The 515,225-nt window shown below is 42.6% G+C and overlaps 5 protein-coding genes and 1 long non-coding RNA gene across 13 annotated transcripts; 3 read left to right on the top strand and 3 right to left on the bottom strand.

The window, feature by feature from the left end:
* Positions 1-43,547: 43,547 nt before the first annotated feature.
* LOC102462116 (uncharacterized) lies at positions 43,548-70,820 on the bottom strand. 4 transcript variants are annotated; one of them, XM_075929847.2, is made up of 6 exons: positions 70,630-70,768; positions 67,758-67,913; positions 65,917-66,045; positions 65,698-65,835; positions 55,395-55,436; positions 43,548-43,906 (listed from the first exon to the last, which is right to left on the bottom strand). In XM_075929847.2, exons 1-6 carry the CDS (start codon positions 70,630-70,632, stop codon positions 43,886-43,888), a joined length of 489 nt encoding a protein of 162 aa, XP_075785962.1. In that variant the 5' UTR covers positions 70,633-70,768; the 3' UTR covers positions 43,548-43,885. The 4 variants fall into 4 exon arrangements, with proteins under 4 accessions (XP_075785962.1, XP_075785963.1, XP_006125666.1 ...); XM_075929848.2 differs by lacking the exons at positions 43,548-43,906; positions 55,395-55,436; positions 70,630-70,768 and adding exons at positions 60,310-62,523; positions 70,804-70,820; XM_006125604.5 differs by lacking the exons at positions 43,548-43,906; positions 55,395-55,436 and adding an exon at positions 60,310-62,523.
* A 72-nt stretch (positions 70,821-70,892) lies between these two features.
* BBS12 (Bardet-Biedl syndrome 12) lies at positions 70,893-79,052 on the top strand. Its single transcript, XM_075929846.2, has 2 exons — positions 70,893-71,045; positions 74,905-79,052. Exon 2 carries the CDS (start codon positions 74,921-74,923, stop codon positions 77,078-77,080), a length of 2,160 nt encoding a protein of 719 aa, XP_075785961.2. The 5' UTR covers positions 70,893-71,045; positions 74,905-74,920; the 3' UTR covers positions 77,081-79,052.
* Positions 79,053-116,423: 37,371 nt separating this feature from the next.
* LOC112546218 (uncharacterized) lies at positions 116,424-129,857 on the bottom strand. Its single transcript, XR_003089861.3, has 3 exons — positions 129,444-129,857; positions 117,129-117,270; positions 116,424-116,710 (listed from the first exon to the last, which is right to left on the bottom strand). It is a non-coding gene; the product is annotated as an uncharacterized LOC112546218 (long non-coding RNA).
* Positions 128,459-196,110, top strand: FGF2 (fibroblast growth factor 2). The gene is made up of 3 exons (XM_075929859.2): positions 128,459-129,269; positions 177,867-177,970; positions 190,574-196,110. Exons 1-3 carry the CDS (start codon positions 128,618-128,620, stop codon positions 190,757-190,759), a joined length of 942 nt encoding a protein of 313 aa, XP_075785974.2. The 5' UTR covers positions 128,459-128,617; the 3' UTR covers positions 190,760-196,110.
* On the bottom strand, positions 190,131-222,446 carry NUDT6 (nudix hydrolase 6). The gene is made up of 5 exons (XM_075929858.2): positions 222,212-222,446; positions 218,561-218,764; positions 210,742-210,797; positions 195,497-195,551; positions 190,131-191,636 (listed from the first exon to the last, which is right to left on the bottom strand). The coding sequence occupies exons 1-5, from the start codon at positions 222,444-222,446 to the stop codon at positions 191,242-191,244; spliced, it is 945 nt and encodes a 314-aa protein (XP_075785973.2). The 3' UTR covers positions 190,131-191,241.
* AFG2A (AAA ATPase AFG2A) lies at positions 222,443-514,354 on the top strand. 5 transcript variants are annotated; one of them, XM_075929852.2, is made up of 17 exons: positions 222,443-222,696; positions 225,380-225,504; positions 226,149-226,306; positions 228,971-229,029; positions 232,631-233,263; positions 236,720-236,849; positions 238,964-239,020; positions 241,621-241,744; positions 243,606-243,861; positions 266,999-267,153; positions 277,985-278,194; positions 298,551-298,604; positions 299,030-299,109; positions 323,271-323,397; positions 455,054-455,218; positions 466,208-466,293; positions 509,044-509,172. In XM_075929852.2, exons 1-16 carry the CDS (start codon positions 222,567-222,569, stop codon positions 466,247-466,249), a joined length of 2,505 nt encoding a protein of 834 aa, XP_075785967.2. In that variant the 5' UTR covers positions 222,443-222,566; the 3' UTR covers positions 466,250-466,293; positions 509,044-509,172. The 5 variants fall into 5 exon arrangements, with proteins under 5 accessions (XP_075785967.2, XP_075785966.2, XP_075785965.2 ...); XM_075929851.2 differs by lacking the exon at positions 466,208-466,293 and having other exon boundaries at positions 225,383-225,504; positions 509,044-514,354; XM_075929850.2 differs by lacking the exon at positions 466,208-466,293 and having other exon boundaries at positions 509,044-514,354.
* Positions 514,355-515,225: the final 871 nt, after the last annotated feature.

Here is a 515,225-nt window from a genome sequence, read left to right as displayed (position 1 = left end):
GTTTGCTAAGTGCCAGGCTTGAAAATCTCCTTTTCAGCTGAAAACCAAAGGGCTGATACTGCTCATGTTTCATCAACACAACTTGAATGGAGACATGTCATAATGGTAAGCAATTGAGGTGTAGGAAAATAGTAAGCTTTCTGTATTAAAATATCAGTATGTCGGTGATATTTTTCTTGGTGCCAGTTTAGAATTCTGCTGCTGAGGGCTCTCAGCAGGTGGCTCCAAGGGTAGTATGACACTACGGAGTTTCTCTATTGAATCCAAACACAGGGTCTAGAGGCCTTATGAGTTGAGAGACCAGAAACCTGTCCCCCAGTGTAACATCCCTGCTTGTTTTGGACATTATTCTCTTACTATGAGTCCACCTTTGCAAGCCAAGTGCACAGGTATGTTACCCGATGGAGGTGTGGCTAAGAAAATGTGAGGCAAGCCTTATGCTGCAGCCCATGTCAAGAGAAGCTCTGGACTTCCTCAGCCTGAGGGAAGAAGGGGAAGCATAATCCCAGCTGTGGAATTGCCACAGAAATAAAGATGCTTGTTCTCACCCTCCAACAGCCAGTCAAACCCAACTCAAAACAAGTCCTGAAGTGGAAACCATTGATGAAGGGGAAGGGAGGTCAGGTAAATGTGTTCATTTGTGCTCCTTTCTTTAAAAAATTCTGTTCAGAAAACTCCCTTTCACCAGTGTTCCCTCTGAGCTGTGGGATGCACAAGCACAGTGATAAAAGTGAGGAGGGAATTAGGATGAGAACTGGGGAAGCAAGTGTGGTTAAGAGTTTTTCTGAAGGTAAAAGCAAAGGAGCCAAGGTGAAGCTGAGAGAGGACGTAAAGGAGGACAGAGGAGGAGGAAGAGGATGGGGCCAAAGGGGCAGCCTGTGTGATGAGAGGCTCAGGTTCACGTAAGTCAGATAAGGGGATAATAGAGATGAGGAGGAGGGAAGTGATTCCTGGTACTTCACATGTGTCATACCAAACTTCAGAACAATTGGCAAAATCCTGGGAATAAAGGAGACCTCAGAGCACGTCTGAGAGAGAGACGTGGGGCATGAAAAATGAAGGCATTCTCAAGGGAGAGAGGCATGTGAGTATATCAGGAAAAAGTAGAAGCCAGCAGGCAGTGTGCATTCCCCCCCAGGCAGGCCCCTGGAGAAGCCAGAGGGCAGGGTGTGCAGCTGAATCCCTTCCTACCTCAGGGACAAGCCAGGGAGCAGGATGTGTGGTCCCCGCCTCCTAGGGAAAAGCTGGCAACCGCCTTCCCTCCACCCCTAAGTCCCTCTTCTTTGAGTTCTCCATCTCCTGAGCTCCCCTTCCAACCAACCCCTTGCCCAAATTCTTGTACCCCCAGCCTCTCCCATCCTCACCCCCAACCCTCAGTCTTGCACCCCACGTCCCCAAAGCTCTGCCCTGACTCCTGTACCTCCCAGACGCCTGCTGAAGGACCCAGGTAAGTCTTCTAGAAAGTTGATGTATTGCAAGCAGAACAAGAAATACACCCAAACCTGTATGTCAGCACTGAAATACATAGACAATTTAAAATAATGCTTGCATGCAATCCAGTAAGTGGTAATTAATAGTATATAGTCTTTATGAATAAAATTATAAAGCAAACATGAAAACAAAGACCCGGTGCTTTGTTTTTTCAGGCTCAGAGTCCAACACAAAAATAAATTACTTGTATTCTGAGCTTGGATTTAGGGTACAAATGATGTATTGCTGGCTCAGGGGGGTATGGCTTCGAACTGATTTTGCAGAACTAGGCAGTGATGAAAATTCTTCTGTGTGTTAGACTTTGACATGACTCTGTATTTTGTCCTCAAGCACGTTCTAGAATGATAAAGTTGTCAAGCATGTGTTCTTGAAGCTCTGACCAAACGTTTCTCGGAAAGGCTGCCTTGTGCCTCATGCTGCAGTAGGACATCTTCTCTCACTGCTCTGCAATGAGCTCTAGCGGCACCATCGCTATGTAGAAACCAGCAGTGTACAGTCCACTAGTCCACAGTGGCCTCAAGCAGTTGCCTATTCTGGGTCTTGGGCAACCTCAGGAGTGATATCTCAGCCAGGTTCATCTCTGCGTTCTATACGTTTCTCAATACTTATTGTACTATCCCTGATATAGCTTATTAGTCTATTACCGGAGACACCTGACAGTCCACCCTCACTCCTCTTTACTACAGGTTTGAAACGTACCCTTATATACTCACTATGCTGGAAGCTGTTACTCTCATTGCTTTTGCTTCCCTTTCTCACCTGTCTGCTACATCTTCAACCAAGTCTGGCTTTCTCCTTGCCTTTGCCAGCCTCTTTTTATAGTATAGCTCTGCTAAGGGCCTCTGTGGAAAGCCCTATGACTATATTTCACTGTAAATTGTCTTTAACAAGCAACAGGGAGCTGAAACAATTCTACTTTTCCCTGATATACTCGCATGCCTCTCTCCCTTGAGAATTCCTTCATTTTTCATGCCCCACGTCTCTCTCTCAGACGTGCTCTGAGGTCTCCTCTATTCCCAGGATTTTGCCAATTGTTTTGAAGTTTGGTATGACACACGTGAGGCATCAGGAATCACTTCCCTCCTCCTCATCTCTATTATCCCCTTATCTGACTTACGTGAACCTGAGCCTCTCACCATACAGGCTGCCCCTTTGGCCCCGTCCTCTTCCTCCTCTGTCCTCTTTTACATCCTTTCTCAGCTTCACCTTGGCTCCTTTGCTTTTACCTTCAGAAAAACTCTTAACCACACTTGCTTCCCCAGTTCTCATCCTAATTCCCTCCTCACTTTTATCACTGTGCTTGTGCTTCATTTTGTCTTCTCCAATTCACTCCCTGATGCTTCAGACTCCTCCACACTCATGAAAGTTTCCTAACCTAACCACGACTGCATTGGTTCAGCTCCAACACCACTGCAGTCAGCCCAGATCATTATAGACTCGTGGGTGCCGAAGTCACTAGTCACATATGACTATTTGGCCAGTTAAGTGTGGCTAGTTCACTATAGTGACTACTGCTTCAGAGCTGGTTGAACGTTATCTATCTCTTTGTTCTTCCTCAAGCAAACCTTGGGAGACATATTGCTTACCTTTAAGAAAGTTCAAAAATGACACAGGTGAAAGCATTATGAGTTTATTGAACAGGTACTTCATAATGTGTATATAATTAAATACTCTTCTTGTGTAACCCCTGAAGTACCTTGCACAAATGCCTATACCGTGCTTTTTTTGAAAAGGTGAAAGCAACTACCCATTGTACATGGGGGAAACTGTTTAGTATTCAAAACGATGGGGACCAAAGAGGAGAATTTTTTTAAACAAGAAAAATCTGACTTCCCTGAGGATATGTATAACTGTGGTATTTACTCCTGTTATTTCTACTATGAAGGACAAGTGATTTTGTATGAGAAAGGGAGATCAGCAAATACTAACACACAAATGACTCAAGCATTAGCTACCCAGAATCTCACCTCATCTTGGTTGAGAGCACCAAGACAGATTTGTCAGGGTCATTGATTCAGGGTGTGCTCCTCCTTTAAGTGTGGGCCAACACATCCCTTCTCCAAGTGGGGGCTCTTTAAGGCAGGCAATAGGACAAGCCTGGACTAAGACAAGAGCAGATTAAGGAAATTGTAATTACCTGAATGGTGCCTGGAAATTGTAGCCTGGGAAACAATGCATCATGGCTGAGGGGAAAAAAGTATGAAAATCGTGGGTTACTATGGGTGACCTTTTTCGTATGTAACATTGTAATAGGTGGTAACTAGCCACATATTGTTACACTGTGCTGCTCCTGGACAGGAGCAAGGAAAAAAGCAGCTTGAAAGCACAGGCAAATGGGACTAGCAGGTGAGGAGGGGGCCCCAGTCATGGCCTCTTAGCCACTCCCATCCACCCAACTCCTAACGCTCAACCAGCTGCACGGCTGCCCCTAAAAATTTCCCCAGAGCGCGCACACAGGGTTATCCCCCCCACAAACTATGCTGCCCCCCGCAGCATTTTCCATACCTAACTGGACACTCCACAAATCCAGCTCTTTTTTCCAGAAACATCTGCAAACTCAGCTTCCCCCAGCAATTCCTACCTTTCCCAAAATCAGATCCTTTCCTACTGAACTTTCTCCCTTCTATCCAGGTACGTCTATCCCCACATCATCTCAACAACCCCAACTCATTCACACAAACTAACAGCCCTGACTGTTGCTCACCACTCTCATGCCAGCACTCAACTTTTCCTCAGACACCCTTCAACATTTATCCATCAGCCCCAGCTATGAGGTTTTGCAAAGCTCCAGGTCCCTTGTACTTCTTGGGCCAAAAATATGTCTCTTAAGATGAAGTGTATGGTCATTTTCAAATTGTGTGTGCATGCAAATTACTGAATGAACTAATCTGAGCATTTTTAAACTATGTATATAAAGGGTCCATGGAGTTGGGCAAAGCTTGGCAATTACTGGGGAAGAACCAACCAAGGAATTGTTTAAACTGAGGATGGCTGAAGATTGTTTTGTGTTGGGAGTTTTTGTTTATCCCCAAAGGAGTTTCTTACTGGGTGTGGCAGCCCCTCTAAATAAATTTACCAGTCCAGGAAAGCCACTGTTGAGGCAGAACAAGAGGCAGCAGCTGTGTACCATTTTAAGATTAGATAACCTGCTTTTGTAGTCACAAAATTTAAATGTCTTAAAGGAGAGACTTTTTAAAATTTTAAACTAAGCTTAAGGTGACACATATATGGCTGAAGGCTATTCACAATAGATTTGTAAAAGGCTTGTGCAGCTCATTATCAATGAAGACATCTTGCTGTGGACGTATTTGAATAAATTTAGAATTGAGGTGGTCATGTCAAAGGGAATACTATTTACCTACCTCAAGTAGACAAGAGAAGTTCGGCTCACTTTGCTGAGTCAGATTAAGTAGAATTTATAATGGAACTTCTAGTGAAGAAGATCCTTGAAGAAGGCATGATCCGGGGCTCCAATAATCATTAGCAAAGTGGTAATCCCCATTTGTTGCTACAAAAATGAGTTTCTATAGCCAGACTCTAATATGGAGCACTTCTTTAGAGATGTTCATTTCACAATTTAGTCTCAAAATGTCATCTGGAAACTGAGGCAGGGAGGTGAAATGGCTTGCTCAAAGCTTCAGAGCAAGTCTGTTGAAACCAAGAGTAGAACTGAGAGTTGCTGGTTTCCATTCCTCGGTTCCAGCCACTAGACAAATCTTTTAATCAGAAAATAGAATTTACCTTTTCATAAATTGCAGATTCTTTCATTACAATGAAATCAAATAGATTTCTTCTGAAATTCTTCTCAACTATATGAGCATTATTTTTAAAAATGGATTTCATTAATTCATTTCCTCTGCCAGAATGGTAACTAATATATAGGCTTGGCAGAATTCTTTTAAAAAAATAATTTGACAGCTTAATATTAATGTTTTCCTTTAAGTATTTTTCTACATCTTTATCCTTTTTAAATTTTCACCATTCTGGAATATTATGCGGAGATCTGTCACACATTAGGGGAACAGATAATTATTTAGTGGCAGTAGAAGCTGGGATTTAAAAAGTTAAAGCTTTAGAATCATTAAAATACAAAGATCAGCATCACATGTTAAAATATACACAGTAATTATCTTTAAATCAAATTCTAATAAGTTCTCAAACAGCATTTTTCTTTCTTTGCTTATCTCTAAATTTTATTTAGTGGAAAGATTATTAATTGTTTTGTTTGTGTATGGTAAAATCAACATTTACTACCATTTGTCAATGAAACCAGAATCCTTCTAAGCCTACTCATGTAGCCATTGGCATTCAAACTGTGTTTTTGATCATTAGCATACGATTAAATGTCTTATAAATATAAATACAGTAAAACTTCAATTGTCCGGCATCTAGTGGTCCGGCAGTCCTGATAGTCCGGCACCAACTGGAACCCAGAAGTGCTCCAGCCAGCTGGACAATTGGAGCTCCTTATGAGCCCCATGTGCGCTCATGGGCCGGGAAACAGAAGAGGAGGAAAGGGGAAGGGGATTATACCCCTGTGACTGGTCTGCCGGGACTGCATTGCATCTGGCCGGAGGGCGGGGTGAGCAGGGAATGGCGCGGCAAGGGGCAAACCCTCCACCATTTTGCAGGGAGGTGGGGGGAGCCCCCACGCAGCCACCTGCAACAGTGGTGCTGCAGGACCAACCCAGCAGCACCCCACCTGCTCTGCTCAGCCGCTTCCCTAAGTCAGCCACTGCCGCCCTAGCTGGCCTGTCGCCGGCGGCTGCACGGGGCTTCCCCGCCTCCCTGCAAAACAGCGGAGGGTTCGCCCCTTGCCATGCCATTCCCTGCCAACCCCACCCCGCCCCCTGCTGTTTGCAGTTTGGGTCCCAGCAGACCCATCACATCCCCCCCACCGGAGTATCTCCTAATACTCCGGCATATCTGATAATCTGGCACCCCTTGGGTCCCAAAGGTGCCGGATTATCGGAAGTCTACTGTAATATTGTTTTCAAACATTAAAATGAAGATGACAGGAGGAGTTGAAGAGCTGCATGCAATAGAAAGGTGTCTGAAGAAATGTAAAAAGTTCTTCAGTATCATTTAATGCCAGTGCTAAATGTAATCAGAGATGCTCTGAACTTGGACCAATGGAGCCAGTCAATGGAATCACGATCAGGCCCATACTAACTATTCTTCACTCAGGGTCTGATCTTGCAAGGTACAGAGACCTCTCAACTCTTGATCTTTACCTAGGACTTCTGGTATGCTTGAAAAAATCAGTCCTTATTTAAGGAAAAATCCCATCAAAGTCAGTGCTGTATATTATACCCATATTTTTTCATTCAAATGAAGTGATTCTTGCCTAATTAAAAGTGTTCCAAGATCTTCAAACATAGCATTCTACAGCTCAATAAGAATGATGTTATAGATGGGTATGAGTCAGAGAAACCTTAAAACAGTGATTGGCTCAGCCGTGTGCTTAGAAAGTATTTGAGGCATTACTAATCGTTTGGAAGAAGTGCATTGAATGTCTCAGAATCAGATACAAAAATAAACCACATTAAATGTGGGGGTTAACTGCTCTCTAGTGGACTTGCAAGTAGTATCAGTAGTATAAGCACAATCTGCTTTCAAAAAAATGTATTCTTTCAGACAGTGTGACGTGAAGATACAGAATCAAGTACTTCCTACACATCTGAGCTCAGTCGCGGCTTCTCTTTGGCTCTCTCTCTCTCATCTCAACGAGTAGTACTGTAGCACCTTAGAGACTAACACACACACACACACATATATATATATATAGAGAGAGAGAGAATCATGAGCTTTCGTGGGCAAAACCCACTTCTCCAGATGAGCTGGAGTGGGAAAAAACAGGAATACAGAATTTATAAAAGAAAAAGAAGAGGGAGTGGGGGAGGAAGTTACCTGTCAATTGTAGTCCTGGTGCTAATGAGGCTAATTGAGTGGAAAATAACAGAACACATCTAGACATCACCTACAGCCCCCAGCTTAAAACCCCTCCACTGAATCATTGACAATCTACAGCCTATCCTGGAAAATGATCCCTTCCTCTTACAGGCCTTGGGAGACAGGCTAGTCCTCGCCTTCAGACAACCTCTTAATCTGAAACATGTTCTTTCCAGAAGTCACACACCACATCTGACAGACTCACCCAGGAACCACTGCAATAAACCCCATTGCCAATGCTGTGAACGCATCTATACAAGCAACACCATCACATGACCTAACTACATAAGCCACAACATCAGGGGCTCGTACAATTGCACATCCTCTGAGGTGATATATGCCAATAAGTGCCAGCAATGCCCCTCTGCCATGTGTATTGGTCAAACTGGACAGTCTCTGTGACAAAGGATAAATGGACACAAGTCAGACATGGAAATGGTAACACACATAAACCTGTAGGAGAACATTTTAACCTGACTGGACACTCAATCATGGATTTAAAAGTAGCCATTCTTCTACAAAGGAATTTCACAAGCCAATTAGAGAGAGTGTGGAATTGACGTTCATATGCAAATTTGACACTGTTTCCCTGGGCTTGAAAAAAAAGACATTAACTGGATGTCTCATTATAAAGCCAACTTTCTCTGCATTTAACACCTCATTTACATCAAAAGCTAAGTATGGCACACTTCCAGCCCACTCAATTAGCTTCATTAGCACCAGGACTACAATTGACTGGTACCTTTCCCCATGCACCCCTCCACACATCACCTTTTTCTGTTTATAAATTCTGGGTTCCTGTTTTTTTCCACTCCAGCTCATCTGAAGAAGTGGGTTTTGCCCAAGAAAGCTCATGGTACTATATTTGTTTTTGTAAGTTTCTAAGGTACCATAGGACTACTTGTTTTTTAAAGTTACTGACTAACTGGGCTATCCCCAAGAGACTTTCTCTCATCCCAGTTTGACTGAATTACAAACAGATGAAGTCTGAGCAGCAGAACAAAAATGTAACTTTTAAAAAAATGCTTTTACCAACTGCTGTGGTGAACAATATCTTGTCATATATTCCACACATCTATATGAGCCAACCGTACCTTCATTTTAGAAAATCACTGTATGTGTGACAACTTTCTGCTTTGGGCGAAAAAAGAAAAAGTTCTTGAAAATACAGGCTCCAAAACTGCAGGGCCAAATAGTGCACAGTCCACCACACCACATTACTGTGGCTGCCTGTTAAATGCTCTTTCAAGGCCTCCCTCAGCTGTATAGCTTTATGTTGAGCTCCTCTAGTAGCCCTTGCTTCTAAATGCTCAAACTCAGCCTCCACCCTGGTGACAACCTTTCCCTCTTTGCTTTGCAGACATTTGACATGTCATCATTCGGATATTTTCTCACTAAGATCCAATTTGGTGAGTAAACCACCAGCCTCGCTTCAGTCTAGCAAAAGCACATTCAACTGATGTTCTGCACTGGTTGAGATTGTAATTAAACGTTTCCTTGATGCTGTCAAGGTGGCATCAAAAGCCAGGAGAGGAAGGGGAAGACTGAGTCCCACGGATCATTGTTAGTATTTCAACACCAATAATAGCAGTCCAGAGTTTTGAACATTCTTGTACAGGAAGTCCCCGGGTTACATACAAGATAGGGACTGTAGGTTTGTTTTTAAGTTGAATTTGTATGTAAATCGGAACTGGTACATATTGTAGGGGAAACTCTAGCCAAACATTTCTCCAGAGCTCAGTTTTATTCTCCCACACCTCACTTCCCTCAGTCCTTTATTCTCAAGCTGAGGTGTCTGCTGAGAAAAGCTGCTCCACGTCTCCCTGGTCTGCTGGGGGGGGGGGGGGCGCTAGCTTCACGTCTCCCTGGTCTGCTGGGGGGAAGCAGCTAGTGCGGGGTTTCCTCACCCCGTTTGTAAGTAGGGATCCGATGTAAGTCGGATCCATGTAACCCGGGGACTGCCTGTATTTCTAAAAATGTGAACATCGTGCACCATCCCAACGCTGAGGTCAGTGGAGGGTTCCTGATGATCAATGAATGCTTGCATAACCACAGAAAAGTAGTCCATTCTGGTGACGTATTCTGTTGCAAGGCGGGTTGGTATCAAAATAGGCATGTGCGCTATCACCCCACAACAGCTCAGAAACCCCATTGCATCAAATCCATCCACTGAGTCTTGTATATTATTGAGTCACATTGCTGTGCGGCAGGAGATGATTAATGGCCTTGCACACTTTCATGATAATGGCACTCTGTGATGGGGAGTATCAGACCATTTGAGGCCCCCTGCTAGAAGCCTCATGGTCCTACCACAGCTAATTTCAAGAGAGAGCAGTAGGGGTGATCTCTCCAGCCTGCATAAAGAGGCTGCAGGGAGCAGCCAATCAGAACCCAGCAGGCCCATATAAAAGGAGCTGTTGGACAGAACAGATCAGTTGTTGGCTGGAGCTAAGGGAGCAAGGCTTGTGATCCTGGCTAATGACTAGGCTTTAGGCAAAACTTCAGCCTTGATATAAAGGTGAAGCTGAAGGTGCAGGAGCTACGAAGGGATGTATCCCAAGAAAACAAAGCAGCATGTGGTTAAAGGGAAGTAGACAATTGTGGCTATTTATAGAGTTCCTGGATTTGGACCTGGAGTAGTGAGGTGGGCAGTTGGCCTGGCCCCTTCTCCCCCATAAGTAAAGTGGCCTAATCCCACAGAAGGGGACAGAAGATTGAACTTTCTTTACCCTGGAAGGGGACTGGACTGAACTAGAGACTCAGTTGAAGAGCTGATATCAGGAAACCTTGCTATGGCATGAAGAGTCGTCAGGGAGGAGCCCTGAGGCCCTGCTCTATAACAGAGCAGGTATCACTGGAAGCTAGCCCAGGAGGGTGCTGCAATAGGCTCTGTTAGATTGATTAAAAACAGACAGGCCATGGACGGAGAGATTACAGAAGAGAGCACTGTGAGAGGCCCTGTTTGACTTGTACTCTGGAGGGGGTCTGTCTGTTTATCAACAGCCTGGGTGTGACTCAGCTGAGTCACTGAGAATGTGCTCAAGAAGGTTAGCCATCCATGGGGTCACTGCAAGCTGAGCAAAGTTGAGAGAGTGCATGTGAAGATACAGCTGGCTGGCAGGGTTGCTCCTATAAGGTGAGTAGCCCCACTGCACCCACACCTAATATTCCAGCTCCAAAATGATTTCCCACTAACTGTTAGCAAGCTGATGTTGCAAGCTTCCACCATGCCATCACCTCTCTTTTCTCAACTGGTGGTGCAGCTCTCATCCCAATGCCCCTATTCTGGAGGGCTTGGATGACCTTAGCTCCCAGATCCAGGAACATGGCCTTGTATGTCTGAAAGTTCTGCAGCCGCTGCTTGTTATCCCAAACCTACTTTGTGGTACAATCCCAGTGGGCTGCACCTGTTTCTTAGGCCCCAGAGCAGCACTCCACTATTTACAGTGTCTCTGTGAATGCCGTTCACAACCTTAAAGGGCTTCCACCATGTCCCACAGCAATCAGTCCTCCATGAATTCTCAGGTCCCCCGTTTCTGTCATTTGCATTTTGGCACTGCACATAGCGGCGTATCATGCGGCCTGTGTTTGCAATACTCCTGACAATAGTCTAGAGCTGCATGGGCTCCATGCGTCTGCCACTGATGACAAAGAACAAAAAGTATTGTGCAGCTTTATGGACTTAAGAGAGGTGCAAATAACGAAATATAGACAGCACTATGTGTTGAAAAAAATTGCATGAGGAGAACTGGACCTCTTGTGCCCAGGCTCCCTTGCATGGCTTGTTTCTGCCCATTGTGCACTGTCAATTTCCCCAAATTCAGTGCCACTGACAACGGTAAGTTGAACCATACTGTGCATGGACACAAGCGTGCATGATGAATTCAAGCATAGCCAATGAAGGACCCAAGTACGCACATAAGATATACTAACTGTAGCAGCTTTATGCTGGCCTGATTTGCACATTGCTAGTTCAGAAGTCAGGTTTCTAAACAGGGTGAACCCAAATCTTATTCAGTACACCACTTTTCCAATGTGACTAAACCAGCTTGGAGAATCCTGCTTCTAACCACAATAAACCACTCTCCTTTAAGGGATGGGATCCAGGATTCCTAGTCACCAATATTCTTCTGCCAAATAATTAGTTATGTAGTCTGCTGGGAAAGCATGTCAAGTCCTCTCCTAATGGCAGGCTTAGAAAGGACCTAGTGATTATTCCTGTAGCTCAAATGTGCCTCAGGATCCTGGGATTTTAAACTGGTCTGGGAGTCAATTCCCCCTCGGAGGGGGGGGAGGGGGGGAGGAATGTCACTTTATCCTAGGATTTTTAAGCATTGAACTGGCTTTAATCTGTGAACTATTGAGTGAAGTGTGCATTTGGTGACAAACATTTGCTGCATCTTTCAACTGGATAGCCCCGTGGGTAATGTGTGTGTTCTGTCTCCCCTCTCTGTCCCTTCCATAGAAGGTATGAGTCTGAGATGACACTCAGCTTGAGTGGTCAGTTCTTTTTAGCACAAGCTGTGAAGACTCGTGCTTCATCATTGTGAAGCTCATGGGTTCAATCCAAACGGTATCTGTCACACGTACAGCTGTGCCATATTGGTGGATTTGAAGGAGAGGAGAGTGCTTGACACTGGCCCGTCAAGGAAGAGAATTATGGGCACAGCTGCTGGTGCAATGCAGATATGCTCACCCTGAAGCTGCACCTGGCTATAGCCAATCTTTAGAAATCCATGAAATGCCACTGAATGGTTTACATTCCTTCACAGAAGTTCCCACCAGCTGACTGGCTACGTCATTACTGCTGAATGTGGAGAGTTGCTCTTGGTGTACTTACTTCCATAAGGGGTGGGGGTGGGAGGTAAATTTTAACAGACAATTTACTGAGCTGCATTTCAGACATGCACACCTTTTAGGAGGGTTGATATAGGGGCAGCACAGTTTCTCTCTCATATCTCCATGCAGGTGCAGCTCTTCTCTTTCTTGACAAAAATTCCATTTAGTGGCAGTAAGATTGCAGCAGACCACGCTCCACCCACCTGAGAACTGAAAAGCAAGGAAAGGAGAGATTGAGAGGACAGGCATATGCATTCCTTTCCATCTTTGTAGTTAACACCACACTCCAATGCTTCATAAGGCTTTCATTTCCCCTTTCAACAGATGGCCAAAAACGTATCTCCAACTTTATCAGGTTATCAACCTCCTACGGGCATAGAATGCCTGACAATCTGATGAGATAGGTAAACCGTACTCTTCTTCTTAGCTGGTATTCCTTTGACTTCTGGGACAGTCATCTGATTTGCCTCCCACCTCTCCAATTGCTCCTTCAGTTTTGGAGGAAGTTTCTATATCCACTCTTCAGCTTTCTGTAGGTGTTCCATAGGGCTCTGTCTTGGTTCCCTTTCTTTTTTCTCTCTACACCTTAAATCTAGGTCATCTCATCTGCAAACACATATATTCAACTACCAACTCTATGCTGATGACTAACAGATCTACCTCTCTGTTTCATACCTCAGTTCTTTGGCAAAATAAAACTCGTGGCCCATTTCTGACATTTCCTTGTTGGTTTGCAGCCATCAGCTGAAGCTAAATATAACTAAAGACAAAGCTCCTAACCTTCCCTTCCAACCTCTCTCTGCTACTTATTTTTTTTAATCACTCAGGACAAAAATTTCATCCCACATGTTACTCAAGCCTGTAACCTTGGTGTCATCTTCTACTTGGACTTCTACTCTCTAGGCCCCAACATCTGGGCTATGTCTAAATCTTCCTGTTCTTTCTGCATAACATCTCTAAGGGTGCATCTACACAGTGGGGCTTAACTAAATTTGCACAGCTTATTTTGAGTTATGTCAATTGCGTAGCTTATTTCAAAACTGGGAACATCTACACAGCACTTATTTCGAAATAGAGCACTCTTGCTCCAACTTCCCTTACTCCTCCTACAATGAGGTTTACATGATTTTGAGTACGAAGTCCTCCAGTTTGACGGTATTTCGACATTTCAAAATAACTGTCTGCTGTGTAGACGCGGACTAAGTTATTTTGAAATAGTATTGCTGTGTAGACAAACCCTAATATATGGCCTTACAAACTCTAAAAACTAAAACTCTTGATTCTCTCACAATCTTGTCTCTCAGTTACTACATATGTTTTCCTCTGGCTTTGACAAATATTGTGGGATGTCACCTGTATCCATTCAGAATGCCCTTGTAAAGATAATTTTCCTAGCCCTTTGCTTTGGCCATACTGCCTCTCTTTGAATCCCTCCTCTGGCTTCCCCTTCCCTGTCGCATTAAACATTAACTATTTGTCTTTGCTATTAAGGCCATTTGCAGACAATACCTCTCCCTCATTATCTGTCATTCTTAATCAAGCTATCTGTGCTCCCCTCCTACCAGCTTATGATGCCAGCCTCCATCACTCTACGTTAAATTTTCAAACAAACATCTTTGTGTTTTCTATCATGGTGCCCCCCCCCCCCCCCACACACACACACACTTGGGCAGCATCCCCTGTAAACTCCCATAGAGTCACTTTATTCACCTTAGCATCCTTCCTTTGCCATGATGCCTACATAAAACTTGACCGCAGTTAGCTAGTGTGCTGAGACTACAACTGGTGATGCTGACCAATGTTGTCTCATTGTTCACTTGTCCTGTCAATATCCATCTTTGTTTCCCATATTTATTCCACTAAGCTCCTTGAGGAAGGGATCATTATTTGTTTTGTGTTTTGCACAGTACTTAGCACAATGGTCCATGACGAGGGCTCCTACACTGTAATTAACACAAATAAATAATAAGTTCATTGTTAAGCCAAAAGAAGGGTAAGAAAGATGCTGCATGAAGAATGCTATTTTTAGGAGTAAGGACAATAGGCTTATGTTTCTCTGTTTATTACTATGAAGGGTACCAGCTCTTCCATAGTTAAGACTGTCTTACTATCCTTTCTATCAATCAAATTTTTAGCTCCAGAGTGTTCAAACATTGTGAAAACATTTTATGTTAAAATGTTCATAGATTTTTTTAAAAAATAGAAAGTAATATTTTTCTCCTCAGAGAATCTAAGTTTCTTCTTACAAGGGGTACTCTTGTCTGTGAAAAATTGTCAGTGTGAACTGTGGGTAAATCAAAATATATATGTGTGTGTTTTAAAACTAATATTTTCTATTTCCTTTTTGTCTAACTTCCTGTGTGCTGAGCCCAGCTTGTTTATTCTTCTCAATGATGCAATGGGTTAACAGACCGTTTGTGGGTTATCAGTAAGGAAATCTTAAGGTATGAGGACCATAACAGTACCTTATGTTTCACTTTGATTAAACTGGTAGAATTCCGTGTAAATGGAAATTTGTGAAGGCGTATAGCCTTTGTTCAGCTAAGCACTAGAACCAAGAGGATACAGTAGAAAGTAAATTTAAAACAAAGAGTTTCTTATTCTGCAGAAAAAATCAAATGTGCTGAAGCCCTCAGATTCAAAATATTTGGGATTTTTTCTGAAAGGCAGCCAGTAATAAAAGAAGCAAATCCTCTTTTAACCAGTGCTTTTAACTGGATTGTGGTTTACCTAACAGCTGTTGCTTAATTATAAAGTTGCTCCTGCCCAAAAACAGTGGCAGGAATACTTGTAGCAACGAATAGGGAAACTTACTTTCTCACAGGTGATAATGTGTGAGAAAAATAAGTGTCATTAAACTTCTGTCTTTTAAAGTCAGTTTTCTGAATATTATTTTTCCTGCACAAACACACTGAATTGCTGCATTCATTGACTCTGAGGGCAGCTTGTGTCCAGTGAGAGGACAATTTTCACTGACCGCTGTTTCTGTTAACGCCTACTTGTGTACAGCACAAGGCTGACATAGGGTATGTCTACATATCAAAGTTAAGAATAACAGCCGTTATTCCGAATTAACTTCCATAGCGTCTACACAAGCAAACCGCTTTTTCGAAATAAATTCAAAATAGTGGGGCACTTATTTCGAGTTAGGTGAACCTCATTCTACGAGGAATAACGCCAAACTCGAATTAGCTAATTCGGAATAAGTGCTGTGTAGATGCTTAATCCGAAATAGGGGGCCTCCAGCCCTTCCCTGTTTCCCCTGGTGGCCACTCTGGGCCAAACTAGGAAAATTCTTTTCCTCTCCTCAGGCCCGGAGCCCTTAAAGGGGTAGACTCTGGCAGTACTACATGTGCCAGAGCCAGGCCTGCCAGCAGTCACTGCCCTTCACCAGTGGCCACACAATGAACTAGGCAGCCAGTGGCAGTGAGCTGTCTCTTGCCTAGTCCCCCAGCCCTCAGGAGCCAGTCAGGGGCCGTAGACGGCGGGCGCCCTTCTGGACTACAGGGGAGATCATGGGCCTCATTGAGGTTTGGGGCAGGCCCCCAATGTCCATGATCTCCACACTAGATGGAGGACATGGCCATCTACGGCCACATAGCTGCCACCATTGGCAAGAAAGGTCACAAGTGCACCCAGGAGCAGGTGTGCCTCAAGATAAAAGAGCTGCGGCAGGCATACGCCAGGGCCACTCGGGGCAGCTCTGCAGCAGGGGCAGAGAGCTGCCACTACTTTGCCGTCCTGTGCCGCATCTAGGGGGACGGTGCGGTCTGTGCCACCCCGGAGGGGCAGCGAGCCGACACCTGAGGGCCCTGACCAGGGTGCAGAGGAGGAGCCGCCATGCCAGCAGCACCCCCGAGCAGTCCCAGGAGAGGAGTCAGCAGGGTCGTCCGGGGAGGCCACACCATGTAAGTGCTGTCACTGTCCCCTTCCTGGGCGGGGAGGGGGGAGGGTGGGAGAGAGACCAGGGACTGCACGTGTGACCCTTGCTTACCACACATCACGCAGCAACCTGTGCATGTGCAAGCACGTGCTGTGCCACCCCTGGGCAGGTGGCTCCAGCTGCCTGCCACACAAGGGCCATGGCCTGATATACACATGTGTGTGTGAAGCGACCTGACATGCTCCTGACCCGGGACAGGACACAGCAGGACGCCCTCTCTTCACAAGCCCCCTCTAACATCTCCCCCCAACCTTGGCCAGACTATACACAGCACAGGGGCCTTGGTGCGGTCTCGGGGTAACTCTCACTCCCAGGGATAGCCGGAAATTCCAAACATGGCCTCTGTGCAAGCACAGCGGCTCTGACAGTGCAGGGCATGGTCATCCTCACCTCGCAGAGGGGTCTGGGCTTTACCCACTGTATCCCCAGGGAGTACTGACCACTTCTCTTCTTTCTCCACAGCCGCACCAGCTGCACATGCAGGGTGCACCACCCCACCCGAGACAGCCTCCCGCACCCACGGGCTCCACCGCAGGACCACCCGAACACTGCAGGGGTACCGCGAGCAGCACCTGGGGGCCCTGCAAGCCCTGCACCATACCCTGGAGTAGCGGGTGCAGGATGAAAAGGACTTCTGACGGGTTCTGCTTGCCCCAGGTCATGCTATATGTGACCACCTGCACACCGCGGTGCAGAGCGTGCACCCTTGTGCTGCTCCAGCACCGGCTTTTCCCACTCCTCCTCCCCCTCCCATCTCTCCCTCCACACCCTCCTCCTCAATCTCCACACACCCCACCTCAACCTCCACACCCCTGGGGACACCAAGGCCTCCATACCCGCCGTGCTGGGAGAGAGTCAGCCTGGCGAGACTCCCACCCCTGAGCTTCCCCTCCCCCTTCTTCCCTTTGCTTCCCCCTTCCAGCTCCCTCCTCCCAGTTTTCCCCCTCACCACTCCCTAGGCCCCCTTCCTGATGTCAAATGAAATACAGGTATTTTCAAAAATATAAACTCTGTTTATTTAACAAAACGGGGGGGGGGAGGGGTAATGAAACTCTGGGGAAAGGGGGTGGGAGAGGGAAGTGGAAGGACGTGAGGGAGGAATGAGGCAGAAGCCCCCAGTGGGGCACACCAGGGAGACTGTTACTGTCTGCAGAACATGCTGCCAGGCTCACAGCAACGAGTCCAGGAGAAGCACCAGAGTGCCCAGGGGCAGCTCTGGCTGCATGTTGCAGAGTGCTGTGGTGTCCCAAGTGAGGGCAACCAGAGCACACAGAGACAAAATGCTTTGCTGTCCCTCATCAAGGTAGATAAGCAAGCAGGGAAACCTGAGAACTGGCTGTCTGGGGGGGGGGGGGGGGAGGTCCCTTTAAGCACAGACTTCAGATAGCCTCAGGCAGCAGCCCCACATAGTAAGTCCTGACCTGGTGCCCTGCTGGAACTGGTTCCAGCCAACCTTAAATGCGATTCAGAGTCCACTCAGTGTGGACACGCTATTTCGAAATAGCAAAACGCTATTTCCAAATGCATTTTGTGTATAGATGCATTTTTTCAGATTAACTTATTTCAAATTAATTATTTTGAAATAACGCTGTAGTGTAGAAATATACATAGGAGGCAGCTACATATTTTTTATGTTTAATATGATGTAATTCTTTGGTCTTCTCCAGGGCTGGGGAACCTTTTTTGGGTCAGGAGTCACTGACCCACAGAAAAATCAGTTGGGGGCTGCATACAAGCAAAGAAAAAAAAAAGAAAAAAAAACTAAACAAACCTCTCACTGACATGGCCTTTGACTGAGAAGGAAAAAGACATGATACTCCTCACATTCTTCCTCCCACACCAGAGCCTGGGTGGGGGAGCCTAGCTAGTAGATTTTGTGTGCTCCAGCCCTGCGAGCAGCGGCGAGGGCTGTAACGCCAGCATGGGCTCCCTGATACTGGAGTGGGGAGCCCTGAGCCTCAGGGGGCCAGATCCAGGCAAGCTAGGGGGTCGCATGCAGCCCCTGGGTCTTAGGTTCCCCCACCCCATGTCTACTCCATGTTCTGTACTATGCTGAGCATGTTCAGCATGCAATTACTGTAATCTGAGGAGTACACCATCATAAAGAGAATCTGTACAAAAAACTGTAAAAGTTTTAGTTGTCATCTTTTGCATGCTATTTATGATAATTAGTTACTGGTTTATATTCCAGGATCTCTCACTGAGTCAATGTGACACCTAGGATGAGTCTTTTCATCTCTCCATACCTCTGTTTGCTCAGCTGTATCGTAATTCGTTGGAGAGAAGGAGATCTGGCCACTGTAAGCACACAAGTAACCTTACTAGACAGTGAACCAATTTTCCAAGCATACATGCTAGATTTTTGCTGGTATAAAAGATGAAGAGCAAACTGCTAGGTTGCAGAAATTTTCTTCTCGAGTTGATGTAACTGTTAAATCTGAGCAATCACATGTTTTGGATGTGTTGATACATCCTGTGGCCATAATATGTGTTTGACTATTTCCCTGTATTGACTTGTGATATAAATGCTATAAGATTAGATAAGAAGGTGATTAGTGTGAGAGAAAATATCAGAGGGTATGTCTACACTACAATGTTAGTTCGAACTAACAGAAGTTAGTTCGAACTAACATTCATAGGTGCTACACTAGCGCTCCGCTAGTTCGAATTTAAATCGAACTAGCGGAGCGCTTAGTTCGAACTAGGAAAACCTCATTTTACGAGGATTAAGCCTAGTTCGAACTAGCTAGTTCGAATTAAGGGCTGTGTAGCTTAATTCGAACTAGTGGGAGGCTAGCCCTCCCCAGGTTTCCCTGGTGGCCACTCTGGCCAACACCAGGGAAACTCGTATGCCCCCCTCCTGGCCCCGGACCCCTTAAAGGGGCACGGGCTGGCTACGGTGCCCGTGCCAGGTGCTAGCCTGCCAGCACCCAGCCAGCAGACCCTGCACCTGGCATGGCACAGAGCCACCCACCCGATGTCCTCCAGCCCACCCCCTCTTCCCGGGACCAGGCTGGCGGCTCCCGGGAGCTTGCCCGGGTCCGCAAGAGGCGGACACCTTCCTGGGCAAGTGCAGACATCGTGGACCTCGTCCACGATCTCCGCACTAGGCACAGGAAAGTGGCCGTCTAGGGCAGGAGAGCTGCCAGCCTGGCCACCCAGGAGCAGGTTGGCATGAAAATCAAGGGGGTCCACTGAGACCCCCGACCCTGAGCTTACAATGGCCGTACTGGGTCAGACCAAAGATCCATCTAGCTCAGTAGCCTGTCTGCCGACAGCGGCCAACCCTAGGGACCCTGGAAGGGATGGACCGAAGACAGTGACCAAGCCATTTGTCTAGTGCCATCCCTCTCCAGCCTTCCACAAACTTGGGCAGGGACACCACTCCTACCCCCTGGCTAAGACTACTCCATGGACCCAACCTCCATGACTTGATCTCATATACCTAGACTTTAGTAAGGCATTTGATACGGTCTCGCATGATATTCTTATTGATAAACTAGGCAAAGATAACTTAGATAGGGCCACGATAACGTGGGTGCATAATTGGCTGGATAACCGTAGTCAGAGAGTTGTTGTTAACGGTGCTAAATCCTGCTGGAAAGGGATAACAAGTGGAGTTCCGCAAGGGTCTGTTTTGGGACCAGTATTGTTCAATATCTTCATCAATGATGTAGATATTGGGATAGAGAGTACGCTTATTAAGTTTGCAGATGATACCAAACTGGGTGGGGTTGCGACTTCTTTGGAGGATAGGGACATAATTCAAAATTACCTTGGCAAGTTAGAGAAATGGTCAGAGGTAAACAGGATGAGGTTTAATAAAGAGAAATGCAAAGTGCTCCACTTAGGAAGGAACAATCATTTCCATACATACAAGATGGGAAGCGACTGTCTAGGAAGGAGCATGGCGGAAAGGGATCTAGGGGTCATAGTGGACCACAAGTTGAATATGAGTCAACAGTGTGATGCTGTTGCAAAAAAAGCAAATATGATTCTAGGTTGTATCAGCAGGTGTGTTGTAAGCAAAACTCGTGAAGTCATTCTGCCTCTCTACTCTGCACTAGTTAGGCCTCAGCTGGAGTACTGTGTCCAGTTCCGGGCGCCACATTTCAAGAAAGATGTGGAGAAATTGGAAAGGGTACAGAGAAGAGAGACAAGAATGATTAAAGGTCTAGAGAACATGACCTATGAAGCCAGGCTTCATGAACTGGGCTTGTTTAGTTTGGAAAAAAGATTAAGGGGGGACATGATAGCGGTTTTCAAATATCTAAAAGGGTGTCACAAGGAGGAAGGCGAAAATTTGTTCCTCTTGGTTTCTGAGGACAGGACAAGGAGTAATGGGCTTAAAGTGCAGCAGGGGAGGTTTAGATTGGACATTAGGAAAAAATTCCTAACTGTCAGGGTGGTCAAATATTGGAATAAATTGCCAAGGGAGGTGGTGGAATCTCCCTCTCTGGAGATATTTAAGAACAGGTTAGATAGACATCTGTCAGGGATGGTGTAGATGGAGCTTGGTCCTGCCTTGAGGGCGGGGGGCTGGACTCGATGACCTCTTGAGGTCCCTTCAAGTCCTATGATTCTATGATTCTATTCCCTTTAAACTCTGTTCTAGTTGTAGCCTTCACAGCCTCCTGCAGCAAGGAGTTCCACAGGTTAACTATTTGCTTTGTGAAGAAGAACAACTTTCTCTTACTAGTTTGAAGCCTGCTACCCATTCCTTTCCTTTGGTGTCCTCTAGTCCTTCTTTATGGGAACTCATGAAGAACTTTTATGAATGCACCCTCTCCACCCAACCCCTGCTTTTAGAGACCTCTATCCTGTCCCCCCTCCATCTCCTCTTTTCTAAGCTGAACAGTCCCAGTCTCTGTAGCCTCTATTCATCTGGGACCTGTTCCCAACCCCTGATCATGTTAGTTGCCCTCCCCTCTCCCAGCCTTTCTCTTCCCCTCTCCCACCTCCTTTTCCCAGTCTCCCCCAGTTTTGTTCAATAAAGACAGATTCCATTTTGGAAGACACGTTATCTTTATTTTGTACATCAAGAAGAGGGGCTAGGGAAGGGTAAGTGGAAGGAGGTGAGGGAGGAATGGGGTACGAGCCCCCGATGGGGAGGACTGGGCTGGCTCTGCGGGCTTCTGGGGGTGGAAGCTCTCCTGCAGCCCCCCAATTGCCCCCTCTCCCCAGATGGCAGCCTGTGGCAAGTGCAGCCGGTCTGATGGCCGAGTGCTGTGATGTGCCCAGTGTAGGCACTCCAAACCAGGACTGGTTTTCAAGCGGGGCACCCCTGAGAACTGTCTGTCCGGGGTGGGGGTTGGAAAGATGCATTTGAAAGATGTTATAGAATACAAAGTTGTAATATACTGAAACTGGAAATAATTTCAGAATGGGATGATTCACCTTCTCTGCAACCCCCAACTAAACAAAAAAAAATGATTCACTATAGAAAGTCTAAACGAGGTTTCTTAAATTCATGTGCTTGCTGGATTATTATCTGTGAGGCAATTCTGTGGTTCGCATTCTGGCAATGTGGTATCATTTTACTTGAAAATGGTCTAACAGACATACCAATTCATCCTGGGAGGTGGTTTTTTTTTAATTGTTGGTTACTGGGTACTATTTATATAATTGTCTTCTTTTTGTTAATTACACTTTCACACAGATAACTCAGAATATATCTTGATGTTAAGAACATGCCAGATAGCTAAAAATGTAGTTAGATATTTTAACTGGCTAGTTCAAAATATATAGTACATGTCTAGTCATATTCTCCTCTATATATTTCCCACTGCTTAAACTTTATCTGACTAAATTAATTTTAAAATAAATGCTACGAGAAACAAATGTATAACTGTTAAATGGAACTATTCTAGATACCATGCAAAATTAACAAATGGAACTTGTTTTTTAATGGATTTGTTTATCTCTTGGGGTTTTCTAGGAGTAAAATGTGTGTGTGTTTAGAAATTCCTTTTCAGAGTCTGTGTGTTATTTACATGATCATGTCACCCTCTAAGGGGAAAGCTATACTGTTGAGGAAAGAATATCAGCATTAAGATTTGCATTGTGGGATAAACAGGAGAATTTTCCCCTCGGGGAAGAGTCCTTGAAAGTATTATCACTATCTGTTTTGACTGCAGGATACAAGGTCAGTATCAGCTACAATATTCACCAGCTATTACAGCTAAGTTCTAAAACTTACTTTTCCTCAAATGTTCTGTCCCTGTCCATTATAGTCCCGTTTGATGTTCTGTATCAAAGGTGCCAGCAGTACGCATGGAATAATGGCTTATTTTCAATACAAGGAGAGAGGAGGTAGTAAATTCAAACACCAAAGAGGACAGAGAAATTATAAAACAGGGTAAGGTTAGAAACATTTTAAAAGGAAATAAAATGGAATATGCCATGGGAAAACACATCTAGGGACCTATACTTTGATCCTGGATATTCAATGGGAATGAACTACTGGAAAGCAATAAAGCCAAACAAAACCCATTGCCAGGAGTATAGTGGACAGCAAATTTGACATATATATAATCTGGATGACGCACATTCCCCATATAACATTCCCTATATAAAATGGTCATTGTGATTTCTGGCTTGTATTTAGAGTCACATAGCAGTGGGGGAATAGGGAATATTGTGTTCCATTCTGAGGACCATAGGATAACTTGTCATCCAGACCTCTGCCCAATCTCCACTTGTGTGAATGAACAATTGCAATCACACTCTTGCACTCCCCCTGCCCCCTTTTAAAAGTGAACACACTGGCCAGTGCGCTATAAAAATTTCCAACACTTCAAGTACAGTAGGACTGTATTTGCAGATGTTAGAATTGGCACTTTCAACCCTAACCACGTTTTGTGGTTGCAAGTTCTGACACAAAGGCGCATGCAGATGCTAGTCTGTTCAAAATGAGTGTTTGTTAGTATGTGTGTGTGTGTGTGTTTTCTCTGGCCAAGTGAGAACACAAGCATGCTCCAACATAACTTTTACATGTGTACAAGGGAAACCTGGCATTTGAATACATTCCCCTTAATATGATAGCCTTGATAAAAATGACCAAGAGCAAACAGGGTAGCTCTCCCCCAATATTTTAAGGATCTAAAATGGACGAGGATTTGGTAAGGATTGTATTAAACATGGTGGTATAACTGAGAGACAAGCTTCACTGTGCCTGCATTTTGAACCTGTTACTGCTTTATTTGTGATATTTTGCTTCCACATATTCAAATATGGGCAGATATCAGATGACTTGTGTCTCTAGATATCTGAGTTTTCTCTTGAGTTTAAATTTGTGGGAGCAATATTTGTCTTCAATTGAAATGCTACAAATTATACCAGCCAGCAGGTAGGCAGGAACTCCTTGCATTTGGCCCTCAATATATACATGAACACTGAAAACACTTTCAGCAAACAAGCAATTAAGTTGTTGAAGAAAAGCTTTTTAGTGTTTCCCCAAAGTTGACTATATTGTTTTAGAAATAGTGCTGTCTATTGGAAGCTAGTGTTTATTGCAGGTTTCAATTAATAATAAATATTTGTTATTCTCTGTAATTAGGAATAGTGAGAATTATTTCATCACACACTTTTACTGAGATGTTTTGGTATGAGGCTAAATCTCATCATTCAGATTATGGCCCAGGGAATGTGGTTTCAATGTGAATATCTGAGTAAATGGAATGTGTTCAAAATTGTTGTAAATTAAGCTCTGTAGTATGTTTTAATTTAAAAATGCTTTATTATTTTTTATAACAGCACTTACCTTACAACTTTGAAAGTCTCCTTTCTTCTAAAGTAATCATTCCATTATTTCTTAGCCTGATCTTCTGATGAAAGCTTCCATTTGGCAGTTAATTATGTATTATTTCTAGTTAAAATAGTTGAACACTGACTTGCTTTTTGTAATTAACCGTAGTAATTACAACTAGCTGAAATGATACTCATATTATATTACACTGTAGTTTTCCTTCACTGTTTGTTATAATTAAGCCTCTTTATTTTTGTCTTTTATTTTGTTTAAAATGTCCCCAGTAATTATCAGTGTTTATTACAAAAATTTAAAAAGTGTAAATAATCAGTACAGAATATTAATTTTGTGGTTTTCTATGTAAATATCTCTCTTCTGGTTTTGTTTTCTTAAAATATTAAAAAACACCTTATTCTGAAATGTAGTCAGATTCAATTTTTCATTTTGACCCATTTTTAGCTTGAAGTGTATTTCATTAACTTTTATTTGCTTTGAATAAGTATTTAAATGGTCTGTAAAGAGGGTACTATGAACATGATCGTGTGGGACTGAAAGCAGTATGTACACCAGTACAGTTCAAGGACATCTGACATGGTTCCCAACTCCAAAAGGAAAGAGAGCACATTGGTATCCATGGCAACCCACCGCCTCTCCTTTTGGAGTGAGGAGCTGGGTCTGGAGAGTTGTGCACTCCAAAACTGGTAAAAACCAAATAAAGGATTGTGTAAAACCAGGAATATTTTTGGTAAAAGTCAGCAAAAACTGAAAAGGAAGGGCCAGAGTCCTCTAAGATTTACTCATTTCCAAATACAAATATGCTTGAAGTTATTACAATGTTGCTGTTATTGTCAGTGTCCTCAATGTATTTTGTCAGGATAGTGTGCCATCTCAGCCTCAATCACACATAGTAATGCAAATTACAGGGCGGGAGGGAGAGAGAAGGATGCCGGAACACTCTATCCCCATAATCTACCCCAATGTATACCTCCAACAATCTAATAAACATATACTGAAAATATTTTTTCAGAGAAATAACCAACTGTGCCGAACAATGTAACAATCAAACATGGCCAATCTTACCAAGTTTCACAATGAATCGTAAATAGGAACTGAAAAAAAAATAAAGTTGTTGCCCATTGTTACGGTAAATGTAAAGGAAAAGAAACACTGTAGGTGGGGATAGTCGTTCTGAGCCTTTCCTTTGGTATCTTACATATAACTGTCCCAAAAACCCCAACCGGGCTTCACCGTCAGAAATCTCCCATTCTGTAGACTTCTTGCCATGCTAGCCGCAACTCCTGAACTGCTCTGACGACAGAGTAAGAATATCATTTGACGTATTTCACTTTTCCATGTCTGTTTACCAGATTTTCATTTCCCTGTCTGCGGTCATTTAACCTTGATCCAGTCATACATGTGAAAAGCCGTAACACGTCTGTGGCTGCTTCTCTCTGTGTTGCGACAAATATCGCCAAAAGGTTCAGCGATACTTATAGTATATCTACATTGCAACAGAAGGCGTGATTGCTGCTTGAGTAGACATAGCCTTACTCTAAATATACCAGTGAAGCCACAGCACCCGGGCATCAACAGCGGCTAACAACATGAATATGTACCTAGGGGCACTGAGCCAGCTTGCAGAACACGTGCTGATTCCTGTGCCGCTGATGCCTCATTGCTTTTTTTTTAAGCCATGTTAGATGAACTAAAGCAAGTGCAAATATACTTACCCAAGCAGCAGCCACACTTTCAATTGCTGTACAGACACACTGTAGAGACCCAGAGTCTAAAATTTGCCACTTTTTAAAATATGTTGAATATAGTCCAATTATGATGGTTTCTTCAACCACTTGCATGTTGGTCTTACCTGGAGGCCATTCAAAGGGATGGCTGTTGGCTTATCCTAAGGCTGAGAGATTTACTGAAGGGAGGCTGTTGAGGAAATGCCAAGGCATTCAATAAGCCTCTGAAGTTAGAGTTCAAATGACGTATAGAGCTGCTTTGTAGCACATGCATGTTAGTTCTGTCTTGCAGCGAAAAACCATAATCATAGTGATGCAAAAAGAAAGGGCCACTTTCTATCAAATCTTTGATTGCCTAGGCTGGTGTTACCATGCCACAAGCTAGCTAGCTTGCATGGGGCAGTAGCAAATCTGCTGTCTTATTCCTCATGTGTCACATGTACTCAGAAAATGACAATGATTAAGAAACACAGAATTGTCCACTGTGCTCCCAATTGACCACCACAACCTCCATTTGGCCTCTCTGGCCTTTGTAAGCTTTGATAGAATGTTACTGTTCCCATGTTTCAGGTCTGATAGTAAGATTTTGGCCAATATTTTAAAACATGAGTCAAAGGGCGCTGCTCAGCACTCGGTATATTCCAAAACCAGGAACTTAGTTGGTCACCTAAGTAAGATGTCTCACTTTAGAGACCCAGTGTTTAAAAATGCCAGCCTTTGTCCTTAGTGACTCATGTTGAACAGCAAATGGTCTTTCAAGGTCTATGTACTTTAATGAGTCTTAATCATTCAAAGAACTGTCATTTTATTTTTGTTTTTTTACACGGGTGAAACTAACTTAAATGTCATGTCCTCTCACAGCAGGGGGCTGCAATATGATAGTACCTGTACAAAATGTAAGTGTGGGGTGGAATGCGGGGGCTCAGGTCAGGGTATGGGATATGGAGGGGTAGAGGGAGCTCAGAGCCAGGATAGGAATATGGAGGTGTGCAGGAATCCGGGCAGGGACTTAAGGATGTGGGGCTCTCAGAGTGAGAGGGTGCAGGAGTCAGGGTTGGTGAGTGTGGGGAGGGGCTCAAGGCATAGGATTGTAGTGTGTGGAGGAGTGCAGGAGTCGGGGGGGCTCAGGGGGGGATGTGGAGGTGCAGACATCAGAGCTGAGGGGGGTTCAGGGCAGGGTGTGGAGGGTGCAGAAGTCAGGGCAGAAGGTTGAGGTGTGTTTGGAGGATGCAGGAATGGGAGTGTGGGGGGACTCTGGGCAGAAGATTGGGGGGTGTGGTGGAGAATGTGAGGTGCAAGGGCACCATTTAAGAACGGCAAGGGGGCTGAATCCTTCCCACACCATGAGATTGTTACCAGGATGCTGCTTGCTCTTCCCCTTCCCATCACTGTCCAGGAGTGAGGGGAAAGTGCACAGTGTGGGTCACTCGCTCCTGCGCCCCCTGCCATCACCAGGCAGAAGGAGAGGAATGCAGATAAGCTGTGCACTTTCCTCTCGCTCCCTGACAGTGACAGCAAGGGGAGGAGCAAGCAGCATCTTGGTACAAACCTGGTGGGGAAGCTTCAGTCTCCCTCCCGCTCCCCCACCTCCCCGGACCTCCCTAAATGGCATTCTGGGCAGACTGGGGGCTGAGGCACTCCCAGATGATGGGGAATCATTTCCCCAGAAAGCACCTTTCACCTGCTTATCTGCCTACTTCTTAGCCTGGCAGCCTTACAGGAGAGCCCCTGGAGCCAGGCTGGAAGTGCACTGTGCCACCTCCTGCAGCGGAACCCCCCAGCTGGCCAGAGCCTTCTTGCCAGAGCAGCGCACCGCGGCTCACGGGCTTAGTCAGAAGTACCTGACTAGAATTCTCAGGTTCAGCTAGAGAAACATGCTGTAATTCAGGTTCTTTCCTGTTTAAAGTACAAGAGCACATACTTGGTATGAGAGAACATCAACGTAACAGTCCTCAAACTCCGAGTGACCAATGCTATGTCAAGTCACCTAGCAATGTCTGTGGCGTTCTGGCTGTCCACGATATTGCTCTTTCTATAGGTCATTGTTCAGCGAGTCCAACTATATATTTACACCAATCAGGAACTTGGATCTTTAGTCATAAAGCTATTCTATAACAATCTGCCGTTATGTTTTACTGCTGAGACAAATTCCCACCCATAGCTAATAACAATGATCACCTTGCTATTATTGCTTCTATGGTATTATAGGTGTGCATAGTATTTTACAGATACATAAAGGTTTCTGTCTAGAGGATGATACAATTTAAAGCCGTGTCTTCTCTGGGGGAGGAGGGTAGTGATGGAGAAGGTGGTGTTAACTCAAGATAACCAACCTGAGGCAGGCTGCAGCTTTCACAGGAAAAGCAATGGGCTTAAATTGCAGCAAGAAAGGTTTATATTGGACATTAGGAAAAACTTCCTAATTGTCAGGGTGGCTAAATACTGGAATAAGTTACCTAGGGGGATTGTGGAATCTCCATCACTAGAGATATTTTAGAGCAGATTAGAAAGATACACATCTATCAGGGATGATTTACATGGTGCATGGTCTTGCTGTGAGGGCAGAGGACTGGACTCTTAATTGTCTTTAATTCTACTTGCTAACTTCTGTGAAAACTACCACCTTCCTTGCCCATCACTACAATTTTGCCTTAAACTAGCTAACTTAAGAACACACCTTTTTCTTCACTAGATATCAGACAAAAGGGTGTGAATTTACAGCCCTTACCACACCAACAGTCCCTTTTGATTATAATGGAGCTACTCAAAGGGATAAGAGCTGCAAGACTGTTAGCTAAAAGACAACCAAAGTTGACAGGCCAGAGGCTTGGTAGAAAAGCATTCTCATCTAGGTCATGTTTCCAGGGAATTTCCCTTCTCAAATATAACCCCGACCACTTTATTTAGTGGTCATTTGAATAATATAAAAATTTTTGACTAATGGGAGGGAAGCGGGTTTGTTTATAACACATTTGAGCAGTGGTATTTGTGAATAACTTAATTCTGACCATATTTAAATATTACTCATGTGTCTGTACATTATTTTTCAAATCCCAGACAAAGGTGTGGAATGGAGTTTGCCTATCAGGTAAGATCCATTTATTAAGCATTTAAAGGAGGTTATCTAACATTTCTAAAGGATCTTCTTCCCCTATCTGAATAATCTCTTAGGAAGAATAAAAGTAGATGTTCACTGGCACCTGTTGTGTGCATCTACCTTTTAAAAGACTACTTAGGGAAAATGCATCACACACAGGTGAGTGCTGTCTGCAATGATGATAAACTCTAGGAACTTTTCTGGATATCCAAGGGGGTGACCTGGAGATAGGGATTTGATAAGCAAGTTGATAGAATACAGGAGAGGGGAACTTGCAAACAGTATGGCAAAGGCTGACCAACGTGGTCCGAGGTGGAAACCCAGCTTAAAGCCGTGGTGGGCAACCTCTGGCTGTTGGCTACATGTGGCCCACTGGGGTTTCATCTGCAGCCCATGCACCATCTGTCTATCCCTCTTCCCCATGTACCTCTCACACACTGAGGCCCTGGAGCCCCACACTTCGTACTCCTTCCCCATCCTCCCAGCACTTTTGAAGCACCATGAACCCTTTGTGCTCTGTCCCTGCTCCTCCTCCTCCCTCCCAAAGCTTGAACGCCACAGCTTCTCCAATGCCCCAGTGTGCAAGAGGTGTGGGGGAAGTAGGAAGAGAGAGGATGTATGGGCTCCAGGTAGAATCTAGCGGGCTGCAGGTTGCCCATCACTGGCAATCATGTGGCCTACTGAGATGAAGAAGAGTCACTCATGCGACCCACTCACTGCCTTGGTTGGTCATCGCTGGCTTAAGTAGATGTACAGCTTTCTATTTATTTTACTGTAACTAACCTGAGAAGGCTTTATATAGCTTTGTTTATGAGATCATATAAACCATATAATTATGAAAACACCTTCCCAAACTCTCAGTCAATGGGCAGGAAATAGAGGTCTTCTCCCATTTAAGTGTGCTGCCTAAAGTTGCAGTTTATTGAATATATGTTGCCTAGAGTTGCAGTCAGACCAAATAAGGATATTAAAGTTGCTTAAAAGTGACAAAATGTCAGATAAAGTTACTATGTTCTGAAAAAAATGTGGAAACTAGGTAACAGCTCAACAGACAATATTTGTAAACACAAAATACATAGCAAGAACTTCAACAGTTTTTCAGTTTGTTTTTCTAAAAGGTTTAGTGTGGGTGTTTCAAATCTGACCTTGAGGAATCATCCTCTAAGCCTCTGTTATCCATCACCTCTCTGCTGAGATTGTGCAGACTAGTGCTGCATAGTTTAAAAAGCTGTAATTAGGAAAATAGAACTAGTTTTACGCAAATTTAGTAAAGAGCAGACTTGGAATTGAACAAAATATTCAAACATCTTAGAATCTGCAGAAGGAACTTTGACTTATAATGCAATCAGTTACTCAGCATTAAAAGTTTAAATGTCAGTACCAAAGCTAGATGGACATCCCTGAAATGACAACAGTAAATAAAACTATTTAAAGAGAAAAACACATGCTTACGGAGGTGCACTTTTTGATGCAGAAAACAATGGGACTGCAAAGAAATCTGAAAACATAATTTGTTAGACCAAATACAGGTCTTACTTAATATGTAGTGCAATGGTGATTTGCTGTGGTGATTTGCTCTGAGGGTGAGGCAGGAGGATCTGTAACAACTAGAAAACACTCCCAACAGAGCTAGGAATAAAATCTATTATTCCTGAGTCTCAATATTCTTGCTGTCAGAAAATAGCTCTGAAACCCACTGGCAAAGTGTGCATCTCTATCTTCTGTTAGTGGCGGATTCCCATAGAAGTAACAGCATTCTATGGCTACCAGTTATTTTGTTAGCCCATAGACTGTTATGCTGTGGACCTAGACAGCCTAACTCAGAGAGAGAGATAATGTTAACAAGGGGAAATGATTTTATATGAAACTATATGAGCTACGACATGGTGAAATCTCTCAAATGTGGGATTATCTGTAGATCATTAAAATTCCACTTGCTTTCCCCTATACCCCAAAGCCTCAACATTCATTCAATGCCCCTTCCCTTTTAATTTTACTATTTCCACACAAGCCTCCAACTCTCATTGTCAAGGAAGCACAGTGCAGCCACCCAATAGGTCTCATTAATGCCATTCTCCAACTGGTCAGTGATCACTACAAACTAATGTAAGACAACAGGTTGCCTCAACAATATTCCCAGCCCTTGAGGACTAATATCCATGATACTATTTCAGCCTCTAGTCTCCTGCATAGCAAAAGACCAAAATACTGTTTTGCTGGTAATCCTATTGTATGGTAAGTGACAGGACAAATCAGGATAAGTCCCTGTGATAACCACAGGTTATTGATTAACAATATCATGATGCCCAGTTTAATAAGGACAAATGCAAAGTACTCCCCTTAGGAAGGAACAATAAGTTGCACATATGTAGAATGGGAAGCGACTGTCTAGCAAGGACTATTACAGAAAGGAATCTAGGACCACAAGCTAAATATGAGTCAACAGTGTGACACTATTGCAAAAAAAAACCCAAAAAATCAAACATGATTCTGGGATGGGATGCATTAATGGGAGTGTTGTGAGCAAGACACAAGGGCTACATCTAGTCTGGCATGATTTTCTGCAAATGCTTTTAACGGAAAAGTTTTTCCGTTAAAAGCATTTGCGGAAAAGAGCGTCTAGATTGACACGGACGCTTTTGCGCAAAAGCACTTTTTGTGGAAAAACGTCTGTGCCAATCTAGACACAGTTTTGCACAAGAAAGCCCCGATCGCCATTTTCACCATCGGGGCTTTTTTGCGCAAAACAGTCCTGAGCTGTCTACACTGGCCCTCTTGCGCAAATACATTTGCGCAAGAGGGCTTTTTCCTGACGGGAGCATCATAATCTTACATCAGATCATCAGTGTTCTTGCACAAATTCAAGCGGCCAGTGTAGACAGCTGGCAAGTTTTTCCGGAAAAGCGGCCTCTTTTGTGGAAAAACTTGCCAGTCTAGACGCAGCCAAGAAGTAATTCTTCCGCGCTGATTAGGCCACAGTTGGAGTATTCTGGACACCACATGTGGAGAAATTGGAGATGGTTCAGAGAAGAGCAACAAAAATGATTAAAATCTAGAAAACATGACCTATGAGGGAAGACTGAAGGAACTGGGTTTGTTTAGTTTAGAAAAGAGAAGACTGAGATGGGACATGATAGCAATTTTCAAGTACCTAGAAGAGTGTTACACGGAGGAGGGAGAAGAATTGTTCTCCTTGCCCTCTGATGAGAGGACAAGAAGCAATGGTCTTAAATTGCAGCAAGGAAGGTTTAGGTTGGACATTAGGAAAAGCCTTCTAAGTATCAGTGTGTCTAAACTCTGGAATAAACTGCCTAGGGAGGTTGTGGAATCTCTAACACTGGAGATGTTTAAGAGCAGGTTAGATAGATGTCTATCAGGGATGATTTACATGATGCTTGGTCTTGCTGTGGGGGCAGAGGACTGGACTTGATGACTTCTTAAGGTTCCTTTCAGTTCCAGTATTCTCTGATTCAATTCATTTCAAAAGGCAACTATTAATGCGAAACTTCTAGAAATATCACCCAGTATTGATACAAAGGAATCTTAGTCCTAAAATGAATTAAACTGCAGATATTCTGGTAATTATGATTTTTCTTTGTTCCTGCCACTGTGTAAGAGTTAACAGGAATGGTGACACATTTGCATGCATAAGGATATTTTGTATGCATGCATGCACGCACTTTCTCTTTTATTCCATTTAGCCTTCCTCCATTTTGCTATATCTAATACTGCTTTCATATCTGACCACATAGTTCTAAAAAGTTAGGGATTGACCAGACACACATGAAACAAACAACTCCATTATTTTACTGTTGAAACCTTCCTGCTGCTCATCCACACTCTTTATTCTACTATCCTCAGTGCTTGTTGCATTATGGCTAATTTGGCATGTGAGTTCCCTCGGCCTAGGATCTTGTTTTCCTATAGGTCCTTGAGTCACTTTGAAAAAAATACATTCTCAAGCTACCTATCATCATTTAAAGTAAACTAATATATCAGCCACCACCAGAATAGCATTTCTTAAAATGCTATACTATAGTAACAAGCAACTCAACCAAAAGAATATTGGCTTCTAGATGGTATTTGCTTCTGATGAGCCCTCACTGTTCAAGTGTTAAAAATGCTTTAATAGTAGATCCCAGACTCATGTTCCTCCTTAATGTCTTCAGTGGAGTGATGCCAGGGATAACTTCAATCAAAAAATGTTATAACAAGTTTTTACTCTGTATTTTTTAAAAAAAACATTCCAGATCAGTGCACTGTTTCAGCCAATAAATGTCAATACATGTTCACTGAGGAAAATTATACTGAAAATGTGTACACAAATAAACAAAGGAATACAAATATAAATAAGGTCACAGAAATGGCACGGTATGCAAACTATTAGCTCCAAGTTTTTTATGTTAATTAATTACCAACATACCTCTCTTTTTCTGCTGTTGAAGATCTTATCAAGGGCTTCTATCTTTTGCTCATTAATAATAGACAAAAATTAAGGAAGTAAAGCGCATGCATGGAAAATTTTAAACTCAAAACCCTGTGCCTGCAACCTTTACAATATATCCAATGAGCTTCTCAGTCGGTAATGCCGCATATGTCATTTCCTTGGCTTAAAAAGGACTGAGGTTGTGTGTCAGTGTTTAAAAGGTCAAATGGAAAGCTTGAGAATTGAAATTCATTTATTATAGATGTCTGCATCAGTGGTGTGAATCAATAAACCAGAGGATCACACATAGCCCCCTATGCAGACTTTTAATTACACTAATTTTAAAGGTGCACTATAATAATTGGTCTAGTTAATTCAATATTATAAAACCTACTCAGGCTCGGCATCACACTTCAGATCTGCTGTGCACACCTATGCTATAGCTTAGTCTATACCACAAAGTTTTATCATCATATCTGTATCTAGAAGTGTAAAAAAAAATCACACCCTTATCTGACACAGTTATACTGGCAAAAATCCCTGTGTAAATGCAATTATGCCAACAGAAAAGTGCCTCTCTGTTGGTTTCGCTCAGTGGTTCCCAACCTTTTCCAGATGGGGACCCATTTTGACAATTCAGGAAGACTTGGTGCCCCAAGGCGATTCAAAATCAGGGGGAAAGGAAGGGCGCACAGCCACCTGGGGAGACTCTTGGCGACCCTTTTGAAATGTAATGGCAACCCATATTTGGGTCCCTTTAGCTAATGTCATTCAAGGAGCTGGGTTATCTAATCTAGCAGGAATACCCCCTTCAGTTTATTCTCCATCCACATTGAGTGGTGGGTTGGGAGGGAGCCTCTGCTGTCATAGCTGCATTGACAAAGAATTTGAGGGAGTTTTTTCTAAAGCATCTAACGGATTTATCCGCATGCTATCAGTGGTTTGTTTTGAGTCTGGGCCAATCCAATGAAACAGTTGTGAGTGTGAGGGATGTGCTTATATTTATAATGCATTTGTGCCATTGTATTGTTAGGATGAGAATTAAAGCTTTTTGCAACTGAGGGTGTAACTGAGAATTTGAGACCTTTGTAGAAAACCAGTAAATGACTTTATGAAACCAGAAGCTTCAGGGGGTAGCTGAGTTAGTCTGTACAGAAAAAACCAAGAAATGGTCTGGTAGCACTTTGTAGACTAACAAAACATGTAGATGGTATCATGAGCTTTCGTGGGCACAGCTCACTTCTCCGGTCATCTGAAGAAGTGGGCTGTGCCCACGAACGCTCATAATACCATCTATAAGTTTTGTTAGTCTATAAAGTGCTACCAGACCATTTCTTCATTGTTTATGCAACCATGTAGCTAAAACAATAACAGCCACTACCACATGTGGTAGCAAGCTTTTTCTGGATATCGTTTGGTGAAGGTTTCTTTGTCTGTAGTTATGCCTATGTTACAGGTGTTACAGCAGTGTAGCTACTGTGCAGTATCTTTGCTGCTGTAATCCCATAGGCTGTGTCTACATTGGGCCACTTATTCCGGAAAAGCAGTCACTTTTCCGGAATAAGCTGCGAGCTGTCTACACTGGCCCCTTGAATTTCCGGAAAAGCACTGACGATCTACTGTAAAATTGTCAGTGTTTTTCCGGAAAAACTATGCTGCTCCCGCTCAGGCAAAAGTCCTTTTTCTGGAAAACTGTTCCGGAAAAGGGCCAGTGTAGACAGCCCAGTAGTCTTTTCCGGAAAAAAGCCCCGATCGCGAAAATGATGATCGGGGCTTTTTTCTGGAAAAGCGCGTCTACATTGGCTACGGACACTTTTCCGGAAAAAGGGCTTTTCCGGAAAAGCATCCTGCCAATGTAGATGCTCTTTTTCCGGAAATACTTATAACGGAAAACTGTTCTGTTTTAAGCATTTCAGGAAAAGGGTGCCAGTGTAGACGTAGCCATAGTGTTGACAGGCTAGATTGACAGAAGATGTTGTTCCATCATTGTAGGAACTCTTCAACTACAAGCAATGATAGCAAGGTCAACAGAAGCATTCTTTCTTCAAACTAGCTGTATCTACACTGGGAGTTAGGTTGCCATAACATTGGGGGGAGAAGGGTTTGGATTTTTCACATGCTTGAGCTCTGTAGTTATGTTAACCTAAATTTTCAATATAGACTAGGCCTATGTGAGAAATAACCGGAAAATTTGAAAGAGAAGTTGAAAAGCCAAGTTCATAACCTAGACAAGCTCTGGGAGAATGACCCTGAAAAAATCTTACTGAGAGAGTTTTGGGGGCAGAGTGCTGGCTTCAAGAGGCTTGAAGCAATAAACTATCTCTTGTTGTTTTGATTCCTCATTTCACCTTGAGGAGGAAACCTGTTAGTATGAAACAGCTCATTTAGAAGACCATATAGTCTTGAAAGGTGTACCTGTGCATTAACTCCCCTTTTTATATAGCTGTTCCGCAACATAAAGGAAGCTCAAAGGAGGTTTGACTGTCCATCCAGACAAAGGCAAATGCTTTTTCCCACCTGTCCCTTTAATGTGCAGCTTGGTATGGCTACTGCATGAGGTCACTTTAACTTTTTCTATGGAAAGTTTCACACTGCGTGCTTTATGCATTGGTGACTCATAACATGTATGACTGTAGCATCTTGCACAAAGTGAGACAAAAGAATAACAGATGTACAGTGGATCCTCTTCTAACGTCGTTTTTCTGACAGACATGTGAGTACAGATTGCTCACAAAGGTAAATCTCCCAGACTTTAGGGCCAAAAAGAACCATCTTGATTACGTGTGACCGACCTCCTGCACATTGCAGGCCACATAATCTCATCTACCCACTCCAGTAATAGATCCCCTAACTTCTGGCCATGAGTGTTGGCATGGGAAGCAAAGAAACACCATTGGGCCTTTCCTCCACACACGTTCTGCTGTTTTAACAAAACTGTTTTCATTCAACTAGTGAAAACCCCTGTGTACACACTTTAACGTCACCTTAGTACTGATTATATCTATTTAGCTTGCACCTGTGTCTATACTGCCACAAGCTAAATGCCATAAACCATGCTTAAAACAAATTGAGTTCACACAGGGTTTTTCAAAAATTTAACTGTCTAAAATAACATCTTTCATTAAACTGGTGTAAATGTGTTTAGCAAAGAAGTGAAGATGCAAAAAGAGTGGGATGAGATGAAAGAAAAGCTGAGCAGACCATGACTTGACTAGAGATTTGAATACAGAGCTATATAAATGTAGAGTTAAAAACAACGAGAAGTCCTGTGGCACCTTAGAGACTAACAAAAATATATAGGATCATGAATTTATGGTTTAAACCCCTTCAGCAGATGAGTTAGAGTGGAAATAACAGAATCCAAGATACATATAACAGAAAAAGCAGTTACCTGTCAATTGGAGGAACAGTGTTAATGAAGCTAATTAAGTGGGCTGGATGTGTCCAATTCATAACTTATTATATGAAAATGTGAATGTCACAGGCAGGGGAAATTGGCTTTGTAGTGTGTTATCCAATTAACGTCTTTATTCAAGCTCAGGGTATCAGTGTCAAATCTGTAAATGAATTCTAATTCAGCAGTCTCTCTTTGTAATTGGGTAGTGAAATTCCTTTGTAGAGGAATGCTATCTTTTAAATCCATGACTGAGTGTCCAAGTAGATTAAAATGTTCTCCTACAGGTTTTTGTGTGTTGCCCTTCCTGATATCTGATTTGTGTCCGTTTCTCCTTTGTCACAGAGACTGTCAGGTTTGGCCAATATACATGGCAGAGGGGCATTGCCAACTTCAGAATTAGAATTTGATTAGGATACTAACGTTTAACCACTCAGAAAGCACTGTGGAAACCTTAGCGACCACAAGTAGGCAGGCTCTCTGATTTTTCCAATTGAAAATATTGCTATATTAGCTACTACAGAAGTAAATTAATATAAACAATGTCACGCCAAAGGTGATGATAAAATGAAGGTTGGAATTTTATTTCAGTAAACTAAGAGATGTGGTATAAGAATGTTTTGGTTCCAAAGGAGAAAAACTTTAGACAAAATATTAATATTCTGGAATAAAGCAATAGTAAAGTGTAGCCAATATGTAGTTTTGCTGTTGTCCCTGTACAAGAATATAAATATTTGTTTTCTATTTACACAGAAGGGAAGCAAACTGGCAGAAATCTGGGGAGGAAGCAGAGGGGAAAAGTGGCTCTATTTCATGCTTCCCACTACTATAGAAGACTCAAATAAAAACTAAACAAACAAATCTTACACACACACACACACACACAAAATCAACTGGTGAAAACAATGCTCGGTAGTAGGCTAAAATGTTGTTCTGCAGATCCCATTGAATGTAGCAACTCATTGTAACTGTATTTCACTGCTTTTTTCATGAATGTATTTTGCTTTGGACTCCACCATGCAAGGCGGCATCTCTTCCCAATACAGGATAGTTATGTTGAGAAGTTGGTATACTAACTGATAGTTAGTATACTGGCTAGTGAAGTACTAAAGTTTTCACGACTGCTGTGTGATGTATCCAGTTAGACAGAATTCTGTGGTTTATTGTGCTGGGCCATTATAAACCTGGCTGGTGAGGTACAAGGAGTAGAGTAGAGCATATATGACATATTACAAAGTAATAATTTGTTTTCAATCAGTTATACTGTATCCATCCAAAATATTCACTAGATCAATTGTAGTTTAAGTACTGTGGTTAAGACTGCTTAATAGTTATACATGATAGTTCAAATCTAACGGGAATTAAATAAGAGGGTATCTAGCTGTCACGTCAATCTCAGCATTGTCAAAACAGAGCTCTTCATCTCACCTCCCCTACTTACTTTCTCTACCACTTCGGACAATGCCAACATATTGCCAGGCACTCATACTCATAAATCAGGGGTCTTGCTCAACTTGAATCTTTCTCTAGATCTTTACATCCAGGCTGAGTCTAAATCTTGCCAATTTTTTTCTGCATAAATCTGTCTGTACGATACAGCCTTTCCTACCTGTCTACACCACTAACAGTCTCAGCTTGATTACTACAACATCCTTTCCTCTGGCCCTGCCAAGAGCTATCTTGCCCCACTTATATCTATTCAGAATGCTGCTGCAAATATCTTTATCCTGCCCATCACTTTGCATCCCTCCACTCACTCGCTGTCTCTCTTGCATCAAACATAAGCTGGTCGTATTCACTGTGCAGTTCAATGTACAGTAATTACTCATTTAACACGTGCCCTCTTAACACATTTTTGCAATAGCATGATTTTTTTTTTTTTAGGGAACGTTTTTTGAATAACACGACCGTCCCCGAAATAACACAAAAAAAATCAAGTGGCAGACTACTTTGTGCGGTGGTATAAATTGTGAAAACAGCAGTAATACAGTAAACTTCCTATAATCCGGCGTACGGGGAGGTACTATAAGTCGGCTGTGACAGGTCTGCCCCTGGACACCTCGTCCCCCTCTCCTCCACTCCCACTTTCAGGCCGGTATCTGGATTTCCCCAGCCGGCCTGTCACCATTGGCTGCGCGGGGCTTCCCCCTCCTCCCTGCAAAGCGGCGGAGGGTTTGCCGCTCGCCGTGCCATTCCCCCCCCCCACCACCCCTCGCCGGATGCAGTGCAGGTCCTGGCAGACCTGTCACAGGGGCATACTCCCAAACCAATCCCCCTCCCGTCTCTTCCCCTTCCCTTTCCCAGAGTCAAACATCTCCCCTCTCTGCTGTAACCCAGTCCCCTTTCTCCCCCAACCTTATGTCCCAGTCCCAAGGCAGCTGCCTGTGCTCAGTGGCCGGCTGCTAGCAAGTGCAGGCTGGAGCTGCGAGCACACATGCGGCTCACAGCAGCCCGGCCGAGAGAGCGGCTGACCAGAGCACTTCCAGGTTCCAGTTGATTCCGGACAACTGGATTCCGGACAGTTGGAGTTTTGCTGTACAGTACGTCGTCTAATGTTGATGTTGACAACTCAGCACCAACAGAAAATTGACTTCGACGCCACCGCTTGAAACGCAATCCCCACCTTTTCCATAATTTTCAATGGGAAAATTGACCCCATATAACACGTTTTTGCTTATCACAATCATTTTCTGAAATGTATCTACTATGTTAAATGAGGAATTACTGTATTCATTATTGTCTATCCTCCCCCGACCTATCAGCTCTCCTTCGCAATCAAGAAGTAGACTTCTGCCTCCACTAGACCAATGAATGGTGCCCGCTATAGCCCACTTGTTAAAATTGTAAACAAGAGTGTTGTGCTTCCCCAGTACTGACCCTCAAATTTGAGAGGGGCTTCTCAGACCTACCTACAAAACTATCTACTTATCCACTTTCAAAACCTCCTCGAAACTCTCCTTTTCATTAGGCCTAAAAATAACTTGACAACAATGAGGCCACTGAGATGTTGAGACCAGAGCTTGTCAAGCCTACCAATACTGTGTCCTGGAACTCCCTTGTCTTTCTTTATCCCAATGTTGCCTCTTTTCTAGTATTTGCTTTGTAGGGCCTTTGAGGGAAGGCATCATTTTTTAGTTCAGTTTTTGTACAGCATTTGACCCTAGTCCATGATGAGGGCTTCTAAGTCCTGTGGCAATAGTAAAATAAATAAATACATTTCTAGAAACACAATAAACACCGTTATTTAAAGTGAGTGCGGAGAAAGCAGTCAGTTTTGTAAAGAGACTAATTACAGTAAAAAAAACCAATTGTATCATGGAAACTGCTGAGGAGAGTTCATGTTTGTCAAAATTTATGCCGCCTCACTGAAATTGCAAAAGTTCAAGGTGGCTCCTGTTTTCTTGCTGCCAGGATTGTCACAATAGTGTCCTAGAATTTATTTTCCATTAAACAGATTCAGTTTCAATCACACCTTCACCTGTTTCAAAAACAACTTTTTTTGGCTGCTTAAAAGGAATGTATTTTAGGTCAAAAAAGGTCAAACTCTACCTTTTTCAAGTTGTGTTTTGAAATTGTCTGAAAATCTTGAACTTACAATAATGAGCCTGATAAACCGTTTGCTTGCACCCATATAAATAAAGGATAACTCCAATTAAGAGAATGCAGTTAAAATGCCTGTAGGTACTTTCAGAAACATATCCACCTGGAAAACAGCTGTGATGCATGGGTGAGACATATTCAAATGTTACCATAAAAATAATGAACTTAATCATTATGAACAGCTCATGCCTTCTAATAGAAAAATCCCAAACTGATAGAAAACTTTGTGGTGTTCCAACTAGTGGTGACTTTTTTCAAAGTGTGGTTGATGGCATAGCCAATGAAGAGACATAGAAAAATCCCAGGAAATTGGAGCAGCTCCTCAGCAGGTCAGCCACCCCACACTACTCACAAGGCTCCCCTCTCCCTTTGGTTAGAATGGCCTTTTGCCCACTTTTTTCTTTGCCATCTCATGCAGCATGTGATAAAGCAGCTTTTAAGAGACTGTTTAGAGTTGGAGATAGGTTTGCTTTTCCTTTTGGGGTTCAGTTTATTAATGTAATCTGCTTTTTCGTGTTTGTGTGGTAGGAATGTGTGAGTGAATGTGATAGGGAATGGACACTAGTGAATTCTTCTCTTTTTATTTCATCACTACAGTGTATTCTTGCTTTCCAACCTTCCTAGGAAAGTGCAGCAGGTTTGCAACTAGGAACCAGACGCAGGGAAGGATGGCAAAAGCAAGAAAATTGAAGAGAAGAGTAGGGATAGCTAGGAAAGTTGTGTTCCAGAAATGGCTGGGAGTTTGATATCACTTTTCAGCCAAGTATTCATAAATCATTGCAGGATTACACTGTGAATCAAAAGGAATTCGACTGAAGTTTATAGCCTATGAGTAACACACATTGCCTCAAACCTTCTCTTTCTCTCATGTGCTATGTTTACAATTGTAAGAATAATAAACCGTGTAAGCTATGACAGTGAGGCCCCATGCCCAAGTATTAGGTATAGTACATCACTCTCAGGCCTTGAGAGAACTTGCAGAGCGATCGACCTTCCACGGTTCAATTTAGTAGGTCTACTACAGACCCACTAAATCAAACACTGAGACCAGCCCCATAAACCCCGGTACTCCACAGGATCATGAGGAATAAAGGAAGTTGATAGGAGTGTTTTTCCCTTTGACCTCCCACAGTGGGGCTGCCCCAGAAATTCAGTTTAAGGTATGCTGACTCCAGCTACACAATTCTCATAGCTGGAGTTGTATATCTTAAATAGAATTTCTCCCACAGCATAGAGCTGGCCTCCGCCTCAAATGTCTGCCTTTTGAAAGTGCCCCTCAGACCTTTGTTTGTTAACTTTGATATGGGTACCCCCGCTGAACAAACTGTACCTTAGAATTCTTAGTGGGATGTACACTAGGATTCTAGAGCAGATTAGATTGGGAAGACGGAAACTGGGCTCTTACTGAAAATGTGCATAGATCTTGGCTGTGAAGTATAGCTTCATTCATTTTCTCAAAGAATCCCACGTGCCCTGTTGACACGACTTGTGTGTGTAAATTAAATTACCCTTCAAGAAGTTTTAAAGTGCAGTGCTACTCTAAATGGTGACTCAAAGTGGCATCATGAGGTTCCATGTTTGTCTCCATGACTTTTGGTGTGAGTTCACTTTGCAAGTGTGAAAGACTTTCTCTCCTTTACCGTCAGCCCTTTAAACTTAACCCCAGCTCTGCAAGTGAAATTGGGTGCTTTTCTTCTGTTGCTGCAAAGGCTCTGCAGTCCAGTTAATCCCTCAGGCTATGACTACACTACATGGTTTTTGCGCAAAAATGGTGGGTTTTGCACAAAAACCAACAGAGCATCCACACCTCATGCACATTTTTGTGCAAAAAAAAAAAAAAAATACAGTAAAGCAACAGAACAGAGGGTTTTTGCCGGTAGAGTTATTCCTCTCCCCATGAGGAATAACTCCTTTTTGTGCTACAGCTCTTGCGCAAAAAGGCACATGTGGATGCTCCGCAGGGGTTTCTTGCACAAAAAGAGCCTATCAGAAAAAGCACAGGTGCTCTGATGGCCATTCTGTTAATGGCAATCAGAGCTTTCTTGCGCAAGAGCATCCATGCAGCGTGGATGCACTTTTGCGCAAAAGCACATCACTCTTGCAATGCACTTTTGAGGTGTAGATGCGCTTTTGCGCAAGAAGTTTTTGCGGAAGGTCTCTTCCACCAAAAAGTTTGTTGCACAAAAACCCTGCAGTGTAGACAAAGCCTCAAAGACTCCAGCTGTCCTTTTGCCTTCCATGGATTGCATTCATTGAAGTGATGTAAGCATTGAAGCACAATGTAATTGAGTGAGTGAAACTATTAAACAATTCTGTGGCTGCCATTTTTTTAAAGGCATATCTACTTGACATTCTCAGATCTGTTGGCTAACTTAGATGTCAAAGCAATAAGAACTTACTTTCTCATCCAAGTCAGCAAATGTAACTCTCCTTATATGCAGGGGAGCTAGTTCTTTAATTCCAACCATTCCCACAAATGTATAGATCCATTGACCAACTGCAAGCAAAGGTCAGACAGAAGTCCATCTTGTAATTCCTTTCAAGAAGACAAAGCTAACATCAGACTGCTGACTTCCATTGACTGCAATGGAGTTACTCCTTATTTACACTAGCATGAACAGAATCAGGCCAGTGTGGATCTGTTAATGCCATTTTTACATTCTCCCTTTACAAAATAGATGCATATCCTATCAGGTACAACCATCAATTCTTGAGCAATCTGGTACATGTTTTATTTTCCACCTTTGCCTGGAGTGACTGTAGTGTATGCCTATTAGTAGGAAACTTCCCCCTTATTAATATTTAGAGTTCTTATAGTACATTGCCTCAGTGTAGAGGGAAACAATTTAAAGATACAGATCTCGTTTCGAAGGCTGACAGTCACTGTTACTTCCCCCACATAACATATAATCTTTAATTTATTCTCTAGATTAGCTATGCTACATTACCACTTACCATGGCTTTGTATACCAGCATTTGCTAATTATCATTTTTAGACTGGCAGTGATGACCACTGCTATATTTTCTAATCCTACATGTAAGATGTAATGAACTTCCTAGCTGTGAGGCTTAGGAGGTGTGAAAAGCCATGAGATCAGATGTGAAAACTGAGATTCTGACTTGGCGTTCATAATATAACACTGTAAATGTGCTCTCCTCTCCGTACATGATCAGACCAACCCCCAATAACTTTTTTAACATCTTTATTAACTTTTTTGTTCTTAATTTTATCACAAGCAAAGGAATAAGGTAATCTTGCAAGCAGGAGATACCCTTATTTGTTTGGAGAAACAAAAACATATTTTTTTTATAAAAAAAAATCTTTTATTCCTTTCATCATAGTCATTTCTGCAGAAATACAGTCAGAAATTTCTGTGTAGGAGTATGGATTTCTGGTAACAAGGCCACCTACACAAATCCTCTGCAGGAAGTAGGAAGCCTATAAAACTTCACTGACTAAGGACCCAATTTTGCAAAATACTAAGTACCCTCTACACCTGCTTAACTCAAAAACTTATCAGGATTGGCCCATCCTAAATCTTGACTTGGTAAATTGCAAAGCTGCATACATTTGTGCTTCTTAGTAAGATTCCAATATCTGCACAACATCTTCTCACTCCACCCGAATGAATAGGATCTTATTTCATACATCTATTAACAGTTGCTGCCAATGTACTGGAAAGACAAAAGAAATAATTTGTATTTAATGGTTTTATTTTCCCCCTAGAAGCTGTTTCATTTCTGGGGAATGTTCCATTAATACTTGATAGGAAAATATTTCTCAATTCACACCTTCTCTTCAAATTTTAATTTTACAATTGGGACTGAATTACTAGAAAATCTTACTGTAAGTAGTACCCGAGAAAGCACTTGGCTGTTGCAGCAATCTAGTGCAACACATACAAAGATGAAGATTTAATAAAGAACATTTTACCTGCTACACATCAATTTTAATAAGCAATGTTGTTCAAAACCGTCAGCAATTTTGATAAATGCTCAGCTCAGTGGTTGTATGAAGGCGGAAGGAAAAAAAAGTTACCACGGAAAGCATATATTGAACTGAAAGATTTGACTACCATTTTACTGCTAAAGAACTGCACATATCCAGAAAATATTGTCAGTTGTAGACTGTATCTTGTCTGCTTTGGTTTCAAAAACAGTTTTATATTCAAAATGTATGTTAATCAAAACTAGAATGTACCCAATGTTAAAGGGACATTGTCAATAGGAAAAATATCACTTCTGAATATTGTACTTATAATTATTGTATTTACAAGAATACCTTAGAGTGCAATAACTGAAAAGTTATTGGACTAAGGTCTTTCAGTTTGTTTACTTTCTTCATTTGGCAGAACTGTGTTCATAGTCTCTTTCTATTCCTTGAATGACTAATTAACTATGGAAAAACAAACCAATTGAACAAAGCCTTAGAGATATCCACTGAAGAGGAGAAATGCACTCAATTTTTGTTCATTAAATTTAAATTAATTGCACAATATATTAAATATGCTATTCAATGTGGATCTTATAAGAACTTGGGTTTTTTATTAGGTTGTTTTAAAAATCTAATTTGTTAGTATCCCTTTTAAAATGAATGCAAAACAAAACAAAACAATTTCACTATTTGCATCTTTTGACTGGTACAAATGCATCCACAATTGGAGGTTAGTTACACCAATTTGGTTAAATTAATACAAAAACCTTGCAATACTTCAAAGAATCATAGAAGGTAGTTGAAGCCTTTTCAGGTAGTTGAAGGCTGCTGTCAAATCCCCCACCCCTCTGTCTTCCTTTCTGAAAACTAAATAAGCCCAGCTCCCGCAGCTTCTACATATAAGTTCGCAGTTCACAGTTTTCGTATTTTTTTCCAAAAATCCCCACAGTGTAGATATAGCCTTGGTGTAGATAAAATTCCTATAAATTGGGTACACAACTTTTTGAAAGACTATACTCAAATAGTAGTTATCAATGGTTCACTGTCACACTGGAAGAGTATGTCTGTGTGATCCCTACAGGGCAGTCTTGGATCTGGTATTCGTCAGTATTTTCATTAATGACCTAGTAGTGGAGTGGAATATGTGCTTATAAAGTTTGCAGATGACATCAAGCTGGACGAATGATGCCAGCACTTTGGAAGAGGGGATTTCAAAGTGATCTTGACAAATTAGACTTGATCTACCACCATCAGGATGAAATTCAATAAAGATAAATGCAAAGTATTACACTTAGGGTATGTCTACACTGCGCGTCTCTCCTGAAATAGCTACCCCACGTCTACACAAGCTGCCCGTTATTTCAAAATATTTTTCAAAATAAGGGACGGGCTGTTTCACCATCCCAGTAAGCCTCGTTGCAAGAGGGATAAGGAATGGCTTGAAATAGAGCATTATTTCAAAATCTGGTGCTGTGTAGATGCACCAAATATCAAAAAGTTGTGAGGTTAGGGTGCTGTGTAGATGCATCCTTAGAAGGGAAAATCAAATGCACAACTATACAATGGACAATAACTATGTAGGTGTAGTACTGCTGAAAAGAGTCTTGAGGTTATAGTGGATCACAGATGAATGCAGTTGCAAAATAAGCTAATATGTTTGGCAGTATTTAACAGGAATGTGGTGTGTTAGACATGGGAGGTAACTGTCCCTCTCTACCTGGCACTGGTGAGGTCTCAATGGGAACAGTTCTGGATGCCACACTTTAAGAAAGATGGGGACACATTGGAGAGAGTCCAGAGGAGAGTAACACAAATGATACAAGGTCTAGAAAAGCTCACAATGAGGCAAGGTTAAAAATGGACATATTTAGTCCTGAGAAACGATGACCGAGGAGGAACTTGATAATATTCAATATTATGAGCTTTTATAAAGAGGATAGTGATCAGCTGCTCTCCATGTCCACTGAAAGTAAGCCAAGAAGTAATGGACTTAATCAGTAGTAAGGGGGGTTAAATATGAGGAAAAATCTTTCTAAATCTAAGGCTAGTTAAGTTTTGGAATAGGCTGTCAAGGTACGTTGTAGAATCCCCATTATTGGAAGATTTTAAGAACAGGTTGGACAAATACCTTTCTGAATGGTCACCTGCCTAAATGCAAAAGCTGGATTTGAGGATCTCTTGAGGTTTCTTTCAGCCTTACATTTTTGTGATTCTATGACTTTCATACAATTCCTCCCTCATTTAGGATGTTGTGTGCAATAAAACTGTCTTTCCCAGAGACACCAGGAGGTAGTCTAGACCCAACACTTCAGGTGTTGCTTAAACAAAGAAAAAAATAAGTTAAAAATGGTTGTTTAAATGTTTACAGAAGTCAGTGAAAACTCTTTGTTTGGATTGAAACATGCCAATGTAGAGTTTAAAGTCAGCTTTATTAGATGTGTCCTAGTTTTTTGCCTTGGTTTCAATAACCATGATATTTAGGTCAGGAGCTTCGTCAGCTAATAATTGAGAAAGTGAAATCTTCATTCATTTGCTTAAGCACCTGAAAAACTGCTAGCTTTTTAGTCTTTTATGTAGACCTTTTCCTCTCTTCAACTTTCCAATGTAATTCTGAAAGATTTAAGAGAGAGATCATTACTCTGAATTTATGGATGAGGAAATCCCAGCAAAGAGAGGTGAAGAGGAAAAGTTCCATATAAAAGACTAAAAATGTAGACATTTTTTCTGGTGCTTAGGCAAATAAAGGGAAGATTTCTCCAGTATTAGCTGACAAATCAGAAGCACTGATGGAAGATAATTAGGGACATTCTTTTACGAAAGCATGTTTTGTTTACCAAGGAAGACTATATTCTTAACTAATAGTTTTTAAAATGAGGATTTGTTTTATTAACCACACTTGCTTTGTCAGTAACAAAGCTGTGCAATGGGGCTCTCTGCACAGGAAGTCTATGTCTAGACTGGCACGATTTTCCACAAATGCTTTTAACGGAAAAGTTTTTCCGTTAAAAGCATTTGCGGAAAAGAGCGTCTAGATTGGCACGGACGCTTTTCTGCAAAAGCATTTTTTGCAGAAAAGCATCCGTGCCAATCTAGACACAGTTTTGCGCAAGAAAGCCCCGATAACCATTTTCGCCATCAGGGTTTTTTTGTGCAAAACAGTGTTTAGCTGTCTACACTGGCCCTCTTGCGCAAAAACATTTCGGAAAAGGGCTTTTGCCCGAACGGGAACGTCAAAGCATTTGCGCATGAAGCACTGATTTCGGACAGTAGAATGTCAGTGCTTTTACGCAAAATCAAGCAGCCAGTATAGATAGCTGGCAAGTTTTTGCGCAAAAGCAGCCACTTTTGCAGAAAAACTTGCCAGTCTAGACACAGCCAGTCTCTCAATTTGTAGAGCTGCTCTATGGTTCTAAAATATCTAAAAGGGTGTCACAAGGAGGAAGGAGAAAATTTGTTCCTCTTGGTTTCTGAGGACAGGACAAGGAGTAATGGGCTTAAAGTGCAGCAAGGGAGGTTTAGATTGGACATTAGGAAAAAATTCCTAACTGTCAGGGTGGTCAAATATTGGAATAAATTGCCAAGGGAGGTGGTGGAATCTCCCTCTCTGGAGATATTTAAGAACAGGTTAGATAGACATCTGTCAGGGATGGTGTAGACGGTATAGTCTTAATATTTCAGAACTAAATTTATGAGTATCTTCAAATGTATATGCCACTAGCATAATTAGGAGTTTCCTCATTTTTCATATGCAAATAGCTTTGTTTGCACAAGTCAGGGGGAAAAAGTATTAACTGCATGTGCAACTATTAAATTTGTACCCAGAATTTCACACATTTACAGGCTGGTTTTGGAAAATTTAATCCCTGCAGTCTTAACTCACCAGTGACAACCTTGTTCAATTTTCTCCTGGGTACTTAATTCAGCGGTTCAGTACCTAATAACTAACGACTGATTGTAATGTTCTCAGTTGGAAATGTGTAAGAAAATTGTAATCTCTTTATCTGTTCTCTTATTTCAAAGCTCAGCCAAGTAATCTACTTGTTCAAGCTAATTAATTTAAGTCTACTTTCACTAGGCATTAAAAGCCACTGGGGAGAGAAAGTAGCTTCGCTCCTCTTTAACAGCAGTAACCCGGATGCCCTCTAGTGAGACTGTCAAGTTCTTTTTACTATCAATTCTTTATCCTCTTACAGAAATAAAGGGTTGCATGTGTACATCACTCCTTTAATATGAAAACTTGGGAACAAGTCTTCCAACTGAACTTGTGGATCTCCAGTGATTTCAGAGAACCCATTGCGGAAATGAGTGAACAAAAATAAGGTATTACTGTTCAAAGGTGAAAGTAGGGCAGTGAGCCACATCAGTAAGAAAGGAGGGGGGGAGGGGGGGATCACTGAAGTTGGAGGTGTGCGCTCCCAGCCAGGCTCCCAGCCTGTCCTGCTGGCCCTGTGCCATGATGGCTGGAAGCAGCAGGTACATGGGTGCTGTGGGTCAGAGGTAGGGAACCATTTTTGGGTTGGGTGGTGCTGACCCACCGAAAAATCAGGCGAGGCTGCACACAAGTGAAAAGCAACAAACAAAACCAAAACAAACCCTCATTGATGTGTCCCCCCAACTGAGAGGAGAGACACTTCTGATATTCCCCTCATACATCAAAGCCTTGGGGGGTCCCAGGCTAGATTTTGTACGGGAGGACAGTGGGGGGTGGGGAGCACCAGCAGCGGTGCCCCAGTATTGGGGGGTAGAGCCCCAAGCCTCACCGGTCAGACCAAGGCAAGCTGAGCGCTGCATCTGGCCCCAGGCCTTAGGTTCTTTCTACACCCCTGCTGTAGGTGGAGATGCATGCTTCTGGTGGGGCTCTGAGCCAGTCCTGCCGGCCCCTCCCTGTGCTAGCTAGATGCAATACAGGCATGTGTGCTCCCTGCATCATGAGGCCCCTGGAGAGACGGGGAAGGGAGCAGCAAAAGGTCTTTCCATGTTATCACTGTTGCCTGCATGCAGCACCCCCAGAGCCATAGCTCCTTTTTTCCACAAACAGGAGCTGCATGGGGCCTGGGATCCAGTAGCCAGCTGACACTCAATAGCCCCAGCCCTCACTGTCCTCAACACATACATACACCAGTCCTCTGCCTGGACTCCTGTATCTCCCCACTCCCCAGACTGTTGCCCTGAGCCACCCCCAAACTCACCAACTCCTTGCCCTGACTCCTGCACCCCTACACACCTCAAACCCCTACCCCGAGTAGCTTTTACATTGGGAGGATTTGAGGGGGGTGGAATATAAGCAAAAATATATTAATCACGCCAGTATGTTTGCAAAGATTGAGAACCGCATTAGTTGATTAGGAAATTACCCCATTATCTTTGCTTTAGTCATGGAACAACTTCATTCAAGACAGGGATTAAAGAAAATATATTTGACTTTTTTTTCCATTTCTTCATCCACCTCAGTGATGGAGAATTGTCTAATTATCAAATGGCAGCAGTTAATTAAACATTTTACTATTTCTAACCTTGAACACAGTCAGTTGCAGAAGCCAATATCAAAATTTACCTATTGACATTAAACAAGGAGGCTGCCTGACAGCAGGCAATGAATTGTACTCATGTTTCAAATATCATTATATAAAGTGGTTTCACTAGGCAGACAGAGGGATAGCAGTAGTTTATTCTCTCTCCGTACTACATGGCATACCTGCAATGTCCTAAATAGAACTTGCTTCCACAATTCTAACATCACAGAGCCCTGCCTGTGTAAGGGTATGTCTACACTACAGCACTAATTTGAACTAACTTAATTCGAACTAAGCTAATTCGAATTAGCGCATCTAGACTTAAAAACTAATTCAAATTAGCGTTTTGCTAATTCGAACTAGCGCGTCCACACTGATTGGACGCTGGGTCGCATTTAAGGGCAGCTGAAACTGGTTCCGGCAGAGCATCAGGTCAGTAGTTGCTTTGTGTGGCTGCTGTCTGAGGCTCGCGCTTAAAGGGACCTTCCTGGACAGCCGGTTCTCAGCTTTTCCGCTTGCTTCCTTATCTCGCAGAGGGACAGCAAAGTGTTTTTCTCTCCACCTGCCTGTGTCGGTGCTTCCCATTGGGGCCGCCGCCGCAGTTGGCAACATGGAGCCAGAACTCACCCTGGGCATGCTGCTCCAGTTTTTGGACGTGTTGCTGCAAGCCTGCCTGCAATGGGTGGAGGCTGCCTTGCACCACCTGGTGCACATCCACCCCATGCCTCTCCCCCTGGCCTCCTCGGGGGCTGTGGAGGAGCAGCAGCAGCGCCTAGATGCCAGCGTGCCCCGCCACATCTGGCGTCTGGACACCAGCAGCGACTGGTGGGACCGTATCGTCCTGGAGCGCTGGGGAGACAGACAATGGACCCAGAACTTCAGGATGAAGAAGGACACCTTCCTGGAGCTCTGCGAGTGGCTCGCCCCTGCTCTGCGGCGATGGGACACTCGCATCAGGCCCGCCATCCCCCTCCAGAAGCGTGTGGCCATCGCCCTATGGAAGCTCTCCACACCAGACAGCTACCGATCCATCAGGAACCAGTGCGGCGTGGGGAGATCCACCATAGGAGCGGTGCTTATGCAGGTATGGCACTCACTGGCCACTGGGCCGGAGGGAGGGGGGCTTCAAGGAGGGAATGGGCCGCCCCAGGGAAAACCGGGGGGGGGAGGCGAAAGTGCCCCACACTGGAGGGTTCAATCTGTCCTGGCCGTACTACACGCCGCCCACAGGGGTTGCTTCTCGGGGTGGGGCGCGGGGCAGTGCCAGGGAACGAACACTCCCAGCCATCCGGGCGCCCCAGTGATTCGCAGTTTGCTGTGTCCCTCTGAAGGTGGTCAAGGCCATCAACCGGGTGCTGCTCCTCAGGGTGGTCCACCTCGCCGACCCGGATGCCGTCATCTTGGGGTTCGGCGCCCTCGGCTTCCCCAACTGCAGGGGGGGCCATCGACGGGACGCACATCCCCATCCGTGCCCCAGAACACCAGGCCTCCCAGTACATCAAAAGGAAAGGGTACTTCTCTGTGCTCCTGCAGACCGTGTGTGACCACCAGTTCACAGACATTAATGTGGGCTGGTCCGGCAAGGCACACAACGCCAGGGTGTTCCGCAACTCCTCCGTGTGCCAGAGGCTGCAGGCCGGGACCTTCTTCCCCGACCGCCACATCAGAGTCGGGGACATGGACAAGCCCGTGTACCGGGTGGGGGATGCGGCCTACCCCCTACAGCCCTGGCTGATGAAGCCGTACATGGGGCACCTCAACCTCTCCCGCCAGGCCTTCAATGCTAGGCTCACCAGGGCCCACATTGTGGTCAACGGGGCCTTCGGACGCCTGAAAGCCAGATTTAGGTGCCTCCTTACCCGCCTTGACCTTGCCGAACACAATATCCCTCCCGTGGTGGCAGCATGTTGTATGCTGCACAATTTCTGTGAGTGGAAGCGGGAGGCTTTCCTGCCAGCCTGGATGGCTGAGGTTGACTGCATGGCTGGCCAGTATGCGCAGCCCCGCACCGCTGTTGTCCGGGAAGCCCAGCGGGAGGCCGTCTGGATCCGGGAAGCCCTGCGGGAGAGCTTCCAGGTGGAGGAGGAGGACTGAACTCTCCCTGCATGCCCCACTGGGGCCTTCTTCCACCCTTCCCCTCCTTCCCCTTTCACCTCCCTAACCCCCCTTCCTAATGTCAAATAAAGACACCTGTTTTGCCAACAAAAAATCTCTTTTTATTTCACAGAACTGGGGTGGGGGGAGGGTGAAACCTGCGAGGAGAGAGCTGGAAAGGGGTAGAAGGGTCCCTGGGCTCCGTCTCCCCTCCACACCCCGCATACACATAAGGGGAGCATGATAGCACTCACATGTGGAGCCCTCCCCGGCCTCGGACGACACAGGGGTTGTGCTCTGTGGGGTGCCTCAGGGGGTCCTGGGCAGGCTCCCTGCAGGCTCCTGGCTCTCAGCATCCTCGTCCTCCTCCGTGTCCAGGACGCGTCCCTCTGCCCCGGGGGTCGATCACCACCCGGGAGGCATGGACAGCGTGAGCCCCCAGGATGCGGTCCAGGGCCTCAAAGTGGGGGCAGGCCTCCGGGTTGGCCCCTGGCTGGGAGGCTCTGGAGTAGGATTGCTGCAGGTCATTGACCTTGCAGCGGACCTGCTCCCGGGTCCACATGTGGCCTCTGGTGGCCAGGCTGTCAGCCATGCAGCTGTAGACGGCCGCGTTCCTGTGGCTAGTGCAGAGATCGTGGACGTTGGAGGTTTCCCCCCAAACCTCGATGAGGTCCACGATCTCCGCACTAGACCAGGCGGGTGCCCACCTCTTGCGGCCATGGGCAGGCTCCTGGGAGCCGCCAGCCTGGTCCTGGGAAGAGGCGGAGGGCTGGGTGGCAGCGGGTGGCTGGCTCATGCCATGCCAGGTGCAGGGACTGCTGGCTGGGTGCTGGCAGGCTTGCAACTGGCACAAGCACTGTAGCCAGACCGTGGCCCTTTGAAGGCTCCGGGGCCGGGAGGGGGGCAGAAGAGTTTCCCTGGCTTCCCAGAGTGGCCACCAGGGAAAGCTGGGGAGGGCTAGCCTCCAACTAGTTCGAATTAAGTGGCTACATAGCCCTTAATTCGAACTAGGCGTTAATCCTTGTAGAATGAGGTTTACCTAGTTCGAATTAAGCGCTCCGCTAGTTCAAATTAAGTTCAAACTAGTAGTTTGCATGTGTAGCGCCTATCAAAGTTAATTCGAACTAACGGCTGTTAGTTCGAATTAACTTTGTAGTGTAGACATACCCTAAGCGACAAGCAAATGCTCATTGAGTAGTCTAGCAGGAACTCTACTAGTCATTACTACCCCCCCTTGCTGCTTCTATCAGAGAAAGGCAGCAAGGGGGGAGCAGGATATGGTGCTGGGGGGGGCTGGCTTAAAAGCCGGTCCCCCCAGCACCCTCTCCACGGTGCTAAGGGCAGTGGGGAAACAGCACAAGCGGGGATTGAATGTTTGTGCCAGTGCCAACTGCTGTGCCTCTCCCTTTGAAATGTACAAGAGTCATCTGTGGCTCTTGTACATTTCAAAGGAAGAGGCACAGAGGGGAACCCCTGTCAGTGGGGACTGCTTTGGTCCTCACTAGCGCGAGTTCCCATTGCCTCTCTCCCTTTGAAATGTACAGAAGCCACAGGCAGCTCTTCTACATTTCAAAGGAAAAGAGGCAGCGGGATATCAAACACCCCCCTTGACTACTCAATTAGCTGATTAATTGAAATTTAACATCCCTAAGTTGAACTAGAGCAACTGCTAGTGATAAACTACAGAAGGGCCCCCATGTTCTTTAGGTAAGTCAATAGGAGACAACATGCTCATAAAATATATACTAGCAGATTTACCCGGTGTTCAGGTCCTTAACTCAGGGGTTATTTTTTAATAAATGGAAAATGTGGATGATTTATTTAAATTATTGTATTTGTGAAAAATAGAGCATTTTATGAAGTTAATATTTATTTTCACTTTCTTTGAAAAGAGATTGTTAAAATGTATCCATTTAATTTTTTTAGACATTTTTTAAAATCAGGAATTCCACGAAATGTATTTTTTCTTCATCCCTATAAACACTTATCATTTGCCACGTTTTAACAAAAAACAGCGTATAGTCAATTTGGTTTCCAATAATACTGTATTCTAATTTTTACACTGTAAGCATCAGTTTAGCTCTGCCAAAACAGAGCATTATTCCAAATTTCTCTATTTTATCTCTTTTCCGTAAGGTTTCTTGAGAAGTAACCCTATTCTGGGTTCATCCTATTTTTCTGGCTCATCTTGGTTCAGTCTCTTTCAACTAGGGATGTTAGTGTGTAGTCATTTACATGAATAACCAATAAACCCAGGCTTATTGGTTAATCCGAACAACTACTCACACTCCCCCCTTGCTGCCTCTGATTTAATAGAGGAAGCAAGGGGGGTGGGAGCTGGTGCCTGTGGGGAACTGGCTTTTAAGCTAGTTCCCTGTGCATGCTAACTGCCGTGAGCTACCTCCCCTAGTCCCTGTCTCCCACGGAGGCAGTAGCACAGGGGGAGGCAGATGGGAGCCAGTGCTCAGGGGGAGCTGACATAAAAGCCAGCTCTCCCTGATTATCAGCTCCTATGGAACTGCCTGTCCTCCACACTGCTGCCTCGGATAGAGAAGCAGCAGCACAGGTTGGGGAGGTGGTATATGCAGGGAGTCGGCTTTAAAGTTGAGTTGGCTCCCTGTGTGTAGCAGCTCCATGGTGCCACCTGTCCATTCCCCCAATGCTGCTGACTTTGTTCATCATCATTGTGTGGAGAGCGTTAAATTAATTTGAAAAGGGAGCAGGACTTTACTGAAGAGTTGGATGTTGGGGGCAGGAAGAGACCAGGCAAATTATAACAGTCATAGGAGCAACAAGAGCCAGCATCCCATGCTCCCTTCTTCAGGGTGCAGGAGGTGTGGGTTGCTGGCTGTGGGAGTGAGGGATTAGAGTGCAGGAGGGGGCATGGAGCGCTGGGTACAGGAGGACGCTGGGGGTTGATGTGTGGTCTCCTGGCCGGCAATACTTATCACCAGTGGTTCCTGGTTAGCAGCACTGAGGCTGACCCCCTGCCTGCCCCAGCCTTCTGTCACTCCTGGAAGGGGCCAACATGCCTCTGTGGTTCTGGGGCTGGGAGGTAGGGGGAACATGGCTCCATGCACTAAGCCTCTGTGCTGGCACCACCTGCTCAGTTCCCATGGGCCACAGTTTCCCCATTTCCCCCTCCTGTGCTCCCCTTCTACACACACTGGCGGCTTCTGGGAACAGGGCAGGTAAGGAGCCTGCTAATTGTGATTGACTGGAAAATGCACCAGGATTGACCAGTTGATCACGATCAACCGGTTGGTGGCCACTGGTGTAAATTCTCTATTTAGTGCAAAAGGAGATCTTATAACTGAAAAAATCATGAAAAATGAGGTGTTTAGTGCCTGGTTTGCTCCAGTCTTCACTAAAAACATTAACGGTAACCTCACTCAACACAATCTTAACCACAAGGGGGACCAAAAGCCAAAATAGGAGAAAAACAGGTTAAAGAATATTTAGATACATTAAATGTATTAAAGTCATGAAAGCCTAATGAAATTCATCCTAGAATATTTGAAGAACTCACTGAACCAATTTTGGAACTACAAGCAGTTTTCTCTGAGAACTCCTTGAGGCTAGATGAGGTACCAGAAGACTGGAGAAGAAAAACATAACTTACCTTCAAAAAGAGGAAGGGAAAATAAAGCGCAGAAGACCTAACCTGGAAAGCAATTGGAACAAATTATTAAACAAACAATGTGTAAGTACCTGGAAGATCATAGGGTTATCAAGAATAACCATACTAGATTTCTCAAGAACTAACCCTGCCAAACTAATTTAGTTTCCTTCTCTGATAGGTTTATTGACCTGGTGGATATGGAGGAGGCAGTAAATGTGATATCTTGATTTTAGTAAAGCTTTTGACATAGTCCCACATGACTTTATTATAAGCAAATGAGGGAAATATTGTTTAGAAGAAATTACTACAAGGTGGGTGCACAATAGGTTGAATGTCCATATTCAGAGTAGTTATCAATGGTTTGCTGGCACTGGAAGAGTGTATCTATTGGGATCCAGCCAGGGTCAGTTTGGGTTATGGTACTATTGAATAGTGTTACTGACTTGGATAATGCAATTTAAGTATGTTTATAAGATGCCACTAAGTTGGGTGGGATGGCAAACAATTTGGAGGTCAGGCGTCTTTGTTGGTGGTGGTTGAAAGTTCTCTGCTGTAGGTAGGGAGAATATCGGGGCAATTGGTAGGGGTGATAGTGATATTGCCTCCTTCTGGTTGCTGGGGTATGTATACTGAGGGAACACAGTGTGGCACCGGAGTCCTTCATATTATGTATCTGTGATGGACAGGCGTACTGGTGAGCATTTGGTGACTAAAGGGTAAAACTCAGGTAGCTAGGGGGTGCCAGGAGCCAGGAAAGCTAATGGGAAAAGATGTTGAAATTTGAATGGGAAGATACACCTGCCTGCTATTTTTCTTTGTGGGAGTTTTAACCCAGGAGTTGGGGGAACAAATGTATTGAACCAAGCAAAACTACCATGCTTACAAGGAATACTGGGCATGGAAATGAACTGGACCTTGAAGCATAGATAGTAAGTAGATAGGAAAATGTCTGTTTAGTTGTGATCAGGTTATTTTCTTTGTTTTGTTGTTTGGTTAAACTTCTCTGTGCTAAGCTCATATGCCTTCCCCTTCCCCTGTATTTTTAAGCTGGATCCCAGAGAAACAATCTCTCTGTTTCAATTTGCTCTTTTCTCAGTTGCACTATAACGTCTAGCAACCAAGTATGCTTTACCAAGTATATTTTTTTTGTTTTGTTAATAAAAATCTCCTTTTTTAAGACTATGATTTAATTCTTGTGTCCTGGAAAGTAATAGGAGGCCTGTGTATGCATGCCTAAGACTAAGGGTGTGTCTAGACTACCTAGTTTTGTCGACAAAAGTGGACTTTTGTCGACAAAACAATACCAGCGTCTACACTACCGCGGAGTTCTGTCGACATAACGTCGACAGAACTCAGCGGTTTTGTCGACGCTGGTATACCTCGTTTTACGAGGCATAACACTTTCTGTCGACAGAACTCTGTCGACAGAAGGTGTTATTGCCTGTAACACTGCGTCCAGACTACGGAGTTCTGTCGACAAAGCGGCTTGCTTTGTCGACAGAACTCCATGTGTCTGGACGCAAATTGTCGACGGAAGTTTTGTCGACAGTATCTGTCGACAAAACTTCCGTCGACAAAACGCGGTAGTCTAGACGTACCCTAAGAGGTCAGCTGTCAGAGCCTGCAGTTTGTTTTCTCTTTTTTTTCTTGAAGCTCTCTTGGGGGTGGGGGGGGGGGGGGAGGGAAGAGCTTGGGGGTACCCCTCTGGAAGAAGTGCAAGTACTTTTTTCCTGGGTCCAATTCACTTGATGGTGACAGTGTATCTCCTAATGCCAGGGAATCTGTGACCTTGGGGAGTTTTTAAAGCAGAAACCTATAGAGGCAAGGTATTTTTTATGGTCTCTTGAGAGCCCCCACCTTCTGCACTCAGAATGCCAGAGTGGGAATGGTGGCCCCATTCCTCCCATCCATCAAAACATCACTTCATTGGTTTTTCCCGCAAACAGTTTTTCCCCATAGAAGGGATGATCTTCCACTGTAGATAGTGTGTCTCTTGGGAACATGGTAGGAATAAACCAAGAGGTTCTGTACATCACCGCCACAGTTGCAGTAGATCTTACTGTGGTATCCACTACATTGAGGGCTGTCCACAAGGTCATGTGGGGAATAATCTGGCCTTCTCAGACTCTAGCTTTAAACAGTGGCCTTTTGGCCTTGGATATGTCCTCCACAAAGTTCATGAGTTTTACATGGTTCCTGTGGTCGTATTTGGCCAAGAACACAGAACAGTTCAAAATTCTGAACTGCAAGGCATAGACTTTACATCCAAATACAACTAACCTTTTACTATCCTTGTCACTAGGGGTCAGTTGGAAGAATTGCTGCCTACTGCACTGATGTGCTGCTTCGAACACCAAGGAATTTGGAGTTGGATGGTTGAATAAGAATTCTGACCCTCTGGATGGTATGTAGTAAGTACTTCCTATCAGCCCCTCTTACAAGTAGAGGGTTTGGAGGCCAGGGTCTGTCAGACTGTCTTAGCAAGGTCTAAGATGGTGGGGTTGATGGGAAGTGCTATCTTGGAGGAGTGGGAGGCTTGCAAAATGTCCATACGTTCATGTTGTGTTTTGGATATTTCCTCCAATGCTCTGCTGCAACCCACTTAAAAAGATCCTGGAAAAGGGAGAAGTAGTCAGCCAAGCATGGAGAGCTAACAGGGACATCTTCCAAAGAAGAATAAACTTAAACTGAAAAACTGGTCTGAATTCAACAAGATGAAATTCAATAAAAACAAGTTGCAAGAATTTCACTTAGGAAGGAAAAATCAAATTCACAACTACAAAATGGGCAGTGAAAAGTGGTGCTTCTAAAAAGAACCTGGGGTCACAGAAGATCACAAACTGAAATATAAGTAAAAATTATGATGCAATTGAAAAAAAAGGCTATCATCCTGGGGTCTATTAACAACAATGTCATATGTAATACATGGGAGGTAATTGTCTCACTATACAGGCAGTCCCCGACTTATGTCGGATCCGCAGTTACGAACGGGGCTCCCCCGGAGGACACAGACTGCGGGACCTCGCGGTCCTGCCGCCCGTGTACTCCGGGGCTTTCTCCGCGTCTCCCTGGTCTGCAGACCAGGAAGACGCAGAGCAAAGCCGCGGGGGGGGGGGGGGGGGGGCCGGGCAGCGAGGCAGCCCAGGCGCGCCTGGGCTGCTCCGCTGCCGGCTTCCCCGGGGCTTTGCAAAGCCGCGGGGGGGCTCGGACAGTGGGACTGGGAGCAAAGCCGCGGAGACTGGGAGCAAAGCCGCGGAGGACCCAGGTGGCGGGACCGCGGTGCGTCTCGGTCCGCCGCCCGCGTCTTCCTGGTCTGCTGGGGGGGGGGGGGGGGGGGCGCACCCAGCAGACTAGGCTTTTCTCCAGACGCCTGTGGCAGAGCAGCTGGGGCGCTGCCGGTTGGTCCCGGCAGAGCAGCAGCGGCTGAATCTGGACGCCAGTTCCGACTTACATACAGATTCAACTTAAGAACAAACCTACAGTCCCTATCTTGTACGTAACCCTGGGAGTGCCTGTACTCAGCACTGGTGAAGCCTCATTTGGAGTACTGTGTCCAATTCTAGGCTCCACATTTAAGGAAAGATGGGGACAAACTGGAGAGAGGCCAGACAAAAATTACAAAAGTTTTAGAAACCTGACCTACGAAGAAAGGTTCAAAAATGGACTTCTTTGTCTTTGAGAAAACACAACTGAGGTGAGAAATGACAATCTGCAAATATTTTAAGGGCCACTATAAAGAGGACAGTGATTACTTGTTGCACATGTTCTACTGCAACAAAAGATCTGAACTAGGCTTTCAAGATGATTGTGTAATCCCCATCATTAGTGATTTTAAGAACAGGCTAGATGAACACCTGTTAGGGAAGGTGCAGGTTTGCTTAGTCCTGCCACAGCACAGAAGCTTCAACTTGACTTCTTGAGGTTTATTCCATGAGGGCATGTCTAGACTACAACCCTCTTTCAAAAGAGGCATGTAAATTAGACAGATTGAAATTGCAAATGAAGCCGGGATTTTAATTTTCCGCACTTAATTTGCATAATGGCAGCCGGGCATTCTTTCGAAAAAGGGCTATTCGAAAGTGAAACCACTGTCTAGACACAGTTCTTTCGGGAAAAAAAAACCCTTTTTCGAAAGATCCTGTACTAATTTTTTTAGGAGTACAGGATCTTTCGAGAAAGGGTTTTTTTTTCCCCGAAAGAACCACGTCTAGACGGTGGTTTCCTTTCGAAAAGCCCTTTTTCGAAAGAACATGCAGCCACCATTATGCAAATTAAACGCGGGAAATTCAAATCCCGGCTTCATTTGCAATTTCAATCTGTCTAATTTACATGCCTCTTTTGAAAGAGGGATGTAATTTAGAGGGTTCCTGATTGTTAAAATTCACTAGAAGTAAGATGTACTCCAATTCAAAAACTGTCCAAAACTCCAGATTGAAGAGATTAATTAAACAAATCCATGACTCTGGCCAAGCTACGATGGAAGATTTCAGCATGAATAGGCAAATCTATGTATGTTTTTCCTACTTCAAAATCAATCTGTTTAACGGTGAGTGATGTAATTATGGCAGGAAGCAACTAAATGCATCACAGGTAAACAAGAGTCATTACCCTTTTCCTGTTGCAGCATTAAAAAACTGTACAGTCATTCTAACAAGCTCTGGGATTCCCCACAGTTGTCTAGAGGCTGAAATTTCCCTTTCTGAATAGAATTGCTTAGTGTAAGAAACTTTTAATCAGCATGCCAGGGGGGAAAAAAGTTTTGACAGGACATTTAGAGGCTATGCATTTCTCTTTTGGAATGTGTTATAAAATATAGAGCTAATTAATTTGTCCAAAATCGCTATACACACAAAGCCAACAACTAAGTAATATTCAGATAGCACATTCAATTTCATTAATAATCCCACAAGTAGTATACTTGCAAAATCATTTTATTTCATTTCATACAAAGTGGAAACATCTATTTTTAAAAAAGCTTAGAGTACTACAGATCACTTCAACTGCAGTAGAAAAAAGTTAACATTGACTTAATAAATAAATGTTTTAGTTCATATGGACTCTATTCAATACATAGGGCTTTCCATAGATTTGAGGCCAGCTATATAAGAGCTAAGTGTGACCTATCCAAAGAGATAAATACACAGCCCGAAGCTAGAATGATAACAAAACAGATCAGCTCTCCATCTGCAAGTCAAGAGTTCACATATAAATTATCACTTCCCATTTCCTTAGCTGGAACTAGCTAACCCCTGCTGGGGCCTCACAACTGAAAAGCAATTGCAATTTTTCAGCTCAGCGTTATATAAACCCCATTTGGAAGATGCAATCAAGAAAGACATTGTTTAGGTTTCATGGCCTCCTTACAACTTTTATTTGGTTGTCTAGTAGTCAATCAAGGATAATTATCTGGGGATTATATACTTAGATGACAAATTAAGCACCACTGATACATGCTTGTGTGCAGAAAGCAAACACAGAGAAGTCAGTTAGGTGAAATTGGCACTATCTAGACAATCTCAAGAAAATTAGAGTACTCTTATCAAATACAAATTAAAAAGCAACTCTCATATGCACAGACCCTCCAGACATGAATTTGGGGTGAATAGACCTTAATCTACTTGTTCTTGACATCTATGTAGTATAACAAATTAATTTATTACATTTACCTTGGGGCACACAATCTGGCCTCTCAGTGGTACCTACATGTGAATTTCACTCCAAATACTTAAAAGACTAGAAGAAAGTCAGTAATGCTTTAGAAATCAGTACCAAGGAACAAGACAATAATTACATATACTACAACTTAGATAATCCAAACAAAGTGGGAAACACCAACTTCAGAGAAACTAGATTTCAGACAATCAAGGGATTGCAAAATGAAACAATATCTACAGATAGCAAGGCATATAGTATAACAGAACTTATATTGTACATGGCTATTTGCTACTACACATACCTGCCACAAAGTCCCAACACAACTAGCCACAAAAAGGAACAGTGTTTCATAAAGAAACAATAAATATGGATATACAACCGATTTTAGATTCCTTAATGGCAATAAACATGGTAGTAGACCTGAAAACCTTACAAAAATAAAAATGTTAGCCTTGTGCCTTTGTTTCTTTAGGAAGTATAAACTCAACCTGTAATTAATTGTAACGTATTAAAAATATCAAGAACGCCAACTCTGGTCATCCCTAGATTTGCTGGAGAACATGTTTATTATGTGTTCACATATCTTAAATGAAGGGGCCTAGGTGTTGTTTCCAATAATACAGGTTGAACCTCTGTTAACCAGGACTCCCTGGTCTGATGCTGGACCATGGATGTTCCAGGACCGGAGAGTCCCAGTGGAAAGCTGGCAGATAGGCTCTCCGCAGCTGAGCTTTCCACAGCTGTGCTGCCTGCTGTGCCACTAGGTACAACCCAGTGGAGCTGTCTGGTGCGTCCAGGAGCCCAGCAAGCCACAGCAGGGTGCCAGGTTCAGCCAGGAGCTGGGCGCACAGGGAGTTGGGCTGCCTAATTTAGTAGGAAAAGGGGGAGGGGACTGGCAGGGCAGTGGGGCTAGACGGGGCAGCCAGGAGGCTGGCAGCTGATCCAGGGCTGGGGGGACCAGTAGCAGGGGAGCCAGAAATTACCTCAACTGGTCCGGCAAAATCCCTCATACGCAATTGGTCAGATCCTGAGGGTTCCAGACCAGGGAGGTTCAACCTGTATCCTTTCTCCAAATTGTTAGTCACTGAACTTTACATATATTTAAAAACAAAAACAAAAAAACTGAGTAATAGTTTGACTAACTCTCTCTCAGCTTTCACTCCTAGGATGTCTCATTTCACTAGTTCTTCTGTTACCCGCAGTCTTCCTGACTATACAGACCCTGCATTTTTATCATAAAAAAATAAAATAAATACTATCCAAAAAAAGAAAACAAACAAAATATATACTCCCTTCATATGTTATGAAGCTTCAAGTAAAGCTGCAGGCCAACATTTTTTTTAAAATCTTTTAAAACCACCATAAGAGAAGGCAATAGCAAACATTAATATAGGCTGGTCTTCTTCATAATTCTCAAAAACTCTTGCTCATTTACTTCTCCATCTCCATCTCGATCAGCTTCATCAATCATTTCCTGTAAAGAACATTTCAGACTAACAACTAGACTGAATCACAAGATCTTTTCATATACTTTAAAGTATATGTATAAATAGCAAACAAGTTTATACCATGAAATATTTAATTATGCATCTAGATATGGAACATATGCTTTGGATCTAATGCCATATGCCTCAGATAGGACTCACTAGGAATTTAGCCTGTGTTTGGCTGGCAAAACAAAAGGTGTTGTTACCCCTGTAAGAGCTGCCTCTGCAACTGAAAGTAGAGGACAAAGGTGGGAAATTTTACCCGGATAGAGCAAGGATGAACAGGAAACGTTTGGACTAGGTGAGGGGGATTGCTCTTCCAGGTGAGTGGAGGTGGGATGGGGAATATTTATACCCCAGATAGTGCCAGACAAGCCAGCTCACTGGGTTTGGGGGGCAGGAGCTATTGAAACAAGTGAAACAACAAATTTAGCCACAGAGCTCGGGGGTGGGGATTTGCTATTTTGGGGGACTGGGGTTGCCTGGGACTTGTAAATATCCCACTGACCTCAATAGAAAAGCTTTACGCAACTGTTATAGGCTAACAATTGTTACAAAAGCTGCAGGCTTCCCTTGGTGAGAAGGCTGGCAGATATCATTCCAGCCAACCAGTAGAATGGGCTCAGATTTGGCATGTGGGAATAATGTAACTAGTGGTGAAACCAGCAATGGGGTAGAGTCATTAACCATTGCTGCTTGTGTTTCCTTCTGATTTTATCCTTTTGGGTTTCTATTGTGAGGGTCAGTTTTATTTGGACAAAGTGTTACCTAGGGAATGTACAAGCTTGCGCTCAGCATTTGAAATGTTCAGCATGATGCTATGCTAAGCAGTGGTATCAGAATCTGGTTCACAGTGGATTGTACATTACTTACATAACTTCTTGGTTGCAGGAAGGATGGATTTTGAGAAATGGGATAGCCTGCTGGCTGCATGCCTAGCCCTGGCTGGTGAATTGGGCAGATGAAAAAAAGAGGGGCCTCTAATAAGTTGATCAAGTTGGACACGGAGGCTGGTATATCTAATTCCCCCAGAATAAATGGGGAGAAATTTTGCAATTGATAATTAGGCCTAGAGTGGTCAAGAAGATCACACTGCAGAAGCTGCAGTCTATTATTAGGCATCTTAACTTTTTATGCTGAATTGTGACCCCGTGGTAAGCATTTTGCATCGGTCAGCTGTCACCATGGGAATGTCAAGGCTAAACAATTTTATAGGCATTAATGAAGAGATGAAGGAGAATTTGAGTTCTTTTTAAAGGGAGGAATAGATGATAGAAGCATAGATCAAGATGTGCTTAGATCAGGGGGTTCTTAACCTTTTTACCTTCACACCTCCCCTGAAAGTGAACTTCATGTTCACACACCCCTGGAAGCCATTTTGTGCACAGCCTAGCCCTGCGCCCTCACCTGACAGGAAGCTAAGGGTAGTGGCTAGGACTATAAGAACTCTGCTAGGGAGCTCAGTCATGGCCCAGCCTCTGAGAGAGACAGAAGCCTATCCAGAGCTCCTGTCTGATGAGGCTGAGACCTTACCCGGGCCTCCCACAGCTGCCTTCCCTTAGGCCAGTGAAGGCTTTCCTGAGAAATTTTCTGGGAGGCACCTCACATCTCTCCTGGGGAGGTGCACCTCACTGGTTAAGAACCCCTGGCTTAGATGCACTGGGAGGGAATAGGTTTTGGGGTATTTTACTGAGGCAGGTGGTTTCTGAGAAGTGGCACCTGGTGTTATACAAAAATGCATAGTAAATTATGTAAGCTTCCTGGAATTCCTTCCCATTTTAGTGGAAGTGACTATTTGGAAAACAAATTTTTCAGACAAAAGAGTATGTTTTGGGAATGACAATATAGCGGTAGTACATATTAGTAAGCACTTGTTCTCCAGATTGCCCAGGGTTATAAGGATGACTAGAGCATTCATAATGCACTGGTTCAACTTTAACATCTGTTTTTCTGCCAAACATGTGCCAATGATTCATGATGGAGCTGACAATGTATTGTCTTCATTTCAAGTGGATGGATTTTGAGACCTGGTACCAGAAGCCAATCAGGAAACCAACAAGGTACCAGTGGCCCCCTGGGACCTTGTCATATCATGGCTCTTGGGGTTGTATACAGATTGGTTGAACCATTACCATGCAGGGCTTATGTCAGAAGCTTTAATGATTTTGTGTAATTTCAGAGGAGGGATGGCCTCGCTGTGATTTGGCTTATTTCAGAGGACCACATACTTAGAAAAATAACAATTTTTGGCAACTCAGAGACTGACATTATTTACCAGCTCCAGTTGCCTATTGGGCCTTACATTTCCTAGCAGGATAAGGTGTACCCAGATCCTTGTACTAGAATTTGGAGATTCTTAATAAGTGATCTCAAGATACAGGTCCTAGGTAGGATTCTTAGTGTCACATCAGATGTTAGGGGCCACTATGATTCAAACAATTGGATGTTGGCGTTTAAATGGATACAGAACATATGTGATACCCTGGTAAAGAACCAGTACTAGTTTACTGTTTCCAGTTTGGGGATTATATTAATAGGCCAAGTGAGGAGTGGTATGGCTTTGCAGGTCTGACAGTCCATGCTGCAAGCACAGATGGTCTGCTGGGTGATCTGGCGGTTCACAGGTGAGCACAGGGGGTGAAGCAATCCTGAGCAGATTATTTTAGTCTGATATCAGAGAAGGAATTAGTAAATTTAGAGAACGGGGAGAGGGAAAGCTATCAAGATAATCCCTGATGGCACCTTTAATGATATCTGCTGCAAGGTGTTCATTATGAAAAGCACATGGTTATCAGATAAAATGGATTAGAAGGGAATTTAGAAGAAATTTGGGAAGTGGGAGTTTAAGGAACCTAACATCTGGAATAGCAGGGAGCTAATCCCCCTTCCTTTTCAGCCACTTTAAGCATTATACAAGAGGCTGGATGGAGAAGGGCTTGATGGCAAGCCTCCCACATAAGTGGAAACAATTAAGATGATAATAATGACCTGCACTGTGTGATTTATTGCATACTCCCAGATACTTTTGGTGAATAAAGTTATGGCCTAATTAAAACATATCTATTGCCTCCTGTCTCTCAGAATGGCTTGACAACTGTGCCTGTGAGAGCTGAAGGACAGGCCCAAAGTTTTAGGAAATTATTAGTAAAATCAGAATTTACCTGCAATTCTTCATCTGTTAAATTCTCTCCTAGCTCCTTGGCAACTCTCTTTAAATTTTTGAAAGAAATCTTTCCTGTCCCATCATCATCAAATAATCTGAATGCTTTCAAGATTTCTTCTTTTGAATCTTTCTCGCTCTAAAATGAGAAATCAAGAAAAAATATAAACCCATTGTTTAAATATCCACATTTGATTTTTCAGGCTAAGTAGATGATTACCATTTTTTGTGTCATCATAGCCAAAAAGACTTCAAAGTCAATGGTACCATTTCCTTCTTTGTCAATATCTGCTATCATTTTTTTAATTTCTTCTTTCTTTGGCTCAAAGCCTAGAGCACGCATTGCAACCTGCAACAAAGAGCAATACAATTAAGATATACAAGATGCACCTAGAATTTTATACCTGTACCATTTGCTTCACGCAGTGTTTCAGTTCCTATCCTCAAACTACAACTATAATTTAATGCATGTAAATTGCAAAGAAATTTGTATCTACATTTGTCATCCTTTTAATCAGTAAATAGTAACATTACATGGAGACAGCATTTTTCTGTTGAAGTTAAGAGTATTCTTTTGTAATTTTAACACTTACTACTTTGACAAACAACATAAGTTTCTTAAATTACATATTGATTTTAAGATATATTATAGATAAATGGAATTGTTGAACTGGGACTTCAGCAAAGGGCAGATCAGAGACTTGATACTACTCCTATTGAACTGCACAGCAAAATTCCACTGATGTCAAAGGAAGCAGGAACAGGCGTCAAATTATAAAATATAATAACTGTTCTACTTGATATATACACAATTAAAATGAATCTCTGTTCCTAGCTCTAGACACTTTTAATATTTAAAAAAACCAACAACCCAGATATGTAACAACCATTAGGTATTTAAAGTACTTTAAAATCAGTCAGTATGACATTCAAACCTAAAATCCTTATCCTATATGGGACAAAAAAATATATACAAAATATAACTTTACAAGTGTGTCATTTACACTGTCACAGATGGGGCTAGCATGAAGGGTTTTTTTTAAGGTAAATTTTGTATCTGCAGTTTCTCAGCACCTTAGAACTATGCTTTTCTGCTCCTAAAAAAATTTATATAGCATCATCAGCGAGCTAGGAGCCTGAAGCAAATTTAATTTAGAAAGATTAGATGCAATTTTATAAATACTTGATTGAAGTGGATTTTGACTATAAACACTCATTCTTTCTGAGGTTTCAGTAAAGAAAATAATTAGAGCTATTTGGACTCTGACAGAATGCTTTTCCTTCCAAAAATGCCAATTAACTAAAAGTTACAGAGTCTGTGGGAAAGTGTTGCCTCTAATGAAAATTTTCGGAATGTAAATTGGAAAAAAACATTTCCATAAGATTGAAATATACTACTGAAACCTTTTCCAAACAAAGCATTTCTAAATTTCCATTTTGAGATGATTTTCTCTTATAATCCAAAATATAAGATTAATGTTGATACTGGAATGAAATATTTGTTTTGTCAAAATGAAATGAAATATTTGAATCAAGCAAAAATTCATCATCTAGATTTCTGATCAAGGGAAATTGCTTTTTCAGCTTCCTTTCTATTTCAGAATGAAAGAAGTTTCAGAGTCATGAAACTCCTCCCCCAAATGAAAATACAGTTTCTAAACAGCTCTAGAAATAATGCAGTATATCACATGCATTTGTGATTTTATCTAAGAGATATACTGCAAATTCCTGCTATATTAAGAGCGGTTAAGTTCTTCCATTGGTTCTAGATTTTTTTAAAAAGTATCCATATATTAGATCAGTCAGACTGTGCTGACAAGGGTAGTGTTTAAAGTCACTGAAATCAACAGGAGATGGAAATACTCAGCACATCTGAAAATATAGCCTGAGATTTCTCCAGTTGGGCACCCGAACAATACTTTACATTTGGAAAATTTAGTGCTCAAACAAGCCATTTCATATATTACTTGTGACTGACAATGCCAATCTACAACTGAGTGTGGACACTGGTAAACAGAGCAAGTGAATAACTATAACTTTAAAAATAAACAAAGTTAACACCTTCAGTTCTTTTACATCAATGCTTCCAGATCCATCAGTATCAAATAAATCAAAAGCTTCTCTGATCTCCTGCTTTTGTTCTTCAGTTAGTTCTGGTTTCAATCCACTTTTTTTCCTCTGGACAGCACCCAAGCCAGCTTTTCTGTAGTTAGATGCCTTCAATAAATGGACGAAAGACAAAAGTTAATAAAGACCCATTTCTAAAAAACAAACAAAAAATATCCAACAATAGCAGAAGAAAGAGAGTACATCTGTTCCTGCAACCAGTAGATGCTGTAACATTTCTGGCAGTACTCAGAATCCTTTTACAGAGACTATCAGGAACCACCCCAAAGAGAAAGTGTTGCGCTTTAGGAAGCATGAGATAAACACATTAGCTAGATGTTTTTGCCAGAATAAACAATTAAATAATTGACAGTGTTTATGCGAACTGTCATCTTTCTGTGCTAATGTTAGCATACCATGTAAATGACCGGGTGTGTGAGAATGTTTATATTTCTCGACTACCAACTCAGTTTATTTGCATATAGCACAGCACTAATTTAACTTTCAAAACATGAACAGAATCTATCTTCACAACCATAATAACTAATGATATAAGCTTTGACTCTGAGCATGACTCAAGAGTACCTCAATACTTGTGTTCAGCACAGAAATAGGAATGCTTATTCTGGGATTATCTGGGGTTCTCTCTCATCCCTGGTTAAATTAGAGCTGCCTCTGAGCTGCTGTAACTTGTATTCTGTTTTCACTGGCACCCTGGGTCACAGAAACTAGAAAATGGCCAGAGTATAGTCCCCAGCTCTAATAGGGTATGTTTACATAGCAAAATTATTTCAGGATACCAGAAATATCCTGAAATAGCTACCCCATGTCTCTTGAACATGTTCATTAATTCAAAATATAGCAGGTGCGCTATTTTGCCATCCCTGTAAACCTCATTCCATGAGTAAGGGATGATTTGAAAAAGTGCTTTATTTCAAAATTTGGCACTGTGTAGACAAGCTATTTTGAAATAAGCTACGCAATTTGCATATCTCTTTTTCAGTTTTGGGTGCTACGTAGATTCACCCATACAGATTTAAGTCACTGGCAGTCAGATAGAGATGAAATGGGGGCTGGCCATGTAAGAGCCACTTAGGCAGGATGTATTCCCAATCCATTTCTATCTCTTTTACACTGCCAGAACAATTTAAAGGGGACACAATGTAATGAAGAACTGAATTTCTTCTTCCTCCCTTTTTTAAATTTAAAGCCTAGAATCTGAAGTACAATTCTGCAACAAAAATGGCAAATTCCACAGCATCTCTGAGCACAAGAGGCTTCAGACTGCCTTCAGTTCTGATTCCTGAGTCTTCCTTAGTTCACATAAGGATGTATTATTCAAAAGTTCAAACATTATTGGCTAGAAAAATAAATAAAAAATTATTACAAGAGAAGTTTAATTTTGCACTTAGTAGGAAAAGTTTCCTACTAAACACTAGAAACATTAAGCCCTGGCCTAATTTTTGTGTGTGTTGGAATGCCCCTAAAGTAAGTAACATTTTTTACATTCTATTTTGGGTTGAAATTTTATTTTTCATGTGACTTGTGTATGCCAGGTTGGCTTAGGAACTCCAGCAAATATCTCTCACTTTTCTTTATTAACACATCTGCTCCAGATTTTTAATATTTATAATGTTCTTAGATATATCAGTTAAAAATAGAGGGACTCAGAGGGAGCCTCTATGATTGAAAAGGAAGGCTAAGTAGCTAGACAGCAGGGGTCCAAACCTACTGTCTTTCATATAAAAAATTGTTTCAATAAATCTATTCAAGTGTACACTGTGCATTATCCTTTCTGCATGCACAATTCAAATTTTAACACTGTACAAATTTCTGTGCACATATTTCATTTCTTGCCCACACAATTGCTGCGTATATATTGACAGCCAGCCACCAGAAAGGCTAACTAATTAGAATACATTTACCCAGTGTCCATAGCACTGTGTGTGTTCCTTGCATGTGCCCACGCCAACATTCAAGCTTCAGATGTGCCACATTTGCTATTTTATCTCTATTGGACAAAACACTGTCAGCACATTAGCCTGGAAAAAAGGGATTTTTTTTCCCTGTTCTACTGGAATTAAATTTGAGTAGGTTTATTTTAGCATCCTGTACTACTAGTGCTTGTTACATTAAAAAAAAAGTGGAAAACCTGAACAAACTAGTTTTCCCATGGCCTGGGCTGTGGTTCTTCCAGGTGGCTTCTTATATCCCCTCTGGTCCCTGCTTATGTAGCTCAGAGAAATAACAGGGCTGATTCAGACAGGTGTTTACCATGGACCTCCGTCCAGGGAAGTGTGTCAGGATTAGTGGTCACATGGGGATGAGCCACTCTATCTAGGGCATGATATACAAGCAAATACAAGGCTCCCTGATTCTCAGGTGTCCCTATTACTCCAAAAAGCAGCAGCAGCAGCAAATCGACTCCTTGAATTACCAACCCCAAGAGCCCAGGCTCCTTCCTGTGCGGAAGGTCAGTGATCTGTCTACACGCAGCAGAAGGGGGGGGCTGTACCCCCTTGGCAGGATCGCCACCATTACACACAACAGCGCCAGCCCGGGCTCAGAGCCACCCCCGCCCTGTCAGAGGCGGCAGCGACAGCAGCAGCGAGAAGCAGGGGCTCGTCTGCAGCCGGGCTCGCGTGCACAGCCCGCCCTCTCCCCCCAGCGCGGCTTGTCCCATCTGGACACGCGGGACGGGCTGAGCCTCGCGGCCCAGGCCCGCGCTTGGCAGCTTGTCTCCGCCAGGCCGGCGGGAGGGCTCGCGCCACGCTCCGACGGTTGGTAGTGGTGGGGGTTAGCGGTATTCTGGGGCGCGCGCACTCACCATCCGACCTGGGTGGGGGGGGGGGGGCGTTCGGTGGGGCTGATGCGAGCCAACTCCCCCTTCCCCCGAGCTGTTCTGCCACCTGCAGCCACAGAACCGGGCTGGATAGCTTGGCCCGTCCAATGACCGGCGACAGAACCCCCCCCCCCCCCGAAGACCCGCCCACTTTCATACCCGAAGCCAGTCAGGGGCGGCGAACGCTGGGAGGTCACAGCGAACGCTCAGTTACCCGTCGGCTTGGATACACGCTACAAACGCAGGCGTCGTTGCCTTGGTAACAAATCCCTGTTTTGGCGGTCGCCGCGAGCTTCTACGCATGCTCCGCTCTGGGACGGGCGGAGGTCCCCGCGCGCGCGGCCCCTGTCTGGAGGCAGAGCGCCCCGATCCCCCGAGCGGCCTGGGGGCGGCGGAGAGCGGTCAGTAGTGAGAGCAGGGCGCGGGCGCCCGGGCCCGGGGGAGAGAAACGGCCGGAGCGTTTTACCCGGGAGGGACGTACGTTGCGTGACTTCTGGTCGGGGGGGAGGGTGCTGAGGCTTCCTGCTTCTCCACTGAGGCGCTGGGGCCGGGTAGTGCGCGGAGTCCTGTGCGCTCTTCCGCCCCCCCCCCCCACTTAGGGGGTCTGGGGCCCACTGCAGTCTGGGGTGCCAGGACAGGCAGATAACCTGCCCTAGCACTTGCACTGGTCACCTGATCCCCGCAGCAATGAGACCCACTGCCTGACATTGCCCGACCTGGTATCGAGTCATGACCCAGAGTTAGAAAACCTCTGGTCTAGTGGATTGGGGGAGGCCTCTGCTAATGAGCAGGGTCTGTTCTAGTCCCTAATCACCACCTGCCGGTATGCTCCTTCAGTGTCTTTGATGCTCCTTCAGTGTCTTTGATGATTAAAACTACAAAATATGTAGATGGTATCATGAGCTGTGGTGGGCACAGCTCACTTCTTCAGATGTACAGACTACCACCTGAAGCTTCATGATTAAAACAGATCAAGTGCACACACTTGTTTTGGTGTGTTTATCACCACTGCAGGCACTTCTTTCCGGAAAAGATATGCAGGCTTCTGAGACTGGGTTACTGGCCACCACAATTTATGGAAAGGCTCTCGTGCTGTGTGCAGGCTGAGCTTGTGAAGAGAACTGGAGGCAATCTCATGCCTGTGCACCTCCTCAGGGCTCAGCATGTTCAGAGATAAGATGACTAGATGTCCTGCCATTTCTGAGACCATCCAGATACTAAGTGCTTTCATTTATATAGACAACTAAACACCCCCTAATTTCCCTGAAAAGAAGTGTCCTTATTTTTCACACTTGCTGTCTAGTTACTCTAGTTTTGAGTTGCTGTGGAATTTGCTATCTCTGATGCAAAACTGTACTACAGATTCTGGGCATTCATTTAAAAAAAAGCGGGGGGAGGAGACAGTTCTACAACAAACTGTGTGTCCTCTTTATGTCACTTTAAGGATTTAAGAATACACCATGCATAAGTGGCTCCTGCATAGACTGTCCCCCTTTTTTGCTAGTGGCTCAGGGATGTTGTGGTGTATGTCTACACTAGGGCTGTAAACTTTCATTTAACAGTTAACCAGTTGAGCACTATGTTTAACTGGTTAGTTGTTGAGCAGATGCCCACCCATTGTGCAGCAGGCCTGGCCAGGCTGAAGTCTGGGTCCACCATGCTGCAGTCAGGGGTCTGCCCCGGTTACCTCTTTAAATTCCTAGTCTACACAGTTTCTGGGAGCATCCTTCCCAGAGCAACTATATAGACCCATGCTAACTCCACCAAAACATGTATGCTAAAAATACCAGCACGGTCGTGGTGATACGGAGGGCATCTTGGGCTAGTCACCCAAGTATATTGTTACACAGTGGCCTGATTATGTATTTGAATGAAGAGGAATGCAGTCTTTTCAGACTTGGTCTACATTATCAGCTTGTGATTGTATAATAACTTCATTGCTGAGCAAACCAATTATGTCAGCCTAGCTTCTAGTGTAGAATGTTGAATGGATGGCTACTCCACTTCTCGGGGAGGTGTGTAAGAGAGAAAGGGAGCTGATTGGTTCCTTGTTTCCCCCTTTCAGAATTTTAAACTTAACTTGGGCCACATGGAGCCTTTTTGCTCCGCAGTTCCACACTGTTATTTCTAAGAATATTTTCACAGCTATGTCTTGTGAACGTTGCAAGTCTGACTGGTTGCTTGCAAGAAGAAGTTTTTTTCTTCCATTGGGGCCAAATTGGTTTCTCTCCCCCCCCTTCCTCTCAGCATCCTGGAGGTGTAGTTAGGTTAAATAGGGCTAGGATTGAAGCTAGGTCTACACTAAAATGTTAGGTCAACCCAGCTGTGTTGCTGAGGGCTGTAAAAAAGCCAACCTAAGCTCCAGTGTAGTCAGTGCTATGTTAATAGAAGGAATCTTCCATCAAACTAGCACTGCCTTTCAGGGAGGTGGATTAACCTCACTGTAGTGAGTGTTTATGCTGAAGTGCTGCAGCAGTTTACTTGTAGACATAGCCCTGGAAGTTAATAGGGATGTTAGTTGGTTACACCTTGCAGCCTCTTTCCAATGCATTTAAAGGCTAAAATGAACATTTCCCAAAAGTAGAAGACCTGGGCTTTGTGCTGGTGGGATGTGGTAGACCCTGTGGCATTCATGGGCTGAGGTCCCCTCCATTTTGTAATCTTTGTCCCCCTTATGGATGTTAGGATTACTGATGGGATTCAGAAGAGTGATTTGAATCCTAAGGGTAAACCGAAAGTGTCTGCTCTAAGTTAGTAGTCTACATGGTAGGAACCTTCTAACTCCTGCATTGAAAGTAGGGATGTAAAATCCTGTTTAATCACTGCAACCGGTAAGCACCATCAGTAAGGCAGGGGTGGGAAACCTCAGGCCCAGCCCCTGGCTTGCCTGGATCTGGCCCCTGATGCTCAGGGCTCCCCTTAGCATTGGGGAGCCTGTGCTGGTGCTCCAGCCCCTTAGTGTCCCACCATGAGCCGAGGGCATACAAAATCTACTAGGCTGAACCCCCCTCTAGGCTCTAATGTTCAACGGAAATGTGGGGAATGTCTTTCTCCTTCTTATTTGGGGGCCACATCAGTGAGGTGGGCTTTTGTTTGTTTTTGTTTTTTGCTTTTCACTTGTGTGTAGCCCCTGGCTGATTTTTCTGTGGGTCAGTGGTCCCTGAAAGGTTCCCCACCCCTGCAGTAAGGTAAGGGTGATGATGACCATTCACAACTCTAATTAAAAACACTTAACATGTCTGGTGTATGAAAGTATAGGTGACAAGACAGCTAGTAGATTAATGTAGTTGCAGCACGCTACTTAAAATCCATCTTTGTGTTTTACTCCATTCACCAGTGTGTCTGGATTGAGAGTCTGGCCTACTGTAAAATGTGGTTTTGACCACTTCCCACAGCAGCCAGGCATTCCTTCGATATCTTCCATCCTTGTATTGATTTGGTCTTTTGCTCACAGTTGTCTGATAAGAGTCTGGCCAACATAGGTTGCAGGGCCAGACTCTTATTTTGTTTGTCACAATTTATTTACCACTTTTCTAAAATACACAAAATTAGCCATCTTCTTTTTATGGTGCCTGGGTAATGCTGTAAACTTGAATTTTAATCTGGGTGAGAAAGAGACATAGGCAATAGCTGTAACCGAAAGCTGTGATGGAGACTTGGGAACAGTAATATCTGTTCAGTTTCAAAAGTTAAAATGAGTTGCTTATTTAAAATCCCACTTTAAAAATAATCAGAATTATAGATGTGTGGAATAAAATTTATTCTCCGAGTCAGTGATCCTCCTGAAACTGATTTAAGTTTTACAAAGTAAATTAAAAGAAATTTCTCTCTTCAGTTCAAACTTAAGTGATTCCTGTAAACCCTAGTTCAGAGGGATGATACTTGTGGCTGGTTGTTGTAGCCTGCAAAGACATTGCATTAAATAAACATATAAGTGAACCTGTAAAAATATTTGTGTTACTAATCAGCCTCATTAATGGAATAGAAAGGTGATGAGGATGAATAGTTGGTAAAGACAAAATTATGTGAGGACTAGAAGCTTGACCTTGACTGTATAATACAGGAGGGGAATTCACTGGAGGAATTCAAAGACAACATGACACAGTCCGAACAGCAAACACAGCAGTAGATAAAATACATGCAGTATAAAACTTCTTCACCCAATCTATAGTCAGTTAATTTTTATTAAATATATACTTTGTAGTGGTCATTTTTTTGTGAAGTAAAAATAGAAGCAATAAACTTATATTTTGTTTACAGATATTGATTGGAGATCATGGCTTTCAGAAATGTGAACAGAAGACATCACATTGGACTTCAACAGCTTTCATCTTTAGCATCAATAGGAAGAACACTTTTAGGACCAGTAAAATCATATAAATTTATTGTAGATGTAAGCACTAGTGAGAGTGCTTTGACTTGCTCTGCAGTTAGACTTCTTGAAAGTTTGGATTTAACTAGTGCAGTGGGACAGCTTCTTAATGAAACAATTCAGGCACAGAACAAAGAATATAAAACTGGGATGACTACCCTCTTATTTCTTGTTGGTGCATGGAGCAATGCTGTACTTGAATGCCTTCAGCAAAATGTTCCTCTATCACTAGTAGTATCTGTGATGTCTGAAGGATTGAACTCTTGCAGTGAAAAAGTCAAGTGTCTTCAGCTATCAGTACATGATTTATATAAAGGGCCCAAATCTGTTCCCATTCACTTCAGTTCTAGGAGTCTGGGGTCCCAAATTACTGAAAATAAAGTTCCTAATACTGGCTCTAACAGTTTTTTAAATCCTCTTGGGAATATTATTAAAGATATTCCTGTATCTAAAGAAGAATGTTTTCCAGAAAGTCTTCATTCTCATCAAGCAAGCCCTTGTGATCCTCATGACAGATGTTTGAATTCACATCTATGCATTTCAGACAATATTACACCCTCATTGGTTGAACCAGTGGGCAATAAAACTATGCCTGCAGTTCTTGGAAGCAGTTTGATTGCATCCAACTTTAACAAAAGAACAAAATTAACTCATAGTAGATATTTTAACACTCCAGAAAAAAGCCATTGTCCACTCCAAACAGACAATTTTGGAAGTGCTCCCATTAGGCCTGGAACATGTCCTTATGAATTTAATGATTTTGGACAATTGGCTATGGCTCTTAGCCATGGGAATCAGTCTAGTATGAAATTGGTACAGGATATTTTCAGATGCCAGCAACAAATAGCTGAACGCAAAGGTTCTTCTCAATTTAATATTGCAGAAGTTGTGACATGCTGTTTACCAGGACTGTCTGAAAATTATTCTTGTGTGTGCCCAGGTTATATCACTTTAGTATCACCAGAAAAAGCCACTGTTACCAAGCAACTTCGGGATAGACCTCTTCAGATTCTTCTCATAGATGGTGATCTAAGGGAAAAATATCGTCACTTGGGATTTAATAGGCCATCAAATGTCAGCACAATATCAGAAAGTGTAGCTTTACAAGAAAGTAGCTCAGAAAGTATATGGATAAATTGTGCATTAGATATTTTAATACAATCAAAAGTAAATTTAATTTTAGTAAAAGGAAATGTGTGTGAAAATTTAATGGAAAGATGCATCTTGAATAATATATTGATAATCAATCCAGTAACTGACACTGTGCTTCATGCTTTTGAGAAGGGCATAGGAGTGCAGTTGGTGACATACCTATCCCAAGTAAATAGTCATTATGTGGGAAGTGGTGTGTGGGTGGACTTCTGGAAAACATTGGAATTAGATAACAAAGTGCCAGTCAGTATAAAAGCTGAAGGAATACATCTGGTAACAGCTGTGCTTTGTAGCACAGTAACTTCAAAGATGCAAGTTACTGAAGATCAGTTCTGGACTTGTGCTTATCGCCTCTACCATGCTCTCACTGATCAGAAAGTTTTTCCTGGAGGTGGTGCTGTTGAACTGTTGTGCCTCAGTCATCTTCAGAAGCTTGAAGAACAATCTTTAAAGCAAGCCGATAAATACCCTTCTGGAGAATTACACATGTCATCTTGCTGGTTGACAAAATCTTTGACACAGTATAAATCAGTTGTGCTTAAAGCTCTGGCAAGTGGTTGGCATCAGTATCTTTCAAGAGTCATGTATAACACTGCTAGTTATGAATCAGAGTTTGAAGCAAGCACTTTCATAGACCATCATCTCAAAAAAGCTACAGACTGTAGTTCTCCTTCATCATATATTCTGAAAGAGTTTAATAAAGGAATTAAGGTCATGGATGATGTTGATCTTTCAATTAAACAGGAGGAGGCTCTAAAGATATATGACAATGTTACATCCAAGGTGGAGGCATGGCGCAGAGCTCTCGACTTGGTGCTATTAGTGCTTCAAACAGATGCTGAAATTATTACAGGTCCCAAGAGAAATCAGTTATTAAATTCACATACATCCAGTGAGTTCACATTTGTATAGGACTTGATAGGCTTTATTTGCGACTCTACCTCAGTGGGTGGAAAACATGCAGGTACACTGGAATGTTTGTTGCAGCTATAAAGCAAACTTCAGGGGCTTTGGCAATGATATTTACAAATAAAATTCAACATATGGCTGTAGAAACACTGAGGCAGTCCTAGCTTTTAATTTCTTAGAAATGGAGTTTGCATCTGGTTATCCACCCAATCTTTTCTCTGACAAGATCAAACTGATGCATGAGGGAAGTATGAAGCTGCTAGGTGGAGTGGGTTACTAATGGAAATGAGCTCACTGTCTCACTATAACAATGCTGCCTGTTTATTCCCATGCATTCTCCATTAACCCCCTCTCTCCCTATTTCTTAACCTGTGTTGCACAGGGTGCTGAACCCTCCCTCCTGTTGCAGGGAGGCAAAGCCTGCAAGCGGCGGAAGGGGAGAGGCGGCGAGAGGCAGGCAGCTGCATTCAGGAAGTTTTAGTCAGTTACACTTACTCCGGCTGGATCCACAGTTGACAGGCTTTGAATCTACCTTTCCTCTCTACTGCCTGGAGGAGGGGGGGCAGAGGAAGGTAGGGGTCGGCGGGGGAGGGGGCAGGGGTGTGCCAAACCCTCCCTCCTGCTGCAGGGAGGCAAAGCCTGCAAGCTGCAGAACCAGAGAGGGAGGGAGAGGCAGGCAGCTGTTTCAAGAAGTTCTAATCAATTACACTGCCCTGGCAACAGGCTCGCAATCTACCTTTCCTCTCTACTGCCTAAGGGGGCCGGGGACGGGTAGATCCGCAAGTGACAGGCTGCTGCTGAAACTCACAAGAGATCATCTCCCCTCCCTTGTGAGTTTCAGCAGCAGCCTGTCACCTACGGATCTACCCGTTCCCACCGCCCACTCCCCCGGGTTGCAGTTGGTGCCGGACCATCAGACGTACCAGACCACTGAATGCCGGACCATCGGAGTTTTACTGTATTTAGAAAGTGTGCTCAGAGGTCCTCCTAGAAGCAATAGCAGTCAGGGAGGTATCTGTAGACAGAGTAGATATGTTAAAAGTGGAATCACAAGTGTTACTAGTTAAGATTGAGGTGCACTGGAAAAAGTTTACTGAGAAAGCTTGAACTGTGCCTTGCTCAAGCCATTGCCATTACCTTCCTTTTTCTATTTGTTAAAATTAACTTAATTTGTAGGAAAAGGAAGACAAATTGTGTCTCTTGTGAGAAGGGAGAGTAGTTTTCATATGATAAAATTACCTCTCCAAAAGTTTGTATTTCCAACTTTTATTAAACACAAACCTGCTGAAGGCCTATATTGCAGTCTTGGGCATGACAATTTATATCTGGGACTCTCTGTCCAAATCTTAAAAGGTACTTTAGACCTTTATAAAGTGCTTAGCGATCTATGGATGAAATATGCTATTGAAGAGGTAGGTAGGTATTTTAGAATTACATTGAATATGATATGGCAAAAGATAAATGTGTACTTAGATTTACACAACCTTTATACCTCTTTTTCATTTTTGTACCAATTATTTTGTGAAAAGTACATTACCAATAATTCATAATCAGTGTAATATAACTTTAAAATATCTATATTGTGAACATGTATTGGCAAACTGCATAAAGCTGTGTTTTTTATGGGGCGGGGGTTATGCTAAAAGAAGACAGGAATGTAGGAATCATTCATCCATTTAAAATTTATATAAAATGGGAATGTGGATATGCCTTTCACTATAAAGTCAATTTGTATTACATACCACAGATACAAGTGTAGTACTACTCATGGGTATCATCTACTGCAGGCTAGAGTACTAGATTTGGTACCGTTTCCAGGAAGAGACCATAATCTTGTTTATAAATAGGGCATATGTTTCTTATTGTAAAAAATATATATACTACACAGGCTGTCAAATCTTGGGGGGAAAAAAAGTACTTGATATACCTGTTTGGACAATAGTTCCCCCTCTAAATAAAATACAATTAAAATCTTTCTGTTTTCCTTGTGGCTTTTCTGGTTATTCCTTTTCAACAAAAACAAAGGATGGAGCTTTACAGCCAGTATTTTATAGTGCTTCATTGTGGCAAAAGACCAAATCCTCATTATCAAGACTCAGGCAAGAGTCATTTTATCATTTAGTTGCATTTAAATTGTAAGCAAAGGCAAGATGGAATTGGTATTAATTGTAACAGGAAAACATATAACAATGGAGATGAGTTTCTCCAACTAATACTTTGAGTAAATCTCAGGTGAATCTCACTTGGGGTGAAAACACAATAGAAAAAAGAATGTAAATGGTGGAACTAAAACTAATTTCTACTCATGAGCATTTTTCTATCATAAGTGTAATGGCTGACACCATTTGGATTAAATATTATTAGGTTTACACATCACTGCTGCTGCTGTTTGTAATCTTATTCTGTGTACTTCTTTTGGAATGGGAGATGCATGTGACCTTGTAGGCCAAGAATTTTCTAGGAAAAAAAGCTTTTTTATTGAAGTCCTAGCTAACTAAAAAGGCAGTCAGAAAACAGGAGCAGTTATTTTAAAAAATACTGTAAATGTGATCCTCTGTTACTTCATGGCTACATCTAGACTGGCCCCTATTACGGAATAGGGATGCAAAGCAGGCAAGTCAGAATAGGGAAATCCGCGGGGGATTTAAATATCCCCTGCGGGATTTAAATAAACATGGCCGCCGCTTTTTTTCTGGCTTGGGGAAAAGCCGGAAAAGAGCGTCTAGACTGGCGCGATCCTCCGGAATAAAGCCCTTTTCCGGAGGATCTCTTATTCCTACTTTGAAGTAGGAATAAGAGATCCTCCGGAAAAGGGCTTTATTCCGGAGGATCGTGCCAGTCTAGACGCTCTTTTCCGGCTTTTCCCCAAGCGGCGGCCATGTTTATTTAAATCCCGCGGGGGATATTTAAATCCCCCGCGGATTTCCCTATTCTGACTTGCCTGCTTTGCATCCCTATTCCGTAATAGGGGCCAGTCTAGACGTAGCCCATATGTATTGTTCTGATGAGCTGTCTCCCTTTTCCTGTAGGCTGTGTCTGTCTAACTCTAGAGACAAGAGCATGGCACAGAAGGATGAGCTGGCACAAGCACATATGCCTGACTACAGCCTTCCCATTTATTCTGATGGCTTTTTGACCCCTTTATTCACTCTCCAGTATATCTGCTTCCTGTCATAGGCTGTACTTCAGCACCTTGCAGCCTGCTAAGGCTCCTGAGGGGGCTCATCCCCTCAGGCACTGCTATTAGTTTTGTCAGCTTCTGATGACTATAAATAACTAAAGCTTTGGAAAGAAGGGGGTGGGTTTGGAAGACGTCTCCATATGTGGGCTCCAACTGTATGGCACCAGCCCTAAACAAAACCTTGGGCCTATCATACTCTTAATTCCCAGGCTTTCCTCATCCTTTCCCATATATGTATTTTCCAAAACCCTTTCCCCACCCATAACACTTCTTTGCCCTGCTAAAAATACCCCACTTCCTTTCCCCCCTGAACAGTTCCTGGCTCCCACAAATTACCCTCCATTCTTCAGTAACTTTCACAACACACACAGGCCCATACACAGGAATTTCTGTGGCGATGTGCTTGTTGTGCAAACGTGGACCACAAGGGTGTCAAAGCACCCCTGTGGTGCCCTAGGTAAGTGAGGAAATCAACCTGAGCCTTCCCCCGGCTGGCCAGAGGATGGGGGAGAGAGGTTTGGGCAGCACACTGCTCCTGCCTTCCCCTGGCCAGCTGGGGCATGCTTACTTTTGGGGGACCACAACAGGTACTCTCGCACCCTTCGCACCTTTTCTGTGTACGGGCCTGACATCTGCTGTTCTTGTGTCCCCACAATATGAATGCCTTGAGGTCTCCCACAGTAAGCCACATAGCCAATGCAGGCCCTAAATAAGCCTTAGGCATGAGGTAAAGAAGAGAGTCCCTGAGGTGTTTCTAATGGTCTTCAGCTACCCAGGAATCCATTGTCACTACGCACATGACATGGACCCACCAAATGCCTTTTAGGTCCTCTACATAATGTGGATGAAACAGTTAATCTAAATTTGTACAGCTCCACGGACTTTATTTGAGCTATAATGCTTTACAGTAGTTGAATATCTGGTCCAATGAGAAGTATGCAGAGAAGAATTATAAAACTAACAACATTTTCATAGGTGATATATGTATGGGAGAAGCTCACAACTACATTGTTAAAGTCATATTGAGAGACCATAAAGCCATGAAAAATAATCTAGGATTTGACACATATTCACTTATATATAATTTATAGACGTCACTATTATCAACATTTTTGTGGCTAATGGAAATTTTTTGTTGTTGATTTTTTTCAGAGTTATTAGCTAAAAACTTTTGAAGTGGAAGTCCTAAATGTAAGTCTACTTTGAAAAGTTAAACCCGCCACATTAATTTGATTTTCTCTAAAATAAAATTGTCTATACACTTCAGAATTTAGCAAAAGGTGCATTTTGGAACACTATCATGCCTTGTTAGCTTTTTAGAATTTTAGCTTTGAAACAAATTACTAACAATCTTCAGACCCGATCCTCTCGGTTGCTTAATGAGTAAATTTTTAGTCATCCAGGGATTCATTTTTACTTGACTATGCAAATTAGTATATATCAGGTTATTAACTATAATGCAGAAGTGTGAGGAGCTGAAAGGAAAGAGCTGAGTGATTCAAATGGTACAAAGGGAACTGTGAATAGTGGAAGCACAGCCCATAAATGTAAACAAAAACTCCCACTACTCCAAAAGTGTTTGTAATTGTATAATTTGAGTTTGGCATTATTTTTTTTCTTTACTTTTTGTTTCTGGTGTTGCGTAGCCCCTGATCCTCAGATAACGTATAAAATAATTTTGTTCAAAGTGCCCAAATGTCTATTTACATAGCTTTTAGACCCTGAGGAGAAAAAACCTACTAACCACTAAAAAGCCAAAATTATGTAAAATTTCCAATAGGGCTTTTTCATGCATTTAAATCAGTGGTCCCCAACCTTTCAAGGTTGCCGGGTGCCAGGGGGCGGGGACACTTGCGCCCCAGGGGCGGCCCCCCCCATAACCGCATGCCCGGGGGAGGCCCCCCCCCATAGCCGCATGCCCGGAGCGGCGCTCCCCCTGCCTAGCGTTGCACGCCCGGGGCCGGCGCTCCCCCCGCCATGCGCCGCGCGCCCGGGGCCGGCGCTCCCCCCGCCTAGCGCCGCGTGCCCAGGGCCGGCGCTCCCCCCGCCATGCGCCCGGTGCCAGGCCACCCCCGAGCACCTGGCGGGCGCATGGAAATGCCCCTGCGGGCGCCATGGCACCCACGGGCACCGTGTTGGGGACCACGGATTTAAATGGTGTAATGTGGCTCTCTTCTGAAAAGGTTTCTGACCGTTGATAATTAGACATATGCTTTTTCATAGGTTAGGCACATACAGATACAGTACTCTGTAGTAGCAGTCGATAGTGTACAGGCAGTCCCCGGGTTACATGGATCCGACTTACATCGGATCCCTACTTACAAACGGGGTGAGGCAACCCCGCACTAGTTGCTTTCCCCCAGCAGACCAGGGAGATGCGAAGCTAGCGCCTCCCCCAGCAGACCAGGGAAACACAGAGTGGCTTTTCTAAGCAGACACCTCAGCTTGAGAATAAAGGACTGAGGGAAGTGAGGTGTGGGAGAATAAAACTGAGCTCTGGAGAAATGTTTGGCTAGAGTTTCCCCTACAATATGTACCAGTTCCGACTTACATACAAATTCAACTTAAGAACAAACCTACAGTCCCTATCTTGTACATAACCCAGGGACTGCCTGTATCTTATATCCTAGACATGCTCTTGATGCTAGCTGCCCAATGATGCCCTCTTTGACCCTAGCCTATTGATCCATTGTACTTGTAATCACCAATACTGATTAATGTTGACATTAAAAAACAGAAATATTTGTGCACAAAACATTACCTTGCAATTGGGCTCAGATCATTTTCTATCAATCTGTTACTTGCAGGCTGTCGGAATTAAGGTTATACATTTTAGGATGGAGGGTTTTAGGGACAGGAGGTTTTGAGGGAGGTTATTTGATGATGCAGAGAAAATTCATATCTTGGTGGGAAGATGGGCAGTGGCACTGATCACTGCCTCTCTGGCCTACTGTACTTATGCAATGAACCCTATAATACAGCCCAATTGCCTGGCTCCAATGGGCATCAAGTTTCATGATTTCCACAAAACACATTCTCCTAATCCTCGTTCTTATATTTTGTTTGTGATTCTCCTGAGCTGTATTAATTGTATGAATAAAAGTAAATGCTAATAAAACTAAATGTTAACTAACATCAGTGGGGAAAGAAGGAAGAGCTTCATTTTGGATTGAGGATTAGATGAGACAACAAAGGCACTGGGCTAGAGAACTGGGTTTTGCAGTGGGAGTGGTGACAGGTATACAGATGGATCCGTGAGTCACTCAAGAGCATCACAGAGCATCCCTGCTCCCTACATCCTCTGCCAACAGTTATGCCTCCCTGCCCATCTGTGGCTCTCTGTGATACATTAAGCATGGCAGTAAGCATCCCAATTCAATAGCCCTACTGATATCTGTCAGAGGATATGCTGTAATTTTAAGGACTACCCTAGGTAGTACATGCCTGCTCCAAGTTCTGGCCCTTTAAGCAGCAGTACTGTGGTGATTATAGTCTCCAGAAGATCACCTGGGTGTGAGCTGCTGCAAGCCATGATGGGGGGGGGAGGGGGATATCAGTGACTATAAGAAGCAGCTGGCAGTTAGCTGAAAACAGCTGTTGTTTCAATACAAAGGAAACATTTGATCTCAGATGGGCTGTGCTAAAGTAATTATGAAAGAGGAAGATAAAGTGTGTGGAAGAGAATGAAGTGAAATGAATGTGGTACTGAGATACAGGTATGAGTTTCAAATTGCCTGTTGGTGCTTGCCCTTGTTTAGGGGGCTTCCAGATAGGTTTAGGAAAATGCAGCCTTTTCTTTCTCCAAAGTATATTTTTTGGAAGAACACTACTGAATGAGCAAAGCTGAGACTATCTGTTTTTCCCAAGAAAAGAGGCTTTTGATTTGTCAGGAGAGCTAAATCCACCTGTCAGCTTTGGGGAAAGTATCTGTGAGGATCTTCAGTCTGAAGAGGTATGATATCTGTAGCAGTTCTCCAAGGAGCAAAACTGCCTACCATGGTGGATTTCCTAATGGTTGTTGTTCTTGTTATTGCTTTAAGTAAACTAAGTGCTATATGGAGTTAATGGGACACCTGCACTTATATATCTAGATCAGTGGTCCCCAACGTGGTGCCCGCGAGCGCCGTGGCGCCCACTGGGCCATTTCTGTGTGCCCACCAAGTGATTGGGGCCGGCCCTGCCCCCAGGCGCGTGACGCATGGGCGGTGCTGGCCCTTGGGCGCGCAGTGTATGGGCGTCCCCACCCCCAGGTGCACGACGTAAGGCCCTTTACCTATAATAAGTAACAGTGAGACTAGCTTCAATACAGTTTCAGGCAGACCCTTGGGGTCACACGGATCAGCCTTGAGGCAGGATAGGGATCTTAGATTATAGGTTGTTTGTAACAAAAGCATATTTTTTGTCTCGTTTTAATAGCACTTTGGATGCTATTAAAAATGGCAACAGTATATTAGTACCTTCTGTGTGTGTGAATGAAATTGGTGGATAGCTTGTCCTTTCCCCTCTAGCTCTGTTCCTTAGAGGGTTAGGTGAATACAGTATATTAAGGAGGCATAGTTATCTTTCCTTGGTGCATACTCTGTTTGCCATGTCTCTGTGTATTGTAAAAAAGCAGCTATTGTCTGTAGGTAATACAGTGGCTGATACAAACACCTAACCATGCTCATGTTGTCATGATAAATTTGTGTGCATTTTGATTTTTTTAAAATAACTCAGTATTTAATAATTCTTAAAGATTAATATAAACTCCTAATTATATCAGGATGACAAAGCTGGTGGCAGGGTCAAACATTTTAATAAAATGTTAACCTGAAGATACTAATTTCAAAATGCCTATGTCAAAGCAAGTTCTTCATCATTATGTACCTCTGCTTCAGAAAAATCTCACGAAGTTCTTCTAGCCTAGGCCTAGAATCTACTTCTTGTCCTTACCTGTGGTGAGTAATGCTGTATCAGGTAAATAGTGGCTAGTGTTCTAAAGGAAGTAGCAAAGAAGGGACAGTTCTGTGTTCTAACATCAGCTCTCCTCGCTACTTTCAATGTAACCTTGGACAAACCTAGTTCATCCGTGTAACCTTTATAGGTATTGACATGGGAATAAATACAGATCCCTACTTCAGAGGGTGTGAGCCATTAGTCAAGTGTGTTTTGAAAGCGTGAAGCACAATGTAAGTGTGAAATGGTGGTTGTGGTCTTGTACTTATTGTATCCAGCAGGTGGCACTCTTCCTGTCCCTATTTTAGTATGCTCAGACAGAAGAATTTTCCTTACTTTTTCTTACCAAAAAAAAAATCATTTCTGAATGTTAGTTTATTTTGTTGACCCTTGAGTAAGCCAAACAGTGACATAGACATTCACCTCTTTCTTTAGTCTTCGTCAAATGGTTTTGTTTATTCATCAATCTCAGCCAGCCAACAAAAGCATATATACCTTGAAGTGCCCATGGAGACTAGACAAAAGAATACGGATAGGTAGGACCATACCTCTGAAATATGCTAAGCTGAACACTAAATATTCTTCCCCATTTTCTTCATAAGAGAGCAGAGAAGAATGTTCTATTCCAAAATAATGTCTTTGGGTAATCTAAAATACGGTCTGTCTAGAACACATTGGCTGTGTCTACACTGGAACCTTTTCCGGAAAAGGGATGCAGGTGAGACAAGTCGGAATTGCAAATGCAGCAGGGATTTACATTTTCCCTGCTGCATTTGCATGAACATGGCTGCCGCTTTTTTCCAGGTAGGGGCTTTGCCGGAAAAAGCGCCAGTCTAGACTGGGATCTTTCGGAAAATAAAGCCTTTTCCGAAAGGTCCCTTATTCCTCTTAAAATAAGGAATAAGGGACCTTTTGGAAAAGGCTTTATTTTCCGAAAGATCCCTGTCTAGACTGGCGCTTTTTTCCGGCAAAGCCCAGAGCCGAAAAAAAGCGGCAGCCATGTTCATGCAAATGTAGCGGGGAAAATGTAAATCCCCGCTTCATTTGCAATTCCGACTTGTCTCATCTGCATCCCTTTTCTGGAAAAGGGGTGCAGTGTAGACACAGCCATTATGTTTTTACAGCCATCTGGAACCAAAAATGAAGAATCTCGCTCAAAGATTGTCTCTGAGAGGCTTGAAAGATTTGTTGCATAGTGTATATTTATGAAATAGTCACCCTTTCACAGGATACACTGATTTCCATCCTGTGCTTTGCATTCAGACACAACACACAAGTGCGACTGACCCCTTTAGTCACAAAGAGCAGACTGACATCTTAACATTACCACTTGCCAGGTTCTATGTTAATGGAACACTAATTTGCCTACACTGAGTTAGGAAATTGAGGCAAACTATCATGCACTACAAATATTTCTGAAGTGTAAGACTACAAAGCATTTTTTCACTCAATTTTCAAGTAAATCAATCTGTTGGGCTCTAATATTAGTATTTTTTTCTTAGCAAGAAATCAAATGAGATTCAGAAGCAGTCTCTCTTCGGGGGGTGTGGTGGGGGGAAGACTTGTCTTCTCGTTTCCTCTTTAGCATTTTGTTTTTTCTTGGATGATATTGTATTGGAATAAACGTTTCCATCCTGTGATCTTTTGTGGTGTGAAGATTGTTGGTTTGTTTAGTGTGTGTGTTTTGGGAGGTGGTTTTTGTTTTTGCTGCAGATGAAAAGTAAATAGGGAATCTTGCAGTCAACTAACAGCATACAGGCTGGCTTTATTACTATAAAAAGTAGGGCAACTTCCTGTACTAACCTCAGAGCAGGAGCTATATAGGGCTTGTGTGTAACATGCTTTCAAAGCGAGCTTCCTCTCCCAAGTAAATGAAGAGGAAAAAAATATTTAATGAGACTTTAAAATAAAACCCTTCCCTCAACTCTTTAATTTTTAACCCTGTTAGAGAAAAGAAACTGCCCCCCAGTAAAAAAGTTTGGCCAGGCCGCTCTTGACTCCTTGAGAGATACCGGCAGCACCCTTCCTGCATACCATTGCCTTTAGAAAAGGGGAAGGTGTGAAAAGGGGAAAATAGCTTGACTCTCCCACCCGTCACCTTGGCGTGAGAACTGCGGGGCTTACCCGGTTGCATGAAACCTGCACAGTTTCGGCCCAACTCCCGGGACACAGACTCTCCCCCCCCCACTTGGTGACCATTGGGCCATATATGGTAATATGCAAGCGCGGGAAAGTGATGTGCGGATTTGGGGATAAATACCCATCGCACAGTTCGCTCGAAGAGGTCTTCGCAACACACATACCACCCTGCGTGTGCCTTCTCGTATACTTCAAAGCGCTGCCGGCCTGATCAACCGACCAGCCACTTCCCCCGACTCTCTGGGGTAACCAAGGCCTTCGCAACCGAACCGATATCTGTGAAATGTTCCGTGTGCTGTGTAAGTTGGTATGTATGATTTGATTTTTTTTTTTTTTTTTTGGTTGTATAAGCTTAGTGTTGTAGTTGTTTTGGGTAGTACATAGAGTTTGTAGTTATCACTGTTATTAAATTAGTGTAGCTGGATAATTTAAGATTAGAGACTATTCCCCTTGCCATTCCCATCCTTATATCTGACACTTTTAACTAGAAATCATAGAATAAATATAATAAATACTGTAAATTCATTATTAACACGGTCTATTAAAAATCTTAGAATAAATACTATAAATTCACCACTGTCATAAATAAATATTTTTTATTTGATAAAACTGTCCACCTGATTCTGTCCTCCCCCCCCCCCCCCTTAGGTATTCAATATCGAACCTGTGATTCTCACGACAAACCCTTATTTGTGCTTAACTTAATCTGGAAGTTCTTACTTGTGCAGTTCGATGGAATAGTCTCATTATGTATTTTCACTGAACTACTTCAGTTTAGAAGTGCATGCTCATTCCAGATGGAATTGTAGTGACTATGTTGCCAAGACTATTGCTACTATTATCTCATAGGGCCTTACTGAATGCAGTTTACACCAATTACTTCTTCCTGGATACAAAAATAAGGGTGTCGTCTTTATTGCACTTAAAAAAAGAAGACTCCATAAAACATCAAGGATTTTTGTCTTCAGTTGTGTTTCATTGATTTTATTCTTGCATTACATTAGTACACTCTTAATAAAATACATTATGTTGAAGGGTACCAGCATTATTTGCACTTTAAATGACTACCTGCCAATATGCTCATTGTTTTATCCAGTTTTGATGGTATTTAGAATCTTAGGACCATGCAACCTTCATGTCATCTGCATAACTCCCAAACAACCACCTAACCTCAAGATGATTCTTACCAACAACCACAGGACATACCACACTAATACCAACTCTGGTACCTTTCCTTGCAACAAACCACGTTGCCAGCTTTGTCCACATATTCACTCTGCTGATACCATTATTGGACCTAACCAAGTGAGTTATAAGATCAAGAACACACATTCCTGCTCATCCAGCAATATAATTTATGCTATCATGTGCCGAAAGTGTCCGTCTGCTATGTACACTTTGCCAAACACTTCGCCAAACACATCGCCAAAGAATCAATGCCCACAAAACAGATATTAGACAGGATCACAAAGAAAAAAGTTTCTTGCCATTTCAACCAGAAAGGGCATTGTCTCAACGACTTGATTACCTGCATCCTGCTTCAAAGACCTTTTAAGACTACACTTGAAAGAGAATCCTCTGAACTGTCATTCATGCTTAAATTCGACACTTTACACCTAAGCTTAAACAAAGGCATCAATTATCTTACCCATTACAAAGATAGCTTCCCCAATTATCACCTCTAATATCATTAGCTCACAGACATTTACCTCCCTCTCCCCCACCCCCCTTCTGTTCTGAAATTTGATTTGTCCTCTTCATATGTGTTCCTTTTTTTTTTTTTTTTAATTGTATCCTTTGGTATATATGGTTGTGACAATTTTCTTCCACTATTTGATCCGAGGAAGTGTGTCTGGCCCACGAAAGCTCATCAGCTAATAAACCATCTTGTTAGTCTTTAAAGTGCTACATAGTCCTGTTTTTTGTTTCCGATCTATTAGCTACTGATGGCTAAACATGGAATTCTGTGATATTACTATGGTACTTTTCAGAATAGAACCAAAGAACCACAACTAATTAACTACCGAGGACCTTCTTTCCATACTGTTGGTTTGCTATTTTGCCATCTGGGATAAACCAATCCCTGGAGATAACTGGCAGACTTCAGTTGACTCCAACTGGAATACTGTCTAAATTACACTCACTTAAAATTCTGAGGAGGCATTATAAAAATCCACTGGCAGACTTCAGTTGACTCCAACTGGAATACTGTCTAAATTACACTCACTTAAAATTCTGAGGAGGCATTATAAAAATCCACTATCTGATATTTGGAAATTAGATCTGGCCAAACTCTCTGTATCTCTGATGTGCACATGCCACTTCCTTTGACTGGTGGTATATTCAAAGGGCAGAATCCGGCACCTAATATGCTTTGCTTTATTTTAATAGTAGAACATATACTAGGTATATTGACCTAAACCCCCTTCAGTACTTGAATATAAAGTAACATAAGTCTGCTGACTTCTGAGCAGGATTTGAAAAATGCACTTTCATGATGCATGGAAAGATGTGTACACTTGCAGGGATAGGAATGGGGAATCATTTCTTCAGCCAAAGCTTTCCATTTGAAAAAGCCCTCAAATTTCTAGTCAAGGTAGCAGTAAATATACCCTTCTAAATATAACTGAGGTAGTGTTTGTCTTCCTGAAGCAGCAAACATCAGCTCTCTTGCCAATGCTGTTGCCCTTAGTTTTGTCACTGGCTTGGAGCAATGTGTTTTTTGTCATCACGCCACTGCCACAGCCTACTGACCATAGTAGCAGCTGTGATCCCTGTGCACTCAAGATGCTCTGGATTTAGACCCAACAATCCATGCAGGGACAAAGTTAATGGCCACTTCTCTCTCTAGCCTCTGCTGACTCACCAAACTACTATGTGACCTCTATCTAATATGTGATGCCCTATCCTCAGGGTGGGTGCTCTCTGAGTATCGTTCATTCCAGAAGAGAAAAAGATAGGGCACAGATGCTTGAGGCAACATTTGGCCTTTCGAAACATAAGCTCTACTTGTCCAGACTAGTCATGGTGTAGACTTGTTGTTTAGACATTGTTCCGACTGGAAGAAGCTGTTTGTTTTTAAAAAATATAAATTCTGCAGACATGTATGGGCTTATCCCAGAGAAGTACTGGTATGGCATACACTCCTGCATTAGTGCATACTGGACCTTTATAACATTGGAGGTTTAGCAGACTGGCTGGAAGACCTGGAAAAAATGACTGAGGGCAGTAAGAAGTCCCTCAGTTAACTTTTTTGCATGTTTTCGGTCTTCTCTTCTTATAATGTAAACTCATTGCTGTGAAAATCATGTCAAATCTCATAAGACTTCACTAACACCACAAATTCTGCTCTTTATTGGAGTCTTTGAGCTCTACTCTAATAAAAATAGGCTTCAATTTCACTGAACACACAAACAAAATATTTCCATTGATAATCAGAAGTTACATATGGGCAAACGGGAAAATGCTGCCAATAACTTATTGGAGCTTAAGGATATTTACTTTGTATATTTTTTTGGTGTGGGCTGTTGGCAAAACAAACTGAGACACAGCAAAAAGCAAGCTAAAACAAAATGGAAAGAACATTAAAAACATGATCTGGCAGGAGCTGAATGGACAGAAAAAAAAAATCCAAGATGCTGATACAAACACTGAAAAAAATGTTTTCAAAGACTTAGTGAAATGGGTGTTACTACCAAACTCCAATAGAAAACTAGATGAGATGCACAAATGTATTCATATGTGGGAGGAGGAGGCGGCAACAAACAAAACTAAAACTTTCCATGTTAATTTTTTTTATTGTCTTTGTGGATGTTGACACATAGTACAACTTAATCTTTTTGTCAGATCTTCAGAGATTGTCAGGATCTATTGGTGCCTTCACAGTAATGCACCACCTTAAGAGACAGGAGACTTGATTCTGCCCTATTGACTATAATTGAAGCTTTGCCCATAACTTAATGATGCAGAAAGATGGCATTTTGTGAGCTGCAGCCCATATACAATACTCCTAGGAGCCAAGATCCACTTAAGACATGAACCCAACCCACTATCACAAATGAGGCCATTATATGAGATTACTCTCCCATCCCCCACCTCTAAGAAATGCGAGGAATCATTTGTTATGGATATTGTAGCATAACTCTGGTTCCCTGACAAAGTAAGAATTGGAAAATGTTGAGGAATTCTGTTTTCTAGGACACGACAAAACATTGAAGTGTCAAACTACTGCAAGGTATTCAAAAGACCATGAATGCTAACACCTCCAATGGATGCTATAAGTCACCTCCTTGGAAGACAATGGGAAGCAAGTATTTGAGGAAATAGTTCTAACTTGATCTGTGTGTAGCTTGGTGGTGTCATTGTGGGGGTTCTTGCATATAACTTGTGCCCAATACATCATTGTACAACAGAGGTTTAAAGTTGAGTTATCAGGAGTAGCTATCTTACAAAGTCAAAACCTTCTTACTGAAACCACTTACTCTATTGCAGAGGCTCTCAAACTGCTCTTTGGACTACCAGGAGTGGGCAAGTTCCACTGAAGTGGTCTGGGGGTAGATGCCTGTATGGTGTGCACTTGAGCGACCACACATGAGAACGAAACACTGGCCTCCTAATTAATGTATCGCAGGTGTGATGCCACTAAATGGGTGCCTGAACCCTGGAAAAGATGCACATATAATGTGAGGGTGTGGCTCTGGGAGAAATTGGGATATGCAGGGCTGTGATGGCCAGAAAAGATGCAACTTTCCTCAGCTCCAGGGTTGTGGGTGCCAGTGAGGTGATCCTCCTTCCCAGCACTCTGAGGGAGAGACTCTACTGATATTAAAACAAATTGTGTATGGTTTTTTTAATAGAATACAGAAAGTTAATTAAGGGTTTTATATAGTGCTTTCCAATAAATAGTTAATGGTACCAACAAGATTTAAAAAGATCATTGAGGGTCTCAGCAGACCACTCTGCAATTTTCAAGTAGTCTGCAAAAAAGTGAGACCCACTTACTTTTACTCTCAAGTAAAGTAAGAGTTTTACTATCTTTTAGTACTGCAGAGTCAACACAGCCACAAAGGAATGAGCTGAACTTTTGGTCAATCCTAAAGTTCTAAATTCTAGCTGCAGATTTCTGAAGTAGCCAGGAACCAAGGAGTTTGGCTTGCTGAAATGGAACTCTTGCCCTATTTTTTTTGGTCAGGCTTCTCAATGCGAACACCCCTTAACTGCATCTTAAAATCAGACTTGTGTCTAAAAGCTCCAGCTTATTTATTTCTTAAGTATATTATTTTAAAAAGATTTTATATACTTCACTAGCCTGAACAAATTCAATCTGAACATAGTTAAAGTTCCTAATCACTGTATATTTCTGTAGTTCATTAGTACAAAACTGGATTCATTTAACCTTTTCATAGGTCTAAAAAATGACTTGGTTGTGCTACAGTCTTTTGTGTGTACTAAAGATCAGATTCTCAAAGGGAGATCCCAGGTCTGCTGCAAAGATCTACTCATAAAAACTAGGTGATCCTATATGCAAATAGAAATCTGCATCTGTAATTAATTAACTTGCATTCATCTTCATAATTGCATCAGTCCCTGTAACTGTACACGGTATTGCAATTACATGCCTGTAATTATGTATTATGCATTTTATCTGAAGCTTATACTGTTACATTGACAAAACCCTTTGAGGGTCAATGTAGCCGTGTGTTGGTATAAAGTGCTTATAGCTGTAAAGCTTAAAATGGCAAATCTTCATAGTGTAAACATGTCATGAGGCACAGTATCTCCTGAAGCAGTACAGCTTATGCACCACCATTTCCTTGTGCTTAAAGATTAGTAAAATACCTAAAGGAAAAACCTTTAGCTTTTGTTCTTGTTGGTTAGCTCAAAATTCCAAACTGTTTGGGTTTTAAAAAAAAAAAAATCCTAGTAGAACCTACAAATATTAAATGGCTTTTCAAATGAGTCTGGCTTTGCAAATACTCTAGCTTAGGGCTACCATTTCAACAAAATTCTGTAAACCAGCTCCTTAGTACTCTTATGCCAGCTATATCTATTGCTGGACAGACATGGGACTTGCATGCTTAACTCCCTTTTAATAGGGAGTACTCAAATCACAGGTTCCAATAATAGATGATACTCCTCATTAAACTGAAAACACTAGCATGTTCTTCAGCCCAAGGCACACTGGTATACATTCACAAGAACATTAGAAGCTAGGGAAAAAAGAAATGGGTTTGTAACTAGGGAAGCCTACCCCTGGCCTCATGTGGGCACTCACCAGAGGAGCGCTGAGAGTGGCTGTTTGGACGATAGAGGTAGAATATATTTTTGACTACAACTCTAGTTACACTAGCCAATTAGCCTGTCATAAGACAGGACTTTCAAGTCGCTCCTCCACATTCGTCTTCTCTCCTGAGCCTCTGGTCTCTCACTCTGTCTGTCTCTCTTTTCCTCCTCCTACTGCCTCCCCCCCCCTCTCAGCTCTCCTCTGCCTTTTGCCTCTCTCTCTGTCTCTCTCTTTCTCTTCTCCCCCTCCTGCCTCTCACTCTCTCCGCTCTTCTCTGTCTCCGTTGGGGGCTACTCAACATGTGGTGCGGTTTGGGTTTACACAGGGCTCAACGCACACCCCGCAGGTGGGATCCTTTGAACGTGGCCTCCATAGGAAACACGCTTCACAATGTGACTCAATATAATGGTCTTCTGTTGATATGCGTTTTAGTAGTTAAATTCTTGGCCTGTCATTGCTCATTAAAAGTGATGTCATATGGGTGGAAATCGGGTAAATATTGCACTTTATTAATATCAGTAGATCTGACTTAAATGGGGTCTGCATGTTGTGTAGCCTTGCCTTAATCTTTGTATTCATGCCTGTCAGTGTGAAAGAAGCTATTTGCATCTATATGCAACCACACTTAAGTTGTGGCCCTCAACATGAGCTGTGAATATCATTGTGGTCCCTGGGGCTTCCAAAGTTAAGTAGCCCTGTGTTAAATCCACTTGTGCACATGCTTGACAGCTGACATAAATCCAGAGTCTACGATGACACTGAGTCACGCTAATTACATCTCTTGTAACTCTATGCTGCTTGGGCAAGAGGTATTACTGAAGTGGCACTTAAGTCAGCAGGAGTCCAAGTTGAAGTGTACACCTTTCTACAGCTAAGGCAATTTGTGTACAGTGGTTCAGGATCCAACTCATTGGAGTTGAAATCACTTAATCTGAACGCTTTGAAGTTAGCTGAGTCATTCAATTTGTAATCCAAGTAGTAAAACAATAGACAATGCACATCATACATCATCGTCTTGTTTTCACTGGAAGACAATCTAAATCACAAAATAATGAATTTAACAGACACTGAAGACTGACTTAAACTTAGATTTCCCCCTCCCCCGGGCTCATTTGCACTTGTCTAATTCTGATTATGAAGCAAACTATTGGCCACAGCATCAAAGGTTAAGGAAGGTCAGCCAAAATATGGCTGTTAGTGTAACATAAGTTAACGGAGCCTTGTCCAAGAAGAGTCACTTGTATTAGCTTATCTAAAACAGAAATTCAAACTACTCAAAGATGTTTTACTTCATTTTCTTGGCTTGTGCCTTTTAAGGTGTGGCTGTTGCCTGAAACTACAGAATTACTAATTTGTGGTAATCATTTAAGTGACCTTTTGTACCAGATGTCTGGAGGGTAGCAAATGTAACACCAACTTTTTAACATAGGCTCCAATACGTGATCCTGGCAATTACAAACGTGTAAAATTAACTAAATAGTGAACAACAGAATTCAGACACACCGACCCAATTAGTTGGGGAATAGTCAGTCAGCATGGTTCTTGTAAAGAGTAGTCATACCTCACCAGTCCACTAGAATCTCGAAAGGCTTGACAGCTATGCGGACAAAGGTGATCCAGGCTACGTCTAGACTGCAGGCTTCTCTTGGAAGAAGCTTTTCCAGAAGAGATCTTCCAGAAAAGCTTTTCAAAAGAGCATGTTCACACAGCAAAAGCACATTTAAAAAAAAGCAGATCGCTTTTTTTCAAAGAGCATCCAGTCAACGTAGATGCTATATCTCACATTTAAGTTATGATTACTATGGACAGAGTAGCCACCAGGGCAACAGTGCTTTTTCCTGGAGGCCTCTTCCAAAAAACCCTTTCCTCCACCACCAACCCCCCCCCCACCACCTTTTTCCAAAAGAGCTCTTTCGGAAAAAGGCTTCTTCCTTGTAGGAACAAGTTTACCACTGTTCAAAAAACCCCTGCATTCTTTTGATTTTCTGTTGAAAGAACGCAAGTGTCGTTTTTCTGGAAAAATGGCCGTCTTTCTGGAAAAGCTCTGCAGTGTAAACATACCTCTAGTGAATACAGTGTGCTTGGATTTTCAGAAAGCATTTGGCAAGGTTCTGCACCAAAGGCTATTAGCAAAGTCAGCTCTCATGGGATAAGAGGGGAAGATGTGCTCATGCATCTATAATAGGAAATGAAGGGTAAAAACAAACAGTTTCTGCAATGGAGAGAAGTAAAAAAGTGGACTGCCCCAGGGATTCATACTGGGAGCAGTTCTGGTCAGTGTTCATAAGTAATCTGGAAAAAAGGGGTAAACACTGAGGAGGCAGAGTTTGTAGATGTGTTACTCAAGATAATTAGTTAGGTACAAAGCTGATTGCAGAGTTACAAAGGCATGTGACAAAACTGAGTGACTGGGCAACAAAATGGCAGATGAAATTTAATGCTGGTGAATGCGCACGAGACAACATGATCCAAAACACATAATGATGGTCTAAATTAACTGTACCACTCAAAGATCTTTGAAGTAATCATGGATAATTCTCAGAAAACATCCACTCTTATTGCTGCTTCACATAAAAACACCCTCACACAATATTAAGAAAGAGATCGATAAGGAGACAAACTATCAGAATGGCACTACATAAATCCATGTGTCTTCCCACATATCGAATGCTGCATGCAGTTCTGTTTGCGCCTCCCTACAAGGAGAAATTTAAAAAATGGACTGATCAACTTGGATGAGATGACAAAAGAGAGGGCAATACAATGATGTATTGTGGAGATAGGAATGTTAGTTAGACCCCACCCTTCAAATAACACAAGAACCAGGGTCACCTGATGAAATTAATAGGCAGTGAGTTCAAAACAGAAGTCTGTGTGAAGACAGATAGTGTGTGGTCAACTATCTCATTGCCAGGGCTTGCTAGGATTGCCAAAAGTATAACTGGCCTCAAAAAAACCCAAAACCTGAAAAACCAAGCTTCTGGGGGTTAGGTCCATCAATGGGTTTTAGCCAAGATGGTCTGGGATTCAAGTCTACGCTCTGGGTGTTTGATGCTGGGACTAGATATGTGATCAGAGGAGACACACACATGTGGGGGGCGAAAGGGAAGGTACAAACTGGGCGACCCCAACCTGAGCAATGCCACTCCCCAGCTGCACCCCACTCAGGAGTGGTGGGAAGAGGTAAGTGGGAAGAGGTGGGGCTAGTGCTTCCTTTCCCGGCCTGTCAGAAGGGCAGACGGGAGCCAAGCCCCAGCTTCGGGGAAGCCAGCCCCTGGAGCCCCTCCTACTTTTACTCTAGCCGTGGTGAGGGGCTGCACCTGAGCGACAGGGACCCATGTCCCCTCAGGTAGCCACACTTCCCAGGGCGCTTCAGTAGAGACTGTAGGCCTTGCGTTCTCGCTCGCCCCGTTTCCCCCTCCAAGGGGGGTCCAGGGTCTGCTCTGTGGGGTCCTCACCGCTCAGCCCTTCGAGACCCCTTGGGCTAGTTCTCCCTTAAGGAGTTCACCAAAGTACCACTTCCCCGCCGCTTCGCAGGGTGGCTGCCTCTCGCTCTCACCTCGCACACGGGGAGGCAGGGGGACCCAGGCCCATCCACTCCTGGCCCAGGGCCCTAGAGTAGGGACAACAGCCACTACCCGGTTGGGGGGGGGGGGACGCCAAAACCCGCCAACCCCGCCCTGGGCCACTTCCTACCAATGCCCCGCCTACCACTTGCCACCCGGCGGGGTGCAGCCTTCCCGCCTGTGCCGGTCTCGGCTCTGCTCGTGGTGCAGTCTTGGTGCATTGGGCGTCTTTCCAATCCCTGCTGGGATGCCGTGAGGCTCCCACGTCCAGGATCCAGCCGGGTCACCAGTTCTCCCTCCATGCTCGTGTCTGCCTCTCCCCACGGGGGGCGCCTCAGGGCTCCGTCCCCAGTCCTGAGCCCCTCCCGGCAGCGTGGGCAGCCTCTAGCCGCGAGGTCGCTGGGGGAGCCAGTCTGGCCCCCTCCTGGGGCTGGAAACCAGGAGCCAAGGTTGGCTCCGGTGTCTGAAGCTGAGGAGCAAGCTGGGACCTTCCGGCCCTCCCCCCGCTGGTGGCAGCGTCTCCCCTGTCAGCTCTGACGCTTCCCCCACAGCAGCCCTCCCCCTGCAGAGCGCCGCCGGGGTTTAAATCACCCGGCACGCAGGGAGAGCATGCATAGCAATGCTGGGACTCGGGGGTCGGCGCTCGTTCGGAGCAAGCTCTTCCCCGGTCCGAGTGCGGAGCCGGAGCACCTAGTCACACTGCCACACATCCCCACTAGATGGGATGGCCTGTTCTGTTCATGCATTTGACACTGACCATTGTCAGAAGACAGGGGACTGAATAGAATTGCCCCATGCTGTGGGAAATGTTGCCCATGTCTTGTCCTTATATTCATTTCTCTATCTCTCTAAAATAAGAATATGTTCTTCATTCCTGAAATCACATGTTGACTGTCAAAGGCAGATTTCCTCATGCAGACAAACATAATCTGTAAAATATTTTGGACTGACATTTCTTTCCCTTTTGCAGTATTGTGATGGAGCATCAGCAAACAGATCAAATAACATCTTGAAAAGAAATTGCTGTACCTACAACTCTTTGTTAATGTTGTTAGGAGTTAAGCACTTCCTTTAGAACCATCTATTTCATGAAAGGTCAAATTTTGCATTCCTCACTTACCAAAAACTCCTCTGTTTTTCAGTGGGAACTGAAAATGAGTAAAGCAAGCAGGAATTGGTACAATTCTTCCATAAATCCATTCCCTGAGTCAGTTTCACTGATATCACTGGTGGTTTCTCCAAGACTGAATTTGTCCCCTTGATCATTGTTCATGCCACTGAAGTGTAAAGGTCATTTTCAATGGGAAAAATTGACTTTCTAGAGGCACATCACATGCATTGTAAACAATGACAAAAGCCATTTGTCAATCCACTGTAGTGTTTATATCACTTGGAGAATATCCTGTGTCCAAGGGGATCATCTCCACTTAGCCAGTTAAAACCACTGTAAGGTTCATCTCTATCCCTAGAGCAACCTTAGGAGCCAGGATCTAGCCCTAATTTAGACTTTTTGGTCCAGCAGAACACTTACCTCTAAGCACATGAGCAGTCCATAGACTATAAAATTGTTAAGCATAAGTGCAAATACTTGTCTGTGTTGGAGTCTCCCTTCATTGTACGCAAAGCTGGAGAGTAAAGATGCATGGTCAGCCATGGCTTTGGCTTTTGGTGTTTGTTTTGAGTCTTAATGTTTTTTTAATGTAGCTTTTTTGGGGGGGGAACGGGGGGGTTGGAAATCAATTCTAATTTTGCCCTAATGCCTGTACAACTGGATTTCAACAACTAAAGTAACCTTCCTTTTTAAAGATGGTAGGATATGTATATTGCATAAATGTATATATTGACAGCTGTTGAGGATGTTCTGCATAATTAATCCATGTCTCGGCTTTCTACATTAATGCAGATAAATCTTAACATAGGTGGGGGTAGGGAAAGACATTCACTTCTTCACAAATAGAAGATTAAATTACATACTTCTGCTTATATCTTTCTCACCTACTTTTTTGGTTCAAAGTGGGACAACATACTAGTGATTACCTATCTCCAATCTATGATTTTTGGTAAACATGTACCTTCACACATTTGAATGCTCTAAGTAGGGACTGTAGCCAATGATCAATAACTAGCAGGAAGAAATCTTTCTAATGTTGCCCAATGATTTCTTTTACTGTGGCTTTGCCCAAAATGTCTGGCTTATTTGTGGTGTGTGTGTGTGTGTGTGTGTGTGTGTGTGTGTGTGTGTGTGTTAAGATGTTCTACACTGCTTCTTTATCCACAAATATAGACTTTAAGTGATATTGAGGTTCTGTTGATTGTTAATGGGATTTTTTGCCAATAACATCAATAGACTTAATGGTGAAATCTGGTCATATTGAAGTTTAATTGGAAAACAATATGAAACAAACATGTAGAGGACAAATGTGCAAATACAACTCTCAGCACAACTGGCACCACTGTGTCTGATGGCTCAGACATACTGATTCCTTTCATAAAGACTTCCCAGGTTATTTTTCATACTGTAGGAGCAGTAGGTAACTCACTTTCATAAGCCTTTTGTAAAACTGTATAGTGTCACCTTTTGCTTTGGAGAAAGTGAAACACTTTTCAAAAAGAGAACTGTCAAGCACACACTATACATGAACACACCAAAGCATCTTTAAGTTCAGTTAGGGGTTTTGGAAACATAGAAAAATGAGATTTATTTCAATACAATCTTTTGGTACTTCACTTCAACTTTAATTCTAGATTTGTGCCAGTAAACATCTGCTGAAATTAATGGAACTTTACTCTAGTTCTGGCAGTAACACAGAATAGAATCATATTCATCTGAACTACATGATGCTTGCAAAGTCAAGCACTCAAAAATTAGGAAAAGTTCACTTTAAAGTTTGTGTGACCTTAGACTGATCCTCTTGTGCATATATATCACTTGGTCACACACTATCCATTCAAGATATGGGCAGCACTCAGAGTATTTCACTCAATATTTCATTTTCAGCGCATGGCCCTTCAACCTTATTTAATTCTGGCCATCACTAATACCCCTCCCCCACATAGTGAATACAAACAGTGTGAGCAAATCATAGCTGTCTCTAGTATATGTGTGCTTCACACACAAGGATGACTTTCACTGCAATAACAGTCAAGGGTAATGCACAGCAGCCAAAGTTCGTATTCTTCCCTTGATGTAGAGAGACACTAGAGTTTCTTAAAAAAAAAAAAAAAAAGTTGTGTGGCTTTGTTAGGTGTGGTTTTTTTTTTGTTTTTTTTTGGTTTTTTTTGTTTTTTTTTTTAAACCTGAACAAAATGTATTTCCCTAGTCTTTTTTTCTCAGAAATGGCTAGTCATTTTTGGTTGAAACTTAAACGTTCCATGTTAGAAGTCTAGCTTATTCTAGCCACTGAGGTCTATCAAAGCCATAAACATCTGAAAATAGGGTTTTCTGATTTAAAGGATTGTAGGCTGTGCTAGCAGGTTTGCCTCTAACACTGTCAGGTCTAAATTATGCCCACCCACAAGGGAGGATAGCGGGTGAAAGGAGCCTTTTCCCTGTTGGATTCTTGTATTGGGTCCATCTGGGACTAGAGACTCTGGTTTTTGGTTAGGAAGTGAAAACTGGGGAAGAGTGGAGCCAGACTCTCCACGGTCAAGTATACAGACCAAGAGAGGGGCGAGCACACAAACTTTTCCAGGAGTCCCCCAGCTGTGAATGCAGTCAATAACTCTAACTGTGACTACATGTATATTGGTAGCACAAGACTTTTCAGATGCTATTGTAGATCCTGATCAGAGCTTGTTTTGCATTCATTACTGAAGTTAATGATGCATTAGAATTGGACCTGAATGAAAATCTCTGACATAAACATCCCCAAATCTGCAACAAATGTAATGGCGGCAGGAGCGGCCCGTCCATATAGGTGAACTAGGGGGTTGCCTAGGGAGCCAAGTTAAATGGGGCGCCAAATGGTGGTGCAATATCATTGAGGGGTTTGGACATGGGGGCACTGATTGCATGGTTCGCCTAGGGCACCAGTTGCTGGCAGCTAGTCTAGAGCCCTCCTGGAATGGTGGTATTTTGCATTGTAACTCTACCTATCAGGCCCCTCTTTAATGAATATCAAAGGGAGCAACCAAATGTTTGTCTGACAATGGCTGTGGTTGATGCTGAAGAACTGATTTGAATGAATGTGCTCTGAAAAGAGTGAAGCAAAATTTTATCTCTGAAATTACAAATAATTCTTTTTGATGGTGCATTTTTTCTCTACTGGCTCATTAAGGGCTCTCTAAAGATCCCCTGTTGTACCATATTACTAAACTGAGAGAATAACTGTAAAATGCTCTATAGTTTGCGAGCAGATGCACACTGCTCGCTTTAAGAGTTCTAATATGCTAAGCAGTTTGCAAACAAAAACAATCCATGGTGTTCTTTTCTGTGCTGCCTGCATATCCAGGGCCAATTTGCAAATGTCTGCTTTTTACAGCACCAATTGTCTTAGGGAAGTTATTTGCCCTGGATGAGTCACATGCATGAAAAAACCTTGGAGCACATTATGCCACTTACAGTGTGACTGTGGATAGTGCTCTTTATTTCTAAGGATACAGCATGTGCCATCTCATGTGCAGGGTGATGGGTGTTTGAATGGTAAGGTACTTATTAAACTTTGGAAACAGTGATGTGCTCTCTGAGCAAACCGAAGGAGAATGGCAGGATAACCATAGATGTAACTGAGTCAGTAAACATCTTTGTAATGTATTGTGAAGCCCACTAGATTAAAGGAGAGGGAAAGATCCTGATCCCATTAGTGTAAATACAAAACCCACTCCTGTTGCTGCTCTATCCTGTGCTCAAGATAGAGCTAAGATAAGAAATGGGCTGGAAGGCAGTCTACTGGTATGGGAAAGGAACAGGTTACCAGCATTCCTGTGTGCATGCTGTGCTTTGATAGACAATAGGTGCTCCCATGGTGCTTTTTATTTATTTATTTTTAAATCAATAAGCTGTTTTTGGAGCTAGCTCATTTCTCCTTGTCCTGACTCTGTAAAATGGCTGTGAGTCTTCAGCATTGCTCCTCATAGCAGCCTGGCTCAAAGGCAAGAACAGGATTATACCTTAAATCTGTGTGGTCATTCTGTAACTTCCTTCAAAATCAGAACAGATCCAAGCTTGATAAACAGTCTCCATTTCCCACTACTGAATAAACTGATTACACACTTATCCTGCTGTTATGGGGATACAGTCTAAAGAACCATGAACATGGTGGGAAGACACCAGGGTTTTTATGATTTGAATTAAAACATGGCTTTCGCATGTGTGCAGAAAGCAAGAAGAAACAATTCAAAGGCCCCTGGTGTCAGTGGGAAAAACCCAGCTGTATTAGTCCCTTATTACTTAAGAGTATTCTTCTTAGAGGATAGTACAGCAACAGCAAAATCAATGCAGTGTATCTTCCTTATTAAATAAAACCTGCTATAGATTCAATAAATATTTCTCAGTGTACAGAGACTTAAGAAATTTAGTTTATTTTGCTTAAGATACTTGTGGCAAGTCCTGACAGTCTTGTAGTCGAATGCAATAGGGACTCGACATTACTATTAAATAATAGATCAGGGTGATGTTCCTACTTACTTCATCAAGAAAACGATCAATGAGATGTTGTGAACACCCTGTTCCCTCCAAATTTTAGACTATGGACTGAAATCTTGTTACAATTTAAGTAAATGGGAAAACTGTCAGTCATATTATACAACAGTATATTTAGAGAATGCTGCCTAGGACCTGGCAATGTGTATTGTGATATGATAACATAGTTTTGTGCCAGAACAGTCAATAAACCAAGTGACTACCAGATACATAATTTTACTTAGTATGCTAGTCTTGGTGATTGGAGATAGTTTAGGAAGCAAGAGAAGGGCAATTGTACACACAGCTTATTGAGCAAATACATCAGGACTGGGAGATGAGCTGGATGGGAAGGAAATAAAAGGACTGTGCGCTATTAGATCAGTGGTCACCATTTGTTATCTGGATGTCATCATTTGTGGATACAGTCAGAGATAATAGTAGCTTTACAACTATATTAGAAAAAAGGATCTAATTTAAAATGTTTTTATTTAAATGAGCCAATTTAAATTTTTTGCTTGTATTAAAGTGGAACAGGGCACATGAAGAGCCAAAAAAGGGGGGGGGGAACCTGCAGAGCCTGAGGGTTTTTAATCAAACTTTTTTTGGGGGGCAGGGGAGGGTTAAACAATTAATTCTGCTAGGTGTTGGCAAGATTCTAGCCTGAAATGGTGAAAAAGTTCATGAGATCATCTGACACATCTCTTTCCACTCAAATGGGAGGGAGTCACATTCCACACTCTTATTTCAGTAGTTCTCATGGGAGTTGAGCCACATCTGAACAGACCCATTCTAGTTATTTCATTTCATCTGGAATCTGAATGACAGACAAGACTGGTTCCAGGAATTGGAATTCAAACTCTACTATTGGGTGGGAACCTCTTTTGGTTTGGGGGGGGGCACTGACCCACACAACAATCAGTCCAGAACCACATAAAAGTAAGGAGAACCCCACTTCACTGACATGGCCTCAGACTAAGAAGCAGAAAGACACTCCTCTGCATTACCCCTCCCACCCCAGAGCCTAGGGAGCGCAGGCTGTAGATTTTGTGGATCTCTCTAAGCTCTGGGGTGGGGGCCAAAAATGAGGCCAAAAATGCTGCAGTGGTGTTTTCCCCAGCTGCAGAGAGGGGGAAGGGAAGTGGCAGCATGCAGAGTTGCTTCCAGCCCCAGCTTGCTTGACTGGCCCATGAGGCTTGGGGCTCCTTCCCACTAACCTGCAGCAGGGAACTGGTGCTCCAGCCACATGGGGGGAGGGAAGGCGGGCGGTCAGAGGGCTAGAGCACCTGCACTGATTTCATGATGCTTGGAGGGGGGGAACCCTGAGTTTTAGGGGCTGGATCATAAGAATGGCCATACTGGGTCAGACCAAAGGTACATCTAGCCCAGTATCCTGTCTGCTGACAGTGGCCAGTGCCAGGTGCTCCAGAGGGGGGTGTACTGAAGACAATGATCAAGCAAACTGTCTCCTGCCATCCTTCTCCAGCCTTTGACAAACAGAGGTCAGGGGCACCATTCCTACCCCCTGGCTAATGCCTTTTATGGACCTAACCTCCATGAATTTATCTAGCTCCTTTTTTTTTTTTTTTAAATGGTTATAGTCCTAGCCTTCACAGCTTCCTCTGACAAGGAGTTCCACAGCATTACTGCGAGCTTTGTGAAGAACTTTCTTTTATTAGTTTTAAACCTGCTACCCATTAATTTCATTTGGAGTCCTCTAGTTCTTATATTATGGGAACTAATAAATAACTTTTCTTTACTCACCCTCTCTACACCACTCATGATTTTATATACCTCTATCTTATCCCCCTCAGTCTCCTCTCTTCTAAATTGAAAAGACCCAGTCTCTTTAGCCTCTCCTCATATGGGACCAGTTCCAAACCCCTAATCATTTTAGTTGCTCTTTTCTGAACCTTTTCTAATGCCAAAATATCTTTTTTTGAGGTTAGGCGACCACATCTGTACACAGTATTCAAGATGTGGGCATACTATAGTTTTATATAGGGGCAGTAAGATATTCTTCGTCTTATTTTCTATCCCTTTTTAAATAATTCCTAGAATCCAGGCAAGCCAGGGGGCTGGTTCGGCCCTTGGGTTGTAGGTTCCCCACCACTGCTTTACTACATTATACATCTGAAGGGGTTTCAGGCTTAAGCCTCTGTTGCCACTTAGTGATAACAGTCACTATTCTTTGCAGGAGAGTTCATGTCCTGCAAGGTATTTTTTACTGAATGTGTTCCTGTGAAAAGCAATCCCTTCATAACAAGAGAAACTTCAAGTGGATAGGATTATCTTTAACCACGGGCGGATATAGGGCAGGGGGAGTGGGGCGGCCATCCTGGGCCCCGTGCTTCAAGAAGCCCCGCGAATGTGCTGTGGTGCTACCGCGCATGCGCAGTGTCAAAGGGGGGCCCCCGCGAAATTGTGCTGCCCTAGGCCCCGCAAAATCCTCATCTGCCCGTCTTTAACAATGCACATAGTAACTGTCAGCAGGGGTGGTCCGTGACGATAGGCCGACTCAGCCATCGCCTAGGGTGCCGCCTTCAGCAGGGCGCCCGGGGCGCCCAATGATGATGTCACGGGATACCCGATGATGATGTCACTCCATTGATGGCCGTGCAGGCAGGGGCGCCAATCGCGCGTTCCGCCTGAGGCGCCAGCTGCCGCAGCCCACCTTGGGCTGCTCCTCACTGTCAGACATCTACACAGTACTTTACTCTTTATTCTGCAATATAGTAAAACAGAATTTGGATGACTGTACTGTAACAGAACACTAGACTTCAGGGCACATGTGAATCTCCATGTTAAGGCCTGTTTGATCCTTGAAAAATATGAGAATGCAGATCCTATGCTTGTACCTCTGCATATGCCCTTCAGGAAACAGCATACAGGCAGTCCCCGGGTTACGTACAAGATAGGGACTGTAGGTTTGTTCTTAAGTTGAATCTGTATGTAAGTCAGAACCTGCATCCAGATTCAGCCGCGGTTGAAACTGATCAGTTTCAGCAGCGGCTGACGTCAGTTCCGACTTACATACAGATTCAACTTAAGAACGAACCTACAGTCCCTATCTTGTACGTAACCCGGGAACTGGCGTCAGCCGCTGCTGAAACTGATCAGTTTCAACCGCAGCTGAATCTGGATGCCAGTTCTGACTTACATACAGATTCAACTTAAGAAACCCAGGCGTCCCCAAGTCAGCTGCTGCTGAAACTGATCAGCGGCTGATTCCAGGTAGCCTGGGGCAGAGCAACTCTGCCTCAGGCTTCCTGTAGTCAGCCGCTGGTCAGTTTCAGCAGCGGCAGACTTGGGGACGCCTGGGGCAGAACAGCTGGGGTGCTGCTGGCTTGCTCCAGTAGCGTGGCTCCTCGGCGCTACTGGAGCAACCCAGCAGCACCCCAGCTGCTCTGCCCCAGGCGTCCTGATTCAGCTGCTGCTGAAACTGACCAGCAGCGGCTGAATCAGGACGCCTGGGGCAGAGCAGCTGGGGTGCTGCCGGGTTGGTCCGGAGCGGCGCTGCGGGACCAACCCGGCAGCCCCCAGCTGCTCTACCCCAGGGGTAGGCAAGAAAAGCCTGGTCTGCTGGGGGGGGGGCACTAGCTGCACCCCCCCCCCCAGCAGACCAGGGGGACAGGAGCAAAGCCGTGGAGCACGCCCGCAGTGGGACAGCCCAAGCGCACCCAGGCATCGGGAGTCCCGCTGCCTGGGCGGCTTTGCTCCGGGGCAAACAAGCAAAGCCGCCCAGGCAGCGGGACTCCCGCCTCCTGGGCGGCTTTGCTCGGGTGTCCCTGGTCTGCTGGGGGGGGGGTCCAGCAGCTTTGCTGGATCCCCCCAGCAGACCAGGGAGACCGGGAGAAGCTTTTCTTGCCCCGGAGGACACGGGTGGCAACCCGCCGCACGTGAGCTCCGGGGCGAGAAAAGCCCCGTTCGTGCGGATCCGACGTAAGTCGGGGACTGCCTGTATAATGTTTTTTGGATCTAATAAACCCAATTTGAGGAAAGCAATGTGTCATGTGACCCTGAACTTTATTGGGACTGCCCTGGCTAGTGACTCTCTCCCATCTCCTTACAATTACACTCATTAGGCAGCTCATGGTCACGGGCATTGTACCAGACTAAGTAATAAACACATTCCTTTGAAAGCCCTCTGGAGTCATTATTAATTGAAAATGGAGACCATCTCAATTGCAAGTAATTCCTTGCCATTATATCAGATGTTGGTCTGACAGTCATCTGATGGGTTATATTTTAAAATCCTACTCGAATATTGAGTTTACTTCAAATTTTGCAAACTCTGCATTAATGTGAAGCAACTCAGTTGAGCAATATTTTTTTCTCTGGTGAGACCGCCAACCATTTTAAGTAACCCTGCCTGTTCCACTTTTATTTCAATCTCTCAGTTGGTTATTCCAGTAAAAAGGAAAATGTAGACCAGCTGCAGTACTAAGTGCAAATAGCTGGGCAGGAAACCAGAATAGCAAGAAGAGTTGAGCCAGCATGAGAAATAAGAGACCTATGAATACAGTTTAAAAAAAAATCTACCAAACAGCTGTTTGTTTTTTCCCTCTGGCATAGAGATTTATTATCCTCATAAGTTTAAAAATAATTAGTTGCTGTCTTGTATTGTGGTGTTGGCCTGGCTTTATTTCATGTGTATTCTCTTAACATGGCTGCCTAAATCCCTACTGATACCTCAGTTGGCATTTGATCAAGCCCTTAATTAAGACAATGGAAAGACTCCCATGGACTTAAGTGAGTATTGGATCAGGATCTAGTGGCCAGTTTTTCAGAGATACTGTGCACCTGCAACTCCTGACATTCAGCACTTCCATACATAGCAGCATTTGGACATATCCTTGTGGAAAACCTCACTGACTTAAAACTCCACACAGCAATATTTGGTATATATCCTTTTACATTGCCATTCTAGATAAGAAAACACATTTTTTTCCAGAGTATTTGATCTTATGTAATTATAATGAAAAGAAATGATATATTGTCCAAAGAGCACTTTATGTAAAATCTGTTAGGCAAAAACTTCAGTCCCTGGGTCTGGAGCTGCAGGGTAAATGACAGAACAACATGCAGAGGAAGGAATAGATTCACTTGTGAAGGTAGCAAAATATCACCAAATCTATGTCCCTCAATGCCATCCACATGGAAAATTTTTAACTGAAAGAAACTGACAGTCAAGTATATTCTGAATTCCAGCAAAATATGGCATGACTTTTTCCCTATATGCCCAACTTTGACACACCCTCGTGTAAAATTTTCAAGCAAAGGAATACTGGCCTCACATTTGGTAGATTTGGATATGTCAGAGGTAGAATTTTTCTCCTAAAAATAGAAGTGATTGCCAGAGTTCAAGAGCACTCTCTTCTGCCATTGTGTAACAAACAAAGTAATGAATCCTAGGATCATAGAACACTAGAACTGAAAGGGACCTTGAGAGGTCATCGAATCCAGTCCCCTGCCCTCTGGCAGGACCCAGTACCGTCTAGACCAGTGGTTCTCAACTGTGGGCCATATGGCTGCCCAGGGGCCACACCCTACCTCTAGGGAGCCACATGGAAAAAACAGAACATTAGGCAAATTATGCACTCTTTTTTCCAACTAACAGTGGCTATGAGGGGGGCCACATAGGTAAACAAGGCTCAGAAGAGGGCCATGAGCAAAAAAAGGTTGAGAAACACTGGTCTAAACCATCCCTGATGTCCCTCTGCAATGTATATTGGACATTGCTGGAACATGGTGGCATATCACATTGGTGGACATACTGGAATATGAGCCCTTGATCTTATAACTGACATGGTTAGGTCCCGTGATGCTGTCTCCAGAGTAAATATGTGGACAAACCTGGCAATGGAGTTTGTTGCAAGGGAAAGTTCCAGGGTTAGTAGTAATGTGGTATGTCCTGTGGTTATTAGTTAGAACCTTCCTGAGGTTAGGTGGTTGTCTATAGGAGAGTATAGGTCTGTCGGAAAGACTTCAGAGCTTTTATTTATGCTGAATAGTGATAGAAATGTAGCCGTGTTAGTCTGTTGTAGCTGAAACAAAATACAGGACTAACAAGATGGTTTATTAGATGATGAGCTTTCGTGGGCCAGACCCACTTCCTCAGATCAAATAGTGGAAGAAAATTGTCACAACCATATATACCAAAGGATACAGTTAAAAAAATGATGAACACGTATGACAAGAACAAATCAAATTTCAGAACAGAGGGGAGATGTGGGGGGAGGGGGAGAAGGTAGATGTCTGTGAGCTAATGGTATTAGAGGTGGGGAAAGGTAAATGTCTGTGAGTTAATGGTATTAGAGGTGATAATTAGGGAAGCTATCTTTGTAATGGGTGAGATAGCCAGAGTCTTTGTTGAGACTCAAGTGTAGAGTGTCAAATTTTAGCATGAATGACAGTTCAGAGGATTCCCTTTCAAGTGCAGATTTAAAAGGCTTTTGATGCAGGTGATTAAGTCGTTGAGACAGTGTCCTTTCTGGTTGAAATGGAATTCAACACATTGCGAATGGGCCTTAATTTAGATAATTACCTTACACATTACAAAGACAGCCTCTCCACCTTTTGATATTCATAGTAACTCCAGATTAGTCACTTAATTTACTCTTACAATAAGCAATTTCCTCCTTCCTTGTCTCTTCCTCCTCCCCTTGTCCCGACCTTCTATTCTATATAGCTGATTTGTTTACTTCTTCATTGTATCCCTCAGTTATATAATGGTCATGCCACTTCACTTTCAGAATACAATCTGAAGTGGGTCTGCCCGCGAAAGCTCATCACCTAATAAACCATCTTGTTAGTCTTCAAAGTGCTACATGACTGCCTTTTTTTGTTTGTTTGTTTGTTTTACCAATTCTTTCAGCCTTCCTTCATAGGACATGTTCTCTAGACCTTTAATCATTCTTGTTGCTCTTCTCTGGACCTTCTCTAATTTCTCCACATCTTTCTTGAAATGTGGTGCCCAGAACTGGACACGATACTGCAATTGAGGCCTAATCAGCGCAGCGTAGAGCGGAAGAATAACTTTTGTCTCTTGCTCACAACATTCCTGTTAATGCATCCCAGAATCATGTTTGCTTTTTTTTTTTTTTTTTTTTTTTGCAACAGCATCTCACTGATTCATATTTACCTTGTGGTCCACTATGACCGCCAGATCCCTTTCTGCTGTACTCCTTCTTACACAGTTGCTTCCCATTCTGTGTTAATAAGGAACAATCCATTTCACAGTGGAATACTTTGCATTTGTCCTTATTAAACTTCATCTTATTGATCTCAGACCATTTCTCCAGTTTGTCCAGATCATTTTGAATTCTGATCCTATCCTCCAAAGCCGTTACAACCCCGCCCAGCTTGGTATCCTCTGCAAACTTAATAAGCATACTCTCTATGCTAATATCTAAATTGATGAAAATGTTGAACAGACCTGGTCACATAACAGACTCCTGCAGAACCCCACTTGTTAACCATTCTCAGAGTAGTTATTATCCAGCCAGTTATGCACCCACCTTATAGTAGCCCCATGTAAGTTGCATTTGCCTAGCTTATTGATAAGAAGATCATGCGAGACCATATCAAATGCCTTATTAAAGTCTAGGTATACCACGTCCATCGCTTTTCCCTTATCCACAAGACTCGTTATCCTATCAAAGAAAGGTATCAGATTGGTTTGACATGATTTGTTCTTTACAAATCCATGCTGGCTGTTACCTATTACCTTATTATATTCCAGGTATTTGCAGATGATAATTCCTTTATTACTTGCTCCATTATCTTTCCTGGCATGCAACTTGGTTTACTGGACTCATCTAGTTGAGATCTAGCACACAAACTAAACTGGTCTTGTTGAAATGTGTAAAATGAAGTTAAGAAACTGTTAATGAAGTTAATACTACTGTTTTAAGTAGTATTGAATGAATGATCTCTTTGATCACCAAATGATTTTTTGGAATGCATGTTTTCATTTAAAAAAAAAAGCATTTATCTCTCTTTGCTATGTAGATCATCCTAAATTCTACAACTAGCTGCTAACCAGTCATGTCAGTGATCACTGTAAGATGTCCATTTGTGCAGCCACTCAGAGTCAAATGCTGTCCAGCTGATTAGCAGAGTACCCATAGCTATTTGGTTTTTTGTTTTGGTTTGGTTTTTTTGTTTCTAATGGTGATGCACATTCACACAGGCCTCAGTGCACAGAATTATTCTGCACATGGATAGAAAAGATTAGAGCAAACATTGCTTGTTAATAGGGAAAAATTTAACTCCAGTCCTTTTAGGACAGGGCCATTAGATAGGAGTGATCTAATGATTCAATTAATCTAAATTCTTTTCACTAATGGTCCATAGCTACCTTGCAAGTGGGCGGAGGCTCAGCCTCCCACCCCAAGGCAGGGAGCCCACACAGGTGCTCCAGCCCTGCTGCCTCCTCTCCTCTACAAGGTTGGAGCTCTAGAACCAGCTTCCTGCTGGGGGTTGAGGTTGAAAGCCCCAAACCTTACTGCCATTCATTCCCCCTTGTCCTGGTTGGGGGAATGGCAGCACACAGATAAGCTACCTGGAGGCTTTCCCCACTGCTCTCACTGGCTGGACTTGAGGCCATTGGGAGCAGTGGGAGGCAGTTCCTGGGAGCAGCAGGGGAGTGCAAAGCCTGATTAAGCATCTTTCCCCCCCCCCCCCCGGCCCCCCCGCCCGCCAGCAGTGTTCCCTGCGAGCTGGGTGCTTGTGTGGACACTCAAAAGATTCAGATTCAAAGATTCAGATAGGCTACGTCTACACTGGCCCCAAATTCCGGAAAAGGGATGCAAAGCAGGTAAGTCAGAATAGGGAAATCCACGGGGGATTTAAATATCCCCCGCGGATTTAAATAAACATGGCCACCGCTTTTTTTCCGGCTTGGGGAAAAGCCGGAAAAAAGCGTCTAGATATCTTTCAGGTAGGAATAAGAGATCCTCCGGAAAAGGGCTTTATTCCGGAGGATTGCGCCAGTCTAGACGCTTTTTTCCGGCTTTTCCCCAAGCCGGAAAAAAGTGGCGGACATGTTTATTTAAATCCGCGGGGGATATTTAAATCCCCAGCGGATTTCCCTTTTCTGACTTACCTGCTTTGCATCCCTTTTCCGGAATTTGGGGCCAGTGTAGATGTAGCCATACTGTCCAGTTAGGTGTGTTGTTTCTACTGGTGGTGCACATTCACACATCAAATTTATTCTGTACATGGAAAGAAAAAAAATTTGTTAATGGATGGAAGAGTTGAAGGGAACACTGACCCCCAGACAGCTCTTATACCCTCCCTCCTGGCCAGTCACCCTGTACCCCTCCCCCTGACCAAACCCCCCCCCCCACCACCACCCTCAACCTGCTCCCTCCCTCCTGTCCAGACTTCCACTCAAACACCCTACCTCTCACTCAGACCGCCCCCCCCACCCACACTTCCTGTACTCCATCCCTCTCCCCTGGCAGCTCCCTCCCACACACTGAACCCCTAATTTTGGCTCCACCCCAGAGCCTAGGGGGGGCTCACAAAATCCAGTAACTCCAGAACAATTATTCTGGCTTGTGGGAAGCCTTGAACCTTGGTCTTCCTACAGTACTTCCTTTCCAACTGTCCCTGCCTATGGGTCTGGTGCACCAGGCAAGTGAGGTGCTTCTGTTGAGAGACATATCAGTAAGGGTTGGGGTTGGGATTTTTTGGGCAATTGCCTTTGTGTGTGTGTGTGTGGGGGGGGGGGGGGTCCCTGATGGACTTTTTTTTGGGGGGGGGTAGGTTGCCCCCGACTCCGAAAAAGTTTCCCCACCCTTGCCATAAATAAAGACCACTTTGAAACCTTTTATTTTGGACATAAATTAACATTTTATTATGCCATGTTGGTTTACCAACCTTTGTTTTTCAAATAAAGTTAAAGTGTTAAGTTAAAGCTTAATCTGTAATCACTATCAAAGTAAATATTTCCTTTCTTACCAGTCACATATGCCCCTTATGTAATAGCTCTAGGAGCCTAATATGAATAATGTAGTATTTAAGGTATTTAGAGATGAGCAAAGGCATTTCATTGTCATGAGTGGTTGGCTGATGGTCCAGAGAAAGGTTTGCTTTGAGTGGGGTGGGCTGCAGGTCAAAGTTTGAGAACCACTGTCTTAAAGGGGTAAGACTTGCACTGCATAAGCATTCTGCATCTTTTGAAAATTAGGCCCCTGGAACTGGACATCCAAAAATTGAGGTACCCTATGTAACTATTTACACGTAAAGACTTTTGAACTCTTGTTTTCTACAGCATGGAAAGCAACCTGTTCCCCTTAAAATCTACCATCTTACATTAAATGCCTGTGCGTTTCAGTTAAACAGTTTTCCGGTTTGTATTTAAGTATCTAGATCTCCGAATATGGGGGAAAAGACTAAATTAGAGCTAGGATGGATAAATGTTTGGCTCATTTATATGGTATAAAATGTGACCGAGAAACATGCAAATAAAATTGAAAAAGGGAAAGTCTAAAAATTGGTGCCTCCAGTCTTACTATATGGTGCGAAGTCTTAGGCAACAAAGAAGCCTGAGAAAATAATCTGTTCCATGGAAATGCAGATGTAGTGCATCATGACACCATGTGAGGAATGTATACATTTAGGCTAGGTCTATCCTACAGAGCTTTTGTGCAAAAATGGTCATTTTTCCGCAAAAACTTGTAGTGCGTCCACACAAATTGTTCTTGTGCAAAAACCTGAAGAACAAGAGGGATTTTTCCAATGTTGGTAGTCCTCCTTCTACGAGGATTAACTCCTTTTTGCGTAAGAGCTCTTGTGCAAAAAGGTGTGTGTGGACAGGAAACAGGAGTTTTTTGCACAGAAAAAGGCAATCAAAAAAAGCTCAGGTGCCCTGGTGGCCATTCTGTACATAACAATCAGAGTTTCCTTTTGAGAGAGCGTCCATGCAGTGTGGCTGCACTCTTGTGCAAGAACTGTTTGCAGAAGGTCTCTTCTGCAAAAAGCTTTTTGCGCAAGAAGTCTATAGTGTAGCCATAGCCTCAAAGACTTTCTGAAAGACACCTACATATAAAATGGGGGAATATGGGCTCAGATGACTTGGTAATGTAAAGTGCAGTCCTAACAACCAGATGGGTAAGAGTCCCATGAATCAGGACTGAAGGAAAAAGACAGATGCCAATCTGAGAAGAAGTGGCAAGAGATCCTAAGACAGTCATGTTTAACATGTAGGATGACAGAGAGCATGGCATGAACAGAGAACTCTGGAAGGACAGGACAAGTAGACCAGACCCCATTTGCTAGGGTAAAGTCCAGGAAGACATGAACATCTATATTTTAAAATCTCTGTAAAATGGAACTTACTGAGGTTGGATAAATACTCAGATATTTTGAGTGACTCCACAAATCTAAATTTTTGGATAGTATTCAACAGAGTTGGTTTAAAACCACAAAATATATGAATTTGGATAAATTATCTAATACTCTTTGATTAGTGTTTATATTTGTGAGGTTTTGTTTTTGACTAACTCAACTGCCTACTTCCCTGTCTTTAGCTACTCTCCTTCTCCTCCTTGATGTCATTCCACTTTCTCCTGGTGTTGCTTCTCTTGTTTCTTTCAGTGTATATTTTGTGTCTCTTTACTTCTCTCCAAATTCTAATGTACTTTCTATCATCAGTATCCTTCCTGCCTCCACATACCCAGACATAGTATGTAGAAACTAATAGTCATAAGACAAACTAATAGTCACATCCACATACGGAAGATAGTGGTCGAGTCAAGGAAAATAAACAAATGAAAAGTCAACCTCTGATTTCTCTTTGATGCTAGGATTTGTACTAGAATATCCCTGGGCCCAGCTTGAGAGATCTGACTACTAGGCATATAGTAAATTAGAAGGTCTCACTGTCCCTCATTCTGGATGGTAGAAGGAGCACGTTCTATGTTCTTCCATTCCAAAACCTCCTGGTTGCTATGTTAAAACTCTTCTGCTAGTTTACATTTTCCCCAGCCTCCTGACTTCTATGGGGTGGGGAGAGAGAGTGTTGGCTATTTGACCCTTAGCTTTATAGTAGATTTTTTTTTAAGCCATAGTTTGCTGTCTGGTGTCTGCTCTTCTAATCTTGCAGTCACCAGCTACTGAAAATAGTAGAGAATCCTAGCACAGTATTGAAAATAACTGTCATGACTGAGAATAAAAAATCTTGCTTTGCCTAATTCTTCTGATACTGGGTAAATGGTTACATCTATTCACAAGAGAATGAGTTTGTTGAAAACTTGATTGGATGAATGTCTACCTAGAGGAACAACTTTGTAGGAGAGCTATGGGGCTCAAAGGCTCAGAGACTCAAAGGCTATGTCTAGACTGCAGGGCTACGTCTACACTGGCCCCTTTTCCGAAAGGAGCATGCTAATTTTAAACTTCAGAATAGGGAAATCCGCGGGGGATTTAAATATCCCCCGCGGGATTTAAATAAAGATGTCCGCCGCTTTTTTCCGGCTTGTAGATAAGCCGGAAAAAAAGTCTAGACTGGCCCGATCCTCCGGAATAAAGCCCTATTCCGGAGGATCTCTTATTCCTTCAAAGTAGGAATAAGAGATCCTCCGGAATAGGGCTTTATTCCGGAGGATCGGGCCAGTCTAGACGTTTTTTTCCGGCTTATCTACAAGCCGGAAAAAAGCGGCGGACATCTTTATTTAAATCCCGCGGGGGATATTTAAATCCCCCGCGGATTTCCCTATTCTGAAGTTTAAAATTAGCATGCCCCTTTCGGAAAAGGGGCCAGTGTAGACGTAGCCCCCAGGAGTCTTTTGTAAGAAGCTTTTCCGGAAGAGATCTTCCACAAAAACTTCTTCTGGAAGAGCGCGTCCACACTGCTAAAGCACATCAAAAAAGCGATCTGCTCTTTGACACTATCAGTAAATCGCATTTAAGCTGTGATTACTATGGATGGAATGGCCACCAGGGCACCTGTGCTTTTTCCTTTTTCAAAAAAGCTTTCTCTTCCCCATCCACACATGCCTTTTTCCAAAAGAGCTCTTTTGGAAAAAGGCTTCTTCCTCATAGAAAGAAGTTTACCAATGCTGGAAAACCCCCTCTGTTCTTTCATTTTTTTTTCCCAAAAGCAATTGCAGTGTGGATGTAAGTGAAGCTTTTTCAGAAAAATGGCCGTTTTTCCAAAAACTCTGCAGTGTAGACAGACCCAAATTTTCTCGTAGTCTAAATTTTCCTGCTCATGATTTATTAAAGATTCGATAAAGTTGAGCTGATGAATTGGATTTCTGCAGAACATGGTTATACCACAGCACTATCTTTAAAACTAACATTCGATTAAGGGGATACTGCATTTCCACTTCCTAATGGAAGTTTGATGTCCTTCAAGGGGGAGAGGTTGGCTCTGCCAGGTGTCGAGAATCTATCTACCAGTGCCCCCAAGCCCCCTACCAAAATAAGAATTCTTAGCTAAGAGTTCACAAATACAGAATCACTCTTGAACAAATGTAATTAAAATATTAGTTGGAAAAAGTGGTGCCGCCATTTTGAATTGTTACAGCCCTGATTTTGTAGTGCTTATTAAGGTTACTTTTAGTGTGGGTAGTTGCATGCCACTGTTTCCGCCCACACAGATCTGTAATTATTCATTGTTCCAGATGTTTATATTTTGAAGTAAGCATGAAAATACAAATATTTCAGTTGTCAGTAATGACTCTAATGGTTACAAACTAGATTGCAAGTATTCTCAGTAGGGAGACCAAAGACTCAAAGTACATTGAACTACCTTTTTGCATTCTTCAGAGTGGTCCCTTTTAATATTCTGTAATAGTCCCAACACAGCAATTTTCAATAGTGCTGCTGTATTAGTGCAGGACTCTGTATCCTATTTTTAATGAAGACAGATGATTCTGAAACACAGCAGTTCAACCTGCAATACATTAGTGGAGAGGGATGAAAAAAAATCTTGCACTGATGCTGCCTGAGCCATACTAATTTTGTAAACAAAAATTTCAGTCTCTGCTCTAGAGGGCTGTCTATTTTCTGCACCTTTTACATACACGAAATAACCTATATTCCATAAGAATCACATCCAGAAAGAGACTCCCCAGAGGCCATGGTGGAGGGTTCAGTTTGGACCTTCTTGGTAGTGATTTACCAAATGGCTGAAGAAATCTATGTAGAGACAAGGTCAAGGAGGTCTGGTCTCTTTTATTGGTGTAATAAAATTTCTCTCTTCAATAGAAGATGGCCCAATAAGAGTACTTCATCCACCTTTTGTCTAATATCCTGACACTGTGGCCTACATAGACCATTTACCAAGTCTTCAGAGAAGAGGATGAAGTTACCTTCATACTTCCACTTTGGGAGTATGGGGGAGTGATGGAGGTATTTGCATAGCAGCTGGCTCTACACTTCTCTTTCAACTTCGCCTTAAACAGTAACACTAGACCATCTCCACAGGTCAGAGGCTCTGGCAGCTGCAAAGGACTGAGGAAGAAATTGGATTAATTCCTAAGCAAGATAAACGAACTGTTTCATCATTTTCTCCTTTAAATCAAAGCTCAAAATTTATTAACAAGTTCCTTGCATTAGTACATATAAACAGATGTTGGCCCGAGGCCTTCCAACAGTGGGAGAAGGAGCAATTATCCCAGGGTCTGCTTTGTGGGGTTTGTTTTTCTTTGTTTTTTTTTAAAGGCCTCAGAGCTTTTGGAAGCAGATGTGGTAGCAGCCTGAGCCCTCTAAATCTCCACCAGAGTGCCATGCTGTGTGCTTTGGGCAGTTCTGAGGGCTGGCTGATCCCAATTGTGCCTCTTCTGCCCAAGGCACTGCCCCTTCTGGGAACACAGAGCAAGGCATGCCTCCTCCACCCCCACCGTGCCCAGGGGCTCAGAAAGTCTGTCTGTCCCCCTGCTTGAAATGTTTAATGCAGACATAGTTTGGCTAGTGCACCATAATCCACTAATTCTGGCCACATCTACACTACCTCCTGCCCCCTTCTCCCACCTATTGCTGTATTTGGGGAAATTGGCCCCAGCAATTGCCTCGCAAAGACACATACTGATAAATTGAAATAAAACCCTGGGAGTTGTTTCAATCTCCAACTCAAACTATTGCCCTCTTGTATAAAGCATCTCAGTATATCCTACTTTTTATCCTGCTTTCTTGGTTACTTAGGCCCACACAAATGGTGATTGTGACTAACTTGGATCCCTACATTTTTGTGCATCCTACACACTGATGTCATAAGCCAAGACTAATACCAGTGAGGTGAATATCCTTATTTGTTTGCTTTTCTCTTTCTGTTGGAATACCATATCGGAAGGGGAGAAAATACCAAACTACTTAGTAGGCTAAATTGACATTCAAATTCACCATCTACGATAATTAGTTCAGGAAGTCTTCAATAGTAGCTCAGACTTCTAAAATGATTGATCAGATGGCAAGGGTCATAAATTGGATCAATGAATGACTACCTTATTAAATATGAAGACTTCAAGAAGACTCAAGTTAATGTAACTTTCAAAGTTGGATTTGCATAGAACACACTGGTGCAGGCATAACATAAGTGTAAAAAGGCCCAGTTCATTTTTGTACTAACTGTTTACAGATCCCAAGTTGAGATGCATCTTGTCTATCAAATTCTTAGACTGTTTTTACTGCCACTTCCTCGCTCTGCACAATAAATAACTTGCTTGATAAGTTACTCTGGGTGTAAAGCTGTATTTCTCAGTGGGCCACAAAACCACTTTGAGAAACCTGTTAACTGGCTGCGCCGGTTTATTTACCGGCGCTACGGCCATGGAGCCTTGTGGCTGCCATTGGCTCTGTTTTGCCATTTGCAGCGAAGAGACCCCTTGGCTGCAGATGGCAAAACAGAGCCAATAGGAGCCTCGAGGCTCCATGGCTGTGGTGCTGGTAAATAAATGAACCAGCACGGCCAGTAAACCGGTTTCTCAAAGTACAGCCTGCATGAGGCTCCCACTGCCCCCTTCTCTGATGCTTCACACTCTCCCCTCCCGAACCCACCAGCCTCTGTCCTACCTCTTTCCAGCTTCTCTCCCTCCACCCCCTGACACTAGGAGCTGGAGGGGTGGGGTGGGATGGGATGGGGCTGGGTTGCTCACTGATTCTGGCCCAAGGGCTCTTGTTAGTGCCACAGGCCACCCTGCCCCCACCCCTCAAGCACAGGGGCTCCCCCAGATTGTTGTATGGACAGGACGGCTCTTTGATCTGTTCTGGGCACCGCCAAAAATAAAAACCTGATGCTGGCAACCAGGTCTGTGACCCACTGCTGGTGCCCAGGAAACTTAGGGGAGGCTACCTTCTATGAATGTAAATAGAATAAAAGCTGGAAGGGGTTGGGAAAACTAGACTGGGGCAAGAAGGTAGGAAGGGGCCAGGAATATGTTTGGAACTGCAGGCTGGAGTGGGGGAAGAGAGGTGGATTGGCTGAGTAAAGAAAGTAGGGATTGGGAATTGGGTAAGGGAATGAGGATAGGAGGGACTGGGAGCCAGTGGGTTTTGAGCAGGCAGGGAGAGTAGATTGACATCAGATGACTCAGTACAAGAGACTAGGATCTGATGGTCAAGGAGACAAGGAACCAGTGAGGTAAGGTAGAAGTGGAGATGACTAAGGAACAATGATATCAGGGTGGGAGTACAACTAAGGAAGCCTCTTTTAGCTCTGGTCTTCACTAGGGAGTTATTTCACTATAACTCCCCTTATTTTGAAATAAGCAGTATGTTCACACTGCCAAGGCTGCTATTTCGAATTAAGGGGCTGGTTATTTTGAAATAACTCCAGCTTTCCTTGGGAGAATAAGCTTATTTTGGAAACTCCCAAAATTTCCTAGTGTAGACATGCCCTCTAAGTAGAGACAGATTGTAAAAGGGAACGGATGGGTTAGCCAAGGCCACTGGGTACAATGAGCTTATGGTGGGAAGGGGAAGGGAGGAGACTGGGAATGGCTGGGCAGAGAAGGGAGGGGATCAAATTAGAAGGGATGGGACATACAGGCTCAAGTGTAGTGGGAAGCAGAAATCAAGAAGTCTATTCACTAGAGTAAGCTCTACTTCAAAGCCCGGAGTTTCCAAGGTTTGAGTTTCACCATTCCATTGTCAACAAATAACTGCAAAACCATTGGCAAATGTCTCCTCCAGTTCTCTCCCCCTCCACTCCCAAACTCCCACCATAGTCCAGGATCACACAGAGGGCAATATCCTGGTATCATTTATGCCACGGACTCAAGTGATGGTAGGCTGTGTTGTGGGTCTAAAGCTCCAACCCTGCAAATGACCCCTGTGAATGTCAGTATGACACAACATGATGGAATTTCTGGGTTTTTCAGTTGGGTTTTCATTAAAACCTAAATGGCATATAAAAACTAGGTTAAACAAGCAATACATTTGTGAAAGGGAAACATTCAAAAGCTAGGAAGAACTAGGATGAAGGTTTCCTGTGCTGTCTTAATGTAGCCTCTCCTTGTATGTATACATTGATAGTATCCTTTATTATTCAATGCATATCCATTCTGTACACGGAATCAGACAGCACTGTGGGGTATCAGATATGGGACTATCTGTAATACCATTGCTTTACAGAAGTTGAAAGACATGTAATGAATGAGGCAGGGGACTGCAGTAAGAGAAAAGAATGGTCTTGTGGTTAAAACAGTTGAATGCTGCCTTGAAAAGTATTGTGTGTCAGCCTTGCTGTAGAGCTCCTACGTGACGGCGGGCAAGTCACTTACACTTAGCAACCTCTTATAACAGTTTGTTTTCCTAAGTTGAGACCCTATCTAGACATTACAAATCTTTTTTTTATTTTTATGAACACAAGTAATGGATCAAATCTCTTCAGTGCTATTTTTTTTTTAAAAGATAGATAGAAAACTTGAGTAAAATAGGAAAGTCATTAAGTCAGGGGAAAATGCATGGACTGGCTATTGCTGGTGTTTTCCCATCACAGCAAAAAGCACTGAGGCAAAATAAATATTTTGATGTTCACGTAAAAATGACCTGTAAGTAGAGGCCAAATTTAGTAGAATCTTATAACATGTACAACTGCTGATGGAGATTAGCAAGAGAAGGCAAAACACAACTTGACTAAAAAAACAACAAATTGTCTAGTAGCACTTTAAAGACTAACAAAACATGTATGGTATCATGAGCTTTCGTGGGCAAAAACCACTTCTTCAGATGATTGGAGTATAGTAAGTCCAGATCCAAGAATAAATAAGGGAAAGTAGAAGAGGTAGAAGTAGAGGGGAAGACAAACAGTGAGTAGATAAAACTTTAAAAAACTTTACTGTTTTCATGTTTATTTAGGTAGGGGTGTGTGTGTGTGTGTGTGTGTGTGTGTGGTGCTTTATAGTCATACAAAAACAAGGTTACACCTGTTAGCAGCCACATAAAGTTTTGGTCATGGACATTCTTCAGAGAATGCCTAGACCTGTGTGTAAGCCGATAGCATAATGGCAACTGACCACAGAGATGAGGTGATTTCACTGGAAAATGGGAAAATGCCTTTGGGAGAATATCACTTATCAAGGAAGCAGAATTCTGAACTGTGTAATACTGTGCAGTTCAGTATTTGGGATTAATGCAGCTCTTGATTTAATTGTCATAATCCTGAACCTCATGCCTATTAAAATGGAAAAATGCATATTTCCCAGCCTCTTAGAGCTGGCATTTCACCAGTTTTACACAAAGCAGGCAGGGTAAGTGCCTCTGCTTAGAGGCAAGAGGGCAATGATCACTGGGTTTGGAATTGGTAAATCGGAGCAAGCTCCCACTGGTCCCAAGTGAGCTGTCTGACTCAGCCAGGCTTGGCTCAACCCTACATTCAACCCAGGCTGTTTCCAGACCAAGGCCCTGCTTCTGGGGTCATCTCAACCCCTCTGAGCCCATTCTAGAGGGGTGCAGAGCTGGACCTGTTATCTCGGGCTGGCCTTGACCAATCCGCATCTAGCCCCCAAGTGGACCCCATACGCCTAGTTTGGGCCTCATTGGCCCAATGTAACCCCACCCCTCCTCATTCCCCACCCCTCCCAGGCCAGACTGCACAAGTACTGGTGGCTGGTGTCAAACTGTCATGCATCCTGGGAATTACCTTTTATTGGTTGCTGGTGAGAAGGAGTGGTACCCATTGAAGTGCCTGAATGATAAATAGCGGTGGCCACAGCCCCAAGTCCTCTTCCTCTATGGCTCAGTGTGGGAGGTGAGGATGGGCCCCAATGCACTTTGGGAGCTGGGTGTGGGTCATCTCCCGTGGTTCCCCTGAGGAGAAGTGGGGGTTGAAATGTCCTGGCAGTGACCAGGGGGATCAGAAGAGTCTGAGATAGGCAGTGGCTGCCGTAGGAGGCAAGGTCCAACCTGCCTGTGCTGGTTGCTATGATGATTCTCCTTACCCATGTTAGAAATTCTGATGCAGATGAAGTGAAGTAGAGTCTGAACCCCCCAGCACCAGGGCCCTGTGGGCTGAGCCTGGCCTTGCCCCCATGTGTGTGTCAGGCCCATGCACTGTGGCTGCAAACCTCACCGGACCCCTGTTCCTCACAGGCACTGCAGGAGCTGGTTGACATCCTGCTGCAGTCACTGGAGAGCTCCCGCCTGGAGCAGCCCCAGTGCCCACTGCCCTGTGCTTGTAAACAAGGAAAGAACACTCAATAAAACAGCAGCAACATGTCTGAGCTAGTTTCCTTGCTGTGTGGCATTGCCTCTGATGGCTTCAACGGTTTGTTCATAACTGGTGCCGCTTAGCTAAAACCTGAGCGGTGCTTTTAAGAGTGAGCAACAGGCTGGTATCAGAGCAATGATGAGAGCTCCCATGAAGACAACGATTAAACTGGCCAAGTCATAAGAACATAAGAATGGCAGTACTGGGTCAGACCAAAGGTCCATGTAGCCTGTCTGCTGACAGTGGCCAGCACCAGGTGCCCCAGAGGGGGTGGACCGAAGACAATGATCAAGCCATTTGTCTTGTGCCATCCCTCTACAGCCTCTGACAAACAGAGGCCAGGGACACCATTTCTATCCCCTGGCTAATAGCTAATAAAGTCGGCACCAATGGTATAGAAGAGGATGACTAATGGATAAAGCATCAGTTTCCAATGCCTGGGATTGTGGGTTTGAGTCTGCCCACCTCTTTCCCTTCACAGAGGCTGGAGTACCAGTGCTATCTTCCTGCTGGGGGGATGGAGAGCCCCCAGGAGAACAGCAGAGCACACGCACACACTGCTTTCCAAATTGCACTCAATGGAGCATAGGGAAGCAGTGCTCCCCAAACCCTTTCATGCCCAGACCTCATATTCCTATCTGCTCCCTCCTCCCTCACACACACACCAAGACCACAGCCAGCTCCTGCACCCTCTCTCTTGGCCAGACTGCCCCTCCCCATCGCAGCCTGTCTCTGCACCCAGTGGGGCTATCAGACACCATTGGTGCCAGGGCAAGGGAGGGGGAGAATGGCTTCACACCAGAGAAGAGACTGGGCTGAGGGCATCAGTTCTTAGCACTACCCAGGCCATAGTGCTGCTTCTGCCGCCCCCACCCACCACCCTGGGCTGGAGCTGTAGGAAGCTGGTGGTGGGTGCCTGGCTGCTCCCAGGGCAGGCAGCTTGCTCTGGGACTGCACCGTGACCTAGCTCCAACTCTGGCACACAGAGGCAGCCCGGCTGCTCCCACCTGGACTGCAGCTGGAAGCTTGGGCTGGGGCTGTAGTAGAGCTGCTCCCGTGGCAGCCTGGCCAAGAAGGCCCCAATCGGTCAGCATCCAGTCCCTGGCCCTGATCCTCAGGCAGGCCCCTGTCTATCCCCCATCTGGCCGCAGGAAGAGCTGGTGGCGCACTGTCCCCTCTGCTGTGACACAGATAGGAGGGGAGGCCATGATCCAGCTGCAGCAATCCTGGCCCCGCCTCTCGTCCAGCTGCTGCTGCCTGAGTGCAACAGCTCAGCCAGGTAAGGTAATCCAGCCCCCGCTCCTCATACTGTCCTCTCCCCTCCTCCCCAACACACTGTCCTTCCTCGTGTACTTTCCACATAACCCAGCCCCTGCCCTGAGCCCCTCATACACAGCAACCCAGACTCCTACACCCCTACATCTCCAGCCCCTGGCCATGAGATTGACAGACGACACCCTGAATGCATGCATGAAGCTGGATTTGACCCATTATGATGTGAACTTCAAGACGTGTGAAAAGATACTGCAGCAGAAGTCCTATTAAAGTCTGAGTAGTTGCATTTATGCTATTATTAATCACCATGTTGATTATCAATAATATTAAGTTGTATATTTCAGTCCTGCAAATGGGCATTCTTATACAGCTCTTGTCGACCACTTGTTCTGAATTTTGATGTAGTTTGGCTCTTCGATTTGAAAAGGTTGCCGACCCTGCCCGACAGTCTGTCTTCAGCACCAAAATGCTGAGCGCTCATGGCTGAAAGTCAATGGGGGCTGTGCTTTGAGCATGTAAGTTACTACAGAATGCTTTGTACTCTGAAAACTCTGGTACTAGGACCACCAAATTGGGCATCCAAGATCAATGGATGCTTTTGACTATAATTTCTCTGTGCCGCCATTCCCACTCTGTAAATTGGAGCAAATACTCTTTCATCTTGCAGGGAAGTTTGTGAAAATAAATTCATTAGTCTTTGTGAAGACCAGGGTAAAACATGTAAGGCAACTGAATTTCTGTCCTTAGAGCAGGGTTTGAGTAGTGCACAGTATACAAGGCTAAGGGTTATGTACTGAACAGAGAGAACACAAAATATTGAATAGCCGCTCTTTAAGCACCATCTAGCATGAGCACAAAAAGAGGCAGGGAGACAATACAGAAAAATATGTGGTCATAATGCAAATACACAAGGGGCCAAATTAAGTTTATACCCAGGCAACAGGAACACTGGTATTTTACAGCTTTTGAATGCCTGGGTTTTGTGACCTTAATGTTTTTTGTGCCTAACTGTAATACTCTAAAGGGGCAAATTCCGGGGATTGTCCCCGAATTCAGCTCTGTAGAAGCTATTTTATGTTTAGCTAGAAGCCATCTTGTATAACAGAAACCATTTCAGCTTTTTGTCTTTGCACGTAGGCCAAAGTGAACTTTCTATCACCCCATGCGCCAGGCCAAGACAAATGTGCTATTGGAATGTGTTAATTGGGCTGGTTCAAAAAGGAAAGGTACTCCCTCGTACCTGTCCGCCATCTTGTTGATAAGGCTTTGTTTTTCCTAGTTTAATTAATTATTTCTGTAATTGAATGCCCTGACGTCAGACTGTTTGGTTAAGGGTATAAAGATACTAGAATTAATTGTATTAAGCAGCCTTACTGGGCCCGGCTTTGCTAAGACCACGTTTGGCTCACTTTGCTTTTATTGGCCAATAAAACTGTCTGTTTAGCCGCGTAAACTAAGTAAGGCGTTTGCTTCAACAGTTCAGACTCACTTGCAAAAGGCATGGCACAATAAATTTCTAAATTGCCAGTGCAGGTAGCTGACATCATTGGCTTCAGTGACATGTACTTTTGTCACTATAGTGACTTAGTTGAGTTGATATAGGAAGAAAAAGTGTTCTAAAGTCTCATCAGGGAAGGAGAAACCAACCAAACTAGATAGTCTGCTGTTATCTCTTAGTGATGGGAACTTTATATGGAATTCCAAATTTGTGTAAGGAAAAGGAACCAAGGTTCATAGATTTTTGTTCCTTGCTGCACAATACATGTGAGATAAGTAAATCTTTATAATTAGCAATGGATTGTCATGAAAATAACAATGTCCAGGTTAGCTTTTTCAGAGATCTTTACTGAAAGGATCATGTTCCGTAATCAAAGGGCTGTTTAAGAGTGCCAGAGTGGACAACTTCTTCCTACACACCCTCTTGTTCACAGCTGTAGTAACAAATTGTTCACTTCGATTTTATCTTAACTATTAACTTAATACTAGCTCTTGTGTAATAGCACATAGTTTCTGCTTAGGAAGAGAACAAGAACTAGGTGGTCCAAGCAATCAAGAAGATGAAACTTCTTACACCCTTGTAGGGTGACTATTCCAGGTCAGGCATGAGGTCATTGACTGGACAGTATTAGGGAAAAATCACATTTTGGCTGTCTCCAGACTCTGGCCTTTGGACAGAAGTTGACAGTTGTATAAATTACATAGAGAAAATGTTTTGCGCTCCTCTCCAAGAAACCAACAAGACTTGGCCACAGCCCCACAGGCTTGAACAGTTGTACTTATGATATTTATAAAATCAAATATTGTAGATGTTATGTTTATACATGCAATATTTAAAATACAAGCACATGGCAATTGTTGTATAGTTAGATAATACAGAAAGAATTACTTCTATCACATTGACAGATAAATCCAATATGGAGGAGCAATGGGAATTGTACCACCAATTCTAGATGCTTGGTTTGGGGTGGTCCTTGTCTAAAACGAAAAGCTAATGCAATGCATGACACTGATTTATGTGCACATTAAAGTAAGTGATTTGGCTATTCGTCTTACTAGAATTATATAACTGTCAAGAGGCAGCTATATTTGCAATAGATTTTAATACAATATCAAACTGGACATTGTTTGGTATTGAGTAGCAGTGATGGAGAGGCTTGTAGTTTGGCATTGCTGGGGTGGGAGAAAATCACTTTTTAAACATAAATATAGTATTTTTGTTGAAAGTAGTCAACCATTTGTCTGACTGCCTTATTTGTTGAATTGGGGTAGAACAATTGTCCCTTAGCCCTCATTTTCCTGGAAAGGTAACGAATATATGTTTGCATAGCTATCAAATGTTTTTTCCTTGAGGTATGAACTTGGTTTATAATGTCCTGACAGAGAGGAATATTGTGTTATGAGGATCCCTTCTGGCAGCCCAGATCTGTGGATCAAGTGGAACAAATTGTGGGTCATCTTCTGGCAATATTTCCTGCTGGTGCAGACTGATAACAGGAAGAGTGTTTTATTCTGTGTTTTCTGACTGTTTACTGTGCTCTTCAGAAATAGTGGAGGAGAGGATTTAGCAAACACTCTAAGGTTGGGCCACTTCTACTAACACAATAAGTCATAACTAATGCTCCTCTAAGATTTACTTGTCTGTTCCTTTTCTTCCGCCATACAGTTTTCATCATTCAGCTTTGCACAAAGGAAAGATTCCTATTACTTGTAAATCTTGTATACATTTTTGCTCTTTCTTGATTCCCAAAAGGAGAAATATTTGGCCTTTTTATTCTTGGATATGCACACACCAGTGAAGAGGAAATATTGTGTCTTTCAGCAGAGTCATCTTTACCCATACCTAGACTGTAGAGTTGTGTAGGACACTTGAAAATCTGGGGCAACAGTGGGCTACGTCTACACTGTAGCCTTCTTCCAGAAAAGCTTATGCAAATGAAGCATGGAGTGGAATATTGCCATGCTTCATTTGCATAATTAACGAGCAGCCCTTTTTGCGCAATAGGCTTTTGCGCAGAAAGGAGCTGTCTACCTAGCTCCTTTCTGTGCAAAAAACCCTTCTGTCCAAAAACCCCCTCTTGCGCAGGAGCCTTTTCCCTGGAAAAAATGAAGAACGGCTTGCGCAAGAGGGGGGTTTTGCGCAAAAAGGAGCTGTCTACACAGCTCCTTTTTGCGCAAAAGCCTCTTGCGCAAAAACAGCTAACTAAATATGGAAATGAAGCATGGCGCTATTCTACACAAGCTTCATTTGCATAAACTTTTCCAGAAGAAGGCTACAATGTAGGTAGACGGAGCCTGGCTCTTAATGTGGATCCACCTGCCTCTTCCTATCTCTGTTATGGGGCTCTGCTTCTTCCGGAGAGGATCTAGTTAACTAAAAAATAACACAGCCTGCCTGATCTATTAGCAGAACACTGAACCTGTGAAAGAGCCATTCAAGTGATGATAAATCCATTTTACAATCATTTTTCCAAGTCCAGGTATATACTGTCAATTTTTTAATTTACCATGTGAGAGTCTAGAGGGCCTTGCTTTAAAATTTGATTTAAAAATAATCCACTTGTGTGTTACTGACAGGCCTGTCAACAGGCGGTGGAAGGAAAGGGGCTGCTCTTTTGCCTTTTAAATCTAGTAAGAACAAGAGGCAGCTAGGATAACAGAATGCAGGACAATGTAGCACTTTAAAGACTAACAAGATGGTTTATTAGATGATGAGCTTTATCTGAGGAAGTGGGTCTGGCCCACGAAAGCTCATCATCTAATAAACCATCTTGTTAGTCTTTAAAGTGCTACATTGTCCTGCATTTTGCTTCAACTACCCCCGACTAACACGGCTACATTTCTATCACTAGGATAACAAGCACTCCCCTCCCCTTATCTACTAATCCAGTAGTTGATAGACTTTTGCTTTAGTACTGGTTTAGCTGATTGTTTGAAATTTAACATCCCTACTAGGCAATTTAGACTGGGAGGTGGGAGTTGCTGTTTTCCTGGCACTGGAGCAGAGACGATTCAATTTATTCCTGCCCCGAAGTGCAGGTCCTAGGGTGTGAAATGAAGATCTTCCTCATGCCCCCACTAGCTTTAATACCCCCCCTTAACCGTCGTCTACAACCCCCCCTCCAGAAGAGCAAATGAAAAAAGGGTTGGTATAGTGCCTAAAAAGTGACACAGCCCCAGCTGGCTCCTTTCTGCGGCGCCAGCTGCCCCAGACTCGCTCTGTCTACGACCAGTTTGTGAAAGCGCGCGGATGCTGTTGCCCTGCAGCCGGCAGAGGGTCGGGAAGGGGACTTTCCCTGCGCACTCCAGGCGAGGGAGCGGGCGGGGAGGCAGACAGGAGGCTGGCTGTGCGGCCAGGGGAGGCAGGGCCGGGCAGGGTGGATGGGGAGGGAACCGCTCCTCCGGCTCTGCTGCCAGTTTCTCCAGCAGGCGCAGCAGGAGGCTCCCAGTCCCCCCGGCCAGGCAGCGGAGCGGCCCAGCGAGCCCCCAGCGCCGGGCAGGGGGCGGAGCAGCAGCGGGAGGCCGAGGCGCACAAACAAGTGGCTGAGAGCGGCGCTTGCCCCTGGCCCGCCGCGACAGCCGGGCGACGCTCGTTCCCGCACCTTGGCCGGCCCACGGGCTCGCGGCGCCCGGGCGTTGCGCAGCACCCTCAGCCCCGCCGGGCAGCCGGGAGCCGCTTCCCGCGCGGAGGCGGCAGGGCCGGGGCGTCGGGCGCGGAGAGGAGGGGCCGGGCCCCCACCGGCAGGGGCGAGGCTGGGCGGGCGCGGCGAAGGGCGAAGCCGGCAGGGGGCGAGGCTGGGCGGCCGCGGCAGGGGGGCCGGGCACCAGGGGGTCTCCCCGGCCCGGGACCCCGCGGCGGGGCGGATGGCGGCGGGGAGCATCACCACGCTGCCCGACGACGGGGGCAGCGGCACCTTCCCGCCGGGGCACTTCAAGGACCCCAAGCGACTGTACTGCAAAAACGGGGGCTTCTTCCTCCGCATCAACCCGGACGGCAGAGTGGACGGAGTCCGAGAGAAGAGCGACCCGCACAGTGAGTACCAGCCTCTTCCCCTCCCACCTGGGCACGGCTTCGGGGCAGGCCCCGCCGAGCCCCAACTCCTCCCGGAGGGGGCACTCCTGGCTCCCTTGAAAACAATGGCAAGCGCTCGCGTCCCGCTTAGTGGGGGCAGGACAGCGCCCCAGGTATCCAACCTGTGCCTGTTACCTTCGAGCCATCGGGGGGTGGGGTCGAGGGCCTGAGTGCTCTCCTGCTTTGGGCCCCCACCTGCTGTGCGATCGGGGGCTAATCACTCGGCCTTTCTGGGCTTCTTCACATGAGAAAAATCTCCCGGTGTGTGATCAGGATTGGGGACAGTCATAACCATGACTTCGCAGTCAGTGCAGAGGAGCTTCATTCAGGATTGTGACGCTTTAAGGCTGGTTAGCTGCCTGGGTGCCTCAACTGCAAACTGTAGCCAGGAGTTTAACTAGAATGCTCCCCATCCTATTCAAGCATAGGAAAACGTTCTTGCCTATACCCGACTTTTCCCCTGTCTCCAAAATGGATAGAACGCCACTTGCCTAGTTCATTGAGAGTGAAGTTTACGGTTCCTAACAGGAGATGATCTCAGTGTAGATGGTAAATACTTTGTCTGCTTTACTAACGGTTATGGCTCTATTAAAGCACATAAGCTCTCTTCCTCAACCAAAAGAGTGGGGCACCTGTTTGTAAAAGGTTTTCAATTTCATGTATAAACTAGGGATGTTAATGCATCTAATTATGTAATCGTGTAACCACTGAAAATCATATAGAGGCAACAGCATGGGTGAGGGTCTGTGTGTAACCCTGCACATTAACTGATGTAAATGGTTACACTTTCACATCCCTAATATAAACTTGGATCAAAAGACAGTAAAAACAAGTGTACAATACTTTGAACCAACTCCTAGACAGTATTTGTTGTCAGTCAAGCATTACTGATGGGTTCCTAGCAGGTTTTCTACTCAGTCAGTGCTAAACCCTGATTAATAGGTAGCAGGTTTAACACAAACAAAAGGAAGTTTTTCTTCACTCAGCTCAGTCAACCTATGGAACTCCTTGCCAGAGGATGTGGTGAAGACTACAACTTCAACAGGGCTCAAAAAAGAGCTAGATAGATTCATGGAGGTTAGGTCCATCAATGGCTGTTAGTCAGGATGGGTAGGAATGGTGTCCCTAGCTTCTGTTTCTCTGGAGGTGGGTGATAGGAGAGGGATCACGGGAGGATTACCTGTTGTGATCCCTCCTTCTAGGGGATCTGGTATTGGCCACTCTCGGCAGACAGGATACCGGGCTAGATGGACCTTTGGTCCGACCTAGTATGGCTGTTCTTATATTCTAACTCCTGGCTGTGTGTGTGTGTGTGTGTGTTCCCCTGTCTATTAGAGAGAGCCCTCAAAGATCACAAAATCAGATAAGGATCGAAGGCACCAGGCCAGGTTTATTGCCAAGCAAAGTACAGTAATAGTTGTCAACGAATAGACTTGCCCCAGAGCCACTACTCACATGTACCTCATGACCAGTGCCTGTAAGCTGAGCACTTGTGTGGACACTCAGGAGAGATTCAGATGCTTCTTAGCTGATTAGCAGAGCGCCCACAATGCCTAGAGCCATCAGCATGTATTTCTATTGCTGGTGCACATCTGCACATGTGTTGGTGCACATAAAATTTATTCTACACATGGATGGAAAAGCTTAGTGGGAACATTGCTTGTGACAATGGAATACTTCACTCAATACTATTGATCTAATATTACCCCCTTGACTAGACAACAACAATTCTTTGAGTGTATACTTTTAGACACAGGTGCAAACAAATTACACTTCACTCCTGACATATCAGGTTGCCGTCCTCTGACATTAGATCCACCCCTTATCTTGTACATAGTTCTGTCACTGTCTATCATGCTGTCAGTTTAGACTCTGTCCTGAATCTGGGTTGGTATGTTCTTGTTATCTTTGGTGTGTGTTGGTACCAAGATGTTTCTCAATGAGGTGTCCTTCATGACCTCTCTGGAATGTGCTTACAGCCTGTGCTTAGCAGGTATGTGTGTTTCCGTAACATCAGCCCTGTTCTTGGCAGCTTCTGTGAGCAGGGCCTGCCTCATGCTCACAGCTTAATTCTGTTTTATATTAGCAAAGTCTTTACCATTGCTGTTTAGGTCAATGTTTGTTTTGGACCCTCATCTTACTACATTGTTCTGGGGGAAGAGATATCTCTCCCACTGTGCTCCCTCTTGGGACAGGAATAAGGTTTTGGGATGCAAATGTCAATTCACTTCCTCTCTTTTGAAAGAGGATCAGAGTACATAGAATGGTGTTGCCTTGCACTGCTGGAGGCCTGTGGTATCATCATGGATATTACCATATTTCTTACGACTTTGGTGAAGAAATGGTAAAATCTTGTCTGACACCGCTCGTGTCTTTTGTTTGTTTTTTCCTCTGAAATATGGAAAAGCCAAACAAAAGAAAGTTTATTTTTTAAAAAGTTCTTTGCAAACTGTGTGAGTTCTGACTAAACAAGGCAGCACCAAGTATCCAGTCAGTTTTGTAAGATGTACAGAACCTCTCAGGTCTCTGTTTTAAGGGTGTAGAGGAGTAGCTTATTGGGTAGCACTATCGACTACTCACTCATCCTCCCCCCCCCACTCTGGCAGGAGAGGGCAGCTGGCAGGAGAGGATGCTGTCTGAATCTTTGTTCTTGGGTCTCAGCACACAACTCTCCCCCCTCCCCCACTTTGCATTTTTAAAGGGAAGTTGGCAGGAGAGGACATTGGCTGAATCCCGTTTCAGCTCTCGCACCAGCTTCCCTTTAAAAATGCAGAGCGGTAGTGAGTGGAGGGGGGGGGGGAGGGTGTTGTGCTGAGGCCCAGGAGCAGGGAAGAAGCCAGCATCCTCTCCTGCTGGCTTCCCTTTAAAAATGCAAAGTGGCAGTAGGAAGTTGTGTTGAGACCCAGCATGAGCTGGGAGAGAGCACTGATGCTGCCCTTCCTTATCTACTAGTTGAGTAGTCAATGTAAATTCCATCAATTGCTCAATTAGCCAGTTAACTGCTACTTACCATCTCTAGTCTATATTGAAATGACTACCCAGCAAACAAAGCAGGTTTGCTTTCAGGAGACCTCTGGTAGAGACCTCTGGTTGAGACCAGAAGGAAACTCTTGGAAATACCTGAGTTGATATTCCATCCACAACTGCCATCTTGCTTTGCCTCAGGCCATGAGTACAGCATGGCTTCCTGAAAGGACTATATTTTCTATTAATCTTGATCTCTTAGAGAAGTGTTTCTCAACCAGTGGTATGACTTGAGAGAAGTCTGAGGGGCACATCAACACCTGAAATTTGAAGAAAACTGAATTTGTTTTAAATTTTACAGCACTTTATTATTTTTGTAATTTTTACACCCAAAAATGTCATCAGCAGCCTGGCTATGATTAAGTTGTTTAAACAAACATGTTGCAATGGTAGAAAAAAATGTGTGTCTGAAAACTGTAGGTACTTGAGGTACTCTTTTTTTTTTAAAGGGGGTAGCTTATAAAAAAAAAAAAAAAAAAAGGATGAAAAACACTATCTTAGAGGCTTCCTAGGAACTTAGGAGACATTTTTATTCCTCACTAATGAGGGTGTTCTTGACTTTGTTCATGAATTCAAGTTGCTTCTATCTGAAGTTATAAGAACCTATAGACCCCATAACAGTCGTTGATGCTATGATCCCAAATTACCTAATAGATTAAAATATAGAAATGATTTGAAAATAATGAATTAAAATGATCATGGCCTTCTGTAGTGTCCTGATTAAATAAAGAGGAAAGTAGAAGTGTGGTTGCTTATGCTAAACCCAATATAATTAAATGTGAGCTGAAAATGAATTGCAGTCCTCCCTGATTAAGAGCCATACCTCTAAGACAGTGGTCACCAACCAGTAGATCAGGATCTACCGGTAGATCTTGGAGCCTCTGACAGGTGATCCTGACTGGTTTGGCCAAGAGGCTGTCAAGCATAACACTTCAACTGCCCCTTCCCCCACTGCTGTGCATCTCCTACCCTTTGCCTTGGAGCTGCCCCTCCCCCAGAGATCCTCCTGCTTGCTGTGCAGAGCAGGAAAGGGAGAGGAGGGGGCGCTGATGTCAGGGTGCCCCCTCCCATCCTGTATTCTATCTTCACAGAATGGAGGGAGGCACAGGACTTGGAATGGAGGGAGTTTGCTGGCTGCTTTTGAGTGTGGTGTAGGGCCAGGGCGGGGGGGGGTGAGCCTGCCTTAGCCTCACTACGCCACCACCCAGGAGCCACCTGAGATAAGCAGTGTCCAGCTGGAGCCAGCTACAAACCCCTGCCCCAGTCATGAACCCCCTCCTACACACCAAGCCCCTGCCCTAGCCCTGAGTCCCTTGGACCCAAACGCCATTACGTAGCCTGTACCCTAAATCGCCTCTTACACCCCAACTCCCTGCCCCAGGCTCAGCTCAGAGCCCCTGTCATACTCCAAATCCCTTAGCCCAAGACCAGAGCCTGAGCCCCAACCTGTTGCCCCTGCCTGGTGAAAGGGAGGGAGGATGGGGGAAAGAGGGAGGACGGAGTGAGCAGGGGTAGGGCCTCAGAGAAAAGGCACAAAGGAGTTGGGGCAAGGATATTTGGGTTTGAGGTAGATCCTGGATTGCACTTAAATTCAAAAAGTGATCTTGTACTTAAAAAGGTTGGAGACCCCGGCTCTAAGAGATCAGTAGTCAGCATCTTTCCTTTGGACACTTAAGTTAATGGTTAGACTTTTTGAATACTCTCATCACCCAATAGCGCCTGTTCTGGGATTTGTTGGGTGCTGAGTATTTCTGAAAATCTGATCACTTAGGTTAGGTACTCGGACAAGAGCTGAGGTTATTCTTAATGTAGTCCTACCTGTGGGTTCTGAACATTCCAAAAAAATCTGGCCCTAGAGATCCAATTACATCACTTTCTTTTCACTAAAGTTATTCCCTCAATTTTTCACTCTAAAGACATTATCTTACTGTTTAAGTTCCCATTGTCTGTTGCATAGTTTTTTGTTTACTGTGTTTCCAGTTTCTAATCCTACCTTTTCCCACAATGTATCTGTCATAGTCAACCTAAAGTTTTTTCCAGCTCTGGGACGCAATTTGCTTTAAAGAAAGATAGCACAGCAACCCTATAAAGGAAAGAAAAGATCTTTTTAAGACTTAGAATGTATGAATATTTTTATAGCTAAAGTTAATAGCTAAAGACCAAGTTGACCATACTTGCTGGTATGACATTGGAACAGAGATGCCACCTGCTGAATTCTCCTTCACTGTAATCGACGTGTCTGGCACAAGACTTCTTGCAGTGGGCTAAGAATGAGAACATGTGCCATGGGGTGTGTACTGTTCATCTTCCAAGCAGAGCTATGTAGCATACTTGCTGTCAGCTAGATGTGGCCTGTAGGTAGGGGACCACATTCTGGATGCCACCTATAGGCCAGTGAGTTACTCTAGCATTTCTTTGGATGCTCTGGGGGTCTTTTTGGAGTAAGAAAGGCAAATGTCTCTCAATTCTTCTCTCCCCCTGCTCCCTGGTGCATGATTTAGCCCTTGTAGTGGGGTCTGCCCACCCCATCACGTGACTATGGCTCTTCCGACATGTGGTCTTCACTCTTGATTGGCGACTCCTGGCTCCCTTGCTAGTCCATAACTCCCTTTCCCCGTGCAGGACTCTCAGTCCACCAGTAGTCTGCTCCACAGGGCTAACGGTCTCTTGGTCACAGTCAATAGATGTCCTTGACCCAAGGTTACTAGGGCCTAATGGCCAAAGTCAGCAAGTGGTTTCAGGGCAGTAAGGCCTAAAGGACAGAGTCGATAAATTGGGGTTTTGGCACTGGTAGGGAGATCTGGGCCCACCCTGCTCCATCGAGTCCCGACGCAGAGCCCTATGAGCTTAGGGGTTGCCTACCGCTCCCTCTCAGCAGAGGCTCCTGCTGAAATGTGCCAAGTAGGGTTGCCAGATGGTTTAACAAAAAATACTGTCAAGTATCAGAGGGATAGCCGTGTTAGTCTGAATCTGCAAAAGCGATGAGGAGTCCTGTGGCACCTTATAGACTAACTGAAGTGTAGGAGCATAAGCTTTCGTGGGCAAAGACCCACTTCGTCAGATGCATGTAGTGGAAATTTCCAGAGGCAGGTATAAATATGCAGGCCAGGATCAGGCTGGAGATGAGGAGGTGGATCCAATCAAGGAGGATGAGGCCCACTTCTAGCAGCTGATCTGGAGGTGTGAATTCCAAGAGAGCAGAAGCTGCTTTTGTAGTTAGCAAGCCATTCACAGTCTTTGTTTAATCCAGAGTTGATTGTGTCAAACTTGAAGATGAACTGTAGCTCAGCAGTTTCTCTTTGAAGTCTGGTCCTGAAGTTTTTTTTGCTGCAGGATGGCTACTTTTAGATCTGCAATTGTGTGTCCAGGAAGATTGAAGTGTTCCCCTACAGGTTTTTGTATGTTGCCATTCCTAATATCAGATTTGTGTCCATTGATTCTTTTACGTAGGGACTGTCCAGTTTGGCCGATGTATATAGCAGTGGGGCGTTGTTGGCACATGATGGCATATGTTACGTTGGTAGATGTGCAGGAGAATGTACCAGTGACAGTATGGCTGATCTGGTTAGGTCCTGTGATGGTGTTGCTGGTGTATATATGTGGGCAGAGTCGGCACCGAGGTTTGTTGCAAGGATTGGTTCCTGAGTTCGAGTTATTATGGTGCGGTGTGTAGTTGCTGGTGAGAATATGCTTCAGGTTGGCGGGTTGTCTGTGGGCAAGGACCGGCCTACCTCCCAAGGCCTGTGAAAGCGAGGGATCATTGTCCAGGATGGGTTGTAGATCACTAATGATGCATTGGAGAGGTTTTAGCTGGGGACTGTAGGTGATGGCCAGTGGTGTTCTGTTGGTTTCTTTCTTGGGCTTGTCCCGTAGCAGGAGGCTTCTGGGTACACGTCTGGCTCTGTCGATCTGTCTCCTCTCTTCGTGTGGGTATCGCAGTTTTCAGAATGCTTGTTGAAGATCTTGTAGGTGTAGGTCTCTGTCTGAGGGGTTGGAGCATATGCGGATGTACCTCAGTGCTTGGCTGTAAACGATGGATCGTGTGGTGTGTCCGGGATGGAAACTGGAGGCATGCAGGTAAGTATAGCGGTCGGTAGGTTTTCGGTATAGGGTGGTATTGATATAACCGTCACTTATTTGTATCGTGGTGTCCAGGAAATGGACCTCCCATGTAGATTGGTCCATGCTGAGGTTGATAGTGGGGTGGCAGCTGTTGAAATCATGGTGAAATTCTTCCAGAGTCTCCTTCTCATGGGTCCAGATGATGAAGATGTCATCAATATAGCGTAGGTAGAGAAGGGGTGTAAGTGGACGAGAGCTGAGGAAGCGTTGTTCCAGGTCAGACATAAAAATGTTGGCGTATTGTGGGGCCATGCGGGTGCCCATAGCAGTGCCACTGGTCTGGAGGTATATGTTGTCACCAAAATGAAATAGTTGTGTGTGAGGATAAATTCACAGAGTTCAGCCACCAGTTGTGCTGTGGCATCATCAGGAATACTGTTCCTGACAGCTTGTACTCCATCTGCATGTGGGATGTTTGTGTAGAGAGCCTCTACATCCATGGTGGCTAGGATGGTGTTTTCTGGAAGATCACCTATGCATTGTAGTTTTCTCAGGAAATCCGTAGTGTCACGAAGGTAACTGGGAGTGCTGGTGGCGTAGGGTCTGAGCAGAGAGTCCACATAGCCAGACAGTCCTTCAGTGAGAGTGCCAATGCCCAAGATGATGGGGCGTCCGGGATTTCCAGGTTTGTGGATCTTGGGTAATAGATAGAACAACCCTGGTCGGGGCTCTAAGGGTGTGTCGATTTGTTCCTGTGTTTGTTTAGGGAGTGTCCTGAGCAGATGGTGCAGTTTCTTAGTGTATTCCTTAGTGGGATTTGAGGAAAGAGGCCTGTAGAATTTGGTATTGGAGAGTTGTCTGGCAGCCTCCTTTAGGTAGTCAGGCCTGTTCATGATGACAACAGCACCTCCTTTGTCAGCCTCTTTGATTATAATGTCAGTGTTGTTCCGGAGGCTGTGGATGGCATTGCGTTCTGCACGACTGAGGTTACCAGGCAAGCGATGCTGTTTATCCACAATTTCTGCCTGTGCACGTCGGCGGAAGCATTCTATGTAGAGGTCCAGACTGTCATTTCGGCCCGCAGGAGGAGTCCATGTGGAGTTCTTCTTCTTGTGCTGTTGGTGGGAAGGTATCTGTGTGTCAGTGCACTGTTCAGTGTTATGTTGGAAGTATTCCTTGAGACGGAGACGGCGAAAGTAGGCTTCCAGATCACCGCAGAACTGAATCATGTTAGTGGGGGTGGCGGGGCAAAAAGAGAGTCCCCGAGATAGAACAGATTCTTCTGCCGAGCTGAGTGTGTAGTTGGAGAGATTGACGATATTGATGGGTGAGTTAGGGGTACCACTGTTGTGGCCCTACATGCATCTGACGAAGTGGGTCTTTGCCCACGAAAAGCTTATGCTCCTGCACTTCAGTTAGTCTATAAGGTGCCACAGGACTCCTCGTCACTTTTGCAAAAAATACTGAACACCTCCCACCTCCCCAAAAAAGACACGGGAAAAAAATTGTCAAGGGGAAAAAAGGGGAGACTAAAGTTGTCAGGCCAAAAAAAAAAAAAAAAAGTGCCCCCCAGAACAGAATTGTCAAGCAAAAACAAAAAAATTGAAAAAATTTTTTTAAAGGAAGCTGCCCCTTTAAGATGGCCACCATCTTTTAAAACCCCTCAGCTCTGACCCAGTAAGCACGGGGAAGCTGGGTATTTCTGGTATTTCCCATTTTTATTTATTTATTTTTAAAACCAGACAACGATCGCAAATACTGGACTGCCTGGGTGAATACCGGACACCTGGCAACCCTAGTGCCTAGGGTTACCAGGTAGGTTTAGAAAAAATACCGGACACACTTGATGGGGGTTGGGGTGGGGACCAGCCGGGGAGGGGGGTGGGAGCAGTGCAGCTGGCCGTTGGAGATGGGGGGGCTGGTGCTGGCGGGCAGGGGGAGGTCGGGGGAAGCACGGCTGGCCCAGGGAGATGGAGGGTGGAGTCAGGGGCAATGCGGCTGGCCAGGGGAGATCAGGAGGAGGAGAACCGGCCGGCAGGAAGCAGGGGTGGCTGGGAGGGGGTCAGGGGCAGCGAAGCGGGTCAGGGGAAGGGGGGGGCGGGTGGGACTGACCCAGGCATGTGCAGATCCCGGGGCGCTGTCAGTCCTGTGCATGGTCCAGAGAAGCACGAGTGAGTCCAGCTGCAGCTCCACCATGTGCTCAGGGACTGGGCTTCTCGTCCTCCCCAGGGCGTCAGATGCAGCCAGGGCTCCCAGCGCCAATCACTTTGCTCTGCCTCCCAGCCACTCCCCCAGCCCCCTCCAGGCTTCCGTCCGGCGCCCAGCCAGAAATCCAGGATATACCAGACATTGCACGTGTCCGGTATTTTCTGGATTTTTTTTACCGGACAGAGGGCCCAAAAACCGGACTGTCCAGTAGAATACCAGACACCTGGCAACCCTACTTAGCACTAAGAATACCTGTGTGGGAGGGGCAGCTTCTGCAGCCTCCCTGGGTTGCTTCCTTCTGGTCCTGCCGGGGTGTTGCCCCAAGTAGCTGTTGGGTCTCCTTGTTCACCGGTGGTGGTTTCTCCTGGGATCTCTGTAGAGGTTGAGCAGTCGCTGCTTCTCGGGCTCTCCGCTTCCTCTATCTGGACCATGGGCTCTAACAGCACTGGAGCTCCATCTAGAGAACATTCCCCTTTGCTGGCCAGCTCCAGCTGAGCTGCTCCCTGGCATTTTATACTCCCCCAGCACTTAGAGCATGCCCATTCTGCTTGGAGGGGTGGGACTTCCTCCACCCAGAGGGCTTTTACTCTTCCTCTTCTAGTGCAGCGTCTGTCCACCCCATCACAGCCCTTCATGTTTGAAAAGCGCTTTTGAACAGCAAAAGTTCTATATAGGTAGTTACTATTTATTTCTATTACAGAATAAATACTCCACCTTTGCTTTAACTATTAATCTTGGCTGCTGTTTATTGAAAGTACTTTGTGAATTCATAGAGGCATCATTTAAATAAGCTTGTGGGCCAAAAGCTCCAGATGCTTACTCCTGCCAAAGCCAACTTTAAGACCCAAAAGTAAGGGTGGATTAAAATTTTATGGCCAAAATTCTTGCGTTATGCTTGTGTAAAAACAGTGCAAGACCAGAATCAGGTTCTAAAATGTTCTGCTAAAAGATTCTGTTCTGATTTGTTACCTTTTTAAAACAGATATGTTTGTTCCTGTACTCTTCCCTAAGAAGGCTTTTTAATGTATTTTTGACAAACTAATCCTAATAATACCGTGTGTAAACTTCTAAGTTTTTTCTGGGATAGAAATATTTTCCATTAAAGAACAGCTTACAAAAAGTGAACTGTTTGATATTTACTACACTTTAATATTGATAGACTAGACGAGAGGTGGGGAACCTCAGGGCTGGATGCGGCTCCCGGCTTGTCTGGATCCTGCCCCAAGGCTCAGGGCATTGGGGAGTCCAAGTTTGGTGCTCCAGCTCTCCTTTCCTTCTCCCCTGCCCCACTGCCACATCACAGGGCTGGAGTACACAAAATCTACTAGCCTGGGCCCCCCCGAGGTTCTTGTGTGCAAGGGAAATGTGGGGAGTGTCTTTCTCCTCACTTAGGCCATTTTTTGGGGGGGGTTGCTTCCCACTTGTGTGTGGCCCCCGACTGGGTTTTTTTTCCTGTGGGTCAGTCCCCTGACCCAAAAAAGGTTCCCTACCGCTGGACTAGGCAAAGGGTCTAACATTTGAAATCAGTGGGAGTACAGGTTGGACCTCCCTGGTCTGGCACCCTTGGGATCTAATAAGTCCCAGATGAGGGATTTTTCTGGACTAGGGGAGGTCATTTCAGGCTTCCAGCTGCCCCTTGCTGCCTCCCTTCCCCCACTGGACTTCCTGGCTCCCCCTGCAGCCCAGCTGAGCTGCACACTGGCACCCTGTCTCCCACCCCCTATAGCCCAACTGAGCCACACGCCGACTTGTGGGCCCCCACCTCCTCTGCAGCTTCTGGGACTCTGATCATAGAATCACAGAACATTAGAACTAGAAGGGACCTCGAGAGATCATCGAGTCCAGTCCCCTGCCCTCACGATGGGATCAAGCACCATCTAGATCAGGGCTACTCAACTTTGAAAGCCCCGGGGACCACAATGACACCGTACATGCCGAGGGCCGCAATTTAAGTGTGGTTGCATGTACGTGCAAATATACAGGCAGTCCCCGGGTTATGTACAAGATAGGGACTGTAGGTTTGTTCTTAAGTTGAATTTGTATGTAAGTTGGAACTGGTACATATTGTAGGGGAAACTCTAGCCAACCATTTCTCCAGAGCTCAGTTTTATTCTCCCACACTTCACTTCCTCAGTCCTTTATTCTCAAGCTGAGGTGTCTGCTGAGAAAAGCCGCTCCGCGTCTCCCTGGTCTGCTGGGGGGGGGGGGGGGGGGCGCTAGCTTCGCGTCTCCCTGGTCTGCTGGGGGGAAGCAGCTAGTGCGGGGTTGCTTCACCCCATTTGTAAGTAGGGATCCGATGTAAGTCGGATCCATGTAACCCGGGGACTGCCTGTATATGCAAATAGCTTCTTTCACACTGACAGGCATGAATACAAAGCACTTCCCACAATGCCCCGGCGCTCCCAGCACCTCCTCTCTAGGGGCTAGAAACTCTGACACCTTGTACCCATCTATTCCAGCCAGCCCGTCTGCTTGCATCTTTCAGTGCTCACCCCACTTGGGAGACTGGTTATACCCTTCCAGCATGATTGTGAACTGTTAATAACTACTCTCTGGACCACAGATGTTGCCAGACCAGAGAATCCCAGATTTTAGAGGTGCAGCCTGTAAGATGCAACACTTGCAGAAATATCAATCTCATCCAAAAGCTGTACAGAGTATATGGTTTATTTTTCATTAACCACTTTAGGTCCTCGAAAAGTACACGTATGACCATAGTATCTGGAATAACTTACGCCATAATAATTTGTAAATGGCAGGGGATCTCTGCATGGTCAACTGTGATGAGTAGAGGATTACTAACTTAATTTAGATGTCAACATTTTATGCATCTTAGTTTTGTGTAACAATTTTATAAACACTTGGTGTTCTTACAATTTTGAGCTTTTAATTCATTATTTCAGTTCTTATGATCAATTCTTTGAGATATGAAGAGAGTATCATTAGAGCCCTGCATCTGTATCTACAAAATTAAGTGGCAGATATCTGCACAGACACCTGTGGATGTGGATACCCTCGGATTTAAAGAAGATATTTGCAGAGCTCCAGATACAGAATTTGTATCCACATCCGCATCTGTATTTGCAAAAAACAAGCTGTGGATATCCACATCCACGGTTATAGTTACCTGTAGATATCTGCAGATTGGCAGGGTTCTAAGTGTTCTAACTTTTCCCTGTAGGTGTTATGCACCTTGAAGGATCAGGTTCAAATTCTGTACATCTTTCCAGTTTCTGTTTAATTTCCTTACTGAGAATTAAGGGTGTTAAATTGCGGTTAATTGACTAGTCGAGTAGTTGATGGAATTTCCATCGACTAGTTGATAGGCACTTCTGCATTCCTCCTTTGAAATATACAAGAACCCCTGCTTTTAAAAAGTGATGTTGTAATGTCCTCTTTATATGTACTTAAATTTCTGTACTGTGTCAACTTGAAAATCAAGGTGAAATTTTTTACGTCTATTTAGGACTAGAAATTGAGAGTAGGAGGGAAAAAATCCTAGACTGCATCAATTCCTATATTACCTAAGTTGTATAAGTATCTCACCATCTGTGTCCAGAACTATTTCTGCATGGAACAGCTATTTGGGTTGCAGGACACGGTGCATAGAAATAATCTGCTTTTGTGCTGATACCAGTGGCAGCCCCAAGTAAGAAGTTGTATTTCTATCGATTATTTCAAGGCAAAATTTATTTCAAATGTAATTGTGTGGGTTTTTTTTTTTTTTAAGTCACCCTGAGATGAATTTGGCATGAGATGTTTAGTTGAACTGATTAATCTCGGTCACTTTCTCAAAAGCTTTAAAGACTGCACTGTACTGTAGAGTTATATATTATCACATGCTTTTATCAAGAAACTTTGTGATAAAATGCATCATAATGCAAGAAAAAAACCCTGAAATTTGTATTGATAGTATTGTAATTTAAAATATATTATTTGAAAATACTACTCAAGGGTGCCATATTCCAAGGTCTTTCAGAATCCTCAGGATAAAGTCAAATTTTTAACTGAATATCTGTGTTCATTTAAGACTGGACATTTAAATGAGTTTCTGCCATTTTGATACGGCCTCTGTAAGTTTGGATGTGAGTTCTACTACGTAAACTTGTTCCTGAACACTTATTTCTATATGACTCTTCTGTTCCTATGTAAATATGGCACTCGTAAAGATGGTAGCTTGTTTGACTTTTTTTGGGCTTGAGGGAAAGCCCCCTTTCTGCTGTAATGGAGGAAAATATTAAGAATACCAGGGAGACGTAAACACCTCTATTTTGCAATGACCATAGAATGCATTGGTGTTGTATTACTACTGTGCTTAAAGGTATACTCTTATGTTTGCAGAAGATCTAGGAAAATAATGGGAGCGGTTAGATATGCTGGGATATTCCATTACCATGACATTTTTTGGAATCAGAGCAGCACTATTAACCTGGGTCAAACCAATGTGAATAGTTGAAACAAAAACAGGACTGTGTAGCACTTTAAAGACTAACAAGATGGTTTATTAGGTGATGAGCTTTCGTGGACATTCTGATAAAATGCTTCCTGTGAAGTTTCAAGGACCATGTCCTTATCTTCCACTCTTAAAATGTTGCTGTGCTTCATTCTATAGGTATCTGTCTCGGGGCGCACACATACACCTGAAAGTTTAAGGTATTTTTAATTGGCAGAAGTTCTGCCACCATTCTGCAGCTGATGTAGCTCTTTCAGCAGTGTGTTCACATTTACCTCTTTGCTGGTGCAGTGTGTCTGTTCAGCTTCAGGTTGTATTGTCAGAGGACATTAGGCACTGTGGGTGAACATTTCAATGTTCAATGTGCCTCATGCCACGCTCTAGCATGCTACCTTGTGGAGATTTTTTGCTGCATATTGTGGTGTTGCTGCCACAGTATAGTGAAGGCATTCAGCATGCTCTTTTGGGTAAGATCCAAGGTATAAATTGACCTGGGACTGTGGCTGAACCTTTGGGACCAGGAGAACCTGTTCAGATTTGGTGAGACTGGTTTTTATAACTTCTTACCTGTATAAGGTGTAGGTCTGGTTGTGGCACAAGGAACGCTATCTAAGGGGTTTTGCTTGTGAGGCTTCTAGCTGGCCAGAGTGGCAGTTGCAGTGCTCTGTGTGACTGGTTTGGTGCCTTACAGGGGTAGGATTGTGCTTTGAGGCAGAGGGTGCTGCAGGTTTGGGGGCAGGGCTCAGGCCTGATAGTTGGGGTGGGGGATGAGGTTAGGGTTGCCAGGTATCTGGTGTTCACCTGGACAGTCCGGTATTTGTGGGCTCTGTCTAGTTAAAAAAAAAAAAAAAAACCCAGGAAATATACCAGACATTTCACATGTCCAGTTTCCTGTTTCCATCAGACGGAAGCCCGGCGGGGACAATTTTCCCCTGCTGCGTCTGGCGGGGGTGGAGAAGTGAGGAGTGTGGCAGAGTTACAGTGAAGGGAGGCAGGAGGGGGCACTTGCCGGGTGTTATGTTAGGGTGGTGCTGGGCTGGGGTGGAAGTGGTCCATGTGACCAGCAGAGACCTGGGAGCTGGTCACGTGATGCCTCCCTCAACACCAGCCGTGGCCAACCCGTGGCTTGCAAAGCCGCTCCTGCGCCCCCCCCCCCCAAATGGCCCTGGTCCTCTGCCAGCTCTCCCTGTGGCCCCTGGCTTCCCAGATTGGAGCTGGGAGCTGCAGGGTTTTAAAAATGACACCCAAGATGGTGGCTGTCTTAAAGGGGCATCCTCCTTAAATTTTTTTTTTTTAAATTTTGTTTTGTTCTGGGGGGCTTTTTTGGTATTTTTTTGTTAAACCAACTTGCAACCCTAATTGCGGTTTTGGTTTACCAGGAGGTGGCTCCTGCTCAGTGGTGCTAAGGCAGGCTTGCCTGGTGCCTGCCTGTCTTGGGGCACTACGCCATGCCTCAGAAGCAGCCAGCAGGTCCAGTTCCTGGTACGGCAAGGGGGAGGGCACAGAGCTCTATGCTGTGTGTGCTGCTCTCACCCACAGGGTAAATGCAGCACGTGGAGGTCCTGCCTAGGAGCTGGACCTACTTCACTGACTGCTGCCCTAGCCATGGCAGCTTCCTGCTGGGACCTGTGAGGAGGAGCCTCTCTCCCTTGGCCATGGCAGTTTTAGGGCAGCAGCCAGAGCAGTAGCTCTGGGTTCTGTCTCCCCAAGCAGCCCTAAGCCCCTGTGCAGGGCTTGGAGGAAACTTAGTTTTCTGCCTTCCATGCCTGGCTAGGCACCTGGGATAGACCCACCTTTCCTGGTACCTAGTGCTGCATCTTACCAAGGCAACACATGGAGGGGGCACACAGTGCCCCTAGATTTGTCAGGGTTCACACTAGTGTGTGGCCAGAATCAGCCTTTCGGGATTGTATGGGAGAGGAGCTGTTGTCCACCATGGGGATGGAGGGTTGGGGTGGGAGAAAGAGCCAGAGAAAGGATGACCTGCTCATGTCTGCAGTGCTCATTTCTTCTCCCCTCTCTCCACCAGTAGCTGGAAGTAGAGGGGCAAAAGGCAGCTAACACCTCCAAGCTGCTTCTGCTCCTGGCCACTAACACAACCCAGCCCTTTCCTGTCCCCTGGCTATAGCGTTGGCAGGAAGGGGTTAAGCCCTAAAAATGCATTGTGCATGAGGGCCTAGGGAATTTGACTGCATGAGCTTGAGTGAACCTACCTATCCAGAGAGATGCCCCAGGAGGGGAGGTCCATAGGGAACGGAGCAGCCCCACACTCCCTGGTGGAGGACCCAAGGTGGAGAGAGGATGCGTAAAGAAATTCTAAGCTCCTGCCCCATAGACTTCTGTGGGGTCTGCAGGCGTGGGGTGCAAACAGACAGGAAATAGCTTCTCCTACCACCACCCCGTGCCAGTCCAGAGCTTAGCTATGGGGCAGAGAGGCTTCCCCATGTCAGCACTGTACAGGGCTTGGGCTGGGGGGGGGGGGCGGGGTTGATGGGGAAAATCAGGGAGAAGTGGAACATGTAAAGGGCTGATGGCTGGGTAACTGGCTGCTGCCTAGAACCTGGGCACACTCACCAACCACTGCAGTTCACAGGGTTTAGCCAGTGTCGGCTGGAAATGAGACCAGGTGCAGAGCCCTGCTGGCTAAAAGGGGGCTGCACTGATGGAACAACTGTGGGAATGGCTGACCCTGCTTGCTGCGGGACAACTTGCGGCTGTGTCTAGACTGGCCACTTTTTCCGGACAAGAAGCCGCTTTTCCGGAAAAACTTGCCAGCTGTCTACACTGGCCACTTGAATTTCCGCAAAAGCACTGACGATCTCATGTAAGATTGTCAGTGCTTTTGCGGAAATACTATGCTGCTCCCGTTCAGACAAAAGTCTTTTTCCGAAAAACTTTTGCGCAAAAGGCCAGTGTAGACAGCAGAGATTTGTTTTCCGCAAAAAAGCCCCGATCACGAAAATGGCGATCGGGGCTTTTTTGCGGAAAAGCGCGTCTAGATTGGCCACGGACGCTTTTCCGCAAAAAGTGCTTTTGCGGAAAAGCATCCTGCCTATCTAGACGTGCTTTTCCGAAAATGCTTTTAACGGAAAACTTTTCCGTTAAAAGCATTTCCGGAAAATCATGCCAGTGTAGACGTAGCCCCCCTGTTTAAGAAAGTTGGGACAGCTGTAGGAGGGCTTAAATATGGGATTGTCCCTTTAAAAACAGATATTTGGTTATCCTAAACAAGTGCATTAACAATAATGTTTAAACAGATATCAAAGTGTGGATAGAAATGGTTAGAAACAAAAGTTAACAACAAGCTTTTAGGATTAAAATCCCACTTCAATTAGAGCCTGTTGCTCAAAGTAGCTTTCTCATGATAGTCCTTCTTCCAGGATCAACACAGAGCCTGAAGTTTTTGTTGCTTCAGGTAAAGGATGCCAAAATGGCTTTTTTGCCTGTGCTTCTATTTTTTTTCAAGTCGGTTGACCTAGTTTCAGGAGTCAGGAAGCCTTTATAAGGGGGCAGTCTGCATTCTCCTTTGAAATTAAGTGACCATCTTCCTCCCATTTGTTTGCCTGATGGCTTTGTTTACAGCATATGCGTTTCTCTGTCTTAGGTCATGCCATAATGTACACTGGATACGTATCAAGTCTGTTAAACAACATTCCTTTGTGTAGTATGGGCTGTATTGAGGCCCTGTCTGCTAAACACGTTTGAGAAATGTGTTTCCAGTTCACATCTATAACTCTTTATGCACTGCCTGAACATACATCACACATGTTACCAGTTTGGTCTCCTCAGTACCTAAAAGGCATCATATGCAATGAGTCGGGACAATGAGTGTGGTCGGGCCCCATGAGACTTGCAATATGGGGTGTCCTCCCAGAGTTGGCATTGAGGTACTCCCTGGATGATAGCTGCTATCTTGCCACCAGAAATATGGATGAAATATTTATCTGCTGAACTGTCTTGAGCATTGTAAATATAGGGCAAGGCGTTCTTGTGTATTTGCAGTGACTCCTGAACTTTTGGCTGCAGAAGCCCATGTTCAGGGGTAGTCATGCCAAACTCAAGTTAGCCCTGCAATGTAAGAGACACAAATAAGGGCAGCTCTGACAGCGGGGAAATGGATGTCAGTCTTTCTGGAAATTTGCAACCCTAAATTGTAACTGGTCAGTGGGCAGCCAGTTTGGGGTTGGAAAATCTATTGTGAGGCAGTTGTCATCCAAGTGTTTTAAGTGACTTAAATGTATCTTACTCTAGTCTATAGAGTAATTGCATTGGACAATCCCTGGGTATTAGAGGAATTTGATTCAAGGTGCTTCCCTAACTATAATGGAACAATGTTGTTTTCTTGGCTTGGACAAATGCTTGGACAGAAGCAAGGACAGATTTTAACTATCACCTGAACTGGGGAAGCATGGTTGTGGAGGGGGCCTTTGGAAGACTGAAAGACAGATGAAAATAGGGTTGACAGGTGTCCAGTTTTGGACCGGACAGTCCGGCATTTGTCCGGGAAACAAATTGAGAAAATACTGGACATATAAATGTCAGGTATTTTCTAATTAAGTAAGTTTTCTTGTTATCATGAGTATCAGTACGTAGTTGCGTACTGTGTGACCGTGTCTATAAGCCAGGCAGTACATAGCTACGCAGTAGAGAGGAGGGGGGCAGGGGCGGGATGGAATCCCTGGGGCCGGACTTGTCCATGTGCCTCGCTGGGACCATGTGCGGGATGGGCAGCACCCCGAGATCTGCGTGCGCTCGGGTCAGCCCTGCTCCCCTGACCCTTCCCTCCCAACCAGTCCTGCTTCCCGCTGGCCCATTCTTTCCCTGAATCTCCCCTGGCCAGCCCTGCTCCTCCCGACCCCCACCTGGCTAGCCCTGCTTCCCGACAGCCAGTTCTCCCCTGGCTAGCTCCGCTCCCCCCAACCCCTGCCGGCCAGTTCCTCCCCCTACCCCCGCTTCCCGATCAGCCCCGCTCCCTCTGACCCCTTCCCAACCAGCCATGGTTCCCTCCCAGCCGGTCCCCCCCTCCTATTCTGAGATCATGTGTGTCTGGTATTTTTTTGAAAGCCATCTGATAACCCTAGATGAAAATTAATCATGATTACATTGGATCTCAGTGAGGAAACGCTTTTTAATGTTTTTGCTGCATGTTGTGCAGTGCATAACCTACCCAGTTTACCCTGAATCTTGCAGATGTTACCTGGTGACTTCGAGCTGCCTTATTACAGGCCAGTTACTACAGGTTGAACCTCCGCGGTCCAGCATCCTCAGGACCTGAATGGTCCCCAACAAGGGAATTTGCTGAACCAGGGGAGGTCAGGCATCGGGTTCTCCCAGGGCTTCCCTCCTGGCTGCTACCCTGGGAGAACCCAGAGGCATGACCTCCTCTGGCTCACCTGCCTTGTTCTGTTGCCCTCAGCCTGCTCATAGGGCTCTGCTCCTGGGGTTCCTTAGCCCCTGGCTACGTGTGGGGTGGTAGCCACTCCAGGGGCTCTGTACCCCTACGTCATTGGTTCTGTGGGTTGCCTCTGACTAGACTGGCTCCACTCCCAGCCGCTCTCCACCTCTGTGGCCGGGGCTCTCTGGTCTAGCAACATCTGTGGTCCTGTGGGATCATGGATGTTGCCAGACCAGAGTCCCGGATGAGAGAGTTTCAACCTGTAGTGCCGCTGCAGGTGCTGTGCACTTGAGGAAAGCTTTGAGGGCGGACAATAGCTGGACAGTATGTGTCAGCTGTTACTGCATAGACAGTAATTGGTTTATCAGTTGTTTCTAGAGGAGGGAATTGTTGCTTTAAGGACAGTGGTGGGCAACCTACAGCCTGGAGGTTCCACCTGCAGCCCGCTGACTCCCGTCTGCCCATCTCCCGCATGGGCCTCTCGTACACTGGGGTACTGGAGCCCTGCACTTCTTACTCCTCCCCTTTCATCCTACCACTTCTGGAATGCCGTGAACTGGCTGATTCATACTCTGTCCTTGCTCCTCCTCCCTCCCAGACCCAGAGCTGTTCAGGGCTGATGTACCTCTGGGAGGGAGAGGGACAGAGCGTGAAAGTGGTGGTTGGGAGGGGAAGGAGTAGGAACTGCAGGGCTCCAGGACATGAGAGGTGCATGACGGAAGACGCCAGTGGGTGTACAGGCTGCAGATGGAACTCAGTGTGCTGCAGGTTGCCCATCGCTGGCAAGCCCACTGAGATGGATGAACACTAGCCTTGTTTGCCCATCACTGGTTTAGGAAACTGTTAACTCTACTATAAGGCAAGATTAAATCTGAGTTTTTGCAAAGTAGAAATTTGAAGTGGAATGTGCGGTCATACAGCCTCATCACACTGGGCAGAAGATATAGTCAGCACAGTTCTTTATTATTCTCTGGGGTGGAATGCAAAGGATACTGTTGCTGGGAGCATTGTATGGCATTGGCTAGAAGGAACTATTCTCCAGGCTGAGTATTGAGTTCTGGCCTCTGATTGGTCTGATCCATTAAGTACTCCGACATCTGAGTCGCCTTGTTTCAAGAAATGTAGGATTTCTTTGTTCATCCCCTGCAGCCACCATTCCTGTGTGTCATGGGCTGTCTGGATAAGTTTTAAAAACATGCTTGTTTCTTTCCTTCTTCATGGTGTCACTTAGTAGGTGTAGAAAAATTGCTCCCACTAAACACAGAGCTGCTGGTAAGTGTCTGGTATCTCTCCTGTTCACAACTGCTATAATCCTTTACAATTTCCCATCTTAAAGTATACCCCAACAGGAACAGTCTTTCACCATGACTTCATGAGCCTTTAACAGTACAGCTTGTATCACTTTTTAAGTTTTGTAGACATGAGGAAGTTTGGAAGGAGGCTTCCATATCTTCAGGGAGAGTGTTTCAAAGACTGCTAAACTTATTACAGGTGGTTGTGATCTTTGAGTATATATTGACTGTGAAGTTCTGGGAAGGCCAGAGAATGGAGCTGCTTGAGGGATCTGGAAGTTGGCTGAGGGTGTATTCTGCTGGATTCTTAAAAGTGGTGATCACCCAACAAGTCCTTTTTAAATAGTGAGTGGGAAGGTATTCTCTTGTGGCAGGAGGAATGGCTTGGTCTAGAAATATCCTGGCAAAGATTAAGTACTGCTTGCTGAAAAAATTCCTGTGAAATGGTGCCAGCAGACGGTAAAGCTGTTGTGAAGTTAAGAACAGTGGAAGCTCTCAGTACAGGCGGCTTAGTGAATTCTCTGAGTGTACCTCACTCTGCTTCCCTCTTTATTCCAGTACAATGCAAGTCACTAGTTTTAAAATCACTACAAGTGCTTTGTTTGTTACCACAATATTGAATGTTATGGTTTGAAGCAAGTAACAGTTCTGTTCCCCTCCCCACTATTTTGGACCGTTGCCTAGTACTGCCATTTCATGCTCTAAATGAAAGCTGCTAATTAGAAACAGAATTTTCCTCCCTATGAATGGCTGCTATTTTGAGAAGAAGTTTGGGGGAGACAGGAGTGGACACACTTGGGGAACAAACAATGGCCTGAATTACTGAGGCAGTCCTAGTAAATCACTCCTACCAGAGTCCCCTTTCTCAGGGCTTGCTTGGCTCAGTTGGTCTTGTTGGACTCTTCACTGCAGTATCCGTGTCCCTGTTGTATGTAACTAAGACCAGTTTGGGTGACATAATAGGTTTTTTTTTTTTATTATCTATAGGCCTGGGCTCCTGGTCTACTCTAGGGGATAAATTCGTATTAAGATATGCAACTTCAGCTACGTTAATTGCCTAGCTTAAGTTGAAGTATATAAATAAAATTTTGGTGCCGTCCACACTGTGGGAAGTTGCAGGAAGCACAAGACTACTGTTATCGACAAGAGCGCTCTCGCAGTTCGAATTAGCGTGTCTTCACTAGACCTGCTAATTTGAACCCCAGAAGATTGATCTTATCTGTAGTGCAAATATGGCCTTAGTGTTATGCCTTGGAGAAATAGGGAGACATTAGCTTAGTCTATACTGGGCTTTGTTAAGGAGAGGGAAGACCAACACATGATGATGTCCTGATACACACATAATGTCTGTCTACAGTCTGACATGAACCTGAAGTTCTTTTTTGACTGCTGCCTGGATGAATTTCAGAATGTATTCTGCACTGAAGCTTGGAAGAGCTGGACTCAGTTACAGCCCCATCTTAAGTGTGTTCTACTACAAATTTGAAAAACAGTGCATTGCACATTTTACTTTGCATTTGGGGAGTATGACAGCATGGTGCACTCAACTCTAATTTAACACCTTAAAAAAAGACGCTTTCACAAAAATGTAGGGATAGCTTACTAACCTGGTGGTGGGTTACAAAGCCTTTCAAGGTCTCTGATTCAAGTTCTGTCCAAGTCAGTGATTGAAAGTTGTTGGCCTAATCATGTGCAGCTGGTGCAGTATTCATCTGAGTTTATTCGTTTTAATATCAGCATGGGGGGATCTGTAGCTTTATGGGGAGGGGGAAAATAGATGAACATTTTTAATTTCAGGAAGGGAGCATTTCATTTTTACTCTTCAGCTTTTGATGCCCAGGAGTGAAATATTGCAGTGTGGGTTTTCTGAATACTTTCTTTTAAAAATAGTTTTTATAGGGCTGGATAATTGGCTATTATGTTGCATTTTAAGCCCTAGGGAATTCAGAAACATAAAAGACTATGAATGTATAGTCAGCTGCTGCTTCCTCTCCTCTGTCCTGTGATGACCACAGCTCAGTGGGATTCTGAGGATCAGGGTTAACAGTTCAAAAGCTTGTGATTCCTAGTAAGATCTATTTCTTATCCAGTCATAGTTCTTAATTTCCCAATGCCAGCTAGGGATGTTAAATTTAGTTTAATTAACTAATTGACTGGTTGATTAGTCAATACGTGGGGGAGCCGCAGTGGGGTTAGCTCCTGGCCTGGGAGCTAACCCCACTGTAGCTCTGCCTTGTAAATGTATTAAAGGCTGGTGCACAGTGTGGGGACCTGGCACAAGCTGGAAATCAGCTGTCCCAGTTTGCGCTGGGTCCCCCCCCCCCCCGCACTTCTGATTTTTAAATGTATTAAGAGCCAGCGGGTTCTTACACATTTAAAAAGCAGAGGCAGTGCAGCTAATTCCTGTAGAGATGGTGCTGGGGGGGGGAGGGAGACTGGCTTTTAAGCAGTCTCCCCCAAACACTGGCTCCTGCTCTTTTTCCCTCCCCCCACTGCCTCTGATAGAGGCAGTAGGGGGGAGAAGTGACTAGTCAAGGGACTATTCGACTATCAGGTCAGCTTTTGCTTATCGGATAGTCAACTAGTCGCTTACATCCCTAGTGCCATCACTAACTCCACCATCCTTGCCCTATTCCATAGTTGCAACCTGAATGTCACATTCCATTGCTTTCACCATTGCTTTGTTACTTATTTTTCATAATACTGTATCTGTAAAATCCAGTCTTCTGTGTCAATATGCCTTCACACTCTACTTCTATGGCAACATTCTTTCCTGCTCCCCTGTATCTTTTCTCTGCCCATATCAGTCCGTTCTCAACTCTTCATGCTTATCATCTTCAAGACCTTACAGAATTCTACACTGTCTATTTTTTCTCCTATTCTTGTTACTCCTTACTTCTGGTATCTTTCTCTCACCTAATCCTGCCTTCTGCCAGGTTGCTTCATATTTGCTGCTACCTTCTAGCTTCCTGTGTCACATAATAGAGTTTAAAGAGAAGCTAGATAATTTCATGGAGGTTAGGTCCATAAAAGGCTATTAGCCAGGGGATAAAATGGTTTCCTTGGCCTCTGTTTGTCAGAGGCTGGAGAGGGATGGCAGGAGACAAATTGCTTGATCATTGTCTTCGGTCCACCCTCTCTGGGGCACCTGATGTTGGCCACTGTTGGCAGACAGGATACTGGGCTAGATGGACCTTTGGTCTGACCCAGTACGGCCGTTCTTATGTTCTTATGTTCTAAAATACACTTCCCTTGCTCAGGTTTTCAGTGATAATCTCAGCAAGATTTCTGTGTCTCAGACTGGGGTCATTAGGACAGGGGACATGATTTTGTACTGTCAAGTGATTTCTGATACCATTCTGTGCAGTTGCTTTAAAGCAGACTAGAAAAGTCTTGTAACTGGAGGTCTCATCACTTGGCTCAGCCTTATAAGCATTGAAAAGTATGGTGGTAAAGCTGCAGTCCAGAATGGTGAATCTCTTTCTTGGCAAGGCTACAGGAGGAAGCCCTGCTATGTGTACATGGAATGATTCATGGATTTATAATTCAGATAAATGTTGTTTTTAGCATTTCTTAACGGAAGTTGTAAAATATTTTATAGTAATGTCATTTACTTTGCACTTTGCAAGAAACAGAGAATGTACAATTCCTGATTTGAATAACTTAAAATGTACAACCAGGGATTGCCTGGATCTGGCCCCAGAAGCTTAGGTGCTTCCCATCATTGGGGAACTCACGTTGGCACTCCAGTCCTCCCACTGCTCCACAGTGGGACTGGAGCACACAATCTACCAGGCTGAGCCCCCCAGGCTCTGGTGAGCAAGGGGAATGTGGGGAGTGCTCTTTCTCCTTCTCAGTCAGGGGCCACACCAGTGAGGGGTTTTCTTTGTTTTTTTGTTCTTAGCCCCTGACTGATTTTTGTGGATCAGTGGCCCCCTGGCTCAAAAAATGTTTCCCGCCCCGATGTAGAAAGATATGTCTAATCATAAGATTAATTTTTTGATTAACTTGTGTTTTTGTTTATGCATGTTTATTTCACCGAATGCTGGAAGTGAAAGCAACAGCACAGGTGTTTAGAAAGGGTATTCTTCTGTTCTGATCTTCTACATCTACAGCATATTTGCTGTGCCTTATAAAGTGCACTGTTAGCGCTCAATAAGAGAATTGACATGGGATTCTTCTCTTTCCATCCTAAATTATTGCATACTACTGAAGAGCTGCTGCTTCTGGCTGTAGTTGTGGGGAAATGGTACTTCATTTATCATGTTTTAAAAAAAATACTTTTTGCTTTCTCTGGCTTCTGAGAGCCTGTTCTTTGTTGTGGCTGTCAGTTAACCTGCATTACTGTTGGTTGTGTAGGTTTATTTTGAAAACAAAGTTAAGAATCTCTGAATAGGTTTTGAGAAAAAGCATGGGTAAAAATAAAGTGCCCAAAGGACTTGAGAGATACTTCAGGCTATGATTAAAATGTGTATATATATGACTAGTCTCATAAGAACTACTGCTTGGGAGATAACAATCAGAGAATGCTGAGGCAGGTAGGGCTTGGTCGCCAAGTGTTAAAGTCTTGTTTGAAGTCCATACACCTAGCCCACTTAAAATACCTTGGTTATGACAACTGTGCTTAATTATGCGGAGTCTTTCCATCTTTTTATACCCCTAAGTATTAAATTAACTGAAATTTTAAAACAACCCATTATTTGCCTCTAGCCGGGAGGTGCTCAACACCATCCCCAAATCCTGCTCTGCCTCACCTCTTCCCTACCTTCTCCCCTTCCCTTCTGGAGCTACCTCAATGCTGCAAAGCAGCTGTTCACAGTGTTCCAGAAGGGGAGAAGGGAGGAGATGGTCAGTGGGGCCATCAGCGGGTGAGAGGGGCAGTGGGAGAGGTACACGGGGGGGGGGGGGGGGGACTTGGCTGCTTTTGGATGGTTGGCCATTAATTTTCCCCCATGGATGTTTCAACCCCAGAGCACCTATGGCATTGACAATTATGGCACGTGCTCAAAGGGTTTATACACTAACAACAATTTAATGATTAATTTAAATAATATTACATTGGGAAAATGGCAATTTGATCATGGCTTGAGTCTAGATTTCACACCAAAGCACCATAATAAATAAGATACTCTTGTATAAAAATGAGTCGGATTTCCCTATTTGGTTTGCTCTTAAGGCTTTAAGTGATGCAATCAATTTACCTGCAGTGACACAAGAGGAAGTCTGTTATTAATTTGTAATACAACACTGGCCAGAAGCCCTAAGGGTTTCATTGTGCTAGGCAATTTAGAAACTTATAATAAAAGACAGGACCAGCTATAGTTTGCAGTCTAAATGTGTATGCAATACCATGCAACCATACTAAACTTGACTCAACTGTAAATAAGTTTTGTAAGTAAAGCATGAAATATAGCTTCTCTGGCACTTCATCATCTGACAGTGCCCTTATGAAGCTGACGTGTCTATTTTAAAGGTGAAGAAAGTTGTCCTGTAGAAATGACATTTGTTTGTTTGCCATGTTTATTTAAAAACAAAAAAGGAAGCATTCAAGAGTATTGTAGTTGGTGACTCCCAAGAAGGATGCCTGACTCCACACTAGGGGTATGTCTACACTACAGAGTTTTTTCGGAAAAACTTCTATTACGCCCTCACTGCAATTATGTTCTTTCTAAAGAAAATTGAAAGAATAGAGAGGTTTTTGGACATTAGTAAACCTCTTTCTACGAGGAAGAAGCATTTTTCCAAAATAGCTCTTTTGGAAAAAGGCATGTATGGATGGGGAAGAGGAAAAAGCACAGGTGCCCTGGTGGCCATTCCACCCACAAAAAAAGGGATTGATTTAGGATGGTCTAATACAGTAGCAAAGAAATGTTTCTTTGTATGTTTGCATGACTCACTAATGTTCAGTGTAAACAGTTAATACATGTAGCATCATAATCTGAATTAGCAGCTCCATTACTATACAATTAGCATAATTGTTATACATTATCTTAGGGATATAAAATATTGATTGAAAAACATTAAATTGATTTTTTTTAATTCTTACCTTGAAGACAACATATTATAGTTGTTAGTGATTTTTATTTTTTAAGTCTTAAGAACTCGTGCAGAAGTGAAAAGGAAAAATGAGGGCCATCCACTTCTTGTTTTAAAATCTTTTACTTAAGCTTTGAGACTGGGTGGGGCATGTGAGATGACTTGTCTGAAATTCCTTTATGTTCTCTTTGGAAACTCTTCAGAAGAGCTAAGAATGATCAACTACAGCTAGGAAAAAAGCTAACATAGAGCATGAGTTTCATGGCTCGATTGTGAGGATGCTCCTATTTTCTTTTCCTTTTTTTTAAATCTTCCTTTCGTGAAGTCTGTGGCCTTGTCTCAGAACCGCTTCCAGGGCTGTGTTTTTTCCATTTGTAGAAAACTACTTTTTACACTGTCGTGATCCGGAGGAGTGCTGACCAGCACCCGGTGACTGAGGGGTTAACTCTGGTATCTAGCAAAGGTGTCCATGGGAGGGGGGGGGGGAGGGCGGGGAGGGAGGTTCAGGCAACCAGCCAATAACAATGCAGGTAAGAATTTCAAACTGGAAAAGGGGTTTTCCTCTGTCTCTTCTCTGAGATCAGAGCAGTTTCTCTCAGGTATTGAGGGAGATGGGAGATGCTTTCTTTCTCCAAGAACGGACTTCTTGAAATGTGTAAGTAGGGAAAAGTTTAGATAGCCAGCTCAGAAATGATTTCCAAACCCCCAAACAAGGAAAACAATATACCCTGATGGACTAATTGTTGTTCTCTTTTGTAACTAAGGATTACAGCCCAGGGACTTTCCCTGAGTATATATATCAAATTGTGGCTATTTTTCACCTAGCCCATTTACTATGCTTGCTGCAACAGTAGTTTGATTTTGATAAGGAAGGAGTTTTCTTTTTATTCTAAATAACTGCTATTAGTTTAGTGTTGTGTCTTTAGGACTAAGTGCCTTGGTAGAAGGGAAGAGCCCATCGTTGTCTGTGGATTCCCTCTGTTTTTCCCAAGCTAAATGGAAGTTGGGGAAGGGAGGAGAGCTTTACCTTAGGGTGGGGGTTCCCAATTGACCTCTTCCCTGATTTTCTTGGAATCACTTGGGTGATGGCAGCAAAGAACCAGTCTTGTGTCTATCTCTCTCTCTTTTTTTTTTTCTCTCAGTGGAACTGAGATTGAATACGTTTCTCTCTGGGAATTACAGAGATAGGTTTGGCAGACGTTATTCTGCTAGCCGGCCCCCCAACTCTGCATGCATAGTGTCAGGTTGGGAGATTGAGCTGTGACATGGTGTCAGAGCGGTGGGATCATTTTGAGAAAACAGAGTTTTAAAAGGACACAGGTTTTTCTTTTGACTAGTTGCAAGCTTTGGAGATTTTTTTTCCTTTTTCTTCTCAGTTGCTGCCTTGGGAAAGGCACGCAGAAGGTTAAACCTGTAAAGCCAGACAGTCCAACTCAAACAGTTTTTTTCTAGCTTTTGGGGCAGCTGGATAGGTAGGCTTGATCAGGGCAAGATGTCCAGCTCCAAGGAAGAGTCACACCCCGAGGCGGGGAGACAGGAGCATGTCCCTGTGAGGCCAGGGGGAAGTAACCTTGAGGGGGCAGGAGCAGCGGATGGCAACTCTTCTCCCTCACTACTACTATCTTCTTTATGGGAGAGTGCCGTTCAGGCAGGCAGACCTCTAACTGGGAAAGATGGAGTTCTTACTAGAAATGAAGCAAATAAAAGCAGAAATGGAGATATGGCCAAGGTGAGGCAAGTGGAAGTGGAAGCACAGATGAGATGTGCTAAAATGAAGGCCAAAGTTGCAATGGCGAAAACTAAGCACCTGGGTGCTCTAACTTCACCGACTAAGCATCCTGTTCCCACTCCAGATCAAGAGGATGGAAGAACAGAAGAGACTGTATCCTCCTAGGAGTTCAGTGTATAACCATGTGGGTATGTGATGTGATTATGGCATGGCAGATATGTGTAATCGGGCTGATATCTTAACCCAGCTCCAGAACATGTATGAGTGCATCTCTTCTGTGTGTAGCTAACAGGGAGATTGGTGGCTGGTGAAGCTTGTGAGGCTGAACCTGCACAAGCTGAAAGTGGTTTTTTTAAGGGAGCTCAGTATGAGCAGCTACTGTGTTTGGAGACTGGCAGTTTGGCTGCTGGGAGTGGCAGTGGGTGAGTGAAAGAAGCTGTCTTAGTTGCCAGGTGTGTGTCTGAGATCAGCCAGGGATGCTGGGACAGAGGAGAGTCTGTCTCTAGTTGTCTGTCTGTGTGTGGTAGCAGCAGCGGCATGCCTGTGGGGGAACGGTTTCTTCCCAGTCCTTTATCTGAAGAAGGTGCCTGTCAGCCTGGGATGGCAGAGGACAGTGCTGTAGTCCCAGAGTTGGTTCTGGATACAGCTGAAGCCCAGAAAGGGAATGGCCCAAAGTTTGTGTTTGCTGGAGAGAATGATGCTGTGACATGGATAGATCCAATCAGTGTCATGTCAGGATCCCAGAGATCAGACCGTTCTGGTGCTTGTGTTTTGCCCGTTGCTGGTGTGTTGCTGGGAGAGGGGGGAGTGACTCTGTGTGATCAGGGTGATACCCAGGCCAGGACACAAGGAGAGCATGAGGGTGAGTTAATTGTGGTGCCTACTGATAGTGTGGAAATTTGTAGCAATCTGGGAAGCTGCAAAGGGAAGGAAAATGTCTCTGACCTTTTACCTGAGGAGTCTGTCTGTGTGCCTGAAAGGGGGGAGTGTTGTGTGGAAACCTTCCTGGTGGGCCAGAGATGATTCAGGATATAAAGGAAACTCAGGAGGAGTTGATTGTGACTTAGCAGAGCAATGCTACTGTAGGGCCAAGGAAAGGTGAGCGATCGCTTACAAGAGCTCGTATGGAAGAGAATCCTTAGGGTGATTTTGGCAAGCAATTTGCTGTGGCTGAAGAGAGTGAAAGTAGCTTTCTTGGGAAAGATCAGGAGAAAGGTCTGCCTGTAAAAGGCAGCAGTTTATTTTGGGAAACACTTTATTCAGTGCCTAATAGACAGAATTTTTCTGTTAACAGTGACTCCACTGTCTTGGATTTAGAAAGATTCAGTGTGGACAGTTGTGAAGAAGTTGCAGAGGGATTGAAGGTTGTTTCAGATGAAGTGGAAGCAGCCGGAGAGATGAAACTGCCCTCTGATGTCCAAGTGACAGGGTCTGACCAGCTTGCTGAGAAGTCCATGTTGTTGGGGCAGGAATGTTTCCAGTTTGATTCTGTGAGTGGACAGGGTGTGCTTCAGGTTCAGAAGAAGAACTGTGTAGCTAAGTATGCAGAGCAGAACAACGGTGTAGTGAATCTCTGTGGAATGCAGGTAAACTTCCACCTGTGGACACTTGCAATCTATCAGTGAACTTAACATCTGATTCAGTGCGGAAGCAGAGGTTGGTGGTGAAAGGACAAGAGATTTGAAAGCCTATCATGCCAGTGAAAATGGACACTGTCTCTGTGAGGCAGACACCAACCTGGAAAGTGAGGCTGGAAGCAGAGGCTCAGGTTAGTATCTGGGCTGCTTGTTACCTGACTGACTGGGGGGCATGGAAAATGCCATGGCCATTGTAAGCAGGGAGGGCACAACCAGCCAGCCCTTTGTATCTGTTAAACTAGAGACTTCAGGATTTTAATCCACAGGGCAAGGGTGAAACTTGTTATTGCCAAGGAAAGCTGCAAAGGTCAGGATTCCATCGGTATTGAGCCAAAGATGTGGCATGACAAAAGGTATTGTCAATGTACTTTTGCTATGGATTTGTTCTTGTTGCTGATGTTAACTTTTGTAACCAATATGTTGCTGTTACTAAGAATGGGAAAAATGTGCAATGTGCATGATTTTTTGCAAAAACCCTGGAAACTGTTAAGAAATGTACCAAAGGACTCACTGTATGTTAAAAAGCCTTGTGATACTGGTATTTCACTGTTGATGCTTGTAACTAGTTTTTGAACTTTTCACATGAGAAAGGGCATTCCAGAACTGGTGGGCTCTATGAAAAGGGAAACTGAGGCACAACAACATTTTGTTTTCATGGCCAAGTACCAAGATGCCTACACTATGGGGGATGAGAATACCTACATTAACTCAATGTCAGATTCCAGAGAGTTGCCAAAACTGGCATGGATACATTTACTATTTTCTTTAGCTCTGAGCAAGGTCACTGCTGTACCCACTAATGGGTGTTTGGTCCAAATTCTGTACAGAGTAGGCCATATGAGGTGTCACGTGAAAGCTTATTCTCTGCTGATTCTATGTATGAATCTTGTGTACTTGTATGATTTTTGTATGTGAAGTTATGGATATGGGCTCTGTGCTTGTATTGTAAATGTTCTCTGTCTGGGAAGGAGCAATGGGCCTGGACTTCCTACTGTGAGGAATGATTGTTCAGTGAATGGCTGTGCTAACTAGCACTGCTTCATGGACAGTGGCTCTCAGAGTGGCCAATACACTTCTGAGAAATGCATCTAGAAGCTTGCCGACCAGACAGTGCATAATGACTACTTGCATGTGAAATACAGACAAGTCATTTGATTACTGTAACCAGCTCCAGTTTGAGACACCAGGAATGTAAAAGTGCCATGAGGTGACTCCATCTTTGTCTTCAGTCCTGCTCCTGATTCCAGATGCATCCTTGCTAGGGACAGAGAGCCGGAAAGGATTGCTGACCTGTTCTGGTACAAGATGTACACTAGAGACTTTTAAGCTGGCAGTTTGTAACATCTCTGCTAAGAACCTGTGTCAAAAACTTGGTGATTGTTAAGGAGTACACATTACATACATCAATCTTACTTTCAGCCTTTTCTTTCTTTTATTAATACACCTTTAGATTTTAGATTCTAAGGGATTCGCCTAGCGTGCTCTTGGGGTAAAATCTCAAGTATAAATTGTCCTGGAACTGTAGCTGGTCCCCTTCAGGACCAAGAGAATCTATTTGGAGTTGGAGAGATTGCGTTTTATAAGCTCTCACCTGTGCGTGAGGTCTTGGATTGATTGTGGCACAGGGAAGCTGGGATGTCTGAGGGTTTTGTGGTGAGGCTTCCTGCTGGCCAGATTGGCAGCACTCTGCATGACTGGTGTGGTGCCTTATGGGAAAGGACTCCAGTTGAGGGCTGTAAGTAGCCCTGGTTTTGAGCAATTCGCCCTGGGCTGATGCTCTCAGAGGTGCTAAGACCTGGCCTAGGGCATTACAGTGGCATAGTTGACTGGATCCACACAACCTGGTCAATTGAGCTCTGAATCAGAACCCCATGCTATTCTAAATTTGATTTGGGATTGCGAATTTGGTTGGTTAAAGGGCAGTTGCAATGAGTCACCAACGATATGAGGGTCTTTGCAAAGAGTACCTGCAAAATTATTGCTCTAAAAGAAATCTGCTTAGGACTGTCTCTGCATGTCAGTTATTGTACTCCACCGATGTGGAAGGGGTTTGTTTGATTCTCATGTATTCAATAGTAAATATAAAGTGTGCATGTATTTCATTAACTATGTTTTATCCCAGATCTCCTAGAAGAAATCACAGCGAGTGTGGCCCAACCTGTCCAGCACTGCCTGTGATCTGGGGGGGGGGGGGGCATGTCATGATCAGAAGGAATGCTGACCAGCACCCAGTGACTAAGGGGTTAACTTAGGTACCTAGCAAAGGTGTCAGTGGGGGGGAGGGGTTGGGTAATCAGCCAATAAAAATGAAGGTAGCAATTACAAAATGGAAAAGAGGGCTTTTTTTCCTCTTTCTTCTTTGTTTGAGATCAGAGCAGTATCTCTCAGGTATTGAGGGAGATGGGAGATGCTTTCTTCTCCAGGAATGGACATCTTGAAAAGTGTAGATAGTTTGCCAGAGTCTATTGTTTTTCTTGTTTGGAGGTTTGGAAATCATGTCTGAGCTGGCTAATTGTTTTTTCTCTTCTATAACTAAGGGTTACAGCCCAGGGATTTCTCAATCTTCTCATACTCACCTGAAAAAGACTCTGCTGTTTGACTGGAGAAACATGCATTATAATGAAATATTCTAGGAGAAAAGCTCAGTTTTAGATCATTAGACTTGGGTCAGAAGAGAATAAGAGATGAACAATGTTGATGAAATGTCAGAGCCCATAAAGCTAGGAGAGCTAGAAGTGCCACAGGACAGGAAGCAGGGAGGTAGAAAAGAGATTCATGGTGTCAGAGTAAACTAGCCACAGTAGTGCAAGAGGAAACAACGTCTTTTCTGTTTGAGAGTAGTCTAGGAAAGTTTTTTAAAACAAATTAAGAGCTGGTCTTTTTAATGCCTACTCTTCCAAGAGACTGCAACAGACCACATCAGTTTATGAAAGGTCATGCTCCCGGTGTTTAACTAAGCATTCACAGTAAAGGAACAGCACTTAATGAAGAGGAAATGGAATTAGAAAAGCAGCCAGGCATCTTAGCAAACTAAGGGAGCCTTTTAACATGCTAGGTAACAGTAATCCAAAGAATCAGAGAATGCCAAAAGAATTCATAGAAGAGAATCCCTTATTCCTCCTTGTTCTTCCTCATGCCCTCCCTACTACTCCCGGAAAAAAAGTGAACTTGGAGTAGTTAAGAAAGTAGAACTTGTAATTATATAGCCTCATCAGACTTGAGCAGTCGCCAAAAAATTATTTTAAAAAGCAGAAGAAAGCAAATGAATGGAGGAGGGTTCAGGCTGACTTTTCCTATGGGTCACACTGTGAAATTCGTATTCAAGGGACGCCTGTTCCCCTTTTTCTGAAAGGGGTTCCAGATTTGACTTGAATACACTAAAAGAAAATAAGAAAACTCAGAGGTGAAAAATATTCTGGTGATGGAACTGCATTGTTTTGAAGCTTATCTATTTAGGATGTAATTATAGGATTATTCAACTGACTGTTAAGAGAGTGGAGCATAAGACTATACATTCCTAATTCTAACGTGCAGGTATAATGAGTAAAGTCAGTCAGATCCCCAGACAGTGTCAATGAGCATAGATGGACTTTAATGCTGAGCAGACAGAGCATTGGCATGACCTAGACGGCGGGTCTTGCATTTTTAGGGAGAATTTGAATGAGGATAGGGTAGATACCTGGTGCACTAGACATCGTCCTATGCACAGTGAAGAGGTTCAGAAACAGATGGAGAAGGAAACTAAGGGGTTGAAGATTGCATTGTTTGTGGACTGAAAAGAGCTATGGAGGAGACTTCAAGAAAGTGGACCTGAGACGGAGACGGGGCAGAATTGTAGCGGACAGCAATGATGGTGTTTAAACATTATCTGTAGATAAGAGAAGTTTTTACATGGCTGTGGCGGATAGCAATATGGAAATGTGAAGAGACTTAAATGAAGGGCCAGATGTAGCTTACAGAAGGCAGGGTTAAGCTATGCATGTATGTATAGTATTCACGTGTTGCCTTAACTATTCTTTTTGTTATCCCCCTCCCCCAAACTATAGCAATGGGAAGTAGTTGCTACTGTGAGTTTTTTCTGGAGTAACTGAAGGTGTAAAAATAGGAATTGGTGGAGTAGACCCAGTAACTTCACCGCAGTGTATGTCATTTAGGGGCCTCATGGAACAACTTTCCTCACAGGGCCTCTGCAAATATGTTGGAGATGGGCCTTGAGTCCTTGGCTTGGATTTAGCTTTTCCGTAACAGAGGCTGTAGTAATGCTAGTCATTGATCCAGAGACATGCAGCCTGTTTTTTTTCCTGTGGGTACATAAACTCTCTTGTAAACCGAATAAGAGATGTTTTGCTAATGATTTTGTCAGTACAAAGAACTTAGCTGTATGTGAGGTGGAAGTGTAAATGGTTGAGGTTCCCCAGCCCTCCATTACCTCTTCAACATGCACAGGATTGCTCTATCACCTTGCTGTGCTTCAATCATGTAACAGAAGCAAATGTGAGCTTGTCAACAGAAAACACAAATTCCAAAGAGTTTTTGAACATCTGCTAATCAAGATTTTTAAATTGGAAGAATGGTGGAGCTGGGATAGGGACCAGTCTGCACTTCCACTCAGGAAATCGGACAGAAAACTACTTCTGCCTTTTACAGTTCAGTCTTTAAATCAGTTCAGAAATAATTACAACAAATAATAAACAGATGTTGCAATGATGCTGATGCTGTGAGCCTCTGGGATAAACTGGAGCTTATATTTCACATCAGTGTCTTTTTTGCAGCCAATTTATAATGCCATTGTACTCTTAAAGGAGATTCCTCTTTCTCAGCTGGTTGGAAAGGAGAAACAGTATTTGAGAGGGGCGGAGTAATGGAAAAACTAGCACTGCAGAATTGTCTGGCTGTGCCAGAAGGACAAGAGAAACTGAATGTGGTTTAATTAGACCTCAACTTTCTTCTTAAATTTTGGAGTACCTGCTAGATGAGTGCGTACGGTGCAGATAATTCCATAATCATTATCATATAACCCAGGATAGGGATGCTGTCAGCCCTCCCTGTTTGCTTCTCCTGGTTTCCATTCAACATGCTGCTGGGCCCCAACCAATGTTCCGTCTAAACTTTTTCATCCATGTGTGGAATAAATTTTTGTGTGCACCATTGTACGTGCAAATATGCACCCCCAACAGAAACAAAAAACGTAGGTGCTCTGCTAATCAGCTGGGTGGCATTTGAATCTCTTTTGAGCAGCCACACAAGCGCACAGTTCAGAGGGAACACTGGACTAGGGATATAATAGTATAGTATAGTTGATTAACCAGTAAGTTTTTATGGTTGGTTAATGCCATAGACTACATGCATTCCACACACACACACCCTGGCCAGTAACATTTTTAGCAGGCTGGCCAGCAGCCTGGCTCAGTTTTGACTTGCCCTGGGTCTGAGACTTTACCCCAGCTGCAGCTCTGCATTTAAAGTGCTTTAGGAGCTGGGTGGGTAGGTAGCCCAGCTCAGTTTTGGCTCGCACCAGGTCTGGGAGCTCAGACCCCCACTCCCGGATGTGGGCCGCTGCTACGCCGCACTGCTGCCTTTGTATGAGAGGCAGCACTGTGAGGTGACAGGCAGCTGGTCTGTGAGGAGAGCTGTTTTAAAAACTGGCTCCCCTTGTAGACCAGCTCCCACCTGGCACCCTGCACTGCTGCCTCTTATACAGAGGCAATAGTGTGGAGTGGCAGGGGGCTCCTCGGGAGTGGGGCCAAGGCACATTGGCTGCCAGCCCTGCCCTTGGGGACTATAGAATAGTCGAGTAACCGATAAGAATTCATGAGGTTAATCAACGATTCAGTTAACTGATATTTAACCCTACATTGGATCCAACCATCCCTTGTTGCATGCACCATTTCTGCTCACTTTTAAAAAGGAAAAAAAAACCTTCATTTAAATCTTTTGCCAATCCATAGTATCACTTCCTTATGAAGTACCTGTACTGGATGTATGCCCCAAGCTTACGTTAAAAGAGGGTATGTCTACACTACAAAGTTAGTTCAAACTTTCTTTCAGGGCAACTTTTCCTCTTTTGTGCTGAATAACAGCACCGAGCTTCTATACTGAAACACTTTAGCCAATGCAGTGGCTATGAGTAAAATAATTGGAGACAGTTTCACACACAGCAGTTACCACAGTCAAAACGCTTCATTGCATGAGCTTGGCGTCATGATTCTTCTTCAACAGATGTCTAACTGGGAGTATGTGAGAAAAGTTGTCCTAACTCAGTAGTGAGTAACTTCCAATATGTGCTGCTCCATTTCTCAAAAATATTATGTCAGTAGATCTTGCCAAAATCTTCTGCATAAATCAAGTTTGGAAAAGTTGTTGGGCCAGATCATTAGACTACAGAGCAGTGAGGTCAATAGGAGTATTTGGGTGGAATAATTGGGCCAGGCTATGACAATAAAAAAAAAAAAAAGTATTATGGTTAGAGGGGCCCTCCAAGGATCTTTTAGCAGGTCTTCAGATAATTGTGCATAGAACATTATATAGGAGCTCATTTATAAATAAGGCTTATACACTTTTCCCACACTTCTCTGACTTGTAAATATCTCCCTATGTTATCAAATTTGTCAGAATTTTCTCTTCTGTCTATGGAAGCATGTAAATTTATGAAGTGGAAAAAGCTTTTCACGGGCTGAAAGTTAGTGAAAAGTTAAGCCCTTAGCAATCAGTGTTGTTTAATGCCACTTTTTCAACTTAATTTACAGAGGAATACTTATTAAATATTAATCTGCGTCTAAAATATAAATATTCACAGATCTGATTAGTTCTACTGCAACATGTAGATCCATCTTGTGGTCTTTTTCACAGGATAAATGGCAATGAAAGACTTGAATATTTGCAGTTTTACTCCCTTATTTCTATTTCTATAACAACATGTAGTCAGACAAAGCTAGTCTTGCAGAGACCCTTCTTGGCTTCATTTGGGTTCTATGTAGGCACAGGGTTTATCTGCTCTCTCATCTGTTTCCAGGATCAGAGCCTGTATTAGGAAAAAGACTACATAGAATACTCATTAATGCATGCAACAGCAAAGCTTTTTAAAGATTGTGGTACCACAAAAAATGTTCAAAGGATAACTAGCTATTCTTGATTTAAGAATCCAAACAGCATTAGTTAGGATTTGATGAAATGGAGCCTATGGGGTGAGGGACATTGGAAAAGCTTTTTCACATTTACAGTGGGGCCATGTTACTGGTATAATGATGCAGAATGAGGGTGGGGGATGGGCACGTGTACCCTCCTAAGCATTTTGTCACAGCAGGTGCCTGATTCAGCTTATGTTGAAGCCAGTGGAAATTGTTCTGCAGAGTTGAGTCAGGGCTGGACTGGGCCACAAAAGCTGTAGTTCAGCATCCAAAGCATCACCAAATGCTTAGAGGCCACAGCTGGGTGCTAAAAGAATACAGTATGTAAGGCCATCTGTGAATATGCTACTCCTAGTGTTGCTGGGGCTATTCTCTGCTCCTGCCTGTTTTTTCAATGTAATGCTGCTCCCTCCACACCCTTCCTTCTTCTTGTCCCATAACATCAGTATAGTTCTGGAACTTTGAAAGGAGACCTTTTCATTTTGCTAAATGCACCGCTTAAATACTATGGTCTACAGGAAAAGGCCTAGCCATTTTGTCAGCCTGGGAAGAATACAGTTTCGGTTTGCCACCTCAAGTAGCAAAAGCCTAAAACAAATAACATCATAGTCAGCCAACGAGTGAAAGGATGGGAATGGCTGGCCAATGAGCAGAGCAAAAACAGCAAGCTACTTGGCATGCAAAAATAGTGGAATGGTAGAATAATGTGACAATCCCTGGAGGTTGGTGGTCAGGACTGTAATCCAGGGTTTTCTGAACCCAAAGCAGTGGTAACTTAATTGTTTCTCTCCAGGCGTTATCAGGAATAAAGCAGTGAGGATACAGCTCCTCTGTCTGATAAATGATTGATATAAGCCTGAGTGCTTTTACTTAAATCTACTTTGGTCTCAAGCATACACAATATATATGCAATAGCAGTAGGTTCAGTAGGTTATGGCTAACTTCTTGCAAAACACATAACTCATAGTAACCCTGAATGGGTCACCAGTTTTCCTAGCTTCAACAATTGGTTTATTTTCGCTTATTAGCAAAAAAATGTTTGTCAACAGCAATAATGCTTATGTCAGAGGCACTTAAAACCAAGGTCACTATCCACTCGCTCTCTTCCATTCTTATGGTCTGCTAACTTTTTTCCCTTCCTCCCATTCTGATCAGAAAAGCTACAACTACAGCCATTTGCCCTTGCCTGAGAGGGCCTTGACAACTATTTCTAGCTATGAGTGTGCTGCTTTTAATCAATGATGAGTTAATACACCCGAAATGGCTGCAGCATTTTGTCAAATTCTGGGATCACAGGAAAATCATGCCACTCACTCTCCCTGAGAATCAGCCCATTTTACTGATGCAAGGACTTTCATTGCACTCTCACAGTACTTGATATTGTACAAATCTACAAAAAAGTAGGGTTGAGACTGAAATTCAGCACTTCTGTAATGTTAGATGCTATATAATAGCAAGACTAGATAATCTTGGACTAATCTCTCTCAGCCTCTAGTATATAAATTACTCACAACCATACTGTGTGAGTGCTAAGGCTAGCCACTCTTGAATTACACTGCAGAGCAACTCCACCAAATTCCCAGTCCCAGACTTCTCCTCAGAAATGTGCATCTTCTACTGCTCAGCACTCATCTGGACAATACCAATACAATTATACTGCTATGACTATATTGATAAAGCTTTCTGTTTGGACTTACTTATTTTGGAATGAGAGTGTCCACATTAGGAGTTATTCAGGTTCCTATAAGTTTGGTCATTTTCGTACAGAAAAATAATATACAAAAATCCTCTTTATCTCAGATTTCCCAAACACTTCAGTCCAAGCACACTGATTCATATAAAATACGTTTATTAACTACAAAAGGAAATATTCTAAGTGATAAAAAGTAACAAGGCATGAAAGTCAGAACTTGGTTACGAGAAAATAAGCCCATGCCCTTGCTCTCTCTGCTCTCTTTAGGCTGCTTAGACTAAAAGCTCCCAGGGCTTTGGTGGCCTATGCAGTGAGTGGAGCAAGATCCTGTCTGGTGGTTGCCATTGCAGTCCAGCATATTGGCAAGAGTAGATGTAGGAGTCAAGTAGTGGGCTAAGGACAAAGCTAGAATCAGTGTTGAGGAGCCAAGCTGAAGGTCAGAACCAGAGTCTGGATCAGCACACCAACCCAAAGGGTAAATCATAGTCAGGGTGAAGAAACCAAGCCAAAGGCTGGAACAGGAGTCAGTATTGGGAGGATGACAGGGAGGCAGAGAGTTAACAGGAACAGAAGGAGGTTACGGCTGGAATGAGGGCTGGAGGCAGGAACAGGACCAGTGCAGTGGCAGGTATGGCACACATTGAACAGCTGCTGTGCTGCTATTATTGCAAGGTTGAAGCTGCAGGTTCTCCTGCCCAACCTGGAAGCATGGCCCTTTGGGAAAAGGCTCATTGAGCTGAGATGAATGTGTGGGGTTTTCTAGTTGGGAGGCAGCTGTACTCTTGATCATGAAGTGGTTTCATAGTTAGTTACATGGGAACTAGGGATGTTAACTAACCAGTTTTTTGGTAAACGTCTAACCACTTGATTTTTTTAGCGGTTATATGTTCACATGTGGGGGGGAAGGGATGGGGCAGGTGGGAGCTGGTGCTTGCGGGGAGTCGACTTTCAAGCTGGCTCCCCATTGGCCTCCCCCTCGCTGCCTATGATAAAGAGGCAGCAGCACGGGAGGCAGGGGGCAGGCGCCTCCACAGATACGTGTGGGAAGCCTTCTGTTCCTAAGTATTCCTTGCTCTTTCATAGAAAGACAGCAACATTAAAGACAAACTTTATTCTGCGATGGGTACAGGCAGTCCCCGGGTTACATACAAGATAGGGACTATAGGTTTGTTCTTAAGTTGAATCTGATCAGTTTCAACCGCGGCTGAATCTGGATGCCAGTTCTGACTTACATACAGATTCAACTTAAGAAACCCAGGCGTCCCCAAGTCAGCTGCTGCTGAAACTGATCAGCGGCTGATTCCAGGAAGCCTGGGGCAGAGCAACTCTGCCTCGGGCTTCCTGTAGTCAGCCACTGGTCAATTTCAGCAGCGGCTGACTTGGGGATCCCTGGGGCAGAGCAGCTGGGGTGCTGCTGGGTTGCTCCAGTAGCGCGGCTCCTCGGTGCTACTGGAGCAACCCGGCAGCACCCCAGCTGCTCTGCCCCAGGCATCCTGATTCAGCCGCTGCTGAAACTGACCAGCAGCGGCTGAATCAGGACGCCTGGGGCAGAGCAGCTGGGGTGCTGCCGGGTTGGTCTGGAGCGGCGCTGCGGGACCAACCCGGCAGCCCCCAGCTGCTCTACCCCAGGGGTAGGCAAGAAAAGCCTGGTCTGCTGGGGGAGGGGGGTACTAGCGGCACCCCCCCCAGCAGTCCAGGGGGACAGGAGCAAAGCCGCGGAGCACGCCCGCAGTGGGACAGCCCAAGTGCGTCCGGGCTGTCCCGCTGCGGGCGTGCTCCAAGGCATTGCTCCCCGTCTCCCTGCAAAGTCGTTGAGCACGCCTGCAGCGGCACAGCCCAAGCACATCCGGGCTGTCCCGCTGCAGGCGTGCTCAGCGGCTTTGCTCTCCGTCTCCCTGGTCTTCAGGGAGACGTGGAGCAAAGCCTTGGAGCACGCCCGCAGTGGGACAGCCCAGGCGCGCCCGGGCTGTCCCGCTGCGGGCGTGCTCCGCGGCTTTGCTCCTGTCACCCTAGTCTGCTGGGGGGGGGGGGTCCAGCAAAGCCGCTGGACCCCCCCAGCAGACCAGGGGGACAGGAGCAAAGCCGCCCAACCGGCGGGAGTCCCTCTGCCTGGGTGGCTTTGCTCCGGGGCAAACGAGCAAAGCCGCCCAGGCAGCGGGACTTCCGCTGCCTGGGCGGCTTTGCTCGGGTGTCCCTGGTCTGCTGTGGGGGTCCAGCGGCTTTGCTGGACCCCCCCCCCCCAGCAGACCAGGGAGACCGGGAGAAGCTTTTCTCACCCCGGAGGACATGGGTGGCGACCCGCCGCCCGTGAGCTCCGGGGCGAGAAAAGCTCCGTTCGTAAGTGCGGATCCGACATAAGTCGGATCCGCGTAAGTCGGGGACTGCCTGTATTCTAATGCTTTATTGCTTTACAGTAGTGTAGAATGAATTTTAGCAATTAATTTAGTATAAATGTTAATAAATACATTGACTCTCGCAAAATATTCCTTACTCCCAAGAGACGTCTTTCAAAATACAGGTATCCAAATATTCAAAGGTTTCATATTTGGGAAGGAGCTATTTTCCTTTTTATTTTGTCCCTGCTTGGCTTTACCTACTACTTGGAACACTTCAAGCACCATTCTTTTGACAGTCCCTCTGTTGCAGTTAACTGTAGAGGTTGCCATGGATCTTCATAGAAAAGTAACTTTGCTCACATGATATTCTTTTGGCAAGATGTAGAATTGCCACAGTGTGGAAATCTGAAACTCCGTCCTCTATTAACAGCTGGAGAAGGAGTTTGGAAGTTTTCCCTTTGTGGAAAGCATTTTTCAAGACAGATTGAGACTTATGAGAACTTTTCTAAGTATTTGCCAAAAAAAAAAAAAAAGAAAAAAGCCCCTTAATTTGGCTAATGAAATGGCAAAATAATCTCTGCTCTAGTACATCCAAGTTGAAGATATACTGAAGTGTACAGCTGCTGTGGTTTTTTTTACTATACTGCATACTTCAGATTTTGAAGTGAACCAGGATATTGAGATGTCACATGCCCCCCAACTCAGGCGCAAACGTGATGGGAGCACTAGCATCACCAATTTAAAACAGAAGCAGAAAACAACATTGTACTAGGTAGGTGATGAAATGGGTATATTTACAGCTGCTTCTATACAGCCTTGAATTTGCTGCTAGTTTTTCGGAGAACTTACTTCCCCTTTGAGACATATGAGTAATAGCTCTTGCTAAATTTTTGGAAGAATGGGCTATACAGGCAGTCCCCGGGTTGCGTACAAGATAGGGACTATAGGTTTGTTCTTAAGTTGAATTTGTACGTAACTTGGAACTGGCTCCAGATTCAGCCGCTGCTGCTGAAACTGACCGGAGCTGACTACAGGAAGCCCGAGGCAGAGTTGCTCTGCCCCCAGCTTCCTGGAATCAGTCACTGATCAGTTTCAACAGCGGCTGAATCTGGAGCCTGGGACAGAACAGCTGGGGCACTACCCCAGCTGCTCTACCCCAGGCGTCCACAACAAAAGCCTGGTCTGCTGGGGGGGGGGGCGCACTAGCTGCGCCCCCCCCCCCAGCACACCAGGGAGACCCGGAGCAAAGCCGCGGAGGCAGCGGGGTCCCGCGCCTCCAAGGCTTTGCTCCGGGTGTCCCTGGTCTGCTCGGGGTGTCCCTGGTCTGCTGGGGGGGGGGTCCCAGCAGACCAGGGACACCCGGAGCAGCTTTTCTCGCCCCGGAGGACGCGGTGGCAGGACCACTGCGCGTCTGGGTGGTCCCGCCGCCCGCGAGTTCCGGGGCGAGAAAAGCCCCGTTCGTAAGTGCGGATCCGACATAAGTCGGATCCGTGTAATTTGGGGACTGCCTGTAGTCTTGCTTTTGGAACTGCCCAGGACTGTTCTGCGTTGGTGTAAATCATCAATAATGCTTTTTTTGGGGAAAGGCATAAATATAAATTGTGTTAGAGAAGCTGACAAGACTTCACTTTACAGTTGATTTGGGACAATCACAGTAAATCACTTTACAGCTACTCAGGGCATTTGAGGGCCAGGCTGGCAGGCATAAAGCAACTTAGACAGTATCTTTATGGCCATGTCTACATTAAACATCACTGGCAGAGGTGTGTGGATATGTGTAGCTACACACTGCAGTGAAAAGCAGGCCTTGTCCATGCTGCTCATGTAGCTACATGTTTCTGTGGAAGACTCTCTGGCAGCACAGAAACAGCTGGGATTGGGAAATTCTCTTGATACAAGGAAAGGCTCCAGCAGCAGGGTGCTGCTACCTGAGCCTCTCTTCTCTGCCTCCCCATTACCAGAGCCTTCTTTTTTGCCTTTGCCTTTGTCTTATGATGGGGAGAGGTTTTAGCAGCAGGACACTATTGGCTAAAAGTAACAGTATAGCTTGGGGGAGAGAGGAGAAGAGGCACAACGGGGGAAAGCAGAGAGTTTGTAAGGTCTGTACTTACCTATGTACCTACTAGGCGGACCATTGTTGTAATCTGACATGGCAGTTTTTATGTTCCTAATCTTCATTGTGGAAAGACTAATGTCTAACACACTGCTTATGTTCCTCAAGCTGCATTAGGAGGCATACTTGTGTTATTGCATTTTATTGTGTAACATTTGTAGGCACAGAAGTACAGTACTTGTCTAGGTTGATTTAAGGTTTTATTCCTATACTTCGGCACTCCAGAGGAAGACACAATTTTTCTGGTACATTTCAACTGGCCATTAGTTATAGTACTGTGACATAAGGGGATTGTTTCCTAACCAATGCAGTGTTTTACTTAGCATACCTAAAGTTTTACTGCTGTGAAATTGCTTTTAGTGTGCAAAGATTACAAGTAGTAACAAATATGTCCACTCTTGTTTTTCATAGACAAGAAGCAATGGAGATTTAAATTGCAGCAAGGGAGATTTAGGTTGGACATTAGGAAAAACTTCCCACCAGGGTGGTTAAGCACCGAAATAAATTGCTTAGGGAGGCTGTGGAATCTCTGTCACTGGAGAAATTTAAGAGCGGGTTAGATAGGCACCAGTCAGGGGTGATCTAGATGGTGGTGGGCCCTCCAATGACGGCAGGGGACTGGATTTGATGTCCTCTCAAGTAGGGATGTTACATTTAGATTAATTAACTAATCGTATAGTTAATGGGATTTCATCGACTATTCGATTAGTCTATAAGGACGCCTCTGCCTTTGAACTGCAGCGGGAGCCCTGCTGGGCTCTTGCTATAGTTCTAAAGCAGAAGCCCCGCAGGGACCGTGGGACCAGCGAGAGACCCTGCTGGCCTGGCACTCCTTGTGAGGCTTCTCCTTTTGGAATGTACAAGAGCCCCCCTTGGGCTCTTGTACCGCTTCTGCTACGATTCTGCTTTTGAAATGTATGAGTGCAGACTGGTTCAATCCCCCTTGCGCTGTTTCCTGCTGTGCCTCTACCTACATGGTCCCCCGCGTAGACTGTGCTGGGGGAACCGGCTTTTGGCTCCCCCCCAGCACTGGCTCCTGCTTCCCCCCTTGCTGCCTCTCTCTGATAGAGGCAGCAAGGTAGGGGTGACTATTCACATCGGTAGTGGACTATGTGATAAGCTTATGCTTATCAGATAGTTGACTGGTTGCTTACATCCCTACTCTTGCGGTCCCTTCCAGTTCTAGTATTCTGTGTTTCTATTTGCAGGCTAGTATATTGATACATAAGAAAACCAGAAAGTCTGACAACTTAGCTCTCGACTGTGAGATCATAGAATAGAATACTAGAACTGGAAGGAAACCCAAGAGGTCATGTTGAAAGAAAGCTATGCACCCTACATAAACAATTAGGTGCCTACTGGTTTTCTGTCACTTGGCATTCATTGTATACTTCGAAGACCATGTCAGAAATTTATGAATATGGAGAATGAAAAACCATCTCACTCCACAAGGGTGGGATCCCATTCAGAGGAGTACCAGAGCAATATGTGGAAACATGCAGTTTGGTCCCCCATTTTGTGGTTGGTTGGTCTGTTTTTTTGTTTTTTTTTAACCTTATGCTTGTGTAAGTTTTGTGAGACTGTTTCCTAGCACAACTGCTGATAAATGCATCTTTTGATGGGTAACTCTTTACTGTCATGTCAGATGCCTGTCTGATATTTGACAAACCTTTTCTTATAGTTATAGTTCCAGAGGTTTTTTTGTCTTGCAGTAGTGGTACTGTGAAACAATGTACATAGAAACTTTACTTATAAGATAGACCAAATTTAACATTTCCACAGCCAAATATAAAAATCAATTAATTATTTACTGTTCCTTATAGTGTAGCTATCCAATAACTGTCTAACCAGAATGTTAGGTACTGAATGTAATTAATCATTTTTACTTCTCATAATTGATGTGGGTTAGGTTACTTCCATTTCTCTGCAGAATTTACTTAATTTGCCATTTTAAAATGGTTGACTTTTGCCTGAATAACTTGACTAATTGATACCCTGTATTTGTACCGTGAGCATTTCATACTGTTACATCTCTCTGGTGTGGTCTACATGGCAAATCTAAAACTATTTGACAGCAACCTTTTGATTTTCAATTACAAATCTTACATTTCAGAATGGTTTGTATTTGTTGGAAGGGGCTTAAATTTTCAACCTTTAACTCCTTTTGTTAGGAAGTACATAGGCACACACAGCTCCACAAACTCTTGATCCAGACATTGTCAGAATTTCCTCTGCTCATTTTCTTTATTTTGAAATTAAGGTTTGTGACTTGATTTGCCTGGTTCTTATAGGTTTTTAATGTTTGGGGTTAGCTGACTGAATGTCAGTGCCACTGAGCTCCTAATTGTCATGGAGGATGTGATTATGATTTTTTTTAAATTATATTTTTCTCTTCCAAAATGTCTCAACTTTTATAGTACATTTGTATAGGGCCATATATGAGGACTATTGAAATTATTGGCTTGGCACATAATACATACATAACTGTGGGTTAGCAGAGTTGTAATGTACCTTGGAATCTTCAGTTTAGCAAAAGACCATGCAAGCTTAAATCGTAAGTCAAACTTCCCTGGAGCCACAAGGCTCATTGCCCACACACACAATTTAGGCACATCAGTTTCTTAGGCAATGTGTATAAGAGTGCTGTGATCAGCATTGTGTCCAATCACCTTTGACTGCTTGTCCCTAACCCAGTGAATCAGATAATCCAGCTGCAAAATGTGTAACTGGATGTGGCTTTCCAGTGTGAGGTGGAGCAAGAGAGACTTAAACCCATTTTCTTCAGGAGCATAGACAAGTTTTCTTTATAATTCAACCACTGCAGTTCCCCTATGACACAGTTGGTGAAGAAAATCATTGCATTATCCATTTTACTAACAGCCTCATCAAATATTAAAAGTGAAACTTCTAAAAATTGAGCTTGTCAATATTTTGGCTGTTTACTTTGTCCCAGCATGGACAATGAAAATCAGTGAGGTCAGTTTCCCTTTGCAGCTCTTAATGCTGCAGTAGTTTTGAAACACTGCATGTTTGCTTAAAACAACACTCATTTTTTTTATAAAACTGTGGAAAAATTTGTACAGGTCTCTAGTGTTCTACAAATATTATTTTCACAATTTAAACTGGTACATACTTACTTTGACAGTGCCCCTATAACTGCTTTCTCTAAGACATCAGAAAGCCTGATAAGCCCTTGCTAGATGTAACCAGCATTACTTTTCACAGATACTTCACACAGTTGTATCTAAGTCAGTGTTTCCCAAATGGTGTCCCACAGAACCCCAGAAGTAAAAATAAGGGTTCCACAAGAAAATTCCATTACAATAACATTTTACGATTTAAAAAAATATTTATGCAGTTATGAATTGTATTGAAAACCATTTTCATTTGTGTTTGCTACGATAAGTGTTCCTATGTAATGCCAGCTTAGCCAGAGAATGGGAACGATGATGTCACTACCCAGCGCTGTGCGCGCAGTCAGTCAGTGATTGCCTGTTACGTACCACTGTAAGGGTGTGTCTAGACTACAGAGTTTTGTCGACAAAAGTGGACTTTTGTCGACAAAACTATACCTGCGTCTACACTACCGCTGAGTTCTGTCGACATAACGTCGACAGAACTCAGCAGTTTTGTCGACGCTGGTAAACCTCATTTTACGAGGCATAACGCCTTTTGTCGACAGAGTTCTGTCGACAGAAGGTGTTATTGCATCTAGGGTTGTGTCTAGACTACAGGGTTTTGTCGACAAAGCAGCTTGCTTTGTCGACAGAACTGAATGTAGTCTAGACGCTCTTTGTCGACAGAAGCTTTGTCGACAGTATTTGTCGACAAAACTTCTGTCGACAAAAGCCTGTAGTCTAGACATACCCCAAATCTCCGTACTCACTCTCAGGGAGTGTGAATCACGTGGGTGACTGAATACGAATATACTAGTGCTGTGTCGAAGCTTCAGCTGTCAAATCAGTTGCTTGTATGGGGGTGCACAGGCAGTGTTCTCGCAAATACTTTACTTCAGTATAGTTGCATGATTTCTTGTATTTAAAAATTTAACTGGGAAAAATATAAATTGACTATGATAGATTAATCTTCATATCATAACCTTGCTTAGCATTTGTTTATTATTATCCTTACTTATTTATGGTCTACTTTTTCAGCTTTCTATATAAGACTGTTATTAGGGGTTCCTCAAAATTCTTTCGAGTTTAAAAGAGTTCCGTGGCAAAATAAAACTGATCTAGGTAAATCTCATAAGTGTATATGGTGAATGCTTCCTCCTACTCTTGACATGCTACTTTCCCACCAAAGATCAACAGCTATTTGCAGATTTCTGAAGCAATTTCCAAGCACAGCTTTGGTTTAATAATTGGCTTCAGAGGTAACTATAACGTTCACACTTGAATAATAATAGTTTCAATTAATAAACTCTTGAAATGCCTGTTTGACTAACCAAGTTTCTATATAACATGGAAAAGTTGGACCCTTTCAATATGTAAAGTTCATTTTTAGAGACTATCCATAAATGAAGTGAATGGGTTCTATTCTTTTAGGCAAAAATACAGTTGGCAAGTAGTGATTCATAAAGAGCCATTTCAATTCCCATAGAATAAGCCAAACATTTTAGTTTAATCAGACTTCATTTTAAAATGGCCTAGTAGATTTTGTGTGCTTCAGCCCCACCAATGCGGGCTTCCCAATGCTGTGGGGGGCCCTGAGCTTCGGAGGGGTAGGTGGGGGGGGGGGTAGAGTAGGGGCAGGCGCAGATCCAAGCAAGTTGGTGGCTGTATCTGGCCACCAGGCCATAGGTTCCTCACCCCTGATTTAACGTAATGAGCCCACTGGCTGTTACTGAAATACAAATAATAAATTATTTTAAGATATAATTACAGCACAGATTTGTGCCTTTAATACACAAATATCTGTCTTATCCAACAATCTAGAATGGATGTAGGTATTTTCTCACAAGTAAAGTGTAGGTAATACTGACTTTGAACATATTAGCAATTGTGTTATTTAAAGAAATTACGTAGAAATTCACATATCCTCTGAGCAGTTAACTGCACTGAACTGGAAGACTAAATTCAGTTAAAGAGTGAAAAAAAGAGACTTCTGTCCTATTTTAAATGTTAATTTAATCTCAACTTTTAACTATAACTTCCCAAATATACCCCATCATAGGTGTTCCTGTTTTCCAGGAAATTGTGCTGATCCTGATCTGTACCTAGAAGCATGTGTATATAATAAGTACGCAAGATCCCTTTATAAGGTTATAGTGCAAATCTGATGAGAACTATTTCGTTTGTGCATTTTCCTTAGTAGATGAGAGGTAGCAAAATTCACTTTCTGACAATAATCTCCCTGAAATATGCTACATCAAGGTCTTTATCCATTTTAATCTTTGTTAGATGTTAAAATAGCTTTGGCTTTGAGAACTGACTTTATCTTTTTGTTCCTAGTCAAATTGCAACTTCAGGCAGAAGAAAGAGGAGTGGTGTCAATCAAAGGCGTATGCGCAAATCGTTTTCTTGCAATGAAGGAAGACGGCAGATTATTGGCATTGGTAAGCAATGCTGTATTTTCATTACTTTCATTACTTGTCTTCATGCTTAGCAGCTGATGTTCCAGACATAGGAGTTAATCAATTACCCAGTGAAATTAAATTGTTAATGGCCAACTTGTGCCTCTAGCAGCCCTCTTGAGTAAGAGGGCTAGGAAGTGGAAAGATGTGGAGGCATCCTTTCCCACTCCTAGGCAGCAGAGCCCCTCCATCCATAGTGGCTCTTACCTGTAGATGGTGTAAGGCCAAGAGAAAATGTAGTGAATTTGTTTAAAGGGAATCAGTCAATTTAAAGAGAATCAGTCAAATTAAAACAAAATCCACTTGCTTCCAGAATTGAAATGACTACCTTTGTTACAGTAATCTTAAATTCCACTTTAGCAATTAGAAGGGTAAAAACTGTTTTCAAATTCACTTGATTTCTGTGTTTTGTTGACAGTCTTTCATGGTTTAGTCTTTATAGTGAGTCAGTTTCTGTTCTGTGTGGCTTATCCAGACTGGAGAACTAGGAGAGAAACACTTTTGAAAATGTTTGTAAATCTACAATTAGTAAGTAAATTCAAGGAGCAGATGTGGCACTTGAATCTACTTAATTTTTAAAAATGAACTGGTTTCAAGCTCACAATGCTCCTATATATTAGGTAGTAGCAGCATTACCATCCCTGTAAGTCAATATATTTGGCATAAATTGTATTTTAACATCGATCCATAGATATTTCAATTCTGCTTCAGAACCTAAAGTGTTAGGACCATTTTCATTTTGCCACACACAAAGGCTACGTCTAGACTGGCATGATTTTCCAAATGCTTTTAACGGAAAAGTTTTTCCATTAAAAGCATTTGCGGAAAAGAGCATCTAGATTGGCATGGATGCTTTTGCGCAAAAGCACTTTTTGCGGAAAAGCGTCTGTGCCAATCTAGACGCAGTTTTGCGCAAGAAAGCCCCGATCGCCATTTTCGCCTTCGAGGCTTTTTTGTGCAAAACAGTTTTTAGCTGTCTGCACTGGCCCTCTTGCGCAAAAGCATTTACGTAAGATGGCTTTTTCCCGAGCAGAAGCAGCATAGTATTTGTGCAAGAACACTGAGAATCTTACATTAGATTGTCAGTGTTCTTGCGCAAATTCAAGTGGCCAGTGTAGACAGCTGGCAAGTTTTTCCACAAAAGCACCTGCTTTTGCGGAAAAACTTGCCAGTCTAGACGCAGCTAAACAGTTTCTATGTTCTTCTGAGGCTTTTTCAGATTAAGTGGAAACTTGTGATATTTTAACCTCTGCATTTTTTTCATATAGAGCCATTTAATCCAAACACCCGGCATTAGTAATGAGCCACCATAGCGCTGTAATGTTTCCTTTCAGAAGTTCCCTACTAGTTCCTAAGTAACTTTGTAGTACGTGGGTTATTTTGGAACACAGCAGTGTCAATATTCTGTGAAATTCTCCTTAACTATAGACATATCAGATTAGTTAACTTCCAGCTGAGCTCCAATTAGTGAAGGATCCAAGTGGAGGGCTAAAAATATTCTTTCTGTTCTTTTAATCCTCCAAGCAGCGGAGACCCAGTTCAGCTGCTGCCTCCTCCCCCTCCTGCCCCATAATTTTCAGCAGTCTCTGGGAAGCTGTAGAGTCTAAAGTATGTGGGTTTGTAGCAGTCCCAAGGGACTGTGGTCTGATGGGTATATACCATCTTCTGCACCCAGCAGACCCTTCACACCAGGACAAATCCACGGTTGTCGCTTTTAAGTCAGTTTTCATGGTCTTTTTCACTAGCTGGGCAGCAGGAATAGAGTAGAGAGTGGGCTGAATCATTCTGGCCCTTGTAATCCTAGGAAGGTATTGCAAGGGAGGCAATATGAAAGATTGCTTGTAAGGAGTTGTCTATATGGGGAGGTTTACTAGTATGACACTACTGGTATAATTATACTGAGATAATTTAACTTTCTGTGTGTACATTTGTATTCTGGACAGTGTCTATGGGAAGAGGTATAGTAATGCTGGTATATTTTCTCAGGGCTTGTCAGAGCAGGTCAGACAAATATATTTCCTGGCCTCAGTCACATGACTTCTCAGGGTTACAAAAGGCTGTATTTTTATGACATAGCAGGGATTAATGGCTGTTAGATTTTTCCCCCAACAAAAAACCTACTGTGATCACAGTATATCCATCAAGAAGCAGCCCTAAACAATGGATAGAGCCAACTTTTAAAATATACAAATAGACACATCTGCAGCAGTAAATCAGGATGAGACATCTCACACTAGCTATAATTTGTGAATCCAATGGCTTTCTGGTCATACAGTACTTTTGCAATACACCTGTGGCCCCTGCAAAGGAGCCTGTTTTTGGTGTTCCGGTGTTTCCTATTGTCATTGATTAGGTGGGCTTGTTAATTTTGCCCCTAACTTTCTGGATGCCCTCAAGAAATAGTAACCCAATGTTATCCTTATTTTTCCTTTTGATATCTTTTATTCTACCTGTAAAACAAATTTACAATACATAGATTTGATGTCATTGGTAAAGGTGGCCCTTTTATTTTTCTTGAAATCTGTTTTCAACCATTTGCGTTGGAATGAACCATTTGACATTCTTTTCATAGCTTTTTTTTTTCTTGTATTTTGGCCTACTTGTGTTTTTTGTGGTTGGTATTGCAGTTACTTTGCATTCATTAATTTTTTTACTCAAAGTTTATTGGATGTTGGAAGTAAGGTGAACAAACTATTTGATCAGGTAACAATGTCATTAATGTGTGGTGTTCAGCAGTTCAGTACAAGAAAATGCAAGGAGTTATCTTCTGAAAGATAGTCTTTCCCATTAATTCAAATACTTAAGTCCTATTTTCACCAAAGCAATCAGAAACATCATGTGTCTTTGGTTCTTTTATGTTCTATTTCCTATACCAACTGCAAATTTCACACATGAATTCCTTATCTTCAGGTGATAGAAATGTAGCTGTGTTAGTCTGGTGTAGCTGAAACAAAATACAGGACTATGTAGCACTTTAAAGACTAACAAGATGGTTTATTAGATGATGAGCTTTCGTGGGCCAGACCCACTTCCTCAGATCAAATAGTGGAAGAAAATAGTCACAACCATATATACCAAAGGATACAATTAAAAAAAGTGAACACATATTAAAAGGACAAATCACATTTCAGAACAGAAGGGGGATGCGGGGGGGGGGGAGGAAGGTAAGTGTCTGTGAGCTAATAGTATTAGAGGTGATAATTGGGGAAGCTATCTTTGTAATGGGTAAGGTAGGTGGTGTCTTTGTTGAGTCCGACACCTAGAGTGTCGAATCTTAGCATGAATGACAGTTCAGAGGATTCCCTTTCAAGTGCAGATTTGAAAGGCTTCTGGAGTAGGATGCAGGTAATTAAGTCGTTGAGACAGTGTCCTTTCTGGTTCAAATGGCAAGAAACTGTTTTTTCTTTGTGATCCTGTCTAATATCTGTTTTGTGGGCCACAAAACAGATATTAGACAGGATCACAAAGAAAAAACAGTTTCTTGCCATTTCAACCAGAAAGGACACTGTCTCAACGACACTCTAGGTGTCGGGCTCAACAAAGACACCACCTACCTTACCCATTACAAAGATAGCTTCCCCAATTATCACCTCTAATACCATTAGCTCACAGACACTTACCTTCCTCCCCCCCCCCCCCCCCCCCCCCCCACGCATCTCCCTTCTGTTCTGAAATGTGATTTGTCCTTTTCATATGTGTTCACTTTTTAAATTGTATCCTTTGGTATATATGGTTGTGACTATTTTCTTCCACTATTTGATCTGAGGAAGTGGGTCTGGCCCACGAAAGCTCATCATCTAATAAACCATCTTGTTAGTCTTCAAAGTGCTACATAGTCCTGTATTTTGTTTTATCTTCAGGTGACAGTATTCTTGTCTTGTCAAAATTGAATATCCTCTGCCCCATCCTTAATCTTCTCAATGCTCAGGTAGATTACACCTAGCATTTCCAGTGTCATCATCATGTCCTGTGCATAGAATCCCATCATAGGTAGCAGTTGCATCTTGATAGTTGCACTAAGATGTTATCCTTAAAGAAGTGTGTGCTTTTTCTGTTGGCCTCTCATTTAAAACTCCTTTTAATATCTGGCGAACTTGGGTTATTTTGTGTTTCTCATCTGAGCCTGTTGAACACTTTTTTCCCCCTAGAAATGAATAATATTTGAGTAGTTGTGTAAATACCTCCTCCTGCAGCTCCTCATTTTTTTCTATTTATAGATGCTCTTAAGATTAGTCCAATAAGTTTTTGTTTTTAAACCTAACCAGTATTTCACTTTTAATGTGCACCCTCACAATTTCATGGTCTTTTTTCTGAAGGCACAATATTTCTAGTAATTGTTGGAAGCAATGGGACAGAAACCTGTTTATACTGATACTGATTTCTGCCTATAAGCATTCAAGAAATAAAGAACTGAAAATAATGATTGCCAGCATTTTTTTCAATCAGAGCACAGTTCTGTGGTGGCTTACTTTGTGCTTTAATCATGTATATGACTAAACTGGTATCTTGCAGAAGAGGAGCTCCCAATTACAGTAAAACTCTAATTGTCCGGCATCCAGTGGTCTGGCACTCCCGATAGTCCGGCACCAACTGGAACCCGGAAGTGCTCCGGCCAGTCGGACAATTGGAGCTGCTCCACGCCGCTTCCCCAAGTCTGCTGTTGCCGCTGCTGAAACTGACGAGCAGCAGACTTGGGGAAGCGGTGTGGAGCAGAGCAGTTGGGGTGCTGCGTGGTTGGTCCCGCAGCGCCGCCCCTCACCCCCCCTGCTCGGCCCCCAGCAGCACCCCAGCTGCTCTGCTCCGTGCCGCTTCCCCAAGTCCACTGCTGCCGCTGCTGAAACTGACAAGTGGCGGACTTGGGGAAGCGGTGGGACAGAGCAGCTGGGGTGCTACCGGGTTGGTCCCACAGTGCCGCCCTCACCTGAGTGGCGCTACGGGACCAACCCGGCAGCACCCCAGCTGCTCTGCCAGCGGCTTCCCCAAGCCCGCCACTGCTGAAACTGATGAGCGTCGGACTTGGGGAAGCCGCAGGCAGAGCAGCTGGAGTGCTGCCCAGTTGGTCCTGCAGCCTTGCTCAGGTGAGGAGTGGCACTGCAGGACCAACCCTTCCGTAAGCTGCCGCTGCCGCTTGCAGCCCCAGCTGGCCTGTCACCGGTGACTGCGCAGGGCTTCCCCCGCCTCCCTGCAAAATGGCGGACGGTTCGCCCCACGCCGCGTTGCTCCCCGCCGCCTCCCTGTCCTCCCTTCCCCCCGACCCATCACAGCCTTCTGGCTGGAGTACCTCCTGATCCTCTGGCATATCCGATAATCCAGCACTCCTTGGGTCCCAAAGGTGCCGGATCATTGGAAGTCTACTGTAACATGAATTTGCATAATCTGAAGTGTTAGGTTCTTTGATAATCTCAAAGATTTTTCAGTATGGTTTCTTCTGGGCACCTTTCTTTAATTCCCCAGAATGTCTTTCACAAGTCTTAAGTGATGTTCTGTATTTACCTTAAACTGCATTCTGAATGTAACATTTTATTACATTTTAAAGAAAATTTATCCCGATTGCCTTGAATTTTGAAGGCTTCCATATTTTGCAGTCTTTCCCTTAGTACAGCTGCCTTAACATTTCTTTGATCTGGTTAATCTCCTTTGGTCACAGAGTGTCTTACACAATTAATCTCATTCAGCCCAAACTGGTATTTGTCCCTTCTCAAAATCTGCTGAGGCAGTGGTCTCATTTGCTGACATAGTACAGCTCTTTTTGATCCATAGAAATCCATTACTGTGGTCAGTGTAACAAAACATAGTTATATTTTCATTAACATCACTCAAAATAGACTCCAACTGAAAGCGATAACATCAAATTTTAGCATTTGGGATAATTCTGCTTTTATATTTCTCTGTGCTAATGGGACACTGGATTGAAAACCGATTGTAGAGCACACTGGAATCTGTAAGAATTATTGGAATTACAATTCTTGTACAAGCATTGTATCTTATTATAATTAAGCCATTCTAGTCCATCCATCACTTCAAATTCTTTTGAGTATATTTAGCATTCTGTAGAGTAGTTAAACACTTATTTGGCATCAGTGTATATATAGATTTCTCTTCAATCCATGTACAAACTGAACTTCCTCTTCCAGTATTTCATGCTTTTATGGTGTCTGTCCTTACACTAATTAGGATGATTTAGCCGTTTCATGTTAGCATGATATAGCCGTATTTACTCTTCTTTCACCCACTCTACAAAACAAGTGTTGGCTTTTATTTAACATCTGGTGGTCAGTAATCATTTTTCTTGTCTGCTGTGATTACATTGATAAGACCCAGTATCTTTTTTGATAGAACCTCTTTGTAGAATGCATTAGGAAACTCAATCAAAATCTCAGTTTCTGAAATAACTTAATCCAGTTATTTTACTTGCTCCAGGTGGGTGTTCATATCTTGTCTTTGTATTTCTTCGCCATTTATGTTGGGTAACTTCTTAGACATGCAGTAAACCATTTTGTAAAACACTGCACCTCTTGTGCTGAATTTCTGAATTGTGCAGTGATTTGGTCTTTATAATTTGGGGTTTAAAGTTTTATGTACATGTACTTGTGTTTTCTTTAACAGATACATTTGGCAAAACATCATTTTCACTAGCTTTGTCAATTCTAGCAGTGATTAGTTATCAGAAAAGATGGTCCAAAAATATTTGGAACCATTTTTTCATCAGAAAATGCTGTTTTGACAATTAACTTAACATCTGAGAAATTATCAAAATAAATATTTCACCCTTATTGAATTGCTCTTATTTCAACTTTGGTATTGTAATACTGTACCTACCTAATAGCCTAGACACTGAACTTTATCAAAAATAAACATTTTTGTTTTCCTCCTGATTTGGGACAAGGTGAAACTTCAAAATCTCAATTTACTATGCCATAGGAGGTTGGGTTTTTTGTGTGTGGATCAACTCTTATCAGTGTTGTTTAAAAAAAATTGTCTAATTATACTGATGGGCATAATTGCGTGACTTAGCTTCTGTCATGCAAATCTGGAACTTAATGGTCAGTGGTCTCACCTGGCTGTTGTCTTGTAAAGAAAATATTCCTTTTTAACCAAATGACATTCTTGCATTGATCAAGACCAGCTTGCAGTTGGAACCCCTTTTAGTATATTCTGATGACAATGTCAAGCTCTCAGAGTTTGCTTCCTGTAGCAGTGTGCAGGAGTTCAACCTCTCAAGTTCTTTTTAATCACACTTGCTTCCAGGAAACTAGGAAGTGCTGCAGTTACAGACTCCATTTCTAAAGATGTGCATACATTTCCCAAAACTCATTTTTTTTAGGGAGAAATTTTTTTTTTTTTTTACAAACCCCATGTAATAGGGGTATGCTCCAAAAGAATGCAGGTAAGAGACTAATTTTCATTTCCCAAGCCGTAGTCACACTTACTCTGTACCATGGGTGGGCAATAACTTTTGAAGAGAGGCTACTTCACAAATTTTGGAAGTGGTCTTGGGCTGCACCAGAAGGAGTAGGGCCTCAGGCAGAAGGGGCGGGGCCAGGAGAATTCAAACCCCCACACAGACCTTGATTGGCCTGAGGGTGGGGGAGTGTGTGAAGTCTTTGCCCCCTCACTCCTACCCTGCTAGGGGCACATGGCGCCTAGAGAGAACCACCAGCTGGTGGTTCCCTATGGTGCTGCATGCCCCTCGTGGGGGGAGGAGATTTTGTGTCATCCCTAGGTCTCAATTGTCTTGGGGGCGGGGGAGCAGCAGGGTGGCCATGGGCCGAATCAACTAGCTTGGTGAGCCAGATCTGGCCCACAGACGCTATCTTGCCCACTCCTGGTCTTAACCATGACCTGTTACCACATGAGTGGGTCCCCCGCTGGCCCTGCACTCCCTGCGAGGCTTCTGCTTTCAAACTGTTAATTAATCTAAATGTAACATCCCTGAGTCTGGAACCCTTTACAGTTAAGAATTTGTCTATATGACTTAGTGCATGGCGGGGTAGAGCACTGTAGATCTAATCCCTAGCTTGATGTGCACTGACTATATAGACAAACCCTAAATATTCTTAAATAATTGTTGGTCTTATCTTGTGTCTTGAAGTCTCTTTTGGAGTTTTATCTATTTACCCTGAAAAATATCAGGAGTGGCAAATCTGGTTTTGGTGGGAGAACTCATTGAAAGTCCCAGATGCGGATTGCAAGCTTCTATTAGCTGTTAAAGGAGGCAACAGGGTTGGTGGTTTTTAAGAGAATTTTTTCCCCTATGCATTTCTAAGACCTTTATAAACAACAAGTAGTCCTGTAGCATCTTTATAAATTAACATAAGTATGTATAGTATCATGACCTTTTTTGGCCAAAACTCACTTCTTTGGATGAGTTGGAAGCTGGAGCCTAAGACCTTTATAGTTAAACTGGATGTTAATACAAATTGTAAGCAGTCTGAGTGAAAAGCACTTCCCTTTTCGATTAAGTTTCACCTGCATGATATCTCCTGTTATAATCTTATCAGTTTGCTAGTCATATATAGTTTTACAGACAAGACCAGAATTCCTAATGTTGAAAACTTAGAAGTCTGGAAGAAAAATAATTCAGACCATCATAAAGAAGAAAAAGCACATACCCATTTTTCCTCTTTAGCGGTGCCTTTTACATGTATAATATGATCACAGGCTTATTCTCTAAATTGGAAGGGCAGTAATCTTAATGTTGCCAGCTCCATTAATATTGCTTACTCCACTCAGGGATGAAAAAAGTGAGACTCCAAGTGGTTGTTCTAACTACAGTTCCTTTCTAGTTCTCACGTTGCATCTTCAGTAAACTCCATTTTTAGTCAGACTATTAAACCACCCAGCCTGTTTGTAAGGCTAGCAAACGAAGTGGGTTGTGCCCATGAAGGTTCGTGATACCATCTCCAGTTTTTGTTAGTCTGTAAGGTGCTGCAGGACTATTCATTGTTTTTTCAGTTACAGACTAACACAGCTACCCCTCTACATCCTTGAGTTTACTCTTTTATATAACTTCCAAAGCGCAGTGTTGTCTGGCCATTGCTTTGATAGGAGACTGACATGGAATTGATATTTTAAGAGAAGTTTTGCAATCAATGCCTCAACATGATGTGAATGGAAATGGTGCTGCTGGAGGTGTCACCTTTTGGATAATCTGCAAAACCAAGGTCCTGACCACCTGAAGTCATTTAGAATATGTCTACACTGAAATTAGACACCCACATCTGGCTCATGCCAGCTGACTTGGGCTAAGGCACTGTTTAATTGAGTATGGATATGCAGGCTTGGACTGGAGCCTCCCAACTCACAGGGCCCTAGAGCCTGAATGTCTATACCACAATTAAATAGCCTCTTAGCCCAGTCCCCAAGAGCTTCTGTCAGCTGGTCTAGGCCAGTTATAAGTGTTTAATTGCAACATAGACGTAACCTTAGCGATTCCTTTGTATTTTCTTGCGAAAGCCTTAGTTGAATGTCCAGTTTGGCTATATTGAATCTACATAAATTCTGATTCCAGCCTGAACTGAATTCAGTGGTTTTTAGCCTCCTTGCCTTGTGCAGTTCTGCTGTGTCCTTTTACAGCTCTAGAGTTCAGTGGTGGCTGAGATGATTAATGCACATGTTTGCGCACAAATGAAGTGCTGTGAAAGGTTCTTGGTGAATGTTAGACTCTGAATTTGCAATCTTTTCTCTTTTGGGGCTAGGTCCCAAAGCATCATGCAAGTATTGATTTTACTATTTCAAATGTTTTGAATGTTAATGATTTAGAGGTACATGAGAAGTCCAGCACATGGACTCTATTCAAAATTCTTCAGAAATCAAGAGTAGTATGCAGAAATGGCTGCAAAAATCTATATTCTACTGCCAAAACCTATATTTAGAGCCCGAAGTTTGGTTAAGCTTTTAATACACAGCAGACTGCTTATTCCATACTGTAGTTGTGCATTTAGTTGCTCATAGCAACAGAAACCTGACACAAATGTTAGGATTCAAGATTTTCCCATGTATGTTCACATGCATACTATTTCAAGCCTGGTGGGTTTCAGGTTTGGGTTTACTTGTACTTCTATGCTTCAGTTTTTAAGTAATGGTCCTAAAGCAGTAGAGCAGTTCTATGAGTAACCAACTTGGCAGATGGACTCTCGGTTAGGGATATCTTTTGGATTGTCCATTTTTTTATTCCATTCTAAGATTTCAGATATTTTTTTCTTTTAATGATTAGTTTATACTGTCCTTTGAAGAACTTCTGTCGGATGGTAAATGTGTGACTGTGTGATACAGACGAGATATGAAAGGATGGTAGTGCTTTCTCTTAATTAATACTCTGTTCCTTTCCTTTGAAATTCTCCCTCCCCTTTAAGGAGACAATCCTGCAATCCAATGAACCCTAGCACAATGGGCTTTTGCCTTTGTACAAGAGTCAGTGTTAGTTGGGCCTAAAAGGTTAACTGAGTGGCACAGTGTGGCTGCAGTATTGCTAACTAGAGGAGGAGAGATGAGTGCTTCCCAATAACAAGCGCTCTTGCTACATTCATCTGTAGAAGTGGGTTGTGCCCATGAAAGCTCATGCATGATACTGTCTACATTTTTTGTTAGTCTCTAAGGTGCTACTGGACCATTTGTTGCTTTTAAGTTTTCCCAATAACACAGTATTTAAGTTTGTTGATGTGTGTTTTTCCCTTGTTTTTGTTTCCTCTCCTTTTCTTTGTTGAAGTGGAGGAAAAGGGGTGTATTTCCTCTCTGGTGAAATCCAGAGGGAGAAGAAATCTACCAGTTCTCCCCTCACTACTAACAGCCATTAAAACCTGCCTAGTCCAGCAGTGGCTTATGTAAACGTCTCAGTGCAACAGTTCCAAAGATGTAGAATCTAAGGGTTAATTTTGATGCCTTCAATCACGTACTCAACTAGACTCCTTTATAACGGTGGGGTTACCTGTAGAGGATGGTACTGTTTAGCACAAGTGATGGTGTCAGACTCTGGTTCGGAGGGAGCAGGGGTTTCTTCTATATGTAAAACTGTTCAGCAGAAGAGAAATGGGAATGGATTAGCTGGTATAGGAGTTCAGAGATGGTTTTTTCTTCTGGACATTGGAGAAGAAGATTAGAGCAATTAAAAATTCCAGATGCTAGAGAGATAAATATGGAAGTGGGGAAATACTTGGCATCAGAAAATCACTACAAATCACCCTTTGTACTGCAGGCATGGCGTGCGTCTTGGTGACACAGGAAACCCTTGCTTTCCTGGAAACGTGAGTCATGGAATCTTTAGCTGCATTTGTTAAACTTTGTCAAGTGAAAGATAAAAACTTATTGGTTCTAAAGAGCTTGCAGGATTTTTTTTCAAAGTAAGAGTAATATCTCTCAACAATAAGTAGCAAACTCTAAAGGCTCTTATAAAGAAAAACACATTTCAAATTGCACTTGGCTTCAGTTTGGTGAGCATTGTTCAACAGGTTTAGGAAGGAGTAAAAGACTTCTGCTGTGCTGCTTTCCAGAGAAATAATTTGATTTGTATATATACAGTAGAACCTCAGAGTTACGAACACTAGAGTTATGAATTGACTATTCAACCACATGCCTCATTTGGAACTGGAAGTATGCAATCAAGCAGCAGCAGAGACCAAAAAAGCAAATATAGTACAGTTCTGTGTTAAATGTAAACTACTAAATAAATAAAGGGAAAGTTTTTTAAAAAAAAAAAAAGATTGGACAAGGGTAAGGGAACCGTTTGTGTGATTTATTTCATTTAAATTAAGATAGTTAAAAGACATTTTTCTTCTGTATAGTAAAGTATTAAACCAATGTTCAGTTGTAAACTTGTGAAAGCACAATTGTAATCTTTAGTTCAGTTACGCACAGCCTCTATTCCCAGGGTGTTTGTGTAACTCTGAGGTTCCACTGTATATTGTTGTTTCCCTTCGCCAGTGTTGGTTCATGTCTCCTTAGAGAGGGTACCATTCTTCTTGAGCGCTTGGAATATGTTTAGCACATAATAAGCAGTACCATAGATAAATGATACCAATACTTGATAAAGCTTTGTGTTTGTGTGGGATGTAATGGAGACCGAATGGGGAAATGGGTTCTTGGGAACATGGTGTGCTGGGATTCTATGGGCATTAATGGGAAGAAAGGAAAAAATGAGTGAGGCTTTTGGCTGTCCAAAGTTCGCTCATTTAATTGAAACGTGTCAATGGAAAGGTATTACAGTATGTGTATGCTTCAGCATCCTAAGTATTTCACTGATGGTTGACAAGTATGAGCTATGGTACCTGATTCTCTGTTCCTGTCCTTGAGGCCAGAATAAAAGAGCAGTGGTGAAGGAAGGTGGTTAAACCTACAGCTAGTTGCCTCATCTTGGGATCTGTGAGGCTGGGGCGGGGGAGAGGGAGGCAGAATAATGCATGTAGCACTATTTGTTCCTCTAGGCCTGATTCTGTAAAGTACTTAAACATGTGAATAACCCCATTCCTATTAAGGAAAAGCACATAAGAATGCTACTCTTTAAAGTCAATTGGACTGTGCATGCAGTTTCAGCAAAATCTATACTTAAAATAAGTCAGAGCCTCTAACATCTTTTTCTTTCCCTTTCAGAAATTTGCAACTGAAGAATGTTTCTTTTTTGAGCGCTTGGAATCAAACAACTACAACACTTACCGGTCACGGAAGTATTCTGATTGGTATGTGGCACTGAAAAGAACTGGACAGTACAAACTCGGACCAAAAACTGGACCAGGACAGAAAGCTATTCTTTTTCTTCCAATGTCCGCCAAAAGCTGATTTCAGAGGTGGATTCTAAAATCTATGCCACAACATAGTAACTGGTAGTTTCCGCTGTTACTTCCAAAAGTAGTAAACTATGATTTTTGCAGATGTCAGATGACTAAATAAGTTTGAATAATATAACCTTAATGTTACTGTAAGTTTTGAAACAATTGTGCCAGTGTGCAGAGGAAAGCACTAGGAAAACATACAGAAATTAAAAAAATCAGTGTTCCATCTATTTTCCTCTACTTAGAGCTACTATATTAGCCTTATGTTAGCTTTACATTGTAAAGAAAATGTAAAGATGTGCACACATTTACAAGAATATTTACCTTTTTAAAAGAAATATATCTCTATATATCTTACTAGAAAATATAAAAGTAAACATTGAATTTTAGCAAGCACAAAGTCCAGGAATATTTTTAATCTGGTACAAGTAAGTCCAAAATTTAAACATATCCATTCTAAATTATTCATTTAGTAAAATGTGAAGCTTATTACAATTCTGTTGTGATTTTATAAGTATCTGGAAGTTCCCTGTGGTACAGCTTATAAAATAAGCCTGTGTAAACAGCTGGAAATTCTCTCATGGTAATATCAATTTTATCAAACCCTTCTCTGTATCCATAAAGGAGCAGTTTAGCTACACTGCTGGTAATGGGAGTAGCCTCTCTGGTCTTGGCAAGTTCCTCAAGATCCATCCATTCGCACCTCATGCACTCTTGCTGGCAGAAGCTGATGTTGAATGAGGAAGGCTGCAGGCGACAGATGATATACATATCTGATATCCCAAAGGCTCCAGGGTGCCTGTGTTGCTGCCTTATGCTTAAGAGGGACTTGAATTCTGACTTAATGCCAGTCTCTTCAAAAACCTCTCGAACTGCTGTGTCTCCTAGTTGGAGAGAGAAATTCCTACAGTACATGTAAGAGGAGACTACATTTTAAGAACTGTTCATTGTGAAAGATTTCCCATTCCTAAAGCATTGCTGATGGTAACACCTTTGTGAAACTATAAAAACTATAAACTCTAACACTACAGTAAGTTCGGTTTTTGGCCCACGGAACAAAACTAATTACAATGGACTATTTTGCTTTCCTTGTGGATAACCTACAAAATGATGAATGTTCCTTAAATACTGTACAAGTACAGTTATAGCTCTGAAACCGATGCACCAAGGCAGTATACCTAGCTCTTATCTAAAGATATTTGATAAATATTTTCATTTTTCTTTGACCCTAATAATACATTTTAGGTTTATTTTCAAAGGCTGATCTTGATGTTGCATCTGAGCAGTTCCAACTGTATCTGATTGTGAGAGCAAATAAACTAGTTTAGTGGCATAAGTACACCATTCATCTTACACAGTGTGAAAACCGTGACCCTACAGAATGTGGGAGCACTTCAGCCCTTTTACAAATGTATTCTTCAATGTCTATAATGACACTTTAGTTATTTTTTTGCCAACATATCATGAAATCTATTGATGCAGAGGGAATTCCTATAGATAAGTCCTATTAAATTTGCTTATGTAAATCTTCTGTATACCGACCAAGAGAAGATTGAAACCATTTTACATACCTTCTAGTAAAAATCTGTAGGAGTTTGAGGGGAAAAAGAAACAGTAACCTAGGCCCAGTCCAGGAATGTCCTTGAGCACATGCAAAGTTCTATGCGTGCTTAAAGGTAGGCACATTTTTAAGGAGTTTGCTGAGTCAGGGCCCAAAAACCAGGTTGGCAGGTTAACTGATTCACGCTCCGTCTTTAGATCCAGTCCCTGCACTAACCAAAAGCTAGAATTAACTCTGAATGGCAATGAAAATCAAATATCCAAAGAGGGCTTTAATTTCCTTATCTTCCAAAAGTTAACTGTTCATAGGTCATGAAAAAGTTCACAAACCCATGACTAGGTTTTGTGTTTGAGGTGCTTAAATGCACATTGCTATTTTGCAAAGCTATTTGCTGCAGTTAATTAGTAATCAGAATGTTAGTTTATATTTAACAGAAAATTACATTAATTTTAAATAACCTTTTCATGATTCTTCCTCACCTGCAAACCATCTTGAAGTCAGAAGTATACAAGATATACATTTTGAATTTTTTTAAATAACACTGAAAATAATTTCAGGACATACAATAACAAATAATAGGAAAAATCTAATAGCCTTTCCTGCAGATGGCCCAGAACCTGCAAACAGTTTTGTGTGTGCTTAAAGCTAAGTGAACGAATAACTGCACTGCCTTTCCTGAACTAGTTGCATGTGTTAAGTTTGACATATGAGCAGGTGTCTGCAGGGTTGGGGGGACATTACTATACAAATGTCTGCAGAGCATTTTATTACAATATCAATTACAAAGCTACACTACATCTCTATGTGAGTACTGGGGGAGGAGGAGTGTGGAAGCACTTCAGCTCCAGGTCTCTAACACAGCGGTAAAGATTTTACTGACAGGTGGATCAATTACTACTTCTGTCTCCTCTGGGCTGGAATCACTGGAAGTCCTAATTTGAAGGGGATGGGAGGGAGCGGAGGAGTTCAAGTCTTCATTGGTGAACAGAAGAGAAAATTAAGCAACTTCCTACATAAATACACTGTGAGGCCTCTGTCGACATAAAGGGGGGAAGGATGGAAATCAGGGATACTGAGGGAGATCATGCTAAAAGTAAGGCAATCATTAGACCAGAGATTTTAGTTGAGATTTGAGCTTTGGTTCAAGATAGTGTCTTGGTGTAGTTATCTTATTTTAAAATATTTTAAAATACTATGACAAGTTAAAATAGAAGGAATATTTAGGGCTTGAGTTTCCAAAATCAGCAAGCCCCAAAATGCATTCAAATGTAGTGCTTAATTGGTTCCCATAACGAATCTCCAAGCATGGTAACTGCACTCCAGTTTTTTCAAAATTAAGCCTTTAAATGTTTGAGGCTTAATGTAAATGAAGGAAAAATAAAGTTCTATTCTATTATATTTCATGCTTCATTAATTTATATCTTAAAATATAGTAACTATTTGCTACACTGCATATTAATATTTTAATGTTGGTATGAAGGAAACTTTAAAGAGTATATATATATTTCCAGTTCTTTTTAAGTCATTTGCTGTCACCCCTTGCATCTATAGCTTCATCTATTTTCTGAGATGTGTCCCTGACACTCGTGTGTTCAGCACTCCTATGATGGAGCTATGGTCCATGCTGGGCATTCTTTGCCCTTTAAAAATGGAAAGTTCCTCCAGAGTCCCCTTCTATCTCGGACCCTTCCCTTTCCATCCTTGTCTAACCAGATTCCAATTCTGGTACAGGCAAAGCATACAATATGTGACTGTGGCATAAATATTTGATATGTAAACTCATGTTTCACAAAATATACATGCAACATCAACTGAAGCTCAATTCTGTAATAAGTATGTGAAGGAACAGAATTGGTACAGGTTGAACCTCTAGTTAGGCTCCCACCCATGGGACCTAACCAGTTCTGAACCAGAGTTTTCCAGACCATGAGAGGTCAGTATTGTGTAGCAGCATTACCACTTTTCCATTGCTTATTGGGCATTAGAGGACATGAAGGGTATGTCTACGCTAGGAAATTATTTCAAAATAACTTATTTAGAAATAACTATTTTGAAATAGGGTGTCCACACTACAAGGAATCCTTGAAATTAGTTTGAGGCAGGCTCTCTTAATGTGGAGTACTACCGTGACTTAAAACTCCAGGAAGCACTGGGGAGTAATTACTCTGAACGACTCTGGGGAGTAGTTATTTCAAAATAGCAGCAGTGGAGCGTCCACACTACTGTTATTTCGATTATTTTTAAATAAGGGTTATTCCTTGTGGAAAGCAGGAGTTTTTATTTTGAAATGACCAGCCCCTTATTTGGAAATAATGGGCTTGGTAGTGTGGACGCTCTGCTTATTTCAAAATAAGAGGAGTTATAGTGTAGACCAGAGTATAAGGGTAAATTAGAGCTAAATAACAGCACAGAATACCGAGAGCTAGGAATGGTGGCTGTAAACAAATGTTATGGGACCGCAGGAAACTTGGGGCCACACCCATGAAAAGTGGACACCTAGCTAACTGAAACATTCCAGACCACATGTTTCTGGACCAAAGTTCTGGACTAGAGGTTTAACCTGCATATGATGACTGGAGGGCTAGAGCCACAAAGAGGACTTAATCATTGCAATGCCTACATCTAACATTTAGATGCCTTGTGAAATCCCAGGCTCAAATCAGGTGCCTTGTATCTCTATACAAGCCATGAGGAGAGTTATCCACCTAAGAATGGGACCCAGTAAAGCCAGCAAGATGAGTGGAGAGCTCCCTAAGGTTGCTAGTAAGAAATGCCAAAAGTCCTACTCCTCAATTGAGTCCTTAAGTCCAGGCCAGAGGGAGAAGACTCTTCTGCTCTGGATTCACAACTTTGAATTCTCTACTGGAATTACAGATCTAGGTCCTTTGAAACAAAATATCTATAATGAGAAGAAAGATGGTGGTGCCACCTTCTACCTCCTTATAACTTCATGCAGCTGTGTGCATGTCAAGTGGCAGAAATTTAGCTGCCTGGGCACCTTAGGTGCCAACGAGGTTTGCCAACTGAGCAAGGATTTTGAGGATTTAAAATGTATCTCTTTTGTGGATCTAGCCCAAAGTTGAGATGTATAGCTGGAAACTACTGTCCTGTCCACAGCGAACATGACTCAGTGGACTTGAATGGAGTTATGACCTCTTACATTGCTGATGTATACATACTTACCAATGTCTTCTCCTGGGTCTGACAGGCCTCCTGGAAACTTCCATGCATTCATAGTCTATAATGGAGGAGAAAAATATATAGCAAGGCACACACTCTGTTTTGTTCTTCCTAATCCAAAAAAATTAAATAAATAAATAAAAAAGATTCCGCTAGAATTACCAGTCAACTGTATAAGCAGGATAACTTTTAGGTGGTGACATGTTAATTACTTCTATAATTATCAATAAAGATTTAAATAGAACTTCAGTTTTTGCTAATGTGATCAGACATCTACCTGTCTATAAGAAATATTGGAAGAAAACATCTACTGATTGAAAGTATAAACTGTCTAACAGTCATTAGACAAAGTTGCTGCTAGTTAAAAGTAGTAGTTGTACATGAAAGAAGCTGCTATATAGACTGTATAATCTTCTATTTAATCACTAATGTATTCTACTTCTGTGTTTTTTGGCTTTTTAAAAATAACTGTACATATTTAATCTTCAAATAGATATTATGATTGTAGTACTGTTCTATACTGCACTGGCTTTAACGTGATTTAGTGTCTGTAATAACCATGTAGTATAACTTGTCATTTTGTTTTCATGAAGTAGAAAAATAAAATCAAAACTCTTTGTGTGACTCCATACAAAATCTTCATTGAGGTTCAGCAGCATCAATTTGAATAATTAAAATAGCATTTGAATTGCAGCCTTTGCATTGTAACTGCAGTTGGTAAACACATTGGATTAGACTGGGGTGGGCAAGAGAACCCCCCAGGGCCAGATGCAGCCTGCCAAGCTGGTGCAGCCGTCCCCCGGCTGCCCTGCCACTTCCCTGCCCCAAGCCCAATTGAGACCTGGAGCATCCAAAATCTCCTCCCTGACCAGAGGCGCGTGGCACCAGAGGGAACCAGCTGGTGATTGTCTGTAGGCGCCAGAGATGGTGGTGGGGATGCTAGAAAAAAATAATGAAAATTATTCTGGGGGAAACGAGTAGTTGTTTTAGTGCCCACTGTATACTTAGTTCCCATTGTTTCTCAATGGGCTTTCATGAAGGGCTTGGACAAAAGATTAGAACAATAACAACTGCCGCTAGACAATGCTTTTGTGTTCATTGGCATTCAGATTTTGTTTTCAGTGCCTGGAGATCTTTTTCTATGTAATTGTCCTCATTCATGACACCACACAAAGAACTATTAGAATATTGCTTGCTGCCATCTCAAAAGTATACATCATCATGCAAACGTGCTTGGGTGATTTTTCAAACTTTCAAACTATGTTATGTAAACTGATTACAATCTTTGGGGAAAATGTCATTTTTGGGGAATGAGAGGTGACAGAAAACAACAAGAACTTAAGCATGGTCACAGTAGATTGATGTTCTTGTATCCTGTCGTCTTACTGTGTTTGGAGACAGATGGTCGATAGGAAATGAACACAAAGATAATAAAGTGATTTTTTTTTTTTTGGTAATCTAGTCCCAAATTTCTGGCAATCTGAGGTTCAGATATACCCAGAGCATAGGGATGTACCCCGATCATCTTGGCTCATAGCCATTGCTGGACTTGTCCTCCATGAACTTGTCTAATTTCTTTTTTGAACTCTTATTGTTTAAGGATGTCAGCATGTAGACATAGACAACCACACAATTAACCAATAAGTTTGGACTTATTAGTTAATCCTGTTGACTACATGCATTCCTCCCCCCCACCCCTTGTTGCCTCTGTATCGGAGATGACAGTGCAGAGGCAGCAGCATTGGGTAGCAGGGGGCTCCACAGGAGTGGGGCTGTGAGTGCACTGGCTGCCAGCCCTGCCCCTGGGACTATAGAATAGTCGTGTAACCACTAAAATTTGATGTGGTTACCTGACTATTCAATTACACACTATTTAACATCGCTACTGTTTATTCCTTTTGTCCCAGCATCAAGTTTCACAGGTTAACTCTGCACTGTGTGAAGAAGTACTTCCTTATGTTTGTTTTTAAGATAGATGCCTATTGATTTCATTAGGTGACCCCTGAATGTGTGTTATGCAAGGGGGTAAATTGCACTTCTTTCTCCCCTACAAACTATTCATGATTTTATAGATGCCTAACATATCCCCTCCTAGTAGTCTCTAATCTAAGTGTAACAGTCCCCACTTTTTAATTTCTCCTCTCACAGGAGCTGTTCCATGCCCTCAATTATCTTTTTTTTAACCTTTTCGCCATACTTTTTCCAATTCTGATTTCCCCGTCTCAAAGAAGATTAGAACTCAAATTAGAACTGAGCAAAGTATTCAAGGTGAATGCACATCATACATTAATATAGTGGCATATTTTCTGCCGCCTTATATAACTCTTTCCTCATGGTTCCTAAGATTGTTAGCATTTTTGACTGCATATGCACACTGAACAGATATGTTCAGAGATCTTTGACTCCAAGCTCTTTTGAGTTGTAACCATTAATTGATTGGCATAACCAAAATAGTCTCCCAGAAAAGGGTAGTTTTGCTAACTGTGCTTGTGTACCTAGAATTTGTGGAATGTGCCCATTGAACGATAGCAGCACTTTGATTGGATACAGAGCAGCATATGGCTCTCACAATCAACGTGGTGTGCAATCAGCATGCACCTCGCTTCATGTGCCCTTGCTTTAAATGTTTGTCAGTCTAGTAAAACCAGTAGCAAAAAAATACACAGATGGTGGTTAATCATCAAGAAAATGTCTTGTGGGCCACACACAGAATCCCAATGGGCCGCAGGTTGCCCACCACTGATTTAGACCTTATCATACCTAGTTTGGATTATGCTATCCAATATGCATTATTTGGCATTTATCAACACTAAATTTCATCAGCCATATTGTTGTCTGGTTGAGATTCCTTTGTAATTCTTCACAGCTAGCCTTGGACTTAACTATCCTGAGTAAAAGCTTCAGAGGGGTAGCCGAGTTAGTCTGTAATAGGAAAAACTTAAAAAACAACAAATAGTCTAGTAGCACCTCAAAGACTAACAAAATATGCAGGTTGTAGCTTGGGTTGCACCCACGAAAGCTCATGATACCATCTACGTGTTTTGTTAGTCTTTAAGGTGCTACAACTATATCTTGAGTAACTGTGTATTTGCCACCTTCCTGTTTACCCCCTTTTACAGATCATTTATAAATATGTTGAACAGCACAAGTCCCCGTACAAATCCTTGGGGGGACCACACTACCTACCTCTCCACTGTGGAAACTAACTAACCAGTCCTTCCTTTTGTTTCCTAGTTTTTAGCCTTACTTTGCTTAACTGCCTTTGTGGCAAGTCCAAAACAGCAACTAGATCATTCTTGTAAGCATGAAGAGAATTCCTGTAAATTGGTGAAGCATGAGTTCACTTTGCAAAAAGCCAGGTTCTCTACTTGACATAAGGGAATAATTTATTGGATCCAACTTAGTTTAGTTTAGATTGTTTAATGTCCATTGTCATAACTTCAGCTCTGGTATTTAGCATTATGCTCATAGTTTAAAAAAACTGTTCCTCCTCAATCTTCTTTTTTTTTCCTTCCTCACTGACTGCATATCATGTCAGTCTTAGTCTTATTCTGGCAAAGTGTGGGGCGCACTTGGGCCTGGATTCTGCCAATTCTACTCTGCGTCACTTGAGAGAGGTGTTGTAGAGAGAGAGAAAATGTACCTCTTTCTCCTAAACTTTCTACCTTTTTAGCATCCATTTCCTTTTCTTGGCCAAGGTACAGATGAAAATCAACTTTTTGGTCCCAAGATCAGATAGCATTTGCAGCAATTGTGTTGTGCAACCTCTGAGTGGAAGATTACCTCATGTTTTTGTATTGAAGACTGACTGAGCAAGAAGCCAAACCTTAAAATGTACAACTTTTTTGAGAACTTTAAAGGGAAACAAAATACAGGACTATCACTATTTCTATCACTTTAAAGGGAAACAATTTCTTTCTCCATTACAAATATAAAGAAGGTGTATTTCTTGTTCTCTTTTGGGATGTGTGTCTGTTTTGTGATCTTATTATTTCTTGAGTGTTCTTAACATTTTAAGCAGGTTATTCTTGTTACTCACTCACTCCAAGGATTAGGAAAATATTATTTCTAAACTGTGATAGATCCGTATTTTCTACACTTAGGCCGGACACACTGCATGCCAAATGTATGCATTAACTGGCAGCTACTCAAAATGAGCTTGGAGGCTTCACTACACAGAAGTCCTTATGGTTTTGCTCAATAGCTAACAAAAATACAAAGTTAATACTTTACTTCCTGGAGAGTGGTGCCTCTCTTCCCTTAACTCTTGCACTACCAATTCAACATATTGTATAATTGTGCCGGCCTATGAATATACCTTTTCATTTAAGTACATTAGCGTTGCTGAATCTAGCTCTGAACTGCAGTAAAATTTAGATTGGTTACTGAGAACAAATCTGTTGCTAGCCACATTTCCCCTATGATGAAATAACTAGTAGGATGCTGGCTTAAATCTAATTACAGAAAATGGAAGTTACACCTGATGTTGCCACTTGCAGAAAATGTTGGATTGCTCCCACCTAAATTCCAGGTAGCCTTTGTGGTGGATTTGATTTAAATTTCCAAAAGATTATTCAATTACAAAAACACTACTTTAGACTAAAATACAAATAAGTCATTAGTTTTGTTGTCCTTAAATTTAGCACATGAAATGGTGGAATGATTCAGGAGCCTGGTAATGAAATTAGGAGCCTTACACCACTTGATTATTGCTTAAAGGGTAGGCAAAATCTTGGTAGTGACTGGAAGCCATTACCATGTGATGGATGTTTGGTGATCTCAATCCAGTACCACTTCACAAAAACCACAATCACCACACTGCCACAGGGAGGCCAAACATGAAAATGTATGTGAGACATTCATTACTTTTACATGCCCAGTTGTGGTTTTTCTAGGTCCCCACCAAAGAATGTTATTTGATGCCATAAAGGTGGCTGGCACTTTACAAAACAAAGAAATAGAATCCCTGCCCACAAAGAGTTTACTAAGAGCTATTGTCTTTATTGGAATTCTGAAAAGGCCTGACTGAATCCATTTGCAGTTCGTGTGCTCAAGTTAGCATATGGCCTATATAGGGAAAGAGTAGTTGGGTGAGGGAAGACAAAGGTGAAAATCACCTAGTCATAAGGGTGCTTGGGTAAATAATACATACTTATGTCCTGAACTACACTGTTTTGGGTTCTTTTTAAATGGAGGAGTAAGGGGGTCTGAGCAGAGCTGTAGGGGAGTTTGCATGGGTGGTGCCTGTGTTGTAGCTACTCTGTAGCTTTTAGTCTAATGTCAATTAAGCATGTTCAACAAACATTCCCTCTCCCTGTGCCCACATCTAAAAAAATAAATACACCAGTGAAATGTTTGACAGGTATGCAAATAGGTAGAGGAAAATTTGTTAAATTGAATATTTTTTCAGAAAAATGTAGCTTATTTGTATGTTCTACGGTACCTAGGGTTGCCAGATGGTTTCAACAAAAATACCGGACACACTTGCCATTACATCACAATCTACATACATCTTATTTAGAAAATACCGGACATTTATATTTTTTTTTCAATTTGTTTCCCAAAAAGAAAGCTCAAATACTGGACTGTCTGATTCAAAACCGGACACATGGCAATCCTAGGGGAGTTATTCTGAAAGAGGTGTCTGATGGGCTGGGCAGATCCCTTTGTAATGAGGAATAAGAATACCCTGCTCTTGTTTATCTTAATCTGCTGTGGATGTAGATTAAGCTAATTTGAGATAAAATAATCTTATTCCTGAATAAAGGTGTGCCTGCACAGCTCTTTAAATTAATATCCTAATTTCATCCACATTTATTTCTTAGTAGATAAATCCGTTGGTCCAAATCCTGCAAAAATGTATACATATGCATAATTTTATTCTGTAGTTTCACTTTAGTTCATGAGACTACTGCTGTTGCTAAAGTTATGATGAATGTCAAAACTAAACTACTACCAAGAAATATGTTTAATTTTGCTATATCAGGCCTGTAACTTGGAACTTTCTGTGCAGTTCTGATGCCTTGGAGGATTCTCATTTTAAGATTAGCAAAATAAGCATAAATGCCAGATACATGTGCAGGAAACAAAACTATTATGCAAATATCTTTCTTTTCAAATGAACCAAAGTATGTTCCTCCTCCTTCTCTGAAAGTGGTTTCTAGACAGCGTGATTTTCAAAAATTTCCATAAGAAGTTGGCAGCTATTTATATTTGTGTGTGTTTTTAAGCAGTGAAGAGATAACATAAACTCTAGATGAAAAAACAAGAGCGCTATGAAAAATCAGTCTGTGCCTTTTTTTAGCAGAAACTGTACATCTTTCTTTTAATGGTTTCCATTCACTGGATGTGAAAATAGCCTCTCTCACTTTCCTTAACAACCCCTCAAGCTGTACCTACCCTAAGATAGTTCTCTCTTCCTTTAGGCAGCAATGACAGAGATGTAACCAGTATGCAACTTTTTCACCACCTATTGAAGACCACTATTTTGTCTACCCTGTATCTGCAGGCACACTCACTACATCTGACTACTAGATAGGAAAGCAGGAAGCTTTTTATGTGGCCAGGAGTATTATTTTTGGGACTGCTGCTAAAGATTAACTTGTCATAGAGCTTGACCTCAACAGTTTGATTAAAATGCCTTCCGACAATTGTTTTAAATAAAGTGTATAGAGGAACTTTACAATATACAATGGAGATGAACCTATACAGAAATTATTACAGTATTTAATTGCAAATGATTTCCTCCAAAAACGTAATGTGATAATGTCAATTGAATCACTTTTAGTAGTAATCTGGATTTTAAAGAAAGTAAATATAACAAGGTAATTATAAGCAAACTGTCATGTTTAAAATGGATAAACTTAAAAAATAACGTTTTTTATTTGTTTTGAGTGTTCTGCACAATAGAATTATTTAAGCAATATTTTCTAGTACTCTGACAATTAGACTCAATCTAAAAGACATGGGATTTCCCTAATAGACTGTATTCTCCATGTTTACTTCTAAAAATACATACAATCACTAACATAACTATCTATCTAGATGTTCAGTGATGAGAGTTATAACACAAGCAGATGTTAAAGGCAGAATTTCAAAGAGTCCTGTGAGATACAGTTAAAATTTTAGACACAAATATTTTTTCTGACACGCCTTTCATTTAACAAGGGACAAAATAAAAACAGCACAATTCTATTCAGGTTTAGAGTATGGCAGGTAAGCCTTCTCACCCAAATAAATGTCCTTGCTTTACTTTGTGTCACCACCTTAATATTCCAGTATAGTTTTCTCCTCTTTGAAATACAACAGTATTTTATATATGTATATATATAAGGGAACAGGGGGCATTTTAGTTGACTGTGACATAACAGCCTAAATATTCTCTAACTAACTTTTGGTCTCTTTCACTAACCCGTTTGATTGTTACATAAATACATGTTGAGGACAACAGTACAGGCAGTCCCCGGGTTACGTACAAGATAGGGACTGTAGGTTTGTTCTTAAGTTGAATTTGTGTGTAAGTCGGAACTGGCGTCCAGATTCAGCTGCTGCTGAAACTGACCAGCGGCTGACTACAGGAAGCCCGAGGCAGAGTTGCTCTGCCCTGGGCTTCCTGGAATCAGCCACTGATCAGTTTCAACAGTGGCTGAATCTGGACGCCTGGAACAGAGCAGCTGGGGCGCTGCCGGGTAGGTCCCCGCAGCGCCGCACCTCAGCGCTGCGGGGACCAACCCGGCAGCACCCCAGCTGCTCTACCCCAGGTGTCCCCAAGTCAGCCGCTGTTGAAACTGATCAGCGGCTGATTCCAGGAAGCCCAGGGCAGAGCAGCTCTGCATCGGGCTTCCTGTAGTCAGCCGTCGGTCAGTTTCAGCAGCGGCTGACTTGGGGACGCCTGGGGCAGAGCAGCTGGGGTGCTGCCAGGTTGGTCCAGTAGCGCCCCTCCTCGGCGCTACTGGAGCAACTCAGTAGCACCCCAGCTGCTCTGCCCCAGGCGTCCCCAAGTCAGCCGCTGCTGAAACTGACCAGCAGCGGCTGAATCAGGACGGCTAGGGCAGAGCAGCTGGGGTGCTGCCAGGTTGGTCCAGTAGTGCCGAGGAGCGGCGCTGCGGGACCAACCGGGCAGCACCCCAGCTGCTCTACCCCAGGTGTCGCGAGAAAAGCCTGGTCTGCTGGGGGGGGGGGCGCAGCTAGTGCCCCCCCCCCCCAGCAGATCAGGGAAACGCAGGCGGCGGGACCGCCGAGACGTGCCACGGTCCCACCCACATCCTCCGCGGCTTTGCTCCGCGTCTCCCTGGTCTGCTGGGGGCCCCCCAGAAGTTCAGATAGCTGCAGCGGCACAGGAGCCAAGCAAACAGAGCTATAAACAGGGGAGTTTGAGCGGGAGTTCTGTTGGAGGGGCAGTGTGCTGGGAGAGAAGCTGATCCCTAATTAGGGGGCTGGGCTTCACTGATTAAGGGTCCTATAAAGGTAGCCTTCTAGTCAGGCAGCGGCACAGATAGCTTCAGCGGCACAGGAGCCAAGCAAACAGAGCTGTAAACAGGGGAGTTTGGATATTGGGACTTGTTTGGAGTTTGTTTTTGCTGTGGAGAGGGTGTTCTAGTTTGTTTTTGTGTTCACCAGACTAATAGGATTTTGGTGAGAAAGTAGATAAAACACAGAGGCATTAGTGGCCATGGCCCAAGTAGTAGAGAACACAAGGAGGATGATTGGATGTGGTAGCTGTGGTATGTACATGATTCTGGAGGGGGTACCTGAAAGGAGTTTTGTTTGCATGAAGTGCTGCCTGATAGAGCTGATGGAAGAAAAGATCCGAGGACTGGAGATGCAGGTGGAAACTCTGGTTGAGTTCAGAAGGGGATTTGAGCAGATGGTGGGGCAAAGGCATGATGTGGCTGAAGGGGAAAGCTTAGATATGCAGATGGAAGCAGGATCAAGGGCCTCAGAGGGGGGACTGCTGGGCGAAGAAAATGGACAGTGGAAGCATGTGACTCAGAGGACCAGGCAGAGGAAAAGATGGGTCAGTGAAGGAAAAATAGAGCTCAACAGGTATGTGGAGCTGGAAAATGAAGAAGGGGTACAGCAGGTAGATAATGAAGATGGAAGGGTAAGGAAGAAAAGAAGAGTGGCTAGTCCCATAGATAAAGGGGAAGACTTAATGGAGACAACACCAATAATGAGCATTAGGATTACAAGGGAAAATAGGAATGGTAAGGACTTGCAGCCAGAGGAAGCTAGAGATAGACCAGAGAATTTCACTGTCACTAGGAAAAGGCAGGTCTATGTGATTGGGGACTCCTTATTGAGAAGAATAGATAGGCCTGTAACCAGAGCTGATCCAGAGAATAGAAGGGTGTGCTGTCTGCCAGGTGTTAAGATATGAGATATGGAATTGAGGTTGAAGAGAATTATTAAGAAAAAGCGACGAGGTGTCCTGTGGCACCTTATAGACTAACTGAAGTGTAGGAGCATAAGCTTTCGTGGGCAAAGACCCACTTCGTCAGATGCATGTAGTGGAAATTTCCAGAGGCAGGAATAAATATGCAGGCCAGGATCAGGCTGGAGATGACCAGGTGGATCCAATCAAGGAGGATGAGGCCCACTTCTAGCAGCTGATCTGGAGGTGTGAATTCCAAGAGAGCAGAAGCTGCTTTTGTAGTTAGCAAGCCATTCACAGTCTTTGTTTAATCCAGAGTTGATTGTGTCAAACTTAAAGATGAACTGTAGCTCAGCAGTTTCTCTTTGAAGTCTGGTCCTGAAGTTTTTTTGCTGCAGGATGGCTACTTTTAGATCTGCAATTGTGTGTCCAGGAAGATTGAAGTGTTCCCTTACAGGTTTTTGTATGTTGCCATTCCTAATATCAGATTTGTGTCCATTGATTCTTTTACGTAGGGACTGTCCTGTTTGGCCGATGTATATAGCAGTGGGGCATTGTTGGCACATGATGGCATATATTACGTTGGTGGATGTGCAGGAGAATGTACCAGTGACAGTATGGCTGATCTGGTTAGGTCCTGTGATGGTGTTGCTGGTGTATATATGTGGGCAGAGTTGGCACCGAGGTTTGTTTCAAGGATTGGTTCCTGAGTTCGAGTTATTATGGTGCGGTGTGTAGTTGCTGGTGAGAATATACTTCAGGTTGGCGGGTTGTCTGTGGGCAAGGACCGGCCTACCTCCCAAGGCCTGTGAAAGCGAGGGATCATTGTCCAGGATGGGTTGAAGATCACTAATGATGCGTTGGAGAGGTTTTAGCTGGGGACTGTAGGTGATGGCCAGTGGTGTTCTGTTGGTTTCTTTCTTGGGCTTGTCCCGTAGCAGGAGGCTTCTGGGTACACGTCTGGCTCTGTCAATCTGTCTCCTCACTTCCTCGTGTGGGTATCGCAGTTTACAGAATGCTTGTTGAAGATCTTGTAGGTGTAGGTCTCTGTCTGAGGGGTTGGAGCATATGCGGTTGTACCTCAGTGCTTGGCTGTAAACAATGGATCGTGTGGTGTGTCCAGGATGGAAACTGGAGGCATGCAGGTAAGTATAGCGGTCGGTAGGTTTTCGGTATAGGGTGGTATTGATATGACCGTCACTTATTTGTATCGTGGTGTCCAGGAAATGGACCTCCCGTGTAGATTGGTCCATGCTGAGGTTGATGGTGGGGTGGAATTGAGGTTGAAGAGAATTATTAAGGGAGCAGGAAGGAATCCATTGATCATCCTTCATGTAGGAACAAATGATATGGCTAGATTCTCGCTGGAACGAATTAAGGGAGACTATGCTAGGCTGGGGAGGATGCTCAAGGAAATTGAGGCTCAGGTGATCATTTGTGGGATTCTGCCTGTTCCTAGAGAAGGGCAACAAATATGTGACAGGATTATGATGATCAATAGATGGCTTAGGCAGTGGTGCTATAAGGAGGGCTTTGGGATGTATGGTCACTGGGAGGCATTTATGGACAGAGGACTGTTCTCTAGAGATGGACTTCACCTAAGTAGGGAGGGAAATAGACTTCTAGGATGGAGGCTGGCTCAACTTATTAAGAGAGCTTTAAACTAGGAATTTGGGGGAGATGGTTGGGAGATGCCCAGGTAATCTCTACGCCAGATTTTAACACTGAGAGGGAGGAAAACAAAGTAAGAAAGGATATAGCTGGGGGTAGGAGAATGAACATGAGGAAGGGTGGGGTGGATACTAGTCTAATAGGTCATATTGGAGGTATAACATCTGTGCCAAATTGGGTAAAGAATGTGAATGAGGCCAAACAGCAAAAATTAAGATGTTTGTACACCAATGCGAGGAGCCTAGGTAACAAAAAGGAGGAACTAGAGCTATTGGTCCAGGAAGTGAAACCAGATATTATAGGAATAACAGAAACATGGTGGAATATTAGGCATGACTGGAGTACAGGTATTGAAGGGTATGTGCTGTTTAGGAAAGACAGAAATAAGGGTAAAGGTGGTGGAGTCGCATTGTATATCAAAGATGAGGTAGATTGTAAAGAAATAAAAAGTGATGGAATGGAGAAGACAGAGTCCGTTTGAGCAAAAATCACATTGGGGAAGAAAACTATCAGATCCTCCTCTGGGATAGTGCTTGGGGTGTGTTATAGACCACCAGGATCCAATTTGGATATGGATAGAGACCTCTTTAATGTTTTTAATGAAGTAAAAACTCATGGAAACTGTGTAATCATGGGAATTTCAACTTTCCAGATATAGACTGGAGAACAAGTGCTAGTAATAGTAATAGGGCTCAGATTTTCCTAGATGTGATAGCTGATGAATTCCTTCATCAAGTAGTTGCTGAACTAACAAGGGGGGATGCTATTTTAGATTTGGTTTTGATGAGTAGCGAGGACCTCATAGATGAAATGGTTGTAGGAGACAACCTTGGCTCAAGTGACCATGAGCTAATTCAGTTTAAATTAAATGGAAGGATAAACAAAAATAAATCTGAGACTAGGATTTTTGATTTCAAAAGGGCTAACTTGAGTAAATTAAGGAAATTCGTTAGGGAAGTTGATTGGACTAAAGAAATTATGGATCTTAAAGTGGAGGAGGCCTGGAATTATTTTAAGTTAAAGTTGCAGAAGCTGTCAGAAGCCTGTATTCCTAGAAAAGGGAAAACATTTATAGGCAGGTGTGTTAGACCAAGCTGGATGAGCAAGCATCTCAGAGAGGTGATTAAGAAAAAGCAGAAAGCATGTAAGGAGTGGAAAATGGGAGGGATCAGTAAAGAAAGCTACCTTATTGAGGTTAGAGCATGTAGGGATAAAGTGAGAGAGGCTAAAAGTCAGGTAGAGTTGGACCTTGCAAAGGGAATTAAAACCAATAGTAAAAGGTTTTATAGCCATATAAATAGGAAAAAAACAAAAAAAGAAGAAGTAGGACCACTAATTACTAAGGATGGAGTGGAGGTTAAGGATAATCTAGGAATGGCCCAATATTTGAACAAATACTTTGCTTCAGTCTTTAATGAGGCTAATGAAGATCTTAGGGATAATGGTAAGTTAACAAATGGGACTGAGGATAAGGAGGTAGATATTACCATATCCGAGGTGAAAGCCAAACTTGAACAGCTTAATGGGAGTAACTCGGGGGGCCCAGATGGTCTTCATCCAAGAATATTAAAGGAACTGGCACATGAACTTGCAAGTCCATTAGCAAAAATTTTTAATAAATCTCTAAACTCAGGGGTTGTACCATTTGACTGGAGAATTGCTAATATAGTTCCGATTTTTAAGAAAGGGAAAAAAAGCGACCCGGGTAACTATAGGCCTGTTAGTTTGACATCTGTAGTATGTAAGATCCTGGAAAAAATTTTGAAGGAGAAAGTAGTTAGAGACATTGAGGCTAATGGCAATTGGGACAAATTACAACATGGTTTTACAAAAGGTAGATCGTGCCAAACCAACCTGATCTCCTTTTTTGAGAAAGTAACAGATTTTTTAGATAAAGGAAATGCAGTGGATCTAATCTACCTCGACTTTAGTAAGGCATTTGATACAGTACCACATGGGGAATTATTGGTTAAATTGGAAAAGATAGGGATTAATATGAAAGTTGAGAGGTGGATAAGCCACTGATTAAAGGGGAGACTACAGCGGGTCATACTGAAAGGTGAACTGTAAGGTTGGAGGAAGGTTACTAGCGGAGTTCCTCAGGGATCAGTTTTGGGGCCAATTTTATTTAATCTTTTTATTGCTGATCTTGGCACCAAAAGTGGAAGTGTCCTAATAAAATTTGCGGCTGACACAAAGTTGGGAGCTATTGCCAATTCTGAAAAGGATCGGGATATCATACAGGAAGATCTGGATGATCTTGTAAATTGGAGTGATAGCAATAGGATGAAATTTAATAGTGAGAAGTGTAAGGTTATGCATTTAGGGATTAATAACAAGAATTTTAGTTATAAGCTGGGGACACATCAGTTAGACGTAACGGAGGAGGAGAAGGACCTCGGAGTCCTGGTTGATTATAGAATGACTATGAGCTGCCATTGTGACATGGCCGTGAAAAAGGTTAATACGATCTTGGGATGTATTAGGCGAGGTATTTCCAGTAGGGATAAGGAGGTGTTAGTGCCATTATACAAGGCATTGGTGAGACCCCATTTGGAATACTGTGTGCAGTTCTGGTCTCCCATGTTTAAGAAGGATGAATTCAAACTGGAACAGGTACAAAGAAGGGCCACTAGGATGATCCGAGGAATGGAAAACCTATCTTATGAAAGGAGACTCAAGGAGCTTGGCTTGTTTACTTTAACTAAAAGAAGGCTGAGGGGGGACATGATTGCACTTTTTAAATATATTAGAGGGATAAATACCAGGGAGGGAGAGGAATTATTTAAGTTTAATACCAATGTGGACACAAGAACAAATGGATATAAGCTGGCTAGTAGGAAGTTTAGACTTGAGATTAGACGAAGGTTTCTAACCATTAGAGGAGTGAAGTTCTGGAACGGCCTTCCAAGGGAAGTAGTGGGGGCAAAAGAGCTATCTGGTTTCAAGATTAAACTAGATGGGTTTATGAAGGGGATGGTTTGATGAGATAACATGATCTTGGTAACTAATTGACCATTCATTATCAGTGGGAAATAGGTCAATGAAGGGATGATAGGAGTTACTATAGAGAACTTTCTGGGTGTCTGGCTGATGAGTCTTGCCCACATGCTCAGGGTTTAGCTGATCGCCATATTTGGGGTCGGGAAGGAATTTTCCTCCAGGGTAGATTGGCAGAGGCCCTGGAGGTTTTTCGCCTTTCTCTGTAGCATGGGGTACAGCTCACAGCTAGAGGATTCTCTGCATCTTGGGGTCTTCAAAGTATTGGAAGGCTTCAGTATCTGAGATATAGGTGAGAGGACTATTCTAGGAGAGGTGGGTGAGATTTTGTGGCCTGCACCGTGCAGGGGGTCAGACTAGATGATCATAATGGTCCCTTCTGACCTTAAAGTCTATGAGTCTGAGGACATGGGCAGCGGGACCGTGGCGCGTCTGGGCGGTCCCACCGCCCGCATCCTCCAAGGCTTTGCTCCGCGTCTCCCTGGTCTGCTGGAGGGGCTCCGGGGCGAGAAAAGCCCCGTTTGTAACTACGGATCCGACATAAGTCGGATCCGCGAAAGTCAGGGACTGCCTGTATTTTAGATTTTTCCAGGATCTGTCAACAGAAATTTAAGTACACTATCGCTATCATCATTTGTTGGCTTCTTGCAGAAGATGGTCACTGAAATCAATTGGCAGATTACATGTGTTATGCCTCTTTCTGTTTTTAATTTTCCTTTTAAAAAGTGAACTTTTAAAAATGAATCGGTAAAGAAAAATGTAAGTCAGTGTGAGTGCATGTTATGTAGGTGAAGTCCTGGCCCCACAGAATTCAGTGAGAGTTTTATCACTAATTATAATGGTGCCTGGATTTTCTCCTTATCTCTCTCCCACACCCCCACCCAGCCGCTTTCTGACTGGACATACAACTTCAAGTACTTGTCAAGTGGTATAACACTGAATTAAGTACAATACTTCATTCAATTTCTATCCATTTAAAATGAACAAAACTGTGAGAATGCTCTGCAATATGGCAACCTTCAATTTCTTTATTCCTTTTTCAAAACATAGTCGTATGTGCTTAAGCATTCAAAAATACCAGTGAAAAAAAGTAAACAATTTAGAATAATTAATCAGAAATTAAATCTAAAAGATCTGTGTTTTTTGCAATTTCCAAAGCCCATTGAGGATGAATAAGTATTTGGGAATCATATAACAAACTTACTTTATTTTTGTCTTGTACAACCAATACTTTTCCAGAGTCTACATCCAATGCTGCACCTGTTTGAGAGAGAATATTTTCTGATAATTTAGAAAGGTAAAGTGTCTGAACCTATTATATGACCTAATAAGAAAGCAGGATAAATCTTTCAAGGAACTTATCAGTGCTCAGTGCAAGTTTACTCTAGGCTTATCTTGGAAGGTGATTTATCATCAGAAAATTGAATTGTGCTAAATTGAAAAATAATATCAAATTACAAGCATAAAATTAAAACTTTGCAACTTGGGGAAATGTGCTTTTCAAAATTAAAATGTGAATTAGCTATATGAAAGAAAAAAATCTTAAATTTTATGTAAAATGACAGCTACTAACATTTTGTAAGGCCAAGAAAACTATTCTAATCTAGCAAAACGTAAGTAGAACTCAATTTCAGTCTTAAATGAGCTTTGGGTGAGATCTCTGTTGAAGTCCATGAGAATCTTTCCATGGACTTCAATGGCCTTGGATCAGTCCCAGCTGAAAATAATCATCCTGAGTGAAATCATAACACTAATGAATCGAAAGACAAAGTGTCCCTTAATTGCAAAGATGACAGGAGTTCCCTCGGTAGATAGGGGTACTTTCAGACTAAGAAATAGGCAGAAAATTACCTCTGCTTGTTATTAATACATTTTGAATTCAGCATGCTGATTATATTGATGATTAAACTATTCTACCAATTTGCTTATATATTCATTTACATTGTGCTGTCTAGATAACCTGAACTCTTCTAAACAGCAAGTCAAACTGTTATTTAGATAGCACTATTCCCAGTGGCACAGAGTCACTTTTACGTTGGGGGGGGGGGGAATACAAGGGTATGACTGAATAATTAAGCCTTGCCGTGTACTCTGGTGCTTGCAGTTAGGCTACTACTTTCTTCTAAGTTTCCTTATCTTTCTTAAAATCCTGTCTGTTTTCAGGGCTAGTCATCCTAGCACACCTAGTAAAGGATTCTAATTTAAAAACAGCTGTCCCTTTAAAACAGGCATTTTTCCAGCCCATCCTCCTTTCTGGCAGATTTTAGATTTACATGCTGTGGCGAGCATAATGAGAACAGTGGGTACAATTTCAGTGCCATTTCCCACATCAATTGGGCATGGATGTAAAATTAATAGATAATTATAGGAAGAACTATTCCTATCAATTTTGAGCAGAGGTGGTTAGCACTGTGGTGATGCACACATCTAGAATACTAAGGAAAAATATTTTGACATAAGGGAAGTATTAAGGAATGAAGTTTATAGATTGAAAACATCCATTTCTGAATAATACAGAAATAGGAGTTGAATGTATAGGAGAAATATTTAAAAGATGAAATAGCAGCCCTGCAGTCAAGCTCTGTGAAAGGATATACTTTAGGGAATTAGTCATATATTTGCTTTCTTCATCCTCCCTACAAATCAGCAGCTATATATTAATTAGTGAGGAATCCTGTTTGGGGTTGGGGAGGAAGATGCAGGGATCAGCTTTTATGCAGGCTAAATCTGTAATGGTTATTTTTTTAGAAAACATGCTCCTTGGCCAAATGGCTTTCTGAGACCAAAAATGGTTACTAGAAATATCAAGCAGTGATCTGGGTTAACTAGAAAGAAGGATCAACTTTTTCTCTGTATCTCAGAAACTGATACCTGTCAATGTAACCATGGGCACTGTGATGTACCTAGAACTAGGGATGTTAAGTATCGATTAATTAAATAGTCGAGTAACTTCATGAATTCTTATTGGTTGGTCAGCTATTTTTTAGTCCCTGGGGGCGGGGGTGGCACCCGAGTCCCGAGCCCCACTCCCGAGGAGACTCCTGCCGTTCTGTGCTGCTGCCTCTCTATCAGAGGCAGCAGCACGGGGTTCCAGGTGGGAGCTGGTCCGTGAGGGGAGCCAGTTTAACAACCAGATCCCCTTGCAGACCAGCTGCCTGTTGCCCTGTGCTGCTGCCTCTGATAAAGGGACAGAGGGAAGGGTGGCAGCAACCCCTGTTTAGGGGAGGGTCTGAGCTCCCAGACCCGGTAGGAGCTGGAACTGAGTTAGGCTGCCTGCCCACTCAGCTCCTAATATACTTTAAATGCAGAGTCACAGCGGAGGTAGGTCCCAGACCTGTTGCAAGCCAATACCAAGTCAGGCTGCTGGCCAGCCTGCTAAAAAAGTTACTGGGGGGGAAGGGGAGAGTGGAAATGCGTGTAGTCTGTAGATTTAACCGATAAGCTTTTGCTTATCGGTTAATTGACTACACCAGTGTTTCTCAACCAGTGGTACAAGTACCCTTAGGGGTACTCGAGAGAAGTCTGAGGGGTATGTCAACACAACTGACATTTGGAGAAAACTTAATTTTTGTTGTAAGTTTTACAGTGTTTTATTATTTTTGTACTTTTTACACCCAAAAATTTCATCGCCCGCCTGGCTATGATTAAGTTGTTTAAACAAATGTGTTGCAATGGTAGAAAAAAATTGTGTGTGTCTGAAAACTGTAGGTACTGGGGGTACTTTATATAAAAGGTTGACAAACACTGGACTACACTATTACATCCCTACCTAGAACCAGATTTAAGTAATGATTAAATCAAAACCAAGAAGATAGGAAAAATGCTAGTGGCGGTCTGCTTCTCGTTTCCCTTATCAGATATCAATAGTGGGGCCTGGAATTGGGACCTGTTTCTGTAGAGAGAATTACAAGCCTGATGCTTAGAACACTGAACTACCCACCATGATGACACTCTGGAAAGAATTCAACCTGTTCTCGCCTGAGGCAATAGTTATTAGAATGCTATTTTGTTCCACTGGCACTATGTCCTCGCCTTTTGGAAAGAGATGAGAGAATTAACCCTAACCCATTCCCCCATCTTCTGCAGTGCTGGAGGACAAAAAGCAGATATCTAAACCACTTATGAAAAAATGATAAAACAGTTTTAACTTTGTGCTGGCAACAGATGTTCCTAGTCCAAGTTCATCTCTGATTCATTTAATGATTATAAACACTGAATGCCTGAGCTATAAACAAAGACAGAAATAGGCATTATTTTGAGATATTCTGGAAAACTGTTTTTAAAATTCCCAAAGCTGCTTCAGAAAGTCCATAACCTATCTGATGATATCATTTCCTACACAGCCATTTGTAGCAACTGTTTTTGGCACTGTGGAATAAATTCCCTTGTGAGCTGTGGATCACCAAAAACCTCACCACTTTCCACCCCCACTGCACGATGAATTCTTTTTGCCTCCCCTTCTCATGAATATATAGGAATATGTGTGTAAGTGTATATATAGTATATACTCATTCATAAGAAGACTTTTTCTGGAAAAAAATTCTGCTGTGATGAAGAGTGGGGGTTGGCTTAAGAACAGGTCTTCCGAAACCCCAGGAAGGACTTGCTAGTGGCTAGTAAGATGGACTGTAAGATGGGTAGAAAGCTGGCTAAACTGTCTGGCCCAATGGGCAGTGATCAACAGCTCGATGTCAGCTTGGTGGTTGGTTTTTAGCGGAGTGCCCCAAGGATTGGTTCTGGGATCGGTTTTGTTCAACATCTTTATTGATGACCTGGATGAGGGGATGGATTGCACCCTCAGCAAGTTTGCAGATGACACTAAGCTAGGGGGAAAGGTAGATATGCGGGAGGGCAGGTATAGGGTCCAGAGTGACCTAGACAGATTAGAGGATTGGGCCAAAAGAAATCTGATGAGGTTGAACAAGGACAAGCGTAGAGCCCTGCACTTGGGATGGAAGAATCCCAAGCATTGTTACAGACTGGGGACCGACTGGCTAAATAGCAGTTCTGCAGAAAAGGACCTGGGGATTACAGTGGACGAGAAGCTGGATATGAGTCAACAGTGCGCCCTTGTAGCCAAGAACACTAATGGCATATTAGGTTGCAATAGGAGGAGCACTGCCAGGAGATCCAGAGAAGTGATTATTCCCCTCTATTTGGCTCTGGTGAGGCCACATCTGGAGTATTGTGTCCAGTTCTGGGCCCCCCACTATAGAAAGGATGTGGACGCATTGGAGAAAGTCCAGCAAAGGGCGACCAAAATGATTAAGGGGATGGAGCACATGACCTATGAGGAGAGACTGAGGAATTTGGGTTTGTTTAGTCTGCAGAAGAGAAGAGTGAGGGGGGATTTGATAGCAGCCTTCAACTTCCTGAAGGGAGGTTCCAAAGAGGATGGAGAAAGGCTGTTCTCAGTAGTGATGGATGGCAGAACAAGGATCAATGGTCTCAAGTTATAGTGGGGGAGGGTTAGGTTGGATATTAGGAAAAACTATTTCACTAGGAGGGTGGTGAAGCACTGGAATGGGTTACCTAGGTAGGTGGTGGAATCTCCATCCCTAGAGGTTTTTAAGTCTTGGCTTGACAAAGGTTGATTTAGTTGGGATTGGTCCTGCCTTGGGCAGGGGGCTGGACTTGATGACCTTCTGAGATCTCTTCCAGCCCTATGATTCTAGCAGGGAGTCTCTCAGCTGAGAGACTCTTCACTGATAATACTTAATATTTCAACAAGCTTCGGGGGTAGCAAGTTAGTCTCTACAGGATAAACTTAAAAAACAACAAAAAGTCTGGTAGTACTCGTGATACCATCTACATGTTTTGTCAGTCTATAAAATGCTATCAGACCTTTTGCTGTTTTTTAAGTTAATACTTTAACAATGAACTTTTAACACTTCCTAGCAGACAGCAAATCCTTCAGCCTGCATTGCTCCCTGTGACTGGGAAGTGTTAAGAGCACAGTGTTAAAGTGTTAAGTGTTGAAAGCTCAGCTTCTAGTTATTGTATTATGTCTTCTAGTTTTTCTATTATGGGAACTAATAAATAACTTTTCTTTATCTGCCCTCTCCATGCTACTCATGATTTTATATACCTCTATCATATCCCCCCTCAGTCTCCTCTTTTCTAAACTGAAAACTCCCAGTCACTTTAACCTCTCCTCATATGGGACCCGTTCCAAACCCCTAATCATTTTAGTTGCCCTTTTCTTAACCCTTTCCAAGGCCAAAATATCTTTTTTGAGGTAAGGAGGCCACATCTGTACACAGTATTCAAGATGTGGGCGTACCATAGTTTTATACAGGGGCAGTAAAATATTCTGTGTCTTATTTTCTATCCCTTTCTTAATAATTCCTAGCGTTCTATTTGCTTTTTTGACCGCCGCTGCACACTGTGTGGAAGTTTTCAGAGAACTATCCACGATAACTTCAAGATCTCTTTCCTGGTTTGCCATAGCCAAATTAGCCCCCATCGTACTGTACGTATAGTTGGGGTTATTTTTCCCGACGTGCATTACTTTACACTTATCCACATTAAATTTCATTTGCCATTTTGTTGCCCAATCACTCAGTTTGGTGAGATCTTTTTGGAGTCCCTCACAGTCTGCTTCTGTCTTGACTATCCTGAACAGTTTGGTATCATGCGCAAATGTTTCCACCTCACTGCTTACCCCTTTCTCCAGATCATTTATGAATAAGTTGAAAAGGATTGGTCCCAGGACTGACCATTGGGGGACACCACTAGTTACCCCTCTCCATTCTGAAAATTTACCATTTATTCCTACCCTTTGTTTCCTGTCTTTTAACCTGTTCTCAATCCAAGAAAGGACCTTCCCTCTTATCCCATGGCCATGTTATGAGACAAGAACTTTCTCAGGCCATGTCTTTACATGGATTGATGTTCTGGAGGTCAATCTTCTGGTGTTTGATTTAGTGGGTCTAGTAAGGACCCATTAAATCAAATGCTAAGAGATCCCTCCCCCCCCAACAATGCTGGTATTCCTACTCCTCATGAGGTATAAGGGAAGTCGATGGGAATGTTTCTCCCACTGTGAAGATGGCACCAAAATTTGAATCAAGGCATGTTGACTCCAGCTACACAATTAACATAGCTGGAGTTGCATATCTTAATTCAAACTTATCCTCTAGTGTAGACCTAGCCTCAAGAGCCAATCTGGCACTGTGGATCACCAAAAACGTCACCATTTTCCATCCCCAGTGCATGGTGCATTTCTTTTGCCTTGCTTTCTCATGAACTTTCAGGAATGTGTGTGTAAAATATATATAATCTTAAAGACATCCCTCCACTGTACCTATACAGAAGCACCTATATAAAATAAAATAGCATTGCTACAAGTTTACTTAAATTAGCTGATTTACACTCTCATGTGTTCCTCATCTTTTCCTTCCATCAAAAACTCCTAATGAAAACTAATTAAAACCAGGTGGATTCAAACACAATAGCAGAAAATAAATAAATAAAGTATGCGAGTTTTTTATTAATTCTTATGCAACAGTGCTTGAAATCAATATGCCACAGCTTCTGGGATTATTTAATTGCTTCTGCTGTTGAAATTAGTTCCCATTTGTATAAAATAGCCAAAATGTTCACCCCCCAATAACAGACAATAAAATGCTAATATTTAAAGGATTTTTGGGTCAGGGCCACTGACCAACAGAAAAAGTGAGAAGCAAAAGAAAAAAAAACCCTTTTCTCTGATATGGCCCCCAACTGAGAAGCAGAAATACACTCCCCACGTTCCCTTTTCACACTAGACCTGTTGGGGGCCCAGACTAGTCGATCTTGTGTGCTCCAGCCCCGCGGGGGTCAGTGGCAGGAATGGAATGCCAGTGCAGGCTCCCCAATAGTGGGTGGAGAGCCCTGAGCCTCAGGGGCTGGATCCAGGCAAGCTGAGGGCCACATCTGGCCCTCAGGCCTTACGTTCCCCACCGCTGTTTTATAGCATACAAAACAGGTTTTTTTTAAACTGTCACTTTTTAAATTGCATTTTGAGTTATACAAACCCTACTTTAGGAAAACCCCTTCTATTAGTTACTTCTATTGTCTCAAATATGTAAATTGTTACCATAAGGAGCATTACTGTACTTTTGCAAAGGGAATGCATTGTCTGACCTTAGTTTAATGCCACATATTTTAATGATGAGGTTTTCATACCTCTGGAAAACATGTTCAAACATGTCCATTGGAAAAAAAACCCAAAGCTTGTCTTAAGCATTTTCAGCCGTGCTGCCCTCTGCTGATTTGCAATGCAAAATGTGTGATGCACTGGCAACTCAATATTGCAAAGCTGTGCTACAATGTAAGTCAGAAAAAAATGTCTTTACAGTTAGATGTTCTTTTTTACAATATAATCAAATACAATCTTCCATCTCACATGAGTACCTTTTAATTCAAATTAGTGCATGACTGTTTACAGGCTCTCAAAACTGCTACACTTCTAACCAGGTAACGCTTAAGGTTAACTCTTCTAATCAGGTATTTTAGCATGCTTATATGGATCCAAGGAAAGGGCCACTCTTACAGTCCATACAATACTTTAAAAAGACCTGCATTTCTTTTATTATTATTTTTTTGTAAAAAGATATACTTCATTATTTCTCAATTTCTAATGATAGTTCTGGATTTTTATCATTCCATCTCTCCTGGGTCCTATCTCTCTTTGCAGCGTGAATGCCACAGAGTTCCTTCTTATATTTAGGTGGTTTTTTAAATAGATTCCTATAGGACAAAGCTTCAGGAACATATCTCCCTTCCACTGCCCAACACCATTTAAAACTTTTTTCACCCTCAAAACTGAGACAACAGCTGGCCAGTTTGTCTTTAATTCCAACACAACACAAAGTTTGTTCTACGGAGAGACACATGAATGACAGACTGCATTTCACAAAGTTATCTAGTCCCTCAACAAACATTTCTTTCAGGGTTGTGAAAGCGTGGTTGACTTCTTGCTGAATCAGGTCCTAAACCATCAACTCTTTTTCATAAATAGAATTATTTCTGGAACTAACCTGCCACTCCTAACTGATGCGTGGCATACCCTGGTAACCTGCTGTGCCCTTCTCCTAGCCACAGTGTCAGCGTGGATGAGTTTGACTCCGCATGGTGGAAAGTAAAGCCCTGCAAAGCAGCAGCGGTTATAAATTTGCTTTGGAGGATAGGAATGTGCAACCAGACTGCTATTCTGCCTTCTGCTCTCCACTGCTTGACAGACTCTAGGAAAAAAAAAAAAAAAAAAGGACAACATAAAAATCATTGTTTGCTCTCATACTGTGAAAATAAAAGCTGTTGTCCCCCCCATCCTTTTTACTAATTGTTTTGAGTTCTGCTGACCATAGTAGCAGAGCTTAATATAGAGTAACAGCAGTCGTCAGAAAAGTGATTGTGAAAGAATATTGGTACATATTCCATGGTCATTCTCTATTAGGGCCTGACTTTTATAGGTTTTCAAGCTAGTCTCATATACAACAACAGGTAAAAAAATGTAAGCAAAATCTGATTGCAAAAAGGGTTATGGTATATTTAATGGCTCAAGATTTTGATGGTTCAGATCTATATACACAGAAGCAGCTTACAAGTAGAAGAATAAATGACCTTATCTGTAGTTACAATCAGGCTGTGTCTACACTGGGCCACTTATTCCGGAAAATCAGATGCTTTTCCGGAATAAGCTGAGAGCTGTCTACACTGGCCCTTGAATTTCCGGAAAAGCAACGATGCTCTACTGTACAAAATCAGCCACTATTCCAGAAAAACTATTCTGCTCCCACTCGGGCATAAGTCCTTATTCCGGAACACTGTTCTGGAAAAGGGCCAGTGTAGACAGCCCAGTAGTCTTTTCCGGAAAAAAGCCCTGATCACGAAAATGGCGATCGGGGCTCTTTTCCGGAAAAGCGCGTCTACATTGGCCACAGACGCTTTTCCGGAAAAAGGGCTTTTCCGGAAAAGCAGCCTGCCAATGTCCTTTTCCGGAAAAACTGAAAACGGAATAGTATTCCGTTTTAAGCAGTTCCGGAAATTCATGCCAGTGTAGACACAGCCTCAGAGTTTTAATTCAAACACCTGTCTTTTCATAATAATTCTGGGAAACACAGTGAAAAAAGTTTACCTAATTTAGAATAATGCTGAAAACATATCTCCAAAGAAGATGGCAATGGGAAGTAAGGAAACTTATTCTGAACATGAAAATAACTGCATAGTTTCTTGATCCATCAAGTTATTTGCTGCTATTACTAGAAATTAAATAGAAGAAATCTTTATCATTGTCTAAACAGTGGATCTCCTGTATTGTGGTTTGCAATATTATGTTTATGGGTTTTCAGCAGAACTTTATGTACATTTTGCTGACAGCTTTGCACAATCGATACTGTAGATTCCGCCCGTTCTGCGTATTCACTTCCCCCCCAGTAATAGCAAAGTTAAAGGTTGACTACTGTGTTGTAAAATTCTAAACCCAAGGTTACACAATTATGCCAGCTCCAGGAAATAATTAGATTTGAGGTTTGTAGGCCAGCTGTATAAGAAGTATGCTTTCTCTTCAGAATAAACAATGACAGGAACATTGTATACAAGAAGGAATTATGACATTTCGAGGAATTACAGAATGGATTTTGGAAAAGGAACATTATCAGACTTAACATTCAACTAAATTTGCTTCTCCATATACCATTAGCACTATAGAATTTTAAAACTTTAAAAAAAATAAAACTTATTTTTAATTAATATTTTCCTGCCTTTTACACTGCATATATTGACCATAAACACCCCTCTCCCCCAGATTCATGGGTGGTGGGTGAACCTAGGGCTGGGTTCTGCCTGAGACCCTGCCTCTGCTGCCCACACTGTAGGGGCACCTTCCTCCTACCCAAGCAGGGATGTCCTGTGGCCTACAGTTCTCCCAGGAGGCCTGACCTTATTCTTGCCTCCTCCCTGGTAGCACTTGTGGCCCATGGTCTGGCCTCCCCCACAGAGCATGGGCAGCCCACAACCTTCCCTGTTTGCCCTCTCTTGTCCCAGGTTCCCCATCCCTGGAGCATGGGGAGGCTAGCAGTGCAGGGCTGAACCCTGGGCACCCTAGGAGACTGGGAGAGCTGTGCTGAAGGGGTGGAGCCAGCTTTGAATTTTGGGAAGGCATTCCCCTCTCCTCCCTCTCATACCTGCTGTCCATGCCCAGATTCCTGGTAAACTGGTATCTGATTGCATAATGTGTCCGCTGTTGGTTTGCAGATCCCAAAGATCAGTGTTTAAATTTTGTAAAAATGGCAGAAGCCATGCAAAATACACTCTGCAGGGTGCTGTATAAAACCTCCGGTCATTCAGCATACCAAATTGTTATGACATAATGAACAAATTACAGTAAAACTCCATTGGTCTGGCATCCAATGGTCCGGCACTCCGGATGGTCCGACACCATCTGGAACCCGGAAGTGCTGGACAATTGGAGCTGCTCTGCCCCCGGCTTCTCCGATTCAGCAGCTGCTGAAATTGACCAGCAGCTGACTCCGGGAAGCCCGGGGCAGAGCAACTGAGGTGCTGCCGGGTTGGTCCCGCAGCGCTGAGGGGCGCATCCCCCCCACTCCACCCCAGACTCCTCATAGCCCCCCCACTTCCAATAGTCCGGCATATTTGATAATCAGGCGCCCCCTGGGTCCTAAAGGTGCCAGATTATCGGAAGTTTACTATATTTTATTTGGGTGTGATACTGCCATCGTTTTCTCAAGTGACCAAGCAGTCCTACTGAAGTCAGTGGGAGGTGGGGGTGAGTATAGGATTACTGGGAATGTTTGTTACTATGGTAAAAACAGCGAGGAGTCTTGTGGCACCTTAGGCTACGTCTAGTCTGCAGGCTTCTTTCGGAAGAAGCTTTTCCAGAAGAGATCTTCCAAAAAAACTTCTTCTGAAAGAGCGCGTCCACACTGCCAAAGTGCATCGAAAAAGCGATCTGCTTTTTTGAAAGATAGCATCCATTCAGTGTGGATGCTATCTCACATTTACACTGTGATTACTATGGACAAAGTGGCCACCAGGGCACCTGTGCTTTTTTCTCTTCTTTCAAAAGAACTCCCTCTTTCATGTCCACACATGCCTTTTCCCGAAAGAACTCTTCAGGAAAAAAGGCTTCTTCCTCCTAGAAAGAGATTTACCAATGTCGGAAACCCCCCTGTTCTTTCGATTATTTTTCAAAAGAACTTAATTGCAGTGTACTCTGTACTGTAGACATACCCTTAGCGACTAACACATTTATTTGGGCATACGCTTTGGTGGGCTGGAACTCACTTGGTCAGAGGCATCTGAGGATGGGGGCTGGGGCCCACCAAAACTTATGCCCAAATAACTTTGTCAGTCTTTAAGAGCTCACAGGGCACCTCGGTGTTGCTGCTGAAACAGATTCACATGGCTACCCTCCTTGGTACTGTTGTGTACTTTATGTAGATGGATGCCCCTGCCTCTTACTGGACAGATTATATTGTCCTGGGAGAAATCTGGCTCCAGTTCAGCCAGTGGGAGGTTTCCCTACTGATCCCAGGATGTCAGCACCCTGGGTAGGAAGATCCCTTCTTCGGACAAGCCCTGATCTTCTCTGGCTACTACCCGCCCCAGTGCCGAAAGGGGCAGCGTGTGACCCTGGGGCCGCTGCTCCCGTGGCCCTGACATGCACTTGCCCTGTAGCCATGTCTGGAAGGTGCCTTGGTCCAGGCTGTCTGGAGCGCGAAGCTGAGCCAGGTGCACCGTGACCCCGCCGAACCTATCCAGCTGCGGCTGGAGCCCGGCTGCCGCCACGCTGCGAGCGCTGGAGCTCCGGAGGCGGCCACCGCACAGGGAGGCTCCGCCCGGCAGGCGCCCCGGGGCCGTGGCCCCGCTCTGGAGACCCCAGCGCAGCGCCCGGGCTGCCAGCATCGCCCCGCGCCGGCGGGCAGCAGGCGCCAGGAGCGGGGGGCGGCGCCGGCCTTTGCACTCTGACTGGGAAGCGCTTCCAGGGGCCGCGCACGTGTCCGCTGCGAGCCGGCTCCTCCTGCCATGGCCGCCGCCAAGAGAAAGAGCAGGGGGCGGCCGGCCCCCGAGAGCGGCTCCCCCCGCGTCACCCCGGGGCCGGCGGAGCAGCCCCCCGCTCTCCTGACGCTGGCTGCGGCAGATCTCTGGGAAACAGGTACCGTGCGAGCGGCGGGCGCTGCCAAGAGGCGTCCCCCTCTCCCCGCCCAGCCAGGCGGCCGGGGAAAGGCTGCGTGAAACACCTGCCCCCCGCAAAATCCTCCATCCCCGGGCAGAGACTGTAACCGGATAGGTTAGTGGTAGGGGAAAGAGGTGGTGTTGTGTGTGTGTGTGTGTGTGTGGGGGGGGGGTTGCTGTTTTTCTGCAACACCCAAATTGGGTTTTTGTGGCTTTCCTGGCTCAGCCGATTTGCAGGTTGTGTTACAAGACATCGGCACAGCCGCGGGGTTGCAGCGTTTTAAACGCGCCGACATTCAAGTAAAACGCCCTTTCTCTGTGCCTTTAGGGGAAACAAGCGCAAATGTGCCCACGTTCGGGTTTTAAAGCTCACTACACAGCGACAGAGTCGACGTTGTCCTCTTCCAAAAACAAACAAACAAGCGATCGGAAATGTGATTATTTTTTTTTTTTTTTGCCATGTGGGATGCAGAGTTGCATACAAACATTTACTATTGGTTTGCATTTGTGGATAGTTTAGTCAACATCCCCGTGGTGTATGTCTGGTGAACTGTGCAACATAAATAAGACTGAAACGGTTACAGTGTGAAGCTGCAACTTCGCAGTTGGTGCCCTACGGGACCTTGTTTTCACCTTATACTTGTGCAAAGGTATGATGGCATAGATCTGATAGGATTGGAACAAAAAGTCACACCTACTACAGTAGACTTCTGATAATCCAGCACTTTTGCGACCTAGGTGGTGCCAGATTATTGGATATGCTGGAGTATCGAGAGGTACTGCACTGCGTCTGGGAGCTTCGGGGGAACTGTGTGGTGAGGGGAGAACCCCATGCCACCCCAAGAGTTTCTGGGAGGGGAGGGAAGCAGGCTCCCAAACCCCCAGACTGCAGTAGTTATCCCCAAGCAGGGGGGGTGAGGGGCGGCGCTGCGGGACCAACCCGGCAGCACCCCAACTGCTCTGCTCCCTGCCGCTTCCACAGCTGCCGTTGCTGAAACTGATGAGCGGCGGACTTGGGGAAGCTGCGGAGCAGAGTAGCTGGGGTGCTGCTGGGTTGGTCCCACACTGCTGCCCCTCACTCCCCTGCTCGGCGCCCGGCAGCACCCCAGCTGCTCTGCTCCGCAGCGTCCCCAAGTCTGCTGCTGGTCAGTTTCAGCAGTGGCAGTGGCAGACTTGGGGAAGCAGTGCGGAGCGGCTCCAATTGTCCAGCTGGCCGGATCACTTTTGGGTTCCAGTTGGTGCTGGACTATCGGGAATGCCAGACCACTGGATGCTGGACAATTGGAGTTTTCCTGTATGTTGCAGCAGCACAGAGTAGATAGTGTGAAATAAATATAGACCCTAATCTTGCAGGGTATGTCTACACTACCCCCCAGTTCGAACTAGGGGGGTAATGTATGCATACCAAACTTGCTAATGAAGCCCGGGATTTGAATTTCCCGGGCTTCATTAGCATAAAGCCGGCGCCGCCATTTTTAAAAGCCGGCTAGTGCGAACCCCGTGCCGCGCGGCTACACGCGGCACGGGCTAGATAGTTCGGACTAACAAGCCATTCCGAACTATCTGTACACCTCGTTTCACGAGGTTTGAACTAGGGGGGTAGTGTAGACATACCCGCATATACTCACACAAGTATTCCTACTGACTTTAATGTGGGCGTCTTATGTGTAAGCATTTGCAGGGTTGGAACCATAACTATTCTTAGTGTAAAAAGAGTTACAGGGTACTAAAAGGCTTATACAAAAGCAGGTACTGCCCACTCAGGTTGGCTATGCCATTAAATGGAGCTTTTTGATCTTTTTAAAAAGTCTTTTCTGTATAGATCCTATATATTCAAGCATAACTCCACAGAAACTGCTTATTAAAGCTAATAACTAATTAAGAAAGCAGTAATATACAATTATAAAAAAAGGTTTCTTGCTCATTGCTCTTTTATGCATGAAAGCATTCTTCTTTTTGCTTTCTGTCTTCATGCTGCAGCAGCTCCCAATTAAACTAAATAATTTGGGAATAGACTCTAGTATTAAAAAAAATACATAATGTTCTCTGGCAGAAATATTTTTATGGGACATGTCTCCTCTGTTGCACTGTTCTTTTCAGTGGCCCTCTGCCTGCCATATTAGGTATTGAAAAGATGATGGGATTGGTGATGGGATGGGACACACAAACATTGACCTTTTCCTCTATGTCATTGATTCAAATTGGGAGCAAAATAATAGTGACTGTAAATTATAATCTGATAGCTCTTCAAAATAGTTGAATAGGAGAGAACTGCCACCAAAAAATCAGGAAAGAAACTGGCTTTCAAGGGAGATTCAAAGGAGATGTAACCTCTTCTGTAGGAGCAAAGTCCAAAGGCAGTACGTGTATTCAAGCTTTCTTAAAATTAATTGTGGCTGTCTGTCCAGTTCCTCATGTGTTAATGCCACAAATCCCACCATCACGGTTCACCGTCTTGCATTAGAATTGATGGCATAGATGTTGAAAAGACAGGCATGTTTTTGTAGTGTAGTGAATCTTACAGCATGAGTAATGAATGTAATTGTTTTATGTTGGAACCGAGGAGTTCTCTTTGCAGTCTTGTCCCTCTGTGTTGACATATGTTGTAAGTACTAAAATCACTTACTGTACAAAATAATGACCTATTTTCTCTAATATTTTAGCAGACGACAAAGTTCCTACAATGTACAGAAGAGTCCTTGTACAACTAGGACTCAACAGTATGAAATCAGCAAATGTATGCATAGGTCGACCAGTCTTGCTTACCAGCACAGATGGAAAACAAGAGGTGAGATTTCTTTTTTTATCTGTTAGGTTAATTTTGTACATGGCTGAATGGTGGATTGGAATTAGGATTGAAGATAAATCACAAGTGGGAGATGTGTGGAGATTTCAAAATTCCGTTTTGAATTCTAGTTTTCTGTACGATTTAGAGTGATTATGTATTAACCTCGAGTATTGAGATAGCAGATGTATTGTGTATCAGGCTATTGTTGATGCATGGTGTTACTTGTGCACAGTTTCTGATTGTTCTAGGCCTGGATTTAGCTAGTGCCATTAGTTGTTTTCAATAATGAATTATTTAAAGTCACTCCAATTTATTTTTTTTTAAATGGTGAAGAAGAATGAGTCACAGATACTTAACTCTGCTCTTCCATTATCTATAGGAAAAACTCTACTCTTAGTTATGTATTTTGTCTTCACAAAATTTGTCTTATTTTTAGAAAGCATTTTAGTTGAGCCCTTAAAGAGCCCAGTGCTAATTGCTTTGTATTTTAAGTGTTTGTGGTACATTCCATTATAACTCAATCCTTAATCCCTTGGGGAGTTTGATTCAAAGGCATGAAGCTTTTTCAGCTTTTACTAACGAATGGCATTTGAAAAAGATCTTATTCACCAAGTGGTTTTTTTTTATTTGAATCTCTTATGTAGGTCTGCACTGCTTGGCCAATTGCAGGCTTTCCAGGCGGGAAAGTTGGCCTAAGTGGAATCACTCAGAAGAATCTGCGCGTGAAACCTGGTGATGCAGTCACAGTCCAGCCTGTGGTTGGTGCCGTGGTGCAGGCAGAAGAAGTAGATGTGAAGCTGAGGTTTGAAATTTTTCTGGGAACAGTACCTACCAATGGGCATACATTCTGAGATCCGTGCATCATAGATCAAATTCAGGCCTGTTGTAGGTGGATGGAAGTTCACTTTCCATTTTAATGGGACTAATGTGCTTGAAATTAAGTGCATACTTAATGTATTTGCAGATTTGGGGCTAGAGATGTAAGTGACTAATCAACTATCTGATAAGCAGAAGCTTATCAGATAGTTGACACACTAGTCTACTGTCAGAAAGAGGCAGCAAGGAGGGGGAAAAAGAGGAAGGGATGCTGGGGGGAAGCCGGCTTAAAAGCTGGATCCCTCAAGCTTCATGGGAGGAGGCAGGGGTGCAGCCCTCTGGGGCTCTTGTACATTTCAAAGCGGAAGCACTGCACGGAGCCTGGGGCCTCCAATGTGGCATTTCACCAGATGGGGTCCCCCACTGGCCCCAAGCTCCCTGCTAAGTTTTAATCTTTGAAATGCACAAGAATCCCTACTGGGGCTTTTGTATGTTTCAAAGGCGGAACGCCCCGTGGCACTTCCGCCTTTGAAATGTAGCAACAGCCGGGCAGACTCTTGCTACATTTCACAGTGGAAGTGCCCTTATCGACTAATCAGATAGTTAGTGGACATTCCATTGACTATTCGATTAGTTGATTAATTTAATTTTAACATTCCTAATTGGGGCATTGTTTTGTTCTAGGAAGTAACATGGGAGGAATGACTCCTGGGCTGGTGCTCCTGTAGGAGTTCTGCGCTCAAATTTGATGAATTGGTGCTTGCTAAATTGACTGGAAGATTTAATGTGTCCTGTATCCATTTACAAATTGCGTGCTGGTGTGTGATGCTTCCTGTTGTTCGGGTGCTGCAAAACTGCATGAACAGGAGTCTTGGTGATACTAAACTGTGCAGAATAATCTGACTGGATTTGAAGGGGCTCTCCTTCCCCAGGTCCTTTTAGTATGGTCTGATTCCTTAACCCCAGGAGAGGTTGAAAATAGCAGTGCTGACCACCTAACCGGTTGCTTTGGGGCTTTCCAAACCCATCCTGCCTGGCTGGTCTATCAGAGTATGCTCTCTTCTTCTAAAGGGTCAGCCTTTATCCTTGAGGTCAATTTCTTTGAAGCTTTCTAGGGAGCCAAAGAACTGCTATCTCCCAACAACAGTCTGGAACTTCCTGCTTTAAAACCCTTATAACACCCTTGAGATTATTGACTGGGCTAGAGGGGCAGGGCCTGCCCTGTCCGCATCAGCTCTTCCAGCCCTGTGCCACCAGTGTGGGGTTTTTTTATGGATAATCCAAAAGGAAAAATAAAATCATGAAGGGAAGTATATCAGGATAATACAAAATAGGGATGTCAGTGTGCGGTGCCTTCCTTGGGGCTGTGAGGGTATGTCTAGACTACATGCTTCTGTCGGCAGAGGCATGCAAATTAGACTACCCGACATAGTCAGTGAAGCGGGGATTTAAATATCCCCCTCTTCATTAAAATAAAAATGGCTGCCACGCTGTGCCAGCTCAGCTGATCGTCGACACAACCCGGCAGTCAAGACGCGGATCGGTCAGCAAGGAAAGCCTTTGCTGACCGATCCTGTAAACCTCATTTCACGAGGCATAAGGTAATTAAATACGTAAGTGTTTGCTGCATTAGGGCAAAAACATTGTATAGTGACTTGAAGTTTCTCAAAAATGTATTACATATTTCTTTTCCTAGAATGTTCTCCTTGATCAGTAAAAATATTTAAGGGACTTTTCTGATTAGTAGATTTAGAGCTCCCTCTCTTGACCATAATTTTAGTTGCAATTTGTGTATCCATTTTTTTAACATTTTGATTTATGTTTTTGAGAAGCATCTTTCCCTTTTAGCTTGCAAGAGAAAAGGATAATTTGTGGTGATCATCCACAGATATTTCAAGGGTCTAACTGTTAATACCACAGAAGTGAAATAATTATTTAGTGTGGTAATGATAAAAAGTAAAATTAGGGATGAAACAGAGATAAAGAAAATTTAGGCTAAGAGGGGAAAAAAACCCCCAAAAGCATTGTTTTTTTTTGGTTAGATCATAGATACTCTTGATAGGTAAATGGTGTAAGATCCCTCATTTAAAACTGGTTGCATGAAGTACAATACTAGAAAATATACCAGAAGGAAAACTTTGCATAGTCAGGGAAAAGGGCTAAGTGCTCAGACTGATAAATCTTCACATTTGTTGTTTACCGTTACAAATGCATGTATTGTCCATGCTGTCAATAATAGTTCTGCAGTATAAAATAGTCTTTTTTATGTATTTATTGATTCAATAAGTGTAGTAATGACCTTCACTGTAAGTCAGACCAGTAGTCCCTTTAGAGATATATGTACTTCATGATTGTCATCTTAAAGAACTATACATCTTGACTTGTGTTGTAAATATTTAGTATTTTTATGAAAAAAATCCAAACACATTTTTAATATTTAAACTGGTTGTTAATTAGCTTTAGAAAACATATTTACATTGTTTTTATGACTAGACTGACTCATGTAGAACAATGTGTAAATTTGCCCATCAGTTTCTTCTGTTTGCAGAGGTAAATTATATTTGATCCTGCAAAAATGAACTGTTAATATGAGTAAATGTTTTTAGAATTACTAGAAGATTGTAAAAATTGTTTTTCATCACAACCACAGGGAGAAAGATGCCTGTATTAATGTTGAAGAATTGTCTGTCTGTCTTCTGAGAAATCTAGGTAAGTGATTTGTGGTTTTTGTTTTACATATGTATTTTATTAGAGAAGCAGGTTTTTGATAGTAAGTAGCTGTCATCCATTATCTTCATCAAAGGCTTATACCAAAGTGCCTTCGCCTCTTTAACACTTTGTCATAGGCCTTTAGCCTGTTTTATGAACTTCTTAATTTTTTTTAGTGAACTGGGTGTCATCACCTCACTATGGTATTGTGGCTGGCTCCCTGGGGGCTGTATAACCTCATGGCTAGGTTGCTGAGTAAGAAGGTGGAAAAGGGGGGCAGGGGACTCTGTCCCACTGGTCAACACTCTGAACCACTCCCTATTCGAGTCCTTAAATTTGGTCCATGGCCCCAAGAGTCTAGATTCTCCTTAGTTGGGGCTTCCCAGGGGGTGGAGGTGAGAGTTTATTTGTTCCGGTGGCTACTGAGCCGACATGCTCATGTCCTTAGATTGCTAAACCAGGCTCCTGCTTTGTCACTAGTCAGCCCCAAACTGAGCTGGGATCCTTCCTTTTATTCCTCCCTCCAGGCCTGATGCAGGCTGCAGGTAAAGCGGGGCGGTGCTAGTTGAGTCCAGAGGGTTTCTCTAACCCCTGTGATGCTGGGCCCTCCTTTCTCCACTCTCTCATAGGTATAAATGTAAAATAACAATATACTTGCATGGAACATAGTTCCTGTCAGTTCATTCTGGATTGGTTTAGAGTCTTTCTTGGTCTTTTGCATTATCATGTGTTGCACTTCCAACAGTTGTGGTTATGGGTTTATTTCTGATATGAGGAGAGAGAATTCAATACTCTCCTGTGAGGTCTAGTATAGTTTTTAGGGTAGCAGTATTTACGTTCAGTTTATTTGGCACCCACAGCTTCCTATCTCATCAGACTAACCTGACTCTCTTTGTTTTGTAGATAGGCAGGAGTGAGTTAGAAAGGAAATTATGCTACATAGCTATCAAAAAGTTTTGTCCAGCTTAGGGATGTAAGTGACTAGTTGAGTAGTCTTACGCCTAGGCTTATTGGGTAGTCAAGTCGGGTACTCGACTACTCGCTTCTCCACATTCTGACAGAGGCAGCAAGGGCAGGAGGGGGTGGAAACAGGAGCTGGTACTGGGGTGAACCGCTGCTCCGCAGTGCAGGTTGGAGGGAGACAAAGGAGGCAGAGGCGCAGCAGTCCCAGACCAGCATGAGCCGGGACTGGGACCTACCCCTGCTGCGGCTCTGCAGTTTAAATGTAGTAGGAGCTGGGCTGCCTGCATGCCTGACTCCTACTATATTTAAATTGCAGAGCCGCATTGGGGGTAGCTCCTGGACCCCCCCTAGAATCCTCATATCAACTAATCGTGTAGTTAATACAAATTTTATTGACTACACGGTTAGTCAGTTACCCACTTCTTAACATCCTTTGTCCAGCTACTCAAATGTTTAATTGCTATTGAATAAGAGCAATGGATTGTACTCCATCATTAGCTTAATAGCAATATTGCCAACCCCAGAAGTTAAAAAATCATGAGATTGGATTCAAAATCATGTAGTAAAAATACATTTTTTCTTTTTCTGTACCTTTTGGTTTTTGAGCTTTTAGGCTGCAGTTGGGCCATGTTTTTTCAAGCCATTCTCTGTAACCAGGAGGATTTTTTTTTAAAGGAGCCAGAATGCTGAGATTCTTACATAAGCACATAAATCCCAGCTCCTGGAGTCAAAGTAAAACCATTGTATCTCTCATTGTGATAAAACTTGAGCCAGTGGACACTAATAAACAGAGTTTCTATTTCTAGCAAAGGCAATTCCTTAATCTGTATCTTTTTATGAACTTCAAAATATAAAACAACCAGAAATGTATCAATGGCCAGTCACTCCTAATATTTATCCTGGCTGCATTTGAAGAGATCATTTTAGATGAGAGCTGTATCCTTCCTGTCTTTATCACTTTGACTTTTAGGTGATGGGATGTCTAACATAGAGAATACTAGTGGAAATGGGTTAGGTTTAGAAGTTAAAAGAAAAAGCTAAAAATTACCTCAGGAGGTATCTGAGCATTTAGATGTAATCTTTGAAGAATCATGGAAGTCAGGAGAGATTCCAGAAGACAGTTAAAAGGGCAAATTTAGAAAAAGGAAATAAGAATGACCCAGGAAACTACAGACTTGTCAGTTTAACTTCTGTGCCAGGGAAGATAATGGAGCAAGTAATTAAGGAACCCATCTGCAAATGTCTGCAAGATAATAGGGTGATAGATAAGAGCCAGCATGGATTTGTAAAGAATAAATCATGTCAGACCAATCTGATAGCTTTCTTTGATAGGCTGTCAAGCCTTATGAATAAGGGAGAAGTTGTGGACGGGGTCTATACTTTAGTAAGGCATTTGATACGGTCTCGCATGACCTTATCTATAAACTAGGGAAATGCAACCTAGATAGGGCTACTATAAGGTGGGTGCATAACTGCTTGGACAACCATTATCACAGAGTAGTTATTAATGGCTCACAATCCTGCTGGAAGGGCATAACAAGTGGGATTCTGCAGGGGTCTGCTTTGGGACCGGTTCTGTTCAAAATCTTCATCAGTTATTTAGATGATGGTGTAGAGAGTACGATTATTAAGTTTGCAGATGATACCAAGTTGGGAAGGGTTGCAAGAGCTTTGCAGGATAGGGTCAAAATTCAGAATGATCTGGGCAAACTAGAGAAATGGTCTGAGGTAAATAGGATGAAGATTAATAAGGACAAATGCAAAGTATTCCACTTAGAAAGGAACAAACAGTTTCACACATACAGAATGGGAAGTGATTGTCTAGGAAGGAGTAATGCTGAAAGGGATTTAGGGGCCATTGAGGACGTCAAGTTAAACATGAATCAATCATGTGACACTGTTGGGGAAAAAAGCAAACATGATTCTGTGACGCATTAACAGGAGTGTTGTAAACAAAATACAAGAAGTCATTCTTCTGGTCTACTCTGTGCTTATTAGGCCTCAGTTGGAATACTGTGTCCAGTTCTGGGCACCACATTTCAAGAAAGATGTGGAAAAACTGGAGCATTTCCAGAGAAGAGCAACAAAAATGATTAAAGGTCTAGAAAATGTGACAGTGAGGGAAGACTGAAAGAACAGGACTTGTTTAGTTTAGAAAAGAGAAGACTGAGAGGGGACATTATAGCAGTTTTCAAGTATCTAAGAGGGTACAACGAAAAGGGAGAACAATTGTTCTCCTTGGCCTCTGAGGATAAGACAAGAAGCAAAGGGCTTAAATTGCAGCAAGGGAGGTTTAAGTTTAGGACAAACTTCCTGCCTGTCAGGGTAGTTAAGCACTGGAAAAAATTGCCTAGGGAGGTTGTGGCATTTCCATCACTGGAGATATTTAAGAGCAGGTTAGACATACACCTGTCAGAGATGATCTAGACAGTGCTGGGTCCTGTCATGAGGGCAGGGAACTGGACCCAATGACCTCTTGAGGTCCCTTCCAGTTCTATGATTCTATGAATTAATTTGTGAATCCGTGTTACAAGTTTACTGATTAATATTTTTTTAATTCATTCATATTTGAAATATATATTGCTGGAAATTTAGATTATGTATTCTTTTTATTTATTAAAACCTAATCTTATTGTAGATGGGAAGATAGTTTTGCCTGGCAACCTTTTGCATCTCACCTTCTATGGCAGATCTTGCAACTTGATGGTGACGAGGGTGAAAGGAACAGATGGGGCACTACTAAAAATGCAGAGCAGTACTGTTTTCAGTGAAACACAAGAACCAGTCCTTGAGAAGACTGACTTGGACACCAGTGCTTTAAACTTGTCTTTCCAGCTCAGAAAGTTGGACATAGAAGACAACCAAGAGGGAGCAACGACCAGCACTCCATGCAAGCTGATGTCTCAAAGTTCACCAGTTACTTCAAATGCTGCAGTGACAGAGAGTGAGCAGGATTATGGCCGGACACGTGAGTTCTGTGATGAGGGGAATGTTAGAGACATTGATGGTTCTGAGTCAACTGGAGATGAAGACAGCGTGAAATTGCTACCCACTGGCAAAATTGGTGCAAAATGCAATTTGGATACGTTTTACTTCATTTCTTCGAGAACTAGAATCAATTTAATCAAGAATCGGACCATTGCAACTGAAGAACATGACTGTAAATCTAACGTTACCTACGACATGATAGGTGGTTTAAGCAGCCAGCTAAAAACTATTAGAGAAACAATTGAACTGCCCTTGAAGCAGCCTGAATTATTTAAGAGTTACGGTATGATGTTGATTTTCTTAATGTAATACAATGTTTTTCTTTAATTTACCACTTCTTTCATCCATATTGACAAGTCATTTTATATGAAACACACACTCTGTCTGCATGATACAGGATTTGATATACTTTAGTTCCCAACTAAGCTCTATTATAATTATCCTCTTTACAGTTGTTCCTTTATTAATAACCAAATGTTTAGATTGTAAGGACCTTGCCTTATAGTGAAGAGTCTGTTAAGTTATAGGTACTTAGGAGAACTTACGACAAGCAGCAAGGAGTCAGTCAGTCACTTGAAAAACACATAGTTTGATTTAAAAAAAAGAACATTCAATTTAAAGATTTTCTAGTCAATTAAATTCTAGTTTTACCCTATTTCCCCTACCCTTTTAATTCCCTCTGTCTGGCCCAGGCAGGGAGCAGAGCAGCTGGGGTGCTGCTGGGTTGGTCTTGCAGCGCCGCCCCTCACCCCCCTGCTCGGGGATAACTACTGCAGTCTGGGGGGTGGGGAGCCTGCTCCCCTCCCCTCCTGGAAACTCGGCGGCGGCACGGGGCTTCCCCCACCTTCCTGCAAAACAGCGGAGTGGGGAGGGGGAATATAGAAATATCCAGGTTTCCACCTTCAGAATCATTCTATCAGTAAGAGGATTTCTTGTCTCTCTGTGGAATGGCCAAGACATGAGCGCTCCCTTTCCCCCTCCAAATCAATGTATGATCTGAGATCTATGTGGTCTTGGGATATGAGGTATGGGCTGAAATTATTTATTCCTTCTCCACCTTGCTTATCGCCCCTGGGGTGAGGTGGGTTGGAAGAACAGAGGGACAATTCATGTAAGACAACGGTGGCTATGTCAGTTTACATTGCATAGGACTTCCCTCTGGGTTTCTGTGGGATGATGCCATGGCAAATGTCCATCCATGCCAGACCACAGGGCCCAAACCTTAAGATGCACCAGGAAATTTCATGTGTCAGGGACAAGGAAGGGATGATGCTGCAAAGCCAGCACTTACCAAAGGTAAGTTCTGGATAATCAGCATCTCATCTGCTACTGGCATCAGAGGAGATGATCAAGCCTGATCAGGCTTGAATAGGTGGTTGTGTACAATAGAACAGGAATTGCATACTAGTTCAGACAGTTGGCCTCTGTTTCCTTCACTCTGACAAGTACCAGACGTGTCAGAGGAATATGCAACAATTCCCTCAGTGGACGGTTAAGCAATAACCTGGCCATAGAGGGAGTTTTTTTTTTTTTTAAATTAAGCAATAATCGACAACGATTATGTTCTACTTGCGTATGTAGGTAGGCTTTGGGCTTTGTTTAAACACAGAATCCACAGTTCTCAGGAAGTTTTATCCCTTTATATTTTATTCCATCACCTCTGTGGTGCAGTTTACTGGCACATAGTTTACTGTTGCATAGTTTACTGGCAAGTTTTCAATATTTCACTGACTATTTGTCATTCTATCATATTTGAAAGCTTCAGAGGGGTAGCCACGTTAGTCTGTAACAGGAAAGACTTAAAAAACAACAAATAGTCTAGAAGCACCTTAAAGACTAACAAAACATGTAGATGGTTTCATGAGCTTTCGTGGGCACAGTCCACTTCTTCAGATGACCGGAGTGTTGCAAGTCCAGATCCAAGAATACATAAGGGAAGGAGGGTTACAAGAATCTGATAAGAACCATTTGTTTGCACTTGGAAAGAAAGATGACATTTCCAAGTGCAAACTAATGGTCTTATCAGCCTCTCCTAACTATTTAGTGTTTAAGGTGCTACTAGACTATTTTTTTTAAGTCTTTCCTGTTACAGACTAACTCGGCTACCCTCTGAAGCTTATCTACTCTCTGTCTCTTTTTTTTTCTTCCTCCCCTCCATTTTTTTTCCTGCTCCCCCTTTCCCTTATTTATTCTTGGATCTGATTCCAACACTCTGGTCATCTGAAGAAATGGGTTGTGCCCCTGAAAGCTCATGATACCATTTGCATGTTTTGTTAGTCTTTAAGGTGCTACTGAACTATTTGTTGTTTTTTAAGTTTATAATATTTGAGTAATGCCATTTTGCCAAGGTCCCTTGTTGAGAATTCTAGTTCACCAATTTTTGGCTTTCAGTTTTTGGGTATGGGCTTGTTTTATTTGACTCTAGACTGAAACCTTTTAATTTTCTGGAATGTGCATCAGTTCCCAACCTGTCTCTCCTCCAGTTCTGCTGTAATTTCTCTTGAATGTTAACTGTACGGAGAGACATCTTTTTTTTTTATCAACATCCCTAGCAGATGCCCTTGTGTGATATTAGCACTCATCAGTAGCTGTCAGTTATCCCCTATCTTATAATATTTGCTGATACAGAGGCACATTCATTGTTATATCTGGTATTTCCAGTCTTTTAAATAACATTATTTCTGGGATGTGTATCTGTGGCGTGGTTTGTTATGCTGGAGGTTTGTTCAAACAGTATTATAGGACTCTTGAGTGACATAATAAAGATACAGGCAGTCCCCGACTTACGTGGATCCGACTTACGTCGGATCCCTAGATACGAACCGGGTGAGGCAACTCCCGCACATGCGCAGCAGCATTCCCGGGGCTCGCTCACCTGGGTCCTAGGATCCTCCTCCTCCTCCCCCTCGGGCCGGCTCCAACTGGGGTCCCGCAGAGCTGCCGGGCAGAGGAAAAGTGCCTCCCCACGCCCGCTGCCCCCCCCCCCCGCGGCCTCGCATCCTGCACGCCTCCCCCCTCCCCACCTGCCAGCAACAAGCTGCCCCCTCCCCTGAGCAACAGGCTGCGGAACAGCAGACAAAAGCAGCCTCTCCGCCCCTCCTCCCCCTATACATGCTGGGCTCCCTGGGCAAACAAAGACTCCACCAAAACAAACAAAGTGCTGGCCTCATTGTGTTAGCAAAAAAAGGACCCTCCTCCTAGAACCCTGGGTGGTGTGTGGAAATAAAGCTATTAGCTCAAAGCATGGTGCAGAGCTGTTTGGTATTTGATGAGTTACTCCTTTAGTCCTGAGTTTGTCACAGGGACAGAAATAGATGTGAAATCTTCTGAACAGGGGAACAGACAGCAAAACAAACATTAGAGGGGAGTTAACCTTTCCCTATGCTATCCAAAACTAAAAAAAATGTTTGGCTAGAGTTTCCCCTACAATATGTACCAGTTCCGACTTACATACAAATTCAACTTAAGAACAAACCTACAGTCCCTATCTTGTACGTAACCCGGGGACTGCCTGTATTAACACTAGGCTTTGAATCGGAATTATTTGAGATTATTGGGGGAAACAAGAATTTATATAATAGATTTCATGTAAAATTAGTATATGTCTATATTTCTCATGGAAGCATGCAGAATATAGAAATCAGTAATATAGACGTATGTTGTAGAATGGTGGATCATCGTGATTTGGCTTGTTCACAACTGCCTTAAGTACAAATAACGCTTTCCTCTGTGTTTAAAGGAATTCCTCCTCCCAGAGGAGTGCTATTGTATGGCCCACCGGGTACTGGGAAGACCATGATTGCCAGAGCTGTTGCAAATGAAGTGGGAGCCCATGTTTCAGTTATTAATGGTCCTGAAATTATAAGCAAGTAAGTTGATCTAATTTATTACATCAGTAACTTAGAAATGCTGGGACAAATTCTGTACTGACTTATACCTATTGGAGTTGCTTCACAGTGTGTAAATTATGTAGAATTGGGTCCAGTGCATATGTCCAAGTCTCAGAAGTTCATAGGGAAAGGGATTATGTTTTTCCATAGTGAAAATTGTCACCTCCCAGCAAAATGAATGTTTTTCTTCATTCCTTTGAAGAGGAATCTTACTTAGTACAGCACAGAGGGGTGTGCATTGGCAATGGAATGGGAAGAAAAGGAAATGATTTGATAAGTAATTAGAAAGATATTTAAACTGCAAGCCAATTGTATGTTCAACAAAGAAAAAGAACTGTTTTTTTTTTTAAAGCGCAGTAAAAATGAAGGCCGAGGCTGCAGTTGAGAATTTGTCCTGGCAACATTGGTTTAGTTGTGAAAAAACTGTAATGTCTGTACCAGAGATGGACAATAATTTTTTGCCTGGGCCGCTTCGGAAGGGTGGGGCCTCAGGCGGAAGGGGCAGGGCCAGGATACTTTCGGGCTTCCCCACCACAGACCTTGATTTGTTCTGGGGTGGAGGAGCGCATTTGCCCCCTCCCCCACCAGGTTCTCCCTAGGTGCCCCTGCCCCACCCTGATTGGCTTGGGGACAGGAGAGCACGCAAAGCCTTCTCCCGCTCTGCTTCTAAGCGCCATGTGCTCCTGGCAGGGAAGAGGAAACTTTGTGCACTTCTCCCCGCCCCCAGACCTTAATTGGCCTGGGGGTGGGGGAGCGATAGGGCCTGTGACGGATTTTTCGGGTGCGAGCACCTCGCACCCCCTCCCCCAGCCGATCCCGGCCCCAATCCGGGGAGGGGGAGGGGCCCTGCGAACCCACCGTCTGGATTGGGCTCTTCGGCCGCCCCACCCGGGGTCTTAGTAGTGTCTGGTTGCGGGGCCGATCACCCCTCAGCCCCCAAGGGACTGAGGGGGCTCGACGGCCCCTTCGTCAGCCTTTCCTGCTCGATTTGGCGGGGTAGAAGAGGGTTGCGGCGGGGGAGAGGGAGAGGAGCGGGGGACCCGGGCCCTCCCTTATCTCCGGGTCCTAGCCCGAGGCCCTAAGCGGAGGTCGGCGACCTGTTGTCGCCCTCCACGGCGGACGGGGCTGCGGCCCTCAACTCGCCCGCCCACGGGCGCCAAAAGGGTCCCGCCTCGGGCTCCTTCCACTCCCCGCTGACTTGTCCCGCTGGCGGAACAAGTTTAGGGTCACTCACCACGCCGGAGTCGTCGGGTGCGTCCCAGGGCGAGCCGCCAGCTGCCGAGCCCGTCTCTCCGGGTTGCCCCGAGGGCTGGGGGTTTTGTGCTCCTGGACGCCAGGGCGCCCGCTGTTGCGCTCTCCCCCCTCTTGCCGGGACGCCCCCGGCTGTTATAGTCGCCGGGGGATGACGTCGGGGCGGTAAGCTCCGACCCCCCTGCGTTCCCCCCTTTGCGGCTGTCCCAGCGTGCTCCCGGGTGCTCTGCTGGAGCATCAGTCGGGGCGGCGGGGGCGGCCGCTTCCTGGCCGCTCGTGCTCGGCCCCGCCTCCCGCTCCCCGCTCCTGTCGGCGCTGCGGGGCGTCCGGACCTCAACGCCACCGCCTCGGTGCGTTCCGCAGCCGCAGCGGCCACTTTCCCTGCTGGGTCCGTCACAGGGCCCTTTTACCCACTGTTTCTCACTGCTTCCCATGGCTGCAAATGGTGAACCGGAGCCAGTGGGAACCACAAGGCTCCGTGACTGCGGAGCTGGTAAGTAAACACACCAGAGTGGCCAGTTAGCAGGTTTCTCCAAGTGGTTTCGCGGAGCATTTTGAGAAACACTGCCCTAGATGGAGATAAAATGTTCCCTCTAAATTTTTGCTGGCTACAGATGGGTCATATTTAAAAAAAAAAAAAAAAAAAAGTCTAAATTTTGCCTTAATTGCTTATGCTAGTGGAAATGCAAATTTAAAATAACCATTATGATAAGCCAGCATTCCCTGGGATGGTTTGAAGATTTGAATGCCACCTTCTGGAAACTCAAGGAAAAGAGTCTGGCCCCAACTTGGAAAATAATAGAAGTTCTGTAACTAAAATACTGCGATTTTTTTTTCTCCAGATTTTATGGTGAGACTGAATCAAGATTACGACAGATATTTGCTGAAGCCTCTCAACGGTACGTGCATTTTAGATCATTCTCATCATGTATATGTTCACATGTAAAATAGGGGTGTTAGCGAGTAGTCAGCTACTCAACTACCCAGTAAGAATAAGCTTATTGGGTAGTCGAACAGAGTATTCAACTACTTGCTCCCCAGCCGCACATCCTAACCTCTGTATGAGTCAGCAATGGGGAGGAGAACAAGGGATGATGCTGGGGGAAGCCATTTTAAAAGCCAGTTCCCCTCAGCACTGTCCCTGTGGTGCTGCCGGCCCCCCCTCGGCTGCCTCTATCAGAGACAGTGGGGGGAATAGAGGAGGTTGCTGTGAAGCAGCCTCTGCCCATGGCAGGCTGAGGCTCACTGCAGGCAGAGGCTGCTCTGGCAGCATCCTCTGTCTGTGAGCTTCCCAACTGGGAGCTAGGCTCCCCCCCCCCTCCCCCCCCCCCCCACGGACAGGCCACATGCAGGGGTTGCTCTGGCAGAAGCCTGTGTTCATGGCAGCTAGGGTTGGTCACAGCCAGGGGCTGCTTCCGGAGCAACCCCTGCCTGCGGCCAGTGCTGGCTGCTGCGGCCAGTGCTGGCTGCTGTGAACAGGGGCTGCTGGACTCGTGAGCCAGGACCAAGCAGTCCTGGCTTGCCCTGGTCTGGGATGCTGCACCTCTGCATTTTAAATGTAGTAAGAACCTGGTGGGTTCTTTAAAATGCAGAGCTGCAGAGTGGGTGGCTCCTGGAGCTGGCACGAGCCGGGACTGCTCCATCCCGGCTTGAGCTGGCTCCGAGGAGCTACCCCCGCTACAGCTCTGCAGAGTGGTCATTATCGAGTCATTTTACAACTTGTATCAACTACACAATTATCCAGACAACCGTAATTTAACATCCTTAATGTGAAACTGTTTTTAACATTATTGTGTAAAGAAAAGCTTCTGAGGTTCTCTGGATTGTAATATTTTTCCTGCAGAAATATTTTAAATTTAGACAAGTTTATTTGTATATATTGGTCCAAAGGAGACTAATGAAATTCTAACCTACAAATGTTATGGTTTTGGTCACGTTTATAAATGCAGTGTCAATAGGCTGTTGCATATTACTTCAAACCAGTTAGCATGTGTCCTAAATGAAATATTAAATTCTTATCCTAGTTTGTGTTAGAACTCAGAACTCTCATTTGCAATAGAAAGAAACCCAAGCTAGATAGATTGGAACCCAATCTGAACTTTACTTACTTTTGTTCCGAGGGCACGTAGATTCAAAAATTGAGTTTGGGCTGATTTCTAATCTTCTGCCTTTTGAACCAAAAGAGATACTCAGCTTAAACCGGAGAAGCCCAACTTCTGTTTCACCTATATTTCATCATAGAAACAGGATGGTGGAAAGTTGTTACTGGCATTAGTGAACAGAAAACCAAAAATCTTGTTGATACGTCATAGAATTTTGATACTGTGAGTTTTATGATAAGAATTTTAAGAGTGGACATGAAAGCTGTGATTACTGTGAGCATGTAGTATGCACTCAAGTGCTTTTAATGGCTATCTGAACCACGTGTGACTGCACCTCTAGGGCTAGATTCTATACTAAAATATTCTCCATCAGGTTTAACCAGTAAAAATGTAAATTAAATTCATTTGGAGGCCAAATTCAACTGAGGACAGTAGCAAGAGAGAACACAGCTTGTCTTTTAGCTCTCAGTTTGAGTTTTCAGGGACAACTAGCAAAGCCATCTTTTTACTTGTAAGCAGAATAAATTCAGTATAGAAACTAAGTCACAGTACAGGCAGTCCCTGAGTTACGCGGATCCGACTTATGTCGGATCCGCAGTTACGAACGGGGATTTCTCGCCCCGGAGAACTAGAGCAGCGGGACGCCTGGTCCCGCCGCCCGCCTTCTCCGGGGCGAGAAAAGCTGCTCCCCGTCTCCCTGGTCTGCTGGCTGAGCCAGCAGACCAGGGAGACGGGAGCAAAGCGGCGGAGCACCAGGGGCCAGACCCGCGGCCGCTTCCAGATCAGCTGGAAGCGGCGCGGGTCCTGCCGGGTGCTCCGCCGCTCTGTTCGGCGTCTCCCTGGTCTGCACCCGAGCTGCTCTGCCCCAAGCGTCCCAAAGTCAGCCGCTGCTGAAACTGACCAGCGGCTGACTACAGGAAGGCCGAGGCAGAGTTGCTCTGCCCTGGGCTTCCTGGAATCAGCTGCTGATCAGTTTCAGCAGCAGCTGACTTGGGGACGCCTGGTGTTCTTACCTTGAATCTGTATGTAAGTGGAACTGGTGTCCAGATTCAGCGGCTGTTGAAACTGATCAGTTTCAGCAGCGGCTGATGCCAGTTCCGACTTACATACAGATTCAACTTAAGAACAAACCTACAGTCCCTATCTTGTACGTAACCCGGGGACTGCCTGTACACCTGGAATTGCACAATGCAGTTATTTTACAGAGTCATGTATTGTATCAGAAACACACTTCAGCTCTGAAAGTATCAATTAACTAAAAGATTTGGGTGCCCATTGATTTTAATGGGAATTGGGGGTCCATATCTATTAGTTTTGAAAATCGAAACCTACATGCTTTAAATGATGCTATATACAATTGGCAGATAAGTTGCTTTTATTTATTTATTTTCTTTTAGTTGTCCGGCAATTATATTTATTGATGAACTGGATGCACTCTGTCCAAAAAGAGAAGGGGCTCAGAATGAAGTAGAAAAGAGAGTTGTGTCTTCATTACTAACATTGATGGATGGCATTGGATCGGTAAGTAAAGTATATTAATACAATTAGTGCATTAAGGGGAAGAACTGAATAAACTGTTTTGTAGTACAGTCAGGCCAACAGGAGATGAACTAGAAGATATTTTAGACTGCAATCTAATATCCTTGTTAGGTTTAATGGAAAAGAAAAGACGTGTCTCTTTCACTAACTATACAATTAGTACAATGAAGTGATTTCTTTTAGTAAATTACATTTCTTTTAACCGATTTTGGCACCATGTTGTTGTGGCTCTTCATAGAAACTAAACCCTCCATTCTGTATATGTGTGTATTTTGATATTCCGAGACCGTTTTGAATTGCAACCAAAAAAAAAAAAGGGGGGGGGGGGGAGAGAGAGAGAGAATGCACACTTTCTTTCATTTGCTTTCTGTCCTTCCTCATCTCCCACTTTTGTGATTTTTGGAGATAAGTGTAAGATTTCTTAGGTATCTATTGAGCAAGTTAAAATAGATTCCAGATTATTCTTAAATTAAATGACAACATTGTTCATAGTGCTGTTCTATATCTTTATTTTGTGTGGATTAGATCGTTCAGGGATCCAAAATCCACATTAAGATAACTTTTCAGTTTCCATACTAAGTTTTTTAGGCCTTGATTAAAAGCCCAATGAAGTCAAGTCTTTTTTGTTGACTTGAGAAAACTTTGGTTTGGGCCTATAAAATCTGTTTAATTTCTGGTGTGCCACTGCCTAATGATCAAAAGGACAGTTAGTGTGAGAGGTCTGTATGTTTGTCCACAGTTAGACACAATGTGTATGAATATGTTGTAGATGTTAACAGTGTTCCCTCTAAGCTGCTTGGCAGCACAGCTTCACAGGTGATTAATCAGCCCTGCCCAGTCAGCTCCCTGCACTGAGTCCTAAGCCTCTGACTGGGTGGGCCTGATTAATCACCTGTGAAGCTATGCTGCTGCGCAGTTTAAAGGGAACTCTGGGTGTTAACTGCGAATTTCCCTTAATCTCCTGCATAAAGTTTTAGCATCTCATGTAGCCCCCTGTATATGGCTGTAGGTAAGAGAGATTTCCTATTAGCCAAAGACTGATGGATCTTCTTTTTGAGAATAGAGTCTCTCTAGGGACATTTTAAACACCGCACTTTCAAATCTCTCTCTTAACAAATGATAACACTACATAGACCTTATATAGAGCTGTTTCTCTGTAGAGCTGAAAACACTGTAGAAAGACAATACAGGACTATGTAGCAGTTTAAAGACTAACAAGATGGTTTATTAGATGATGAGCTTTCGTGGGCCAGACCCATTTCCTCAGATCAAATAGTGGAAGAAAACAGTCACAACCATGTATACCAAAGGATACAGTTAAAAAAAATGAACACATAAGAATAGGACAAATCAAATTTCAGAACAGAAGGGAGATGCGGGGGCGGGGGAGGGGAAGGGGAAGGTAAATGTCAGTGAGCTAATGGTATTAGAGGTGATAATTGGGGAGGCTATCTAAAGGAGAGTGACTATCCTCATCTCCATTTTTCAGATGGGGAAACTGAAGAAAAAGAAAGGTGAAGAGAATTAAGAAAGACAACTTTAATAGAACAATAGGAGAGTGTGGCTAAAACATAGGTCTTATAATTTCCAGTCCAGTATCCTGCTCTACTGCATGATTTGGCTCTGATTTAATAGACTTGTAGACAGGGACAAGGGGCCACTGAAACCTGGCTGGGACCACCCAGGGTTTAACTGTTAACCAAAACCAACAAGCTTCGGTAAATTGGTTAACCAGTTCAACTTTTACTTCCCTATAAGGGAGGTTGAAATGTGTAAATTGTGTGGTGCTTTAACACCCTTTTAAAAACCTACATTATTTTTCTGTTTGTTTTGTCTCATTTAGGAAGATAGTGAAGGGCAACTTTTGGTACTTGGTGCTACAAACCGTCCGCATGCCCTGGATGCAGCATTACGTAGACCTGGACGTTTTGATAAAGAGATAGAAATCGGGGTCCCCAATGCTCAGGACCGATTAGACATCCTCAGAAAACTTCTTTATAAGGTTCCTCATCTGTTGACTACAACAGAATTGATGCAGCTGGCTGATAGTGCACATGGCTACGTGGGAGCAGACTTAGCAGCCTTGTGTAAAGAAGCAGGTGAGTTATACTCCTTTTCCCGTCGTGAGTTCACGTTCTCTAAAAATCCATCCATCTGCAAATAGTACAGGCTGTACTCTTGCAGTCTGACCTACAACAACACAATTTTTGTCTTCATATTTTTGTAAAGTTTTGTAACAAAATCCACATGGAAAAGTAAGCAAGTAAATAGACAGTTGGGAAACTGAGGTAGGTAAGGGCATTGGTAATGGGATATGGAGCCTTTTGTTTTCCTTCCAACAGTTTGACTCTAGCCCAGCCTATTTGAGACTAAAAGTTGTCCTCTCATGACTGTTCCCTTCTGGCTATTCTCAGCCACTTTTTCACTGCTGGCACTTTTGTTGTCTAGTCAGGGACTAAGTGGATTAGACTGAAGACTGAAATACTCTTATTTCCACTAGAGGGGAGTAGTACATGGAATATTGGTCTGCTTCTGTCCTAAGCCATATGTTTTCTATGGACAAATAGAGAGCCTCCACGCTGCCAGGCCTCTAACAGGCACTTAAATTTTAAATAAATAAATAAAATACCCATGTCATCTTTTGCTTTTTATATTAAAAGTCTCCTGTTATGATAATTGTAAATTGTTATCCTAGAGTGACCTCTGCTGGAGGAAGATACAGTCTTTCCCTTACAGCTTTGTGGAGATTAATTTTATTTTTCCTCCTCAAAAAAATTAAAAAAGGAATGAAAAAATTCTTAAAGTATCTTTTTCGGTAGCTTGTAAAATAAATGGCATACTCATGACAGATACATAAAAATGGGAGATGGAAAAAAATCTGCATACACAGGATAACCCATCCCCTGCCAGCAACAAATTCTTCCTTCTGCTACATTTTCTAATGTTTTGTTTTTGCCTTATTTTGAAGTCTCAAGCAATGGGTTTGAATCTCTTCTCTTAGGACACTATTTCACAGCCTAATACATCTCACTGTCTAGGAGTGTTTCTTAGTATTCACCCCAAGTTTTCATAGATTAGTATTGTCCCATTAGTTATGTCCCTGTATAATACATTAACTCTCCCTCCCTGGTGTTTACACATTTCAGACATTTAAGTGCTTATTTTTATGGGGGAAAAAAATTGGTAAATTATTTCTATTTGTTCTGTAATTCTAAGAATAATATTCTAATGACATAAGCCAGACAGAGAGCTGGAGCACCAGTATGGGATCATCAATGCTGGGGGGGGGGGGGGAGCCCTGAGCCTCAGGGGCAAAATCCACACAAGTTAGAGGCCACATCTGGCCCCCCAGACCTGAAGTTTCCCATTCCTGGTTTAAAGGGTTTGAAGTTATATAAATCCTTGGTTTTGCAAAATGAAAAATCGAAAGTCTCTATAATTTTTCATTAAAAACAAACAAGTCTATTTTTAAACATTTACCAGTATATCTAACCCAGTTTTTCCTACCGGCTTGTCTATATGGGGACACTCGAGAAGAGTAATCCAAATTAACTAAAAGAACGAATGAGAAATGGATTAATTAAAATGCATTAAACCTCTGTGTGTGGACATCAACATTTAGAATAAAAGTGGCCTTCATTTAGTTTATTTTAACTCACTAGAACTATGAAATATTTAAACATAATACATTTAGGTTTCTTTTTATTTTCCCTTATGATTTTTTTTATCATATTAGATACACGGGGGACATATTTTCAATCTTTGCATCTAAGAAGATTAGAAATATAGTTTTGTTTTATTAAAAAAAAGAGAGAGAGAACCCCAAGAGTGTCACTAATTTCTAGGGTCATTGAATTAAATCAAGATAACTTATATTATGATTTAAATCTTTGAGTGAAAAGACTCTATTTTTAAATCATCTATTTTAGTTAACTTTTCCATATGTATTTCAGTTATTTTCTAAGGAAATGATATGGCTTGGTTTGGTTTGGTTGAGGACCATTAGAACATATTAGTTTATAACTAAATAGAGTCTTTACATCAGATCTGGTACATATTTTTGCTGTTGAGGAGGGTGCTCCGTAACTACATGCAGATAAGTGATTATATGACTTAATATTTCAGATTCTTATTAATTGTAAATGTTTAATATGTTAGTAAAAAGTGAATGATATATCAGTTATTTAATAGATAATTAACTTTTTGCTCATCATTTGTATCAGTCTCTCTTAGGATGGTGATTGGAATTTAATTAAATACATACAGCAACATTCATTTTTATTATACAAAATAAGTCTTTATTAAAGTATCTGACCTGTTGTGCTATATTTATAAATTTAGATATTTTTCCTCTCGTTCTTTCTAAAAGAAGCCTTTAGCTCACTTTTTGATAAAGGCTTATGGATTCAGTATATTTATTTTGTATTTAAATGTTTAAAGAGATGATGATAAGTTTAGTCCTTAGCATATATTTTGGATTACATTCAGATTTCATTTTAAATGGGTTTATTTTTAAAAAGAAAAAGTGTTATTCATTTACTTGAATTTTAAAAGTCTAATTTAAATTTTTTAAAAACCTGGTTTTGATTTTTTTTCACAAAAATTGGACCTGTATTCACTCCTGTTCTATGTTACAGGAAAAAACCATCAAATGTCATTAGGCTCACAATAAAACCATGAGAGGTGGCATTACTATGACTGTTGGTTATCAGCACTTCTTAGGCCTGATTGTTGAGCAGGGTACATGTTAGGACACAGGCAAGTATTATACATTTTACAAATGAGGTAACTAAGGGCTTGTCCACACAGTGCTGCTCAGTGAACTATGGGGATTTGAATTGCAGAGCACACCCAAGATGTTGTGCTCTAACTGCCCCTTTTGGACGCTGATGGTGTGAATGAAAAGGTACCTTCTTTACATTAATATAGTCTTATTTGAAAGAAGACTATGTTAATGCCAACTAGGTATCTTTTAGTTCATGCCAGCCATATCCACATGACACAGTTAAGAGTACAACATTTTAGCATGTTCTGCAATTCATACCCCCTTGTAGTCTGCATTACAGCACAAAGTAGACATCCTGAAAGACTACATGAGGTCACTTTGCCATCTATAACATGGCGAGTTTCATTCCCTTAGGTTCGGCACCCGACCTTTCATATTAAATATGTCTGATTTACGTGCATGGTTGTGTTACCTGTAATCACGACCCTCCACTCCCGGTAAGAGCCAGAAAGAGAAACCAGGATTCCTGATTCAGAATGTTCTTCTCCGGTAATGGTTTTCAACCAGTGGTCTGTGGATACCCATTATGTCTCTATTTCCAAAGTGGTCTGCACTTCCATTCAGCATTTTTAGGGATCCACAAATTAAAAAACAAACGTTAGAGGTCTGCAAATGGAAAAGCACTGCTCTACCCTCTCACAATAAGCTGTGTAAGCCATGAACAAAGCACGTCTTGCAGCCTCCTGAAATAGATGATTCACATACAGTGAACAGTTAATTTTGGAAAGGCTTACATCTACTTTAAATTGGATCAAGCTCTGTGGCCCTAGACTTGCAAGGAGTTTCATGTAGCAGATTCACATGGATTTCAGTGGAGCTCTGTCACCTCAGTGATCCATGTGTAGAGAACTCTTTGCAGGAGTCGGGCCTAATTCTAAACTCAGTTAACACAGCCATGGTTTTAGGGCTAGAGGAGGTTTATTGTGTCCTAAATTGCTTCGTAGACTACCTTTGTAGCATGAACAGCTGCGTTCTGAAGTGTTTTATCTCAAACAGACATGCTGTTTAGAAGATAGGCTGTGACGTATCCTTGCATATAATGTCTGTTTGTATTCCCCTGGGATCATGCTGCCACTCTAATTAATTGGCCACACAGCCTTTTATTAATTCCCTAAAAATTTATAATGGTTTTAAATTAACAACAAGATAAGCACTGCACTTTTTTGGAAAACATATGAAATGTTAATTATGTAGCAGGGACATGAATGATATAAACTGTGCTGAATGTTAGAAGATGCTTAGCAACAAAGGTTTCCAAATATAGCAATTTATTATAAACTTATCCTTCTATGGTTGTCTGTAGCATTTCAGCAGGGTGAATATAAATATAGCTTGATTTCTTCAAGAAGTGGATTCAGTCACATTGTTTACAGTTAAAGGAAGCATTTGCTTTGTCATTTTTAGAATTTATTTTGAACATCCTTGTTCGTTACACATAATTTCAGTGTGCTGATATAAAACACTTGAATCCTGATAAGATAACCTCATCAGGAAAAAAAGAACAAATGCTTTTATTTAAATAGTGGACTTCTTGCAATAACATCTAATTGATTACAGTACCTTCCACTGTAAATCTCAGCCTTTTTTAGCTAGAGGGACTAATCTTGTTTTGCTTCTGAAAGGTTTATAAATTCAGTTTCTTTAATGTAACTGCACATCACAAACAAGTGTCACTTTTGTTTTGTGAAGTTAAGGGTTGTATAGGCTCACTTAAAGTGAGCTCGACTGTGCTATTTCCTGAAAGGTTGCATAAATAATCTAACTTCAGAACTGATACTGCTTGTTCTAGTTCAGTGAACAATTGGCTTATGATGCACAGTCTGTAGTAATTTATTTATGGTAGCAAAGTGAGCATGCAAGTTGCCTTATTTGAGGGGGTCTGTCTTTGGCATTTTTTGCCAGATCCATGAACATTTCAGCTGTTAACTCACTGCATCATCATCCCCTGGCCTAGACACTGACTTAAAGTCCCATCTGCCCTTTCTTCATCCCCTCCAGAAGAACCTGACTCTTGTCTGTTGTGTTCATTCCCTCTCTGCATTAATGTGAATGTACAATATAATTTCAGTGTTTATAACGAAATAGGAAAATCCTATGCTCCTGAGACTGAGTCATGTCCCTGTTCACAGGACAATTGTAGCCCTCAGGTTGGCTATTTGAAGGAGCTACTGGCCCAATCAACTGATGAAATTTAGAGATAAAGTGTAGTACATGGAGCCCCCCACATCTCTCCCATTTGCCACCTAACATATTGGGGGTGAACCTGAGGTGGTGCCCTCTGAAAGTTGGAAGGGCACTGTTTAAAGGTTGCCCATCTGCTCCTTAAACACTCTGCAGGCCTTCCCTACAACTCTCAGGTGTTAGCTCCTTATGGAGAGGCAGTGGCAAACCTCTTAAAACTGCATGGAGGGGCCACTGATTCAGCTCCATGGGGAGAGCCAGCAGCCAAGTCCCCAGCTTCCCCGCATCTCGCAGCTGTTTGCTACTGATGCTGCCTCTCCACGCAGCCACAGTTCCCTCCTTGCTTGCTCCAGCAGCTGCCATGCCAGGAAGGGGGCCTGATGGGACCATATGACTGTGTTGGGCCTTTGGCTTCTGCCCACTGGGGAGGGGAAGCCACAACCCCTGCAGGTGAACCCCATCTTGTGAACTTCTGAAGATTTGTCGTATGCGGCTCACAGGGCCAGTCAGTTTGGCCACCCCTGGCTTATACAGGTAGTCCCTGGGTTACGTACAAGATAGGGACTCTAGGTTTGTTCTTAAGTTGAATTTGTACGTAACTCGGAACTGGCTCCAGATTCAGTCGCTGCTGCTGAAACTGACCAGGGGCTGACTACAGGAAGCCCAAGGCAGAGTTGCTCTGCCCCCAGCTTCCTGGAATCAGCCACTGATCTGTTTCAACAGCGGCTGAATCTGGAGCCTGGGACAGAACAGCTGGGGCACTGCCAGGTAGGTCCCCCCAGGACCAACCCGGCAGCACCTCAGCTGCTCTACCCCAGGCATCCACAACAAAAGCCTGGTCTGCTGGGGAGGGGGGGCGCACTAGCTGGGCCCCCCCTCTCCCTCCCACCAGCAGACCAGGGACACCTGGAGCAAAGCCTTGGAGGTGGCGGGGTCCCGCGCCTCTGCGGCTTTGCCCCGGGTGTCCCTGGTCTTCTCGGGGTGTCCCTGGTCTGCTGGGAGGGGTCTCCAGCAGACCAGGGACACCCCGAGAAAAGCCTTGGAGGCGCGGGACCCCGCCGCCTCTGCGGCTTTGCTCGGGATGTCCCTGGTCTGCTGGGGACCTCCCCAGCAGACCAGGGACACCCGGAGCAGCTTTTCTTGCCCCGGAGGATGTGGTGGCGGGACCACTGCGCGTCTGGGTGGTCCCGCCGCCCGTGAGTTCCGGGGCGAGAAAAGCCCCGTTCGTAAGTGTGAATCCGACATAAGTCGGATCTGCGTAACTCAGGGACTGCCTGTATATGCAGAGCCCTGTGCAGATACAAATTTGGTATCTGCATCTGCAAAAATGATCAACGGATTTCCACGGATATAAAGCAGATGTCTGCAGATTTACAGGGCTCTCCACCTATATGCACTGCAGGAACCACCCCAAGATTTATTATACATTAATACTGCTGCTCTGTTCTCTATGAGGCTTCCCAGTTACCATTCCCTTTGAATCAGTCGTCCTCCACACATAGGCCCAATTTCTTAATTTCCTGCTGTTGCTAAGGCTAGTTCAGGTCCACTGGTGTTAACTGCGCTTCGTACCCTGACGTAGACAAATCACTAGCTGCCAACTCTTTTTCCAGCACCTGGTTAGTTAGACCTGCTCTAAGCAGCTTGATTCTAAGGATCTACTCATTTTCTTCTGCTTTAGTTCTGCAACCTTGCAGCTAGATGATGCGCCAACCATTTCACAGGTGCTATAGGACTGGCTGGGAGTTCCTCTTGAAGCACATCAGTGCCACCTGGTGCTCTGCTTGGGCATGTTCTGGTAAAAATGCCAATGTGTAGTTTCACCTTTAATTTTTTTCCTCAGTGAATCCAGATCAAACGTGCTCAAATGTAAAATAAAAATATACTCCCCTCTCCCCCCTCCCATGTTAGCCGGGCAAATGCAGCATGAGATCTGAAAGCTGAGCTATTTTTTTTCATTATTTTTCATCACATGTAATGAAAATTCTACAGGCCAAATAATGATGTGAATGAGAGATGGCCTGAGCCATGAAGTTCAGATACAAATCTGAAATTTCCCTGAGGGTGTTTGGGCCTGGTGTTCTGTTTTGGGCTTATCACTGATATAAATATTAAAATTATTCTAAATATTTTGCCTGGCTTCCACGATTAAATAAATATAGTATGTATATGTGTGAGAACTTAATTTTGTTAGTTTGAGTAAATTGCTAGGACGATGGAGAGTTATTTTTTAAATAGGGTGCAAAGTTGGATTTTAGAGATTAATTAAAACTAACAGTGAGGCAACTGGTGCTTACAAAAAAGGAGTGAGCATATTATTCTGCCTGATGATTGTATTATAACATAGCAAAAGATCATTATTGTACGACTGCAAATAAGTTATTACTGAGTCATGTAGCCGCATGCCACATACAGAGATGGTCATGTGGGGGGAGGGAAATATTACAAATCTTTTTATGTTTACAGCAGTTATAAACCTTTTTCTGGACTTAGAGTCATGTCCTCAAAAACAAAACTAAATCTCCTCAGAACAGTGGAAAACAAGTTTATTATGTACAAGTGGCAGAACACAGAATTCTGAAGCTTAAGTAATGAAATCCAGATAGATTTGTACAACTATAAATTTATTTTTAGACTGTAATAACGGAGTCCCAAAAAATATCTCTCTCCTATCTCTTTTACTCTCCTTCCCCTTCCTCCGCACTCCACTTCCAACATTTCTGCAGGAGTAAATGTTATACTTAAAAGATTATTACGTTTGCTTACGTAATAGTTTATACAGACATTAATTTACTGGGTAATGGCATCACGTGAATCCAGTTATCATCTCCATGGCTCATGAGCCTTTTAAATCACTGTAATGTCATGTAATTTCTACATGAAGTCACAGGCCACAATTTTTTTTTAAAGTGAAGCAAAGAACTTAATTTGTCCTCCTAACAGGTTATGTATAAATGTATCATTGCTTTGCACGCATACACAAAAGCAAAATGGCTTTTTTTTGGCTCAGGCTGCAACATATGTTTTTGGGTTGTATTTAAGGATGCTAATTCAGAGTGATTGCTTCCATGCAGAAATGGTTACATCTGGATTTTAGAGCCTGGCTAGAAGGGAGCGTGTTTAAGACTGGATGGAATGTGTTGACCTTATATTTGTCTGTGGAATCACTTGTGTTCTGTTTTTCTGTTTCTCTTTTTTAAAAAGAAGTTAACATTTTGTGGAACTGAGGAACCATCAGAATTATTTTCATAATTACTAATTATTTGAAACGGTTTTTATTTTTCCAAGATTTCTTGTTTAAAAAACCCACTATTTGATATAGGTCAGAGTTTCATAAGTAAATTGTAAGCTTTTGGTTCACGGACCTTCTTTTTGGCCTGTGCATGTTCAGAGCCTAGTACAACAGGCTCTTAGGCTCTTCTGTGATTAAAAATAATTAAAAACTACACCAGAAATGGCTCCAATGAGTTTAATGGGACCACTCATGGAGTAAAGTGGCAGCCAACATGGCTAATACAGGTTGAACCTCTCTGGTCCGGCATGCTTTTAGTGAGCCAGATGTCTGCTCATTGTGGATGTGGCCAAGTTTCCTGTGGCCCCATACAAGTTTGCATACAGCTGCCAGTCCTGGCTCTAGGTGCTCTGTGCTGTTATTTAGTCCTAACTTACACCTCAATATCTTCTAAAAGCTTAGTAAGCAGTGGAAGTGCTGGTAATACTGCTCAGTATGAGCATGTTTTTTTCTCCCCCTTTTCTACTTTTTTCCTTGTGCCAATACAGTAAAATTGTGTAACAACACTAACACTTTGTTATGAAGAGGGCTGGTAAGCCTTGGCTAGGAGTAGGCTTATATAGGGTATATCAGTACAGTCATACATTATTTAAGCAATATTACCAACATTCCATTTATTTGTCTCAGCAAAATACAAATAAAAAGAGACCCACTCATTACAATATTGACCTCCCTGTGGTTTGGCAAATTCTCTGGTTCGGCACTCATCAGGTCCTGAGGGTGCCGGACTAGAGAGATTCAATCTCTAATATCAGAACCCCGTAGTAGCAGATTTTAGAATAAAAGATATTCAACCGTAGACAAAATATGCACTCTTTAAGGCAGTGAATAAAATTTTGACTGGTGTACTTGTAGTTCAGAGTGGAGAGGGTATAAAAGCTCTTATATGAATGTATATTTTTGTAATTTTGTAATTTCAGTTTCTGGTTCTAGTTTTATGCTGTCCTGTATGATTCCTGTTTTGTGGATGTTATAGTGCTTAAGTTAACTGATTATCAGAAAAGTTTTAAACTTTTGTATTTGAAACTAATTTTCAAGTAGTTGCACATGGGAATTGTAAAGTTTTGTGGTGAGTGCGGTTATGCATTGAATGCTGAGTAATTTATTTAAACCCTATGCATGTCTCTGCCTTGGTCAATTTCTCATTCTTGCCTATTTATGTGAGCACATACATACATTGACTACATAATGACTACGTGTTCACAACTTCTGTTTTTCTAAGGAAAGCTGGGTATGTCTACACTACAGCACTAATTTGAACTAAATTAGTTAATTCGAACTAAGCTAATTCGAATTAGTGCATCTAGACTTAAAAATTAGTTCGAATTAGCGTTTTCCTAATTCGAACTAGCATGTCCACACTGAGTGGACCCTGAACTGAGGTTAAGAATGGCTGGAAGCAGTGCTGGCAGGGCATCAGATTAGGACTTAGAGTGTGGAGCTGGTGCCTCAGGCTAGCCGAGGGCTGTGCTTAAAGGGACCCAACCCCACCCCGGACAGACAGTTCTCAGGGGTTCCCCGCTTGCAAAGCAGTCCTGGCTTGGAGTGCCCTGAGTGCCCACACTGGGCACATCACAGCACTCGGCCATCAGCCCGGCTGCACTTGCCGCAGGTTGCCATCTGGAGGGGGGGGGTCAATCAAGGCGCTTCAGGAGAGCTTCCACCCCGAGAAGCCCACAGAGCCACCCCAGTCCTCCCCATCAGGGGCTCGTACCCCATTCCTCCCTCACCTCCTTCCACTTACCCCTCCCTAGCCCCCCTTCCTGATGTACAAAATAAAGGACATGTGTGTTCAAAAATAGAAACTCTCTTTATTGAACAAAACTCAGGGAAACTGGGAAAAAGAGGTGGGAGAGGGGAAGAGAGAGGGTGGGAGAGGGGAGGGCAACTAAAATGATCAGGGGTTTGGAACAGGTCCCATATGAAGACAGGCTAAAGAGACTGGGACTTCTCAGCTTAGAAAAGAGGAGACTGAGGGGGGATAGGATAGAGGTCTATAAAGGCATGAGTGGTGTGGAGAGGGTGCATAAAGAAAAGTTCTTCATTAGTTCCCATAATAGAAGGACTAGAGGACACCAAATGAAATGAATGGGTAGCAGGCTTCAAACTAATAACAGAAAGTTCTTCTTCACAAAGCAAATAATCAACCTGTGGAACTCCTTGCTGCAGGAGGCTGTGAAGGCTAGAACTATAACAGAGTTTAAAGAGAAGTGAGATAAAGTCATGGAGGTTGGGTCAATGGAGTGCTGTTAGCCAGTGTGTCCCTGGCCTCTGTTTGTGGAAGGCTAGAGAGGGATGGCACTAGACAAATGGCTTGGTCATTGTTTCGGTCCATCCCCTCCAGGGTCCCTAGTGTTGGCCACTGTCGGCAGACAGGCTACTGGGCTAGATGGACCTTTGGTCTGACCCAGTACGGACATTCTAAGCTCAGGGCTCAGGGTCGGGGGTCTCAGTGGACCACCTTGATTTTCATGCAAACCTGCTCCCGGGTGGCCAGGCTGGCAGCTCTCCTGCCCTAGACGGCCACTTTCTTGTGCTTAGTGCGTAAGTCATGGATGAGGTACACAATCTCCGCACTAGACCAGGCGGACGCCCGCCTCTTGCGGACCCGGGTAGGCTCCTGGGAGCCGCCAGCCTGATCCTGGGAAGAGGGGGAGGGCTGGGTGGCAGCGGGTGGCTGCCTCGAGCCGTGCCAGGTGCAGGGTCTGCTGGCTGGGTGCTGGCAGGCATGCACCTGGCACAGGCACCGTAGCCAGCCCGTGCCCCTTTAAGGGCTCCGGGGCCGGGAGGGGGGCAGACAAGTTTCCCTGGTGGTGCCCAGAGTGGCTACCAGGGAAAGCTGGGGAGGGCTAGCCTCCCACTAGTTCGAATTAAGTGGCTACACAGCCCTTAATTCGAACTAGCTAATTCAAACTAGGCGTTAGTCCTCGTAAAATGAGGTTTACCTAATTCGAATTAAGCGCTCCGCTAGTTCGAATTAAGTTCGAACTAGCGGAGCGCTAGTGTAGCACCTATCAAAGTTAATTCGAACTAACGTCTGTTAGTTCGAATTAACTTTGTAGTGTAGACATACCCTCTGGCAGTAATTCTGTTCTGTATATGGACAAATAAATATATAGTTCATATTTTCATCCAAGTATCACAGACTCCTCTACAAATGTTTGTCAGCTTTACAGTGCCCTTTAAGGCAGCAAACATGATCACTTTCTGTATAGAGTTTGTAACTTGACCATGTTCATACTTGGGCAGAGCTAGGAAAAGAACCTAGGAGGTGTGTTTCTTGTAAACTGTATTCTGCACATGGATGGAAAAATGTGTCTTGGTGAGGGAATCATGCAGTGGCTTGTGCTGCAGTGACTGCTCTTCACGGTGTGCTTGGGGCCTCCAGACCCCAGTTATTCTGCACTGGTGTGGGGGGATTATGGTAGGTTTTCCTCAATGTGACCCCTGCCTCTCACTGCGTGCAATACAGAAGAGAATTATTCCCAGCTTTTGTAGAAAAGCAAAAGTTGTGACCAGGTCGTCATGATGTATCCTAAATATCATGTCCCTGCTCCCAGATAGCATGAGGGAGGTGTGTTGGGCATTGTGGAATAAATGCTGTAATCCCCACACACTACAGTGCTTGTGGAGAGTGCTGGTTTTGGACATAGTGCAATACTGCCATTATATTAACATAGATTGCATAGATGAGCTGATAGTCAATATAACCCCAGCAGGATCCAGTATTAAACAGTGTTAAACAAGGTACAGGCTTGGCATACTGAGGCCTTAGCTTGGTTAGTGCAGAGGCAAATACACCATTAAAAACCCTTTTAACCCAAGATAAAAGAAGGAAAAAGGGTGAAACTATTTGAAATGTGAAGTATTAAGGCTTTCATTTGATAACATCCTTTGTTCCCTGTCCCTTTACCTGGAGAGAGATTTTAGAAGGAAAAAGCCCCTTGGTTATGAAAGATTATAGTAACTGACCTTTTCAGGAAAAGTAAGTCATTTGAGATTGAATGGAGCTGGTGTTGTGATGTTGTCTGATCCTGTTTCTCCCAAATGATGACTGGGATTCAGGTTCTTTTTTTGTTTGGTTCTTTGTCTTTGAACTCTTATCTGTTGTATAATTTCATATATAACTTACACAAATGGAGGGAGATATATATATATTTTACATATTTTGGGGTGAAATCCAGGCCATATTGAAGTCAGTGGGACCTTTGCCCTTGGTTTTGATGAGGCCAGAGATCAGTATCTGAGATGAAAATGAATTCTTCAGTAATTGGCACTGATTTTCTCTAAAATATCCAGAATTTAAAACTCAGCTACTTCTGAAATGTAGTGTGAAAAAGGGAGCTCTGAAGGTTCCATGAATGTTGGCTCTGTATGAGTTCCAGATAAAAAGTACTCTTGAAAAGTTAAAAAATATATATATTTTTAACTGCCAACATTAAAATCTCAGGATGAATTTGCAAAATTGGACCAGGTTCTCTTTGGCTTAATTCTTCAGAAGTAAAAAAGTCTGCAGATGGAATTTAGTTAAAAATGTGGGTAATGCTCAAGCCAGAGAAGGGTTTGGCTCATGTTTGTATGCCTAGTAACTCTTGAGTAAAAATCTACAACTGTGTATTTGTGTGTAAAATAAGCAGATGTGATTGTGAAGCAGGTGAGAAGATTGCGTTTTCATTTAATCTTTTCTTAACATAACTGCATTCTGATTTGTGGAATCGTCATGATTAGACTAAGTTTTGCCACTCACCCTGTGTTTGCCATTACATTGTCATAATAGCAGGCGACCTTTTTCTTTCTTGTGAACTTGTGGCCAACCGTAATCAAGGTGTCTTATACTTGAGTGCCTTGGAAATAAAGGTGCTATGTTATCCTATTTTTATTTGAGTTTGGTTTTTAGTTTTACTATAAAGAGTGTGTGAGTAAATTGTTTCCTGTGGACTAGAACTTTTAGATGCAATTCCTCATCCTCTCCAGTTTCCCTCTTTGTACCTTCCACCAGCTTCTGCTCAGTTCTGTAGACATGTTCCAGCAATGTCAGACTATTCATGGAGGACTATAAATTATGTACACAATCCTTTCAGTAGATTAGTGCTTAGGTTAGCTGAGTGAACTTGCTATATTATGGTTACAGAGGATTTAAGGGCATTATCTTTCCTGTGCAAACAGCACATAAAAGTTCTTCAGGGATTTTTCCATATCATTTTGGAAGTTAATGCAGATTATAGAATATGGCTTCAGAAGTAAAATACAGTTTTTGCTTTTGTAATAAACACCCTTTCTATATTAGGCACACATTTATGATTAGAGATTAAGTTAAAAGCTATAACACTTTTATGCGCACATTTCTCCTCCAAGGAATGTCATTTTGTCCAGATGGAGGCATTAAAAATTCCTTGGGTGATAAATACTTTAATGTGCATCTTTTAAAAAGTATATCTAAACTTGTTGATGCTGTGATGGTGTGAGTTGTCCCAGCACTGTGGTCTATGGGAACACTAGCTAATGGTCCGCAGGGAGCTGGCTGGTCAACTGGTGCTGTCTTTCCTCTCTGTTTCCAGCTGCTAAATTTCAGTAAAAACAGCCAGAAATGCATAAAATACTTCCTTGTGTTGTTTTTCATATCAGCAGTTGCCGTAGTTGCCACGTATAAGTTACATGATTACAAATCGGAGGGAGGATGGTTGCTAAATTTAAAAATTGGATGGAAGATTGTCTCTCAAATACATTCTTTCCTATTCACAATCACACAGACAATCTCCCTCCCCTATGTAAAAGTGAATCATTCTGTGCTAGGTAAAACAGACAACTGGTAACTTTTGTAATATCCTTTCACTTTTGAAAATCCATTGTTGAGACAGTACAGTATGTTCAGGAGTAAATGTGTATGAGAGAATGGGAGAGAGACACATACAATGTATGGTGGTTAGGTATAACTTATATCTTGACATAAGTTTGGCCATCTCTCATGAATTATGCTGGTCATCTCTAATGAGTGCTGGTAAATCTTCTATATCACGTATGTAACAGAAAAAATCTATCTCCATCTATAACGTCAGGTGCTCTAGTTAACGCATGGCTACAGAAATTGAAAGGAATGAACAATGTTAATGAATTAATATCTAAAGCAGTTTTTCTATACGTAAGCCTATCTGAATATGCTTAAATAACATATCTTTTAGCCTGTGAAGAACAGATGCTAGTGCTCCATGTGTGTGCCTTTTCAAACCTGAAAATTTGCCTCTCCAAATGGTATAAATCTCCAATTTCTATTCCTCCAGGGTAACAAGGTATTGGACTTGAAATTTGTCACTGATGTAAGGCAGATGGTTGGTATCTTAGAACATAAGAACGGACGTACTGGGTCAGACCAAAGGTCCATCTAGCCCAGTAGCCTGTCTGCTGACAGTGGCCAGCACCAGGTGCCCCAGAGAGGGTGGACCGAAGACAATGATCAAGATCAATCTTATGCTATGGGCTGTTATAAGTTTGTAGGAAAGCTTCAAAATGGTAGGGAAAGAAAAAAGATTTCTTTTGCAAGTTGTCTTAAAATTAAAATTGCAGTTGTTGGAAGCCAGACTTGGATTGGAATGTTAGAACACATCTGGGAGAAATGGGATAATGAAAGACTGGAAGTTAGACAGCCAAAGGAACACAATAAATGTACGTTGTCACATCCATTTCCACATATATTGTGTATGCTCAGTCTGTCAAACCGATAGTACATATGTGTTGGGTGTCCATGCATTTAGTGCATAATTTATGTTTTCTGTGTGTGTGTGTGTGTGTGTGTGTGTGTGTGTGTGTGTGTGTGTGTACGTACACAGCAAAGTTATTTCGAAATAACTTTCCTAGCATTTACACAGCCAAACCGCTATTTCAAAATTAAATCGTAATAGCGGAGGGCTTATTTCAAAATTGGTAAACCTCATTCCACGAGAAATAGCACCAATTTCGAAATTGGCGCTATTTCGAAATAAGCGCTGTATAGACGCTTATTTAGAAATAGAGGGCCTCCAGCCCTTCCCAGGGTGCCCTGCTGGCCACTCTGGTCACAACCAGGAAAACTCCTCTCCCTCCCCCCATCCCCGGAGCCCTTAAATGGGTAGAATCTGGCCAAAGTGCCTGTGCCAGCTCCAAGCCTGCCAGCCCAGAGCCAGCAGTCACTGCCCCTGACCCAGTGGCCCCAAAACATGAGCCAGCAAGCCACTGGCAGCCAGCCCTCCACCGCATCTGCTAGCTCCCAGGAGCCTGCTAGGGCCTGGAGAAGGCGGGCACCTTCCTGGTCCAGGGCGGAGATGATGGACCCTATTCAGGTTTGGGGGGATGCCCCCAGTGTCCATGAGCCACACTAGACAGGGGAACGTGGCCGTCTATGGCAGGATAGCTGCCAGCCTGGCCACCAAAGGCCACATGCGAACCCAGGAGCAGGTTCGCATGAAAATCAAGTTGGTCCGGCAAGACCCCCACCCCTGAACCCTGAGCTTCTCCTCCCCTTTCTTCCCCTTGCTTCCTCCTTCCAGCTCTGTCCTCCCAGGTTTCCCCCTCCCATCTCCCCACCCTCTCTCCTCTCCCACCTTCTTTCCCCAGTCTCACCAGAGTTTCATTCCCTCCCCCCAATTTTGTTAAATAAAGAGAGTTTGTGTTCATGAAAATACGTGTATTTTATTTGACATCAGGAAGGGGGGTTAAGAAGGGGTAAGTGGAAGGACATGAGGGAGGAATGAGACACAAGCCCCAAGTGGGGCATACCAGGGAGGCTCTTAGAGCTCCTCAGGGTGGAAGCTCTCCTGCAGGGACTCCTGAATACTGACATCCCCCCCGATGGACCTCCCTGATGGCAGCCTGCAGAAAGTGCCCTGGGGTAGCTCTGGCTCCATGTTGCAGAGTGCTGTGGTGTCCCGAGTGAGGGCAACCAGAGCATGCAGAGACAAAATGCTTTGCTGTCCCTCATTGAGTTAGGCAAAGTAACTCCTGACTTGATGCCCTGCCGGAACTGGTTCCAACCAGCCTTAAATGCGATTCAACGTCCACTTAGTGTGGATGCGCTATTTCGAAGTAGCAAAATGCTATTTCAAAATGCATTTTGTGTGTAGACGCGTTATTTCGAAATAAGCTATTTCCAAATAACTATTTTGAAATTAGATATTTGGAAATAACGCTTTAGTGTAGACATACCCTAATAGACTGACAAAATTTAGCTACATCTATAGGTTTTGTTAGTCTCTAAAGGTGCTACCAGACTATTTGTCGTTTTTTAAGTTTAAAATGTAGCTAGTTGGGAGTAATTATTCTTGCACTTGTCTCTGTGCAATCCTGTTGTATATGCTGACACCTGACCATAGTTAGGAACCAGAATATCCTAAAAGGTAAACAGTGCTACCTGCATCATAGTTCATAAGAGACAGAAAACAGCTGTACTATGACAAATTGTACAATCCACTTGTTTCCTCTGTCCTCTTTCCTTCCTCTGACCTTAGACAGGATGAATTTGTGAGGGATAACATACAATGTCGGGGAGTGGAACAAACTGTTTTTTCCCATTGTTTTTGACAATGAATCTCATACACTCATATATGTTTTTGTTTCTTTTAGTTTTCTATTTATGCTTAGCTTGTGAAGCAGTGTTCCTCTCCATGGAATGTACTCCCTTTCTGTACACCAAGTTAAGTCCCCATTGTGCATGGAGTACAGTGCAAGGGTCTGATCCTGCAACCCTTACTCACAATATGCCGTCTTGAGTTAGCTTTCCAAGTAGTCAGTTTTCATAGAATCATAGAATACTAGGACAGGAAGGGACCTTGAGAGGTCATCGAGTCCAGTCCCCTGCCCTCATGGCAGGACCAAATACTGTCTAGACCATCCCTGATAGACATTTATCTAACCTACTCTTAAATATCTCCACAGATGGAGATTCCAATCTCCCTGCGCAATTTATTCCAGTGTTTGACTACCCTGACAGTTAGGAACTTTTTCCTAATGTCCAACCTAAACCTCCCTTGCTGAAGTTTAAGCCCATTGCTTCTTGTTCTATCCCCAGAGGCTAAGATGAACAAGTTTTCTCCCTCCTCCTTATAACACCCTTTTAGATATCTGTAAACTGCTATCATGTCCCTCCTCAATCTTCTCTTTTCTAAACAAACCTAATTCCTTCAGCCTTCCCTCATAGATCATGTTCTCTAGACCTTTAATCATTTTTGTGGCTCTTCTCTGGACCTGCTCCAATTTTTCCACATCTTTCTTGAAATGCGGTGCCCAGAACTGAACACAATATTCCAATTGAGGCCTAACCAGTGCAGAGTAGAGAGGAAGAATGACTTCTCGTGTCTTGCTCACAACACACCTCTTAATGCATCCCAGAATCATGTTTGTTTTCTTTGCAACGGCATCACACTGCTGACTTATATTCAACTTGTGGTCCACTATAACCCCTAGATCCCTTTCTGCCGTACTCCTTCCCTGACAGTCGCTTCCCATTCTGTATGTGTGAAACTGATTCTTCCTTCCTAAGTGGGGCACTTTGCATTTGTCTTTATTAAACTTCATCCAATTTACCTCAGACCATTTCTCCAATTTGTCCAGGTCATTTTGAATTATGACCCTATCCTGCAGATTAGTTGCAACCCCTCCCAGCTTGGTATCATCTGCAAACTTAATAAGCGTACTTTCTATAACAATATCTAAATTGTTGATGAAGATATTGAACAGAGCCGGTCCCAAAACAGACCCCTGCGGAACCCCGCTTATTATACCTTTCCAGCAGGATTGTGAACCATTAATAACTACTCTCTGAGTACGGTTATCCAGCCAGTTATGCACCCACCTTATCGTAGCCCCATCTAAGTTGTATTTACCTAGTTTATTGATAAGAGTATCATGCGAGTTCTTATCAAACACCTTTACTAAAGTCTAGGTATACCACATCCACCACTTCTCCCTTATCCACAAGACTTGTTATCCTATTAAAGAAAGCTATCAGATTGGTTTGATGTGATTTGTTCTTTACAAATCCATGCTGGCTGTTCCCTATCACCTTGCCACTTTCCAAGTGTTTACAGACCATTTCCTTAATTACTTGCTCTATTATCTTCCTTGGCACAGAAGTTAAACTAACTGGTCTGTAGTTTCCTGGGTTGTTCTGATTTCCCTTTTTATAGATGGGCATTATATTTCCCCTTTTCCAGTCCTCTGGAATCTCTCCTGTCTCCTATGATTTTCCAAAGATGTTAGATAGAGGCTCAGATACCTCCTCTATCAGCTCTTTGAGTATTCTAGGACGCATTTCATCAGGCCCTGGTGACTTGCAGGCACCTAACTTTTCTAGGTGATTTTTAACTTGTTCTTTTTTTATTTTACCTTCTAAAACTACTCCCTTCTCACTAGCATTCACTATGTTAGGCATTCCTTCAGACTTCTCGGTGAAGACCGAAACAAAGAAGTCATTGAGCATCTCTGCCATTTCCAAGTTTTCTGTTACTGTTTCTCCCTCCTCACTGACCAGTGGGCCTACCCTCTCCTTGGTCTTCCTCTTGCTTCTAATGTATTTATTAAAAAGTCTTCTTGTTTCCCTTTATTCCCGTAGCTAGTTTGAGCTCGTTCTGTGCCTTTGCCTTTCTAATCTTGCCCCTGCATTCCTGTGCTGTTTGCCTATATTCATCCTTTATAATTTGTCCTACTTTCCATTTTTTATATGACTCCTTTTTTATTTTTAGATCATGCAAGATCTCGTGGTTAAGCCAAGGTGGTCTTTTGCCATATTTTCTATCTTTCCGACACATTGAATAGCTTGCTTTTGGGCCCTTAACAATGTCCCTTTGAAAAACTGCTAATCTCTTCAGTTGTTTTTCCCCTCAGTCTCGATTCCCAAGGGACCTTACCTATCAGCTCTTTGAGCTTACCAAAATCCGCCTTCCTGAAATCCATTGTCTCTGTTTTGCTGTTCTCCCTTCTACCCTTCCATGGAATTGTGAACTCTGTGATTTCATGATCACTTTCACCCAAGCTGCCTTCCACTTTCAAATTCTCAAGTAGTTCCTCCCTATTTGTTAGGATCAAATCTAGAACAGCTTCCCCTTGGTAGCTTTTTCAACCTTCTGAAATAAAAAGTTGTCTCCAATGCAGTCCAAGAACTTATTGGATAGTCTGTCCCGCTGTGTTATTTTCCCAACATATATCTGGATAGTTGAAGTCTCCCATCACCACCAAATCTTGGGCTTTGGATGATTTTGTTAGTTGTTTAAAAAAAGCCTCATCCACTTCTTCCACTTGGGTAGGTGGCCTGTAGTAGACTCCTAGCATGACTCCTAGTTTTGTTGTGTTGTTGTTTTTGTTTACTTTATTTCAGCAGGACTACTCATGTGAGTAAGGGCTATGGATCTGTGAGAGGACTGCAGGAGTGGCACTGCAGAATTCGTCAGAATTAATATAATCTGACTGCTCATTAATCCACTGGACATGGGTGGTGTCTGAATAGGGTTAAGCAAAACTGATACATAAATGTGCTCTCAGAGCCAGTTTACAATAGAAGATAAACTGTATCTGACTCCCAACAGATCCTATGAAGAGGCTCATCTATATATGCACAAATATAGAATGTTGTATCCGTATTTGTATCTGCAAGAATGAGCTGCAGATATCTCCATCTGCAGATCTGGATACTTGCAGATACCCACGGATTTGCAGGGATCTACTCATATGCAGAAACCAAATGGGTCTTTCAGATAAGCAAGTATTGAATGTTGTTCACTGTTTTCTAGGATATAGTATAAAAATTGCATGGAATAAGAGTTCAAAAGTTTAGACCTGCGTAGCAAGAAATCTGCGGGTACTCGTTGGGGGAGAGTTTCAAAATTTTTTTTTTAGCTGCATATATTATATATGACCTTAGATTTCCTTACATTAAATACATCTTTTCCATGGTTAAGGTAGAGATGTGGGTTTTTTTCCCCCCTCCTGGAAGGCCATTGACAGTATCCTTACCTGGTTAATAAGTGTTTTTTTTCCTCCCTTCAGGCAGGGGTCAGTGGGGAGGGCAGGAGGAATGATTATGATAACAAGGGGAAACAGAAAGAATCATGCTCTCATTTTCAATCTGTTTTTTATTATTGTTTAAATGTAAAACATTGTTTCAATTAAATACTGACCTGCGTATTGGCATGTATACACACATTCTTTAATGAGTTCAGGCTTTGTTTGGAGAGCTGTGACCTTTTTATCCCTGTTCTGGATCAGAGCTGATGCATTTCAAACACACTACCGATCGCTGAAGCTTTACTTTGATATAGTTAACAGCCTGGGCAGGGTTTGACTTGACATGGTCAGTGGTAATACATAAGAATGGTGTTCCCTTTGGGCATTTTTATGTTACTATGACTGAAAATTAAATTATCCCTTTAAAAATGAAAAAGGGAGTCATGATATGGTTACAAATTTCATCACATGGGTTTTTGTGATAAAAAAGTGCACCTGATAGAAAGGATATTTATAAATGAAGAACAGAGTTGGGTCAATTATTTGCTTTCTCTTGTGACATAACTTCTCTAAAACAGTGAGATATTCATTTAAGTCATTGGTACCTTGTGAAAATTCTTCATAAATGCTTATGATCAAATGCAAAGCATAGGTTTAGAAACCAATACAAAATCCCTTCAGTCATATAAGTGCAATAACATAATGTGATTAACTCATTTGGTGGGGTTTTTTTTTGCTTGGGCATGTGGCTGTGAAATCACAAATGTGTGTGATTAAAATGACATCCTGTTGCGTAATCGTTCTTTTGAAAAAATGAACTGTTTAAAAATAGAGAGAAAAAGGAAAAAGAAACACAAACAAAAAATCTCTCCTGAAATCCTTTAAATGATGTTGAACCAGCTTTGCAATTTCCCATTTGACCTCATGCAATGTTTTTATTTATATATCCTGTTAGTTCTAAATGTTCCACACTTGGGTAAAATCTGAACTACAAACATTTTTATTGTATTAAAGAGATTGTGTATTGAATGCAGGTGTTCATGGTCTGTAATACTTGGCAGTTTATGGAGATACACCAGCTGTACTGATACACAGGGGGGACATTCTATCTATTCACACATTGCACATATTGTAGAAAAGCTAGAATTCCCGTGATTGTCAGAAATCTTGTACGTACAAGTTGTAGCGCTTCCATAGAAAATATAAAGTAATCTCTGATAGGAAAGCCATTTTTATTTCATAAACAGCATATCCCTTATCATTATTGTGCTTTATTGCAACATTCATTGACATTTTGTTTAGTTAAGTATTGAAATAATTAAGTTAAATATTTGTTTCTGTTTGCATGGCTCATTTATGTCAAATTGATACCACATATTTTTGTAAGCTACTTTGGTTAAACTGTTAAAAATAAAACTTGAAAGTCATACAGTTAAATTGATAGTGTCATGATCAAGGCTGGAAACAGAGGAAGGAAGAACAAAATGGGAGTAAATCTTGAAAGACACAAACTGAAGGGGAAGGATAGCTAAGGTGCTTTTGGGCAGCATAATGTTAAGTATCACTTCACAGGACAAGAAGTTGGTAGTCCCTCTCCATATGAAATGGTGAGATCCCATATAGAATAGTGTTAGTTTTGGATCATACTATTACTTTGCACGTGTACAAATTCATCACTGATTTTAATCTGTTAGGTGGATCATTGTCTTCCCTTGCCTGGTCCAGGTACCAATGGGGAGTGGGATGAGAACATTGATCCATGCCTCTTTGGGAGCTTCTCTACTTAAAAAAATATTGATAAATCAAAAGGGGGAGGGGCGTGAATAATGTTTCTGAAGGACTGTATTATAGGGAAAGTATAAAGGAAATTTCTGTGAATGGTTTGGCTAAACAGAGGAGTGAAGGAGAGCTATAAGTGTTTGAAAGGTATCAACTAGGGATATTAGGAAGCAAGTAATTAGCTAATCGTGTAGTTGATTATTTGATAAGGGAGGAAGCTTTTGGGAGCTACCACCCACTGTGGCTGTGCAGTTTAAATGTAGTAAGAGCTGGGCCAGCGTGCAGCCTGGCTCTACTACATTTAAACTGCAAAGCCACAGCGAGGGTAGCTCCTGGACCTGGCACGAGCCAGGATTGAGCCAGGCTTGCTCAGTCCTGGCTCGTGCCGGGACCAGCAGCCCCTATCCATGGGGGGGAGGGGTCCACGCTGGAATCCTCTGTGGACTGGGGCTGCTGCCGGGGCAGCCACTGTTTGCAGCCAGCCCGTGGGATGCGGAGCAGCCACTGCCCATAGCCAGTGGCAGCAGCACAGGGGTGGGGGGAGGCAGCACTGTGGAGACGGTGTTAGGGGGGAACCGGCTTTTAAGTAACCTCCCCCCCTCGCCCCTCCTTTGCTGCTGGGGAATGCGAGTAGTCGACTACTCACTTGCATCCCTAATATGAACACCGTGGAGAGCGAGGGAGGCATTATTTATGGTAATTCAACACAATATCCAGAATACTGGGGGAAATGGACTGAACAGGAAGAAAAACCTAATGCTGAAGTTTATTAAACAGTGAAATTGCAGTGAACCCAGCAGAAATCTCATCACTTTAAATCATATTAGTAAACTGGGCAAAGGAACACTCCGGCCCAGTTCTGCATTGGCAGGGGGCAGATAAGACATGAATTGATGGGTCCCATAATACCTGTTCTAAATTTTTTTTTCTCATAAGAGGCTATAAAATATCATCTAAACTACTGGTAGTTTTTCTTGTCGTCCTCCCATCCACCCTGGGATGAATTTCCTGGGAATTACGGCTATTACATTCTATCATTGGGATCTATGTGCACGCGTGGTCATCAGATCTCCTTCCCAGTTAGCCAGAGCCTGATTAGCCAGAGCCTGATGTTGGGACTTTGTTTGAAGATCATTTCCTTGCCAATGCTGCAGCGTTTTGTTCATGTCTATGTTGTCCATTCCGTATTTATGGGAAACAGACGTCTACATGTGTTCAATTTTCTTTGCAGGTTTGTGTGCTTTGCGCAGAGCACTGGGAGAACAAACTAACCTGTTAGACAACGAGATGGCTGGGTCAGTGATGGTTACTCTCAATGACTTCCTGCAGGGGATGAATGATATCAGGCCCAGTGCCATGAGGGAGGTAGCTATTGATGTGCCAAAAGTAAGTCACATTCCACAGAACATTAGAGACGTTGTTAAAGTTAAACCTTGTAAACTCATAATGAGGCTAAGAGAGGTCTCCAATAAATGTTCGTGCATCATTTTTCTTACATGTTAAATTTGTTTTGGTGTTGGCATTGGTTATTCAGCGTGAAAAGTAGGCACTGCAGTCTTATGTTAACTTATACTCTGTTCTCAAGATCTGAATAGGATAATTGATTAAAAGTCTAACCATGTACTGTGACGTAGTGGGGGTACCTGGCTGGTTTCTATGCTGCTGGCTCTGGGGTAACCCCCACTGGCTGCCGTGGGTACCACGACCCAGCAAAACAGGATGAGTCACTATGCAAACCAGTATGGCCAGACACCCCCCCATGGAGAGGAACAAAGGAAGGTGGAATGCTGCCCTGGCTGGGGGGGCAGGGCTGGAAGAGAGTTAGTTGGCTGGCTGTCTGGGAGCATGGAGGAGACAGCCTAGGGAAAGGGGCTGGAGTTTAGGGGCCCGGTCTCCCCCATCTCAAGGGGGCCTGAGGCATCCTAGCCCAGCTCTGTGACCAGATTACATCTGTGCTGTACTGTATCCTGGAGAGGCAATAAACTTCCTCTATTCTACCGGCTGGTGCAGTCTGTTTGTGCCATTTCGGGGTGCAGGAGACGGGGGACCCCCAACGCGCCGTCACACCATGTAAGCTTAAAACAGGCACTGAACAGGTCTTCGCTTCTAAGCCTCTAATATTGCAGCAACCAATTCAATTAGAAACAAAACATTGGCTTTTGCCACCAAAATCTGTTGAAACAAGGCTATGAAAAGGCTTGAGTGAGTGTATGGAGCCCAGCTGATAAATTGCATAGTGAAACAAGATTTGAATCACTGAAATCCTTGGGACTGTCATACTTCTGCAACTTTGTTGGCTTCAATGAGATTGCAAAGGTTTAATTAAGAGCAACATTACACCTCCTGTGTGAGTCATTACTGGTCAGCAGTGTTTCTTAAGTGATCACTTTGCCTTCACAGTTGTGTGTGAATACGCTACTCACTCACCTGAAAAATTAGTTACAACTCGGGAAAAAAAATGTACAGGTATCATTTCAACTTAACATGGATGCTGATTCTGTTAACATTTTTTTAAAAGTTCAGTCTATCTTTTGTCATTTATTTGCTAGCTATTGTGATGAGTGGGAGCCACTTAAGGAACCTGAGAGCATATAATTACTGTGCATGTGAATAAGCAAATACATAGAAGGATGTATATCTTCACATTTATCTTAATATTGGCAAAATAAATATTTGTGCTTTTATATTAAGAAAATTCCAGAAAACCAAAAAAGGCATATAAATCCACTCTAAGACCAAAAATAACCTGTAAGAAAGTTATTAAACATCATTGTGCAAAGATGAATCAACACAGCCACACAGTGATAAGTAGTTATTCCCAAACTACGAAACAAGAAATCAAAACGTTGAATGGTATACTCCATTTTATAGTCTATATATTATGCACGATGGAACAAATCTGGTTTTGTTATGCTATTGAAATCAGTGGAATTATTCTGGATTTACACTCGCAACGTTCAGGATCAGTACTTCTGAAATCAAGAATGGAATCTGCCCCTCTCTATTTCAGTTTGCTCTATCTGGATAGATCCTATTATCTGAATGTCTCAAAGTCTATTTATCCTTGTAATAATCCCTTGTGGGGTAAGGAGGTACTATTATCCTCATTTTACAGATGGCTGACACACAGTAAATGTATGTGCCTAAAGCCACAGAGGAAGTATGTGGCATAACAGGGAATTGAAACTAGGTCTCCTGTGTCCGAGGCTAGGGACCTGACCATTACTGCTAGCGTCTAAATTATTGTTCTTCTCAGTGCAATCCTCCTTATGTCGCAGTCCCTTTTTCCATAACCATAGTCATCAGACTGCTATTTAAAACCATTTCTTTATTTAAGTGGTACACCAAAAGTGTTGTACATTAGCAGGCCTTGGGCTTAGCCAGACACAGACCTCATTCTGTCAAGACTTAAGACATGCCTGACTTAATTAATTTCATTGGGACTCCTTGTGCCTAGAGAAATCTTTTCAGGAATGGTGGTGTAAGGAATACAAGGAAAGCATCAGTCCTTTTATAACATTCTGTCTTCCCATATTCTTACAAAATCATACTGTTTTGCATTTAAAAAACCCCAACCTTCAAAACTTCTGAAGTTCTTCAAGTTATATAGGGGCTGGTTTTGACTTTCTGTGTATGCATGCCACAGCAATGCATAGAACATACACAAGGAAAATGAATGTGCAGAAATATCTGTGTTAATCAGAGCTGTTCAATTTATGTTGGTGTAATTGCGCTTCTATTAGGGTGTGTCTACACTGCAGGGCTTAACTCGAAATAAGCTACACAAATTGAGCTACGTCAAGTGTGTATCTTATTTCGAAATAAGGAGCATCTACACAGCACTTATTTTGAAATAGAGCACTCTTCCTCTGACTTGCCTTACTCCTTATACAATGAGGGTTACAGGAGTTGGAGTAAGAAGTCTTCCAGCTTGACAGTATTTTGACACTATTTCGAAAAAACTGCCTGCTGTGTAGATGCAGACTAAATTATTCAGAATAGCGCTACTTATTTCAAAATAGCGCAGCAGTGTAGATGTACCCTTAGTGACTACATGTGTTTTATGGTCACATTTTTATTAGTGCGAGGGGACAAGTGTGAATCAGCAATAGATAGGTCACTGATCATTTATTGTAATGTTGTGTAACAGGGCAACTGACCCATTAGATAGAACACCCCTCCTTTTCCAGTCCAGGTGTGCTCTAGTCGAATATAATGTCCCTGGGAATTCAGAATCCTGAGCGAGTGTTTAGAACCTAGACTTTAGAAAGAAGAGAGTCCTGAGAGTAGAGAGAGGTGAGAGGAACACTGAATTTAAGCAGTGGATCCAGATCAGGCTAGACTCAAGGAAGCAAAGGGGTCACCTACAAACTTCCCCAGGCTAGAGAGGGCTGAAGACTGAGAGCAGCACAGAGAGATAGATGCCAGGACAGAGAGGAAGCCTGTCGTAGCATCCCCACTGCACTTCTGAGTGGGAGCTGCTAGAGGTAACCTCTCCTACCCCAGCCATGACCCACTTCCAGAGACGGAACTCTCTTCCTTAGCCCCACCCTGGAGCCTACACTTGATTGGATTCATGTTAGGTCATGGACATCAACAATTTTCTTCAACTGGATCATGGGGAAAAAAGTTGGAAAACCACTGGACTGGGGTAAGGTGTGGTAACACAGTTGTACATGGGAGCTGTGTTGTGATGAGAGACATTCAATCTATACGTGTGGTCGGGACTATCGAGACAATTGCACTGTTTGGATTGTGCAGGGGGAGTCCCCTAATACGAAATACTCTAGGGAGGGTCCTCTCTTCCTAGGAGTCCCCAGCATTGCACACTACCTTCTGATTTGTAGCTAGATATCAATCTAGTATTGCAAGCACAGTCTTGCTCTTGCAATTAAAGAAGATGGAAAATGGCATATCCAATTAATTGTACTTACAGTAGTACCTGTTTGAATGCCTACGTACTTGATTGTGAGTGCAAACCAAGTAGCTTGGCAGCTAAATGGGCGCAATTGCAGAAATATTTGGGGCCCATGCTCTTGTGCCAGTAATATAATTGACTATTTATGTCCTAGCGTACTTCTCTGTTTGGAGTAATAATGTGTGATTGTCCAGCCTCAGATCATCTGTTGGGGAAATCTCTGGAATTGTTTGCTCATCACAAGAACTGGAACCAACATTAGTTATAAATATGATAATAAGTTCTCCTCGCACCCCTTCACCTCTTTTCAGTATAATATTTACAGTGCATGGATTTGGGCCATTTTTCCATCCAGCACTTTATTAGCTGGCTGGAGGCCATGGTGCACTGTGGTATGTTACTTATATGCTCTGAAGTAATTTACACCAGTGCAAAGTGCTTTCTTGCACTAGGCTTACTATGTTCATATCATATTGTAGAAATCCTGGCTTAAACAAAAAAAAAAAAAATCCCTAATGGAAACCAATCTGGTTTAATGAGAAGTAATTCATTACTTCCATTGGAGTCCTGTACCTTCAGTTATTTTTTTTTCCTGGCTAGTGCATGCACTAACATTACAGCATTAATCTTCAGATGCTTTCACCTGCTTATTTATGTGAGGATAGGCTTCTTCTTCTACTCCAACCCCCCTTTAAAAAAAAAAAAAAAAGCTATGAGTAAACACTATCATGTATGTTACTGTTTTGGTAAATAAGGGTATGTCTACACTTGCACCCTTGTTCGAACAATAGGGAATGCAAATGTAGGCATTCAAAATAGTCAATGAAGCAGGGATTTAAATATCCCGCACTTCATTAGCATGACCTCGCTGGCGCATTACTCCAATCAACAGCTGTTTCGAAAGTGAAAGTGTGCGCTGGGACGCGTTAGTTCGAACCAAAAAAGCAACATTACTTTTTGAGGAGTAACTCCTGCAGTCTAGCTGTACCCTGCTGGGTTGAGACAGGATGTGTAAGCTCTGGGGTGGGAATGAGGGATTTGAGTGTGGGAAGGGGTGAGAGGTACAAGATCTGAGAGGAAATCTGGATGCAGGAAGAGGTGGAAAAGGGGAGGCTGGCTTGGGGAGGGGGCTCCAGGCCAGGCAGTGTTGGGGTCAGATAGAGGGGTTGGGGTACTAAGCAAGCCACAGGCTTATGGATGTGAGGGGCAGGAATTTGGGTTGGGGTACGTAAGGGGTTCAGGGCAAGGGGTTCCAGTGTATGATAAGCTCAGACCTAGGATCTGGGGGAAAGGGGAGTGCTGGAGTGTTATGATGCTGTGGCCAGGTGGGAGCTTGGCCCCAATTGGGGGTTTGTTGGGCAGGCTTCATTTTTAAGTAAAATACTATGTCAAACACAAAAAGTTTCTGCATTGTCTTTATTTATGAGAAGGGCAGGGAACCTGTTTTGAATTGGGGTCACTGACCCACAGAAAAGTCAGTTGGGGCCACACAAGTGAGATGCAAAAAAAATAACTCCTCCAACTCCCCCCCAAGTCTCACTAATGTGGCCTCAACTGTGCTGGTGGAAGCAGGGAACATGGTACTGGGAAAGGGTGCTAGTGGGTGCCTTGGGCAGGGGACAGGGAGCCAGTGGGGTCAGGGGAGAGGGAACAGGGTGCCGGGAATTTAGGGGACAATATTCTGCAGCAGGGGACAGGGTGCCAGTGGGGACAGAGTTCTGTGGCAAGGGAGAGGGAGAGGGTACAAGGTGCCAGGAGAGCAGCGGACAGGGTTCTGTAGCAGGGGACAGGGTGCCAGTGGGGGAAAGGAGACAGGGTGCTGGGGGAGGGGAGACAGGGGACAGGACAGGATGCCAGTGGGGGGCAGGGGATGGGTTTCTGCAGCAGGGAACAGAGTGCCAGTGGTGACAGAGTCCCCTGCACCTGCCTCCTCCCAGGACTCTCTCCCCTACCCCCCGCAGAGGAGGGAAGCCCTGTCACATGCCTCCTGTGGGACCGGCGCACATCCCCCCACGGAGCATGGAAGCCCCCATCGTGCGCCCCCTCCGGGCTTGACTCTCCCCTCCCGCGGAGCAGCGAAGCCTGCGCATGCGCCCACGCACCCATTCCCTCCCGCGGAGGAAGGAAGCCAGCCCCATTGCGCGCTTTCTCCGGGGCCGGCGTGAGCCTCCCGTGGAGCAGGAAAACCCCCGCACATGCCCCCTCCGGGACCGATACCCTTCCCCCCGCAGAGAAGGGAAGTCCCAGCACGCGTGCCTCTGGGGATTCCCCGCGCAGCCACAGACCTGGGGCAATGAAGCAGCCAGCGCATTTCTGGAACCCCTGGAAGTGACATGCAGCTCAGGTCGTCTGTCCACCCTGCAGGAAGCCTCCACTACCTCCATTGTTGCTGGAGGCATGTAGTGGGGCTTCTTGGGGGTGGGAGGAAATGGGGGGGGGCCTGAACACCTCGCGATCAACAGGTCAGGTCGATCACGATCGACGGGTTGGTGACCACGGTTTTAGGATAATATTTTTCAGTTTAAAATTGACTGTTTTTCATGTCAGGGCTGGTTAAAGTAACCCTATATAAAGCAAATGACAAAAGACATAGGGAAGGTGGGGTAACATACCTTATTTTAAACCAGGAATAAAGGCAATTTGATAAAAAGCTCATTTCTGCTTTGTTTTTGTGCCAATACCGTTCTGTCTTTGCTACCATTGTATTTTCCTACAAATGTAACATCTGCTTTTCACCACCATTGAAGATAAAAAAATGCTTTGCTTTATCCTGAAAACTGCAGAGAAATTAGTTGAAATGTGCAGACTTTTTCTCTGCAGTCCACATCATTTTGAGCAGGGCATTGACTGGGTCTTTTCATTGTCCTAATAAGCTCTAATTTTTATATGCATCTTAAATTTCAGAGAGAATTGAAGGGGAGGGTCATTTAAATATATTTAGTGTTTTATTAAACTGAGTTCTGTTGGTTGTATTCATTGTAATAGAAAATCAGTAAAAACCACGCTGCTGTCCACACCATTTTAGTTGTTGTACAGTAGTATACAACACATTTATCTTAACTTGTAAGAGCAGTGTCAATCATCTGCATTATTTGAATGTTGAAGACTGTCTGTTGCAATACTTAGTTTTCCTGTTCAAAGGACACCTGATTTATTGATACGGAAAGCAATCAAGACTGACTTGGAAGAGGAATATAATGGATAGTGGAGCTTGTTTGGATCCAGGATAGGAAAGGCATGTCCCGGTGTAAAGGTGGCACATGATAGTCCATTTCCTAGTGTATATTTGCATTCCCATATTACTCCACATATTCAGTGAGTGCTACATGGAGTGTTTGCGAGTGGGAACAGTGGAAAATGTTTGTATGATGTCTGCAAGAATCTGTTGAGAGTCCTGTACTACTTCATTTTAATGGAACTTCTCTTGAATTTCATTATGTGTAACCTCTTTGGAAGACTGCACTTGTGTGTCAAGGACGTTGGAGAAAAGGAATGTTCTACATCAAGAAGTTAATTCTGTGCTTCAATGGTTTGGGGATTCTGCTAAAGTAGCTATTCCTCCCTCTTCTCTGGGCTTCTCAGAATTCTCTTTGGAGCCCTCAGGGTTTTCCCTGCCTGTTTTTTGTCCTATTGTAATTCAGCACACTAAGACTTACACCTTTCCAGCCAAAAAAGTTTTGGATGAGACCTCCTTTGGTGCATGTCTGCTTTGTTTCTTTATTACTTGCTGCTTCATAACTGTCTAGAGAGTTCCTGTTCTGCATCACATTCTCAGTCTTGCTGACTTGGAGAGTTAAATATTTAGGGCCAGGAATGAGCACTATCACAATCCCTATGAGTTTACTCTCGGGGGCAATTCTGCGTCAAAAAATAAAATGTAATTAGGTGAGAACTGATCACATTATGAAAAGTCCCTGGTAGTAAAAATTAGCAAATGAAGCAGTCTCAATATCCCAGACCCTGGGAGATCACAACCTTCATTATAGAAATTCTAGATAAACAAGTTAGCCAGGTATTTAACCTCACATGCTGTGTTTGAAAAATCATGAGACTCACTCCTCTTTCTGCCTGCCTACCTACCTTCTTAACAGTGCAGTGCAGTTTCTAGGAATCAAACAGTGACTTTTCCTCATAGCACCCAGACTCCAAAAGGGAACTTATCTAAAATGAGTCTTCAAGTTTTTTTACACCTGTGTGTCTCAAAGGCAGTCTTTTACTTCTCTCTTTTCTCTTTTTTTCATGAACACCTTTTGTCCATGGTAAATGGCATCGAGTAGTGGAACAGACACTGCATGTTTGCGGTGTTATTTGAACAGTGCTTCTGGGTGCTTTTTTCATGTGTCCTTATTACATTTTTGTTGGTGTGCAAGGTGTGCACAAAGCCCATTTTGCTTGTTGCTTCTGAAAATTTTAGTAAATTACTGATAACGTATTCCATGGTAGAATTTTCTTCTGCTTAACATGTGTGTTTTCTGTTATAATCGGTGTCTAACTATGTCCACTAGAAATATGTGACATTACTGCTGGAACAACCAGTTCATTTTTTACACATGTGAATTAATATACAAATTAAATATAATAATAAGGTTTTAAAAATTAGGGCAGTCCATTTATCTCTTTCCCTTTCCTTGGAAAAGTATGCTGCTGTTCCTGTTCCGTTATCAAGATAATTTGGAATTTTTGAAATTTTGTTTCATGTAATGTATAATGGCTTTTAATAAAATTGTTTTCCAGCAGTGTTAAAAAGCTATAGAAAGTGTTGTCTTGTCCAGCTACTAAAAACATGCACAACTGTAAATATTTTCTTTTTTATTTCTGTTAAAGTTAAGACCTATTAAAACATGGTCTTAAGAATGTGTCTGTGCTTCATTCTAATTAAAACTCTGTAAATTTGTCTACCTCTTACTTTGAGGAATTAAGTGTCATGCAGTTTCTTAAATTACTATTTTCTGCTTCATTCAGTGTCTTCAGTAACTTAGTTTTTTTCCCCAAAATAAGAAACAAATGCACAACTATGTGTAGCTGTGCAAGCCCATTTACTACTATTTAGCTAATGTTTGTTCTTTCAGGCCTATTTGTATGATGGAACAAAATCAAAAATGCTCTTTTCTGAAACAGCACATTGGAAATGCGTATTAGCATTGGCAGGTAGCAGAATTTGAGGTATGGCAAGTTAGCAAAATTGGCACCTTGCTTTGGCAGTACATAAGCCCTAGCCACTCATTCCTCAACTACTCGATTGCTTCGAGTCAGAAACAGAAATCCTCTCTTTTCTCTGCTTTGATATTTCTCTTAACTTTTATTCCCCCTTTAGCTAGTGCATCTGTACTTTTCTGAAGTGCTGTCAGCTGTGTGTATTTTTATGCTTCCTTACTCAACCACAGTTGTTTTTTATTCAGAAAGTAGAAGCTGTTGATTAAAAATAATATTTTTTTTCAGTGCTTCGCTAATATTTTCTCTTGGTTGTTCCTAGCACGAGGGCCTGTCTACTCTGAGGGCAGCAGGTCATCAACTCCTTACTTTCTATTAGCATTTTGAATTCTTCTCTCTTTTTAGTGGATGCCCGATGCAGGTAGACATGTGTTTTTTTTTTTTAAAGGAACTGCACTATTTTGTCATAAGACAGTCAAACAGATGTTTTTTATTCGGTTAGAGTTCACTCATTTGCTCCTTTGTTCTAGGTTTGCTGATGCTTGTTCTCAGGCAGCATTGCTTTACCCAGAAGTAAAATCATATTTTTAGTTTCCAGTGTTCAGATAACAGACAAATAGCACCAAGAAGGCAATGCAATTGAGCGAGATCACCTGATTGGAGTAGCCTGGCAGGGAGAAAGTTGTCTAGATCAGGAATAAGGGTGATAAAGTTTAGGTTTTTGATTCCTTCTCCCTCCCCCCCCCACCTGCCATGAATTAATCTCCTTCCATCCATCTCCCCTATCACAGGCACCTCTTTAACCTCCAATCCTTATTCTTCCTTCTTCTCCCTTCTTGTGTCTGCCTCTGTCAAAGCATGGGTGAATCACAAGAGGAGAGTCCTGACTTTATAGTCATTTAATCTATTGCCTGTCTTTGAAGAGTACCAATTTTAAGAGACCACTCTCTCAGAACACAAGTTCAGCTGATTCAACCACCTTCTACTATGGAAGCTTGATGTCTTTAATATCTAAAGAAGAATATAATGGATGCTGTCACGAGAGGGGTGTAATACAGACTACCTACTCCCAACTTAGAAAATACAGGCAATTATATGGGGTAGGGAAAATTATCACAGTTTTCTTCACAACTCTGTAAGAAAAGGGAGAGCTCATTTTAGATTAACTCATCATTTTGAATAGGCTATATTATATTAGTGGTATAGAGTGTCCCCACTAAAAGTCGCTCAGTATACATCCGTTCCACACTAAAGTCATTAACGCTTGTAGGAACTGATGAATTATAAGTCCTCCCGTTCCCTGCTCTTAAGTTGCACAAAAACCTCCCACCAATTTGCGCAAATGGAAGTCATCCTCAGGAAAAAAAATTCCCCGCTTTAAGTTGTTTTGCTGTACGTCCAAGTTTCTTGGAACATATCTTGGACTTACAGCCAGGACAGCCTGTATGCATTTGTTAGTGTCTCTTTAGCAGAACAACTCCCAACTGCGGTTACTTGTTACATTTTAGTCTTTAAGATATAAATACTCATCCAGTATTTTTAAAATCCTAATTAAATCTGTAGTGTGCAAGTCCAGGATGGAACAAATAGTGTTGCAAAGTGATTTAAACCATTTCAGTCTTTCAAACACTTATGCATGTTAATAGTCCCATATAACTCAAAGGGACTACTTGCATATTAGGTAAGTTTCTTTATTGCAGTAGATGAAAATAATTCTCTCTTAAATTGATACAGAATTTTCCCTTAGACGGAGATCAAAGTATTTAAAAAATGATATATGAATGCCACACACAGAGGAATTGTAATGATGGGAATGATCCCTTGGAGTTTACAGACTTTATGGGTATAAACACCGTGTTGAATTTTTTGATAACAGCAGTTAATGATCTTTGCAGTGGATGCTCAATGTATGAAATTTTATTTCCCCCATTATGTAAATCCATAATTATGTAAATTCACCATTTTTCCGTTTTTTCTTTACTTATAATTTATCAGCTGCTCGTTTTAATTTAAAATCCTTTAATAATTAATGCACTTTTTAAAAGCGTCATGACATAAACCTGTTGAAAAAGAAACGGGTGCCATAGCTTGATACAATCCTCCATTCTGTGTCAGTGTATGGATTCAGCAAAATGTTCTGCTTTGTAGGTGCTCTGGTCAGACATAGGAGGACTGGAAACTGTCAAATTGAAATTGAAGCAGGCAGTGGAATGGCCCCTCAAGCATCCTGAATCTTTCATCCGCATGGGTATTCAGCCACCCAAAGGAGTACTGCTTTATGGACCTCCGGGATGCTCAAAAACAATGATAGCGAAAGCTTTGGCTAATGAAAGTGGCCTCAACTTCTTGGCAGTGAAGGTAAGCCATTGATTTTTAATTTTTCTTCTTTGGATACCAAATGGCTTCAGATAATACAAATGTTTTGTGTTTCAGGCCAGCTTTCTGTTGCACAGCTACTCACCTCATTCATTACTCATGGGCTTCTGCCCCCCACCTGTGGAATTCAGAGTTAGTCCAATGTTGTTGCTGGAGGCTCCTGGACAAGGCTCCACCGCTGGCTCCAGCTCAGGCAGCCACCACATCTTCCGCCTCCGGCGGTGGAACAAGTTGGCCGTTGGGTTGCTCTCTTGGCCATTTGGTTTTGTTTGTTCTATTCATTTTTGTGCAGTTGGGAACTACACTCTTCCAGAACTGGGTTGGTAGCAGCAAGATAGTTTCAGTCGCCTGGATCTGCTGCTGTAACGCCTCCCTGCCAGGCCCCTCTGCTCCCACTCAGGCATAGCAAAGTGTGTTGCAAACAGCTGGCTGAATCCAGTCAGTGCTCCTTACAAGAGACGGCACCTCACAGGCTCTAGAGGGGGTGGACGATGCCTTGCCTCAGGCCTGCCGAAATTTGCACTTGAAGGGCATGAGGCTCAGAGTCAGACTGTCATGTTAGCAGACCTACTGAGGAGCTGTGACTTTCAGTGCAGAAAAGCCTGAGCAGGAGCTTCGGAGCTTTTGTGGAGAGGGTCTCAGGAAGAGGCAGAAGCTATCTGGTCAGCACAGGGGGTAAATCCCTCAGTAGATCTAGGCTGGGGAGGACGGGTAACACTGAAGGATCCAGAGTCAGCCACTCCCACCCCAAGATACTGAAGTGAGTCCCCCAGGAAAGAAGCAGGGCATCCTCTACATCCTCCCCTGTATGAGCTGGGAGATGGGGGATGCGAAAAGGAATTTTCATTATACTCAGGGTTAAGTCTTGCAGAACTCAGAGGCTCTCAGAAAGGCAAAAGCAAGTGTTGTCTTTACCAGACAGTAATTTAATATTGTTAATGAACAACTGAGGTGAAAATCTGTGTCTTTGATGTGATTTATGACAAGCAATAGATTCTGATTTGGCGGTTCCCTGAATAGCATCGCTGGTCCTAAACAGACATCTTGTAAACACAAACTTTCAGGTGAGGAGCTATTGGGAGATGGATTAGAAAAATTACCTGCTGAGATAGCATAGAGATGTCAGCCCTCATCATCGAAGCCAGCATGGCAACCAACATCATTGGTTGCTACCAACATCAAGGGTATCTAAGAAGGGATTATTATTCTGGCACAGGGAAAAACCTAGAGCAAAAAGCTTCCAAGGAAAACTAAATACTTTTTCTTCCAGACCAACAAAATCGTCAGTGGGACAAAGGCAAAGAGCATTTGCATACACAAGCTCAAATTCCTGTACAAAACTCTTCCTTTTGATCTGCCCTGTGCACCTTCCTAAATGCTGGTAATAGTCAAAGCAAGGCAGATTGCACCTTATGCGCCTTTTCCCTTGCCTAGACAACATGCTAATCAGTACCATGTCCAGAGAAACAGATCCATTCAGAAATGGACAGGTGTTGGAAAGGATTTGCAGCCATCAGTTCTTGGAAATTGAGAGGAGCCTTTGATCCAAGTGCTGAGAATTGGGTTCCATATCTGGCTGTAATTATACCCAGCACTTTAGAAACTTGGTACCAGCTAGGGATGTTAAATTTAGTTTAATCAGCTAATTGACTAGTAAATGAATTTCTCATCAACTAGTTGATAAGTGGGGGAGCTGCGGCTGGGTTAGCTCCCAGCCCCGGGAGCTAACCCTGCTGTGGCTCTGCCTTTTAAATGTATTAAGAGCTGTACATTTAACAGGCTGAAGCAGTAGGGAGGACCTACTGAAAGCTGGGCCAGCTGATTTCTGGCCAGCGCCGGGTCCCCACCACTGCTCTTAATACATTTAAAAGGCTGAAGCTCAGTGGCAGGGACCTGGCATGAGCTCGGATAGCTGATTCCCAGCTTGAGCTGGGTCCCCTGCTATGCTTGAGCCTTTTAAATGCCCAGTCCCAGATGCTGCATCTCTGCTTTTTAAATGTATTAGGTGCCTGCTGGGTCTTAATACTCTTGAAAATTAGAAGCATGGGGGAGAGAGAGGGGGGGAGACCTGGCGCGAGCTGGGCAAGCTGATTCCGGGCTTGCGCCAGGTCCCCCACGCTGCACACCAGCCTTAAATGTAAAAAGGCTGGAGCGCAGTAGAAGGATCCAGCACAAGCTGGGAATCAGCTGGCCCAGCTTGTGCCAGGTCCCCCGCTCTTCCCCCCCCCCCAAACTGTGTTTCTGATTTTTAAATGTATTAAGAGCTACATTTAAAAAGCAGAGGTGTAGCATCTGGGTCTGGGCATGAGCTGGGAATCAGTGCTCGGTCCCTGCTACCAGTCCCTGCTTCCCTCCTGCCCCCCGCAGAGACGGTGCTGGGGCAAGCTGGCTCCCCGCAGCATTGGCTCCTGCTTTCATCCCCCCTCCCACCACTGCCTCTGATAGAGGCAGCAAGTGGGGGGAAGTGACTAGCCAAGTAGTTGCTTACATCCCTAGAAGCAGCTGTACCAGCATCTTGTAGACAGTGATGTTGGATCCTCCATTTTGAGTATCATGTGCCCACTTTAATCACAGTGACAGATTAGACAGGCATGTGGGCAACCTTTTTAGTTTAATTTCCTTTAAAGCAAATTAGTTCCCATATTTGTACAAGAATTTCACTGCTGTTGTCATGAGGAAAATATTATTGTTTCAGAAATCTTCCTGTTCAAAGTAAGTGTTTTTTCTTTCCAGTTTCTGGAAAATAGTTATCCGATCGTTTTGTTCTAACTCTGGAACATTGTGACACAAACGGGTATTCCTAGCACTCTAAAGATATATCTCAAGTATATTGTCTACATATACCAACTGTATGCTCTTCATTTCATTCTTTCCATTCCACTGCAAAGGCATGATTTGATATTAAGGTGCTCCGAGGTTGGTTCCCTCATTAATCCTTAAACATATACGGTCTTATGCTTAGTGTGATACATTATATCAAGTTGCCTTAATGCTAATAAAGTTCTACAGCTATACGTCTGAGCTGAAAGGTGGAGCCCAGTCCTGGAGCCTCCACTTAACAACATTGGACCACCTCTGAATTCTACAGGTGGGGGGCACTAGCTCAGGAATAATGAATTCAGAGAGAAGCTGCTCACAGAAAAAAATCAGGAAAGACATTTTTCATCCTTTGTTACAGTCTGCTGTCTCCCATTGTTCCTGATCATCTTTCTTGTGTATAAATCTCAAGTAAGGCCTTCCCTCCCCCCTTTTATTTTTGGAGAGTCAGACATTTATGTTGTCTGAGCCTTGATAGTTCACAGCATTTCACTTTAAAAAGATTGAGTTTCAAATCAGATGGGAAAAAAATAAAGCAAAGTAAACTGAAATGTTTAATCGACAGTTAGATACAATAGAGATCAAATGCCATCTCTCATTTAGTGACATCTTACTTTTTTTTTAAGTTTTAAAATTCATAAATTGTTAAAGTCTCTTTTTAGAGCATTGCAAATGAAATGTTAAAAGGAATGGGTAAAATATGCCTATGTTACAGTACCGATACGCTGTTTAGATGAACCTTCTCTTTTAAAAAAGGCAAGGAATCCTGTGGCACCTTATAGACTAACTGAAGTGTAGGAGCATAAGCTTTTGTGGGCAAAGACCCACTTCGTCAGATGCATGTAGTGGAAATTTCCAGAGGCAGGTATAAATATGCAGGCCAGAATCAGGCTGGAGATGAGGAGGTGGATCCAATCAAGGAGGATGAGGCCCACTTCTAGCAGCTGATCTGGAGGTGTGAATTCCAAGAGAGCAGAAGCTGCTTTTGTAGTTAGCAAGCCATTCACAGTCTTTGTTTAATCCAGAGTTGATTGTGTCAAACTTAAAGATGAACTGTAGCTCAGCAGTTTCTTTGAAGTCTGGTCCTGAAGTTTTTTTGCTGCAGGTTGGCTACCTTTAGATCTGCAATTGTGTGTCCAGGAAGTTTGAAGTGTTCCCCTACAGGTTTTTGTATGTTGCTATTCCTAATATCTGATTTGTGTCCATTGATTCTTTTACGTAGGGACTGTCCAGTTTGGCAGATGTATATAGCAATGGGGCATTGTTGGCACATGATGGCATATATTACGTTGGTAGATGTGCAGGAGAATGTACCAGTGACAGTATGGCTGATCTGGTTAGGTCCTGTGATGGTGTTGCTGGTGTATATATGTGGGCAGAGTTGGGACCGAGGTTTGTTGCATGGATTGGTTCCTCAGTTAGGGTACGTCTACACTACAGCGCTAGTTCGAACTAACTTAGTTCGAATTAGTAAGTTCGAACTAAGCTAGTTCGAACTAACGCATCTAGAACTAAAAACTAGTTCGAACTAGCGTTTTGCTAGTTCGAACTAGCAAGTCCACATTGAGTGGACTCTGAACAGGGCTTAAGGATGGCCGGAAGCAGTGCATCAGAGGAGGACTTAGAGCGTGGAGATGCTGTCTCAGGCTAGCCGAGGGCTGCGCTTAAAGGGTCCCGACCCCCACCCCGGACACAGTTCTAAGGGGTGCCCCGCTTGCAAAGAAGTTCTGGCTTGGAGTGCCCTGAGTGCTCACACTGGGCACATCACACCACTCGGCCTCAGCCCGGCTGCACTTGCCACAGGCTGCCATCTGGGGAGAGGGAGTAATTGGGGGGCTGCAGGAGAGCTTCCACCCCCAGAAGCCCGCAGAGCCAGCCCAGTCCTCCCCATCGGGGGCTCGTACCCCATTCCTCCCTCACCTCCTTCCACTTACCCTTCCCTAGCCCCCCTTCTTATTGATGTACAAAATAAAGATAACGTTTCTTCCAACATTGACTCTGTCTTTATTGAACAAAACTGGGGGAGACTGGGAAAAGGAGGTGGGAGAGGGGAAGAGAAAGGCTGGGAGAGGGGAGGGCAACTAACATGATCAGGGGTTGGGAACAGGTCCCAGATGAAGAAAGGCTACAGAGACTGGGACTGTTCAGCTTAGAAAAGAGGAGACGGAGGGGGGACAGGATAGAGGTCTCTAAAAGCAGGGGTTGGGTGGAGAGGGTGCATTCATAAAAGTTCTTCCTGAGTTCCCATAAAGAAGGACTAGAGGACACCAAAGGAAAGGAATGGGTAGCAGGCTTGAAACTAGTAAGAGAAAGTTGTTGTTCTTCACAAAGCAAATAGTTAACCTGTGGAACTCCTTGCTGCAGGACGCTGTGAAGGCTACAACTAGAACAGAGTTTAAAGGGAAGTGAGATAAAGTGATGGAGGTTGGGTCCATGGAGTCCTATTAGCCAGAGGGTAGGAGTGGTGTCCCTGCCCAAAGTGTGTGGAAGGCTGGAGAGGGATGGCACGAGACAAATGGCTTGGTCACTGTCTTCGGTCCATCCCCTCCAAGGTCCCTAGGGTTGGCCGCTGTCGGCAGACAGGCTACTGGGCTAGATGGACCTTTGGTCTGACCCAGGACGGCCATTGTAAGCTCAGGGCTCAGTGTCGGGGGTCTCAGTGGACCCCCTTGATTTTCATGCACACCTGGTCCTGGGTGGCCAGGCTGGCAGCTCTCCTGCCCTAGACAGCCACTTTCCTGTGCCTAGTGCGGAGATCGTGGACGAGGTCCACGATGTCCGCACTAGCCCAGGAAGGTGCCCGCCTCTTGCGGTCCAGGGCAAGCTCCCGGGAGCCGCCAGCCTGGTCCCGGCAAGAGCGGGAGGGCTGGGGGGCATCGGGTGGGTGGCTCTGTGCCGTGCCAGGTGCAGGGTCTGCTAGCTGGGTGCTGGCAGGCTTGCACCTGGCACGGGCACCGTAGCCAGCCCGTGCCCCTTTAAGGGGTCCGGGGCCGGGAGGGGGGCATAGAGTTTCCCTGGTGTTGGCCAGAGTGGCCACCAGGGAAACCTGGGGAGGGCTAGCCTCCCACTAGTTCGAACTAAAGGGCTACACAGCCCTTAGTTCGAACTAGCTAGTTCGAACTAGGCGTTAGTCCTCATAAAATGAGGTTTACCTAGTTCGAACTAAAGCGCTCCGCTAGTTCGATTCAAATTCGAACTAGCGGAGCGCTAGGGTAGCACCTATTAAAGTTAGTTCGAACTAACGTCCGTTAGTTCGAACTAACTTTGTAGTGTAGACATACCCTTAGAGTTGTTATGCTGCGGTGTGTAGTTGCTGGTGAGAATATGCTTCAGGTTGGCGGGTTGTCTGTGGGCAAGGACCGGCCTACCTCCCAAGGCCTGTGAAAGCAAGGGATCATCGTCCAGGATGGGTTGTAGATCACTAATGATGTGTTGGAGAGGTTTTAGCTGAGGACTGTAGGTGATGGCCAGTGGTGTTCTGTTGGTTTCTTTCTTGGGCTTGTCCCATAGCAGGAGGCTTCTGGGTACACGTCTGGCTCTGTCAATCTGTCTCCTCACTTCCTCGTGTGGGTATCGTAGTTTACAGAATGCTTGTTGAAGATCTTGTAGGTGTAGGTCTCTGTCTGAGGGGTTGGAGCATATGCGGTTGTACCTCAGTGCTTGGCTGTAAACAATGGATCGTGTGGTGTGTCCGGGATGGAAGCTGGAGGCATGCAGGTAAGCATAGCAGTCGGTAGGCTTTTGGTATAGGGTGGTATTGATGTGACCGTCACTTATTTGCACCGTGGTGTCCAGGAAATGGACCTCCCGTGTAGACTGCTCCATGCTGAGGTTGATGGTGGGGTGGAAGCTGTTGAAATCATGGTGAAATTCTTCCAGAGTCTCCTTCCCGTGGGTCCAGATGATGAAGATGTCATCGATGTAGCGTAGGTAGAGAAGGGGTGTAAGTGGACAAGAGCTGAGGAAGCGTTGTTCCAGGTCAGCCATAAAAATGTTGGCATATTGTGGGTCCATGCGGGTGCCCATAGCAGTGCCACTGGTCTGGAGGTATATATTGTCACCGAATCTGAAATAGTTGTGTGTGATGATAAATTCACAGAGTTCAGCCACCAGTTGTGCTGTGGCATCATCAGGGATACTGTTCCTGACAGCTTGTACTCCATCTGCATGTGGGATGTTTGTGGCTAGGATGGTGTTTTCTGGAAGATCACCAATGCATTCTAGTTTTCTCAGGAAATCCGTAGTATCACGGAGGTAACTGGGAATGCTGGTGGCGTAGGGTCTGAGTAGAGAGTCCACATAGCCAGACAGTCCTTCAGTGAGAGTGCCAATGCCCGAGATGATTGGGTGTCTGGGATTTCCAGGTTTGTGGATCTTGCGCAAGAGGGCAGTGTGGATGCCCGGCAGGGATTTCTTGCGCAAGAAACCCCTATGGCTAAAATGGCCATTGGAGCTTTCTTGCACAAAAGAGCGTCCACACTGCCATGGATGCTCTTGTGCAAAAGCACAGCTCGCACATAGCAGTGTGGATGTGTTCTTGAACAAGACTTCTTCCTCCCCGTTCTCTTACCTTTCCCCCTCCCCCTCTGCACAAGCCCCTTCCTCCCCCTCCCCTTACCTTTCTCCATACCTTACCTTCTGCCTTCCACTTTGCAGGGCCGGACTCTGCGCTCAGGCCCCAGAAGTCCCCGGACTCCGAACCCAGATCTAGGTCGCGCGGTGCAACACTGCGCCGAGCAGTTTTAAAGTCCCGGGCTGTGACGTCATGTCATGCCTGGGCGTCTCCCCGCTTACCTGTAAACACCGCGCATGGCAGCAGCAGCCGGCAAGGGGGAGCTGGACTGAAAGCTGCGCACGGCAGGCACGGGCCGGGGCTGCGAGGGACGCTCTGGGACTGGGTCCGGGTCCAGGGTGGGAGATGCGCGGGGGGGGGGAAGGGGGCTGGGAGGTGGAGACCAGGGCCTGCTCCAGGCAGGACGGGGGGAGAGACCCAGCTCCAAATATTGCTGGAGCAGGGCCCCTGGCTCTGAATATTGCTGGAGCATGGGCACCACGAGCCCATATAACTTGCCGCTCATGGATGTGGGGAGGGCCCAAGGCCCAGGACTCAGGGCCCCTTCTCCCCCAAGTGGACTGTACTTACTGCTACTGGTTCCTGTGTTAACAAGTCTGTTCAGTGCTGTATCCTTGTGAACTAATATCCTTCTGGAAATTGTTGTCCTGGTGGTTTATATGGTACCTTGGTACACTTTCCATTGGGATAGGTGTCATCAGACATACCCAACTCCACAGCTGTAATTGGTACTCTTTAGATTTACTGTCAATCTCACAAGGATAACAGATGTGGTCCCCAAGTCAGGGATGAGTCAAGTTGTTGTGCAGGTTACAAGCAACAAACTACTTGTTCATTAGTAACCTGATCCAAAGCTCACTGAAGTTAGGGAGGGATCTTTCTATTGACTTTGGTGGACTTTGGATTGGGCCCTGGTTGAATAAAGTCCTTTAATCATCAGGACTCTCATTTTACATGAATTTTGAATTCATACACAATTTTTAACAACACAGTAGTGCATACATAATGTATGTAATGGAGGTGGGTAGACTTGTCCATCCTTTTCTTGTTGCTCAGAACTTATTTTTAGATTTGTGGTTTTTTTATTTTAATCAAAGTAAATAATGACAAAGTAGTGCCTGGCTTCCAGAAAACTCAGCTCATTAAAAAAATAAACAAGTTATAATCCTGCTGTAAGTGAGAGACACTGAGTGTTGTAAACATGACTAGTTATAACAGCAGTATTTTACAAGTTGACAGCAAGAAGTGTATGCACATGAGCTAACTAGCTACGCAGATGGTGCAGAATGCTTGTATTTAGTTAACTGGTCTAAGTAGGGTAAACAGTTCTGGTATAAACAGCTCCTGACTCCTATTTAAAAAAAATCCTTTTAAGCTGTAGCTCTTCTTTTTTCAATCATTAGTGGTTACAAAAACATACACTGTACTCAGAGCTCTGACTTCATTTGGCTTATGCTGACTTCCTGTTTCCCCCTGCAAATGCCTTTGTGCCTCTTTCTACTTTTGACATGTGCTTAAGTTTAGTTTGTCATCTGGTCAGTTACGTCAAAATATTTTCCAACTGAAATTTCCTCTGCCTTTCTCCTTTGCTCTTGGCTGCAGCAGTTAGAACAGATTAATGAGGTTTGGAAAGGCTGACTGCCTAGCTTTATGAAGAACTGTCATTGAATTTCTGGAAGAAGATCGGTTATCCTTCTGACAGGGATTTTCAGCAAGTCCTTCATTAGTACCTTTCTGAGCAGAAGCATGAAATAAGGAAGTTGAGCAGCCATGACCAGCTAAGCAAAGGGTATTTAAAAGAAAAAAAAATCATCAGTGTCTTATGAAAACTTGAGGCAGACTTATTCATTAAAAATAGTAATAAACCCCTTCAGATTGTAAACCTGCCTTACTTAATTAACAAATATTGAAACTGATATGCACCCTCTGTCTGAAAATTTATGCAAGGTTTTCCAAAGTAGTAGCAGTTTGAAAGAAATGATTTAACTTATGTGAACTCAGGGATGGAGGAAATATAGTTAACTCTTTAAATAAAAATTAGGCAGTGGGCGGGGGCTGCTTCAACCCTGCTAGATCAACCCTTGCCTGCAGCGGGCCAGCGCGCTCCCCTGGGCTTGGCTGGCATACTGATTGGAGCAGTCCCTGCTTGCAGGGCGCTCATGCCAACTGCAGATAAGGGCAGTGCTGGAGCAGCCTTTGTCCATGGTGAGGCTGGAGCAACCCTCTTCCTCCGGCAGGCTGGGAGCTGCTCCAAACTCCATCGGTTAACCTTAACCAGTTAACTTGTTAAACCTTCACACCCCTAGTAAAAATAAATAATCCTCCTCTTGTACTAATTTAGATGAACTTTATGGGTTAATGGTATGAATGTACCCAGTTATTTTCCAACACTGAACAGTTTTAAACAAGGTTTGGGTATACCAAGTTCTTAAGTTTGCTTGATGCCATGGCAAACAACCATTGTGATTTATTTTCACTTTTTATTATTAAAGATACAGAAAAGAAGAAATAAAGTATTAAATAAGACTTTCACTTATCCTGTGTTCCGTTTCCCTTTAGATGGAATGAGGGTTTAGAAGGCAAAATACCCTGTTTGACAGTCTCTTTGATGGTCTCAAAGATTATTATAACTGTCCTTTTTAGGGAAAAAAGAAGTTAGTTAAGATGGGCTGGGTTGGACCTGTTGTTGGAATCTGATGCTGTTTCCTAGCAGACAAAAGACAAATGCACACAAAAGGGAAGAGAAAAGAACAGCAAGGATAGAATAAGCAGCTTCTGTCTGCAAACTTCACTTGAACTGTTAGAGGGAAAGGTTCACTTTCTCTTGAACTGTTAGGGAAACAGGCACAATCTTATCAGCCAATCTAAGACCTGGCAAACTTAGTTCAGGCTGTTTAAGGCATTGCTTTTAGCTGCGCTCTTTCTGGTCCCAAGTTTGCAGATGGATTTCAAAATAAGAAATAAGAGGGGGAAGGAAAAGAAGATTTTGCGGGGAAAGCAAGGGCTCGCTTCCAGGTGATGTTGGGTTTTTTCCAGAGCCAGCAAAGATGTTCATGTCTTTTTTTTTCTCTGTGGGTCAGGCTATGTCTACACTACAGGTTCCAAAAAAGCGGGCACGTTCTTTTGGAAGCCCTGTATTCCTCATTTTATGAGGAATAAGGTCTCTTCCGAAAGGGGAGGTTTTTCCCACATTTGGCCCTGTGTAGACGGGCCAAATGTCGAAAAAGCCTCTTTTGAAAAAAGAATCGGAAAAAGGTATGCAAATTGTGATTCGCAATTTGTGTACCTTTTTCCAAAAAATAACTGCAGTGTAGACATAACCTCAGTCTGGCCAGAATATCTCTCAGGATTAAGATGAAGAAGGTCCAAGGTCCCAGGAGACCATAGAGGTGACAGCCATGACGGTGAAGCTTGCTTCATCCCCTTCTTTCAGTCAGCCAGCATAGGAGTAGCCTCTGTCTTTCTGTCTGTCTGTGTTTTGCACCAAAGTATCTTTCATTAAGGACCGCAAAGGAAGTGCAGAATGGGCAGAATAGTCCATTCCCTCACTATTTTGTCCACCAGTTAGGACAAATATTTGAGACGTGAATTTTGTTTAATTAATTTTCAGTCTCACAGTGTTCTTTTTTAGCAGGCGTGATCTTTACACAGTCCTTGATTTATTTCAGTAGGACTTTATTTGGATTAATTCTTCTTTTCTGTCTCCATTCTGTACTTTTTTCCCATCAGCATTTATTATTATAGGTTATTGTGACATTTTATGAGTTTTCACTTTTTACAGTGGAACTGACAGGGTAAATTTGTAGTCTCATGTATCACAACACACTTTCTTCACCCCAAAACAGGACATGAAACATCAATCTAATGGAAAACAGTGAAACATTTATCTTTAATCTTCCGTTTCAGACTTTCTGTAGTCACCTATCATGCCATTCTTATATTTATTTACTTACTCACTCAACACAGTACGCAGTGTGGGATTTTAGAATTAATTATTTAGCACTTATTGGTAGATTTTACCTTGATTACAGGTAGGTAAGTACCCTTATTCCTATTTTGCGGATGGCATAAATCATGCCTCATTTATAAACAAAAGTTACATTGCATTAGCTATACTGGTTTCAGTTACATTGGCGTATAGGTGCTTTTACTGGTATAACCTATTCCTGTACAGGATGGGGAAATTAACTGTCATTATAAGGCACATATCTACTTGTGTAACTGTATCCATCCTAGGAGCTGCACTTGTATAACTACTGGTAAAAAAAAAATGAGTAGTCCTGTGGCACCTTAGAGACTAACAAAAATATATAGAATCATTCACTTTCTTGGCTAAAACTCACTTCATCAGATAAGTAGGAGTGGAAATAACAGAATCCAAGATTTTATATACATATATCTGTTAATTGTAGGACCTGTGTTAATGAAGCTAGTTAAGTGGGTTAGATGTGTACCAGTCATAGATTTTGATGTGAAAATGCGACTGTCAAAGATGGGGGAAATTGGCTTTGTAGTGTGTTAACCACTTAATGTCCTTATTCAAGCCCGGGGTAACTGTCAAATTTGTGACTGAATTCCAGAATTCCAGTTCTGCAGAATCTCTTTGTAATTGGATAGTGAAATTCCTTTGTAGAAGAATGGCTACTTTTAAATCCATGATTGAACGTCCAGGCAGGTAAAAATTTTCCCCTACAGGTTTATATGTTACCATTTCTGATGTCTGATTTGTGTCCATTTATCCTTTATCACAGAGACTGTCTGGTTTGGCCAATATACATGGCAAAGGGACATTGCTGGCATATAACACATTAGAGGATGTGCAGTTGTACGAGACTCTGATGTTGTGGCTTATGTGGTTAGATCCTGTGATGGTGTCACTTGTATAGATATGTGGAAAGAGTTGACAATGGGGTTTGTTGCAAGGGTAGGCTCCTGAGAGAGTGTATCTGTGTTGTGATGTGTGACTGCTGGTAAGTACTTGCTTCAGGTTGGGGAGATGTCTGTAGGTGAAGATTGGCCTGTCTCCCAAGGTTTGTGAGAGTGAAGGATCATTTTCCAGGACAGGGTATAGATTGTCGATGATGCGCTGGAGGGGTGTAAGCTGGGGACTGTAGGAGATGACTAGCGGTGTTCTGTTGTTTTCCTTGTGGGGCCTGTCTTGAAGAAGTTGACTTCTGGGTACTTGCCTGGCTCCGTCAGTCTCTTTCTTCCTTTCCACAGGTGGGTATTTAAGTTTTAAGAATGCCTGTTAAAGATCTAGTCTCTGTGGGGTTGGAGCAAATCCGGTTGTATCTTAGGGCCTGGCTGCAGACCAGTGGTTGGCAACCTACAGTACACATGCTATAAGTGTCACACGAGCTGATTTTGAGCGGCACGTGGCAGGAGCTCAGTCCCACGCAGCAGGAAGCCTGTGCTGCTGCAGGAGCCCTTCCCCCACGCCCGGTGGTGGTGGGAGGAGGCAGCACTGGGGCTGATGCGGTGTCTCCTTTGGCCTCCGGGGCTGGCCCAGGAACCACATGGCCATGGCAGTGGCACCTCCGGGGCTGGCTGGGAACCATGTGACCGCAGCGCCTCCAGGGCTGGCCCGGGAATTGCGTGGTTGCGGCAGCGGTGCCTCCAGGAAATCACCACACAGCCCTGGCCCCGGCTTCAGCCGCGGGGAAGGCTGGACCTGGGGCAGCGGTGTGGCATGGGAGTGCTGGGGAGCTCCTGTAGTGTTGGCTGCTGCTGCGGCAGGGGATCAGGCTGCCGTTTTTTCTGCCATCATCACTGGTGGAGCGGTGCTGGGGACAGAGGCTTGCGTGCTGCTTAAAGTATCAAACTACGAGCCCTAGATTGGAGAACTCAGCAAGGGAAAGCAAGGCCAAGGATCACACTAAGTGGTAAGATTTACATAGTATTTTATTTATTAATGACACTGCTAAATAAGTAGGACTATTATTGACGTTAAAAGGTATCAGTGGCACGCAGACCAGGGATGTGATCGACTAGTTGACTATCTGATAAGCAAATGCTTATAAGATAGTTGACAGACTAGTTGACTAGTCACTCCCCCCCTCCCGCCCCCATGCTGCCTCTATCAGGAAGAGGTGTCTTCAGGCTGCACGTGGCGTTTTAAAGCAGCAGCGCCGCATGGAGCCTGGGATAGCTGGGGACTCCCCCGCTGACCCTGGGTTCCGTGTGGCCCTGCCGCTTGGAAGCGCCGCATACAGCCTGACGCTGGGCTCCCCGCGGCATTTCAAAGCGACAGCACCTCATGGATCTCGGAGACCCCAGGCGCCACATGGTGCTTTCACCTTTGAAGTGTAGCAACAGCCGTAGGGCTACACTTCAAAGGCAGAGGCACCCTATTGACTAATCGAATAGTCGATGTAAAATGCGTCGACTATTTGATTAGTCAATTACTCGATGTTTAGCAACCTTAATGCAGACCTGTAAATAGAAGTGAATAAGTTAAATCTCAGCTTGTCACTTCTCAAAGGTTGCTGACCTCTGCTGTCGACAGTGGATCCTGTGATGTATTTTTGATGGAAGCTAGAGCCTTGTAGGTAAGAATAGCGGTCAATAGGTTTCTGGTATAAGGTGGTGTTTATGTAATCATCATTTATTTATACTGTAGTGTCAAGGAAGTGGATTTTTTGTGTGGGCTGTCCAGGCTGAAGTTGATCATGGGGTGGAAATTGTTGAAATCCCTGTAGAATTCTTCAAAGGTTTCTGTGAACAGCATTTCATTCTACATAGCTGAGATTATGTGTCATATGATGTTTGTTCACAATGTCAGCCTGTGGTAAAAAATCACTCTCCAGACTAAAATAGTTATATTGGTACAAAGTTTGTATGTAGACCAGGCCTATGTGACTTGCATTGTAGAGGGGACAGATTTGAAATGAACTCTCTTTTGGATGATGGTTCCTGTTGTATTCTACTGAGGATTATGTGCCATGCATTTGGAGCTGGACTTTTTCAAATAAGTATTGCTTGGCTGACTCTGTACGTTCTTTTGTATTGCCTTGTGGTGTCACCTGTGTTGATAGAGGCTTGTGGACTGACCACATCTCTAGTTACTTCTCTCTGCTGCACTTTTGAAGTTATAGCTTCTCATTTTTAGTGACATAATTTTCTAAAAATTAAAAAACAAAAAGCAAAACCTGTTGGTACTCTTGCTCTTTGTGTTTTATTATTTTTGTCATACTTTGTAATTCCTAGCAGCTATTAAAATTATGAATTTGGGACATGGATTATGCTTTTTTCCCCCCCACCAAACAATCCTTCTACCCATCCCCTCTCCAGATCCGGTTGTACCATTTCTGCTTTGAACTCTGCAAAGAAGAAACCATGTACAGGCAGTCCCCAGGTTACGTACAAGATAGGGACTGTAGGTTTGTTCTTAAGTTGAATCTGTATGTAAGTCGGAACTGGCGTCCAGATTCAGCCGCTGCTGAAACTGACCGCCAGTTCTGACTTACATACAGAATCAACTTAAGAACCCCAAGCGTCTCCAAGTCAGCTGCTGCTGAAACTGATCAGCAGCTGATTCCAGGAAGCCTGGGGCAGAGCAACTCTGCCTCTGGCTTCCTGTAGTCAGCGCTGGTCAGTTTCAGCAGCAGCTGACTTGGGGACGCCTGGGGCAGAGCACCTGGGGCGCTGCTGGGTTGCTCCAGTAGCGCCGCTCCTCGGCGCTACTGGACCAACCCAGCAGCACCCCATCTGCTCTGCCCCAGGCGTCCTGATTCAGCCGCTGCTGAAACTGACCAGCAGCGGCTGAATCAGGACGCCTGGGGCAGAGCAGCTTGGGTGCTGCCGTGTTGGTCCAGTAGCGCCCAGAGCGGCGCTGCGGGACCAACCGGCAGCGCCCCAGCTGCTCTGCTACAGGCATCCGGAGAAAAGCCTAGTCTGCTGGGGGGGGGGGGGGGGGGGAGGGAGGGAAGGTCGTACTAGCTGTGCCCCCCCCCCCGACCCCGGAAGACGAGGGCGGTGGACCGAGACGCACCGCGGTCCCGCCGCCTGGGTCCTCCCCCCCCCCCCCCGACCAGACCAGGGAGACGGGGAGCAAAGTCTCTGAGGACGCCAGCAGCAGGACAGCCGCGGGGCGCCTGTGCTGCTCCGCTGCCGGCTTCCCCGAGGCTTTGCAAAGCCGCGGAGGGGCTCGGGCAGCGAGGCAGCCCAGGTGCGCCTGTGCTCCTCTGCTGCCGGCTTCCCCGAGGCTTTGCAAAGCCTGGGCTGCCCCGCTGCCCGAGCCCCTCCGTGGCTTTGCTCCGCGTCTTCCTGGTCTGCAGACCAGGGAGATGCGGAGAAAGCCCCGGAGTACACGGGCGGCAGGACCGCGAGGTCCCGCAGTCCGTGTCCTCTGGGGCGAGCCCCGTTCGTAACTGCAGATCCGACATAAGTCGGATCCGCGTAAGTCGGGGACTGCCTGTATTGAATATTTAGTTTTTAGTGTATATTTAAAAAAACCTAAGCAAGTGGGAAATTATCCTTTTTTTAATTCTGCTTTAATCCTACTTTTCCTTGAAGTGAAGCCTTCCCCAGAAGACCAACCCTCACAATTTCAGTTAGGTTTATGCATGGGGGTCTAGTGTAAATGAGCTTGGTGGTTCTATTGTGGTACTCATTGAACCACACTCCATAGTACTAACATTATTCAGTGGGGCACTTTGTGTTATTATTCCCAGAACTACGGTATAAAGATAGGACTGTATTTTAGGTCAGGATGGACAAAGCTGTGTGTGGGAGAATTTGGAACTGTGTCTATCTGGCGCTGCAAGTTTTTCATTTTCCTGCCTATCAAAATAATAAACTTAGATGTGTTAAGGAGACATTTATTACTAGTAAATTTCATATGAACGTCAGGGTAATTACCTCCACACCTGTAGGGGTAAAATCCTCAAACAAGCTATAAAATACTATTTTTTTTTTAATACTACTTGTCTATTTCAAGGATTTCCCATTCCAGATGATGTTCTTGCGTTTAAAAACTCTTTCAAGCAGCTGCGTCATAACGCTCTGTATACAAGCGTATCTCCTGTTTTAACATGCATGAGGAGGTTTTATCTTTTGTGACGTTTATCTTCCAAGATCTAATCGTGGCCATATTTTAAATGTAAGAATGTTTCCTTTTCTTTTTTTAAATTATAATAATGATGGGTTGGTGAGAACAGAATATTAATCAGAGCCTACATGGAAACTGTTGTCTATCCTAAGGCTGAGTATACACCACTTCATGGATATTTGAGCATTCAACAGTGCCCTAGAATTGGCTGGACTCATGCTCTGAGGTTGGATAGCAACCTCAGAATGTTCTTTTTTTTCATTGGAATGGCTCTGATACTGTTCTTTCTTGTTCCCTGAAAACTGCTTCCTCCAGATACTTGGCTTAGGTTGAAATTCAACAGGAGACTGGTCAGAAGGAGTATGTCCTGTTTCTTCAACTACCATGGAACAGAATTTAACTATTTATAGAGAAAGCACTAAATTTTACCTGTTGTTAACAAAACCTTGTGGTCAGTGGCCAAAGGCTGCTGGCCAGTTTAAAAGAAATGTTCTGGACACTGCCTGGCATAGGACAGTGGTCAAGAGATGTGCACAAATTGCATTTTTTCACATCTGTCAGCAAGGTCTAAAGCCAAGCAGAAATTATTAGAAGAAACATCAGACAGTGATATGTAACGTCAGACTGCAGAGTTGTTACAATATAGTCTTCTTAGTGATCTTTCAAGAAAAAAGGTGAAAATTGTCAACAAGTGTCTTTGTTGCTAATGGTATAACGACTTCTTGTTTGAGAGAAATTGGCTTCCTGCAACAGCAAGGTGCTAACTGTCTGAGTCAAGAAAAGACTAAGAAAAAGAAAGAAGAAAAAAACCGGGAAATTTAATGCCATACAAAACAAGCACTAATTTAAAACATTTCTTCCTCTGTGGAAAGGTCTCAGAGGGGTAGCCGTGTTCATGTGTAACTTTAATAAAAACTAGTGAGTGGAGAAAAAAGGACCCTTAAATAGAAAAAGGAGTAAAAAGAAAAAAATACGTGTCAATTGTAATGCTGGTGCTAATGAGACTAATTGAGTGGGCTGGAAGTGTCCCACACTTAGCTTTTGATGTCAATGGGGTGTTGAACATAAGGAAACTTTATAATGGGCCATCCAGTTCAAGTCTTGATGTAAAATACCGTTTAATTGGTTAACTAGTTAAACATATTGTTTAACTGGTTAATCCATTAATAGGAGGGAGCGGGGAGGAGGGGGGCACTCCAACTTGTTGGGAGCAGCCTCCCCTCCCGCTCCCCGGCTATAGGCAAGGGCTGCTCTAGCTGAGCCAGAGCAGTCCCTGCCTGAGGGGTGCCTGGGTCCACCACAGGCAGGAGCTGCTCCAGAACAGCCTCCTGCCTGGGGCAGGCAGGGAGCTGCTCTATCCCCACTGGTAACTTGTTAAACATTCACATCCCTAACTGCCATTAATATTAGTAGCCAGTGATCTCAGTGGCTTCAATGAGACTGCTAATCTAATTACCTCTGTGAATGAGTGTTTGATAGGCCGTGTTCTCAACTCCAAGGGAAAAAATATGGAAAAAAATTCTACAATTCTAAATATACTGAGAAGCCTCATCAGATTCTATCAGCTTGGTTTAAACAAGAAAGCAGGCCAGAAAGAGAAAACTGCCTCTCTAGTTACTCAAGGACTTCTTGGACCTACATTATCAGATTCCTCATCTGCAAATGATCATGATGGATAGTTCAGGCCCAGAGCAGCTGGATGCGATCTGTTTGAGTTACAAGCCTGTTCTTTGCAGACTGCTGCATGCTTCTTTTTTTTGGCATTTACAATGAATAGGGGAAGGCCTGTTTTTGTTCTGTCTCTTTTTCGTCTGCAGGGTAGAAGAGAAGAATCCTGAGTTCTTCATTAGTTACGTGACTGGAAAATTATATTTTCATGCAGGTACTCTGCAGTCTTTAATTTACCAAATGGTCAAAATCCTGCATAGTTTCAGGTGACGTTTTGACTTGTGACTGTCACAACAGTGATTAAAAAGGAAGTTGAGTTGGGGAAGTGGTGATAATTGCATTTTTCTGTTTCCTGCTGGCATGGCACAGACTACTATCCTACCGAGATGATGTGTTAATATAGTTAGACCTCGCTGCGTAACATATTAGGCCTGAGTGTGCATTCATTTCATCTTCTACTTTGTGTCTTGAACTCTTTTCCAAAATTGCAGTACCAGAAACTGTATGTTTTTAATTTATCACATAAACAGTATATTGCTTCAGTTTTAAGGCAGTTTATACCTCTCTCCTTACACATGGAGTAACTTAAACTGATCTTTTTGCATGGGACCAACTATAATATATGTTCAGTACATGTATGAAATGAGGGTGGAAAAGAAGATTGGAAAAAGCATCACATGTTCTATTTTACAGCAGTAAACCCATCTTCTATTGATGTATGTACTTAATTCCTGACTGTTCCACTTAGAAAAAGAATGTAATAGCTGCACCATTACTGCAAATATATAGAAACATGTTTTTCAGTACAAATTAATGCTAGAAAAATTGTTTAGAGCAAGCTGTTTCATAGTGCCCTGCCACTGTGCCTCAATTATAACCTGAAGGCATGAGAAGGTAGTTCAGTTTCTGTACCCATAGGCTTCTCTGTTGGGAGCTGGGAAGAATGCTACGTGTACTAGTGGCATTGTGATAAGAACACCTGTTCACTAGAAACTGGACTGCAGCCATCAGCTCATTTCACACAGGATAGCAAACAGCCATCAGATGGTCAGGACTGTAAGTCATAGTTGACATGGACCAGATTTAAATCAATGACTTATTAGCAATTCTATGAAACACTAAGTCCCATTAAGAAGTGTTATTTTTAACAATCTAGTTTTCAGTAAAGAGCAAGACACAAAAGGCATTGAGAATTCTTCCTTGCTGGTTTGCTTTCATAATTGTGTGTATTTGTTTAAAATACAAACATTGACTTTTTTGCAGTCTCACTTCAGTCCCTAGGGCCAGGATGCCACATTACAAAAAGCATTAGCCCATTTGGCAGTTTGAGCAGAGAGGTAAAAGAATGAACAGGCTTGGATTCTGAACTAGGTTCTCACCATATTATATGATGTAGAAACTCTCTGTCCAGAACTCTCTGGTCTGGAAACATCCATTATCTGGAATGATTTTAGTTAGCCAGATGTCTACTTTTCATGAGTGTGGCCAAGTTTCCCATGGTCAAAAGTTTGACGACAGCCACCAGTCCTATCTCTCAGTTTTCTGTGCTATCATTTAACTGTAATTTACCCCAAACATCCTCAAACAGTCCAGTAAGCAGTGGTAGTGTTGGTAATGCTGCTAGATAATATTGACCTCACGTGGTCTGGAAAATTCCCTGGTTCAGAACTGGTCAAGAGAGTTTCAACCTGTACCTGGAGGTTCTATTTCATGTGCGTTAGTGGGCCAATAGGTGGCCCTTTCCTCTTCCTGCTTGGGTTCAGTAAACCACTTAAGCCTGTATATAAAGTTAATCCTATGCTTAGGAGTTTTGTTGACTACAGATAGATATTGAGTACATGCACAAGAGCTTTTCTGCTGAATGGGGGCCCTGTAATTCTGTCAGTCATGTAACCTTTGTGATCAGTAAATTATACTTTTTAAAACATTTTTCTATTGCTCATAAAACTGAAATGTGGGGATTTTGAGCCTGTGATAAAATCTTCACTTAACTTCTAAATGCGAATAAATGTCTCTGTAGCCCGACCTATCCCCACACAGTCATCTGTGTGCCCAGTAATGGGACCAGTGGAGAGAAATGTGCAGAGGAGACTCTACAAAACTTTTGCAAGTAGCAATTTAGAGCTTTATAAACAGAATACTTTGTAACAAGATATGGGTTGTGACATCCTGCTAAATGAAGATGGAATGATAATTAAAACCCCCCACTGTTTTTTCTTCTTTTTGTGCAGGGACCTGAATTGATGAATAAATATGTTGGTGAATCTGAACGAGCAGTCAGAGAGGTAAGAAGCTGCGAATTGCAAGTAAAGGACCACTTGCATGTTGTGCTGGATGTATGCTCCTTTTTCAAACTCTCCTGTGATGGTGATACATTGTCTGGTTAAATTTAAGCTTTCATAAAACAAAGAGATTCTGAAAAGAAATGAAGTTTTGTTTTTGTGATTTTTGTTTCCTTTTTGGTTGCTTCTTTACTTTCTGTTTTTAGAAAATTAATGGTGGTGAGTCAAAGTCAGGCTTATAATGCAAGTTGCTGTTGAAGTTAGATTATATAGTATGATGTAACTTATCTACACAGTAAGTGCACTTTTTTAAAAAGAAAGCTACAAGATATTATTCTTTGCCTTTTAGCTTTTGGAGTTCAAAATGCATACATTTTGTGTGGGAATTCCTCACACCCTGGTAAATTATTTTATTGATGTTTCTCTAGATCTTCAGGAAAGCCAGAGCTGTGTCACCTTCAGTCCTTTTCTTTGATGAAATAGATGCCTTGGCCGTTGAAAGAGGGAGGTAAGGAATACTTTTACTAAAATATTCAAGGTTCATTTTTGTTCTGATAGTGACTTTAAAAAATTGATTTGTTAAGATCCCAGGTTTATTGTCTGGGAGGGGAGGGGCTGTGGAATGCAGAGTGATGTGATGTCACACTGTGGTTCTTCAGGAATAACTTTTTTATAGGTATAGTGAGAGAATTTTTAAAAAGGTGCTTTTTGTATAGATGAGCAATAGCGCTAGCAATCTGTTTATAACATTCTGCTAAATAACTAAACCAAAGGGAGTTCAGAAGTTGTGCTAAAGAAGAATAGTTTTCAGTTGTAACTTATTTCCTTACTTCAGTAGAAACAGAGTATTTTTTCAAATGTATTTACTTCCTCTTATAATTTAGGCCTGTGCAATTAGATTTTAGTTTAAATTTTAAATTTTTTTTCTTATTAGTGGCTAATGTGGTACTTGTTACATGTCACTGCCTCCTTTTTCATGAAAATTCAGTCAGCTTACCTGGGAGGTACTTTTCATTAGCGCCATTCTAGTTCCAAGTGTTTTAAATAAGGCCTAGTCTATCCATTAAAAATTACATGGATACAGCTATTTTGCTTAGGAGTTTGTTTGTGTAGAGGGGGAAACACACCCTAGTGGGAAACCCCAGGGATGCAGACATGGTGACAGAACAGGTTTTCTGTCAGCATAGGTAACATTGTTCAGGTAGGTAGTGGCCTTTCTGTTGGCATAAGCTGCATTTGTTCTAGGGACTCTGTCAATAGTGGCATAGGTTCTCTGACTTCAGGGAGAGAAATAGCAGACTCTGTATCAATACCAGTTTCTGGTGTACTGTAGCGGGTACTAGCAAAATGTAAAGACAAATATAAAAGATGTCAGTGTGACTGTTCAGCAACTTCAAGAAATCATTTAATGTGTGGTGGCAACTTGTGTTTAATACAAGTGTATTCTAAATTCATTTACAAATATATCCTCATCTGAAATGTCAAAAGTTAACACATAGCACAATGCGTCACCCTCTGTGTATAATTTCTGCAATTAGAAAGCTTATAAACTTTCTAGAAATATTAACAGTATGATTAGAAAAGGATTAGAATCACCAGTCCACGTAATTCAATAGACATTGCAAAAATAGATTTTTGGAAGCAAGTCAAAATAATAAATCTATGCATGGTAGAAATCTTAATATATTTAATATTTAGAAACGCTACTTCAGTAAGGAAAACTTTTTTTTTTTTTAAGAATAAAGCACAGTATTTTTTTAGCCTTTTCAGTCTTCACCCTGAGGCTCTGAGGTTTTCTGGAATCTTTAGGGGGTAAATAACCCAGCTTTCCTTACCTGCAAGAGGGAAAAATCGCCCTGGGACAGCTTACTGAAGTATGTGGTATGACCTGCTGTAGTCATGTTGTATTGGAGACATCTGGTTTTGGAGCTTTAAAAAGAACAGGGTGGGACACTCGAATATTTCATTGTCAAATCTGAAGCAGATGCTAGGTAAAATATGTAGCAGAGTTCTCATAAAATTAATCTGAAATTAAACAATGGAGGAAAGCAGACAAGGCACTTATTGGAAAAGGCCTGCTTTTACAGTCTGATTTTGCACAGTAGGAATTTGCAAATGCTTTAGGGATGCTAACGATTTGCAGCCTCTGGAGATCCATTTCCTATACTGTTACTAACCAGATGGAAGGAAACACCTGTTTATGTTTACGTAAACAGGGTACATCTACACAGCGTTATTTCGGAATAACTGACTTTATTCTGAAATAACAAAGAGCGCGTCTACACTTCAAGCCATTCTTTAGAAACAGTGGTGAGCTGGAGGACTTCTTACTCGGACTGCTGTAACCCTAATTTTTTGAGGAGTAAGGGAAGTCAAAGGAAGAGTATTCTTCCTTCGACTTCCTGCTATGTAGACAGCACCAAAAGCCGAATTAAGCTATTTCAATTTCAGCTACACAACTGTAAGGATTCTCCCTATCTTTTTTTTTTCCATGACAGATATAGGAAATCATAAACTTTTTTTTTTTGCATAGTTAAAAATAGTATCCACGAATGGAATAATATTTAAGTTTTTTTAACTAATCCTTACACTGCACTTAATTAGTGGTGTTCTCAGTTTGTAGATAAGAAAATTAAGACAGAATGACTGATGTGACTGAGGCCAAAAAACAAGAGGCACTGTTAAATTGGGGATTGGAACTGGCTTCCATCCCTTTATTGAGACTATTAAACAATTGCAACAGAGTGCTGTATAATGCTCCTTATTAAGACTCCATTACCTTTACAAAATGTACCAAAAAACAAATGCAGTTCATGGTATATAGAGAATTAACAAAGACAAATGAAACAAAACTATAGGAGTGGCCCTTAGAAATCTGTCTTTTGCCTTTAATAGCCATGCATCACATGGGAGCATTGAAAGCACTGAGGTAACATTACCCATTTGTCTCATATAAACGTTCCAAAATTTTGAGTTTTAATTCTCCCCTTGTCAGACAAATGAACAATTTTGTAAAAACAAAAGAAAAAAAAAGGAAAAAAAATTATGCAGCACTTTAAAGACTAATAAGATAGTTTATTAGGTGATCAGCTTTTGTGGGGCAGACCCAGTTCTTCAGATCATTCAGATCCTTTTGTTTTACCAAGATCAGACTAACATGGCTACCTCTCTATTACTCTAGAACAATTTTGTGATTCAGTGCCAGGTTTTCATTTATATGTCTTCGGTTTGTTAGAAAAAATACTAGAAATTCATAGGTGAAAACTGGCAAAAAGATTATAATCAAAATACAGAGATAGATGGCATTGCATGGTTAATACCGTAAAGATCTGTAGCTCAGGTCCACATTTTTTAAAATACCTTTGTTAATTATCTGGACGGTGTAAACTACACAGTTCATTTTAGATACAGTACTAAATTGGAAGGAGCTGTGAACAACCAGGAAGATCTGGAAATATTAGCCAATAATCAAGAGATTAGAAATATGGACAGAAAATACTAAAATGAGATTTAATTTTCAAAGATGTCATTTTAAACATCTGGGGGAAAATAATTCAATGTAAGTAACAATCACTAGGAGTGAGACATCTGGAAATCAGTAAAGCAAAAGGAACTTGAGGATAATCATGAATGATATAGTAGTTAAAAGGTTTTTTTTCTGCCGGGTGACAGAATTGATGTCATCCATATCAACAGGCTCTCTCAGAGAAGTGGCCAGAGAGAGGGGGTAGGCAAACATTGCAAGCAGATAGTGCAGCCCCCTAGTATATCCATTAGCACATAAGACTGGAAGGAGATAAATCTATAAATATGTAAAGGGTGTAAACAACAAGCCTGGGGAGGAATTACTGAGGACTTTACAAAGGGCTAACAGTAGATATAATGCATTTAAAGTAAGAAAGGGAAAACTGCTGAAAAACACTTTTTAACAATGAAATCTCTTTCGCTATAAATCAGTCAAATGGGAAAGTGGTGGCAGTTTGTTTGGCACATTTCATGCCAAACTAGACAAACCACAAATTAATGTACATCAAGGACTAGATGACATAATAGATGTTTTCTGTCAGTCCATGGTTCTGACTAACTATAGGTTCCACTAGCTACTTACGTTTTTCTCAACTTCTGTGAGATGGAGTTATGACTACTTGCAGAAAAATCTACATTATTAAGGACAGGAACACATGGCTGGTCCAGATACAACAGTGAGCAGGGAATGTTTGTTTCCAAGTAATCCTTTCCCCTTTCAAAGCTAAAAGTAAAAAAGTGCATAGCTGCAGAGAATTATGGGTACTTCTTATTCCTAGGTATCCAGACTATGTAAAACCTAATTCTTCTGACCATTCGAGGTTGCCAACAGGAAATGGCTTAGTAATCAGACTTGAAAGTGATGAATGAGCATGGCCAAATTGAAGAAATCTATTTTCTTTGGAAATGGGACTTAGTTTATGTATGTAAAGTTTTGGGCAATAGATTTATTTGTTCCTTTTCGTGTTTTTCTGAAGCAAGGTAACTTTTTCCCCTTAGCGTCAAAATCTTGTAACATAAGCCATAAAGTATTGTAGGCTGGATTGAAAGACACTGTTAAATTGCTTTAAAAAATCAGTACTGTGCTTTATAAAATCAAAGGCTGAGAGAGCTATTAGACTGGCAATTATATTTGGGGTGAGGAGAAGGAGTTCTCCTAAATAGCAGCCCATCCAAAGAGTAATATAGCAATGATGTTTTTCCCCTGTCCTCTGTATGTAGATTACATTAAAATGGCTAAATTATGGTGGGAAGTATCAGAGGGGTAGCCGTGTTAGTCTGAATCTACAAAAGCGGCGAGAAGTCCTGTGGCACCTTATAAACTAACAGAAGTGTTGGAGCATAAGCTTCCGTGGGCAAAGACCCACTTCGTCAGTTACATGATGAAGTCGGTCTTTTCCCACGAAAGCTTATGCTCCAACACTTCTGTTAGTATATAAGGTGCCACAAGATTCCTCGCCGCTTATGGTGGGAAGATAAATCTATAAATTTATAAGCCAGAGTTTTCAAATCTATAGATTTGAAATGGAGCTTGGGTCGCTTAGGGTCTCTAAATCTAGGCACTCTATTGAAATGCCAAAATATTGGTTTGGAATCCTAACTTTAGGTATCCAGGTTTGAAATGTTTTGTCCTTGAGGAATTGAATCTTCTGTTCACAGAGTGTGGCATCTGTGGTTTTAATAATAAGGGCTGTTGTGACTCTTCTGTCTTTAAATCAGAAAATTCTGTCTTTCTGGAAGACATGCTTTAGTACCAACACAGATTGTTGGGCTTGCAGTAGTCGCTTGGTGAAATCTATGGCCTGTATTATGCAAGAGGTCAGATTGATGAAAATGTGGCCTTAAAGAGGCCTTAAAATGCGTGAGCTGGATGGGTGCAGAGTTAATGGGTTAAAGGTACCCAGCAGAGAAATCTTCCTGTGTTGGGTGAATGTCTGCTAGCACCGAGTTTCTGGAGACAGCACAGTCCTATTCCTCTGCTCCCATGACCCATTACTGGTGTGAAAGGGTCGGAGGAAGTCTTGTAGTGGAGGTGAGAGGTGGTGTGGAAAAGCACAGCTTCAGTACACTCGAACCTTGGTTGTTCTAAGGGATGTTCTGCAAGCAGTGTCAAGCCAGGTCTACACTAGATCTGGAAGGTTGCCTTAAAGTATGCAACTCCAGCTACGTACATAACATAGCTGGAGTTGACTTATCTTAAGCTGACTTTGGCACCGTCTTCACAGTGGGAGACCAATGGGCACAAACACTCCCATCAGTTTCCCTTTTTCCTCGCAAATGTGAGGAGTACCAGTGCCACTGGGGGTGCTCTCCACATTTGATTTAGCATGTCTTTATTAGACCCGCAAAATCAAACACCAGAAGATCAATCTCCAGCACAGTAAGCATAGATGTGGCCTAAGTTGCAGCAGGACTTCTTGTGCTTTAACTTATAATGGGAGTGGGTAGCCCTGAAATTAATCAGGACACCCTCGACTGATTCACTATTATTGCCATTCTCCAGCACATCAGGAGCTGCATTTGGATGCTGTGGGAAATCAGGGCCTTTGAATCTCTGCCTATTGCTGTCTGAACTCTTAATGGGCTGAAGTTAGCTTTCATTTTAAGAGTGGCTGGAGAAAGCCTGATTTCTAGCAGAACAAAGGTTGCAGGCCTAAGAAGGATTTGCAAAGGGCTTAAAAAAAACCAAAAACACTTAGTCAGGGCAAGAATTTATTTTGGAATAGCAATATTTACAAGCTGCACTGTCCACGTGCTGTTGAAATGTAATGAATATCTGACACCTCTGTTTACTCCGTCAAGTTAATTGCTGAAGGCTTTTGTCTGGCATACTCTATCATGAAAGCCATGTCTCCAATATTCTTTAAACTCTCTCTGTAAATTTCACTTCTAATTTCAGCAGACTGCATATTTTAATTTTGTAATATGAGATTCCATTTCTCTTGAAGGCAGTAAGGGTATGTCTACACTACCACCCTAGTTCGAACTAGGGTGGTTAACGTAGGCAACCGAAGTTGCAAATGAAGCCCGGGATTTGAATTTCCCGGGCTTCATTTGCATCTTGCCGGGCGCCTCCATTTTTAAATGTCTGCAGGTTCGGACTCCGTGCCCGCGGCTACATGCGGCACGGACTAGGTAGTTCGGATTAGGCTTCCTATTCCGAACTACCGGTACACCTCGTTCCACGAGGAATAACGGTAGTTCGGAATAGGAAGCCTAATCCGAACTACCTAGTCCGTGCCGCGTGTAGCCCTGGGCACGGAGTCCGAACTAGCGGACATTTAAAAATGGCGGCGCCCGGCAAGATGCAAATAAAACCCGGGAAATTCAAATCCCGGGCTTCATTTGCAACTTCGGTTGCCTACGTTAACCACCCTAGTTCGAACTAGGGTGGTAGTGTAGACATACCCTAAGAGTGTTAATTAACCTTAGTGGATTAAACACCTAGGCCTAATCCTATAATCCATTTATCCTGTGAGTACAGGCTGGACCGCTCCGGTCCAGTACCCTTGGTACCTGACTGGTCCTGAACGAGGGAATTCGCTGAACCAGGGAAGGTCCCCGCTACCAGTCTCCCATCCTGCCTTCCATCCCTGCTGCCAGCCCTAGCCACTCCCCTTTCCAGGCTGTCGGGCTGCTGCAGGGGTTGCTGTGCTACAGGGACTGCTAAGGCTGCTCATTTTTGGCCCTGGCCTCGCTAACAGGGCAGCCACAGTTGCCACATCCCCAGCCTTGCTTGTGATACTGGGGCCACCAGCCCTCTTGTCACAGTGGCTTCTAGCCAAGACTCCCTGGTCCAGGAACATCCGTGATCCTCTTAGACCACGGATGTTGCCGGACGAGCAAGTCCTGGTTCTTGGAGGTCCAACTGTAGTTTTAATTCAATGGTATTACAGTAAAACTCCGATGGTCCGGCATCTGATGGTCCAGCACTCCTGATGGTCCGGCACCATCAGGAACCCGGAAGTGCTCTGGGCAGCCGGACCATTGGAGCTACTCTGCCCCCAGCTTCCCCGATTCAGCCGCTGCTAAAACTGACCAGCGGCTGAATCGGGGAAGCTGGGGGCAGAGCAGCTGGAGTGCTGCCGGGTAGGTCCCGTAGTGCTGCCTCTCAGGGCTGCGGAACCAACCCGGCAGCACCTCAGCTGTCTCCGATTCAGCCGCTGCTGAAACTGATCAGCGGCTGATTCCAGGAAGCCCGAGGTAGAGCTGCTCTGCCTCGGGCTTCCTGGAATCAGCCGCTGGTCAGTTTCAGCAGCAGCTGACGTGAGTACACCTGGGACAGAGCAGCTGGGGTGCTGCCGGGTTGGTCCCCGCAGTGCTGAGGTGCGGCACTGTGGGGACCAACCCCGCAGCACCCCAGCTTCTCTGTCCCAGGCATCCCCATTCAGCTGCTGTTGAAACTGACCAGCGGCTGATTCCAGGAAGCCCGAGGTAGGGTAGCTCTGCCTCGGGCTTCCTGGAGTCAGCCACTGATCAGTATCAGCAGCGGCTGACTTGGGGACACCTGGGACAGAGCAGCTGGGGTGCTGCTGGGTTGGTCAAGTAGCACCGCTCATCGGCGCTGTTGGACCAACCCGGCAGCCCCCTACCTTCTCTGCCCCAGGCGTCCTGATTCAGCCACTGCTGAAACTGACCAGCGGCTGACTCCAGGAAGCCCGGGGCAGAGCAACTCTACCTCGGGCTTCTTGGAGTCAGCCGCTGATCAGTTTCAGCAGCGGCTGACTTGGGGACACCTGGGGAAGAGCAGCTGGGGTGCTGCCGGGTTGGTCCAGTAGTGCCGAGGAGCAACGCTGCCGGACCAACCCGGCAGCACCCTAGCTTCTCTGCCCCAGGCATCCCCAAGAGCAGCTGGGGTGCTGCCGGGTTGGTCTCGCTACGCCAAGGGTCAGCGCTACCGGACCAACCCGGCAGCACTCCAGCTGCTCTGCTGCAGGGGTCCCCGATTCAGCTGCTTCTGAAACTGACCAGCAGCGGCTGAATCAGAGACGCCTGGGGCAGAGCTGGACTATCGGAAGGGGGGGCTATGAGACCCCTCATAGCCCCCCCTTCTGATAGTCCGGCATATTTGATAATCCGGCACCCCCTGGGTCCTAAAGGTGCCGGATTATCAGAAGTTTACTGTACTTACATGTGTAAAGTTGGGCATGTGCTTTAGTGTTTGCAGGTTCAGGTCCTTAGTTCTTATTAATGTATTTCTTTTGGAAGAAAAAGGAGAACTAATAGTATTTAAAACCAATTAAATATTTTAGTCTTACCTTATAATCCATCTTGAGGTATATTGGCATTGTATTTAAATATTGATATAATGCATCGCTCTAAAAAGTGAAATCCAGACTAGTTATTCACATTCTAGTCTGTAGTACTTCCAGATTAAACCTTCAGTTGCTTCTACGGTAGACATGATTGATTACAGTTTTCAACTTGATTAACTTTCAGGAATGCACAGAAGGAGAAATGCTAAGGAAATGGAATGAAGGGAAATGGAAAATGTACTATGCATCAGGTTCCTTCTTTTAAGACAGCTGCAGTGCAGACAGAATAACAGAATTCTAAGTGTTAGCATCTTCCTGTTGTGCCTAGGCATTTGCAGCACAGATAGGAGAACAAGGTTTATAATCTAACCTCAGTACACATACAACTACTGTCATGAGTAGATAAGGAGATATAAATAATCTGAATAGTATCTTTTGGCCAGCCACCTAGGCTACGGCTACACTATGAGTTAAGCACGGATTAGCATTTTCCCGTGCTTCATTGCATACTCTCTTTCGTTCTGTTTTTGCACTAGGGGTTTTTGTGCAAAAAGAGGCAGTGTGGCCATGGCTATTTTGTGTGAGTCATTGAAGGGAGATCTGTGGGTATCCTCCTGCAAGAAATTCTACTCCTGTTTGGTGCAGTCTGGGTCATTTCAAAGGTAGAAAATTTGCTCTGAGTCTGCAGTAACCAGATATTGTCTCTGTATATACAGAAAGCAAAGTAATTCTTAAAAAGGATAGTTTGTGTAAGTGTGTATTTGTAGCTGTAGTGAAATGTACACAGAGACGTAATGGGGTTTTATATTTTAACATAGCTTTTAGAATTAACCTTTTTTCCATACATGATGTTCTTTCCCTTACCTTTCCTCAGTCTTTCTTCTCGTTCTCAGCAATTCTCCTCTTCCTTGTTCCTAACCTCACCTTCTTCCTCATTGTTTCAGAGGGGTAGCCATGTTCGTCTGTAATAGAAAAAGCTTTTTTGATACCATCCACATTTTTTGTTAGTCTCTAAGGTGCTTCAGGACTATTTGTTATTTTTAAAGTTTCTTCCTTTCTCACGTATCTCACTACTTTTCCTGTTTGCTCGCTGTCTTTTTCCTTTTCTTTTTCTTCCCTCAGCTCCTTGAAAGGAATCACTTCTCGTGAGCTTTCTCCTTCTCCCCAAACATATCCTCTTGCCCCATATTCACTCCTCTTTCACCTTCATACATGTCTACACAACCCCATTTCCAACCAGTAGGCTCTCTTCCTACTCTCACACACCACTCCAATCCACTCTTTACCATTAACCATTCTTGGTGAACTGCTCAAATACATAAACACACCCTAGTCCAGTCTGTTTTCTCCCTCCCTGCAAAACGCATTTGGTATCTCTCCCCTTCCAACCCAACCAGATCATGTTGTGTATATCCCTCTGCTCTGTTCCCAGCAAAATCCATTCTGTATATGTCTCCTTTTTCTTCCCTCTTGTCTTAATAGTATCTTTTGTGATTGACCTTGGGTGGGGTGGGGGAGGTTCAGGCTGATGGAGGAGTGCTGGGAGAAATCTGGTTTCCTGATCTCTCCAGAACAGGAATGTTGTAGGAAGCGCAGTTGTCTCCTTCAGGCCAGAAAAGCAAGAGGCAAAGTTGTTCAGTCTCTTGGGGAGCGAGGAAGCATAAGCAAGACAGCTTCTGTCCAGGAACCAGGAGGAGTGGCCCACTGCCAAGTGCTCTTTCCACTTTTGCCCGCCCCATGTTGGGAGGAGGCAGGGGAGAGAGTGGGCAGCAGGGCAGATGGAGGGAAGGTTAGCAGCCTACAATGAGAAGGAGCCCTGCCTACTCTGAGAGCAGACTGAGTCAGTGGAGTACAGATCACAGGACCCATTCTGTACCAGCTAATTGACCAGAGAGGTCCTGCACAGTTGGGAGAGCTCTCAGAAACTGAAATACAACGATGAGAATGAGGGAGGGTGTAACTCTGGTTTCCTTTACCTTATGTAAGTTAAATTCCATCCCTGAAGAGTAACATGCATTTTATAGAGTCTTTTATTTAGTATGAATGTATCCTTCTACAAACCCTTTTCACAGAGACTCCAGTGCGTGGTTCCTTTCCCTTTTTCCTGGGTTACTTTGCTAACTACTCCAAGTAACGGATAGAGAAGACGCATACACAGAGGAAAAGTCAGATGTTCATGAAGCCAAAAATTTAATCCAAGCCCTGGATTATGTGATTTGCCCACGTTCTGTCCTTTTGAGTGGCCTGTTGTCATGGAAAATGGAATGACTAGGATGCATTACAGTGGATACTGAAAGTCAGTCAGTCCTGTTCCTGGACAGATGCATCTCTGCGAAGTGGGTTTTTGCCCACGAAAGCTTATGCCCAAATAAATTAGTCTTTAAGGTGTCACAGGACTCTTTGTTATTTTTGTGGATACAGACTAACATGGCTACCGCTCTGATACTATATTCCTTGCTTATTTTAGTGTTTGTTATACATTGTTTTTTGATTGGCCAAAATCTTAAATTGTTTAACTTGCAGGGATTTACTTTACAAATGATCAGTTATAGGCTTTTCTATAGAGTCTATCACATTAATACATAAACAGTGGTCTTACTTCACTGTTGGCCTAATTGACAAACTTCAGTTGAATTGTGCCTGCATATGTCAGATGTAAATTTGGCTCAATGTTTCTAAAAGATAATTAGTGTTTCAGTAATAATTACAGCATACCTAATTTTCTATGTTTCTGAGTGAGGATGGTATAGGAATCCATGTTCCTTCTATATTTTACCATGTATGTGCTGAATACATTTTTATCTGCACCAAAGAATCTGCAGATATGCACCATCAGTACAAATACATGCTGCCAGCTGTGGGCACTCTGCTGATCTCTCCGGGGTGGCATCTGAATCTCTCTGGGGTGGTTGTCCAAGTGCACTGTTTACAGGGAATACTTATCTCTGAAGCACATTTTCCCATTTCTAAAATGGTGGTAATGTTTACCTTGAAGGAATAATCAATGGATGCATGTAAAACAGGTGTCAATTTATTGTATTTGCTTAAATGAATGTGATGGCCTATGATTGTAACACCAGTAATGTTACTCAAGATCAAGAGATGTTTATTCAAGTCCCATCAGTGCTTAAAGAAAAAAAGGCTCAATTGTAAAATAAAGATCTCAGACATTTTAAAAGTCATTTTTCTTAGCAAATGTCTTTATTTTTATTGTGAAAGATTACTATTATTTGGTTAGATGATATTATTTATTATTTATTACTGCTGCTGCTGCTGCTGCTGCTGCTAATGCTACTGGAGTAGAATTTTCTTTTAATACTGTACTGTGGAAAACCTTGACCTGCCAAAGCCATATTTCATCAAAATTTGTGAGGGAAGGAAATAAAACAGTGTGACAGTTAATTACGATCATGGCAGTTGGACTGAAAAGACTGACTTGGCAGGTGCTTCTTGCTGACAGTTTAGCCCTACAAAGCCCTGACAGAAATGTCAGACTCAATAAAATCTTTCAGACTGTGTGAGTGGAGTGATTTTGCAGTGGGAGTGTGCTGGCAGGGGGCTTTGGTATTTTAGGAACCCTTTACCCTCAGTAGCTTATAGAGAAGTTCACAATCCTGGTCTGTTTGAGCAGATATTAATTTTTTGATACCAACTATTTGGTTATGTCAATGAGTTTTACATTTTTGTCAGTGTTAAATTATTTCCTTAGAGTTCCAGTAAAAGAAGTAATTTGAGATACCGTGTTTTCCAGGAAGATTTTTAAAGCTCATACCTTTCGTTTTTTATTATAACATTTTTTACATGAAAAGACTCAATCTTTATGTAGGTCTACTCTAATATTAGATGGTACATAAAGTGGGCCACATGTCTCCCCTCTCACCCTACCCCACCCCAAATAAAAGAAAGAAAAAACTCATGGGAGTCTTTTTCCTTAAAGATTACCCCACAGCATCCTGTTGGGTAGAGGGGTTCACTTATCCTTTGTGAAGTCTGTGAGGTGTGTCCCCTAACCTGGCTATCTCAATAAATTCAGAGTCATCTGTGCTGAGATGCTATCCTTGCCCATGGCAGGCCTTTCCAACCTTTCCTTGGCTTCTCAGCAGTGCATCTCTGAGAGTGACCTACGTATTACATAGTCATAGTGTTCAAAACCTGGCATGGTCAGCTCACCGGTTTATACTTCACAGGTAGATGTGTTGAATTCCATGTTTTACTGTGAGACTTTAGTGCCCTGCCTGCTTTTTATGAATATTAAGATTCATGGCATACCTTGTAGGAGTCTTGCATTTTCTTGGAGTCCCCTTACACTGTTTTGTAATATTCCAGGTGTCCCTTGGACTGCCACCCACCTCTTCTCTCCAAAAGGCTAATTTCATGGCGCTTTATACTTATTTGGCCAAATCCTTCTCACCTTACCCTTATTATCCTAAGTAGGACTATTCATATGAGTAAAATGAGAAGGATTAGACGCATGGGTGGTGAATTTAGATGATAGGAAGTGGACACCACATGAAAACATAAATTAGTCACTTGAACTTCATTTGATTGATCGGAAAGGTGTCAGCTGTGGGTCTGAGCACAGATCTGAGACTAGGAACTACTGTCTTCTAATCTTAGTTCATCAGACACTTCTGTATCATGGCCAAGTTGCTTAAATTCTTCCACCTGTGAAACAGGTACCATATGGATATACTTCATGGTTGTATTATGAGGGTTAATTGGTTAATGTTATATGGCATTATTATAAATACTAGGCGGTACTATTCTTTAGTTATAAATACATTTTTTTCTCTTAGGTTTACTTTTTTGTCCAGTGAGCTGTGTTATGCTTTCTATTATCAGCCAACTGCAAGTATCATTTACTGTGGCCCTGAATCTGTTTTCTTTGAAGTCAGTTGCAGCACTATCTTCTGCAGGAGCAGCATTGACCCTTTGTGTGCACAATAGGAAGCAGTCATTGTTTAGTCATTTTTCTGCAAAGTTGAACAGCAAAGTTACTGTTGCTGAAATCAGTTGAGCATGCCCATGATATGGGGTCTGCTTAGTCCTCCTGCTGATTTTCAAGTGTGTAGTAGAGTTTGGCATTATGTGGCAGCTCGAGGATACTGTATTTAAACCATATAAGAGGAAACGGGGAACTTCATAATTCTTATAAGTATCTTCTTTGGGTAATTAAAGCATTATTTTGAGGGAGTAAGCAGGTTCTTGGTTTGATTTTAATCTAACAGACACTGGTAAAACTTTATCTTGATTTCTTGGAATTTACCTTTATTGAGCAATCCTTGTCTTCTGCCTTCTTATGCCCTACACTATGTTCCTGATTCTGCAGCTTGATTTGTGCTGGACTCCTGCACTAAGAGCTCCATTGAGGTTGACCGAGTTCTGTGCAGGTCAGCTGCAGAACCTGATCAATTTCCGGATCAGAGCCAAAATAAATTTGAGTCAAAATTTATATATGCTGTGTTCTGCAGAACTACTTGGCTGCGTCTAGACTGGCAAGATTTTGCGCAAATACTTTTAACTGAAACGTTTTTCCGGTAAAAGTATTTGCGCAAGAGAGCATCTACACTGGCACGGATGCTTTTGCGCAAAAGACATCTTTTGCACAAAAGCATCCATGCCCAGTGTAGACGCTCTCTTGTGCAAGAAAGCTCCGATGGCCATTTTAGCCATCGGGCTTTCTTGCGCAAGAAATTAACTTGGCTATCTACACTGGCCCTCTTGCGCAAGTATTCTTGCGTCAGAGGGCTTATCGCTGAGCGGGAGCATCAGAGTATTTGCGCAAGAACCACTGATTTTGTACAGTACAAGGTCAGTGTTCTTGCGCAAATACTCGCGGCCAGTGTAGACAGGCGGCAAGATTTTGCGCAAAAGCGCTTGCTTTTGTGCAAAATCTTGCCAGTCTAGACGCAGCCCTTATTTTTACAACAGTCCTGCATACACTTCTAAGATGAAGGGTCTGGCTGTGATTTCATTATGAATGCTTGTTTACAGATTTCATTCATGAGCCGAACCTTTAACATTTCATTTAGGGGGAAATTTATTTTTAAATCTGTTCAGCAGTTTAAGTGGAAAAAAAATGACCAAAAATGGCTTTTTTCCCCTAGTTATTCACTCTTGGAAGTGATTGTCTACTTGAGAAGGTGATAAATGATTAGCATGTCACTTATGGAGCATAATGCCAAATGCACCTGGTGCTGTACAGTGGGTTAGATGCATCAAAAAAGTACAGTCTATAATGTCTTGACATTGGGGAAAAAAAACCTGTTGGAGTAAGCAACCTTCTTTTTCTCCAGTGGTAGTACTTTTAACTACAACGGGGGTGTTAAATTATTTTAAGCTATGGTGTTGAACAACACCTACATACACCCTATCACATAAAGTAAACTCCTCCACTTGAATTTCAGCTCATGTATATGATGCTGGGTGTACCTTCCCAAATGATTTCTTTCCTTCACCCAAGAAGTCACTCTTAAAGCACGTTGGGCATTGGTTTAAAGATGGCCAGATGTAACACCCATTGAATTCAGACAGTCACTAATTTAAATGGCATTGGATCAGGCTCCAGGATCTGGGAAGGGAAAGGTGAACTGAGGTTAGCCCCTTGTTCATCATAGTATAAGGAATGTCATATGGGACTCTGCGACTATGTACACCACATACTGAGCAGCATATGTGCAGCTCTGATTGTCAGATATAGATAGCAGTGGTTAATTTTAACACGGATGCAATATAAAATACACCTAAGAGTTTGACTTCAGAATGCACATGGGAAATGGATCTTTCACTGTTATTGACACCTAGAATCTTAGGTCTTACAGTAGTGTTATTAATATACAAATAGTTTCACATGGTGTACTTTGGAATTCAGGGAATTTGTGTTACTGGTAAAGACATGCACTCACGTGCTCTTGGAAACCATTGGGTTACCTGTAGAGTTATTTATACTTTAGTGGGAGTAAGGGTGGCAGTAAGTGTTTTTTTAAAGTGCTATGCTTTGAGATTATTGTAAATGTGTAGAAAGTGGGTTAAAGAGGAGCTGGCAAAAAATTAATCTGTATACAGAAAGCAAGACCCAAACTGATGGTAATGCTTAGTACTTACCTATTGCTTTACATTTTTCAGAGCACTGTAAAAAGATGAATCTTATTTCATATTTCTAAAAAGAATTGTGTAATTTTATTTTCATGACATTTCAAATTATTTAAAATTCTCAGGCAGGAATGAAGCAGCTAGATTCCTCTTATCCTCTTTTTTTCAGTTTGGTTTTCTGGGAATTTGTGGTGAGACTTTAGCACACGTGCATGCTGTCTCGCTTTCTGTCTGTCTGTCACTCCCCCCCAAACTTTATTTTTGACTGCCTTCATTCTCAGTCAGTTTGTTGACAGGAAATGAGTCTGTACCAGTACGTGCTTTTTGAGCACTATTTCTGTGTAGTTGTGATGATGACATCAATGTGTGGAAGTCAGGTGGGGGGCGGGACAGGGAGTCTGCTTGGCTTGCCGTTGGTTTTGGCAATGTAGGATTGGAAGGCTAATCATAATTTGTTTTTCTGACGGCTGTATACATCAGAAGTCCAGGCAGCCTTAATGAACATTGCCTGCATTAATTTGAAACCCTTTCTGGGAGAGCATGGGAAAATGGGAAATGAATATTTGTATGTCATCCTTCAGATTAACAGTTTATGCAGCACTGGAGCTCTTCCGAGCACATGGTGATGACGACAGCTCTGGAGCAGCTGGTGAAGAAATCTCTACTATAAATGTCTGCCTGTCTGCATTTTTACAGGATATCCTGTTAAGCCAAATGAGTTTATTTACTTTAGAATATAGGCTAAATATGACGCACAATATGACAACCTAGTTCCACATGTACATACAAGCATGGGGATTCAAATCTGATGTCTGTGTATCATAGATTGCAGGCAATTTATTTTCAGATGTTTTATTACTTTTTTTTTCAGCCATGTGTCTTAACTATGAAATATTTTCCTCTGCTTGTAGCATATTTCCTGTGTGATGCCAAATAATAAAAAGGCCACATTTCTTCATTGGGATCTGCTGTCTTGGGCTGTTGTGTTGGTCTGGTGCCAAATTCCATTAACTTCAGTGGGGCTCTGCATGGATGTTGGAGTTCATACTGTTGGATTAGTGTGCATGATTTGGTTGGGGAAGAGGAGAAGTGAGAGTATGTTCTTAAGCTTTATGTACACGTACATGTAGTTTATAATTTAACTTTTCTTTTCACTCTTTGTAAATATTTGGGGGTTTTGCCATCAGTGAGATTAACTGAGATGCTGTTCAGTTACTTTGCAAGTTCAACCTGTTGTTTATACTTGGGATGACCATTGTCTCCACAGTGAAACCTGCAACATAGATTCATATCAAGAGGGATCCAGTTCCCTTCCCCCCCCCCAAAACATCCATGCCTGCTATTTTTACATCCCCTCCCCCAAATATTGCCCTCTCTCCTAATAACTTCTGGTGTCAGGCCATTTTCATGTACAATTTTCATATAGGCCCTGGTCATGTAGAAACGTTCATGCACAATTGTATGCCTCTAAATAGTCCTGCAAGTGAGATATTAAGTTCATATATAAGTCTTTTCAGGATAGGAGGCTTTACTACCTATTAAGACTGGCTTATTTTCCAAAAAGTTGATTCTATTATAAAGATCCATTTATATTGAAAAATGTATTACGCTTCTGTAGACAATATTTTACCACATTCAGCTTGATTTAAATCAATAGGGCTGTGACCCCTGGGTATGTTAAAAGTGCACTCATTTCATTGGAGAATTTCTAACACTGCTGCAACACATCAAAAAAGCTGGATAAAAAAACAAGTCCCTTCTCTAAGACTTCTTAGCAATCCCCTTGACCTACTCTATTATTGTGTTAGGCAACATTTATTGAACCTGGAGGAAGACATCTTCTAGATTCTGGATATCAAAAGTTAAAAATTGATTATTTTCCCTTGAAATTTATGGAAACAGCAAAATCACTAACTATTTTATGAGCTCTGATCTCTCTGACTCTAAAGCATTTAGCAAGAACTGTTCTTGAATAGAGCATCAATAGCAGTGGTTCATTGGCACACATGCAGCATAAGGATTCAGACATGCAGAAAGACTAAGGACATGCAGAAATTAGAAGTTGCCAAAGAAAAGAGATTAAAATCAGCATTGCCGGGAAGGTGTTTTAAAATAATGGAGAATAATTTTTAAAAATATATTGGAAAGTGACCCTTAAAACACAGGGGGTATGTCTACACTACCACCCTAGTTCGAACTTGGGTGGTAATGTAGGCATACCGCACTTGCAAATGAAGCCCGGGATTTGAATTTCCTGGGCTTCATTTGCATAAGCCGGCCGGCGCCATTTTTAAATGCCGGCTTGTTCGAACCCCGTGCCGCGCGGCTACACGTGGCACGGGCTAGATAGTTCGAATTAGCAAGCCATTCCGCACTATCTAGCCCGTGCCGCGTGTAGCCGCGCGGCACGGGGTTCGAACAAGCCGGCATTTAAAAATGGCGCCGGCCGGCTTATGCAAATGAAGCCCGGGAAATTCAAATCCCGGGCTTCATTTGCAAGTGCGGTATGCCTAGTTCGAACTAGGGTGGTAGTGTAGACATACCCAGGGAGACATAGTGGCATAATGTTATGAAGAAATGTAAGTAGTTTGTAGGGTGCAATCCTGCTATGGCAACGGGGCTGATCCAGGATGATTTACAGTGTCTTTTACATCATTGGTGGCGAAATCTGATTTGATGACCATCTGGGGATATGTCTACAGAAGGGTTTTTTTTTTCAGAAAAATGGCCGTTTTTCCGAAAAAACTTAAATTACGTCCACACTGCAATTGTGTTCTTTCAAAAGAAAATCAAAAGAACAGAGGGGTTTTTTCCAACAGCGGTAATCCTCTTTCTATGAGGAAGAATGCCTTTTTCGAAAGAGCTCTTTCAGAAAAAGGTGTGTGTGGATGGGGAAGAGGGTTTTCTATTGAGAGAAGAGGCCTCCAGGAAAAAGCATAGGTTCCCTGGTGGCCACTCCATCCAAAATAATCACAACTCTATAGTTCCTGTCTCCTGATCCCTCTTAAAGCTGCAGGCACCCTGGACAAGCCTTGTGGCAGGAAGCCGGCCTGGGAGCAGCACCCTGAGCGTGCGGCTCTCTCTTCCACAGGCACTTCCAGCATGTCCCAGCCTCAAGCCTCCCGAGACCCCCCCTGACCCTCACAGGGAGCAACCCCAGGGCTCCCAGGACCCACCCAGGGGGACCAAGAGTTGGGCACCCTCCTGGTCTGGAGCAGAGATCCTTGAGCTGTGGGGCAAGGAGGAGATACTGCAGGGATCTCTGCTCCAAGTAGAGTAAAGCCGACATATATGGCTGGATAGCCGATTCCCTGGCGGAGCGCAGACACCCACCCCAGACATTAGAACACGTCCGGATTAAGATCAAAGAGCTCTGACAAAGATACATGAAGCCCATAGAGCACAGCACCCAATACCTGCCCCTACTAGCATCAGTCCAGCCGTCATGGTGGACTCCGGCCTCGACATGCCCATCGTCGCCCAGCCAGAGGTCACGGCAGAGGAGCAGGAGGAGGACCAGGGACAGCAGCAGGAGGAGGAGGAGACAGATGACACGGCCACTGTCACGCTCTCCTTAGAGCCAGTTCCCATGAGCCAAGACGTCTCTCAGGCCTCCTTTGATGCCGGGGAGTGATCTTCAGGTGAGTGCTCTCGGTTTGTCACACAGACAGGATGGGGGAGATAGGTGCAGAGGGGGAGGGGTGCAAGCGCTGCTTGGGCTGGACATTGTGCTGCAGTCTGTGCACATGAAACCACATGCAGTGCTAGTGTGTGCCAGGCGGACTCAGCAGGCATCCCCTGAGCACGCCTGGGATCCTACTTCCATGCTTAGGGAGGCCACACGCACGTCTGGCCCGACACCCACCCACCACCTGCCAGGGCTGGAAACAGCCTAGCCACAAGGGTGCAGGCATGGCCCCAGACACCCCAGGGAGTGCTGCACACAGGCATGCCTGCTCATGTGAAGGAGCATCCGCTCCCATGGGCAGCGCTGCAAGGCTCAGGTGTGTGTTCGGGCACCAGGGAGGGCCGGGGTGCTCCCGGCAACTCTGACACCCGTGGGGGGGATCCCACTGTTGCTGGACACTTCCCTTGCCTGCTTGTCCATGGGCTGGGGGGAGGGAAATAGGCATCATAGTCCCCTGGGCACCTCGGGACTCCTGTGAGGCAGGGCCTATTGTGAAGGCCACACATGGCCTTGCTCCCGGGACATCCCCCTCCTCTGGCCTGAGGAGTGTTGGTCACTTCTCATGGAGGAGGGCATGGCCTAAAGTACAGTGTCGACAAGGATGACTGAAACAAAAGATAGGACTGTGTAGCACTTTAAAGACTAACAAGATGGTTTAATAGGTGATAAACTTTCGTGGGCCAGACCCACTTCCTCAGATCAAATTGTGGAAGAAAATTGTAATGACCATATATACCAAAGGGATACAATCAAAGAAAGTGAACACACATAAAATTGACAAATCAGATTTTAGAACAGAAGGGGGATGAGGGGAGGAGGTCTGTTCTAAAATCTGATTTGTCAATTTTATGTGTGTTCACTTTTTTTGATTGTATCCCTTTGGTATATGTGGTCATGCCAATTTTCTTCCACAATTTGATCTGAGGAAGTGGGTCTGGCCCACAAAAGCTCATCACCTAATAAACTATCTTGTTAGTCTTTAAAGTGCTGCATAGTCCTGTCTTTTTTGTTTCAGCTAGACCAGACTAACATGGCTACATCTCTATTACTATTCTACATGGATGACTGACCACCTCTACCTGTTTTTATTCTCCCCAGCCGGACCAGTCGGGAGTGAGGGGCGAGCCACACCACCCGAGCCGGCTGCCAGAGCCTGGGGGACCCGAAAGTGCTCCAGGGTCCAGGAAAACCTGATGCAGCAGCATGTCAGTGTCCTGCACGACATGCAGCAGACCCTGGCTCAAAAGATCGGGGAGGACGCAGAGTGGCAGAACCCCATGTGAGACAAACTCATGTAGCGGCGCAATAGCATGTGTGCCATCATGAGGGAAATGATGGCACACCTGGCTGCTGTCATTGCTCCTGCCTACCACCCTCCTGCCAACCTGCTATGCCCATTCCTCCCCCCATCCCTTCCACCCACCAAGTGATGCCTCTGCTTCCTCCTCAAGCAATGCCCATGGCCCCTCCCCCCCTGCCATCCCTGACCGTGCTCCAGCCCCCTATGGTCCCAGAACCCACCCAACCCTAAGTCCGATGAGGTCCCCCATCTGAGGTGGCAGATCCAGCTGCCTCCCATGTCACTCTGAGCCCCCCCCCCTCCCCTTCCAGGTTATTAGCTTCTCCTCCCCCTCCCCCTTTTTAAAAGACAAATACAAACTTCCTTATGTTCAAAACCAAAGAAGTGTCTTTATTGAGAGGTCAGGGAAGGGGAGAAGGGAGGGATTGTGGTGGGAAAGGGATAGTGTAGCAAGCCGGAGGCCCTGCGGAGAGTTACTCGGGTTCTTGAGAGAAACTCTCTCTCAGGGCCATCCAGATTCGCACCCCATCCTGATGTGCCTGGAGGATGGCAGCTGTCCATGATTGCTCAAAGGGTCTCTCTCGTGGCCAGCCTCGGCCTCTGCCCCCCACCACTGGAGGAAGTCCTCCCCCATCCTCTCCACAATGTTGTGGAGGACATAACATACTGACACCACCTCAGGGATGTTGTGCTCCCCCATGTCCAGGAGCGTCAGGAGGCACCTGAACCACGCCTTGAGGCGGCCGAAGGTACACTCCCCCTGGATCCTGGCGTGGTTCAGGTGGGCATTATATTGGTCCCTGCTGGGGTCCGGATGGCTGGTATAAGACTTCATTAGCCACGGCATCAAGGGGTAGGCCGTGTGCCCCACGATGCACAGTGGAATCTGCATGTCCCCAATCGCAAAGTCCCGGATGGGGAAGAATGTGCCCTTCTCTAGCTTCCTGTAGTGGCTAGAGTGCTGTGCCCGACCACATTATAAAAATGTCCGTGAACTGTCCACGGTGATTGACAAAAAGCCTGCAGCACCATAGAAAAGTAGCCCTTGTGGTTAATGTACAGGGCTGCTCCATGTTGAGGAGTGCGGATTGGGATGTGGGTCCATCACTTGCTCCCCCGCAGTTTGGGAATCCCAGGGCAACAAATCTGGTCACGATCAGATCCAGGTCTGCCAGGCGGATGACCCTGCGCAGCAGGATGGAGTTGATTGGCCCTCACCACCTACAGAAGGAGACAAGCAAACACACAAAAGAGAGAATGAGAGCTTGAGCACTTGGCTGCCCCCCCTCCTGTCCTTAAACACCCAGGAGCCACACCCTATGATGCCAACCTCCCAGCAGCAGGGCTGTGTGAGGGAGGAATGGCACAACTCCCCAGGGACGGGGCTTGCCCCCACTCCCACTCCATCCCCCCACCCCCAACCTCCCTCTCCCTCTTTCCCTAGGCTCCCCCCCTCATCCCCCCCAAAATGCAGGGACTGTAGCCCAAGAGTGCCTTACCTCCATGAGGAGGGCCCTGATGGTGGACTTCCCCATGCTGAATTGGTTGGAGATATACCTATCTCATAGAGGTGGAAGGGACTATGAGAGGTCATTGAGTCCAGTCCCCTTCCCACACAGCAGGACCAAGTATCATCCCTGACAGAATTACCCCAGATCCCTAAATGGCCTGAACTCACAACCCTGGGTTTAGCAGGCCAATGCTCAAATCGCTGAGCTATCCCTCCCCACTGACTGGTAACTGTCTGGGGTGGCAAGCTTCACAATCACTGTCTGGACTTGCTTCTCCAGGGGATGGCAGGTGGGTGTCGTGTCGTTGGAGGGAAGGGGCAAACCAGGCGCACAGCTCCAAAAAAGTGGCCTTCTGCATGTGGAAGTTTTGGAGCCACTGCTGTCGTCCCACCGCTCCATGACCAGCCAGTCCCACCAGTCAGAACTGGTGTCCACCCTCTAGAAACGCCTCTCCACTGAGGGTTGTGGTGGCAAGAGCGTTGCTCCCGCACCCAGGGAGAGGGTCCCAAGAATGAGCTCGGGGTCAAGCTTGGTCTGGACCGGGAAGGCAGCCGGCACAAAGTGCTACAGAAACTGCAGCATGGCTGTGTGGGGCCATCGCATGCTCAGGGGCAGCTCCGGCTCCATGGCACAAAGGAGAAAGCTGTGGCGTCCAAAGAACCACATCACGCACAGCTAGAGCTTTGCTGTCCCTCGAAGAGGTAGGCAGACACGCAGCAGAAGCAGAGAAACGGCTGTCCAGGGGAGTCCCTTTAAGCGCGTGTCTCTGCTAGACTCTGACGCCAGCACTTGGAAGCAACTGGTGACCTAAAGCCCTGCCTGAAGTGGTTCCAGGTGGCCTTTTATGCTAGAGTCCAATCAGTCTGGACAGTATCTTTCGAAAAAGCAGATGCACTTTGGCAGTATGGACGCGTTTTTTCGGAAGTTTTTTCAGAAGATCTGTTCTGGAAAAGCTTCTTCCAAAAGAAGCTTGCAGTCTAGACGTAGCTTGAATTTTAGCCTGTCTAAAGAGAAGGCCGTAATTCTATTATTTAAATTCTGTTAAAGGTCAGTAAGATTTTCTTTACACTGTTTGGCTTTACCCCTTTCTTTCCTCCCCCACCTGTTTAAACTTCTCAACTCTACTTACAGCAGTTGTTCAGCAGAGGGAGCTTTTGGAATAAAGCTGTAGATTGTCTTTGCCTTCAGGAGATTAAGTATCTTGCTTTCGCTCCATAGAAAATCTTACCCATCTCAGAAGCCAAGAGTTCAAAGTCTTGTCCCAAACTTGTGAATCTGTAGGCATAGCTTTGCTTCTATTCAGACGGGCTAGGGTGTTTTAAAAACAACAGCAGCAGCAACAACACATTTTAATAATATCACAACCTTTATTTAAGTAATCAGTTTGTTTCTTTACTTTGATTTATGCACCATAAATCTTCTATGTACATACATTTACTTGGGCAGAAGGCAGTTGGCTAACTTTACAGTTAGCCCGATATAGTGTAGCAAGCTTTAAAAATCAGAAGCTATAATGAAAATGCCAAATGACTTTTTAACAACATTTCCTTCACTGGTATTTAAGAATTTTGCCATTAATTTTAGTGCCACTAGAATCAGTTCCCAAACTTTTTCAACTGCATAAAATATTTTATACTTCTGTTTTGGGTTTTAATGTATTGGGGATTTCAAAACTTGACTTGTATCTTTCAAGACTTGTATCTTCCTCCTTCTTTTTTCCTTCTCTTTATAACATCTGGAGAAACAGATGGATGAATTATAAAGGCAGGAAATGCTTTTATGAGTTAATTGGCTAGCACTCAAATTGGTCTTATTTGATGGAGATTGAAGAAGGGAAAATATAGTGGAACATTGCAAAATGCAGAAGTACTTGTACTCTATACTGCATTGGGTGGCATAAGCAATCACCTGGGCAGTGGTAGGAACTGAAGTTTTGTCTGTTTAGTTAGGAAGCCAAGTGAATCCAGTAGTTCCCACCTTAGAAATATTTACACTAAATTATTTATATTGTGTGAAAATCTTGTCTAGTCTATAATGACAAGATAGTAAGTGACAAGCCCAGCTATTTCTATGAATACTGAAAAATCTTTTGGAGGGCTAATTCTGGAATATTGCCCTGACTAGTTTCCGTGATTGATGTTATTTTTTATTTCAGGTACTGAAGGTGAAAGTGGAAAATGAGAAAGTTGTTCAATAAAATGTCAGTTTTGTCGTGTTTTTTACAGAAGAATAAATCCTTTCTCATTAGATTATGATCAAGGATGGGAAAACTAATGTAGTGCCATTTTTGTTAATTAGGTCTTCAGGTGCTGGGAATGTAGCAGATCGTGTCTTGGCTCAGCTGTTAACGGAAATGGATGGGATAGAACAGTTAAAGGACGTGACAATTTTGGCAGCTACAAACCGACCGGATATGATCGACAAGGTAAGAATAGTTGCATTGTGGTATATACTAGTCTCTTGTGAAAACCGGCTCTGGAATAATTTGTTTCTCTTTCAGTGCTTTCATAATTTTCTAGTCCATTTTCTATTTAAGGTGTTTGAAAATAAAGACAAAAGGAGGAGGAAAGGATTATGTCTGCATTTCCTTTTTTTTGTTACATGAGGCTTAGTGAAAAACTGCAACATCCTGAAGTATCAGTTTTCTGAAAAAGTCTTTTTCTTTTAATCCGGCTCACAGGATGTGTGGAACATTTCTGCAGAACCACTTGTGTCTATTTTGCTTCTATAGTGTTTATTTATGAAGGAGTTTGCTGGACTGCTGGTTTCATTAGTTATTTCCTTTTAAAATATTTAGTAACTCAATGCTGCTAATTCAGTCCATTTCCAGTCATAGCAGTTCCAGATGTAAAACATTACAATTTCTCTTTAGATTCTAAGGCAATTATATCTGGATAATAATTACACTCCATGGAACATTTTGAAAAACTTTAATCTGTAACTTATTGCAAACCCTTTGCCTCCCCCCCACCCAAAAAAAACCCTCCACAATTCTCTGCAAATCTTAAAACACTTCAAAGCCATGTTTTCTTGTCAGAAAAAGTTTGTACTACTTTTCTCTGAGAAGCATGTCTAAGGGTACATCTAGACTACAGGGTTTTGTCGACAGATACTGTTGACAAAGCTTCTGTCGACAAAGAGCATCTAGACTACATTCAGTTCTGTTGACAAAGCAAGCTGCTTTGTCGACAAAACCCTGTAGTCTAGACACAACCCTACATGCAATAACACCTTCTGTCGACAGAACTCTGTCGACAGAAGGCGTTATGCCTTGTAAAATGGGGTTTACCAGCGTCGACAAAACTGCTGAGTTCTGTCGACGTTATGTCGACAGAACTCAGCGGTAGTGTAGATGCAGGTATAGTTTTGTCGACAAAAGTCCACTTTTGTCGACAAAACTCTGTAGTCTAGACACACCCTAAGTGTGGGCCTTTACTTGAGGAATTCTTTACTTGTTTGTCTTTGGCTCCAGAAAAACACTAGCTTCTATCACTTGGGTCCAAAAGATGTACAATTGATGGCAGTTATCATTAAGGCTTTTTTATGCACTTTGTGTATAAGCCACTAGGGCAGAACTGGTTAGGAATTTCCCCTCAAATTTCAACTGAAAATGTCATTTCTAATTGAAATGATCTGCTAGAATGTTTTGATTCTTGCCAAAATTTTTCATTTTTCTGTTGAGAAAAATCTAACCTGAATATTTCATCTGGGATAAGATGAATGAGTTGAAGAATTCTGATTTGGGTCAGTTTACTAGTATTTTGTGTCCACCTGAACAAAAAAGTTAAAGTTTGGGTGTCTCACAGCCCCATTTCCCTCTATGGGCCAGACTCGCTGACTGGACTGCTATTACGCAACATTGGTTTCTTTCTGTTTGAGAAAATTAAAAAAAAAATGAAATATTGGAATTTCCTCTGAGGTAAAAATCCCAGTTTTTGACCAGATCGCCATTCAGAATTGCATAGTTCTGCACAAACACACTTACTATAAAATTACATTAGTCAGAACTCATCCTTGAAATGTCTCCTCTAGCAGCTAGCTATCAAACCCAATAGGCAGCTACAAACCTGGAATATTAATAGCTGTGCACAACTTCTGTTGCTAGCAGTGCTGCAGTCGCGCCTTCTGCTGCAACAGCGACCATTGTCATGTAGACAAGAGGGTTTTAAACTTAACCTGCTGGTTTTGTTCTAATGTCTTTACCGCATGTGAACATCACAGTATGTAGTGCTGGTTTAATTTAGTTTTCAGCTGCTGCAGAGCCAGCAGTAAGAGAAGAAAATATACTGCAAAAGATAGGATATTTTACAATCCCTGACTTCCCTCAGTTTTGCCATTTCCAGCAAAATCTGCAAAATAGATGGTTCCAATGAACAAAACACTATGTAACCTGTAGTAGAAACTACTGTGCAATGTTGTATATATATGGGTGTTTGGGAGAAGAATTCTGTTTCCTTATATCTCCAATGAAATCTCATATATAGATCCTGTTTAGCTAAGATTAGAATCGGGTGACAAGAATTTCCCTCTTAGAGAGGGAAAGGGTTTTCAGCTGATATAATTTAAATGCCAGGGTTGCTGTTAACTATTAGCTTCTCTTCTTTTAACCTGTGTAATTTGGGTGCCTGCTTCTACTGCTATCTCTTGCCCAGTGAAAATGCCTTAAAGTTCTTGATTTTGCCAGTAGATAACAGAGGGAACACATGCCTATTAAGTTATAGTTTGTTCTGAATTGAAAAGCTTTCTGACTGACTTACAAAATTTAAAATGAGAAATGGAAAAGACTAATTTTCTTCTTACTTTATTTTTAAATACAAATTATGCTTCTCCTATCTCCTTTTATTGCTGATTTTTTACTGAGCTGGAGCATTGTTATGTATTAATTATTACTGGTCTGGACAAAAAGAGAGACAAGGGAAGCAGTAAGAAAGAAAAAAACCATATTTTAAAACTTTTGAAAATGATTTTATTTTCCTTTCCAAGGTAAGAAAGTCTTTTGAAAAGTCTATTATGTAGATGGGTATACATTAGAAACTTGCCAGTCCACACTCACTGCAGGAGGAGAGAGACTAAGTGCAGCTTACTGATGTTTGAGAACCAGTGAATCAGTGTGGGGCTGTTTGTAAACTGGAAGGTGCAATTTCCAGCATAGGTAAGCATACCCATGCTAGCTCTGAATCTCTGATCAAGCTAGCACTCAAAAAATTGCAGTGTAGCAGCTGTTGCCCAGGCGGTGAGATGCACTAGCCATCCTGAGTACAATCCTATCTGAAATCCTAGGCACACTGTTAACCATGTAGCCACTGTCACATTGCTATTTCTAGTGCATTAGTTTGATCAAAGCGCAGATATGCCAACTTGGAAATTATTCCTCCAGCTCTAATGTGTGCATCATGCTTCCTACAAGCCAAATAGGTTGCACCATTATGCTCTCTACTCCAAGAGTTAGAGATGCCTACATTACAGTGGTTTCTGTTTCTCTTCATTGAAAGGGAAAAGAGAGAAGGTGAATACCATAAGAATGCCATTAATCTGAGTTTCGGTAAGCTAATATCTGGAATATCTTGAAATGTGGGTTTCTGGTTTACGTTACGATTCGGCAGTTTCCTTATACTGCAGAATTTTAAAATATGAATGAATGTAATGTTTTAAAATATTAATTAGTGTGATCACATATTTCCAGTCAATATATGGTCATGAGGGGGGACGCTTACCTGGCTTGGCACCCTGCTGCAGCAGGGAAAGCCTCCAGGGAGCATGTTCTTGTTCCTTGGGGGCGCGGGGAGAACTCAGTTCCTTCTCCCCCTCCCCCGCACCCATGTAGCAGGGAACCCAGCGCAGCTGCAATACCAGGCCAGGCTTCCCGCTGGCAGGGCGCGGGGGACAGGGGGAGTAGAAACTCCAAATGTCCCTGCCAGATTAAACTCTGCCAGTTCCTCAGCAGGCTGGGGAGGGGCACAGGGGAGAGAGAGCAGCAGAGCATGGGGGGCAGCAGAGCCCGAGCGCGCCGCAGGCGAGGGGGAAAGCAGAGCCCTAGTGTGCCCCAAGGAGGGGACAGCAGAGCCCGAACGCACCCCAGGTGGGGATGTGGGGTGGCAGAGCCTAAGCCGGGTTCCCTGCAGACGGCAATTTTAAAACGCCAAGGTCCAGGAGCGGCTCCTCAGCTCTGGCCACCCCACCCCCTCCCAGCAGCAGTGGCCACTACAAAAGCAGCCACCTGCACATGTGGAGGAGGAGGAGGCTGCGCAGCACCGGAGGCCCCGTGGAACAGGGGTTGTCCTGCGGGCTAGGGAGGAGGCAGCCACAGTGGGAGAGCAGGGGGCAGGGGAGCAGAATTTTTTGGGGGAACCCTGAGTTCCACTTTGCGGAACCCCGGGGTTCGACAGAGCACTGTTTGGGAAAAGCTGCCCCAGGGAAAAATTGTTGAGCAAAAAAAAAGGAGGCTTGCTCCTTTAAGGGCTGCCATTTTGAATTCTATTCTCTCTGCGGCACACCTCTGACTGTCTCGCGGTACATCGGTGCGCCGCGGAACATGCTTTAAGAAACGCTGCTTTAGTGTGTGTTCCTTATTTCCTATAAAAAGCTGTACGTACAATTCACATCTGTGTTGCAGGAATTGAGGGATATAGCAAATGGTATCAGAGGTTATATTCTTAGGTTTGTAAACACTGTAAAGTTGGGAAAGTGTTTGTGATGTCTAAATGTATTAATTTACAAAAACAGTAAACCTAAATCCAGCATATTCCTGTTATGTAGTTTTTTAAAATTAATATACAGTTTATGGTCTTCTCCTATAATTTGAGAGAAACTTTTGAGAATCTAGAGTGCAAGTAAGTGGAAGATTATTTTTCCTCTGTCTAATTCAGGCTTTGCTGTCATTGTAAGTTTAGATGTAAGTGCTCTCTGTTATCTGTGCGTATTTTCAGCCATCCATTTAACTGTAATCTTGGTTGGTTCTTGTGACATACATTTATTAATTTTAATTATTTATGGGACTATTACCATGGTACCTAAGCACTGTTGCCAATAAAAAGCCCCCTACATTTAAGATTGTGTGAGACATTTTAGCCAGCTTGATTTCTCATTCACTTCTCATGTGCTGATGCTAAGGATATTCTGAGGTGGTTGCTATTTTCCTCAAAGAATATATCTTATTTTATGTACTTTTATTCCTGTATTTTTTCCTGTCTAATACAAATTGCTCTTCCGATACTCACACATGTGATGGGAACAAGATGTTCAGAACATCTATTGAAGGTGCTGATGAAACAAAACACTCCTATGAGTAAATAATAATAATAATAATAAAATCCTTCCTGTTATGCAACAAATAAGTTGAGTTTTTACCATCTGTGGTGTCTGGGGAACAGCTGTGGGAATAGAACTGATGAGCTAGAGGTACAAGTATGGGAAATGATTTTAATTCGTGCTGATTTTTCTAGGCTCTGGGAGTAATTTTTTGGGGCCTGAAACATTTTGGGACCTTGTGTACTCTTATTCAAGCTAAAATTAAATGTTTTAAACAGGCTTATAATTGAGTGTGCACATTCTTTCCAGAGTGCTCTCTACCAAATTTCCTTGGAAGGTACCCATGTCTTTTTCCTCTTTGGTATTCACTAATTTAAACCAACTTGCTTGTGTGTCACTCAGCGTAACCAAGGTTTTAGTATGTGGATCTTAATTCTTGGTGAGAATGGTGGGTTGCTATCATTGTTACATGTCCTATGCAAATATCTTCTTCCTCTTGAGCTGTATTTCAATCTCCATTAGCAAGGGAAAGCTGAAGCAAGAGGCTGTTAGATCCATGAGGAATTCAGTGAGTATTTTAGCACAGGAAGTGAAATGTGTGTAGCTGAGAAATCAAATAGTTTTGCCTCCTGCTGGGTCAAATTTGAATGTCAAACACATTAGATCTGATGTAAAACACAAGGCGTTGAATGAAGTGATGGTCTGTGGTTCAGGATGGCACCCTGGGGCTTTTAACAGCCTTACTCCTCCTTATCCCGGAGTGCAGAAAAGTTGCATCCTCCAGTGTGCTATTTGCATAAGAATGACAGGATGTGATGGGACAAATGAAGATTAATGAGATGATGTGATGTCAGCGTGGCCTATTGTTTTTAGATTAATGATGATCTGGATTTCTTCAGCGTTGAGAGGCTTTAGAGCAATATAAAAACGAAATAGTAGTGATACACAAATAATACAATGAGTGCCAGAGAACTGGGGGTTTATACAGGCTTTTAAAAAATACAATGAACAGGCTAAGGTTTTATATGCTTACATGTCTTATATGCTGCTGTGTGCTACGCAGTGGAACATTTCCCCCCTTTTTTGTATTTTTATTTAGTCCTCCATTTTTTTTTAAATTCAAAATAACAGGAACAGATTATTCTTTGGAGTAGCTCTGTTGATTTCAGTAGCTTTACCACAAAAGATGAATTTGAGTCATCTACTTAAAATAATAGTAGTACATAAACCCTGTGGATGCTATCCTCTGATGTTGAACAAAATAAAACTGCAGCATATGCTGTTCTCATAAACTGCCAACAGTGCGGAAATGGAATGAAACTCTTTCCTTACCAAACCTGCTTGATCTTGCTTGGTTTCGGAGGGTCCTTTTTGGTCAGAAGGTTCCTACAGTGGTTTAGAAAGTTGGTCTGACCCTCGAAACGTTGATCACTTAGTAGCTATGGGACACCTCTAATTCAAAGTGGTTTATTTTGATGAAAAAAATGCATTATATGGCGGTTTGGCAGAATCAGTAAAGAAATTCTAATTTCTGGCCTGCAGCAAAAGAAAAATAGTCTTTCGTCTTTAGAAACTTCAAAGTTCTGCCTTTCTGTAGGCTTATGGAAGAAATTCAAATATTTAGGTTTGCAGTTTTATGAGTTAAAGGAAATAAAGAATCTTGCATATTCATTAGTTATTGTCTATATGTGGGTTATTAAAGCAGGTGATACTGTAACATGTAAGCATGTTTACCAGTCAGATTTGCTGGCATAAATTACAATTCCTAGTGCAGTATTCTCATTTATTTATGCATTTGCCTATTTGGTGACTTTAAGCCTGCCTTGTACTCTTCATCTTGATCATACACTAGTGTCTCAGTTATGTAATGGCTTTAACATGATAGGGTTACAGTTGCCCTGGTTGCAAAGATAAGTTGAGCTGGGCTTTGTACTTTGTGTGTTCTAGTCTTTGCGCTCCCTAATTTCATGGGGATGGAATCATAAAGGAGGTCAGCTTTCATTTAAAATAAAACGAATTCTTCCAGTCCTATTCTTTGCAGAGAGAGCTCTGAAAGCAGAATGCAAACCAATTGCTAAGGTTGAAACGAGGAAGAAATTATACTTCTGTAGGATTCTGGGGGAATCTAAAAATGTGTCCTAATGATGCCCTCGCACACAGATTGGAGTGAAGGATAGGCTCTGTTGGCTAGTGCCTAGGAGCCTGCCTCTTACTGTGATGTGACTACATCAGAATGGAAACTTATTTATTTATTTTCTAAAGATATGTTTCTAGACTTCATGATCATGATGAAAGTCTTGATGAAAACACAAGCCAAGTATATCTGATGCAGCAAGGCCTCCTCTGAGCCTGGAAAATAACTCAGAGCCACTGGCTACATCTTATGGAACAGTAATAAGCAGGGTTTGACAAACCACTGCGAAATCTACTCGCTAGCCCTGCACTGTGCATGTGCCAGACCTGCATGCGCACGCCACCGGTGAACGGGGCGACCGGCTGAAATCTACTCACCACGGGCGAGTAGATTCATTGATTTGTCGAGCCTAGTAATAAGACCCTTGCTTGGGCGTCCTTCAGCACCAGCAATGCAAGAAATTAATTCTGTATGGAGGACGTAGGGACAAGTCTGTTCAGGCCTCCATTAAAGCAGATACATTCTGGCTATTGAGATTAGTACCGCAGGTGTTCCCTTATTCTGTCTCCCTCTCCCTTCTACTCCCTTTCTTTTGGGGGTAAAAAGGAATTCCTGCTGCTGCTGCTGCTACTCCTCCTGTATGGCTGTTGGTACGTGGGGAGGATCCTTACTGCTGCTCCTGGATGTCAAGGTAAGGGCACTGACAGTCTCTCCTAGTGATTAGAGACATAACCTGACCTGAGAAGTAGGAATTAATAAATGGGTAGGAGTTAGGCCGGGAGGGGAGGAGGCAGAACAGGGCAGCAAGAGCAGACTGCAGCAGGATGGGAACGAGGGAGGTACAGGAATGATTGCATGGTGCCGCATGGGTTTTTTTTTAAAATAAATTATACAGAATTTCTTTGAAGATAAGATTGTTCTGGAGCATATAATAAAGTTTAAGAAAATGAAGCTCTAGGAAGAGACATCAAAATACATGCTGTGGAAGAGAGTATCAAATATTTTAAAAAAAAATCTTGGCACTCTCACAAATTCCTCTCTCTTCTCTGTGCTCCCATTTGCTTTCTGTGGTATTTGTTTTGGTCATTGTGTTGTATCTGACAGCCAGCAACCATTAGTAGCACTATACTCTGAGAAGTGGATGTTTCTTAAGAGGTGTCACATTGCTATGGTTAATGATGGCTGTTGATTTATTTATATGGCACAGAGTGTGCCAAGATTATCTGTAGAATTAAAACTGCAGGAGTGGAAGAAGTGTTTAAAGTTGTTTCAGAAAAACAGTCTGCCATACTTGAAATGAGTGGCAATTTGGGGAAATATAGGGTCACCCCATATGCCCATGAATACAGGTTAGACTTCCCTGCTCTGGCACCCTCGGGACCCGAGTGGTCCCAGATGAGGGAATTTGCCAGATCAGGTAAGGTCCCCTGTCACCCCTGGGCTTTCAGCTGCTGGCCTTCCTGCCCTGGGGTTCTCTCATTCAGCAACATCTGTGATCCTGACGGACTATGCATGTTGCCGGATGACAGTGTCTTGGTTTAGGGAGGTGCAACCTGTACATGTACCTGCTGGATGAACCCAGTTTTTTGCTGTTTACACAATGAAGCTGCAGTTCTACATTAGGATTGGCCAGATGGACCCTTCAGCCCATGCAAAGTTCCACTAAACCACATTCAGCTGTGTGGTTACAATGACACTTAGTTCCCACAGTAACGTGATATTTTCATTTAAAATCAGGAGTTGTATGTTGAGATTCACTGAAATATTTAATTTGTTTCCAGTACAGTGTTTTCATACAGTATGGGGAGTAACTATTTCCAGGTGTGCAAAAGGGATTTTTGTTTCTATCTATTTGATTGTCAGAATGTGGAGAGCTGAGCAGTAAATTACCCTCAAGGCTGCTAAAATGTACCCTCCCCCCCAAATCCTCCTACAAACCCCGACAGTGGTGACAGCCAAGAGCATGGTGACTTTTTCACTTAAGATTTATTAGTTACTTGAAAAAACGGGGTGGGGTTAAAACTTGTTGAGCTGCATATTTTCTCTTTTAAGAGATGTAACTCTAGGATAAATTGGTTTTATTTTGTCTGTGAAAACATGTATCCAGATAATACATATAAAATATACATACAGAGAATAGTTTTAATTAATGGGGAACAGAAAAGTAAATATGAATGCACTTATTCTGTATAACAGGTAACATTCCTTACATTGAAGCAGTCATATATTTTATTGTTGCTAATACTTTTGTAATCTTTTGCACAATACATAGCGGAGAGATGTTTGGAAGCTATCAAATCCTTTCTAGGAATAGGTACCAAACATATTTATTTCATCTGCAAAAGTGTAAAGGAGGAAATTTGCTCTTATTCATATCTTACATGCCACCAAGTGAACACAGAAAATAATTATTCACTTCAGGAGACTTAAAATGCTGTGGGATTAATTCCTTTAATGTAAATGACTCTTTTAGCAACTTCAGTTTAGTGATTCATGATGCAAATCATTTTCAACAACAAAATTAAAGGGGATATCAGATTCATGTGGTGAATATAAGTTAAATGACTGAAATGAGCGATGTTACTTGGAACGAGGTGTTCTTCAATGGTAGATATACAGTGGTGTAAAACTGGAGTTACTGTAGATTTATTGAGTATTATGTATTTATGGAGTTTCATAATACCACTGTAAGTTGCTTTTTTGTGTATGTACTGGTTAGCTAATTTTTCATTGTGACTATAATGGCAATAGAAAAGCTTTATTCCTAGAAACATAAGTTTCTTAAACCAAGTTTAACATATCTACAAAGTGAATGGTAGGCAACTATAACCACTTTTTCTTCATGCATATGTAATAGTTTAATTTCACAGTTTTAATGACTTGGAATCTAAAACAGCACCATAGAATCTATATGTTCACTACGGATGTTAAATTTTTTAATAATTGTGTAGCCGCAACAATTTTTAATAGTTACACCGTTACTAAAATGGTCTCTGGGGTTGAGGGAGCATCAGCTAGTACGCTCCTGGCCCCCGGCCCCACTCTTGGGGAGCCCCTGTCTGCGGGGCCACTGAGCTCCCCATGGACAGAGGCTGCTCTGGCATCCCACGGAGCAGCCTCTGTCCACAGCAAGCCCAGGCCCGCCATTGAAAGAGACTGCTCCACGGCAGCAGCCTCTATCAGGGGGCGGGTGAGCTCTCCCCAGAGGCAGCAGAGCGGGGGAAGCGGTGGCAGCTGGCTCTGTGGAGCCATTGCTCATGGGGAGCTGGCTTTTAAGCTGGCTCCCCCCAAGCACCAGCTCCCACATCCCCTCTCCCCTTGCTTCTTATGTGGAGGGGAGCAGCTTAAAAGCTGGTGCTCAGGGGGAGCTGATTGAAAAGCTCCTATGAGTACCAGTTCTGTGGAGCCACCTGTTCCTCTTCCCCCCCCCCCATGCTGCTGCCTCTATATCAGAGGCAGCAGTGCAAGGGGGGGGGGGGAGGTGGTGGTAATATGCCAGAGCAGCCTCTGATTGCGGGAAGCTTAGGGCCCCTGCGGACTGGGGCTGCTGCTGCCGCCCTGCACTGCTGCCTCTGATACATAGGCAGCCATGCAGGGTGATAGGTGGGAGCTGGTCTGTGCAGGGAGCTGATTTTTAAACAACTCTCCTCGTGGACCGGCTCTATCTGTCACCCTACAGGGCAGAGGCAGCAGCGTAGGGTGGCCAGGGGCTCCCCCCCGGGAGCATATTAGTAACTGTGTAATTGCTAAAAATTGTTCTGGTTACATGATTACTAAAATAAATATTTAACATCCCTAAAGGGTACCTGTACAAAATGAAGGAAATGGGGACTGTAATAATTAAATATGGGCCATAGGTCTTGAGGGAAGATGATGATGGTGAGTGCTCATATTTGGGAAGAAGTGGGTGGTTCACATGAAAGCTCATGATACCATCTACATGTTTTGTTAGTGTTTAAGGTGCTACTAGACTGTGTGTGTGTTTTTTTTTAAAGTTTTATCAAGAGGATACTGATCTTTACCACTTACTGTGCTGCTGAGATTCCTACAGGACCATCCTGTGATATTTTCATAAGGGAAGAGAACAGTATCTGCCTAGATAGTAGTACTGTAGTTGTAGCACTAAAATTGTTGCTGTTTTTATGTTTAGTTTTACTCATAAAGACTGACTGATGTTTTCTGATGTGGCTTTATTGATCTGTCGGCAGATGTTTCTAGAGCAATTCTTTGACTAAGAGTAGATTCTGACCTGAGCATAGACTGAATTTGTGAAAGTCAGTGATGCCTGTAACTGGAATTTGTTTTGATTTGGGGTGGGAGGAGAAGAGACAAATTTGAAGGATATCTAACTTGTTGATTTGTATCATAAACTGAAATTGGCATATTGTCATTGTGTATCTGCTTTCTTGTTTATAAAGCAGCATTCAGATAAAATAATTGGATACCAATGTCTGATCTAAAACAGACTCCCAGAGGGCCACAGTCACCAGCTGAGTAAGAGTTTTGATGCTGTCCTGTCATACTAAAGTTAAAAATGCAATTTGTGTTCACTGCTGACTAAAATGATCTCTATATTATCTCCCAGTAGTGGGGGTGAGGAAAGTGGCAAATATGGCTTGCTATTGATCTTATTTTTTTAAACAGGTGGGTGACTGTTATGACTAACTGTTGAAGAATATATTACAGAACTGTATTTTACAGTGTCAATATTAGATATGTAGTTTTGGCTCATTAATTACATTAACTCTCCATAGCATTGGTAAGGATTGATAACTTGTAGAGAAAAATAGACAAGACACAAATGATCTGCATGTTGTGACAAGATACAGGTGTTATAGAATAATCTCATATGCCTTTGTCTCACTACATAAGCCCTGCCATGATGTGCTACTGTCTAGAGTAGAGAAGTTTAAATTTATATTAATTGGCCAATCGAATAGTCGGTGGAATTTGCATTGACTATTCAGTTAGTTGATAGGGCTCCTCTGCCTTTAAAGTGTCACAACAGCCCCAAGGCTGTTGCTCCACTTCAAAGGTGAAAGTGTTGAGTGAAGCCTGGGGCAAGCGGGGGACTCAAGACTGGCCCCGTACTCCCTGGAATGTTTCAAAGTGGCAGCATTGCATGGACCCTGGGGTCAGCAGGAATTCTGCAGCACTCCTCAACTGATCCTGGGGTCCATGCAGTGCTGCCACTTTGAAACACCGCAGGGAGCCCCATGTTAGGCTTCATGTGTCATTTCAAAGCATTAGCACCACGTGGATCCTGGGGCCAGCAGTGATTCCCCAGCTGGTCCTGGGCTGCATGCGGCATTTCAAAGCGGCAGCGCTGCGTGGAGCCTGGGGTCTGGCCCCAGGCTCCATGAGGCGATGCCGCATTCAAGCAGTCCCTTCTCTTCCCCCCTAGCTGCCTCTTTATGATAGAGGCAGAAAGGGGGTGGGGAGCGATTATCCGATAGGCATTTGCTTATTGGTAGTCGACTAGTCATTCACATCCCTAGTCTAGAGGTACACTCAGACAATCATTGGCCCAACAATACTGGAGAAGGCAACAAAAAAATTATGATCAACTTTTACCTTTTGAATTCTTTTGCACTGGTGACACAGAAAAATAAAAGAAGCAGAGCAATAAGCATGACAGTGGTCACACTGGGTCTGAGTATCAGTCATGGCCAGGACAGATGAACTACAAATCTAGGTATTGGCATCTGCATAAAATTAAGGCCAGTGAACAGCTGTAGGAGAAGCCAGAGAATTTCACAAGCCAGTTCCCAATGGACACTAAATCCATTTGCATTTTGGCATGTGATCTTACATTTTTTTGAATTTTTAAAAATTTTAAATATTCAGGCAAAGTAAACACAATTATTTCATAGCAGTACAGAATTTTTTTTGGAATGTATATATTAAAAAGATTAAAAAACTCAATTCCTAGAAGAGAGCCAAATTAGGTATGATATTATCAACCTCATCTAATACTCAACATTGTTCAGAGAGCTAAAAGAGCATGTTCGGCTAGCAAAGGGATGAATTGCAATTCTCGTTATTATTTATTTTTTGCATTGTAATAGCACCTTGAAGTCATAGAGAAAAATCAGGGCCTTTTGTATGATGTACTCTACCGTGGGGATGCTAGTGGTTAACCAGTTAACCAGTTGTGCTCACCTTTAATGGGTGAGGCTTATGGGTTATAGTTAACTGGTGGGAACTGGAACAGACCCCCACTCACTGTGAACAGAAGGGCTGCTCCAGCCCCACAGTGCTCATGGCAAGTGGGGAGCACTCCAGCCCACCTGGAACATCCCCTGGGACCGGCCCTGGTGCGATGTGGGCAGGGGCATTGCAGCCTGATTGGAGCAGCCCCCAACTGTGCATTCTAGGGTGGGCATTCCAGCCCAGATTTGCTGGAGGGGCCCTCTCCCCCACTCACCCCATTTAATTGGTTAAACTTAATGTTTAATTGGTTAAATAATTAAATGGGATTTTACATCCCTACTCTACAGATTGGAATACAAGAAAGGTAGTACCTACCAAGTCTTTGTTTCATTCATCTGTTGAATCTGGCTGTAACCCAGTGGGTTGAGGTTGTGAGGAAAAAGGTAATAGTGAATCAAGTAAATTTTGTAGTCACTTACAATTGTTGTACTTCATTTTTCAGCCAGTACCGAAAAAAGGGAATCTTTGACAAAACTTTTTTTGTACTTGATCTCTTTGCTGATAGATAGCAGGATATGTTGCAGGATGGAGATGCTCACACTTGGTAATGATTATTCCATGAGTTAATAAGAAAGCATGTGAGGTGTGTAAGCAAGAACATATGCCAGAGTGTATTCATCAGTCAACACATAAGGTGCATGTAATTGGTAAACATATACATGTTACTGCACTTATAAAATGGCAATTTAATGTACTTTTACAAAGGCATGTAGTGTTCCTTGATGGGTTACAAAACATTTTCGTTTTTTAGAACAGTGTGCTGTATTTTCGAACACATGTTGTGTGTGTGTGTGTAAAGTTTTAAATGCCAAATTGAGCATTATCATTCTGTGTTGATGGTGCCACTTTCTAAGTGGATGGGAGGAAATACAGACGTGGCTTTCATTCAAAATCCCCCCCGTGCTGTTTTTCCTTTTTCTCACTTGTCTGAGATGTTTCATCTACTTTTGGGGCAAAGAAGCCCAGTTCTCAAAATATTTTGAATACAGGTCTGATACCCCACTAGGAAACATTGACATCAGGGGACATGGTCTTTTCATAGTGACATTGGCTACATCCTTGCAGCAATGAAGAAAAACCATATTCAGCAATAAGTTCTGAATAGTTAAACAGATTTAGTATTAATATTAGTATTTGAAGAAAATAGCTCTCTAGTCTCTGTGTGATTGCAGGGTCACTTCAGTATCAAAGGGGTACACAGGACACATTAGCAAGAGAAACAAATTTGCACTAAAGTCTGATGTTCAAAGTGCTGCCTGCTTGCCCGAGAAACATTAGTGTTATTAGAAATAGAATGGAAAAGGGTAGAATACTAGGATGTGTGGTTGTATATGGGTGAGGGGAGAGGCAGATTAGTGTAAGGAATCACTGTGAATTGAAAACTGACTATGCACTTGAGGGTAGTTATGGTCAGAGCAGTTGCTATTTAAAAATACCTACTTTCCATTGAACAGATCTATTTTCTCTGTGGGTCCAAAGTGAGATCTGCTTACATTGGTAACAGAAGTTAGTTTCTATTTCTATAAGCATTGCAGTGTTTAGCATGTGTATCAAGAAAATTGCTGTCTAATTTCTAACAGATGGGTGACATTTTTTCCTTTGTTGCACTTGTGCAACCCTTTTATCTCCAACAAAATTAACAGAGAGGAGAATGTTGGACAATAGATTATTTCTGGTGATTAGTTCTTGGGAAAGAAAGAACCCAGCTTAACCTTCAGATCCTAGGTTAAGTTTGCAAGGCTTGTAGGGCAGAAAAACTTGTCTAATTTGTAGAGAGAGCACATTTAACTGGGTGATGCTGAAATACAAATATAGAAACCCGCAGTACCATTTAAACAGTCATATTTCAGAACAGAACCATATTTTAACAGCCTCTACTGTTAACTCCCAAATTTACCTGCTATGAAATGAGAGCAGAAACAGCTGGAGTAGCTAGGAAAAGCTAGATTGGATACTACTTAAAATGGAAAATTACAAAAGCATTGCAGTTCATTTAAGCAGCTCTTTTCCTTCTACCAGTACCTCTACAAAAGAGTTGGTCATTTTGGATCTTGGCCTGACATATTGTCTACACACACAAATTGTACCACTTTAACTTTAGTGATATTGTTAAAGCAACTCAGTCCCGTAATGTGTACAGTTATACAAATATAAACCTGTCTAATACTGGTATGGAACAATTCCTGTATGGTATAACTATTTCTGTATAAAATCATAGACTTTTAACAAAATAGCTTTGCAGGCATAAAAATTATGCTTAGCTAGCCCAGATCTAATTAGTAGCAGCTTCAAAGGGGCCGGCATTGCGGTATTCACGGCTCAGCTATCTACTTGTGAGCTTTATCCCCTTCAGAATACCTGGTTGATCAGGTATCTGGTGTTTGGAGGAAAGGGAGTTTGAAAACGTTAAGGTGTTGAATACCATTTGTTGTGACATTTATTTTTTTCAAAATATAAAATAAAATCAGGTGAAAAGAAAAACTTAAAATAGCATGAAATATTCTTAGAGTATTTCTGCATCAACTGAATTAGTTTCTTTTTTCCCCCACTGAAAGAATTATAAAGTTAGTTGAAAGCTAATTTTTGTTCCTCTATTTTCAGGGATTGTTTTGGTTATAGTCCTTAGTTGCAATCTTACATTCATTTTCTTTTTTCTTTCTCTAAGTAGCTGTTGTGTGTGTTTTTACTATTTCTTACTACTGTTTTCGCTGAATATGCTTGTCTCAGTAATTCTCTCACGAAAACACACAAGATTATTTGTGTTTGTTTTGTTTTCACAGAATCATAAATAAACCTTGACTGAAAAGTAGCAGTAAAGGGAAGTTAGATATTCTAATATTATTAGTTTGATGGCCTAAGTAAGGATGTGAATGTATAAGGTTTACCGATGAGCTTGGGCTCACTAGTTAACCTCTGGTTACATGCAGACCTCCTCCCCTGCTGCCTCTTTATTAGAGGCAGTATGGGGGGAGGTGGAAGCTGGTGCACGTGGCGAGCCAGCTTTTAAGCCAGCTCCCAGTCCTCCCCCTTCCTCCCTCCCGCCACACTGCTGGCTCTCGTCAAGCACCTGCAGCAGCACGGGGCGGGGTAGATGGTGCTCACGGGGACGGGGATTCCCCACATGAAAACTCTTTTTAACATCTCTGGGTGTAAGTTGTGTTTTAATTTGATGCTTTAATGCCTCCATTACAGTTCTGTCCTATATCCTATTGTACCAAGTGTTAAGAAAGAAAACGAGTATTTCCAATAGAGATGTTAAAATGTGTTTAATTAATTATGTAACTGCTGAAATTTTCACATAAGTCTACTCCATGGGAGCACTGGCGTGTGGGGAACTGGCTATTAAGCTGGCTCCCCATGTGTACTGGGAGCTTGCATGTAATGGTGCATGTTAACTGATGAGCTTACGCTCATGGGTTAACCATGTACACGTTCACATCCCTAATTTCTACCACTTTTCATGCACATCTCAGTGACTTCTGTAGTTGATCAAACGTAGGATCAGCAGATGGCAGTCAAACCAAAGTTCAGTACCTAAGTTTGTTTAACGTTTCAAAATTCTAAGCATATAAAAGTTTGAAGAAAGAGAGAGAGACCATGTCTGATGATTAGTGTCAGAGATGGTGTTCTTACAAATTGGTCAGAAGATGTAGGTTTGTCAGACTTTTGAAAAGAGAACTTTAATTCCTGCCCACTTGGGATTTGACTGTGCTGTATTTTAGATCTACAGAGTTCATAAGATCTTGTAGTTTTTTGGCTGCAACTGTGACTATTTTGGATTTTTTTTTAAAGTACAAAATTTGGTGATTGATTTGTCAAATATGGCTCTCTTTTGCCATCTCACTTATGTACTAAAAATCATTTAATGTAAAAATATCTGTTTTCTCTAGAGTTGCTAGGAAGAGATTTGTATTTATCTCTTTCATGCTTTAGGATCATATGCTAGTTTAATCTGTTAATTTTTTTATGGGAACCATGCTTTTCTGTTAATCTCAGTGAATAATGAGTGTAGTAAAGGACAATTTTTGTTTGTTTTAGTACTTTTAATTATGCTGTTTTGAACAATCCCAGCTAAGTGGTTAAATAGTTCAGTGGGATATGGCATTTTTATTTGCTTCCTGTCATAAGCAATTGCAACAGTTGCTGCTTTGTATCCTAGACATAGCTACATTTCAGAGGCTAATGGAGTGATTTCCTATATTTACATCCCTTTTCTATTTCATGGCTGTACTCTGTCTTAAGTAGTCAAAATGTAGACCCATTAATAAAAGGCACTACAGTATCATTAAATATTAATATTTACTTTATTGTCATTATAAACTCATGTCTGTTTTTCAAAAACATGTTAAATTTACTCACTCTTGCCATGCCACATCCTCACTCATAGCTTTCTTTCACTTGAAAATTAGTCTTGATTTTTAAATTGCACTGTTTGGGTCTTAGGCTTCAATTCTGGATGAGTTTTGTACTCCTCTTGATCTGTGGGGAAACACTGTATATTTTATCATGAGTCTATTTTTAGTGCACACTTTACATCTCATCTCCCCTACGGGGTTAATTTTGTGCTTATTAACTGCAGAGCACTGTTTACACTAAGCATTATTTAACTTACACTGGTGGTATTACTGCATTTCCTGTTTTGTATTCACAATCATAGGTTTGTAAAGAGGTGCCTTTGTGTAAAGTCTTCACTGACATTCTAGGCAAGTATATTCATGTCTTGAAGTAAGCACGGAAGAGTAATGTGTTGGAACTCTGCTAAAGAAGGAAATCTCTTTGTGTTTCATATATGATACTCCTACAGTCCTTTAAGAATGTATTTTTAAAATGTCAGCTATGCATGTGTTTTGTTTCCCTGCGTTTATTTTTCTGACTTGAATTGGTTCTGAAAGCCATAGGGAAAAAATTTCTGAAAAACAAGAAACTATCTGTGTTTAAACTGAATTGGGTTGCAAGACTGGTATTGTTTTATAGTGTAAGAACAAATTCATCCAATAACTTGTGTATCAGGGTCTTTGAAAGTTCAAGAATAAATATTTATACCATAACTGGATGAAATGCTTTCCTGGTTTATTTGTGAAAAGGTTGCTGGTTAAATACATGGATTTGGATTTTTTTTACCACCTGAATCTTGTGTCCAGTCTTTTTTGCTTGAAATGGTTATGGAACTGCCAATATATTTTTGATGGCCAAAACTAGCACCGTGAGAGAGAGAGAGTGTCTAAACTAATTAGGTTTTGTTAGCAAAAGCCATTTTCTAATGCTTACTGATCATTTGGTTGTTTTTTAAATGTATTTTGGGACTCCTGGGAAGTACTCTCTTGACTTACTAAGTTTCAATCACAGAATAGTTTTGGAGAGAGAGTTCCTTTCATACAGTAGATACTCTTTAGGACTTATATAAGTACATAAATTGTACCACTTCAGCTACACCGCCATAGTAAAAGAATCTAATCACCCTAGTGCGGATGCTGTGTGGATGATGAGGCTGCTTAGATAGCCCTCTCCTGCGTTTAGCAGCGGGAGTGTATTAGAATATATCTATGTTTGGAGCCAATGTGAGTCTTATCCATCTTTATCTTGCAATTTCTGTAGCCATTTACACCAGTGCAAAAGGGGTGTAAAACATTGCTGTTTTCAGTTGGTGGTGACATTTTACTACTCATTTTGCGCTGGTTAATGACAACTACACAAGGAGCTCGACAGTAGTAATTTGTGCCTTTTGTGCCATGGTGGCTTACGAGAGCAACCTAATGGCAGCGAGTGCTTTGTATTTTTAGGTTTATACTACAAAACTCTATAATTTATAAATACTAGTATTACCAGTAGATGTTAAAGCAATAGAGAGGTGTCAGGATGGGAGTGTATGGCCCTTTCATACTTCTTATATTTTGAAGATTACCTACATTTATGCTGTGACTAAAAACAAATGCAAAAAGCCAATAAGCAAAACACATGTATCCACATATTAATTCATTCTACTGCTGCACTTAAGTTTACATAGTTTGTACTCTTTTTGTTCTTTCTGTTCCACTTTATCAGATTACTGCTTTGTTAGAACAAAGATGAAGTAGATCTTTTCACTGAAAAATATGTAGAAAAGCACTGGCAAATCTATAACCTTCAGGTCAGTTAAAATATTATTTATCTTTCAAATTCAAAATACTAGCTATAGTATTACACTTTTCATCTGTCAGATTTTTTTTAGCAAATGTAATTTAATTTTGTAAATTACATGTAAATACTAAAGAAAGCTTAAATACTATCAAAATAATGTTCTGTTCTTTTTCTCTTCATTTGTCTTCAGTTTTCAACTGTTATTTAAATTCCATTCTAAGGAAGGGAGTATGTTTAAATCCTTGAAATCATCTTCCTCCTACTTTATAGTCTGAAAAGGGGGGAAAATGTTGGTAATTTCTTCTTCAGAGACTCTTGTTCCCTCCTTTCTCTTTAAAGCTTTCTATAAGATAATGTTTCCTAGAATAATGTCAGCTAGTGAAAGGATTACAGAAGCAATGCTGTGTACACAGTACATAGAGAGGAAATCTAAAATCAGTTTGCATTTTTGCAAATGTTTCTGTGCCATCAACAACAGAAATTGACATAATTTTAGAACTAAATAATTCTTGTACACTAGTATAAAAAGACTCTTCCATCTAAATCCTTTCTTAGCTCTTGTCTTCCCACAAAGGTCATCCTACTTTAACTGTACTTGTATAGTTAAAGTGGTACAACACCTCTAATGTGTATACAGTTATGCTGGCACAAACCATATTTATATTGGTATAGCTGTTATTGCATGCAAAGGGGAATAAGCTGTCAGTATAAGATACTTTTATACTATACATCTGTGTACAGTTAGAGGTTGACTGATATCATTATTTCTGCATAAAATCCCACCCCTAGTTTTAGTCCAGAGGCTTTTTCTGTGCTTCAAGTGATCACTTTTAGATCTGGGCAAAAAAAAACAACAACCCATTTTGGTTTGCCATCAATTCTGAAAAAATGAAAAAAATTATGAATTTTGGGTTGAACTGAATATGACATTTTTCAAAAATTGTAAGTTAAACAGAAAATGAGGGAAATTGAGTTGATCGGAAGCAAAATGTTTTGTTAATGTGGAAAAATGAGTATGTGAAAAAATGTTTTCATTCTGAGAAAAGCTAAGGAAAGGGTTGCAGAATGGATGTTGGAGGGAGTGTTAATGCCTTCCTTGTAAACTTTAGCTCACTGACAAAGGCTTCATATGGGATAAGGGAGATATGGACTCGGTTCCTTTTCTGTCTAATGTGGAAAAGGGTTTTGAATATGGGTCTCCCACATTGCAGAAGAGTGCACTAGTTACTAGGCTAAGGAATATTTTCAGTTAGTTTTCTTAAAGCTGTTCAACTATTTAGAAATAATTAAATAGTCATAATAACATGCATCTGACGAAGTGGGTCTTTGCTCATGAAAACTTATGTTCAAATAAATCTGAACGTCACAGTCAGTCTTGTTGAAAATGATTAATCAAGGTTCACTCTCTGCCAATAAATAAAAAATAGAGGGTTTTTTAAACTACAGGCTTATCTACATAGGGACACTTAAGAAATGTAATCTAAATTAATGTTTAAAGTTGATTTGTTAAACTGCATTAAACCCTATGTGTACAGTCTTATTCAGAATTGAAGAAGCTTTAATTTGATTTAGTTTATTCACTTTTCAAGTGAATTCTGCCTGTGGGTTTCCACACCACAGATTAATGTGATTTTTCAAATCCACTTTAAATTAACACTTTTAGTTGATTTGGATTAATTTTTTGAGTGCCCCTTTGTAAACAAGCCTTAAATTTGGTTCATAAGAATTTCTGTAAAGCTGAGCTCCAGCTGGCACAGGCCAGCCATATATTTTTATTTGCAGCTAAATGTACTGAGCATAATGTTCCATATGTTCTGTGCAGAAGACTCAGCTAGATGTCAGCTGCAAGCCATCAGATCTCCATCTGGGTAAAGGGAAGGGGAAGTGCCACTGGATGAAGTGCTAGGAGGAGGCCATGTGGTCTAGATTCAGTTCTTCCACTAACTCTTAATTCTGTTACAGATAAAGTTTCATGTAGAAAGCAAACAAGTATCAGTCACCTGTTTTGCTAGTAAGATAACTGAGATGTTGCAACAAGGTCACTTCTTGCAAAACCCAGGTGTCTGATTTATCAGATCTCATCTCATTAGTCTCACAGCCGTTCAGGAAAAAAAAAAAAGTGCCTGACCTGTGCACTCGGTTATGTTGTCTGTAACCAGGAAAGCCCATGCTCTGCTTAAAAGCCAGGAATAGAAGCCAGGATTTTTAATACTTAACATTCTTCTGCTGCTAGCAAATACCTGTGTAAGCCACTAGCAAAACATATGTCTTTCCCTCACAGGCCACACTAGGAAACTATTTCAGAATAACTAAATTCAACGTAACTCTCGATTTTACAAAATCGAAATAGCATGCCCCACTATGGGGAAGCCTCGAAATTACTCCAAGGCAGGCTTCGTTAATGTGCATATGCTAGCTCGATCAGTCCCAGGAAGCACTGGGAAGTAATTAGTTAGAATTACTCTGGGGAATAGTTATTTTGAAATAGTGGCACTAGAGGGTCCATGCTACCGCTCTTTCAAAATATCTGTTTTGAAATTAGCATTATTCCTCAAAAAAACAGGAGTACAGATTTAAAAAAAAGTGGCCCATTATTTCAAAACTAGCCAATTAGCCCGTCATAAGTCGGGATTTTCAGCTCTTGTCTCCTGAGTGCGCTCGCGCTCGCTCTCCCTCCCTCCCTTCCCTCTCCCTACCTCCCTTCCCCCTACTGCCTACCCCCCTCTCTCTCAGCTCTCCTTCGCCTCCTGCCTCTCTCTCTCTCTGTCTCTTTCTTTCTCTTCTCCCCCCCCCTCCTGTCTCTCACTCTCCCTTTCTCTTCTCCTCCTCCTCCTGCCTCTGTCTCCCCTCTGTCTTTCCCCGCCCCCCTTCCCCTTCCCTCCCGCCATGGCGCTTGGCTGAGTGCTGCCTGCTCAGCCGGGCTGCCGCGAGGGAGGGGGGCGGGGTGGTGAGGTACATGGCCGGGGGTGGGGCCGTGTACGTCACCGCCCTTTCTTCCCATCCCACCGCAGGGGAGCCCAAACGGCCCCTTGTGCTGCTGGCTCCCCCGGCGGCCCGGCTGAGGGACGCAGCACACAGCTGAGTGCCACAGTGGGAGGGGAAGGGGGGTGGTGACGTACACGGCCCCACCCCCTGGCCATGTACGTCACTGCTCCGCACCCTTCCCCTCCCTCTGTGGTGGCTCGGCTGAGTGTTGCATGCTCAGCCGGGCCGCCACGGAGGAGGAGGGGTGGGGTGGTGACGTACACGGCCAGGGAGCGGGTCTAACTATGTCACTGCCCCTCCCTCCCTTCTCCCACGGCATCCTGGCTGAGGGGCGCACCACTGAGCGCCTTGGCGGGAGGAGGAAGGGGGGGTGGTGACGTACACAGCCCTGCCCCCTGGCTGTGTACAGCACTGCCCCACCCCCCTTCCTGTCCCACCGGGTCCACCTGAGCAGCGCTCAGCTGGGCCCCGGCAGGGGAGCAAGCGGCGGAAAGTGGCCCTTTGGGTTGTCCCAAAGGGCCGATTGCCACTGCTTGCTTCCCCGCTGGGGCCCAGCTGAGCGTAGCTCAGGTGGGCCCGGCGATCAGCTGGGCCCGGGGCCGCTTGCTCCCCTGCTGGGGCCTGGCGGGAGCGCCGCTCGGCTGGGAGCGGCGCAGCGCGCCATAGCGCACCACGCAGGGAGGGGAAGGGAGCGGGGCTGGCCGGAAGGGGGGTGGAAAGCAGAGCTGGGCGGTGGGATTGGGGGATGGAGGGCTGGAGGGGATGATGGGGGGAGGGCGGAGTAAGGGGGGAGGGAAACAGCGCTCCGGGAAGGGAGTGTCCAGGTGGCTGTGAGGCCCGAACCACCAAGGAGCAAGGGGAAGGGGGGGGGCACTGACATACACGGCCAGGGGGCGTGGCCGTGTACGTCAGCGTTACAGACGCACAGACACTGGGCTACTATATATATAATAATGGGATTGGTAATGTGGACCCTCTGCTTGTAAATTTGACCTAATGGTAAATTTGACCTAAATTTGACCCGGTGGCGGGGAGTGTTATATTGAAATACAGCCCTTGAATAGACCAGGACAGAGAGAATTGCTCTTGCCAATGGCTCTTCTTACTCCAGTGGAAGGAGTCAGTGCTGTGGATCTATTATTATTATTTTGTGCTTCTATAGTGAGTAGGAGCCCTACTTATGGGCCAGGATCCTGTTGTGTTAGATACTGTAAAAGGATGGTCCTTGCCCTAAACAACTTAAGGTCTTGGGGTAAATTTTCCCCCAAGCTGTGTGGCCATGAAGCAGCCTATTAAATGTCACTCAGGCACTCAAGGCTGTGGTGGGGAGAGATGCCTCTCTCCTAACCCCCACCCTGCCATGTCTGGGGAAAAGGTGCTCCTCCCCTGGCACCAACCCAGCACAGCCGGAGAGCTGCTGCGGCCGGGGGGGGGGCGGGGGCGGGGACTGGGGAAAGTTTTCTTTCTCCCAGAGCAGCCTCCACCTTATCCCTACACCTGCCCCAGAAGCCACACCCCCTGCCAGAACCCTCATCCTCATTTCACACCAACCCTTTGCCCCAACCATGAGCTTCCTCCCACACTCCGAACTCCTTGATCCCACCACTCCCACCACGTGAATTTTGTTAAACCCCTCTATACTGGAGTACATATCACCTCCATTATTGGTGCCCATAACAAAATTCATTCTGCACATGTGTGAGTGGGGAAATTAAAGGGAACACTGGTCTTGGTTCCCACATGGCTGATGTCCCATTCCAAGGATCAGTATTGATTCGTATGATGGAATTTCCTTTCTTTTTTTCAGTTTGCTTTTAAAAAGTCTAACAAATACAAAAAATATACTAAGTTTAACGTTCCAAAGTCCAGTATCAGACGTTAGGAAATGCCTGAATTAAGGCCCCCTGTGCAACCTTAATTTGATGCCTTTGTACATATGCATTATGGTAGTGTCTTCAATTTCATGATCACAAACTTCTTGCTCTGCAGAATTACTTAAGAATGAATGTAGCTCAGTGAAAATACCTACTTTGTGTGCAACAACACTCCAAAAGCAAATAAAATGTTCAGATGAATTAAGAGCAGAATAGAAAACAGTTTTACATAAATCAGTGGTATGTCTTCACCTGGAATGCTCTGGTCAACTCTAGTCACCTCCTCTCAAAAAAGATGTGGAAATGGAGCAGGTTCAAGGATAAACAATGAGAGTGATTAGAAGGATGGAAGAGAGACTAGACTGTAAACACTGAGGCTATTTACCATAGATCGATAAATAAGAGGGGGCAAATGTATACAAAATAAAGAATTCTGAACAGTAATGGCATAAGAAGGGAATTGGGGTTGTGTACTCATATCTTTTAATACAAGAGAAGGATACGCTGAATTAAACTGAAAGCTGGCAAATTCCAAACTGGTGAAACTAAGTACTTTTTCACAGAAGGCATGATTAAATTACAGAAATTATTATTATGGAATGTTGTTAAGGCCAGTACCTTAGCAGGTTTGGCAGTGTAGTTAACTAGCTATTGACAAATACTAATAGAGGATATATAGATGGTCTTTTACTTTCTTGCCTCTGTCATGGCACTATTTCACCAATTCCTGTCACTAGATCAGAATTTCTAATGAATGGGAAAAGTGCAAAACAAACAAACAAACAAAAACCCTCTGTACTTAGACATTTTCAAGTAGCAAAACTAGCAAAATGCAAATAATGAACACTGAATTATGTATGTCTGCTCAATTGCTAAACTGAGATCTAATTCTCAGTGTTTTAGTAATGGTAATTTTTCGTGTCTTGGTGCTACTTATTAACCTTTACCTCAGCTTTAATATTATCTGTTTCACTTTATCTCATCTGTTTCACTTTAGGGAAGAAAAAAAGACTGCACATGTGCAGGGAAAACCTTATGCCTGTGGAGCAGATTACCTCCGGGATATGCAGTTGAAATGTTTGAAACGCCTTATGAGTTTGGCAGCTTTCCGTTTGCTTTCCCTTTTCCTTCCTTTCTTAGTCCTCCAGTAATAGCTCCCTTGTTCCTGAAGAACAAAACCAGCACTTAGTGGTCATTCAGAAAGATTCATTAAAAACAGGAATGAAGTAATTGTAAACAGGCCCACCCCTCACCTCTCTCCTCCCCCCCCCCCTCGCCTAGGGCACAGCAGTCTTATGTTGTCTGGCTCCAGACAATTTGGGCGGGGGGGGGGGGGGGGAGAGACACGAACAATAGTCTGTGGAAGTTAAAAATTACTCTTTGACAGGTTTTAGTTTTAGAAAACTAAGAAAGTAAACTGAAGGTTCATATGGTGTTTTGTTAAAAAAGATACTTTGCTACTGATATACAGGCAGTCCCCGACTTACGCGGATCCGACTTATGACAGTTACGAACGGGGCTCGCCCCGGAGGACACGGACTGCGGGACCTCGCGGTCCTGCCGCCCGTGTACTCCGGGGCTTTCTCCGCATCTCCCTGGTCTGCAGACCAGGAAGACGCGGAGCAAAGCTGCGGAGGGGCTCGGGCAGTGCAAAGCCTCGGGGAAGCCGGCAGCGGGACAGCCCAGACGCCCCGCGGCTGTCCTGCTGCTGGCGTCCTCAGAGGCTTTGCTCCCCGTCTCCCTAGTCTGCTGGTCTCCAGACTGGGAGCAAAGCCGCGGAGGACCCAGGCGGCGGGATCGCGGTGCGTCTCGGTCCGCCGCCCGCGTCTTCCTGGTCTGCTGGGGTGGGGGTGGGGGTGGGAGGCACAGCTAGTACGCCCCCTCCCCCCCCCAGCAGACTAGGCTTTTCTCCGGACGCCTGTGGCAGAGCAGCTGGGGCGCTGCCGGTTGGTCCCGCAGCGCCGCTCTGGGCGCTACTGGACCAACCCGGCAGCACCCCAGCTGCTCTGCCCCAGGCGTCCTGAATCAGCCGCTGCTGGTCAGTTTCAGCAGCGGCTGAATCAGGATGCCTAGGGCAGAGCAGATGGGGTGCTGCTGGATTGGTCCAGTAGCGCCGAGGAGCGGCGCTACTGGAGCAACCCAGCAGCACCCCAGCTGCTCTGCCCCAGGCGTCCCCTAGTCAGCTGCTGCTGAAACTGACCAGCGCTGACTACAGGAAGCCCGAGGCAGAATTGCTCTGCCCCGGGCTTCCTGGAATCAGCTGCTGATCAGTTTCAGCAGCAGCTGACTTGGGGACGCTTGGGGTTCTTAAGCTGATTCTGTATGTAAGTCGGAACTGGTGGTCAGTTTCAGCAGCGGCTGAATCTGGACGCCAGTTCCGACTTACATACAGATTCAACTTAAGAACAAACCTACAGTCCCTATCTTGTATGTAACCCGGGGACTGCCTGTACTCTTCTCTCTTTTTTGGACATAATTTCCAAATGTAGGATCCATAATAGTTGAAGGCCAGATTGCAACTAGGTAGGGTTACCACGTGTCTGGTTTTGAACCAGAGTGTCCAATTGAAAAGGGACCCTGGTTGACTCCAGTCAGCACCACTGACCAGGAAGCTAAGAGTCTGGTCGGCATTGCAGCAGGACTAGGAATCCGCACAGCTTCGGGAAGGAGCTGTCATGTACGGCTCCTCGTAGGAATCTGAATGGGTAACCGGTTCACCCTTACTGGGAGGCGGCAGCCCTGTGGGGGGAGGGGAGTGGCTCCCTTTCCTGCAGGATCATACTTTATCGATTAAACTTAACGTTTAAATGGTTAATCAGTATTTTACATTCCTAGCTCCTAGGCACAGGAACAGACACGGGGGCTTTGCATGCTGTCCTTTCTCCCAAATGCTAGCTCCGTAGCTCCCTTTGACCCGGCACCACGGCTAATGATGGCAGTGGGGACTGTGCCTGCAAGTGCAGGCAATGCACAGAGCTGCCTGGCCGTCCCTGGGAGCCAGACATGCTGGCCCCTTCTGGGAGCTGCATGAGGTATGCACTGCCCAGCTGCAGTACGCATCCCAGTCCCCTGCCCCAGGCCTGAGACTCCTCTTGTACCCAAACTCCCTCTTCGAACCCATCCACTCCTGTACTCTAAACCCCTCAGCCCCACTCCTCCCCAAAACTTGCAACCCCAGCCAGAGCCCTCACCTCCCCCCACACATCCCAACTCCTTGCCCCAGCCCAGTGAAAATGAGTGGGGGAGAGCGCAAGTGATTGAGGGAGGGTGGATGGAGTGAGCAGGGGCGGGGCTTTGGAGAAGGGGCAATTTGGAATGGGGCCTTGTGGAAGGGGCAGGGCACAGGACGTAGCAAGGATGTTCAGTTTTGTGTGATTAGTAAGTTGGCAACCCTCATTGTGACTGTTTTCATATGGACATGGGTAATGGCTATTTAATAAAGTGGTGATTCATTTAGAAACAGCTATCATTGCCAGGAGGTAATCAATTACTATTTTGGGCTGATTAACCTGTGTGCAGATCAAGATTTAGTGGCAGTGATATACTTAGTTGGAAGTAGCAGATATTTGCTGAAATTATTATAGCACTAAGGCACAGATCCTTTATTACATAATTATGAAAGGAATCTTTTAGTTAGTTTTTATTTTTTAACATCATTGTCTCTCAGTCGCAGAGGAGATCTTGCAAAAGATTTTCTGGTTTATCCTTGGTCCTGATGCTCTCTAATTACTGTGCTAAATTTAAGCTGCCTGTATGTGCTAGGCCTGCATGTGGTCTTTTATTTTTTATTTTTTTAAATTAATTAATTTTTTTATTTCATTGTGCAGTTAATGCTTTCTTATTGACTACCATATCTGCTACCCTGTATATGGCTCTGTCGCTGACAAAAACTAAAAGTGAACATGTACTAACATCTGCCTAAGACCAGACATGGATTTAAAATTTCTCAGCATACCTTAGATACATCAGTATACAAGGGGATAAACAGATGCAGAAGTAGTTTAGCTGATGGAGCAGATTTACTGGAAAACTTAATCTTGTACAGGTGGTCATCACTGACTTGAGTTGCAGCCAAAATATTATTACTTATTTTTTGCTTTCAGTAAATCCATTTGAGGATTTTTGCAGAAGGGATCATAATAGTAACATCTTTCAGATCTATATCTACATTAGTAGCATTTATACTGATATAAAAAAAGCAATTCTCAACTGCCGAATTGTCCATTTCAAGAATAGTGTAAGGTGCAGGCAACACCTTACACTGTTAAAAAGATGCAGAGCTCAGGTTAAAATGCCGCTGGGAACCAATAATAGTTTTGTGTTGCAAACAAAATGTATTTATTAATGGGGAAAACCAGTGTTATTAAAAGCAAACAAAAGTTATCTAATTTATTCACTTCAGTAAATTATGGCTAGGAAATAAAACTGAATGTGCTCATTTTATGAGGAGAACTTTCTTTTGCTTAGTGTCTATTCATGCTCTATTTTAGTAAAACCTCACAGTTACTGCATTAATTTTCAAAAGCTAAGGACTGCTGAAGGGGCAGGCACCTGGTAGGACGGTACATACATGTTCTTTTTATATAACAAATCCAGTAAGACTTTTCTTCTTTGTGAAGTGCTGGAATGAAAGTGTATGGCATGGCTTTTTTCACCTTCAGCAGAACCTTATGGTAGAAGACTGTATAACTGGTCTTCTAAGTGATAGCTATATCATGGGAAGTCATGCGTATTTATTGACGCAGAGCTTCACGCCTGTTCTGTCATGACTACTTCCTCTCAGAATGTGGGGAAAGGAGTGAAGTGTTCTATTTTCTTGCAAGATTGCCAGGGGCATTATACATCTGTGAATTCGAAAAACTCCTGAGTTAAATATTTACATGAAAAGAAACCAGCTTGTAATTTTATAGTTTACTCTTCGTGAACTCACACATTTTTAAAATGGCTTGATAAATGGAATTTATGTAATGTAATAAGTTATTTTTAATACTGTGTGCTTCAAGTGCACAGTTGAAACGCTTGGCGATCTTGATATTAACATCATTAGGCTTCAGAGTCAGTGCCCAATTGAAATGAAAGAGGAGCAGTTCATTCTTTTCCTTAAAGTAATTGTTTTTATAAATCCAAGAAGAGGAATATGTTTCCACAGTGCTGGAGGGAGGCAAGCGCAATAATCTTATGCAGAGAGCATAAGCACTTCTAGATGTGTCATGAAGCAAAGGTCTGGGGAGAGTCGGGATTGAGGGCATAGCAAAACCACATGTCGTGGGTCTGTTAAGAGTAGTAAAGTGCTGGGCCAAAAGCACTGTGTTTGAAGCAAGGCAGTAGGATGTGATGGGTTTTCCTCATATACAGGAATATCATTGACCATCATAAATATCAAAGCTGTCTGGGGCTGGAGACTTCAACCTCATGTTGTTTAACCCCATGATTAAGTCTCAAGAGGGGTAGTGGTGGTAGTCTGTGATTGTAAAAACAACAAGCAGTCCTGTGGAACCTTAGAAATGAACACATTAGATTGTGAGCTTTTGTGGGTTCAGGATTAAGGATATCTCTATAGAGCAATTGGAGATTCTTTTTGTAGTGGGTAGGCAGACACACACCAGCTCTGTTGGAGATAGTGCACTAAAATAGCAGTGTGACTATGGCAGCATGGACAGTTGTCCTGGTTAGTCACCCAGCCACTATTTTTAGTGCACTAGCATGGAGCAAACCCCAATTTTGGAGGCTCAAGATCTGACCCATGGTTACCAACAATTGGCAGCTGACAGCTTTGTGGAAAACTTCAGTGGCAGGAAGAAGGGGAATGAGAGCTTGATAGGCTAATCATTTACTTTAAAGTGTGTATTATTTTACCAAAAGACGCTATTTCAATGTAATTAAAAAATAAAGCTGTGGGAAGTGGGGGGACAACAGAACAGAAGCTTCCATTCTATGAATTCCAGTCTATGCCTACAATAAAACACTTAAAGAATGAGCTGAGTGATATTTTTCCTTTGTGTTCTAATACAGTAAAACTCCAATTGTCCGGCATCCAGTGGTCCGATGCTCCTGATAGTCCGGCACCAACTGGAACCCGGAAGTGTTCCGGCCAGCCGGACAGTTGGAACTGCTCTGCCCCCGGCTTCCCCAAGTCCACTGCTGCTGAAACTGACTAGCGGCGGACTTGGGGAAGCTGGGGGCAGAGCAGCTGGGGTGCTGCCGGGTTGGTCCCGCAGCACCGCCCTCTCCCACGCTGAGCAGTTCCCTGCCGACCTCCACCCCTCATAGCCCACCTTGTACTCCAGCATATTTGATAATCCGGCACCCCCTGGGTCATAAAGGTGCTGGATTATCGGAAGTTTACTGTAATAGTTTATAGCCTTATAGCTATATGGAGAATTAGAAGAGGTTCTCTGTTCTGTTAGTAAAGCTTCTATGCAGATATCTTTGCTCCCTGATCCTCCACAACTTTAATGATTGCAAATAACTTCAGTAGAGAAATCTCTGAAATAATATTGAGGTGAAAGGATTAATTAAATATTAGAAAACCTCCTGGTTTGTTGTAGTGTTTTGTTATTGTTGTTAGAGGAGGGGTAACTCCTGATGTTGTCCCCGATTAAACATATTTCCAGATAGAAATGTATCCTATAATCTGATGCAAATGTGGTTGACCACAAAATGATAGTAGTGTTAGAGTATTGGACTGTCCACACTGCTATTTTTAGCTGGAGTTCCGCTAGCTCAAGTCTGTCTACTGGGTCTGGAAGGCTTGCTCCCAGCTGCTCTGTTGACATACCCAAAGAATACAGGTTAAAATACTACTACCAATAAAACTTTGCATTTAGATAGGACTTTTAATCGAAAGAGCTCAGAGCTTTTACAAAACAAATTAATGATTCCAGAACCCATGCACAATGTCTGTACATTGGGGATTTTGTTTGTGTGTTTTGAAGAGTATGTGTACTGGGAGCTATAATTCTTTGGATCTCTGTTCACCCTTCCTGCACAAAAGCACATGGATGGGGAGAAATGTATGGGGAGAGCTATCACTTTCTTTGCCTAGAAAGTCCTCTCTTTCCTATTATATTTTGCAGGGTTTGTGGTGAAGCTAGTGCAGAGGCATGAGCTGGTAAGAGTGAAAAATGATGTCAAACCTAGTAATTTAAATGTGGAAATAAAAAGATAAGAGGCCCCGATTACTAACAACATTCAAACTGCACTTTGGCATGATTCAAAGGAGGGGTCAACTGTAGATTTCTGATCCGGGATGCTCGATCCTGGTCAAAGTTGGGGCTGCATTGGGCAATAAAGTGGCTTTAGTGGACTAGGTAATTTGGCCCAGAATGTCTAAAATAGAAGCCATTACACTCCGAAAATATTCTCTCAAATTTTCAGATATTTATCAATTTTCAGTCTTTTTTTTTACAGTCAGCCATATTTTCTGAAGATACCATTAAAAGGAGAAAGCATCTCATATATAAAACAAAGATATTATTACACATTACTGCTGACCCATTGCCATGTTTCAGTAGTTTAAAATAAGTGGATCCTTATAGCTTCTTTTAATGACAAAGCCAGTGAAATATGATTGTATATGAATTACAAATGTTGTATGTTGCGTATTTTCATGTATGGACAATGGCACCATCTTATTATTTTTGACTTCCAGTGTTGACACTCAGCACAATAGGTCCTATGATAAACAAACATACAGGTGACCCTGCCCAGTAGTAGAATTATTTTAGATCTGGTCACTCATTGAGAGGGAAAAATACTATTTTTTAAAAAAACACAGGCTATGTAATTATATCAATCACCTTGTTGTTACTTTTGAAGTGGTAAGTGCTGTAGTGTTACTAAAGATTCCTTTCCTTTCCTTTGTTCTGTCATTACCTAAAATGAGATTGTTGTGTTATAAACAAACGTTCAGCGTTGGGTGCCAGATGAAAGCAAAGCCAGGAGATTAGATTACATTATCAAGAGAGACACAAAGGAAGATGCGCTGAGAACAGGTCTGCTCCAAACCACCAGGTAATTGTCAAGCTCCATAATTATATGGGCGGGGGGGAGGGGGCAACTTCTGCTTTCTGATGTGTGTTTTATATATTAGACATGATTAAAAGCAAATAATTTCTTTGAGGAAAAAAAGAAAAGTAATTTTTTCCCCCAGATTGCCATTAAAAGAGCCTTAACAAGCCTCAAAGATGCAGCCAAGGCATTGGTAACATGGATATTTACTTTGCACATTGTTCTACATTCCTAAGAGGCTTGAACTCCAAATACTTTGGGGAAGAGGGGGCACTGATACAAAAGTCATTTTGAAAATAAAGCATAGGACATGTTATAGGGAATATTGCTGGGTCATCATTAGCTTATTGCTAGTGGAATTCTGCACTAAAAAAAAATTCTGTGCACAATATTTTAAAAATCTGTACGTTTTATTTGCCAATATAATCACTCTGGTTTCAGTTATTGTAGTAATTTATTTAAACGACATTACAGTTGATGGAGAATGGGAGTGAAGTGCATTGGAGAAAATCCCCAAACACCTTTCATAATAGCAATACAGTTAGGTATGACTCTTTATTTCCAGTTATTAGTTAACAAATTTGTGCAACCATATACTTGGCATTATATTATAGGCTACTGAAGAGCAAGTGAGGGCTGGGGAATCAAACTCGGGGTTTATATTGGCTGTTAACTAGCTCAAGAAAGATCAGTAACAAACACTTCATGGAGCACTTTTTGATAGGCTTTTTTTCAGTCCAAAAATGTAGACCTGCTTTAATCGCTAAAGCACCATAAGCATTTATAAGGCCATACTGTCCTCTGATAAAGTAAAGGATTCTTAAAACTTTTACACTTATTTTATACTGCTGGAGGATTTCACTAAGCAGGCAGGCTGGTACATTCGATCTGCCTGAGGGGACAGTGTGTGCCCCAAAGCCCTGCCTCTCCACACCAAGCATGCTACACTCTATCCCTCTTGCTTACTACTGTATCTCTTTTTCAAGTGCATGACAGCCTTGATTTGTATCTCGGCTGCTCCATATGCCTGAACCAACCTACTTGCACTGGTGGGTAGAGGCAAATAAGTGCTCTTACTTCTCTGTGACCACTTCCCTTTGCTTCCCCACCAGAAGTCATTTTTCTGCAGGGAAGGAAAGAAATCTGGGGGGATGTGAATTCTGCTCACTTATAGTTACTCAGAATTCCTCCTGGAGTATCAGCTTTTCAAAATGAGGCTTTCTGCCAGAGAGAGAGAATGGGTCTGGCTTAACAGTCAGTGATGTCATTAGTGACAAACTGATGTGTAGCTTTATATTTAAGCAGTAAGGTTTCTCCTGAAGCTGTGACCCCCTAGTGAATCCCTTGTCTATCCATGATAGTGATGTGAAAGGTTAACTGGTAAGCATCACCCTTAATGGGTGATGCTTTTTGATTAACTGTTATTCAGTGGGGGCTGGAGCAGGCAGGGACTCCACCCCCATCCCCCCGCCTATGTCCCCCTTTAGTTGGTTAACCCGTTAAACATCATGTTTAACCAGTTAACCAGTTACACAGGATTTTACATCCCTAATCCATGGCCAGTTTTCGGTAGCCTTCCCTCCACTTTCAACATGGGGGATTCATTATATGTGGAGGAGAGTAGGGAATGGTGTCCCAAAGAACAACGTTTAAAATGATATGTGTCCTATCACCTCTTTAGTGTTTAATGCTGAGTAGTTAGAGGACAGGAGGCCAAGTTAAGGCATGGTGCACTGCACCTCCATTGCCATAACACCTTGGGGCAAACTGATACATCTTGGAATTCATTTAAGGTATTTGCAACTAGTTTTGCTTTCCAAATACCTTTATTACTAAGAACAATATTGCTTTGCTAGTGTTAGGCTTTTCATGCGAGCATTCCAAAGTGCTTTACTAATAGAAATTAAATCCTATGATCTCCTATAACGTAGATGGGTATAATACACATTTTTAAAACATGTAAGATCAGTTGCTACGAGACTCCAGGAATAGAACCTAGGAGTCCTGTCTCCTTGTGCCTTTCTTCAGTCAGTCACAATTCCTCTGTTAATCTGATTATAATACCAACCTTTCTGTTTGTTTCCTTTTCTGATCTCTATGAGTATTCCACTGTGGGTATGCATGTGGTCCATGTGACCAGAACAGAGAATTTTGAAAGCTATGTCCATTGGTTTGCGCATGTGCCCTGGCTTGCCTCAGACCTCCAACCAAGGAGATAAAGGGCAGGGTGAACCAACTTTCCCTCTAGTTCCTTTCCACCGCTGCTCTCTAGTTTCAACTTTCCCTCTAGTTCCTTTCCTCCATGGGCCAGTCTCTCTCTTTTTTTCACTTTCTGCCCTCCTTTCCATCTGCTTTGGATCATCTCTTACTCTCAGAGCAGAAGGAATTGGAGTAGTGGTCAGTTCACTCCATCTTTTAACTCCTCAGTTGGAGGCATGAAGTGAGCCAGGGTGCATGTGTGGACTAACAGACACTCTCAGAAATTCTCTGAGCATATGGAGCGCATGTGTACCCCACACATCTCAAAGAACCTCCCATTTCTAGGAGGTAAGTAACATTTTCTTTTTCCCACTTAAAAAAAACTCATAACATCAGCCTTTCCAAATGAGTACATTGATGACAAGCATAAAACATCAGGCCAATTTAAGCATTATTTCTCTTTCATATGCTGTGCATTTAGTCCACCCTGATATAAAACTTTTTAGTTTTAATGTAAGCACATTTCATGTCATATTTCATTTCATAAATGGCTTTACTTCATCCTTGTGGCATGACAAGGTCAGAGAAGTTAACAAAAATGTTTACATCTCTGTTCTCAAATGCAAACTTCCTAAGCGTTTGCTTCCCATTTTATATACTCCATATTGGAATGGATTGAAATCCATCTTCTGTTCTCTTTTGTAAAGCCTGAGGAAAATAAAGGGAAAACAGTTTAGTCTGTTGGTCATTTATAGCTAGGGACTAGAAGTTTGTGACTATTTCTGGCAGTTGAGCTTGGTCACTTTCCCTAGTGTTGAGACTGATTTCAAGAAAGGTGTGGGGAAGGAAGGTTAAGAAATTGGGATGAGATGTTTGTTATATCAAAAACCTATTGAGTGCTTGTACTTGATCCAGGCGGAAGTTAAAACTCCCATGGCAAGAGAGGTGATAAGCCCAGCACTCTCGCCAGCTTCACCTCTTTCAGTAAAAAAGACCTCAATAAAACAAACAAGGATGTGTAAGAGCTACTGCTGGGTGCTTAACAGCTGCTGCATGAACCTGCACAGTTCCAGGGGTGGTAGATGGTGACCCTATTGTATAATGCCTTGCCATTCTTTTGATTTGAGAGGTACTTTATAGAATGTAGTGTAACCAATGGATTTCAGACCATTTTTCACATGGATTAGGCCTAGTTTTGGCTAACTATTATGTTAAACCTGCAAAGTCACCAGACTAGCTATTCATCACTGACAGGAAGGCATAGCTTTACATTATACATAGAACAGGCTATATTTGATCTGTTTTCCTAACTGTTATTTACACGGTGGTAATTACAGCTTGATTTTAATCTGAGTGTAAAAAATTAAACATTAAAGGAAAGACAGCATGGTAGTCAGCAACTGCAAATGTTTGTTATTCCCACTAACATCTTCAGCTGTCTGTGTGTTTCACGTTCTGAGCTATGATCATACAGTCCTGTTGATGTCGGCCAAGCCCCACATAACGCATCTGTCCAACTGTGCAATCCTAGGAAAGAAAGGAAGGAAAATCTTTTGCATAGCTGTACTGTTTTGTTTACACCTTGTAACATTAATTTTATTATTCTTATCTTAGCAGGAATGCCAAGCTGTTGATATTTAAGGCAAGGGTGGTTCCTTCCAGGATTGGTGTACCTGCTTGGATATGCAGTGGGACAAAATTAATCTCTGTTGCTAGCATGCTGACATGTTCTTCGCTAGATGTTAAGCATTTCTGTGCATCCAGAACATTTGTTGTCAAAGTGCAAAAGTTGCCTAAAAATGAAAGTCCAGGACCCCATGTATAATGTAATTGTGCATCAGGAGCTCAGATTTAATTTTTAGAATACTAAAAGTGTAGGTGTTATGGCTGGAAAGGCAGTCTTCAGGATGATCGCTGAATGTAAACCTATGCGATGTCATCTTCCAGAATCTGCAGACAGGCTCACAAATGGATATTAGAGTTTAAGCCGCTTTATTGTCAATTGAGTGTAAGCCCTGAAACCTAACAATGGAGAATCAAACGTCAACATTAACTAATTCAGTACTGTCAATTTTAGCAGAAATATTAGGTGAATGTCCTTTGTAATTTTCTGGATATAGTGGCACATATTAGGGTCAGTTCTAAAGCTTAGGTAGGGTGTAAATTACTCTGAGAATGATGCTATGCAAATTGTGTAGCTTATTTCGAGTCAATTTCGAAATAGCTTATTTCATAATTTGGCGCGGTCTACACAGCATTTCTTTAGAAATAAATCGCTCTTCTAAAATGTCCATCACTTCTCACGGTATGAGGTTTACAGGGATGTCAAAATAGAGAGACCGTTATATTTTGAAATAATGGGTGCACTCAAAACATGTGGAATATCATCTAAAAGACCAGAGGTATCCCAAAATAGCGCTGCAGTGTGGACATAGCCTACATGCCCAGAATCCTCTATTTCATACCCCTACTTACAGCTTTTCATCAAACCAATTTCTATTTGAATTGGTTAACAAATTCCATTCTAAATGTGTGAATGGCTTTTCTTGTTATGCCTTATCTAACCCACATTAACCCTATATTTTTAGAAGTTAGCGCAGTACCAAACCTCAGAGAATTTTTTTTAATTGCACTTGTACATATGCAATATTATTACATTTTTTTCAGTATAACTCATTCCAGGTGTGCTAGAGAAAAACCACTTGACACAAAATTGTCTCTGGAAATCAAACACGCCCACAAGGTATTTTTCCATCGTGAACTATTGAATTAGTTCTCCCCTGCATCCTGATCAGAGAGAGAGATTGTAAAAGTAGGACGGTTGCATTGAATAGACTGTTTTTTTGTCAATAGCTTTGTAACTGCCTGCCAAAGCTTACTTGCTTTGTTCTGTAATTTGTTTATCATCACTTCCTTCCTATGAAACAAAATCAAAGGGCTGACAAAGAAGCAAAGTACATGTTTGGGTAGGATTTAACAATTTGAAGGCTGAATGGGCTCATAAGGGTAATTTGGTGGTATGCATTAGTTTGTTCATTGGGTGGGGGCTAGGGGAGAGAAGGGTGGGAAGGTGGAAAGAGTAGAAGAGTTAACTAAAAGCCTGTGTACAGAGAACAGGCTTCCTAACACTGCCCTGCTTATGTTCCTCAACCTGGATGGGAAGGGATTATTTTAAGTAGCTGACTGTGTGGCTGAGTTTTTATCCACATGGAAATGCTTATTTGTAATAACCTTTTGCATGGCCACTCTTATTCCAGCATAAGAGTAACTTTTTTTGGCTTTGCTTAAATTCCTTTCTGAGCAACATAAGAGAGCTTGAAGAAGCTACTCTTAGATTAGATTAAGAGACTCCATTTTAGGTTATACAGAAAAAACTACCCTGTGTAGACAAGGCTGTCATCTCGATGCTCATTAAGTCTTGCATCTCTTGTTAGGCAGCTCAAAGTTGTATCCATTATAAGTGATAGTTTCAGTGATGATGTGAAGGAACTAAGCGCCATCACTTTTAACTGAATAACCATCAAATGATAATGACATTTGATTTCTACTGACCTTGGGCAAATTTAGATAAGTGACCTTAGAGGTTAAGGGCTCCATATCCTATTACCAATCTCTTGGAGTTGTTCTGTCCCCAGGAAGGACAAGAATGTCACATATGAGTGTTTAAAATTGTTGAACATTTAAAAGGGGAAACAGTATTTCTATGTGGCATTTTCTTTTACAAAGTAATTTGTTTTATAGATGAATGATGGTAATTCTGTGTATTATTACTGGAGCTAGAAACAACTCTGAGCTTCATTCTCATACTCAGTAATTTATTATTAGTTATTCGTATTGCAGCACCCAAGAGTTACATATATTGCAGTAGATGCCAGATTGCCTGTCTTTCACACAAAGACTTGAAATATCTGTTTATATCCCCCTTACTGGTTAAGAAAGTCATACAATCCTCTACTACTTTCCCAGAGAAGACAACTGCTGTATGTTAGTAAGATATGCTTATGACGTGAATAATCTGTAGTAGGTAACATCATAGTGATTAGTACCCTTATAGACCCTCCAAAAACTCAATTTCCAGTATCAATAAAACAATGCAGAGAGGTCCAGGAAAGTGAAATATGTTTTCTGTAGCAAGCCTTGGGTGATTATCGGCTGGCGATGAGCTGCTATGAAATGATAATGCAAGAGTGGCTATGGTAATTGTTGTGTTGTCTGTGTCTCAGGAAGAGGTGTGTCTGTTTCTTGCCTGCAGTAAAACTGATGACACGGTCTGATAGACAAGTGCTTCGGAAAGACTGAGAGGAATTTATAGACACCTGAAGGCAATACAAGCCGATGATGAAAGGCGTTCTCAATGTTAGACACTAATTCATAGTGAAATGAAATCCTCACAAAGGCTTTGTGTCTGCAGTACAGATTGCAAGGATGAAAGCCCACCTAAAACTTTCAAATGGTTGCAGGTTGTAATTCAAGTGTGTTTTTGGTGCCATAGTGAAGTTCACAGAAGAAAATAAGAGTATTAATTAGACCTTAACTACAATCTTCTTATTGTAACTCTTTTGTAAACATCTTTTTTCTTTGCCTGTAGCACTTTGTAGTACTTTCTACCCCTCATGCTTACCTGGTGATTTGATTTTATCTTTTAATTTTCTTAAATAGAAAACATTTAATGAACTCATAGGGCCAAAGAATACTTCTGAATTAGCTTAAAACAAGTCTGGTGCTAATTAGGTGAGAAATTTGAGAGTCTGAAGACTGATGTATCTGCAGCACAAGAAGCATTTTGTTGTGGGATAATGCACTGTACCCCTCTCCAATTTTGACTTATTTCATTCATAAAAAAAATGAAAATTTATATACAGTAAAACTTGCATTTGAAGGACCATCAAAAATTGATTACTTGTGATACTATCTAAGAAATGTGGAATAGAACCGTGTTCAGTACATTTTGAAATACATTGCAGAGCTTTTTAAAGAAAGGCATTGTCTAGTAAGGATCATCTCTTCTATAAGTTTTTTGTGTGTGTGTATTTCACAAATCATTCAGTGGTTTAACATATTAAAATTATTGCTAGTAAAACTGGTTTTAATTATAAATTATTGATATTTATTGCTGAAAAACTGTAAATCAGTTTCCAGTTAAACACCCATTTCCCAATAAAATATAAAATAAAAAAAATTAGAAGAGTAGAACCAATTGGTAGTCACACATTTATAACTAATATGTCATTTATAGAAGGAAAATACTTTTTTTTTTGCTTGACTCTGGATGCCTTCAACAATACTTATAACTACACTACAGGCAATGGAACTTCTGATTTGTCTTGTATTTGCCTCTCAGAAACTTCTATCACATATGTTCAGTGTATAAGTAAAAAAAAAATAGCAGTGTATTTTTTAACTGTCAGCCCTGCAAACTCCACTTGGGATCTGAAATGCCATCTGTACAGCATCACTGAAACATGGATTCTGTAGACCAGGTTTCTTTTTGAACACTCCAGTGGCTTCAAAATCTACCCCCTATTCCTCATTTGCAATCTCAAATGTTAGTTAATGAATTTGAAATACACTGTTATTCTAGAACTAGCCAATTAGCCTGTCATAAGACGGGATTTTCAGGTCTCTCCTCCATGTCGGTCTTCTCTCCTGAGCCTCCAGTCTCTCACTCCGTGTCTCTTTTTCTCTCTCTCTCTCTTCCTCCTACTGCCTCCCCCCCCCCAGCTCTCCTCCGCCTTCTGCCTATCTCTCCGTCTCTCTCTTTCTCTTCTCCCCTTCCTGCCTCCCCCTCTCTCTCTGCTCTCCTCTGTCTCCTTCGGGGATGCATGCTCGTCTAAGCCCCACCCCCTGGCCATAATCATAATAATACCGTTTTTTCATGCATTCAAGTACAATGGTTATTTTCTTTTCAATAAGTTATGTCAATACATTGGACTTCTTGCTGGGAATTACAAGTATTTTTTCAAAACCACAGGAATGGTCACATATATGGCAGTGATGTAACAGTAGGTATTTTACCAAAAAATATTAGATTACAGTCACTTGTACATTATGCTTAAGATACCTGAGGCTGTTCTGCAACCACACAATGCAGTTGTTCTGTTTCCAAGTTGAAAATTCCGCTGCTTCTTAAGTCCTTTTTAACTACCTTGTTTGAGCTCAGTCTTTGGATTGAATCTCCCCATTCACCATCTCACTCTTTTAAAGTAGTCTCTACCAAACACTGCTTTCTTCAAATCTTTCTCTTGTCATTTCATAGAATCATAGAATCATAGAATAATAGGACTGGAAGGGACCTCAAGAGGTCATCGAGTCCAGCCCCCCGCCCTCAAGGCAGGACCAAGCTCCACCTACACCATCCCTGACAGATGTCTATCTAACCTGTTCTTAAATATCTCCAGAGAGGGAGATTCCACCACCTCCCTTGGCAATTTATTCCAATATTTGACCACCCTGACAGTTAGGAATTTTTTCCTAATGTCCAATCTAAACCTCCCCTGCTGCACTTTAAGCCCATTACTCCTTGTCCTGTCCTCAGAAACCAAGAGGAACAAATTTTCTCCTTCCTCCTTATGACACCCTTTTAGATATTTGAAAACCGCTATCATGTCCCCCCTTAATCTTCTTTTTTCCAAACTAAACAAGCCCAGTTCATGAAGCCTGGCTTCATAGGTCATGTTCTCTAGACCTTTAATCATTCTTGTCGCTCTTCTCTGTACCCTTTCCAATTTCTCCACATCTTTCTTGAAATGTGGCGCCCAGAACTGGACACAGTACTCCAGCTGAGGCCTAACTAGTGCAGAGTAGAGCGGCAGAATGACTTCACGAGTTTTGCTTACAACACACCTGTTGATACAACCTAGAATCATATTTGCTTTTTTTGCAACAGCATCACACTGTTGACTCATATTCAACTTGTGGTCCACTATGACCCCTAGATCCCTTTCTGCCATGCTCCTTCCTAGACAGTCGCTTGTGCGTGTCTTTCTCTTTTCTATCTTTGCTACAGGTTACAAGTCTCCTAGAGGTTTGCATTGGCAAAACAAGGCATTCTATAGCACTAAAATCCACTTTCAGAAGCATGGTGTGAAAATCACAGAGGTTAGGAGATGTGTACACACATCGTACTGGTTATGAATATCTTGCTGGTATGGCATATCTGCATTCTTGCACAGCTGATTGAAGGGCACACACGCTCATCCATTCATTCACTCCTTCAATAAGTATATAACCTTTTGTTAAGTAACTGAAGTCCTCAAGTCTTGATTTAAAGACCAAGTTAACAAAACTCTCCCATTTACTCTATTTCAAGCCATCAAGCGATCCATGCTACAGAGAAATAACCCCCTAGGGTTTCTGCCAGTCTGACTTAGAGGAAAACTGTATTAACAACTTTTAATTATTTTCATGATGCAATGTCACTTAGGCATATGTTTGAGTGTACACTGGGAATCACACACAAATGAAGGTGGAATGTAGTCCCACGTGTATCATATTATACATAAACCTCTGCCTAACTGAAACACCTTCCAAAATAGTGGGTAGATAATAGAATAATGCTTCCACATAAGTTTAGTATTAGGGTTGTATAATATGGGTCTCTCCTTTTTAAATTAGGAACAGTTCAAGCCATGAAAATAACAATGCAAGTACACAGTAGACCTGCCAAATTCCATTTATACATAGGCTTTGTCTACACTTAAAAGTTTAAAGCACAACCATAGCAGTGCTTTAAACTGAAAGTGTTGCCACATCTTTCCCAGCATCCTATGTAATTCCCTTCACCAGGGGAGTAGCTAACAGAGGTTGGAGCTGTAGCTTGGTTTACACTGACACTTTACAGTACTTAGGGTTGCCAGATGCTTTCAACAAAAATACCAGACACACTTGACGTTACATCACAATCCACATTACATCTTATTTAGAAAATACCGGACATTTATATTTTCTCAATTTGTTTCCCGAACAGAAAGCTCAAATACTGGACGGACCGATTCAAAACTGAACACCTGGCAACCCTAACAGTCTTCTTGCACTGGGGTGTGAAAAAACACACCTCATGAGCTAGAAAGTTATTGTTCTGTAAAGTGCAAGTATAGACTTAGCCGTAAAAGTAGCAATGAGGGAGTAACAGATTCTGTTGATGAATATGACCACCATTTGTTTTATGTTGCAAATGTTTTTCATTACTCTTTCTTAATACCTACTACATCATATGAGGTTTCTCTCCAGTATATACTTAGTGTGCACAGTTTTCCATGTAAATTATAGAGTGAAGGATAGTTTGCCTCTGCTTTATTCTACGTTTTGCAGGTGACTGGGTTTTCATTTTTCCTTATACATCATTGTTTAAATTCAACTTTTGACATTTTCTGTCCTAGAGCATTGCCTGTTGATAATTCAGTACTTCCATTAGCTTAAGGCCCAGCTAAGCAGATCCTGTTCTGTGTTAGTAAATGTCGTGCTTCTTGACAGATGTTTCAGTTAGAATCTGATGGATGTGACAACTACAGTATTAATGCTACAGTGATAAGAAAGAATCTCATATCTTGTCAGCTCTTGATAGACTCAAAGTTCATATCTCTCTTTCAGTGGAGCAAAACAGTACCTGTTCCCCATTTCTAGTCCTAAATAAGAATATTTTCTTAAAAAATAGATTAAAAAGCTGTAGACACCTTTATTACCCTTAGGAGGTTACTTAAATTACCTTTTGTGGAATTCGTAAACTAAAATGTAAAACTAAATTGAGTTTAAATTCCAACCATAATTTGCAATGAATGACGTACTTATTTCTATCATACAAAAGGTCAACTTCTTCTCTTTGTTTTAACCATGCTACCTTGCCAGCTCTGGTAGGTCTGCACAGTTGTAACTAATGACAAACCAGAATATGTTATCTTATCATCGGGGGCGGCAGCCCCGGGCCCCGTGCTTCAAAAAGCCCCGCGCATGCGCCGTGGCGCCACCGCGCATGGTGTCACTGCGCATGCGCCGTGGCAAAGGGGGGGCCCTGCGGAATTATGCTGCCCGGGGCCCCGCAAAATGGTCATCTGCCCCTGCTTATCATACTATGTGTAATTATCCCATGAGAAAGGACATCCATTCAGTTGTCTAAAAGTTTTTAAGCTGTAGTCCATGTTGCATGGTCCACTAGTGATCTGTGAAAACTGGTTGGTCTTCTGTTCGTGACTCTTGTCTTGTTGGTAGTTAACAGAAACAGGACAGATGGGTAGACGAAATAAAGGATTGGTCTACGCAGAGAAATGTACTGATATAATTATACTGCTATAGCTATATTGATAAAGCTTCCTGTTTGGACACTCTTATTTTGGACACACTTATTTTGGAATAAGTTGTCCACACAAGGAATTATACTGGTATAGCTATACCAGTGCAGTTATACAAATATAATTATGCCAGTAAATTTTCCCATAAAGACAAGGACAAAAATGAAGAGCTAAAATATACCATGATAAACTTTGGTGTACAAGGGCAAAATAATTATCAAAGCAAAGGCATTGAATCATGCATATTCTTTCCCAGTATCACTTTGTCACATAAGCAGCTGCTGTAGTTGTTACAGGTATGTTATATCACCATACATTGAAAAAAAAAGATCTTTTGTATCTCAAATACAAGGAGAGGAGTCTGCAATGATATATCTATTTACAGATGATAAGAACTACAGGGAAATATGAAAACCCCTGTCCACCTCAAGGTATTTCAGTAAGGGCTTGATTCAAAGCCCACTGAAGTAAGGGTTAAACCTTCCATTTGACTCTGGTTGGAGGCCAGTTGGATTCTAAATAACCAGCTTGCTGTTCACTTGTTATGATCGCTTTCTCTGGTAGGCAAGAGTATTAAACGGTAGGTGGTATGGAGTCTTCTTGGAGGATGGAGTTTGCTGAGAAGTGAGGAACACTTGTAGCATTACAATATGATAAATGTGATCATTAGGGATATTTTACTTTACTAGACTTTTCATAATCATCTTTCTCTACTTCTATTTTCAGGAAAGACCTATTCTTTGATGTAGATATCCTAATGTATGGAATTAAAGTTGAAATGGTCAACAGCTTTTATTTTTTTTCATGTGTCATTATATGTTCCATTCCAGTAGTACTGTTTTGGAATTTTACGAATAAGGGGTTGGCGTTCCAGAAACAGTCAGCATTGATGTAACCATGTCTATGAAGTCAACAATTAGGTCATGCCCAATTAGATCAGTGCTGAGCACTTCTGAAAATATCTTAATAATGCTGTCCTTTTCCATTTGGAAAATATTTTGTCTTCCCTTCATGTCTAAAATAATTTAAACCTAGAATAACATGTTTGCATTCTTGATTGTTCACTTGCCTTAAATAATGTCAAGTAATGTCAGTATAGCTTTGAAGTAAGGTTTGCCTGTTAATTTGTACTTCTCCCGTTAGATCTATATCAGCAAAATTAATATTAATACATTGCTTTCATGTTTTTTGTTGATTTTTAAATATCATACTCTTGCTCTTAAATGAGAATTGTTTGGATTCCCCAATATTTTGGCTTTTATTTAACACCCCCCCAAAAACCCAGGATCAATGAAGTCAGAATGTTGACTGTCATGGAAGGATTTTCAATGTTTATGTGACAAATTCAATTATATTTAAGAGATTAATTTTTGGAAGGCGTTTCACTGTTTAAAAAAGAGACTTCTTAAGTTGTTTATATTTGTCATACATGCCATGTGTGTGGAATGTTGTCCTTTCTTCTTAATTGTATTCTGTAGGTACGGGTTACATGTACCTTTTGACTATATCCTTTGGCATCCACAACTATAAACAAAGCTGCAGACTCTAATTGCCTCCCTTTTCCTACCAAAAATCTGATGTGTTTTTGAATTAAGTAAGTATTTCAGAGTTCTAACAGGGGTTGCCCATACTTTTAAATCTGAGTTATTTCCCTTAACCATCCTGGAGATTAAGATCTGAATTAACTCACACACATAGAAAGAGAGAGAAACCGTGAGAGAAACAGTTTTAATAGTTTGAATTAGTCCCTTTCCATGACACAGCTAAATAGTCCCAAGTGATCATTTTTCTATAATTAAAGGATTGAATTTAAAAAGAAGCTCTGTTAGGTCAGCAGTGGGAACATATAATCTGGAGCCTGTTAAACTCATTTCATGATGAGCCAGACCCACTTCCTCAGATCAAATTGTGGAAGAAATTTGGAAGAACACGGCTACATCTCTATTACTATTCATGATGAGGGCTGAGTTACCTTTCTGGTCAGAGTCCATGGGCTGGGATTGAAAAGCTCACAAGAAAGAGGCAAATATTAGTTTTGTCCAACTACAGAATGAATCTTTCAAGATAGTAAAGTTTTGTGGCATTTAAATACCAAGATTTTATTAACAAAGAAAATGCATCAATGAAACCTTCCATCTACTGTCAGTTAATGAATCCACTGTTGTCCCTCCGTGCTGTCCTCCCTACTTTTGCTTTCATACATCTGGGAAATTTCCCTACCCCCACTTTGTGAATCCTCCTTCCTTAACAGCACTTTGAGCATTTACCCTTTTTCTTTGTTGTCTCCACTCCCTCTTCTTTAGGAATTTGTTCCACTTTTCTGAACCCTCCCCCTGGAGAGGGAGCAGTTTAGAAGCAGCCTCTCTTCCTTTACCTGATCCTTTGGTGTCTAGCAATGGTGGCAGCGGAGAGGAGGAAGTTTGAAAGAAGTGGTGGCATGGGCCAGAGGGAGAAAAAGTTGTGTGTGTCAGGAGGGTGCTCATCAGTAATGCGGTTGGGAGGCTGGAAACAAAACTTCTTTGAGCCCCAATTCTGCACCATTGAGGCAAAGGTTGTACAAAAGGCCAATGCTAGGAAAATGGAGATGGCTGAGGACTCCAGACCCATGAATGAGCTCCATCCTCAGTTCCTCTCTCTCTGGCTGTGGTTCTTCCTGGCTCTTTGCAAATTACAGAGGAAACTTCAGGTCAGAGATGAGGATTTTGGACTCTGGGGTCAGATGCAGCTTCACAACTTACATGCTCTGCATATAAGTATTCAAGCAAGTTAAGCACATTCCAACCAGTAGAGGGGTATTGTGTCAATGTGCATGAACCAGTAGGGTGTACTGGGGATTGTGCGCCAGCTGTTAGTGTTGTATGTTCTTGTTCAGGAACTAAACCAGATTCCTCTCCCAGTATGAATAACAACATTAAACATCACAGGGAGAGTACAGTCGTATTGCACATCTTGGTTTGTTGGAAAGCGGTCGCCAAATTATACAGTTGTACATATCACAGGAGGTAAAACCATAGCTAACTACACCTTTAGAAGGATGTCAGAAGCAGAGTGACATGAATGTCTGCAGATTACAGATTTTGTATGTACAGTATGTGTGTTCCAAAGCCAGATTACATTCAGTATGGCTCAAAATTCCAACTCTAGAAAGTCTCCTCCTTACACCAGATGTAGCAATAGATTATTAACATATTTATAGTGAACAGGATATTGCAGTAGCAGTCACATCAGAATCCCATTGTTCTAGAGCCTTAAGCAACATACTAAATGATAGTCTGAGTGCCAAAGAGCAAATCCAATATACATTTTAACTGTTCAACTATTTTAACATTCAGGCTGATACATAAAGCCCTTTTATGAAGTTAACATTTGCCTCCACTGCAGTCCCAAAGTTTGCTGTCCAAATACAGACTAATAAATTGTTAAACAATTATTTTGTGTGTTTTTTTCCCCCGGGAAAAATTATTTTGTGTGTTTTTTTCACTCTGTCTTTAATTAATGTGTAATTCAACGTTACATTTCCCCCACTAATTCAGTACTTTCACTAACAACTGTATGTAGCGAGTTTTGCACTGATTGGCAGTTTAATACAAATATTTAAAACAATTTAAAAGTAGAGTCTCGTGTTAGATGTGTTACAGTATGCTGTCTAACTACATAAACAAGTTTATTATATCTTACCTATCCATGTCTGTCTGTATTTGTAAAACAACATGCTTGATGCTACTGCAACTTAGTGGCAGTTTGCCATGCATTCTTAGTTTTTCTTGGAACATTTGGTTTAGGAAGTGGACTAATTAGTACGTAAACATTGTGTAGCAGAAAAACTCCAATTAGTAGTGTTTGGCCTGACTTCAGTGATAAACAAAGTTAGATGCACGTCAGCGTTTGTCTTAACAGTTTATAAAATCCCTTTTGTGATTCAACGGGACAGTGCACACCAGATACATTAATTGCAGTAGTCAAGCCAGGAGAAAAAGCTTATTGTGTCAAACTTAATAGTCTGTGCTTGAAACATTCGCAAGCTAGTTTTGAAGGTTTCTAGTCATCTTAATTATTTTGAAGTACTAAATAACTCCTTCCAAGTGTGTCCTTCTCACCACGGTAAATGATTCTGCCTCTCTCTCATATTTTATTAAAGCCAAAGACCAACAGAAGTTTTTCAAACTAGACTTCAGATTGTTAATATGAATGTTAATATCACCATTATCATTTTTACCCATTGTTTTGACAGAGCCTAAAATTGTGCTGGATGCTTTACAGAGCAGGTAATACTAAGGTGCCTGTCCTTGGAGGGTCACAATCCTGGTTTAGATATGACAAAATAAATGATAATAAGCAGACGTGGTAATGTAAAACAGGGTTTATGGGAACTTTGTAAGGCTGCTCAGTTTAGATATCTGCCTCTCAATGATCGTTCATGAGGGGATTGATTATTACTCATTTTTAGTCTTGGTAGAATTCATTTTTTTTAAAATAATTTTGACACATAATTTCAGTGTTTATTTTTAAGCATTTTCTTATTTTCATTTTAAATGTTCAACGTTGCTCAGAATTATAGGACTTCTGCATTTTTTCCTGTTTTTATTGATTTACATTTTTCACAGTTGCGGAAAATTATGGGGGAATCTGACAACAGGGGAGTCAGATAGTAAGTATTTAATGATTGTCTACATTGAGATTCATAAAGAAAGGCTTTATAATAGTTAAAACACATAGTGAACATCATGTGTCAAACTATCAAAGATAAATATTCTTAAATCCAAACTGTAATACATTTTCAAATGGCATTTTACTTACTTTACCTATTTGTCAGTTTTGATTGTCAATGGCCTTTTTTATCAGAGTTGTGTGTATATATGATGAAACTTATGTTATTAATGTTGACAGATAAAAATGTAATCCTTCCAATTTTAGTATGGTTGTATTGTTGTTTTGTCATCAGTAATATAAGAAAGGGGAAACTAAGAGATGGTTGAAATGTTGCTTTCCTAGATTTTGAAAATTTAACAGATACACTTGGGCATTCTATAAAGCCCATTCTTTTTTCTCTATACTAAGGGCCTACGTCTACACTGGCCACAATTTCCGGAAAAGGGATGCAAAGCAGGTAAGTCAGGATAGGGAAATCCGCGGGGGATTTAAATAAATATGTCCGCCGCTTTTTTTCCGGCTTGGGGAAAAGCCGGAAAAAAAGCGTCTAGACTGGCACGATCCTCCGGAATAAAGCCCTTTTCTGGAGGATCTCTTATTCCTACTTCAAAAGGCAATTACACAGATGCCTAAAGGAATCTGAATACCCTTAATACTGCCTGTGGAGGGGATGCTTAAAGAAATGCTTGTCTCAGAGGAAAGCCTGTTATAGGTTGGACTTCTGTGGTCCAGCACCTTTGGGACCTGACCAGTCCCGGACGAGGGATTTTGCCAGACCAGGAGAGGTCATTTCTGGCCCTCCTTCAATAAGCCCCCTCCAGCCTTAGTTCCCCCCCCCCACCTGACTCCTCCCTCTTGCTGGCCCCCACTGGCCTCTTGGGCAGCCCCACTGCCTCCACATGTGCTGGGCTCCAGCTGCAGTGCCCAGCAGCCCCGCCGCCTCCACACGTGCTGGGCTCCAGCTGCCCTACTGAATAGCCCCATTACCATGCATTGGGCTCCCACTGGCCAGACTGGCTCCTAGGCGCTAGCTCTCTACGGGGACTTTCTGGTCCTGGAACATCTGTGGTCCTGCTGGACACCTTAGAGCAATCTAAAGACTGCTCTCAATAGAACTTTCACACAGTTGAACTGGAAATAGTGAAGCACAAAGCACACCCTGTTGGCACATCATTAACCACTCTGTGTACTTCCTGACCATTCTCTTCCTTACGGATCTGTTTGAAAGTCCACTGAAAAGTCAATGGAAAGAAGTGAAGAAGGATAATCTGCCAGATGGGGCATTAGATTTAGATAAAGAACTGGGTTCAATTTCTGAATCAATCACTTGCTTCCTGTATGACTTTGGACATGTCATTTAATCTATCCCGTGCCTCAGTTTCCTATTAAAACTTTGCTTCTTCACTGGAGTGTTAAGAGGATAAAGTCATTAATCACTGTGAGGCCTTCAAATGCTAGGGATAATGAGGATTAAATAGGTCCCTAACTAGATAAGCGTCAGTGGGTTATGTTATGGTTACACGCTTTGTATCCAGCTCATACATATACATAACCCAGATTTACTTTGGTATAAAGATATAGGCCAGTAATATGAAACAAAGTAGTTTGACAGATGAATGGAGAAGCCCTGCCATAGTACTTTCTCCCATGAACAAATTTAGGGTGATGAGTGACATAAATACCATATTACAGGCTCCAGGCCACCGGAACATCCTCCTTTACTAGACTGCTGCTCCAGGAGCCAGGTAGTCAGTTCTAGGATGGTAACATGGAAGTGTAAAGTTGTTATACCATACCTCTGGGCTATGTCTAGACTGGCATGATTTTCTGCAAATGCTTTTAATGGAAAAATTTTTCCGTTAAAAGCATTTGCGGAAAAGAGCGTCTAGATTGGCACGGACGCTTTTCCGCTTTTCCGTGCCAATCTAGACACGGTTTTGTGCAAGAAAGCCCCAATCGCCATTTTCGCGATCGGGGCTTTTTTGCGCAAAACAATACCACGTTGTCTACACTGGCCCTCTTGCGCAAAAGCATTTGCGCAAGAGGGTTTTTGCCCGAACGGGAGCAGCATAGCATTTCCGCAAGAACACTGACAATCTTACATGAGATCGTCAGTGTTCTTGCGGAAATTCAAGTGGCCAGTGTAGACAGCTGGCAAGTTTTTCCGCAAAAGCAAGTGCTTTTGCGGAAAAACTTGCCAGTCTAGACACAGCCCTGTAGTTTGGGAGAATGGATTGGGCTCTTACTTGTCAGTAAGTATTTTAGATGTGCCTGTTTGGAAAAAAACAGTATGGGTACACACTGTGAAAGAACAAATCTAAAGAGTCAGTTTACAGATTCTGAAATTACTCCATTTGATTTGCAGAATTCTTAACACTAAGGCAACTAAAATTAATGGCATAATTGCTTTGCTTTGTATTTCTTCCTGAGTAACAGAGTTGGCTGGACATTTTCTGATGGTGGTTTTTCCATCTGATTTGTAGAAACTGAACTTTTCCTTGGGAATTCATCTATTCTTTTTAGATGACAGTTCTGCTGACACCTGCCTGGTTGGTTCCCAAGTTCCTCTGCAGCCTACTGAGTGGGCTGTGATGGAGCAGGAGTTCCCAAGCTACCAGCTCCCAGGCAGCCCACTTGACCAGGCTCTCCAGAGGCGCACCTTCCACGTTTCCTTGCTTCGTGTTTGGCTGAAAGGATGGAAATTCCAGTTCCCGTCCAGCTCTGTGGCCTAGTTTAGGGATGGGATAAAGCAGTCAGCTGTCACTTTAGAATCATATAAGCTTTGTGTTTAGAAAAGATCTGAAGAGGTCATCTTGGGCAAGCCCTGCTCCAATCAAACCACCCTCAATTAAATTATTCCAACCAGGGCTTTGTCAAGATGGGCCTTAAAAATCTCTAAGCATAGAGATTCCAGCACCTCCCTAGATAACCCATTCCAGTGCTTCACTACCCTCCTAAGTGAAATAGTTTTTCATAGTATCCAACCTAGACTTTCAATTTGAGACCACTGCTTTTTATTCTGTCATATCCCCCTTCACTCTTTCGTGGACTAAGACCTTTTTCACTGTATAGCTGACGATTATCTTAGTTCCAAAACTACACCTCTAAATATCTTTTAATAGTTCAAAAGTTCAGATTACACATAATTACTTTATAACAAAACAAACAAAAGAGAGGTTTTCTTCAGACAGCGCATGGTCGGCCTATGGAACTCCTTGCCAGAGGAGGTAGTGAAGACCAGGAGTTTAACAGGGTTCAAGAAAGAAGTAGATAAATTCGTGGAGGTTAGGTCCATCAATGACTGTTAGCCAGAATGGGTAGGAATGGTGTTCGTATCCTCTGTCAGAGGCTGGGAAAGTGTGATAGGAGAGGATTCCCTGTTGTGTTCCCTCCCTCTGGGGCATCTGTCATTGGCCACTATCGCAAGACAGGATACTGAGCTAGATGGACCTCTGGTCTGACCCAATATGGCCGTTCTTATGTTCTAATATAATTTAAGAAATAGAATGAGATGGAAGAAAGAGTAATGTTTGTAGGCTAACCTTAAATACATAATTTTATTAAGGCTGCTTTTTCTTTGAAATCTTGGCCTAAAAATGTAGCATTTTCCTCAGGAGAACAAGCTACTGTGATTATAGCATGTTGCAGCTTGTTGAAATAAAACATGCCCACCAGTGTAAAATGAGAGCATTTATATTACATGTGGGAACATGACTTTTGCTTCAAACTGACAAAAGACCTTTGCTAGTTAAAAACAACTTAAAACTACAAGTAGCCCCACAAAATGCTATTTTTTAAGTAATTTACATAAAAAATATTATTCATTGAGAGCATCTTTTAAAAATTTGAAGTTCCTTGCAGCCACTTACTATTTGGCTGATATATCTGAACATTAAAGCTAATTATCTTGTGCCAGAAAAAAAAATCTTAATTTGCCATTCCCAGTAGCATTAGGTTCTTTTCTTCATCACAGATTTATCCAATTTGAAACAAATTGACACTCATGTATCTTTATATTTAATAGATATTTTGCCCCAACTTTTTATTCCTTTTATCTGTGATTCAGATCTCTCTTTCACTTATTCTAAGGGAAGTTTACTTTTCAGAGAGTTGAAACAGATGGCCAATTTATTTAAAAAAGGTGTCCTCCTTTCTTCTTGGTTCTTTCTCTCCTCTTCTTTTTTCCTCTTCCTGTTCCCTGTCAATGCCTATGTTGCAGCACCTTCACTCCTGCAGAAATTTTACCTCCACCCCGAATTCACGGGTACGTAGTAGTGTTCTGAATATTCACATTACTCAGTTTTCTTTGACTGCAGTGTTGTGGAAGGTAAAGAGTCGTAGGAGTCAGGAGGTCTTAATACTATTAAGATTCTGCCATAGACATGTTTTGCAGCCTTTAGCAAGTCACTTCATCTTTTTTTTTTCTGTTTCATTGACTATGAAATGTAGATGGTGATTTGCACTGCTACCTCATGTAGATGGGATAAGGATTAATTAGTCAATGTGTATACAGTCTTTTGCACAGATAAGCTACTGTTTACATGCTAAGAATTATTGGTCAAGATCCTTAGATTGTGTAAATGGCGTAATTCAAATTAATGAAATGTAGCTATGCTTACTTACACCCTGTGAAACTCTGGGTTCACAGTTTTATGTTATGGCCTTACATGAGTGTATGTTTTTATGGTATTTCTTGACATTTTAAAGTACAATGTAATGTACTTTTGTAAAATTAAAATTGATATGGGCAAAAATTTAACCAGCTTCCAAAAAAGTCAGTATTTTATACTTGGGTCATCAAAAATATATTTCATATTTGCAAATATATAGTCATCTGAAAGTGTAGCTGTGACATTTTTTTGAACAGTGTAAAATGCACTGGGGGAAAACAAACAAACAAACAAATATATATTTATATTCATATATAAAATAAAATGAATGAATGAATAATTACTGTCACAAAAACAGTGTTTTCACTTTGTATATGTGGCAGGTTCTAAAATCTTCCTGTATCACTTATAGTATCCAGCTAGGATATTTTTAAAAGGAGAAAACCCAATGTTTGTTTCTATAGTTTCTGGAAGTTGGAGTGCGGCAAGGCCCCGTGGCTTAAAATGATTTTCATTAATTCAGGGTAAGGATGTTAAAATGCGATTATCTGGTTACTCGTAGAGTCGATACAATTTGTACTGATTATATAATTAGCCAGTAAGCACCTCTGTAGAGCCGTAGTGGGGGTAGCTCCAAGAGCCGACTCAAGATGGGACTGAGCAGTCGTGGCTTGTGCTGGCTCTGGAACCACCCGCACTGTGGCTCTGCAGAGGCGCTTACTGGCTAATTATATAATCAATACAAATTGCATCGACTCTACGATTAACCAGATAATCGCATTTTAACATCCTTACCCTGAGTCCAGCAGCCCCTGTTCGAGGCCAGCCCTGGTTGCCCTGATCAGGGCTGGTGCCAGAACAGCCCATGCCTGCAGCCAGCTCTGGCCGCCAGTGTTGCTTGGTGGCAGCAGTCCCTGTCTGTAGGGGGGCCGAGCTCCCTGCTGGGACTCCTGCGGACAAGGGCTGCTTTGCAGCAGCATTCTCTATCGCCCCTCTGCTGCTTTTAAGCCAGCTCCCCCCAGCACCAGCTCCTGTCCCTTCCCCCCTTCTCCTCCCCCGCTTTGCTGCCTCTCTCTAGTAGAGTCGACTAGTTGCTTACATCCCTAATACAGGGCACACATTTTGATTCAAAGAATCTCAACACTGCCACTATAAAAATAGTTCCAGCACCTCCTCTGTTTCTGAAGTTTTAAAAGCTTTTATAAACTCAGAAAGGAATAATTGAACATAAATAAGTGAGTGTTATTTTTGCCAATATAAATGTGGCTTTTAAATCTTCAGAAATGTCCGAAGGAAATTCTAAGTAGAACAACCAAGTTAATTTCCCTTTTGAAGCTTCAAAATGTTTTAGCTGCAAAAGTTCTATTCCAGTAAATTAGAAATCTTGCATAAAATAAATATTTATACAAGTTGATAAAGTATCTCCATGCTAACATATAGGACTTACTGTAGTTTACAAAAACATGACTTATCTGTTGGATACAAATCAGTTTTCCTATTCTGTGTAAGTCTTTCTAGACATCTTAAAGGGCTGATGATGCCATACACTGATAAAGACATATTCTTGAGGTTGCATTTGTGTCACTGGAACTCCTGATTTCTTTACAGAGAGGAAGCAAGACAGAGCATGTTCTATACATACACACGTAGTAAATGTCAGTCTGGTTTATTCTCCGAACATGAGTGAGATTGGACATTATATAAAATGCAAGTTAGAATAAATATTCTTGCCAGTGCAATATTATCATAGCTGATGAAAAGTGTCTTGGTCATGAAAGTCCTTGAGGAACTGTATATGAAATAGCAGAGTCATTTGTAATACAGCCGCTCCCCGAGTTATGAACAAGTTACGGACCAACACTTGGTCTGTAACTCGAAGTGTTCGTAACTCGGATCCCTTAGAGTTACATGGCGACTGCGCTGTTCGTAACTCGGATCCGCATTTACTACAGCTTTGGTCATAAGTGCGGATGGTCATAAGTGGAGGTGGTCATAATTTGGGGAGTTGCTGTACCTGCTCTTTCAAGCTATGTCTGCACGGGACAGTTATTTCAGAATAAGCTATTCTGGAGTAGTTATTCCAAAATAGCTTATTTCAAAATAGCACATCTACACTTCAGGGAAGCCTCAAAATTAACTCAAAGCAGACTTCCCTAATGTAAATGTGCTATCTTGATTTAGAGCCCCAGAAGGAATAACTTAGAATGGCCCTAGTGAGGGGCTATTTTGAAATAGCAGAAGTGGAGCATCTACTCACGCCTTATTTCAAAATAGCTATTTCAGAATAGGCATTATTCTTCATAGAATGAGATTTATAGAAGTCAGAATAAGCCGTCCATTATTTCAAAATTATTTCAAAATAACGGAATTGCTGTGTAGACGCTCACATAGTTATTAGGAATAACAGCTGTTGTTCTGAAATAACTTTGTTGTGTAGACACACCCTCAGTGATTTTAGAGGTAAATTATGGAATTAACTGGAATTTTTAAAATGCCCTTTTTTACCATTTTGGTAAGAACTGACATGTTTTCTTCCCTGTTTAGGGTAGGCAGAACATATATATTTCTTGGAAATAGGCAGGACTTGTCTTGATGTCAGGAAGTATGGAGGTGTTTGCTATTGACGTGTCTGATGTTTTTATCAATTGTGAGGCCAAAGTACAATTTTTTTTAATCTGGGTAAAATGAACTGAATGAACTATATATACTTTTGGCAAGAGAGGTGGAAATATTGTATTCTGTTTCTTATGCTCCTAACAGTCCCAGCCATAAATCCCAGCCCCTGAAAGATTCTGATCAGAGTACTTCATATAAGGTGGTTAAAACCTGAACTGAATTGTTCCCCAAAAGCCATGTGTTTTGTTCCACCATCTCAGCAGTTGTACTAGAAAGTTTTCGTTCCAGTTATTCTGGCTCAAGAAAATCTCCCAATTTATCCTTTATGGGCTTTGTAATGCTAATTTATGAAAGAAGAGAGGCTAGAAAAGAAAACCAAAATGGTTTGTCTAAAAATACTGAAATGAATTGACCTCTTAGCACAATTTGTCCTGTGTATCTGCAAATCCAACCTGTAGTGGGATTTTTCACACTCACCTCTACTTTACTGAGATTTCTGCTATAGAGATGTTAGAAGTATCAGTCAGCTATTTTCTGTGTAATGGTTAAAGTACATCTGCTAGAATATGAAATACAACGGGTCACTAAGTGTCAGAATTTTTTTCATATCCTGTTCTGTGCTAGTGTTATTGTTTCCTTGAAGTTTGTTTTCCTGATTCTGCCAAGTCCCTGGAGGTGCTCCTTTACTTCAGTTTTGGCTAGATTCAGATACAGTTAGTCATGTTAAAAAGTATCTTACTCCATAGAAAGTAATGGGATTTTTTAGGGAGTAAAGTGTTACTCACTATGAATAAATGCCCCCAGCACTTTGTAGAACTGAACCCTAACTGTGGGAAGTTATTGAACAACAAAGGCAAAGAAAGATGTAGCCAAAGGTAATAATTAATTTCGCTGTTGTATTTTGGCAATTTAAGTTGATACTTGTATTTCCAACTGGGTAAGTTTGGATGTTTTGAATAGTTTATTATAGTTCATTATTATTTTATTCTAAAAATATGATCTTCTTTAAACAGTCGAGGGCAAATGTATATACAGGAAGTCCCCGGGTTACATGGATCCGACTTACATCGGATCCCTACTTACAAACGGGGTGAGGCAACCCCGCACTAGCTGCTTCCCCCCAGCAGACCAGGGAGACGTGAAGCTAGCGCCCGCCCCAGCAGACCAGGGAGACGCGGAGCGGCTTTTCTCAGCAGACACCTCAGCTTGAGAATAAAGGACTGAGGGAAGTGAGGTGTGGGAGAATAAAACTGAGCTCTGGAGAAATGTTTGGCTAGTGTTTCCCCTACAATATGTACCAGTTCCGACTTACATACAAATTCAACTTAAGAACAAACCTCCAGTCCCTATCTTGTAGGTAACCCGGGGACTGCCTGTATGTCTTGGAGATAGGCAGAGCTTATCTTGATGTCGGGGGGGGGGGGGGGGGGGCGGCGGAGGGATGCTGTTGACATAGCTGATGTTTTTATCAATTGTGAGGCCAAAATACAATGTGCCCTACGGCTGAATTTAGACGTAGAACTCCTACAATATTAAACGTTGCCTTAATTTGGGATATCGTTCCCTTTTGAAGGTAGTTATATTGCAGTGTGTTATGCATTTATGTGCTCTGGAACCATACTTTTTGTACTACCAGTCTACTTTGTTCAGTCAATCAGGATGTTAAAAGCCCCCTTGTTTTCATGGGTGTTGGTTGGTTGTTCAGCCAACACTGGTTTCCTTTCTCAATTTCAGTCTTTTATTTTACCAGCTCCACTTTATAGAACCACCTTAGCCACAACTTCCTTGATTGATGCCAGTATACTCAAAGGATTCAATACACTCAAAATATGTGAATAATGTTTCCATTGGAATGAGTACTTGCCAGCCTTGAGGTTGTGTAGTCAAATGGGACTAAATGAGTGACGTAAGGGAGTAATTTGTAGCTAACATTATGAATAAGAAAAACCTTTTTATTACTTCTATTTCTCTCTGGGGGCAGCTTCCCAATTCTCCCCCCTGCTCTTCCCCACCATCAACCTATACTTTCTGTTTTTAAAAGTATGTGCATGTGTGTATATATAAATGCAAATCTATTATTGTCATACTGTTTATATGTGTGTGCATTTCCTACCAGTGGTCGCTAAGATTGTTTCTTCCTTAGGCATGATATGTTTCCTGGAGTGATGCTAAGGAACAAAGCCTTTGTTTATATAAAAGCCAACTTGACCCAGAAAAAGCAGCTAATTAACTAATTCAGGCAGAGAGTCGGGAAGGTAATTTGTAGATATAAAGTGGATCTGCTCCTTTTTAAAGCATGACTGTAAATGTTCATGATAAAATGTACACAATTAGCAGTGTTAGAACTGCTACAATTGAAACAAACTACTACCTGCCCCAAATCTAATTTTAATTTAGCTCTGTACGATGATGATGTTGTTTCCATATGTTTTCTTCCCCTTAGGTTTATCAAAGTCCTACTACCTTGATATGATGACAGGAGAGGATCTTTTTCAGTGCCCAGAGCAGGAAACTTAGGTTCTTATTGATTCTTCTGAAAAATTTTCATAGAGCTCTAAGGATGGGATATAAGATGTCCTGTCTCAGTAAATGCCTTGAGTAAATCAAGCCCTCTCGCATTAGTATCTTTGATATTGGTATATTCATTGTGGGCTGGTATGGTTCCTCCTTCCGGCACAGAAGGAATTACTGCAGCTTGCCATTGCAAATGTAATTGGAAGATTTTATTAGCATTTTTGTAGATCAAGGATAGGCAAATATCAGCCTGCAGGCTGGTTTGGTTTCCCAGGGTAAGCCTCTGGTGGGCAGCCACCACTATATTTACTTGCGCCTTTGCAGATGCAAGCGATTGCAGTTCCCATTCGCCACAGTTCCCAGCCAATGGGAACTGCGGGAAGCGGTGCCCCACTCTGCGTTGCTTCCTGTAGCTCCCATTGGCCAGCAGTACTCTAAATTGTTGATGATGGAATGTAAGATAAATATATATAGGCAAGGAAAATGTGAAGAATTCAAAGTATGTTTGCAAATGTGTGTATTATTAAAATCTTGGGTATTTGGTAATTCTGATAGTCTTGAAGAATGTGAAAAGTATAAAAAAATTGTACCATTTACTGCAAAAAATTATATTCGGTGAGAGATGAAGTAATTTGATGTGTGATGGTAATCATGGTGCTATATTTTATGTGGTGTCCCATTCCTGGGCACAACTGCTTTAGCAAATCTCCATGACACTTACATTGTCATTTTAACTTTGTAGGTTTATGGTCTTTTGTGTGAAAGTATCAGATTATAAATAGAAGAGAAAAGAAGCTCAGGACAAGAACCCATATTTGTGAATTAAATTTCAGAATACATATTGAAACATCCCTGATGGTATCATTCTGTTGCTATCAAATATTCAAGCATTCATGAAGCATAACTTAGCATAAATATTCTCCCTTCCTGCGTATTACTGCACCATGCTTCACCAAACAGAAAGGTAACTGAAGTTTTGCACTTGTGCTTGCTCTCTCTCTCTCTCTCTCTCTCTCTCTCATTCATATTATTACAGCTCTATTCTACGCTTCAATGCAGGGAGATTGCTGAACCAAAATTGTTACCATGACTAATCAAAATGTCAAGAATTCTCTCAGGCCTCCTTGGGTGAACCAGATTTCCCAAAGAAATAGTCAAATTCATGGCCAGAATGTACAGATATTGATTCTGCCACTTCACTTTAAACTTACACTTAATTCAACAGGGGAGTTAAGGGCTATCAGTCTAGTAAGGAAGGGAAGTATTGACCTGTTACCCATGTCCCTAGCCACAGTGTCATTCTGTATGTTGTTCTTAATCCTAAACTTATTAGAAGTGGTGGTGCTTGATCACAAGTAGCAGAAACACGTCAAGTGAGGCTCCAGTGCCAGTGCCTAATTCTAGCAGGAGAGACTTGTTGTAGGAGAGAGCTAAAATGTTTGAAAGGAGATGGTGATTAAAATGTGTTCTATAGAAAGCATATGCAATTTGCAGCTTGGAGCTAAAAAAAAAAAAAGATAGAAAATACAAGAAATGTAAGTTCTTTCAGTCTGATTTTTTTTAAAGTAAATTTATTATCCCATGGTATTTATCTGGATCTTAACACCAAAGGTGATACATTGCCAATCTGCAATTATTATTTTGTAGTCTTTTTGCAGTCCTAAGAGTTGCATCATTTTCTTCCTGTTGCTTTAGCACCTGGGAGTTCAGTCTCAATGACATTTTCCAGCAGATGTGACTATCACTGCTTGTTTATTTTTAGCAGGGGATTGTGCACCTTGATCTCGGTGGGAAGCTTCCTGTCTGCATTGTCTTTTACAGCTGGTTGTAAAGGCAAGTGGCTCATAATGACCTGCCCTCATTTCCTCTCATTGGTTCCAAGAGACACAGGAATGTCATCATCAAATGTTATAATTTACTCAGGGACTTTCCAGCAAGGACCTCACAGGTTTAGTCTTTTCAAAAGCTGTTTATTCAACAAGGTAATAGTGTTGATAGTTTGGATGTTGGGGCCAGGGCGTCTCATATCTTGGTCAGATTTATCAACAGAACAGCCTTCTCTCTTGTATTAGAGGAAAAGATGGTTCTGTATTTTTCACTATGGCGTATCGATTGCCACTGAACAGCAGTAATTTAATTCTGACAATTCTGTGTAATACAATAACAAGCATTATAAAAAAATCCTGGTTTTAATGCTTGGTTCTACTTCTTAAATTTCTCCAAAAAATTACCACTTCAAGATGTGTTAAGAAGTCGTACAGTTGTTTTCCTCTTTTAAACACATACCTGTTACAACTAAACTGTTTCTAAATTCTCTTGTAATGCTGATGTGATAGACTTTAAAAGTGGTAGACTTTAAAATACTTCCTTTGTGTCTGTGTGTATAAATATTATATTTGTGCATATGTGCACCTGGTAGTTTATGTTGCATAATTAGTTTTAAAAGAATCTCATTTCAGTACTAGTACTTTCTCTGACCTCTTGTCTGATTTTTTTTTCCTATTTTTACATAAAGAACAATAGGCATATTTCCATCTGTCCTGGGTTTTGGAAGCTAGGTATGGTAGTCCAAATGACTGTCAGATTTAATGGATATGATTTTTGGAAAACAGCAATAACTAGGGAGTCATTTCATCTTTACTTATATAGCTCATTTTGTCATGATAATGGGCAAGGAGTCTAGTTTGTCAAAAACTCCCACGTGAAAAATGCTGGGCTAATTGCAGGCAGACAGGCAGCTCTCTCTCTCTCTCTCTCTCTCTCTCTCTCTCTCTCTCTCTCTCTCTCTGGGTATGTCTACACTACCCCGCTAGTTCGAACTAGCGGGGGTAATGTAGTCATCCGCAGTTGCAAATGAAGCCCGGGATTTGAATTTCCCGGACTTCATTTGCATGAAGCCGGCCGGTGCCATTTTTAAATGCCGGCTAGTTCGGACCCCGTGCCGCGCGGCTACACGTGGAACGAGGCGTACAGCTAGTTCGGATTAGAAGCCTAATCCGAACAAGCTAGTCCGTGCCGCGTGTAGCCGCGTGGCACGGGGTCCGAACTAGCCGGCTTTTAAAAATGGCACCGGCCGGCTTCATGCAAATGAAGTCTGGGAAATTCAAATCCCAGGCTTCATTTGCAACTGCGGATGACTACATTACCCCCGCTAGTTAGAACTAGCAGGGTAGTGTAGACATACCCTCTCTCTCTCTCAAGCCACTGCAAAGGCCTTCCACACCAGAGATCTACAGATTATACTTTGTTTACACCAGCATTCTAGAATTTTAGAAGACAGCAGTTTGTGAGGGTCACATTTTTAGCTCTCCCTTTGTTGATGTGGAAAAGAACATTAGCATCTTTACATTTTATTGTCCCCTAGGATTGCCTCATGCACCTCAAACAATCAAAATTGTAACCGATATTGGCTATATTTGTTGATATCTGATCAAGTTACTTGTAAATATTGGCCCTATTTCATTCTTTCAGAGTCTTTCCCAGCATATAAGGAAAGCTGACCTTTCTGTCTGAATGATGTTGTAATAGTCCAGAGAGCATTGGTGGCATCCTTTTTGGCCAGGCTGATAACTTGTTTTTCCCATTTCATAGATAGAGAACTGAGGTACCAAGAGACTAAGTGATTATCCAACATAATACAGGAATGTTTTGTCTGAGTAGGTTCTCCTAATTACCAGTCATCCTAGTCACTGGGCCATCTCCCCCATTTCTGAATTCTATCTAATAGACTGTCAGCTACATCAGAACATCATAGCTAATTTTATATTCTCTTTCCAGTATGATTTTTATTCTTGACATTCTTGAACCATGAAGGAAAATGACAGCACTTTACTACTCCTGTGAATTCTTCAAAATCTATTTTTCATTCAATGTGTGTTTCAAGAATTTGATTCTTTTTATATTTCCCCCAATTTTAAGGCCTAAATGCTACCCTTGGGTGCACACGTGTGGCTCCTATTGATTTCATCTGGAGCTATGCATTCTTCAAGGGCAGAATTGGATAGCCCCAAGATTTAATCTCTTAATCCCATTAATTTAACTGGATATTTACTTTTAACAACCAAAAGCTTAAATGAAATAATTTGGTGTTTAAACTAATCTAAAGTGCTTTCAACTAAAAGTTTTATTGTTTAGTATCCTAAGAATATGGAAATCAATGTGGAGTTTATCCTTCCATGACACTTTTTTTATTGTACTCTAGAATAGCTACTTACCTGGCATTTTCCTACACTTGAAAAAATAGGGTAAATTGTATTGTTCCCGTTCTACACATAAGGAAACCAAAGCAGAGAGAGAGGTTTAAGTGATTTGCCTATACCTACACAGCAAAAGAGACAACCAAGATTTTTTTCCTGGCCCTGTTATTTGCTGAGGAATCCACATTGGTATAAAATCTACATTGTTATAAAATCTTTCCCGAAAGATGATCAGTTCTTCCTATCAATGCAGAATACTTGTGGAGCATGCATGCTGGGCTGGCTGTACTCCTTTTCCCCTAACATATACATGGAAGCTTTTATTGACTTAAAGCTTAAGTAATTCATATGGGCAGTATGTTGTATGACATAAACTCTTCCATTTAAAATACCCTTAGTACACTACATGTATATTCTAAGGTGTGTGTGTGTATGTGTGTGTGTGTATGTGTATGTATGTATGTCTTAAAACATCTCCATATACACTCAGCAAAATGATCTTTGAGGAGCTTCTAGCCTTGGTTAAGAGAATGTCTTCATTTCCTTTAGTTCATTTGTGTGGACTCATGGTACAGATTCTGAAAAAAAAAATTGTACCCACAAAGCTGATTTGAATGGTACATCCTGGCATGTAAAAGGAGATGTGGTGAGCTACCTGAACAGAGGATTCAGCATTTCTGTGGCTAAGGCACTGCTTTTGGGGAAAGAAAAGAGAGGGCAGTGGAGAAGCATGGAAGCTGACTTGGAGTTGAGGGGAGAGACTTGAACAGAGACATCCATGTCTCTCTTGTAATATGTGCTCTTTAGAAAAAGAGAAGCAGCAAATCTAGTCATTCAAAGAAATAAGTGACAACAAAAGAGAGAAGCTAGGTTTGTGCTGTGCTTTCATTTACTGTTTCACTACAGTTATTACAATGTGCACTTAATTTTATATTGCTTATTCCATTGCACTATATCTCCCATACTTTCTCTGTCATTAGTTCACAGTTACTTTCTTACTCTGTTTAATTTTTTTAAACCTATATTACCCACCTCTAACGTCTACCATTCCACGAGGAGTAACGGTAGTTCGAACTAGGAAGCCTAGTTCGAACTACCTAGTTCGTGCCGTGTGTAGTCGCGCGGCACGGGGTTCGAACCAGCCGGGATTTAAAAATGGCGGCGCCAGGCTTATGCAAATGAATATTAAAATATGCCCACATTAGTGACATGTAATTATTTAAAAACAAATAGCTATTTCAAACAATAAACATACATTTAAAATATGAAACAGTTCCATGAACCCACTAACTTTATTTTTTTAATTGCAAGCTCAAATTACTACATGAAATAGAAATTAAATGATAAAAGAACACTAGCCTATATGTATTATACATATCACCTGTAATAGTTTAACTTTGTGTATCCAGGTAAAGCTACAACTGTGTAAAAAAAATCATATATCTTCATATGGAACCTCAAGTAACCAATGTTGCTGGCCCATATTTTCACTGTGGCTATTTAAAGTTATACTTAGGCATACATATACATAAATCATGTAGCTATGCTTACAGTAGTTTTTAGCAGGCAGCTATAGAATCTTTTGTCATGACTGGTAGTTCTTGGTTTCAAATGATCATCACTGCTATTTCTGTTCTTGTTATAAATATCCCACTGTGCTATTGTTTCAAATGTAGTCAGATGAATTGTCTTAGTACATGAGCCTCAAGGATATATGTATCCAGTTGGGTACCATTCCAGTGCTACATAAGAAACTATTTATTATCCTTTTTTTGTGCAGCAGTAACAAGTTTTAAAATTAAACCACTATGGTATCTGGTGTCTACAGAAAAGGGATATAATATTTACTTAGCAGCCAGTGACTGGATGATTAAAATTTTTCAAGTATTTAATAAGATTGAAACACAGAGCAGGGCTGTTCTCTGGTGTAATGTTACAGGAAAGGTTCATTGGGTCAGAGAAATAGTATTGGAGATTGAGCTTTCAGTTGCAAAAGCAATGTAGTCAAGAAACTATGAAAACTGTAGAAATACAGTTTCACATCTTTTAAATGACTAAAACATTTTTTAAATAGAAATGTCATCACATGCTGATAAAAGAAAATACATAGAATGCTTACCCTTAGCTGTTGTTTAAAGCAGACCACACACACACTGAGAAACTTTACAGTTAAAAAGAAATCTTAATGGTGTCGGAAGCTTGATGTCCCTAGTGTTTTGAAAGGAAAAGTACAGTGCAACTGGGTAAGATTGCTCCATTAGTGTCTTAGTTTACTTCTTGGGTTTCCTGGTGTGAGATGGTAATTCATTCTCCTTAGTTGTTGCATCCTCAGGCTATTATTAGCCAATTGCCAATATTAACTTGTACGAGGTCATATTGAGAGCTGTCCCATGGAGGCTCAATTATGGTCATCACTTTTATTTTGATAAGGTAATTTAAACTGATTCTGAATCATGGGCAAATAAATGCTTATGGCCCTAGTTAAACAAATTACTCAAGCATGTTCCTAATTTTACTGCATATTAGTAGTTGCATCAAGACTGGTAGCTTCAATGTACCTTGATTAATTGTGGTCTTACTCCTGAGTTGTCTTGTTTTCAATTATAAACTTTATATTCCTTAAATATAGCCGTATTTGGTGAAAAAAATCGTACAAAATGAAAACGATCTGAATTTCAGATATCTTCTATGTACAAGATAAATCTCAGCTCATGGGCTGATTTAAGAAAATGTTGCAGAAATTCTGCTTTTTACCCACCAGAGGTTACTCTGATGATGGACCTGAGCAGCAGCACCCGTTGGTTCAGGTCGGGAGATGGAGGCTATGGAGATACAGACAGAGGGGGGCTCATAGCGGCTAGTGGAGGAGGACAGTCTGGGGGAGGGGCTAAATGGGAGTGGAGGCACAGAACTATGGGGGGGAAGGTAGATGTAGGCAGGACACACGCTGATGGGCAACACCAGTAGAAACAGGTGTTGCCAGCTGTGGGTGCTGTGTGCGCTCTGTTAATCGGCGGGTGGCATTTTAATCTATCCTGGGTGGCTGCCCAAGCATTCAACTTTACCAGGAACACTGGCTATGACAAAACCTGTTTTAGGTGAAGAAAATGGTACTTAAAAATCTTTCTACGTGAAGTTGGACACATTCATTCTCATCATCACTTCAAACAGCACTGCCCTGATTTCCCTCTGTTTGATCCATTCTGTGATGCAAAGAGAGGAACAGACATAAAGAATCTGGAAAGGCATCAGAGACAGTATGGAGGTGTGGTCTGTGCAATATTCACTTGCACCGAGGAGGAGGATGCCAAGGACTGACCCAAATTCATTCCATGTATGGATGGAAAAAATTAGAGGAAATGTTGTTTCTTTTTAAGAAATCTGAAGTGAAGATTGACTTGAAGTTAAATTGCAATGCTAAACATAAAGGGTGGGGGGGAGTGATTGGCTTTGTGTATTAAAAAAACCCCTGGAAACTGACTGTGGAACTTGTGAAAATGGCTGATCTCCTGCTTCCCCGCAGTATAAATAACCTGGTCCGTGTAGCTTCTTTATTTGGCAAGTAATCTGCATCTGATTAGATTTTCGCAAGTACCTGTTTTTTACTATAATTTTATAAAAATGTTAATTAGACTACAAAATGAATGTTAAGCTCTAAGTTTAAGAAAATAGCTTATTTATTAAGAATCTTAATCCTTTAAACAAAATAACAATGAAAAACCCTCTAACAGAAGTCTGTGGTTTTAGGAATATTATTTTCCTTCTTTCTCTTTCATTGTGTGTCTCACTTGTCATACGTAGAGCATCATGTTGCTCACTTTCCCTGTCAGTATTTGTGGCGGCAGGCTGTCTGACCTGGAAGGAAGCCCACGCTCTGGAGGTCTCCATTCACATGCAGAAGTGTCAGTAATTCTCTTTAGTCAGCTCTATTTATTTAAGGCACCGAAGAGCCTTTTTCACCTGACTGCATGGTCATAAAGTAGCCCATGAGGTGTGTAGTAGTGCCTGCAGATGACTGGATTTATGGAGTTTAATTTTGGAAAACACTAGGTGCCGCTATGTATGTTTTTGTCCAGGGAAAAACTCTTGAGATTTTCTTTTACACTATAGCACAATTTCTGGGGGGTTTTGTTTGTTTTTTGTTTTGTAATTTAGTACTTGTGAAAGGGTACGTCTACACTGCACTCTAAACACGAAATAAGATGCACTTTGTGCTACGCAAATTGCATATCTTATTTTGATTCTATTTCGAAATAGGCAATTTTGAGACATCCCTTGTGGAATGAGGTTTTCAGGGATGCTGAAATAGCGGGTGGCTATATTTTGCAACAGTGAACATGTTCAAAAGACACAGGCTATCCCAAAATAGCCTTGCCGTATAGACATACTCAAAGCTTTAGAGGGAGAGTTAAGTTAGTCTGTAATGGGAAAAAATTAAAAAACAATGAGCAGCACCTTAAAGACTAACAAAACATATAGATGGTATCATGAGCTTTCGTGTATACAACATATTCAGTTCTAACACTTCAAATGAATGGAGTATTAAAAGTCCAGTTCTAAAATAAATGGGGGGGAGGGGAAAAATAGTGAATCAGAGGTTACATGAAGCTGATAGATAAGGTGCAAATTGTTCTTAAGTACCCATTGTTTGATTGGCTAAGTAATTAGGAAATGGAAGGTAGTGTGCTAGCCAGGTAATGTCTTTATTCATATCTTTGTGATGGGTCCCAAACTTGTAAATGAAGTTAAGTTCCAATGCTTCCCTGTGTATTTGGCTTGTGGAATTGGCTGAAACAACATGGTGGTTTGAGATTCATTAATGAGGACCTAGGTATCTTAAAGTGTTCAGCAACACATTTTTATGTGTTGCCTTTTTGGATATCTGATTTGTGTCCTTTAATTCTTTCCCATAGAGACTGTCCAATTTGGCCAATATACATGGCAGAGGGCATTGCTGGCATTTGATGGCATAGATCACGTTAGTGGATGTGGAGCTAAATGAGTCCCTGATATAGTGGTTGATGTGGTTGGGTCCAGTGATGAAATCGCCTGTGTATATATGTGGATAGAGTTGACACCGGAGTTGATTGCAGGGGTGGGTTCCTGAATGATTATGATTGAGGCATGCTGCATGGTTACTGGAAAGAAATTGTCTGAGGTTAGAGGATTGTCTGTAGGAGAGGACTGGCCTTTCCCCCAAGGCCTGTGAGAATGAGGGGTCATTTTCCAGTACTGGTTATAGATTGTTGATAATGAATTGGAGGGGTTTAAATGGTGGGCCATAGGTGATGACAAGCAGAATTCTCTTGTTTTCTCTTCTTGGTCTGTTTTGAAGTAGTTCATATCTGGGTATTCATCTGGCTCTCTCAATATGTTTTTTCACTTCTCCAGGTGGGTATTTCAGTTTTAAGAATGCTCTATATAGATCCTGCAGGTGTCTGTCTTTGTCTGTCTGTGGGATTGGAGTAAATCCGGTTGTATCGTAGGGCTTGGCTGTAAACAGTAGATTGAAAAATGTGTCTTGGATGGAAGCTAGAGGCAGAAAGGTAAGTGTAGAGGTTGGTAAATTTCCAGTATAAGGTGGTGGAAATGTGTCCGTCATGTAACTACTGTAGTGTCAAGGAAATGGATCTTTCATGTACTGGTCCAGGCTAAGGTAGATGGTGGGGAGGAAGTCGTGGAAATCCCTGTGAAATTCTTCAAGGGTCTCTTTCCCATGGGTCCATATGATGAAGATGTCGTCAAGGTAGCATAAGTAGAGTAAGGGTGCTAGAGGGCGAGAGCTGAGGAAACGTTGTTCAAGGTCAGCCATAAAGACGTTGGCATATCGTGGGGCCATAGGGGTGCCCATTACTATGTTGCTTGTGAAAGGTATCAGATTGCTAGCTAGTGAGGCTGGAATCCTCTCTTTAGCCAGAGTAACCACTCTGCCCTAAGAGAGTGATCACCTCTTGGGTTGAGCAACTTGTTCATGCTCCACACCTACATAAATGTAAGATTTGCAGTTGTTAATGGTGTGCAAACTTTACTGAGTTATGGTTTGTTTGGGTTATGTCAGTATTCTCAACTAGTGATACGAGTACCCTTAGAGATACTTGAGAGAAGTCTGAGGAGTACGTTAACACAACTGAAATTTGAAGAAAACTGAATTTTTGTTTTAAGTTTTACAGCGCTTTATTATTTTTGTACTTTTTACACCCAAAAATTTCATTGCCTGCCCAGCTATGATTAAGTTGTTTAAACAAATTAATTGCAATGGTAGAAAAAATGTGTGTGTGTCTGAAAACTATAGGTACTGGGGGTACTTTTTTTTTTTTTAAAAGGGGGTACTTTATTAAAAAAAAAGGTTGAGAAACACTGGGTTATGTGAACTGAACTTATTGGATTCAGTTGACTGAAACCCTATAGATTCAGTTTGCACAAGGTTAGCAGCGAACTAAACCCTGTTGATTCACATTCAAGTTCAGATTCTACAAATCCAAACCTCTCAAATTCCCTCTCCCTTTTTTCCCAGTTTCCTCTTTTACAGTTAAATTTCCAGAGGGATTTAGGAAGCAGCCTCATAATGAGATGTTGTGCTCCATTAACAGTAGCTACATAACTTAAGGTGAGGACCACAGTGACTCCTCCCTTTCTTACTCCATTGTCATTCCCATGCCCAAGCCTAGAAAGACTTTTTAACACGACTTGATGTTTTATTGTCATATTATATTAACCTTCACTTCCTGTCTTAGACAGTTTATAAATCTCCTTGCGCTATCTTCTATCCCTGAGGTAACTGTGATTTAGTGATAAATAAAATATCTTCCTGCATAGACTGCACTTTGTAAAGTACCTCAGGATCCTTTAAAATTAAACGTGACCTAAACACGTTGCTGTTTTGTCCTGTAACCATATACCTGGATACATGAATTAACTGCATGGGAGGAATCAGTGTTTCTTTTTTCCTGTTGGTTTGGAAAGCACTGCTTGTGATTATACACTCAACTTTTGCTCCTGACTTGACATGTTTATCAGTAAAACTCTTCAGTGATTTAACAACAGAATCAACACTATGTTCCAAATTAGTCATTCTCAGTGAAGCAGCATCTAACTTATAATCAAATGAATCATACTTTGTTTTTCAAAGATCGGGTTTCTTTAGCGGTTGTAGCTGAAAAACCTTTCGAAAAAGCGCCAGTAACTGCAAAGTTAGAGGATAATACTCTTTCCTGATTTTACAGTCTCTCTAAGACCAGGTCTACACTAGATCTGGAAGGTCTGCTTAAGGTACGCAACTCCAGCTATGGAGAATACTTAGCTGGAGTCAACTTACCTTAAGCTGAGCTTGGCGGTGCACACACCACAGCAGGCTGACGGGAGCAAATGCTCCCATCGGCTTCCCTTACTCCTCATGACCGCGAAGAGTACAGGCACCAGCCTGATCTGCCCTCAGCATTCGATTTATGGGTCTACATTAGAGTTGCTAAATCAAACACCAAAACATCAATCTCTAGTTCAGCAAAGACATTTCTAAGAGAAGGAAACAGAGATGGTGTTGTGATGAAAAGCAAAGGCCTTTTCACAAAATTTGTTGTTTCTTTTTACATCACTGAAGACTTAGTTGTTATACATTTTTCTGTCACATCTCTTTCCTTCATCTGTTCCCCCTTTTTAGAAGAAATAATGGGGAAAAGACCACCTTAAAAATCCAAAATATTGCTAAAAGTTAAGTGCCCAGGGAGAGAAAAACAAGAACAAACATTGAGAACAAAATAAATAGTAAAAAATAGAACAAAAAACGGTTATGGCCCCCCAAATTTTCTCACATTTATACTCACATGCATTTCACATATGTGTGAGCACACACACATTTATGGCATTAGCAACAGTAACAAGATAGAAAGGGGATGCTGCTGTCTCCAGTGCAGTTTTGAACCTTTAGCTGTGTGCTAGATTCCTGAAGCAATAACATTTTCTCCTTTTTGTTTTCAGAAATAATATTTTTAAAGTAAATGCAAATATACAGAAAAGGCTGTATTTAAATTAGATTTGGATTTGACCAGACAAATGATAAAATTCCTATGGGATAAAACAAGTGTGGAACATCTGTTCATAAAGTTCTTAAAAATAAGTGCTGTGTACTTTTGCCTGCCTCAAGAAGGATTTCATATAACTCAGAATATCCTGAAAAATGGACTCACTGAGGAAACAACGGTGATTAAATTGCTTTATGTACTGTATACTTGATACATAGAGTATGAAGTTACCAATTATTCATATTATTTCCTGCCATTCTGGTATGAAATTAGAAATCTTGTGTCCAGATATTGAGAAGTGCATTTTCTGAAGACTATGGGACCTGTGACTGGTCAGCATTTCTGAAAAATATGCTATCCATGTCTATGGACTTCAGATAATTCCAAAAATAGTTAATCACAAGGCTTTTACCACTTTTGATGTTTACCTCTTCTGTTCATTCCCTCTGTGGCCTCTGGCATAGGCCACTGTCAGAATATAGGATACTGAGCTAGATGGACCTTTGGTCCCACCCAGTATAGCTGTTCTTATGTTCACACTTTTGATCTCCTTTATACATCCATTATACAGGAGAACGGGAGAGAAGGAACGGGAAGGAAACCTGCCCCCTGCCCAGCTGCCCATACGCCGAGCTCGCGCCTTCTGGGGGGCCTCCCCTGCCCAGCTCCCTGTGCGCCAAGCTTGCGCCTGCTGAGGGACCTCCCCCGCACAGCTGTCCACGCGCCTCGCGCTTGCTGGGAGGGGGAGGGGCTGGGCCTTCCCTGCCCAGTTGTCTGCGCACCGAGCTCATGCCTCCCGGGCTTCGCACCCCGCTGCTTGGCTCGCGCCGGCCGAGGGTGAGTTTAAAACTTACAAAGATAACCCCCTATGTATAATGCGCACTCCAGCTATGACCCTAAAAAACTGGGGAAAAAAGTGCGCATTATACTCACGATTTTACGGTAGGCATTGAAGGAGCAATGGACCAAATAATTTTTTAAGCCAGGAGAGACTAATGCACACTTGTATTGTGAAGGAATTGAACCAGAAGAGGATGAGAGGTTAAGGAGAAGAGTCAGGGAGGGGGTGAAAGTGGGTATGAAGAATGTGAGGGGATGGGGCCATTGGACCAAATGGAGGGCTTAGAGAATGAGAGGAGGCTATCTCTGACTGGGAGAAGGTGGTGAGAGTTGCAGCAGGCTGAAGGAGAGGCAAGCAGATGAGAAGGGGAGGCCTCCATTGTCAGGTTTCTCTTGGAACAGAAGTACAGAGAGAGGTGGAGGAAGGGAGGCTTTCAGAAGGAAGTCAAAGATGGCAAAAAGACAGCTGGTGAATGCAGGTGTGGGATACAATTAAAGTGGGAGAAGTAGAGCTGTTTATCCAGGAATATGGCAGAACTGAAGTTGGGGGCAATACATTTGAAGGCGAGGAAGTCAGCCTGCTCAAGGGAATTCTGCCAGAGATGCTCTATAGCACTGGAGCAGAGGAAGCAGATGTTTGTCCAGTTGGGAACATTCAGGCTGTATGCCAGAAGCTTGATTATCAGTGAATATAGCTGAAGTGTGTTGATTCATTGTTTAAAAATGTGTTGCTCTGAAGAAAACCCAAGCATGGTGTCTTATGAAAACATATTCTTGTCCTAACACGCTGTATACAGGCAACACGAAGTGTGGCTGTTCTGTGCTGTCTGGAAATTGGACAGCTGTTAGATTTAGTCTCTCTAGTAAAGGTAACAATAACAAGATGTCATGACATTTTTTTTGTTTTCATATAAATTATAGATGTTGGTTTATAAGGAACAGAACAAAACTAAAATAAACATTTTGTTTATTTGATGATGAACAGAAAGGGTTTACCTTCAAAACAAAACAGAACTAAGTACCATGAGAGAAGTATTGTAAGAATTCACAAAAAGAGCATACAGAAACCACAACAAATGCAGATAAAGTCACATTCTCTTCTCAGAAGATCTTACAGTGATATAAACCAAGCAAAAACAGAGGAATCTGAGTTAGGAATGATACTCTATTCCTAGCTCTCCTAATCATGATGTTTCAAACAGATACCCCCTGCTCGCCCACAACTGTTTAGTATAGAAAGTAACTTACAATATAATGATCCTACTTTTCATGGACTTTATGGGCACGTCTACACTGCAGGGTTTTTCTGGGATACCGGAGGTATCCCAGAAAAACTACGCTGCATCCAAGGAATGCGTTTGCTCTTCTGCTTTTTTTGCAGAAGAGCAAATGTGCTCTTTTGGGGAGCCCTGTATACCTCGTTCTATGAGGAATAAGGGCTCCTCCAAAAGAGGAGGCTTTTCCACCATTTGGCCCCATCTAGACAGGGCCTAATGGTGGAAAAGCCTCTTCCATAAAAGCAATCGGAAAAAGCTATGCAAATTGCGGAGTGCAATTTGCGAAGCTTTTTCTGAAAAAAAGCGACAGTGTAGATCTAGTCTAGGTTGTAGTCTATTGGTTGGCACATCAGTGCTTTATGAAAGGGTTTAAAGATTAAGTTCCATCCTAAATTGTGGTTATCCTTGTTTTTATTAGCTGTAGTAAAACCTTAAGATTGAATCATACTATTTTATATTGCAGTTTCCTTTATTTTTTTTTTAATACTCCAAAGAAATAAAAAGTGCTTTGGTGATGTATATGAGTCACTTAGATATATTTGCTTTCACAAAGAAATACTTCAATACATAGTTGCGTGATATACAATTCATACACTGAATGTCAATGGCTGCATCCAAATTCATGGGGGAAAGCTGTTTGGTTATTGTGATAATAATGGGAACAAGTTGACTTTCAAATGGACATTTTATTATATAACCAAAATATTTAACCAGCTACTCATCTTGTTAACAGTCACTGAGCCTGGTTCTTCCCCATCAAGGCAATAATGCAGAGCTAGAGTGATTTCTGCTTAATCTGTGGCAATGGCTAGGAATCGTGTCAGAACACAGAAACTGGCTTTGTGCGGTGGTGAGGAAGGAGAATAAGAACACAAAATAAATAAGTGTGGAACTAGGAGCCAGAAACTATCGATTAGTAATTCCAGTTTTACCATTGACTTCTTATAGTATTTTTGGAAAAATCACTGACACACTTTGTAAAATGGGGATACTGCCTGTATTGCAATGGTGTTGTATAGAATAAGTGTTCTGGCTAATACTGATAAGACCATTGAAGATGCAGAATGTTATTAGTATAGCTATTATCATCAATCTGATCAGGATTGGTCCTCTTTATTACTATCCCTTATAAATGTTTATATACATGTGAAGGCCTCTATCTGAGAGCAACAGTATTACAACAATTACCACAAAAAAAAGAGGGATTTATTTTGTTCCATCTAGTCATAGACCTGACTGCACAACCTGCAGCTTTTAATTACATTTCACTTGCTGGATAGCTCGCCTGACAGGAAAGTTTATTCCTCAAAGTCAGTTTGAATCTAGCAGGCTTCAACTAATTGAAAGTCATTTGCACTCCTGTGGCTTTGAAGCAATGATCCAATTTATTACTGGGTTTTGGAATAGGATGGGGTATAGGAAAACATCAGGGGAGCATCTACACTGCACCATTATTTCGGACTAACTAGTGTTATTCCGAAATAATGTGAGTGTCTACACGGCAACTCCATTATTTCGAAATAATATCGAAATTACGGCTGTTTCCGACTCCTGTAAACCTCATTCCATGAGAAATAACTCCTCTTCCGATATAGCTATTTCAAAATAAGGAATGTGTAGACACACTCCACTTCTGCTGTTTTGAAATAACCCCTTGCCAGGGCCATTCTAGGTTATTCCTCCCCAGTGCCTTTTGGGGCTCTAAATCGAGATAGCATATCTACATAAGGGAAGCCTGCCTTGAACTAATTTTGAGGTTTCCTGCAGTGTAGATGTGCTATTTTGAAATAAGTGTGCAGTGTAGATGTACCCCAAGAGACAAATTAAAGCAGTCTTTAAGCAATTTATAAAGAAACAAACTCACATTTCATTTTTGGATCTCATTTCTCACTCTTGGTGGTGGGAACAGACTATTCTTTTAAATGAAACACACATTCTGGCAAGGGTCTTTCCCTGTAGTATTACATTTCTTTATCTTTTGTATGCATTTATGAACTAAAGGAAATTGTTTATGTGAAAGATCTGACTTAAATTCCATGGCCCTTCAAAAGTCTGTCAAGTCAGTGTTTATGTATAATTCTGCTCCTTGTACATCCTCTTGACTTAACTAAGTGTAGATGGCGCCTTAATTTGAAGGACCTGTACAACCTTGAAACAAAATTATATATGAGAACTGTAAAGCAAGCAAGAAAAAATGAGTTGTGTTGTTACAGTCAGAAAAGTGACTGTAAAATAGCATATTGGTCAGCAGATTTGTTTCTTTTTTTTCCATTGAGTCATATGTGCTTTACTTTTCTGATGAATAAAAGTTTTACTTGCAAAACACAAGCTGATTTTAGAGGGCTGGTTACTATAGATAGATAAAGATATAGATAAAGTGTGCGTGTGTGATCATATCTGATATACTGTACATGCCTTTGAGGCACAACAACCATGGAATCACATGATGCCTCTGCCTGCCAGATGTTGGGACTGCAGACATAGGATGGAGCATTTGATGATTGGCCTGTTTTGTTGATTCCCTTTGAAGCATCTTGGCACTGGCAACTGTCAGAATATCAGATACTGAACTAGATGGACCATTGGACTTGACCCAATATGACCGTTCTTATTCCTTCATAATGTACTTATTTTATTTATTTGCATTTGTAATACACATTAAATGCACATGCTGTGTTCTGGGCTCCCAAGGCATGAATTAGCACGCGTAACATTAATTGATACAGTATAATATAAAGGGCTACTCCGCACACCTTAAATCACAATGATCCACCTGCAAATATATTTAAAAAACAAAAAACCCTTAACCTCATAAATCTCTCCAATACTCCACCCGGCCCCTCATTTCAGAGTAGAATAGAATGTTAAGCTCTGGTTTAGATGTGAAATACACTTGCTGTACAGACATTTGAAGGGGGGGGGGGGGGGGGGGGGGGGGGGGGGGGGGGGGGGGGGGGGGGGGGGGGGGGGGAAGAGAGATTCAGCACAGAAATGAGTTGTAAATTACATCTTGCAAATTATTTCCCCTTCCCCAAAATGAAATCTCTTTGTTACTGCGAGCTATGCTGACCTCTCCCAAAAAGCAGTCTGTGTGATTTCAAAGACATTTTGTTTAGCTACTGATTTAGAATGTGTGACTATGGGCAAGGCACCTAATTTTTCTAAGTGACTGAAGAGCCTAAATCCCATTTTCAAAAGTGACTTATGCACTTCAGAACCCATGTCTTATTCAGAGACAATGAGAGTCAGGCCCTTTGACAATTGAACTTAGGCTCCTGAATCACTTATTTGCTTTTGAAAATGTGGCTCCTGATCCATTTGTGCCCACATTCCACAAGCTGTGACAGAGAGGTGATTGCAGAGATGGACAACAAAGTGCATTGAGATGCTGTGGTTTAAACTTAGACTCATAAGACACATGACCTTTCTGTCATGATCTAGTGCCAAGCTGTTCTTCTGGGACACTGCTCCAGAAACAGGAGTTCAGTATTTTTACACTGCTCTTCTTGGCTCTCATACTAATTTTTTTGCATTCCTTGATGTCAGAATTTCATTTATTGTGACTGCTGGCACATGTAACATTTCCCAAAAAAAGTACTATGTATTATTTTGAATGATAGGGCTGGAAGAGACCTCAGGAGGTTGAGACCAGCCACCTGCCCAAAGCAGGACCAACCTCAGCTAAACCATCCCATCCAGAACTTTGTCAAGCTGAGACTTAAAAACCTCTAGGGATAGAGATTCCACCACCTCCCCAGGTAACCCATTCCAATGCTTCACCACCCTCCTAGTGCAATAGTTTTTCCTAATATCAAGCCTAGACCTTCCCAACTGCAATTTGAGACCATTGCTCCTCATTCTGTCATCTGTCACTACTGAGAACAGCCTCTCTCCATCTCTTTGGAACCTCCCTTCAGGTAGTTAAAAGCTGCTGTCAAATCCCCCAGTCGAGGGGTACACCCCCTCTCCTAAGGTTTCTTTTCGCCCGTTCAGGCCCCTCGACCAGGGCGTCCCTGGTACTCCCCCAATCTCAATACAATGTCCAGGCCCCTCTATCAGGGCAGCTACGGTACCCGCAGTTCCAATACAAAGTCCAAGCCCCTGTATCAGGGCAAATACGCTTCTATCAGCCTGGTTCCAGAGTCAGTGCCCCTCTGTCGGGGTAAATACGGCTCTTGAGGCCTAGCTGCACAGCCCAGGGCACTTTAGGCAGGGACTGTGGCTCCTGCCCGCTCGGCGGGGAATCCGGCTGATACGCACCGAGCCGCTCCCCCAGTCCTTTGCCCTGGGCTGCTTCCTACCACGCCCTGGCTCCCCTATGGTCCATCTGCCTCGGAGTCAGTACCTGCCGGGGTCGCTGTCGGGATTGCAGGTGCGCTCCTGCCTCCCTGGGGTTGGCTGCTGCTGGCTCTGCCTCCGGGTCGGGCACGGGCGGCGACTCCGGTCTCAGCTGCTGCAGAAACACCGGCTACTCCTTTCCCCTGAGGCCTCTCTGGCTGCAGGGCTCTCTCTGCTTGGGCTGGAGGGGTGGGGCCTTCTCAGCCAGCTGGGTCCGGGCTACTCCCTGTCCTTCAGTGCAGGGCCTGTCCACCCCGTGACCACCCCCCCCACACCACTCTTCTCTTCTGCAGACTAAACAAGTTCAAATCCCTCAGCCTCTTCTTGTAGGTCATGTGCTCCAGCCTGCTAATAATTTTTGTTGCCCTCTGCTAAATTTACTCCAGTGCATCCACATCCTTTCTGTAAGGGCCAGGGGGGCAGATTTGGACACAGTACTCCAGATGTGGCATCACCAGTGACAAGTAAAGGGGAATAATCACTTCTCTAGATCTGCTGGAAATGCTCCTTCTAATGCAACCTAACTGCTGGTTAGCCAGTCGGTCCCCTGCCTTTAGCAGCGCTTGGGATTCTTCCCTCCCAATTGCAGGATTCTACACTTGTCTTTGTTGAACCTCATCAAGTTTCTTTTGGCCCAATCTTCTTATCTAGATCACTCTGGACTCTGACTCTACTCTCCAATGTATCTACCTCTCTCCGTAGCTTAGTGTGATCAGCAAATTTGCTGAGGGTGCAGTCCATCCCCTCATCCAGGTCATTAATAAAGATGTTGAAGAAAACTGGCCGTGGAACCGATTCTTGGGGTATGCCACTTGAAACTGACCACCAGCCAGACATCGAGCTCTTGGTTATACCTGTTGAGCCCAACAATTTAGCCAGATTTCTCTCTACCTTACAGTCTATTTATCCAGTCCATATTTCCTTAACTTGCTATCAAGAATATTGTGGGAGACGGTATCAAAAGCTTTGCTAAAGTCAATGTAGATCGCATCCACCACTTTCCCCATGTCCACAGAGCCAGTTACTTCGTCATAGAAGGCAATCAGGTTGGTCAGGCATGACTTGCCGTGGTCAATCCATGTTGACTATTCCTGATCACTTTTCTCTCTTCCAAGTGCTTCAGAATGGATTCCTTGAGGATCCCCTCCATGATTTTACCAGGACTGAGGTGAGGCTGACCCGTCTGTGGTTTCCTGGATTGTCCTTCTTCCCTTTTTTAAAGATGGGCACTAAATTTGCCTTTTTCCAGTCATTCGGTACCTCTTCCAATTTCCATGAGTTTTCAAAGATAATGGCCAAAGGCTCTACAGCAGGTATGTCCAAAGTCCGGCCCGCGGGCCAATTGCGGCCCGTGTTCCGATTTAATACGGCCCCCGCTTCCTCCCCCTCTCCTGGCTCCCCGGTGCTCTTTTGAACTGGCGAGCCCAGCGCGCCGCTTCTGGCCGCGCCACCGCCGCCCATGGCCTCCGCGGTCCTAGAGCCTGCCCTGTAGGGCATGTCCGCAGCCCCGCTTCCCCGCTCGGCTGCAGGTTCGCTCTGCCCCCGGGCCGCCGTGAGGCCGGCGTGCCCTGCGCTCTCCGCCCACCTCCGACCCTGCGGGTCCTCCGCCTTGGGGCTGAGAGTGCGGGGACGGCCCTCACGCATGTTCACTTCTTCAAATCTGGCCCTCTTTGAAAAAAGTTTGGACACCCCTGCTCTACAGTGACATCTGCCAACTCCCTCACCACTCTTGGGCGCATTAAATCTAACTCCATGGATCTGTATATGTCTAACTTTTTAAAATAATTCTTAACTCCTTGCTTTTTTCTCCGAGGGCTGCCCACCTTTTTCCCATACTGTGTTGACAAGTGTAGTATTCTGGGAGCTGACCTCCTCTGTGAAGACAGAGGTAAAAAAAAAAAAAGCTTCGAATACATTAGCTTTTCCCACATCTGTCACTAGGTTACTTCCCTCATCCAGTAAGGGTCCCACACTTTCCCTGACTACCTTCTTATTGCCTGTAGAAACCTTCACATCCTTGCTAGCTGCAATTCCAATTGCTCTTTGGCCTTCCTGATTACACCACTGCATTCTTGAGCAATATATTTATATCCTCCCTAGTCATCTGTCCAAGTTTTTTCCATTCTTGTAAGCTTCCTTTTTGTATTTAAGCTCACCAAGGATTTCACTGCTAAGCCAAGCTTGTCAGCTACCATATTTGCTTTTCTTACTGCCCATCAGGATGGGCCTTCAATAAGGCGGTTTTAAAATACTGCCAACTCTCCTGGACTGATGGTCTCTAGCAGACACCGACCACAACATCACCTCTGTTGCTCCCACCTCTAAACTTAACACAAAGACTGTCAACAGGCTTTTCTCCCTCTATATACTGGAGTTCTAAGCAATCATACTACTCTCTTACATTCAGTTTTACCCTTCTGTGACAGTGCTCCAATCATGTGAGTCATCCACTAGGTGTCCGTTATGCCAATCAAATCATAGTTCTTTGACTGCCAAGACTTCTGATTCTTCCTGCTTAAACGTTTCCCAGGCTTCTTGCATTTGTGTACAGACAGCTTAGCTAACTAGCTGATTGCCCTACATGAATCAGGGGTGGTCCTCTGTTGCATCTTTCTACTTTTGTTTCTTCCTGGTATCCCGCTTTCCCACTTACCTCAAGGTTTAAGTCACCATCCCCTAATGAACTTAGTTTCATAGAATCATAGAATAATAGGACTGGAAGGGACCTCAAGAGGTCATCGAGTCCAGCCCCCCGCCCTCAAGGCAGGACCAAGCTCCGTCTACACTAGATTTAAGCCCTCTTCACAAGATTTGCCCTCTCTTCGTTACGTGGATCCCATCTCTTCCTAGCAATCCTTGTGTCCGGAGTAGCATCACATGGTTGAAGAAACCAAAGCCCTCTCTCTGACACCACCTGTGCAGCAACGCATTTACTGCCGAAATGTGACCATCCCTACCTGAACCTTTTCCTTCAACAGGGAGGATGGACAAGAATACCACTTTTGCCTCAAACTCCTTGATCCTTCCACCCAGCACTACATAATCTGCAGTAGCAAACTCAAGGTCATTCTTGGCAGTATCATTAATTTCTACATGGAGAAGTAGGAAGGTTTGATCAGTCTCAGAAGACTCTTGTTTACACCCTTGGTTACATCCCGGTAAGCAGCACACTTCTCATGGTTCCCAGTCTGGACGGCAGATGGATAACTCCATCCCTCTTAGGAGGGAGTCCACCACCACCCATCTTCTTCACTAATAGAGTTGAAAGAAAATAAATTAAAACGTATATAGATTATCTTGCATGCTAACCAAAGACAATGGAAGTTAAGCCGATTTGATTAATCTAGTTAGATTCACAAAGCCTAAATCATTCATGCCTAGCATAAGATGTAACACTGCTGAAGTTAATAGATTTTTCACCCATAATAATGTAAGAATGGCCATACTGACATACCAGATGTCCATCTAACCCAGTATGCTTTCTTCTAACAGTGGCCAGTACCAGGTGCCCTACAGGGAATTAACAGAACAGATAATAATAAAGTGATCCATTTCCCTTTATTCTTTCCCGGCTTCTGATAAATGGAGGCTAGGGATGCCATACCTGCCCTTCCTGGGTAATAGCCTTTGATGGACATATCATCCATGAATTTATCTACATATTTTTTTAAAGTTTTTTATAGCTTTGGCTTCACACCATCCTCTGGCAAAGAGTTTTACAGGTTGATACTGTGAGGTGTGAAAAAATACTTCCGTTTATCTGTTTTAAACCTGCTATTTATTACTTTAATTTGGTGACCCATAGATCTTGTGTTATGAAAAGGGGCAAATAGCACTTCCTTATCTACTTTCTCTAGACCAGTTATGATTTTATAGACCTCTGTCATATCCTTCGTCATCTCTTTTTTCCAAGCTGAAAATTCCTAGTCTTATTCATTTCTCCTCATTCGGAAGCCATTCCATGCCCCTAATCACATTTGTTGCCCTTTTCTAAAGCTTTTCCAATATATCTTTTTTTGAGATGGGGCATGTGGCGGATTTACGGGTGCGAGCACCTCGCGCCCCCTCTTCTTGGCTTAGCGTAGAGCCGGGGGCGGGGCTCCGCGGACCCACCGCCTTCTTCGTTCTCCTTGTCCCCAACCCCAGGGCTTGTTGGCGGGGTCGGTTGTGGAGGGGGTGTGCGATCACCTCCTGACCAGGGGTGGCCGAGAGGGTTCGGCGAACCCCGAGTTCAGGCCCCCTCCTCCGGCCGGGGGGGGGGGGGTTTGGTCGTGGTGTCTCTGGGGAAAGGGGGTTGGGGTCCTGACCCTTGCCAGGTTCTGCGGCTGGCGCCGTCCGCCTTGCTTCCGGCTCTTAAGGGTTGTAGGAAGGGTGGGGGAGTGGGGGACCCGGGCCCTCCCTCACCACCGGGTCCCAGCCCGAGGCCCTAAGTGGAGTTGGCGTCTAAACGTCGCCCTCCACGGTGGATGGGGCGGCAGCCCTCAACTCCTCCGCCCACGGGCGCCAAAAGGGCCCTGCCTCGGGCTCCTTCCACTCCCTGCTTGTCCGCCCCGGCGGTGGGGCTGATCGGGGTGCACTCACCGCGCCGAAGTCTCTGGGTGCGTCCCAGTGCGAGCCGCCAGCTGCTGACTCCGTCCTTCCTGGTCGCCCCGGGGGCCGAGCCCTTGGTGCCCCTGGAAGCCAGGGTCGCCGCCTCGTCGCTCCTGCCCCCCTGTCCGTCTGCCCGGCTGTCATCTTTATGGGCGCCGGGGAGTGACGTCCGGGCGTTCCGCCACGTCCGTGCGCCGCCGCCCCCGCCCTTGCCCCAGCGTGGGCCCGTGCCCCGTTCAAAGCCGCCAGCCGGGGCGGGCGGGCTGGCTGCTTCCGCGCGGTCTGCGCCCTCCCCCGCTCCCGGCGGGGTGTCCCGGGTTGGGCTTGCCGCTGCCCCAACTCCGGGGCTGCGATGCCGGTCGGCGCGCCGCTTGCGGCGCGCGGTTTCTCCCGAGGGGGGGGGGGAGTCCCGCTCCCTCCTCTAGTGCGGACCCCGCCGGGTCTGTCACAGGGCAACCATATCTGCACACAGTATTGAAGATATGGGTGTACCATGGATTTTATACAGAGGCAAGATAGATTATAAAACAGAATATACTATCTCTTTCTTAATGATAGCACCATTCTGCTTGCTATCATGTCCCTTCTCAGTCTTCTTTTCCAAACTAAACAAGCCCATTTCTTTCAGTCTTCCCTCATAAGTCATGTTTTCTAGATGTTTAATCATTTTTGTTGCTCTTCTCCAATTTCTCCACATCTTTCTTGAAATGTGGCACCCAGAACTGGACACAGTACTCCAGTTGAGGCCTAATCAGTGCAGAGTAGAGCGGAAGAAAGACTTCTCGTGTCTAGCTCACAAGACGCCTGTTACTGCATCCCAGAATCATGTTTGCTTTTTTTGCAACAGTGCAACACTGTTGACTCATATTTAGCCTCAGCTCTGATTCTCCCCCTCCCCCTCGCATTACTTTTAACAGTCCATTTGCAGTGCCCATTGGAACCCCCAGGGTAAAAAAATGGACACCTGGGGTTTCGCCTGATTGGCCAATTGCTCCTCGTCTGTGTGTGGGTGGGGGAGGGAGACCGTCTTCGCATGGGAACAGGCTCTCTCCTGGCAGGAATACTGGCCCTTTGGTTGGGAGGATTGGTATAATTTCCAGTTGGGATGCATCAATGCCACAGTTTCTCATGTGTTAGCTTTGACTCTATAGCTGTGTCTGCTATAGAGTAGTTTTGCTTGTTGGATAGACTTTATTGTTGTAATCAACTAGTTATATCATTCTAAGTTATTTTGCAATTAAAAAGTAATCCAATCACTTTTTTCCCCCCTTCAGAATACAGCAGAATCAAAATGCTGAAAAATATAAAACATTTCCCACTGATATTCAAGAATATTTTTAAAAATGCATTTTACTGTATTGGAGTACTTTATTCCAGTTTTTCAAGCTACTGAATCAAGTCTGCTGTATCAAGCAATAATGCGGAATATATATGCCTTCTGCCATAAGATTTGGTGCTCTGTAGGATTTTTGAATGCTAAGGATTTATTTTTTATTGTGAAAACATATAATTCTTTGAGTGCTTGCTCATGTCCATTTAACATAGGTGCATAAGTGTGTGTGACAGCCACATGCACTCATGCTTGAAGTTTTTCCCTATGTTTTTCTGCAGGGGCCAGGATTTCCAGGACCCCTGGAGTGGCATTCTCATGTTGCACTATACAGGGTGCCCCCTGGCCCCTCCCTCCTCAGTTTCTTCTTACCATGTGCTTGGAACAGCATGCTCCAGCCTTAGCTGCAGCAAGCACTCCCTTTGCATTGTTGAGATCTAAACAAATTGCTAACCACCTGTACATTTTTGAACTTTCATTCTTGTAAAGAGACTGCCTGGGGAACTGGGCATGTCCTGCTCCCCTGGCTTAAAGCCTGCACCTCCTGCCGCAGGCCCATGCCAGTTAGGGATCTGCAATGTGATTTGTCCTTTTCATATTTGTTCATTTTTTTTAATTGTATCCTTTGGTATATATGGTTGTGACTACTTTCTTCCACTATTTGATCTGAGGAAGTGGGTCTGGCCCACGAAAGCTCATCATCTAATAAACCATCTTGTTAGTCTTTAAAGTGCTACATTGTCCTGCATTTTGCTTCAGCTACCCCAGACTAACACGGCTACATCTCTATCACTATTCTGCATGCTGACTGACTTTGTTGCCTGGAGGAAGGATACACTCTTAGCAGAGTCCACATTTGCTCCGCTGGATCATCGGTCAGACTTGGCACCGAGTATCAGTGCCTCTGTGCACAGCACGCCACCGGCGTCAATGGCTTGGCACCGGTCATCACCTGTGGCCCCAGCTAGGCCTGTAGGAAGCCAGGTAGAAACAAGTCCCCTTGTAAGGATAAGGGGAAGAAGAGTGACCAGCCAATGGACAGGCCAGAGAAGGCCCAAAAGGCACTGAGCCCTGCATCTGGGTCACCTTCTTTGGTGTTGGAGGTCTGTCTTCCCTCCATGACAGAGGCCTTCAAGGCTCCACAGGACGTGGGTGCCATGCTGGTATCGCCCTCCACGCTGACACGGGTAAACCACTGTTTGACCCCGATCTCCTGGTGCGGTCTGATCACACTCTCCTCCAGTGTCTGAGAGGAGAGTGTTCCGAAGTCCCCATTGGTCTGCACATATGAGACCGGGGCACCACTCGTGAGCTCCGGCATCGCCAGAGTTGGTGCGCAGACCTACGCAGGCACATTCTCCCTACTTACTGCATCAATGACAGGACTCCTCTCCGTGGCACGGGCACTGTTCGACACACTGTAGATACTCACCGGCACTGAGCCATTGCAGCCGCAGAGGCACATTCCACTTCTCCCGGCATCAAGGATCCTCTCTCCGGCACCATTCCCCGAACTCAAGGAGTGGTTGTTCAGGGTGCTGGAGCTCCTGTAGATGCTCTTAAATGTTCCCAGTGTCCAGAGGAGTCTCCACTCCCGCTTCTTGTTTTGGGCATTGGTGAGTGTCCATCCCTGCAGTGCGGCTTTGGAGGCAGCGTCCATCCCTCCCGTCCAACAGTTGGCATGACCTTTCGTGCTGTCACACCCTTTGCGCTGCCCAGGGCACACTGACCTCTTCTTCTTCGTTGCCAGGTATGGGCAATAAGCAACGAAAGGGTAGGCAATTTTTGACCGGGGGACACTTCAGTAATTTTTGAAGTAGCCCTGGGCTGCCCCCCAGAAGGGGCAGGGCCAGGACACATCCGTGCTTCCCCGCCCACAGTCCCTGATTGGTCTGGGGGGTGGGGGAGCATGTGAAATCTCTGCCCCCTCCCTCGAGAGAACCACCAGCTACTCTGAACAGCTGGTGGTCCCCTCTAGGTGTCTGTGCCCCTGGTAGTGGGAGAAGACTTCGCACATTCTCTCCCGCCTGCTGGCAAATAAGGGTTTGGGAGCAGGGAGCATGTGAAGTCTTTTCCCGCCCTGCCCCCTTCCTGCGCTTCTAAGCACCCCATGCTCTCTGCAGGATGGGAGCAGGGCAGGAAGAGACTTTGCACACTTCCCCCGTCACCAGGCTCTGATTGGCCAGGGGGTGGGAAGTGTGCATGAATTCTCTTGCTTCCTGCCCTCAGGCACACAGCGCTTTAGAGTCAACTCTAAACGCCGCTCACTCCTCAGTCCCTCAGCTCTGAATGGTCTCGGGGTGGTGAGCAGCAGAGCCTCCAGAGGCTGGACCAACCCACTTGGCAGGACAGATCTGGCCCATGGAGGCCCTTTTACCCACCCCTGAAACAAGTAGTCCTGTAGCACTTCAGAGACTAAGAAAAAATATAAATAGTATCAAGAGCTTTCTTGAGCAAAATCCACTTCTTCAGATGAGATGAGCTCAAGATCTTGACTCTGAGTCAAGTGTAGGGAACCTTTTCTGGGTCAGGGGTCACTGACCCACAGAAAAATCAGTCAGGGGCCACATACAAGTGAGATGCCGGGGGCCGCATCTGGCCCCCAAGCCCTAGGTTCCCCACCCCTGCTTTAAGTAGTCTCTAACGGTACATCTAGACTACATGGCTCCATCGACAGAGCCATGTAAAGTAGTTTATACGGCATAATTTATTCACTTCATTAAAATAAAACTGGCCGCTGCACTGTGCCGAGGATCAGCTGATCCGGCACAACGCGGCAGTCTAGACGTGGCACGGTCGACAAGGGAAGCCTTTGTTGACCGCTCCTGTAAACTTTATTTCATACAGGAGCAGTCGACAAAGGCTTCCCTTGTCGACCATGCTGCATCTAGACTGCCGCGCTGTGCCGGATCAGCTGATCATTGGCACAGCGCGGCGGCCATTTTTATTTTAATGAAGTGGGGATTATTTAAATCCCCGCTTCTTTGACTATGCCGAGTAAACTACTTTACATGGCTATGTCGACAGAGCCATGTAGTCTAGACGTACCCTAAGGTACTACAGGACTGCTCCTTGTTTTTTAAAGTTACAGAGTAGCATAGCTTGCCTTGTAAGGTACTGAACTCCTTCATCAGCCACTCATGTAAGTGGGAGTTGAAGGCATCCATTACTTCCCAGCTGGTGTTCAATCCCTGGCACTACTGGCCCCTGGAACGGCCAGAGAAATCTGTAGCTACAGCTAGTGGAAATCTATTATTGACTGTTTGTAGGAGAGAGGCTTTAGTATAGTCTTTATAACCTCAAGTAGCATCTACCCATTCTTCAGTGTTTTGGTGCATGCAAACAAATGACTTTATGTAGCTGATTACAGGATTTAAAAACCCCCTGAAACTAATTAACACCAGAGCAAGATTTATGCCCTAACAAGAAACATCAAACGCATTATAACATTGTTTGATATTACTCTCCTGGCAACGGGCCTTCCCCAATTTCACAAACAGAGGAGAAAAACAAATGTTTCCAGTTACATGTATACTCACCCACCACTGGCTATATGAGGCCCAACCCCTTTTCTGTTAACAGCACGGGTATGTCTGGTTTATTATGCTACTCATAGATAATACGTTCCTCCTGAAGCCATGACAAGGCCTGATCAAAAGATGACAATATGACAAACTTCAAAGAAAAATAACTGGATGAGAGCCTGATATAAGACAGCATTAGAATAATTTCATTTTGAATAAGAGTTATATAGGTCTGATAAATCTTGTGTTTTGCGTACACTGAAAACGCTATATGAAGTTGTTACAGTTATTACAAATTACTAAAACCACCAGACTTCTTCAAAGATTTAAATAACATGGCCTCATTCAGGGCTCACTTATATCACAGTAGTCACATAGGTGTAAAACTGATGTAAATGAAATTAGAAATAGGCCCTTTGTCAAGTAAAATTAGTATTGGGGAGAAAAGATTGAGTTCAATCCCCTCTTCCACCACAGGCATCTTGTGTGACTTAGACAAGTCACTTAATTTCTCAGTTCCCCATCTGCAAAATTAGAGACACCACCACTTCACACAGTCACATCAATTTTTCACTCTGGTCAGAGGTACCTAGTGGCTAGAGCACTGGACTAGAATTCAGGAGACTTGGGGTACGTCTAGACTACATGCCTCTGTTGCCAGAAGCATGTAGATTAGGCTACCAGACATAGGAAAATGAAGCGGCGATTTAAATAATCGCTGCTTCATTTAAATTTACATGGCTGCCACGCTGAGCCGACAAACAGCTGATCAGCTGTTTGTCGGCTCAGCGCGATAGTGTGGACGGGCGGGTGTCGACATCAAAGGTATTTGTCGATCACCCAGGTATGCCTCCTGGGATGAGGTATACCTGGGTGGTCGACAAATACCTTTGATGTCGACACCCGCCCGTCCAGACTATCGCGCTAAGCCGACAAACAGCTGATCAGCTGTTTGTCGGCTCAGCGTGGCAGCCATGTAAATTTAAATGAAGCGGCGATTATTTAAATCGCCACTTCATTTTCCTATGTCTGGTAGCCTAATCTACATGCCTCTGGCGACAGAGGCATGTAGTCTAGATGTACCCTTGGGTTCTATTCTCAGCTCTGTCCCTAGCCTTCTGGGTGACTTTGGGCAGGTCCTTTCAAAAGTGCTTCAGTTTCCCTATCTATAAAATGGGAGTAATGGGACTCTGTAAAATACTACTGACAAAACATGCTATATAAGACATAGGTATTTTTTTAGGACAAGAAGTGATCGGCTTAAATTGCAGCAAGGGAGGTTTAAGTTGTACATTAGGAAAAACTTTGTCAGGGTGGTTAAACACTGGAATAAATTGCCTAGGGAGGTTGTGGAATCTCCATCACTGAAGATATTTAAGAGCAGGTTAGATAAATATCTATCAGGAATGATTTAGATGGTGCTTGGTCCTACCGTGAGGGCAGGGGACTGTATTTGATGACCTCTCGAGGTCCCTTCCAGTTCTAGTAATGTATGATTCCACCAAACTTAACTCATTTGTGGGGCCCAATTTTGTATTCCTTGAACTACTAAAACTCCCACTTTCCATCAACAAGAATTTGAAGTCTAACCGAAATCAGGATCAGGTAGCTGTAAGACATGCCCCTCCAACACTAAAACAATAAGAGAAAAGAAACTGCCTTGTCCAACTGATTGATAGAAAACCTGGTAAACAAAAGCAATATACAATAGAAAATGAGACTCATTCCTACATGTTAAAAAACTATCTATAAAAGGTTCTGGCGAGAAAATATTATGTAGGTGTGGTTTTAAAAAAAAAGGAGGTAAATGTGTTCAGTCATAGACTATACTGTATCCCCACAGAATGAATCGGAATGGAGTCACATGCCAAAAGGAAATATGATTATATTCCTGAATATTCTCCAAGATCCAGAATTACTGGGAACAGATACATTAAGAAAAAACCCAGGGAGTTTAGTACAGTACTTATCCCACAATACCTTCCATTAATCATCTCACTGTTACCTGGTGCTCCCCTTCTGTTTGTGGTAGCCACCTGTTGACACTTGCTTCAAACTTAGATTGCAAGGTCTTCAAAGCAGGGCCCATTTCTGCAGTAAGGGTCTGTTTAGCCCCTAGAACAATAGGACCTTCCCATCCCTAATTGGGGTCCCCATTCTTCCCTGAAGTTCAAATCATAATAATACCCAGCTCCAATGAGCTGCTGTCTGGAGACATGACTAATCTTCAGTAGACATCACGTATAGGCTTCCTTGCTTGCCAAATTCTCTCAGATGTCTTCAAAACCCTTTGAAAATAGGATTTGTGCTGCATTACTGACATCTGGAGTATTTTTAAGTGATCAGAGAAATGCTGTCCTTCCATGTCATTGTACCAACCATGCCCACAGCTAGGAGGACACCGTGTATCAACTGAAATGTCTTTGGTAAGATGTGTACAATGCATACATGGTCACAGAGAGAGAGAGAGAGAAACACATTAGGTTGCTTCTGGGGCTGTTAAAAACATCTGTTTTCAAGTCTCTGAACTATTTCAATTGCTTCTTCCTCTTTATGCGCTATGGAGAGCCTCAGTAATCTCAACTCTGTACATGAGAGAACAGTCATCCTAAGGTGCCTGGAAGCCACGTAAGTTTGGCAAACAATTTGGCTCTGCTTTAAATATTATGCCAATTACAAAGGACAGAGAACAAGTTCTACTTTGTAAATAGAATTAACAACTCTTAAATACATACCCTCGGCACTCATTTTTTATTTTAACAATTTAATCTCTGAGCTCTACAGGAGATTTCAGTTTATTTACCAAACAAGGAGACACCCAGAAAAAAAATCCACTTATTTCTCAACTGCTATGTTTCATAATAATAGACAGAATATGTAAAAGTACATGATTGACTACAATTAGCCTCCTAATTAAGTGTTCTGATTTAAAAACCCCATAGCTACTTCCAAAATTAATGTGAGTTGCTAGGTGCACATAAACTTAATACCAAGACATTTATTTAGGTGATCTGCTTCAGGATTTATTTAGGTCCTTAATCAATCAGGTCTTAGCTAAATTCAGGAATGTGAACGGTCATATTAAAATCAATGAACTACTCCTGTGCTCATAATTGAGCATGTTTTTAAGTGCTTTGCTGAATTGGGACCAAAATTATTTTTTTTAATCCTAACTTTAGCAGCCCTCTTTTATTTATTTTTTAAAAGAAAAGATTACCTGTTCTCTAACTGGTGTTCTTCGAAATGTGTGGCTCATATCTATTCAACATAGGTGTATATACCCGCCACATGTACCAGTGCCAGAAGTTTTTCCCTAAGCAGTACCCGTAGGCCACCAAACGAGTCCAAGGTCTCTTGCACCTCCTTGGCTTGGGAGGCCCAAGCTGTTAGCCACCCTCCTCAGGAGGTCCTAGTGGGCTCTCGAGTTCTCCTTGGGCATCACTGGGGGAGAAGCCTAATGAAGTCACAATGTTGAATGGTCTAGTAACCAAGCAAAGCAGCTCTTTAATTTAAGAAAAGAGGACTTTAAAAAAATCCTGAAAGGACACAAAATTGTACAAGATCATTTAATGAATAAAAATAGCAGAATACCAATCATTGTCACCACATTTTTTTTAAGCTTTTAGAAGATATAAGCCATCCAATCGACTGCATATTTATTTACTTGCTGTTTGAGATCCTATTTAACTTCCGGTCACTGGCCAAATGCTTCCTCTTTAAGTAGTATTTATGTTTATTTTGTTTATGTTAATTATATGTTATCATTCACTATCCTGAGACTAAATCTGTTCCATGAGAGAATTTTTAAAGGACACACAAATAGGATGACCACTTTATTAAGGAAAGTCTATTGTATGATAAAATGAACATTTTCTAAAGATTTTCATATGCTTTATTGCTTAAAAAACTGCTCTTTTTACACGTAATCAAATTTGATATTGTCGTAAAGCAGTTGTCAAGGCTTTTCCCCACTCTGGTACGACGAATGCAGGAGTTGGGGGTCCGCAAGAGCACTCCAAAACCTTGCCTCTACAGGCTCTGGTACAAAAACTTCCCCCCCAGAATCCTAATACCCAGATTTTGGGAAATTTGCTGCCACCATCATGTGCTATGAACCTACAACCAGGGGTGGACACTTGAAACCAACCCCTGGGGTACCCCAAGCTCTTTTTCCCCAAAAGAGCTTGAAAAAGAAGAGAGGAAAAACAAGGTGCAGTCTGTGGTAGTTGACCCATCAGTCAGGCATGCACACAGACAGACCTTCCAGGACACACAAATCAACCAATCAGAAAAAAGAAACAATCATTTATTATCAAAACAAAACTGCAGTTGCAAGCATAGTAAATTGGCTAGATGGAAAGAGCCACCAATTGATCTAGATACTCAGGGAAAATACCTGGGCTAAAAGCCTTAGCTACAAAAGAAAAAAAAAGACATAACAAGCTTAGACATTATTTCCACATCCCCAAACAAGGAAAACAATAAATGCACTAGCTAAACTTTTCCCTACTTACACATTTTAAGAAGTCCATTCTTGGAGAGAGAAGTGTCTCCCATCTCCCTCAGTACTTGGAAGAAACTGCTCTACTCTCAAACAGAAGAGAGAGAGAACCCCCTCTCTTCCAGTTTGAAATTCCTACTTGCATTGTAATTGGTTGACCACCTGATACCTGGGTAGGTACAGGAGGCTTTAGTTTACCCTTTAGTCACCAGGTGCTGGTCAACGCTCCTGATTATGACAGCAGTGGAAGTGTTTTGTTTTTTACTATTTGCTGTGTGAGGGTATGTCTACACTACAAAGTTAGTTCGAACTAACGGACGTTAGTTCGAACTAACTTTAATAGGCGCTACACTAGCGCTCCGCTAGTTCGAATTTGAATCGAACTAGCGGAGCACTTAGTTCGAACTAGGTAAACCTCATTTTACGAGGACTAACGCCTAGTTCGAACTAGCTAGTTCGAACTAAGGGCTGTGTAGCCCTTTAGTTCGAACTAGTGGGAGGCTAGCCCTCCCCAGGTTTCCCTGGTGGCCACTCTGGCCAACACCAGGGAAACTCTATGCCCCCCTCCCGGCCCCGGACCCCTTAAAGGGGCACGGGCTGGCTACGGTGCCCGTGCCAGGTGCAAGCCTGCCAGCACCCAGCTAGCAGACCCTGCACCTGGCACGGCACAGAGCCACCCACCCGATGCCCCCCAGCCCACCCCCTCTTGCCGGGACCAGGCTGGCGGCTCCCGGGAGCTTGCCCTGGACCGCAAGAGGCGGGCACCTTCCTGGGCTAGTGCGGACATCGTGGACCTCGTCCACGATCTCCTCACTAGGCACAGGAAAGTGGCCGTCTAGGGCAGGAGAGCTGCCAGCCTGGCCACCCAGGACCAGGTGTGCATGAAAATCAAGGGGGTCCACTGAGACCCCCGACCCTGAGCCCTGAGCTTACAATGGCCGTACTGGGTCAGACCAAAGGTCCATCTAGCCCAGTAGCCTGTCTGCCAACAGCGGCCAACCCTAGGGACCCTGGAGGGGATGGACCGAAGACAATGACCAAGCCATTTGTCTCGTGCCATCCCTCTCCAGCCTTCCACAAACTTTGGGCAGGGACACCACTCCTACCCTCTGGCTAATAGGACTCCATGGACCCAACCTCCATCACTTTATCTCACTTCCCTTTAAACTCTGTTCTAGTTGTAGCCTTCACAGCCTCCTGCAGCAAGGAGTTCCACAGGTTAACTATTTGCTTTGGGAAGAAGAACAACTTTCTCTTACTAGTTTGAAGCCTGCTACCCATTCCTTTCCTTTGGTGTCCTCTAGTCCTTCTTTATGGGAACTAATGAAGAGCTTTTCTGTATGCACCCTCTCCACCCAACTCCTGCTTTTAGAGCCCTCTATCCTGTCCCCCCTCCGTCTCCTCTTTTCTAAGCTGAGAAGTCCCAGTCTCTGTAGCCTCTCTTCATATGGGACCTGTTCCCAACCCCTGATCATGTTAGTTGCCCTCCCCTCTCCCAGCCTTTCTCTTCCCCTCTCCCACCTCCTTTTCCCAGTCTCCCCCAGTTTTTTTTCAATAAAGACAGAGTCAATGTTGGAAGAAACGTTATCTTTATTTTGTACATCAATAAGAAGGGGGGCTAAGGAAGGGTAAGTGGAAGGAGGTGAGGGAGGAATGGGGTACGAGCCCCCGATGGGGAGGACTGGGCTGGCTCTGCGGGCTTCTGGGGGTGGAAGCTCTCCTGCAGCCCCCCAATTACTCCCTCTCCCCAGATGGCAGCCTGCGGCAAGTGCAGCCGGGCTGATGGCCGAGTGGTGTGATGTGCCCAGTGTGGGCACTCAGGGCACTCCAAGCCAGAACTTCTTTGCAAGCGGGGCACCCCTTAGAACTGTGTGTCCGGGGTGGGGGTCGGGACCCTTTAAGCGCAGCCCTCGGCTAGCCTGAGACAGCATCTCCATGCTCTAAGTCCTCCTTTTATGCCCTGCCGGCACTGCTTCCGGCCATCCTTAAGCCCTGTTCAGAGTCCACTCAATGTGGACTTGCTAGTTCGAACTAGCAAAACGCTAGTTCGAACTAGTTTTTAGTTCTAGACGCGTTAGTTCGAACTAGCTTAGTTCGAATTAACTAATTCGAACTAAGTTAGTTCGAACTAGCGCTGTAGTGTAGACATACCCTGAGAGAGTATACATTTTTCTAATGGTTTGAGTCTAGCATTGTGAATAGAAATGCCCAAGTTCTGTTCTTGGTTCTAACATTACTTTTTGAAATTACAATGTGACTCCATTTCCCCATATGTAAATATAGGATTCTAAATAGAGCTATCAATTCCAAGATAATATTAAACAGTATTACCCTTATTGTTAGCCCCTGGACACACACTCTTACCCTCTGGGACATCCTGTGTGCCCTAAACTAAAAAGAATACCTTAATCAACTTTTTCCCTAGACCAATGAGTCTCTGTCAAAGGTTTTGTGTTAACAAAACAGCATATTTTTGACACAATGTAACCAGCTCTAATTATAATGCCTGTCTATCATACCAAACTGTTATAAAGCTTGATTAGTTCAATTAGTAGTGATAATAGCTTGTTACAAAATCCATTGAATATGAAAAGTGGAGTATAAATGCTTAGTATTATTAGTAAAGCATTTTTCCCCAGGTGGAATAATGATATATTTTAGGCATTTATTTTCATGAAACTGTTAAAAAGTTTTAGCTGTATTGTTTCAGGATGCAAAATGTGGGTGATTTTGAAGGCTAGAAAGAATAAAAATAATTGTTTTACAGTATGGTTAATTTCTAATATAGCTCATTAACTACTAACATTCTTATTTGAGAAACAATGAGCAGTCCTGTGGCACCTTACAAACTTGAGGTAACTGTATGACTCACAATGCCTCTCCACACCCACTACCTCTCCTTCCACTGAGACATTTTAAAAAAAAAAGGTCAAAACATAGTTAGAAGCTGACATACTCCCAACTAATGAATATTGAACTGTAGCACTGCAGTGCATCAGAATAAATTTTGGACACAAAACTGTCGTCAAATCACATGCAGTGTTGTTTTTACTTTGTGTTGCTCCTTGAACTCACTACATAGAGCTGTGAGTTCTATCCATACTATTGCAAATGGGCAGTAGGCTGTTCTTTCTGTATATATTATAGTTTAATAATCTCAAGAGATGGTGGTGTTCTTGCCAGCTCAAATAGAGAGGTTTTATGGATGGATGGGATCTTCAGCCTCTCTCTGGACTAGACTTGGTTGGGATTTTTCTGATAAAGTTGTTTTTCATTGGAAAATGCCATTTTATCCAAAGTGAAATATTTCATAGAAATGCTTAAGTTTTGATGAATATTTTACAGAAATATATGCAGCTTGCCTTTCCTGGAAAGCTTCTGATAAGCTAGGGTTCCATGGCTCTAATCCACTGCAACATAAGAATTTATCAGAATTGGAGACTCCAGTCTTCTAGGACATCTCAGAGCCAAGAGTTTTAGGGATTCTAGGCTTCCCAGTCTATGGTGGGAGTCCTTCCCTGACATCATGGCAGCTGGCCTCACTATTTCTTTAAAACAAACAAACAATGAACTGAAACAGTTTCATTTTTCTGAAATATTGTTATTTCCTTTCTGTGGGAAGTTTCTTCATTTCAAGTTTTTGTTCCAAATCATAATGAAAACTTTTTTGAAATATTGAAATTTCCCAGGCATTGGCAATTCCAGGTTTTGACCACTAGCATTGTATCGTGGCTTTACACAGATTAGTTAGTATAACCTGAATTTAGAAGTGCACCTTTTTTCCTAGTGAGGGCACCGCTGTAAGAAGGAGTATATAATAACTAAAGGTGGCAGTGATAGCCTTGTGATTTGTTATGGTTGCTCACGGTTTCATTATAAAATCCTATTTTTCGTTGTTTGGAGCTTTGCTAGACTTTAACCATTTGGACTGAATTTTCATGCTGGATGTTTGCTACAGGTTATTTTATGGAAAATGTCACCAGAAAGAGTTCAGTCACCTCACAGAACAACATTAGGGAAAAATACATTATTTTGTTCAAAGTATGTTTTGACCTTGTTAAAATCATTTCGTTGAGAAGCTTTAGCATCTCCATTCTTTGGAGCAAAGATTTGGTAGTCCTGTTACTCCTTTCTCAGGAATGTGCCTTTTGAGATTCTTGTGAAAATCTACCCGGATTTGATCGAATTACTAATCTCTGAAGATCAAAAGCTTGTTAGAGTTTGGCAACTGAATTTTACAAAGAGTCTGCTGTAATGAATTCTCAGTATGCTTGTGCTTTCAGCAAGTAGCTTGAAATGTACAGGCAGTCCCCGGGTTACGTACAAGATAGGGACTGTAGGTTTGTTCTTAAGTTGAATCTGTATGTAAGTCGGAACTGGCGTCCAGATTCAGCTGCTGCTGAAATTGATCAGTTTCAACAGCGGCTGAATCTGGACGCCAGTTCTGACTTACATACAGATTCAACTTAAGAACCCCAGGCACCCCCAAGTCAGCTGCTGCTGAAACTGATCAGTGGCTGATTCCAGGAAGCCCGGGGTAGGGGCTTCCTGTAGTCAGCCACTGGTCAGTTTCAGCAGCGGCTGACTTGGGGACACCTGGGGCAGAGCAGCTGGGGTGCTGCCGGGTTGGTCCAGTAGTGCCAAGGAGCGGTGCTGCGGGACCAACCGGCAGCGCCCCACCTGCTCTACCACAGGCCCCCGGCTTTGCTCCACGTCTACCTGGTCTGCTGGGGGGGCCACTAGCTGGGCCCCCCCTCAGCAGACCAAGGACACGGGGAGCAAAGCCGCAGCAGCGGCGGGGTGCCACGCCTCTGAGGCTTTGCTCTGGCGACGGGGCACCCGGAGCAGCTTTTCTCTCCCCGGAGGTCGAGGAGGCGGGACCGCTGCGCTCTGGGCGGTCCCACTGCCTGCGAGCTCTGGGGCGAGAAAGCCCCGTTCGTAAGTGCGGATCCGACATAAGTCGGATCCGCGTAACTCGGGGACTGCCTGTACTGGTGCAATGTGTGCTTTATTTTCTACTAGTGGGTGGCCCCCATAGTGGATGACAACTTACTACACACGTCAGTTCTGTTCTTTCTCTCTACGTCTGTTATTTCAACTGTGCTGTGAAGGCTGCAGCCCTACTGGTAATCTGTGTGGGAGCCAATATGATGCCACATCATGGGATTTTTTTTCTTAATTAAACATCTAGGCTACGTCTACACTGGCCCCTCTTCCGTAAGGGGCATGTAAATTTCAAGAGTCGTCGTAGGGAAATCCGCGGGGGATTTAAATATCCCCCGCGGCATTTAAATAAAAATGGCCGCCGCTTTTTTCCGGCTTTTAAAAAAGCCGGAAAAGAGCGTCTAGACTGGCCCCAATCCTCCGGAAAAAGCGCCCTTTTCCGGAGGGTCTTATTCTTACTTCGAAGTAAGAATAAGACCCTCCGGAAAAGGGCGCTTTTTCCGGAGGATTGGGGCCAGTCTAGACGCTCTTTTCCGGCTTTTTTAAAAGCCGGAAAAAAGCGGCGGCCATTTTTATTTAAATGCCGCGGGGGATATTTAAATCCCCCGCGGATTTCCCTACGACGACTCTTGAAATTTACATGCCCCTTACGGAAGAGGGGCCAGTGTAGACGTAGCCCTAGGGAATTACACATACCAAATGTATATGATAAAAGTGTTCCCCAATTTTGTATCTTTGCTATCTATATAAAAACGATAGCAAAGAATCCACGTACTGGTAAATTTTGTCTCATTTCCTTACAAGTAAAAGAAAAGGCTAAGAAAGAAGAGAAGACACAGATATCAACAACATAGTTAAATCCACATGGATATCTTAAAATTGTATATGAAAATGGTGGTATAAACAATAACACACTGAAGCTGTATTTGCTAGGGATTTAGCCTCAAGTGTTTGGCTGGTAGCCCAACCTCTGCTCCTAACATTGTGTCAAACTATATAAGGATAACCCATCATTGTGTGTTATGTGTAAAAGACACAAAAATCTCTAGGGTAACATGTTTAGACAATGGGAAAGGTTCAGCATATTCCCCAGAGGGGATTTAAAATGTGCTTATCAAAGAAATTTAAAGAATATCCATTGTTCTACAGTTCATCTTTCAGATTAATTTTCCATTTCTGTTCTGAGCAAGTCTTATCTATCAGACTGTGTATGTATTCATTGTTAATATTTCTCTAGCTCTGCTTGCAAGCTAAAGTGTTACACTTCCTTTTAGGAACTTCTATGCTAAGGGCAACCTAGTCAGAAACATTTTTAAACAAGATTTGTCACCATAACATTCTAACACAGTTCCAGAATGGCCTCTGTGCCAATGTAAAGATGCCTAGACTACAATTTGTAAAATGTTTTATAACATGGATTCCATAGACTGTTCTGGTCAGGGAAACTTTTTAAACCATGTTAGCACCTTTCTGGAAGTAGAAGTGTTAAAAGTTCTGGCTAACAATTTCCTTTTAATATTGATGTTTTCCTCTTCCGAAAATTGCTTAAGTACTGTCTCTTGGGCTTCTTGTTGAAGAAAAGTCATCCTCCTTCCTGGTATTGTAGTGTTGCTGAAAGAGTTTCTAGTATATGGGTACGTGTAGACTACATGGCTCCGTCGACGGAGCCATGTAGATTTGTTGTTTTGGCAAAGGCAAATGAAGCCGCGATTTAAATGATCGCGGCTTCATTTACATTTACATGGCTGCCGCGCTGAGCCAACAAACAGCTGATCAGCTGTTTGTCGGCTCGCGCGCTAGTCTGGACGTTCCCCCTGTCGACATCAAAGCCCTTTGTCGGCAGCCCCGGTAAACCTCATTCCACGATGAATAACGGGTCTGCTGACAAAGGGCTTTGATGTCGTCAGGGGAGCATCCAGACTAGCGCGCGAGCCGACAAACAGCTGATCAGCTGTTTGTTGGCTCAGCGCGGCAGCCATGTAAATGTAAATGAAGCCGCGATCATTTAAATCGCGGCTTCATTTGCCTTTGCCTATGTGTCTAATCTACATGCCTCTGCTTACAGAGGCATGTAGTCTAGACACAGCCTATCAGTCCAGAATAAGCTTGGTAAACTGTTACTAGGAATTATACAAATTTTTCATTGAAATGGCTTTTTGATGGAAAATTATATTTTGATTAAGTTTTTCATAAACAGAATATAGTTTCCAATGAACAAGAGACTTTTGTTGAAAAACCCAAAACTTGAAAACAAATCATTTTCAGGGGTTTTTTGGGGGGGAAGGGGCGGGGAGTTTGGGGGAGGAAGGTGAGGGGCTGAACCAGAACATTTTCTATTTGGAAAGGTTGCCATAGTGCCTCTTGGGAGCAGTAAGTCAAGAATGCTCCCTTGATTATGGTTTGTGTGCCCCCGGTGAACTATACCTCTCAGGATCTGTTGGTGTCAATGATTCCCATGATGCCTAGGCTTGCCAGATGCTTTCACCAAAAACTCTGAACATGTCAGGAAAAAAACTTGTTCGATCAAAAAAAAAGTGGGGGCGGGGGCGGGAGAACAAAAAAAAGTCACTGCGCCTTTAAAAATCACTGCTCTTCTCGCTTCCCCATGCCAGTCGGGCCAGGGGAACAAAGTCCCTGCCGGCCTTCCGGTATTTTCTGGGTTTTTTTTAGCGGACAGGGCCCAGAAATAACAGACAGTCTGGGCAAAAACTGGATACCTGGCAACCCTAATGATGCCCCACTGCCACTCAGCAAAAGAAGCAATTATGGTACATTATAGGAGATATACTTTAGCAGAGAACCCTATTTCCAGAGGAGAATAGTGATTTAAGGCACCCAAACTGTAACTTGCATGAGACACTATGGCAGCATTTTTTAATCAAAGATTTTGATTTTTAGGACACAACTTCCTGGGGGATTGATTTTTGGAAGTAAGTGCAAAGGAATTTGAAAATTGCAAGGTTATGTGAATTTAGCTGGTATATGCTACAGGTAAGACACTTGTCACCATTTAATATTTAGGATCCCGTCCTTAGTTGGTGTAAATCAGCAGAGTGTCATTGAAGGCAATGCTAATGCTACCCAGATTTATAACAGGTGTGGATATATGGCCATTACATCTCAACAGATATATGTATTAGGGATGTTAAAGGTTAACTGGTAAGTGTCTCCCTTAATGGGTGATGCTTACCAATTCCAGTTAATTGGTGGGGGAACACTGGCGCTTTTCTCCGGCAAAAACCCCACGCCGGAAAAAAGCGGCAGCCATGTAAATGCAAATGCCGTGGGGGATATTTAAATCCCCCACGGATTTGCAATTCCGAAGTGTCTCATTAGCATCCCTTTTCCGGAAAGGGATGCCAATGTAGACACAGCCAATGTGTATACATAATAACAATGACTTGTCACATAGAGCTAAGAATTACATTTAATTGAATTTGAGAAGACTACCAGGGAAGTCAGGTGATATTCAGCAGAAGTAAATGTGTATAATAATCCAATAATGGGATTATTCACATGGTTAAGTACCTTGCTGAATTGGGGCCCATGTTTTTAGGACCAGATTTATTCTGAGGTTTCACTGGCTTGGAGATCCATCAAATGGGAAAGCTGTGGGTGCCACAAAGTCTGTTCTGCTAGGGTGCACCCAGGAAGCCATCATAGTCCCTGTGACAATGGGTCACTTACCACGGCCCGCAGAAGCATGCCCCCTTTACTCCGGCTCCCAGTCGAGAGCCGTGCCGACTTGGACACATCAGGCCGCGTCGGACTTGCAGTGCCTGCACACTAGCAGCCACACGAGCCAGCGGCTGTAGGACCCTGGGCGGGGGCCACAACAGCTCAGCTACAGCGCACCACATGGGATGTACAGCGACGGCGCGCTAGTGGCCCTGAGATCCAGTGGCCCTAGGACTCTTGGGGAAGGAGGACGGGGCCAGGCCGGCTCAAGTACTGAGGGCCACACCAGACTGGGGGTGGCTGTGCACTGGTGGCCCTGCTCGGCAGCGGCATTGGGACCCGGCAGAGAGGTATGGGCTGAGGGATGCAGCACCAGTGACGTGTCCTCGGGCGCCACCTCTAAAGCGGAGGAAGTTTAAAAGGAGGCCAGCCAGTCCCCAAAGTGGGGTGGACGGTAAGTGCTGGCCGGCGTAGTGGGTCGTCCTCTCCCTGACAGGTTCCTCGTCTACGAGGAAGCCACCGAGAAGCAGAAGGGACCCCAAATCTCAAGCCGGAGGATCCAGGGGATGACGAATGGCAACTCTCAGTGGAGGGTTAACAATCCGGAGACAAACTCTAACCCGTCCTGGGGATATAGACACTTGGGAAAAGGGGATGGGGAGCGAACTGAAAAGCATAACAGGGACTAGCCCAAGCGGGAAAAAGGGGCCCTGCGAGCCAGACCCTGTTACAGTCCCAAAAGAGTCCAATAAGTGGGAAGGAGGCCTGGCAAAGGAGATGCACTGATTTGGTGTTGTCCTTACACTGCCAGGTTCTAACTGAACTTAGATGTCAAGGCAAAGCTTCCTTTTCCTGGCAGAGTGCTCAAACATGGATTTGTGGCAGCAATTCTGTTTGCCCTCCCTTTGGACAAATCCACTTTGGGACACAAAGAGATTAGCTAGTGCTGATTCAGCACGCTGTACAAGGTTAGATTTATTCAGCCTGTTCTCTGGTTTAAAATTAGACTTGGGAAAACTAATGTTCTTCAATACAGTGTTTATCAGATATAACTGTCATTAATGGAACATAACTTTCTATCTAACTCAGTGCTACTGCTCTAATGGTGCAGTTAGGATCCTGATGTTTTTTATTCAGTTACTGCTGAGTCACTATGGTATTCAGGATGGAATCTGGGGAACGTAATATGTAAAGCAGAGTAATACAAAGTAGACCCTGAAACAAATTCTCTGAAATTTTCACAATACTTAAAATTATGTATCTAAATCCCAATTTTAGGTACTTCAGTATAAAACAGCCTGATTTTTTTAAAGAAGGATGATCAGACCCAGCTCCCATTTAAATTTTATATATAAAAATACACCTGTATAAAATATTTTAAAATGTTGTCACAAGTGCACCAACTGAATAATCACCTGAAAGAAGAGCTGCACCTCATGTTTGTAGGAACATAGGGTACGTCTACACTTGCACTCTAGTTTGAACTAGGGATGCAAATGTAGGTGACCTAAATCACTAATGAAGCGGGGATTTAAATATCCTGCGCTTCATTAGCATGATCTTGCCAGCGCATTACTCCGCTGAACAGCTGTTTCAAAAGTGAAAGTGTGCACCGGGACGTATTAGTTCCAACCAAACCCCTTGGTTTGAACTAATGCACCCCGGCACGCACTTTCACTTTCACTTTCGAAACAGCTGTTCAGCAGAGTAACGCACCAGCGAGCTCATGCTAATGAAGCGCGGGATATTTAAATCCCCGCTTCATTAGCAATTTCGGTTGCCTACATTTGCATCCCTAGTTCGAACTAGGGAACAAGTGTAGATGTACCCATACACATGATATTGTAGCTTGACAGTGAAACTCAGTGACTCACCAGATGGAAAGGTACTTTATTTCCCTTTGCACACTTATACTAATGCTGTCTATCAATTATAATTCTTCCATTTATTACCACTGGAACTTACTTGGAAAGCTTGTATTTGTAAGCATTTGAATTTTTTTCTTCTAGCTATTTGGATATGGCAATGTTACATCAAAAATATTGTAGTATTGTTTTAAAAGTTAACGCAAACAGTGATTTTATTTTAAAAAATCGGATTACACCCTCAATTCCCTAAACTTTTAATAGATATTTTATATCTATTTCAAGGTGACCATAACAGACTTGTATATGTTTCACTGCTCTTCTTCAAAGGCATTTACCGAGCAGGAATGAGGAATTAATTCAGTGTATGTGTGACGCAACATTTGGCACATGTAAAGAGTCCTATGTAATAGTTTAGTCATGTTCCATGTTTAAGGCCAGTTCTCTGATATTACCGTTGGTAGTATTACTTATTAAACTATTTTAGAAGCACTATGGAATAAGTTGCATCTACTTGACCTTTCAAATAACATCTTCTAATTAATGTAAAATGACTCAGAACCATTCTCTTTGAATAAACATGCCATTCTTTAACATTAATTCCTATGGGTTTGCCTTTAAGTTACTTTTTGTTAGGGCCATTTAAAACAAGGATGGGCAAATGATGGCCTGTGGGCTGGATCTAGTCTGCAGGGTTAGTCCCTGGTAGGCCCTCACCTCCAAGTTTATCTGCTCCTCCACAGGTATTGGAGGATCGCAGCTCTCGTTGGTGCGAATCGCAATTCATGGCCCATGTGAACAGTGGGAAGCAGCATCCCAATCTGCCACGCTTCCTGCTGCTCACGTTTGTGGCCAATCAGAGCTGCGATCCTTCAATACTTGTGGAGGCTCAAAGAAACATAGTGGCAGTGGCCCACCAGGGACGAACTCTGTGAGCTGCTATTTTTTTTATTGCCTACACCTGGTTTAAAAGCTAGTTTTGTTTAAACACTTTTGCTATATTTATTTCCTCTTATAAAGTTGTTTCACTGAAACTCACCGAAGCAAAGTGTATTAACACCATGAAAAAGGTATAGGAAATGTGCAATGCAAACATTTATTTGGAACAATTAAATATGAATCTTAATTTTTAAGAAAACAGGAAGTTAAAACAAATCCAACAAATTACAGTGAGAGAAGGTGGGTGAGGTAATATCTTTTATTGGACCAATGTCTGTTGGGGAAAGAGACAGGCTTTTGAGCTACATGGAGCCCTTCTTCAAGTCTGGATACCCCTTCCCAAATTTGAAGAAGAGCTCACTGTGACTCAGAAGCTTGTCTCTTTCCCCAATGGATGTTGGTCCAATAACATATATTACCTCACCCACCTTCTCTCACTGTAATTTGTCAGATTTGTTTTGACTTCCTGTTTTCTTAAATTATCTCAGCTAACTTGTCTTTCTAAGATCCTGGGACCAACACAACTAGAGTGATATTGCAAATAACTTAGTCTATCAATATCATATTCAGAAATAAAGATATTAAAATCAGCTGTATTATAGTAATTGCTTAAGCCAACCATTTACATACAATAGCTTTAAAATAATGTTAAAAGAGTTTTTATTGCTTTCTTGTATCAAGCTTATAAATAAATACATAAATAAATAAGAAGAATAAAGTGACCATTTGTCTTCAGTACATAGGATCATAAGACTGGTCATACTGGGTCACACCAATGGTCCATCAGCTCAATATCCTGTCTTTGGACAGTGGCCCAGGCCAGACACTTCAGGGGAAATGCACAAAATAGGGCATGAAGTGATCTGTCCTGTTGTCCATCGAGGTCCACTGTCTGGCCGTCAGAGGTTTAGGGACATTCAGACCAGGAGGAGCTCCCCTATCAAGTCCAACCTGTACATCATCGTGATGGGAGGCAGTGTAACTTCTGAAGGAGGGGATTGTTTGTTGAATCTATGCCATCAGTGATAGAGGCTTTTCCGAAATATCACCTTGGGCATTATGCAAGGTAGACAGATCCAATGTGAACCCTGGAAATAATGGCTAACACAGGTGGCGGAGAGGAGCAGCAGTTGCACCTACCTATCTGATGTGAAAGAAGTGGCTGGGAGAGACTCAGTGTCTTGGATTGCACAGGGTGAAGCCAGTACTGGTAACCAGGAAAAGGGTTGTATCACCTCATCCCAATTGGACAATGTATTTCCTAGGATAATCATTTGCTGTTGGTTTTTTGACCATGAATAACCCTTACTTTAAAAAATTAGGAGACCTGTAGCATAAGCTTTTGTGGGTAAAACCCACTTCATCAGATGATTTAGAGTGGAAGTTACAGAAGGAGTATATATATAAGGAAAAAGTTGCTTGTGTTAATGAAGCTAAGCAAGTCAGGATGGAAATGAGTCATTCACAGCATCTGGGGTGGAGATGTGAATATCCAGAGAGGGGAAATTGCCTTTGTTAAAGCAGTAATCAATTAAGATCCTTATTCGCTCGTAAATTGACAGTGTTTAGATAGAGGACCATTCATGTGGCCCGCTTACTAGCTTAGATTGCCTATCGCTAATGTAAAGGAACATGTCAAATGTTTAAAAATAAAAAAAGATGTTTAATAATATTAGAGATCTGAAATAAACACTGGTACAAACAAATTAACTATGAAGTAAAACCCCCATTCCAAGTTTAGGCCCTGAAACTTCCATGCACTGTGGATAGGCATAGGACTGTGCCAATGCATAGCCATTAAAATCTGCAAGAGCACAAAACACAGCAGGATTAGAGCCTTAAATCATCCATGATTTAAATTCTGCAGGGTACTAAATTACTATTACATTTTTCTGTTCTATTATCAATCTACAGGGTCTGAATTGCTATTTGTGAAGTGCTCTGAGATCGTTAGATGGTGCAAAGTGTCATAATTATTTTTATATTGCATGTTATTTTGAATTTGCAATTACACCTTTTGCATTCACTAGATAGGTGCGTTATATAATTTAAAACACAGATTTTTATCATATGTACATATTTTATATTTAAAGCTATAGTATGCACCCCATTGACCCTTTGTGTTGCATTATCTTTGTCTCAGCTGTGTTAGGGGCTCGGTAAATGTACAATACCATAAATTATCTAAATATCCTTCTTTTCCCTCTGATTCCTGTGTCTTTCAGAGAAGGATGAAAGACTGGAAAGTGGATTGTTTCCATTCAGTCTGGGTGAACAGATTTATGGCTATGAAACTGAGAAGAGCATTTGCATAGGCAAAAAGAGGGAAATAGTAATCCACAGTTGCAGGTGGTGTGTGTGCATATGCAAATGTAAATGCGCTGTGTATAATTATATATCCTATATCTATCTCAAATATGTGAAGTAGCAATGGCTGTGCTTAGAGGGATAATTTTTGCAGAGCTTTAATGGATGCTTAATGATTAAATCTGGGCAATATAAAAACAGATGAAGCCCAGAGTTCTAGAGAGTACACTAGAGTTCCATATACTTAAACATATAAATATTTCCCCCTGTTCAGTTAGCATGAATGCTAGGCAGTAGGCCAGGTCCAGAATCACTCACAAGGCAGAACCCTATAATTATGCACAGCTGTAGCTGAATAGGCCTTGATCAGTTTCTTCAGCCTTGGGATCAAATTTAGCTGATATCATCGGACTTCCAAGTCCCACTTACAAAATATTAAGTACTGTGCGACAGGAACAGGCTCTGCATTGTGCACAGGGACTTGGAGAGTTCATTGAATATATTTCCTATGCTCCAAACTGGGAGGGGAGATATATGACTTGTGGGGGAAATTGGTTCTGAGTTTTTTATCTCAGGAACTTCTGAGCCCTCAGAGTGTCCAGTGCCTGTCAAGTTTTGCAATAAGTCTTCCAGAAAATCTGTAACCATCTGAATTGTGAAACTATAACGCTGTTTAGACTTAATTATGTGCAGGTCTGCTGGAAATGAATATCAAAATCTGAGATCTCAGTACTGCAAATGCAGGAGAATGAAACTGCAGAAGAGTCCTTCAGCAGTGATCCTACTACACATCTGTGGGGATTAAAGTAGTTGGATGAATTCTGCTTTTTTAAAAAATTTGCTAGGATAACTGTTGTTTTGCAATTTGATTTTAAGAATTGTGTGTTTAAATGCTGTGTGTTCAAACTTTTGTGCAAAAAATATTCCCAAAGCTTTAACTTGAAAGCATCAAGACTAACACTTAAGGAGAGTATGTATGCAGAAGAAGCTTGAATGGGAAAAATCAAAACTGAGTTTTGACTTAAGTAAAAAGTCTTTAAAATCTGATATTAATCCATCACACTGTTTGGGCTATAATGTGTCTATACATATTTTAGTTGTCTTTAGTTTTTTTTTCTTTTCACTATCCGTGCACATGATGATGTTACCATGTAAATTAGACAGGAAAAAAAACCCTTTATTTTCCTCTATAAAGTCATAGGATAAAATCTAAGGAATAGATCTCAGTATTCCCAGACCAAGACAGATATTACCTCAGAGGCCTAGATCCTTTCTGTGGTCATAAAATCTCTCTTCCCCCATCTCACCTTGTTCATTTTCTCCCCTTCCATCTCAATCCTCTCAAGAAACATAAAGTCCTGTTTACACTCCATCGCCTAGTAGACATCAAGGCCATAGTTTCATTTCTAATGGATCAGTTAGGGATAAGAAGGTTTATTCAAGGTATTTTGTAGTTGTTTTGTGGGAATTGTGATGCAGATGGGGACAGCCCCAATGCAGGGTGAGTGTGACCGTCACACTTCTGGTGCTCCCATGAATTCTCTGCTTTTTCTCCCCTATCCATGTCTATAGCTCTGCCCACAGTCCTACGATGGAGTAGCCTACCCAACAAAGTCAGTAAACCCCCTTAGTCCACGAAACATGGTGACTCCTCAGCATTGGCTCACTCACTCGCTTTCCCCTGGGCTGCTTCCTGCTGCAGTCACCTCAGCTTCGGTGTGGATCTCCGTCTCTTGTCCCTTGTCTGGGGTTTGTCCACTCCTGCTTGGCTCTGGATCCTGTGAGGTCTCTGGGAGCGTTTGGCCATCAATCTGTGTTGTAGTGTCTTGGTATCTAGGTGGTCACTGTGATTTGCCAGGAACAGGAGATGCATGTCCTCTCCCTCTGGCCTCCAGCCCCAACTGAGCTGACCTGCTCCCTTTTATAGCTGTGCAGCTTGAGCATCCCTGGTAAGGCAAAGGGGGTGTGGCTTTCTCAGCCTTCAGATCTGGGTTAACCCCCTCCTGCTCAGTGTGGGACAAGTGCGCCCCGTCACAGGATCCAAAGTTTAACTGAAACAAAAATGGCTTACTCAATATGTGTTATGGTCGGTGGCAGTTGCCATTAGCAAAAAGTGACTTGTGTCTTCTGATCCTTCAGATTCAGGGCTGTCACTTACCTTGCTATCGCTAGACAGTTTTACTTGGTATGGAGACTGCATATGTGTGAACCCTTATCTAGAGAGCAGGTGCATCTCCACAGATTCCTTCAAGGACGCAGATAGAGCAGCCACCAGGCTTTCAGTGGTTCTGGGCTCTGACACTCTGCCAAAAACTCTCATCTTTGGCTTCAGGTATCTTCTGAGGGGAAAAAAGGTTTTCTGTCATCAGAAAAAATACTATACCTCTGATTTTTTTTTAACCATCAAAGTAGTCCTGGGTGATGATGACAGTGTCTTTGCTGTATCCTGAATGTGTCTGATGAATAAGGTTAAAATTTTGTCCTGGTTATTTTTACTAGAAATCACGGACAGGTTGGGGGGGGGGGGGGGAGTTCACACGTGCCTGCAAATTGTCTGTGACTTTTACTAAAAAATAATGGAGGAGGGGGCTGAGAAGGGGGAAGCACTGAAGTGCAAGCCTCATGGAGGGGAGAGGGGACACAGGCAGTCTCTGCTTGCTTGCAGCCTTCACGCCATTTCACAGGTAGAGTAATATGCATAGAAGAATTGAGCACTTGGTCAAAACTACATAGCAAGTCCCTGCCAGACCAAGTATTAGAACCTGTGGTATATTTCATAGTCCATAGTGCCTTCCAGGCAAGTTACTTAATACATTTTCAGGATAATATCTTCCTAAAGTCTGAGAAGCTGTTTAAGACCCATGCCTATGTGGACATTGTAAAATATTTCCTGCATCCACTTTTCAAAGGAGCAGCAACTCCCCAGTGGGATTAAGTAGGAAAAACACTGGGTGTGGATGGAGAGGATTGATGATGAAGTTTTGTGATCCATTGTAGCTCTTTATGAAGTGGGAATTGGAAACTGTGACATGAACAGCAGAATAGTAAACAGCAGAGACATAAATAATCTCTCAGACTTAGCTTGGAGAGGTTCCATGTAAGTGATTATATAAATGTCTCTGGTTTTAGAGCTATTGAAGTGTTACGTAATTAGCATTCAGTTACAATACATGTTTGAAAATATGAAGTAAATGACACCAGTTTATTTGTGGCTGCACTTAAGATAAACAACCTCACCCCCAAAAGAGTGCCAAGAAAACTGCCAACAGCAGTTTCAAATAGAACTGAGGAAGAGATTTCAGGTGTTTACAATACATAGCTTCACCACAAGACATCATAATTGAAATGGCTTGGTCCTTTTTGCGTGATGTCTGCAAAAACTGTATACTTGCTTTCAAGGCGAGCATACATAAATTATGGGTAAATGAGAATGCATTGAAAGAAAAACCAAAGCAAACGTGAGCTACTCAAAAACACCTCCAAAAAAATAAAGCAATGAAATGTCTGTAAAAGGAAGGAAAAGCACTAAAAGCACTAAAAAGCAGTGCAAGAAGAAGCAGAAGGAAATGTATGGATAACATCACCAAAGAAGTTGAAACCAGATGCTGAAAGAATTAATAATAAAGCACTTCATGAACTGCATAACCTTGTACCCACCGGAGGGCCTGTTGATGATAAATAAGGAAAGTCCTTAACAACAGAAAGAAAACAACGAATGATAGTGCTCTTTCAAGAAGTGTGTGAGGAGCCACACCCTCACCCTATAAAGAAGGAAGTTAACGATCTTTTTTGGGCTTGGCGGGCACTAACAAGATGCACCTGCAGTACTTGCTGTGCCTGGAGGGAAGAAGCTTGAACAGGAAAGGCCTGCCACAAAAAGGCACGGTAACTAGGGAAGACTGCTGTGCCTCAGAAATAGTTGAATACAGGGATGGATCGATAGATAGAAAAGAGTGAGACAGTGGCTGCTTGCAACTGTCCCTAAAACTGTCTGAACCAATACTGTCCAGGTATTACCAAAAAAGGGAAGGGAGAGTGTAAAGAGCCTTTGTTCATGCCCTAGGTCAGGGTGGCAGTGTAGTTGAGGCAAAGCTAAAGGAAGAGCAGCCTGGATTTTGACAGAGAAGATCATATGGTGACCAGATTTGAGTCTTAAAAATGATCATCGAAGAGAGCACAGAATGGCAAAACCCACTTATCATAAACTTCACAAGAAACTATTTAATGGCCTACATCACACAAGAATCCTAGCGTTAGAAACCTCGGGAGGTCATCAAGTCCAACCCCTGCTGTAAGCAGGACCAACCCCAACTAAATTATCCCAGCCAGGGCTTTGTGAAGCCAGGACTTAAAAACCTCTATGGATAGAGATTCTACCAGCTCTCTAAGTAACCCATTCCAATACTTCACCACCATACTTCACCACCGTCCTAGTAAAAGATTTTTTCCTAATATCAAATCCCCCCTCACTCTTCTCTTCTGTAGGCTAAACAAACCCAAATCCCTCAGTTTCTCCTTGTAGGTCATGTGCCCCCTAGTCACTTTTGCTGCCCTCCACTGAACTTTTTCCAATATGTCCATCTCTTTTCTGTAATGGGAGCCCAGAACTGGACACAATACTCCAGATGTGGCCTCACCAAAGCTGAATAAAGGGGAATAATCACTTCTCTAGATCTGCTGGCAATACTCCTCCTAATGCACCCTAACATGCCATTAGCCTTCCTGGCTACAAGGGCACACTGTTGACTCGTATCTAGCTTCTCATCCACTATGATCCCCAGGTCGATTTGTTCTGGAACGTCTTGAGCATTACACTATGCCAACAAAAATAATTACCATCATCAAGGTTTTATATTAAAGTGCAGCATGCACGAGTAAGTAAATGAAGACTTGAGGGAATGGTTTAACATAAGTGCTGTGATGTCAAACAGGGATGCTTTCTCACCTCATCTGATTGGCACTACCATTCTCTTTATTATGGGAATAGTGTAGACAGTGTCATGTAGCACAGACAATACATGGTTTAAACCCAGGCTACACTCTTTAACTTTTGCTGATGATGTATCTCTTTCCAGAAACAGCTTAACTAACATGCAAACAAAGACCAAAAGACTGTTCAGCATCACAAAAAAAGCCTGGGTGAGAAATCAGTTATGTAAAATCAAGTCTATCAAGAACCTCAACAATACCCAACTCAAACATTATGTTAGAAAGCAAACGAATAAAAGAGGTGAGCCAGTTAACAGCTTGGTAGCAGAGCCAATGGGGATACCAAGAAGAAAATGTGATAAATTGGCTAGGTGGCAACTGTGTTCACCAGCTTAATGTCTAAACTACAAATCTTCAACTCAAATATTATTTTCAGCATATGGATGTGAAAGTTGGAAGTCTATCAGAGTTGTAAGTAAACATCTAAGGGCCCTGAAAGTAAATGCCTCAGGAAAACATTAGATATGAAATTGAATCCGTTTATAACAAACACTGAGATTTATCAGAGATTCTTTATCTCCAAAATTATCCAGACGAGAAGATGGAAATATCTGGGATGTGTTAAGAATGAAATCAGGATATCTGCTCCGGTGGGCATGTCATTAGGCAGCTGTAGGAACATGTAAAAGAGACTGACTGACTAAAAGGATCTTTCCATCAAACAATATTTAGAAAGGAAAAACTTGTGGGACTTAGCAACATGGAGGACATGCAAAGAGCTGCCCAGTTAGATAGAACCACAGCACCTTGTTCATGCTCTAAGGGGTACAGGAGAGGGTCTGGGAGGGGATTGTAACCTGAGCAGGGGATTGGAGTCTAGGAGGGGGTGCAAGGTTTGAGAGGGGGGTTAGGATTCTGACCTGGGGGATGGAGATAGGATGGGGTGCAAGGTCTGGGCTGGAGTTGTTACCAGGGGAAAGGGTTCAGAAGGGGTTGCAGAGGGTTTGAGTTATGACTTGGGCAGGAGGGGATTGTTGATGTGGGACAGGGATTTGAGTTGTGACTTGGGGCAGGGGGTTGGGGCGTGGTAGGCGGTGGGATGCCAGGTGCAAGCTCTGGCTAAGAGGTGCTTAGTAAAGGCAGATTCTGGCCAGCAGCCCAGCGGGACCCTTGGGCAGGCTCCCTGCCTGCTGGGACCAGTGTGTGTGTTTCTGCATGGTGCGTGTCTCTGGAGGGAGAGGGGGTCACGCTCTTGTAAGCACGACCTACTCCCTTTAGCCAGTTTCTCAGCAGTAGGAGCTGCAAGGATATGTTGGGATGGAAGGCAGCGTGTGGAGATTCCCCCCCCCCTCAACTCAAGCAGTGTGCACTATGCAGAGACACACATGGCCCCAGCAGCTGCCTGCTTTAAGCAGCATGTGGGGGCATGGTAGTCAGTTGTCAGCCCAGAAGATCATGATGGGCTGGATCTGAATGTTTGGTGGGCTGAATCTGGCCCACAGGCTGTATTTTCCCTAGCCCTGCCCTAAGTGATATCTGATGGTACAGGAAGGATTCCTATTCTGGTGGATTTTTTTTAAGGTCCAATATGTCATGCATTACTAGGATCTAGAAACAATTAGAGCTATAAAATGCTTAGAGTGCTACAAGCACTGCTAATGGACCAGCAACCAACAAAGATACATTTAATCCCAGAGTCCAAGCAGCACCATTTACTTACCGTAGCCCTAGGCATTATAGCTTACCTGCACTTAGTGAGTCCCAGAAGCCCATAGGATCAACCCTTTAAAGTGAGTTTCTCTGCAAACAGGGAAACTTCTTCCTGCGGCTAGACAGAAGAAATCAGCAGTTTTTTCTGCCTACAATAAATAGTGAGAGGAGGCATGTCTGCCTTGGTCTGTTCTTTTAGCATAGCATCTTATTGCGTGACTTAGCCAGTCCACCACTGTTCTTAATTAGGCTATGTCTTGAGTAAATTAATATCCTGGCATGTAACTATCTGGGATTTTATGGCTGAGCTTGCATTTTTTTGGTACTAACCACACATTTTCAATCTTTGGCACCATGTCACCTGCATGCATATGTCGGTGGATTTCCTCATCAACAAGTCTAGCTGTTTCTTTCCTTGAATAGTCTTTCCTGGAAGGCAGGAAGCCAGACACACTGGCCAAAACAAGGCTCCTCAGCTGTAGAGCCATGTTTAAAAACATGTAGCATGGCTTCCATTTCTACAACAAAGAATGCTTCTAAGAAGATACAATCTTTTGTGGCTAATAAAAAATTTTCTTCATACCGTTCCATTCCCTCCCCCCACTCTATTTTTGTTCTCATGGTAGAATAATACTAGCTAAATGGTCAGGTGAAGTGTCATCTTTCAGAGTGTCTTCATTTGTATTCATTGTGCATATGGGTCAAGAAATAATGGGTTAATAACCTACACCATGTCTTGTGATTATTCCCATTTGTACTGTTTCTGGGGGGAGGTTGCACCTTCAGAGGAAGAGAGATTGAATCAAGATCTTCCTATTTCTGGTACTTGTACAATTTCCATGACAGATTTTCTTTTAAGAGGAAGGGATCATCTTGGTGTCCTGAACAGCCCTCTCCTCTTCCATTATAAAGAGATTTAATTGCCAGGGCTCTGAGCTTACTCTCGCCGTGTGCTTGACTATTCCATTAGCTTGCCTCACTCCACTAACAGTATCTAATTTTTTGCTTTATGATGTTCTTTCAGATCCCTTGATTATGAAAGGAGCCCTTTTTAAAAACAATCAGATTCACTTTTATTGAATTTTGGTCAGCATAACTGAAGCTTATTGATTTAATTTTAAACTGCTTCTGGAAACCTAGTGCAGTTGTGCTACCTCTTTACCCTTCTTTATCCCCTACAGAAATAACCTATTGCACATACCCATTGTGTTCTGTAAACATTTTGTGTAGCTGTGATTTGATAGCCAGCTCTATAAAGTTTGGTCACAAGCCAGATAAGCTCAGCAGGATTTTTGTTAGAGGATACTCATAGAAGTAACTATGTATGAGCAATACAGAAATTGATACAACAAAAAGTTATATAAAACATATCATGTGGGTTTTCAAATATGTCTTCCTTTTATGAAAAATATTTTTAGTGCTGTTTGTCATGCCCTATAATATTTAGATCTTGAGAAGAACTTAGAAGTACATTTAGTTAGCAGAGCTTCTTGGAAAGATATTATTAAGCAGGCGCAGACAGCACTGACCTGCTATGTACTTTGTCATTGAGGATGACTGCTTTTCTGAAAAGAATCTTATCCAGTACTGGAAATTTAATCGCTTGGGGCAATGGTAATCAAAAAGCATGGGATATCTATGAAAAATAGTGTATTATGTGGCAATTATTGTTATGGATTTCAAAAGCTTTTGAAGAGACTTGTAATATTTTGGCTGGAGTTCAATTCTCTTTTCCTACAAGGAAATTTTTTTTTCTCTTTAACATGTCATTTTGAGGTTATACAGTAACATCTGTCAGAGCTATGCTAACCTCTGTCAACCAGCTGTTAAGCTGTGGTATTTTCCTTCCTTTTTCTTTTCTTCCCTCTTTTTCTTTCTCCTCCTTCAGGGGCGTGGGGGAACCCTCTCTCCTTTTATACTGAAACTTCAGGTGGAATAAAGTGGTTATAAAAGCATCTATCAACATAGCAATAGTCTGCCAAGCCAAGTATTTGGGTTGGAAGTCATGCCTTCCCAACTGCTTGAAAACAGGAAGTATCTCTGTTAAATGATGGATAGCTCTACTTTGCTGAGAGGAGGAAAAGGCTTTTTCGCCTCTGGGGTCAATAAATAGGCTCTGTATTTATTCAGTGTATGTAAAGAAAGAATTTTATGACACACACACACACACACACACACACACACACTCTTACTCTTGCACGTGTGGGTATGTCTGTCTAGAGATATAAAACTTAAAAAAACAAAAGAAAACCAAAAATCCCTTTATATATGAGCATTCCCTGTCAGGAGCCAGCCCAGGCACATCTTATCCCAGTGATTCCTGTTAAGCACTCAGAATCTGTCAGAAACAGCCTGCAGGATTGCAACGGCTCCTGGGTGATTAATTGCCAAGAGAGTCTGGTTCCAGGTTCCATTACACATAATTGTTATCTTTTCTAAAGGGGTGCTTTTATTAAACCCCCACCCAAAAACGAGGGCGAGCAAGCAACCAGCATTCCTGAGGTTTAGCACTTCTTAGTGAGGAGTACCAAGGAGTGGGTTAGGCAATCAGGCTCTAAAGAAAGTGTGTTACATTGTTTATTAGCTGATAATAGATTTGTTGTCTATTAATTTTAACTTTACCGAAAATCATTTGACTGGAAATCAAGGAGGAAGTGCAGTGCTGTCTAGCAATGAAGGCAGAAGATTGGGAGTTAGGATTCCTGCTCTCTGTCAAAAGGTGACTGACTCATCAGCCTAGAAAGTCACTATGGGATAGGTTATCCTCAGGGACCTACTCTGCATTCAGGCCCACCCAACCCCTGCTAACCCACCTGGCACTGCAGCTGGGGAGAGAGGCTGGGGTGCCCAGACTTACCGCACGCCACTCTGCCTGGCACTGTAGCAGAGGAGCGGGGTTGGGATGGTGGGGTTTAAATGCCCCTCTTCATTGTTGCCCGCCCACCCACCCAAAGTTTGCGACCACCCAAGTGGGTCCTTATGGCTATGCCACTGATTGTCCCTAGACCTTATCTGACTGTGCAGAACAGTAGTGGGAATTAAAAATACCATCCTCGCCTCTTCCTCGGAGTGTAGCTGAACTTGGGCTGCATATTTGAAACTTTCCTCACAAGCCAAGGTGAAGGGAGTAGCCATAACCAGGAGTTTGCTTACGTTCACATACTGGGCAGCAACCCTGGCCAGGCACATGGGAGAGTTAGCTGTACCCTGAAAAGTGGCAAAGTGACTTATTCCTCCTCAAAGTAAAATGAGAGCAGAGGAGTAGAGATTTTGAGCTCCTGTGGCTTTGAGATTTAATTGCTTCATCTGTTGATTCCTTAGTAACGTGGATGTCCATAGATGTTAAGGCTGAAAGAAAGCATTATGGTCACTGGTTCTGACCATCTGTGCAATACCAGTCATGGAATTTCTCTCATTTGCTTCTATATCGTGCCCATAACTTATATAGAATGTCTACCTATCCCCAAAAGGTAATAGAGTTTCATTTATTAGTTTTCCTATTATTTCAATGGGAATTTTGGTGTACAGAATACACACATTAGGGCCAGGAAGCTTAAGAATAATATATACACCAGAGAACTTGGGGGGAAAAGTTGACACAGATATATAAAGTGTGATTATTTAGTAATATTATTATGCTCCATTGCCTTATAATAGTCCCATTATGGTCAATGTATCTAAAAATAGGTATATTCAAGAGTCTGTGTTGCAAGCAGAGATGTAGTAGGTATGCAGAAATTAACATTGACCTCCTGCTTCTTCCTGCACTAGATTGTGCTATCTTTTCTCAGGATGAATAATGCCTAATGCTGTATGAGCAAGACAAGATTTGAAACACACCCTTTTGGTTAATGACTGTGTGTGATTAGTCTTCTTTATCACTCTCAGGATCTGAGTTTATTTGTTTAAACTTAATAAGATACAAGAAATTAAAAATGCTAAGCTGAAAGTATTGCATAATTTCAGTTAGACACAAGATGTAAGGACACACACCGCACACCCACCCCCGAGAAATGTATGCTTAAACCTCTGGCTGCTAATGAGGGGGAAATCCATGCAAATCTATTGGTTGATCCAAAGAGAAGAAATGTTGAGCTGGATTTTCAGCCACTAGACTCTCGTTCAGGGCATGCAGAATTGCACTTGTTCTAATGTGCACCTGCAGGTTCAGACAGCTGCACATTTAACATTTGTTCATGGTAAATAGGCAAAGGCTACTTGGAATAAGATGGATTCAGTGGTGTTGAAATAATTTTTATAGGGGGTGCTGAAGGCCAGAACCATGTGTTTGGGTTGCTTCAAGCCAGGTGGTGTGGCATGCCTCCCCTGCACTGGTAGTTCCTGCACCTATAACAAGATTCTGAACGCAGTTACCCTGGTGTAAATCTGGAGCAGTTGCATTCACTTTGAGGAATAGTCTCTAATTTGTAATGAAGTTATAGAGTTCAGAATCTAGTCCACTACAGGCAGTCCCCGGGTTACGTACAAGATAGGGACTGTAGGTTTGTTCTTAAGTTGAATCTGTATGTAAGTCGGAACTGGCGTCCAGATTCAGCCGCTGCTGAAACTGATCAGTTTCAACAGCGGCTGAATCTGGACGCCAGTTCTGACTTACATACAGATTCAACTTAAGAACCCCAGGCATCCCCAAGTCAGCTGCTGCTGAAACTGATCAGCGGCTGATTCCAGGAAGCCTGGGGCAGGGGCTTCCTGTAGTCAGCCACTGGTCAGTTTCAGCAGCGGCTGACTTGGGGACGCCTGGAGCAGAGCAGCTGGGGTGCTGCTGGGTTGGTCCAGTAGCGCCGCCGCTCCTCGGCACTACTGGACCAACCCAGCAGCACCCAAGCTGCTCTGCCCCAGGCGTCCTGATTCAGCCGCTGCTGAAACTGACCAGCAGTGGCTGAATCAGGACTCCTGGGGCAGAGCAGCTGGGGTGCTGCCGGGCTGGTCCAGTAGCGCCCAGAGCGGCGCTAGGGGACCAACCGGCAGCGCCCCAGCTGCTGTACCACAGGTGTCTGGAGCAAAGCCGCGGAGCACGGGGGCAGCGGGACAGCCCAGACGCACCGTGGCTGTCCTGCTGCCCGCGTGCTCCGCGGCTTTGCTCTGCTTTGCTCCCCGTCTCCCTGGTCTGCAGACGCGTCTGGGCTGTCCGCTGCCCGCGTGCTCCGCCGCTTTGCTTCCTCTCCCTGGTCTCCAGCAGACCAGGGAGACGGGCCCCGTTCGTAACATAAGTCGGATCCGCGTAACTCGGGGACTGTCTGTATATACAGGCATTAGACTGTTCACAAGTGGAGGCCAGATAGAGGGTTAGCTTCAAACGTGTGTCACGCTTTTTTGTTTTTTTGTTTTTTTAATAAACAAGTGGATTACATTATTTAAAATAGCTGAAATACCTTGGACATCTACAGGTTCTATGATTCCAAATTAACTATTTGTAGACCTGTCTGCCAAGGGATGTGGTTGAAGCCACAATTCTTGAAATATTTAAAACTAGTCTAAATGAAACACTTGGAAATGTACTTTAGTGACCAATCCTGTGCTGGCAGGGAACTGGATGGGATGCCCTAACATACCCATTCCATCTCTAACATTTGATTTTTTTCAAGAAGCTAGATGCTGTGGAGTATATGAGAATGATGGTGTTAGCGAGGTACTAGATCAGGTTTCTTCAACTGAGAAGACAGATAGTTTCTCAGGGTGTTAATTGCCCCACAGCTGCATGTGTGTTCCCACAATTCAGTTCATTACTGTCACAGGAGACCATAAACATGGCAGCCAGCTCTGATACGTGAAAGAGATAAGCTGGCACTCAGCATCACCTTTCCTACTCCTGGGAAGGACGAGGTGAGAGAATGGATCAGTGAACAGTTCTAGTTCCCTCTCTTCTTGTCATTCCATTGCGGGGCATGAGGTATAGAGCTCAATGCTGTCATCTCCCTGGCAGTACAGAGTCAGCAGCTGCATTTGCATAGTCTCATTGCTGCAATGAACTGTATCTCTGGGGGAGGCAAGTCTTCCTTCTCTGTGCTACAGCCTTCTTGAATTTGTTAGACTACTTATATCCCTCTTGAATGTGTTAGAGAAATTCTAACATAGGAAGACTGTAGCAGAAGGACCAAGTCCCTGGTCACTCAGACATGTGAGGAATAAGACTGAATGTGTTCTAAGCTGTATGAGGAACAGGAGAATAAAATGGACAGCTTTGTTGCAGTCCCTAAACTAGATGCCCTTCTTTTGTAGCTAATTAAAAATTCTGCAGTATTCCTCTGTTTTCCAGTTTTGGCAGGTCAGGAAATATTTCGGTTTTTCTGGTGGTATTTCAATCCTGTTTCTATCTCTGAGTTCAAACAGGAAAAAAAGAAGGATGCAAACGCATATAAATAGTACTCACCTCTCAGAAGAGTTTCACATTTGATTTCTGTTTTGTACAAAGGTGCTCAGGACAGTTTTACTTTCTGCAAGCAATTTTGGCAATCCCTCTTTATGGTTCACATGTCGTTTAAGTCACCTATTCTTCCGTTCTAGTTCATGAAAATTGCTGAATGTCACTCTAATTTGTGGTAAAACCCAGGGAACTTCTAGAGTTGCCAGGTGTCCGGTATCGAACTGGACAGTCTGGTAAAAAATTCAGAAAATACACGACACCTGATTTTTTTCACAGCCAGGAGGCGAAAATCCTGGGCTGTTCAGCTTAATACGGAGGCAGCCTGGCAACCCTAGTGCTTACCGGGTTCCGCAGGGGAGCTGTCCAGCCCGGGGCTGGAAGGCAAGATGGAGGATGGCCTCTGGCAACCTGTTAGAGCCAAAAAGCCTCACCACACGGATTGTAAAGTGGCCACGGTGTTGGCATGGTTTTTGTTGTTGTTGTTGTTCGGTATTTTTTCTGAAACCATTTGGCAACCCTCCAGGGAACTCAATCTCTTAAACCAGTGATATTGAATGTGGTGTTCCTTATTGCTGCAAAAAGGTCTCACTTCAGGCTATGTCATCATTATGTGGAAGGATTTCACTGTATTGACATGATGCATTGCAGCAGAGCACAATAAGGCGCTGAAGAAAATATTATGCAAAAATTTAAGTAAAAATACTGACCTGTGCCTGTCTCTGTTGTACATAACAGGAATATAAGGCAATGGATGGCACTTACCAGTTGACTGTGAACAGTAAGTTACATGTAGGGTGTTTAGGTATTTTTCTGCTCCATCCTTTTATTGTTTTCTCTGCCGACTCTTTTGAAACGCTCACTGTATGAGTTGTGTTACATCTTGTAGTGAGATGAAACCATCTGTTTCTCCTCTTTTATTATTACTTTGTGTTAATAACCATGTAAAATGTTCCTGCCCTGTTCACGGCTCTTCACAAAGTACTGCCACTTGATATTGCACATTCTTCCTGAACACCTGCTGTCAAACGCATCAAGTCTTTTCTTGTCAACTTGCACAATGCTCCAGGTCTTGAGCAAGACTGACATGACAGAAATGTTGTGCAGCCTGATTTTTATATAATGCAAAATCCTTGTATAAGAACTGATGATAGAAGAATTAAACATTTTGGGGGAATTTTTTCTCAGTGACCCCCCCCCCCCAAATAATGTAATAGAATTCTCATTTATTAATTCAGTAGTCAAAACAATTGTTCATAAATAGGTTTGCAAATCAAACTGTCCGATCCTGAGTACAAATTTAGGTGTTGTGTGACGAGGACAGAGAATAATCTGTATAAATCACTGGAGAGACAGGAGGGTAGTGGCTGGGGAATAGAAAGAGACTGGGTAGGCAGTGTTGGATGAGCTGAAGGTGGTGGAACCTTTTTGTTGCAATCAAGCAATCTGGGAAACCAGCAAAAAGAATCGCTAGTACCACCTCCAGAGCTGCTTATCCAGTGGTCACCAATGAGTAGATCAGGATCTGCTGATAGATCTGGGAGCCTCTGACAGGTGATCCTGACTGGTTTGGCCAAGAGGCTATCAAGTTCCAGCGCTTCAGCTGCCCCTCCTGCCACTGCTGCTCATCTCCTGCTCTTAGCCTTGGAGCTGTCCACTCAGTAGCCTCCTGCTTGCTAGGAAGGGTAGGGGAGGAAGGGGCCGTGCTGATGTCAGGGTGCTCCCTATCCCCCTCTGTATCCTGTTTCCACAGAGCAGAGAGGGGGACACAACAGGACTTGGAATGGCTGCTTTGGGGAGTGGTGCAGGACCAAGACAGGGGTGAGCCTGATTTAGCCCCACTGCACCACCACCCAGGAGCCACCTGAAGGTAGGCAGTGTCCAGCTGGAGCCCACATCCTGAAACCCTGCCCCAGTCATGAACCCCCTCCCTGCCTGAGCCCCGAAAAACCCCTGCATCCAAATACCCTCCCAGAGCCTGCACCTAGAACCCCCTCTGGCATCCCAACTGTCTGCCCCAAGATCAGCTCAGAGCCCCTCTCACAATCCAAATCCCTTAATCCAAGACCACAGCCTGTGCCCCAACCATCTGCCCCTGCCTGGTGAAAGGGAGGGAGAGTGGGGGAGGAAGGGAGAATGGAGTGAGCAGGGGGGGCAAGGCCTCAGAGACAGGTCACAAAAGAGGCATGGTCAGGGTATTTGGGTGTGAGGTAGATCTTGGATTGCACTTAAGCACGAAGGTTGGAGACCAATGTGCTAATCCAGCGTTTCCCAAACTATGGGCCATGGCCCAGTACCAAGCTGTGGGAAAAAAATACTGGGCCTCAGCGTGGCTGCCGGGGTGCTCCGGGCTCTCGGAGTGCCCATGCAGCACCGGGTTGCTCAAGCCCTCCGCCGAGCTGGGCAGAGGATGCAGCCGGATGTTCCCGGCTCCCGGCAGAGGCGTAGCGAGGGTTACCAGGTGAGTTCAGAAAAAATTCCAGACACACTTGATCTCAGATGGGGGCGGGGACTGGCCGGGAGGAGGTGTATGTGGGGTGGAAACCAGCTGCTGGGAAATAGGTCTGGGGCGGGGGTTGGGAGCAGCAGGGCTGGCTGGGGCAGATGCGGGGTGGGAACCGGCTGGCGGAAGCAGGGCTGGACTGGAGCAGCAGGGCTGGCCAGGAGAGATCGAGGGGAGAACCGGCCAGCTGGGAGGGGCTCAGGGGGAGCAGGGATGGCCGGGAGAGATCGGGGGGAGGGGGAGACCAGCCAGGGGCAGCAGGGATGGCCTGGAGCAGCAGGGCTGACTGGGGGAGATTGGGAGGAGAAGCAGGGGAGAACCGGCCTGCTGGGAGTGGGAAGGGGGAAGTGGGGCTGGCCAGGGGGAGGAAGCGGGGAGGGAGTGAATTGGCTGGCGGGAAGCAGGACTGCCCCGGGCACGTGCAGATCCCGGGGCGCTGCCCCTCCCGTGCATGGTCCCGGCGCAGCACGAGTGAGTTCAGCTCTGGCGATTCCATTCTCCCCTCTCCCCCATATTCCCCCTCGAGTAGTTGTGAACTGCCTGGCTAGTAGACACACTCACTCAGAGTGAGCACATCTACCAGCCAGGCAGTTCGCAGCTATGGACTGATAGACCTATAATAATAAAACTTGCCTAATTAGAAAATACCAGACATTTTATATGCCCCATATTTTCTCAATTTGTTTTCCAGACAGAACCCTCAAATACCGGATTATCTGGTACAAAACCAGACACCTGGCAATCAATCCCTCCTTACACCCTCCCTCCTAGCCAGATACCCTACCCCCAATCTGCTTCTCCTCCCGCCTCCCCGAGTGCCTGTGCAGCGCCAGGTCCCCCAAGCCCTGGCCCGGGCTGGGTGGAGGATGCAGCCGGGTGAAACAGTGAAAATGTATTCATTTTTCATTCTTTTTTAATATGCGTTTATATTTTTGGGCTGCCAAAAACAGTACTGAAAAAAAAACGGGTTCCAACTAAAGTAAAAAGTTTGGGAAACCCTGGTCTAGCCAGCTTTCTATCCATCTTACAGTCTATTTATCCAATCCACATTCCCTTAACTTGCTGGCAAGAATATTGTGGGAGACCATATCAAAAGCTTTGCTAAAGCTGACACTGGGGGCTTTGGGAGGACCAGAAACAACTTATTTGAATATTCATCATTTGTGTAATGGATATGCAAATATGCAAATGAATGCTACCTGTCCTCCAAAAGCCTGTGAATGGATTTACTGGTCCCCATGTCAAAAAGTTTGGGAAACCCCGTGCTAATCCATTGGATCATCTCATGCAGACTGCAGGACAGGGCAGTGCACCAAGATAGCACGTCTTACTCTGATTGATGCCTCCTTCTGTCTGAAGATGAAGTGTATTCATACTTGACATCTCCTTGACATTTGATACCATTGTTCATCACATACACTGCAGGGCTGAAGAGAAATGCCCTGAAATGGCTCAAGTTCCATTTTGATTAAACTGTGAGGGGCATTATGGACAACTGTTTTCCACCTCCAAACTTACAGGGTCTGAAAAGCTCCAAATGTCTCAGTCTTTTTTCCATATTTGCATTATGTATGGTACGCTGTTAGGGAAACTTGTGAGACAACAGGGACTCTAACAGCACAATAGTGGGTTTATGTCTGCTTTGTGTAACCTATTACACCAGCATCCCCCCCAGCTCTCTTATTGCTTACCCCAGATTAGCTGCTGGATGAGGAGTAACTGGTTAAAGCTGGTCCCAGGCAAGATTAAGGTGATACTAATATAGAGACAGAAGCACTTCAAATAACTTGCTTCCTCTGTAATATTTGCTCTTGATAGTCCAAAACCTGTTTTGGAGTCCTTTCATTAGATGTTCAAATAGCAATCATAATAAAAAAGATACACTCCCCTTTGCAATTGGCCAAATGATTGTGCTTCATCCTGACCCAGGCCTAACATCAGGCCCTGATGTTCTATCCATCCTCTGGACTTGAATGTTTTAACAAGTTGTCATATCTAGGAATTAAGTCATAGACTCTGGGGGGAAAAATTCAGCCAATGCAAAATACAGCAAACCACATGTTACCCACACAAGTTTGCTCCCATTGAATGCAGTTTTCAGTTCAAGGCCTGCGTCCTACATTACATGCACATGTATGCGTATACCCTGTGTAGAACTCCCAGTTACTGGATGCTCACCAGGCTGTTGCATTTGGGTCTTGAATCTGCCCCTGATTGGGGAATCTAGGCACAATGCTGAAGTGTAGCTCCTCTGTCCAGTGCTCCTTCTGAAAGCTGAGACCTCACAAGTGCTGACCTCTGATTTTCCCCTAAGCATAAGGACACCTTTTCTAAAATTCGGGCCATCTGGGTGCTGTGGGTTTACCATTTAACTCCTGAGAGGTAGGTGACAGTGGAAGTGAACAGACACATAGGCTTTGCATAGGATTCTAAACATTATGTTTTACTTACGGTAAGAGGTACACAGGTCTAGACGAAATAATAAACACAGGCATACATTTTCCCTGCCTTTTTCCTCCCCACGTTGACAAGTTCTTTGACATAAGGAAAAACTGCGTAGCATCTTAAAGACTAACAAGATGGTTTAATAGGCGATGAGCTTTTGTGGGCCAGACCCACTTCCTCAGAACATGATCTGAGGAAGTGGGTCTGGCCCATGAAAGCTCATCGCCTATTAAACCATTTTGCTAGTCTTTAAAGTGCTACGCAGTTTTTCCTTCTGTTTTAGCAAGATCAGACTAACAAAGCTACCTCTCTATTACTATTTGACATTGGCAGAGTTCTCTGAGGTGTTCGGATCCTGCACTTGCAGGTCATGGCTTTCTTTCAGAATCATGGAATCCCTCTCTCTTGGGATATCAGATAGCTTTCCTTTGCCCTTGATGATTTAGACAGGACAGCATTGCCATGAAAGCATGTCCTGCTTTTCTTTGCAAAACTTTCTTTGTCAGTTTGTTGAGTTTATGTATCCTACAAAAAATGTCAAATTAATACTTTGTTCTCTTGCTGTCGAGAGCGTAGAGGAACTAGCTTCTCTTAGTTTCAGCGTACCCAGTGTTAGGCAGGCATTTAAGGTCTAATGGCCAACTATTGTGCCAGGTGCAGAAGATATGTTCTACAGCCCCTGTTAGTAAATGATAGATTCCACATTTGCTGAGGCAGTCCACGTTCAACAATTTCCTTATATTAACCAGAATTTCTAAGTTGTACATTAGACAAATGCTGCTTATTGTCACATCTTGATATTCAAAGAGCTTCATGGATTGTTTCTTCATGATCGTGATCAGCTGTGTTCCAGTGTGCCAGTGAAAATAATAGTTAATGGATGAAACCTACCAAGTATGGGAGAAGCATTTTCATAGGAGCTTGCTTTTTTACTAAGGAATTCACTCCTGCAAGATATAAAAATGTCTATGAAACAAACCACTTTCTTAACCGTTAAAGAACTCAGATGTCCAATTTAGCTTTCCCTTGATAAATTCGTCACACAATATGCTGACTCCCTCCCCCCCACACAAGTAAACAAACAGAAAATCCCACAAACTATAAAGTAATCAAGTTCTGTCTTAGGATAGAAGGAAAGAGATTTCTTTCTAAATGCTTTGCAGGTGCTCAGATACTATTGTGTTAAGTTGAATAATTGAATTGCTGGATTACATTATAAAATTTAAAATGCCTCTGATCTCCAGGAACATTTTTTCAGTAGGGATCACATGAAATCAAGATTGTATAAAGAGCCTAGTTAATTCAGGTTACAAGGACTTTGTTACAAAGGATACAGATTTTTGTGTTCTTTCCAGTTCTCCAGTTGCACTGTAATTGTAGCTATGTTTGTCCCAGGATATTAGAAAGACAAGGTGGGTGATGTAATATCTTTTACTGGGCCAACTTCTGTCTCTTTCACCAAATGAAGTTGGCCCAATAAAAGATACACCTAACCCCCCTTGTGTTTCAGTTCTCTAATTCTCATTTCAGGTCTGATCCCAAGGAGGTCTTAAGGTTGGCTAGAACTCCTTGCTGTACTATATGGTTTCTGTAGGAAATGTCATTTAAAGGGAAAATATCCTAATATAAGAACCCATTTATGGAAATGTTCAACACACTAACCCTCAAACTTAAATTCAGGAGGTAATTTAATTTAATACTCCTTTTTGTTTTGTGTTTTTAATTTTGCTTGCAGGAAAAAATATCTTGTCAAACTTATCTGGACTTACATGGTTCTTTTACAGCCTAGGTTGCCTTTTTGGGCCATATAGAGACAGTAGATTCCTATACGACAGGAGTGGGCAAAAGGGCCAGATCCAGCCCACCAAGCAAGTTGATCCAGCCCACGGAGGCCCCTGCCGCTCTTCCCACTCAAAGGCCAAGAAGCCCTGATTGGCCTGAGGGTGGGGGGGGGGGGGGAGAGGAGGAGTGCGCGATGTCTCCTTCCGTCCTGTGAGGGGTGCTGTGCTTCTAAGCATTGCACATTCCTTGCAGGACAGGGGCAGGGTGGGAGGAGACTCTGTGTGCTTTCCCTGCCCCCAGGCCAATCAGGGCTTGGGGGCGGGAGGAGCGCATGAATTCTCTCCTGCCATGCAAGGAGCTCAGCACTTAAAGTGAACTGCCCAGCTGCTGCTCAACTGGTGAGTGACTCTAAGCGTGGCGCTTCCTTGCAGAGCAAGGGCAGAGAGTGAGAGACTTCACATGCTCCCCCTCCCCAGGCCCTGATTGTCTTGGAGACAGCAGCAGGGAGCATGTGAAGTCTCCCACCGCTAGGGGCCTGGATACCTAGAGGAAACCACCAGTTGTTTAGAACAGCTGCCAGCTCTCTCGAGGATGGGGGGATGGGAGAAGGGAGGAAGCAAAGACTTTGGGTGCTCCCCCACCCCAGACCAATCGTGGTCTGTGGGTGGGGAAACACAGAAGTCTCCTGGCCTCATCCCTTCCTCCTGAGGCCCCGCCCCTTGAAGTGGTCCCCGGTCAAAAATTATTGCCCACCCCTGCTGTAGAATGAAATTAGAAATATATTAATAAGATTAGGCATGAATGTGAGAGGCTATGATATTTTCTTCAGTCCTAGTTGAAAAACCTAGGAAAATCTGATGCTTGCTGTGTCTTCTTACTAAAATATTGGCAACATCTTTTTAGTTCTGCATGGCTCAACAGTGTAGTTCTTGCTATGGCTTAGTATCTAACAGGCTGGCTAATGCCATTCTAACAAGTTAATGACATACTTTAAAAAAAAGTTAGGGAAGCCCTAAGGTTAATTCATGTTTAAGAATTAGTATTTCTATTTTCAGTGGGAACCACAAATAGTTTATCTGGGCTGTATAGATTTAAGGGTTTTTTTTTTCCTGAATAATTATTTACAATAATCTCTCTCTCTCTCTCTCAGCCTTGTTATAGAAGGTAGCTAAGTTTTCCAACCATCTGTCTCAAGTAACATTTCTCAAATTAAAAGGAGTCCCTCTAGATGATATAGAGATTGCATGGGGTACATCTAGACTACAGGCTTTTTTCGACAGAGGCTTTGTTGACAGATACTGTTGACAAAGCCTCTGTCGAAAAAGAGCATCTAGACTACAGCCAGTTCTGTCGACAAAGCAAGCTGCTTTTTCGACAGAGAGTCTAGATGCTCTCTTTTGAAAAAGCACAGTGTGGAAGCAGTAGCGCCTTTTTTCGACATAACTCTGTCGACAAAGGCGTTATTCCTCGTAGAATGAGGTTTACCTCCATCGACAAAACTGCCAAGTTCTGTCAACTTACTGTCGATAGAACTCGGTGGTAGTGTAGACGCAGGTATAGTTTTGTCGACAAAAGTGGACTTTTGTCGACAAAACCCTGTAGTCTAGACTAGCGGTTCTCAAGCTTTTTGGGCTCCAGAGCCCTTTACATGTGTAAAAATGTATACGGAGCCCCAGCGAGCCACTGATTATATGTGTTGTACCTATCGATGTTTCCAGTTTGTCAACCTCGCAGAGCCCCTGGAGATGTCTCACAGAGCCCTGGGGCTCCGCGGAGTGCAGTTTGAGGAAAAACTGGTCTAGACACACCCATAGTGTTCCGCAGCCCCTAACCCGTAATCTATGAGTTATATGTGCTCAACACCTCCATTTAGCACCTACCAACATCTTGTTTAACACCTCTCCCCACACATATTTGCATAAATATTGCTTGATGGTACATAATGGCTCTACCCATATTCCAATTAATTGTATCCCCCCTTTTTTTATCATTAAGATCTCTCAATAAATGAATTCTGTGCCTCCTAGCATTATATCAATTAATTCTGGCTCCGTCACCCCCCACTAGTTATTTGTGTGCTTCTATTTTCATATTTCAGCTGCAAGCTATTCATTCTGTGCTTCCTGCAGTTCCTGTCAGCCTCTTCGTCTTGCATGCCCTTTTGTTCCTGCTGCAGCAGTGGTGGAATCTCCAGGGAGTCTTCATTCCCACTTCCTGTGTTGGGAGGGTCAGTTCCAGGAGTTTTTCCTTTAGGAACATAAGAGCAGCTATACACGGTGAAAACCAGTGGTCTGGCTAACCCAACATTCTGTCTTCCGACAGTGGCTAATGCTGGATACTTCAGAAGGAATGACCAGAACAGGGCAATTACTTGAATGATCTATCCCCAGTTATGCAATCCCAGCGTCTGGCAGTCAGAGGTTTTAGGGACTGCCACAACTTGGGGTTGCATCTATGATTACCATCTTGGCCCATTGATAGACCTATTCTCCACACACACATCTAGCCTGAAGGGCAGTGACCAGTTCAAGGGATTCTCTCTCTCTCTCTCTTTTTAATGTGGGATGTGAGTCAGGGGGTCTATTCCAAGGTTCTTTAATCCCTCTGTCCCCTTGCCTGGGCTTGGAGATTTAGAGGGGTACCTAGGCCATTTTTCATAGGAGAGAACAGAGTGACTTAGAGCTGCTGTGTTCTTTCTGCTCCTTCTTCCCCACACCTCTTTTGTAAAAGTAGTATCCGCTGTTCTCTCTTTCCCCATTCAAAAACTGTTCTCAGATCCTTAGGGAAGCAGAGAGAGCTCTGACAGGCACCTCTGGTTACCTTCCCCAGGAGGTGATGGTTATGTGGTAAGTTTTCCCTGCACACCAAGGAGAGGAAATGAAAACCTGCAGAGTTGGCAGGTGTGTGGTTCAGGAAAGCACTTAAACATGTGCATAAAGTTAAATGTGTGGCATAAAAAAGTGGTTCATGTTCTCTCTCAGAAAGACACAGTAATAATTCTGACATCAGAGATCAAACATTCAAAATTCTATCCTTGTACAAAGCCTTGTCTACAGTATAAGAAAAAGTGTGATTTAAAAAAAATCAAGTTATCTAACCTGATTTGAAACTCCACTTAACACTTAATATAGTTTTAACACCTTTAAAATAAGCTATGTTAGTTAGCTGTGGCATACCCTAGGGAAGAATCTGGATTATAGCAAGACCAACTAGACAATGTATCGACAAAGGTATTAAACTATTTTATGCTAGGTGCTAAATGATGTTTCAAATCAGGTTAGATAATTAGATTTTTTTAAAATCCCCCCTTAGCAAGACAAGATTTAAATCAAGTAAAGCATTCTTTGTAACAATCTTATTCCAATAGGCTGCTAGTCTATACTAAATTGGTGAGTAAATGAGTAATCTTCGTAGTGAGGATTCACATTTGATTTTATGGTGGTGCTGTCGGCTGGTCTCAGAAAGAGATCCAGTAGGAAAGTACTGTAGCTGAGAAGCATAGTCAATCTGAACAAGAGGCAGGATGTAACAGACAAAATGGTTGGGATCCTCAGAGCTTGAGAGAGGAAAAATAATCTTATAGCTAAAGAACAGGACTGGGAGTCAGGAAATATGGGTTCTTATCTTCATAACTGCCATGGACTTTGCATGATCTAGGGCAAATTACTTAATTTATCTGAGTCTAAACTCATCAATGGATTAATAATACTTAGGTACCTCATAGGGGTGCTGAGTTTCAAATAACATTGTAAAGCACTTTATCATTCTTGTGAAAAGTGCTTAGGAACCCAAAGAACTCTTCTTATGTCTGTGCATACCAGTCGATCTATTTGCCCTTTTTTACTGCTTTACCTTTCACCACAGCTAGCATAGATCCCCTCTCCACCATTTGTGTGTTCCCACCTTGAGCTTGGATGCAGGAGAAAGTTTGTTTCTCAACTTGTGTACCCCAGTTACCAATCTGCAAAATAACTATACTTCCTCTCCTCTGTCCTTTGTCTTACTGATTTTAGATGGCACACTCTTCTGATTCTTATTATTTGTATATGCAGCAAATAGTAACAGGGTGGTCCTAACTTGACTGGGCACTCAAAGTATGTTCATAACTCAAATTAACATTTCTCTCTTTTAAGAAGACTAGGAGGCTGCGCCCCCTGCTTGCTACGCTTGCCAACCCCGCTCTCTCTGAATGGTTTTGCTTCTCTGAGAGAGCCCATTGACAGTGATGACATGATGACAACATTCTCTTGTCCTGCAGGAACATTCTGTTGTCTGGCAGGAGAAGCTTTTTATATATATAGAAAGAAAGAACAGTTTTTCCTGCCGGGTGACAGAATGTTCCTGCCGGGTGACAGAATGACATCATCAGCGTCAACAGGCTCTCTCAGCAAAGCAAAAGTGGCCAGAATGGGGGAGGGATAGGTAAGAGTGAAAGAGAATTCCCCCAGTGACACTGCGAGGCCGGGGGAGAAGGCGGTGCTGAGGCTGGCCTTGGCTCAGTTTGGGACAGCCCGTTACAGTGAGCGTTGGCTGGAGTGCGCAGAGCCTGCTGCTGGGGAAGCCAAGGGAGCTCAGGGCGCTGCAGAGAGGAGGGGAAAGCCCGGCCCAGCCATAGTCCGAGCTGTCACAGCGTGGAAAAGCCCTGGGCACAGGGCAGCGACCACACCACAAAGGGCTCTTTGTGCACGGCCTGCCACGCTTGTAGATGAAGCTGAAGCAGAAGGAGCCCCGGGGGCAGCATGGTCCACACCGGAGTGGCCTGGGGAACGTGAGCGCAGCAGTAGGACACAGCAAACTCTCTGCTCAGCCTGCTGGCAGCTGCTCGCTCCTGCCTCACTGTGCAGCAGATAGGAGGTTCTGGCACCACCGTCGTGCTTCCTCCCTACGTGGGTTGGGCACGATCGTTATTCGCTGGCAGGCGGCCGACCAGGCAGGAGGCTACTGGGCGGGAGGGGAGATGTTGGGGGCTGTGCAAAGTGCCCCCACCCCTCCCGTGGCCAGAGAGAGCTGAGTGGGGGGGTGCTGCAGAGGCCAGGCTTGGGAAGGGCTTAGAAGGACAGAGGGCATGGGGCGCTGCTGGGGCCAGGCATAGAAAGGGGCTTGCGTGGCACAAGGGCAGGGAGTGTAGCAGGGGCCACAAAGACACGGGGTGGGGCCGGCAGGGTGTATCAAAGGGGGCGGGGATGCTGCAGGGCCCAGGAGACACTGCAGGGGTCGGGCATAGGGAGCTTTTCCATGTTGCACATGCTGACAGCGTGGGCTGCAGTCGGGCTGGGCTTTCCTCTCCTCTGTGCAGTGCTCCAAGCTCCCTCGGCTCCCCCAGCAGCGGGGCGCCACACACTCCAGTCAGCATTCACTGTAACGGGCCATCCCGAACTAAGCCAGGGGCCTGCCTCACCACCCCTCCCTTCCCCAGCATTGCTGGAGAAAGTCTCTCACACACACTCTCTCTCTCTCTCTTAACGTCATGGCCTTTTACTTGGGCCACCAATTAGAGGCTAAAGCTATCTGAAAAGACATTTAAGTGAGAAAATGGTGCTAAATAACAGCATAAAAATAAATTACAGTCACTCATTATTATTAGGCTAAACATTCCAACATTGAGTAGATTTCCTCATTAAACCATCCCTAAATGAAGTGAAGTTCACTGTTGTACTTGTGAACATTTCAGGTTTTCTGTAAGTGATAACTTTAGCTATAGGCATTTCCTTAGGAGCAAGTGGAAAGCAATATAATAAGTACATAATACCATAACTTCCCAGGCCATTCATGAAACTTTCAAATGCCTCTATAAAAAATGTCGATCAAAAATGGCATTATCCCGATACAAACATGATGTAGACATTGAATTACAAACTTGTAGCATTGTCTTTTTAGGGTGTCAAGTTCCTAAATAAACCCACCAATACTACTGTTGGTAGCTAGTTGGAATTCATTGTATGTATTGCAATTTCTGTAGTTGAGAAATGTTGTGTTTTTGTTTTAAAAATAACAGGACATCTCTTAACATTTAGGAAACATTTTTCCACCCTGAAGCACCATAACAGTCTTTTTAAAGCACCTTTAGGAAGGGTGTTAGCTTGATCAACGCTGTGTAGGAAGGAAGGCTCTTTCCTGCTATTTTTTCAGCATGACTTTCACTGACATGATCAGGCTGGGAAAAGACTTATTGGCTGAAAGCCCAGGACAACTATGCAATATCTCAAGTCAACTAGAACTCAAACTATCCTGCCCAAGGGAGAACTGTAACATAAAAAGAATTTAGGTTATAGGCTGGATCTTATAAACATTGTCGAGTTATAGTGTATTTTAAATATTATTTATGTGCATTCGGCTTTATGTGCATTTCTCCCAGATGCTCTATCAGCAAATGAAATGTTGAAAAATTAAACAATTTCTAGACTTTTTCCAAAAATATGGATGTGACTCCCTCTGATCTCACAAATTAGGCAGCTGATTGTTTTTATGTTTATTTAGGAATTAGTCCTTAAGTCCTTACTCAGAGAAAAATCTCTAGTAGTCTTCCATGGGAATTTTGCCCAAGTAAGGACTTCAGAATTTGTCCCATTACTCTGCTTAGAAATTTTTCATCTAGAATTCAGTGACAGTTCCATCTCAGGGTGTGGGAGGTGGAGATCTAAAAATCAGAGGGGAGTTTACTATTATTGTCAAGGTATGAATTGAGGTATACCCTTATTCTGATTTGTAATAGAGGTAGATTTTATTTTCTTTTTCTGCCTTGTTTGTATTTTATTTTTTATGCATATTTAATCTGTTGCCGTTGCTTTAGTCTTTATTGCTATTGCTCAGCTTTAAATTGTTCTCTTGGAGATTCTTAAGCTCATTTGAGTACTGGGAGTTGTCCTACTGAAGACAATATGACTACTTATAGTCAGAAAGTTATACATCTGAATAAGACTTTGCTAGATTGGGGCTTTAGATGGTATATCATTTGTTTAATTATGAAGTGTCCTGTGGCACAGAAGAAAAAACTGCCAGAGCGATTAGACTCTACTGATTATCAGAGTTAAGATAAAAGTTCTTGAAATGTCATGTTTTTTGTTATTGAAACTAAATGTCATTGACTGCTGCCTACCATGACCTTTTCTGTCTTGGGGAAAAAATGGGAGTGAAAGGATATTCTTTCCTTCTGTAAATTCTAAAGACTGACAAGATAGATGAATATGAAATAACAAGTATCTGCAACATTTATATTTTCTAACTTTAATACTGTAGTTTTAATTGAAGATCTTAACTTGTGGAGAAAATGGCCATTTATCCATAAACTAGGTTCCAATTCCCCTTGAAACAAGTTTTAAATTATTTTTAGGAAATTTTTATTATTCTTTGTTTAGTATATTTTCAGTACTTGGTCTACTGGAATCTGGGGGGCAAACACCCACCATGGCCTAATCCTTTATATCCATGGCCTGTTAGTATAATCAGAGGGAAAAAATCCTAAATGTGTGGCTTTTATTATTGAGAGTTTCATTATTGTTAACTGACTGTGTGTGACTTTTTCATTATAGGCTTTGATGAGACCTGGACGAATTGACAGGATCATCTATGTGCCCTTGCCAGATTCAGAAACTCGTAGAGAAATATTTAAACTTCAGTTTCGTTCCATGCCTATCAGTGAAGAAGTCTGCTTAGAGGAGCTTGTCCTGCAAACGCAGAAGTATTCAGGAGCAGAGGTAAAACATTCTGTGCTCTGTTAGTGATTGGGGAATGAAAACACAGAGCTGTCCATGTGAAAAAAATATAACATAAGTACCATCAACTTACTTTTGTGATGAGAATTTGAAAGGCAAATTCTTCAGAATGCTGTATGTTTTCTTTGTTTTGTCAGGTACTTTGGAGAGTGCACAGAAAAAATAATATGGCTTTAAGTTGAATTGTCTTTACCATCAAGTGCCCACCACACCAGTGATTCCAAAAAGAAGCCATGGCTTCTTTTGGAAGGGATGGAATGCATAGATGATCCCTGGGAAGTTGTACTGTTGTATTGCAATCATGCCAACAGAGACTTTGCTTTGTGGGATGGGAAAGTTAGTGTGAAGGCACAGGTCTGCTGGATGATTGTCTCTGGCATCTCACCGATCTGTTGGCATCTTACATGTCTGAGGGTGTGCTTCATAGACTATTCCATGTTGAGGGAGAACAACCATGGAATAACGTGGAAGAATCTCTGTGATGAGATAGTTTCAGAGAATTTCTTCCCTAGCACTTCCTCATGGGTTTCTCTGTGGGGCTACATCTATACCAGCGTTTCTTAAACTGTGTTCCGTTCTTTTTTATTTTTTTGCTCAATAACTTCTCCCCCACTCCTTCCCCCCCCCCCCCCCTTTTTCTTGCTCAACAAAAAATCCTTGGTGTTCCTCATAAAAAAAAAATTGTTTGGTGTTTCTCGGTCTTAAAAAGTTTAAGATACACTGGTCTATACTGCAGTCTTCTTCTGCAAAAGTTTATGCAAATGAAGCATGGCTTAGCAAATTGCCGCACTTCATTTGCATAATTCATTAGCAGCTGTGTTTGCCCAAGAGGCTTTTGTGCAAAAAAGAGCTGTGTAGATGGCTCGTTTTTGTGCAAAAGCCCCCTCTTGCACAAGAGCTGTTCGTCCTCATTTTTTCAGGAAGAACGGTTCTTGCACAAGATGGGTTTTTTTGCACAAAAGCCTTTTGTGCAAAAATGGCTGCTAATTAATTATGCAAATGAAGTGCAGCAATATTCTACTCTATGCTTCATTTGCATAAGCTTTAGTGGAAGAAAGCTGCAGTATAGATGTAGCCTGGGAGAGCTCAAGGTAGTCCTATTTTCCAGCATATCAAAGTTCTTATGAAAAAGTCTGCTTTTGTCTGCAGATGCCTCATGGTTACCACACTTATTTCCTAACCAAGAATAGAGGGAAACTCTCGTAGTTAAGATTCTGTTGTGTCATAGTTGTTGATATATATTAGCATTTTAATGGTAACCATGTTGTCTTTGCTTATTAGTCCATTCAGTTTTTCTATAAAACCTATGATCCTTTCCTTATTTTATTTAGTTAAATTATATGTGGGAAAAACATACGTTAAAAGAACGTTATTTCAGTTGCATAGTCAAGAAATGCTAGAATTAAAATTGCCCAGGCCACCTTCATTTGGTCCCCTATGCATGTGCATCAGGACTATGGGTTTTAATTACGTACTATTTTTTTCACAGGCCCTCTGCTTCATTTAGTGAGCAGGTTGGACTTTGTTCTGAAAATGAATCAAGGTTGTGTAGTGAATGAAACTCCCATGTATAGGATCTATGTTGTATTCATTGTGATAACAAAAAACAAAAACCCAAACCCTGAAAAAAGGGTCTTATAATGGAAAAGGTTGGACAAATTTAATTATAGGCATGTTACCTGCACTGCCAAAAATTAGATTCCATTAGAATATTTACTGCAGATGGAGCTGGTAGTAGCTGCCTCTAGTTGCGGTTGTCTAGTATTTTCTAAGATTCCATTTTCAGTTGCTTATAAACTTGCCTATTTTAAACCATTTAGGCTGAAATTTTATATGTTGTGTGTCATAGAACAACAACAAGAAACCTATTAAAGCCATTAGCTAGCTTGAAATTTCGCGTGACGCCTGGTGTCAGTGATTGCATTTTGCCATCCTTTGTGAAAATTTACCTAAATGTGGCCAAGTTATAGAAATAGAAATTTTGAAAAATGTCTGCTCTCAAGAGTGCAGCTGCTGTGCACAATTCAGAATATTTAGGGGATCCTACTGAATTTGGCATAGCTAACAATTTTAGTGGTGATTTCCTGTAATTTAGCTGATGTTCACAAAGAAGCATCTGTCCCTTAGTGTGGCTTTGTAATGGCTCAAAAGCACAATAAACTAACTTGTCATTGATTGTATCTTCACTATTTGCTGAAAAAACTGTTCTTGGGATACCATTTATCATATTTATGATAGTATTAATTTGGTTTATATTGTTCAGTAAGGTATAATAATAGTGACAGAGGAAAGAGCACACAAAGAACTTCTAAAGTGAGAGTTTCTTGAAAGTGTATGTAATAAGTCTGATGGTTGGCACTGACAGTTCACTGTTTCATTAAGGCCTTTTCTTTCTAGTGTCTCCAGTTTCCAGCTTTACAAATAATTTCCGCTGTTGAATGGCAAGTTCCCATATCCAGTGTTCTACCCTTTTGTATATCAAAGAAATAGGAAACACTTGGTTTTGTGTCTATAAGGTGCGGTATAAATAAGGAGCTTCTTGTAGAGATGTGTTGAACAATTGCAAAATGAGCTGAATAGACAGTGAGTAATACAGATTAATCTGGGTAAAAATAGCACAGCGAGTAATCATGGCATTCATCTGGCCTCCGTGCATGGCATCTTTTCAGATCAGATATTTGTATGTTTTCCCATCAACACTTGTGACCCTCATATGTGTATCTGTTCAGTGTGCGTGTTTCCTCTCTCATAATGAATATATTTATTTTTACATCCTTCTTGTGCCATAGTTAGAGTGCAGGGCGGAAACTCATCACTCTTTGTCATTTACTTAAGAACGTATACATAAATGATATATGAAGATAGTGAGCTAAATAATGTACACTGTGCTCTCATTCGAATGGGCTTGGGCGGGGAGGGGGGGGCGTTGTGAAACTTTTGGATAACCAAGCATTCGGATAGACAGAAGTGCTGTTTTGAGCTATGATTTTGCTGATACAGAAATAGAAGAAATGGAAGGAGTAAAGCTGATATTTGCTTGCTACTTTGTACTTTAATAAAGAGGGGAAAAAAGCAACTTTACTGAGTTCATAAAAACACCAACATGGTATTATAATTACAGTGGACATAAATTAATTCTAAAATATTTATCTTTTTTATGAAAAAGGATTAATCACAATCTGTCACTTATCACCATTGTGTCCAGGGCTGCAGCACTTCTCCACGGCTCATCCCTTACCTTTCAGATATCACATGAGGTGCAGTTCAAATGTTGTAAATGTGGTGCAACATCAACCTTTTCTCCCCTTTCTAGGACCTTGAGAATCTGTAGTTTCTGCTTTAGAGCCAACTCAGAATGTTTCTTTTTTGACATTATCCTACTGAACTGCTATTGCATCTAAAACAGGACTGAGGCCAGGCCTACATTAAAGGGGAAGTTGAATCAAGATATGCAACTCCAGCTACATTAATTATGTAGCTGGAGTCGACGTACCTTGTTTCAAGTTTCCCTGCCATCCCTTCTCCTTAGCTTTCCTTACTCCTCGCAGGACCAGGAGAACTGCCACCAATGGGGGCACCCTCTGAGTTCAATTTAGTGAGCCTTAATTAGACTCACTAAATTGAACTTCGGAAGATCAATTGCTACAGCATCAGTCTTTGCTTAGTGAAAACATGGCCTGAGTCTCAATAGCTGGAGGTAATAGCTCACAACTGTTGATTATTGCTAATAGACACAAAGTAACATAGAGCTTTATCGGAGACACACTGTGACTTTGGATAATTAGGATTTTCTTATAAAGGGAATTAGAATAGCTGGAATTGTACTGTATTTTTTCAGCATTTCGTTTGTGAGAACAGACATTATTTATGAGAATATGTGTTTGAAGTTAATCGTGAAGTCCCCTCTTTTCCTTATAAGAGTAATGCTAAAATTAAAAAGCAGTTTATTTAACTGAGAGTTAGTTATCTGTTCAGTTCCTATATTACACTATCAATATTGGACTAAACGAAACCTAATAACTGAACTCTCCTCACCCCCAATCTTTGAGAAATATGGTTTCAAATCTAATCTTAACATCTAGGGCCATTCTCTAATATACATATGCTGTTGGCTTTTTAAATGACTACAGTAAATCAAATGGCTATTTGAATGGCTTAAAGTGTTAAATACGATGGTTGAATTCTCCTTTTTTGCCAAGTTATGGAGTGAGGAAGAATAAAGTCTTCTGGGAGCCAGGACCTAAATCTTTGCTGAAGTGTTTTACTTCCCACCCAAGCCAAACTTCTCTGGCTAGCTGCAGCCCTCCTAAAAGCATTTTCCTTTTTTCCTCAGAATTTCAGACAAATTTTCCCTGCAGCTGCCAGAACCAAGATGTTCACAGCATAGGTCTGTCTGCAGCCATGTTGGGCCTGGCTTAACCAGAAGTCCCCCTTGCTGCTGCTCTTCGGCTGGATTACAATCTTTATTAATGTTTCATGTTTCTTGGGGACAGTCAATCCCTTCCACCATTCGCAGATCCATTCTAAAAAGTTTTGCTGACACACTGGGTCAGAGCTGCTGCCTTCTGACCTTGCAGAACCACTGAAAGAAAACTGTGAGACTCCTGCTCTAATTCTATCTTTTTCCTCCCCTCTGTCAGTGTGGTACTTTGCAAGTTTTTGGCAGTACCTTATTTTAGCATCCATACGGTATTGTTGTCTTTTTGTAGAGTGTAAATTTCAAGACCCTAACATCAGAGAATCTGCCTGATGATCTCTTATCGCTATTGAGCATTTTGAAATATGAGCACTTATAACCACAACCCCATCCTCCCCCCCCCCTTTTACACACCAGGTGACACTGAAATCAGTTTAATTGAATGTCCGTTACTTTGTAATGAAAATTTCTCACACAGTCAGCAGTTTTCTTCAAGCTCCATGTTTTAGGAATATGTAGTGACATATACCTTATGGAAGTTTTTTTTAGTATATGGCCATCTCTATCATTGGGATTATACTGAAAAAAGAGACTTTCAAGACTTGAGCTTTTAGGCCAGGTCTACACTAGACCTGGAAGGTTGGGTTAAGATATGCAACTCCAGCTACATAAAATACGTAGCTGGAGTCAGCTTACCTTAAGCCAAACTTGGCACCGTCTTCACGGAGGGAGGCCAATGGGAGCAAATGCCCTTCTTGGCTTCCTTATTCCTTGAAACTGCAAGGAGTACCATTGTCAACTGAAGCTGCCTTCAGCATTTGATTTTAGTAGGTCTTAACTAGACTCACTAAACCAAACACCAGAAGATCGATCTTCAGTGCTGCAAGTGGAGATGTGGCCTTAGTCCACATAGCCAGCTGGTCGGTGAAAGACATCGCAAACCTAAATAGCACCACTGCGGCACAAATACAACAGATCTAGTGTAGAAGTGAAATCAAACTTAGCTGCAGATACGAGAGCAGAGAAGCCATTAGGAAGAAGTGAGATCCGTGCATCAATCCCTGAGATGCCACTTTGCCCCCATGAACAACAGTAAAACAATACTAAGCATTGTCAGTGACAGAGTGACACCATCCGGGCTGTGTCTAGACTGGCAAGTTTTTCCACAAAATCATCTGATTTTGCGGAAAAACTTGCCAGCTGTCTACACTGACCACTTGAATTTCCGGAAAAGCACTGACGATCACATGTAAGATCGTCAGTGCTTTTCCGGAAATACTATGCTGCTCCCATTTGGGCAAAAGTCTTTTTCCGAAAGACTTTTGCGCAAAAGGGCCAGTGTAAACAGCACAGTAGTGTTTTCCGCAAAAAAGCCCCGATCGCGAAAATGGCGGTCGGGGCTTTTTTGCGGAAAACCGCGTCTAGATTGGCCACGGACGCTTTTCCGCAAAAAGTGCTTTTGCGGAAAAGCATCCTGCCAATCTAGACGTGCTTTTCCGAAAATGCTTTTAACGGAAAAGCACGTCAGTGTAGATGTAGCCCCTCTGTTTAGTGTATGATTGAAATTTGCCAAATGCAAGAATTTACGTGTAGCTGGCCCACAGGCTACTATGACCAAAAAAAACCCCCCAAAAAACCCAACAACCCATGCCAAAAAAAGCATGAACAAGTAAAGCCAACAAAGGTATTTGACACTAACATTAGCTATTTCAGTGTTAGGCTAAAAAGCAACCTCTCACAAGAGGCTGAGAACAAGAATATTTTGTCTCATAAGTTGGCTTCTGTACCTATGTCAATGTTTACTGACTGCTGACATGATGATTGCTAAGGCTAAATCTAAGCTAAAGAAGCAGCTGAAAACAGAGATGTCAACAAAACGTATTTCACAAGAAGTCACCTGAACAATCATTGGTGGTTCCGCAGTTCATTGGGTAGTGCACGTAGCACATAGTATCATCAAGGACTTAGTGACCAGTTTGAGTCTACACTGACTACAACCTAACCCTAGATGATATATTCCTTGTCTCTGATGGATACAAAGTCTTCAGCATGAGGAGTGTCACAAGAACTAGCAGAGCTTGAGAATCAAGCAGAGTAGATCAGTTGGATACAAATACACAGCTGCCTCCAGAGAAAATTGTCTTGACAGCTAATGAAAATAAGAAACATTTGATCAACATAAGTTATTCATTCAAGATAAGATGTTTCACTAATGAGACACACTAAAGCACAAGCTAGTCATCACAGGAAGGGACAGCACCACATATGAAACACACCAACGTGAAGAAGAGAGGAACAGATCAGATCTGGCCACTTGACATTACAAAGCTGACATCATCCTTGTACTGACCGTGATGATGGCTGCAAAAGAGAGTTGGGAATATCAGTACTATCAGATGACACTGACATATTTATCTTACTTTTGTGCAAATTCCTTGAACAGAAAGAATAGAATAGAAGCCCACCATCCAAGTGAATTGAATAGATATCCATGCTGCTTCAAAGCAACACCAGAACATTGCACCAGGAGTGTTAGCTGCTCATGCAGTCTCATACTATGGCCTCAGCAAAGGCACTGTGTTGAAGATTCTGCAAACTCGTTATACCTCTCTTTCTCTCTGATGGATGACATTGTAGCTACATGCCAGGGTGGCACAAAATGATTGTCCATGTTGGAAGCATTTTGGAAATCCTGTCCAGTCCTCTTAATGAAGTCCTCCAGGTCCTAGATGTTACACACATGAGCTACCTCCTCCTGCAGCGGCCAAGGAAGAGCTAACATTACTCTTGGCAACATCCCATTTTCCAGCCATTTAGAGGTCTTTGTAGAATATCTAGAAGTTAACAGTTATGGGGGAAACTCTCACTGTGTCAAATGAAAATTGAGATCCAAGCTGTCTGCCCAAATACCTTCTTTGTATATGCCTGTTAAAATATGCAATGTTATTGATTGATATTGCAAATATTAAATACTGGCATTTCATGTATTAAAACTCTTCTGCCTTTATTTTGTACACCTCAAACCATGCAAACTCTTACTTGTTATGGGGGTAGCAAGAGTTGGATAAAAATGTCCTATTTTTAAATGCTAAACAGTGATAGTGTCATCAGGCACATTCTTAAAATGTATGGTCTTGAGATACAAAATCCACCCCCCTCCAAAAAAAAAAACACCTTCAAAACTTTTGTAAGAGCTCTAAAGGAAGCTTGACAAGAAAGGCTGTGGGAACAAGAAATAGCGGTAGGGAAAGGGTTGAGAAAGGTACAGTAATTAAACATATGTTATAATAAAAGGGCTAAAAATAACAACAAAATCTTGGCATAACTCATCTTTTACAAAGTTATTTTTGGTGTTCCTGCCCTTTCATTAATACACATCACTAGTTACAAAAGAGCTTTTTATACAACTGAAATAATTTTGGGATGCTTCCATGTTAGTATGATACCTCTAAACAGAAATTTTAGGCTTTCTGGACTGCAGAACTTGTATAGAAGTTTATACTACATTTATTTAAAAATAAAAGAATATTAATAGTTTATTAAAAGAATATTAATAGTTTATGCTGTTATGTTATCTAGCTAACCACCAGTTTTTCCTGGGGTGTTTTTCATTGTAATACTAATACTAAGTAGTTCTAGGGACAAGATGCAGTAGATTATGTGATCTATTTCTAACTGCTTCCTGTAAATAAACAGTTTGACTCATTAAAAAAAATGCTTATTTGATTTTCAAAGTTGCAGGCTCCTTAAATTTCACTCATTGGACCCTATACATTTCCTGCAGTGTAACAGGCCTGTATTATAGGCAGCCTTGAATTATAAAAGACATGCCTTAATACAAGCTCAAATACACTATCCTCTTTTTTATAGGGGTCAAAATTAGGTTATCTCGGTCATTTGTTTTCCTTTGTTATAATCACAAATATGAACCATCAAAATCCCCATTTTCTAATGCAAGTAAAACCAAAATCACATAGACAGTATCTGAGCAAATTGCTTATTCTGTAATGCTGAAATTATATGTTGTGTGAAACAAAAAAAGAAGAAAAGTTGTAGGTGGAACATGTCTTAGCATAGAGGAAGAGGGACACCTGCCTTTTTAAAAACAAATTTTGATCTTCATAAAAGGTTTGATTTAACAAACTAAATAAAAAAGAGAGATTGTATCACCTTCCTTTACAAACTAAATAGGGAATTTGAGCTCTGAATAGGAAGGAGTGGGGGACAGGAAATGTAGTTTCCACTGTTAAAATATTTAAGTTGAGAATTTAGCTGAATAAAAAAAGGAGAAACAGAAGGGCAAAGAACTGCCATTCACTACCTGCACCCCTGACTCAAAGGAATGTTGTGATTAAAATCCAAAAGGCAACAGCAAGGAAGGGGATTCAGCGTGGCAGCTGAAGTGGCATACAGAATTCTTTTGAATTTAGATCTGGTTAGAAATCATAAAAATTGAAACACTTTGCCTGGTTCCAATATCTTCTTAGGATAAATATGTTTATACAAAATTAGCTTTTGGACTGTCTGTTTTAAAATTTGTGGAAGGCAGTTTGTGGTGTGAGAGCAAAGGCTGGCATGTTTATGGTATATCGGTTTCCATGCTCACAGGAAATAACAGTAATGAGAGGGACCCATAAATCTTTCATTTATCCTTAGCTGAAGTAGAAGAGTTGATGTAAATGTATCTTTCTCACTTTGCAATAACTCACAGAAGAAACACAGAGAATGCAAAACAAAATGCCAACCAAGTTGTACTCTGGCTCAAATGAAAGCCTGTTTAGTGCCAGAAAAGGATCTTTGCAACAGCACACTCGCTGTAATAAACTAAAGCTCTTTATCTTAGAGTGCTCGTTCCAAAATGTAGGAGCAAGTCTGTTGGGTTTTAAAAGCTGGACTTCTAAAAATTTCATATTACTCCTAGTAATGTGAAATAAGCTACCATTACTCAGACCTGAATCTTCTCAGCAGGGTTAGTATTTGCAGAAAGGTACATTTTGCTCAATGTAATGTGTTATTGAGCAATAAAAATGTCTATGTGGTGGGCTGTGTGAGACCAACATGTGTGAAGATGAAGGTGCATGTCCCCCCCAAGGTACCATGGAGTGATATATAGAAATTATTTGTTTAAATCCTTGTGAACTGAACATTTTTGTGGGGGTGAGTGGGAAAAACTAAGACTCCATCCAACAAAGGTGAAACGGGATCATCACCTTCCTACTCACTTTTATCAGCTCTGAGGATGTGTGTTTGGCACAGGTGTATGGATGAGGAAAGACCTGGCATTCAAAACGTTTTCACAATATCAGTGTTCAGAAAGAGATGAATCACCTGCAAGATTTGTGGGATGGGGGAGGCAAGACAAGCTAACTTCACAGGACTTCCCATGAGACCTTCGCTTACCACTGTTCTCACGAGAACCCTGCACATGTAGAAGGTTTGTAATTAGTGGGACTGCTCGTCCCATCAAACCCCTAGGGTTGCCTGTACTGTGCCAGGTGTACTGCAGCTCAGAAGCAAAACATGGTAAGCTTGTCAACAGGGAGTCCTTGTAGGTGCTAGCCCTGGTAGGTTGCCATAACCACTGGGACACAAGGTGAAGTGAAAAGGGCTGGCAGGAGGGAAAGATTGCAAATACTCTAGACCAGTGGTCCCCAACCTTTTGAGGTTGTCGGGCGCCAGGGGCGTGGCCATTTGCCCGCCGGGCGCCAGGGGGCGGGGACACTAGCGCGCCCGGGGGCGGGCCCCCCCTTGCCGCATGCTCAGGGGCGGCCCCCCCTTGCCACGCGCCCGAGGGCGGGGCCCCCCATAGCCGAGCAGCGGGGCCCCCCCATAGCCGCGCGCCCGGGGGCAGGGCCCCCTCCAAGGGCCGCGCGCCCGGGGCCAGTGCTCCCCCCCCCCCCGCCGAGTGCTGTGCACCCGGGGCCAGCACCTCCCCCCCACCCCTGCCGAGTGCTGTGCGCCTGGGGCCGGCGCTCCCCCCCTCCCGCCGAGTGCCGCGCGCCCGGGGCCGGCGCTCCCCCCCGCCGCATGCCCGGGGCTGGCGCTCCCCCCTGCCGCATGCCCGGGGCCCATGCGCCATGTGCCCGGGGCCAGGCCAGCCCCGAGCACCTGGCGGGTGCATTGAAATGCCCCCGCGGGCGCCATGGCGCCCACGGGCACCGTGTTGGGGACCACGGCTCTAGACACAGCAACTTAAACAGTTACAATCCTGAGTAAGGAATTGTTCTCATAGACTCATAGACTTTAAGGTCAGAAGGGACCATTATGATCATCTAGTCTGACCCCCTGCACAGTGCAGGCCACAAAATCTCACCCACCCCTCCTAGAATAATCCTCTCACCTATATCTCAGATATTGAAGCCTTCAAATACTTTGAAGTCCCCAAGATGCAGAGAATCCTCTAGCTGTGATCTGTTCTGGTTTTGTCCACTGGGGCATCCCAATCAAGAGTCGGGTCTCCTCAGGGCTAGTGTCTTCTCTCCAAGCAGGTCTCTGTTCCAAGCAAATAGGTGCTGTTACGTTTCCAGCCTAGTCTTAGTGTTTCTCATTGGCAGGGCTCGCCAGCCACACTGTCCGGCGATCTGTGCATGCGCTGATCACCCGAACCCAGCTCTTCCGGGTTGCAATCTACTTGCCACAGGTGAGTAGATTGCATTATTTGTCGAGCCCTGCTCATTGGGGGACCCTCTATACTGGCTGACTGCCCACCCACTGCTGTCCCTTCATCAGTCCCATAGAGATCTGTACTCAGTTATACCATCCAGCAGTGATAGCTTATTCCACACAACAGTTCATCACACAGTTACTGGAGATTCAACTTCTCTCAGGTTCTCTGTTTGCCACCTGGATGGTTTTCTGGTTTCCACTAATCTCTTTGCATGCCATGTGGCCACCATTTCCAAACAGAGCTTGAGTACTTCCTGTTTCGGGACATTTCTCCTTATCTTGCTGGAAGAAGGGGATGTGTAGTGCGAAGTGGCTGATGGGAACTGTAATCCCATTTAGCAGAACCAGCACAAGTGCTTAGTTATCACACAACTGAATGCATCACAAACATCTAAAAAAAATTGTCCAGATCTAGGAAAGTTGTCAAGAAGCTCAGTTACTTCTCTTCCCTCCACGATTACCATGTTAGATATTTTTGAAAGATTAAATTCATAGTTGTTGTAGCACTGGCAGCATTATTTTTCCTGGTTTATGTTTACAGTAGACAGTCCTGGTTCATTCCTGATTGGGGAATGTATTTTTTTATTATTATTTAAAAAAAACAAACCCTCTGTGAAAATGTTTGTCTAAGTGCCTGCACATGTGCCTAGGAAATGGTAAAGGCAGGACAGCATTCCATCCAGGAAGAAAAATGGAGACTGTGATAGGATTTGTACCCCTCTATGAGCAGAGAGAGCTAGAGAAAGTAGGTTGGGCTGATCCCCTATAAGAGCAGAGCAAATTTGGGCCAAGGGTGGGGGGGTCAATGGTTTCTCTCTCTCTGGGTTGGGGAGAGAGTAACTTAGTACTGTTTTCCTTTAGGAACAGAGGAAGGTGGCGAGTGATGACAGTGGGAAAAAACGAGGGAAGGGGTGGAAGTGTTCTTGTGTGGAGAGGGGTGACTATCACCTGCTGGCTAGATTTCTAGAGCCGCTGACTACCACCAAGATTAAGCACATGTTTTGTAAAAACTGCTATTAAAATCAGTCCACCTGATTTCATAAGTACAGCGATGGTTACTGGAGTGACACTAATTCTTGGCACAGTTTGAATGTTGCCTACTAGTTCTGCGCTTTGCTTCCTTCCCCTTTTCTCTCCCTTCACTTTTCCTCACTGCTTTATACATAGAAATTTGCCAAATATACCTCTGTATAGAACATAACAGAAGGAAGTTTGTTGCTGGCCCAACAGGGATGCTGTCTGTAAGCAGAAGCTACAGAAAATGAGACTGAAACGAGCAAACTATTATCTAGCTTTGCTGCCCTCTGCTCTTCCCTGTGGCCATGTTGCTTTATTGTCCCGTACTTGGATGTGGTTCTGAGTAATGGAAAAACATGTTGCTGTTTAAAAGCAGATGGGAATTCATTCTGGGAGGAAAATAATGGGTTGCTGCTATTGTTTTCATTCATTTTGTTTTGCCTGTGAGTTATTTGTTGCAATTAAAATGTGATTTATTATTTTTCTCAAATCTTACCGGTCATTTAAAACAAAATCTCCATGTTCGTTCAGGAGACAAATCATCACAAATGCATGCATGCAAAGCTCAGAGGCAAACTGAATTTGTGATGAGCCATGTGCATGGCATTGTCAGAGTAGGCAATAAATTGTCAAATATTTAGATTCAGTTTGGTTGAATTTACATTCTGTAAAGAAATTTTTCTCCTATTAGTAATTTACTTTTCTGATTTAGAGTGGTGGAATTGCCAGCTGCTCTAATGAGCAAAAATTATATACATCACAATAGCATAGAGTTGAGTTTTAATTTGATACAATACAATAACATGGATTTGGTTTGACTGAGTTTGGTTATTTTTAGTTCTTTTTTTCTTGATCTGATGCTTTGGATTTAATGCATGGTCTGAACAGTCTAAGAAGTCACCAGGTAAGTGATTCCAACTGATAATGAAGTGCTGATCCTAGACAGTGACATTGGAACTGTAGTGGTCAAATCTTCAACTTGTATAAATTGACATAGCTCTGTTGAAATCAGTGAAGCTATAATAAGTATGCTAGATGAGGTTCCCAATCCTATTTTATTATTAACATTCCATGGGCCCATTGATTTTTACCAGTGTGCATATTCATAAAAAAGAAAAAAAACTGAATGTGTTTAAACTTCCATTGCATTTTCTTTTATGCCCTAGACAAAGGTGTGACTAGAAAGTTTACTGAGAGTGTCCATTATGCTTGTCAATGTTACTACTTATCATTGAACAACAAGATTTCAGTGTTTGACGCTAATTGTATGGTTTATGTTTTCCTTAATGGATTCATCCACTATCGCGCGCTCATCCCCAAAATAAAGCTTCAAATTTTTACCTTACTAGCATTGAGAACATTTGAATTACAGTTACATGACGGCCAATTCAGATAAGATGTTTATACAAATGATACAGGAACACCTTGTGCTGCCCTACTTGCATTTCTGGTATCATGCCAATTATTTTGAGTTACTGTCAAGCTGCAAAGAGCACTAACAAAAGAGGAAGAGAAGATGGAGCTCAGGAGAAGTGGATATGTAGGAAGAGGAGGAAGGACTACAATTGATGGATTGATTTAATGCACTTAAGTTTTGATGTTGTAAAGAAAGATAGTGTATTTAATCAGCTTCCTCTTTGCGCTTGATTGAACTGGTATGTATATATATTTGTATGTTTGTGTACATATAATATGGGATGTTTGCAGTTCATAGTCATCCAGGGAACTCTTGTTTCTGTCATGCAGGTTCCATATCCATTAATCTTTGTAGCTGACAAAACCAACAATTCTCCTATGAGTGTCTTGTTTGTGCATAGTATTGAATATCAAACTCAGTTTTTTGTTAGGAATGCTGAGTTTGTAGATCATTGCAGTCAGCTATTTAGTGGCAATCAATGTATTCTTTAATTGGAAATAAATTTATTTTTTCTAAAATAAATGTTCAGTTCAATTTTTCAAGGTCTGATAATTATTCAGATACGTCTACAGTGTGTTTATTCATTTTACCTACAACGTGATGTATTTTTAAAAGATACACATAAGACCCCAATGCTCTCAACTTCCTTGTAATGTGGGTAAAATAGGCTCCTACTTTGAAGGAGTTCTCATGTCTGTATCTAGTTAAATTACTTGGGATTCCTATGTCTTGTTCACTTTTAGAGGGGTTGTTGAATGTATATTATTTAATTTTGGTTTTTTTTTTCTTTTTCTAAAGGAATAGTTGTATGAAATGCACTCACTTTCCTCGATGAATTTTTCTCTTTCTTCTTTGGACAATCTCGGTAACACCTGTAAAGCCGTTACTGGAATTGCTGGCTTCTTGGTTAGATCATGGCTATGCAGAAGTAATTCTTAAATTATTTGAGAAGCAGAATTGTAGTTCATAGGTATTCATCTGACTTCATGTAAATATTGAAATAAGTACAACTTTCTGGCATTGACAATGTACTGTGCCAATATTATTGAAACTTTGACTCTTTGTTTCATGGAATTCCTAGTGATGTTTATGTAAGATTATCTAAAGGCTGAATTATTTTCAAATTACATTGCATTAGCAAATAAATAGGTTCCTAGCAGCTCTTTTTACAATTGCTTAGGTAATAAAACAAAAAGAAACAGAACTTCAGTTAGGGCCCATCATTAATCTTTGGACCTGCAGCTAGACTGAGCAGTTTAGAAAAATCCCCACAAAATGTCAAAAAATATCTTTTTGCTTCTTTAATAAGAACCCATAATGTTGGCTTTTCATAAGCAGGATCATTGCAATTCTTCTTGGTTTCCATAAATAAAAAGTTGAAATCTGAAATAGCAAAGTGATTCTGATTTGCTGTTACACAAATAGTAGCATCTCTAGGCGTCTGCAGCTAAAAAGAACCCAGTCATCTCCACTGATAAGACTCCTTGTTTACACTACTCTTATCTCCCTTAGGGTATGTTTAGACTACATGGCTCCATCGACGGAGCCATGTAAACTAGTTTACCCGGCATAGTCAATGAAGCGGGGATTTAAATAATCGCCGCTTCATTAAAATAAAAATGGCTGCCGCGCTGTGCTGACTACCAGCTGACCCGGCACAATGCAGCAGTCTAGACGCGGCGCGGTCGACAAGGGAAGGCTTTGTTGACCGCTCCGGTATGCCTCGTTTCACGAGGTTTACCGGAGCGGTCGACAAAGGCATCCCTTGTCGACCACGCTGCGTCTAGACTGCCGCATTGTGCCAGGTCAGCTAATAGTCGGCACAGCGCAGCAGCCATTTTTATTTTAATGAAGCGGCGATTATTTAAATCCCCGCTTCATTGACTATGCCGGGTAAACTAGTTTACATGGCTCCATCGACAGAGCCATGTAGTCTAGACTAGACATACCCTTATAGAATAACTCCAGCTGTAAGGCTCAGGTATTTTCTAAACACAATAATATTGCAAATCCATTGATGAGCTTCAGTCTGATACATGAAGCTGCAGATAAATTTCCACTTCTCAAGTGCCTCAATCACAGCAAAGATTGCAAATAATTTATTATGAAAAAAAGCACCAACCTTCTATTAAACTTGCTTCTTCAAGCTATTTTTCTCTGTAAATTCCACCATCTAAAAGTGATTTCCAAAACTCTGCCTAGGACATGGAATAAATGAGCACTAATAGATGAATTTTAAAAATTTTATTTTGAAGCACAAATGTGAATTTATTTTGGGATCCCAATAAGGGCTTTTTATTTGTACAATAACATTGCTGTTGCTGTTTCGGTAGTAAACTGCAGTAGAAGCTCCAAAGTAATGTATGTAGTGTTGACTCCCAAATCACAAGCATGACAGTATCTCAGATTTTTAGATGTCAGAATAGGATGTTGGCATAATTTCCAAATGATCATTTATTGCTTCCAGAAATTTTTATACAATTGTAAAGCTTTTGGGGAGCTGAATTAAACAATTACTGGCATAATTTCATCAAGTAGGTTTTCCTGTATATTTTTGTTAGTCCCTATGGTGCCATAGGACTACCTGTTTTTAAAGTTACAGACTAACACTGCTACCCCCTGAAAAATCATAAAGGCTTTGTTGATATACTACATTTAGAAAGCCTGCTTTTATTATAGAAACTCAGCCCAAATATGATTAAATGGATATTGCTTGCTTAAACAGCCACATAGTCAGACTGAAAAAAAAAACCCTTAGCTCAGTATGAATGTTACATTAAAGTCAGAGCTGCTGTTATTTCCCTCTCATACAGGAAAAGGGGAGTCAGCCTGGGCCAACACAGACAGAGGTTGCTTTGCGGCAGCATCTCCTGCCCCCCTCCCTGCAGCAGCCACTGTCTGCAGGGAACCCAGACCCCACCCGGAAGGGGACTGCTGCCAAACCAGCCTCGGTTTGCTGGGAGCTGGTTTTTTAACTGGCTACGCTCGCAGACTGGCTCCCACCTGGCACCCCGCACTGCTAGCTCTGATAGAAAGGTAGCAGTGCAAGGTGACAGGGGGCTCCCCTGGAGTGGGGCCAGGAATGCACTGGCTGCCAGCTCCGCCTCTGGGGATTATCAACTAGTTGTGTAATTGCTAAGATTTCATGCAGTTATATAACTATTCAATTATATTGTATCTAATATCCTTAATGTAGGGAGGGCCGGACCTTCTGCCACTCAGCTATTTGCAGTTTGATACAGTGGAGTTCATTAACTAAGCCATGCTGCCTGCTATACCTATCACTTATTTTTTTGTTTGTTTATTTTACATAATTTCTTTTCTGTTATTTTTTTCCTTTATTTGGCACAGTTTGTGAGTTTTATATGGGGAGAATCCCATTCCTCTGATTTTTCTTTGCCCAGTCTGGGCCTTTGCTATTTTTAGGCCTAGATCCCCAGCCCCAAGTAAAGTTATGTCCATTGCCTCAAACCCTGTCCAACCTGCCATTGGTCTTTTCCCCACAGCTATGGATATTTAAGCCGCTTCCAGGAAACTTCCCTCCCATACAAGATCTGCTCATAATTTAAGAGCAGACATAAGAAATTCATGGAAGTCAAACTTAAACTTGTATTTGTGGACAGTCTCTGAGTCCACAGAGTCCAAAAAACTCTCCCTTATCAGAGTAGGCTCACCTGCCTTCTCCATTAAGCAAAAAGTTCAGGGGTCCTATAAAGAAGAAAGGGGAAAAAAAGACCCGACTCCCTACAACAGAACAAGAGAAAGGGAAAGTCACCCCTGTGGTCTGGATCTCAAGAGACCTCACATTTCAGTAAAACTATAACGGATGCTTCCATTCCTTCTGCTACCAACACTGTGCACTTATCAAGAAGCTGTGTAACGAGAAGTCATCTAGAGAAGTACCATCTTCAGCATTGAGATTCTAGAACTGTCAGCCGTCATGTAGCAGCCCAACATTGACCAGGAATTAATTAGGTGATATTTCCAGATGATCCCAACAGATCACCCTCTACCCATTATGCAAAGAAAGGTGAAAAATCCCCAAGGTCCCTGCCAGTCTGAACTGGGGGAAATTTTGATCATTTGGACCCTGAGTTACATGAGCAATACACACCAACCAGGCATTTAGAATTAGATATTTTCTGTGTAGCATCTCAAAGCAATGGGGACACCCTTTCTGGTGTCCTGTCTCTAGCTGTGGCCAATTTCTGATGCTTTAGAGAAAGAGGGAAAAAATAAAATCCAGAATATGTCTAACTAATAGTGTACGCAAAGGGAAAAATTCTTTCTGACTCCTGAAGGAGTCAAGCTGAAATCATGAAGCATAAGATTATATTATAGTTACTATGGAATTAAATAGCCCAGACTACTGACCGTATTTATCGTTGGTGGGTTACAGTCTAATCCTATCTGTTTTGTTCATGGTGTCTTGCAGAAATATCGTCACACTGCAAAAATACACTCCTTTCATTCTATCTGGCTGCTTTTTCAGACCCATTTGTGGGTGCACATGCTCAGAAGGAGTTCCATAGAGTTCCCTTGTTTTAAGGTACAGACATCTTAGTGTAGATTATAAGAAGGGTACTGATCAGACCAATGGTCCATCCAGACCAATATCCTGTCTTCCAATGATGGCTGATGCCAGATGCTTCAGAAGGAATGAACATGACCTATCCCAGTTTAGGACCTCAGAGCATGGAGCTTTGTTCCATCTTCACCTTATCTAATTCTCTTTTGAATCCACTTATACTTTTGGCCTTCGCAATACCTCCTTGCAATCTTCACTGGTTGTCTGTTGTGTATGAAGATGTACTTCCTTATGTTTGTTTTAAGCTGGCTGCCTATTAATTTAATTGTGTGAGCCCTGGGGTTCTTGTGTTAAGTGAAGGCATAAAAAAGACTTCTCTCTTCACTGTGTCCACACAGTCATGATTTTATGGATCTCTATCATATCTCCACTTAGGTTTCTATTTTCTAAGATAAATAGTCCCAGGCTTTTTAAATCTCTCCTCATATGTAAACTGTTCCATAATCCTAATCACATTTGTTTCTATTCTCTGTATTTTTCCAATTCTAATATAATTTTTTGCAATGAGATCAGAACTGCACACAGTATTCAAGGTGTGGGTATAACATGGATTTATATAGTGGCATTGTGGATATTTTCTGTCTTCTTATCTATCCCTTTCCTAATGATTCATAACATTCAATGAGCTTTTTAGACTGCTGCTTCACACAGATATTTTCAGAGAGCTGTCTACAATGACTCCCAAGTGGTCTCTCTGAGTGGTAACAGCTATTTTAGACCCCATCATTTTCTATGTATAATTAGGATTATGTTTTCCAATCTGCATGACTTCCAATGTACAGTACCCAGAAAAGGGTGCAGGTTCCATGCTGTTGTTGCTTCATGGCATCTTCTAATTTTGTTGGTCACTTATGCCTATTTAGGTATAATGTGTGTGGAAGGAAAGAAAAAATGAATTAACTGTACTTTTCCACTAGAAATACAGAATGTGCCAGTAAGAAAAAAATTCAGCAATTTAATAGAAACTGGAAACAGAACAGAATTGTTCTAATTGTCTCTATGTAAATTCCAAACCTTAAAAATATCTCAGAAACCCTGATGATAGTGCTTTATTAACAGTTAAAAATGAGCTCTCATAATAAGAAAATGCCATTATTTTCAAGGCTGTACTATAGTACTTCTGCTAGTACACGATTAAGTAGGGTATGGGTCAGTGCCTGGTACAATGAGGTGATAATCAATTACTAAAGCTTGTAGGTGATACCCTAATACTTCAATTACTACTCATAATAAAAAAAAATAAAATTTAAATTTATCTTCTGTAACTGACTTGCTGAAGTAAAACTCACTTAAAATAATTCATATAAAGTTAATACAATAAACAATAGGAGTAAAAAATTATATGCAAAGATTTGGAGGCAACTTCATTTCTCCTCTTTGGTTGATGGAAAAATATAGAACAGTTATATTAAAATGTTAATGTTGATATTTGCAGATATGGTAGTGTGTGATAGATCTTTGTTTAATAACCATTTTATTTATTTATAAGTATAAAGTACAATGGGTATTCAACTACCTGCTACACATAAGTCTAAATTGTCCAGATCAGTCCATGTTGTACTTCACTCTGCATCCCTCCGAGTAAACAGTGCACAAAAATGCATTGATAATCTTTAAAACTCAAAGGAATCTTTATTTTGGAATGCCTCTATTTTATCCTGTTTACATTTATATAATCAATACTCTTACATTGGAATTGCAACTAATTTTTTTTAAGAAGGTGTTTTAACAGCCCTTGAAGATAGGGGAAGAGAGTAAAGTGGATTCAGGCAATCTTTTTCTCTGGACTCATTGTTTAACATGAATTTAAAATGAAGAGTTTTAAAATGAAGAGTTGAATGTTTATGGAAGTATTTCGTTTTGGTCTTTTTTCCCTTGTAATTCATCAATCTTGGTTGTATAAATATTCGGTCATTAACTGGGAGTTTCAAAGTAATACACTTCCTGACTGAACTAAGTTGCTTCTGCATGTATCCGTGCTTTTGCAAAGCTTAATATTTTAGCAGAGCTGGACAACCATGTGATATAGAAATATGTTGTTTATTGTGGCGCACTAATGAAAGAAGGGGGAGCCTTTTGTTACTAATGTACATAGGAAGCATGATTATAAAGTGAAAATGCCTTATGCATATTTTAATTACCTGTGTTACTTTGAACAATAGTAGAAAGGAGCTTCTTTATGTTAATAAAAATTAGTTCCAAATACAAATATTTTTCTTTCTTTCATTATTTTAGAGTAGATAAAGATCTGGTTTTGCAATTAAGGTAAGCCTGTTGGAGTCAGAATAACATAACCTTATCCAAAAATTTAACGTAAAAAAGTTGTAGCTCTTTTTTCCTATTTTTTTTAAAAGAAATTGCTTGGGGTATGTCTACACTAGCCCTCTAGATCGATCTAGGGAGGCTAATGAGGGCGACCGAAATTGCAAAAGAAGCGCGGGATTCCAAAATAAAGCCCTAACTCAAATTAGCTGGTAAACCTCATTGCAAGAGGAATACCAGCTAATTCGAGTTAGGGCTTTATTTTGGAATCCTGTTTCACTGCTGCGTGTAGACGCGGGCAGTTATTTCGGGCTAGTCAATTACTAAAATGGCGACCGGCCGGGAACATGCAAATCAAGCGCGAGATATTTAAATCCTGCGCTTCATTTGCAATTTTGGTCACCCTCATTAGCCTCCCTAGATCGATGTAGAGGGCTAGTGTAGACATACCCTTGGTTGGTGTCATAAGGATTATTATTTCATACAATTTTTTAATACTTTGGGTATTTATGACTGTACAGATTCCCTTTACCCAAAAACCAGGGCAAGAAAGGGAAGGCTGACTATTTTGGATCTGCTTTTCTTTGTATTTTAAAGTGTTAAGTGGTTTATATTGTCATATATGGACTAATTTTCCTATTTGTCATTGCACAGATTCTTTTAAAGTACTTTTGTGTATAGAAATCAACCACATAAACAGAGATCTGAAGTTGTGCAGGTAATAAGTTATCTACAGATTCAAAAGTCACATTGTATTGATTCATTAGTGCTATATCGGGTCACGCAGCCATGGAACACAATGTAATATGACATGTGTCTCATTTAATTTTTGACAGGATGTCAAAGTCATTTTGGATAATGGCTGTGTGATTTGCATGAACATTGGTAAATGTCTGTGTTTATAGTAAACACAATTGTCCACTGCCAACCTCAAATTATCTAAAATACACTCTTAGAATTGAAAAGAAGCAAAAGAAACCAATGGCAGCCTTTTGCACTGTATATCTTGTTGACAAGTACATTACACTTTTAAACTAGACTTGTTTAAAAGTAACATGAAGAACCCCTATAGGAAATTTATTAATTTTAAATGATAGAATTAAAAAGGGTACTGGATAAGTCTTTCTCTTCCCTCTCCTCCCCCACCAATCCATGATCTATAGGGCACAATCCTGAAGTCCTTGTGGGATGGATTGGATTATCTAATAGATCTTTTACATCTCTAGTTCTGTGATGTAGCACGTTCATGTGATAAGTAATTTCATAAGACATATTAGGTAACAATCACAATTTATTTCAAAACAGAAAGGATGCAGGTATAATTTTTTTTTTTATTATTTGAAACCCCATGTTGTAGAATTCCAGTGCTGAAGACCAATGTAATAAATAACATAGACAGTATAAGAATGTCCCCTCTTCCTTGTTCAGTTTTTGGAGTATAACGCAGTTAGCTAACTGATGCTGCTGGTAGTAATGATGCATGTTGAGGATACAGGGAAAGGAAAGATTTAGGCCCAAAGTCTGCAAGTATGTATCTGAGACTTTAACCCTACATATCTTTGTGTGAAGCACAGCACAAACTGATGTAAAAGACAAGTCGACTATCCGATAAGCAAATGCTAATCAGACTAATTAACTAGTCACCTCCGCCTCCTTTGCTGCCTCCATCAGAAAGAGGCAGCAAGGGAAGGGGAAGAGATAGGGGTACTTCAAAGAGCTGTTGCTATACTTCAAAGGCAGAAGCACCCTATCAACTAATCAAATAGTCGATGCAAAATGCATCGACTGTTTGATTAGTAAGTCCATAGTTAACATCCTTAGCACAAAACAACTGTGTTGCATCTCAGTTGCATCTAGGAAGCCTAGTTCGAACTGCCTAGTTCATGCCCCGTGCAGCGCGGCTACACGGGGCACGGGTTCGAACCAGCGGGGTTTTTAAAATGGCGGCTCCCCGCTTATGCAAATGAAGCCCGGGAAATTCAAATCCCGGGCTTCATTTGCAAGTGCGGTATGCCTACATTACCCCGCTAGTTCGAACTAGCGGGTTAGTGTAGACATACCCTGTGAGTGGAAGGATGCATAAAGGCCTAGGCTTTGTCTAAGCACTTACGAGTTTAAAGCACTGCCATGGAGGTTTAAATTGAAAGTGTGGCCAGGGCACAAGAGCTGGGAGAGAGTTTTCTCAGCACTCTGTGTAAACCACCTGTGCGAGGGGAGTAGCCTTTTTCTCAATGATGGTTTACAGCACTGTAACTTGCTGTGCTCAGGGAGGGGGATGTTTTGTCACTCCTGAGCCAGAAACTGTTAGGCTATGTCTAGACTGGCCAGTTTTTCCGGAAAATCAGCCGCTTTTCCGGAAAAACTTGCCAGCTGTTTACACTGGCCACTTGAATTTCCGCAAAAGCATGGACTTCCTACTGTAAGAAATCAGTGCTTTTTGCGGAAATACTATGCTGCTCCCGTTCGGGCAAAAGTCCCTTTTCCGCAAAAGGGCCAGTGTAGGCAGCTCTGATTTGTTTGCTGCAAAAAAGCCCCGATCGCGAAAATGGCGATCGGGGCTTTTTTGTGGAAAAGCGCATCTAGATTGGCCACAGACACTTTTCCACAAAAAGTGCTTTTGCGGAAAAGCGTCCGTGCCAATCTAGATACTCTGTTCCGAAAATGCTTTTAACAGAAAACTTTTCCGTTAAAAGCATTTGCGGAAAATCATGCCAGTCTAGACGTAGCCTTACAGTGCTGTATAAAGTACCAGTTTAGACCTGGCCCAAGAGAGGCCAAGTTCTTAAGTGTTGTTCTCCACACTGAACAGAAGTCTCGAGCCTCTGCTTTACTGACTTTTTTACTCAAGAGTGCGTGGAAAGAAAAGGATGGGTGTGGGCTGAGACGGGCTTGAATACAGTCTTTTCCATGCATTTTAGTTATTTTAATACACATTCTTCTTCTAGATCTTATTTATGCTACTAGGCAGTAATTTTAGGAATGTAGAATCAGATTCCCTGGACTACTTTTGCTGTTTGTCAGCTTGTGTTTATATGTGCAGTGCTCTGTTTTTCTGCTGTGCTGGTTTAAACTCTGAGATTATGTTGTAGCACAGCCAGAAGAATCTGTCATTTATTGAAGACAAGAAAGGGTCATTTGCCTTTTGCTGGGTAGAAACCTGTGTGCGAGAATCCAAATGCTCTTGGTACCAACTGATCAGCACAATGAAAATGTGTGCCAGTAGTCAGTACCAGCATTAGCTAACACTATTATACTGAATTTTAAAAAAAGAATGGAACAAGGTAAGCCGCCTCTTGGCAGGGATGTCTCTCTTTCCCCTTCTCCAGAGCTTCTTAAACTCCGTGCAGTCCAAAGGAACTTCAACATTTCTCACCTGAGTCCAATTTATTTAGTTGTATAATCCACTGGCCCTTTAAGGCCCCGCCCCCTCCCACTTTAGTTCATTGTCTCTTTGTTGAGAATCCAAAAATAGCACCAAAGGCTTTCAAAACAGAACACAAACTCACACAGTCTTTATCCAAATTTCAGCTGGGCACAGCTTCTCCCTAAGTGGTCTGTCCTTCTCCACAGGCCTTCCCCCGTATTGACTCAGGGCTGTGAAGGAGCCATCTTGCTCTCTACTGGTATAGCCACTGTTTCCTGTACTTTTCCCCTTCCCTGTAACTTCCTGCTGTTTTTATATAGGAATCACCTGCTTCCTCTCAGGTGAAGCTCATTCTGTAATCTGGTTGGCTAGCTCCAGCCCTACAGGGGTGAGAGATCCTGTACCAGGGGAATTTTAAAAAAACAGGCAAGTTCAAAAAGACCCTGAATTAAAACATAAGGAAATTAAAAACTTTAAATCATGGAGACTACTTCAACAAAACACAGCAGAGTGAAAGAAGGAATCTAAAACATCCTCTTCCATACAAAAAACAAACAAACAAAAAGTAAGAAACAAACAAAAAAAGACAGTGTGGTTAGACAGCAGAATTCAGGAGATTATTCAGATCAAACAAATAGCCTTCAGAAAATGGAAATCTATAGTGAGGAGAAAAAATAGAAAGAATCACAAATCATGGCTGGTAAAATGTCACATGGAACTTGAGAGATTTTATAGAGCATAAAACACAAATACATTTTTAAGAATATCCTAAGCAGTTACAATATGAGAGAAACATTGCATTTGTTGGACTAACAGGGAATTAAAAGGGGATAGGGATATTATTAAAAATGATTTTTTTTGCATCAGTTTTCACCACATAGGATGTTGGAAAGATACCTGTGCAGAGCTACTCTTTATTGGTTATAAAGATGGGGCATTATCTATCAGGGTATGTGTATACTACCCTCCTATTTCGAACTAGGAGGGTAATGTAGGCATACCGCAATTGCAGATGAAGCCCGGGATTTGAATTTCCCGGGCTTCATTTGCATAAACCGGGCGCCGCCATTTTTAAATCCCGACTGGTTCGAACCCCGTGCCGCGCGGCTACACGCTGCACGAACTAGGTAGTTCGAACTAGGCTTCCTAGTTCGAACTACCATTACTCCTCGTGGAATGAGGAGTAACAGTAGTTCGAACTAGGAAGCCTAGTTCGAACTACCTAGTTCGTGCCGCGTGTAGCCGTGCGGCACGGGATTCGAACCAGCCGGGATTTAAAAATGGCGGCGCCCGGCTTATGCAAATGAAGCCCGGGAAATTCAAATCCCGGGCTTCATTTGCAATTGCGGTATGCCTACATTACCCCGCTATTTCGAAATACCGGGGTAGTGTAGACATACCCTCAGAGATTAAAGTGTGAAATATGCCATCTAAATTGAATGTGCAACTTTACCAGTGGGTGACGGATACTTGTGCTCCTATCTTTGGTGGCACTGCTGAAACCTCACTGGAGGTAGAGCAATGGAAGAAGATTTTGAGAAAAATGTCATTGGAAACATAACCCGGATTCATTGATATGGGTAAATTTAAAAATTTAGAACTATATTAGATAAAATTAACAGGCCCTCAGGTTGTAAACCAACCTCTAGTTTACTGTAGTAAGGAAGAAACTTCCCCAAGGGACAGATTATTCTATAATTCCTCTGTGACATGGATTCATGCACCTTCCTCTTAAGCATCGAGTACTGGCTGTTGTCACTGACAGCATGCTGAACTAAATGGACCACTGGAACAATCCAGAGTGGCAATTCATATGTTCCTATTACTTTGCCCGAGACCCAGCACAAACCCAGGTGACAACAAAACTGAACAGGTGTGTATCATGCCTTAAATATTGTTATAACCTGAGGCTTTCTGAGATGTCTCTTTTTCATACTAACATTAACTTGCTCCTCTGGATTCATCACCCTGTGCTTCTGCTCACCCTCTAGTGAAGATGGAATGTAAGTCTTATCAGAAACTTAAATATATAAAGTATTCTCAAATGATCATTGTTCACATTGTGGTTACTCAAGGTGAACAAAACAACCTTGTGAGTGTCAAAAAGATAAACTAGAGCCATTTCCTACTCAGTCAGAATCCATATAGAACAGGTCGTTCCTTACATGTCAGAACAACACTGATAATATTTGGCAGCAGAAGCAAATACACACACATTAATATCTGAGCTGAGATAACAGGCAGGTTTTATTTTGAATTTTATATGTGGTAGTAATAATTTATCTTTCTTTTTTGTTACTCCTAAATAATTTCCTTCTTGAAATACTTTATTTCATTCACTGGTGTTCGAGAACACAGAAAGAAAGAAAGATTCCAAATATAGTTTCGGAAGGGTAGCTGTATTAGTCTATCTACAAAAGTAAGAGTCTGTGGCACGTTGAAGACTTTACAGATTTATTAGGGCAAAAGCTTTATGAATAATAAATAAATCTGTTAGTCTCTAAGATGCCATAACACTCCTTGTTGTTATAAATATATTTACTGGCCATAATTTTTTTTCTAGTGTTATTTTCTGCACTTTAATGTCCTACAAGAGTGCACTCTACTTTTAAATAGTAGTCATGTTATGCCTGCTTAAAACACTTGGTTTTCACCCTGTTAAGCTGTCTAGAGTGGCTCACGACAGTCATTGCCAACCTCAGAGCAAACTGTCAAGAAGCAGGGCACAAGCCCTAAATTGGTTGTGTGTTCTATAATTATATTTAACCAATCAAGAACCAACTGTGAAATCCTGAGGCACTGTAACAGCCATAACATGTAGTCACAGACAGTCCAAGGGCTTTCCCACTGAGGCCAGCTAGATGATCTGTTATACCAAAAATCTCATGGTTTTCTTCAGGTTCCTGTCAATCCCAAAGGACCAGTGACCCCAGGTCTAATGTCCTAGACCTCTCACCAAAGATTATGCCGTAGCCAGTCTTCTAATAAACCAGCTAGAGGTTTATTAACTAGAAAAGAAATGAGATGTTTACACTCTTAAAGCAGGCAAACATACACACACAAATGAGATACAGCTTAGGTTCCAAAAGATTATAGTAGCTGCTGTATACGAACTTTATGTATTCTTTACAGCTAACCCACGGTAACCAGCTGGAGGCCCTTGCTTATGCTTAGAAATCTTCACTCTTCAGAGTTCAAACAGCACAATAACAATTTCTCCTTAACAGGGATTTTTATTCCTTTCCTCTAGTATTCAAGCTGTGATGACATGAGGGCTTTTGTCCATACCCTCTTCAGGTGTGGGAGGGAAGGAATCAAGCAAGTCTTTTGCAGTTGTTATTCTACAGTGGCTTGTCTGGTTATTTACAGGCCATCTTTTGTTGGGGAGGAGATTACACCTCTTGTGGAAAAATTGTGTTTCACACCTGTCAGTGCTTCTTCCCAGCTGTGGGGTGGGTTACAGTCTTAGCAAACTTTTTCTTTAGTTACAGAGAAAACACCTAAATATTACCTTATAATATGGGATACAGGCATTTCAGTACATATTAATACATGCAGCATCCTACAGGCATTTCATAGTCTTAACACTGTGGTCTACCAGTGTCACATCATCCACTTATATCCAAACAACTTATATTGAGTAGTCAGTATGCCAGTACTTTTTAGCTACTGAACATTTTTTCACTTAAAAATAATGAAGAATGTAGGTAAGGGGATTTTATTTTTTTAAATTCACTTACACTAAAAATAGGATTTAATAGCAAAAAATTAATTAAGACCATCATGAGAAAAAGTAACCTTAGTTTTCAGAGAGTGAGAATTTAGTTAGTAGTATTGATACAGGAATTCATACAGAGGCTGCTTGTGATTTGGAAAATTTCCCCACCCCTGCACATTTTCTTTTTTCATTTCATTTGGAGAAACATAAATGGATGTGACAATGTAGGAATAAATCTGAATTAGACAGAAAGCAATTAAATATCCCTTTAGTAGTTACACTGAACCAAAGCACTTTTGTCCCAGCCACACAGGAAACAGAAAGATTTCAGTAGATGTGGTCCAAATAGGCCACAGCTTTATTCACTAAAAATATCTGTGATTACCCAGCAATACATCATACTGGTGCAAGTCATCATTCTTTCCTTAATTGTTTCCACCTATTTGGGAAGTCTTCCATCAGTCCTCCCAGCCTGTTGCAGGGATCCGGTCACAGTCCCTAATTTGAAATGTAAAGCAGAGTCTGGAAAAACAAGGGGGCTGTCTCCCCTCTGAACTAGCCATCAAAACTCTCAATTCCAGCTTCCTTATGTAATGCATTTCTCTTAAGCCCCGTAACTAGTACCTTCCTGTAACTAGTACCTTCCCATGACACCTGACACACCAGCCATCTACTAAATTGCAGCAGCTTGATATAACCATCTTACGCATCCCACTAATGTGGAGTAGACAAAAACCAACCAAAGCTAAAAACTCAGCCCACCTTGGGTATAATGTCAGCAAAAAACCTTGTAGTCAGTCCCAAAAGATTAAAAGGAGTCTAGTACAATGTCTACAGTCAAACATTAAAACCTAGTTCCACTGCGATCCCATGGATGGAAGGATGGGTGCTGCTGATCCAGACTGAGAAAAGAGGGGCTTCCTTCTGGGATGCATGTATAAATGCCCACCTCATTCTACTCGTGCACATGCTGGATTAGTGCCCCCAAACTCTTTCTGTCACCCCTTCAGTACCACTCAGGTCGGTCCCCTTTTGTCCTCCCTCATCATAATCCAACTGCAGAAGGACTCTTAAAGGAGCCTTACTCAGGCACTTCCTGCTATCCAAAGACTCTCTGCATTCAGGTGCAATGAAAACTTTCTTGCTTGCAAAAATCTTCAATGTTGGTTGGACTTGGAACTGATCTAGGAAGCTTTCAAAGCTTGCAAATTTTTCTGATACCATGTATGTTGAGTTCAAATAAAACAGGAAAAGGAAAAGGCCCATGGGCAAACTGATTCCTTACTATTCAAAGAATATCTTGATTTTTGCACTGTTGTCAAAACTGAGGGAGTCAACAAAGCACTTAACCAAGTGCTTATCATGAAAATATCTTCATTTAGAGAACAGGTTTACCACATTATTCTAAAATTTATTCTAGAAGCAATATTCAGGATTGCTTTATATACTGTATATCTATACTTATATTTTATCTATCTATATCTATATAGATATAGATATATAAATATAAATACATTCTGTTACTAGTTTTTAACTACACTTTTATTTAATACAAATATCTATAATACTTTTATAGTTTTATCTCTGATTTTGTAAGGAATTAGCTTTTAAATGAGATGAAACTTGTGAGTATACAAGACTAGGCAGTTTATGAAATCTTGTACTTTTTAATTATTTAATATAGGACCATCAGATTTGGATGATCATGAATTTTGGTTAATTTGAACTCTTGACTAACTAAAATATGTATAAACTTATTTTTAAAAATAACAAATAGTATGGTAGCACTTTAAAAACTAACAAAACATGTAGAAGGGTTTTTTTTATTAGACTTTAAAGTGCTACCATACTAGTTGTTTTTAAATTTATCCTGTATAGATTAACTCGGCTACCTCTCTGAAGCTTCTAAAATATGTATAAAAGTTGTGCTATAGAATTTCTCTTGTAGACTGAATATTCCTCCTGGGTAGCATAAAATTGTGAAGAAAGGAGAAAAAGGCTAGCATACCTAGTTCCTGGCAGTTTTGCACAAATAGGCAAGAAAACTGTAAATTTGTTGAGAAGATTCCCATAAATTAGAATAAATCAGATTTGTCTTGAATAGATTGGATTCCAAGTGACAAACCAAACATAAAGAATTCCTCAGCAAACACAGGTAGAATGGAATGCAGCAGCTGCTTATGTATTTTCATTATGTGTTTTATCATAGCACCTATAGGTGGTTTATTGGCAGCCATGACTTTTAGTTAGTTTCTGGATGAAAGTCATTATTTTTCCATCACTCAACAGTTTGATCAGAACAGATATCATGCACTGATAAACTACAGTGCTGTCTGTAAACTACACTTTTAGACCATCAAGTTGTTTTATTCATATCCGCTTTCACGTGGGTAAATTTCTGAAGAAATTTCCTCACCGGTAATTTCCAGAGAAGCTAGTCTCTTGTACTGAAGACAAAGCTTTCTGCCTGTGGAGGAAAGGGTATAGAATATAGGAAATACAGAGAGATTTTCCACTGTGTACATCAACTCATCTAGATATTTGCCTTTATTTTATAACCGGCTACATAAAAAGCGCTAACAATAAAAGCTAAAAATTCATACAGTGACTTGTTTATGCTGCTCTATATACTAGGGATGTAAGCAACTAGTCGACTATCCAATAAGGAAATGCTTATTGGGTAGTCGAGTAGGAACTCAACTAGTCACTCCCCCCCACCCTGCTGCCTCTATCAGAGAGAGGCAGCAAGGGAAGGAGCACAAGCTGGTGCTGGGGGAAACCGGCTTAAAGCCAGTTCCTGCCTCCACCTCCCACAGCACTGAATCCACAGGGAGCAGGGGAAACAGAGGGCAGTGGGGAAACGGTGCGAGTGACGATTGAAACAGTCTCACTTGCACCAGCCCATTGCTGCTCCTCTCACTTTGGAATGTACAAGAGCTGCCTGCACCTCTTGTACATTTCAAAGGAAGAGGCACAGAGTGGAACCCGTGCCAGCGAGGACTGCTTTGCTTCCCGCTGCCTCTCTCCCTTTGAAATATACAAGAGCCACGGGTGGCTCCTGTACATTTCAAAAGGAGAGAGGCAGAAGAAACCCTGCGTCTCTCCATTTGAAATGTACAAGAGCCATGGGCAGCTCTTGTACATTTCAAAAGGAAAATCACAGTGGAATAGTGAGCGCCCTCTTATCGACTAATCAAGTAGTCGATGGAAATTCCATTGACTACTTGATTAGCTGATTAATCGAAATGTAACATCCCTACAATATACTATACATTGAAATGTAAGTACAATACAGGAAGCCCTCGCCATCTGAGGTTTCACTGTTCACACTTTTGCATATTCACGGAGCACTTCACCACACCAGCCCAAGCACATGATGCACTGTGCTGACCCTTTTTCAGTGCATGCTAGTAAAAAAATTATGATAGTTAAATTAATACATTAATTATGGCACTGAAAAGAAAAGTGAATGATGCAGACAGTGGAAAAGAGGCAAAAAAAGGAAAAAAGATGCCTAAGCAAGAACGCTAAATTATTAGATAAGCATGCAAGTGGTGGTAATGCGGCCTCAGTAGCTAGAACGTACAGGATTAACAGGCCTACAGTGTGTTATGTTAAGAAAAAAAAAAAAGGAGAGAAACATAAGGGAAAATGTTGCTGCAAGTATGCCAGCTTGTGTGAAGGTGTCATGTGTGAGTCATGATCCCATAATTTAGAAAATGGAAAAGGCAGTAAGTGTATGGAGTGAAGACATGGCACAGAAACAAGCATCTGTGAATGGTTCTGTAATTTGAGAAAAGGCTTTGAGCTTATGAAAGCATTTTGTGTAAGCATCAGGTGATGAAGGGAGAAGTTATGACAGTGCAGTGTCATTCACCACAAGCAAGGAATGGTTTGAGAAATTTTAAAAGAGGCACAGTTTATATTATGTTAAATTCACGGGAGAATTAGCATCAGCAGACCATAAAGCAGCACGGGATTATCCCTCACAGCTTCTTAAAATTATTGAGGAAAAGGGTTATGTGCCCCAACAAGTTTTCAATGCAGATGAAACTGCCTTGTTTTGGAAAAGGATGCCCACAAGAACATACCTTACCAAGGAGAAAAGGACAGCTTCGGGCTTCATGGCAGCAAAAAACAGGCTAACCCTTTTCCTCTGTGCTAATGCTGCGGGAGACTGAATGGTGAGACCCAGGTTGCTCTACCATGAATTGAGCCTCAGGGCATTAAAGGGAAAGAATAAACACAGTTTGCCAGTTTTTTGGAGGTCAAACAGAAGGGGTTGGGTCACAGCTCATGTATTTTTGGACTGGTTCCATTACTGTTTTGTCCATGAGGTAGAAAAATATCTAAGGGTTGCTCTTGAAAGTGGTACTTATCTTGGGCAATGCCCCAGGCCACTCTCAAACACTCTGCAATTTGCCCATCCTGATGTGAAAGTGTTTTCTGCCACCAAACACAACTTCCCTCATCCAGCTTCTGGAGCAGGGTGTGATCTACTTTTAAATGCGCCCCGTTGCTCAGATTCGTACTGTGCTGGAAGCTGATGAAGTGCTTGATCTCAGGAAGTGATGGAAGGACTACAACATAGCAGACTGTATCACTAACCTAAAGGAATCGATTAAATAAAATCATCAACCATCCCTGCCTGTTGGAGGACGTTGTGGAAGAAAACTGTCAGTAATATCACTGATCTTGTACCTGCTGATGAAGAGATTTCCACTCTAGATTTATTTTAATAATAAACACAATGAAAGATTGATTTGGTGTACTACAATATATTCTTTAGAGTCAAGAGTTCTTTGCTGCCACTTGATCTTGGAAGCTGAGTTCTCTAGCTTAAGTGGCACCACTCAAGTCTTTCCCACATTCATCATGTGTGATCTTTTGCAGAAGACACTGGTCCCCTGAGAGAGCTGCTTCTTCTGAGTTGTCATTTGCCTCATTCGTTAGTTTAGTAGTTCATGGACCACTACTGCCAAAATATCCTTAATCTGACACGCTCGTCCTCTGTTTTGAATTCATTTCTATGTCAAAAAATCTATTGATCATGTGTTCCTGACATATTCTGGAAGAACTGGGGCATTATAGGTGGCTTTAATGGGGTATGGTTCAGAATGTGATCTGGTTTGATTTGAGAGGATCTTAAATTCTCCCCCTGTGAAGCAATAAACCATTGTGCTAATAGAAGAGTCATGAACAAGATGAAATGCCATCCTACTTGATTATTTCCTGAACTGTATTCAATGCATGGTGTTTATTGTCTGCATCAAATGACTATTTGAATGCTGACTTTTGTCAGTCCCCGCAATACACAAGGTTCGAAGGGATGCCGGAAAGAATGAGACCACAACTGGGGGGTTTGAAAAAATAAAAACTGATTTTATTTTGATGAGGACTCTGGCGCCTAATGACTGTAAACTTAGTCACATGCGCGGTCGCCAGACAGTCATCAGAATGAAAAACAAACAAATCATCAAACAATATAAAACAATTCCCTGAGGCTTTTCTAAATCATAATAATTCACAATAACTGCCCAGGGGTTAGAAACAGTCGAATTCACACTGTGTTGTTCATAAGTCTATTATTTACACTATATTACACAAAGAACAGTTAAGAACCTTAACAACCACTATTAAAAGAACTAACACAATAACTCTTAAACTACTGTTACTTGATAGGCAATGAGGGCAACTCAAAAATCAATTGGGATAGGGATAATCGTGGGGAAGAGGAGTTATACCGATTCTGAAGACAGCAGGAACACGAGTACCAGCCACATGCTCCTAAACTGTCTCCACTCAGGTCGACCAACTCGAAGTACGCTCAAACAGACTCGAGAGCGGGGGGTGCAAGCCGACTGGGTGATCAGGCCAGGCGTTGACACGATGCGGTCCCCAGTGTGAGAGGGTTCGGCTGCCTGTTTTATTGCCTGAGGACTTATCATCCCATAGGTTGGTTTTTGCTGCAGTGGGTGGAGTGAGCAGGCCTGACCACAGGTCAGCCCATTGGCTGATCTTTCACTGCAGTGGGTGGAGTGAGCAGGGGAAGATCAGTAATTTACATGCCCTTATATGGGAAGCACTCCACCTCACAGACAGAGCCCCCTATACCAGCCTTAGGTGTATGACAGGCTATGGCTCTCCTGCAACGGGCAGCCAATGTTGATGTTCTGTCTCGGACAACTCTGAGTTTGCTGATAGAAGTTTTGTTTTACCCAAGGAACACCAGCTTGATATTGGTCACTAGGACAGATGCTATGGAACCTTGGAGTGCTCAAAGATCATTGCGTTAATGTTACTAATGTTATAAGTATTTAGATGGGTTTGCTAGTGATTGTATTCCTGGCTAAAAGAGTGAGCTAAAGGATTCTTCCTGCAGGGAGGGGTAATTAACGCAAATCCCCAAAGCAGAAACAATATCGGTAATGAGCATTGTGAAGTTTCTCTCAGTGGGAGAACAACACACAGATTCGTCTGACAAGTTTCAAAGACCTCAGAATACAAAGGACTTCACAAATAACAGCCCTGCCTGGTGAGTCACTCAGACCATTGGAGAACTGACTGGCATGAGACTGACCAAAAGAACCAAGTTCCTGTGGGAGGACCTGCCATGATTTCCAGGGAGAAGTTGGGTTTTCGCTGCAATGCATTTCTTTTGAATAGATCATACTTTGCTTTGTGAAAACTGGCTCCAGAAGTCCCAAACCCTCATCCACATGGTGGAAAGGTAGAAACAGGGCAAGGAGAGGATTGCCTTATAGGGTGACATATGGTTGGTGAGCTATTCTGTCTGGGCCACCAGGGAAGGCATGAAAGTTTACAGGGATCTACTCCAAAATAACTAGTCTAATAAAGCTGTGGCTCAGCAGACCAGACTCATTAGCCTGCCAAATTTGCAACTGGTCTAAGAGATGGTCACTCTGAAAACAAACCTGTAGTTAAGTGCTTCAGTTGTCTCAGCTTTATGCTGCCGGTGGAAATGGTCTGGCTGACCAAGATGGTATGCAAATTGGTGCAATACTGCTCATCCATCTTAAACCAATTCCCATGCAGTTCCTGGATCAACACTTTGATTATCTAGGCATTTGTAAGTATATGAGAGAGATTAAAAGCTTGCCAGTGCAAAAGGGTAGAAAGATGCCATTTGCAGAGCTGCAGGGGGCTTCTAATATGTCCTGCAATGATGGGGGACTGGTGAAAGTAACAGGTCCTGGTCATTATGGGGATTCATATCTGAAATCTATGCAGGGGCAGGTCAAGCCTTTTTTTACTCTCTATTGATTAAATTGGTTGGCCCCTGGTTAGTGTGTTATGTGGAGAGTAAATAACACTTCCTTATTCACTTCCTCCATGTCCATCAAGGCTTCTATCTTATCCCCTTAGTCATCTCTTTTCCAAGCTGAAAATTCCCCCATCTTTTTAATCTCTCCTCTTACAGAAACTGTCCCATGCCCCTAATAATTTTTGTTGCCCTTCTTGTACTTTTTCAAATTCAAATGTATCTTTTTTGAGATGATGTGACCAGAACTGCACACGTTATTCAAGATATGGACGTACCATTGATTTAAATAGAGGCATTTTGATACGGAAACTTGATTATGGTATGAGGACTTGGCAGTAATCAGGCAGCCAAACTCCTCCTGTTACATGGAATTATATAAGACCTTTATGTTTTTTCCTGTCTGTGCTAAGAGAACATACCCAGCATAGACAGATTTGCTTAATTGTTGGCAGCAGCTGTTTGTTCCAATTCCTGCAATATGCATCGAGATATCATAATGGACTAAGTATACATAGTTAAACAAAGGAATGTCATGATTAATTATTTCTCTTGTGAAATACCATTAAAGGGTGAAGGGTGGAAACCAGGAGTGTTATTTGAGATAACTTGTATATGCAAATCAAGAGGTATTTAAACTTCCAGTATGAGTAACAGAGAATATATCATTTTAGTACCAACATTAGAATTCGCATTCTCATCATTCATATATATCTGTATCTATTGAAAATTTATATTGATCACCTCTCCAGACATCTAAGGTGTCTGATGCTTTTGGAATGCCACAGAAGAAAAATACTTGTATGCTGCAAGCCTTCAAAAAGTAGATTTATATTTACCCTGAAGGTGGAAAATTTTAACATGTTGCTTATACCGATATAAAGTTTGAGAGAAGTGTGGATTTACAGACTCACTCTTATAGAGGAGAACAGAGGGTTATATTATACCTCTGTTATGTTTGTGGGGTAAACATGATATATTTTGTGTCAATAATATATAATTTAAGAATTCTCTGGTTTTTACGGTCTGCTGACAATCATCATTTGTTTTTCTATTTTTTTAATTTAATGGAGATTTAATTAGTCCTTCTAAAGAGCATAGCACATTTTTCAGCTATAACTTTCCATTATTGCAGAAATATTTCACGTTACCAGATGCGTATTCCATAAACAAACACATATGACTGCCATGCATAAATCATCTGCAGTTTAAATTACTGTTGATCACATCTGATTGCATTGCATTTTTTTTAAAATGGAGTATTTTAGGAGCTGATTTTTTTTATAGCATACAGCCAACATTTAATTTTCACATTTGTTAAACATATTTTAGCCTGCTTGTTTTCATTCATATTTCAGTCTGCTTTTGTGCATTCTCCAAGAATTGTTGCACAAGGGATCTTCATGCACAATTAATATTTTCCAGTATATAGCAGGATACACGGTAAAACAATTTCCAAACTCCAAAACAGCTGTTTACTAAAGGAATAACTTTTAAAATAATAATGGGCCAAATTCTCTGGTGACATTGATTTCACCGGTGTTATCCCAAGAGAGAAATTGACCTGATGGTGAATAAGGACCCAGACCAGCTCTTTCAAATCTCATTATAGTGATTGGGCCTGTTCCTGGTAGAGAGCACTCAGCACCTAAGGCCAGCTACATAATTGTACTTTGAGCTGTTTATACTGGTGGAAAAGGACACAGGGCAGGTGTAACACTGCTTTGGTGATTAGTGCGGATGCAGGCCACCTGTGCACCATGTTCAGCGCTTTCTCTCTGCTTTTTTCATAACTTTCCTACTTGCAGGCTATGTTCTACTGTGTACACAGAAAGTAGTGGAAGCAGAGGAGGGTTAAGTTAGAGGAAGCACGTCCTTTAAACGCACAAGTTTTCTGTAGACTTATATCCAATGATTCTGCAGCCTAACAGCAGTTGATAGAGAAGCAGGTGCAAAATTTATATTAAAATACATTTTCCTACATAATTTATAATCTCTCTTTCCTGGGAGCCTACAACTGCATATTATACAGATTAAGGATGTAAAAGACTAGTCGACTATCTGATAAGCATTTGCTTATTGGATAGTATTTTAACTAGTCAACTAGTCAAAATCCCCCCCACCCCCTGCTTTGCTGCCTATATAAGATAGAGGCAGCAAAGGGGAAAGGAGTACTTCAGAGTGGCTGTGAGGTGCTGTCGCTTTGAACCCCCCAGGCAGCTTTTCTAAGGAGCAGCCACCGCACAGCTGATCCATGGATCAGCTGTGCGGTGGCTGCCCTTTTAAAATGCCACCTGTGCACCTTTTAATGGGGCAGCTGTAGAGCCTGGGGTCAGCCGGGGACTCCCCAGCCGATTCCGGGCTCCTCACCCCAGAACCCGGGATCATGCACAATTAATGTTTCCCCGGAACCTAGCGACATGTAGTGTAGCCCGGGTCAGCGGAGGACTCTCAGCATTTCCGTGACTTTGAAATTTACAAGAGCAACTCTGGGGACTCTTGTATATTTCAAAGCAGACACCCATGTGCAGCCTGGACTCAACAGGACTTCCTGCTGGCCCCGGGCTGTACGCAGAGTTCTGCATTCCTCCTTTGAAATGTACAAGAGCCCCAGAAGGGAAATGGAAATTCTGTTGACTAGTCAAATAACCACATTTTAACATCCTTAATAAGATGAGGGTTTTCATCATAAATACACATAGTACAATATATGTACACTATATTGCCCTTAATATTTTTAGTAGGACAATGTACGTTAATCTGTGGGCTGCTAGCTCAGTTTCAGTGGCTTTCTACAAGTTATACACAAATCTGAACCCATTGACACAATCTACCCGTTGCAGCCTGCTCCAACCACGGCTTTCTGGCTCCTGCTGCGGCCTGTTCCACTGATTGCCACATTCACTAACTTCCCCAGAGAGATATTTCTTTCTAGGTCAGTCTCTTTCAAAGAGTTTCTCCCCTCCCTTTGTAGGCCAGGGCTTGAAGTATACCTGTTTGTCAACCTGGGGGTTCGTAGTTCTGCTGGGAATGGTAATTTCCCATTTATCAGATTCATACCTTCTACTGATTAATTGTTCATAAACTCAAGTTAACTTTTTATGAAGTGCTATTCTGTAAACAAGGACAATATGCTCATAAAACAGCATATAAACAGTTTTCTAGTCTTATGAAAAAGTGTATGGTTGAACACATGGATAATAGCAGCTCTCGAACATGTGTTTATCAAATTCTCAAGTGGGTTTTTATCTTTGCTTAGAGGACAGAGAATAGTATTACCAAGAACACTTAATTTGTTCAAAAATCCTGGATATTGTGCCTTCGGAGTGGATCTTTCTGTTTCATTTCTGTCACAGTGATATTCAGACTCTTATCAAGTGTGAAATACTACAGAACAGATTGGTGAACTGAACAGTAAATATAACATTAAGATTATTTCATCTTAATAGTCAATATTTAGCACCTTCAGTATTTATCACTTTCAGTCTTCAGAATGCTATATTAATGTTAACTAAATAATCACCACTATCCACCTAAGTGTTGGATAGATATGTAGATAAGTATCACTAATTTTCTAGTTGGGAAATTTAATCTAATTTAGGAACAGGTTTTTGAAAGTATTTAAACACCTAACATGCAGACAGGTAGGTTGTGGGATTTGCAAAAGTTCCAAGGTGTCCATGAAAATCCCACCCAGTGGAATCTGTTTGTATCTTTGTGGGCCTAAATAACTTTACAGTTCTTGCCCTGAGTGACTTACTAAAGACCACAGAACCTTATTATTCAGGTCAGGGACTAGAACCAGTTCTGTTCTCAGAGATTAGACATTCAGTGTTTACTCCAGATTTCCATGTATAAAAGAGGTCACTCTCAGAAAAGGGGCAATTGATTTTTAACTGTTGAATCTGTTTTAATGACTCGTATAGTATGCAATAATAATGCAAGTATTATTACAGTATTTATTTACATTGCAGTAGTACCAGGAGATCCCAAACCCATTGCATTAGGAACTGCACAAACATTTGCAAAAGAAAGACCCTGCCCTAAATAGCTTACAACTCAGGGATGTCACACAATTACAAATAGAAGGAGGTGATTTATGCAATAGTAAAAGATGATTCATAACATAATTTTTATGTTAAAATGTGTTCCACGTGAGTCTGTTTGGGAACTCACATTGCAGTTTAACTACTGAGATTGTGCCTCGTGCTTAAGATATAAAGCATTATTTAAGTGCTTTATTATAATTTATTAATTAAGATTCTTTTACCAGTCTTCTGGGCCTTCTAATACCAGTACAGATATTTTGGAATTAGTTATTTAATCAGACTATAAATACTTGACTCTCCCATAGGAAGCGGTCTCTATGGAAGGTGGGAATTATCTAACTTATCAGAGAAATTGGACCCAAGATTTAAAATTCAGGGATATCTTCCATTTCAAAAGAAAGCTGGTATTTCTATGACATGGAACTTTGCTAACAGTCTTTTTTATGAAAGGTCATTTTCATTTAAGAGATTGGCAGGTAATGGGGGGCAAGGAGAGAATTACTTAGAGGTTATGTTTTTGAGAGGGGCAGAAGGGAGGAATTATCACAAATCTAGTATTACAGTACTAAAAATAGTCTTATGATTAAGTTTGAAATCTTTCAGAACAGTTAAGTATCATCTTATAATACCACGTCTCAGTGATTCCAGTGGAATGTAAAGATCATCTTAATTGCTTTCCTGAATAGAAAATAATAAGAATAGCTTTGTTAAAGCTGGGCAGGAGAGAGAGAAACAAACATCTCACCTGTTCAGGCTCCCCTTTACTTTTCATGTATGAATACCATAGTTTCCATTTAAATTCAAAGATGGCAAACAAACACATTCTAGGAAAACTGCCTAATTCTTTAATTCCATTTTCATGCTCAATGTTGTATAAAGTCCTGTGGTCACGCTAAGAACTTTGTTTCCTTGTTTGATTTGTTTTTGTTTTTTTTAATACAAACGTATTATTAGTATAAAATCTGTATGGTGGGGATTAAGATGAGAAAACGAAAATCCTGAAGATCATGACCAATTGACCATTATTTTTCACTTGCTTCAGATTGTTTCCCCACATGCTTGTTATAGTCAAAAAAAAGTTTTACTAAAATTCTTATTTGCAGGTAATAACCATAAACTGGCAAAATCCATGATTTGGTAAGCCACCCAGTTCATTGTTTAATTAATTTATTCAAGTCTTGTAATTATCTGCTGAAAAATGGATCTTCTTGTTCCTTCTTAGATTAAGCTATAGACTTTGAAATCTTGTGCTGTGTTTTGTTTTTTTAACAATTGATAGTTCCATGATTTTAGTAATTAACAATATTGGTGGTATTGAGTAAGTTGCAAAATTCCTTTCCAGATTTCAAATCCATTGTTCTCTGCCAGTCCACCAGAGTTTGGGTTATTTCTATTTGGGGTTGGGGTAAGCCTAACTATGTATAGATGAAGTCCAACTCTGAAATTCAGAGAGGGGTTCAGATACCAAATTTTCTGCTCTCACTACCCTCCCCTGTGCACACACAAGCAAAATTCTGGAGCTGTTACGCTTTCAGATGATGTGGACCTCATTTAAAAAGAGAAACTCGTCTCATGGAATGCATCCCTTTCCATTAGTCATAGGAGGGCCTGTGCTAATTACAGCAGTTGCCTGTCAAATAATATCAGGACTGTATTTAGCACATGTTTCGTTTTCTTTTTTTCCCAGATGGTATATTTCATTAGAGGGGAGGAGCTTGCTCCATGTGAAGGTCAGTTGTTCAAAGCCAGTAGGTACTTTGCAGTCCACCAGTTTGAGAAGACTAGCTGGCGCACTGGGATAGACGCAACCGTAAAATTGCTTTAAAGAAAAAATGATGCTCCGCTTGAACACTACCTACATAGCAGGCTTGTCCTCTATAAGTTTGGTGTGACTGAACTTATTCCTAGAACGCGGAAGCTCAGACATGGCAAGATGACCATGATGGGACAATAGTCAGCTATAAATAGATCTCTCGCTTCCTGTTTGTCGTCTCCTCTACTTTCTGCCTTTTGCAGATCACCCCACGCTTCTCTCTTACACCAACACAAGTAGATCTAATAAAAGCTATTCTGTCACCCACCTCATGTTTCTAATATTCTAGGATCAAAACAACTACAACAACACTGCAAACAATATTAAGAATATGTCACTTCCCAAGGCAGAGATCAGCTCTTAATACGTTTCTGACTTCCATGTATAGTTCTCCTGTTAATATGTGGTCCCATTTTTAACCTATTTGCAGATTCCCTCGATTATCCCAAATTGCTTTCACATGGAGCTGAGGTTAAGCTTTATTTCTCTTGGCTTGTCCCTTCTGCAGCAGACACTTCCTCTTCACTTTGAAAGGACAAAGCAATGTTCAGCTGCCTGGGCCTGAGCCCAGGATTTGATTTATACATTATTTAATTTCCTTTAGAAAATTGGAAGCAGGACTTTTAGGAATGGAAGTCAGTACGTTTCATTTGTTTAAGGACTCTTTTAGGGCTAATATAATCATCAGTAGTAGATGTGAGCATGATTAGGGTGACTTAAGGTAAAATAAAGAAAATTGAGTACAAGGAGAAAGTCTTTCATAATGGAGAAAGTGCAAAGATTTATAGCCATCTGTGACATGTGTGAGTTGTGAATAGTGGCATTAGAAAACAGAAAATCAAATTTTGTGTGACATGTTTAAGACACCTGTATCCCTTTATATAGAACCCATTATATTACATTTGTAATCATTTTTCAAATTGCAGTGGTTTCTGGAACTTAATTTAACCATCTAGCTTATTTTGCAGAAATTGCTCAGTTAGTCTGGAGGTTTCCATTAGGGCTGACTCTGCATTCACTCCTGCAATTAGGTCCATGCATGCCGTGAAGTGAGTGCCAAGACTATTTGAAAATTTCTCATGCAACTTAGTCAGGAAATTAAAAATTAACTTTGGGAAGGACGTGATATGTTAGGCAGTGAAATTTGAATACTCGATTTCAGGGTGGAAGGTCTTCGTCTCCCCCAAAAAATTACATGAATATTTAAATATTTGTTTCATAGGACTTGGAATAATCTATAGCAGAGTAAAGTATCCTGTGGGAGGAACTAGTGGTGTACATGTGTACAGCTATACAATATAACGTGCCTATTGCAGACTTTTGTTTCCTAAAATAGCAATTTAATGAAGACAAAAAAAGTCCCAGATTGTTTTAGTGCATTGCGATGTGACAATCGCCATTTCAGTAATAGTTTTGTGAAATAGTTGACTTCACCATTAGAAGATTCCATGTGCATGCACATACATATTTATTGCCAGAACTGTCATAGATACCATGGAAATATTGCAAGTCACATACACCTGATGAATAGAAAATGATGTGCATTATATTATGGGCCAGGCTTTGCAAGTTTGAAATGTCATTGTATTGCATAACTTGCACATTCAATTTCAGCATTAAACACACAGTTGAGTTATTTCATACACACATGATCAGCTTAGACAACTTTGTATGCCTGACTCTAAAAAATGTGGGCATATGGTAAACAAAGAACTACTGGGTGATGGAAACCAACAGAAACCATGACATTTCAACCTGATATTGACACTTCATCCTTTAAGAATGAAAAATGTGCATGATTACCCTGAAGTCTTATGGTGATCATGGTCTATATTGCAATTTAATATTAGTGGTGGGATAGGGAGTCTTTATTCTTTTTTAGGAAAAAAACCCCCATATAACTGATTCCAGGTTCTATACACAAAATAATGCATGCACAGCATCTGCTTTTGAACTTGCAGTGCATTATTGTTGGTAGGCGAGTTTTCTTTCTTTGATTTTATTATTAACTGGGAAGTTGTAATAAAGATTTTATTCATTATTTCCTAAGTCCTATACACATGCACCTATCTGTGGGAGGATACACCTCAAAAGCAGCAATGAGGATGTCCACAGAGAATGACATTGGACATCACAGGGTTCTGGCAGAGCCTGGTAATTGAAAACTAAGCTCAGTAGTATGCCAAACTCTAGTATTGTGTTAACTCAAAGGGGAATGACTGCCTTCCAGCATGTTTTCCCCAGGAAAGTTCCTTGGACATTTAAGTATGGGGAAATGTTAGACATAAAAGCAAGAACATTTCTGTTATAGAATCATAGAATACTAGGACTGGAAGGGACCTCAAGAGGTCATCGAGTCCAGTCCCCTGCCCTCATGGCAGGACCAAATACTGTCTAGACCATCCCTGATAGACATTTATCTAACCTACTCTTAAATATCTCCAGAGATGGAGATTCCACAACCTTCCTGGGCAATTTATTCCAGTGTCTGACCACCCTGTTGTTTGGACTGTACAACATTTACATTAAGGTCCAAGAGCTCTGTCTAACTACATTTTGATAACATTCCCCTCTCCACACGTGTATATAAATGATTAAGCAAAAAAGTAAATCCCTGGTATAATATCACTATCTATTGGTTTTGTACAGCTGCCCATCATCATAATATCTGTACCTTCCATTCCTAATGAATTTCACTCAGTTTCTTTCTCTCCTCCCTTTTTTAAGGTATACACTTCGCTTGTTTTTTGTTTGTTTGTGAGGAGAGGTTAGCTTTCTGTTCAGGATCAGTGGCAGACAACTGGTTGCAGAGGATCAGAACCTAATTTAGATCTCTGCCTACTGGGAGTTGTAAGGCTAATCAGGTGGAAGGGGAGAAGAGTTTGATCATCTTTATGCCACAGATATTTCTGTGTTCTTCTTACTTGCTGTAGCAACCCATAAAAGTTACTAGAGTACTAGCAGTATCCTAATGCTCTGTGAGACTGTTAGGAGTGAAGAATAAGTCCAGGGTGTACTTTGGTGGTTAAGGAAGAAAACAGAGGGAGAGGAAATCTTACTCTTGACCTACTAAAGAGAAGGCTGTTGTCCCAGTTCCCACAGACAAGTAGGATATGAGGGACCTTACAAAATTCCTTTTCTTTCTCTATGTAACTTGTTTGGACAAGAGCCCAAAAGGTCTCGATCTTAAATTCAGCTGGGTGGAAAAAAAGGAGTACAGGCAGTCCCCGGGTTACATGGATCCGACTTGCATCGGATCCCTACTTACAAACGGGGTGAGGCAACCCCGCACTAGCTGCTTCCCCCCAGCAGAGGGAGATGCGAAGCTAGCGTCCCCCCCCCCCCCCAGCAGACCAGGCAGACGCGGAGCGGCTTTTCTCAGCAGACACCTCATCTTGAGAATAAAGGACTGAGGGAAGTGAGGTGTGGGAGAACAAAACTGTGCTCTGGAGAAATGTTTGGCTAGAGTTTCCCCTACAATATGTACCAGTTCCGACTTACATACAAATGCAACTTAAGAACAAACCTACAGTCCCTATCTTGTACGTAACCCGGGTACTGCCTGTAATCATAATGGGAAAAGCTAGCTAGGCATCAGGCAGCTGGAGAATAGTCTGTCTTCCCATGCTACATTATAGTATACACTCAGTGTGTCATCTGATGATATGTCCAAGCAAGGTAGCCTACCCAGCTCCACTCCTGAGAAGAGAACAGTCATAAGCGACTGTTTAATGCTCTAACTATAATGATTTTTGTAAGCCAGCAGCCTCAAAGGCTGGGGTTTTTTTCTACAGAGGTCCCTAACTACAGCTACGATATGTCTTGCTGGTCTCAGAAGATTTTTAATTGGCCTAATTCAGTCCATCTTGCTGGGTGGTATTCAGCACACTAATGGTAGCTCCATGCACACAATCCTCTGTAGTGACAGTGTACTCTAAGGCTACATCTAGACAGTGGCGCTATTTCGGGATACTGGAGTTATCCCAAAATAGCTATTCTGCATCTTTAAATATATTTCGAAATAACAGGTGTGCTATTCCAGCGTCCCTGTAACCCTCATTCCACAATTATTTTGAAGTAAGGGTGTAGCATAGACACTTTCTCAGTGAGAGCACACTACACTGTTAATTACTTTTGATTAAATAGTGTGTGTATAAGTAAAAAATATATATATATGAATGATTTACCTGGCATTACTCATGTCCTTAACTCAATTCATTTTTGTTTTTCTTCATTTAAATCATTGCTTCGGGGATGAGGGGTTCGATATACAGGCTGCCCCATGGACAGAGGACTACCACAGCTCTCTCTCAGGGAAGTAGCTTGAGGGCTGATGAGAAGTAACTCTCCATGGCTGCTGAGCTGGGGCAGATCCAGGTTCATCTGCCCCCTGCACTTCCCAGCCAGCGTGAGGAATGCATGGGAGCGGGCTATTCCCAAAGGTGCCTGGGGGTGCGAGGTTCGGGACTGGGTCAATTCCAGTTGAGGAGAGGGCGCACCTTCCAGTCAGCCGCTTTCACCTACGTGGTAATTTTGTCTGTCTACTGTATGGCTTTGAGAAGCTGTCCCATTCCAGGGACATCCATTTTCCTGGCACAAACAAAACCTTATCTTACTTTAAGTTACGGTAAGAGGAAGCTGAATACTAATTTTGGTGGTACTAGCTCTTACCATTTATGCAGAATTCTTGGGCTTACAGACAGACAAACTCTCTCAAATGTATAGATCATATACTCGTACACACACACACACACACACACACACACACACACACACTCCTTCTAGTTTTCTACAGGCTTGGCTTCCTCCTTCTCCTCTAAGGGAACAAGTTAAACTTTCTTTAAAATATTTATATAAAATGAAATAATTCCGAGGTTAACCAAAAATGCAGCTTTAATCTTGTATGAAAAAAAAGCGAGAGCTTTTTCTGTTTTGTTTTTAAGTTGCACAAATATAACTGAAACTAGAAGTTGGCAGAGAATGCTGTTTAAAAATATTTTGTCCCAGCATGTAAAAACTCGTCATGTTACAGAATTCTTTTGTTAAAGGTTCAGCAATGCCATTTCTCTGCCAGAGTGATGGGATCTGTATCAACTTTGTAAGTTTTGGAAAGCAACCGGCATTTTGGGCTTGTAGTTACAAATGTTAAAGTGGAATTTACACGTTTAATATATTGCTTGGAAAGATACCACGTGTAGTAAATTTTTTAAAGAGACGGTGGAAAAAATAAAACTTACAACTATATTCAGAATTTCATTCTGTCTGTTAAATCATGCCGGCTGAGTAGAAATATATGCAAAAACACTTTTGCATCTTCTGTTAATGATCCTGATTTATTCCATTTAGCTCTCATCATACAAACAGCGTGCTGTAGTGCCTGGATAATCCTTGTGGTTGATTCTAGGCACATACCTCATAGTATCTGGGTGTGCGTGTGAGTGTACTATAGAATAATAATCATCACAGATACGCGAACATATATGTCTAGCTCTCTGTGACTTTTGGTCACATAAACACAAATGACCCTGGGTTTTGCAGCAAAAAATGAGCAATTGCATGTGCAGGACATGTCAAGCTCATTTTTCACCTATAATTATATATTACCCACTCCACTATATTCCCATAAAGCCTTGCTCATGGTCACTTCCTCACCTGTTTATGAGGTTCTGTGGACCCCGTTGATGACAATGCATAGGCCCAGGAAGTCAGAAGAGTGAGCCGAAGAATATATTCCCAACTGAGAGTAGGAAAGGACAATTGGAGACACAATCTCATAGTCACAAGCAGTGTAAGAACTCACAAAACCTTATGCAACCCATCTGTCACATGGGTCTAATACCCTCCTGTCAATGTGTATAAATGGTTAAACAAAAAAGTGAAGTGTTGATTTAATACTGAATAAAGAAGCAAGCTTGTAGTAATACATCCAACAACAGTAATTAAAGTCTTCCAGTCCTATACTGATCTTATCTAATAAAATCTGTAGAGATGTCAGGTTTTTGTTCAGTTACATTTCTTCAGTCTGCTCTTCTGAACCTGTGTCTGGCTAGCAGAGACTGGTTGGCCAATCTTTTGGATCATAGAAGGAGGGTGTACATAAATTATACTGTCTGCCCTCTCTCATGTTGACAGGAAATCCTTATCAATCATGAACTGCAAAAGTTCTGTCGTCTTTCCTACAAGCCTGGGTTTTCTTTAATAAGCTATTCAATGTTATGACTTTTACTGAACTCTTGTTTTTACTAACCAGAGAGGGGAAAGAAGCACCCTGATTTATATATATATATATAATATTTTATTAATGCATATTATTGCATATTATTCCTTTTAGAGTTATCCTTTTGCTAAAGGAGTAAAAATATTATAATACTATAATAAACTAAAGAAAGATTAAAAATCCAGGTACAGCATTTCTTATCATTGAGGTTCTTTTACAAATAAAATATGAGTATTTGCAGTAAGATGCAAATACTAACTTACAACCTTTAATTTTCAAACATGCCCAAAGCTTCCATTTCTAGCTACTTTAAAGCATCATGGTTCAGTCCTGTTTTGAAGAAAATTGAATTTGCATGTCATATTAATGTACTTTTTTCCACTTTTGTATGAAACACCCAAACCTAGAAATGGCTGGTTATTGTTTGGTTGTCACTGAATCATTGGGAAGCAAAGTTCAATTTTAGCACACAGCTATTGTTTTCTGTCTCCATATCTCCTCCAGTCTTCTGTGCCTGCCTCAGTTCATCTTCCAGACTGCTCTTTACTCTGTGGTTTTTAAGAGTCTGCCATGTCTGAGACCTTTACTCTTTTTTAATCCAACAGACTTCACAATTCTGATTCTCATTTAGGGCTTGTCTCCATGGTGCATTAGTCTGCACTGGAGGGGTGTGGATTCCAGTGCAAGAAAAGTTCCTACTACACATTAATGTACAACTGTTTGATCTGAATAATAATGCTCAGCTTAAATTGTAGTATATTAATGCGACCTAGAGAAATATCAGTGCTTACCAGCAGGGTCCACCTGAGGCCAATGTAGACAGGCAACATGAATTTCTTGCTCAGGAAAGCCTGATGGTTAAAATGGCCATTGGAGCTTTCTTGCGCAAGAAAGCGTCTACACTGGCATGGATGCTCTTGCGCAAAGCACATCTCTTGCGCAAAGGCACATGCCAGTGTAGACGCTCTCTTGCGCAAATACTTTAACGCAAGAACTCTTGCGTTACAGAGTATTTGCACAAGATCATGCCAATGTAGACGTAGCCAAAGAGAATCAGACAACCTGCCTTTGATGGGAGTTTGCATGAGAGAAGACTTGAGTAAAAATAGACATCTTGGCCCTCAGGGTTAGGCCCTTGTATTATTCATGTCTTTTAAAAATGTCATTTATGAGTCTTTTTAACTCTTCTGAATGCGGAGTGGGAAAATTGGTACTCCAGATCCATAATCTTCCTTTTAGAGTGCCTAGTTAGGCGCACACCATGCAGAAACAGTCTTTCAGGTAGTCTTCATCCAGGAAGCACCACAATTTGTACTATTCACAGTCCACGGGATACCATTCTGTTTTAGGTTCCTAATCCTTCTCACACATAACCCCTTACAACATCCACTTGGGGGAGCGGGGGAACAAGCTAGAAAGGAAGGAAAAAAAGAAAAATGAAACACAGTGTGCAGCCAGCCAATCAGTATGGCAGTTACCCACATACAATCAGCACCAGCTGCAGCCCAATTAAACTCAACATTCACAGGTGTTCCCAGCAGACCCTGTTAACAAAACCACTTTCTTGAAAATACCTAAGACTTTAACGCAGAAACTCATTTCTTTTTACCGTTCTTGAAAGCTATTTAGAGCACTTTAAATACAAAGAAGCTGAAAAGGACTTTCAGCCTGCTGGAGAGAATTGATGCTTAATGCCAAAATGGGTGGGAGTTAGCCAAGTTGAATCAGCCAGTGTAACCATTGGTTTGAGGAAGGAAGGGTTATCCTGAGTGATGCTTATTTAGGAACTGTAACTGGTGCTCATTTTATTGTTTAGAATTAAATCTCTCAGTGTTAATATCCATCATATTTGTAATACAGCTGTGAGATTCTGTGTGGCTTTATGTGCGGGTGACAGTTCTGTTGGCAAATGACGTGTATCTTCTCATACAGACACTTCATAAACTAGCTTCCTTGGCTTGCATAGTAAGATTATGAATGAATGATTTTTCTTCCTGAATTTAGAGTTCTTAAAACCAACATTTCCCTGTGGATGGTTCAGCTCCTTTGTTAGCACCTCGTCTTTTTTGTTAATCTGTTTTATTAATGTGATGAGAAAGTGGAGAATATGTTGAGAGGTGATCCACGCAGTCAGACTAATATGTTATGTAGTTCTCTATCATCCCCTTTAGGAAAAAAATGTTTAAATATTTGTTTTAGTTTTAGCTTATAATAGCACTAATAATGTAAGTACTTTTCTGTGTTCCATATGGGATTAACAACCTTCAGCTGCACCTCAAGCCTTCAACTCCTACTAGCTGGTTATTAATCCCCAGGAAATGTCCTGCACCTCTACAGTAATTTCTTAATTACATGTTGCCTGATCTGTTGCTAGCTGATTAATCATTTTATTGTTCCTGACTTTCATTAATGTCATCATTATTTTACCAATCAGTGCTGTCAGACAAACAAAATTACTTAATTTTATGCTGTGATTAAGAATAGTATATGTTTATCAGTAGCTTTACCATAACTTCACTTTTCTGAAAGGGTCATAATATGATTCTTATTCTTCATAGCATGCAGAGTCCAGCACACTTGGTGCTTTTGCCCTTTTGCACTTGAAGATAAGATAATTGGATTTCCTAAGGTTTAGTGCTCAAGACATTTCATATCATGGGAAATTGCTTTCTCCCACCAAGGCTGCAATTGTCTTTGATAATCTATTTATTGCTTTTCTCTGACCTTCTCTGACAAGGATATATCCTTGTACTTGTATTACATTTGCTCTTTTTTACTAGGATGGTGATGGCATGAAGTCATTCATTGTTCAGATTATTTTCCCGTACTATTTTGTTTTTGTGATTTGCTTTCTTTGCTGTCTGCCTCCCTAAATGTTAGGCCTTTGTGAACAAAAGAATATTACATAACTACACAAGAACCGTTACATGACTTCTGTTGCAAAAATGGGGGAAAATACAATGTTGATTATCCATAAGATGCTGAAGAAACGTGTAGCTGTATTTGTGTTCATCTGCTGTCTCATTAGGAAACATTATCTAGTTTCCATACACATTTGGTTAGACTCAGAGTTAGGTGAATAGAGTTTGGCAGAAATCTATAAAATCCTTTTTCCTCACAAAGTTAGGAAGTGCCCTCTGCATACCTGAGATCCTATTTTGCTCCAGAAAGTGGACAGGCGTAAGCTCACCCATGGCTAAAGGACCCCTTCCAGCCTATGGGGAAGATCCACTGACCCCAGTAAATCAAAAGTATTTGAATAGACAAAGTTCCAGGTGGGACCTCATAGTTTCAAATACGATGGGAGTGGATTTTCTGATCCTTTATGATCTCCTGGAAGTTTGTCTGCGTTTCCCATAAGCCCTGCTTACAGTCTGTTCATGCTGTCACTAAAGAAAGAAGGCTCTGTTCTATTTCACATTGCTCTTCTATTGCCTTCTTGTGATGGTCATTGAAAGACTGAGGGAGAAAGATACCAACATCTTTTTCCTTTCTGGGATAAATTAATGTTCCTTATTAAGGTTCTTTCTGTCACTTTTAGGAATGAGAGCCTACAATGGTTCCCAAACTTTTTTTTTATTTTTGAGAAACCCTCACGCCCCGCATTCCCCCCAAAAATAGCAGCAAAACTTGGGGTGGGATTGACAAGGGTGTGTGTGGCTGGGTAGCCTCGCGCCCCCCCCTGGAATTTCTTCACGCCCTCTCCTCCCCCCCCCCCCCCAGTTTGGGAACCCATGGTAGCTCAAGTTGTTTAACAGTTCCAGGCTTTGCCATTAACATAGACACACAGAAAATGCTGCCTTTTCTAAACTCAAGTCCAAGTTTCTATTTTCCATAGAAACCATGACCAGAGCCCCGCTATTGTGCAAGCAATTGGTAGGTTCTGATGGAAACCACTTATATTCATTTGCCTCCATCTCTTAGGAAGTTTTTCTAATTCTTCACATAAGTTGTACAACTTTCTACTTGCACAAATCCAAATACCATTGACCTGCCCAACCCATCCTCCAAAGCATCACCCCAACTCATTTCAGGGCCCCTCTTCTCCTCCTCCTCCCCACCCCTCATCGCTCACTTTCCCCACCCTCACTCACTAGGGTTGCCAGGTGTCCAGTATTCACCCAGACAGTTGGGTATTTTAACCTCCTGTCTGGTAAAAAAAATTCAGAGAATACCAGACACCTGAGATGTGTGCTAGGGAAGAAACGTAGTGAAACAATTAATGCCTTTATGGGTCAGATCCTGCATACATGTATATAGAAGGCATGGAGGGAAAAATAATAGTCTGTCTGCAGCATTGATTTCCACCAAATTTCTTGGTGCGTTTCTATTAAGTGTGGAGAGAAGCCTGTTTCTTGACGTCTCCGCTTTCTTTCAGAAATCCTCCCATCCACTAGGCCTGCAACTGTAGGGTTTATGTTGCTTCCTGGTATGGGGAGTGTGTATGCTGTTCAACCCCCTCTTTCTTTCTGTTAGTTTTAGAGTCTTTCTCTCACCCTTTCTTTCCCACTTTCTTTTAGTCTCACTCCATTCTGCATCTTACAATCCAATACTGATTCTCCAGTTTCTGCATACTGTGAGATAAGCTAAACTTATCTGCCCAAACAAACTGTAATAACATGTATCTGAACAGTCGAGCTGGGAAATAATGCAAGCAATTTTACCAAACTAAATTCAATTTCAGATCACTTTTGTTTTCTCTTTCCACAAATATACATAGGTGTGAATTTTACTAGTGAGAATGCTTGTGGAAAAAATATTTTAAATTTGCACATTAACATACTTGCAAAAAATTATTCAATATTTGCTTTCCTTAATCCTCCACTTCAGCCACTTGATATTCTCAGTCAGCAGTGGTCTATAAATTATACCACATAATCATACATGACCAATCTAAATGGCCCAAATTTTGAATATTGAGTAATAGAAAGCCTTGGAGTACATTAATGTATGACAGGATTAGTCAAATAATTTTAATAATAAAAATTTGAATTTTGAATGTAACTAGAATAAGAGACAGAATTAATAAAACAAATTATTTTTGTACATTAACTGCTTTTCTCATCTGAGCAATTCACATAGTCCTGAATAACAAACCAAATGTATCAATGTAGTGGAATCCGTGTGTACCCTGTAATTTTCAAATACTGTGGAGCCTTCCTGAATATTCTTAAGAGTAAAACTAGAAACAAAAGAACTCAGCAGCCTTTGGAAGTTAAGTATGGTCACTGTTGCTGATATTTTTGGCAGGAACGTAGAGACAACATAAAACCACTAGAAGTATTGGCTGGTAGGCAAATTCCTCCTCTGTGTATCAGTATGTGAGTGAAATAGAGGAAGATAAAGTAGTAGTGTTTGCTTCCTCTTTTTCTGAATTCTTATTATATCTGCCAAACATATACTGTTCCTAACTCTGCACTGTACTGGAGCTTGAAGGAATAAAAATACACAAGTCACTCACCATTGGATTTCTGGTTGAGTGATATTTTGCTTCAGTAGTTCTAGTGTTCTAGATGATTAATGGTCGTTGTAGGCAGATTTGTCCAAGCAAAATCTGTTGTTCCTCCATTGATGGATCTGAAAAGACTTCAGAAAACAAGTGATAAACGTGTAAAAAAGAGTTATTCTATTTGGTATCATGAAAAACTAATGCAGTGGCACTCTATGTACTAAAGAGAAAAGAGTCTGAACTTCAAAAATCCCTGTCATTTCAACGTACAGGGTAGGTTTGGCACGTGTTTTTGGTTCAGGCCGATTTTAGCGTATAGTTGCACAATAGTTTGCTCCCCTTTAAAGGTTTAATTTAATTTGAACTAGCTTTATATCTGTGATAGATAGGAATTTGAAAATATTCTTCTAGAAAAGAGGAATGTAATGGTCAGGATATTTACATTTGTTTCTAGAACTTTACTAGGTCTCTGTGAGAAGTTGATGCTCTAAATCTCTTTCAACAATTTAGTGGCTGTGCATTTTTAAAAGCATTAAAATACATAACAGCTGTGTTTTAGCTTCACTGCTCATTAAAGCAGCACAGAACTAATAGTAAGATTGTTGTAACTTGACAAAGCCATCTAAATCCGTGCGTGTTTTTTGTGAAAGCCTCCTAAACAAATCCTCTAAAACGTTACTAACGGCTTTGGCAGCCATTAGTACAGCATAAGCAGTGGAACTCTTTTCAGTAAGTGAACAAACAGAGAAAATATGCTGAATGGCTGGACAAATGTGTTTCAGCTGGCTCTTTCATTTACAGATATAAGGGTGCAGTCAATATCAATCACTGTTTTCCCTGTTGCACTGGAAATCACAATATCTCTTTTCATTCCACAAGCTCTTTTCACCACAGTAATGTGTCTTTAGAGTGACACTGGCATCAGTCTGTTTCCGCTGTCTGAAGTCCAGAGGGCTTAAAAATACATTTCAGAGTATGAGACCATAGCCCACTTTCCCTTTAACACACCCCTCTCTCTCGCTCTCCCTTTCTTCCTTCCTCTTCCCAGCTTTCCGCTCTAAATTAATTGTATTTACTTCTTTCCCATATAGGCTTTAAGGAGGAAAGCAGTCACAGGGATTTGGAATATCTGTTCTTCCGGGTTATCAACAGAGACATATATCAGATTGTTTGTTTGCCCCTGATCATTGGATTATTATTTTAGTAAGCATTGCAGAGAGTTTAAAAACACTAGGGAAGCATATGGTAATTAAATTAGAAATAATAGTAATATAATTTGAAGTGTAATGGAATGAGGTTTTAAGTTGGATCTATTATAGTTGGATTTTCACAGATGCTCAGGACCCACAAATCCCATTCAGTGGAAATCAAGCACTAGAAGCTGAACTACTGGGGGAGACGGAGGGAAGGGGACAGGCTATCACTATATAGTAATGGTCTTCCGTGATATTTGCCATATTCTATTTCAGATCATGTTTGGTCTGGAAACAAAGATGAATTTTTGGATTAAAAAAATACATGTAAATTATTTTTGTTTTTCATTTACAGATAACAGCAGTCTGTAGAGAAGCAGCCCTTTTAGCCCTGCAAGAAGATATACAAGCCAAATGTATTATGGGACAACATTTTCAACATGCATTAAGTATTGTGACCCCTAGAATTCCTGAGTCACTAAGGAAGTTTTATGAAGATTATCAGGGGCAGAGTGGACTTCATGCACTTTGAGAAATGAATATATAGGCGCGCGCGCGCGTGTGTGTGTGTGTATAGAGAGAGAGAGAGAGTGGGAGGCTGATTTCAATTGTATACAGTAAATTTTCTTTTGTAAAGTTCTTGAGAGCTTAGGAATTTTGTATTGTAAATGGCATATCTGAAATGAACTCCACTGCACAAATTTCATAATAGACATCAATTGGGAACTATGTGAATACAGTGGAAGTTGTTGGAAATGTAGTTTATAATAAAAATATATTATCTGCATTATTATAATTCAGATTTCTGGTTTAAATCTGCACATACATATCAGTCAGAGAGGGGGGAAGGACTCTTAAATGAGTAATTTTTAGACTGATCCTTAGATCATTTCCTTGAAAATATTTGCAACAAGTGCCCCTACAGTCTTAATCTTTGTGTGTCTGGTTGTCAGTTCCGCACCAAGGAGCCTCATAAAGACTGGGAGTGGCATGAATACATGCTGAAAAATATTCTGAAATCTTTGATTTATGACATCCCAAAAAGTTGCCAAACAGGCCTGCCAAACATTCAGATTTCTTCTCCTCCTCCCCCTCCCCTGGAAAAAAAAAAAAAAGTTAAGGTGCTCCTAATTGATCACAGCACAATGTTTAACTTCAGTCTTGGACATCTTCCTTTTCCTTATATTATAAGGTAGGAATATAAATTACATTTTTAAAATACAACATTAGGCTTATTATAAAGATTGTGAAAATGGACTGTTTCTAATTCTTGGTCATTTATAACTATTTCCAGATGTCAAGGAAAAAATGTTTTAAATTTAAACCATAAATATTATGAGTGTCTTTTTGATTGGATAAAATGTGTATTTCTTACACATATATGTAAATTTTTCTCTTTATAATACAATATTTTTATATGTAATTATTTAGTCTACCAAGCACTGTACCTTGACTGATAAAGGACATATTGTAAAATGGGAAAAAGTTGAGAGATGTTAATTGTTTCATGATACAGGGCATGCAAGACTTGAAAAAATTTACATTTAAACTAGACCACTAAAAATCTTTGATATTTCCTAGAAAATTCAATGAATAAAAATATCTAGTTGAAGGAACTGGTGCAAGTGGCCACAAACATGTGGGGGTACAGATACAGATTTTTAAACTTATTTCATCACTGGTTTGTTTACACAAACCATGGCAGGTTGTTTCTTGGACATGTATTCTTGTAAACAGACTGATCAGGTAAAATTACATGAAGAGTTATTTTTTGACAATAATAAAAAATGAGCTATTATACCCCAGATATGATTTGAAAGGCAGATTGATCAAAAGCAATAATTAGAAGGGGGAAAAGCCAAATGGTAATAAAAACTGAAAGGATCTGACTTTTTCAACAGGTAATTGCATGATTTGGCTAATATTTTTCAGAGTCGAAGATATCCCAATCATGCCGTTACCTGTTGATGTCAAGTAAAATAGTTTCAGGTTTTATCTCCTTTTGGCTTATTTTTTGTATTTATTGTTAGTTTTGAAGAATTTGGCTTTCTATGGTAGTTCTGTAACTGTTTGTGCCCACCCCTTCTGTACCTTTAAAGGAATAGGCTTTTGACTCTGTTTAGACTATTTCTTTGTTTTGTTCAGTTCCTCTCATTCAGTATAGCCCTTTAAAGGGATACTCTCATCTTTGAAAATCAAACATCTGCCTGCTTATTAACTTACTCTTCCTGCAAGTTTCAGATTTCTACAACTGAGAGAGATTAGAGGAGGAAAAAATTACGTCCTTTTTGTATTTAATGGTATTTGCTGTATTGATCGTTTCAGAGTTTCTCCTGTGGTGTTTGTGTGTGTCTTCTGCACCAGACCAGAAGAGAGAGAAAAATAATTAAATAGGAAAATGGAAAAATTGGCAGAAGGATGCAGGGGCAGATACAGAAAATGAAATTAGTTTTAACTCACTTTTTCTAAAGTGACTATAATTCAGGCTGAGGATATCCAAAACATTTATCAGAGCAATTTAAATCCTAGACATTGTCAAACATTCAGCAGTCATACCGTTATCCTTCTGAACTTTGTGTATGTTTTACAGAAAGGAGCCAGTTAACTTACTCCTAATCTAACACAGTTCACAAATCTGACCCCTAAATATTACTCTGTTGATGTGGACTTCATTTCTTGGGATGTGCTCAGATATCATGGGAATATGGACCAAAATAGACTGGGGGAAGAAACATGATGACAAGAGTTTGCAGCCCATTCCATAATTGAGATTCCCGTTGATAACAGCGTGATTCCCACTTCTTGCAAAGGCTGCAGAATTGGAATATCAGGCATTGGGGAAAGCATAGGATCTGGCACCCAGCCACCCACTGTGCCTGTGAAAAATGTCCCTTATTCTTTATTAAATGCACCATCTTTCACTTCCCTCATTGTACCACATATCTTGATATACAGCTATAAGAATTAATAAATGTTAAACTGGAAATATTTCTCTCTTTTTTTTCTGGATTTGTGGAATAGAAAAAGCAATTTAAGCTTTTTGTAACTTGCTTTTTTAAAATATGGCAAATTATCTGTTTTGCAACTAAATATCTTGTGGAAAATGTAGGTAAATTTATGCCACTTGAAGACTTGCTTTATCCTGAGAAAAGATTGTCTGAGCTATAAAGAAATGTATGATCATGCATACCCAGTTCCTTATGAAAGATACAGTAATCTAATGTTATAGCTGAACATCAGCATTGTACCATCTAATGAGAATGCTGGAAAAATAACAGGCACTTTGTGTTGGAAAGTAATTTGGAAGAAAGATCATCAGTAACAAAAAACCTTCATAGCCATTTTGAAAGTGATTTGGAAAATACTTTGCCAAAACAGCTACAGGCATGGCTTGAATTTACATGCCAGAGTACATGATCCTGTAGCATGCGCAGTGCCCCAACTCTTGTTGGAGTTAATAGATGAGGATGATGTAGGATAGAGCATTCCAAAGAGATTCTCTATTAATGATTTGTTTTTAGATTATCATTTTTAACACAAGAAATTGAGAAATAAACTTTTCACGTCATACTTAACTCAACATGTCATTTCTTGACATTGCAGTAATCTCTAAATGGTAGGAGACCATACACATCTCAATATCCCCATACCAAACAGTAAGATAAAGATGAATTTTACCTTCAAATCCGAATATTCTTGCTTCTAGTGGGTTACTCCTTTTCATATTGTTTGGATAGTTTGTATAATTTAATTTTCATAAATATAGGTTTGGTGAACAAGAAAAACACACCATGTAAAAAGTCATATCCCCTTCTAGAAAAGTAGTTTCAGTACTTATATCCTGACATTCTTTAGGGCTAAGGCTTTTCTGTCCTTTTACCCTGCTCTAATTATCTTTTGGAGCTTATCTTTGGCTCAGATACTGTTTGAGTTGTGGCACTGTTAACATTAAATTGACTTTTCAGTGTTTCAGGCAAACTTTGTTTAAATATAAAATTTAACTTTTACTTCCAATAACAACATCTTGCAAATAGCATAGAATGTCTTCCAGCTGGTTTGCCAAAAATGAACAAAATGCTAAAATGTCTTTAACTTAATTTGAAAAGGAGTCCAATCTTGCATTTTTCCCTAATGCATAGAACAGATTTTCACTGCAGCTACAATCTACTGTTTCTTTTAAACTGTGAAAAAAAGAATGTAGTGAAGTTGCATTTTTGAAAATCTTATCAAAGTTTCCCAAACAAATTGGCCAAGCTAATGAGGGACAAATTTAAAAGATTTGGCTAATTTTATACAAACACAGCAAATTTTGACACACAACTGAATTTCCCACAGCTTTTAAGGGAACCATTTAATCCAGCCTTCTATATAATCTTTGCGATTACACACAAACTTTTATTAAATACTATTTTTGCTATGTCATGACTAAATAACTGAATTCTGATTAATCTAAAAATACATTTTATGTAAATGCGGCAAATTTCTAAAATTATTTCCTACTATTATTATCTCCCTCACATAGAGTCATGGTCTAAAATAGTCTCCTTTCTTATTCAACTCTCTTTCAGATCATTTCATATCTTCACATGACCATTATACTTCATTCACAATGCTATAGTCAATGGGACTATACCACAGATGAATTTGGCCAGTATATTGAGTTCCTCAGATGAAAAGTGTACATAATTGCAAAGTTTTATTATCATGCACACGTTTTGAAAATCTGTCTCAAATATATTGTGCCTTTCTTTCTTGCATTTTAAAACCCTAGCTTGAGTGCATAATCCTAAACTATGTTTTCTTCTTTTGAAATAACCAGAACATCAGCTCATGCCTTTAGTAGACACCGTCCTTTCCTGTACCATCATTCCGTACAATCTCAGAATTGGTGACATGTGGAGGGTGAGAAGAGAATGTGGTCTGAGTACTACTCTGAGCTGGCATACTGGGCCCTTGGCAGCATACCCAACTGACATACACTAAAGCACCCCAAAATTGCTCTACACTGCACTGAGATCAGGTTGAGCAAGGAACCTGCCCATGGGGAAATGCAACTGATCTTTTTATTGTCCCCTTGCGTTCCTGCCTGTGCACAGCAGATATTGTGGGCAATGGGCCTCCATTTTAGAATATGAAATTTATGTTGTCACCAGCCATTTTTATATCATGTACTTCAAAACCTGCTCATGCCTACCTCTTCTTTCTACCGTTGATATAGAAGAAACTATTGTAAATAAAAAATAGCAAAACATTTTAAATGTTAATGTAAAGTACAGACTGTTTCTTAAAGTCCTCTATCTGATGTATAAATTCAGATAAAGAACCTTTGTGAGGTGGCAGAGAAATGCAGAGTTGCAATTCTTTTAAGTAGGTTCAGTTTTGATTGGTAGTGTTAATATCGGGAAGACAAATAATGATTGTTAGTGTTACAACTGAAACCAAGTTTTAATCTTGGATTTGTGTTTGCTGTCTCTGCAACTTCCATTTATTCATTTATTAATCTTCACTTTAGGAAGCCAAATCATGCATTTTCTGCAGGGATTTTATGCACAATAGTTTAACTAGGGCATTTTTTTCTATACAGGTTTTAATATATTGACTACAAAGTTCTACAAAAAGCTGAAGGAGATGTGTGTTTTTCAAATAAACCCTTCCACTGTACCATTGCAGACTCTGATTTCAGTGTTTTTTATAGTTGAAGTAGGGGCACTCCTGGTCAGCATTTGCATGACAGCTCACCCATGAAAATTAGTGTTATAGGAGGTGCTACTGGTGATTGAATAGCGCTCTTCCCTTTGGACTAGTATTGAGTCAGTCCCCCACATGATGTTAAGGTATACTATGCTGTTGGGAGCCCTTCAAATGAACTATGAAAAACCAAAGGACTGACCTTTCGCACTCATTTAAAAACTGGCACTAAGAAAACGGGTGTTAACCGCAGTGTTTTCCCCAATTTGTGTAATTATATGCTGCCTATCTAAGCATTTTTTGGAAAGCTACTGTATTCTTCTCTTCGCATCAGAAACTGTGTTTAGCAGTTTCAGCCTCTCACTTCATCACCATTTTCATTTCACTACTGGATGAAACCATAGCTGTGTGTGTGAAAGAGCTCTGGTACTCTCCAAGATTAAAGATGCTGACTGTGAGTTCAAGATGTACTGACAGAGCTGGTATCTGCAGCACTAGGACATCCCAATGCTAACGTAGGAGATTTTGTGGTAGGTACTTTGAGGCTTTCCTATGCTTGGTTGTAAGGAATTCTAAAACGGGGCTTTGCAGGTGAATGCAATACATTGTTAAAACATTCGTTGGTAGAATACTATTTTTTTTTCATGTGTACACTGTGCCTTTAAATGGAAAGATATTGAATTGTAGCAGTCACAAAAGCAAAAAAAGATTCCTTAGAGAGAGAGGGAGAAAGAGAATGTGTCGAGGCCTATGGATTCTGAAGTAGATTAGCAAACAAACAAATCCTTTAATGTCATGGAATGCTTTCCCCAGCATGAATGGGGATTAATCTGCCGAACCAGCAAATTC

The sequence above is a fragment of the Pelodiscus sinensis genome, chromosome 4, assembly GCF_052426305.1.
Source record: "Pelodiscus sinensis isolate ZL-2025 chromosome 4, ASM5242630v1, whole genome shotgun sequence".
Taxonomy (NCBI): Eukaryota; Metazoa; Chordata; order Testudines; family Trionychidae; genus Pelodiscus; species Pelodiscus sinensis.
This window is presented reverse-complemented; position numbering and strand designations above follow the sequence as displayed.

Coding starts and splice junctions, on each gene's coding strand:
- LOC102462116 (XM_006125604.5), bottom strand. Junction 66,046..67,757: donor TTGATGTAAAAGAACTGAAG/GTGTTAACTTTG, acceptor TCTTTGTTGCAG/GTTGCAATGCGTGCTCTAGG. Junction 62,524..65,697: donor TAACAGATGAAGAATTGCAG/GTAAATTCTGAT, acceptor TGTTCTTTACAG/GAAATGATTGATGAAGCTGA.
- BBS12 (XM_075929846.2), top strand. CDS start 74,921: ATGGCTTTCAGAAATGTGAACAGAAGACATCACATTGGACTTCAACAG.
- FGF2 (XM_075929859.2), top strand. CDS start 128,618: ATGGGGAGGGAACCGCTCCTCCGGCTCTGCTGCCAGTTTCTCCAGCAG. Junction 129,270..177,866: donor AGAGAAGAGCGACCCGCACA/GTGAGTACCAGC, acceptor TTTTGTTCCTAG/TCAAATTGCAACTTCAGGCA. Junction 177,971..190,573: donor ACGGCAGATTATTGGCATTG/GTAAGCAATGCT, acceptor TTTCCCTTTCAG/AAATTTGCAACTGAAGAATG.
- NUDT6 (XM_075929858.2), bottom strand. CDS start 222,446: ATGCTGGCAGCCCGGGCGCTGCGCTGGGGTCTCCAGAGCGGGGCCACG. Junction 210,798..218,560: donor GCATCAGTTAGGAGTGGCAG/GTTAGTTCCAGA, acceptor TCTCTCAAACAG/GTGCAGCATTGGATGTAGAC. Junction 191,637..195,496: donor AGACCCAGGAGAAGACATTG/GTAAGTATGTAT, acceptor CTCTCCAACTAG/GAGACACAGCAGTTCGAGAG.
- AFG2A (XM_075929850.2), top strand. CDS start 222,567: ATGGCCGCCGCCAAGAGAAAGAGCAGGGGGCGGCCGGCCCCCGAGAGC. Junction 299,110..323,270: donor TTGGCCGTTGAAAGAGGGAG/GTAAGGAATACT, acceptor TTTGTTAATTAG/GTCTTCAGGTGCTGGGAATG. Junction 323,398..455,053: donor GACCGGATATGATCGACAAG/GTAAGAATAGTT, acceptor TTTTCATTATAG/GCTTTGATGAGACCTGGACG.